Source organism: Micromys minutus (assembly GCF_963924665.1).
Source record: "Micromys minutus genome assembly, chromosome: 4".
NCBI classification, from domain to species: Eukaryota; Metazoa; Chordata; class Mammalia; order Rodentia; family Muridae; genus Micromys; species Micromys minutus.
The window spans coordinates 22,316,145-22,875,608 of record NC_137973.1 but is presented as its reverse complement, the minus strand read 5'-3'; the positions used below and the strand labels follow the sequence as shown (position 1 = coordinate 22,875,608).

The window sequence follows — 559,464 nt, the reverse complement described above, 5'->3', positions numbered from 1 at the left end:
AACTACATGGTGGCTCACAACCATCTGTAATGAGATGTGATGCCCTCTTCTGGTGTGTCTGAAGACAACAGCTACAGTGTACTTATATATAATAAATAAATAAATCTTTTTAAAAAAATGTCTGGATTATATTATATAGGGGCCAGACTTTGGAGGAAGGACAGCTTAGCTCCTAGGCTGGAAAGTTCACGGTTGGAGGCAGGGTATGCCAGGTAGAGACTGAGGGATACTGGGAGAACCTGGAGGAAGAGGAGGTCTGCTTTGATATGTAAAACATACATCTCAGTCCCTTGCCCCTGGGTCCAAAACCAAACACACTGCAAGCACACACCTGCAGGCTTGGTTTAGTCTGCACTCACACTGTTAGGCTGCAGGCCTCTAGCACCTTTTATGCCTGTGAAAATGGCCTTTTCTTTTTAGGTCAATGTGCTCATTTAGTTTTGTGGAGACATTGTCTCAACATAGCTCAGGCTGGCCGTTAGCTTGATTAGAAACAAACACAGCTGGATGTGGCTGACCAGACCTTTGATCCCGGCACTAGGGAGGCAGAGGCAGGCAGATCTCTGAGTTCTAGGCCAATCTGGTCTACAGAGCAAGCTCCAGGACAGCCAGGGATAGCTAGAGAAACCCTGTGTGAAAAACAACAACAAACCAGAAACACAAACAGACAAAACAAACTCTGATCCATCTGTGTCAGGTGACTGTGTGCTCGGAATTTAGGCACATGTTTATCTCCCTGGCTGCATTTTTTAGCCTTCTGATGTTAAGGAATGAATCCAGGGCCTCCAGCAAGCTAAGCTTCACCCCCGAAACAATACATTTTCACTTAAGGAAGTACTAAAGTGATTCTTCCCAGGCCTGTCAAGGTCATTTTCCTGCCTCTAAAACCCCAGACAAGATTTATCTTTTAACGATTGCCATTTTTGTAAGAAGAGAGCTAGCCCTACAGTGTCCTGTCAGCCTTACACAATGATTACAACCAGATAAGGAGATGATTGTCCATAAATCAAGGAAGAGATCTGGAGTCAGCCTGCTTTGGTTCCCTATATTCAAACAGCCTGGTTATTAGCAACCCAGGAGGGATGTGAGGCAGATTAGCTAGGCAAAGCACATTTGTAATGCTCCAGACATCTAGGCATGTACTATGAGAATCTGAAATATGACTCAAATCTTGTTCTGGATGAAATAGCTATTAGAATATCACACACGGGTTCCCCTGTGTTTGCACTGAAACGCAGTCGGGCAGCAGGCGTAACGCCAGCCATGGTTTTGTTATTACTTGGCTCTTTGAAAGAGTCTGGCTATGTAGCCCAGGATGACCCTGAACTCCCTGTAATGTCCTTACCTCTGCCTCCCAAGGGCTGGGAACACAGATATGTGCCACCATGCCTGCCTCCTGTAGCAGCTTAATAAAGGACTCATAGAATGTTCCCAAATGGCCAATTATTAGAAAGGTTCCAGACAAAAAAACCCAGTGGGTAATTTTTTTTCATGGTGATGTTCATAACAATTGAGAGTTTCTAATCCTTGGTGATGGTCGAGCAAGTCTTTCTTGAGGGGAGATTTGAGTGGCACAGTTATTGGTCGAGCCTCTCACTGTTCGAGGCAAATCCCACTTTTCCGTGTGTGTTTAGGGAACAGCATTTAGAGTGCTTGTTCCATTGTCCTTCCTCAGTTCATTTTGTCCTCAGCCTCCACATCTGCTAGCAATGGCGGCTCACCTCACTGGGGTTTGGCTTGTCCATAACTGGGTTTTCATTTCCTGGAGAACTCAGAACACATCCTTTTTGGGCTAGGCAGCTTTGCTCTCTTCTCAGTTACTATTCATCAAAGGAAAGCAAGGAACCCAAGATGCACTGACTGACTGGAGCATCTCAAGTTCTACTCTCAATCTTCCCCATCTCATTGCATCAAAGCAACCTCACTTCACCCATGGGCACCCCACGGCTGCTCACGAGCCAGTCCCTGTCTAGAGGAATGTCACTGCCCAGATGGTAGCTAACCCTGTCGCGCGCCCCACGTCCCGCCGGCAGGAATAGGCATGCAACAACAGGATTCTTCTGCGAACAACCTTTATTGTACAATACTCTGAGCAGGGGATCTCCCTGAGCAGGGGACTTCTCCCTGAGCAGGGGACTTCTTCACGTGGGAGAGAAATGCATTGCTTATATATGCCCAGGAGACTCGTGTTGCTACCTGATTGGTGCGCCCTCCAGTAACTCAATAGCATGCCCCGAGAGCAGGCTGTGACGTATATGGCGCATGCGCTCTAAGTCTCTTGGCTGGGCAACAGCTCTGTTTGCCGAGTTCTCGGCGGGAAGCCGGCGCCATGTTTGGGTGTGGCACAAACGGCTCCCTACATACCCCTTTAATTCAGCAGAACTCGTTTGTATCTTTTGGTTAAACTATACAATTCTGCCGATAGCAATGTCCCCAACCACATATGGACCACGAAACAAAAAGATCCAGGGAATGCTTCCATTTTCTTCATCCCAAGATCCTTGCACATTTCTGATACAGAGCCATGTGAGTGTCTCTGTATAATGTATGTGAGGCATCCAGAAGAGTGAGCCCTATCATCTCTGTGTACTGCTCTGTCTTTTACCTTCAGCTATGTCCTGTGTATGTCTACATATGCATATTTCAAATATACACACAAATATGTATATTTGACACTCAATGTAAGATGCTCAATAGAAAACTTTTAAAGAAAGTTTTAGCTCACCCATCCAAAGCAAATCGACAGAACACATGAGCATAAAACGCAAACCTTGCAGAATAACCCTCATGGTGCAAGTGACCATTGTTAGCCCATCTCTTCAAATAATAATGAAGCCTATCTTGAAAAAAGCAGGTCTTTCATGATCTGCGGCTTCAGGTTCAAAATATGATAAAATACCTCCAAGTATCAAACATGAGGGAGCTTTCCTGAGAGAAGGTCATTTTTCTTCAAAACCTTCATACATTTGAAAATGAAAATGTTGGTTGTTTATTTATAGATCTCAGACCTTCTACCTGTATCAAAGTCCTTGTCTTTTGATTCTTTCCCTGCATTCCAGCCCACAGGGTAACCATTCAAAAATCTCCCCTCCTTCCCTCCCTCCTTCCCTCACGCTTCTTCCCTCTCTCTCCCCTTCTCCCTGCCTCCCTCTCTCCTTCCCTCCCTCCTTCCTTCCCTCCTTCCTTCTTTCCTCCCTCCCTCTCTCCTTCTCTCCTTCCCTTCCTCCCTTTCTCCTTCTCTCCTGCTTCCCTCCCTTCCTTCCAACCTCTTTTTCCTAACTTTTCCTTGTCAGTTTGGGCTTCTCGGGCTGCTGCGCTTCTGGCTTCCCCATCTGTGGGATGGGAGGGCACCAGCTACTTGACAGGCAGTTATTGAGGACACAAGTGAATGCCCTGTAGAAGATCGCTGGGGTTCTAGAGCAAACCACCGAAGCATTCGTGACTTGAACCACAGAAATTCACCGCCTCACTGTTTTGTCTGAGACAACAGCAGAGGGAAGCTTTGCTCCCTCTCACGACTCCTGGGATTCTCAGTTTCTTGACTCTAAGCTTAATTTGGCCTGTTCTCTGTGTGGATTCTCTATGACCAGATTTCTCTTTTCTATAAGACACCAGCCATATTGGATTAGGACTTCATCCTATTCCAGTAAAATGTCATGTAGTGACATATGCAGAGACTCAAAACCAAATAAAGTCGCATTGTCTAGGAGTAAGATGTTAACAGGACCTTTAAGGAGACTCAATTCAACATATTGCGTATGTGAAAGCCCCAGAACAGCTCCTGACCTGGAGCAGACACTCTGTACATTTCCGCCCTCTATTGAGTACTGCTATAGTTTGGATCTGCGATTTCCCTTGAAGTCTCCAGCCTTAAAGCTTGGGCCCTGGGATTTGGTGCTAGTAGGTGGAGCTTACTGGAAATTAGGTCATCTGGGGCGTACCACTAAAGGGCACATTCCTGTCAGGGTGTACTGTCTTGTCAAGGCCAAAGGCAAGAAAGCCAGCTGATAAGCAAGTGGATGGAACTAGAAAATATCATCCTGAGTGAGGTAATCCAGACCCAAAAAGATATGCTTAGCTCATATTCACTTATAAGTGGATATTAGCCATAAAGTACAGAATGCCCACTCTACAATCCACAGACCTAAAGAAGCCAAATGACAAGGAGGGCCTAAGGGGGGATGCTTGACTCTCACTCAGAAGGGGATAAAATAATCTTCAGAATCAAATGGAAGGGAGGAAACCTGGTGGGAAAGAGGATGGGGAGGGGGCATCAGATGTGGGGAGAGACGACCAGGAGAGTGAGAAATCAGCAGCTGGTGGGAGTGGAAGGGTGGAGGGGTGCGGAATGGTGGGAGTGGCAAGGGGTGGGGTAGCCCAGTAGAGGTGGTGATGGTGGTGCCTCTCTAGGATATGCTAGAGACCCGGAATGGGGGAGGCTTCTGGGAGTCTTTGAGGGTGACTCTAGCTGGGACTCCTAGCGGTGGGGATATGGAGTCTAAACTGGTCATCGCTTGTAGCCAGTCAGGACTCCCTGTGGAGGGATGCCAACACACCCACAAAACCTTCCACCCAAAACTTGCCCTGCCTACAAGATGTGTGGGGACAAAAATAGGGCAGAGATTGAGGGAATGACCAACTTAAGACCTATACTGTAGACAAGAACCAATCCTTGACACTATTAATGATACTCTGTTATGTTTGCAGACAGATGCTTAGCATAACTGTTCTCTGAGAGGCTTCACCCAGCAGTGGACTAAAACAGATTCAGAGACCCACAGCCAAACATTAGACAGAGTCTGAAAGTCTTGTGAAAGAGGTGGGGAAGGATTGAGGGACCCAGAAGGGAATAGGAACTCCATAGGAAGACCAACATAATCAACTAACCTGGACCCTTTGGGGCTTCCAGACACTGAACCACCAACCAAAGAGCACACATGAGCATGCCCCCCACATATGTAGCAGATGTGCAGCTTGGTCTTCATGTGAATCCCCCATAAATTGGATAGGGGGATGTCCCTGTCTTTGTTGCCTGCTTGTAGATCCTGCTCCCCTAACATGGCTGCCTTGTTTGGCCTTAGTGAGAGAGGATGTGCTCAGTCCTGCAGTGACTTGATGTGCCAGGGTAGGTTGGTACCCAGAGACAGCATCCCCCTCTTGAAGGAGAAGGGGAGGAGAAAAGGAGGAGGGATTTGTGAGGGGAAATTCAGGAGGAAGGTCTATGATCAGGATGTATAGTGAATAAATTCATTAATTAATGGAGGGGAAAAAAGAACGCCTACTGATCAGGAACTGAAACTTCTGAGACCTTGGGCTAAAACAAAATTCGCATTTATTTTCTCAAGCATCTGTAGCAATGAGTCAGACATAGGCCTATTCTTCACGGAGTCATGATAGAGGATGATCAGCTGCCCCACTTTTCTCAGGACTAGTGATGTGTGGAGATAAGAGGTTTTGGGGTACAGTCTCGAGGTGGCAGTAGAAGCACTGTGGCAGACTGCTAGATCCTCCTATGTGACGTTCATAAATGATCAGGCATGACTGCGCATCTCTAATATCAGAACTCACAAGGCTGAGGCAAAAGGATCACAAATGTACAGTTAGCCTAGGCTATCTAATGAGAACCTGTCTATAAATAAACAAAAATTTCAACATCCTATGACATCACAGATAATCATGTGACTAAGCTCTGGCCAATAGGAAACGGCATATATGATTTTTAGAAAACTCTATCAAATGGAAGAATCTTGTCTTTATCCACTTTCTCTATCGACTAGTACTTATTTGCAATGGCTGGACTAGAGCAACCATCTTGAATCACAAGATGGAAGCCAGAGTTTAAGGATTTAACAGAAGCCTGGGCCCTTGATTATCATATAGAAGACGCATATCAACGAGAGACCTCGTCCATCTATATTTCATTACTTTTTGTAAGAAAGAAACTTCTACTTTTGAAAGCTGTGCTTATTTTTTTAGGATTCCCAGTCATGTACCTTATGCAAATCAAACTACTACACACACATTAGAGTCTATCTTAAAAGACACATGAAAGGTGTTACATGGGAAAGGGGAATGTTCTGAACAAAAACTAATACATATCACTGTTTGCAAGCAAAAGACCAATAGCTTCTGATTTTAATAAAGTAGATAAATTATTATAAAAGATTCCTAATAAGTTAAAGAAAATCTCCATGGGCTAAAGATGAATAAGGAACTATCACCGGAGTGTTAAAAATAGCTAACACACATATGCAGGGCTCCGAATGTTTTACACAGCTTAGCCCGTTCATTCCTCACAATCGGCTTACGAGATACTCTTTGTCCCTCATTTTACAGAAAAGCAAACTGACTCAAAGGCCACAGAAGATAAAATGACAAGATACAATGGAGAGACAGCCAGAATTCTAGACAGGACAAGAGAAAAGAATTAAGGCAAGGAGACACTTGAGAAGATAAACTCAACGGTAAAGCATCTGCTTAGCATGCATGAAGCCCTAGGTCTATCCCCAGCAGAGAGATGAGGATGGGGAATTACCCCAGACAATACAGATCATGAGCTTTCAGAGTAACGAAGTAACAAATATCAATTGATTTCTAAATAGTGATACAGAAATAGAAGTTAAGAGTTAGCACTGAGTACTTAGGAGTTGGCACTACCCTGGGGTTGGGGGTTTAGCTCAGTGGTAGAGCCTTTGACTAGCAAGAGCAAGGCCCTTAGCTCTGGGGGGAAATAAAAGAGTTGTCACTATCCTAAGTATTATAAGTTACATTGATTAAATATCTTTATCTCTCCCACTTGTGTGTGTGTATGTGTGTGTATGTATGTATGTATGTATGTATGTGTGTGTGCATGTGTGTGTGTGTGTGTGCACATGTGCATATAGAGGTGCAGGACCTGGTGATCTGACCCAGGTAAAAGGGCTTGGCGGTAGGCGCCTTTACCTGCTGAGATATCACCAGTCTCAGATGATTTCGTCTTTCCGGCAACTTTAAGGAACTATCCCCACTTAGTAATGAAAAACGAGGCAGGCATGTCCAGTAACCACCCTCAGCTCACAGAGCCTTCTAATGGTAGATGCAGAATGCAAAGCCAGAGTGACTAAAGCACTGTACTTTTTAGTCACCTCTGTAAAATCTTCTCTGGTGAAAAGCTGTGGCTGTATAAGCACAGACCCTATGGCAACTGAAGACACGGGGCTTTTCAGCGTCCAACAGAACTTGCCATGGTGAGGGTGACGTTCTTTGTCTGTGCTGAGCAACAGCAGTCACAAGCCACACACTTGGAACTGAAGAACTACACTTCACGTTCTCTTAATGTATGTATGTATGTGTTTAATGTATGTGAGTACACTGTCACTCTCTTCAGACACACTAGAAGAGAGCATCTGATCCCATTACAGATCGTTGTGAGCCTTCATGCGGTTGCTGGGAATTGAACTTTGGACCTCGGGAAGAGCTTAACCATTGAGCGATCTCTCCAGCCCCCACGCTTTACATTTTATCTACCTTTAATAAACTGAAACCTATATTTTAAGTCCCCACAAGTGGCTAATGGCTGCATTATCGCACAGCACAGGGTCAAGGCTAACGAGGACAAGTGTACTCACCTGTCCTCAGGACCTTAGGCAGATGACTCCCAGCTTCTTAAGCAGGGCACGATCACAATTGTCCCAGACCAGCTTTTAATTACTAATAAAGAATGTTATACACGTCAGGTTTAAACTACTATGAAGAACAATACATGTGCATCGATATAGGGGTATCTAGAGTTAGGAAGCATGGGAAGAGGGTCAGTGAGCCTGGGGGTGAGCCTAGCACGGCAGGTGCCCATCATGCCTCCTGAGGCATGAGTGACAGGTGGCGATTCCGTCACATGCTGCCCACGCATATCAAGGACCGACCAGAGGGACAGGGTTGCCCTCGCTTATTTAGCCTGCATTTTTCTTTCTTCTCCTCCAGTAGAAAACAGCTGAACTAAATGTGTATTTTAAATATAGATGTGTATAGATACAAATTGTAAGCTTTCTGGCATTATGAAATTATACTAGTTTTTGATTTGTTTGATTGTTTCTTGTTTGTTTGCTTGTTCGTTTGTTTTCAAGACAGGGTTTCTCTGTGCAGCTCTGGGTGTCCTGGAACTCACTCTGTAGACCAGGTTGGCCTTGAACTCAGAGATCCACCTGCCTTTGCCTCCTCAGTGCAGGGATTAAAAGTGTGTGCCATGATCACCGGCTTTAAGATTCTAGTTTTTAAGATATATGTTAAATATTTTACATACATCTTTATTTTAAATATATTTTTTAATATTTTTGAAAAATTATGTGTCTATGTGAGGCTGGGTGTATACAGGTGGTAACTCCAGCAGCTCACTGTCGGGCTAGGGACTGAACCAGAGCCGTTTGCGGAGCAGCCTGCACTTGTGACTGCTGAGCCATCTCTGCAGACCTTGTCCTAGTTTCCTATGGTGTGTATCAGATCACTACAAACCTAGCAAATTAAACAACAGACATTAACTCACAGTTCTGTATGTTAACAACCCAGAGTTCCAGCTCACCCCAAACTGCCAATCATCTCAATTTAAAAAAGAAAGAAAATAAAGGCAGTCCTAGTTAGGGTTTCATTGCTATGAAGAGACACCATAACCAAAGCAACTCTTATAATGGAAGACATTTAATTGGGGTTACAGTTTCAGAGGTTTAGTCCATTATCACCACGGCAGCACACAGGCAGACATGGTGCTAGAGGAGCTGTGAGTTCTACATCTTGATCTACAGGCACCAGAAGGAAATTGTGTTTCACATTGGTTGTAACATGAGCATATAAGAGAGCTCAAAGCCTGGCCCCACAACACACTTCTTCCAACAAGGCCACACCTTCTTCAACAAGGCCACACCTCCTAATAGTGCCACTCCCTACGGCCTAGCATTCAAACACAGGAGTCTATGAAGGCTGTTCCTGTTAAAACCACCACAATGCCCTGCTAAATTTACTATTTACAAAGCTAACATCTAGGTGTGGGACAAGCCAGCTTTTCTCCGGAGCCTCTGTGGCCAAGTCTGTTTGCACTGGCAGAAGAATCTGTTTCTTTATAGTAGGAGGACTGAGGCTGACATTTGTCATTGTCCAGCTCCTAAAGGCTCTTGCTTGGGCCTTTCCACACAGTCCCTTCTACTCTTTAAGCTAGTATGACATCTTGAAGCCTTCATGGGTTTTGAGTCTCTGGCTTCTGAGATCAGCCAGAGACAACTCTCTGCTTTTTGAAGCTTCATGCCATGGCTACCACTGTGTTGGGTCTAACGTGACTTTCACACGCCAGCAACCACAGCACTCATTCACAGGCTCAGTCTATACCGAGAAGGGTGAGGGTCACTGGGGATACTCCCAGAATTCTCTTTGCCATGGGTGTCCCTCATCTCCCTTCAAAGTGACTTAAGAGAAGACTGTTCATAAGTTGAAAAAGTTCTTCAATCTACAAACTTTCTCTCACAAAGTGAGTGCTTTCTACACCTGCCGTGTCTTGAAAGTCAGTGAAATAAGATGAAATAAAATTTCTCTTTAAGAGTCAGCCAGGGCTGGGGATATCACTTGGTGGAGCACATGCTTTTATATTATGCACAAGACCCTTGGTTCGATTCCCCAATATCGAATACCCCTCTAGTTCATCTTAATGTTAAAGAACTTGGGTTCCAGGTTACCATGGGACCCCACCAAGCCTTGTAAATCCAGCTACTAGGGAAGTAGAACAGGAAGAGTGCTCGAGGCCAGAGTTCCAGGCCAGGCTGGGAAATCCACGGGCTCCATGTTAGAAATAAACTTGTAAAAATTTGACCAACATATGTTGAGCATTTGCTACAGAACAGACACCATGTCACATGCATCTGAGGCTCCCCTACACCCCCCTCTGACTTTCACCTTTGGTTTCTGCTTCAATCAGACGGCAGCCTACGTGACTTCCATGTACAGGGAGACAGCCATCAAGGGCAGCAGCCACTCAGCTGCTGAAGGACCCGAGACATGCCTTCATGGGGACGCTAGTGACAAAGGGAACCCAAGAGATGCCAGTTCACTGAAAGCATTCTCTGGACCAGTGAAAGAACTTTGTCAACAAATATCTTGTCACAAACCAAAACCCCAGAAAAGACAAATCAATAAGCTTGTAAGAAGTTGAAAAAAATAATAAGGTCAGTAAACAACCAGAGGAGCTGAAACACAGAAAGCCCAGAACTGAGCAGAGCCCTGAACAAGAAACCAAGTACTGCCTGTGTGCTGTGTGTTTACATACATGAGTGTACTGCAGATAAACAGCACACACACACACACACACACACACACACACAACTGAGCAGAGCCCTGAACAAGAAACCAAGTACTGCCTGTGTGCTGTGTATTCACGTACATGAGTGTACTGCAGATAAACAGTACACACACACACACACACACACACACACACACACACACACAACTGAGCAGAGCCCTGAACAAGAAACCAAGTACTGCCTGTGTGCTCTGTGTTCACGTACATGAGTGTACTGCAGATAAACAGTACACACACACACACACACACACACACACACACACACAACTGAGCACAGAGCCCTGAACAAGAAACCAAGTACTGCCTGTGTGCTGTGTATTCATGTACATGAGTGTACTGCAGATAAACAGTACACACACACACACACACACACACATACACACACACACACACAGGTTTTGTGCCTTCTGCCACTACACCCTCTTTTGAATTCAATTAAGTCGCCATATCAAAGAACACACCAAAATACTCTGATCCAATTGGTATGATATATTTTGCCCACCTAGATAGGTCAGATCATCCTGTACAATTCCATTCCTTATAAGATATTCATAACAACCTGTATCCAAACAGAGATACGCAGAGAGGAACATCTACGTCTGCTTCCTCACTCCCTTCTCCCTCCACCTACTTCCTCTTTCTCCTTCCTTCCTTGATTTTCCCCACCTACCTTTCCTTCTCATCCAATGATAGGCTGGACCCACCTAGCTGCCTAATGATATCATCCTACAGAGACGCTCAGTGTTGGGGGCAGAGTTGGGACAGAGACTCCTCAGTAACTAAGGGTTTCTTTCTTGCTCTCAGTGTCCTTGCTGGGGTGGGTGATCCAGGGTTCTTACTCCTTAGAGGCCATGTAGGCCACGAGGTCCACCACCCTGTTTCTGTAGCCGTATTCATTGTCATACCAGGAAATGAGCTTCACAAAGTTGTCATTGAGAGCAATGCCAGCCCCAGCATTTAAGATGGAAGAATGAGAGTTGCTGTTGAAGTCACAGGAGACAACCTGGTCCTCCGTGTAGCCTAGGATGCCCCCTTGGATGCCTGCCTCACTACCTTCTTGATGTCATCATACTTGGCAAGTTTCTCTAGGTGGCAGGTCAGATCCACAACGGATACATTGGGGGTAGAAACATGGAAGGCCATTCCAGTGATCTTCCTGCTCGGTTCTGAGATGGCCTTGTCGACAGCCTTGGCAGCAACAATGGATGCAGGGATGGTGTTCTGGGCAGCTCTACAGTCATTATGCCACAGCTTTCCAGAGGGCCATCCACAGTCTTCTGAGTGGAAGTGTTGGCATGAACTGTGGTCATGAGCCTTATCATGATGCCAAAGTTGTCACGGATGACCTTAGCCAGGGGGGCTAAGCAGTTGGCGGTGCAAGATGCGTCGCTGACAATCTTGAGTGAGTTGTTGTATTTCTCATGGTTCACACTCATCACAGACATAGGGCATCAGCAGAAGGGTCAGAGATAATGATCCTTTTGGCCCCACCATTCAAGTGGCCCCAGCCTTCTCCATGGTGGTGAAGATGCCAGTAGACCCCACGACATGCTCAGCACCAGCATCAGCCCATTTGATGTTAGCGGGATCCCGCTCCTGGAAGATGGTGATGGGCTTCCTATTGATAACAAGCTTCCAATGCTCAGCCTTGACTGTGCCATTGATTTTCCATGGGTAGAGTCATACTGGAACATGTAGACCATGCAGTTGAGGTCAATGAAGGGGTCGTTGATGGCAACAATCTCCACTTTGCCAGATGCAGAGAAGAAGGCAGCCCTGGTAACCAGTCGCCCAATATGGCCAAATCTGTTCACACCAACCAACCTTCACCACCTTATCTACAGGACAAGGCTGGCACTGCAAGAGGAGATGTGGCTGTCTTTGGAATAGGGAGGAGCAGAGAGCTGAAATTTTTAATTTTCATCCTTTGATATAATTTTGTGATATTATCAATTAGATTGTAAAATATATTGTGACTATATTGGTAGTTATATTCCTAGTGTTTGATACCAATTTGAGCACATACAATATCATCAATAAAAACTGGTAAAGTATGTAAATAAATATTGTCTGAAAACATTTAGGTTTTTATTAAGGGAACAAGAAGATGGAGTATTGAAATGACCTCATTGGGTTTGTGACTGTTAATACTTTAAACATATCAGATTAACTGGTATTGGTAATTTCCTCCAATCGTACTTAATTAAAATTCAATGCTAATGTTTTTCCTGTTGTATTAAAATCAATGCTGAATGTATTTTTTAAAAATAACTAGTGAGAGAGTTAGAGGCCACATTGGGCTATCTAGCAAGATCTTGTCTCAAAAACACAAGATTAAAACCTAAGCAGAAATTAATTCCCCAATCTCACTCTAGAATACCACACAACTTCTAGCTCCATTAACTTCAAAGTGTATGATGTTTTCAAGTGTATAATAAAGACCAAAGATGAATTTTCCGTTTATTTCTAATTATCACGATAGCAAAGGCTTAGAATAATGAAAAGAAATCTCCCCACATGGATATGGTCTAACTGCCCGAGAGAAATGTGTTTTAGGAGCTCATCGAGGGCCAGGGAGACAGCTCAGCAGGCAGAGCGCTTGCTGCAGAAGCTGAGGATCCAAGTTCACATCCCCAGTACTGGGAAGACGTGGATCCCTGGATCTTGCTGACCTGTCAGGCTGGCTGTATGTATGAGCTCAGGTTTAGTGAGAGAGACACTATCTTAGAGAACACAATGGGGAATGACTGAATAAGACACCTACTGATGATCTACAACACCCTCATGCATACACATGCACACACATGCACACACATGCACACACACACAGGACCAAAGGTTTTGATTCTCAAATTTTTGAGATAGGGTCTCATGTAGCCCAGGCTGCCCTTGGACTCATTAGGTAGTTGAGATTGACTTGGAATTCCTAATCTTTCTGCCCTTACTTTCCAAGTGCTAGGATTATGGGCATACTCCACCACTCCTGGCTTTTCTTACAGAACCTGGACCTGGTTGACTTCAATTTTATTTCCTAAAGATTCTCTTTAAATTGGTGTTGATCCAAAGAACTTGTTGATTATCTTGAATTCCTGAGCCTCTAATTTTGCATATGGGAATCAAACATTTTATTTTATTTTTGCTTTCATAGCACTTCCATAGCAATTGTCAGAACCCACCACACTGACCTTAGCAAGACCAAAAATGTCTTACACAGAGCTTGCCTTATTCCAGTCACTCTGAAGAGAATGTTCAGCCTCAGCAGTTCCTGGAGCTTAAATACCAGGAGCCAATCAGGGCGAGTGACACATTTTTATGAATGTCAGTACTTGGAGGCCTTTCCCAGTTTGGCTGTCACCAGCATCCATGCCTACCACTTCTCTCCCCACAGTGTGCTCCAGGCATCCTCACGTCTCCCCAGACACCCTTCTCTTTACTGTCTCCAATGGGAACACGGTGCTATTTCTGCCAGGATCACCAGGATGACAGCAATGAACAGAAAAGATGGGCTTTGGGAAAAATCAGATTTCCTCATTCCATGATTTTTTTAAAAAACATACTGATTTATTTTCTATTGATTGATTAGAAAAGTAAGAGCAAACTGCTAGCATCTAAGGTTATTGCTTAACTTAAGGGAAGTGATAATTATAAATATCCAGTGAGCATTATGATATTTCCTACCTATGCTAAGTGCTTCTATAATGACTTGTTTATTTTTCCCTTTTATAATCAATACCTACTCTTCTAATCACCCTTTGTAAGAGGATAGGGTGGGGTGGATTTTCTTGCTTAGAATGATGTCATTCACCTGTAAGCCCAACACTTAAGAGGTGAATATGGAAAGACCAGGAAGAGTTCAAGGCCATCCTTAGCTAAGTTCAGAGCCAGCCTTGGCTACACCAGATAACTTCTAAAAACTATGAGTATATTTTAAAAAATATTTAAAGACAACTGTATGGTTGTTGTTGTTGTTGAACCAGGCCTGAGAAAGAGGCACCAAGTGCATGACTACTTCATGGATTGACCATACAATTGCAGGATATGCTTTGGGTTCTATCCGACGGTTGTCACCTTGCCTCCTAAATCTTAACGGTCCATGTAGTACAAAGGTCCATACTTACTTTGCAGAATTGTTTTGGAGATTAGGTAATAATGTTTCTTCCGAAGACATAGAGTAAGTGCAAATTTGCATTGCTAAGTGAAAGAAGTCAGTGTGGACAGGAAGACACAATGTGATTCAACTGTCTGATGCTACACAAGGCAAACTACAACGATAATCAAAAGATCAGTTTTTACCCGGGATCTATACCTGAAGGAATTTAGATTAGAATACCTCAGCGATCTTTGCACATCCATATTCACTGCCATTCACAACTGGCCATTCACGATGGCCAACTTGGGGAACAAGTTAGATGCCTTTCAACAGACAATGGCTAAAGAAACACACAGCTATATGAGTTTAAAAATAAAAACAATAAATGACTTAAAAGTCTTTAAATTATCATCACCATCATCATTGTATGTGTGCATGTGTTTGAGTACACACATCACTGTGTGCTTGTGACGGTCAAAGGATCCCTTTGTGGAGCTTTTTCCTCTTTTACCTTTATGTGGGTTCTGGGGGTCGAACTCCCTTCACACTAGGTTTATCTGTCGAGCACTTTACCCACTGAGCTATCTTATTGGCCCAACAATGGAATTTTATTCAGCATTTTTATTAAAAAGAAATCATCCTATTTGTGGGAATGTGGGTGGAACTTGGGGTTGATATGGTTGGTGAAATAAGCCAGATTCAGATGGGCAAAATTTCATGTTTTATCTCAGGTGTGGAATGGATACATAGAAGCAGGAGGAGCACTAGTTGGGGAACAGAAAGGGAACAGTGAAGGGGGGGAAGAGCCATGTGGGCAGGCAGAGGGAGGGAGAGCATTAACATACATGGCATCTGTGTCAAAAATCTACCTTATGTCCACTGAAATGAATTCACAATGATCAGTGTTTTGCAGGGATGGAGTGGGGAGGGAGTGCAGGCAGATAAATGAGTAGAGAGCAGAGCATTTAAGGGCAGTGGAAGTGTTCAGTGTGCTACAATGTAACTATAGTGGAAATGTACAGTGTGCTACAATGTAACTATAGTGGAAGTGTTCAGTGTGCTACAATGTAACTATAGTGGAAGTGTTCATTGTGCTACAATGTAACTATAGTGGAAGTATCCAGTGTGCTACAATGTATCAGTGTGCTACAATGTAACTATTGCTGAGACCCATTGGATGTATAACATACAGGGGGACCGCTAAAGTGACATACAGACTTAGAAACACCAGTTTTATAAAAAAAAAAAGGGAGTGAGGCAGTAGACTATACAGAAACCTCTCTACTCAACGTTTCTGTAATAAACCTGCTCTTTTCTAAATGAAAATGATTGTAGGTGTGTTTCTGGATGAGGGTTTATGCACGTGAGCAGTGCCCGATGATGGTGGAGGTACAGGATCCCTCCCCTGCCCCCATGCCACGGTATTCCAGTTGCAAGCTGTTGTGAGCCATCTTACCTGGGTGCTGGGAGCTAGACTGTAAGAGCAGTTCATGTTCCTCTGAACTGCTGAGCTATCGCTCCAGCTCCCAAAACTGCTCTTAAAAATAAAACAATGATATAAACTTCATAGCTTTTCAGTGTATCTTAGGCTTTCTAAGAACTTTATAAATATTTTTTAATCCCTGTTCTGTGGTAGACATCAAGGTTGTATATACATAGAGACCTTGTCTCTACCATGAAAATATTTAAGGCCTATGCAGGAAACAGAGGTGTGGAGGTAATTTTTACTCTGGGGTGGTATCCACAGATATGCTCACGGCAAGCACATTCAACCCAGTCTGGAAATGTGCCATGGGGAAGGGGAGGGACATCGTGAAGGAAGAATTCGTGGAGGAATTTTAAGCAGCTTTTGGCTGCCCCTGCCCTCCTTGTCAGACCTTTATTCTTTGGGTACCTACTTCAGTCAGGTGGTTATTTTCCTGGAAAGGGACAATTGAACAAGTACAGATGGGGTGGGGCGTGAAGTAATTCAGGTGAAGTAAAGAATAGATGATTTCTCAGCTCTCTGTGGCCCAGTAGGGTTGCTCTCCTATAACACAGACTCCTTTACAATTCTGGCTCGGCAGCCAGGATACCATATCCAAGGTCCCAGAATAGGGCCTGAGCTTTTGGAGGTGATTCAAAGTCTAAACTAATGCTACCACACAGGTGTTGTCTCAGCTATGTACAGGGCTGAGGCAACAAGAGCACAGATTGGAGGCTAGCCTGGACAACTTAGAGAGTTTGCCTTAAAAAAAAAAAAAAACCAAAAAAAAAAAAAAAAATGGTAGAGTCCAAAGTGTAAGACCCGAGTTAATCCACAGAAAACCAACCAACTAACCAAACAATAATGACAACAGCAGTAATAACAATAACAACAATAGCAACAGCAACAATAATAAAAACAGAGGAGAAAGAGACCAAACTACCATAGGCTCTTATAAAAACTTAACAGCAAGCTCAAGCCTGCTTGTGTATGAAGAAATCTGGAAGACACTTGTCTTAGGGTTTCCATTGCTGTGACCAGACACCATGATCAAGGCAAGTTTCATAAAGAACAGCATATATTTGGGGTTGGCTTACAGAGGGTCAGTCCATTATCATCATGGCAGGAAACATGGTGGCATCTAGGTAGACATGGTGCTGGAGAAGGAGCTGAGAGTTTTACATCTTGCTCCAACAGCACTCCGCACACAGAAGAAGACTGACTTTCAGGAAGCGAGGAGGACGATTTTAAAACCCACCTGCACAGTGACACACTTCCCCCAAGGCCACACCTCCTGTCTAGCAAGGTATGTCCTTCAGTTATCTTTCACACTAGAGAATTTCTTCAGCCATTTGGTAATCCTTACCTGCTAATATTTAAGGGTTAACTAATGGAGAGTGGAGTTGAAGAAGACAGGTTGGCAATGAGCTTTAATGAGATGTCAGTCTTTCTAGTCTCACCATACTGTCCCTGTATGCCACCGGGGTGTTCCCTCCTCTTTGCCAGGTTGTATCTCTTGTTGTGGTAAATATTAAAAACTGTTAACCTTTTATCTCAAGCTAGTGCTAGCACCTGGAGGGTCACATGGCACTTTGGGGATCTCTAACTTGGCTGCTCCATGGTGCCTCTAAGAATTCACTTTTCTCCACTGCCCGGCAGAAGCATGACTTTGCAATCATTAATTTGTCAAACAGGTTTATATGTTAAATTTCTGATCCACAAACCCTCTACACAATAAGCTTACAACCAACAACAAAGATAGAAACTGTCCATCTATATGAGATTAACAGACCCACAGAAATTCTTTGAAATCTTCATAACAATCTTTTTTTATGAAGAGATGTACCGAGAGAAACATCCACATCTGCTTCCATTTGCTTTTCTCAAATCTCCTCCTCCTCTCCCTCTCTTCTGCTCCTCCAGACTCTTTCCTCACCTACCTCTCCACTATCCAATCATGCATCGCCTTAACATCAACCTACATCTCTTGTAGAAGTCTTGTCCAATCTTCTGTTTGAAGGGTCAGGCTTTACTCCCAGCACTGGGGAAGCAGAGGGGATCTGAGTGCTTAATGTGTCTGCATCATCCTTTAATCCCAGCTCTCTCTTTAGAAGCCCTAGGCCTTCTCCCTCTTCACTTAATACCTGGAAGATGTGCCGCTGTTACTGACTTAGCCCTTGCTTGGTTTCAGACATAACAAGACCTTCACCATCCTCCCAAGCCTCCACGGCAGTTTTGGTTGCTGCTCCGCTCCATCCTGTAGTCTTAGTGGTTTTCTAGAGGGAGCCAAATTAGGTGCATTTGTTCAATCCATCATCTCTACCTGGAACCAACTGTCAAACATTCTCAAAAAACCGAGATTCACTTCTTTAATAAATACTGAGTGTCTATGATGTCTCTGGCACAAATGCTAGCGATGAAGTATGATTTATCTTCCACAACGATGACTGATGCTCAGAGCTTGTATTTGGAAAGGAAAATGTCCTTTCCTTGCAAGTGCTTTGAAATCAGAATTTTATTTTTGTGGGGATACTTATACACTAGGGTTTCTGGAGGCAAGGGCAGCTTCAGAACTGGACTGATTTGAAACCACATGTAAAAGCACTGAATCATTTCTGATGTTGTCCACCTACTCCTCTAGCCTGGCTGTATTTCTGAGTATTTGTAGGTTAGCTGGCTTGATTCTGAATTCTAAGTCAGTATGCTGTCAAGACCTTTAAGGGGGACTGAGGTCCTTCCTTGTCTGCAAGGGGTACATTTTAAGGTCCTATAGTCATTACCTGAAACCATGGATGGTAACAAATCCTGTGTTTTCTCCTACATATACATGATTATGATTAAGTTCAGTTTATATACTAAGCAAACAAGAGGGTAACAATAACAATAAAATAGAATAATGATAATAGACTATAATAAGTATTATGTGAACATGGCCCCTCTTTAAACATGTACTGTATCATCCCTTTGTGATAATGTGATATGACACAGTGACAAATAGAGAAATGAAGGGAGATGGGCGGCAGGCTCTGTGTTGGTTCACTGCTCAGGGGCTCCTTGAACACAGGCACTGTGATACTGCCATAATTGATCTGATAACTGACCTGACTGTTGAGTAGCAGCTGGGGAGTGTATCCAGTACCAATACTCTAGACAAAGAAATGATTCACGTCCCAGATGGGACATAGCAGGATATCTCAAGATCCCATCACAATACTCAGGACAGTGTGAGAAACAAAACCAATGAAATATTTATCTTTTTTTGGAAATTTTATATTTCATAGTTTTGGATCCAAATTTACAATAGTGAATGAGACCAAGGGTGAGAAGTTAGTAGTGTGTGTGTGTAAGCACGGATCACCTGCACTGCCCGATGGGTGAGTGAACAATACTTTCAGCAAACCCCTTCACGCTCCTCCAGTCTCTGGTTTCTATGGTGATTTATTTTAAATCTATACCCTCTCTCATTTCTTTTTTTCTTTCTTTCTGAAACAGGGTCTCAAATTGCCCAAGCTGACCTGAAGCTTACTGTGTAGCCCTGGCTGGACTTGAACTTGTAATTCTCCTCTTCTGCCTGATGAATGTGCAAGAATGATAGATGGGTCTTATCATGTCTAGTGATTCCAGGACTTGACTTTCGAGTTTAGCCACCAGCTTTGATGATAACAGTAGGAGAGTAGTGTGTATGATAACTCTGTGTGTTTTCCGTGCGCTAAGCAATGACCCTGTTACTTAGTAACTCATTTAACTTAATTTTATTCCATAATAAATTCACAAGCACAGAGAGAGCCTCCTGGGACAAATCTCCTGCCTTGTGTATCTCCCCCTTTTCACTCTTCTCACTCAGAGCTTCCACTCTTGTTCTACATCTTTGTATTCCATTTTACAAAATTCTGTGAAGCCGTACATGCTTATACAGATCTCATTTATAGGAAAGTATGCTCCCAGGATATGTTGATAAACTCACTCCACTTTGTAGCTTGATTTCCCAGATGTGAACCACAGAAGCTAGCTGCAGAATCCACTTTCCTCGACAGCCAATCTAGGGCATCTGCACAAAGAAGGCCAAGCGCCCATCCAACTCACCCAGGAACTCCACAGGGAGCTGCCAGTGGTTTCCAGCTGTGGTATCGGTGGTTCCCAAACTCACACATTTTAAAAAGGGTTTATTCTATATATATGAGTGTTTGTTTACATGTGTGTATACATGTGCTTCATATGCATTCCCATGGACTTCAGAAGATGGAGTTGGGCCCCCCAGAATTGAAGTTATAAAAGGTTGAGTGCTGGGAACGCAACCCAGGGTCCTCCGTGAGAACAGCATGGACTCTTAACTGAGCTGTCTTGCCAGCCCTGGTTTCCAGACTTTTAGCTGACTTTGGAAAAACATGTGGCCTTGTTGGACTGATGGTTTCATTTTCAATTTCTGGCCCTCACTGTTGATCAGAGTCTGTGATGAACTGAGAAAGATAAAACCATGTGCTTGCTATACGTTATCCTGAGCTGGTAAACACCTAAAAGTCTATTGGGGTTCTTTGTTTTCTACATAACATGGAGGTGCGGAAACACCTGATTGCAATAGCAATAAATGATAATGCTAAAACAATAGTAGTCAGAAATTGCAGAACATTTTTCCTCCTCCTCCTTTTCTTTCTCTTCTCCCCTCCACCCCACTTCTCCCCTCAGGGTTTCTCTATGTGACAGTCCTGGCTATCCTAGAACTCACAGAGATCTGCCTGCCTCTGCCTTCCAAGTACTGGGATCAAAGGCGTGTGTACCACTACCAGGCCATAGTAATTCTTTTTTTAAAAAATAAGATGTATATGAGTACATTGTCTCTTTCTTTAAACACACCAGCAGAAGGTATCCGATCCCATTACAGATGGTTGTGAGCCATCATGTGGTTGCTGGGATTTGAACTCAGGTCTTCTGGAAGAGCAATCAGTGCTCTTAACCGCTGAGCCATCTCTCCAGCTACCCTATACAGTATTTTTAGTGGTTGGTTTACTCATCTGTCTCCTCTATCATAATATGGCTAAAAGAAAGTCCTGACAGTTTTGTGTTCTCAGTGCCACTGTACAGTATCTGATGCTCTGAAGATTCAAGTCCACATCTAAGCAACAGAAGGAATGAATGAACAAATGAGTCAAATTCATAGAAGAAAATAAAATTTTAATGAAACAAACACCATACCTGGGAAGGGATGGCACAAGTAAGTTGTCCGAAACTTTTTTCTTTTTTTTGGAGCAAGCTGAATGAAAATGGTTCAATAGAGTTAGGCTGATGTTTCTTAACTTATATCCCGTTCCCTCAAGAATAGTCTGCAGTCTCTTTCAGTTGGCGTGATGTGTGTTTTATGGTCTCTGCCAGTAGGGAACACACAGCTAAGGAAGAAATTTATGCTGTAACACAGATGGTGGGCAAGACCAGACAGATCGACTTTAATTGAGGCCTCCTGAGGAGAACAGATGAATTCATAGAGAGAGAGAGTGAGTCACTTCTGGTGAGGCCAACAGCAAACCCTTGAAGGGTGGACCTTCAGCAGAGGCATGGCACTGGTGAAGAAGGGGAAGAAAAACTCTGTAACCTGAGTGCGAGGCAAGGAATGGCTCCCATGGTTAGAGCAAGGCAGGAGGCAGAGGGAGAGGCCCTGCCCGGCTGTGCAGGGTGTTTGTCGGGTGAAGGTGGGTACAGTCCATCCAGGAGCCTGGAACTTGCGGTGACTTGCTGCATACTTGGGTAGGGCTAATTGCCATGAGCTCTGCGCTGTCAGCCCAGCCCTGGGTAAGAAAGGCAAGGTAAACACTTTGACAGGCATGCCCTCACTTTTGACATTTCTTTGGCCTATAATTAAGAGCCAAATGCTGAGACAGTTTCTGAGGTTTTCACAGAGGAACTGGCTCTTCTCGCTCTGCCTTTCAGGGTGCCACAGGCTGCTATTCTGTTGCTTAGTGTGCAGACCTCAGCTGAGACAGATAACCATAGCCTGGGAGCCCCGGAGAGTCTCCCTCCTAGTTATGGCACCCGGATCACAGACTCAGCCTTCAGCCAGTGACTGCCGAGGTCTTCAGCTCGAGTTAGCAATACTGGGCAAATATTAAACTTTACTGGTTGTCGGCACGTGTGTAGTTATATTCAGGGCCGAGGAAAAGCTTCCATCTTGGAACCAGTCCAAAGTGTGTTTCTTAGAATTCCATTGGTTCTAGGTGACGGTCTAAACCACTGTATTCCCAATGTTAGATTTATGAAGCAGATATGGAAGGCACTCACAGAACAGACAGAAAGGCAAGAGCTAAGCATAGTTCCGAGTGTTTGGGGATTAACCTGGGCTCAAAGCTGCCCAGGCTTTCTCTTTACTCTTCCATCCATCCATCCATCCTCCCTGCTGGTGGGGAAGGCCATTTTCTGACAGTTTCAAATTCATGTCCTTTCTGTTCTGTGACTTAAGAGACAAGAGTGGGCCTCTTCTCCTTGGTAGAGACATTTGGAGAAAAGCTCTTCCACAACTTGGTTTGAGTCTAATGGGTGCACCCTGAGCCTGACACTGGAACGGGGTGGCTGGTGGTGACGGGGACACCGTGATGGGACATGTTTACCTACCCTGTTAGTCAGGAGGTCTGGGACTCATGCAGAAGGAGTGGACCAGAGTGGAAGGAGCAGATAAAGATATTAGCTACTGGGAGGGGACAAACGTTCCGTGAGGAGGCACCACTGAATTTGGCTAAGGCTCTGCAGATTTTCCAATTCAAGCTCCCAAGGTTTCCTAACCACTTGCGATTGGGTTCTAGTCTACTGGGTCTGAATTAACTCTGTTCCTCCAGTCCAGTATATCTTAATTATGTCTTAATTACCTCTGGGTCACTGACACATGCTTTGAGTTCTTCAGAGCATTTCATTTAAAAGGTGGTGTTTTTTGTTGATGTTGTTTTGTTTTGTTTTTTTTTTTTGTTAAATCGCCAATCTAGGTTTATCTTGAAAGATATTTGTCTTTTAATCTACTCAGCTCTGAAATGGAATCCGTAGTGTTGGGAAAGCCAAGAGTATGTTTTAAATGCTTTAAAAGACACCCACAGTGTCCTTTATGAGTTCTCCCTTCCTCCTGCAGATCCGGAGGTGGTTTGGTCATGCCTCTGAACTTGGAGCTGGGGTATTGGTGTCAGAATTGCTCAGTCAGAGTGGGAGGGAAACGGAAGAGAGGCCACTACCAAATAAAGCAATACAAGGCTCCTTTCTTGGTGTTTCTGTATGTGTGCGGTCCTAAGATAAAACCCAGGACTCCATACATGTTAGCAAGTGCTCTACCATTGAGCTGCCGTCCTAAGCAGACACTGCTCACTAGTGCTTCATGTGTGGTGAACATGCCACGGTGCATGAGTAGAAGTCAGAGAAGCACTTGCAGGAGGGGGTTCTCCCTCCGCTGTGGGTTCCTGGAACTCAGGTGATCAGACCTGACAGTCAGAACCTACACTGGACCATCTCACTGGTCCCACTGGTCATCCTGAAGCATTTAATGGCACTTGTTTCTTTTGATAGGTTGGGTGATCTCTCTCCCAAATCCTCACATCAAAGGCCTAGCTTTAGTATCACAGAACATGGCTTTATTTGGAGAGTCTTCATGGAATTAATCACATTAAAATAAGGTCACGAGATGGGCCTTGAGCTGATGTGACTGGTATCCTTACCAGATGAAATTTTGAGGCACATCCACACATAGAAGAGTACCACACCATGATAAAATCAGAGGGGTGTGAAACTTCAACAACCCAAGAAACACCAAAGATTCAAAGATTACCAGCAAACACCAGAAACTAAGGGGGAGAAACTAGAAACCTGTCTCTCCTACAGCCTCAGAAAGATCTTACCCTGCCCACACCTTGACCTCAGCTTTGGCCTCCAGAGCTGAGGAATGCATTTCTGTAGTTTAAGTCATACAGCTTGTAGTTCTTTGTCACAGCAGCCTGGCAGTATCACCCGGATCCTTTATAACAATGGCCTAAGCTTTACTCACACCCCCTCAGAGAGCACACTTCCTGTTTTCTACAATCTCTTCTCTCCTTGCCTGGAACAATGAACCTGCCTCTGCTTTGTGTATGTGTGCAGACACGCGCTCACATGTGTGTTTGTGTATGTATGTGCACGTGTGTGTATGGGCATGTATAATATGTGTGGGCACACTCCTGTTGGTGTGCAAGTGCTGTGTGTACATGTAGAAGAGAGGCAGAGGTCAGGTGTCTTTCTCAGTTACTCTCTACACTGTTTATTAATTCAAGGTTTCACACTTGAAACAAGAATTTGCTGGTTTGTCGAGTCTCACTAGTGGCTGGCACTGAGGAGCTGGTGTCTCTGCCTCCTAAGCACTGAGATTACAGACAGGTTCCCATGCCTGTCCTCCATTTATGTGGGTACCGAGGATCTAGACTCAGCTCCTCTGTGGGTACCGAGGATCTAGACTCAGCTCCTCTGTGGGTACTGAGGATCTAGACTCAGCTCCTCTGTGGGTACCGAGGATCTAGACTCAGCTCCTCTGTGGGTACCGAGGATCTAGACTCAACTCCTCTGTGGGTTCTGAAGTTCTAGACTCAGCTACTCTGTGGGTGCTGAGGATCTAGACTCAGCTCTTCATGCACAGCAAGGACTTTGCCCACTGAGAATTTTCCCAGTTGTTGCATTTGATTTCTTCTCCTATCTTTGATTTTCTCAATATAGTAGGAAAAGAAAAACAAACGAACAAACGAACAAACAAACAAACAAAACCCTAACATGTAGGAAAAAGAAAAGCAAAAAATACCAAAAAGCCTGGGCTCCATAGGCAGCTCTGACTCATTATGGTTTTGTGATCTTGTAGAGGAGCCGCCCTCTTCCTAACTTTTCTTTTTTTCTTTTAAAGATTTATTTATTCATTATATATAAGTGCACTGTCACCGTCTTCAGACACTCTAGAAGGAGGCATCAGATCCCATTTCAGATGTTTGTGAGCCACCATGTGGTTGCTGGGAATTGAACTCAGGACCTCTGGAAGAGCAGTCCGTGCTCTTAACCACTGAGCCATCTCTCCAGCCCAGTTCTAACTTTTCCTATCTCTAAAGCAGGAGCAATAGTTTTTATTTTAAAAGGTTGCCATAAGGGCTAAATAACAGAATAATACTTGCTCAAGCGTACTGAAAATGTGCTGTGAAAATGATTTTATCTGGAGAGATTTTAAAGCATAGTCCCTTTAACTCTAGCAAGGTGAGTTGGAGAGATGACGGGCCCCTGGAAGCACTTCTTCCTTCTACCAATGTCTGGTGCCAAAGTTTAGCTCATCAATCTTACTTGAATAAGAAGGACACATTGCCATGGAATTTTAGGATCATTCAAAATCGAAATACCCTATTTGTGCTGTCCTTCGTATTTCTTGCAATAGAATGACCGTCACTTGGGAATGCTGTAGTTCTAGGGGAGTCTTCCGTGGTTGTACTTTTTGGTGGCTTGGTATCATTCCAATAGTTAAGACTTCATTAGAACGATTTGCTCAAAAGTATCCCATGCCATTGATTTTCAACACAGGGTTATTTTAACTTTCACAGGGCATTTGGCAATATCTAGAGGCATTTTTGATCATCATGATAGGACAGGTCCTTGTAACAAAGAATTTCACAGTCCAAAACATTGAGAATGCTGGGGGACATGGAACCCAGACACACCGACACCATTACGTATGATGGACACGCAAAAGCACAGCCATCGGAGGCAGAGTGGAAGTGATCAAGCACTAAACAGTGCTCATGGGAAGGGGAGGTAGGCAGTGAACTCTGGGAAGACTCTGAGTATAAGGCTGGAGATGGTCAGGATATCAAGTTTCTGGACGAGCCAGCCAACTTTCCAATCCATCTGCCAGAGCACAGCCCAGTTCTGCCTCAGCCAAGTGCCCCATCTGTGAGCTACGGCCACTGGGGACAAAAGTGCTGCTCTCTCTTCCTAGAACCGAGCACAACTGCGGGGTAATGCATACTACTAGCATTCTTGTTAGGAGTTGGCACATCCACAATTAGCGCAATTGTCTGAGGAAGTGTGCGAGTGCACTTTGGCTCCACGGTATTAATGTCTGCAGTGTTGCTCTGACCGAAAGGATGGCTGGGGGGAAGGGACACGAGCATCTTAATTATTCAAATACATGCAGAGTTTTACAGCCTTAAAGTCGATTTCGAAGGCTCCTTCCTGCACCCACACAATGCGTTAGATTCTACCGGGTCCTTGGAGTGACTCGTGGTTTGAGAATGTGAATTTTTTAAAAAAAGGTCCATTACTCTTTTGGGACTACCAGGTGATCATTTGGTCACTAATGTCACGGGGGAGAATAGAGAGAAGAAGAATGGTCAGAAAAGACACAACCTTGCACTGGTAAAGGAGGAAAGGACCTCCCCCTGACCCCCCCACACACCGCTTTACCCTTTTCTTCCTTCCTTCCATTGCTGCAGCTGTGAAGGACCCTGTTGTTCTCAGTGCAGCATTTTTGATAGAATGCTGCTAACGATGCCCTTTCACCTTTTAATTCCAGGTGGGGAGCAAAATAGGGTAAACACTCAAGGCTCTATGCATATCCCAAAAGACGCTCAGTGACAAGTCAAGTTCTTATGCCTCCTGACGAAAACAGTGACCTGTAGGTACCGAGAGGAGGCTCAACGGTAGGACACAAGCCCAAAGTATGGTTTTGTTTGGGCTTTCAGGTCAAGGAGTAATTTAAATGGAATGCCACTCAGTTTTATGTATTTAAGTCAACAGTTAATGCTCTGTGGACTCACGGTGACCAGCATTAGACACCATGAGGTCTGTAATGTGCACACAGAGAGGACTCTGTTCAGATGGTTTTGCTTTAATGGATTATTGGCAGTATTCATGGTGAAGGATTTTTTTGGTAAACAGTAAATCAACCCCTTTTAGGCAGTTGGTTGTAAAAGTTTCAGGCTCCAGCAATGTCATAATTTGGTTAGGGAGACAAATTACAGTGATAATAGAGAATTAATGAGTGTCAGGTAGTTTAGTCTTAATTAGCAGTTGGTGTGAGCTTCTAAAAATCCAGATTGGCTTTAATAACTGGTTTACTTTGTGAAGTGTTCAGAGAAAAGATGGGATGAATAATTTGCATGACGTAGGCCTAGTCAAGCTAAGAAATGTCAAGCTGAACTCGCACATGGGCACACACACACACACACACACACACACACACACACACACACACACACACTCCCTCGAAGCAAATGTAGCAAATGATGATCATCCAAATGTTACAAAATGTACCACAATCTATAGCCTGTGCTAGGGACATCAAGGCTGCCCGTGTATGGCTCTTGTTCCTATAGAGCTCGGTATTTATCAGAGCTCAATTTTTACCAGTTTGGCTCCAGGCCACAGATACTAAGGGAACTAGTTATGAGAGTGGACAGTGAGCTGGTGAGGCCTGTGCTCTTGTGGGGCTTGTGACAGCAGGGGACGGCTGAGGCCAAAAGACACTGAAGTGTTTGGAGACTGAGAGGAGAGACAATTCAACAAGGAGGGCAGGACATGGGGACCACCGTGACCCCAAAGGACACAAGGCATTGTAAAGGCAGCCAGTCACAAATGCCAAGGCTGTGAAAATTTAGAAGATACTGAAAATAAGTTTGTGGCAAGACATACACATGAGAAGTAAATATTAGAAAGATGGAGTTATCCAAGATACATGAAAATGGATAAATTCTCCAGGAGCTGCTAGAGACTGAACCCAGAGCTTCCAGGGAGGGATTCCCCAGAGCCAGGAGCTGGGAGAAGGTATGTGCCAAGTAGCTGAAAGGCCAAGAAGAAGTAGGAACACATTGCCACTAATGCGAGTGAGGAAGGAATTTTCAGCAGTGGGTTGTTGGGGTGGCTCACAGAAAGGCTGGAGAGAAGGAAAACCACGATAAAGCTGCTCACTGTACAAAGTTACACTGTCCCAAACAGCCCATGTTGGCTTGTTTGTTTTAAAATTAAATATAGGGCTGGAGAGATGGCTCTGTGGTTAAGAACACTGACTGCTCTTCCAGAGGTCCTGAGTTCAAATCTCAGCAACCACATGGTGGCTCACAACCATCTGTAATGGGATCTGATGCCCTCTTCTGGTGTGTATGAAGACAATTACAGTATACTTATCATACATACATATATATATATATATATATATATATATATATGTATGTATGTATATACCATATTATATATAATCTTTAAAATTAAATGAAAAGTATAAGATATTAATACACTTTGAAATACAGCATGTATGCAAATGGGCATCAAAGGTACAGCAACCTACTGGCCGAGATAACCACCCTGTACAGACAGCACTCTTGTCCTCAAAGGAACTTGGGAGATGTTATTCAAACCCATCTTCGGAACATCCTCGGGAAGTTTATAGCCTCAAGGAAGTCACAGTATAATGTCTTCCCTCTGTTCTTGCCTGATCACTGTTGCCTTTCTGTAACTGTTGAGACTAATGATTGGTAACTTTCCAGGAACTTCGCGACAGAAAATGAGAGATGATAACGAGGAATACCCCTCGGAAAAGCCAATGCTTCGCTAGCATAAAGTGATGTGAGTTTTTTCCTTTTACCTTCAAATCTCTGCGAGAGATCGGATCTCCTTTTTATGTATGTGGACAGCTTCTAAGAACCATGCTGAAAATAGATACATTGAACAGGGCTGAAGTGTTCCAAAGAAGTGGGATTTTGTTTTTCATTATGTTGAACTCTGCCTAGAATGCTGAAGGAAATTTTTTATCACGGAACAAAAACAAACATCAGGATATGTCAATCCCCGCCTGTGCGTAGACGCAGCTGGAAGGCATGAACATTTGTCAGAATTTTTTATGTTGAAAATGACAAAGCGCTTATCAAAATCACTTAGAAAAAAAACAGTAAAAGGGAGGATTGGTGCAGGAATGGAAAAGGCTGAGGTAGATGGTTAGTCTTAAGGTTCAGCTGTGGCTGAATCCAAGGGCAAGCTTAGCTCCATGAAAGTAAAGTCATACCGTGGATGCACTGTGTAGGGCAGGAGTGAGAACAGTTGTACTGAGCCAGGGTAGGGAGATAAGGAGGAAGCCTGTGTACCTCAGGTGACAGACTTAGGTAGGGGACCAGCAGTTTCCCATGGAAAGATCAGTTGCTTTTAGAAGAAAGACTGGTTTGTAGGCATCAAAACCAGCAGATCTCCAAAACTAGTCTGCCTTCAAGTAGCGTTCCCTCTGCCTCAGAAATTCTTACCCTTAGAACTATCTCTTTAAGACTTGATCCTAGGGCCGGGGAGATGGGTCATTGGTCAAGAGCACTGACTGCTCTTCCAGAGGTTCTGAGTTCAAATCCCAGCAACCACATGGTGGCTCACAACCATCTGTAATGGGATCTGATGCCCTCTTTGGGTGTGCCTGAAAACAGCGACAATGTACTCATATACACAAATGAATCTTAAAAAAAAAAAAAGACTTGAGTCTCAGTGTACTCATATACATAAATAAATCTTTAAAATAAAAAGACTTGAGCCTCTAAGTTTCCTTCAGTATGGTAGATACTCTGAGGCAAAGGTTTGCCATGTTGGTGGTGTTTTAGAGTCATGTGCATAGCCAAAGATGCAACATCGGTTGTAGATCGATTTCTTGGCTTTCACGGGGCCATGGGCCCATATCCAGTACTGGAAAAGCAAGCAAACACAAAACCATCCACACCCCAAACTTTGTCCCTGATGTAAGAGTTTGAAAGGAACAATACTCTGTGCACAGTTAATAGCCTACCTCCCAGACCTTCCTTCTTCTCCCTTGCTCTTCTTTATGTCAGTGTCTGGGGTTATATAGTAGTGGCCTCAGGAACACTGACAGAGCGAAATATAATGGGACTTCACGGAGAGAATGTATCATACTATGCATGACCACGTTCCAGGTTTTTGTGCACTAGATTCCCACTGTGTCCGTTTGGGACTTACTGTCCCGAAAGCACGAGAAAGGCCGGGTGACGTGAGGTGACCCTGCAGCCCTGTCGGGAAGATCGGTTTGTGGGGCTTTACTGTTTATAGTTCACAAAGCACGCCGAAAGCAACCAAACCCACTGGAATCCAAAGAACTCCGAGCCTTAGGAGTTCTTGTTAGCATGTGGAAAGTCCCACAGAGAAGAATAAACTCCTCTTGTTTGAGGACTAGCTTCAATACGACCAAAACTAAGGGCGAGCCTAAGGGCGGTGTGGGGAGGAAGAGCAGACGCTGCAGCTGGGTAGGTTTCTGTTTGTGTCAGTTAAATGCTCAAGTCACTAACGTAGTGCTTATTACAAGGAAAACATTCGCACAGTCTATCAGTGTGAGCTTGGGCATTTCCAGTTTGAGAGCTGAAGGAAAACGGACACAGTTTAAAATTGGATTTAAAAATCTGGCCAGGACAGGAATCTAAGCATCTTTGCTGAGGCCTGGGTGCTGCAGTACCAGCCATAGCCACAAGGAGGCAGTGCAGCTCAGCGGACAGTGGGAACCCTGCTGAGAGGCGGGTTCCAGAGAATCCCTTGCTAGAGCAATAAAAACCGATCTTCTGGAAGCAGGTGGAAGATATTATTTATCCCTATTACCTGTCCCGGTTCTACCGTGATTTCTGTAGTTTATTAGACGACAGTTACTACAGACTTATTATACGGTCCCTATTCCAGTGAACGGTGGGGTCTTGCCTTGTGAAATTTTTTGAAGTAACAGAACTATCGAATGGTGAAGGGCTTGTAAAATGATTTGTTCAATGTTCAAACAAAGAAACTATGTGTGTTTCAGACATTACTTAAAGGTAGCGAAAATTATAAATGAGAATAAATTTTGTAACAACAATAACAACAACAACAACAAAGCAAGCCTGTTATGATGATGCATTTGTAACCCTTGCACTAAGGGTTTGCAAGTTAGAGACTAGTTTGAGCCTCACAGTGGGACTTTGTCTAAAAAAAGAAAAAAAAATGTGTGTGGGTGCCTGGGAACTGAGAAGATGGGGTAGCTGGTAAAATGCTTGCCACTAAGCAGGAGGACCTGAGTTTGGACCCCCTGGCATCCAGTTAAAACGCAGCGCACTGTAACCTCAGAGATGTCAAAGCAGACAGGAGGATCCCTGGGATTTGCTGGATAGCTCTAGGTTCAGCAAGACCCTGTCTCAGAAACTAAAGTGTCAGGTAATTAAGGAAAGACACTCCTATGTAAACCTCCGTTTCACCGATGCCCACGAATTTGTGCACACGTGTGACCACAAATACCACCCCTCCCCTAATCAAACAATAGCAATAACAAAAGCAAAATCCAGATACCCAAACGATGTGAGATTCTAGTGTTATTAAGGTGTTTGAGAGGCACATACACAGAATAAAATTGGTATTGGTTGACTTACTGTTGAAGTCTCATTTTCTTATGTTTTATAATTGTATACAACACAGAACACAAACACTGTTGTAGTTAGGAGAGGGTTAATGAGGAAAATACCCAAACAGGACAGATCTTAAGTTAGCTGAGGCTGGAGTCTGCTGATGCTTACAGTACAGCCTTACATTTGCTTTACTGCTAGGCTCTCCCTCAATGTTGGCCAGGGACTGAGAAGCCAGCTCGAAAGGCCTTGGAAAGAACATTTCAACAAAAAAATCACTAATTAGTTGTAATCACATATGATCACCAATTTCCTTATGGTTCTATTTAAAACCCAGATAGAAGTATGTAGGTAAATATCGGCTATTGAATTATCACTTATATTTTCCTTTAGTTTAATCTTTGTGCTTATTTTCTTACCATTCACTTTATGAAGCAACCAAGGGAGACATCTCACAGTGCCCTGCTCTCTAAATTTGCCTGGTTATTTCTGGAGGATTATTTCCCTTGCATACACTTGATGTATTTCCTGGAAACAGGAAATTGAGCCTTAGGCAGGAAGAGATTCAGGTCACATATTTTGGCAGGCTTGTGTACTGGGAAGTGCTGTGTACGTCATAATTTCTGCTATTGGGAGTCACATCAGGTTGTCCCGGCTCACGGTCAGTCTGTGGTCACTTGGCCCCATGCTGTTGAACAGAACATGCTGCCAAGGGACCGCACTGGAAGAGGCTCTTTACCACCTGGTGGACAGCAAACACAAGCTCAAGGACAAACAGACACATTAAAATGTACTTATTCATTTATTTTTGTTTCTCAAGACAGGGTTTTTATGTGTAGGCTTAGATGGTTTCTTATTTTTTAATGATTATAATATGATCACATCATTTTCCTACTTCCCCTTTTGTCCTTCTACCCTCCCCATATGTCCCTCCTTGCTCCTTTTCAAATTTATGGACTCTTTTTACATTAATCGTTCATATACATATGTGTGTGTGTGTGTGTGTGTGTGTGTGTGTGTGTGTGTGTATGTGTGTGTATCTACCTCTAGATTCCTAAATACAACCTGCTCTGGCTGTATAATGTTACTTACATGCATATGTCTCCAGGGCTGACCATTTGGTATTGGACAACCAGCTGTGTGCTCCTCCCTGGGGAAGATCATCTCTCCCGCTCTCAGTACTCCTTAGCTGCCCGAGGTCCTCTGTGTAGGGTTGAGGCCTCATGGGCTTTTCCCCATCCACTTTGGCCTGTCGTCTTTGTTCAGATGACATCCACGCAGTCGTGTTGGTGAGATTTGATGGGTGCAGCTTCTGACGTTAGTGAGAGGCACAGTCTCACAGCGAAGTCCTTGATCCTGTAGTTCTCACAGTCTCTCTGCTCCCTCTTCCGAGACGTATCCCCCATGACTAACATCTCAAATGAGGACTGGTACGAGGGTCTATTTGGTGTATTTGTGAATCAACGTGGATGTATTATTATTAAAGTTCTAGTTTACTCGGGGCTCAGTCCTTGTGTGGTATATCCTATGAGTTCTGACAAAGCATACAATCACATGTATGTACTCTGGTAGTACCTTACTAACAAATGGTCAGATAGGTTCGACTTATCAAACAATCTGTTGAATTGATTTTTGTATATTGATTTTACATCCTAAAACCTTGTTAATCCTATTTGCTAATTGGAGTGGCTTTCTTACAAATTCTACTCCATTTCCCAAGTACAGGAACACTCTCTGCTGATAAGAACAGTTTTCCTCTTTCTTTCTGAAAGCTCTAACAGTATTTTTTAACCTTCCTAATAATGTTCCTAATACAGCTCCTCAAATCGTGGGGACCCCTAATCATAAAACTGTTTTGTTGCTACTTTATAACTATAGGTTTGCTTATTATAGGATTATAATATAAATATTTGATATGCAGGATTTTTGATATATGACCTCCAAAAGGGTTGTGACCCACAAGCTGAAAACCACTAGCACAAAAATCTATATGATTTTAAGACATTTCACATTTTGGTTCTTATTGGTGTTTGAGATAGGGTCTTAATATGTAGCTCAAGTTAGCCTTGAATTTGTGATCCCCTGGTCCCTGTGTCCTGAGTGCTGGCTAGGGCTACAGGTGTGCACACACAGAGTTTAATGTTATATAGTTAACTATGATGTTATATGCAGAAAATCATAGAGGATCTTCACTAGTTTGAGGAAGTTACCTAGCTTTTGAATTTTTGTAGTTGAATTTTGTTAATTTTTTTCTACATCCATTTTGATGACTATATGTGGTCTTTTAATTTGTTAAGATGGTGATTTATATTGATTAATTTGTTCATAAGTCACTAGAGTTGCATTTCTTATGTTTTTTTAAAGTTTTATTTATTTTATGAATATGAGTACACTGTTGCTATCTTCAGACACACCAGAAGAGGGCATCAGATCCCATTACAGATGGCTGTGAGCCACCATGTGGTTGCTAGGAATTGAACTCAGTTCCTCTGGAAGAATAGTCAGTGCTCTTAACTGCTGAGCCATCTCTCCAGCCCACATTTCTGATGTTATCTCCATTGTTCATGATGTATTATACTTTCTGAATCTCAGTCTTTCAATAAACAAAGGGATGCACTCCAAGGCCTCCAAAGTTGCCCCAAACTATGCATACCAGGAAGAACTCACTTGGTCCCTGTGTGATTAATCTTGGTTGTCAATTTGATAGCTAAAGGAGGAAAGGTATTTCCCAGCGTTGATAGCCTCTGCATGCCTTCGCTGCCTGTTGGTGAGTGTATGTTACCTGTTGCTGCTGTGGTTCTTTGCTGACATAGGAACTCAGCTTCTGTCTTCCAATGTGGGCTAAAGACTGGTGTTTCAACATGGACTGAAGACCAGCAGCTATCCAGGATGGTTCAACAGAAACGGAAGACCAGCAGCTCTCCAGGATGGTTAAACAGACACTGAAGACCAGCAGCTCTCCACGAATGCTCTAGGTCTTCTGCACCAGATGCTATTCTGGACTCTGAAGTGTGCAGACAACCACCATTGTTGGACTACCCAGCCAGTTTCATGTAAGCCAATGTAATAAATGTGTGTGTGTGTGTGTGTTCTAGTAGTTTATTTCTCTGGGAGACCCTGGTGAATATAGACTGTGGGGATCTGTGCACCTAGACACCTAATGCCTCATGAGGTATGCTCCGTGATCAGGTGACTGAGCCCAAGGCCTGGTTTAATGTTGGTTCCACAGCGAACAAGTGTCCCTCAGAACAGCTACATTCCCAGCTTCTTTTTAGGACAACCCTGAAGGACAGTGGTGAAGAGAAATCTTCACAGTGAGCAGAAGTTCATGTACTGCATGAAGCTGTGGCTTTTGCTTGAAGGGAAAATGGCCAGGTCTGATTATGTACTAATTCATAAGCTTTAGTCAAATTGGTGGGATGGTTGGCGGCTTGGAAGAAGGATGACTGTAAAGCTGTAGATAAAGTCACCTGGGGAGGAGATACAGGAACAGATTTCTTCACCATGGAGGTGAAAACAGGTAGCTCTGGATTGTAGGAGACATTTCAGGGTGTTTGTTGATAGTGCCACATTTTGTGGTTGAAGTCAATGAAAAAAAAAACTACAACAACCTAATCCAGGAAGGATGATAAAGAGCCTCAACCCTTTAAAAGGAAACAGATGAATAACCCCTCCAGTAAAAAGAACCAGAGCTGCTGAGGTGGTTGCTGAGGGCAGAGGAATTGCAGAATGGGTAGGAGAAGGTCATCATAGAACTAAGGACCATGGCTGCCCTGAGCACCTGCACCCTATTTTGTTAAGACATTGTTTATGTACTTTTTCTAGCAAACCAAAAATGCTTTTCTGTTTGTTTGTATATCCCTGGTCAGCCTGAAGCTCTCTATGAGACCATGTTGGGCCTCAGACTTTCAGTGCTCTTCCTGTCTCTGCCTCCCGTCTTCTGCCCCCTTCCCACCCCCAGTGCTGGGATCATATGTATGTGTCACCACACTGGGTTTCAAAAGTTAATACATATTTGGCAGATGCTATACAGACTTCAATAGATTCAGTAAGACAATTGTTTTGAAATTATCGATAAGTCATCACTACCTTGTTTGACAAGACGCTGCATTGTGGAGCGCTGTGCAGTTGTCAAGTGTTCCTGTTATTATGTGTTCCGTGTTGTACAAATGCTTTACATGGGCTTTAAGGTTTAGTCGAAGAACACTAAATTCTTTCGCACAAGATTTACGGGAGACAGAATAATTAAACTTGGAGAGATGGCAGTGTTAAATAGCTAACTTTGAAACTTTATGATTTATACTTAGGACATATTGTTTTAGTTTAATGACGAGTCACACATCTCATCTCATCTCATATCCAGTTTTCAAAAATTTCTGGATAAGATTGTTTTCAAAAGTTTATTTTGCAGAAAACTTTCTTCTAATGTCTTGCCTTTATCTAGAACTTCAGAACATGTTTAAAGGGGAGAAGAACTGGCACAAATTATGTTAGTCAGGGAACACTTAGGGCTCAGCTTAAAATACCCTTTCAAAGCAGCCAATGGAACCCAAGCCTCATAGTGGCTCAGATGGAATACGCTCTAATGCATGCTGCAGCCTTTTAAGTCCAATTATCTCAGAAATGATAAAGCAATCATGTTTTCAAAACTGACAACAGAAACTACAGTAGGTGCTTTTGGAGCACTGAACCCAATTCTGTTTCCTTCTCATTTTAAATAGCAGGTAAAAACTTGGCGAATGGTTTAGCACGCTATTTATTGAACCCTCTTTCATCAATGGTGAATATATTGTCTTATCGGTTCTTTTTATTTGGTTAAACTTGGGATGTGTACACGCGGGCAGGCACTCTCCCACCACTGAGCCCCTGCGGTAGATCTTCAAATTGTATAAATGGGAACAAGAATAAACATCCGAGTGGGAAGCTAGAGACCACCGAGGAGGAAGAGCATCCCTCTTCAGAGACATGAAAGTCCTTATGCTGCCACAGTGGGGACGTGCAGCAACGAAGCTACCAAAACCCAGCCAAGAGGCAAATGAGTTCCCGACTCTTCAAAGACCATCTCATTAGTACTGGAAAACTTATGTGGGAAAAGTCTATTCTCTTAATGATGAAAGGGGAAATGCAACCCGGCCTCTGATAAGTGCAGATGAAATCTGTGCATTAGAAGGGTAAGCAGGTTGTCACAAACAAAACTCAATCAGACACGGAGGGCCTCAGATCCTGAACCAAACCCTACTCTGTATTTCTAGTCATTGAGTTTTGGTTCGTACGGCTACCACGTCTCATCAGACACAAAGTGAGCAGGAGAAATTGGACACCCGACAGCTTTCTAGTTAAGCAGGTTTTACAGCTATCAGGACATTTCTATTTGAGTTGAATACAACTGCAAGATTGAAATTTCCTGTAAAGAAAAATGATTGCTTACCACTGTAACAATTCAGAGATACCCGGGTTCAATATAAACAAGCAAGGAATATTTCCCCCCGGGGAAATGCATTACACCAGCCAGAGTCCAGGCCAGCCGTCTACTTCTCTGAAATAAATATGTCCTAATACAACCACAGCATGCTGGACACTGCCAGTCATCTTTTTTTGGAAGGAAACTTTCATAATTCCCATTCACAAAACAATCCTAAGAGCTCTGGGATGTACTTCAGCAAAGATGAATCCCGGAAACGTTCTACGTGAAATGAACTAGTCACACGAGGATAAATATTATGTGATTCCATCTACACAGGTGTCTTAGAAGAGTTAAATTCAGAGAGACAGGGTAGAGTAGTGACTGCCAAGATCTGAGGGGAGGAAGGAATGAAGGGTCAGTGATCTGTGGGTTCAGAATTTCAGCTGAGGAAGACAGCAAAGGCCTAGAGATGGAGTTGACGATGATGCTCCTTAACAATGCCAATTTACTTAAGATCACAGAATGGCATCAGACTGGAATCTTCAACGGTGGGCTGGGAAGACGGCTCAGTGGGTAACACACTCACCCTGAAGGTACCTGGGTTCAAATCCACGGAGTACACTTATGAGATAGGCATGGTAGCATGAATGTCTGTTAGCTCAGTGTTCCTGTAGTGAGTTGGAGGTAGAGACAGAAGATCTGCAGGAGATCCTGAGTCAACTAGCCTGTGTATACAGTGGCAAACAATGTGGAAGACTGAGGGATAACACCTGGGGTACTTCTGGCTTCCACATGAACAACGAGATACGTACATGTGTATGTACACACACATCATATACACACAAAATTAAAAGTTAATTGGTAAATTCTTTTATTGGATATTCTCTGAATTTACATTTCAGATGTTATCCTCTTCCCCTCCCATTGCCTCCATGAAGGTGCTCTCTCTCCCAACTACCCTCTGACTCCTCAGCACCTTGGTGTTCTCCTACACGGGGAAAATGAGCCTTCACTGAACCAAAGGCCTCCCCTCCCATTGATGTCAAAAAATGTCATCCTCAGTAAATTTTATTACATATACTTAACTATATTAAAAAGGGGACAAAAATTATAGTGGCTATTATCCCTTTTTCTTATTTTATATATGTGTATATATGTATATGTGTATATGTATATACATATATATGTATATAAATATATATTTGCACCATAGAATGGATAATGGAAAAGAAACTGAGGCACTATTCATTTTGTCCTATATAGTGTGTGAGAGATACAATTTAATTTATAATATGGTCTCTGAGACAATGAAGTTCGATGGGAGAGAGATTACTGGTGACTAGCTTGATGTTTTTTATGGCACATTTTACTAGAGGACAAGCTAGCTAGCTGTCTCTAGGGAGGAAAGATAATTGTGTTTCCAAGATTATAGTGTGTAAGGAGAAAGTTATAACTATTTTCACTTAATCCAAGCAGACAGTGATAACCAGGTTATCTAATGAGAGCCAATAGTTCACAATGTTGGGTATAGGAATAAAGACAATAAGGTTTGGATAGAGGCATACACACGCAACCAAATTAAGACAATATTAGAAATAAATAATCTAAAGGAAAAAATACATTTCAAGACCGAGTGTCGGGGCTGGAGAGATGGCTCAGTGGTTAAGAGCACTGGCTGCTCTTCCAGAGGTCCTGAGTTCAATTCCCAGCAACCACATGATGGCTCACAACCATCTGTAATGGGATCCGATGTCCTCTTCTGGTGTGTCTGAAGACAGCAAGACAGCAATAGTGTAATCACAAACATAAAATCTTAAATAAATAAATAAATAAATAAATAAATAAAAAGACTGAGTGTTAAGTAGGTCACATTAGCCTTGAACTTGCGATGAGCCAGTTGGATCTAGTCCTGCAGCCTCCACATCTCAGTGGCTGGGATTATAGGTTATGTGCCACACACCCAGTTGACAAGTGCTGGGATTGAACCACATCTTTGTACAAGTTATGCAAGCACTTTACCTACTGAACTCCATCCTGTGTTTTCAATAAACACAAATGTTAATGTAAATGGTTGCTTTGCTTACTGGATTCCCCCCCACATCTCTTTTCGGAAAAACATTTTCCAGTTTATGTCCTTTATTTTTGTATGTTAGACTAGGGATTAGTATGGAATGGGCTCCGGCAGCTCAGCTCCTTCCCGTTAGTCCTCACAAAGTGCGCTTCTCTGAGTGGAACATCCTGGTGCTCCAGTTGAACCCAGGTCCCCTTCTCTGCCTTCTTCTGATCGTCCTTCACCCGCTTCAGGAAGCCTCTCTGCTCTCGGAATGCCTGATATACTCCGTCCGCACATTAATTCTCTTGCAAGAGTCTTGCCCTCATCTTTCTTGTTCACAACGATGCTGGGTGACACTGTGGACTCTTCCCGTTTGCCATGGTAACACTTATGGGTCATTCCTTTCTGAACAGTGCCCATTCCTTTGATGTCTACATTATCACCCTTCTTGTGGGCTTGCATGTATGAGACCAAAGAAACAACTCCATGCTTCCAGAGAAGCCGAGAGAACACAGAGCAGGCGCCCCTTCTCTTCCTGTTGTGTTTGTCATTTTCGTGAGTTACTGGAAGATGGCTGCTGTGGCCAAAAGAAAAAAAAATTTTCAGAAAAAAATTCTGAATGTGGAAAAATAATAGTAATAAATATTTGCAATTCTTGTCACTAAGAATAGGCAAAAAAAAAATGTCAAACGAGCAACCGATTTTAACAATACTTAAGAGATAAAACACTTGGCTGCTAAGAGTGGAGAGTCCGGCACTCCTCTTTCAGAGTTGACGTGGTGATTAATTGTCATGGTAGCTTTGATGGCTTGTAGAACCATCGTGGGAACTCACATCTGGGTGTGGGGAGGAGGAGGAGGTTTAACCTAGGATGGAAGACCAACTCTGAGCATAGACAGCACCATCCCACGAGCTAGAGTCTGAGGCAGAACACCACGAGAACCATTTGTCTCTTTGCCTGCAGAAGCAGTGTGGCCAGCCGCCTCTCAAGAACTCCTGCCACCATGCCCGCCCTGCCGCCATGCCCGCCCAGCCACGGGGATCTGTATCCCTTCAAACTGTGAGCCAAATCAAGCCTTTCCTCCAGTTGCCTTTGCCAGATATTTGGTCGCTGGAATTAAAAGAGTAGCAAACACAGGCAGCCTCTTTCATGTTCATGATTTTGCTGTGTCCTTTCAATCACTAGTTCTGATCCCATGTGTATGAATTCATAAATTATTATCTTGTTTTTCATGTTTCTAACATTAATATGAATACGTGTGTGTTAACTGTATGTCTTCTTTTGCGCTTTCAAAAAACTTAAAAAAATATTTTTAAGGTTGGTTCATGTGACAAGTTAATAATCCTAAACCTGTTATTCTCAACAGGAATCAATTTTACATCCCCAAGGGATACTGGAAATGCTTAGAGGTTTGTGTGCTTGTTTTTGTAGATAAGGTCTTGTTTTGTGGCCCTATGAGACCGTAAAAGGCAGCTGGTTTCTGGTTGAGCTAAGTCTAGAAAGCCTGGTGACCCTGAAGGAAAGGTAGGTGCTTCGCCTGATTCCCAGGCACCAGTCCCCTGTCACTAGTAGTAGCCTCCATAAATTTGTGGCCATCAGTCATATAAGGGCAATGCCCCCAAGTCCCTCCCCACCGCAGGTAAAGGATGTGACCTGTGGTCATGTAGGCTCAAGAAAGATCTCCATTTTAATAAGGTACCTAAAGGCCTAGAGGTTTAGCGCATAAGTTTCCCTTCCCAGACACTCCTCCCTGCAAAAGGTATTGAATCTCAGGCTCACCCTGAGAAGTGGGTACGGTTTTACTCATCCACTTCAGAGGACCCCGACCTCGAGGCAGGCCCAGGACTCCAGCTCCAGCTCTCTTCCCCACCCCCAGAGCAGTGTTCCAGGGTTTCCCTACAACCTGACACCTGGATCCGAGGCAGAATTCCCATTAACCCTACATAGCCCAGGGTAGCCTCCACCTTGAACTCTTCCAGCTTTTGCCTCTAGTGCGTGTGTGCCACCATATCTAGCTTGGAGACAATTTTGTCACAGGGAGGTGCTATTCGTGTCTATTGGATAGAAGTCAAGAATGCTGCTAAACATCCAACAAAAAGCCCCACATGGAAGAAATATCAAAGAATTATCTGACCTCACATGTCAATAGTGTCAAGGTTCAGAATTTCTGATCATAGCCAGTAATTCTTCAAGCACGGTCACGGCCATCAGCAGGAGTGTAATCACTTGGGAACATCTTAAAGTGTAAATAGTTTGACAAACCTCAAAACGAATCAGCAGTGGAGGGCTGGTAATCAATCATAGGTCTGGCACTACCTCATTATTCTGATACAGAAAATTCTATTGACCTGATGACATGGTGATAGAGATGCCTGGAGAACATCACTTAAGAGCTGAGGGAGGAGTCCTTGGATTGGCAAGATGGAGTGGTGCTCACTGGGGAGGGAGTGTTAGTTTGATAAGACAAGTGGGCCTTAGAGCAGGAGAGAGAAGGCCAACGTTTTTGTGACTCTCAATTTACTTTATGGAAATGGGTGAACTCAAAGATCAGCATGAGAAAAGGCAATTGGGGGGCTAGAAGAACTCAGAAGCTTCTCAAGGTGAGGGGAAGGAAGAACAGACACTCTAGTAAAGGCAGAAATTCAGAAGGGAGGGGCCAGAATCTGGGAGAAATGGGAGAATGAGCCATGTTTTTTTTTATTTTTTTTAAAATTAATTAATTAATTATTTTTTTCTTCAGGCTTTCTATGTGTAAAAGCTCTGCCTGTCCTGGAACTCCCTTTATAGAACAGGCTGTCCTTGAACTCACGGAGCTCCTCCTGCTTCTGCCTCCCCAGTGCTGGAATTAAAGGTACCAGCCACCATGACCCTTACTGAGAATTAATTCTTGATGAAGGATCTCAACTCAAGCCAGGAAAATGGGGAGCATTACAAAAGAGAAAAGTTGCTTTATATGGTTGGGAATACAAAAGCTAACATTTACTTCTGGTAACGGGTAAACCCAACTTCTGGCAGCTTCATACCCACATCCTCGCAGTCTGGTTGTCCCGGGAGCAGGATTCGTGTCTGCTCCATTGAATCTGCACAGCATTCCTGGGAAGCACTCTGACTTTTGCTGTTTGGCATATGAGACACCCCTCCCCCCCCCCGTACCCTCCCCCCCCCCCTCACTTTCTCCAGAAAGATGGGTTCCTATAATAGGCCAGGTCTTAGTCTTGGACTCTTTCCAGTGACCACGTGAAACAGAGAGCAAGTGGGTCCTCAAAAGACATCAAGGTATAGAGAAAACTCTACAGCTGCCTAGTCCAGTGAACAACAGTCATTTCCAGCCCCTCCCGGTGAGAGCCTCACCACGATGACCTCACCAGCTCAGTCTCTTTCAGTGTTCCCCGACTCTGTCATGCTCGTTCCAGGATCTAGTGTAAACACTCGTGCACGCCATTTGTATCTGTAAGAATATAACTACCCCGACTTTCCTCTCCTACCACATGTGACCTTCCAGGGGCAGCTGAGGTCCGGCGTGAATGTGTATTACGGATACCACGTGACCGTGTCAATGCCTCAGAACCACGGAAATGGCGAAGCCTTCCCTGGGTCACGCCCAGAGGACTAGCACAGCTGTTCCCCAATCACCCATGTTGACCTTTAGCAAAAAACAGTGTATGGAGAAACTGCTGCTTTCTTTTATTGGGTAACTAGGACCTGAGACTGCCCCTTACAGAGACCTCCTACTGAGAACAGCTAGTCAGCCTCCTCCTCTGTTCTTGCTGTCTATAAAAAATGTGCTGAGTTTCTGGTTGGTTTTTGGTTTTTTGTTTTTTGTTTTTGTTTTTTGGCTTTTTGAGACAGGATTTCCTCTGTGTAGCCCAGGCGGTCCTGGAATTCATTCTGTATACCAAGCCGACCTCAAACTCACAGAGATCTGCCTCTGTCTCCTTGAGTGCTGGGTAAAGGTATGTAGCATCACGGAGCCGGGTGAGTTTCTGGGCTGTTGGTGGTACATGTCCTTCAGAGTGCACGGCCCACCTGACCCTAGCTTCTCTGGGTATCTGTTGCTTCTTCATGGCCCTGCGGCAATTGTCCAGTATAGGAAGTTAATCCAGGCTTCTCTCCTTTATGAAGAATTCCTAGTCAGGCAGGGTCACTGGGAAGTCAATGCTTTCTCTTCTTCAGTTCATCTTATTTTATTTACTCATGGAACATTTTGTTATATTGATTCATTTCAAGAGCATGCATATGTGCTGTGCTGTACTTGTGGAGGTTAGAGGACAACTTACAGAAGTCCAGTCTCTCTTTCCAGTAACCATGGAGACTCTAGTAGGCCCAGCATGGCAAATATGGCTTTGACAGGCCTTGCTCCATTCCCTCTGCCCTGCTAAAAATCCATTAGATTACATCCCTGTGGAGAGCCTTTTGGCGCCACTAGACAGTTGGAACCAGGAATTTTTGACATCACCACGACAATTAGAAGTTAGTCAAAGCAGAAATCTGATTCTGGCTCTAAACTCAGGGAACTGGCCTGGATTAAGAACATTTACATTTGAAGCAGAGGTAGAACATTTGTTGCTCAGGCTCAAATGTAGGTCTGGCAGTCTCTTTGTCTCTTGGGATCCCCTCTTGTCTCTGGTCTCCCCACCTAGCCCTCAAAAAGATTATAGGATTTTTGATTATTTAATTGCTTGTTCAGAACTGATGGTATCTTTCTTCATGCAATTAAAGTGATTTAAAAGAGGACTGAATAAAAAAGGCTTCACTGCAGCCTCAGAACTGGCCGAAATCACATTATAATCTTGACTAATTGTCTCTCTTTTCTTTCAATCCTTGCTCCTGTCCTGGGGAACTTGTTGTCTGACTGAGCTGGCCTTGGACACATTCCTAAAGCTAGCCACCAAGGTCTATCTCTGTGTTTGGCCACTTTCTTCCACTGGGGCTCACTACCAAAGTCCAGCTATCAAAATATTGAGATCCTGCAATCAAAAGCCCTCTTGTGGCTATCCCAATTAACACATCCAATCAAAACGAAACACCTCATCCTAACTCAGTTTCCCCTTCTACCTTTATAAACTGCCATTTCCCAATGGGCCATGTCTGTCTCCTCTCTATCCAGAAGCAGTCCTTTCTTAGATAAAAATCCCTTTCCCTCATCCCTTGTTCCTTTCTCCTTTCTTTCATTCTCTATCTTTGTGTCCTGCCTTTGTATCTTATCCTTACCTCTGTCCCTCTGGGGCAGACAAATCTTTGTGCTGAGAGCTTGGTCTTGGGGTGTCTTGTTCACATACCTATCCTCCAACGGTGACCCCAGTAATGGAGCTCAGGCGTCTAGCTGTGGCAGCAAGAACCTGAAGCCATCTTGCAGACCCCCTCTTTTTAAATTGATTAGTATTCTGTGGAGGGTGGGAGTTTGAACGAGAAATGTCCTCCGTAGGCTCCTGTATTTGAACACTCGGTCCCCAGCTGGTACTTCTGTTCCGGAGATATGGAACCTTTAGGTGGTCCAGCTTTGCTAGTTCTCATTCTCGGCTTCTGGCTTCATGGATTGTGATTGGTTGGGTCTGTAATCCTGCCTTTTTTTTTTTTTTTTTTTTTTTTTTTTGCTATTTAGTAATCCCTTTCTGAGCCTACAAGCCAAAATAAGCTCTTCCTTCTGCAAGTTGCCCTAATTCATGGATTTTTAACACAGCAACAGAAAAGCAACTAATAAACTGAGTGTCATTCTAAGGTTATGTTAGTATCTAACACAATAGAAGTATCTAATATATAATAGTAACTATAGAAGGCTATATTAGTAACCAATACATGAGTGTCATTCTAAGGTTATATTAGTATCTAATATAAGTATCTAATATTATATAGGTTTCTAATATATTAGTATCTAATATATAAACATTTAATATATAATAGTAACTACAGAAGGTTATATTAGTAACTAATACATCGAGTCTAAGGTTATATTAGTATCTTGTTCAAACTTCTCCCTAACAGCATTTGGGTCTAACCACATCAACCCAGCACTGGAATGATTTCTGACTGGCGATTTACTACCTCTTTCATTCTTTCTGTAAGGTTGGTGCAGAACATCATTGCATTTCTTTGAACTTTTAAAAATTTGCTGTTTGATACCAGAATACAACTTAAAATGATTAAATTATTAAATAATTAAAGTTAAATTAAGCGATGCTAAATAATTTTTTATTACCTGATTTACTTATTTGTGTATGTGGGCGTGTTTGTGTGAGCATGCTATTATGTATGTGGAAGTTAGAACAACATTCAGAAGTTGAATCTTTCCTTCCACCATGTAGATTCCAAGGATGGACCTCAGGCCATCCGGCTTGGCAGCAAGTGCTCCTGACCACTGATCCATCCTGTTTGCCCTTATATATCAGTTTAATGTGCATTTCTTATTGTATAGTTTTTTTCTAATTACACATTACTTGTTTTTTTTTAACGTTTATTATTGTAGTGTGTGTGAGTTGGGTACAGTCCATGTGTGGAGGTCAGAGGTCAACTTTCTGGAGTTAGTTTTCTTCTTCAACAACGGGTTGTTGGGATCAGACTCAGGTCACGAAGCTTTGGGCCATGCGCCTTTACTTGATGAGTCATCTTATCAGCCTTATTTATTTTATGCTTGTTTTAGACGCTGGAAATAATGTTATATAAATCTTATTCATTTTCCAGTTCAAAACAGTGTAAAGAAGTGAGATTACTCAGCACATTAAAAGTGCATTTGGCCCAAGAACTTCACAAGTGTACAGAACAGGAGATGAGAACCTCACAGAGCGGGCTATCAGAGGCTTGTCAGTGGCCAACTGTGAGCCATCATCAAAGCTGACTCTGTAACAAGTACAGGAGAACTTGTCAAAGAACAGCTTAGACACAGTTATTAGGCCCCTGAAGCAAACTGGAAGGTAAAGACGTCAAGTGTGTGCCTCATGAACTGACTGAAAAAAATGGCTGCTTTTTTTTAAACTGTCTTTTGCATTTATCCTATGGGTTAAGAAACAATTTCTTTATTGGCTTCTGATGCGCCATGAAAAGTGGATTGTAGATCACAACTCACAATGACCAGCTCAGTCGTTGGACTGAGAAGAAAAAGGTTTAGTGGTGTGGTTTCAATGAGAAGTGTCCCTCGCCGGCACCTGTACTTGGACACTTGTTTCCCTGTTGGTGGTGCTCTTGGGGGGAAGTTATAGAACATTCAGAAGGTACAGTTGTAAGGAAGGAAGTAGTCCGTGTATGAAGGCTCAGAGGATTTACGACCTCACCCCACTTCCGGTTTGCTCGCCCTGTTTCCTGTGTATGGTTGGAATGATCCTCCCCTCCCTGCTCCTGCTGCCTACTGCCTTGCCTTCCCTACCATAGCGGACTGTTATCCCTTTGAAATTGTCAGCCACAATAAATGCTTTTGTCTATACGTTTCTTTTTGGTTATGGTATTTTATCGTATCAACGACATCAACAACTGACAAAGGTGGTCTGCGCTGCTGTAACCCACTACTGCTTTCTGAATCCTTGCATTTCTGAATCCTAGCGTTTCTGAATCCTAGCGTTCCTGAATCCTAGCATTTCTGAATCCTAGAGTTTCTGAATCCTTTTGACCGAGAAGTATGCTCGGAAGATTGATGAGACACACTGAAAACTGTAGCATCTGCAGTCTGCACTGGTCAGTAAAGAGGGTCCAATTCTTCTCCATGACAATGTCTGACCCCATAAGAATAAAGGATGCTTCAGAGCTTGGATGGCCATGCTGTGAAGTTTTATTCACTATACTCACCTGACCTTCTAAGTGACTAATATGCCTTCAAGTATCTCAACTTTTTGCAGGGACGATGTTTCCACAACCATCAGGATGCAGAAATGCTCTCTGGGAGTTCTCTCAATCTCGAAGCACAGATTTGTACTCTCCAGGATAAACTTAATTATCTGCCAAAAATGTGTTGATTGTTATTGTTCCTATTTTAATTAATAAGGATGAGTTTGGGGTGAGTTATAATGATTTAAAAATCTGTGGTCTAATAACTCAATTCCTTCTCACTGAACTAATATGTTTATTATCAGTTATCATTCTGTTGTAAGGAAGGGGTTCCATATATATATATATATATATATAGACTTAAAGATTTTTGGAAGGAGTGTCTTGCTGTGTTGTCCAGGGTGGTCTTGAGTTCCAGGGCTTAAGTGAAACCTCTGCCTCATTACACACATGCACCACCATGCCTGGTTTTTCATCTCATTTGGTTTCTGGTGCTAAAAACTCCTTTTTAATGTTCAAGTTTATCTAGTAAGAACCCCTTCAAGATGGCTTTCGTTTCTTCTTGGTAGGCATCTTAGTTTCTTTTCCTGTTGCTATGATAAAAAATACCCTGACAAAAGCAACTTAAGGGAGGAAGGATTTAGTGTAGGTTACAGTGTGTCATGGTGGGGAAGTCAAGGCTCAGCATCTGGCCACCTTATACCCACTGTTAGAGGAACAGGGCAATGAATGCATGCACACTGGTGCTGGGCTTGCTTCTTCATATGTAGTCTGGGATCTTCTGCCCATACAATAGCTTGGAAGGGCAGATCTTCCCACCTCAATTGATGTAATCAAAACAATCTGCACAGGCACGCCTAGGAGCTATCTCCCGGATGACTCTAGAATTTGTCAAGTTGACAGTTAACATGGACCACCACAGCACATTTCTGTTATTCTGAATACTTCCTAACTTTTTGGATCGGAAGTATTTAGATTGAATACTTCAGGTTTATCTTGTCCTTCCCAAGTGCCAGCCCAAAAACATCCATTTCCCCCAGAAAACCCTCAGTATTTTTTAGTGGAGGTCTTTATTTAAAAACCAAACTCTGGAGAACTAAGTTTCTCATCATTACTGTGTAATAGAGAACATTATATTGTGTTTTTAGTTTTTCTCATGGATAGTAGCAAATGCATGTGTGCATATGCATACATATTTATAACTATGATTCAAAGCTGTCTACAAATGTATGAAAAAATGAGTTGATATTTAATCCCTACAACTCTTAGCACCTTGGGCTTCTTTCTAGTGATCCCTCCCTCCACTTTGGGTAAATACTTTCTCCAGTGTTTTTGCCTATCCACTCATTGATTTTTTATTTGTTCAATGTACACACTCCTGGCCCACAGGGTGTCAAAATTATGGGTTTCTTGCTGTGAAGATAGACCATGACCACAGCAACTCTTAGAAAGGAACACGTTTAATTGGGGCTGACTTACAGTTTAAAGGTTTAATCTATATTGTCATGGCAGGAAGCAGGCAGATATGGTGCTAAATCCACAGGCAGCACGAAATGACAGCAACTTGACCTGGGTCAGACTTGAGATTCTGAGACCTCAAAGCCCACCCCTTAGTGACACACTTCTTCCAACAAGGCCACACCTTCTAATAGTTCCACTCCCTATGGACCTCTGAGGGTCATTTGTATTCAAACCACCATAGAGTTTGCCCTGTGCTGTGTCAGCTCCATTTTCATCAACAGCAGTATCTTTTATTTTTGTTGATATGCCTCTGCATGGCTACTCTATCTTTGACTTCATGGTATCCTCATCGTCTTGGATGCGACCAGGCATGGGGCCACTGCTCCCGAAAGAAGGAGCTGTTGGTATGGCTCTATTTCCATTATGTCGAAATCTTGTGTACACTGCGGAAGATTTAACATCCCTGTTCCCCGTCATTAGCTGCCAGGTGTGTTCCCAGTTCCGGTGACAATGGAAATACTCCTACATATTTCTGAATTCTGCCTTTGTACTGAAAATGTCATCCTTGGACCAGGAGCTTCAGTGACATCTGGGAACTTGTTAGAAATTCGAAATGTAGGCTCACTCCAAACTTTAGAGAACCAGAAACTACATTTTAACAAGATCTCAGGTGATTTCTGGATATACTAAAGTTTGAGAAGCAAGGATGGGCCATCTGTAGAAAAACATTTCCCAGGAGAAACTCTCCCATGTCTGGAGGCATGTACAAAAATGTTCACATTCGAGACACTGAACCTTTGCAATGCAGATCTGCTCCTGATTGAAAATCATTCACTTGAAGCGCTGCTGCAGAGTGAAGCTGGCAGCCACTGGTATGCGGTCAGCTGGGAGAGAGCAAGTCACGGAGATCATTTGGACCCCTCAAGGCCTCATTGCCTGTGGCCAGCTGGTGTCAATAAAAATTTAAAAAATATATAAGCTGGTTTCTGTAGTAATCCAGTTGTATGAAATTGAAAGAACCTAAGAAGAGAGAGTTGGACTTGTCTACTTACAAATTAGGCTGCAAAATGTCAGCAGATGTGGCCAAGTAGAGGTTGTGAATGAATTGCCCAAGTGCCAAGAGGCTGACACTTTTAGCCTTTTTGACAAGTACCTAGAGTTAGAGGATGGCCAAAGGCTCCAGCTTTTCACCATTCATGTTAAATAAATAACTTTGCCCATTTACCTAGTATGCTAGTGGTAACAATCTAGGTGAGGAAAAAAATAGGGATTTACTTCTATTAGCAAAGGGAAAACTCTGACATATATACACTCATATGTATGTATATGTACATGCATACACAAACTGTATATATACAAGCGCATACATACATATACATATGCACACTTTTAAATTAAAGCACACATAAATTTGCAAATATAGTCGTTTTCTTTTCTTTTTAGAAAGGTCTCTTGTAATCCATGCTAACCTTAGACTTGCTAAGCAGTTGACAATGACCTAGAATTTCTGGATTGTGCCTCTACTTCCCAGGCTCTGGCAAGACAGCTGAGAGTTCAAGGACAGCCTGGTTTGCATAATAAATTTAAGACCAGCCTGGGCTACAGTGACAGTATCACAAAAAGCACTCTGCTTTCAATTTTATGTCTAGACATCTTGTAGAACTCTACATTCTATGGTGTTATCATTTGAATGTATCCTTCAAACTCACATGTTAGAAGCTTCAACCTTAATGAAACCCTTTTGGGAGAAGACCCTTAAAACGTTATGGTCTGGGTTGTAGCTCAGTGGTAGAGTGATTGTTTGATATATAGGAAACCCTGGCTTTGATTACTAGCATCACAACAAATAAAAGCCTTATGAAGTGTTGTTGCAAAAGTGCGTCCGCTATGATGAAAAGACTTGTTCTAACAGTTGAGTCCTCTCTTGTGTGTTCTCTTACCTCAGTTGCTGTTACACAAGCAACTAAAATGTAGTCTGCCATGAGTGTTAAATGTTCCTAATGGACTTCTTTGTTTGAATATTTGGGCTTCAGCTGATAGCACTACTTTAGAGGGCTGTGAATCCTTTAGGAGGTGGAGCCTTGGGGAGGAAGTGGGTCAGTGGGATAGGCCTTATGATTGTATTTAAATTGGCTCCATTTTCTGTGCTTGGCTTCGTGGCCATAGGCACTAGTCTATTGTCAACTTGAAACAAGCTAGAGTCATCTGAAAAGAGGGAACCTCAAATGAGAAAATGCCTCCATGAGATCCAGCTGTAGAGCATTTTCTTAATTATCAACACAACAGGGAGGGCCCAGCCCAGTTTGGCAGGTGCCCTCTGGTCCTGGGTTCTTTAAGAAAGTAGCTGAAGAAGCCATGGGAACAAGCCAGGAGGCAGCACCCCTATAAGGCCTCTGTATCAGCTCCTGCCATTGAGTGTTCAGTGCTTGGTGAGCTTTCTGTAGGAGCTCGGGAGATAGGAATGTTGTGGGAAATGCACAATATGGATACCTGACTTGTGAGGTTATAGAGAGAAGTTTAAAGACTCTATTAGGACCATCTGTTATTTTGAATTAAGACTGTGATTCTGGTTTGCTGTGACTGAAGCATCAGCCATGATTAACAAGATACCAGAACTACTAGAGCTAAACCTTTGCTTTGCTTGGATACTCAGTGCTGGTCAGTTGGAGGGAAGAAATTAGCAGTGATTAGGAAGGGACCAGCATCACTGAGGTGAAATCTTCTGGGAAGTGTTTCCTCAGAGTCAGCACATAGAACTTGGTAGTGTAAGTCACTCAGGTGGTACTGATTAGGAGGCATGAAAGGGTCATAGAGAACTGCTGGGGCTTAGCATTGTGAGAAGCCAGAGAGAGCCATTTGTGAAGGTGCAGCCTCTGGGGCCGCTGAAGGTCCAGGATTGTAGGAGTCATGCAGAAAAGTGTAGGCATGGCGCCATGAAGGGAGGCAAAAGATCCTCCTTAGATGTTAGATGTTGGATTTCAGCTTCCTAGCCTCCAAGGTCTTGAGTAAAATAAGAATCTGTTCTCTGTAAATTAGTCTCAAGAGTTCTGTTTTAGCAGCACAAAATAGTACTAAGACTGGTAATATTTAAAAAATTTAAATATCGTCCATGCTATTTTTAACAGTGGAAATACCATTATATATATATATGTATATATATATACATATATATACACACATATATATATATACATATATATATATATATATATATATACATATATATATATATATATATATATATTGAAAAAGCATTCCAATTTTTCTACTTTTTTACTTTGTTGTTTTCTGGTATTTTTTTTTTTTTTTTGTCCTAGTGAATGAGACACGGTATTTTATTACAGTTTTGTTTTGCAGTCTTTCCACTAATAATAATTTATATCTTTGGAGAATACTGAATCAAATGCTTTGTCAATATTGCTGTTGTGCAATTTGCAACAAGTTGTAGCATCTTTTACCCTTTTGAAGAAGTAGTACTTAGGTTTCATCTGTATAAGTTCTTTATTGTAATTGTTAGGACCTCTCTAGATATACAATAATACTTTCAAACTTGTGTTATCTTTTACTCTAGTAAATGTATTTTGTGACAGAATTTTAAATTTCGGTGTAGTCCAATTTGTCTCTCTTAGTGTACTGGGTGTGTTTCAAATCCAGTGCCATGAGGCTCATCCCTGTATGTTTCTCTTCCATCCACCTGCCCTTTCTTTCTATGTTTTAATTTTTTTAACCTTTTTGTGAGACAAGACTCTTTCTGTGTAGGTCAGGATGCTCTCAAACTCATGCTACTCTTGTGTCTGCCTCTTGCATGCCATGGCCTGTGTACATGTACCAGCAATCCTGACTCTGCTTTCTATTGTGCGAGCTTTTGTATTTGTCTGTGACCCACTTGGATTTACTTATTGCATGGTCACTGAATGGATGAATAGCATTAGTGTGGTTGCAAGGTAGGGGTGTAGTAGCCAAAAATAATGCCTCACTCACCCTCGGACTCCTCATGTTAACTCTCCTGAGTGTGAGCTTTTCTATAGAAGTCCCACAATAAACGGGAGCAGTAGCTCTTAAACCTTGGATGCTCTGAAATTACCCAGAAAAATCTCAGAAAACATGAATATCTCCTTTCCATTCTCCAATATTTGTATGTAATTTTTCTGGAAGTCAGCGGGGGCAGCAGTTGTTGTTGTTTTTTGTTTGTTTGTTTGTTTTTGTTTTGTTTTAAGTGACCGAGGATTCTAAGATGCAACCAGTGCTGAGAATCATTGTGTGGAGACTAAGCTCACTGTGCAGTGATCACAGAGGCTGCTGCTGTTAGAAAATGTGACTGTGCAGCTAACTCTTCAAATGGGACTCCTAACAGTGGGAGCAGGCGCTATCTCTGACTCTGTTGCCTGCCTTTGGGACCCTGTCCTCCTACTGGGCTGCCTCGTCCATCCATCTATAGAAGAGGTGTCCTAGTCTGGCTGCAATCTCTATGCCAGAGCTGATTGATATCCATGAGAGGCTGCCCCTTTCTAAAGAGGAATGGAGGACAGAGGAGAACTGAGGCAGGTGGGGGACTGGGGGAGAGAAGAAAGGGAAACTGTGGACAGGATATAAAGTAATAAATCAATAATAAAAACTGAACTTGTTTTGTAGATATGGGGGAAGGAAGCACATGTGCCAATATGTCGCTAATATACTGCTTCTTCTATGTCCAAATGACGGAGGAAATCTGACTTTAAGGACTTTCGAGTGTTTGAAGAACTCTCATATTACCACGTCTTTACTATTATTTTTGTAAATGTATCACATCCCCACCTTGATAACTAATATTAAGTATCTTATCCTAATGATACCTTTTGGCTTTATGAGATATATTAAACAGAGAACTATTGGCACATAAAACGTGGTAAGGAACTGTGAACAAGGCTAGAATTTAAAAAAGCAACTCTATGTTTTAGAGTGGAATATCCAGGATATAGATGAAACTTATTTCTCAAGCTGCTTACTTAGCTTTGAAAATATCTTTGTTCAAAAACTATAATTTCACAGTGTCTCGGGAAGACTATTAGAAGCTGACATTCCATGCTGAAGACTGGCTCAGGAGAGGAAGGAGAAGGATGAAAGGCTGCAGTGCTGAAGGCAGGAAGAAGAAATGGTGCTGCACATCTGGGCTGAGCCCTGAGGAGTGAGATGTAAAAACCAAATCGATGGGTGTGTTTCAGGAATTACTGGTAGCAGGATGCCATAGACTATTCTTGTACTGTATAGTTTTCAATTTACAAACATATAGGTGGCAAATACAGTGTTTATTTAGAGCTAAAAATCTAGAAACTGTCTATGATAAAATAATGGCTTTCATCTCTCCCTCCCTGTCACTTTTTCCTTTCCTCCTCTCACTCCTTCCTTCTCTCCCTCTCTCTCTTCCTCCTTCCTTTCCCTCCCCCTTCCTTTCTCCCTCTCTCCTTTCTTTTCCCCCTTCCCTTCCTGTCTTTCTTTTCCTTGGGATGAATTTAGAGACCTATGTATGTTGGCCAAAAGTGTTCTACTACTGAGCTAAGTGCCAAGCCTCGTTTTATGTTGAGACTGGGTGTCCCTAAATTTCCCAGGCTGGTCTTGGACTTAATCTGTAGTCCTGGTGGGTACCAAACTTGTGATTCTCCTGCTTCAGCCTCGTGAGTAGCTGGAATTACAGGCCTGAACCAAGAGGTACCTTTAAAATATTTCCTCCTTAGATTTTATATCAGTGTTTCTCAAACTTTACTAAGCACCAGTATCACCTGGTAGCCTTGTTAAAATTCACACTGTTGGGCTTTATTCCCAGATTTTCTAATTGTCTGTTCTAAGTAGTTCAGAGGCAGTGATGTGAAGCTGATGCTGCTCTGGGTAGAGGAGAGGATGCCTGATTTGTGAGCTGCACACAGCTTGAGCACCCCTAGTATAAATTATACCAAATCTAAAGCTGTTGAGCACTCACATCTTACAGGTGGAAAATTCCACACCCGATCTGTAGTCAAAACACCAGCACTAAAAATATTTTGCCTCCATCTTAACATATATAAGATGTATAAAAACCACAAATGAATTTCCTATTTAGATTTAGATCATAATCCCTATATCTTTTTTTTAACAACCACACACACACACACACACACACACACACACACACACACACATACACACCAAATTTGAATAAAATTCAAAACTACTTTGTGTCCCGAGCATTTTAGAAAAGGGGTACACAAGTTGTACTCTCATCTTTAACATCAGAGCCACTTTGTCTCGGGTACCCTCTGTTCTTTCTTACGCTGGATTTTTCATCACCTCCAATTTGTTATTTGACAGAAGAGTGCTTGTTTTGCACACATTTCCATTAAGCAAGTGCCAACTTCACCGTTGCTTTGTTTTTCAACTGAGTAAAATGTTCCTATTGGGTGGTTCCCAGTGTGGGTATAAAGATTTGTTTTAATTGGTCTCTATAACCCTTTGTTTGGGTACAATTGATTTATATTGTGTTCTCAACAACAACAGTGACTCTCCTAGTTGGTCCATCTTTCCAATTTTTAGATAAGAACATGAATTATCAAAGTGAGAATGGCTGAGAAACTAAAGCCATATGACATGTAAGAAGTATGTATATTATGTATTTAGGATAACCCATTGTTATGTATATTAGGATAACCCATGGATTTAAATTATTCATGCCTTTTTATCTGATGAGTAATCAGGAATTCACTGTGCTTAAAATTTTCTTTTGATTGTTTCTCCTTCAAAAGCTATACACAGCCGCTTACTTTCAATCTCTCACTGTCTTTTTAGGGGAAACCTCTTGGAACTGGATGTTAGTTTTCTAAGTGTTGGAGTTGAAAATGTTGTGGTGTGGCAAGAGACAAAGAAGACTTGATCTGTGAGAAATGTAAAGATTCCTAGTAAGCATTCTTAGGACCGTGACAGTAGATAAAGCAAGGAACAAAAGCAGGAGTTGACTACCTAGAGGTTACCGCCGACCATTGCAGTGGGTGTGTCCTGTAAAGAGAGAAGGCAAACCAAACCAAAGAGCTAAGCATGGTGGCATGGGCCTGCGGTCCCAGCTAGTTCACAGGCCAAGGCAGAAGGATTACTTGAGACCAAGACACCTGCCTGAACAACATAGCAAGGCCTTGTCTGAAAAAGAAAAGCAATTCTCAGATACCATAAAATCCTAAAAGAAAATGTTTAAGGAAAAAAAAAAAATCCATTGGCTCATATCAGGAGGAGCTAAGAGAGAACCAGGGACAGGACAACCAGGAGTGTCACGGGCACAGGAACAAAGCACCCCAGGAAAGTGCAAGCACAGAGCTCTTTTGTGTAGAAGAGGAAAATAATCTGCCTTGGTATTTAGGATAATAGGTTCATTTTGAACACTTAGGAAGATAATTTAATTAGCCCTAATCATAATTCAGTCACTAGGAAATGTGCAAGTCTGTGTGGCTTTCTAAAGAGAAGATTGAGTTGGACTCACTTAAACCTTTTTTATGATAAGAGCAGATAATGATCAGGGCAAAGACATATCTATGCATTCATTTAAGGCATTGGGGCTTTTCTTTTTCTGTGGAGATTATATCCTTCAGTTGACTGAATAAAGGCCTTAAAGACATCATCTGGGATAATGAACCAAAGATTCAGAGTCTACAGTGAGAAAGGGCACAGGGCTTCATAATTATTATGCTACCAAGTTTGATGTCACTGTTGATAGTACTTTTCCATAGGAAATGTTTCCTTTTTTCTTTTTTTCATTTATTTTTGTCAAGACAGGGTTTTACCATGTAGCCCTGGCTATCCTATAACTCTCATTGTAGACTAGGGTAGCCATGAACTCATAGAGATCTGTTTGCCTCTGCCTCTTGAGTGCTGGGATTAAGGGTGTGTACCAAAGAAATGTTTTTTTTTTTAAGATTTGAAAATTATTGATTATTATTATCATGTGCATGTGTAAGCTCAGGTCATCAGGTCACAGACATGGCTGGTACTTTTACTGTTGCACTGTCTTGCCAGTCATTCCTTACTAATCTTGATCTGTTAACAGCTACTTAAGTTAGGCACTGTAATGAATGCCTTTAATCCCAGAGGCAAGGCTAGCATGGTCTACATAGTGAGTTCCAGAACAGCTAGAACTATGAATAAAGACTTTATCTGAAAAGCAAAAGCAAAACCAAACAAACCAAACAAACAAACAAAAAAACACCCAAAAAACCCAAGAACCAAAAAAAAAAAAAAAAAAAACCCAACAACAAAACAACAAAATAGCTACTTAATCCATCAAAGTCATGGTTAAATAACATTCTATTAGACTTTTCTGGATTTAGCACTAGCTAACTTCCCCTTTAAAATTTCCTTATAACTAAAATTTATTTTACTTTTTAGTGATTAAACAAAGGTAGACACTTTGTTTTCCTTATCGAATCATGTTGTTAAAGGTAGACTTCTGTTCATTTTTATGGTTTTCTGAAGGTGCAATTCAATGTTTGAACTTGGGACTGGTTCTTGTCCCATGTATAAAATATCAGAAAACAGAAAGAAAAGAATGGATAAAGAAAAAAGAGAATAATTGCACACACACACACACACACACAGGCATACTCCTTATTGGTAAAGCATGAATGTATTTATATGAATGTACTTATATGGAAGTTTTAGGCATTAAAGTAAGACTTCTGTTTGCAGATAAGATGGTGAACTAAGGATAACTTTCTAAAACAGTCGTGGATGAGAAAAAAAAAAAAAACAAAAAAACAAAAAAAAAAAAAAAAAAAAAACCACTCTGGAATTAGATACATTATAGAAAGGAGGCATGAACAGAGAGCTTGGAGGGAGGAGGGTTTACTTTATCTTAGACAATGGCAAGGACAAATAGGGATCAATATAATTTTTCACCTGAAGAATAAAAATAAAATATATGTTTCAAACACAGAGATGAAAATTTGGTCTCTCAAACATCAGGAAACAAAGGAGATATAGCAAAAACAGAATTTGAAAATAATAAATAAACTTCAACAAGGCAGAAATTATAGTAGTAAATATAAGTAGATTGAATTTATAAATCACAAAATGATAAACTCAGGACGTACATTAAAAAAAATTAGCCACGTATTATTTCCAAGTGAAAGAAAAAAAAAAAAAAAAAGAAATAGAATAATAGAAAGAATAATAGAAAATGCTGATACATGCCTGGAAAGCCATCACGTGCAGACCAAATGCTCAGGTCATTTGCCATCGGGAACAGCAGAGATACAGGGACACAGGCCTAGAAAGACTGTGCTGTGAGTAACCAGGGCACAGAGAGGGTTAGACCTAGCTAACCTGGTTTGTCCAGGGGCACAGGAACACTGCCGTAGGGACTCAGTGTCTGGCCGTAAGGCCCTTGTGTGCAGACCAAACGCTCAAGCCATTTGCCACATAAAACAGCAGAGATCCAGGGACACAGGCCAGGTACACAGGTGAGATGGGAACCAATCACTGACAACAAGACCATGTATAATCACAGACAAGATGGCAAGAGGAAAGTGAAAGAACTTACGTAATGGAAACCAAGACAACCTGGCAACATCAGAACCCAGCTCTGCTATCACAGCAAGCAGTGGAATGCCAAACACTCCAGAAAAAGAAGATTCAGACCTGAAATCATACCTCAAGATGATGATGGAAATCTTTGAGAAGAGCGTGAATAACTCACTTAAACAAGAACTGGAGGAAAGCCATAAACAAATAGAAGCTTTTACACAAAAAAAAAACACTCAAAGAAATCAAAGAACTAGAGGAAAACAGAACCAAAGAGATGAAGGAATTTAAGAAGGAAATGAAAATGGAAATGGAAACAATAAAGAAAACACTGAAAGAGATAACCATGCAGGTGGAAAATTTAAAAAAGAAACCAGGAGTCACAGATGCAAGCATCTCCAACAGACAACAAGAGAGGGAAGAGAGAATCTCAGGGGCCTAAAATAACATTGAAAACAGACAAAACAGTCAGAGAAGATGCAAAAGCCAAAAAGCTCCTAAAGAAAAATGTCCAGGAGATCCAGAAAAAAATGAGAAGACCAAACCTAAGGATAATGGGAATAGAAGATGGCGAAGAATATCAACTAAGAGGCACAGTAAATATCTTCAACAACATCATAAAAGAAAACTTCCCTGCCCTTAAGTATGAGATGACCATGAGCATAAAAGAAGCCTACAGAACCCCAAATAGAGTGGACCAGAAAAGAAATTATTCCCGACACATAATAGTCAAAATGCCAAGTGTCCAAAGCAAAGAAAGAATACTAAAAGCAGTAAGGGAAAAAGGTCATTTAACATATAAAGGCAGACCAATCAGAATTATACCCGACTTCTCACCAGAGACTGTGAAAGCTAGAAGATCCTGAACAGACATCATGCAGACCCTAAGAGAACACAAGTGTCAGCCCAAGCTGCTATACCCAGCAAAACTCTCAATCACCATAGATGGAGAGACCAATATATTCCAGAACAAAGCTAAATTTACACAATATCTGACTACAAATCCAGAACTACACCCAATTATAGGTGGAAAACACAATACAAGGATGTTGGTTTTTACTATGTCCTAGTAAAAACAAGAAAATACCTAAGCAAGAAAACCAAAAGAAGAAAGACACAGAGACACAATTCTACCTCTAAAAGCAAATATAACAGGAAACAGCAACCACTATTCCTTAATATCTGTTAACATAAATGGACTCAATTCCCCAATAAGATGACATAGGCTATCAGACTAGATACATAAACAGAATACAGCATTTTGCTGCACACAGGAAACTCATCTCAGAGACAAAGACAGACACTATCTCAGAGTAAAAGGTTGGGAAAAAAAACCTTCCAGGCAAACAGCTCCAATAAACAAGCTGGAGTAGCCATTCTAATTTTGAATAAAGTAGATTTTCAATCAAAAGTTATCAGAAAAGATAAGGAAGTACACTTTTTACTCATTACAGGAAAAATTTATCAGGAGGAACTCTCAATCCTTAACTTATATGCTCCAAATACAAGAGCACCCATATTCATAAAAGCAACCCTACTAAAGCTCAAAAAATACATTGTACCCCACACAATAATAGTGGGAGATCTCAACACCCCACTCTAATCAACGGACAGATCATGGAAGCAGAAAATGAACAAGGATGCAGTGAAATTAGCAGAGCTCATGAACCAATTAATAGACATCTACAGAACATTTCATCCTAAAAAAAAAAAAAAAGAATTCACCTTCTTCTCAGCACCTGACAGCACATTCTCCAAAATTGACCATATAATTGGTCACAAAACAAGTCTCAGTAGGTATATGAAGATTGAAATCCTCCCAGGCATCCTCTCAGATCACCATGGTCTAAGGCTGGTCTTTAATAACATCAAAGACAACAAAAAGCCCATATACACATGGAAACTAAACAATGCTCTGTTAAATGATAGCAGGGTCAAAGGAGAAATAAAGAAAAAAAATTAAGGATTTTCTAGAATTTAATGAAAATGAAAACACAACATACCCAAGCCTATGGGATGTAATGAAAGCAGCACTGAGAGGAAACTCACAGTTCTGAGTGCTTCCAAAAAGAAAATGGAGAGAGCAAACACTAGCAACTTGACAGAACAGCTCTATAACAAAAGGAAGCAGATACACCCAAGAGGAGTAGATGGCAAGAAATAATCAAACTCAGAGCAGAAATTGACCAAATAGAAACAAAAAGAACTATTCAAAGAATCAATAAAATCAAGAACTGGTACTTTGAGAAAATTAACAAGATTGATAAACTAATTAGAAGGCAAAGAGAGAGTATCCAAATTAACAAAAACAGAAAGTAAAGTGGAAACATAACAACTGAAACTGAGGAAATTCAAGAAATCATCAGATCCTACTACAAAAGCCTATACTCAACAAAGCTGGAAAATTTGGAGGAAATGGATAAATTCCTAGACAGATACCAGATACTAAAGTTAAACCAGGACCAGGTGAACCATTTAAAAATCCCATAACACCTAAAGAAATAGAAGCAGTCTTCAAAAGCCTCCCAACCAAAAAAGCCCAGGTCCAGATGGGTTCAGTGCAGAATTCTATCAGACATTTATTGAAGACCTAATTCCAACACTCTCCAAACTATTCCACAAAATAGAGTCAGATGGAACACTACCTAACTCATTTTTGGAGGCCTCAATAACGCTTGTTCCTAAACCACACAAAGACCCTACAAGGATAGAGAATTTCAGACCAATCTCACTTATGAACATTGATGCAAAAATACTCAACAAAATCTTTGCAAACCGAATCCAAGAACACATCAAAATGATCATTCATCATGATCAAGTAGGCTTCATCCCTGGGATGCAGGAATGGTTTAATATATGGAAATACACCATATAAACAAACACAAAGAAAAAAAATCACATGGTCATCTCACTAGATGCTGAGAAAGAATTTGACAAAATTTAACACCCCTTCATGTTAAAAGTGTTGGAAAGAACAGAAATCCAAGGTCCATACCTAAACATAATAAAAGCAATATACAGCAAGCCAATAGCCAACACCAAACTTAACAGTGAGAAACTTGAAGCAATCCCACTAAAATCAGGGACTCGACAAGGCTGCCCACTCTCCCCCTACCTATTCAACATAGTACTGGAAGTCCTGGCCGGAGCAATTTGACAGCAAAAGGAAATCAAAGGGATACAAATTTGAAAGGAAGAAGTAAAAACATCACTGTTTGCAGATGACATGATAGTGTATGTAAGTGACCCAAAAAATTCAACCAGAGAACTCCTATAGCTGATAAACAAGATCAGCAAAGTGGCTGGATATAAAATTACCTCAAACAAATCAGTAGCCTTCCTCTACTCAAAGGACAGACATGCAGAGTAAGAAATTAGGGAAAAGGTACCCTTCACAATAGTCACAAACAATATGAAATACCTTGGAGTGACTCTAACTAACAAGTGAAGGACCTGTATGAAAGAACTTCAAATCTCTAAAGAAGGAAATTGAAGAAGATCTTAGAAAATAGAATGATCTCCCATGCTCATGGATGGGAAGGATCAACATTGTAAAAATGGTAATCTCACCAAAAGTAATCTACATATTCAATGTAATCCCTATCAAAATTCCAACCCAATTCTTCATAGAGTTGGAAAAATCAATGTGCAATTTCATCTGAAATAACAAAAGACCTAGAATAGTGAAATCCATCCTCAACAACAAGAAAACGTCTTCGGGAATCACCATCCCTGACCTCAAGCTATATCACAAGGCAATTGTGTTAAAAACTGCATGATACTGGTACAGAGATAGACACGTGGATCAATGGAATAGAATAGAACATCCAGAAATGAGCCCTCACATATATGGTCACTTGATTTTTGACAGAGGAGCTGTAAACATTCAATGGAAAAAGGAAAGCCTCTTTAACAAATGGTGTTGGTCCAACTGGTACTCTGCATGCAGAAGAATGAAAATACACCCTTTCTTATATCTTCGTACAAAACTCAAGTGCAAGTGGATCAAAGATCTCAACATTAAACCAGGTACACTAAAACTACTAGAATACAAATTAGGAAAAACCTTAGAACACATAGGCACAGGAGAAAATTTCCTGAACAGAACACCAGTGGCTTGTGCTCTAAGGTCAAAGATTGACAAATGGGACTTAATGAGATTGCAAAGTTTCTGTAAGGCTAAGGACAGTCAAGAAAACAAAATGGCAGGCAACAGATTGGGAAAAGATTTTTACTAACCCACATCTGATAGTGGCCCAATATCCAAGGTATAAAAAGAACTCAAGAAGCTAGACAACAGAGAATCAAACAATCCTATTAAAAAATGGGGTACAGAGCTAAACAAAAAGTTTTCAATTGAGGAATATTGAATGGCTGAGAAGCATCTAAGGAAATGCTTGACATCCTTAGTCATTAGGTAAATGCATCAAAACAATCCTGAGATTTCACCTCACACCAGTCAGAATGCCTAAGATCAAAAATTCAGATGACAGCAGATGCTGGTGAGGATGCGGAGAAAGAGGAACACTTCTCCACTGTTAGTGGGGTTGTAAACTGGTATGACTCCTCTGGAAATCCGTCTGGCCGTTCCTCAGAAAATTGGACATAATACTACCTGAAGATCCAGTTATTCCACTTCTGGACATATCTCCCAGAGATGCTCCAACATACAACAAAGACACATGCACCACAATATTCATAGCAGCCCTATTTATAATAGCCAGAAGCTGTAAAGAACCCAGATGTCCTTCAGTAGATGAATGGATAAAAAATTTGTGGTATATATACACAATGGTGTACTACTAAGCTATCAGAAACAATGACTTTTATGAAATTCCTAATAAAATGGATGCATCTAGAGAATATCATCCTGAGTGGTTTAACCCAATCACAAAAGAACAGACATAATATACAGTCACTGATAATTAGATACTAACCCCATAAAGCTCTAGACACCCCAATAACAACTCACAAACTATATGATGTTCAAGAAAATCAAAGGCCAAAAAAAAAAAAAAATGAAAAATCATTATGTTTAATCTTTACACACCAAGAATACTTTCACTATTTTCAGGTTACATCTTGTTTTACATGTCCTTTATGCTCATTGTAACTAGTGAGATATCAATTCATACTACCAAACCTTTAAAATAATCAAGTACTGACAAAAATGCATTCATATCTTTTTATGCAAAAATGATTTTACAATTTGTACATTTATATCTGTTTTATAAAATAAAGTTGTTTAATTAAAAAAATAAAATGCCATGCTGGACCTCATGGTAAAGGCTTGTAATCCCTATCTTTAGAAGGCTGAGGTGGGGTCACAAATTCAAGATCTCCCTGGACTAAAAAAATAAATTCAAGACCATTCTCTTCAATTCAATGAAATGATGTCTCAAACAAACAAATTGCTTAGGAATATGGTGTGGTGGTAGAATGCTTCCCTAGTGTGAGTGGGGCCTGGACTCAAACCCTAGTAAAACACACACACACACACACACACACACACACACACACACACACACACACTGGGTAGTTAACTGAGAAGAGAAAAGGATGAAGAAATTAATTTTAGGAATCAACTTGTATCCCAATGAGTGAGCTGGAGAAAGGACTGAAGGAGCTAAAAGGGTTTGCGATCCCATGGGAAGAAGAACATTATCAACTAACCAAACCCTCCAGAACTCTCAGGGACTAATACATCAACCAATGAGCACACACAGAGAGACCCATGGCTCCAGTTGCACATGCAGCAGAGGATGGCATTGTCTGGCATCAATGGGAAGAGAGGCCTTTGGTTCAGTGAAGGTACCTTCTCTCGATGTAGGGGAAGCACCAGGGAGCTGAGGTAGGACAGGGTGGTTGGAAGAGGCAGCACCTTCATGGAAGGAAGTGGAGGGGGAATGGGAGTGGGGGGAAGGGAATGACATTTGAAATGTAAATACAGATAATATCCCATAAAAAATTAAAAAAAAGAATCAACTTGGAGTGTAGTTTTATTACTGTTGCTGTGATAAAAGTCCATGGCAGGCCACCCGGACCGGCAGTTCGTAAAGGTTGAAAAACTGGTGAGTAGGAGATCTAGGCAGCCAGGGAGCAGAGAGATCTCTGCGGAGTGCACACGGAAAGTGCACCCCCTGCCCTGCCCTGCCTGATCCAGGGACCAGGAACACAACTTAGGAACTTCTGTTCCCACCCGGGGACTCTGAGGTGTAGAACAGGGTTCGGCCCATCTGCCACCTGGACCAGTGGAGATCCAGGGACACAGACCAGATACAAGGGAAAGGCAAGAACATATCACTGACAACAAAATGGCAAGAGGAAATGGAAAGAGTATATCCCAAGGAAAACAAGACAACCTGGCAACACCAGAACCCAGCTCTCCCATAACAGCAAACATTGGAATGCCAAACACTCCAGAAAAAGAAGACACAGACCTAAAATCATACCTCAAGATGATGATAGAGATCCTTAAACAAGAACGGGAGGAAAAGCAAAAAGAATCAGAAGCTTTTAAAGAGGAAACAAGAAAAACACTCAAAGAACTCAAAGAACTAGAGGAAAACAGAACCAAAGAGATGAAGGAATGGAAGAAGGAATTTAAAACGGAAATTGACACAATAAAGAAAACACTAAAAGAGATAACCCTAGAGGTTGAACATCTAAAAAAGAAATCAGGAGTCACAGATGCAAGCATTTCCAATAGACTACAAGAGATGGAAGAGAGAATCTCGGGGGCTTAAGACAACATTGAAAACATAGACAAAACAGTCAAAGAAGATGCAAAAACCAAAAAGCTACTAACCCAAAATGTCCAGGAAATCCAGGACACAATGAGAAGACCGAACCTAAGGATAATGGGAATAGAAGAGGGAGAAGAGTATCAACTAAGAGGCACAGTAAATATCTTCAAAAAAATCGTAGAAGAAAACTTCCCTACCCTCAAGAATGAGATGACCATGAGCATAAAAGAAGCCTTCAGAACTCCAAATAGGTTGGACCAGAAAAGAAATACCTCCCGACACATAATAGTCAAAACACCAAGTGCCCAAAGCAAAGAAAGAATACTAAAAGTAGTAAGGGAAAAAGGTCAGGTACCATATAAAGGCAGGCCAATCAGAATCACACGTGATTTCTCAACAGAGACTATGAAAGCCAGAAGAGCCTGGACAGACATCATGCACACCCTAAGAGAGCACAAGTGCCAGCCCAAGCTGCTATACCCAGCAACACTATCAATCACCATAGATGAAGAGATGAAGATATTTCAAGACAAATCAAAATTTACACAATATCTGACCACAAACCCAGCACTACAACGAATTATAGGTGGAAAACCCAATACAATGAGGGAAAATACAGCCTAGTAAAAACAAGAAAACTCCTAAACAAGAAAACCAAAAGAAGAAAAAGACACAGACACAACTCAACCCACAAAAGCAATAATAACAGGAAACAGAAACAACTATTCCTTGATATCTATTAACATAAATGGACTCAACTCCCCAATAAAGAGACATAGGCTATCAGACTGGATACATAAACAAAATCCAGCCTTTTGCTGCATACAGGAAACTCATCTCAGAGACAAAGACAGACACTATCTCAGAGTGAAAGGGTGGGAAAAAAACTTCCAAGCAAACAGCCCCAAGAAGCAAGCTGGAGTGGTTATTCTAATATCGAATAAAGTAAATTTCCAACCAAAAGTTATCAAAAAAGATAAGGAAGGACACTTTTTACTCATTACCGGGGAAATCTGTCAGGAGGAACTCTCAATCCTTAACATATATGCTCCAAATAAAAAAGCACCCACATTCATAAAAGAAACCCTACTAAAGCTCAAAAAATACATTTCACCCCACACAATAATAGTGGGAGACTTTAATACCCAACTCTCACCAATGGACAGATCATAGAAACAGAACCTGAACAAGGACACTACAAAACTAGCAGAGACTTTGAACCAACTAGAATTAATAGATATATACAGAACATATTATCCTAAAGTAAAAGAATACACCTTCTTCTCAGCACCCTATGGCACCTTCTCGAAAATTGACCACATAATTGGACAAAGAACGAGCCTCAATCGATATAAGAAGATTGAAATACTCCCATGCATCCTCTCAGATCACCATGGTCTACGGCTGGTCTTTAACAACAACAAAGACAACAAAAAGCCCACATACACATGGAAACTCAACAACGCTCTGTTAAATGATAGCAGGGTCAAAGGTGAAATGAAAAAAAAATTAAGGATTTTCTAGAATTCAACGAAAACGAAAACACAACATACCCAAACCTATGGGATGCAATGAAAGCAGGACTGAGAGGAAAACTCATAGCCCTAAGTGCTTCCAAAAAGAAACTGAAGAGAGCTTACATCAGCAACCTGACAGCACAGCTAAAAGCCCTAGAACAAAAGGAAGCAGATATACCCAAGATGAGTAGACGGCAAGAAATAATCAAAATTAGGGCAGAAATAGACCAAATAGAAACAAAAAGAACCATTGAAAACATCAACAAAACCAAGAGTTGGTTCTTTCAGAAAATCAACAAGATTGATAAACCCCTAGCCAGACTAACTAGAGGGCAAAGAGAGAGTATACAAATTAACAAAATCAGAAAGGAAAGTGGCGACATAACAACTGAAACTTAGGAAATTCAAGAAATCCTCAGATCCTACTACAAAAACTTATACTCCACAAAATTGGAAAATCTGGAGGAAATGGACGAATTCCTAGACAGATACAAGATCCTAAAGTTAAACCAGGACCAAGTAAACCATCTAAATAACCATATAACACCTAAAGAAATAGAAGAAGTCATCAAAAGCCTCCCAACCAAAAAATGCCCAGGTCCAGACGGGTTCAGTGCAGAATTTTATCAGAAATTTATTGGGGATATAACACCAATAATCTCCAAACTATTCCAAAAGATAGAATCAGATGGAATACTACCTAACTCATTTTTTGAGGCTACAATAACCCTTGTACCTAAACCACACAAAGAGTCTACATGGAAAGAGAACTTCAGACCAATCTCACTTATGAACATTGATGCAAAAATACTCAACAAAATCCTTGCAAACCGAATCCAAGAACACATCAAAACAATCATTCATTTTGACCAAGTAGGCTTCATCCCTGGGATTCAGGGATGATTTAATATAAGGAAATCCATCAACGTAATCCACCATATAAACAAACTCAAAGAACAAAATCATATGGTCATCTTACTAGATGCTGAGAAAGCATTTGACAAAATCCAACACCCCTTCATGTTAAAAGTCCTGGAAAGAACAGGAATCCAAGGTCCATACTTAAACATAATAAAAGCAATATACAGCAAACCAACAGCCAACATCAAACTTAATGGTGGGAAACTTGAAGCAATCCCACTAAAATCAGGGACTCAACAAGGCTGCCCACTCTCCTCCTACCTATTCAACATAGTACTGGAAGTCCTGGCTGGAGCAATTAGGCAGCAAAAAAAGATCAAGAGGATTCAAATCGGAAAGTAAGAGATTAAAACATCACTCTTTGCCCATGACATGATAGTGTGTACTTAAGTGACCCCAAAAATTCCACCAGAGAACTCCTATAGCTGATAAACAAGTTTGGCAAAGTAGCTGGATACAAAATTAACTCAAACAAATCAGTAGCCTTCCTATACTCAAAGGACAAACATGTGGAAAAAGAAATTAGGGAAAGGATACCCTTCACAATCGTCACAAAAACTATAAAATACCTTGGTGTGACTCTAACTAAGCAAGTGAAGGACCTGTACGACAAGAACTTCAAACCTCTAAAGAAGAAAATTGAGGAGGATCTCGAAAATGAAAAGATCTCCCATGCTCATGGAATGGAAAGATCAACATTTTAAAAATGGCCATCTTACCAAAAGCAATCTACAGATTCAATGCAATCCCCATCAAAATTCTAACCCAATTCTTCATGGAATTGGAAAGATCAATGTGCAATTTCATATGGAATAACAAAAGACCTAGAATTTCGAAATCCATCCTCAACAACAAGAAAACATCTGCGGGAATCACTATCCCTGACCTCAAGCTATAGTACAAGGCAATTGTGCTGAAAACTGCATGGTACTGGTACAGAAATAGGCATGTGGATTAATGGAATAGAATAGAAGATCCAGAAATGAGCCCTCATGTATATGGTCACCTGATTTTTGACAAAGGAGCCTTAAACATTCAATGGAAAAAGGACAGCCTATTCAACAAATGGTGCTGGTCCAAATGGCACTCAGCATGCAAAAGAATGAAAATAGACCCTTTCTTATCTCTTTGTACAAAGCTCAAGTGTAAGTGGATCAAAGATCTCCACATTAAACCAGATATACTGAAACTATTAGATGAGAAAGTAGGGAAAACCTTAGAACACATAGGCACAGGAGAAAATTTCCTGAACAAAACACCAATGGCTCAAGCTCTAAGGTCAAAGATTGACAAATGGTACTTAATGAGATTGCAAAGTTTCTGTAAGGCTAAGGACAGTCAAGAAAACAAAATGGCAACCAACAGAATGGGAAAAGATCTTTACCAACTCCACATCAGATAGAGGCCTAATATCCAAGGTATACAAAGAACTCAAAAAGCTAGACACCAGAGAATCAAATAACCCTATTAAACAATGGGGTACAGAGCTAAACAAAACATTCTCAGTTGAGGAACATCGAATGGCTGAGAAACATCTGAGGAAGTGCTGGACATCCTTAGCCATCGGGGTAATGCAAATCAAAACAACCCTGAAATTCCACCTCACACCAGTCAGATTGGCCAAGATCCAAAACTCAGATGACAGCATATGCTGGTGAGGTTGCAGAGAAAGAGGCACACTTCTCCACTGTTGGTGGGGTTGCAAACTAATACAACCACTCTGGAAATCAGTCTGGCGATACCTCAGAAAATTGGATATAGTACTACCTGAAGACCCAGCTATTCCACTTCTGGGCATATACCCAGAGACACTTTAATACACAACAAAGATATATGCACCACAATGTTCATAGCAGCTCTACTTATAATAGCCAGAAGCTGGAAAGAACCCAGATGTCCTTCAGAAGATGAATGGATACAAAAATTGTGGTACATTTACACAATGGAATACTACTCAGCCACCAGAAACAATGACTTAACCAAATTCTTAAGAAAATGGCTGCATCTAGAGAATATCATCCTGAGTGAGATAACCCAGTCACAAAAGAACAGACATAATATGCAGTCACTGATATTGGGATGCTAATCCCAGAGGCTCGCACTGCCCCAGAAACAACTCACAGACTGTATGAAGTCCAAGAAATAAAGAAAACAAAACAAAACAAACAAAATAAATAGTCATGCTCAATCCTCACCCACCAAGAACACATTGACAAATTCCGGGTTGTACCCTTTATTACATGTACTGTCTGTTCATTGTAAAAAAAAACAAAAAAAAAAAAAAAAAAAAAAAAACTTTACACACCAAGTAAACTTTGACTATTTCCAGGTTAATAATAATAATAATAATAATTTATTATCTTTGTAAATAGAAAGATTTCAATGCAAATTATCAGACCTTTAAAAAGTTAAGTACTGTGAAAAATATATTCATGTACATTTACGCTAAAATGCTTTTAATAATCTGTATATGTATCTCTGATTTTTTAAAATAAATTTGTAAAAAAAAAAAAAAAAAAAGAAAAGTCCATGGCAGACACAACATGTAGGAGAAAGGGCTTGCTTGGCTCACAGTTCCAGGGGTGACAGTCCACCATGGTGGAAATCAAAGTGTTGGGAACTCGAAGCAGCTAGTCACAACCACAGTTGTGAACAGCAATGGACCAGGACCCAAACCCAAGAACTGTCTACATGAGTGGTTCCTTCTGCTTTAACTGACAAAATCAAGAAATCTCCTGAAGACCTGGCCACAGGTCGATGTGATCTAGATAATTCCAAATTGAAATTCTGTTCCTCAGAGTAATTCCAAATTATATCAAGTTGACAATTAAAATCAACCACCATAGAGTAGACTTTAGGTGAGATTAACACTGAAATTAGCAAGCTCTGAGTGGAGATCACCTTAATGTAGGCAGACATCATTTAATTAAGCCCTCTATAAATGCAAAAGGCCAGCTCCTGCCAGACTATCTCAACATTAACTCCTCTAGATATCTAACCTTCTGATCTGATACCAACTATTTGTGTTTGATACCACTTATAAAATGGTTCTGTATGGGGTAGGTGATTTTATAATAGCAAAGAACAGTAGGTGAGTTGGGGATTGTGACTTTAATCCCATCACTCAGGAGGATGTATGGGATTGCTGTTGGGCCAGCTCGATCTACACAGTGAGTGTCAGCCAGAGTCACGTCTCTATTTATATAGAGACACACACACATATATGTGGTTTGAAGTAGAAATTTCTGGTTTCTTTGGAGACTCAGTTGTGTCAGGTGATGTTTTCCTGGAAACTGTCTTGTAAGAGGATGTTTTGCTGAAGCAGACAAGGAAGAGGGCATGTGGCATTTTGCTGGAGCATACGCTTGAGAGAGAATGTGAAATCTGAAGAGTTATAAGTAGAGCCCTACAGACGGTGAAAGGATGTTCCCGCATTGCTTCTCGTTACAACACTTTGCTGGGTTCTGCTAGCAGTGCAATGCTTTGCTGGTTTTCACTGGTTGTCTTTGTAGAGAGAAATGTGCCAAAGAACATCTCATGGTATTCTGGCTGATTCTTGTCTCTTCTGCTGACCAATTTGGTAGAACCTGTGGTTTCTGCTGGATGGAGCCCATGCTACTGACTTGTGTTTGGTGTTCGTTATTGGACTGGACCGCCGCTTGAAATGAAGATTGAAATCACCCTAAATAACTACTTTTAAAGTAGTCCTTTATTTTTTAATTTTTAAGGTTTATTTATTTATTTTATGAATATGAGTACACTGTAGCTATCTTCAGACACACCAGAAGAGGGCATCAGATCCCATTATAGATGGTTGTGAGACACCATGTGGTTGCTGGGATTTGAACTCAGGACCTCTGGAAGAGCAGTCAGTGCTCTTAACTGATGAACTATCTCTCTAGCCCTCAAGTAGTCATTTAATCCCCTGGTCCACAACCCCCTTGTCTTACAATCCTTTTTTTTTTCTACCTCTCATTGGTGAGCTAGAAGGGAGGTTGAAGCATCCTAGAACTCTAAATAAAATAGGCTTTGAAAAATCTAAGCCTACAGTGGCTTGAATAAGAATGGCCACATAAGCTCATACAGCTGTGGCCTTGTTGGAATAGGTGTGGCCTTGTTGGAGTGGGTGTAACTGCGATCCCATTGCTGGACACAACCTCTTTCAAACTAGGAAGGATAGGCTGAAGACTGTGTGTAGAAAAAAAAATAAGCAATTATCTACTATTGTTGCGTGTAATTAAACAGACAAACCAACCACGCTTGCTCCTTCTCGAGGGCTCTGCCCGAGCTCTTTCAGCCTCTAGCAGCTAGTTCCCGCTTGCTCCTTGCCCAGTACTGCAAACGCGTTCTCACCCAGCTCCCACGGCTTGCTTCGCCGAGCCCCTCTGGTCTTTGTCCTATGGCCGGTGCCCTCAACGGCCATCTTACCCAGCTCCCTTTAGTCTTATGGAGGAAAAACACTAGAAACTTTTATATTTTAAAACTGACCAGATAACTCAAAGGCTGGGCAAAGAATATCCTGCCCCATCCTCCTTGGCCTCTGCAGCCACCTGTCTCAAGAGACCTTTCGATCCACTTCACCGCCTGGTCCAACCCCAATCCTCTCCACCCCCTGGAAAACCCGCCTCCGTATCGTATCTTTGCCCAACGATTAGCTTCTGCCATCTTTATTTAGCCAATCAAACAATTGGGGAATCAATTAGGGAAATTCTCCCTACGTACTATTATTTAAAATTTGGGAGGAAAGGAATCAAAATTTAACTAGCAATTAGAATTTTTAAAGAGTTCATCAGGACACCCAGATAACTTATCAGCATAGATAAATTGTATTGCTCTATATTAGAAAATGGCTGGGCACAGTGGCACATACGTTTTTTAATCCTTGGGAGGCAGAGGCACACGAATCTCTCTGTGAGTTCCAGTCTAGGCCAGCCAAGGCTATATAGCAAGAGCTTGTCTAAAAAAGAAAAGTTGGCAGGGGAGGGGGGCGGTTGGGGGAGGATAGCAAAAAAAAAAAAAAGTAGAAAATGGCATTTTAGCATCAAGAAAAATTACACAACATCCATCAGTGAAGTTAATAAAGAGTAAGTCTGGGAGCTGGTGTACAGCTCAGAGCTGGAGTCCTGGTGGAGACCTGGGCTTTCATTGCTAGCATTACCACGCCTATCAAGATTTATTTCTATTAAGGACACTAGAAAACAGCCAAATAAATAAAGCAAAATATCATGTTAACAGATGGGCAGATTGAAATGTAAACTATTTAATTCCTTTAAAATTAATCGACAGATTAGTGTAATTCTAATAAAAGTTGGAGAGATGTTTGGAGTGAAACCAATAGAGTCAGTTGTATCTGGCAAATATTTCAGGTAAAATTAATACTAGGTATGGTGGCCCACTGTAGGAGAAGGTGGTTCTTGATTGTGTCAATAAAGATGGCGGAAAAGAATCGTTGAGTGAAGGAGAAAAGGTGAAATTTCTGGGTCCCAGGAGGAAGAGGAAGGCTTTTGGCTAGGCTTTGGATGAGGAGGACGTTTGTCAGGTAAGGAATGTGGGCAAGTAGAACTAGTGGCGGCCTGTGCCACCAGCAGGATTTTGACATAGGACAGAATTCTATTATAGCTGATGAGTTTAGGGCAATAGATTCTGCACCCAGCAGTTGTGTTATCTGGCTAGTTTAAAAATAGTAAGTAAGGCTGGCTGGTGTTTTTCATCCACGGAGACTCAGGTGGGCAGGAGAAAAGGCACAACCCAGGGAGGGAGCACAGTTGAGTTGATGGGAAAAGTGTCAGAGCTGTCTGGTGGAGCTGAGTGAGACCAGCAGCTTGGCGAAGCGAACCAAGGGGGTAGAGTAGGATGGCCATTGCTGGCGGCTGATCTCGGAGTTTGGCGAGGGCCGAGGCATCGGGTTTTTAAAAATCACACCCTACAGACCACACCTTTGAAGCCCAGTACTTAGGAGGTAGGCAGAGGCAGAGGCAGAGGCAGAGGCAGAGGCAGAGGCAGAGGCAGAGGCAGAGGCAGAGGCAGAGGCAGAGGCAGAGGCAGAGGCAGAGGCAGAGGCAGAGGCAGAGGCAGAGGCAGAGGCAGAGGCAGAGGCAGAGGCAGAGGCAGAGGCAGAGGCAGAGGCAGAGGCAGAGGCAGAGGCAGAGGCAGAGGCAGAGGCAGAGGCAGAGGCAGAGGCAGAGGCAGAGGCAGAGGCAGAGGCAGAGGCAGAGGCAGAGGCAGAGGCAGAGGCAGAGGCAGAGGCAGAGGCAGAGGCAGAGGCAGAGGCAGAGGCAGAGGCAGAGGCAGAGGCAGAGGCAGAGGCAGAGGCAGAGGCAGAGGCAGAGGCAGAGGCAGAGGCAGAGGCAGAGGCAGAGGCAGAGGCAGAGGCAGAGGCAGAGGCAGAGGCAGAGGCAGAGGCAGAGGCAGAGGCAGAGGCAGAGGCAGAGGCAGAGGCAGAGGCAGAGGCAGAGGCAGAGGCAGAGGCAGAGGCAGAGGCAGAGGCAGAGGCAGAGGCAGAGGCAGAGGCAGAGGCAGAGGCAGAGGCAGAGGCAGAGGCAGAGGCAGAGGCAGAGGCAGAGGCAGAGGCAGAGGCAGAGGCAGAGGCAGAGGCAGAGGCAGAGGCAGAGGCAGAGGCAGAGGCAGAGGCAGAGGCAGAGGCAGAGGCAGAGGCAGAGGCAGAGGCAGAGGCAGAGGCAGAGGCAGAGGCAGAGGCAGAGGCAGAGGCAGAGGCAGAGGCAGAGGCAGAGGCAGAGGCAGAGGCAGAGGCAGAGGCAGAGGCAGAGGCAGGTGAATCTCTTGAGTTCAAGGCCAGCCTGTTCTACATAGTGAGTGACAGGCCAGCCAAAGGCTACATCATAGAGGGACTTAAAAAACAAAAAACAAAAACAACCAAACTGCTCAACCAACCAAAAAACAAAACAACAAAAATCACAAAATCTCCCCAAAATAAAATTATTCTATTATAAAAGCAATACATGCTTATTATAGAAAGTTGGGAGAAGGAAGGAAACTATAATGAAGAAAACCTCTTGCACTCCTGGTATGTTGCAGTAAATATTAGAAAAGGAAAAAGGCTTATCTCTTTATCGGCCCCACAGCCTCACTTCGTGGGTGCAGTTTCTAGTATGGAGCTGCATGCCTTACCCTACTGCCTCCACCCCTGGGTTTCTTTACCCCAAATCCTAACACAAACACAACTCTGCTGCATATGCACCTGTGGCCATACGTCTCTCTCTCTGTTCAAGCTCATTGGCTGGTGTTTTAGTCCCTGGGAGCTCTGGAGGGTTTGGTTAGTTGATCATTTTGTTCTTCCCACGGGGTTGCAGACCCTTTCAGCTCCTTCAGTCCCTTCTCTAGCTCCTTCTTTGGGGTCCCCATGTTCAGTCTGATGGTCAGCTGTAAGTATCTTCCTTTGTATTAGTTGGCTCTGGCAGAGCCTCTGGGGGGTCTCCTGTTTTCTTATGAATTTATACTGTACCAGGTCCTACCTGCCCCTAAGGGAAAGCATCACCAAACAACTTGCATGACTATATTGTAGATCTAAATATACTGGCAATCCTGAGACCATACTATTTGATAGACTAAATCTGACTAGATTAAAATTTACTTAGTTCCTGTTGGAGAGTCATTTATGAAGTTTTCCCAGCAATAATACTTGTCCATAAAATTTCCTACATATTTACAATGATTTTGTTTGATACATTTCTAGAAATTACCTTGAAAATAAAATGTTTAATGACTTGACTCTAGTAGCAAATTTGTATTAAATTGTATTAAAATTGTATATTGTAATTGTCTTGTAAAATTGTACACAATTGTATTAAAATGTAATACAAATTTACATTTAATCTATGGATGGCAATGTTTTCAAGTTCTTTTAGTTTAGAGGCACCCAGGGCAATGCTTCTTCTGTGCTGCACTCTAGGGTTCTTAGATAGAGGGGATGCCATTTTCTACTTCTTCATATGGATGTTAAGGTGGATAATCTAATGAGCTCTTTGAATTAGAATGTACGAGAGTGTGTCTGGATGTGTTAATGGTGGAATATTACTTTCCCTTTTACATTTGACTAAAAATTTCTAATATTTAAAATAGAACAAACTTAGCAACACAGATACAGCTTTCTACAACTGCATTTACAAATGGGAGTAAAAGCAGGAAGAGTGAGGAATATTTGGCTTGTTCATTAAACAAGTCTAATTTCAGTGTCTTAATATTATGTATATAATTCAGCCAAGAAGAGTATAGGAATAACACTTGGAAGGAACAAAATCTACTTTAAAGGGCTTACATGTTACTAATTGTGTTATTTGGCCTTTTATTACTGTAACAAAATACTTAGATCTACTTAAAAAGAGGGAAGGTTTATTTTGGCTCACAGTTCATTATCAATTGCCCAGTTGCTTTGGCCCTGTGACCGTATTGTGGGTGCTCATGACATTCGAGAAAATGCTTACTTCATAATTGTTGTGACTGTAATGTTTTTGTTCCTCAACCCCACCCCCTAAAGAGTTCTTGGCAACAAAAGTTACCTAATAGGTATTTGTTGAATCTGCCCACATTCCAAAGGCAAAGCAGACCAGTGACCTGCTTTTTTAGTGTCTCCCCTCCCCCCAGTTTATACTGAGGAAACATTTCTTAACTACAGGTAGGTCCAGTGGTGGTGGTGGTGGTGGTGACACACCGGTAGGGGGAGACAGCATGAAGTTTGAATTATCCAGTTACCATGGGTGCAAGGAAAAGAAGAAAATTTGATCTCCCCCCGATTTTGGTTATCTCCGGATGTCATTCATGCAGGACAAAGGAAGACACTTCCTCAGAAGCAGGATTTGGTGGGGCGCCAGTAGGATGCTGTGGTGGAAAACCTCCACATCCGTTTTTGCAGACTGTGGTGTAGCCCCATCCGCTGGGAGGAGGACTCACTTCAAGTTTCAGCCACACTAACCACAGGGCAATGCAAATGCCAAGAGAACTGCTAATCAAGATTCAGATTTCTCCGATGGGATTTAATGTACAGGAAGCAGAGCCGGGACAGGCGGTCCAAGCACGTAGGGCGTGGAGACTGAAGGGGAGAGCTGGTGTGCTGCTGCTGTGTAGTTCTTAGTCCTTAGACAAAGGTCGCCCCAGGTCGAGGGCTGGGCCCTGGAAGAGGGTAAGGTACCACGAAGTGCCAAAGGGCCACCACCTCCCTGCTAGTCTTCTGGAGTTCTGAGTTGCGAACTTTCATCCTTGCCAAGGACTGCTCATATTGGAGGTGGGGGTGTCAGTGGGGACAGTTGCCAGCGAACGAGCGACATACACCTATGCAATGACTTCAAGCTCACAAATAAGGTCCGAACGGCTAAAATTGCCCCTAAGAAACTAAACTGCAAAACTGCAACTCTTGCCTCCTTGCTGGGACCAAATGGTCTGTTCATGCCAGCGAGTTTTCCATAACAGGAGACTCAGATCTATCGGGACTGTTCTGTCATGTTAAAGTTCAAATATCTGAGGAAAAAGAGAACAAGCGAAGGGAATCCGCGTGGAATGAAGAGTCAGGCTCCGATCTCAAACCTTCTGGAAGTGGGAAATCTAAGACGTCCGCGGGTCGCGGTGTACATCTTCCTTTCCTCTCAAAACCCTAAAAACCAGCTGTGCATGCCTGCCCGACATGCGTGGCGCCGGAGGAGAGAAGGAGTTCGCCTGAGAGGAGAGCCCCCAAGGGCGAGGCGTCCTCGGGAGCGCTCCTGTTCAAGTTTCGGTGGAAACTTTCTCGCAGAGGCTCCGCCCCCTTCACCTAGGAAACCGGTGTGCGCTGTAGTGCTCGCAATCTGAGTCTCTGGAGCACCTGGCAGAGGCGGGTCTGGGCGGCAGGGCGGGGCTTGCTGGGGGCGGGGTCTGGGGGCCGCGGAGGCCCTGAGGGCGGGGCCTGGGCTGGCTTCCCTGAGTCACCCGGCAGGTTGTGCCCCGCCCCTGCAACCTCCCCGCCCAGACTTTTCGGAGGGTGCGGGCTGTGGGGCGGGGACCAGCCGTGGGGCGGGGACCAGCCCGAGACCTGTGAAGCTCAGCCACCGGCTGACGCGCAGGAGAAAAGTGCCTCGACCTTCTCTCGCTGGGTGATTTGTCGCCGGGTCCTCAGGCTGAATTGAAACCAGGGCTGGAGGTCACCGCGCCCAGACGCGCGAGGGCAGCTGCCCCGGCTCCGGGAGTGGGGTGTTGGGCCCAGAGGAGTCGGCTCAGTCCTCTGTCGTGCCCTGTGCACTGGCAGCTCGGTTGTTCTCCCCAACCCCGGACCGCCGCACAAACTTTCTGACTGTCGAGGGGGACACCGCGTGGCAGGAGGACCCGCGGCCGCACGCAGGTAAGCAATCTGTGCTTGAAGGGTTGCTTTTATTTTATTTTAGGGTGTTGGAGGAGGAAGAGGCTGTCCCGAGAACCTCCTTCCTGCATCCTGCCGGGTGGCAGGAGCAAGTTTTGGAGAGAGGACTGGCAGGACGGCTGGGAGGGTTCCAGCCTAAAGCCCTGTGACTGCCTCGGACGCTGCAGGCTCTTGCAGGCGACGTTACTCATGTCCGACCCTGGGCGAAGAGGGAGGAAGATGTCACCAGGCTCACCACTCCTGCCTCGGTCCCTTGGGTCGCAGTGCCTGGGTCCCCCAGGAATAATTGGCAGAGACGATGAGAACTCGATTTGTCTTCCTCTCCAAACCTTTCCTGGCATACGCTGGAGATGGAGGCGGTGCCTGCACTTTCCTGCTGTGAGAAATTTGTTAGGTGGCTGTTGCTTAATTTCATAAATTCTCTGATGAAACTGAATTGGAGTTATGGTTATCAGTGTGTGTGTGTGTGTGTGTGTGTGTGTGCGTGTGTGTGTGTGTGTGTGTGTGCGCGCGCGTGCGCGCGCGCTCGCGCGTCTTCTAGGGCTTCAACAAAGCTCTCTTGTTTACCCCACTCCTGTGAGGTTAGCTAGCTATTGTTTTATTTCAAGCTCCGGTAGATGAGGTGTTGGTGGTGACAGCTACTGTGTTTGCTTGGAGTTTGGGGGCTCATGGGATTGGGTCCTGAGAATTAGCCCAGGTTGGCTTTAACCTCCTGTACTGGGATCATCTGTCAACCACTCTGCTGGTGCTGTCACCTTAGCCTTCTAGGTGCAGGGGATACCACAGCCCCTTCTCCAAGGGAGAGAGCTCCACACTGAAGACAGGCAGTTCCCAGGAGGAGGAAGGATGGGAAATATGGAAGACCAGTTGTTGCTCCTTTGGGTTGGGCCGAGGAGTCCTCTGTTGGCTGCTCTGGGAGGGCCCTGCTATCAAGTTCATCTCATTAGGAAGTCAGCTGCTTTCAGCTAATAGCCATGGTAGCTCTGATGAAATTATATAGGTCACTGAAAAATAATTCCTGCTTAATCATCTTTATCCCGTTGATTAGCAAGGGGAAGAGCTCCCCCTCCTTAATGTACCTGCCTGACCTCTCTTGTGCGTCCGGCACTGCATAGCATGAAGCTGCCCGACCTACTGGACCCCAGCCAATGTCTTTATTTGGAAGATGGCAGTGGTCTTCTTCGAACAGAAACCGAGTGAGAGGTTCAGTCCAATATGGCAGACAGGTTGGCTTTACTTTTCAGATATTAAAGACTGATTTCGTTGATCACGGCGCTCATAAGAATTTTGTCCATCTTCGCTTTGCTTATGGTTTTAGAAATAAGATTAAATTATATGGAGGAAGGGCATCGAGGAAGTGGATCCAGAATGGTTGACGGTGGTCTAGTAAGTTAGACTCACCTGCCCCGCCAGCTTTTTCCTGCTTCCAACGGCTGGATGGTTCTGTACCTTCCAGGTTTGGTTCAGAGCTCTTTCTGGGAAGTTCTTTCTCTAGCAGGATTCTAAGAGTCAATAGCTATAAACCAAAAACAATGTACAAACCTATGTAGTAAGATGGGGGTGAACAGAGAAACCCGAGAGTAAAATTGTGAGCTTGTGCTACTTTTTTCTTTCTACAAGGTTTTAAAGGCAGTGCCTCATGATTGCTAGGGAACCCCCTCTATTTCCAAGTGACGTCCTCTGTTACTTTAAAAAAGAGAGAATTTGGTGAAAAAATATCCTCTGTTACTTTAAAAAAGAGAGAATTTGGTGAAAAAATATTCCTCCTGTGTGAAAATATTACAAAATGACCATCTCTGATCTCTGCATACAAACTTGGGCTTCATTCTCTGTGAAGTTGTCCACAGGCACTCCAAAAGGCATCCCTCCAGACTCTGGCTTTGAAGCATAGGTTCTAGCTACTTCATCTTTATTCTCACTGAATTCCAAGCTGTAGTTAATAGCTGCAGAAAGGAATGGTGCTCAAAGAGTGAGCAGAACTCCAAGGATTTTATTTACAGATCTCTTGGATAAAACAGTAACAGAGACAAACTTTTCTGCAGTGTCGTGATTGACAGGTGCTTTCAGACGTGCCAGGTTTAAGCTGTGTAATGTGAACACCTTTCAGTAAGTACATTGTACTTAGACTACACAGGAGGAGAACAGATGAGGCTTGGAGTTGTAAAAGAGACTTGTTTATGACATAGCCAGGGTCTGGGAATAGTGCACTTAGACTTGACTGTAAGAGTTTTGACTTATGGGGGAGACTTTAAATTTTGATCTTGTGTGAATGCAGTCCTGAGGGTTTCCTGGCTCCACCTCCAGCATTGGATTGCAGGTTTACTGACATGATCACTGGCCTTTTTCTTGGTGCTTGGAGCAAGCACATTGCTGATCAAACTATCTCCCCTGCCCAATACAAGGCTATCAGAATGAACTTATGTACTTGAGTGTGTGAGAGTGAAAGTGAGAGCCACAGAAGGCATTCGTGCCTCAGTGCATGTGTGGAAGTCAGAGGGCAATGTTTGTGATGTTGGTTTTCTCCTTCCACCTCTACAGGATCCCAGTGTACCCAGTGAAGGAATGCAGTTCATTGGGCTCTTCAAGTTTCTTTAGTCTCTGAGCCATCTGTGGCCAGCTCCAGATCTTATTAAACCAAATAAGAACTCTTTTGGAGATGCCTGGAGTATGTACACGCACGCGCGCGCGCACACACACACACACACACACACACACACACACACAAAATCACTGGGAAAAATCCCACAGCAGAACCCCAAGCCCAACTGAAATGTAGAAGCCAGTATGTCCTTTACAAGCAGTGGAGTAACTACAAGAAGAAATAGCTGAGGGTTGAAGAGTCTTAAAGGCTTTTGTAGGAGAGGAGAATACATTCTCCTCTTTTACATTCTTTCATAGGCAGGTAGAAAATTATCCCATGTCTATACATCAAACGCCCTTTTAGCATGTGTAACTTTCTAACATTAACACCTTTTTTCCGATTGTACTAGGCCGAGGGCAGGGGAGGCCGCTATAGTGCAAATCTCTTAGGTGGGTTCATTTTTTTTTTCCTTTTTTTTTTTTTTTTTTTTTACATTTCAGGTTCCTTGGGTTTTAGTATTTTGCCCAAAGAAGAAGAAGTAATGGATAACAGGCATGGGATGATTGGCTAATTAGCTTTTATAAAGCATAGGTTTTCTTTTCTCAACATTTTCTACAGAGCATTGCTCTAAGACAGGCCAGTAAGGAGTTGAGAGATCAGTAGGTTTGTAGAATGCCAGGGGATGCATTTTGGGTCCTCTCTCTCTCTCTATTGTTCCAGTTCACTGCTTGGCCATGGATCAATAATAGGACCTTTGGGCTTGTAGAAAGTATCAGGAGTTAATTATCCATGTGTCCGTGTGTGTGTGTGTGTGTGTGTGTGTGTGTGTGTGTGTGTGAAATGAGATACTTAGTGAGTTTTAGGATTCACACTCTTGGGAGGTGTGGGAAGAAGAACATCCCGGGGTTTTCTTGTGGAGAGTTTTTATTGCCCATCATGAAGAGGTGACTAAGGGCAGAAGAGATGGCTCAGAGGTTAGGAGCACATACTGATCTTCAGCGGACCTAAGTTCAGTTCCAAGTACCCACATGTTATTCACGCTCATCTGTAACTTCAGTTCCAGGGGCTCCAAAGTCACTTAGGGTACCAGGCATGCATACAATATGGTGTGTGTATATATATATATATGTATGTATATATATACATATATATATATATATATATATATATATATATATATATAGGCAAACCTCTCATACACATAACATAAAAATAAATCTAAAGTGGTTTGATTAGTATTTTAATTTAGTTCAGCTCTAATTCTATTGAAGATGTATGTTTTATTTCTCAAAAAGAAGATCTTTTGGTTTTATTTGGGTTTTTTGCTGCTGTTGTTACTTTCTTGGCAGTGTATTATAATGAGTATGGGAGAATATATTTACATAGATAGATCTCCATATGTGCATACCCTATATCTGTACATGTACATATAGGTACATGTACCTATTATTTGTATAAATAATTCTCTACACATATACATACATACATACATACATTCTACCACCCACATATATACATTCACAATTCAGTGATATATTAAATTTTAAAATATATTGTTTGAAGATTATTTAACAGAAATATTGTTGTGTTTTCTGCTTTTTTTTTTCTATACGGGGACCTCATGTGAGCCCAGGCTGGCTTCAAACATGCTATATAGCTAAGGCTGACCTTGAACCCCCGATTCTTCTGTATTTGCCTCCCAAGTGCTGGGTTTACAGATGGGCACTGCCATACCAGGCTTTGATTTTCTTTTTAAATCTGTGTGTATATATGAGGGTATAGGCACACACATGTGTGCTTGTTTGTGTGTATATATGAGGGTATAGGCATACATATGTGTGCTTGTCTGTGTGTATATATGAAGGTGCAGGTATACATATGTGTGCTTGTCTGTGTGTATATATGAGGGTGCAGGTATACATGTGTGTGCTTGTCTGTGTGTATATATGAGGGTGCAAGTATACATGTGTGTGCTTGTCTGTGTGTATATATGAGGGTGTAGGTATACACATGTGTGCTTGTCTGTGTGTATATATGAGGGTGTAGGTATACACATGTGTGCTTGTCTGTGTGTATATATGAGAGTGTAGGTATACACATGTGTGCTTGTTTGTGTGTATATATGAGGGTGCAGGTATACACATGTGTGCTTGTTTGTGTGTATATATGAGGGTGTAGGTATACACATGTGTGCTTGTTTGTGTGTATATAGGAGGGTGCAGGTATACATGTGTGTGCTTGTCTGTGTGTATATAGGAGGCTGCAGGTATACAGATGTGTGCTTGTCTATGTGTATATATGAGGATGCAGGTATACATGTGTGTGTTTGTCTGTGTGTATATATAAAGTTACAGGTATACATGTGTGTGCTTGTCTGTGTGTATATATAAACTTACAGGCATACACATGTGTGCTTGTCTGTGTGTATTATATGAGGGTATAGGCATACACATGTGTGCTTGTCTGTGTGTATATAGGAGGCTGCAGGTATACACATGTGTGCTTGTCTGTGTGTATATATGAGGCTGCAGGTATACACATGTGTGCTAGTCTGTGTGTATATATGAGGGTGCAGGTATACATGTGTGTGCTTGTCTGTGTGTATATAGAGGGTGCAGGTATACATATGTGTGCTTGTCTGTGTGAGGCCAGAGGACAACCTTGATGTCACCTTTAGCTATGCCAACCTCCTCCTTTGAGACAGCACTGTCATTGGCCTGCAGCTCACAGGCCAGCCTTTGAGCCTCAGGACCCTCCGATAGGAGTCTCTGCCTGCAGGTGCTGGGATTACAAGTGTGTGCTAACATCCCCGGTGTTTCTCTGTGTTTGGGGAACCAATCCACGTCTTCATGCTTTCATGGAAGCTCTTTACCTACTGAGCCATCTTCCTAGCTTCTGGTTTTCTGTATGAAAAAATTTTTTAATAAACTCTCTTAGATGTGGACTTTATGATTTGCATATACTTGTTCTGATTTTTTTGTGGGGAAAAAGAACACCTTTAATGTATTATTTTTGATTATTCTATAGTGCTAGCATTTTCGATATGTTGAATATTTTAAGTCTCTCTATATGTTACATGGTATTTACATTTTTGTCTTATTTTAAAGGCACAATATAGTAGTTTAAATGCTTATGAGAAATCTGACAATAGAATTTTTGTTAATCTTTTTTACCTAAGGAAACAAAAATATTTGATATTTACCTATTTATTGTGATAAAAACCTCAGCCAGCTGTGGTGACCATATCTATAGTCTGGCACAGGAGACTTTAGGGCAAGATAATTGCTGCAAGCTTGCGGCTAGCCTGGGCTACAAAGTGGGCTAGCCTGGGCCATAGTATGAGACCCCACTGCTTACCTCCTTTCCACCTTAAGCCAAAAATCTGAAATCAAAGCCCAAACTCAACTGGTAATGTTTGTTTCCTGTCAGCTTGATGAGTTTTTCTCTGAAGTTGCTCCTTGTACTTCTTGGACATTTGACTGTCGAGGGCCTTTTTGAAAAGTTGCTTTGGGTAGTAAGAATCAGCTTCTAGCAGTTGAGAAGTAGTTGAGTTGGCCCATCTATTTTTCTCCCTTAAAGTAATCCTCCCTCTTGACTAGGATTGGATTGTCACCAAGGAGTGGTTATTTCTTCCCAGTGAGTCATAAACTGATTAGGGTTGGCAGCGTTTGCTGACTCAGCCTGCCCAGCTCCTCCCCCTGTTCTCCAGCCTTTGTCAAACCCGAGTTGGCTGTCACCAAGACTTTCTCCCTAAACTTGCATCTTTATTGCTGACCTTTGGAATCCTCAGCTGTCTTTTCCAGTTCTTCCTTATAGTTCTGCATGCAGGTCTTGATATCAAACTGAACTACCAAGATCTGGAGGTGATAATGGATACATACTGTCATCCTAGCATTGGACCGAGGAGCTACAGTCCAAGGTCAGACTGGCTTCATAGCAAGGCCGTATCTCAAAATATATGCACTACAATGCGGTGCAGTCCAATACAGTGGAATACAGCCCAGCACAGCATGCTAGGATAGAGTGCAACCCAAGGAATGGTCCGGCATCTTAATCTCCGGTCACAGTTCCTCCTATGAGGAGCATGGTAGAAATGTTTGCTGTCTATCATCTGTTTCGGTAACTTAGATACTTAGATGCATTTTTGTCTTGCTTCTGTTTTGCTTTTCTTCTCCTCATCTCCCACTTCCATATCAAGGTTGTTTTAATTTGCTAAAGTGTATTTTTGTTTCTGTCTCCAGCCTTGGCCCTTACTGCGCACTGGGTAATGACTCAGTTCTAGGTGTGAAGGTTTGTTTGACCGTCAACTTCCTTAGGCGACACCAGGCTGTGCGGTACTCATTCTGGGTGTGTCGGTGAGAGTGTTAAATTCTGAGTTGGTAGGTTTAGTAATGCAGATTGCTCTCCTTAATGTGGGTGGGGCTTAGTCACTTACTGAAAACCTCAATAGAACAAAGGGCTGAGTCAGCAAAGGCTTGTTCCCTCTTACTGTGGAGCCTGGGATTACTTGTGTCTTCCTTCTCTGCCTGCTGAGTCAGGGATTAGGTCTTTTGCTTTAAGGTTTAGGCCCAAATGTGAACTTATATCATTGCTTTTCTTTTTTTTTTCTTTTTTAAAATTAATTAATTAATTATATATAAGTACACTGTAGCTGTCTTCAGACACACCAGAAGAGGGCATTGGATCTTATTACAGATGGTTGAGAGCCACCATGTGGTTGCTGGGAATTGAACTCAGGACCACCGGAAGAGAAATTAGTGCTCTTAACCACTGAGCCAAATCTCCAGCCCATCATTGCTTTTCATATATTCTGACTTTCCAACAGCATACCTTGAGACTTTCTTAGGATCTGTAATCACATTTATTAATTCCTTCTTTAAATTTAATTTATATTGGCTATATTTTATTTACAATTCAAATGTTATTCTCTTTCTCAGTTTCCTCTCCATACCCCTTATCCCATCACCCTTTCCCCTGCTTCTATGAGGATATTTACCCACCTACCCACCCCCTCCCACCTACCCACTCTGACATTCCCCTACACTGGAGCATCAAGCCTTGGAAGAACCAAGGGCTTATCCTCCCATTGATGCCCAACAAGGCCATCCTCTGCTACGTGTGCAGCTGGAGCCATGGGTCTGTCCATGTGTACTCTCTGGATAGTGGTTTAGTCCCTGGGAGCTCTGGTTGGTTGGTATTGTTGTTCTTATGGGGTTGCAAGCCCCTTCAACTCCTTCAATTCTTTCTCTAACTCCTCCATTAAGGACCCTGTTCTTAGTTCTATGGTTGGCTGCAAGTATCCGCCTCTGTATGTGTTAAGCTCTGGCAGAGCCTCTCAGGAGGCAGCTATCTCAGGCTCCTGTCAGGAAGCACTTTTTGGCATCAGCAATATTGTCTGGGTTTGGTGGCTGGATCCCCAGATGGGGCAGTCTCTGGATGGCCTTTCCTTCAGTCTTTGCTCCAAACTTTGTCTTCGTATTTCCTCCTGAGAATATTTTTGTTCCCCCTTCTAAGAAGGACAGAAGCATCCACACTTTGGTCTTCCTTTTTCTTGAGCTTCATGTGGTTTGTGAATTGTATCTTGGGTATTCTTTGGGATAACACTTACCAGTGAGTGCATACCATTGGTGGTTTTTTGTTTTTTGGTTTTTTTTTTTTTTTTTTTTGTGATTGGGTTACCTCACTTATATTTTCTAGATTCATCTATTTGCCTAAAAATTTCATGTAATCATTGTTTTTAATAGCTGAGTAGTACTCCATTGTGTATATGTACCACATTTTCTGTATCCATCCTCTGTTGAAGGACATATGGGTTCTTTCCAGCTTCTGGTTATTATAAATAAGGCTGTTATGAACATAGTGGAGCATGTGTCTTGTTGTATATTGCTTTTACTATGTTTGGGCCTTGAACTCCCAAGCTTTTCAAGACTTTTAAAATGAAGGTATGTTGAATTTTGTCAAATGCTTTCTCAGCATCTAATTAGATGATCATGTGGGTTTTTTCTTTGAGTTTGTTTATATAGTGGATCACGCTGGTAGATTTCTGAATATTGAAAGTTTTGCTGGTATAGTAGCCTGGAATGGCATTTGTGTTCTCTTAGTGTCTGTATGACATCTGTCCAGGTTCTTCTAGCTTTCATAGTGTCTGTTGAGAAGTCTGGTGTGATTCTGATAAGTCTACCTTTATGGGTTACTGCTTTTAATATCCTTTCTTTGTTTTGTGCATTTGGTGCTTTGACTATCATGTGATGAGAGAAAATTTCTTTTCTGGTCCAGTCTGTTTGGAGTTCTGTAGGCCTCTTGTATGTGTATGGGCATCTCTTTTGTTAGGTTAGGAAAGTTTTCTTCCATAATTTTGCTGAAGATATTTACTTGCCCTTTAAGTTGAATCTTCACCCTCTGCTATGCCTGTTATTCTCAGGTTTGATCGTCTCATTAAGTCTTGGATTTCCTGGATGTTTTGGGTTAGAAGCTTTTTGCATTTTGCCTTTTCTTTGACTGTTGTGTCAGTTTTCTACAGTATCATCTGCCCCTGAGATTCTCTCTTCCAGCTCTTGTGTTCTGTTGGTGATGCTTGCATCTATGACTCCTGGTCTCTTCCCTAGGTTTTCTATCTTTAGGGTTGTCTCCCTTTGTGATTTTTTTTTATTGTTTCTATTTCCATTTTTAGATCCTGGATGGTTTTGTTCAATTCCTTCACCTGTTTTGTTGATTTTTGTTTTTCCTCTTTAAGAGCTTCTACCTGTTTATCTGTGTTGTCTTGTATTTCTTTAAGGGAGTTATTTATGACTTTATTAAAGTCCTCTAACATCATCGTGAATTGTGATTTTAAATCAGAATCTTGCTTTTCCAGTGTGTTGGAGTATCCAGGACTTACTGTGGAGGGGGAACTGGGTTCTGATGATACCACGTGGACTTGGTTTTTGTTGATTTGGTTCTTGGACTTGTCTCTCACCATCTGCTTATCTCTAACGTTAGCTGGTATTGCTGATTCTGAGAGTGGCTTGGGGCTGGAGAGATGGCTCAGTGGTTAAGAGCACTGACTGCTTTTCCAGAGGTCCTGAATTCAATTCCCAGCAACCACATGGTGGCTCACAACCATCTGTAATGGGATCTGATGCCCTCTTCTGATCTGTTTGAAAATAGCTACAGCTCATATACATAAAATAAATAAATCTTGAAAAAATATATCAAAAGAAGAGAGAGAGAGAGAGTGGCTTAACCCTCGTGTTCTCTCAGGGGTCAGCAATTTTGTGAGACTGGCTCTCTCCAGGCAGAGTCTGGGTACAGAATACTTTGGCACCAGGTCAGCTCCAAGCACAGGTGGAAACCGGAAGGTTCCATGTATTAATTTCTAATAATAAATTTGTTTATAAGGCACCCCTCTGTCTCCCTCCTTTCCTCCTTCCTTTCCTTTCTACTCCTGTCCCTCTTTATCTTCATCCTCTCCATCTTTATCATCTTCATCTCTCCTGTCTTACTCTTTATCTCCAACATTCCCATTTCCTATCTCCCTATCTCCCTCTCCATCATCTCTGTCTCCATCATCTCACATTATCTCCCCACTCTCCATCATCTCCACCTCTACCTCCACCTCCTTCTCCATCATCTTCATTTTCCATCTCTCTCTCCATCTCTGTCATCTCCATCATTTCTGTCATCTTCGTCTTCCATCTCCATTTCTCCATCTCTATCATCTTCATCATAATTCACTCCTGTGACCTGATGCTGTTTGGAGTCCGAGCTTGTCTGCTCCTCATTCCTGAACTCACTAAGTCTATTTCTTCCTCCCTCCACCCTTGTTCCCCATTCACTCTTGCTTGGCTGTCTCCCCGAGGCAATGCCATGCATCTCAGGTCTCCGCTGACATCTTAAGAATCTGGCCATGTACCTTTGAAATGCTTGTCCCTTTTCCCCCCACTAGTGTATAAACTCTTTAAGGACTGAAACCAAGTTATATACTCAGTATTTATTGATGCTGGTCGTAGGTGCCATAGTAGAGAGAGAAGCTCACCAAGGTACTAAACTTTTGTTTCTCAAAGAAGCAGAGGTGTTTAGCCTTCTTAGAAAAGACTGACACCCAGCTAGCTCACTCCAGTTACTTTATTGAAACATTCTACAAGGTTAGTTGAAGCTGGCAAAGGTTCCAGGTACCAAAGTTATCTTGCCCTTGCTGCCTGTAAGAGTAGATGACCCACACAAACTTCAGTCCCTTTTGACCACTGCCAGAACTCCAGGCAATGTCTTAGGACCAAGAATGGTGCAGCTGCAAGTTCTTATGTAGCACCAAGTGCAGATTCTCTAAGCAAACAATATTTCTCAAGGTTCAAACACACTCATAACAATTCCTTACCCTCTACCCAAACAAACTAAAGGCTTTGCTCAAACATGTTCCTTAAAGCTAGACACAGAAGCTTCACTGCACATTTCATTACAACTCACAAATACTCACTGTTCTGGGCCTACCATTTTTCTACTTAGGAAATGGCCAGTTTTCATTTATCTACTATGGTGATTTTTTAAGTACTGAGGGAAGAAAGGGTAAGTGAAGGGCTTGCATGGTCTCTTCTGCCCCTCCAATCTTGAGATCATGGCAGAAATGTCAAATTCATTTCAGAAGGGACCCAACCTCTGCCCTGTGCAGTCTCCTGTGGAGTGCCTACCTGTGCTTTGAACTTGTTTCTAGAAAGGACCTTATATATTATTCTTGACTTAGACACAACTTTTATGAAGGGAAAAAAATTGAGTAGTGTCTAAAGTCTTGTTAAGGGACCTGAGAGATGGTTTAGCTTGTAAGATACTTACTGCGCTCACAGAAGACACAGGTTCAGTTCCTGGCACCCATGGAACTGCAGCTACAGGGGGATCTGACTTCTGGCCCCATGTGTACCCTCTCCCACATATACATAATGGAAAATGCAGTAAACCTTTGAAGTTCTGTTGAATCTGCCTTTAGTGTGAAGCTATTTGGTCCCATAGGCTTCTCTTGTGTCTCTTATCATTCCCTTTGCTTTGCTTCTTCCCGAGTCTTTCCCCATTCCCCTAAATATTAGATAACACTTCAGGCTAGTAATTTTGAAAAAATGTGAAGACGAAATATGGAAATTGAGTGTACGCTCCTAGACGGTTTGTGTATGTTTACTTTTATGACAATTCCATCCCAGAACAGTGTGATGTTTATTGTTTTTCCTACAGTGGGAGGTAGTTTTAGAGATTCACCACTGGGAATTTCATCTCATTCTTATCTTTGGCCAGTATTAAAGTTCAAACTATTGCTCTGCCTCTGTGCCTTTAATCTCTGTGCTCATTTTAAACCTAGCATAGTTGGCTTAGTTATATCTTTTATTTATCGATTCTCTCCAAATAAGAATGTAAATTTCTGTCCTCTATGAAGGGCAGATATCACTTATATTAGCTTTGGCTAAGCTGGCTTTATATCTCAAGTCATAGACCAGTGGCCCAGCACTCAGAAAGTGTTTATTAATTGAATGGGAGTGGAGGAGCTGCTGTCCTGAGGCCCTTAACCTCTGAACATCTTTGTGGCTTATGCTTTTGGTTGGATCCTCCGAAATTACTTTCTTTTCTTCTTCTTGCTGCTCAAAACTCATCACAGTTTGAATGGGAAGTGTCTGAGCAGATGACTATATTCAAGTGTGGCCCTTTCTATTTTGGGAGGCAGTAGAAACTTTAAGATACAAGGAAGCAGGTTATGAGAGATACCCAAAAGTCATACCCAGTCCTGGGTCCCTTCCTGTTTCAGTCTCTTCTTTCTAATTATCACGAGAGGGGAGTTCCTCTGTCATGTAGTTGCTGCTGCCATTCGGTTATGACTAAACTCGTGGACCAAGTCTCCAGGAACCCAAACATATGAAACAATGAGTCAAAACAAACCCTTCCTCCCTTGAGTTGTTTATGCTACGTAATTAGTCACAGTGGGGAGTAAAGCTAACATATCTCTTCTCTCTAGACTTATGGTTTTGTGTATGTGCCTGCGCATGTGTGTGTGTGCACATATATGATCTTATCTGAGGTATTTATTGAGTCTGCAGTAGTGATGATATATTTTATATGGCATGCCTGTCATCAAAGTCTTCAAGTTAGCAGACCCCTTTGCCCTCAGAAGATCCCTCTACCTTTTAATCTGCTCGATGCCTGGGCTCTGCTGTAACCAATTTAACAGGGGTGTTCCTCTTGATGGCATTTTCTTGTCCTCCAGGAGTGTTATTCCCTCTGAGAGTGCAGTGTATGGTACTGGCTTTATGGTAGGAAGGCCTTCAAGTAAAGTGAGGAAAATGAGAAAGAAAGGGAAGAAAAGCCACCAGTGAACATTTAGGGATGCTTTGAACAGCAGCCCCTTAGTTCCACGCTGGAAAGGGTTGTTCCACAGGTCAGTCTATTGCCAGGAGCTCCCGGCTGCCCTACTGAGCAGTGATCAGAGCTACAGGCAGGGATCTGAAGAGGGCACGCTGAAGGATGGGACTGAATGGGGATTAGAACTGGTGACTTTCAGGGTCTTTGCCAATAAATTGTCTTCCTTGCCCTTCTCGGTTTTTCTCTGAAGAGGAAGCTATTTGCTTCCTAAAGGCTTCCTCTCCTTGCCTCCAAGCCATGGGAGCACTCCGTAACGATTAGTGTGTACAGATGACACAGGGGTATTCCTCTGAGCCAGTGGAGAGCTGTAGGCGTGTCGTACATTGACAGGCGCTCACAAATCTCTTTTTTGCCGTTTTGAAATATCACTGCCAGGGGAGTTGTATACAACTTGTTCTGACAGAGTGGTCTTAAATATTCATTCCTTTTCCCCATTACCTTAAGAGAAGTGCCAGCCCTTAGTCTTCAGGTTGCCAGCAGCAATTTTGAAGAGATTGCATTATAACTTTTTCAAGAGACCTATTTTCACATAGCTCATTGATTTATGCATTAAGTTATTAATATATGTTTTTAATGATGGAAGAACATACACTTTGGGGTCAGTGAATATCAACATGCTAGGTGGTTGTCTTTGACAAGCTATGCCTTCTGGTAGGTTAATTAACAGTCGTGTGCGAGGCCATGTGAGTATAGTGGGAAGAAGATGCAGTTTAAATGGGAATGTGGTTCAAATCCTCCATCTTTTTATTAATTAGTGCACAATCTACTACTTAGTAAATGGGGAAGTTACGTTCCATTGGTGACCCTTTGCTTATTCATCTACAAATCGAAGGCTCGTCTATAAAATGCAATGGCATGTATCTGCAATCCTAGCTGTTCTCTGTAGGCTGAGGCTAGACATGAGTAACACGGGCAAGACACTGCATCTGAACCCCAGAACCACAAAAGGGGCATGGGAGAAAGGAGCTAATAGTGCCAACTTAGGACGTTCCTATGAGGTTTAAATAACATAGCAGATGTATGTAAAGTGCTTGATAGCAGGGGGATAATTAGTACATGTGATTGCTACTTACATGCTAAAGATCTCGCAGTTTCCTAAGGGTTCTCACAGTAGTTCTATAGATGAATAAGCTATGTCTGCAGAGCTATGAAAGATGGTGACAGATTCATATCGAATACACAAGAAATTAGACTGGAAACTGGAAAGATGGCTATAGTTTTTAGACTCATGGTAGGGCTGGCTGTATTAGGACTCCTGTCATCTTGTGTTGCTGAGGGGCAGTCATTCATTGTCACACAGGACAAAAGTGTGGCAGAGGTGAGATGGGTCTCAGAGAAACCCAAGCCAGTCAGTCCTGTATTACATATACTCCCTACCTCGAATCTCTACCCCTCTCCACGTCTGTTTTCTTCTCATGGCTCAGAATGTGGCTGTGGTAAGCCAAACATCACCCGGGAAGAGGACTCGAACTTCCGAATCTTCAGTCATCTCAGGAACGGTTCTGGTTTCCCTTGCTTGAGTGTTATCTCCTGTCCTGCGCTCAGGGGCAGAGATTACCCAGTTATTGTCAGACTTGTCTAGACATTCTAATGGGCCAGGGAAGAGGAGCTGGATTTTAAAAGAAGGATTGTTTAATCTCAGGAGAAAAGATGGAAGTTGGACGGCTAGAGCCCAAGGTGTGTTTACTCCTGAGCAGAAAATGGAGCTTGAGCTATTTGCAAGGAGAGAGTGGATGTAGGAAGCTGAGTCCAGAGCACAGGTGCAGAGAAAGGTGGCCTTGTTAGTCAATCAGGACATGGTGGGAGCAAGTGGATGATTTCAAGTAGTTGGTTGAAGAGTTCCCCAGAGACTGTTAATGGGTCATCATAGTCATACTGGATCTGGGCTTTTATTGTTTCATATATGTTTTATGTTGCAGGCCAACTAATTAAAATAGTACCCCAAGGGTTAGGTCGAAAGTATGCTGAGAAGTTGTGCTTACTGACTGTGGATGAAGTAGTCTCAGTAATCAAGAGGCAGATCTACATCTTGGTACTATCTTAGATGTTAAAAACTGTGAAGCTGTAGACAAGGTGCCATCTTCCCTTCCTGGTAAACAAGCAAAGAAACAATACAAAGTAAATATCCCTAGCTGGGAGTGGTGGTTCATTTGGGAAGCTGAGGCAGGAGGTTTAGCATAAACTTTAAACCACCCTGGGCTACCTCCTAAGACCTTGTCCCAATCAAAAGCCAAAGACATGCAAAAAAAAATAACAACAACCAAAAAAGCAAAACAACAACAACAACAATAAACTCAAACCTCCTAAACGAAAGAAAAACCCAACACCCTACTTCAGAGTAACCAAAAGATGAGTCAGATACAATCCTGCTTTGAGAGCAATTCTACCTGATAAATGTGGGATAAAAGATAGGTGTAAATCATTAGCACCTTGTTACCCCTAAGGAAATAGCAGGTCTAGGGATCACCATCTGTGGCTGCTAAGGTCATTAAGCCCCAGGAATCACTCCCCAGCAACTCCCCTTTCTCCTCCCAAGGGAGGGAAGCAACTCTGTATGTGATGTCAGGTGAAAACCTTGGGTCCACTGATCAAAGAGAGAAAGAAGTGAGCATAACGTGCCTCCTGATTTAGTAGGAAGTAGAGGCACCTATGAAGTTTCTTGGTAAAGAACTCAATCTGATTCTGACAAAGATTTTTGTGACCAAAAATCTTTTTTTTTTTTTTTTTTTTAGAACAGGAAAAAAAAAAAAAAAAAAGAGGATCATGATGAACAATTTGGAGATTTAAAATTTAAACTCAAAAGAAAAATGTTTATATGTTTGAGTGCTTCCCCTGAATATGTGTCTGTGTGGCATGAGTGTGGTTGGTCCTGCAGGAACAGAAAGGACGTCAGATCCCCAAGAACTGGTTACAGATGGTTGGGTCTGAACTATCAGGTGGGCTCTGGGAATTGAACCCAAGTCCTCTGGAAAGTGCTCTTAACCACTGAGCCATCTCTCCAGTCCCCAGAGATATAATTCCTTAAATCCAGACTGTGGGAGTCTCTGTTGGACACATTACTCAGTTTGTTTGATCAGTGACCAGAAAAGGGAAGAGGAAGTGTTATTAGATAGGAGATACAGCAACTGTGTTCGGCTGATGGTTTGAAGAGAATAAGTGTGTAAGAAGTCGTAAAAATAAAAGTATGAGGCAATTTGGAAAATTCAAGCTCTGACTAGATAGATAAATTAGTGGGATGTATATATATTATTCAGGGAATGATAACAGCATTATGAAATAAAATTGTAGAAAGTTACCTTTATTTTGGGGTACTGGATATTGAACATTTGCTTTAAAGCCATCTAATAAGGCTAAGAAGGGGGGAGGAAGATCACCATGGGCCGAGTAAGGATGGGTGGTACTGTTGACTCGGGCTCTAGGTGGTGGTCTTCAGTGCTCCATTCTCTGTAGTTTGTGTGTACTTCAGTTTTCCTGTTACAAAAGACAGGCATGAGAGTTCTAATAGCACTGTTAATCCTCCAAGCTCTTGGTAGAGTTTTGGAAATACTCTGTGTGTGTGCATGCGTGCTTACCCTTTTAAAAAGTAAAGGATTAATGAAAATCCCTTCACGTGGAATTCAGAAATTATAAAACGCCCTAGGGCGTAGCTAATCCCTGTTTTTTTTTCTTCTTCTTCTTCTAATTTTGTTACAAAGTGGTATGTGTTCTCCGTGGCATGGTTATATTTGGACTCTTGTTGAAATATCTTTGTTCAGTGTATGAGACTGAATCATTTTTATCTTAGTGAGGGACACGTATTTCAGCTGTTTTAATGCGATCATGAGATGTCGTGACAAACCTTACCTGGGCACAGCAAGCACGTCCCCTGGGGCAGCTCAGCAGTGGTTCAGGTTTTCTGTAAATTACTCTTCCATGTAGGTCCGCAGTGGTAGAAGCCTTGAGATTTTAAGCCCTAATCTCAGTCAAATCAAAACTGTTGAGAATTTTGTAATTTTCCTTCTTTCTGTTGGAAAGATTTCAGGGTAGGGTTTGAATATAATCACACTGCACAGAGCACAGCTTTTCTCCAAGGGTGATTGTGGCAGATCAGTAGTGGGTTTTAGAAAAATGTCACTGCATGCTTAATGCAGGCTTAAGCATACATGTTATAAATCATGATAACGGGCCAGATGGTATGGCCAACCGCTAACTTATTTCACACATGCTTTCGTGCCTTAGTGGGTTGTGTCTTTTTTCTTACTTACTTTCTTTCTTTTTTTTTGGTGGTGGGGGGGGGGAGGGAAACAAATTCATATATATTTAAATTTCTTTAAATAAAGCCTAAATTGAGACTTAGATTTTTAAAAGTGCATTTTGCCTTTACAAGTCATATTATATCTGGAACCTACGTGATGAAGAGAGTGTTTGGGATCGTCGAGACCACCAGTTTCGACGACCTCGTGTGGTCACCAATGACATTGGTCAGATCCTCAAGAGTCTGGGTTACAACCATCTTGTCCTCCAAACTGGTAGAGGCACTGTGGTGCCTGAGTCATTCAGCACTGAGCCATTCACTCTGGAGGTTTACAGGTATAAGGATTCTTGAAAGAAGACCGCCAGCAAGCTGGTCTTGTCATTAGCCACGCAGGGGCAGGAAGCTGTTCGGAGAGTCTGGAAAAAGGCAAGCCACTGTGGTAGTTGTAAACGAAAAGTTAATGAACAATGGTCAGTTTGAACTGGCAAAGCAGTTGCACACAGATGGCCATCTCGTCTACGGTACCGGAAGCTTCCTGAGCTGTTGCAGTCAATAGATTTATCCACGCCGGAATGTTATCCTCTTGAACAGCTAGAAAACTCTCCTGCGTTTTTGGATTAAGTTGTCGGATTACAAAAATAAACACTCAACACTTTAAAATACCCGTAAATCCAGTTCATGGAATATCATTAAATCAAAATAAATCGATGACATGTATTTGTAGAACAATATAAGTCAGTATATTTACTGCAAAAATAAGGGATTTTGTGGCATAAGCATCACAGTCGGGTCTAGACCCTAATTTTAGTAAATGTTTGAGGTTTCCCTAACTTTGACTATGTAGTGAGTCCTGGCTTTGAAAACGTAGCCTTCACAGTTTTGTCCTTAAATTTCAAAAAAGCAGAAGCTGGGCAGTAGTGGCCTGGGCCTTTAATTCTAGTCCTTGGGAGGCAGAAGCAGGTGTTTCTCTGTGAGTTCAAGGCTATCCTAGCCTATTTAACGTGTTCCCGGACAGCCAGGGCTACCTAGAGAAACCCTGTCTTCAAAAACCAAGCCAACACTACAAAACCAAAGGAGAAAAAAAAATTAAAAAGTGTTAATAAGAGTCAAATATTAGATGTTATTTTGAATATAAAACATGCTAACAATGTAACATTTTGGTGAGAAAATTAGCATTTGTAGGATTTTAAGAGACAGCACTTTTGTATTAAGCAGAGAAAAAAGGGGTTTACTTTGTAGAGGCTAATAAAAAGATCAAAGTAGTTGATGGGTAACTACTTTTATCCTGACGAATAAACTAGATATGTTCACCTTTTGGACTTCTGATCCATCAAGTGCTGGGATTACAGATACCCGCCGCCATTCCTGGTAATATTTGTTCCTCTAAAATAGAAAAGGGCTGGGGAAAGGTTCAGTGACTAAATTCCCTGCTGTATAGATGTGAAGACCTGAGTTTGTATCTTCAGGATAAATGTTAGTCAGGCATGGTGGTGTTTTATCTAAAACCCCTGTGCCGATGATGATGTTGGTAGATATGACAGAATCCCTGGAAGACACTGGACTCAGCAGCCCAGTACTCACAACAGTGATTGGTAAAAAGATGCCTGTTACCACCCAGGTATAAAGTAAGGATAGAGCCTGGGCTTTTCCTTTACCTCCTCAGCTCACCATAGACACGTGCCCACATGCAGTGATTACATACAGATATGTAGGTAGAATGTGATCATCTAAACAATGCCTTAAAGAACAGAGAATAAATCCAAACACATAATAGTAAAAAAATAAAAAGTCATATTATTGATCTACTATGGCCTTATGTGCTTTTCTTGGTAATTTTCATATTGAATTTTTCTCTAATCAAAAACTGCATTTTGTGGGTGTTGGAAACTGTGGTTGGAAAACGTCAAAGTTAGAGATTTTGTTCTGTTTTGTTCCCAGAATTAGAACATAGACGGCCTATTTGCCGTTTGTGTGAGAGCAGTAACATCCCTGCTTCTCTTTGTTCACGTCGAGCCTGCTGTACACATTGCTCTGCAGAAGTTTATGCAGTGTAAGGAAAAGACTCCGAGCTGTCCACAGTTTAACTATAATATCTAAAGGACGAGGACAAGGGATAAGGGAAGTTCGTCAGCCAGCATTGTGGGGCTGCCCTTGAGGATGTGTTGAAGTTCTCACAGAAAGGCCAGCACCGTGGACCTGTAGGTACCACTGTGCTTTGTGTACATGCAAAATATCCATAAACCAACCCCAACCAGCTCAGAAGTAGCAGTACTCATGAGAACTCTCATCAAGCCCCACCCCCAGCATCTTCCACTCCCTTTACCCCGCCCCTCTTTTCTGTGGCCAGTGAGGTTCAGTGAGGTTCAGTGCAAACAGTTTATGCTTTCCTTCCTCCAGCTCTGATTATAAAATGACTCCTCGATTTTAGATACATTACTCTTTCCCAATTGCTATCCTGTCTCACTCCTGTTAACTCCCTAACTTCAGAGATCCCTTTGTCTAAAATGTCTTGGTTTAAACTCTTCATGACTGACTGCATTTTGAACTTACTATGTCCTGTCAAGGGATACAGTTGCAATAATTTCAGTTAATGATCTTAATTGACTTTATCTAATTAATTAATTAATTAGTCAATTAATTGATCAGAGACAGGGCTTGCTATGTAGCTGAGGCTAGACTCTAACTCAAAATCTTTCTATATCATCTTTTCAGGATCTGGGAATGCAGGAATGTACGCAGTGTGGCTGATGCTATCAGGACAATTAGCATCTTCATGTCAAACAGTTCTCAATCGTGTTTTTACGTAAGAAAGCCTTTGAACTCTCTTCTAATTAGTTCTTTATAAGACATATAATAAGTTGTAAACTCTAGCTAGTCTGCATGGTCAAGGAGTCTACACATTCCTCTCATCCAGCTGTGTTTTGGTACCAAATATGTGTCTGTCCACATTGGCCCGTCCCTTCCTGGTCTCTGGTGATCATAATTCTACTGCTGTTTTCTGTGAGATCAACCATGTATTTATTTATCTATTTAATTAGGCCCTCCCTATGAATGAGAGCATGTGATATTTATCACCCTTGAATCAGCAGAACTGAGAAACTCATCATTCTTCTGTCAAATAGAACGGGCTGGATTGTCCAGGGAAAGGAAGAAAGAAGTAACTGTTCATGTCAAGGTTTCTTTCCCCAAAGCAGAAACAGGGAACTGGTTAGTTAGCTCCAGTTATTACAGGTTCCCTCTTTGCATAAAGATTACAAAGAAAGGAAATTCATTATCATACCATTTGAAACTGGCCCATTTGGGAGATTGGAGTGTGGATCTCTAATCCTGTTTTGTTGGATGGTCAGACAAACAGCCCTGGCCATGCTTAGTGATTGGGAGCTACAATGTAAGTGACTCCATTTTGGTTTTTAGCTTAGCCTGTTCAGGAGCCTAAGTCAAAATAATGACTTACTGCGATTTTTATTTAACAATTATTGCTGACGATGTGACCCAGAGTTACAGGGCTGGACTTCTGGAAGGCTGTATTTTCTGGAGAGTGTGAACTGGAGATGTCATATCAAAGGAATAGATATAAAAAAGAGTTTTCCCTGTGGGTCAAGGCTTAGACCTAAATCTTCACTGGCATTGTGGGCATTGTAGTTGCTTATTAAACACTTTATTAGGAAACTTGATGGTGACTATCAGATCTCAGCTGTGCCATCATTTCAGAATTATAAAATCATCCAGTTTATGGGCCCAGCAATAAAAGAAAAACCAAGTATGGAGACAGAGCAGTTCCCTTTCACTTGATTTGTTTTGCATTTTTAATAAATGCTTTTGTGCATGGAAGAAATATTTATTCCGTAATATTTCTGAAGGTGTGCATCGTTTTATTGCCGAAGTGCTACACAATTTCTCAGGAACTCATATGTTTGCATAAAGTGAGATGCTAAGTTTTGTTTATTATTTCTATGCCTCTATCTGTCATCTAAAATATGATACAGAAATACCATAAATATGATGGAGAATGCTGATTGAGAATCTGACTTTAAAATTTGTATGATTTTATTGTTTGGTTTCCAATTGACTAAGACACTGTTTGGCAAGATCAAAAGGTTACCTTTAAGTAAGTGTTGAATATAGACTATTTTACACCATTTTTTTTATCAGTCTCATGTGCTTAGAGGCTCTTCAGTTCATTCTTTATTGTCTATCTTTCTTACTCTCCTTGGTTGTTATGGTAACCTCTTCACTGGTCTCTTCCCATTGATCGTCACCTTCAGTGGTAGAACCAAGCTCTCAGTGTGGATCTCACGCCGCCGCCCTCCCTCCCCATCCTGCTTTTCACTGGCCTCTGGTTGGAGATTCTCGTGTGTAATGTTTGCAAGCCTTCGTGCGTCTCTTTCCAGATCCATCTCATACTCCTCTGTTAGTAACGCTCAATGCTTAAAGATTCCCGCTCCTCTCTCAGCCCTTCTAATATGCCATGCTGAGCCTGGGTGCATGCTGTCACCCTCTGTGAAGCAGCATCTTCCTCTGTGTCCGTAGGTGCCCATTCTATGCGAATACTGCTCCATTTCATGTCGGGACCTGAGCATCTGCAGGCATCTTCAAAGGATTCTAGAACTGATGGATGACTCTACCTTTAAAGATCATTTTCCAGAAATGTCCCAAAGCCCACTTCAAGGAAGTGCAGATACAGAATTAGTAGACAACTTCATTATTTTCTTGAAAGCCCACTTCTCTTTTTTATGGCATTTTTGATACTGGCATTGTGTGTATAATTAATCATCTGGATATCAGCCAAATCTGATTCATTCTTTCATGTCATACACTCATGAGACATTAATCTGTGGTAAGTGCTCAAGATTTAGTAATAGGGGAAAAAAAACACAGACCACCATCTGCCCTCGTGAAGTTTATAGTCAGATGTAAAACTAATTTACACAGAAATATAAATTATAACCAGTAAACTTAGTGGTATAAAAAATACATGCTGATGCAGAAGCCCAGAGCAGTAAGAACCAATTATTATAAGGTAACGAAATAAAGTTGAGCTGGAGTTAAATCGAAGCTAACTGGACCCACAGGACTGAGGAGGAGATGCGTGTGAGTATGACCAGCATCTTCTTTATATGAAATGGAGCAGTATTTGCATATAATGTCAGCAATGCTCCTATATATGCCGGATTGTTTATGACATCTAATACAATGTACACGATGTAAGTAGTTGTATAGTTTCAGGGGTAGGAGGACATCTATAAATGTTCTGAATATTTTATTCCTCAAATACCTTCGCTATGTGGTTAGTGGGTTCAAAGCCTACAGACACAGAGGACCGACTGTGGTTTACAAGCTTAAGAAAGCACACAAGCTTTTGAAAAAAAAAAACATATGCTTTTGATAAAAATAATGAGATTCTCCTCATTTCTAAAAGTATGTCTAGCCTACAGATAGCAAATTCCACATTCAAAGGACCAAATTTGCTACAGCTGAAAATTTAAAAGAATGTTTTACACACGGAGGCAGTCCTGTAAGAGTTGCATCTAAAATGTTTTGAGCAAGCATTGGCGGGCATTTTTGTAGTAAGGATATAGTCTGAAGAGACTAATTCTCTTACGGACATGTGGTTTTTAAATGGAATTTAATTTTCTTTCTGTTTTTGCTAAAATCTCTCACAGAATCATTCTTCATGCAGGAGGAAATTTCAGTTTTGCTGCTGGCCACGAGGTGGAGGGATGTGTTGTATTTAAGTTATTCACTTCATCTTAGTACTTTTTGTTCTTCATGGGCAAATAAATCTTGCAGACTTTTTTTTTTAATTAACTAGAAAAGCTTGCAATAGAGGATTGAGTTAATTATAAAGAAGTTTAGAATCTCACAGCTGTTGAATGTTCAGGACCATTTCCTCTTAGTGCGAACAAGAATAGAACATGTGCCAGGTTCTTTGGTTGAAAAGAATGAGGGTTTTTTTTTTTTTTTTGTCAAATTCTAGTATTCAAGATTATTTATTCAGTACTTGTTCTGACTTAGCTATAAGCACTTCACCTCTGTTATACAAGGCACTGCTGTCTGTCTGGAGGGAGAAAGTTACAATGCATCCTCTTTTCTCCAGTAGCTTAAATCAGTGCTGCTTTTGAAGCAGGAGCAAATGTCTTAAATAACACACTTTTTTTTTTCATTTTAGCTCCCCCCTGCCCCGCTCCCCAGGCACCTGTAAAAGCAGCTATGGAGATGATCCTCAAGTAGGCATTTGCCCCGGCTCCATGCAGGCCACTGCCAGGCTGTAGTTTCTGCTACTCAGACCCTTTGAGAAAATGAACTCCCATCAATGAAATTTAGATGCTTTTGAAAGACCCCTGAATTGGGGAAGCCCCTCACTCTAGTACTGGGAGAACTCGAATCCAAGAACTCACAGAGATCCAATCTTGCTATAATCAGGCATGAGGTTTATTCAGGGGGGTTAGGGAGGGAAGGGGAAGGCCAGAGCTCTGGGGACGACACATATCTCACGCAGGAGATAGAGGAGTCGACCCTGAACTCAATTAGGGGGACATATTTATAGGGAGAATTACACAAGCAGTTAGCAACAGGCGCATAGCAATTTCATTGGTTTATTCAAATTGGCATTCTCTATCTGCTTTTGGATATGATTCAACTCTAGGCCACTCTGTTTTGGGGCACACTGATCTTCATACTTGTTTTTCTCAGGACTGTAGAGTCAGAACTTATTGAGACCAGGTGGTTTGCGGGTTTTGTTCTCAGTCTTGAGACATACTTGTCCTCAAGGCAGGGTTAGTGGGGCTAGCTTGAAATTTTAACTCTTTCACTTTCACCGGGACAGGCAAACGAGAAAGCTACCCATTGGGTGGTGGGAAGCCTTGGTTCTCTAGCCAGGAACGAACGTTCTCTCAACCTTTCACGCTGGTGTCCTTGTTTGCACCTGAGCCACAGTGTGCCTTTGCTCTTTGTTTCCCTTCCCACTTGCCCATAAAAGCTTACACATTCCTGCTGCTTTGGGTTTTGACATTATTTCCTTCTGCAAATATATTCTTTGTGCCCTGCAATAACGTCAAGATTTGGGAGCGGATTCCTGTTCTTTTGAATTCGGTCTGTTGAAGAACAGGCCCTTTGCTAAATATCAGCTCGAGCAGGTTGCTATGCTTCAGTCAATAAGGCTAGGGAGAGAAGCCCTTCAAGTGTTGAGAGGACTTGCTTTGTTCTTTGCTTCTGTGTGAATTCCATCAAGTCCTTCTGTGGTTAAGTTGCCACCTTCTAGTTCCTGGCTGACCTTGGTCTGTGTGAGCCCTGGCCAGACCTCCCTGCTTCCAAATGGAATTATCCCTAGATGGATTTGAATGATGTCACATGCATTTTGACTGAGATTCACTTACATTTTCATTTAGTCTTTTATATTGTTTTTTTTTTTCAATCTTCTGTTCTTAAGCCGGGGTCATGTTATTATGTAATGTGTTAGAGAGGCACAGATCCTGTGCATAGCCTTTACCTGATTGTCCCTCTATTTCCTGTGTGGCACATTAAAAGAAGGAGAATTACTCTTTTTGGTGACATAGGGACATCTAGGGAAATGATTTTGTGTTGGCTCCAGGAAGTCTCAAGAATGATGGCAGTGATGTTGAAGTCACTTGTGCCCACTGGATGAGAACTGAGTGCTATGAGGTCATGCAGAGTTAATGGAGAATTAATGCTTTGTAAACATAATTCCCTCCTGCTTCAAATAATGACCTGCTCAAGTTCAGACAATGTATTTTACAATCATCCAGTCATGAATCGCACAACTGAAAACTGGTTAAAAAGGAGGTAATAAAGGATTTGGGTCTGGCCATTTGGCTGTGAAAGCCAACACACTGCTTTGCATGACAGGTTTGCTAATCTTTTAGGGAGGGAGCAGAGGTGAAAAGACTTTAACCAGCAGCAGAGCTAGCCTCTGAACCCTGACCTCTGACCTCTGACCTCACAGCTAGTGACCCAGAATACTCTGCAGGCCCACCTCTTCTATGGCAGGGAGCTGTTATGTTCCCTAAGGAATAAGAATCATGGGCTGGCCTTGCAGCCCAGGAGAGAGCTAGCTTTTGTCTTCAGCCCTACAACACAAACACAGAATGTTTACTGAGAAGAGAAAACAGATGCAGGTTTAGAAGATACATTTGCAAAGTACTTAAGCTTTGGTTGAACCAACATGAATGTAAGACAGTGACTCTGTTTTCATGGGAGTAAGACAGTTGTTTAATCCGAGTCAAAGATGAGTGATAACAGTTCAGGAGCACAGAGTCAAGTTACTATGAATCAAGGGTGCCACTGGGGAAGAGAGTCCCTGAACTTTTGTACTCACAGAACAAAAAATAGCTGCAAGTCAGTACAGTTAGCACTGGGGGCATCCCTAGGTGGGATGCAGCGCAGCATCGTCTGTAGGCTTCCGATGTTCAGAATCTTGCAGGGTTCTTAGTGCAGGGTTGATGGACTTAGATGTATGCCAAGTGATGTATTCTGAGAAGGTTGCTTATCAATCTCTAGAGTGCCAGGCCTTTGAATGGCCCAATCAAGCCAGATACAGTGGCAGAACAGGTCTGTGGTTCTACTATTCAGGAGGTTTGAGGTGGGGGGTGGTCCACAAGTTCTAGGCCTGCCTGTTGTGAGTTCAATACCTATTTAGGCAGTATAGTAAGATCTCATCTCAGAATAAAAAGTAAAACAAGGGCTGAAGATATGGGTGAGTAACAGAGACTTATTCTGGCCCTGAGTTTAGTCTTCAGCACTGGGGGTGGAGGAGGTACCAGGGTTTGTTTGGTTTTTTGTTGTTTTTTTTAAGAGTTCAGGAGAATTTTGGCTCTAGACCTACAACATTCCATCTCTCCATGGCCATGTCATCGAGATCAAGTTCCCTGCAACATCATTAATATTCATTCATCTTCTTCAGAGACCTGCATATCAGCGCTCTGAGCTTATAGACATTTACTGAAGGCATAGTGTGTGCTAAGCACTGTGTGAGATGGAGGATGCCAAGACCATCAATGGTCAGAACGTAGGAAGTATATAAAAAGAACTTGTAAAGAAGGGAGGATTCATTCACTCCAAGGACGTGTATGTTGTGCCTGTGGTGTGCCAGGAATAGACACCATTCATTAACTCACCCTGAACTTCTATTATCTGTCATGTGCCAGATGCTCTAGATGCCAAGGTGGTGACTGAGGACACATTGTGTTTGTGTATTTACTATGAAGGAGAGAAACAGTAAATAAATAAGCAGGAAAAGACCCAAGCAAAGGAGAAGTTGGATTGTACGCAGTGAGTGTGTGGATGTGTTAGATGCGTAGCGAGAACCCTGACTTAGTGCAGGGGGCTGGAGAAAAGAAGGAGTTATTACACAGGGGAGAACTAAGGGGCTCTGCCTAGGTGTGGTGACATTTAAACTCGGCCATTAACCTGCAGAGACGGAGGTGAGGCACACATCCCACACAGCGTAACCATGAGCAGAAGTGGATAGACGCAGCTTATTTTTAGATGAGTGGACTCATGATAGCTCAAGGTGTGAGAAGGAAAAGCCACTGGGAGGCTTGGACTCAAATAGCAGCTTGCTTCAGGAGTGCAGAAGGACCTCAAGTGGGAATTTGGGAGGCTGAGATAGTTACAGCTTTAGAACTTTATTCTGGTAGCATCCTATAAACTGCCATGAAAGACAGAGGTGGTCCAAGGGGCCTGGGGTGGCTTTCGTCATGATCCTGAGGGACTGGAGCCCTGCTCTGGGATATGGGTGATGATGGGTTGCTGAGGAAAGAAATGAAGAGTAGTTCTGACCAGGCATGGAGAGACAGGGAGGAAAGAGAAGACAGTCTCAGACAGCACGGTAGAGTAGATGCCATTATAACAAAACATTTTTAATTAAAATAGCCCAATAGGTAAGTAGTTAAATATTAAGCATATTGAATACTTAACATCCAAATAACCAGTTGTGATGGCTACATTTGTTCTGTAATTTATTTTCTCAAGCCACTCTTTTCCGGTCAGTTTTTCTTTTCTTTCCCTTCATCTTTTTCCTTTCTTTTTCTTCCTTTTCTTCTGTATTTATTTAGAGGTTTCTCTATGTATCCTTAGCTGTCCTGGAACTCACAATGTAGACCAGGGTGGCCTCAAGCTCAGAGATCCTCCTGACTCTGCCTCCTGAGTGCTGGGACTAAAGTGGATAAAACCTGGAATGGAGAGATGGTTTACAGTTAGAAGCAATGGCTGCTCTTCCATAGGACCCAGTTTTGATTCCCAGTACTATCATATAAAACTAAAAACTCCTAAATCAATACATTTTTTTAGACTGGTAACCTATGTTCTGTTTCTATGGAGGGTCACAATGTTCTTGTGATTTAATTTATATGAGGAGGGATGAGAACAGTCCAACAACACAGTAGCATTTTCAGAACCTTGTGGAGTCTGAGCCCAGCTGGAGAGGCGCAGTTGTCTGAAGGGGGTCAGCTGTGCTGCAGTGTCTCCTTTGTGGCCAGCATGGGTGGGGATGTGGGGGTATGGGGGGAGCTGAGCACTCTTCTGACCCTGTGCATGTTAAACGGCCTGATTGTTTTTTAAATGGAATGGCTCCTCTCCACGAAAACTAATCAGTATTTAGTGTAAACAAAAAATCTGTAGGATTTTTCTTACATTAAACACAATCTTCTATTAGGAAGCACAGGATGGGTACATTTCTTTCTGATCTCAGTATCAAAAATAGTTGTTCTTTCTCTTGACCGACTGGTTTATTTTTACCCCGCGGACAGGAATATTAGAGCAGATCACATTTCTGTTGGCCTGTTTACAGAGTCCGTCTCGTTCTCTGTTCATCCCTACGGCAGGTGGGGTTTGTTTTGTTTTGCTGGCTCTCACTTCTAGTGGCTGTGGTTAGTGGTGCACCTAACTTACCTTACTTCTTTAAAGTATGCTTGAAGACAGTGTTTCCACCGGTTCTACTCTTTGAAGTGCTTTGCACACATTTGGCACCTTGCCAACGGATGAATGGGTATTAGTAAGCTGTTTAAAAATAGTTCCTCTCCTTGATGTAGCACAGGAGAATGTTTGCTTAGCATGGAACCTGCCCAGGGTTCGGTCCCCAACATTGCCCCCAAAGGTGTTCCAAGTACAGCTTTTGAAATATGCTGAGGGTCATAGGACTTATATGGGTGAGAATACTTCATGGGGCTGGGGTCATGTGGTCGAGTGCTTGTGTAACGTGCAGGAAGCCCTGGGCTCGACCCCTAGCACTGCAGAGGTCAGGTGCGGTGACTCACACTCTGGATTTCAGCATTTGGGAGATAGAAGCAGGAAGAACCGAAGTTCATCGTCATCCTCAGCTACAGGACTTAGAAACTATGTTGGGCTAGAGACATTGGCTCACCCCCCCCCCAAACAAACAGCTCTAAAACACAACAGACAATCAACAGAACTATTAAAATGGTGACTACAAGAGCCAAGTGCAGGCACTAGCAATAGAGTTGGCCTTGGGGGTGATTTCAGTTTACTAGTCCTGACAGGACAGCGTCCGGCAGGAACTGAATAAGTGCCCTGTAAGGATTCGCTGTTCTATCGTTGCTGTTTCATAGCTCATGCCGCTAGTGGAGTTACAAACTTTCTTACTTTACCTGCAAAAGGACTTGACCTTCTCTTTTTCTACTTTTGAAGAAGCTACTGGAACGCTGGTGTCTTGGGTCTCCTTTCTGCTTTCAGCCCTCTTCTCTCTAAGATGAGTTATTTATGTTTTGTGTGCCTCTGTTTCTTCATGTGTAAGGTGCTGCCTTTAATGCTGACAGCTCTTCAGTGAGTCTTTACATCCCAACAGTTCTTCAGTTCTTTGATCTTACCTTTGCCGAAGCAGGGAGGTTGGGGGTTGCTTCTGTCTGACTCTTTGATCTGGGATGGGCAAATTCTAGCTCTGGAAAGGACATGGACCAATCACATCGCTCCTGGGACCCTTCTCTTAGCCTAATCATAATTTTTTCCTTCCTTTGATACTGTTTCTATCCCCCTTTTTTTTTTTTTTTAAAAAAAAAGCATTTGTACATGCTATACAATGCCTTGTGTCTGTTCTCTCTCCCCCTGCTTGAACATAAGTTTGACAAAGGAATGGGTCACAATTCATAGCTGAGATGGAACCTGATAAACTGCGCTACAAAACCAACCTGATGCAAGAGCCCTTCTAGCATGTCAGAAAGTTTTAAGGGGCTTAGAAAATTCTGAGATCATACCCTTCCTACTTTTGGTGGGGTATTAAAATATCCTTTTTTACATTACATGATTGGTAAAATGTCTAACAATAGTAATGGCTGCAAATGAATTGTCTTTGCTTGGAAAAAATAGGAAATTGACAATGTAGCTGATCAAGTATATGTGTGCATCACACACACACACACACACACACACACACACACACACACACACACACACACACACATCCCCAAGCCTCTATGCCTGCATGGTCAGCTTTTGTTATCAGTTTAGGACGCTTGGGAAGAGGGAACCTCAACTGAAGAATTGCCTCAGTCAGATTAGCCTCTTGGGCATGTCTGTGAGGCATTTCTTAATTGCCCACTGTGGGTGGTGCCATTCCTGAGCAGGTGGCTTGTGCTGTGTAAGAAAGGTAGCTGAGAAATCCAGGGGTAGCAAGCTGTAATCAGGATTCCTCCTTTGTCTTCTGTCTTAATGTTCCTGCCTTGAGTTCCAGTCTTGGCTTCCCTCCACGGTGAACCCGAAGGCCAAGGAAACCTTTCTTCTTCCCAATTGCTCTTGGTCAGTGTTTTATCACAGTGACAGGGAAGCAGACTAGAATTTAAAGTATTTAAAGCAATCCGCTGCTCTTCCTGATCAGAGACCCAGAGTCCTGTTGGCTGCTAATCCTGGGAGTGTGGGCCTCCATGTCTTTACTGTGTACAGCCATTTTTCAGGGTCTTTTAAATGTTGGCTCAGGATTCCTGGGCTATGGTTTGACTGATTATTCAGCCAGAAGATGGATGGATGTAACCTTTCCCATATGCAAAATAGTCACCTTCCCTATATGCAAAATAGTTCTTTCCTTTCCTTGAGCTTCCAAGAACATATTTTTCCGTGTTCTGTGCAGATTAATCTGAGTGGCGGTATCCTGTGCCCTTTATAAGTAAGTCAGCTTTCTGCAGGTCACCAGGAGAGAAATCGTGCACAGCTTTCGAACTGCTCAGCTTATTAAAGCATCCAGCGAGCATACAGAAGACATTAATTTGCTCATTTTCTTTCTAAAGCTCCAACTATTTGTTCTCCTGTTCCCTATTGTAAGGCAAGTTAACAGTCTCCTCTTCCTAATTGTTCCACAATTCAAGTTTTCATCGAACATTTTATCAAACTCACTGTATATTTACTGTTGGATTTGACATGCTAATTATTAGGAGCGCTTGATCACATAATTCTAATGATGTTCAACAGTATCACATTTGTACAAAATGCTGTCAGAGTGACAGGCAGCAGCTGCCAAGATTGTGCTCCCACTACACGGCTGCTGAGTGAAGGTTTTCTAAGAGATGTGTGTTGTAAAGAGCAGAGGTCCAATCAAGGTAAAAACAAACAAACATTCAAATGTAGGATTCAACCTCCAAACTCAGCAGCACCAGTAGTCCCCAATGGGAACACGCATAGGCTACGGTTCCAGCATCTTCCTCCTGCCCCCTCTCTGACTCTTCATTGTCTGCCTCTGTGTTGACTCTTCTCTCAAGTTATCTGTACCAGATGACACCCCATAATCTTCTGGTTCCAGGTACTTATTAGAGCCAATGCTTTTCATAAGTCAAATTCTCAAGACACAGTTTGATGGACTCACCCAGAGGATACATTCCCTGGCGGGCAGCTGCCCTGGGCTCAGGGATCTGTTAGGCTTGGGACAGGGAAAGCTTTAAAAGTTAGAAATTGGGCAGCTTTGAGTTGGATAGTATGGCTCCCTACTGAGCTCTTTGCTATTAATCTCGTCTTTATCTTTTGGTTTCATACATTGAGAAACTTCTTTGCTATTATAGTACTTTAAATTATTTTATGTCGGCTATCATATTTTATTGTTGTCCATAATCATTTTGTTTTGTTGTGTCTTATTCTCATTTAATATAAGTAATCTTGAGTCTGAATTGTATGGTCGTTATTCTTTTTAAAGTACTCTTAAGAGTCCACAATTAACTGCGCAGGGAGGAACTACTTTCTTCCTCCTCCCTGTTACTGGTTTCAATTGGTTGCCTGCTCATGATTAAACATGAGGCCCTGGAGCTGGGTTGTGTGTGGCTTCATCAGTATAATGCTTGCTGGACAAACAAAAGGGCTTAAGTTTGATCCCCAGCAATCATGTGAAAAGCCAGGCATGTGGTACCCACTTGCAGTCCTGGCTTCAGGAGACAGACAGAGATGGCTGGTTTCCTAGTAACTACATCACCAAGGTTGACCTCTGGCTTCACATGCACGAAACCCCCTTTCCTTTTTTTTTTTTTTTTTTTTTTTTTGTTGTTGTTCTTCCTCCTGCTGAAGGTCTTCTTCTACTTGGAATGCTCTCTCTCTCTCTCTCTCTCTCTCTCTCTCTCTCTCTCTCTTTCCTCATCTGTCTGTCTGTCTGTCTATCTGTCTGTCTGTCTGTTTGTCTGTGTCTTTGGCATAGTATAGGAATATGAGATAGCCAACTCTGTTTTACTCTCAGATGCCCCAAGGATGAAGGATGTATTGTGAATTGCAAAATTCACATCGGAACCCACATCTCACTCCTCACTGCAGTCCATTTGGTTTCTTTAGACATGCGTGTTGACATGTTTAGTCTGTCCGGTTGCTTAAGGGTTTTGTTTGGAGAGGGGGAGGATGTTGGGAGTGTTAACACTCATGACTTCAACCCTCTTTTCCATCCTGGATGCTTTCCCCCTCTTTCCCATGGATACTTGTTGGCTAGCCTAGAGCTCCCCGGTTTTGTCCACCATGGCCTTGGGCAGTAGCTCCCTTCCGTCTCACCTGTCAGCACATTCCCATGCTATCTTTTGTTTTCCAGAAATTTGTTAAAAGTTTTGTCTATTGAAAATTCTCTTCTGGGTCAGTGAGAGGGTTTAGTGGATAAAGATTTTACTGCCAAGTCTAACAACCTCAGTTCCATCACCGGTACAGACATGGTGGGAGGTAATGACCAGCTCCTTCAAATGAACTCTGACCTTGACACAGGAGCTATAGCATATGCTCCCCCCCCCCCAAACAAACACACTTAAAAGCTTAAAGTTCTCTTGAAATAACCTCTTTGATTCTATGGAATGTTTCTGTTGTGAGGGTTTTTTTTTTCGTTAGGAACTCAGGAGGGGCAAGTAGACCACCAGGCATGCTTGTTAGGTTGTTCCCTTGAGAAGTAGCACTTGATATTTGCTTTTAACATGTTTTAATTTTATTTAGAGTGTGTTGTGTTTACTCTGTCTTTCTCCCCTTCTCCCCCCAGGACAACTCTTAGAAGTTATTTCTCTCCTTTTCCCCTATAGGTTATAGGGTTAGAGCTCAGGCTGTCAGCCTCACTAGCTAGTACTTTTACCCAGTGAGCTACCTTGGCAGCCCCATTTTGGTTTTTTAAACTGAGAGACAGGTATATAAACACACATACATGAATGTATAGGCTGGGTGTGGTAGTATATGCCTGTTATTCTGGCATCTGGGAGGCAGAGTACCGCTACCACCAAAAGCCACGAATGAAGGTACTTGCATAAATGAGCATCAGTCCTAATGCACATAGGTTAGGAAATGGAGTTTTCTGTTGTCATCCCCAGGTGCTCTCACATTTCCTCTCTTGGGTATCAGACTCTTATCTATGTTGCCTCCTGTGATGAGGATTAGCCTATATATATATTTTTAGGCATTCTCTGGACATTTTCTTTTCTCTCTTTAGAAAATGGATTTGCCTCTGGCGTGTTGCTTTCAAACAATATAATGTTGAATCTTAGCTGCCCTTTCTCTCTCTACAAATGGACACAGAGAGCATGCCCACCTCTCTACTTTGCTGTCCTGTTTAAGGCTGTATTTTGAAGTTCACCCATTTATTCACGAAGCTGCGTGTTCTCTAGTTTTGTCACGGTTGACTGTTACACTGTAGGCAGTTGCCTGTGCCACAAGTTGTAGAAACTGAGAATTTCGTATTTGGATACTGTATCACTTCACCCTCCCTGCCCATTCCTCCCCATCCCTCCATTTCTTCCCCAATTCTTGACTTTTTATTCTTCCGTTAGGATCGTTACAGATATGTATGTAAGTTTATAAATGTAACCCACTGAAATCCTTTACTGTTGGCCATCTGTGCTTGGGATTGGCTAACCTATCTGGGAGTTCATCCCCGGAGAAGACTGATTTCTTCCTCTAACAGATAATATTGCATGTATTTATGGGCTGGGGGATGATTCAGTTAGTAAAATGCTCACCTTGCATGTATGAAGGCCTGAGTTTGACCCCCAAAACCCAATAAAAATGCCAGGTGTTGTGGAAAGTATACCTTTATAAACCCTGCTCTGGGTGGGGTGGGGTGGGGGAGAGACAGGTAAATTCCTGGAGCTTCTTAGTTAGCTAGAGTATATGTTAGACCCATGAGTTTTGCTAAAGAGAAATAGCAAAAAGACACCACTAAAAAATATGTGACCTTATCTGAGTCAAATTAAAAAAAATACATAACAAGTACATTGGAAGAATTTTTATTGTTTTTCTGGAATTACTAAAGCACACATTTTATAAAAGGTTTAAGTGTGACTGTTGACTGGTGATATGAGGTCCATGAGTGGCCCGTGCATATGTGTATCTGTTTTGTATGTAGCCTAGCCTAGCCTGGGACTTGTCATGGAGACCAGGTGGCTTTAAACTCTCAGCACTCTTGCCCCACTCCCTTGAGTACTGGGACATGGGCACGAACCATCATGCCTGGCTCAAAAAGAAGGTGCTTGATTTAAAGTAATGTCTGTACATTGCAAGAAGTCCAGAAGTATAAAATCAAAGGAAACCTCATTTAATACTTGAATTTAATAGTTTATATATACTCTTGCTATATATTTTTTAAAATTTTACTCAGATAAGGTCATATATGCTATTTTCTTTTTAGTGGTGCCTTTTGGCTATTTCTCCTTACCAAAACTCATGGGTCTAACATATACTGTGTGTGTGTGTGTGTGTATGTGTGTGTGTGTGTGTGTGTGTGTTTGTGTGTATGTTTGTATGTTGAAGATTGAACCCCAGGCCTTTCATATGCTGGGCAAGTGCTCCCTTTTCCACTGCTCCCTTAGTTGTCTTTTTATATAAATAAAATTGACACTATACACTTTATATTATACTATATATTAATTATATACTATAGACATTTCCCCAGATTCTCTTTCAGCTTTGTTTTTGCTTAATTTTTAAAATATATGTATATGTTCATGTGTGTGCACATATCGATACATTTGAATTGTAATTTTAAATAGGTTGTATCTAATAAATCTACTGTTCTTTCTGGCTTTTTGGTCAATGCTATGACAGTTTTCTTTTCTTTTCTAGAATGTTCTACTTCCCCCACATCTTTGCATAAAGAACCTATGGAAAATATAGCCAAGCAGCTAGTTTATTCCTGCTGATCTGTTGACCATTCACAACTGGCCATTTCCCCCTCATGTTAGCAGGGGAACGCATGTATTTAGAACTTTAATTCCACTAAAATTCAAGTACATTAGATGACATTTGTTGTAACAGAATCCTTTTCTTTCCATTAGATGCATGTTTAAGTCAAATCTCACAGGGCTTCTTTCATTAGTGAGTTTTGTGGAAATCAATGTGTAAACCTGGTTAACCATGTTCTTAAGGGAGCTGTTATTGAATGTGAAGCTTGAAGATGTTGCTTTCTGTCAACACACATTTGAAAAAAGCTTTGGATTTCCAGTGTGGGTGCTGCCAGACCAGCGTGCGTGTGATCCTAGGAAGTCTGAGCATGTCAAGGAAATATGCATGCCTGGTCTTCAGGCCTCAACAAAGCTTTTCACTTTTTTTAAACACAGTGGTTTTTTTTTTTTTTTTTTTTTTTATTGGCTGTAAAAGTAATACATATACATTCTAGAACATCTTGGATATTTAGAAAGAATAAAAAGCACTGTGTTCTTATCAACTATGGAAATTACCATGGATTTCTTTATAGTCTTTATTTCTGTGCCTTCGGGCAGGCACTGGAACACATACATTCACATCAACATGCATAGCTATTTTATAGTCGGAATGTAATTGAAAAGTTTTACTTGCTATTATGGCAGAAGCATTTTTCCATGTCAGCACATAGTATTCTACACAAGTCTGTTCCGTAGCTTCTCCGCTCTCAAGAATCACTTAACTCTGCTGTGCCTTATTTGTAATCAGAACAGTAATACTAGTGATAACCTACCTTACTAATCTGTAAGCATTAAGTTAATGTTATGCTTAAAATGCATTTGTTCACGTATTTAAAGTATTTGGGACAGACTTGACACATTTTGAGTGCTTAGGATCTCTTCCTTGTTTCTTTTTTCTTTCTTTCTTTCTCTTTCTTTTCTTTTCTTTTCTTTCTTTCTTTCTTTCATTCTTTCATTCTTTCATTCTTTCTGAGGTAAGGCTTTGTATGTAGCCCAGTTGGTCTGAACTAATAATCCTCTTGGGGTTACAAGTGTGTGTCACATGCCCAGCAGGCCAGTGCTATTCTTACTTAATGACATGGTATATAATTGTTCTGTAGTATTTCATCATGTAATTATATGGTAATATATTTAGCACCTATTTATAGGACACCTTTTAAATTTGTACATAATTCTTTCAAGGCCACATTTCTAAGGAAGGCTGTAGAATTGGGCATCCAGGCTTTCAGGCATAATGCAATGGCCCTTTGATTTTGATGTGGGCTCGTGATAAAATTTGGTCTTTTAATTGTTACTTGTCAAGCCAGTTGATCCCCAGAGGGTTTACTTTGCCATTAGGCTTCCTCTTGATTTGGACATTTTACCTTTGAGGCACATTAGGACCCAGTGTAGTTATGGATGGGGAAGACGACCATCTCCTCTCTTCTCTTTGGGCTGAGGAATATGTCCTAGAAGATGCCAGTGGACCTACAGATGTCCTGCAGGACCCTGTAGGGGATATAGCATCTTGCAGACTGAAATGGTCTTTCTGAAGAATAAAGAGGCTGGCTAGCTGTGGTAGACTGGTTGCCTTTCCTCCCCTGTATCATATGACTGTGTATTTACAACTGTGCTTGTTTTAAACATCCATGGACTTGAAAATTACAGTGTAGGGAAGAAAACAGAACAAGGTTTAGGCAAATCAGGCCTCAGGAATCTGAAACGGAGTTTATAGTCAAACACAAAGAATCCTGGGAGGCACACAGGTGTTTCCCTGGGGGCACTTTTGAAACCACAGAGATTGACCTTGACGTTTCATTACAACTGCTTGAAGGATTAGTTACTGAAGTTGGATTAAGAATACATATGAATACAGCCCTCAGTTTTTAGCTTGTTCATGAACATGCAGAAGACCGTGTGTTTTGTTTTCTCAGTTACATGGTTTACTCTCAACAGCAATTTTTCTAGCTAAGACTGGCAAGCCTCACATCATCCTTTTCTGTGATTTGGGACAAAAACTGCTGCTGGGTATCATTGGGAGGTCAAATCTCAGACACCCTGACTCCTCCCATTAGCCACTTCAAACTCCAATTTGTACAGATGACAACTTGACCTCTAAGCTGCTCAGCTCTCTAATTAGAAGTTCACCGTGTTAGGAAAACAGCAGCAGGAGCATCACAGGATCTAGTAAAATTAACTTTACACACACAACTCATATTTTTCTTTATGCAATTTGTATGCCAAATGCTTTGAGGTTTCACAGAAATATAATTAGAGTTATTGAAGCCAAAGATGTTTCCCCTGTTATTAGCCAGTCTTCAGCATCACTGTGATAATAGTACCGTGTCTAAAAAGATTGGAAGCACTGCCAGGGTTTTGTGGGTGCTATAAATTGAGACAGCCACAACTGTCATTTAAAAAGGGCAGGTCATCCCTTGGCAGGGTTAGCTACTCTTGCTGTTCAGTGTTTGTTGGCTTAATTCTCTCTGGAATAGTGAAACTGGGTGCTCCATTTCTGTTGCTGTGATAAAGTACCCTGACAAAAAGCAACCAAAGGGAGAAAGGGTTTATTTTAGTTTATTAACAATTCCTGTTTATGGTCCACCATTGTGGGGAAGTTACCCTGAAGGAGCTTGAGACAGCTGTTTATATTATGTCCATAATCAGAAGCAAAGAGAGGTGAGTGCATACAAGCTCGCTTGGCTTGCTTGCCTGTGATAAGCTAGACTTTTCTACTCTTAAAACAGTTCGCCCCCCCCCCCCACCTCCTGCCTAGGGAATGGTGACACTCTTAGTGGGCTGATTCTTCCCACTTCAGTTAATTAAAACAGTCCTTCAGAGATGTGCCCATAGGCCAACCCAGTTTAGACAATCCTTCACTAAGTCTCCACAGGTCATTCTAGATTGTGTCAAGTTGACAATCATCTAACCATCACACAGACATTGCGTGCCTGTACCAGAAACTACAGAGTGGGCACACATGAACTGCTAGAAAATGCCACTCTTCCAGATCCTTGCCACTTCTTCACAAAGCTAGTCAAAAAGAAAGCATTTTCTCTTCCCAAACTGTAGTGTGTTCTGTGAGTCTTACCAGCAGCCTGACTTTAGTCAGGTAGACACATTTCAGCTTTGTTACTGTATAGAATACAGTGATGCTTCTTAAAGGCAGAGAAGCAGAGGGTTGGGCTGGCTGTACTGTTCATTAATTGACTGGTGAGTTGTTTTGTTTATGTTTGACAAATAGATATTACAATTCTACAGTGTGTCGAAAGCTCAGTTCTGTGGAGACGGGTAAAACAAACACATAGACAATCCCTGTCGCGAACAGTCTGGAAGTCTAGACAGAAATACTAGACATTGAACAGCCCACCTGGCAGCACAAAAGTCCATTCTCTCATCTAAACCTTAGTTCTGGGGAGTGTGAGGACCATGCTAGTCACAAAACCCCTGAGAGGAGGAAGCAAGGCAAGCAGAGGACGATTAGCAGATGGGGAGCTACGTTCAGCACACGCACACTCAATTTCTTTTTTATGTACTCTGGTTCTCTAAGTGTGGTTAAGTACATTATTGTTTTAAATGCACAAATAAACACCTTCCATCTCACGATGAAGTTACCACGTCCATAGAACAGAAGGCACAAAAGAAAGCTGGGTCTCATGTTCCAGGCCTTCAGTCCAACAGCAGGGGAAGCTGAGGCTGGAGAATCCCAAGTTTGAACCGTTTCTCTGACTAAAGAGTAAGTTCAAGGACAGATTGGGCAACACAGTGTCACCTGTCTCAACATTAAAAAGAAAAGAAGAAGAAGAAGAAAAGAGGGCTGGGGATAGAGACATCTAACATGTCTGAAGCCTTGGGTTCAATCCCAGTATTACCCAGATCAATAAATTAATAAGTGAATCACTTATAATCTGGCCACCTGGAAATAACCACCTTTTGGCCCTCATTTTTGTTTTAGTGTTTGAGAGTGAATGGAATCATTTACACATTTGAATGTGATTCTGGAGTTAGAAGCCAGGGGCTTGTGTAGCCTGGGGTAGCACTTTGTTGCTGAGTTTTACCTCCAACTCTAAATAGTTCTATTTTAAAAAATGATTCCAGGGCTGAGGAGATGGTTGTTGCTGCACAAACTTGAGTGTGCATTCCTAGAACCCACATGTAGGTTGGCCCTAGTAGCGTTGGCTTCCATAGTCCCTGCCTACTCCTACCCGAAGACTGGATGTGGAGAAAGGAACATGGGAGGTAGAGACAGAAAAAAAGGACAAACACTTAATGTTGTTTGTCCTCTGATCACCATACGTGTGCACTCCCAAGAGAGGGAGGCAGTGAGAGAGAGAAAGAGAGAGAGAGAGAGAGAGAGAGAGAGAGAGAGAGAGAGAGAGACAGAAAGAGAGAGAGAGAGAGAGAGAGAGAGCGCGCGCGCGCAAGGGTACTTTTAATGAGTAGATTTGGAGGAATGGCAGAACAGATGGAGAATTTTCTCCCTTTGGTTTTTCTCTGTGATTGTTTCGCTGTGTATATGTCATGTTGCTAACATCCCCATGTGCTGGGATTACAGGTGCACATCACAAAGAAAGGTAGTGATGTAGTAGTGATGTAGACGGAGAACTGTCTACAGTAGGGAAGCATATTGATCGGCTTGCAGTAACTTTTTGGTGTTTTCTGCGGTTTTTTTCCAATAAATGATAAATCTTAAGACAGCATTTATATGTATCCCCCCCCCCCCGCACATGCACCTCCCTCCACAATACCTTTTTTTGCTTTCCTGAGAAGGCGTTTCTCTGTGTAGCCCTGGCTGTCCTAGGACTTGTTCTGTAGACCAGCCTTGCCTAGAACTCAGGGATCAGCCTGTCTCTACTTCCTGAGTGCTCAGATTAGGAGCACCACCCAGAGAGAGAGTCCTGGGAACAATCAGCCCTAAATGGGATGTCTCTGTCAAACACCTATATCCATTAGGGAACCCTGCAGAAGAGGGGGAGAAAGTGCCGGGGGGGGGGGGTGGAGGACAGGAAGGAAACATAGTCGTTTGAATCAGTAGGACTCACTGAGGCAGCAGGCACGGCCTGCTAGGGCCTGCGCAGGCCTGTATGGACCTGTGCCAGACAGGGTCCTAGAGCTGAAAGGAGAAGTAGACATATGCCCCAAGCCAGAAGCTATCCCTAATTTATAGCTTGTGAGTGGAAGTCCCACTAGAGAAACAGACTACTCTTAGCAGCAGTGGATGCCAACAGAAAGCGAACTCACCGGCGCCATTGAAGGTTCCTTTCTCAGTGTTTTGCCAGGGTTATGTTCATTTTTATTGTTTTAAGTTCTCTTAGTTTTAATCTTTATTTAATATGTATATATACCTATATGTGTAAATATACATATCTTTTGCTTATATATTATGTATATTGTGGCTTACAGTTCAGTTCTTTTATGGAATTCCCAAGTGTTGGAATGAATGGCTCTCTGTGACTATCTCTGTGTCTTGGGCCTTTTCTTTCGGCTCTTTTCCGTTTGTTTTATTTTGTTCTATTCCAATGTATTAGCTTTTGTTTTATCTTCTTACTATTTTATTAGTATGTTTTAGACAGGAGGAGTTGTGTGTGGATCCAGATGGGAGGGGGAAAAGTAGAGGAGGGGTAAACTGTTATCAAGGTATATTACATGAGAATAAAATGTTTTTAATAAAAGGAAGATGTGCGACCGTGGTAAAAAACGAACATTTGAAATAATAAAAACAAATGAACAACCCAAAACAAACAAACAAAAAGGACTACAACCTAAATGCCCGGTTTATATGTTTCTTAATTATTAGTTTTGTCTTTCCATCATCAATGGATATCCGTATAGGCTAAATGAATAAAGATAGACATATGTTAGGGACTGGGCTGCCTAGCTTCCTGCCATGGGCAAAGCCAGTGAGTTCATCACCTTGACCACCTACAGGTGTCCTAGAACAGGGCACTCCCTCTGCAGTGGCTGAAAAATTGGGAGACAGAGAGGAAAATCGTCAGGTAGCCAGCTCGGTATGAATAGCACCAGCCATCTCAGATACCTGTTTTAGGGGAGGAAACAGCATCAGGACCAGGTCTGGTGTGGAAGTCAGGTTCTAGAAAATTCCTTGCCAGCTGCTTTGGGAAGCAATTCCCTTTTGAGGGAAGGTATAAAGAAAGCAATGGTTCTGTGGTGTGTGGGCCTAAGATGTGTGTGTGTGTGTGTGTGTGTGTCTCTCTCTCTCTCTCTCTCTCTCAGTGTGTGTGTGTGTCTGTGTGTGTGTCTGTGTGTGTGTGTCTGTGTGTGTGTGTTTGTGTGTGTCTGTCTGTGTGTGTCTGTCTGTGTGTGTGTGTGTCTGTCTGTGTGTGTGTGTGGTCTGATCAGCACATAGGAGTGGAGAAATCAGACCAAACCGGAGCTTTGAAGCAGCTTGTAATGTAGCTCTTGGCAGATGTGCACATGGATATTTTGTGCTTGGTTCCTTCCCTGAGTGTGAAGGACTAGCTGGGGATGAAGATCTAACATGTGTGGGGCAGAGATTTAATACAGGCCTTCCCGTTACAGTAAACTTTACAGCTAAGGGAAGCTTTAGTGCAGAGACTGGCTTTTTGTCTGGACTGTCTCCCCGCCTCCTACTCCATGCAGCAGAGTTGTTTTTCTGGGGCGCAGTGGCTCTCCATCTGGAGCTGCCCTTTCCCATGCTATTCAGTAGAAGGAGCCACAGGAAGAGTGTCTCCAACTCAACCTTCGGTTGTTGGACTCAGCAGCACCCCTGAAACATTTCTGCTGTTAATAATGCACCTTTGACAAACACGTGGCTGACATGGCTGAGGTTCTCAAAGCCTCTCTGTCCTGGGGACTTTAACACTAGGAAGTGGAAAGAGAAGCCAGACTGCTGCCAACAGGCTGCCTCTGTGAGAACCTGCCTCACAACCTCTCAGAGCTCAAAATGAGTCAGGGTTGAAAAACATGTGTGCGCGCGCTCTCTCTCTCCCTCCCTCCAACTTGACTAAAAAATGTGAATTTATCCCAAAAGTATATAAGAAGGTAAAACTGATGGAATTTGCTTTCTGCTGTCTAAAGGCTTTGACTTAGGGAAGGAAGAGGGAGGAGGGAGAGGGAGGAGGCAAACTTGTTTGTTAGAAACCTAATGTTGCTAGAAGCTGCTGAAGGTGGGGACAAAAAGAGAAATGCTTGGCTCCAGGGAAGCCCTCCCTCTGGTTGCTCCATTGGTTTGAATGATCATTTTCTTAGAAGCCACAAGACAAACTGGTCCAGTGTGTTTTCAGAGCTGGGAGTAAATGATTCTGAAGCAGCTCTTGGCTCACAGCATTTCCACCTGGAATATCATTTAAGAATTTTGCTAGATCTCGGTGATTTATGTTTAGCAAATAAGATTATCTTCAGCTTCCTGTTGTGAAGGAGCAAATGGTTTGGGGTTTAGTTGCTGCTTTTCAGCCTTTTTTAATTGCTTCTTCAAGGTAACACTGTGTTAATCTCCCTGATTTATCTCCAGTGTCGACTTGCAGCGGCGGTTTCTAAGGCACGAAGTAGAACAGGGCAGAAGGAAGGTGGCTTACAGTATTAATACCTTTGTTGTTGAGCGACCCCAAGCTACAACAGTTGGAGTGAGGAAGAACTTTTTCATACCTTTGGAATCAGGATCTAACATTCTTCTTGCACATTAAGATGGATTATTACTATTTATTTTATGGGTGCTATGAAATAAAAGAAAATTTAAGGTAGCTATTGTAAACCCCCACATTTTTGCATTTTAAGAGTTTATATTTCTCCCAATATAGGAGAATATATATTTTTGAAATTGGACCTGCTGAAAAATTACAGTTTTTGAAAGTTGAAGATATATTATCATGACAGTATGATTACTCACATTATTGAAATGCAGGTGCATTTAAAATATGTAGGTTTGCTACTGTTACGAATCATAGCGTAGATATCTGTGTTTGCAGATGGTCTTAGGCAACCCTTGTGGAAGGGTCATTCGATCTGCAAAGGGGTCAATGACCCACAGAGTGAGAGCCACTGTCCTGGGCTAAAGGTCATCCTAGGTCTAACTTTGTGAGAGATGAACATTGTAGGAAAGAACTGATTATTCTCCAAAGTTGAAAAAAATTTCAGAGCAGGAATACTGTATATGATATATTTGATAATCTATGCAGGTAAAACAGTTACTCAGGTCTAGTTAGTAATCTTTGTGTCACTACCAACCATGGCTCCCTTTTACCAAATGCTGAACTGAAGGCCTCTTCCTAAACTACCACAAAATTTTCATTTCATACCTGGAATACAATATCAGCCAGACAAAAGATAAAATACAGAGGTCACTGTTTCTCCGCTCTCAGCCATTTTGCATCGAGTTCCCAAACTGCTTGTGACATATTGGCAGCCAGCCGTGGGGTTGTCATTTTGTCTCATTAGTTAAGTCTAGTTCTGCTAATCTCAGCTTTCCTCGTCTTTTTAATTGTCTGCTTAAAAACCTCTCATTTCCAAAACCAGGAGAAGAATTTAGATTGGAGGTTAGTATGGGGTGAGGGCAAGCGCAGTAAGAGCTGTGCGCAGAGGAGCTCACTGAAGGAGCAAAAGAAGAGATAGATGATGGTCACAAGGCCCTTGGGAAGGAATGAAAGATTTCCGAAGCATCTGTAGCCAGGAAGAAGGGGCAGCGCTTAGACTGTGTAGTTGTATGAAAATATGTTTACGGTTATGTGGCTGGGATAAGCATTTTCCTTGTGCATTCTTGCATTTAAATGTGCCCACGTCGTCTTCCAGGGAATAGATGTCATGTTTAAAAATGTTGGGACGTGAGTGAGTGACTTATTAATTGAGGCTAATTAAAGCTACCAGTATGCCCTATCTGCATTATCTTCCTTTCAGCTGTTGTGTTGTGTTGATGTTGTTGTGGGTCACAGTAATGCTCCTGGTGCTTTATACATAGCTTGGCCAGTAGTTTACAAATGTGTGCTATAAAGAAAAGTTTTAGCTGTGTAGTAGGTGATGTTATTTGAAAATAAGCACCAATATGTGGCATTTTCTTTGGGACACAGTATCACCATATTACTTGCTGAAAAGACCCTGATTTCTGACTGGTATCTACATGACTGGACTAGATCAAGTCAGAGTAGTTATCACAGGACCATGGCTGTTTTATTTTTTTTTAAAGTTCCTTAACATGCAGATTCAGTGGCTGCCTTCAGTGAGTTTGGAAGCTCCTGTAAATGAAGTCTAGACACAAATGTGATCTGACTGACTATTGCTCATTCTTATGCTGTGTGGAGGTTTTTGCGAGACTCTTGAGCTGGTTCCCGACTTTTGTTTTTGTAGCATCTTATCAAATCTTTGCCCTTTTCGGTTGTTTCCAGCTGCTGCCACAATTCTCAAGGAACTTAAGCTTAGTGGAGGGAGGATTTATTTTTGCTCATAGTTTCAGAGACTTCAGCCAACAGTTTCTTGGCTGCATTTTTTTTTTTTTTCTAATAGTGGTAGTGAGGCAGAACACATGGTTAGGAAGGCACGGTGGAGCAGAGCTGTTTTCCCTCATGACAGCTGGGGAGATAAAGGAGGTGAGAGAGGAAGCCAGGACAAGATATAATCACGGGGAAGTGCCTCACAATAACCCCTTTCCTTTCATTAGGGTCCTGCCTCCCACATTTTTACGGTCTCCCAATCTTCCAGTAAGTTAGGAATCAGATATGTCCTACTGTTAGCCCAGCAGCTGCACGTGGCAGAGGACAGCTGAGGAGCAAAACTGAAAACATTGTGAAGGTTTTGTGTGATTTTTTTTTTTTTTAAACTCAATGGTGTGATTCTCAACCCTGTTGTTGGCAGATGACAGCATCCCGTCTCAGTGTCAAGAGGATGGAGTCAGAGCCCTGGAGATCCAGGATCTCTGCAAAGTTCTCTACTTCTTATTGTTGCTGTGGGGTGGAATAACTTCCAACACACGAGTCTTTGGAGGGACCGTTCAAGCTGCAGTATAATAGAACCAGAAATGGAGGGACCCGGGTACAATTAAGTCCTTCCTTTTAATATTCCTGCGAAAGGAAGGTAGCATTATCAGTGAAAAATGTGACTTATGCTGGTACGTTCGCTGGGGACAAGCCGAGCTTCTGGTTCAGCAGAGGTGAAAAGCGTGTTTCCATCATAGCTCTTCTCTCTCCCACCCCAGCCCCCGGGGTGTTTGGAAGCCTATGGAGCACAATCTGCAAACCACAGCTCTGGAGCCATGAAGGGATTTCTAAGTGGTTGAGTAAATCCTCCGAGCACCGATTTGCTGTTTATTGTTTCCTGGGGGTGAAAATTCAATACAAAAACCACTCCAAGTCCTTCCTCTGTATCTGTCTGTGGTGGGAATTTCCAGCAGCTAATGCCAGTCATCAGGAAGCTTACTGTGTGCCTTGAATACTCAGGCTAACCAATGTGCACAGTGGGAACCACCAGCGAGAGGCTGATTTGGATGATAGAGCAGTACTTTTTGCTTTTGAAATTTGCCTTGGTCTCTGGATGGTGATGTGAAAACGCTTAAGAAGTTGGGATATCCTTTGTGAGTGGGGCTCTAATTTTATAGGTTGGTGTAATGGTTAATGTTAGTTGTCAATTTGACAGGGTCTGGAATCCCCTGGATACTTGTCTGGCCACACCTGAGGGTATTTTGTAACAAGGGAGCAAGGGGTGGTCTTTCAGAATATTCATGAGGAATGAGCTTGATCGGGTTGATGATGTAGGAGGACCCGTCTTGACTGTGGGTGGTGTCATTCCCGCAGTGGGAATTCAGGACTATACAGAGTGGAGAGGTTGAGCTGTCCTAGTATTCAACTCTCTATGCTTTTGACTGTGGATTCAATATCACTATCGCCCCCCCCCCCCCCCATCTCCTGCTGCCTTGAATCCCTGCCATGATGAACTATACCTTGAACCACAAGCTGAAATAAACCTTTTCTTCCATGAGTCGATTTTTGTCAGGAAGTTTTATTGCAGCAACGGAAGCAGACTAAAGAGAAAGAGAAGGAAGAGAAACTATGATACTTTGTGAGCACATGGATGTGTGTGTGTCCACATGTGTGGATGGTGGATCTGGGGACACCATTACCAGCCTCCCATAGAACCTGTCACAGTGTCAATCCCCAGAAGTGCTGAATCAGAAACTCCGAAGGTGGAGCCCAAGCCTAGCAATTTGCATTTAATAACCTAGGTGATTCGGTTGTATGCAAAATCTAGAGAAGAACTAGTTTCAGCCAGCTAGGTGAAGATGCTAAGAGTTGGCCTGGGGCTCTTATCCTGTTCTCCCTCCTCTAACATGCTTTTGGGTTACTGTGAAAATTCAGTGTTTTAAAAAATATACTTTAGGGCTGAAGCAACTTTAGATTAAATGCAAATCCATATCCAGACCTCTATTTTGATTATGCTTGGACTCTGTTATGCAGAGATGCAGAATCAACTGCTGATTGTATGTAAACATATGTTCCTAGATGATACTTTAGTTGGGAAGCCTGCTTTCCAAAGGAAGGGACTTTTCTATTTCATGTATGGTGCCCTAATTTATTTAAAAACTGCCTCGGATCTCAGCACAGAACCTGTGTGACCATGGTCATCTTAGCCAAGACTCTTTGACAAACCCATTCTTTCTTATTTTGTCCTTATGATTAATTAGATAGCCATTCAGTAGACTATATCTGGGGGTTCCTAACTTGTGGCAAGAACCACCCTGATAACAGAAAAACCAAAACAACTTTAGGGCTGGTAGCTCAGTGGTAGATTGTGTCTGTGATGTATTTGATCCTCATAATCATACAAACAAATAAAAAAAAAAAAAACAAACTTGAGCACATGGATATCCCCTCCCCCACCAAATAAGGGCAAATTAATCATTTCTTCAGCCTCATTATTTTAAATTTTCCGATGACTTCTTGGTTCAGAGGTGGCAGCCCTGTTTCAGTCCTGGCCACTCAAGAGTTTACTTTATGCATAAAGTAGGGCGAGGCTTGCTTCTGCACCTTTGGTATTTGAGAAGGATGCAGTTGTTGCTGTCATCTTCAGCGATGCATTGGATGGTACTTACTGCTACATGTAGTCATTCATGCTAAAGCTTTTTCAACTTCTTTTTGAGAATTTCATAGATGAGTATACTGTGTTTACGTCATCTCTTCCTCCTCTCCTGCCAACTTCTGTGTCCTGCCTCACTCCCTCTGGAATTCAAGACTTCTATAAATGTGGTAACACACACACACACACACACACACACACACACACACACACAGTGTTTTTATTTGTACTTGTGTTTAGGGTTGACCACTTGGGATTGGATAACCTATCAGGGACTTGATCCTGGAGAAAATGGATTCACCTTCTCTTAGCAGCTGTTGACTGTTTATCACTATGTAGAAATGGAACCTTGGGAAATTTCCTCTCTCACCCGGCCTGGTCATTCTGGTAGTCTTGCTTAGGCAGCCATATTGATGAGATTTTGTGGGTATAGCCCTGTCTAGAAGTTACCGTCTCATTCCTGTAGCTCCTACAGCCTTTCCATTCCTCTTGCACAGTGTTCCCTGAATCTTTAATGTGGGGCTTGTACTGTAGATGTTGTAGCTAAGGTTACCATGGTTGCTTGTTTTCTGCATTTTGGCAAGCTGTGGATCATATAGTAGTTTCCATCTACTGCACAAAGAAGCTTCTTCGATGATAATGTAACTTTTTGTTTGTTTGTTTGTTTTGAGACAGGATCACTCAGTAGCCCTGGCTGTCTGGAACTTACTATTACTGTATATTTCAGGCTGTCTTGGAACTCACAGAGATCCATTTGCCTTTGCCTCCTGAGTGCTGGGATGAAGGGCCTATGCCACTACATCTTGCATAAAGCTTGGCTCTACATTTTCTTTTATGCGTATAAATGGTTTGCCTGAATGTGTGTATGTGCCTGGTGTCTGCAGGGGCCAGAAGAGGGTATTGAAGCCCCTGGACACTGAGATGGTATGAGCTGCCCTGTGGGTGCTGGGGACAAACCTGGTCCTCTAGAAAGCAGCCAGTGCTCTTAGCCCCGGTCCTTCTATCCTGCCCCTGAAGTTTATTTTTAAAGTTCAGCCTTATGAGGTGTACAGAGTGGATAAGAGTATCTCTATTTATATACTGTGCTCTGAGCCAACGCTAAGAGGGAAACAATGTGACTGGGCTTTCTTACCTCGGCAACAGTTAGATCTGCTCCCTAGGCTCGAGCTCTGGTTTGTCCAAACAGTCTAAGCCATTGTGGGGTGGGGCCGGGGAGCTCAGTGGTAGAGCACGGTCTGTGCCAGGCCCCGAGTTCCGTGGCCAGTAGCGAAGCAGAAGAAAGGAGAAGAGCTAGGCTAGATAATGCCTAGAAACGTCTCAAAGGTTCACTGTCAGACTGATTGCTCACCAGCCTGTGAAGTCATTGTGATCGGTCTCTAAGCAGTGGTGGTGACTCTTCGGGTGTCTGAAGCAAGTAGATCATGTTAAAATATTGATTTCTTTTTGCTATTTCTCATTTTTTTTTTTTTAAAAGAGCAAAACGCTCTATGTTTAATTTCTCAGTCCAGTAAAGGCTGGCCCCAGCCTCTCTTCCTTTGTCCTCTTTACAAAGAAAGCCCTGCTCCTGTTGTTTTAGCATGCTAGGTCAGGAGAGGGCAAACCGCTGGCCACTCTGATCATTGCCTTGTGATGTACGTTACCAGGCCTTAAAATGGCACATGGAAGTTAGCCGCAGAAGCATGGCAATGTGAGTTGAGTTGGGAAGGTTAAGGGGAAAACTGCCGAGAGTTTCCTAGATGAATTCTCATCATAAAAGCGCAGTGTTTCCTCCAAGTGACAAGTTAACCCATGCCTTATGCTTTGCATTTTTAGATAAGGAACCGCAGGGTAATTCCATGTGTGCTCCAGCCAGAGGTTAAAGCCTAGGCTCCTTCACTCAGGCTTTGGCTTGACAGTGTAGGAAGGGAGGGTGGGCACTGCATCTGCCTGTGTTGTGAGCGCAGACGGGGCTTGTGATGGGGCTTGGGCCAGGGCAGTTTCCAGGAGTGTCCTGCTTAGAAATCTTGTAAAGCGTCTCATTCTGGCTCGGGTTACCTGCACTCAGCAGGGGGACGGGAAAGGGCACCAGGATGTCACTTGTTTGTTTTAGTTCTCTGGACAGAAGTGTGTTTGTGTGGGCGGTGCTCTCTTGCTAGCCATCAAGAGGTTTGGTAACTGTGAGTTAGGTGGCTCTGTCTCTATCAGGAATGTGCACATTAGTGCCACGTGGACATCATTTTTTTTTTTTTGTGGATATATATCTATTAATTTCAGGGTTTGCACTGTGGTTTGTTGACTGGTATGGAAGGTGAGGAAGGATCCCTGTCCTCCTTCCCACAGTCCCTCTGGTCCAACCGGGTGGATGATGGGAGAGCTCTTGTGTCTGTCTAGTCACAGGTGTCACTATTATGAGTTTTGACTCAGGAATCGATGGTAACATCTCTACCCTGTGCTTTCTACTACGCTTCTGCTTCCTTCTTTTGACCCGTGGCCACATCTCATTTTCTCTTCAGTTTACACTGTAGCGAAGAGACAGAGGGCAAATACTGGCTGGTGTGGACTTGACCTTTCTGAGTTGGAGCACGATGCCAAAGACTACAGTTTTACCTGAATGAGGCTTTGTTAGTTTAGGCTAGGCCATGGGCGGTTTAGTATCTGGGGATCTAAGTGTAGATACCGAGGGCTCACTGAGAAGGTAAGGCTTTGTGTTCAGGGGCTGCAGAGCTCTACGTTAGAACCCCCCAGTCTGTGGTAGGAAATCGATCTGGTGGGGGGGGGGCATTAGTTTAGGAGGGTACCTGAAGCAAAGCTGCCTCTGGATTTCCCTGAAGTTTTATTTTTCTGACCTGGAATTCACGATGTAGCACCAGGCTGGTCTCAAAAGACATTCAAACCCAGCAGTTCTCCTGCTCTACTTCCCAAGTTCTGGAATTACAGGTGTGAGCTACCCAGACCACCTCTGAAGTTCTTATTAACTTGGGTCCTTCCTGGTGAGCAATATCTTTTTTATTTAAAATTAAAACAATTTTTTTTCTAATAGTAAAACAAAACCAAAACAGCCCTTTAACACTCTGCTTTATGTGGAACAGCTGGTGTGATGGAATCAATTTGCATCCAACTAGAAAAGGTAAATCCAGGTACTCAAGAGTCTGTGACTGGACAGGAAGGGTGGTTGTTCTGTCAACTGAGAAGAGGAAACCACAGTGGAGAAAATGTCCCCATCAGACTGGCTTGTGGGCAAACCTGTGGGGCTTTTTCTTGGTTCATAATGAATTTGGGAAGCCAAGCCCACTATAGACAAGGCCAACCCTTGGCAGGGGATCCTGGGTTGTATAAGAAGGCAACTAAGCAAGTCAGGAGGGGCAAGCCAGGAAGCTCTGTGGTTCCTGCTTCCATTCTGCTCCCCAGATTCCTGCCTTGAGTTCCTGTCTTGATGTAACAGTGAGATGAAACTTACTGTATGTTTGGACTGAATGTTACTTACAGTAACAGTAAGATGAAATAGAGTCTTTTCTACCCCAAGTTGCTTTTGCTCATAACATTTATCACAGCAATGGGAAGCGAACTAAGACAATCTATGATTTTCATTTGTTTGTCTTAAGAGATATGTTTTATTTATTCGCATGCATATGTGTCTGTGCGAGTACATGTTGTATGTGGCCTAGAAGCTTCAGATCTCCTGGGGCTGGAGTTACAATCAGTTGTGAGCTGCCTGACATGGATGTGGGGAACTAGACTCTGGCCTTCTGGAAGCTCAGGGGTGCTTTTAACCACTGAACTCTTTCCAACACTTGTTTTTTTTCCTTCAATTTAAAAAATTTGTTTTAATAACTTCATACATGAATTGTGTATTTACATCTCATTTCCTCTCCTCTCTCTCCCATCTCTCTGGTTCTCTCTTGCCTTACATTCTCTCATGTTCATGACTTCTTTGCTTTTTCATTAAAAAAAATCAAAATAAATTAGTTTTAGTAAGAGCTTGTCTTCATGGTTCTAATGTTTTGTGCGTTAGAGATTGTGTTTGACAGTTGGGATTTTGTCAGCCACTTACAGCTGTGAATGTCACCTGCTCCCATGATTCAAAGGCACAAGTAGATGTGCTTTGTTGGGATTATAAAATAGCGTGTTCATATCTTGATGTGCAAACGGCACTTCTGAATGTCGGAATGAGTTTAGCAAGCCTGCTGTTCCTGTAAGTCTGTGGCAAGCATGGCTATGGCAGACTTCAAGTATCCCCAGAGTGAGTCTTACGTTGTGTGCTTCCTTTTCTGTAGTGTGATTTACCTCCCTCTCCTCCAAAAAGCCCAAGCCAAAGAAAGACTACTCCCACTGTTCTTTGCTTTGAAGTTTCCTCAAACATGGATCCCTTCTATTTCCCTCATTGTTCATCTCTCTTCTCTATTTGCAAATGACAACAACAGTCTCTTTTCCTCTGACTAAGGTAAATGAGGGATGAACTGGAAGATGGCTACAGTCTCTAGAACCCTTAGATAAAGGACAACATGTTGGCATTAATCAGGATGGAGGAACTGTCCTCTGTCTTCCTCCCTTCCATGCCCTTCCTTCCAACTCTCTGTTTCTTCAAGGTCTCATGTAGCTCAGGCTGGCATTGAACTCCCCGTGGAGCTGAGGATGACCATGACCTCCTGCCTCTACCTTCAAAGTGGTGGGATTACAGATGTGCACCCCTGGAGCTTGTATATGTGGTGCTGGGAATCAAATGCAGGGCTTTGTGCAAGCTAGGCAAGTGTTCTACCTCCAGAGATGCACTGCCAGAGCCATAAGCTGAGTTTCAAGTCCGCTTTTCTCAATTGCGTTTTTAGAAATTTTAGACTAGCTTTCTTCCTCCCCCTCCTCTCTCTCTCTCTCTCTCTCTATATATATATATATATACACACACACACACACACACACCCACATACATACATACATACATACACATACATATATATATATCTTAAACAAATAAATGCTGTTTAGATCCCCTACTTCCAAATGTTAAGGCATTTCTGAATTGGTGTAACTGTCATACTCCTAATTTAATGGATGGCACCTTTAAAATGTTGCTTTACAAATTCTTCTTTGGTCCATTAAGTGTAAAAAAATCGACTTCAGTTGGCTTCAATTTAATAAACGTATTCCTTTAAAAATCTGAGTTAAGTGTTAGAATATAATTTTCATAGTGAAATAAAAAAAATTTTAGACCTCAGTTTTTCTGTTGTCGCTCTGTGTGCAGACTTAAAGGACAGACTCACCTGGGAGCCCCTCTCAGTTCTACAGGAGGGTCATTGCTGCCTCAGCAGCTCGGTGGGTGGGAAGTCAAGGGGACAGCCACAGAGTGGTTGAAGAATGGAAGGGTGCTGGGTGTCCTGAAACCTGCCTCCTCCTGGGTGGGAAAGTTTACATCTGTGGCACCCAGAAGGTAAGAGCCTAAGGGACAGGTGTTTCCCTGGCTTTGAGCCAGGTGGGAATCGGAGGTGGGAGAGTCAGGCTCTGCAAAGGAGGTGCTTAGTCACAGGACCAGTCCTCAGTTTTGTGTCTGCCAGTGGAGAAGCTGATGTAATCTCATAGCTCATAATGCAGCTCTGAAACAGGTTTTCTTTTGGTTGATGCATGTTAAGTAATTGAATATATTTCCCATTAATTTTACTGCCCTCCATTTACCTTTGAATAGGAGCCAGTAAGGCGAAAGTATTAAAAGCGTCTTTTTGTGTTTTTTTTCCCCCTCAAGTGAGTGCCAGAAGAAAAACTCCTATAATTTGATAGCGAAACGTTGGAAAATGATATATTTACTGTTTAGAAATACCACAAATGGGCCATGCCTCTTTAAATTCATGGGTTCACACATCCGGCTACGCCTCGCTGGCTTGATCCCTGCTCGTTATACTTTATATCGGTGGAATTAAATGTGACACGTTGCCATGTTCCATCAGCCCTGCAGCTCTAAAATATGAAGTTTGATTACATTCTGAAAACAAATCATAAAGATACTGTTCAGTATCATTCATGGAAATTTGTGCAATTTTGTTTTTAGGCTAAAGTTGCTTTGAGGAAAAAAAATGGAAGAGAACCAAACCAAACCAAAACGCCCACAAAGAGTACCCGGTTATAACTTGGTTGTTGAAAGCAAAGCAAAGCCATCTTTAAAAGAGTTAACAGTTAAAAGTTAGGTCCAAACTGGGCGTGGTGGCACATACCTTAATTCAGCACTTGAGAGACAGAGGCAGGTGGATCTCTGTGAGTTCGTGGTCAGCTTGGTCTAAAAAGCGAGTCCAGTAGACCCAGGGTTTTATCACACAGAGAAACCCTGTCTTGAGAAACAAGCGAGCAAGCGAGCAAACAAGCGTTAGGCCCTCGTTGTCAGCATTGGTCGTAGTGACGCTCAGTAAGCCTCCTGGGAAGCAGGAGTTCTAGTGTGTGTTTCACCAACAGTGAACACGTTTCTCAGTCACTTGGTCCTAAAATAGTCACGTTTATCTCTTAGATGTTTAAGGACATGCACAGATGCTCTCTCTCAGTGTTCTGCTACACTGCTTGCTCTGAGGATCATGGGTGTTGGGAAGAGAGCCAACTTAACTCGAGGCCTGTAATCTGCAAGAGGTCTTTGAGAAACACATACTGATGGTTTTTCCGCACGAGTACACGGCCTGTCTACCCAGCTTTGCTCTGACTTTCAGTCAGTGATGCTTTGGTAGTTCTAAGATCGTATGCCCACTCTCCGTGACCTATAATCATGCACCATTTGTTTTCACAGCTAAGGGAAAGAATGGGAAGTTAGAATGGAGCTTCAGTTGCAGCTCTGCCACTGTGGGATTTTACTTAGCAAGCTTTCTAAGCGTTGGGATCTCATTTGTTTCTTTTCGTTGGCACATGCAATGCATACTAAGAGTGTTTTGTTTTTGTTTTGTTTTTTTCTAAGCATTGAGCTTGTTCTTTATGCTGGGGAGTGAGAGCAAGGGTCAAACAGTTAAGCCGTGTCCTTTCCTGAGACTTGCTTCCTGCCGGTGACGTACACATATTCCACCTGTGAATACATGGGAGACGGTGACTGGGCTGCAGACAGAATCAGCCAGGGTAGAGTGTAACACAACCGGAGGGCATTTATGTGGGGCAGGAAAGGCCTCTGGCATGAGGTCACATATGAACAGAGACACAAAAAAGAATGGTGTGGGGACATCTGGAGACAGTCAGTCAGGGTACAGTGTGTATGGCAGGTGCAGTTCATTCTCTGAGCCAAGAACAATCTCGATGTATGGGGAGGCCAGTTTGCCTGACTGTGGGGCAGAGCATGCGGGACAGGAGGACCCAGTTTTGACGGCTGCTTAGGAAAATGAGTGAGCTAACAGTTAAACTATGTACTTTGCATATTTAGAAAGAATAAAGCACTGTAGCAAGTGAGGTTTAAGAATGTAAGACTATGTAATAGTTTATTAATGACATTGTCTTATTTATTATGAAAAGAAAATCTGATTGTTTTTATGGTAGAGGCATTTGATAAAAATTCAGTATTTATTATTGATTTTGTTAAAAAGGAGACACTTCAAAACTTAATAGGAAAATATCCCAGGAATGTAAATTATGTTCATTTTACTCCCTAAAGCATTTCAGACTTACAAAAAAAGTTTGAGAACATTGCTATTAAATTGAGAACCATGTAAGGATAATACAGTAAGTATCCTCACCATTTACCAGTAGTGTTTAAGAATCACAAGCCAGTGCCTCTGGCCAAGCCAACAAACAACAAACAAACAAAGAACAAAAAAAAAAAAAAAACATTATAAAGGCATAAAAAACAGGAAATAGATAATTGCTCCTTGCAAATAATGGGATATAAGACTTTAACAAAATCAAGTAAAAAACTAATTAGAAAGAATTAGATAATAAAAGTACCCTGCTGGCAAATGATGTGTCAACACGCATAGCTTTCCAATATACTGACAATAGCCAGTTAGAAGATTTAAGAACTAAAGCCATTATCGTTTAAAAAGAATAAACTGCTTAAGAATGAACTTAAGAGGGCCTGTGAGGTGGCTGTCCAGGTGAAGGTGCCTGTTGTGGAAGCTGGCAGCCTGCGTTCAATATCTGGAACCCACATAAGAGGGGAAGGAGAGAACTGACTCAACAGAGTTGTCTTCTGTCCTCTACATATATGCTGTGGCAGGTGCACACACACACACACACACACACACACACACACACACACACATACACACTCCTGGATACATTAATTTTCCTTAAATACCTACGTGTTTCATGTCAGTTTAGTAAAAAAATGTCATTTGTGTTACTTGGAATGTTGTCTGTTTACTCAGGGAAGTTAGTACAGATAGTCAGGCAGAATCTGGAAGATTAACGTCTAGCTTTAAGGTTATAACAATGGAGACTCTGACATTACCACATGCTTTATTTGTCATAGGATAAAGATGTGCTAGTGAATCTCTAGTATTAAGATAATCAGGTGTTTGGTTGTAAAGTGCCTTACCATGTTCGAGAAGAGGGTTGGTAAATTATTTTATAATTTTAGAGTGCATATGGCCTTTCTCATAACACTGACACTGGCAAGTGTTTTGTAACTTTGAATGCAGTTATAAAAACCAACACAACAGGGCTGGAAAGGTGGCTTATTCGTTAAGAGCACTGGCTTCTCTTCAGTGAAGAGGACCCAGGTTTAATTCTCAGCATCTACATGTCAGCTCACAACTGTCTGTAACTTCAGTTCTGTGGGATTTAACACCTCACAGAGGCACACATGCAGGCAAATTACCAATGCACATAAAATAAAAAAAAATCATTAAAAAAGGACTTATTTTAAAAAAGCAAACAAAAACAGTAAAACAAACCCTGAACCAAATCTACATCAGTCAGGAGTGAAAAAGCTGGAGACAATATTCGCTTTTCATTTCAAATCTGAAGGAGCCAGTTTTTACAATGACTGCCAAAGCCATGTAAGAAAAGCCCAAGAGGTAGGCGGAGAAATGTACAGAGGACGCAAAAATAGTCGGCAGGAGGGAAATGACAGCACCTTAAAACATTTGGAGATATTAATAACTTTACTCATTCCAGAAGATGTGTGTGTCATAACTTTATGGAGGGACTGTTCATTGTGGTTAGTTGGGAAGTTATTAAAGTATTGTCATTTCTGTAGAGAGAACACGGAGGACAAAACAGTGTCTCTTTAGTGGGCAGTTTGGCAAAATTTATAACAGGAAAAAAAAAACCATATTCCTTAGATTAAGAAATTTCATTTTAGAAATTTAATTTAGGTACTAATTGTCCTAGATACACTACCTTAATATATTCTGTCAAAATCATTCACATGAATACATTTCAGATGAGCAATCAAATGACTTACATTAGCAGATACTCATTGTAGAAGTGTTGATGCTGGCTGAAGGTCGGAAACAGCCATGGGATGCCCAGCAATTCATCATATTACAGATGAACATTAGAAAGGGCACAGTCACAAAATTCCACTGAATTCTTTTAGCTAGTAACTTGTAAATGTCGTTGCGTGGCAGAAACGCAAGGCACAGAGCATTACCTTTGTGTAAAAGTATGCATACGGGATTTGTTTGGTGGAGACGAATCTTACTATGGGGCTAGACTAACCACAAAGCTGGGTTAAGGTGCATGCCAACATATGTGGGCCTGGCCATGATGTTTGCTTACATATAAGATTAGTGACAGCTTCTGAGGAGAAGAATTTGCTGGCTGAAGACAGTCTTATTCTCTTTAGGGGAAAAAGGTGGTTAGTTCTCATTTTACCCACAAGATTCCTTTGCCTCACAAGCAGAAGAGGAAGACTGTTCGACTGTAAGTTCTGAGTAATGGAACTCACACTCAGGTGATTCATCCAGGAACACACTTCCTGAAGTGTGTTTCCTGGTGACCGACAATACAAGTTCTGCAAATGAAAGCCGCCCGAAAGCATTGGAATACTGGGTTGAACAAATTAAGCTCCCCCCTTACCCCTCACCTTACAGGAAGCACATAAAGAAAAGAGCACTCCCAAAAGTCATTTAATCATACATTTTTAAACATTAACTTAAGAGAAAATTTACATGTATGGGTGTTTCGGCTGCATGTATATCTATGCACTTAGTGCCTACTGGGTGCTCAAGGAGGCCAAAAGAAGGCATCAGGTCTCTGAAAGCAGACTTACAGAGCTGTGAGTGGCTATGTGGGTGCTGGGAGTGGGACCCAGGTCCTCTGGAAGAACATCCAGTGCTCCTAACTGCAGAGACAGCTCTTCAGCCCTACCTAAACAGTAACTATTGAAAAGGAACATGAAGAGCTGTCATGTTAGAAATACTATTTTACTACTTAAATGTTGCTTTGTTTTTATTTTTAATAAATCAGTATGCTTGTACTGGTTACAGTTTTTGTAAAGTTGACACAAGCTGGGGCCATGTAGGAAGTGGAACTCCAACTGAGAAAATGCCCCTATCAGACTGGTAAATAGACAAGTCTGTGAGGCCATTTTCTGGCTTACTGACTGATTCTAGAGGGCCCAGCCCACTGTGGGTGGTGCCTACCCTGGGCAGGTGTTGTAGATCTCATAATAAAGTTATTGAGAGCAAGCCAGTATGTAGGTTTTTTTTTTTTTTTTTCTCTAGTCTCTGTTTCAATTCCTGCCTTTGGATTCTTGTCTTGCCTGAGTTCCTGTTTTGGCTTCCTTCACTGATAGACTATGATGGGGACATGTAAGCCTGTAAGCCAAATAAACTCTTTTCTTTCCAAGTTGCTTTGGTCATGTTTTTTTTTTTTTTTTTTTTTTCCTTCACAATAATAGGAAATGAACCAGGAGAATGCTTTTTATTGTAATAATCACCAATGGAACATAAACTAAATTTGCGTGAATGAATGACACACAGAACTCTACTTACTCTGTAGCAACATCATTTTATGACTTATAAACCAGCACTCTTGGTTTATTATTTTATTTTTTGTATACTATTTTTATTGAAGAAGAAGGAGGAGGGGGAGGGGGAGTAGGAGAAGGAGGAGGAAGAAGAAAGATAAGAAGAAGAAGGAGAAGGAGGAAGAGAAGAAGAAAAAGAAGAAGAAAGAAAGAAAGAAAGAAAGAAGGAAGGAAAGAAAACCCAATAGATACTGGAGCATGGTCAAACTCCCAGTGGCCAACCCTTAAAGGACACTGAGTCTTCTCCACCCCCATCCCCACCAGAAGCCATCAGTTATAAAGAGCTACACTCCAGTATCTCCATCACAACTTTTCAGAGTGCTCTTCAATGGTTTCCTGTCTAGACTGTTTCTTTGTGTGTGTGTGTGTGGGGGTGTTGAGGAAGAGGTGGACACAGAAGCTTTCTTCTGTGTTTCTCATTCTCAGCTGTCATCGATGGCACTGTAAAAGAAGCTTGTTTGTCCTTTGTAGTTAGCAGCAGCACAGATAGGGGCTTACACATGGTTTTGGGTGACAGCATGAGCCATAGACATCAGGATAGCTTCAGGTGGCAACAGAACCATAGACATCCCATGGCTACATCCACATTCGGTAACACGGGCCACAGATACCAACATGGCACAGATTCCAGACATCAACATTGCCATTTGTAGCAGCACAGCCCATAGACACCAACATGCCTCTCCTTCAGCAGCATAGACATTAGCATGGCCTTTTAGTGGTAACCATGACCAAAAACATTGCCTCTAATGGGAGGACAGACCACGGACATCAACACGGCCCCTGGTCACAGCATGGACCAAGGACATGGATTCAGGTGGCCTCAGAGATTACAGACATTTCAATGACCTTCGGTGGCAAACATGGACCCCAGATGTCAACATGGCGGCCCTCAGCAGCAGCATGGAGTACGGACATGGATTGATTTATTTTTAAGATGCTGTGGCTTCGAATTTTTTTCCCCACATGTAATATCCTTCAACTCACTAGTTGGTTGTGTAACTGAAACTTCTTCAGAGTCATAAATTGGCACTAACAAGGTGCTACATCTGGTGGAACTGGAGTAACAGGTGTTTGTGAGCCGCCCATTGTAGCTGCCACAAAAGTAGGTCAAATTACAATAAGGTTTCTAGATTGCAAAAGAGCAGTCTGTATTATTAATGGGATATTCCGGGGACTGACTGAATGGAAGTGAAGACCTCAGTCTCATTCAATTAAGCATTTCTGAAAGCATTGAACAGGGCACCTGGTCATGGGAGGGGTGAGAGGAGATCAATAGGTGGATTGCCGTGGAATCCTGACCATGATGGACGGTGGCATCAGAATGGGAGGTCAAAGGCACGGCTCCTAACCGTTTCCCATCTGCTCACATTTGATTGTTTGATCAGGTCGCTCAGTCACATAGGCTTCGGTCTTGTCATGTGTACATTCAGGGACTGGAGTTTGGAGACCATTATATGGGCTCACATATTTAAGACTTTAAGGTATTACTAGGGTGTTTAATGGAGTCCAGATTATGTGTCTGTGTAAGTTTCCACATATGAGTACCATCTCTCACATACCCTAGGGTAGCCATTTTGGAGAAAGAAAGTATTCAATAATTGGTTCCTTGTCAATTTCAGATAATGGGAATTTGTGTGACAGATTTCTCAGTGTTGGCTGAGTTCATAATTACCCCTTGGGAAAGTACATACAGGATTTTTTTTTTTTTAATTGAACAACTTTACTTTAAAAAACAGAGATAAATGTACAGATTTTAAAAGCATTTTTGCATAAAAGTATATGAATACATTCTTGTCATTACTTGATTTTTTTTAAAGGTTTGATAGTATGAATTAAAATCTTACTAGTTACAATGAGCATAAAATACATGTAAAACAAGATGTAACCTGGAAATAGTCAGTTTTCTTGGTGTGTAAAGATTAAACATAATGTTTTTTCTTTCTTTTTTTTTTTTTTTTTTTTTTGGTCTTTGTTTTTCTTGAACTTCATATAGTCTGTGAGTAGTTTCTGAGGGTGTTCAGAGCTTTCTGGGGTTAGTATTCAATTATCAGTGAATGCATATTATGTCTGTTCTTTTTGTGACTAGGTCGATATTCTCTAGGTGCATCCATTTTCTTAAGAATTTCATAAAGTCATTGTTTCTGATAGCTGAGTAGTACTCCATTGTGTAAATGTAACACGATTTTTGTATTCATTCATCTACTGAAGGACATCTGGGTCCTTTCCAGCTTCTGGCTATTATAAATAGGGCTGCTATGAACATGGTGGTGCATGTGTGTTTGTTGTATGTTGGAGCATCTCTGGGGTATATGCCCAGAAGTGGAATAACTGGGTCTTCAGGTAGTACTATGTCCAGTTTTCTGAGGAATCACCAAACTGATTTCCAAAGTGATTGTATAAGTATATAACCCCACCAACAGTGGAGAAGTGTTCCTCTTTCTCCAAATCCTTGCCAGCATCTGCTGTCATCTGCATTTTTGATCTTAGCCATTCTGACTGGTGTGAGGTGGAATCTCAGGGTTGTTTTGATTTGCATTTCCCTGATGACTAAGAATGTCAAGCACTTCCTTAGATGCTTCTCAGCCATTCAATATTCAATTGAGAACTTTTTGTTTAGCTCTGTACCACATTTTTTAATAGGGTTGTTTGATTCTCTGGTGTCTAACTTCTTGAGTTCTTTGTATAACTTGGATATTAGGCCTCTATCAGATGTGGGATTGGTAAAGATCTTTTCCCAATCTGTTGGCTGCCATTTTGTTTTCTTGACAGCATCCTTAGCCTTACAGAAACTTTGCAATCTCATTAAGTCCCATTTGTCAATCTTTGACCTTAGAGCACAAGCCATTGGTGTTCTGTTCAGGAAATTTTCTCATGTGCCTATGTGTTCTAAGGTTTTCCCTACTTTCTCTTCTAATAGTTTCAGTGTATCTGGTTTAATGTGGAGATCTTTGATCCACTTTCACTTGAGCTTTGTTCAAAGAGATAAGAAAGGGTCTATTTCATTCTGGCATGCTAAGTGCCAGTTGGACCAACACCATTTGTTGAAGAGGCTGTTCTTTTTCCATTGAATGTTTACAGCTCCTTTGTCAAAAATCAAGTGACCATATATGTGAGGGCTCATTTCTGGATTTTCTATTCTATTCCATTGATCCACATGTATATTTCTGTACCAGTACCATGCAGTTTTCAGCACAATTGCCTTGTACTATAGCTTGAGGTCAGGGATAGTGATTCCCGCAGATGTTTTCTTGTTGTTGAGGATGGATTTCGCTATTCTAGGTCTTTTGTTATTCCAGACAAAATTGCACATTGCTCTTTCCAACTCTATGAAGAATTGGGTTGGAATTTTGATAGGGATTGCATTGAATTTGTAGATTGCTTTTGGTAAGATGGCCATTTTTACAATGTTGATCCTTCTAATCCACGAGCCTGGAAGATCTTTCTATTTTCTGAGATCTTCCTCTATTTCCGTCTTCGGAAATTTGAAGTTCTTGTCATACAGGTCCTTCACTTACTTAGAGTCACACGAAGGTATTTCATATTGTTTGTGAAGGGTATCTTTTCCCTAATTACTTTCTCCGCATGTTTGTCCTTTGAGTAGAGGAAGGCTACTGATTTGTTTGAGTTAATTTTATATCCAGCCACTTTTCTGAACTTGTTTATCAGCTTTAGAAGTTCTCTGGTGAAATTTTGGGGGTCACTTACATACACTGTCATGTCATCTGCAAACAGTGATATTTTTAATTTTACTTCTTCCTTTCCAATTTGTATCCATTTGGTTTCCTTTTGCTGTCTAATTGCTCCAGCCAGGACTTCCAGTACTATGTTGAATAGGTAGAGGGAGAGTGGGCAGCCTTGTCTAGTCCCTGATTTTAGTGGGATTGCTTCAAGTTTCTCACCATTAAGTTTGATGTTGGCTATTGGTTTGCTGTATATTGCTTTTATTATGTTTAGGTATGGGCCTTGGATTCCTGTTCTTTCCAAGACTTTTAACATGAAGGGGTGTTGAATTTTGTCAAATGCTTTCTCAGCATCTAGTGAGATGCCCATTTGATTTTTGTTCTTTGAGTTTGTTTATATGGTGTATTTCCATATATTAAACCATCCCTGCATCCCGGGGATGAAGCCTACTTGATCATGATAAATGATCATTTTGATGTGTTCTTGGATTTGGTTTGCAAGGATTTTGTTGAGTATTTTAGCATCAATGTTCATAAGTGAGATTAGTCTGAAGTTCTCTTTCCTTTAGGGTCTTTGTGTGGTTTAGGAACGAGGGTTATTGTAGCCTCAAAAAATGAGTTAGGTAGTGTTCCATTTGACTCTCTTTTGTGGAATAGTTTGGAGAGTATTGGTATTAGGTCTTCAATAAATGTCTGATAGAATTCTGTGCTGAACCCATCTGGACCTGGGCTTTTTTTGGTTGGGAGGCTTTTGATGACTTCTTCTATATCTTTAGGTGTTATGCGATTATTTAGATGGTTTACCTGGTCCTGGTTTAACTTTAGTATCTGGTATCTGTCTAGGAATTCATCCATTTCCTCCAGATTTTCCAGCTTTGTTGAGTATAGGCTTTTGTAGTAGGATCTGATAGTTTCTTGAATTTCCTCAGTTTCTGTTGTTTTGTCTCCAGTTTCCTTTCTGTTTTTCTTAATTTGAATACTCTCTCTTTGCCCTCTAATTAGTCTGGCTAAGGGTTTATCAATCTTGTTAATTTTCTCAAAAAAAACAGCTCTTGGTTTTGTTGATTCTTTGAATGGTTCTTTTTGTTTTTATTTGGTCAATTTCTGCTCTGAGTTTGATTATTTCTTGCTGTATACTCCTCTTGGGTGTATCTGCTTTCTTTTGTTCTAGAGCTTTCAACTGTGCTGTCAAGTTGCTAGTGTATGCTCTCTCCAGTTTCTTTTTGGAAGCACTCAGGGTTATGAGTTTTTTCTCAGTACTGCTTTCATTGCATCCCATAGGTTTGGGTATGTTGTGTTTTCATTTTCATTAAATTCTAGAAAATCCTTAATTTCTTTCTTTATTTCTTCTTTGACCATGCTATCATTTAATAGAGCATTATTTAGTTTCCATGTGTATATGGGATTTTTGTTGTCTTTGTTGTTATTAAAGCCCAGCCTTAGACCATGGTGATCTGATAGGATGCATGGGAGTATTTCAATCTTCTTATATCTATTGAGGCTTGTTTTGTGACTGATTATATGGTCAGTTTTGGAGAAGGTGACATGAGGTGCTGAGAAGAAGGTGTATTCTATTGTTTTAGGATGAGATGTTCTGTAGATGTCTATTAATTCCAATAGGTTCATAACCTCTGCTAGTTTCACTTCATCCTTGTTCAGTTTTTGTTTCCATGATCTGTCCATTGATGAGAGTGGGGTGTTGAGGTCTCCCACTATTATTGTGTGGGGTGCAATGTATTTTTTGAGCTTTAGTAGGGTTTCTTTTATGAATATGGGTGCTCTGGTATTTGGAGCATATATGTTAAGGATTGAGAGTTCCTCCTGACAAATTTTTCCTGCAATGAGTAAAAAGTGTCCTTCCTTATCTTTTTTTGATAACTTTTGGTTGAAATCTACTTTATTCGATATTAGAATGGCCACTTCAGTTTGCTTTTTGGGGCCATTTGGTTGGAAGTTTTTTTCCCAACCTTTTACTCTGAGATAGTGTCTGTCTTTGTCTCTGAGATAAATTTCCTGTATGCAGCAAAATGCTGGATTCTATTTATGTGTCCAGTCTGATAGCCTATATCTTTTTATTAGGGAATTGAGTCCATTTATGTTAATAGATATTAAGAAATAGTGGTTGCTCTTTCCTGCTATTTTTGTTTTTAGAGGTAGAATTGTGCCTGTGTCTCTTTCTTCTTTTGGTTTTTTTTTTTTTTTTTTTTTTTTTTAGGTATTTTCTTGTTTTTACTAGGATTTAGTTTCCCTCCTTATATTGGGGTTTCCACCTCTAATTCATTGTAGTGTTGGGTTTGTGGTCAGATATTGTGTAAATTTAGTTTTGTCCTGGAATATCTTGGTCTTTCCGTTTGTGGTGATTGAGAGTTTTGCTTGGTATAGCAGCTTGGGCTGACATTTGTGTTCTCTTAGGGTTTGCATGATCTCTGTCCAGGATCTTCTAGCTCTCATAGTCTCTGTTGAGAAGTCGGGTGTGCTTCTGATTGGTCAGCCTTTATATGTTACAGGACCTTTTTACCTCACTGCTATTAGTAGTTTTCCTTTGCTTTGGGCACTTGGTGTTTTGACTATGTGTCGGGGGAATTTTTTCCGATTGGTGTAGGGGAGCAGGAACTCTTCCGTAAGGACTCCGTTTCCACCTGGAAAGCCCTTCGGTGCAGACCAAAGCTCAGGCCATTTGCCACAGGGAACAGTGGAGATCCGGGGGTGCTGGCCAGGTACATGGAGAGATGGGAACCAGTCACTGACAACATAACCAGGAATGATCACAGACAACAAGATTGCAAGAGGAAAGGGAAAGAACTTACACAATGGAAACCAAGACAACCTGGCAACATCACAAGAGAACCCAGCTCTCCCATCACAGCAAACAGCAGAATGCCAAACACTCCAGAAAAAGAAGACTCAGACCTGAAATCATACCTCAAGATGATGGAGATCTTTGAGAAGAGCATGAATAACTCATTTAAACAAGAACGGGAGGAAAAGCGTGAAGAAATAAACACTTCCAAAGAGGAAACACGAAAAACACTCAAAGAAATCAAAGAACTAGAGGAAAACAGAACCAAAGAGATGAAGCAATTGAAGAAGGAATTTAAAATGGAAATGGAAACAATAAGGAAAATACTAAAAGAGACAACCCTAAAGGTAGAAAAGCATACAGGATTTTTACAACAGAGGTATAAGTCTGCTGAGGAAAGACCCTAGGCACTTGTTTCTCATGTTTCAGAGGAAATTCATAATGTGGATGTTAGCCAGCATCAGTGCTCGTTTGGTGACTTTCCTTTCATTTAGTGAATCTTCTGTCTACTAGTAGATTTCTAAACTTGTAGTTGAGGCCTCAATTCACTGGATTTATGGCATCTGGAAATGAGCTTTAGATTTTGATCCTGTGTCATAATTAGGGGTGTGGCATAACTCTTACAAGGGGCACCCGAGAGCCTGAATTCGATTTTGTTCTGTGGAGGTGGATGCTTTGTTATATAGGAAGCACTTGCCTAAGGGAGAGATCTGAGTGTGACTGAACTGCTAACTGCCTGCTTCCTCCCTTTTTAGCAGGAGACGTATTTTGTTTTTACATGAGATGACAAACGAGAGAATTATCAAGGTGCAGTGAATTTTAAGAATCCCCTTTCAATTTTTTTTTCAAGCTCTGTTTAACCTTGCTTCTGATATCATCTTGTGCATTACTGTCGAAGGGGCAGCTGCCTTTGAAGTGGGGAAGCCTTGCTGCTGCTGGCAGTCACGACGGTAAAATATAAGAAAGGGCTTTCCGTGGAGTCCTTGCTGATGCACAGCGAGGCCTTATTACCTGCGTGAAAGCACGTGTGTGTGAGTACCTAAAGACCTGGAGTGCGTGGGGGCAGATATGTGATGATGGCCGCCGAGAGGGAAGAATTATCTCATGAATTAGGGATGTCCTTTCATAATTCATGAGCTGCAGGCTGAGGAGGAGATGAAATCACCTGAAAAGCATCTGGAAGCAATCTGTAATTTTAAAGAGGCAGCCAAAGAGCCCGTATCTCTCCAGTACATGGTGATAGAATTGTGTGTGTAGGATTCTGGGGGGAGTTAGTTGTTACTAGCTAAACGTCTCACCAGTAAATGCCCACAGATTTGATTATGAGGTGTTGCTCTCTCCTCCAGGGTGCTTAATAAGGGATTAATTGATTAAAGTGAAGAAGGTGGGTTAGGATTATTTATTGGCAGGTGAGGCATCTTTTTATTCTAGTCTTCATGCAGGCATGTTACTGGTTACTCCAAGGTGTGTCCAGTTTGGACGATTAAATTCATTTTAATCCCCGTTTTTTTTTTTTTTTTTTTTTTTTTTTTTTTTTTTTGTTGTTGTTGTAACCAAAGGTACTATATTTCAAACTTTGAAGCTGTGTCTATCTAGGTTAAACACAAAAGTTCTAGGAAGTGATCTTTTATATTGGTCTATTGCAGAAAAATTGTGATGTCAGTAAGTGGTTTGCCATCTGGGTCTTGGACAGTTTTCAGTCTACAGAGCTGTGGGAAGGATGCATTTGTTCTCTGGCTTGGATTCTTAGCTTAAGCTGCCTAGAGATGGGAATATTATACCCAATACTAAGAAAACGTGACTTCCCTCCGCCGTGTTTATGAGTAGTCATGGTCATAAGTGATTAAAGCCCAATGCCTATCTTGAGCTGCCTTTCCCCTCCCTTCCTCCCTCCTTCCCTCCCTCCCTCCCTCCCTCCCTCCCTCCCTCCTTCCCTCCCTCCCTCTCTCCCTCCTTCCTTTCTTGTGTAGTTCAGGCTGACTTCTGATTCATGAGCCTCCTCGCTAAGCTGGAATTAAAGATGTCGCCAGGCCTGGAATGTCTTCCTTCTCTGAAGTATAAAAGCCATTGGCTCATCTTATTTATAAACTCATCAAACCCACTAATCACTAGCAGAATTATGCAAGATAAATATTGTGGTAACAAGTGTAGTTGACTGCTTCTCTGTCACTGGGCATTTAAATCTTTTCCATCATTAAAATGACAGCACTTTTTATTTTCTTAAAAATATTTTCCTTGCAAATGTCCTCCATCTTTCCATCCATTGTGATGTTGAGTGATGGTTTGTGGTTGCTGCCTTCCGTACCTCCGAGCATTTGGGGTTAGTCATGGTAGATACTCTTACTTCTGTCTGGATACTTCCAGCTTATTTGTTGCACAATAGGGTTGGAGTCATATGTCTGTGTTGTAAGACCCGCCTGTTTGTTAGGCTGGTGATAGACATGTATCTGAAAACAGACTTTGGCTGGGGAGAGCAAAGCTTAAACTTTCAAATTGTCTTCTGTAGATAGGTACTAGGGGATGTCTTGGGAATATTGCACATTTTTTTTCAAAGTTTTTCAGAACAATTACTTTGATCCCCTTTGGACTTTATATTGTCATGCTATGTTAATGATGCTGTTGGTTTATGGTGTGGATTTATTTAGCTTCATGTGTTTTATTCTCTATATAGTTATTCTATAACACTCAGAGAATGGAAGAATGAAAGTTGGAAGGGTGGCTTACTGGCTAAAAAGCACTTGCTATTCTTACAGAGGACTTGAGTTTGGTTCCCAGAACCTTCTTCAGGCATCTTACAAACACCTGCAATTCCAGCTCTAAGAGACCCAGCGCCCACTTCTGGCTTCTCTGGGCACTGCATACACATGACTTTCCTTCACATAGACATCTTAGGAGTGCATAGGTTATGCCTTGTTGAGGAGATAGCAGTTCACAGCCCTTCTCTACATCTATATCTTTTTGCATATTTGTTCAGGATGTTCTATGAGCCTCAGATGAGGGTGGTAGAGATGTCTCATTTAGGGTGAAGCACTCAACAGTCATTATCAGCTGTTTTATCAGTTATGAATCTCTGCATTAATCATTGACCACTATGAAGGGAAGCTTCTCTGACCTATGAATGTTGGAATGGTTAATCTTAGTTAGCAACTTGATCTAGAATCTCCTGAGAGAGATACTGCTGGGCTTGTCTGTAGGGATTATTTTGACTAGGTTAATTGAAGTGGAAGACTCCTCCACTGTGGGTAGCATCATTCCCTGGGCTGGGGATCTAGACTATAAGAAGAAACAGTGAGCTGAGAACATTTCTTTCTGCTTCTTGACTATGCACACAGTGTGACCAGTTAGCCTCTGGATACCAATTGGCCTGTGACTTTTCTTGCCTTAATAAATTGTATCCTGAGACTATAAGCCAAAATAACACCTTTTCTTTCTGCCTTAGGTTGCTTTTGTCAGGGTGTGTTATCGTAGCAACAAGAAAAAGTAAGAAAGACTGGTATAAACATACGTATTTAAAGAGCACTTGGCAATATGTCCATTTAGAAGAACAATAATAGTATGTTCTCCCACTAAGCCTATTACCTCCCCAGCCATGGACTTCTGAGTAGGTTGCAGAACCAGGGGTCATTTTCCTTCTATGGAGTGGGTCTCTAATCTAATTAGAATGCAGTTGGTTATCTACAGCACCATCATGCTGTTATTGTACAAGCCGGCATATCTTATTGGCAGGTCAGCATTGTAGTTCATAGGGTCCAGCACTGGGTAAGATTATTGATGTCTTTTTACCTCAATGACCTGCATAGCATTTTTTGGCACTATGAAAGATAGCCAGCAGGGAGGAAGCTTGCAGCTCGGTTCCAGCTTAATTTCTCCATGCCCTGCAATCTCAAGGTATGGCGCCTTCAGCAATAGAGTATCACCGTCTAGTTCAGGAGGGCTTCCAAGAACAATGACAATGTCTCTGAAACACAAAAATTAAAAACAAATAATTTTATGATAAAGGCAAATGTGACCTGAGGACACCTACCCAGTACACACACAGAAGTGCAGATTTGTATTTGTAATTTACTAGTGATGACAAGGCATTTCCCTCCTTTCTGTAGATTTTGAGTCTTCTGGTGGTTTCAGGACAGAGCCAAATGTTAAAGACGCCTTCTGCGCTCCCCTGAAAGGTGAAACGAACAGACATAACCCAACAGTGAGCTACTGAAGAAAGCAGTCGCAGGTAATGTTTTTCTTACCGTGCTTGTTTAGTTTGAGCCTGTTTGGAGTCACCTGGGAGGGGCAACCTCAGCTGAATAATTGCTTTCATCAAAACAGACTGGCCCATGGGATGTTTCCCTGTTTAGTGATTGATGTGGCAGGACCCAGCTCACTGTGAGTAGTGCTCACTGTTGTAGGTGGTCCTCCATTTTATAAGAATAACAACCACGGAGCAGATCACTAACCATTGGGTTTCTGTGGTCTCTGCTTCAGCTTCTGCCTCTGGGTTACTGCCTTGGCTCCCCTCAGCTGTAGACTGAGCTGTAAGATGAAATAAAACACTTCCCCTCCAAGTGGCTTTGTTCTTGTCATGGTTTTTATCATAGCAACAGAAAGCAAACTAGGATGCTTATGAGATTGCTATTGGTATGTATCCAGTTATATTTAATAAACTAGTTTTTAAATCAGCTCTACTTGAATATATCTTCCTATGCAGGTGAACATTATCCTGTTCAAGCAGAGTTTTTGATAACTTATACTCTATTTTCTACTTAAATATTTATAAGACATTTCTTTGGGAATGCGTTCCGGACCTCCAGTGGCGTTCTTTTAAGCATCCTTTTTTTCAGTGGAGGCATTTGTCAGCACTGTGGCACTGTATTTGAGAGAGAGGGAAATGCCTTTGGAGTAGGATGGTGAGTAGAAACACTATTATGTTGACCAAAGCCAAAGAAATAATATAAGGTGAATAGTTTTCCTTTTTTGTTGTCTCTGCGTGTCTCTGTCTCTAGGGAGAAGGAAGTGTGTGTTTAACAGTGATAATATTGTTTAAAAAAGTGATTAGATGGTGTCATTTACAGAGAAACATTATTTATTTGGCTTATAAATATTGCTGTTCCTTCTTATTAAGATCAATCAATCTGTCATGGTTATAGAAATGTTACTGTATTAATCAGGTTAAATAAGGTGATTTCCAAACTCTTATGCTGTATACCTCTCAGGCTTTTTAATTTGCCTCTTATAAACGACTCCCTGCAGGTGTTTTGGAATGTTTCTCAAAACATTATCAGAGTGCTTGTTAAAATACACATTAAAAGTTTCAAATTACAGGCCTGGTAGTAGAGAGTATGCTTAGCAGGACAGAGGTCCTGGCTTACTCCTTCACACACTTACAATTCAGATTACTGCATTCACAACAGAGGTCCTGGTTCACTCCTTCACACACTTACACTTCTGATTACTGGATTTCTGTCATGACAAGGCCTAGGAATCTGCATCACTGACATCTCGTAAAGGACAAACCCAAACTTCTATGTATGTATGTACTTACGTATGTATGTATGCATATACATGTGAGTGCATATACATGTATATACATCTAGACATATCTGTTTTATAGTTATTTACTTGATTTTTGCTTTGAATGCTGTAATTTTTTATGCTATTTTGACAAAGGTTGTATTTCTGAGTAACTTATAAGGTCAAATTGAAGATATAATTGGGTCAGATTGAATAAAATATTTAAGCTTTATAACTACATTAGAAAGGGAAATGTTTTTTCCTGGATGTAATGAGCATGGCTAATTTTTCTCATCTAGATGCCATGCACTAAGTTGTCTTAGACATCTACTTTTCGGATGTCCTAGTAAATCTAGGGCAGAGAACAACAGGGGCAGCAGAGGCCCCTGGAACCCAGGCTGCATACACTGGCGTCCAGTGCAGTGTTTCTCAATAGACCTTGTGCTGAGGCTGGGCTGGGGTCATACTTTGGAAAGACATGATGTGTTCTTTCTGCTGTCCTAAGATCATGTGAATGCTTCAAAGCCTTCCAATGAAAGGGACCATTAAGAAGAAATGAAGTTGCCACTTTGGTAGGAAACTGTTTGCAGTGCATCCCTGCAGTTCTGTCTTCTGTTACCCTCCGACCATTTAAAGCACTAGTTCCTGGGACCTAAGTGGAGTCAACATCATGACAGTAAAGACTTGGCACCAGGGAATCCTGTCAAAATTCTGGCTCCATCCCCAGAAATATCGTTCGTGCCTCTTGGCTCCAGGAAGCAGTATTTGTGGAAAGAATGATTCTTAATAGTGTTTTTGGTTTTTTGGTTCTGTTTTGTTTTATTGGTTATACTCTAAATATTGTACTTTGAGAATGAAGTGTTTTGCTTTTGGTTTTTCAGTCAAGGTCAAGAGGGCATTGGGTCAAGTCCGAGAGAACAGCATATGTGTAGGAGTGTAACAGGACCTTGGGTAATGAAGGGATCTACCATTCACATGCATGTTTGGGGAGGAAAAGATAACACTGACGGTGCGCAGCAGGAACACAAATGGCAAATGGATCTGGAAATGGGCTTTAAAGTATCCAGACAGCATAGCATGAAGCACACAGGATCGTCCTGAGGCGGTGCTGTCAGCAGAATTCATGTCAGGGATTTTGGGTGTTCACGGAACAGTAAGACAAATAGCAGGCAGACAGGGGCAATTGCAGCCATCCCGAGCTGTTGAGAGGGAATTACATATCTGAATATTCCATCCGTGAGTTAAGAGCTCCTGAAATCAGAGAGTAGCCTTTATAACCTCAGCATGCAGCCTTGGCACTAAGATCCGAGTCACCAGAGTCACCAGAGGCTCTGTGTGAACCAGTGGGAGGCCACTGTAAAAGATGATTTTCAACAACAATCTGTCCTCAAGAGTTGTTTGGGACTAGGGCTTTCCAAGTAAATACCACTAGAGGAACTTCCAAATTGAGTAATGGTTGGGTAGATAAGCAGCTATAAAAAAACAAAACACCCCCCCCCCCAATCCAACCCACCAACTAACCAAACAAACCAAAAACCAAAAAGGAAAAGTCTGAAGTTTAAACATTTGTGTTTGGACATACCACTTTATAATCGAGTAGATTTGAATCTATTGTCTACTTTCTTTTGTGCCCGAAGGGTTTTTGTTTGTTTAGCCACTTTATCTCCTCGTACAGCTCACGAACTTCATAATTTCATTCCACATTGGTTGGTTTGTTTCCAGCATTTAATGTCTCTTCTAATAGACTTGAATAGTTTAGAATGTTTTTGTCTGATTACGTGTGCTGTTTACTTTTTTGGGGTTTTGTTTGTTTGTTTTGAGACAGGAGTTCATTCAGTAGCTCAGGGTAGCCTTGAACTCATGAAAGTGCTTTTGCTCCAGTTTCTTAAGTGCTGTAGGATTAGAGTTGTGAGTCATCACACCTGGCACCTGTTTTATTTTTATTTTATTTTCAGCATAGATTTTAAAATACCTTATCTTATTGGTGTTTGAGTGTTCCTGTTACACTTAGAGAACATCTCTATCAGCTCTAAAATCTTCATGATAGGAGTTTTCTAAGCATTGGCCTCTGGTGAGCCCGGCATCCTTACTGGGAACTTGTCAGAAATGCACACTTGGGGTTAAATCAGAAACCCCTAGGGCAGAGCCCAGTCTGTGTTAATGAGCCACCCTGTTGATTCCAGGGCAGTTTGGATGGAGCCTGACCCTAGACATTCAATAGCTATGTGCTGTTGCTGAAGTTCCTTCCTTTGGTCCCCTGAACAGGTTGATTAGGGGTTGTCAACTTTTCAGAGTATTCCCAGGCTTGCCCAAATCACCCCCTCAAACAAAACCAAAAACACCAAACCCATCCAAGAAAACAAACACAAACACTTGCCCTCTTGTAGCCTCAGGACTCAATACCCTCCCCCACCCCCTACCTCACAGGGCCAGCAGTCTGGCTGGTTTCAGGTGACCCAGCTGTCTGCAGTCCTGTCAGCTCTCCAAATAGTTCTCATAGCTGTGGTCTAGACCCGGCAGGTATCTATCCTCCTCCGGTTCCAGAGCCAGCATGGTTTAAATGGCTTCTTTGGCCTTGGTGACTGAAACTTTGAGGCCAACTCTTTCTTTGCAAACTTCAATTTGGATTCTTTTTCATAAAAGCCAACCGCATTTGATTTCTTTCCTTGACAAGTCTGATATTTTTTTTTTTTTTATATACTCAGATTACTCCCCCACTCCCACCCCAGACTTATCCTCCATGGTAGGGCAGTTTACTGTGAAAAGAGTTTTTTTTAACCCTTGCAAATTTACAGGTTTCCTAAGCATTTGCTCTAGGTATCCATGCACATTGTTTAAAGAGGGGTTCTAGGGAACCCCACTACACACTGCCCAGCTCTGTGTGTGGAATCTCTATGATGCTTCCTTAGCAATGACAGCTCCTTCATCTCAAGACCTTTCTTTTTAGTCTTTAAGACTATTCTTATTGGGATTGATATTTGCCTGTCTTTCTCTTGTCTTTTAGTCTCTACCCTCTGTCCAGCCCTTGACTAGAGGAACTCTTGAAGCTTTTGTCTTTTCTGTAGTTCTTTTCCTGTACTGTAGACAGAATTCAGGGCCTCTCAGCTGAAAGAATGTATTTCACCCTGGAAAGAACCCAGATGTTCTTCAACAGAGGAATGGATACAGAAAATGTGGTACATTTACACAAGGGGATACTACTCAGCTATTAAAAACAATGACTTCATGAAATTCTTAAGGCAATTGGATGGATCTAGAAAATATCATCTTGAGTGAAGTAACTCAATCACAAAAAAATACCCATGGTATGCACTCACTGATAAGTAGATATTAGCCCAAAAGCTCAGAATACTCAAGATATGATTCACAGACCACATAAAGCTCAAGAGGAAAGAAGACCAAAAGTGCAGATGCTTCAGTCCTTCGTAGAAGGGGGAGCAAAATTACACTTAGGAGGAAATATGGAGACAAAGCTTGGAGCAGAGACTGAAGGAAAGGCCATCCAGATACTGCCCCACCTGGGGATCAGCCACCAAACCCAGACAATATTGCTGGTGCCAAAAAGTGCTTCCTGGCAGGAGCCTGAGATAGCTGCCTCCTGAGAGGCTCTGCCAGAGCTTGACACATACAGAGGCGGATGCTTGCAGCCAACCATAGAACTAAGAACAGGGTCCTTAATGGAGGAGTTAGAGAAAGAGTTAAAGGAGTTAAAGGGAGTTGCAACCCCATAAGAACAACAATACCAACCAACCAGAGCTCCCAGGGATTAAACCACTTTCTAAAGAGTACTCATGAACAGACCCATGGCTTCAGCTGCACATGTAGCAGAGGATGGCCTTGTTGAATAAGCATCAATGGAAGAAGCCCTCGGTCCTGCCAAGGCTTGATGCCACAGTATAGGGGAGTGTCAGGGCAGAGAGGTGGGAGGGGGGGTTGGGGGGTAGGTGAACACTTTCCTAGAAGCAGGGGGAGGGGTGATGGAATAGGGGATATGGAGGGGAAACTTGGAAAGGCGATAACATTTTAAATGTAAATAAAACATAACCAATAAAAAAATTAAGTTAAAAAAAGAGAAACAGAAGATGCAATTACAAGGGAGAATAACAGCAACCTGTAGAGCAGGGGTTTTCAACCTTCCTAGTGCTGCGACCTTTAATACAACTCCTCACACAGTGACCCAACCATAAAATTATTTCCATTGACACTTCATGATAACTGTAACTACCCACTTTTATGAATTGTAATGTAAATATCAGTGTTTTCCAATTGTCTTAGATGACCCTGTGAAAGGGTGGTTAGGAGGTGACAAGCCACAGGTTTAGAGCCATGCGTTAGAGTCTTCTGAGTTCATCTCCAATCTTGACTGCTGTTGCAAGCATAGGCAGACCCTCCCCTGAGTGGACAATGAGTCAGACTTGGCGTTTCCTCATCTGCTGACTAAACCTTCACTCCAGACATTGGTGGCCATCAGAGAGTCATCTGTAACCTCAGGTCTCATCTACGCAGTCTTCCCTCTCATGTTTGGGAATGGCCAGTCATTCACTCAGTGTATGGATGATAAGCTGCTTCATTCTTGCCTTTTTGTTGTTCATTCTTTCATTCATTCAGGTGACTTTGAGATGCCTTTAATCATACATACTCCATACCACTGAGACACTGAACAATGAGTGATCTAGTTAAGTAAGAAAATCCCGATAATATTGTTTGGGTATTTCCTCTCCCTTAATAGAGTTATAAAACACATCCACGGTGAGTGTCATACTAAGACTGTCCAAGAAGCCTTTGGAGAGAATAAGAGGGAAGATCACCTACATCACAGGACGTATGAGAATCAATAGTGAGAAAAAAAGAATGGATTCCAGGACCTACACTCCAGCCCCTCCCCCCCCCAAGTCTTTTCTTCCCTTCACATTTTGCCTACAGAAACCTCCAAGTTCTTTTACAGTACCCATTGTTTTGTCTGCTATGTCCTCTGTCAGATGCCACCTTGACACTAGTCTGTATCAAGGTTTGTTCCTCCTGTTTTTACTCCCAGCCACCTACTAGATGTTCTAATGTAGACACGCATCCAGACACGCATCCAGAACTGAAGCCACTGTCCCCCCCCCCCCCAATCTGTGGCCCTTTCAGTTTCCCTGTCTCACCAAGAAGCACCACCATCTATCAGCCTAACGTTTCTAACTTTTTCTTGGCATCTCCCATGTTGCAAACCAGTGTTTAGAAGCTTTCCGGGTAATTCTTCTGCAAGTCCAAAATAGATGCTGTTATCTTTGCCATTACTCTGCAGGGCAGGGAACCAAGGCACTTACAGTCAAGCTGTTTTCATTGAGCCACAGAGCTATCAGTGGAGGCAGGGTTCAAGCCAGACTGTCTTCCTGCAGAGCACAGGTTCTAACTTCTGAGTTCTCTTTCTGTCCTCTCTTAGGTGTTATACTAGCTAGGGTTCTTATGGCTGTGATGCAACACTATGACCAGAAGAAACCTGGGGAAGAAAAGATCTATCTGGCTTATACCTCCACATCATAGTTCATCACCGAAGGGAGTCAGGACAGGAACTCCAATAGGAGCTGATGCAGAGACCATGGAGGTGTGTTGTTTATTGACTTACTCCTCATGGCTTGCTCAGCCTGCTTTCTTATAGAATCCAGGACCACCACCAGGACCCCACCCACACTGGACTGGGCTCTTTCCCAATCAATCACTAATTAAGAAACTGCCCTAAAGGCTTGTCTGCAGCCCAGTCTTATGGAGGCACTTTCTCAGTTGAGGTTCCTCTCAGGTGACTATAGTTTATGTAAACGTGACATAAAGCTAGACCGTACAGGTGACAAGGATAGAAATCCAGGATTACTCTTTACATTCTCATTCCTGTTTGTCTGTTTGAGCCTTTTGACTTCCTCTTTCTTAAACCATGTCTCCATCTCCTCATTGCATTGTAAGGATTCTAGACTGGCTCTCCATCACCGCTGCCTCTACCACTATAAATAATGGCTCTTGCCACTCATATGCCACTCCCTTTTAAAATACCCAGTGTGTTATTCTTCCTAATGTTAAATGTGGTCTGAACACACCTTTTCTTTTAAACCAGCCCAGTTCTTGTACTGTCAGTTATCCATAAGGCAGACTTTCTCTAGAGTCTACTTCATTGTTGAGAAAGCTCTACCAGTTCTGGGGCTCCAGATGGCTAAGAACCACGCCATTGCGCAGAGAGAGCTGCAGGAGAGTCAGTAACACCTTAGTGATACCTAAGGAGAAATGATGGGTTTTTGATTAGTCTTTGCCTATTTTAGTCCTTATTGTGATGAAAACATAATAAAGGAATTCATTACCTAGTCTAGCTGAGGAAACATAGCTTATACTTTTGTGGGTCCCCAGAAGAAGGCTGCTCTATTCTACCCCTCTGTCATGCTGTGTTTCAGCCTCAGTGATAGACCTGGCCTTCCTGAAGTACACTTTCCCTCTCCTCCTTCTGAGCTTTTCCATCACCTGGGAAAGCCTTCTCAGATCCCACTGACTTCTTCACGTTTGGGTGAACCATTTTTCTGGCATGCTGCCAGGGCCCCATTCATTCCATGTCCTTGGACTTGTTAAATGTTGTTTTAGTTATCCAGTTGTCTCTCTGAGACTCGGTGCTGGGCCTTATTTATTTCTGAGCTTTTGTCACCCGGTACAGATGCTCAATAGGTATCGATTGTAGGAGACAGTCAGTGAGTATTTAAATGAGCCAAATGATGACTGCTGCTTACATATGCTTTTATCTTACTAAAGAACCTAGCAGGTGGTGCGTCAGGGTCGGATTCCTTTTCACCTGTAAGTAACCTTCAGCTTCAATGACCTAACAAATTAGAGGACTATTTCTCTTCCAAGTAAAATAGGTGTGAAACCAGACTCTCCTTGGAGCTGAGCGCTTCTTTGACTGTGAGGCTGCACTGCCCCCAGCTCTCCGTGCTGCCCTACTGGGCTCTGACTCTCATCTTCATTCCTTGTTCTGGAGGTGGATGGTAGAACTCTGGCTGGCTGGAGTCTCTCTTTCCAGTAAAGATGGGAAGGCCGAGATGCCAGCGCCTGCTAGCTTTCTGTTCCTACCAGTTTCCACCCTTTCTTAGGAACTTTCTACCCCCACTTATTGTATAGACCTGACGGTACACACCAGGCCTGTCAGGCTTTTACTTCTAGCTGCCAGAGGAACCAGGAGATTGAGATGTTTGCCTGGCTCTTTGTTGCTTGTGATTGGAGTTGAGTGAATCTGGTAGGGGAGGATAGAAGGTAGCCAGCTGTCTTTTACATAGGTTAATATGATTTCCTCTTAAGTGAACACAGTCAGCTTTGGAGAGTCATTTGTAGAGCTAACCTCCTCTCTTTCCCTCCCTCTCCTATATGTCCTATCCCTCCTGCCTTTCCTCCTCCCCTCTCCACTTTCTTCCCTTCCCTTTTTTTCTTCCCTCCTCTTCCTTTTCTCCTCCTCCCTGTAGGTCTACCCACCTTTCCACTTTTCATTCTTCTTCCCTTTGTTTTGCAATGCAAGGGTCTGAACTCAGGACCCTCTTCATGCTAGGTAAGTGTTCTCCCACAGAGCCACACCCCTTTTCTCTTTCAATGCCTGCACTCCATGTGTGAAGATCAGATTTTGTAACTGGGATGCCCATTTTCTTAGACATTGTGATAGATATTCTTGGTTGTCAACTCGACTACATGTGGAATTAACTAGAGCCCAAGTTGCTGGGAAGGCCTCTGAGGGATTTTTTTTTTTCATTAAATCATCTGAAGTGGGAAGACCCATTGCTAGGAGCCTCAGCTACAGTCACCCTCATAGACTCTTGGGAGCCTCCCCATCCCAGATCTCTGGCAAGTGCTAGAGATGCTTCCCCACCTCTGTTTGCCGATTTCCATTCTCTCTTCGGGCCCTATCTCCTTGGCTCTCCCTACACCTGGTTGCTGCCTCCTCCTTCTCTCCTCTCCCATCCAGTCCCTCCCTCCATCCACCCCTGACTATTATTCCCTCTTCCCTCAGACCCTCCTTGTTGTTTAGCGTCTTTGTTCCCCTGCATTTTTAAAGAGACCCTTTCTCCTGCTTATTTAGACATCATCTATGGAACCCAGCAGCTTGAAATTTTAAGAAAAGTTTAGAACTTTCTTTTTTACTGTGTTGTCAATTGAGATCTTTCTTGAAGCTATTGGACATAAATACACCATGAAGTTTAAAATTTCACAATTCAGTAATGGTGTCATGTATACCCTTTACAAGGCTTACCATATCATAATTTCTAGGGTAATCCTATTAATATATAAATGTCGTTGCCTTAGAGGCAAAGCGGATGGGTTGTGATGGATTGAGTATGAGTTTCGTGTGAGACTATAGAGAAGATATGTTGTTCCAGTGACCTACTTCATACAGACTGTTACCAGAAATAGATCCACTTCAGAGATGCATTACAGAATGTGAGATAAGGAAAGAGAGCACGAACATTCTAAATACAACGCCAATACTGCCGGTTAGTAACCAACAAAATTGCACACCAACAATGTTTATGTGGGTATTTGGAGAACTAGGAACAAGAATGGAATGTTTGGGGCATATCCAGGGCAAAGGGAAGATGCCTGGGATCATTTTAGAGCCCTTTCCACAGGCTGTTTGAGAAAGGGACACTATTGTTCTGAATTTTTGTCCCATAGCCAAATCAGGCCAGCCACCAATTTAATTTTCGACGACATAGCCACTGAGAAGAATAAGACATGGGAATTGTATGGTGCAGAAACTGAGATGTTTCTTCTCTGTCTCGCTATGGAGAAAGTCTGTCAACCCTTTCTAAAGCCGTCCCCTTCCATGGGAGATTGTGCTCAGAGGCTGTCTGCCAGTGTGCTCGGAAAATTTTCATTGTCATAATGTGTCTGAGATGAGAGTGTGTCTGTATCCATGTGAAAAGAGAGCATTGTGCAATGGGCAAAATGACCCCCCACAGACAAGAATTATTTATCCTAAAAGGTTGAGAGAGACATTCTCCTTGATTGAACTTTATGCTCCCCTGAGCCCTCTTCTTCCCTTAGTGGCTAATCTCTCTCATCTTGGCTTTGGTCCAGCCAAGTCTAGCAAGAATCTCACTGAATCAGTTTAGTGAAGCTCTTTCTCCCCCTTAGCATTTGATCAAATTTCTCACTCTGGCCTATTTTCATCCAGAATCCTGTTAGGTTGTTTCATCAAGAACTCTACACCCTCACCGCCTTCTCTGAGTCCTTGACAGCTACTAATCCTCATTCTTCCCCTCTCCCTTGTCCCCATTTCTCTCTCCTTCCCCCTTCCTTTCCTCCTCTCCCCCTCAACCCTCTTCTTTCCCTCTCCACTTTCCTGCAATAAATAATCTTGAGACCTATTTTGTTTGTTCCAAGAAATGTTTTCCTTACCATTTAAAAATAATTTTTCTTTTCCCTTTTGCTATTTTCTGAGATTTATTTATTTATTATATGTAAGTACACTGTAGCTGTCTTCAGACACACCAGAAGAGGGCATCAGATCTCATTACAGATGGTTGTGAACCATCATGTGGTTTCTGGGAATTGAACTCAGGACCTCTGGAAGAGCAGTCAGTGCTCTAACCACTGAGCCATCTCTCCAGCCCAAGCATATTTTTTCTTGCTGGACAATGTGATGCATGCTGTACTCTCAGCTTATGCAGATGGAACAAGGTCAGCCTAAACTACATGGCAAGTTGCTGGCCAACCTCGTCTACACAATGGGACTCTATCTCACAAAGTCAAAAAAGAAAAAATGGCTTCTCCCTTCTCAGTATCAGTAGTTCAGAGCTTTAAAAATCCTAAGCTAAAGTAATATTTGGGGGCTGGAGAGACAGCTCAGTAGTCAAGAGCATTTTCTGCCCCGGCAGAGGACCTGGGTCCAGTTTCCATCAGCCACATGGTGACTCCCAACTGTCTGAACTCCAACTCCGGTGAATCTACATCCTCTTTTGGCTTCCGTGGGCATCACAGACATGTACATGCAGTCAAAACACTCACACGTAAGGATAACTAAATATTTAAAAGAAAAGTAGTAATGTTTGCTTGACAGAATCATTCAGGGAGCCTCTCTCCAGCAGCCTTCTTCCCTCTGAGAGCTACTGTTTAGTGGGGGCGGGGCATAGAAAGCACAAAAGAGTTACCAGAGCACTTGCTTTAGGGACTTGGAAGAGGCCATTTGCAAAGACATTTTACTCAGAGCTTGAGGGTATAGTTCAGTGGCCTGCATGCATGCTCCCCTGAGGAGGAAAGGCATTTCTGAGAGTATCAGGGTAAGACAGTTTGGATAGGATGAGTGTGCTGTGTTTGACTCTGGTATTCTAAGTGGGGTCATATTGCCTGTCTGTTGCTGGTTTCATTATCAACTTCCTTTCCTCCCCAATATTTTCCTCCTGCTGACGGCTTCCTTAAAAGCTGGGCCCTAATTCAAAATAAGATGCTGAAAGGTAAAATGCAGATGCCCTGAGATGGAACCAGATAGTTATTACGTGATATATAGAAGTGAGAATGGTAGCATACCTGATTCTTGTTTGAGATGTGGCTCCAGAGAGCCTGAGTGCACACAGAGCCTGAAAACATGGACCTGTGTCTTGGGATAAAAGTCAAGGTGAAAGATCACCTATGGCCCAGGTGAGGTGCTGGACGCTCTGATCTCAGGAGGCTGAGGAAAGAGAATGCCAAATTTGCAGATAATTTGTCTGAAAACCAAACAAATAAAAGGGTCTTTGTTTGTTGGTAGAGGAAGAAAAAGACAAAGGGGACACTTTGAAGTCTCTTCAGAGCCCTGTTTATGTGCTTGGGTCCCAGACTTGCTCTTCCTTTGCCTGTTTCCTTCCTAAGAATGAGAACCCTGGTACCTAATCTGTCTGCGAGACTAGCTACTCATCAATACTTCCTTCGCTGTACAAAACTTGGTGTGCTTCCTACGAGTGCAGCCCTCTCTGCAGCTGCTGATTCTGCACCCATGCTTTCTCTAATGTCCCCTTTCTGACCTGATAGAGTACCAACAGTTACTGATGGCCAGTGTCGTGTCCGGTGCATGCTACATAGACTGTCACCACGAATACCTTCCATTTTCTACAAAAATCACATTTTCTTCATTTTGACTGATTGGAAGTCATTAGAATCAGAGCAGCCCTGGCTGCTGTTTATAGACTTTCAGCTATTTCAGGTGGCAGAAGGACTTTGTGGTCACCATGAGGCCATTATGGGAGGTAGTTTTAATGACTTGTAATTGCCAGTGTAGAAAATGGCCACAGGACACAAGAAATTTAAAAATTTATACAGAGAAAGGAAAGGACCACAAACAAAAAAAATTTTTAATTAGTAACAATGGGAACCTGGTGACCAATTTTATTTTTTTTCTAGGCCTCCAAAAGACTGTTTTGACTTGACAGCAACAACCGCAAAATAACTGGGTAAGAGTCTGCTAATTTATATTTGTCATTAAGTTACTAGACATAGAAAAATATATTTCCCCCCTCTTGATTGAGGTCAATCATTTTACTCAAATAAAAAGCCTTTCACTTTAAACAAAAATTAAAGTATTTAGGTACCCTATACAATACTGTAAAGTTAAGGCCTACTTGGGAGGTGGTCTGCTTGGCTTCCATCCTTGTGTCTGCCTTTGTCATTTGGAACAAGTTATTTAGCCTCTCTGCCTCAGTTCCTCAACTCTAAACCAGGAAACAATGGTATACTATCTCATGGGGCTATTCTGAGGGCTGTGTTTACATGTAGAGCATTTAAGCTATTTAGTTACTACTGGAGTCTTATCTATAATTACTATTTTACTTTTCTTAATTATTTATTGGGGCCTTGGAGTTCAGGACCCAGTCTTGCTTATGATTTCATCAGTGTATTCAAGGCAGTAAGTTTAGACATTCCCAGAAGGAAACATCTAAGCCTAATTCTGTGAGGTATTGAAATTGTAGGTGACACTAGATATTTTTTAGCAGATTGCTCACCATGGATCCAACACTTGTGTGTCTGATAGTGAGTGCCTTTTTAGTTGGCAGGTGGCCATGGTACCGGAAAGTCCTGCTGCCTCTGCCCTGAGTATCTCAGGGATGTGGGCTGACACCACAGTCAAAGTTAAGTTTTCATGATGCAAATATGGATTTGTAAATACGAAGATCATAGGAGCAAAGCTCCCTATGGGGTTGAGCTTTGGTACAGGTAGCAAAATACACAGAATTTAAATTTCCGTGATCCCAGCCTTAATAAAGGCAGTTTAAACATTCAAATTCACGTTATTTTGTAGAACAAACTGCCCAGTCATGGAAGAGGAACTTACCTTGATTTAGGTTGTAGACAGGAATTTAGAAGCTTAAACATTTGCAAGAAGCATATCTTTACTATTTTGACATATAGAACATTTCCAAATAAAATGTGCTTACCTAAGACACCAAAGGCAATTTCTAAAGTTTCATCTACAAATTAGCCTGTATATTTTGCATGTGTTTTATAGTCAAGTGTACCTGTGTTGCTATGCACGTGTGTACATACAAAAAGCATGTGATCATGTTAAAAGCAAATTGTGGAAAGAGACTATGGGTTTATTTCTTTTTTTCTTAAGACTTCTTTATTTTTATTTTATGTGTGTGAATGCTTTCTGCATGCATGTCTGTGCACCACATGCATGCCTGGTGCCCACGGAGGCCAGAAGAGGACACCCTATGTTCTGGAACTGGAGTTACTGGTGTCTGTGTATTGCCAGATGGGTCATCGCTCACAGAGCCATCTTTTCAGCCTCAAATTTCTTTTTATTAAGTAAAGATAAAGCTCCTTTTTTTGAACGTGGGTTTTAAACAGCCACGAAAGATGTGAGCAACCTCACTCCAATTAATATTCTGTTTCGTTTTGTGTGTTTTGGTACAGCCAGCAAACCTCTGGCCTCACACAAGCTGGCAAGCGCTCTGTCACTGGGCTTGTAACACCTCCAGCCTTCTCTAGTCGGTCTTTCAGAAGAGAGAAACAAATACTCCATTGATCCTATGCCATCATTTGCGTTGCTGGTTTTCTACACCAGCAGAAGAATTTGATTAATTGCTATTAACTGTGATAAATCTCATGGGTAATGAAATTTCGGGGGTCTATCTATTTTTTCTCCATTATTCAAACACATTAATAAGACGGCTTGCCAGAACACCATAGAAAGTAGATATGTGTTCCGCTAAAGCGCCGGAGCACAGGGCTGTCCAGTGCTCACTTGGGGTCTGGAGCTGCAGTGTCCTGCCGTTGTTGGCAGGGTTTGAACCCTGAAAACTGCTTCTGGGAGCTTCTCTTAGGCTCGTGTACTTCACTGAGGTACTTGCTTAGTTGTAGGCCTGCAGTCTGCCACCATTAATACCAAGGTGGATAGGAAGCCAATCCAAGATTAAGTCTTCTACTTTGGTTTTGATAAGTCTTGGCTTTCTGGTTACCTAGGTAATCAGTGTTAAATTTCTGCTTCTTAAACTGAGATAGCAAAAGAGTTTGATGTGTAGTTTGTTTTTTTTCTAAAGTGATTTAATGCTGTATGGATAGACACTTGTCAGTTAAAAAGATAAAGAACTGGGCAGTGTCATTAAGTGGAACATGACATAACAGAATCCCAGCTTCAGCTCTTCTAAACCCATGTACACTTCTTTCTCTTGTTTTTGGTGAGTGGTGGTGATGAGGGTGGAGGATGAACACAGGGTTTGTCTGTATAGCCATGGCTGTCCTGGAACTCACTCTGTAGACCAGGCTGGTCTTGAACTCAGAGACTTGCTTTCTGATGCCTCCAGAATCTACACTTGGGAGGATTAAGGGCATGCATCATCATGCCTGGCTTCCAAACACATTTACCATCCCTTTAGATCACATGTTTTTTTTCCTTCCTTTGAGCCCAGGCTAGGCTCAAAATTGGGGTCACAATATCCTCTTGCTTTAGACTTAGACATAGTTGTACTGACGGCTGCATGCTCTCCCAGACAGATCCACATGCTTTTGTCTACATTGTTGGGTTCTGTTTTTTAATATTTTCTTGAGGACTTTCGCATTTGTGTTCATAAAAAGATGCTTGTATGTAGTTTTTCTGTCTTTTCAGTAACCCGTTATCTGTAGGCGGATCTCATAAGTTTGGAAGTATTTTCTTGCTGTTTTCCGAGAGATTTTATATGGAAGAATAGGTGTGATCTTTTTCCTCTTATGTCTGGCTAAAATTCACCAGTGAGCCTCTATGTGGTCCTTTCTGGTTTGGAAGGTTGCTAGACATTGCATTTCTTTACTATGTCTGTATACAAGCCTACTTGGATCATCTTGTTTCTTTATGTAAGTTTTGGTAGAATTTCTTACAAGGGTTTAGTTCATTTCATTCAGGGCATTAAATCTACAGACTTAAAGTTGTACATAACACCCCTTAATTATTTTCTCATGGTTTAAGGGAACAGAAGTGATGCTGCACCCTTAATTTTCATTATTGATAATTTTTGTTCTTTTTTTTTTTTGTTTGTTTGTTTGTCTTAGTTAGTGGGCCTGAGCTAAGGATTATCAATTTTATTGATCATGCCAAAAGACAGGAAACTTAGTTGACTTTCTCTGTAGTTTTCTGGTTTTCAGTTTCATTGATTTCGGTTGGGTTTCTCAGAAATCCCTCCCCCCTGTGTTTGTGTATACAGCAGCTGTCGGTATTTGTTCTGCACTGATGCGCCTGTTCAGTGCTGTTATTTCCTACTATGCATTACTTCTGCACCTCACAGATTGCGTATTTTTCCCCCACTTAGTTAAAAACCTTTAAAAATTTCTCTTGAGACTTCTTCTTTGACCTGTGTGGTTTTAGAAGTGTTTAATCTTGTCATCCATTTTGTGCATTAACACAGTCATACATTTTCCCAAAGTGCAATTAGTGAATTGTTCCTACTGATGAAAACATGTGTACATTGGGCCGTTAATGGAGAGGAAGGCTGGAAAGTGAGTAAGGAAGCAAAAGTTATTGAGTCTTTTTTTTTTTTTTTTGGTCAACTGTGCTTGTTTATACAATGGACTTATGCCACCATTAAAATACCCATAGAGTTGAATCACGATTAAAGTGATAACATTAAATGAGATAATGGGGAGAATGATTACATCAGAGGCTAGTCCTGAGAAGCTGTATCAGCTTCCTGTGGTTTAAGATGAGTTTGCTCAATGGTTAGAAACACTTGCTCTTGCAGAGGGCCTGGGTTCAATTTCCAGCACAACATGGTAGCTCACAACATAGTCTCAGGGGATCCTTTCTTTGACATCTGTGAGCACCAGACATGCATGTGGTGAACCAACATCTTTGCAGGCAAAGCACTTACATACACACATAAAATAATAGAACCGTCAACAATTAAATAAAAATAGACAGTAAAAGAGAGAAAGATCTAGATAGGAGATAATTTCAGATTAAGTTTTATGATCAACACTGTAATCATGGGTGAAAATTGAGCCAATATTTTGTAAGGAAATGTTGTAAAGAAAGTTAATTAGAAAGATCCTTACTTAGATGGCAGATTGTCTAAGCACTGCCAGAGGTGGATTGCGGTTAAACCTGGAGAGAGGTTAAGATCAGTACCATGGCGTTCGTTTTTATGTCTCTGTTACTTCTATTTCACCTTATAACCTGTTCCCCTGAGAAGGCGCTGTGGTAGGGCCAGTGGGTTTCCTGCTACTGGAAGTGTTGTGGACATGAACTTGTATCTCAGCATCATGACACCAAAGCTGGAGCTGCATATAGCTCTGAGAGAAAGGATCCTGAACCCCACTAAACTGGAGGCCGCTTTTAGGTCGATGGAGTATACAAACCTCAGCTCCCAACATTTAAGATTTAGTCCGGCCTGCTGCAACTGGCTGACTCAGTGTGCTGATTCTTTATGGCCCTCTCTTCTTCTCAGTTCAAACACATGAGCAGTCACCCTGAAGTTCACTCATAGTTGACTTCAGATGGAAAACTCAGTGGCATTGACCATGTTCTAATGGTGTGCCAACACTGCCTTTCTAATTTTAAAACTCTCCATATCTCCTCAGGAGTCCTTTGTTCTCATTAAATGACTACAAGTCTGTTTGCCCTGTGAGTATAAGGTATGTTTTGCATGTGTCATATACAATATTCATTAAGTGACCGCGTGTGTGCTTCTTTTACTCAGCACCATGTTTTACAGCGGATGTAGAGGTTCCTTCAGTATTCTATTCCTGTGTATGGCTGAATAATGCTTTACCATATGCATATATCACAATCTTTTCATTTATCTGTTTCACTTGGGTTATTTTCACCTTTTGGTTATTATGAATTGGGATTCTGTGAACATTTATGTGTTTGGATATTGTTAGGATTGTTGATTTATTTGTAGCTAGAGTAATACGGTAATTTCATTAGCTTACCAAGGAACCACCAAATGTTTCATGGTAGGCATACCATATTATATTCTCACTAATCATGCAAGATGGTTTTATTTTACTGTATCCTTACCAACAGTTGTTATATGCTTATATTTGAAATTATAGTTCTTCTATAGTAGACTAGTCGGTGTGGAGTTATTTGCTTATATTTGAAACTATAGTTCCTGTTGCAGTTTCCATTTGCATTTAGTTATTGATCAGTAATATAGATGCTTCTTTTTTTGTTGTTTGTTCATTGGCTAGTTGCCTTTTTACTCTGGAGAAAATTCTATTGAGCTCTTTGCCCACTTTTGAATTGGATCAACTTTTATTGTTGAGTTTTAAGAGCTCTTTATACACTTTGGATATTAAAATAAATCATACAAAGATATAATAAATTATAGCTCATTCATAGGAATTGAGGAAACTGACAGAAACAATAAGTTGGAATTCATAATAGTTAAAAAAACCTTAGTGTATTAGAGGAGATGAGGGAAGGGAGACCATTATTGGAATATATTGTATAAAAGCAAAATGTATATATTTTTTCAATAAAAAAAATCAAGTCAGGAAAAAGAAAAGAAGAGTGGGGAGGTCATAGAGGGGTTGAACCAAGTTATAGAGGGTTGTGAGCTGCCATGTGGGTGTTGCAAATCAAGCCTGGGTCTTCTGAGAGAGTAGCTGATGCTCTTATTCGCTGAGATATCTTTCCATCCCCATAGTCAGTTGTCTTAGCCACTGAACCGTCTCTCCAGGTCTTCTATAAAATACTAAATGATCACTATATACACAACTATTATTTTTAAATGCTTTTGGTATTTTTAGCATTCAGTGGAATTGTGACTAGAAATGTGAAGATCTGTGTCTCTGAAAAAAATTTGGGGGGGTATAGCACTTTTGAGGTAGGGTTCATGAAACGCAGGCTGTCCTCAAACCTGTTTGTAATTGAGGTTGACTTTGAACTTACAGTTTTCTTATTTCTAATTTCCAAGTGCTAGGGTAACAGGCACACATCACCATACCCAGTTTACAAAGTGTTGCCAGTGGAACTCAAAGCTGTCCATCCATTAGGCAAGCACTCTGAATTGAGGTATATCTCTAGCCCCTATATCTGATATTTTGGAGAAGAATGCAGAGATAAAGTCATAGAAGCATAATATATACTAATAAGTGCTTTTTATATACAATGTAAATGTATCTAGACTTTTACCATACAAGATACAAAATTGGGCAATAAAATTCTTAAAACAAAAAACAAAAGATAACAAAAACTTTAGTGTATGCCTTTGTTAGCGTTCCATTGCTGTGAAGAGATACCATGACCATGAAAACTCTTATAAAACAAAGCATTTACCTGGGGCTGGCTTATCTTTGGACGTTTAGTTATCATCTTGGCAGGAAGTGTGCATACAGGTGGACACAGTGTTAGAGAGGGAGCTGAGAACTCTATATCTGGATCTGCAGGCCACAGGGAGAGAAAGAAAGAACCACTAGGTCTGGCTTGGGCTTTTTGAGACTTCACCTCCAGTGACACACTTCCTTTAACAGCCACACCTACTCCATCAAGGCCACATCTCTGTGGCCTTGATGGCGTACAAATACATATATTTGACCAAGCATTCAAATATATGAACCTATGAGGGTCATTCCCAGTCAGACCATCACAGTGTATCAAAAGATACCAAGAAAGTGAGAAGATAGCCAATCAAATGAGGGAAAGACCTATAAATCATGTATCTGCTAAGCTTTAAGTTTCCTTAACTAATTTTTATGTTTGTCTGTCTTGCCTGGGCTGATAATACAACCCTTGGGAGCCATAGATCACCTAACAAAAACCCCAATGCCAGGCATGAGAAGCCCTCTTCTCCATTATTGGTCAGGAGACTCCCTAGACATTATAGGTTATTGCTTTTATCCTTGGTTGCCTCCCAGAACATGAATAAAAGACCCAATCGCTGAAGCCACCATGCCCTTCAGACCCAGGATCCAGAGAATCCGAACTTGATTTGACCTGAAAGTTTCCTCCTGGGTGACCAGAAGATGCCATGCAAGCTTCTAGGAAAGGAAGCAACCAACAGTCTGACCCAGCTATCATGCGTCTGAACTAAAATAATAACCAGCATGGCAGGGTCATTCTAAGGGTGTGGTAGTTATATGCTTCTCTTGGCAATAACCAACCAACAGATGTCTAATCAGGCTTACGGCCCACACAAGAAGAGAGAAATCATACCTGGAAACAGAAACCTAGCCAACTCTAAAGGGCTAGTGATGCCATAGATCTTGGAGGATAGCCTATGACCACTACTTTACTTAGCAGGATTCTTTCCTAACTGTATTCTAAATATTTCCCCTTATACCTGCAGATAAGTGTAGCTCTTATGTCATTAAAAACAAGCCTGTTTGCAAGCGACAGAGAGTGTTCCAGAAAAGAACAGACATCATGTGCTCAGTCTCTTGCCCTGAAGGCTCAGGGAAGAGGGGCTAGAGAATAGTAAGAATCAGAGGGACAGGAAGTCAGCTGTGAGACTGTTTCTCCTAGAAACGCCGGGGAAGCTATATATCTATGAAGTATTAATAACACGAGAGCCTAAATAAGATTCAGCCAAGGACTGTATAGCAACACACATACTAACGTGAACTGAGGGAGATCTTCCTCAAGGCCAACCCTAGAGAAAGAACTATAGGCGGCTTAGAAATGCTGATAGTGGGAGAAATAGTCTTCCTCAGGGGAAAACCCCCAGTTGGTTATCCTGTAATCACTCTCAAGTAAGAGTGAACAGATGTTTATATATTTAACACACACACCATGAATTTGAGTGAAAGCAAGGATAGGTACAAGGCAGGAGTGGGAGGGAGGAAAGGAATTATTATGTCTTTTAATTAAAAACATAAAACCAACAATTTATTATTATCAATTTATTATTAATAACTTATTATTAATATAATTAAATTATTATTAGTAATAAATGGAAAATTTTCATTTATTTCTTGAGAATTTCACATATGATTACTAATTTACATCTTTTTCCCCTCCCTCCAATTTCTGTATCCCCTGACTCTTTCTAAAATTCATGGCTTTTTAATTCTTTAATTATCATTGTTAAACACACTTATATAAATTATAAGCATAGCCTGCATGCTTTGGTTGGTGTTGTTGCCATGTATATTTGTTTAAGACTGACCACCTGAAAGTGGATCACTTGTCAGGGCTCCTTCCTGGAGAAGACTAATTCTTCCTCATTTATCGATCATTTATTTATTGACTGTAGCTCTTCATCTAGGGGTGGGGCCTTGTGGGATTTCCCCCTCCACATTGACCGTCAGTTGGTGCTATCATTTTACAGGCATCTGTATTGTTGAAATCTCACGTGTGCTGCCTTGCCTCCCGTCATCTATAGAAGACACTATTCTTGCAGCAGATGCCATGATCCTCTGGCTCTTACAGTCTCCACATTCTCCCCCACAATGTTCCTCGAATCTTACTTAGGTTTAGGGATGGTATTGTAGATGAAACAATTAGTCTTAGGCAACGTGTGGTCACTGCATCTTGACAAATTGTGTCTGTCTGTAACGGTCTCCATTTGCTGTAAGCAGAAGCCTCTTTGCTGAGGAATGAGAACTACATTTACCCAGCAAAGGCAGCATGGGACTTGAGTAATCAGCTTTCACGATCAATGCAGTTATTTTTTCAAGACTGTTGCCCATAGCTTATTGTGTTGTTAGCAACCTGACTGATTTAGTAAAGTTTTCTAGAGCTTCTCCAGTTGAGCCTTACATTGACCAGCAGTCAGCTTTGTGTGTATCTATGCAAACTTTACTTAAAAATAGTGTAACTTAATAATTTGGCTAAGTATTATATGAACCAATTAAATACAGGAGCAAAAAGATGATATTTCTCAGACAACTAAGTTTAACACTTTAGAAAAATTTTGTTAAGACCTGCCAACAAAAATTGCTTTTTAATTCTGGGTCTATGATACAACCATGAGCCACACAAAACTTGTAGAGACTTTGCAAGGATTCTGCACTCATGTTGTGTTACAGGCATCTTTATAGTCTACATTAAAGTTACCAGTCTATTAAAGATGCTAAACTGTAAACTATAAAAGTATGTTTTATGTTAGGAAGATGATATCAATACCAGAATCTCATACACAAAACAACTCCTATGTAAAACAAGCTACTGAATATATGTCCAAATGTTGAAATGAAAAATCCTTCATATAATTTTTATTACATCAGTACAGCATCTGCTTTTTAAATTCTCAATGAACTGTCTACTGTGATCATTCTGGGCAGAGATTTTTTTTTTTTTTTTTTTTTTTGCCATGTCTGTCATAAACTCAGAGCACTCCAACTTATTAACTTAAAGGATTTTGTGTCTCACGACAGATATTTCTGTGCTAGGTTTTAGGATTGGTTGGCTTCACTGTCATAAGGAAGGACCCTCTCCTCTGTCTTCCATGCATTTCTCTTAGGCTGGCCCCTGGCCGAACTGCAAAAGGGCTACCGTATGTTCAGGAATAGAACAAGTTCTGTCCATGCTTTGGATCTGGAAAGCTTGACCTAGAAACCCTTCTGCAGATACCACATGTTTTCTTGTCTGAAACGAGTCAGCCTTAACTTGTCCCACCAGTGTAGTAGTAAATACCAACAAAAGTAAAAATGGCACCATTCCACACTAGCCCCTGCTACTCTCTGTCTTCAGTGGTCTCTCTGCCTCCATGGCTAGCTCCATCAGCAGCTGTCCATCCAGTTCCCATGCAGGTCTGTACCACGCCAGCCCCACGCAGAGACCTGCATCTACAATGGTCACAATTCCTAGTAACCGGGCAAAATCAAACCTCTAGAGGCTTGTAACTCATTAATCAGATTTATATCAGTAAATTTTTATTCCGCAAAATGTCCACACAATGAATTCAGAGCCAACTGATAATGATACAAAGTGCCCAACCAGATAGGACAAATTGTCCTATAATAATCCATCCCTTATAAGATATTCATAGCTACTTGCGGCTATTTAAAGCCACACAGGGGTGGGCCATCCTTCTCCTCCTTCCTCTCCCTATTTCTGTAGACTCTCAAAACCCCTGGGCCCGCCTTTCTTTTTCACTGCCCAATCATAGGCCTTGCCTTATCTTGTGCCTGCCCTCAACTGCATATAGACATCATCCCACACACCAGGGTCCACTGGTCTTCAATCCTGAAGGTAGAGTTAGACCTGAGTCACTTGAGGCAGGGGATATGTTCCTTAATAAACTGGACAGTTTGTCATCTTGACATGAACTGATTCGTATGGGAAGGGGGAAGCTCAACTGAGAAAACGCCTTTGTCAGATTGGCATGTAGGCAAGTCTGTGCAGTATTATCTTAAACAATGCTTGATGTGGGAGGGTCCACCCCTGAGCAGGTGGTCCTGGGAGGTATGAGAAAGGTAGCTGAACATGAGTCTGGAGGGCAAAGCTGGAGACAGCATCCCTCCTTGGCCTCAGCTTTACTTTTTGCCTTCGGGTTCCTTCCCTGTTTGAGTTTCTGCCTTGGCTTTCCTCAGTGATGGACTGGGATCAGGACATACACACCCTTTCCTCCCCATGTTGCTTTCGGTCATGTGTTTATCACGGTACCAAAGCCTGTTAGCAAGAAGCCAAGGACAAGCTTGCTGGTGGGGAATGACAGCCATTTTTAGGGCGACAGGGGCTCTTTCGTGCAATGCACTGTCCTTTAAGCTTTTGATGAGAGCTGAGCAGTAGTGAAACTAAGGACCTATTTGTGAGTATTCACAGTGCATCTATACTGTATTGTTCAGGATTGTATTCATCTACCGCACAATGGACACACGCTGCAAGGGGCAGGTTGTCTTGCTCTTCTAAAAATTGTATCAAGTCTAGCAGTCACACTTGAATAGATGGCCTTCCCACCTCTTTGTGGAAAGGTCACTGGCAGTTTGGAGTGGCTGATGATGCGGTGGCTCAGAGTTTTGCGTTCATCCTCATTATGTCCCCTTTTTGCTGGGGGCTTCTTTCCCATTTCATGTGGCTTTGGAGGAGAAAATGATCGCGCGCATCTATAACCCATTTCTTTCCTCTTATTCCTAGCCGTGAGAATAGAAATGTGATTTAAGCCCAGCTAGTCGGGGTCCCCATTTTCCAGGCTGCAGCGATGTCTTCGGGGAAGGTGTGGAATGCAGTTAGAATCATGAGAGCCATTCTTGGGATTTTTTTTTTTTTTAATGAGACAGCACTTGAATCATTTATGGTTTTAGGATGGAAATGAGGGACAAATGCTCACTTATTCCTGAGGTCACAGAAGGGACGGCTGCCCATGGTGAAGGAGAAAAGGAAGCCTGTAGGCAGAGACATGATAAGTAGAGGGTCAGGGCAGATGGGTAAGAGCAAATGAACTTGGGGCCTCACAGTCCCAGTACCAGTTTCCTTGTGCAGTGAGCTGCTGTAATGTCTTTCCAGCTAGATGAGCTACAAATGTCTCCTGCTTTGTTTGTGTGGATGTGAGTTGGGTTCCTGTCCCCTAGCTTCCAACATCTTGATTAATTACAGGATGTATCTGAGAAGATATCTAAGAATAGGAGTGTGATAGTCCTTAGAAGGCTTACTTTAATGTGCACAATGAACATCCCTGGCCCGTGCCAAAGCATCCATTCATGTACAGTTTACTCATGGCCATCGGAAAAATAACCTCAATCTGAAAATGGTCAGTGGTCAGTTTAAACACTGAAGGTTCTTTCCAAGCAGTGCTTCTGGGTAAATGAATTGAGAGAATTTTTTTCTGAGAAATGTATACAATGGTACATGTTTTAAAAATATCTGAGGAGACTTACTAGATCGAGTGGAATAGTTTTTAAATGGTTGTACTTGAGTTACCGTGAGTGAGGTTGACTTGGTATCAGCAGTTGCTGAAATTGGCGGTTGATGAAATATAACCCTAAGAAAACTGGAAGGTAGTGGCAAATGGTATTAATTCCAATATCTGGGAGGAAGAGACAGGTGGATATCTGAGTTTGAGGCCAGTGTGGTCACAGAGAAAGTTCCAGGATAACCAGGGCTAGGTGGAGACACTGCCTCACAAAACAGAACAAGATAAAAACAGTGTGTAGTGTACACTTTTAAGTCTGACACTCACAAACCCAGGGGTCCTTTCCATTTTATGCTCAAAGTAAATCTGAGCAGAACTCGAATTACTCATGTGGAGAACAAGAACAGCATTTACTTGGGATCTGAGAATCTAGATGTTTGAGGACCAGGGGTCCTCTGTGTCTGGCATTGCCACAATAAAGTAGTTCAGAACTTTGGACCAGGAACACTTGTGGGGAAACGCCCAACTAAATGGAACCTGGATGGGCTAAGTGGTCAGAAGAATCGAGCATCTTTTCCATTGTCTAAGGTTTTAGGGAAGTTACTTGTTTCTTCAAAGGCAAGCGAGGGACAAGTACGGAATGACAGAACAGGCCTGGTCCAATTTTCGGAAGAAAATGTGAAGTTAATGTAGTAAAACAAATGTTTCAGCGTAGCAACCCTTTAAATTCTTTAACTGTATTGAAAACGTGGGCTGACACCAAGTGCGTAATGACTGCATTAATACAGGGAAATGACCGTGCTCCAGCATGCCCTGGTGTGCACCCAATGGGGCATGTTAGTTGTCCCAGCGTGCTGTGGACCGGCAAGATTGTATGTTGTTCAAGGACATTGATAATAAGCGGAGTGGCCGCAAATAAAACTGTTCTTTCGTACTCTGTGACTAGCACTGAATAATTTGAGGTTTCTAAAAATGGGAAGCCATTTGATAATCTTCCGAGTGCTGGACCATCTGCAAACCAATTTCATTTGCTTAGAGTCAGAGAGGGAAAGAATCGGGAGTCAGACTGGAGAAGGCTCTTTTGACAATTGGGACAGATGATGCTACCCCCAGGAGAATGATAGTCTGCCAAGACTTGGTCAGTGGGTTTTCCTTAAGGATGTTTTGCCATATGCTCTCCTCCAAAAGCTAAAGATCAGGTTTCAAAGTCTAGCAAATACACATTAATAAATCATGTTCTTGAACTAAGGGCAGGTACTACCTGCATCGGGAGGTAGAATTCAAATGGGGCTCTGGGAAGCAGAGGGAGGGATTGACCTGGGCGGTGAGTAGATAGGGAAGGCTGGTGTGTTTTGGGAAGGATAGTTAATACAATATTTACCAGGACTGCAAGGCTTCAGTGAGTTTCCTGTGACCTTTGTCAGGGAAGTATTTTCACCAAATAAAAAGAGTGCTGAATTGCAGAGAGTAAAACAGCAAAATCAGTTGCGAAGAGATTTGAAACTGTGGCTATCATCTTTAAAATTTATTTACAAACCAACTTTGCTTCCTAGGACAGAAGGCACATCCTCTCACCTTTCCAAAGGAGAAATCTGTTGTGACATTTTATTAGCATTTAAGGCAAAGCTGAGACTTCTGCAGTGTTGAGCAAGAGCTGGCTGACTCTGGTCCCTCACCTAGGGTGGCTCGAAGTGCCTGCAGCACTTCCTTTGTGCTGGGGTAGCTACATTGAGTTTCCAAGGCAAGACATGCTATGAGAAAGAGACTAGTAATTTTAGAAGACAACTTTAAAAAGTCATAATACCTCATTTAATAGTTTAAACTCCAGTTAACTTTATTACCTTCTATTCAATATATATTTGTTAGTATTTGATCATTATTAGGCTGGACTTGGATCCTGAATTCAAGCAGTCTCTTAAGTATCTGAGAGTATAGGTATGTGGCACTCTGTCCAGCTTTTAAACAAGCCCAGGGTAGTAAATAAACCAAAGGGCGTCTGTGACTGTTAACTAACCAATTAATTTTGGAGCTACAAGAGAAACCAAGGAATTTGTGACTGCTAGGTAGATGCCGTAGCACTGAGCTTCACACCAGTCCTGGTATTTATTCTGAAGGTTCTAATGGCTCATAGGAAAGCTCCATTGCTCCTCTCTTGTGAGTCTGAGACGCTCTGAGAACCAGTTTTGCCTCTTCACAGAGCTAGAGAGCATCTGGAACTGAAAGACAAGGTACAGCTAGAATTCATCAGAGAGCCCATGTCATATATTATTTAAGCAGAAGATAGCCTTTGCAGAACTTGGACACAGAAGTATTATTGAACTCAGAGTTTTTTCCTGAGGTATTTTGAGTCTAAAAGATTCCAAGGAAGACAGAATCTAGAAATAAAACCTAAAAGGGCGGGTTTAAGGCAAAGGCTGGAGGAGTGGCATAGGACGACCAAGCAGCCAGGGAGCCCTCACCTAGGCAAGGCTGGGGAGAGACCTAGAGATGGAACTAAGGAGAGAAAGTAGGGACTGTATACCAAAGAGCATTTTCTGATTTTACAGGGCCCTGTGCTTCTGATAACTCAGATTTAATTTACTCTGTGAGAGACTCAGCACTTACAAATGAGAAACAGACCTTTGGAAATGTATTGTGCGGGAGAGACAAAACAGGAGCAGTAACTCTGGGGGCCTACCTTCATGCACAGACTAATGCTGAGAAGCATCCAGTGGTCTTACCATTGGCCAGTGTTGTGTCTCATTTGGTGGCTTCGGAGTCCTTAGCCTTTTGGCAGGCTCTGGCAATCTAGAGGTTCCTCATTAGCATAGGAAGTGAAGGAGAGCTGTTGCTGTGGCCCCAGGTTGGAGCCTGGGTGTAGGGGTTGCTGCTTTGTCAGTGCTGCTCTCTAGGTGATCAGCGGCACTCTATCCAGAACCTTTGGCGGAACCGGAAACTCAACAGTATACTTTACAGAGGCTCTCCAAATCACCATTTCATCTCTTTACTCTTGAAAGGTTTAGAACCACAGGCGAAACCCAAATTAGTAATTTGGAATCAGAGCCCGCAGGGTCCTATATCAAAGTAAGAGCTGACTCTCCAGGTTGGCTTGTGCCGGTCTGCTCTTAGAGACCCTATTGTAGACCTCTTATAGACCCTCCCCTGTGAGCTCTCCCTAGAAATTATAAGTGACTTTGGAGAAACAGTCCTGAAACATCTGTCCCAGGCAAATGTGGGCAGTCCTTAGATCGGGTTCTCTGGAGTTTGGAAGTCTTCACTGAGGTATATGCACTTAATATCGCTCAGGAAGAATGGAAGCCGCATCAGCTGAGGGCTAACCTTGTACAAATGAGTGCATAATACATACCACCCGAGGACAGTAGATGAGGTGGGAAGAAAGCCTGCTTGTTAGCTGTTGCTGTCGCTGGAAGCATTGATTAAACCTTCATGGGGCACTGAGCCAGAGATGGTACAAAATACATTAGCAGATGTGGCTTGTGGCCTTGGAGACCCAGGGCAGCACTGAAAGCTCATTCTTGTGTGAAGTGTAAAATTTACCTCTGTTGTCTTTCTCAGCTGACAACCAAGTAAATAGTGGTTGGGGCAAGAGTAATGGTGGCCGACAGAAGGCTGGTACGAAGGTAGACTGCACCTAGGGGCTCTGGCATTGCTCTGTGTTCCCCGAAGCTCTTTCCAATGCTGTACTGTGGCACACAGTACCCCCAGGTGTCGTATCACACCACAGCCTATACGCCTAAGGCTTTTGTGTTTGAAGCTATGAATACATTTTTAAAAGATTTATTTTTGGTACGTTGTTTGTCTCCCAGGAAGGTAAGGTCTGGATTGGAAACATTGCTCTGGTCGGAGAATGATTTACCTTTCTTTACAAGGCAGGGGCCTTTGGGGAGGCCCAGGATTTTCCTGACGGTGGGCCGTATTGTAAGGCTTGACTGGTCCCTGACAGGGTTAGGAGCTGGAAGCTGCGGTTTGTTCTTTCTCCTCAGGCCTCTGCTCTTCTGTGTTCCTCTTTACGGTTGGCTTCTCTTAGTTTTCTCTTTTCATATGTGGCCTGGGGTCCTGCCTGTTGCCAGGGAGAGAAATGTTTCATTTTGAGATGGTTTTATATTTGCAGTAAATTTGTTATTGCAATATGGAGAATGCATGCACAGACACACACACATATAAATATATAAATATATAAATAAATAAATATATATATATATATATATATATATATATATATATATATATATATATATATATATATATATATATATCCTCCTAACCAGCTTCACTTCAGGTTAACCTCTTTTGTCCTGGGCACATGATCTTCCTCTAATTTCCAAGGTGCCACCAATTGGGAAGTGGATTTTAGTGTCCTAAAGTTTTAGCTTTTCATGAGAAATTAAAAAAAAATTTAAATGTTCTTCTGGTCATAGCAGCAGAGAATGTAAAGGTGGTGGCTGTGTCCCTGCTATGGGAGAAGTGAGGGAGAGGAGGATTTTGGCTTGAGAGTCCTTGCTGGGACTTTGAAATACTGTTTTTTGATCCTTCTGTTTCTTTAGCATTTAGTGACCGCCCTGTAAGTACCGGATACCATAAGAACGGCTGGAGCCACCAAGTTGAACTTTAAGATGGGGATTTTGATCCACAGTGTACAGAGGCTGAGCTGTAAGGACACGGTGTGCTGTGCAGAGCGTGGGAGGAAGCCTTGATGCCCTGTCTGCTTGTGCAGGCTTCATTAGGATGCAAGCCCTGGAAGGAACTCTCTTGGCAGATAGAAAGAAGCTGTTCTGTTTAGTCCAAACTTGCAATTAGGGTAGCTTGGGTAAATCCAGAGGACCGTCCTTGCGTTGTCGTCTTACCAGTAGGTGAACGCACATCCCCCTGAGTGGAGTTAAAGCAGTTGCTAAATGCTGAGATATGCTGATTGTGTTTATCTTCCCTGAGCCACCCACTGTTCTCCTTTATCTGCCTTTGTTTTTACAGTGCACACGTTTTATTTAGGGCAATGAAGCATGTGTATATATAATGCAATTTCCAATTCAAACCTGCGTTGAAAGGGTCAGGACATATACCTATCTTGCAAAGCATATATAGTATATACACAGATATGTCACATTTTATAACCTTTTTATTTACACTTCAGCCATAATAAGGCTATGAAATAACTATTTCACAGTTGTCGCTTAGTTTTTATATAATAATTAGAACAGATACCCATACTTTATAGAAAATAATTGTATATAGAACTTTAAAAATAGTATCCCTCTCTATTGTTTAAGTGATGTTACTTGGGTGGGGGTGTGTGTGTCTATTTGAGCTTGTTGCTTAAAGGTGCCATTCCACACCTCCGCTTTGGTGTAAAGTATAGGTTACTGTCACTGGTATCTGTGCCTCTGCATTCTTCCACACTTAGTGCACATAAAAGCTACTTTGTTTCTTAGTGTTCCGTTGGCTCATCAGTTAGCCTTTATGTTTATCAGTAGATGGTGAGTGCTGCCTTCCTCTGTGCTCCTTCTGGGATACATTCTGGAAACAGGGACAGAGCACCATAATTTATAGAAAGCTCCAAGTTCGTACCAGCTGTTTCTGTGGAAGCATTCCTTGTGATTAGTTCTTACTGCCACGTTTGTATCTGTTAAGGAGCACAGACAACATTTAGCCAGCTCACTTACATTTCCTTTTGTAAACTCAGACATACATCTCTCCATGTTAAGCATTTTCGTTGATTGAAAGTGAGTTCCCATGAGCACAACTGAAATAGAGCAATAGAAACAATCAAAATAGCAGATGGACGGGCTTGAAAAATGTGAGGGCTCCGTACCGTTATAACCAGCAGTGGGCGACCTGATGCCACACACCATGGTATCCAGATGTTAGAGATTCAAGACAAGAGACATAGGACGTGATCTGTCAAACACAAATCTATGATCCAAACATTCATGACATTAAATTACATAACAGTCTAACACCAATAGCAGGCTCGACAGTTAAGCTACCACGTGATTGCCAGTGTGGAGAATTTCATTCTGATGAACTGAAAGCTTTGATTTATTTTTCTTCAATAAAGCTAAAATCGCATCTACCTTTAATTTCAGAACAGTGGAGGGCGAACCTCGTCCGGCAGCTCTCATTGCCTGGTCGACTTGTTGAATCCTGTTGCGAGGGCTTCAGACCGTGGTATTGCCACAGCAGTTGTGAAACAAGTAAGAACCTCGGCACCACTGTTCTCTGACATCCGTGTTGTTGGGCACGTGTGTCAGTTCCATTCCATACCGTGGAAAGTGCTGTAGTAAACATCAGCGTGACTCAGGGGCCTCTGGCCAAGTTACCAGGGGTGTATAGCTGGGTCATGTGGTAGATCAATTGAGTTTTAGTGTTTTTGAGACACTCCACACTGACTTCCATAGTGGGTGAACTAAGGCACCATCTCTTCAGCAACATATAAAGGTTCCCTTTAGTCTGCATTCTTGACAACACGTATCATTTGTTTCCTTAATGGCTGTCATTCTGACTGGCGTGAGAGACGGTCTCGATGCAGTTTCATTGGATGTTTCTCTGATGTTTAGTGATGGTGAAGAGTTTTTCATGTTCATTGCCCACTTACAGTTGCTCTTTTGAAAACTGTCTCTAGCCCATTTGTCGGCTGCGCTCTTTGACTTGGTGTTTTGTTGTTTTGTTTTTGAGCAATTTGTACGTTCAAGGTCTCAATCTTCTGTCAGCTGCAAAGGTTTCCTTCTGGTCTGTAAACAGTCTCTGCACCTGATTGGCTGTTTCTATTGGGGCAGAGGTGTTTTAACTTTTGGAGGTGTCTTTTGCCTGCTATGGGCCTCACTTCCTGAGCAGTCTGGCTTTTGACTCCCATTCTGGAACTTGCTTCTCTCTCTCTCTCTCTCTCTCTCTCTCTCTCTCTCTCTCTCTCTCTCTCTCTCTTTCTCTCTCTCTCTCTCTTTCTCTCTCTCTCTCTCATTTAGGGATTTGACCTTTTAATAGAATTACATCCTGGAGTTTAGAGGACTCAAATTTTTGTAAATTTTATATCTTAATGCTAAACTTATACAGGTATTCACATATGTTTCTCAATATAGTACTTTTATTTCAAAATATAAACAAGATATGTTCAAGGTACCAGCTATTTTGGAAACTACCTAGTCTAGTTTTCATTTTTTTATTGAAGACCTTTATTTTAAAAAACAAAGATAAATGTACAAATTTTAAGCATTTTTGCATAAAAGTATATGAATACATTTGCTGTTAAAAGCAATTAAATATCTCTGTTCAGCTATTGATATCTGAAAAGAATAATTTACATACAAAAATCTATAGATAGAAGCAAGTGCAACGGTACTATTTATGGTGTAGCCTACTTTTTATTTCTCCAGCAAATGAGAGCACTTGCTATTTACAAGAAAGTAACATGAATGCTGTGACCGGGAGAGAAAGTTTACTTTGCTTCTGGCTAGTCGGTGTTCTGTTTCCTAATGAAATGAATGATAAATGTAACATAGGCAGAGAAAAACATTTATTAGAGGTTCGTTTTGATTTCTGGTTTCAGGGCTTCTCATTCAAGGTTGGGTGGATTCACTGCTCTGGGCATCTGGGAGAAGTTCTGGGTGGCAGAGATGGGGACCTGGACATCACTGAAGCTGGCTGCTTGCATCAGGAGCCAGGAATCCAAGCTAAGGAGGGAGAGAAAGACCAGCACCCCCCCTCTCCATCAAGGGCATGCTCCCAATGACCTGTGGCTTTTCATAAGACCCTACCTCTTAAAATACTTTACTGTCTCTCCTGGGGACCAAGCCTTTAACACATGGGCCTTAAGAGACATGTTTTTAAGCCCTGGCAGCCTGTATTTCTCATTTTTATATTGTCTCTTTTATGCACCAACCAAGGTTGTTAGAGAGTTACAAAAACCGAAATCTTCAGTGAATGGACTTTTCTAAAACTTATTATTCTCCGTGGCCTCACAGTATGCATTTGCATGCATGTCAGCTGACAGAGAATAAGAGGTGAGTATCTGGCCAACTGTCTGCAGGCTTTCAGTCAATTATAGCAACAGAACATTGGTCATAACTCAGCCTGTGTGTGCTGTGTATGTGGTCAGATGTGAAAGGTTATCTATCTTAAGCTTTTTATATGCTAATCAGAAAGGCATTTGGTTGTGTAAATGATCCCCAAGGTACATACCTTTATTTTATGTGGGTATATACATAAAATTATAGTGCTCTGTGAAGTGTTTGTAAATGTTTGCTGATTTACATGATTATTTATGCCCAGAGAGGACTGATTTGCAGTAGGAAGGCCACCCTAGATCTGTTAAAGTATTATGTTGCGTTTTTTGAGGAAGATGAGTTTTAAGGGAGACATTTATTTTTGGTGCTTTATTTAATATTTTTTCAGATCTTTTTCTGTATGAACAATAAAATAAGTGTATATCATGATGTTTTAATGTGATTGTTTATGTTTACCATGATAAAATTAATATCTGTGATAGACTTCTGGTCTGGAAACTACAGTCTTAATAAATATTTAGTCATCACTACAGTCTAATCAAAGCCTGATACTTACAGCTTATGCTAAGCTAGATATGAGCACACAGTGCAGAGGACTGTGTGTGTCTTGGACAGGATAGAGGATGCGGTATAAGAATTGGTCCTGTAGACCTTACATATGGCTTTTAATTTGTCAGTGAGTTAGAGACCTCTCTTCTGGGCTCTGTCTGTTATTTTTAACCAAGTAAAAACTTTTTTTGGGGGGTATGAAACCTTTATTTGATTATTATCTAGTATAAATAGATTAGAATCTTTTGGAGGCGTACCACCATTGATTCTCTTTTCTATGAGATTGTGTTTAAAAAAAAAACAACAAACAAACAAACACCACCAATAACATAAATGGAAAGGTGTTCATTCTGGTCCCAGTACTGACTCCATCTTTTCAGTGATGACACAGTTTCTGAATCTCTGAGCGTACAAGACATGAGGACTGTCTGGTCCTGTTCTGTTGCATTGGCCTTCACATTTTGAGGTTTGTTCCACTGTGACTGGACACTCTGGACTTAATGTAATCTCTTTCTGGTTCTTAAGCTAGAAACACTTTTCCTTCATCACGGTAGCTATGGGACCCTCAGAGACTGGGGTTCTCTTTAGAAATCTCCCAGGGGAAGTCAGTGGAGGTGTGAGTAAGTTGAAAGAGAAGAGAATCATAGATGGCGCTGATTACTCAACATCCCCTCAACCTTAGACTCCGTTTTCCTGATGAGAAATAATCCAGAAAACAGGCCAGAACCAAAACCAAAGCCAGGGTATAGGAGATTAATTTAAAATGAATTTCAACCTTTGGCCCTCTGTGTCCTATTACCAGTAACTTTTGATAAAGGACGTATATATCGTTAATGTGATTTCCTTCCCCAAGTCCCTGGATCTATCCCTCCCTTCCTTCTTCCCTCCTTCTCTCCCTCCTTAAACAAGAACTGGGAGCCCACAAGCTCATGTAATTATAAAGCAGAAGCTTAAAAGTAAGAGACTTTCCTCCCCATCCCTTTATACGGTGCTCTGGATGTCACACTCCAGGAGACAACCCTTGCTTTGTGATCAGTTTGCTGTTTGGTGCCGGTGAGTCTCGTCTGCCTCTTGCTGCTACTGAACATGTTCATTTACACCGTGTCACTGTAGTATAGGCTTGCTAAATAATTGATTGGCAGGTAGAGAGCAGCAAACACAGCTCCTTTGTTGCCATGGAGATACATTTGGTTAAGGGGCCTGTCCATCATTTGGACCACATGGATCTGACATGTGATTGTAATTGTGGTTGGCATGGTTGGAGGAAAAATCAACTTAGGAAGAGGTGGCATTTGAAGCAAATGGATATATGTTGCAGAAGGTGTTTGGGCAAACTTTCGAGATGACTTATACTGTTCTATTATCTATTAAAAGGCTCACTCCCAGCTAATGCGTCAGCATAGAGAATGGGAGAAGTGATAGATTGGTTTACTTCCTATCGCAGTAGCATTTGATCATTTATTGCCTAGAATGGTTTCTGTGTGAGGTTCACATTCTTGCCTCTGTCATCTTTAGGAGGGCTTCCAGTAAGTGGAATTAATGTTGTCTTTAGTAGAGATTCTGAGGGGAAGGACATTTCTTTTATTCTTTGTTATAAGCAAAATCTCCAAGCTGTTAGAGGAAGCTATTTTGTTTATATACAGTTCTGGCAGATAGTCATTGAGTGTTCAGCTGGGAACCCTGAAAGGCTGGAAGACAAGGGCACAAAGCAGATATGGTCCTGCCCCCATGGTGGTTGGTCTCTAGTTATCCCTGTTCATTTACCTTTAGCTTTTCCCTCTTAGTGTATCTCTTAACTTGAAGAGGACTTCCTAATTATATGTATGATTTTTTAAAAAAATCTTTTGTATGCATGCTCACATGTGTGGGCATACATGCGTGGGTGGGTAGAGATGTGTTCATGCGCTGTTGCATGTGCAGGTCTGAGGTTGATGTCTAGAGTATTCCTTAGTTACTCTCCATTTTGTTTACTGAGGCCAAATCTCTTGCTTCAACAGAGAGCTTGCTAGTATGTCTAGACTAAATAGCCAGCTTGCTCTTGGGATCTCCAATGTCTACCTCGAGCCCTGGAACCAAATGTGGGCCACCATGCACACTTGGCATTTATGTGAGTCTCAGGGTCTTAAACTTTGTCTACAGGCTAGGACAGCGAAGACTGTGTATCTACTGAGCCATCTTCATAGCCCCTAGAATACTTATTTCTTTCTTGTGTCTACCTTCCAGTAATGTTTTGTTCAAAGTGCTAGGAAGTGAATCCAGGGCCCACCGCAAGTATTCTCCCAGCTAGCTGCCTCCTCACCTTCCGGTAGTTTTGATACAACACCCCATGCAGTGTAGGGTGACCTTGAACTTCTTATGTTGTCCAAAGCCAGCCTTGAACTCTTGCCTTATCATTGCTGGTATGCATTACTATACTTAGTTTTCTCTGTAGTTTGTGTGTGTGTGTACACATATGCACATGTTTATATATGCGCATTTAGAGGCCAGAGGAAAGCCTTGGATGTTGTTTCTAAGACACTGTCCAAATATGCATATATATATATATATATATATATGTATATATATATATATATATATATATATATATATATATAGAGAGAGAGAGAGAGAGAGAGAGAGAGAGAGACAGACAGACAGACAGACAGACAGACAGACAGACAGACAGACAGACAGACATTGTCTGTCATTGTCAGGAAACTTACCAAGTAGGACAGGCAGACAGACAGACAGACAGACAGACAGACATTGTCTGTCATTGTCAGGAAACTTACCAAGCAGGCTAGGCTAGGTTGGCTGGCAACTGAGCCCTGAAGATTAAGATTCACCCGTTTTCCACATCTGTATGTCTGGGACATGTACATGGCACTATACTCAGCTTTCTTTTTTTTCTTCTTCAATTTTTTAAATTGGATATTCTCTGCATTTACATTTCAGATGTTATCCCTTTCCCACAATCCTATTCCCCCTCCTCCTCCCATTGCTTCCACGAAGGTGCTCCCTCTCCCAACCACCCTCTCCCACTTCAGCACCTTAGGGTTCCCCTATACTGGGAAAACAAGCCTTCACTGGACCAAAGGCCTTTCCTCCCACTGATGCCAGAAAATGCTGCATATGCACCTGGAGCCATGGGTCTCTCCATGCAAACTTATTGGTTGGTGTTTTAGAACCTAGGAGCTGTGGTGGGTTTGGTTAGTTGATAATTTTGTTCTTCCCATGGGGTTGCAGAACCTTTCAGCTCCTTCATTCCTTTCTCTAGCTCCTTCATTGAGGTCCTCATGTTCAGTCTGATGGTTAGCAGCAAGCATTCTCTTCTGTATCAGTATGGCTCTGGCAGAGCCTCTGAGGAGGCATCCATATCAGGTTCTTGCCAGTAAGCACTACTTGGCATCAACCATAGTGCTTGAATTTGGGGGGTGCATGTGGGGTGTATCCCCAGGTGAGGCAATCTCTGGATGATCTTTTCTCCAATCTCTGCTCCTCTATTTGTCCCTTTATTTCCTCCCATGAATGTTTTGTTCTTTCTTCTAAGAAAGACTGAGGCATCCACTTTCTGGCCTTCCTTCTCTGTGAGCTTCATAAGTTCTGTGGATGGTTTCTTGGGTAGTCTGAGTTTTTTTTGGGGGGCTAGTGTCCACTTATAAGTGAGTACATACCATGAGTGTTCTTTTGTGACTGGGTTACCTCACTCAGAATGATAGCTTCAAGTTCTATCCATTTGCACAGGAAATTCATAAAGGCATGCATTGTTTTTGATAGCTGAGTAGTACTCCATTGTGTATATGTACCACAATTTCTGTATCCATTCCTCTGTTGAAGGACATCTGGGTTCTTTCCATCTTCTGGCTATTATAAATAAGGATGTTATGAACATGGTTGAGCATGTGTCCTTGTTAGATATTAGACCTTCTTTGGGGTATATGCCCAGGAATGGTATAGCTGGGTCCTCAGGTAGCACTGCTTCCAATTTTCTGAGGAACCCCCAGACTGATTTCCAGAGTGGTTGTACCAGATTACAATCCCACCAACAGTGGGGGAGTGGTCCTCTTTCTCCACATCCTCGCCAGCATTTTATATCATCTGAGTTTTTGATCTTAGCCATTCTGACTGGTGTGAGGCAGAATCTCAGGGTTGTTTTTATTTTCATTTCCCTGATGACTAGAGATGTTGCCCACTTCTTTACGTACTTCTCCACTATTCAATAGTTCTCAGTTGAAAATTATTTGGTTAGCTCTGGATCCCATTTTTAATAGGATTATTTGATTCTCTGGAGTCTAACTTCTTGCATTCTTTGTATATAATGGACACTATCCTGCTACCAAATGTAGGATTGATAAAGAAAGATCTTTTCCCAATCTGTTGGTTGCCATTTTGTCCTTTTGACAGTGTTCTTTGCCTTACAGAAGCTTTGCAATTTCATGTGGTTCCATTTTTCAATTCTTGATCTTAGAGCATAAGCCACTGGTGTTCTGTTTAGGAAAATTTCCCCTGTGCCTATGTGTTCTAAGCTCTTCCCCAATTTCTGTTTTATTATTTTCAGAGTACCTGGTTTTGTGTGAAGGTCTGTGATCCACTTGGACTTGAGTTTTGTACAAGGAGATAAGAAAGTATCAATTTGCATTCTTCTGCATGCTGACTGCCAGTTGAACCAGCACCATTTGTTGAAGACACTGTCCTTTTTCTATTGAATGTTTTTAGTATCTTTGTCAAAGACCAAGTAACCATAGGTGTGTGGGTTCATTTCTGGGTCTTTGATTCTATTCCATTGATCTACCTGCCTGTCTCTGTACCAATACCATGAAATTTTATCACAATTCATCTGTAATACAGCTCGAGGCTAGGGATGGTGATTCCCCCAGAAGTGTTTTTTATTGTTGAAAATGATTTTTGCTATCCTGGGTATTTTATTATTCCAAATCAATTTGCAATTTGCCCTTTCTAACTCTATGAAGAATTGATTTGGAATTTTGATGGGGATTGTGTTGAATTTGCAGATTGACTTAGGCAAGATGGCCATTTTTACAATGTTGGTTTTTCTAATCCATGAGCATGAAAGATCTTTCCATCTTCTGAGATCTTCGATTTCCTTCTTCAGATACTTGAGGTTCTTGTCATACAGATCCTTCACTTGCTTGGTTAGGGTTATCCCAAGGTATTTTATATTCTTTGTGACTATCATGAAGGGTGTTGATTCTCTAATTTCTTTCTCAGACTGTTTGTCCAAAAAACTTATTTGTTTGAGTTAATTTTATATTCAGCCACTTTGTTGAAGTTGCTTATCACCTGGATAAGTTCTCTGGTGGAAATTTTGGGGTCACTTAAGTATAGTATCATATCATCTGCAAATAGTGTTATCTTGACTTCTTTGTTTCCAATGTGTATCCCTTTGACGTTTGTTGTTATTGTTGTTGTTGTTGTTGTTGAATTGCTCTGGCTAGAACTTCTAGTACTATATTGAATAGGGAGAGAGTGGACAGCCTTGTTCTAGTCCCTGATTTTAGTGGGATTGCTTCAGGTTTCTCTCCATTTAGTTTGATGTTGGCTACTGGATTATTGTATATTGCTTTTACTATGTTTAAGTATGACCCTTGAATTCCTTACCTTTCCAAGACTTTTAACATGACGGCGTGTAGAACTTTGTCAAATGCTTTTTCAGCATCTAGAGAGATGATCGTGTGGGTTTTTTAAAAATTTTGTTTATATAGTGGATGACATTGATGTATTTTCATATATTGAACCATCCTTGCATCTCTGGGATGAAGCCTACTTGGAATGATCATTTTGATGTGTTCTTGGATTCGGATTACAAGGATTTTTTGAGTATTTTTACACCAATGTTCATGAGAGAAATTGGTCTGAAGTTCTCTTTCTTTGTAGGGTCTTTGTGTGGTTTAGGAAAAGAGTAATTGTGGCTTCAACGAATGAGTTCTCTCTGTTTCTATTTTGTGAAATAGTTTGGAGAGTATTGATATTAGGTCTTCTATGAAGATTTGATAGAATTCTGCACTAAACCCATCAGGTCCTGGGCTTTTTTTGGTTAGGAGGCTTTTTATGACTCCTTCTATTTCTTCAGGCATTATAGGGCTGTTTAGATGATTTATCTGATCCTGACTTAACTTTGGTACCTGGAATCTGTCTAGAAATTTTTCCATTTCATCTACATTTTCCAGTTTTGTTGAGTATAGGCTTTTGTAGTAGGATTTGATGATTTCTTGAATTTCCTCAGTTTCTGTTGTTATGTTTCCCTTCTCATTTCCGATTTTGATAATTTGGATACTCTTTCTGTGCCCTCTAATTATTCTGGCTAAGGGTTTATCGATCTTGTTGATTCTCTCAAAGAACAAGCTCCTGGTGTTGTTAATTCTTTGTATAGTTCCTTTTGTTTCTATTTGGTTGATTTTAGCTCTAAGTTTGATTGTTTTCTGCCATCTACTCCTCTTGGGTGTATCTGCTTCTTTTTGTTCTAGAGATTTCAGGTGTGCTGTCAAGCTGTTAGTGTATACTCTTTCCAGTTTCTTTTTGGCAATGCTCAGAGGTATGAGTTTTCCTCTTAGCACTGCTTTCATTGTATCCCAGCAGTTTGGGTATGTTGTGTGTTCATTTTCTTTATGTTCTAAAAAGTCTTTGATTTTTTTCTTTATTTCTTCCTTGACCAAGCTATCATTGAGTAGATCATTGTTTAGCTTCCATGCATATGTGGGCTTTTTGTTGTTTTTATTTTTTATTGAAGACCAGACTCAGTCCATGGTGATCAGATAGAATGCATGGGATTATTTCAATGTTCCTGTATCTGTTAAGGCCTGTTTTGTGACTGACTATATGGTCAATTTTGGAGAAGTTGTTGAGAAGAAGGTATATTCTTTTAGAATGAACTATTCTATAGATGTCTGTTAAATCCATTTAGTTCATAACTTCTCATAGTTTTACTGTGTCTCTGTTGAGTTTTTTCTTCCATGAGATGTTCATTGATGTTGCCAGGTTGTCTTGGTTTCTGTTGCTTAGATTCTTGTGCTTGCCTCTCTCCATCTTGTTATTGGTGATGCTCGGTGATCTTGTTGTCTCTTACTGGAGCTTGTCTCTCTTGTGGGTCTGTGGGCCCATGGTTTCCAGAGGGAGATTGTTCCTGGGTGTTCAGCTCTCTGGGTAGGCTGCTGTGAGTTCCGATGGTAGTGCCCAGTCCTGATGCAACTGGGCTGTCTCTGACCAAGGTCTGGAAGTGTCTTTTTCCAGGTACCACCACCACCTGTGCCCTGAGAGTTCTGGGGGTCTCTCCCGGGATAGTCAGTGGGGAGAGAATGTGGACTTGCCCCTGCGCTCAGGAGTGAGAGCCTTCTTGTGGCTCTTCCAAGTGTCCAGCAAACTGCGGGCATGCCGCAAATCCTGATGAAACTGGGCTGGGTCTCTATACTCCGCCTTTTCAATGTGGATTCTGGGGGTTCAACATACAACCAGCTGAGTGGTCACCTTAGTAGTTATCCTAGTAGTTATGACAAGTAACATGCAAACAAATACAAACTTCAGTGACTTAAATGGAACTTTTGATCTGCACTTTTCCTATCATTGGGCCAGATAAGCCAAGAGCAATCTTTGTTGTGGATTCTGCTCAAGTAGTTTCCCACACATTTTTCCTGAGTATGTGTTTTCTCAAATGCTGTTAATCTTCTGTGTGTTTTTTATTATTCCTAGTAGAAGTGTTGGGGAAGGAGAAAAAGTTGAAAGTCAGTAGAGAGGACCTAGCACATCTCTTCTTATAGAGGAAGAGCTGGGCTAATAGAGGTTAATTCATGACAGGATGATAGAAAGGTCAGGGCTGCTATCCAGATGTTCCAGTCCACACTCTCTTCTCTTTGCTCCCCTTGGGCCATTTCTTAAAAAGATGCAGCAGCACGTGCCATCCCATCTCCTTGGAGTGGAAGTCTGTGTGACCTTGGATGGTGAACAAGAGTACAGACTCCAGTCTGTCTATGAGTTTTGCCATGTGTGGCTACGGCAGTGGCCGGGTAATTACTAGAAGGTTGGGAGCTACTGTAGGGCTCTGAGATGCTTAACATGAACAAGTTAACATGCCAGGGAAAACCTTGCCTTTCAGGATAGGCACGGGGAGGTCAACTAGAAATGCCTTTGGAAGTGTGAAGTCTTGACGTGTGCTCAAGGCTCTCTGATTTTTGGTCTGAGAAACTAAAATAAATACCAGACATAAATAGGAATCATCCTGAATGGCAGGTCAGCTCCGTCTCTTCGTGTCTGGCTCTGACTTTTGATGACTGTCTTACTTTCACACTCTGAAGGGTGCATTGTGGAACCCCTCCATTCAATAGAAAGGGAAGGATACTGGCAGGGCTCTGGAATTCGGGCCCAGATAGAATTCCAGTGGCGGTTCCCTTATAGGCCACCTTGCTAGGCTGCCTTCTGTGAGCTTCTCGTGGGTTTAGGGAGAGAAGGTTATTTTTTGAGTAAGGTTTCTGAAATCTCCTTGTGACACAGGAATTAAATGTTCTCTGCCCACTTTACCAATTATGTCAGAGAAAAGCAGTCCACACACACCACCGACTGCTGAAATCACTGCTCCCTGTCCCCCTCTGTGCTTCCCACCCACCGCTTCGGAAATGAACTCTTGATGATGTTGCGTTTCTTCCTTTAACACAAGTGCTGTGGACTAAAAGGATCTGCAGAAGCCCTAACCATCAGTGTGGATTTTTATGTAAAAGAACACTTCATTCGTCATAAGCCGTATTTCTTATTGCATTTATATATCATTAGCCGAGGCGTTTGGAAACAACCTTGAGATGTTCCAATTCCAAAGGATTACCAGTTTAAAAAAATTAGGCTTCTGTTCCTTGGCTGGAAAAACAAAAGCAGAGTGCTCTCCTTGCAGCCTGTGATCTACTGCTTACCATCTTGAGCTCCTGGCGTTCAATGCCAGGAAGGCCTTGAATCTTGGACAGCGAGAATGTAAACTGTGCAGCTGTGAACAGCGGCCGGAGCGATGCTATGTCAGGTGTTACTCATGGCCAGTGCCTCTGGGTGTGAAGAACACTTCTGCCCAGCCCAAGCCCAGTGAGAGGCAAAAATCTTGTTCATACAACAGCTGCGTTTGAACCTGGTCCTAACGGGGACAACTGACCTCGGGCCCGCCTAAATAGTGGTCTTGACAAAAAAATAAATGGAGATAAATTACACTATGGTTTGCTAGAGCATCCCTGTCTCCATCTCCAGGTTTGATTTATGCAGGAGTGCTTGCTGCTGCCTTTGAACATACAGCAAACAAACCTTCTCTGTTACGTGCAGACTTGAGGAAGGCACTGAAGCAAGGTGCTATTGGGTACACATCTACGGTGCTTGGAGGAACCCGTCAGCCATTCGGCTGCAATACAGAACTCGAGTATTTAAACCAGACGGCATGAAGTGGAACAAACTGGGCCATAAGCCAGCCAATAATGGCAGACACCCTGAAAGTGCTGTGGGGGAAATTGATGTGGTGCTGGAGACCAGGCTAGGAGGTGGGGTTGTGGCACAGGTCAGGACCCGGAGCTTGCCAGTCTGACTGTCATTTCCTAAATTATTTGGGTGGAGATAGAGGGAAATGTTGCTTTTATGTTTGGTTGTTGTTCGTGGAGTTGTTTCAAGATGTTGGGTAGTGTTTATTCTCTCCTTCCCTAATCAAAATTTATCACAAAGATAAAACCAGCAAACGTGGCTTTGTTTCTGTCTCAGAATATAGTCCTGTCATTTTTTTTTCCACTCAACGGAAGGTGGAAATTATAAAAATACTAGCAGTTCTGGACTTTGGTATTGCGCGTTGTAAAACTTTTTATTACTTTTTTTTCTCCTTTTGGACGTCCTCTCCTGCAGTTCAGTCTGACCTCAAACTGTGTTGCTGAGGATGACCTTGAACTTCAGACCCGCCTGCTCAATTTCTAAGAGCTGGAACTATCGGCTTATGAGTCCAGGTGCTACTGGGGACTGAATTTAAGGTTGTGCCTATGAGGCCAGCATCCTTTCAACCGAGGCACATCTTCGGCCCTTCATGGAGCTTCTTAAACATGTCATTCACTCATAGTGGACTGTTTGCACCTCCCCAGCATACGCCAGGCTTTCTTGTGGCAGACCTCTGTGGGAAGTATTTTTCTTTAGCCCTTTTCAACTGAAGGAATAGTCTAGTCTTCCTGGCCCATTCGGTGAGGATTAACAAAGAACTTAGTGAATGCTTCCCTGCTCCCCGGTGGCCTCTTTCCCAGGTGGGCAGAGGTTTCCCGCCCACTTTATCTCTGGTCACAGAGAACAGAGAACACATTCTGTGACCCAGATAGTAGGAAGCTTATTGTAAGATCCTAGGCAAAGACGGCAGCAGGCTTCAGGAAGGGCAAAGGCTGAGGGGAACTGGACACCCAGCGGCTGGAATCAAAGGCTGTTGGCCCTGACAAGTTCTCCAGGTGCAGTTGTCATTTCCCCTGGTACCCAGCTTCTGTCTGCATTACCACCTGCCTCACACTTACCTGCTTTAGTGCCGGCTTTCGGGTCACTTTACCACTTAAAGTTGAACCAGGGATGTTGATGCTGATGCTAATGGATCATCATCCCTGAGATTCAAGCAGATTGCAGATTAGAGACCACGTTAGTGTTGCTTTGATCACATTCCCAGCCTGGCTTTCTCTGCTTCTGTTCCATTGGGCTAGCAGGCTGAGATCATATACTGCTTTAGTGCAGAAAATCATTGTTTAAGGCTGACCCCGAGCAGTGACTAGAAATATTACTGGTGCCCCTCAAAAGGGACCATGACAGGACATTGTGTGGCTCCAGTGAAGAGTGTATTATCATGCCCACAAGGTGCCAGCAAAGTAGAGGTTGCTATTTCCGTTTTGAAATAGCAGGAATTGGGGCCACAAGAGGTTAAGTACTTTGCCTAGAGCTGCAGGCTTAGTAGGGAGTAGAGCTGGGATTTAAGGCCAGATTTATCTGGATTCACTAAATGATAATGTGTTTTTAAACACCAGCCAAGCGGAGCTGGGTTGAAGCATCATGACAGCGCTGGGATTTTTCAGCTCTCGAGGACCTAGAGCCCTCATTGGTGGCTGGATACTGGGGTGGAGTTTCATCTCCTCATCTCCAGAAAAGCCCTTCTCACAAAGATCCCACAGGTTCTGTATCGGAACAGAAGTGGGGGGGAGGTTCTCCATCTGGGGAGTGTCCACCTGCAGCAGGTGTCCTGGTGGCTTGCAGTCACCTGCCACAGACTCTTTCCAGCACACCATGCCTGGAGGCCAGGACAGCACTTTGTGCTTTGGCACAGAACAGGCATGCAGTACTTGTTTGACTAACTAGATAGACGAGCGTTCCCTGTGGTTCCCCCAAGAGCCGGCGAGTCAGCCTTTCCTCACACCTCAGTCCCGCCTGCTGTTCTTGTTGAGGGATCACAGCCATGTGTGAGAAAGTATGAGATGCCTGTCTGCATCTCACTCTTGGGGGCATTCATCTTGGGTGGTTTCTGCTGTTAATTCTGCACATTACTCTCTGGAGAGGCGCCTGCAATGGACACTCTCTCCTCCTTCTTGCTTCTCTCTCTTTTAACCAAAGCTGTTTGGTGGCACGGCACTGATTAGGTATACAGGTTTGGTAGCTTGATGGACCAGGGGTCAATCCTCCACCCCATCGATTTTGAGCTGGGTAACCTTGTAAGTTACCATCTTAGATCGTAAAGTAGTGTAAAAAAGCACTCAGTGTAATGTGTGACTCAACAAAGGTCAGATATTGCCAATAATTACTACAATCAATATTACTACACTGACACTCAGGGTAATGAATGTGCTTCTTTCCCTGGCCTGTTGCTACTCCTTATTCCTGAAGGGGGCGCTCTTAACCTTGAGCTGCAGTAGTACCGTACTAGACTGCAGCCTTAATCCACGGACTTTTTGTTTATATTCTGTTGTTACCCTAGGATTTGAAGCATTTCAAGTGTTATAAAGCAGAATTTGTATGACGATAATTATCATGCTTCTAATGTAGAGGGGAGCTGAGGTGCTTTAATTAATGATGTGCCAGATACCCTTTCAAATAGGGTGAAGTATAATTTTAAAGGCCTTCATCTACTTGGCCATAATTAGGGACATTTGGAGCGCTCCAGCATAATGTCTGCTGATCTGCACACTTTCATTAAGCAATCAGGACTGAATGACCCAGTGGCCAGACTTACATGGGATCAGGGTCCAGCTTCTGAGGTAGAAGAGCCAGCTCTGATTTCTATTCTCCCAGGCCTGCTTTTTAACAACCTTTACCCATGTTCCTTGTCCACATGAAATAATGTTGTATGGGTCCCCCCCCCCCCCTTTGAGGCCCTGATTGTTTTGTAGAATCCCAACGTTGCATCTGCCTTTTTACATCCTGAACCAGCTTGGCTATCTGTCTGCTAGAAAACAAATCTCTGGGCTGAATGCATAGTGCATGCTTAGGTTCCCTGCCCTAGAGACAGGAATAGGAGAATAGTGAGTGTGAGGCCAGCCTGGGCTATACATTGAGACCACACCTAAAAAAATAAAGTATTGTCCCGCGCAACCGTCTCGCCAGCAAGAACGACGCGGCACACAAAATAGGATTCTTCTGCGGTAAAGCTTTAATGCTCTCGAGAGGCAGAGCATAAGCTTACATCAAGTAGAAGCAAAGACCCCAAACTATCTAGCTCGTCCCCTTATATAGGAATCAGTCCTCGCCTTGGACGTGGAGCCCCCTGATTGGTTGAAACTCATCAGGCTATATGATGCCACGGGAGAGGCAGAGCTCAAGGAGTAGAAAGTTACCCAGAGCGTGCGCACATGACTTGTTTACTGCTAACTCCAGCCGGATGTCAGCGCCATCTTGTAATGGAGAATGTGCAGGCAGCGCCCCACATCTCCCCCTTTCTTTTATTCTTTAAGCAAAGTAGGACACCCATATTAGGAGGGCGGAGATAGAAGTCAAATCCTCATTAAGGTGTATAAAGACCATGTACAGGAGTAACCGCTAGGCTTTTTGTAGCCCGTAGTACTCTTGACCTGTCACTCTGCCGTTTTTTCTGAGGGAGAGACACTGGGGCAGGCAACCCTCTCGCCAGATGACATATCTCCCAGAGATACCCCGTGACAAGGGGTTCTCAGTGCGATGCTTTGCTCGGCATCCCTCATGGGCTGCTCAAACCAGACACTCTAATCCTGTGCAATGAACCGAAATTCTAGGAGTGCAAGAGCTGTCTGGCCGGCGACCTACTGCTTAAGCATAGACAACCAGATATCGGCTGATGCTCCATGTTCTAGAGTGACAAGCCCTTGGGCAATAACCACCTTGTCTCTCTTTTTGTTTGGGCCTTGAGCTTACAAACCAGCCAGAGAAGCAACACAAGCCTGCAGCAAAGGATTGCTCCAAAGAGTCCCACCCCACCCAAGTTGATATCGGTGGTGAAAAACTTAGGGAAGACTGTAGCATCATGTTCCACTGGAATTGGTTTCAGGAATGCCGACAGAATCGCCAATCTCGCCTCTCCTCTGACTCTCTGGCTCCAAAGCATCAGGAGCAGGGCTGTCATCAGGAGTCTCCACCATTTTTCGAGTGAGCCCTTCAGGGACCCAGAAGGGATTATTTTCATCCTGAGGGAAAACACAAACAGCTCCCCTGGATCTGATCAACACAAGATCCGGTCCTTTCCATTTATTAGTTATGACATCTTTCCATTTCACCATCTCTCTTGGTTTGTCCATGGGTAGGCAATGCCTTTCAGCCGCCGTATGGCCGTGGTCATCAAGATTTAAAAAATTTAAGGTGAATAGTGCCATGGATACTGCGGTCCTAGGCACAGGAGGCAAAGCCTGCATAATTCCCCCTTTTTGTTTTATTAGATATGATTTAAGGGTGCGGTGAGCATGTTCCACAATACCTTGTCCTTGTGGATTATACGGCAAACCTGTAAGATGAGTCACAGCCATCTGGCTACAAAATTGTTGAAATTTTTGTGAGGTATAAGCAGGTCCATTATCTGTCTTTAAAAACTTTGGTTTACCCCAGGCACTCCAGGCTTCTAGGCAATGTTGGATGGCGTGCAAGGCCTTCTCTCCAGATAAAGGAGTGGCTGCAATTACACCCGAACAGGTGTCAATGGATACATGTACATATTGCAGCTTACCAAAGGAGGAGACATGGGTAACATCCATTTGCTTAATAGAAGGAAGGGTAAAGGTGAACCTGGGCCTATCTTGAGAATGTAAAGGTATGGAAAAGAAACAATCTTTAATATCTATTATCATTAAAGGTCAATTTTGGGAGCGCCATGAGAACCGGTAGGCCACATTGTATAGGGCCAAGCAAATGCATTTGTTTATTGATGGCTCTCAAGTCATGCAACAATCGCCATTTTCCTGATTTCTTTTTAATCACAAAAATGGGGGTATTCCAAGGTGAAGTAGAGGGTTCTACATGACCCAATTGTAGTTGTTCTCTAATCCATTGGGTAACAGCTTCTAATTTTTCGGAGGTAAGGGGCCATTGAGGAACCCATACCGGATCCTCCGTTTTCCATGGTATGGGCTGTACTGCCTCAATGGCGCTTAGGAAAAGCCCAGACCCTGCCTTTCTTTGGGTCTAAGCCTTTTCGCTCATTATCATCTGAAGTCTCGGGGCTATCAATGTTAAGAGCCTCAAGGTCTTCTACAAGGTACAAGCTGACTCCCCTTTTCTTAATATTAGAGGGCATAAGGGAATGAAAATCTGAATGTTTGTGGGTAACAACTCTCCTGCTGTGCAGCGTACCTGGAGGTCCTTTTTCCTTAGGGGGGGGAATATCTTTTCCTGCGCGCGCCCATCCCCTCGCTCTGTTCGGCTTCTGATAGTCTATCCTGGACTTTACTCAATCATCTTTTAAACAATTTTGTATCATCGTCCAAATGGCCATGGTCCCGGGCCCAAGGTCTCCAGCAGTCTGTGCACGGCCTAAATCTCTACCCAATTTTTTCCATGAGGCTGGTGAGAGAGACCCAGAGACCGCAAACCAAGGGGCAGCACGCTCTACTTCTTTTATGAAACGCTGTAAGATGCGGGAGGGCAATTCTAGATCTCTCTGCTTAAGAATTGACTGCAGGGCTGTAACGATCAAGTGTAAAGAGCCCATAAACAGCAATGTAATGCCCGAGGCTTATTTACGTTGCGGCTCAAAGTGAAACTGAAAGGCTAGTAAGCACAAAACTAACCCTAGCCCCGATGGACACAAGAGGAAATTAAGAGGAAGAGAATAAAAACTGCACTGACAAAGACCAGACAGAGCCTCTACAGACCCTTTCCCGGCCGTGGAAGATTTAAACCAAATTTAAAGAAAGATCTAGGGTCAGACATACCTTGCTGAACTTATCTCTCCGCAGTTCTGGATCCTCCCTGCCCGGAGACAGGGGATCTTCGCTGGTGCTGACGATTGAGTGGTCTGAGTTCCCGGGTTCAGGCACCAGATGTCCCACGCAACCGTCTCGCCAGCAAGAACTACGCAGCACACAAAATAGGATTCTTCTGTGGTAAAGCTTTAATGCTCTCGAGAGGCAGAGCATAAGCTTACATCAAGTAGAAGCGAAGACCCTGAACTATCTAGCCCATCCCCTTATATAGGAATCAGTCCTTGCCTTGGACGTGGAGCCCCCTGATTGGTTGAAACTCATCAGGCCATATGATGCCACGGGTGAGGCAGAGCTCAAGGAGTGGAAAGTTACCCAGAGCGTGCGCACATGACTTGTTTACTGCTAACTCCAGCCGGATGTCAGTGCCATCTTGTAATGGAGAATGTACAGGCAACACCCCACAAAGTATTAAAGTTTTTATATGATATATGAGTTTTCCTTATTGTAACCAGACATAATACAAGGCGGGGAGAGCCTGTGGGATGCAGGCTGCTCTGGTGGGTAGGGCAGGTTAGCAGGGGCACAGGACAGCTGCTCAACCCTGTGTACAGTCAGGAAGCAGAGAGAGATGAATGCTGGTGCTCAGCTCACTTTCTCCTTGTATTTGCCTGGAATCTAAGTCTAAGGGCTGGTGCTGTTTACATTTGGAGCGGATCTTCAATCCTCTGTCAGACCTTGCTAGAAACACACACATATACCACACACACACACACACACACACATACACACACACACACACACATACACACACACATACACACACAAACACACACACACACATACACACACAAACACACACACATACACACACATACACACACATACACACACACACACACACAAACACACACACACATACACACACATACACACACAAACACATACACACACACACACACACACACACACACACAGAGGTGGTATGTCCATGGTGATAATCGTCCTAAGTGGCAGTGATTATTTTATAGATGTCAGAGGTAACTAGTTACAGAAATCAAAAAAGGTGTTGTTACTATGAAAATGAGAAGAAAAGGAATGGTGAGTTTAAAACGTGGGAACTGGAATCACAGTTGGTATTATATCTAACTATCACATTAGGCTGAGCCCAGTGAGAACAGGGATGATGTGTGGCTTCTTCAGCATCGAACTCCTTGATGGGCAGTTGGAGGCCCACTGATCTATGTATAGATTACTTTGGTAACTATAGAGATGGAACTTGGATTTCCCAGGCCTCATGAGAGATGTATTAAGAAGGAAGTAAGGTAACGAAAGCATGGATTTGGAAGAATAAAAGTCAACATAAAAAATGTTGCAGATTAGAAAGAGCACACTTTGCTTTGCTGATCATTCATATGGAAGAAACAAACTGTGTAGACACTTGGCATCACAGAAATCTGTGCCACGTGATTGCTTTCAGAAAGAGGCCGTCAGAGCTGAGAGGGCTCAGTGAGAGCATTGCAAAGCCGGATGGTCCCCTACTACCCCTGGGAGCCTCATAAAGGAGGACAGAGAACACTGACACCACAGAGCTGTCCATGATGTCACATGGCACCATGACACGCCAAAGCTCCACCCCAGTGATAAATATACCAAGGGTTCTTTTTAGTGCTTGTTTTACAGTCCCCCCTCCCCCGCCCCCATTGGATTGATCTTGCTGGTTTTTCTTGGTTTTGTCATTTGACTGCTTAAACCAGGCCAGATTTTCAGGTTCAGAATTTTCATTAATTTTTCCTTTTCTACCTTAGGCTTATGATTCCTACCCAGAATCCCAGTAATTTTAAGGTCCTTTTCCTTGCTGTTAGTTTGGATTATGCACTTTCTGAGTTTGTTTCCATCATCAAATCCTTTATGTGTCATATGAATTGAAAGGCGTATCTCAAGTGTCTTTGGTTCAGCTTTGATCTCCTCCCCTCCCCCATCTCCTGTCTTTTTAGTGGAGGCCCCCTAGGCCAGGTGAGTAGTTCTTTCTAATGAGGAAAGAGGGGTTCCCTCACCCATAGCAACTGGCCCATGACTGCCAGGAAGGGTGAGGAGCATGAATAGGAGCCAGTTGCTAATGCACTGGTCCATTTACTTGAGAGAGAACTGTATGTGTAGGGATCTACAGGTTGCATTGCTTTAGCTCACTGGAACACACATCAGAAATTCCAATTACAAGGATGTCTAGAAAAATCAGTTTTGAAAACCTTTAAAGTATTCCTACAGACCTATTTACCAATCTACCATAATTATTTATGGATCACTTGCCATGTAACCAGGCCTGATCAGCCCCTGCTCAGGCAGAATAGTAAGATTTGGCCTAGGGTTTTCTGTCTGTCATTCTGTTTGTGATGTAGGTTATGAGAGAGTGCCCATTTATGCTGAAATCAAGACAGATCGCCTATGGGGGTTCTGAGTGGAAATCCACTGGGTTTTGCTGTCACTTTAGAAACCTACCACACTTGTACCTTCAGCAGTGGATTATGCACAATCAACAGTGATGAACGGAGGAGCACTTTTAATTAGTCTTCATGCCCTCTGTCTAATGCAATCAGAATCCCTGTACTGGAGTAGAGACTTACAATCAATCGCTCGCTCATCATCTCCTGAGTTAGAGATAAACCCATTTGCTGTTAGCCTGCAACTTAAAATATCTGCTTTCCATAACCAGACAGACATCTACAAACCAAGTATATTTTGAGCCTGTAGACTTAAACCTCAAATTGCAGATTGCTTTGATTAAGTATAATTGTGAGAATTAAGTTGTCCTTGGCTTCCAGTAAGCACGTGAAAAGCCTCCCAACTGACAGGCGAGCATTAGTGAAAGGGCTTGAGGCTGGCACACAGGCTCTGTGGGTCCTAGGCCCAGCTCTGCAAACCCCCTTTTCCTCATTCTGAAAGGGAAAAGAATATTGGAACAGTTGTCATGGGAGTCATCATCTTTCTCACTGCGGATTTGGAGGTATTATAGATGTATTATAGGTGTATGAATGGTAAACTACTGCCTAGGCCTCTTAGCAGCACAAAAGCCACAGCGTCTCATCTGTGCCCATGTCCCCATCTGAGGTGGTCACTGCCAAAAGGCATGACTGCCTTTATCCAGTTCTTGCTGAGGAGTCTGATTGAGACAATATTGGGAACATGAATCCATAAATATTTACAAAAATAAACATTGTTGAATTGAGTTCAAATTCCTACAGGGGATCTGTGTAGATCTGGCAGAATTCTGCAATTTAAATACGACAGCTTATTAAATTTAGGAGGCAAATAGTTGTAGTTTGATCTGTTGCTAGAAACAGTGAACTTCTAGAAATTGCAAGAGCACATTAATCCTCTGATAATCAGTAGCAAGGGTGATCACTGCCAGAATACATCATTAACTACTGGGATGCTGGTGCAGCTTTTGGGAGCCCAGAAGCCTATGTGTGTATACCTCTTGGTCCAAAATTGTACTTCTGGCAATTTCTTCTTTTAAACTGAAAGACAGAGTCATGACTATGATTAGATATTTACTTAGAATAATACTCTTTGTGTGCTGATTTTTATACTGAAAACCTGGAAACAAACTATATACATATCTCCACTCATTATTAGACTGGTTGACTAGGTATATTTAATGTAATTACAATTATGCCATTAAGATGGAGTGTATTAGTAAGGGGTGTAGGAAGCACTCTCCATTGACCAGTCTTTTTTTCCTACTGATTAAAAATGTGCAATACCAGTGACACTTGTATAGAAATGATACACAGATTTAAAAATGAATACTATTATATAAAACACATATAACCTCACTTTCCAGAAGAGACCACTATTGACATTCTGTAATCTTACAGAATTTAGATTGTATGCACCATATACATATACATATACATATACATATACATATACATATACATATACATGTGCATATACATATACATATACATATACATATACATACACATACACATACACATACACATATACATATACATATACATATACATGTGTGTATAAATCAGTGTGTATGCATATATGTATGTATGCTTATAATTAGACACAAGATATATAGGGGTTGGCTTCTCATTTGTTTTATTTATTTATTTTTTTACCAGCCATAGATAGTTGACTAGACTGTACATTCTCATGAGCATAAAGACTTAGCTTTTGGCATGTTAAAGATCCTAGGGCAAAAGCAGGCCTTTAATCCCAGGGCTTGGAAAACAGAGGCAGGCAGATTTCTGCAAATTTGACACCAGGGTGGTCTAGATAGTAAGTTCCAGGCCAACTAGGGCGACACAGTGAAACCCTGTTTTTAAAAATAAAGTAATATCTTAATGTGGAACAGAGTTGACACACAGTAGGGATTGAATAAATATTCACGAAACAGCTGAGTGTATCTGGACCATCATTTCAGGTCAGCTCTAACTTCTTGATTATTGTGATGACCGGCTAGGGCTCCCCAGTGTGAATGAGACTTGTCTTTTTTTCCCCTCTGTAACTGTAATGACCATTGCTAAAATAAGTGCTCTTGTCAAAGAATGCTTGTCATGTGATGATAGATTATTAATTATGATTCCTAGATACAATTAATTTTAGAATTCAAAGTAGCATTGTTGGCAAAGGTTTTTGTTGTTTCCCCCACTTTTGATAGCATTGCTACTGGTAAGGGCACCCTGTGTTCCCAGAGACAAGCATGCAGTGTCTGGCATTACCTAAAACACTTGAGAGCATTGCTATTCTTTTCTTGTTAGGGTTTTTAATTGGGGCAAACATAGGTCCACATGTCTAATGGAAACAGTATGATGACTTTTGAGAATTCTTTAATGGTCTAGGTATTAATCTTGTATAGTTCAGACCTGGATGTTTCCCAAAGCTCCTGTGTTGAAGGTTTGGCTCAGCCCCTGCCTCTACTGGTAGAGCCTCAGAGATGGGGTCTAGTAGAATGGGGATTAGGTCACTGTTGTAGTGGATATTGAGCCCCCTCTCCAGTCTCCTCCTTTGTGTCTGTTTCCTGGCTGCTAAGAGATGAACTTCATCTTTTCACCCTGTGTTTCCAGGTGTGGTGTAATGTTTTGGTGTAGATTGGAGCCTCTGAGGCTGTGCAGCAAGATAAACCTTTCCTGCTTGCTAGTTGATTAGCTCTGGTGTTTTGTCATAGTGAGGGAGAGCTGACTCATAAAACAGATTTTTTTTCTTATTTCATACTTTGTCTCTTTTTTAAAAATCAGATTTCCCCCTTTCCATCTCCTCTCCTCCCCTTTCTCCTCCTCCCTCTCTTCCTTTCTTTCTTTTTGAGTCAGGGTCCTGCTATAAAGTTACCCAAACTTGAATTTGTTAAGTAGTCAATGATGACCACAAATGTGTTTTATTCCTGCTTTAGCCTCCCAAGTGCAATCTTCCTCCTATCACCTATTACAGAGCGAAAGTTTTTAACTTTGATGAGGCTCAGCTCATCAATTTTCCCCTTAGTGGATTATGCTTTTGCTGTCAAGTCTAAAGACCCTGCCTTGCTGGCATAGGCTTTTGACTTCATAAGAGAATCTCTCATTTTGATCCTAATGTTGTAGCTTCAGATGACTGTGTGGGAAATGGGTTGGAATATCCTTAGTTTAAACAACACTTGTTATCCATTCTCTTATCTTGAGTTGATGGAAGGGAGAGTACCTTTTTATTTCACGCTGTCAGAGAGGTTATAAACTATCCCCTCGTGTTTCAGAACAGGGCTGCCCTCCCTCTTCTTCAGTTTCTCTACTTGTAAAGTGTACTTTTTATTCTTACCCAGAGGGTGGCAAAGAATGTGATAGTGGAAGTACTTGGGTGAGGAGCTTTTCCTTCTTCAGGAGCAGCACACCTTGAGCTTCTGTTTAATGGCTCCATAGGCTGATATAGGAGAATGGTTATAGAGATGGTCTAGCTTTTCCCCCTGCTCCACCTTCTTAGCACTATAGGCACAGTGGGGAAAATGTTAGTTTCTGTGTAGGATTGTTCCAAGAGGGCCTGATAGCCTGTCGCCTTGCATGCTTCTTGAACACAGATTCCAGGGCCTTCATTCCTACACTTACAGACTCAGAGCCTGTAGAGATTGGCTCCCAAGGATATGAGTCTCATCAAGACTATGCATATTGTTCTTCAGAATTCTAATTAAAAGATTGTGTGTGTGTGTGTGTGTGTGTGTGTGTGTGTGTGTATAGGCCTGAGGGCCACAGCATATGTGTACATGTGGAGATCAATAGGCAACTCTTCGGTGTTGGCTTATTTTCTTCTACCTTAGGTGGGTTCCGGGGCTCAAACTCAAACTCAGTTGTTAGGTGTGTGCAGCAAGCCCCTTTACCCCCTCCCCCCCAGATATTTTCAGTAGCACTCTTGGTCTTTCTAAGTCATACCTGTTTCTCCATAGCAGATGGACTTAGGTCTTTCTATAGTGATGAGGTAGATACTGTTAGATGAATACCTTCTCATAAGAATACTGGTATTGTAAGAGTATCTAGTTTCTATACAAAATTAAACTATAATGGTACTGTATATATGTGTCCTCTTGGGTCCAGAGACCATAGGGACAGTGGGGTCAGTAACAGAGACATAGTTACTGTACCTAAAGGTCTCCAAATGCAAATGAAATAATTTTAAAAGTACATCTGTAGGCTGGATTCAGTATTCTGCCTATTTGTGCCATCTTTAAGAATGTTCAGAAGAGACTCAGGAGGAAGACTGTATTTGTGAATCTCTCTGTGGCAATTTTCTTGTAAGCAGGCTTTTCCAAGCTAGTAATTTTTCAACCAGCCTGTCTATTAGAGATTATCTCCCAGTGTAAATACTATGAATTAGACTCTCAGAATGATCTCAGGCTATAAGGGGAGCAGTACATTCTTCCTTTCCTGAGAAGAATTCCATAACACTTCTCCCCTGAGCAATATAACAGAAAGACAGACGTTCCCTCCCTCGGAGGCATCCTCTAGAGGAGAAGGATAGCCGGGTTCTCTGTAATAGGATGGCCTTTCCTTAGCCCACTGGGGAGTCCCCTGATCACTGCTGTCTTCCCCTCCCTCTGGAAACACCTTGGCTTAAGGAGGCACACTCCCTGCAGAGCGATCTGTCTACATGGCTATTTGCCATGAATTCTCGATGCTGCAGTTTCCTCCTAGTGCTGATCAGTGTGCAGTGTGGCAGTAATTACATGATTTCACTCCATAAGTCACAAATGGAGTCAATGTGTGCGTGAAAGGGGAGTTACTTCCATGAAGCTGTGTTCTCTGGAAAGAATAGAGACACGTGGCTATATGACACTGCAGCTGTCATACTGGATATAGAAGAGACAACTGGAAATGACTAGGAAAGAGGCTGAGGTGTGGAACGGAGGGCTCAGTGGCAGCATGCAAGGCTTTGGCTTCTATTAGCAGCGCCACAAAAAAGAAAAAACAAGCAGACAAGCAAAACATGGGAAGATTTTACACTGAGATTGATGCTCACTGAGTGTTTCCCAGCCTCAGGCAACCCAAGTAGAGCATTATTGATTAGACCATTTATGAGTATAGCTTATGCAAGAAAAACAAACGAACATCAGTTAATATACCTACAGTTAAATGGTATCACTGGTGTATTCGATAACATCGGAATATATGTGTGTGTGTATACTTATATTTCATGATAGAACATTTAAGCTACGTACATGCATATTTTAAAATTATTTTTGTACTATAAATGATACAATTTGCTAACCTACTGACTACCATCTCATTGTAGTAAGATTTCTGTGAAGGTTGTACCCCATAGAGTTGTATGCTAAAAAAAAAAATTAAGCAGTGGTATCTACAAATATGTTAAGAAAAATTTCACTGAAATTTTGTTTGACTGTTTTATTTTATACTATAGTTACATCTATAGTACAAGATTAATAGGTTTAATATTAAATACTTAAATATGATTAATTATATATTTAATAAAATAGAAACTTTATTTTATTTTATACCATATTACATCTACAGTATAAAAACAAATAGTTGCTGGTTTAAATACTGAAATACAAGTAATTATATATTTAGTAAAATTGAGAATTTAATGTTTTCTTTCCTCATGAAAAACTTCTCATATAAATGATACCTACTGTTTGATAGGGGGTGATATAGAATGACTCATGTTTCTAGTTAAGAGTTTTCAAAATATTCAGTAGCCACAAATTGAGATTAAAAACATGTTATTACTTCAAACATGAGCTGGCAGTTTTATGAGATGTCTTAGTGGTGAGACTAGAGCTTTGTTAAGTAAACAGTAGCCCTGGTACACTCGGGTGGCTGTCTCTGCACAGAGACCGAGGTCTGACTGACCAGGGCTTTCTGCCCCCACCTCCACCTCAGTCCAGGGCTTTATGAGCAAGGCTCCCTGGGTCTGTCTAGCTCAGGTCCCCTCCAGGCAGAGATGCTGCAGTCAAAGCAGCCAAGACAATTTGGATAAAGAACCATATAAGATTTTCTTCATTCCATATTGACTTTGGGCTGACTCCACAAAAGAGACAGAGATGAGCATTAGCCTCATTGAAAGAGAATCTCTGCTTTTGGATATCTATTCTCCCCTAAAGTATCCAGTGAGTTGGCTGCCCTTTGTGCTCAGCAGGCTATTAGGTGGAGCTTAATGTCACTCTTTCTTGTCTCTAGATTCTTTTTCCATTAAGGCTCTCTCTGATACAAACCGGTTTTAAGACTAACATTAAAAGACTAGATAATCCTTTATTACCCGAGAATAGTAAATGCCCAGGAATATTTGTTGACTGAACGAATACTTTGCTCCTCTCCACAGACTTGTGTTTGCTAATAACCCTGGCTGACGAGAGGCGCCGTCAGCTCTGTTAATAAAGCAAAAAGTGTAGAGTAGGGATGCTAATGCTGGCATAATGTACGGAAATTGCCAGCCCGAGCTGGTAATTGGACGTTAGCCACCACGCATACATTTTTACAGCCCTTTATGTCTCCTCGTTTCCACCTCGAGAGCTTGCTCTTTAGAGACTTGTGTCTCTGTCACTACTGTCCAGTAATATTCATTAAGTTCCTCCATGCTGGGGACTGTCAGGTTTCATCCCTTTTAATGAGTGTGGATGTTGAAGTGGAGGGACCGGCTTTTATGTAACATTGCTTTGTCCTGGAAGGAGTGATCTCGGAGTGGCCCACTGTTTTCCTCCGTTTAGAGCACTAATTAGATCAATCACATATTTTGGTTGGCAAGCTAAGGCTGCCTCTTTAAGACAAGAGGTAAGTCAGCTGGTCTTGATGGTGGGAAATACTGAAGGACAGGCTTTTTGTCAGTAGCAGACCTTCCTCAGTCTCTATCCCCACTTTGGAAGTAGCCCCCTTTCACACAGTGGCTGACTATGTGCTTCAGTCTGTGACGCTCTGTCATTTACGGAGTCCACCTCGGCACACACTAGGCTTTTTGGATGGACAATGCGTTGTATGGCGCTTTGTTTGGATTAACTGTTAGGCTTCAGTGAAGTGTTTTTAAATTAAGTAATTGTATCACACATTGGACAACATGTGCAGAAATCAAAATGGAAGGAAATAGTCCTCGGTGGCTTGGGGGAGAGGACACTGCTCCCTCCCTTCTTTGGCTCCCACTATTAGGTAATTTTTCTTAGTTTCCCCTTCACGGTGGTTTTGGTTTCTTAGCTCTGCATTCTCACCTCGCCATGTCTCTCATTAGCACAAATGATTTTTATCATTTGTTCTCATTTTCTCCCTCTGTCCCTCTGGTGTCAGTTAGGCTTCTGTTGTTGAGATAAGCATAATCACCCATGGGAGCCCAGGGAGTAAGGGGTTTATTTGACGTACAGGATAAAGCCCACCATTAGGGAAAGTCACGGTAGGAACCTATAGGCAGGAACTGAGCCTCCGTCATGGAGGGACACTGATTTTTGCCTTGCTCCTCCTGTTATTTAGTTGGTTTTCTTATATATTCCAGAACCACCTATCCAGGGATGGATGGTCCTACCCACAGTGGGCTGGGCCTTCCATATCAATCATCAATCAAGAAAATGTCCTACAGGTTTGCCCATAAGCCAATTTAATGGAGGCATTTATTGAATTGACTTCCCTTTTTCCCAAATGCCTCTTGCTTGTGATAAATTGACAAAAAGCTAACCAGGCAGGACACCTCTTCCCCTTTCTTTTCCAATACTTATCTGTGTTTGGCTAATTTCTTTATATTTCCTATTTGTCCTGTAATTTGTTAGCTCAGAGTTCTATATGAGTTTGCAATTACCTAGTGAACTAGAGGTCAGTTCCCTGGCCTGTGTTACCCTCTCTGTCCATGGTACTTCCTGTACCTTTCAAGAACAGGTCCTATATGCAGATGAGCTTGTTTACTGCATCCTGCAGGATGGCAGAGCCTGGGCACCACAGTAAGACTTTCTTGGGGTCTGATATCAGTTGAGACCCTGGGCTTCCTGTAGCTGTACTTGCCCCTCTGTAGTGTGGGGAAGAGAGTCTTTCTGCTGGAGCTGTGGGAGTCCTGAGCTGTGTACGTATCGGACACAAAGGAAGACTTTAGCAAAAGGATGGAATACTATGCTGGCTGAATGCTCCTCTAATGAGTGTGTTAGTGGGGCTTAGTATATATGCTTAGGGAGGTGCCCATCCTACAAGCCTTGCATGAGTTTATTCAAGACATTCTCTGAGGGAAGAGTTGATAACAGCTCCATCTTAAACTGGAGAGTTTAAGTGACTTGTATTTTCTTGTCTTATTTTCCTGTTGTTTTCATAAAATACCCCCAACAAAGGCAACTTAAGGGGAAAATAGTTTCTTTCAGTTCACAGTCCCAGGTTATGGTTAATCTAGCATTCCAAGGGAGGAGCTTGAGATATTACAGTAGGACTTGAGACGGCCAATTATCCTGCATCCATGGTCAAGAAGCAGAGATAGGAAAGCTTGTGCTCAGTTCTCTCTGTAGCTTTTCAGTGCACTGTTAAGACGTTTCTCCAACATCAGTAATGTAATTAAGATAATCTGCTCCAGGCATGCCAAAGGCCCATGTTCAAGACGAATCTAGATTCTGTCAAGTAGACAAATGATATTAACTGTCATAATGCTCATAGGCAAATGAAATAGCCCAGCTAGAATTTAGACCTAGGAAATCCATTCCTACAATCTGTGATCTTGTGTAGTAGCTATATGTCCAGACTTTATTTGCATGGTAAAGTCCATGACAAATGAACTGAGTGTGTGAGAGACCATGTGTGTGTGCATGTTTGTGTATTTTGTGTTGTGCTTGGTGGTGGGATTCATAGCCCATGTTACACATGTGTAGGCCACAGACCTCAGGTGTCATGTCTCTTACTTTGTTTAGGACACTTTCTCTTAATGTTCACTGGTCTACACATTAGTCTAGTTGGCCTGAAAGTGTCTGGATTTTCATTTTCTTATCTCCTGTGTTCTGAAAAGAGTGTTGGTATTACAGACACATACACTACTATGTCTGACTTTTATTTAGGTTCTGGGGTGTGAATTTATGTCATCAAGCTTGTGTGACAAGTATTTATCCACTGAGCCATCTCTAGAGCCCTATAAAAATCTCTTCAAGAACTCACTTTGGTCACATCAGCCCGCAATGACATTTTTCTATCCGAATTCCTAATGCATTGGATAGATAGAATAAGTCACTGATTGCTAAAGGCTAGCCTCTGTTATACAGAGTTACTTGATCATAATTATTGTGTCTTATTGCAGAGAATTTTGAATATGGAAACAGAGAAGAAAATAAATATGTTTGGAGATAACTTTCATTCACAGTTTACCTGCTCCTTAAGTCTTATTTATAATACTATACATACATGTGCAATGCATAATTATGGTCATTCATGTATTTTATTTTCACATGCCTAGTGGCTTGAGAGTTTGCTTTTATCACTTACTATCATACTGAATTATAACTGAATGTGAACAGTTTAATTGCTTAATTTGTCTGTAAAGAACATTTTGCTTACTTCAGTTTTCCCATGACTATATTTTTGTAGTGAAATACTTCCAAGGTTGTAATCTTAGAGACTTCTGATATCCATGTAAACTTACTTTTCAAATGGTTTAGTCAGTTTACCATCTCTGTAGCGTGAAGATTCCAGAGCATTTCTCAGCTTTCACTGATTGCCATTTGTTTTATAAATCTATGCTGATGGAAGACAGGAGGTAGACTTTGAATTGCAATGAACCAAAAGTACCATGAGTAATAAGATATGGCACTCTTCAAGTATGCTATGGTTGATCTTTAGCAGTGATATGATCATTTATAAAAGAGAGTTTGTGTTATGCTTCATCCATAAGCCTATGGGGGTGGGGAGAAGAGTGTGCTGGTTTAAATGAGAAGGGTCCCAGGTATGTGAACACATGGTTCCTAGTTGGTGGTGCTGTTTGGGGAAGTTATGATACCTTTAAGAGGTGGAGCCTTACAGGAGGAAGTCCATCCCTGAAGAAGGGCTTTGGGAGATCAGTCTTCCCCCACTTCTAATTCATTCTCTCTGCTTCATGTTTGTGGTTGAAGATATGGTCTTGCAGCATTCTGCTCTAGTTTCCTGCTGCTGTGCCTCTCCTACTGCTATGGATTCTTCCTCTGGAACCATAAGCCAAAATAAACTCTCTTTCCACAATCTGCTTCTGATCATGGTGTTTTATCACAGTAACAGAAAAGGAACTAATATAGTAATCCAGGTAGGACAGAAATTAGTACTAGGGCATTACTGCAAGGAACCTAACCATATTGTTTTTTGAAGGCAGGGTGTGGATATACAAATTTATGTATATATATATATATATATATATATATATATATATATATATATGATATATAAATTAATCCATACATATGAGATATAGAAATTAATATATTATATATAAGTATATATAATATATTATAATATTAGATATTCTATACTATTAATTTCATCTATATCTATCTGTCTATATAAAATGTATTAATTTGGTAGAAAAAGGTATAGATTCTAAGGCCTCACACACTTTAGGCAAGCATTCTAACCTGGATTTTACTCCAAGCCCTAGGCTCCCATTTTGAAGATAAGAAAGACATAGGGAGCCTTAGTGACTTACAAACAATATGACAGTAAAGACTCAGTGATTTTAAAAACAGAAAAGCAAACACTGGCTCTACCCCTAAGTTTTCAAGGTTACTTAGTTGTCAACTCTGTCTCATTGTTTCTTGTTTCTTTTAACACAGTCATGGAACTGTCTGGTTTCACTTCCAGGAAACATGGCTAGCCAAATTTGGAGGTACGGCTCATGACCATAGAAAGAAAAATGCTTACTTTGAACTCTTCAGGACTAAGATAAAGGGATTCAGATTAAGCTAATCTAATAACCCAACTCTGTCATGATTTAAATCCTCTTCCCATACATAAGACACCTTGAGTGTCTTTAACGAGTCATAGGGTAAGAGTGTGGGACCTGTAATGTGGCTGCCCCTCTGACAGAGGCATTGGTACCCCTTAGTTTGGTTCACTGCTTTCTCTTCACAGGTTTTTTTTTGTGGCATGAAGCTAAGCATTAGAGATGGACTCAGCTTAATCCCCCCCCCCCAATTTTTGGAACAAGTTCTCTGAGCCACTCCCTTGGTATAGCCCTGCTCTGTAGACTCAGTAGGATAGTAGGATGGGAGCGCTTACTGGAAACGTCTGCACAGCGTGGGTTAATATACTTCTATATTAGTCACATAGGATGAAAGGCAAATGCAGTGACCCAGGTGTCCAGCATTCTGTGCTATTGTGAGGGTTCGAAGCTATTAACAGGACAGCCATTCCAAGGCTGGTAACACTGAATTCATATCTCACCTTTATTACAAATCAATTGACTAAAATTAGGGAGGCAAAATATTTCCTTACTCTGATTAGAGTGGATTATTTCTATTCAGGAACCAAGAGAGACTAGTGGGACTTGCCTTCATAAACTGGGCCATTGATTAGCTCTATTTTGTCTTCTGAAGACTTGTCATCAGAGCAGCAGGCCTTCGGTTGTACTCTGTAGGAGTGGCAAGATAACTCAGGCATAGCCCCCCTGTATTTTCCAGCTACACCTGCAGCCTCTGGAACAGTTTGTTTTTGAAAGAAAAGAAAGCAAGGGCCTGGCTTAATTTATTAATTCTTGTTCTTGATGTTGTTGCTATTTATGAATTTATAAATTAGCCAAACTACTTTTTAGCTTACCACGAAGGATAAATGCCTACTGAGTGGAAAATAAGTATGCAGAGCTTTAGGTAGCACAAAACGTGTTGACATAGTTTGGTAGTCAGTTGGAAGTATAAAGGGCTGATTGTTGGAAAATATCAGTTGAGCATACTGAAGCAGACTGCATTTGTTAGATTTCTTTGTAGAGGTGGAGATTGGCCCATGTTTGAAGGCCTGTACCATTTAAAATAATATTTTAAACCTTCCCCTCCCTAGGTACCTTTAGGAAGCCCCAGATGTATTGTTTCTTAGATGATTGGTGGCAGCCATGCTTGCTACATACCATCTCGGATGCAGACTCTGAGGCTGATGTCTGCAGATAGGATCTGAGCTCCAAATCGATTCCTGGCCTAGGTAGAAGGCATTTATTTCCAACCACAAACCCTCAAGACCTGGTTTGGCCATTCGGAAAGCTGTGGTGATGGGTAATAAATGATTATCATACTGTCTTCATCTTGGTTAAGGCTGCCCCCAGATCTTCAATAGAGCAGTTCCTGGGAATGCACTGCTTCTCCCAGCCGAGAGAATAAATCTCAGTCCCAAGAAGACAGGACTGTTCACACAGGCAGAGCAACGCTGCTGACTCTCAGTGATTATTGCACCCAGCACAAGGGGGGTGTGTGCCAACACATTTCTCATGGCCCTGCATGGGTGTTTCTTCTTCCCTATCAGCTATCTATTAACACATGTACTCAGTGTTGGGACTAAGGAGGGGCTTTTGGCACAGCCATTCAGAGTTTTCTCTCTTGGTCACAGCTATAGAATGATTCTTGATTGCTCCCTTGCTGTCCTCCTGGTACTGACCCTGCATCCTGCCAGCAATGTGACTTCTTCAAGGTTTAGTCCCTCCTTCTATAAAATGAGAAAGGTAGTCCCTACCTCACTGGGTAGCAGTAAGGATGGCCTGACAATGTAGGGTGGTGTCTGGCATAGAGCACTTGCTCTGTGAATGGCAGCCTTTCTCCTTGGCAGCCATTACTACCATTTGCTGGACCAAACATTTCCTCCAGTGTCTTAGTAACTGTTATTGTTCTATTGCTGTGAATCGACACCATGACCAAGGGAAGGAATCAACCATGAGTGAATCAATGATAAGCCCCCACCCTCCAGAAGTCCTGAATCAAGTTATGAAAGAGCTATACCAGGGCCTGCATTGCCATAGGGAGACAGTTGAAATAAGAGTTTGAGACAGGATGTTAGTGACGTTCATAGGCTGGCTTAGCAAGCTGCCGTGTAATAGGCACTTAAATTCAACACAGTGCTGCTCTGCTTGACAAACACGCATATTGGCTGAAATTATAATGGGCAAAATTCTATTTTGACACACACATGCTTGTGTCGGAGGGAGAGGTCAATGGTTGATGTTTTTCTCTGTTGCTCTTCGTCTTACCGCTTGAAACAAAATCTTCCATTGAATCTGGAGTTCATACTTTTAACTAGGCTCTTTGGCCAGTGAGCCCCAGGGCTCCACTTTTACATGCCTCCTCAACACCAAGGTTACAGGCTCAAGCCACTGTGTCCAGCTTTTACCTGGTGATAGGGATCTGGAATCAGGTTCCCGTGTATGTGCAGTGCGCCTCTATCCAGTGGGCCTTCTCTCAAGTCCTCTTGCTAGAACTTTTAATAACGGCTTGTTCTTTGAAATATACTTGGGACAGGAAGGTCTGTAACAATCTCTAGTCCGAACAGGTGGACTTAGATTTTAGCATGTCAGTTAAATGTGTTCAGTTACTTCTGATAAGTCTGCACATGTTATCATTGTGCCAAACAGAGGATAGTCTTATGTACCTCTGCAGAGAGTCAGTGCATGCCATTTCAACAGTCTTGCTTTTTGTTTTTAACCTTCGTTATATTGTTACCCTATTTAATGACATTGGAAAGATTCTTTTTTCAGGGAGTTAGACTAGAATTTTTTTTAATCACATATTTTTTGGGGGGGTGGGATAGCAGGTTCTGCTTTCTGGTTCTCTCCATACTGTGTAAACTAGATTGAAGAGAGTAATCATAGGGAATCTGTCCAGAAGCTTCCTTGTTTGATGCCCCAGAGGCTCTTTGATGTCCTGTGGAGAGCCTCTGATTGGTTATTCTGCAAGGTGTTTGTGTGTGTCTCTGTGATAAATGTTTCACTGACCCCAGTAAATGGAAGAAAATTCCCCCTCGCCTTTCAACATATTGCTTTCCTCCTTCTTTCCAAAATACACTCTCCTTGGGTAAGAACATTTTACAGACATTTGGCACCAAGTCGACAGGACTGCGGCATGTAATGGAACTTGAAGTTCTGAGAAGTGGTTTGATTGGTAAGAACCCATTTTTGTTTCCTTTCCCTGACTTCACCCTTCAAATCTGATAACAAAAATAACCTCCTTTCCTCCTCCCTGTCCATTTCTCTTCCCTGAAACAAGAGGATCGGGTTTCAGTGGATTGTGTTCAGCAGCATCTGTTGTCCTCCTTTCCTGCTCTGAGGGGAAGAAACAGCTCATAGGTGCACAGAGTAAATAAAGTTATGAAGAAAATGGTCTGTGAGTTAAACAAGACCAACCAAGGTTTGGGAACAGATTTAGAAGGACTGACATATTGTTGGAGAGTCTAATCCCTGCTTCAGAAAATGTTAGTCGTGTTGACAGACCACTGATTTGACTAATTACTCCATAGGCTGGGTGGCTGATTCAATTGCTCAAGTCACCTAGTAATTTTGATCAAATCAACGAGTAATTATGTTTTTTTTTGCAGGCAATAAATATAGAATACTGATTATATTAGATGAAGGATGTTACCGTGATAGAATCATGTAAAGATATTTCATTCCAGCGCTCCTCTACTTTTTTCTTATCGATGAAACTCTCACAATCGATGAGAGAAAAAGTTGTGCCATTTTTAAAGATGATCTCTCTCTTCTTTCAATAAACAATATATTTATATGCAATATTCTATGATAGTAACAAAATACTCAGACTTTTAAAGTCTTTAGATATGATTAATATACTTTTGGAAGCCCAAACAGCCAAACATGGCCAGATTTAAAATAAAAATTATTTTTCTAACTCTCACATAAAGATGCTGTAGATTAGCTGGAATTTATGGCTGCTAATTTCCCTGCATATTTATTAGATGTATACTAATACCTGAAACCCAGATACTTATATTGTTTTTGTTTTGTAATTATCCTTTCCCTTTGAAAAATAGTTGAATAGAGCATCCTGTTTATTACTGAATTTCTAGTTGGCAGTGGTTTTAATACTATATTTGTAGGAATAAGTTTATAATATTTTAGAAACAGAGACATGTTTACATAGTGGAAAAATCTGTCTTTTAGTTTTATCTGAGCTGTGTGTTGGATGACTTGTCAGATTTAGAGCCCTTGCCTATGAAAACAGAAAACATAAGTATATAAAATATACGTGGAACTTGGTGCACACTGTGGTATACAGAACTCCTGTCTGTGATGCTTCTCTGGATAGCTGCAGTGAAAATGTGTTGTGAAGCACAGGAAGTTGTGCTTGACAAAGTACAGGACAGTGAATTCTGAGGTTCAGGCCACTTTGAACATATTCTTGAGGGACTGTGAGTCTCCACTAGTTGTGTCCTTGCCTGGGTGCAGTGTCTACTTGCTACCTGTCTATGGGGAAAGTAATTTTTGCATCTGATAACATGTATTCTTTTTGTAACCCTGAATCACACACCAACTGCTTTGTTGGGTTCTTAACCATTTATCCACCTTAACAAGAAATATGTTGGCTTCTTCAAGGTACCTTGCAAAGGAATTGTTGGTCATAATTTTGAATATTTTTTCATGCCTTGCCTCATGTCATGTTATAATGTAGTCCCCAGAGAACTTGCATTCTACCTTGATATACATTCTAGTAGTATAGGATCTGATTATCAATTTTTGATGATTCTCTAGGGCAGATAATAGAGTGAAAATCATCACACATCTATAGACTAATATTATAGAAAATTGATTTTGCAAAAGAAAAAAAGTATGAGGTTTCCCTTTTGCTTCCACGTGCCTTTTACGATGCCTTTGATTTATTTGTGTTATTTATTTATTTGTTTGTTTATTTATTTAATGTTATGCCAGGGGTCAAGCGAGGGCCTTACTGAGCTAGACAAGAGCCTGTGTATGAGCTGCACTCTGGGCCTCCTTTGCATTTGAAAGTTAATTGAGTCGAAAGTGCAGATCACTTTGTAGTGGAAATAGGAGCCGGTGCCTGTTCACGGACGCTGTCTCCACCTGCAGCGCCAGCTCCAGGAGAGATAAGACACCAGTGTGAAATGTGTCTGAAGTATAACTTCATTTAGAACAGTCTTTGATTTCCCTTTTCTTGTTCCTCCCTCCTAATAAAGACATTGCCACACACGTATTAATGTAGTGAAGTTTAATTAAAGAAATATAGACAGCCTGGAACCATCTAGACTCTGCCAGTTGCTGCAAAGGCAAGAATATACAAGCTGAGCCAGATGTAGGATAGCTGCCACTTCCAGTTGCTTTGGGCCTTACTCCTCAGGAGGCCCAAAAGGGCCTTACTCCTCAGGAGCCTTCCTGCAGGTCCTTGGCAGGCAGCAGTGCCAGCCAGCCGGCCAGCCTTCCTGTGACAGAGGAATTTCTAATATAAGTCATTTGAGCTTTTGCTATTATTTCTTGCACAAGTAGGAAACCTAAATCCTGGACACCGAGGCAGACATTGGAGCCTTCGTTAGTGTTCAGAGCAGATTACAGAAAAGCGTTTCTGTTGTCAGCTTCCTGAAAGGTCAGCAACTGATGGCTAATCCTCACCTCTATGTGCAGAGCCAGAAGTGCATGTGCATGCGGGCACATAACCAGTGCACATAGCCTATGTGCCTCACTCGGGCATGGCACCGCGCTATGAAGGGGGCTGGCCAATCTCTTGCCAATTCTGCCTTAGAATTCTCCAAAATGATGACTGTGGCCAAAGGAAGCCAACCTTCAAAGCAGTCCTACCAGCTTTTAATGACCAAATGTTTTGAAAAGACTATGTTTAAGAAACAGGGTCTGGAGAGATGCCCAGTGGCTGCTCGTTCAGAGGATTCGGGCTTGGTTCTCAGCACCCGCAGGGCAGCTCACAACTTTCTGTAACTTTCGTTCTATGGGATTCAATTCTCTCTCTTCTGCCATCTGTGGGTGCTAGGCACATGGCACACAGACACACATGCAGGTAAAAAAAATGCCATACACATAAAAGAAAGGAACTACCTATATTTATAGGTAATGATATTTGGCTGTTATCAAGTCTTTAGTCTTTAGAGAATTAAGCCGGATTTTGTAGAAGTTTTACGAAATCCCGTAAGAACGAAAGTAGAAGAGCTGAGAAGGTAGTGTTAAAGATGCTGCAGTGTGCTCATGAGAAGCAGTGCAGGACTCTGTGTTGGGAGAAATCCTTATGAGCTATGTTTATGCTGACCCACTTTGACTTCTCCCTCTCCCTCTCTCTCCCCCTCTCCCTCTCTCTCCCCCTCTCCCTCTCTCTCCCCCTCTCCCTCTCCCTTCCCCTCCCCTCCCCCTCCTCTCTTTCTCTTTCTTCTTGTTTCACTATGTAGTCCAACCTGCTCTTGAACTCATGGTCCTCTTGCCTTGCCTTCTAAATGATGGTATTACAGACATGTGTCACTGCACCCAGTTTTATTGTCGTTTCTCTTAAAAAGAGGTCCTTAAAAAATTCACTGAGAGGCTTTTGAAGTCATCTTGGGGGGAGTGGGGGGTCTCAGGGCTGTATTTTGAGATCCTCTGATCTCCTTGAGAGAAAGCTGAATAAAACATTAACTCCATGATCACTAGAGCTATGGATGCCACAGACTCAAAACAAGATGTGTGAGTTTGATTCTGCTGGGGTTGTTGTCCGGCAGGATTAAAATAGCTTTTACAGTCGGTGCTCTGTAAGATGAGATGGCTACTCTTCTGAAGCCTTTCCCCTTTTCCAACATGTGGGTTTGGTCCATACTTATTGCACTGGACTTTAAGTGCCTCACCACTACAGATGTGCAGCCGGCCCTCACTCTCTCAGCCGGTCCACGTCCACAGATTCAACCAACTGCAGGTGGAAAATATTAAAGAATAAGAATGCTGCATCTGTGACGAACACATACAGACATTTCTCTTGTCTTTGTTCCCTTGACAATTCAGCATAGCAAGTGTTCGTATGGCTTTTAAGTTATAATGCTCTAGAGGTGATCTTCTGTGTGGTGCATCTATAGGTCTTGGCCTTACCGGAGTCCTGGAACCAATCTCCTAAGCGCGCTGAGGGGCCATACAAGCTGACTTTCCTTTGTAGGTGTTTGCTTTCAATGTCTTTTGTGCCTTTCATAGCAGCAAGCATATTGTATTAAGCTACTTATTCTCCCAGCAAACTGCCGTCATTGTGAAGATGCTTTGATTTTCTCCAAGGGCACAGAAGACGCTGAAGAATGCTATTATTGTTGTACTTCTGTTGGACTTGGGAACTTTTCCCTTTGTTTAAGATGTTCTTTGTTTATTATTTTATTTAGTTACATTCTCAAAGTTGTCCCTCTTCCTGACACCCCCTCCCCACCCTGCCCTTAGCCTCTGAGAGAGTGCTCCCCTACCTGGCCATACCCCTACCTTACCAGCATCCCTCTTTTCTGGGGTATCAAGTTTCCACAGGATTAAGCACATCCTCTTCCACTGAGGCTTCTGCTACACATGTGCCAGGGGCCACAAGCCTTGGGTTTTGGTTTAGTCTGTGGGAGCTCTGAGGGGTCCAGGTTAAATGACACTATTGTTCTTCCTATGGGGTTGCCTTCCTCTTCAACTCCTTCAGTTCTTCCTCTAAGTCCTCTACATTGGTCCCTGACCTCAATCCAATGGTTGGCTGTAAGTATCTGCATCTGTCTCAGTCAGTTGCTGGTAGAGCCTCTCAGAAGAACAGCCATGCCTGTATATATATACAATTATATATACATCCTGTCTGTATATACAATATGGTCTCAAGTAATAGTTTCAGGATTTGATGTGTGTGCATGGGATAGAACCCAAGTTGGGCTGGTCACTGGGTGGATTTTCCTTCAGTATGTGCTCCATATTTGTCCCTGCATTTCCTGTACATAGGAACAATTCTGTGTTAAACATTTTGAAGAGGGGAGGGTGGTCCCCTGCCTCAACTAGAGGCTCTGTCTATCTACTGGAGGTGGTTTCTTCAGGTTCCATCCATTGGGCATTTCAGCTCATTGGGTCCTGACAGCCTCTTACATCCCAGATGTCTGGGACTTTCTAGAGGTTTCCCCCCCTCCCCTAACCCCACCTGCAGCACATTTTGATTCATTCTTCTGGCCCTCTGGGTGTCCTGCCTGTTCCCCCCCCCATACCTGATCCCGCCCGTCCTTTTCCCCTTCCCCCTCTCCTCTTCCACCAAGTTCTCTCCCTCCCTCTGCCTTCCATGATTATTTTGTTCTCCTAATCAGTGGGTTTCAGGTCGTCCTTCTTGTTAAGCTTTCTATGGATTGTGAGTTATATTGTGAATATTCTGAACTTTTGGGCTGATATCCACTTATCAGTTAGTATATACCATGCATGTCCCTTAGGGCCTGGGTTACCAATTAAGATGATATTTTCTAGTTGTATTAATTTGCCTGCAAATTTCATAATATCCTCATTTTTAATCTCTGAATAGTATTCCATTGTGTAAATGAACTATATTTTCTGTATTCATTCTTCAGTTGAGGGACATCTGGGTTGTTTCCAGCATCTGGCTATTATAAATAAGGCTGCTATGAACATAGTGGAGCATGTTTCCTTGTTATATGTTGGGGCTTCTTTTGCATATATACCCAGGAGTGGTATAGCTGGGTCTTCAGGTACTATTTCTAGTTTTCTGACGAACCAAGCATCTCTTTATAACTGTCCTCCGACCACCATACATGTACCACGGGGACATCCCCACTCCTACTCCCCAACATACACACACACACACACACACACACACACAAAATTAATTATCAGACATCTGCTAAGAGGAAGTTCTTTGTCACGTGATTGAATACATGACACAAACAACTTGAGAGGAAGGGTTTCTTTTAGCTCTTTATTTGGGGGAATGCAGCCATTGCTTCAGGGAGAGACTGCAGTGGAGTGGCTTATTGTTGCAGTAAATATTAAAAGATGATAGCTTATCTCTAAGGGCAGTTTGTATCTTTGTCCATTTGATGTAATCGTATTGTGTAGAGGATTTGTAGATTGAGAGTTTGTTATATAAGAGTCATGTTTGTGTTGGGCGTTGGGGTAAAGGAGCCCACCAGGGCAGTAATTCCACCCGGGACTGAGGCAGTAGGGCAGGCGGAATGAACCTCCAGGGAAGGGAGCCCTGTGGACAATCAGCTTGCGGACCCAGTGACAGAGTCCGTGCGTGCGGCTCTGTACTAGAAGTGGCGCCCGAGGAGTGAGATTTCAGGCAGATAAGAGATACGCTATTCCTTTTAGATGTTACTACATCAGCTTATGGCTGTGGGGCAGAAGCAGGAGCTGACTGGTTACACTGAAGGGACAGGGAGGTGGTAGAGAGCGTGGCTGGAACCAGAGCCAAGGGCAGAGGATCCGTACCCATCACCCAGTCACCCTCTTCTCTCCCATCTAAGTCTCGGAATTAAAGGTTCTACAGCGTCCCAGAGCAGTGCCGCCCATTGCAGAGGACCAACAGTTCAAACGCCTGAGTCTGTGGAAACCGTACCATTTTGCCCCTGGCCTCCATAGGCTTATGGCCACCTCATGAGGTAAAGTACATTCTGTCTAACTTTAAAAGTCCCCATAGTGTTATAACTCCAGCACTGTTCAAAGTCTCCTCCATAACTCAAGGTAATCTCTTAACTCCGAGCCTGGTAAAATCGAAGACAAACTTCCACACTTCCAGTTTTCGATGGCACCGCGTCAATATTCTGATTCTGGATGGGGAGAAGTGGGAGTACCGAGGAAAAGGACAAAGTCAAAACCTACCAGGGCAAACATCAAGTCATGCAGCTTTGTGCCTAACACCTATAGCTCTGACAGGCTTGTGTAGCCCTGCTCCTCCAGCTCTGATTCTGTAGCAAATGTACACTCTTTCTTGGGTCAGTCCGACTGGGAATCTACAGCTTGTCCCATGGATGTGCTGCTTCCTTGGCACCTAAAACAAAGGCATTCCCACTGAAACGTGGCCTTCAACTTCATGCCGTTACACGTTGTCCCAGTTAGGAGCTTCCCGAAGGGAATGCTACTCAGCTATACGTTGCCTGCCTTCAACAGCTTGGTGTAAGCCTTCATAACACCATAAAGCTTATATCCTATATGTTTTTGCAAAGGGGCATCATGGGGGTGCTGCTGACATACCCTGCTTGTGATGTAGCCTGACACCCTCTTCCACGACCCCAGTGGCCTTTGAGCACTGAGCCAGAGACTTCTTTGGCAGTCTATGTAAGGCTGTGCTGGTACTCAACTTTCTCAGGTGCTATTTTCTTCTTTCAAGAGGATTTATATTTTTATATACTAGATGGATGGAGTCTTGCCCTTCAGGGACCTTTTCCCACCCTCCCAACAGAGGGTGAGTGGGAAGTTCCTCTTTAATTGCACTCAATCTCTTACCGATGACAACCACTTTGTCTGCATCCTTAAACTTACGCTCGCTCCTTCCCTTGCCAAACTGCACATTTTTCACATCTTTCTTCTCCGTGTTCTGCTCTCTTTCGTGTAAATATGATTAAGAGCAATGGTAACGTGAATGCTGTACCGCATTGAGATTTACTCCACCAGGCAAGAGCTCTTGGGCCCCTCTAAAATGGCACAAGCACAGAAGTCACTCACTGTGTATTTGCATTGACCTTGTGGTCTTATGAGCTCCCAGCAGAATGGCCCAGTAAGCTCCGCCTCCGGCATTCTAGAATGCCTGTCACCTGAAGCCCCAAACTCCTCCCCTTCTCTGCCCCCCCCCCCCCAACACTTAGATTTTCTACAGACCACAATGGCTAGGTTTTTTTTCCACAGCAAAAACCTATTTAGTGATACTAATTTTCTGTATTCGTTACTTTTCTCATTTTGCTGATGGGATACCTGAAAGAAATAACTTAAAAGAAGGATTATTCCGGTTCAAAGTCCTGAAGATTGAGTATAGATAGCATGGCAGTGATGAGCAGCTTGAGATGGGTACCTGGGGTGGGAGGCAGTTTGTTCCGTTGCCGTGGTGAGCAGGATGCAGGGTGTTGGGCCAGAACTGGGGATGGGCTGCAACAGGCAGTTCTGCATCTCAGCAACCCACTTCCTGCAGCTTGCCCCAACTCTAAAGATTCCCAGTCTTTCTAAGTTGCATGCCGTCTGGAGAGCAAGTGTGCAGCAAGTGTGCAGGCTCACAGCCTGTGGGGGATATTTCACACTCAAAGCGTGATATTAGTTCACAAGTGCAGTACATGATTTAAAAAGTGAAAAGGGCACAAAGTGAAATGAGTCCATCTCTCACTGCAGCCCCTCACCACCCAATGTCCTGTGTCTTCATACAGACCATTTCAGTTTTATAGGTATGTGAAAGAATGCTCTGCTTTCCCCCCTTAAGTATGGCATACTATCTTTGGTACTTTATATATATTCTTGCATTCTTTTCATATGTACATATTATAAAATTAATATATACATAATATATAACGTTTAAGAACCACCTTTATTAAAAATTGTGACTTAGTGTTCATTATATGGAAATACCATAATGTATCAACCAGACTGTGTTGAAAAATATACAAGGTCTTCCCGATTGCTTGTTATTTAAATGGTGCCACGTTGCACGTCACTGGTGGGAGAGAGGTAACAGTGATTAAAGTAATGTGTCTGAGGTCTGACGTAACAGTCTCAGACTCCATGTCTGAGGCCTGAATTAGACAAATTCCCTCTCCATCTGTATGGGTGTTTGTTATCTGAAGTCACAAACCACCCAACCATCACTGAAGTCGTAGCTTTTGGATCTAAACTATTAGGCTCTTTTGTATTCTACATAAATTTTTACAATGAATAAACCTTTGAAGTGGCTTTTAAACTTTATTGAAGGAGAGCAGTTGTTACACCTGGTGCCTTAAATAGCTTTAAAAGTCCCCAACCAAATTTCAGGCATACATTTGCATATTAATTTTGATTTTCTTTTCTTTTGCTTTTGATTCTGCTTATCGCTCAGTTGTAGAGAACGTGGATGTGACCTAGTTGGGAGGACACCGGTTTTTGTGAAATTAATGTGTAAAGACATGGTGGGATTGTTCCTTGGTGTATTAACCATGCTTTGCAATCTTGTTAAGTGTTTTGAAGCTTGCATTTATCACAGCTTGAAGCCACTTGGAATGTGTGCACTGGGAGAGTTTTCTTTGTGTATATTCTGTGTCTCAACCAGTGACCTGCAAGGTTGCAGAACAGACGGTTACTTCCTTACTGCAATGATGGCCCCTGAGCAGCGGATGGGGCAGCTGTCAGCCAGACTGTAGCAAATCGAGGCAGGCACGGGGTGGGGGGTCAGAGGCCAGCTCTGTTTCTCTGATCTAGCATTGCCATTCAGTGCTATGAGAGGGGCGGGGCATGGGAATGGGGGCGGGGTGGATGGAGAGGGTCTCAATGTAATAAGATTTTGTTAGATTCTAAGAGGATGTTGGAGGAAGTTGGGTCCAAAATGACCCCCACCCTGCTATTAGCTGTAATTGAGGGCAACAAGTTCACCTCTCTTCAGGTGTTCCCAATATTTGAAGAGTCGTCACCCTCAGATGGAATTTTATGTGGTAAGCACATTTACAGTAATAGACTTTTTATGTATTTAAATAGCAACCAATTTAGAGCATTCTAAATGTGCATTCTAAAACAGTGAGTTTTTCTGCCGACAGTTGTTCAGAATAGAGCAAAGATTACTAATCTCAGAATTACTGTTGAGTGGTTGGTTTTTAGCTACGGATTCCTTAAAGGACATGTTCTTCAGTTGTTTAAGACATTTCAGATACAAATTCATTTGCAACTAGAATTCCTTTAAAGGTTGTCATCAAAAGGCCTGTGTATTTCTTTGGTGGTTATCTGATTGTAACAACTTTGATAAGGCACATAAAATAATTATTTGAGCTAGAAGAGACCCATGAAAGAAAGCTTGAGTCCTGACTACTTACCTAAGTGGTTTTTAAAAGGAAGACTCCCACCTTTGCTCCTTAAGGTCTCACAGCTCCTAGAGACCGAGTTAGAGTGTGAGCCCATCTGCTAGTGTCAACACAACTTCTCAACTTGGGTTCTCAAGTTCTTAATGCTTTTAGTCAGAGCTTAGAAAACAGCTCTGAACTCCAGGAGGGGCTGACTTAGAAATGTAGAGGGAGGGAGACTGCCTTGCCTTTCGAGAGTGCTAGGTACAGCTCTGACCTGCCAAGTCAACCCTGACGATGCAGCTCCCGACCTGTGTTCCTGACCTACTCTTCTCTGCTCTTTTTGGTCCATTGGGACCCTTTGTCACACCTCTTCAAATTCCCCACGTTCACAGGCTCCTTCTAAGTAGGTTTGCAAATGTAGGTAAGTTTCCCCTTAAAAGCTCTGTTCTTCTTAAAGGCAGCCATCCCTTTGCTTAACTCTTTTTTTAAAAAAAAATAATTTGGAGTGAGAATTTTGGTTTTCTTGGAAAACACAAATATTATGGGACTATAGTTTCATTTCGATCCCAGGTGGTGGCTGCTTCAGATTATTCACAGCAGCTGACTATGATTTGCCTTGTGCTCTAGCAGAGGTGTGATTTTGTCAGCTGCAGATAGTTTCTATGACTGTGTGATTTGGACACAAGTCTGGGACTTTTCAGAAGGTATGTAAATTCTAGGGCCCCAAGAAGGAGGTGTGTTTGTGTGTGTGTGTGTGTGTGTGTGTGTGTGTGTGTTTGTGTGTGTGTGTTTGTGTGTGGTGGTTGGTTGAGGTTTGTTAAGTAGTTGTGTGCAAAGAAGAAATTAGGTATCCTCACAGCAAAGAGCAAACCTGCCTCAAGAAACTAGAAGCTCCTAATCAACAGGAAGTAATTTGATAACAAGTTCCCCTCTTCCCCCTCTATCCTTATTTTTATCTCTCATGAGCTTGAATGATTGAGGAAAAACAAAACAAAGTTGCAAAGTCTGACTACAGTAACTCACTGTGAGAAGTTAATTATTTTTAAAAGATAAAAGAAGCAGAGAATAGTATGAGATAATATGTAACTAAATGCCAGAACACTCATAATTTGTACTCACTCTGCTAGTGAGAAAATGATATATCAAAAATAATCACTGGAACTTCCGGAGAATGTGACTTTTTGACACATGCCTGACTTTCCTAAGTGTTGTAGCTTCTAAAGAACAGGGAGTTGGGCTGACTGGGCATGAGGTAGAGGCAGTTTGACACTGGGACGAGGCAGGATCAGGACAAGCAGAACCTCAGCTTGTTTATACACTGGGAAATTTTATCCACGCATGTAAATGTACTTTGTGCTCATTTATCTAGTTTTCTTAAGAGTCTGCTGCTGAGGCTATAGGGAAAAGGAACCTCAGGACTTCCACTTTGATGATTTTGTCTCATATTGTAAAACTTTGTAATGTGGAGCATATGTTTATTCTTTCATAACCAAATACTAAAATATATGGCCATTCAAAACGGGGCCAATAAAACCACATATGATTCTTATGGATGCTATTTCTGTTACCATTAATATTCAATATAAACTTTCTTTCCATATTGACGAGATAAAACATTTCCATATATAATATTTATGATAGAAATGTAACTATTCTAATGTCGTTGGAGATGATATAGTTGGTCCTGGTTTCATTGCGAAAGTTTTGTGATTAAATTCTAGGCTGTTATAAATGTATTTTGACAAACTACCTTTTTTTATCCTTACTTCTGCAAATAAAGAATTAGCAACTACACCCTGAATCCTGTTTGTGACAGCTGTTACAAACAGTATTCTGGGTAGTGTGTGTGTGTGTGTGTGTGTGTGTGTGTGTGTGTGTGTTAGTGATTTGTTTGAAGAAAGAAAACAATCACTTGTTCAGTTCAGAGCATTGCATGGAGCCCTCTCAAACCTGAAATTTTGAGTTTCCAGGCACATGTGTATTTATGGGAAGTGTTTGGCTCTGTATGAAGAATGACAAATGTCACCCTAACTGCCCCAATGCGGCTTGGCTTAGACTGAGAAGAGCAGAGGACATAGAGACAAGACTGCCATACTTATAACTCACACATCCCAGTTAGTGGCCCCTCACCTGTTTCTAGCTTTTGGCTTTCTTTTGTCCCTGTGCTTCATTTGTCTCCGTGATCTGAAATGCGGGAACGTGCTGGGAATAACGTAAAACCAGGGACATGCGGGGAAACGTAGACAATGTATTGAAACTGTAATCTAGGAAGTGTGTGTCTGATATAGCTCTATAAATATGGAACTACCTCTCTCAGCTTTGTATTGCCTCAGAGAACACCAGGGATTTAATTCTCTAGTACCTGGACAAAGAGGGGAGGGGAACCATCTGGTGTTTTGTAGTGTTTGTGGCTGTGTTGAGGATTCTGGCACAGATCTTTCTGTCTCCAATTTAGGTTATCGAACTCGCTTCATTTCCTCTTTTTCTTCCATGTTTCTTTTCCCCCTGTTGTTTTTATATCATGACACAGTTTGAATCTTTGCTCCCCTGTCTCAGAAAGTGTGATTGGAAAAGTACAAACCAGCAGAGCTGTGTTTCTCTAGAAATTACGGATTCCTTGTGGGCCAGAGATGTACTGTGCCCAAAAGATCATAACATCTTAGAAAGTGCTTTGGACTTGGGAACCAGAGACTTAACGTTCCTTTTCTATCGGTGCTGACTTGTAAGCTCAGAGCCTTGGCTAAGGTGTTTTTCCTCTGGATTGTATTTTCTGATTCTCTGAGAATGCTAAGCAAATATAAGTTCTCTCTGAGAATATATAAAGCACCTTAGAAAACACCATTCTCCCCCCCTCCCCCGTTTCATTTTCTTTACTCAAAGGCAATTAGGAGGGCATGTGTTCTTCTTTGCTTTGAAGAAGGGCTTTTAAATCCTGGGGTTGGAAAGCATCCTAAGAAGTCTTGCAGCCTTTCAACCTCTGGGATAAACTAGGGGCTTTGATTGTCTTCATTATCTCTATGGCCTCTGGATAAAGGTGCTGGTGCTGTCTTAAACAATAATGCTTGGGACAGTGAGGATGTTGACTCACATCCAGTTTTATCACTTAGCACACAGCTGCAAACTTAAGCATTGATAAGCAATAGCCAGGTCATTTAGGACAAGTAAGGAGACCAGGAGTTGAGGTCATAGGGAACAGGAGAAGTTATGTTCTGCAAACATGGGGTTGATGCTCCCATTATGTAAAACATAAGCTGGACCCAGTGAAGTACAGCTACTGTGGCAAAGGGCCATGGCCATTGGTGGACAGTGCTCATTGCAAACACTCATTTGTATTATTAGCAAATACAGGGTTGGGAACTCAGATATCTCTACAGTAAACATGACTGTAGACATTCTCACAGGTTGTTTTCCTCACATATGTGATGTGTAGACCTTACATAGGCCTTCCTTTCTACACAGCTCAGTATTCTAATGCCTTTCTATTCTTCTTTAAAAGCATACTCAAAATGATTTATTCTTGCAAGTTTTCCATGCTTATGACTAACCCATTTTAAAAATCCTTCCACTATGATTTGTCATCTCACCTATAGAAGTTCTTGCTTTTGAACGTTTCATGTTTTCCTGTGTTTAATTCTACACTCACAAAGCACTTTATCCATAAATCCAACTTAAATCTGTGCCAGATCTGTTCTCACACTTTTGTGGCTGGTGAAAAAGAATGATTGATCACTGTTCCCTTGTGACATCTTTCTTGTAAGTTGAAAATAGCTAGTTCCTCCAAACCCGCGAGACTCTGTCTGTCTGTCTGTTGTCTATCCATGTTTGCATGTGTGCAAGCTCTCTCTCTCTCTCTCTCTCTCTCTCTCTCTCTCTCTCTCTCTCTCACACACACACACACACACACACACACACAGACAGACATACACACACACACATGTGCATGCTGTGTCATGTGTGAAGAGGTCAGAAGATAATTTACAGCCTTTTCAAATTTTTTTCCTTCAATCGTTTGGAGATCTGAGTACTGAACTCAGGTTGTCTGGCTTGGCAGCAAGTGCCTTTACTGCTGAGGCATCATACAGACCTACGTCTGAGAACTTATCACGGGCTCTTTCCCAGTGCTTCTGTAATTGTAATTACTTTCGTCTGGACTCCAGTCTGTACATGGAAAGAAATAATATTCTGAAGTCTACCTAGTCCTAGTCCTTTTCCGGGCTGATGGAACTAGCTAGATAATGCTAAACCCTTATTGCTTTTGTCAGAGGTCCTTACATCTACAGGAGACAGTCTGTGACCTTAATTTTTTTAAACGATGATAGTATTATAGCTAGATTTTCTTCATATTTTATCTACACAATTCATTTTTTATTTATAAGTTTTCCATCTTTTACTCACAGCTAGTAAGATACTATTTTATTTTTGATGGGTCATTCTTAACTAGTTTGTCAAGGTTACTTGGAATCCTGTTATATTTTAGAAAAACTAGAAAACTTTACCTACTTTATATCCACAAAATGATTGAGAATCGTTCTTCCTTCTTTCCTTCCTTCCTTTTTTTTTCTCCTTTTTGTGATATAGGATCTCATGTAGCTGAATGTTTTCAATTTCACCATAAAGTCATTGAGAAACACAACAGCAAAGGAGTCTATTGGGTCAAGGAGTCTAGATGGTGTGTGTGTGTGTGTGTGTGTGTGTGTTTGTGTGTATTCTGGTTCACATAAGTGTGTGCATATGTGTGCATGTGGAAGTGAGAAGTGGGCATCATGTGTCTTCCTTGATCACTCTTCACTTTATTAACTGAGGTAGGGTCTCTCAGTTGAAACCAGACACTGCTCTTGTGGCTAGTCTAGCTGGCCAGCTTGCAGTGAGGATTCCCATCTTTGCTTTCTGAGTGCTAGGACAAATAGGCACAGCACCAACCAAGCTCTTCTGTAGGCTTGGAATCTGAACCTCAGTCCTCACATGTGCCCAACAAGCTGAGCTGTAGCCTCTGGTGCTCACTCACGGGTCAGGAAGCTTTTGTCTTTTCCCGTGACTGTTGATTTGCAGTTTTCTTATTACTCTGTGTTTCTTAAACTTCTATGAAAGTCAATAGCACAGTTTCTCTTATCTAGTTGTAGACACGAAACTTGGGTGTTTTGGTTCAATAACTTATGGATAGTGAATGCTATTAGTGTAGAGGAGAAACCCCATAATTGTTTAACACATGAATATAGGTTAGTGGCACCTTAGCTTACAATGTTTTAGTAACAAGTTGAGAGACTAGGAGAAGATTTAGGCTGAATATAAATAATATGGTCTAACTATCATAAAGCTACTGTTTGCATTAGATTTTGTCTGTCCTTTTATTTAAATTTAATAGCCAGTGTCCTGTTTAATATATGAACATAAAATGCATTTTTTTTGATTATTGTCATTACAGGTTCTGGAAAATGACCGTGAAGACTGACGAAATTACATTTTTAACATGATACTTGGAGTTAATGACTGCTTACGGCACTTTCTTGAAAGTTAAATATGACTTAGAAGAGTCAAAGGTTTATGATGTCATCGGTTTCAACAGAAAGCAAACTCCAGCAGGCTGTAAGCCTAAAGGGAGTTGACCCAGAAACATGCATGATTGTGTTTAAGAACCACTGGGCACAGGTAACATATGAGCTCCATGTCTTATGCTGGTGTCAGTACCCTCCAGCCTCTGTCACACTGAGCCAAGATTTCCTACTCTGTGACAGCTAGCTGGCTTTCTAGAGACACTGGGTGGGAAGGGCCCTTTCAGCCAAGATAAAGCAGCTTTTCCTCCTGATTTCTAATCGTGAGTATCTGATTTAAACACACAGTTTCCTCAAAGGACCTGTTTATGAAGCATTCACTAAACACTGTGCTGAAGACTTTAAATGTTCTAAATGTTCATTTAGTCTTTCCCAGACACCAATAAGGTAGTTGGTAGAGACTAGAGAATTATGGCTAAATGACCATTCGGAGGTTCTGCAGTCAGTGAGTTACCAAGCCAGACCTTGGTACACAGACCTCAGTCCCTTGAGTCCAAATCCCGAGCGTCTGACGTCAGTACTCAGCCATTGTCAGTCCCGCGAACCCTTTACAATGTAAGAAAAGGCTGTATCTGGATCGTCTTTTCTGAGCACATTCCTTTTTATGGAAGATTCATTTTCACTTCTCTGTAGCTTTTCTCTGATCTGCTGGTGTGGATAATTAAGGGTTGAATGTTTAGAAAATTTACCAGCCTGCCCCTTTCCACAGGAAGCTTGCAGGTAGTAAAAATAAACAAAACTGGTATTTTTCTACTACTTGTCCAATGTTATACTTCCCAGGTGAGCTGGTAAGTGGCTATTTATGTGACAGTTTTTTAACGACTACCAGGTTCCTTCCTGTGTCCGGAAACAACACACGGGTTAAAGCCCAGAGCCTGTAAATCACAGCAATTATAGGGGACACAGTTTAGATCAAAAAAGAGCAGAATCAATTCTGCTTCTGGATTGTTCCCATCTTGAAGCTGCTTTTTACTGCCCAGTGTAGAGCTTCCATGACGCGCTTTTCCATTACTCTGAGTTATTTTCACATTTTAATGGATTTACTAGGGGCACTGAGGACACTGCTCCTGTAGGGAGGGGAAGAAAGTAATTCGGGATTATTCTTGATAATAGATAACTACCTTTGGCTTTGCATGTTTTAAAAGCATTTGAAAGCAGCAGCTCTAATGTAGGCTAGTGAACACTGAGAGATGCGGCCAGCAGGTCCCGTCCATACCTGTTTGAATGTGTTTATTACTTTGTGCTTATACAGTGCACAGTGCATCTGCATAGCATATTACTTTATGCCCATTTATTGATTTACTTAACGGTTTGTGCCTATATCCAGAGTGGGTTGCTACACTGCTGACATTTTCTGCTTACCGTCCATGTGACTGGTGAAGCCTACCTTGTAAATGTAAAACCTTTGGTTTCTTCTGAGGTTACTATGATGTGATCCACTTGGCGTTGGGTGTCGGGCTTAGAGACACAGATACGTCACTGACCTCCCAATGGTGTGTTGGTAGATCATCTGTGCCACTCAGTCCCGTCTCTCTCCAAAGCAGTGCTGCTAGAGTGTCCTGTGTCAGGAGTGTGTTTGCTCTTTTTCACACTGCTGAGAGTAAATACTGGTTCTAGAATCCCACGGATCATTTCCATATACAGTATGAACGGCTTCCACCTTATCAGACACAGTGGGTTGTCTGAAGCAACGTGCAGGTGCTTAGCACCCTCCTGTTGAAATATAGAGCTGAAGACGAGTCTATCTTCTTAGTGGGAGTCTATCTTCTTAGAGGGAGTGATGGTAGTTATTAAACAGTTCCCCTTGTAAAGTGTGAGCCTGTCTCGTGATGGTCCAACCATTTCCTTAGCTTTGGCTGGATTCTTTTTATGAATGAAAAGAAAGGACCTTTTGTTAATTTCTTTAGATTTGGCTTTTCCTTCTATGTAAATCTGGGAAATGCCCTCAGTCTCCGTCTACAGAGGTTCTGGGAGCCTTTCCACCCACTAACTGTATGAATGAAAATACTGGCTGAGAAATCAATCCAGATGGGTGTCTAAGTGGCCGTTTCCCCTTAGAGGCTGAGCTAGCCAACAGCTCAAGTCCATCCCTGGAGCATCTAGGTGGGGCAGCTACAGGAATTAAGTCAAGAGAAGGAGCTGATATGGGTGGGAGTGGTGGAAGATGTCTTACTTTAGGTAGCTTGGTTGTGGAAGAAATTTTGATGTCAGAGGAAGGACAAATTTCAAGAGTAAATATTGGTAATAAATGCTGTTTTGACTTTTTTGTTGGTGAAAAAGAAGGCTGGGAAGGCAAAAATATTTTAAGCAAGGTAGAGGTGTGGGCTGGGAACGACTCTCACCAGCAGTTGAGAATTCATCTCTAGACTTACATACCTTGGTTCTTTACTGTGGCTTCTCCTGCTGAGGTGAATAAAGGCAAACTCAGGCTAAACTCTTGACATGTGCACCTCCGAACCAACTCCCCCAAGACAACCAAGAAAACCTGAAAGGCCTCTAAAAGAATGTGGCACAGTCAGGATTAGACAGCCACCTTTTGTTTACTGAGGTGTGCCATTAGCTGCTAAGTACGATGCTTTTGTTTACCTATAAATTAGGAAAAATGGAGGCAGCAAAAGTCCGGCTATCTGAAATTCATCTGTGTTCAGACGCCAGTATAAATTTGGCATAACTGACATGAGTTTGGCAGGCTATGTTGTACTATTTATGAGTCACTTTGACTGCAGAGTCAACAGGGATGGACGGACTCGGGTGGTGGCTTTCTGTCTTGGCCTATCCTGTCAAGGGCATCGAGTTCTATATCTAGCACGGCTCAAGTCCAAGGCAGTCCATCATTCCAGGGATGAGGTCTTGAGTTGCCTGGTACTGCACTTGAATTTCCAAAATACCACTGGGCATGATGTCATAGTTGAAGAGTGCTCCGCAGACACCCAGGAGACGCCTCCTCCCTGATGGTGAGAATGGAGGCTTAGGGAGTTGTGCCTGGCCTATGCTTCTTCTCCCCTTCTTGAGTGATCATCTTTTACCTTAAGTTACAAGTGGACCTAAAACTCAGAGCCCTCTAGTTAGACTTTCAGGTGGCATGTGACCATCCATAGGCCAGGACATCACAGACCAGTCCTTAGATCCTCACTTTGGTGACTCCAGAATTGATGCGGCTTGGCATTTGAGTCTGCCATCATCCTTGGCAAATGTCCTCCATTTCATGCCTCTGAGCTGAAGTGCTTGTTGCTCTTTCCGCTGCCATGTGTCTCTGTGCCTTAAATGCTGCTTCCTACAGGACACATTTGGAACATCACTTCTTCCAGACACTTCCCTGCGCTCTTTCATGTTTTTACGCTGCACCCCAACATTGCCCAGGCTTTCTGTCTTTCTGTTACTGTCCCAGCAGTCACCTTATACTGCAGTGGTCGGCACAGCATCTGTTTCCCAACACCACTGTGAAACAACTCATTATCAGGGGCTGTTAGTGATTCACTTACGTTTCCGTTACCATGATATGTAACATATGTTACATACAGTGTATGGCATACTGTCAGTGCTCAACAAACTCTTGAACAGCAAAGCAGAGAATGAGAAACACTTTGGAAGAGCCAGGCAGTTTAGGAAGCCAGCTTAAACATGCACTGATTTAAAACCACTGTATAATATAACCTTCCAGGAGTCTCTTTGGACTTACCTTCAGCAATAAGGAAGAGTATGTACTTGCCTTGGATTCTTAGTCGTTTACAAGAACATTGTATAATATGGCAGGTTATTGACTTTTCTGACTGGAAGGAAGCACTGAGCTACCAGCTAATAAAGTGACCAAGTGAACGGGCGGATGAGTTAAACCACCTGCCCTGGTTATTTCTCATGGCGCACTTGTACCTGGTGACCGCATGGACCTTGTAGTATTTATTGCCTCCTTACTTTTTAAAGCAGAGGAACAGAGGAAGTGGTGGTGGCAACTGGAGGAAGGCAGGCAAGGTGGGGTATGTTTGTATTTCTAGTAGTTTGGCAGCAGAAACAGGAAAAACAAGAGTTCACAGTCAGACTAGCTTACTTAGTGAGTTCCAGGCTAGCCTGGTCTATATAGCAAGACCCTTCTGAAAACAAGGAAGCGAGGAAATATCAGGACTGTATTATAGTAATGATGTTCAAGGAAGAAAGTCCACTGGGTCCTTCCTTTTTATCTCGGAGGAGAGAGAAGTGATAAAAAACACGGAGGCATGTAGATTGCTTATATCCAATTCATTCCCATCGTATTGAAAACTAGAGGGCGGGCCTTAGGTCTAGTGTGTAGCATAGAGATCTGAGTCCTGAATCTGTTAAAGAAATATAAAAAAAATATATATATAATGTATGGATTTGGTGTGTGTTTGCATCTTGCTTTCTTGTTCTGTTTAGCTTTGCTTTTGGCATGCCCCTCATCACAGACTAAATGAGAACACTGAAAGACGTGGGGAGATTGGAAGTTTAGAAGGCTTAGAAGATTCTGGTTAATCTTTCAAATATCTTAGAAAATTGATATCCACCAACATTTTAAGCAGGTGTGATTCTTTATGGATTTACAAGTGTCCTTAAACTGGACAGCTGAAAGTAAAGTAGACAAAAGCCATGCTCCCTAAGAGGATCTGGGCTCAGCTGGTGCTTCTGGGAGACCCTGAGGTCTGAGCCTGCTGCAGTGCCTGAGCTCTCCTGTTGTATACTCACCTAGTACTCGGTCCGCTTGGACAGGGGCTGAAGCTAATGTTCTGTTCAGTATTTTCACCTAGAACCTTCTTCCTGTGTTATTTTCATTGTTCTGATTTATCTTTCAAAAAGGGGTCTTATTAGCAAGAGTCCTGGCTAGCTTATTGTGATCTTGACACACGTTAGAGTAACTTAGGAAGAGAGACTTACAATTTAGACAATACCTCCATAAGACTTGTCGGTGAGCCTCCTATAGTGTCCTTTCTTACCTAATTAATGTAGGAAGCCCACTGTGGGTGCTGCCACCCCTGATCCTGGGTGGTATGAGAAGGCAGGATGAGCAAGCCACGAGGAACAAGTCAGTAAGCGGTGTTCCTAAGCGTTGGTTCCTGCCTCCAAATTCCTGCCTTCCATTCTTTCCCTGGTTTTGGATGATGTGCTACAAATTGTAAGATGAATAAAATCTTTTCCTCCCCAAGTTGCTTACAGTCATGGTGTTTTATCACAGCAAGAGAAATCCCAAGTAAGAAGTGTGTATTCATTGTGCATAATAATGGGTTCATTATGGTACTTTCACGCATATAATGCATATTTTTATCATATTTACCTCTCATTACCCTGGTTTTGTTCCTGCTACACACACTCCAGTTGACCCCACAGAAAGAAGCTTCTTTCAATAAGGCTGACTGGCATAAACCAATAACTAGAAGACATTGACAGGCGTTTATGTCACTTAGCAACACAACACACCAGCGGTAGCTTCCCTGGTGGGGCCGTGTCTCCAGCCCTATTTGTGGCTTTTGAACAGTCTCATGTAGCTCACATTGCTTTGAGCTCTTGGTCCTTGTGCCTCTACCTCCCAAGCCTTGGGATTAAAGGTGTGCACTGCCACACCCCCATCTTAAAATCCCTGACTCAGACAAGTCTCTGCGGCTTTGGATAGAGCTGATAACATGCAAGGTGAGTAAGTAAGCTGGTTTTACAAGGATCGTATGGTTTTACTGTTAGAAGAAAGAAAGCCAGGCATGGTGGCACATGTTGCAGTAAATTTTAAAAAGATGGCTAACCTTTTATCCTGAACTTTACCGGCTCCCACTAGGGGCCATCTGGCACTTCGGGCATCTCTAACTTGGTGGCCTTATGCTGCCTTTATGAATCTAGCACAGCTCACTCTACTTTCCTGCTTCTGTCCCATGTAGATATGACCACTCCAGCAGGCTCCTTTCCTCCACCACCTGGTACAAGCATGACTCCATAACCCAGGAACTTATCAAGCAGGTTTATATATTAAATTCTCAGTCCACAAACCCTCTACACAATAAACTTACAGCCAATGGACAAAGATATAAACTTCCCTTCTATATGAGATAAAAAGACCCATAGAAACCCTTAGAAATAATAATAACAACCTCATCAAGCTAGAGATGCACCGAGAGAAATATATACATCTGCCTCCATCTCTGTTCCTCCCAGAATTACTTCCTCCTCTCCTCTTCTATTTTCCTAGTCTTTCCCCCACTATCTTTCCACTGTCCAATCATGTATCACCTTAACATCAACCCACAGCACATGCTTGTAATTCCAAGAAGACTGAGAATTCAAGGTCAGTTTGGGCTATATAGCAACTTCAAGGTCAACCCAGGTGACGTAGATTCTATCTTAAAAGCCAAAACAGACAACAGCAGCTACAAAACAAATAGCTTTAGTGGTAGGTTTGTGCCCAGTGTAAGGCAAGACCCTGGGTTCAGTCTTCAGTTCTGAAAATAAGAGAAAGTAGACAGGCAGACAGGAAGGAAAGAAGGAGAGAGGGAGGGAGGAGGGGAGGATGCAGGGAGGGAGAGAAAGGAAGAGTGGGCGAAAGGAGGGCGAGAGGGAGGGACTGAGGGAGGGAGGAAAGAAGGCAGCAGGTAGTTAGCTTGCAGTCCTGGTAAGACCCCATAGAGACAGATACTCAAGGAACGTCCCAAATGGAAAGACTTGGGCATTAAGTACGGAGCAAAGGACCCAGTGGAAGCTTAGCTTCTGCTGTATTTGTTTGGTACATAAAGTGTAATTTGGCCCATGACAGTTAAATCCTTCCCTTCTGTGCAATGGAAAATGTTGCTTAGTAACTTGAATTTTTCCACAAATGCCACTTTAAATTAGCATGCCAAAAGATGTGGAACTGTGAGTTTCTTTTTCACGTGACTCTCTTGAAATAAGTATGCCCCAGCCAGGGTGGCATAATCACCTGTTACGGAAGACATAGGCCAACAGTAAGATTGGACTGAAGCAGGTCTCCTAGCAGAGAAATACTTGTTTTTAATCACAAAAATAAAAATAAAAATAAATCATTTGGCAGTTTGAGGTAAAATTATGTGATTCATTTGGACCTTTCCTTTGTTTCTTATTTAGGATTCATCACTATTTAATATTCAAACCCATTATCACTCACTGACGGGGCCATATTAGGGAACAAGGGTAGGAATATCTGATGCTCCTTATGAAAGAAATAGGCTATTTAAAAACCATATCCTTAATAGCACTCATATCTAAAGGTCAAATGGCTTTGAAATTAGGTTAAATTTAGCTGTTTTGATCTGATGGTAATTTGAAATCCATTGTTCACACTATTCATTTTTGTGTTTACTTGTAACTTATGTTAATTTATACATGGAATTAAATATGATCCCGTCTCATATTCCCTGTCCCCATCTCATGCACACCCTCCTCTAAAGATGAAAAGACAGTTATGATGAGTACATCTATTGTTTTTTAACTGAGCTGATTTACTTCATGAGTGTGGACTTTCATCATGTGCTGATTACTTTATTAAATATTATTTTCAGTTTAATAAAGTAAACTTGTTTTGTAAAGGAAATGTTTACAAATCATATTTTGTTGGGTTTACTCTCTGGCCTACTGTGACTCTTCCAGAATCCCCACAGTGGATGGTATACATCCTAGAGGAGGCTTACTTGAGTATGACAGAGCAGTTACTCCCAGCAAGGACAGGCACTGTGTGCAGCAGCAGGAGGCGCTGTGTGCAGGAGGAGGAGCTGTGTGCAGCAGCAGGAGACACTGTGTGCAGCAGCAGGAGATGCTGTGTGCAGCAGGAGGCACTGTGTGTAGCAGGAGGCGCTGTGTGCAGCAGGAGGTGCTGTGTGCAGCAGGAGACACTGTGTGCAGCAGCAGGAGACACTGTGTGCAGCAGGAGGCGCTGTGTGCAGCAGGAGGCACTGTGTGCAGCAATAGGAGGCACTGTGTGCAGCAGGAGGTGCTGTGTGCAGCAGCAGGAGGCGCTGTGTGCAGCAGGAGGCGCTGTGTGCAGCAATAGGAGGCACTGTGTGCAGCAGGAGGTGCTGTGTGCAGCAGCAGGAGGCGCTGTGTGCAGCAGGAGGCGCTGTGTGCAGCAGCAGGAGGCACTGTGTGCAGCAGCAGGAGGCGCTGTGTGCAGCAGCAGGAGATGCTGTGTGCAGCAGGAGGCGCTGTGTGCAGCAGGAGGAGGTGCTGTGTGCAGCAGCAGGAGGCGCTGTGTGCAGCAGCAGGAGGCACTGTGTGCAGCAGGAGGCGCTGTGTGCAGCAGGAGGTGCTGTGTGCAGCAGGAGGGGCTGTGTGCAGCAGCAGGAGGGGCTGTGTGCAGGAGGAGGCGCTGTGTGCAGCAGCAGGAGGGGCTGTGTGCTGCAGGAGACACTGTGTGCAGCAGCAGGAGGGGCTGTGTGCAGCAGGAGGCGCTGTTTGCAGCAGCAGGAGACACTGTGTGCAGCAGCAGGAGGGGCTGTGTGCAGCAGGAGGCGCTGTCTGTCTGCAGCCTCAGTGTTGCACTACCCAGCAGTCTAGTTTAGAGTCAGCACAGTGGCAGCAGGCAGAGGAAACAGGAACAAGGAAGGATAAGAGGATTTGATGGCAGTGATGTGAAGCCAGGGAACAAATGGGAAAGACAAGGAAAGCTCAGGTCACATCCAGGAGTCAGTCCACAGCGCCTGGGAGGACCTGGCCCCATCTGGATAGAAGTGCTTTGGCATTTTGATACAGACTGAGTTCTACTCAGGAAGCCTGAAAGCTCCTGCTAGGGTAGGAGCCATTCCCAGGGTGTGGCCTCAGAGTCCCACTTTAAAGCAGGTCACAGGTATGTCTGCTGGCAGGGACAGGAAGGAGTGGGAGCCTGGGAAGGTTCTACTGAGAAGCAAGGCTCAGGATTTGTAACAACAGGAGCACAAAAGCAGTCAGTACTTGCTAACCCTGGGTACTCTGTGACACACAGGCACGCACCCACACCTCCTGGGAGGATCCGGGTGTCTGCTTCCTTCAGGGTCAACAAATCTTTCATCTCTGTAGATTATCCAAATCCTGCTCTCAGGTTTCTCAGCCTATGTACCCAGAAGGCTTAGAAAGCAGCTGTCCCAGGGAAGGCTGACTTACTTACAAGTGGCTCGGTGTTTGAGAAAACATACTCCGCTTCAGAGGACCAGAATTCAGTTCCCAGCACCCACACCAAGCAGCCCACAGGTGCCTGGAACTTTGGCTCAAGAGGACTTGACACCTTCTGACCTCCACAGGCACCTGTGTACACATGCATATGCCCACACACAGGCACACACAGACATAAAAAACAAATTTAAAACGCGGCTGCACAGTTTATATTCAGTTACAAAGTTCTCTGTTCTCTTCCCCCCTCCCCCTCCTCTTCTGTCCTTTCCTCTCACAAACAGGGTCTCTCTATGTAGCCTCGGCTAGTTTCGAACTCCCCGTGTAGATCATGTCAGCTTGGAACTCACATAAATCTGCCTGCCTTGCCTCCAAAGTGCTGAGGATTAAAGACGTGGGCCATCATGCCTAGCTCAGTTCTCTCTGAAAGCTGTTTCCTAATAGGGCTGGGAATTTTAGCTCAGTGGTAGTGTTCTTGAGTTGGAATCAATATTATGTATATGTAAATAATATTTCAATACATATTATATAGAAATGTCATATAAAAATACATATATACATAAAGGTTAGTCTGAAGAAAGTGATTTATGGTTGTATGAATTGTTTTGCTGTATATATATATATATATATATATATATATATATATATATACTAGATACACAATAAATATTTGCTTAAGTAAGTATGACATAAATATATATCCCTATTTATAAGTTTATATCATATAGGCATTCTAGAGAACTGAGTTTTCAATAATTGCTTTATCTCAGTATTCTCCTTCTCTTTTTATACACTAATACAAAATAGCCTTTTTTATTTGATCTTTTAGATTTATGTTATGATCTGACAGCAAATAATAGGACGGAATCAACTGATCTTAAAGTCTCATTAGTCTGTGTCCCCTTCTCTACCTCCGTCCCTTTTAGATTTGTTAGACATATAACCCATGCTGGCCTTGAACTTTTGATCTACTATCCAAGTATTGGAACTACAGGCATATACAGCTCTGCTCAACCTTGTTTGTTTTTCTCAGTATGCTTGTGATTTATGCATGAGTGTTTGCCTGCATATACGAATGTGCGTCACGTGTGAGCCTGGTACCTGCACAGGCCAGAAGAGAGTGCTAGATCTAACTGGAGTCGCAGAGGGCTCTGAGTTGCTATGAGGGTTTAGGGACTGAATCTGGATCCTTTGCAAGAACAGCGAGTCCTCCTAACTGATGAGCTGATTCTCCAGCCCCTACGTTTGCCCTTTAGGAAATCATTTCACTTATATTTATATATAATTTGTGTACGATATATGATTCACTTACATAACAGTAGTTGTATTGTATGGTGATGTATTTTGGTTATAATTCTCTCATTCTTGACCATCTGGGTCAAAGGTATTTTTATTTCTTCTTATTGGAAAAGAACACTAGCACAAACCAACATTTTGGGCATCTTTCCCTCAAATCAGATTAACAAGGCAAAGGGCAAGAACAAATTCACAACGGTAACTTCACATTGCCGGATTGTTCTTTTCTTTCTTTCTTTCTTTCTTTCTTTCTTTCTTTCTTTCTTTCTTTCTTTCTTTTTTTGGCATAGCACTACCCATATATAAAGCAGTCTCAGTTTTAGACAGTTACACGGTGCACAGAGTGAGAAGTGTAATTGCATTTTACCTGGAGGCCTAGCTGTAAATACAGCTCTCACAAGTAGACACAACACATTTGAAATCATAGCACCAACAAAGCACAAGGCTATTGTCCTTCAGAATGCAGAACCTTCAGGTTAAGTACTTTGGGGACTGGGGGATGTGTGGTGTTGAAAAAAAGCCCCTTTAGGACCAGTGTGTCACTGGGTTCCTCCCTGCAGATGTTTTCACAACCCAGAGCCATGGTGAGCTCAGTAGGCCTGCAGGGACTTCTGCAGTACTCAGGAAGGTGTAGGACAGTGAGCGCTCTCAGGTGGTGTGTGGCAAAGAGGATGTCCAGTGGCTGCCACGTGGCCACCAGTCAGTGGGCTGTGTGTCATTTGGGTGACTGCTGAAGAAATGAAAAATGTCAACTCAAGAGTTTTAGGATCACTTTTCCCCCTGGGACACAGTGTTATCAAATTTATGATGGAAATTGATAGAGATCATTGACGGTGTGGGGATGTGCCCATTATGTTGGGATACACTTACCTGGTCCGGAAAGGTTCTTTTTCCCTGCTTCTGACAGGAGAGAAATGGAGACCTTTCCGTGAAAAATAATTTCCCTCATTGCTCATGCATGCTGACATAGCATTGTGTGTTTACCAGCTTCCCCCAACAACTCAAAGAAACCTGTTACCTAAATACAGAACAGGTAGCAACACATCACAGAAGTGGGCCAGGAGGGAACCGCCATAGGCAAACATTCCATTATATGCTATTCAGAAAGGCAAAGAGAAACAAAGTATCCTTGGTGAAATGCCAGGTGGCTTTAAAAGTACCATGTGAGGATTTTAAAGGGAGTAAATCGAATGGGATTATCATGGATATCCCGTATCACTAAGGTAAATGAAAATTAAGATATAAAATAACAAACTTTCAGATACCCATGTATATGTATCAGTGGGTACAGTGAGGTTGGAAGCTTCAGATCCCAGCAGTGGGAAAGAAAAGAACTAGACCAAGGATGTATCGTCACCTTTACAGATGTATTTACCTTTGCCATGTGTTAGGTGGCATCTGATTTTTGTTTCATTAGCTACTTTTATCACTGTGTCCAAAACCTTCATATCACTCTAAGCTTCAGGGGTTTATTTTGTAATTGATTATCTTGGAAAGATATTTATCTATTTATTATTTATTTAGCATGAAGAACGAGATGCTCAGACTCTGCAGATGTTGGTTTGTGTGTCTTTGCCTTCTGCTGGAGTCAGTTCCATGTGTGTCAGGCCTACAGTTTCTCACTTCCCATTTATTGCTTCTGTTCCTGGGTCGTGTGTGGTTGAAGAGGGCATCCCTCCAACTGCAGACGTGAAGCAAAGTATTTGTGAACAGCATGTAAGGAGCTGCGTTGCTCTGCCAAAGTCTTCAGAGCAACTGCATATGGGAGAAAGCCAGGTTTTCTTCTAATTATTTTATGCATTTGAAACTTAAAGGGCCACCATGTTGTATGATAGTTTAAAAGGAAAGTGACTTGTTTTCTTTTTGAATATAAGAGTAATTATTACTTTTGCATTTTTTGCTCTTCTTTTCCTTTATTGATATAGATGGACATAGTTGATACACACACACACACACACACACACACACACACACATTCCAATACACATTCCAATGGCTCCAGTGTTTTGTGCCAGTTTGGTAAAGCCAGTGATGGAGTGTTTTGGAGATTATTATGGTAAACAGCAATCAGTGACAGGTGGCATTTGGTATATTTCAGGTTGTGAAAATCTTAGAGAAGCATGACCCCTTGAAGAACACCCAGGCAAAATATGGATCCATCCCCCCAGATGAGGCCAGCGCTGTGCAGAACTATGTAGAACACATGCTCTTCCTGCTAATTGAAGAACAAGCCAAGGATGCTGCGATGGGGCCAATTCTGGAATTTGTGGTCTGTGAGAACATCATGGAGAAGCTCTTTCTTTGGAGCTTGAGACGAGAATTCACGGATGAAACCAAACTTGAGCAGCTAAAGATGTATGAGATGTTGGTCACCCAGTCCTACCAGCCTCTGCTGCACCACAAGCCTATCCTGAAGCCCCTCATGATGTTGCTGAGCTCCTGTTCGGGGACGGCCACCCCAGCGGTGGAGGGAAAGCTAGTCGTCCTGCTCAACCAGCTCTGCTCCATCCTTGCCAAAGACCCATCCATACTGGAACTCTTCTTCCACACTAGTGAGGACCAAGGGGCCGCCAACTTCCTCATCTTCTCTCTTCTGATACCCTTCATTCATCGAGAGGGCACCGTAGGCCAGCAAGCGCGGGATGCTTTGCTATTTATCATGTCTCTGTCTGCTGAGAACAGCATGGTGGCCAATCACATTGTGGAAAATACCTACTTCTGTCCAGTAAGTTCCTCTCCTTCCTGTGTTCCTCCCTCCCCCATCCTGCCCTCTCCTCTCATGTGCCAAGAGTGAATGCTCTTGTTCCATGTGTTCCAAGTTGTACCTTCTGTGGCAAGGTCTTCAGAAGAACCTGCTTGGAGGCAACAGGCAACCCAAGTTTCAGTGCTAAAAGTTGGCTGAGCAGCGACAGCCCAAAATACCTCTCTAGACTCTCTACTGTTTCTCAATCCATCTTTGTTGTGTTGTGCAGAGTGGTTGGTTATGCTTGCACTTTTAAAATTCAAAGCCTTCCAGATTGACTCTGTGCCACTGAATCAAGGCGTGAAGTAAGACCTCTTGCAGCTAGCTTCCCAAGTTAATTTGTTTCTCAGCAAGATAATGACTACTAGTTGTAGGTCTAAAGCATTGATTTTATTTTTAAAATGAATGCATATTTGCAGTGACAAAAAAGGTCTCTACGTTGTATAGTTTCTTAGTCCCTGGTATGAAAACAAAGTGGTGTATATTAGAGAAGCCAGTGCCCAGTCATGCCAGGAAAAGAGAGCAGTATGGAATTTTCAGGGGCTCATAGTCTCTGAGTGATTTTGGTGTTATAGTGGTTGGCTAATAGCTATCAATACTTTATAAGCTTGGTGAACACTCTTGTATCTATTCTTTTTATTAGTCTTTATACTGTAGCCTTAAATATATGTGAGATGGTTTGGGATTCCTGGTGAGTTTTGTTAGGAAAGGCCAGACAGCTGCTATGAGTGGATAAGATTTTTGTTGTTATGAGGTTATCGAGGAGGGGTTGACTAGCAGTCAGTGTTCACAGAGCGCATTAACAATACAAAATGCAGGCAAGAATAAAAATAGGAATTCATATTAAGTATGGTGGGGATGCAAACTAGTGCAGCCACTTTGAAAGACAATTCGATAGTTTTCTTTTTTAAAAAACGTGGTGTATTTACTTATCCATTTTTATGCGTATGAGTATATTAGCCTGCATGTATGTCTGTGCATGTGTGTGTAGTGCCTGTGCAGGTCAAAAGTCGGCGTTCGAACCTCTGGAATTGAAGTTACAAAGGGTCGTGAATCACTCTATGGGTTCTGGGAATTGAACCCAGGTCCTCTAGAAGAGCATTCAGTGTTCTTAACCACTTGACCATCTTTCTAGTTCAACATGTTTCTTATGAAACATGTTCTTATCATATGGTCTATCATTTGCTTTACTTGGTATTACACGAAGGAATTAAAACTTCTATCCACACAAAAACCTGAACATGGGTGTTTCTAGCTTCTTTATTCATAGTTTTTAATTGTAGAAGCAACCAAGATGTCCTTTAGTGTGTGGATAGAATCTGATCCACCCAGATGTTGAAATTATCACTCAACTAAATGAAATGAGCTTTCAAATTGTGAAAAGACTTCAGGAAACTTGAACACGGGCTACCAAGCTGAAAGAAGGCAGTTTGAAAAGTCTACACACCATCTGGTCCACCAGAGACATGTTATTGGTAAAAAGAGAAGCCTCTCCTAAAGTCAGCAGGCAAAAGTATGGGGCATTTGGTTCTTAGGGTAGTAACATATTCTCTTTGGTGCTATTGGAATACATACATGTCTTGTATGTTTGTCCAAGGCCACAGAATGCACAGCAGAAGTAAATTCTAATTGACACTGTGTACTTTGGGTGGCTATAATGTGCCCAAGTGTTTTAAGATATGGAAAAGATAAGAACTTCAGATAGTATAAATAGATAAATTAACTGAGGAAAACAATATCTAATGGTTACTAACATCGAATATTTGCCTACTTTGTGGCCCTGAAGCTTTACTTAGAAATATTGGCACAAGGACTTTGATTTAATTGAATGGTGATTTAATGAAAATAAAAGTTAAAATATATAAAACAAAACATAATTAGACTATGTGTATTAGCATGCATCTAAACCTACATGTATGAAGATAACAAACCTAAAAACATGTTGCATAATGATATAAGTAACAGTTCTACCCACCATGTCAACATTTACAGAAACTTTACATAAAGCTTAAAATGGTGCCTATCTTTTTTTTGAGGGGTCACAGTCACATAGAGTTAAAGTAAAAAATAAATATAGTTAGAGAGAAAAAAAAGAATAAGAATAATGTGTATTAGCTTCAAGACTACAGCCCTTCTAGAAGATGACAAGAAGGTGGTAATGGGAGTGGAGGACAGTTTTTCTGTTGGCCCTGTGGATTGACTGGTGCTCACACATGTGGATTGACTGGTGCTCACACATGTGGGTTGACTGGTGCTCACACATGTGGGTTGACTGGTGCTCACACATGTGGATTGACTGGTGCGCACACATGTGGATTGACTGGTGCTCACACATGTGGATTGACTGATGCTCACACATGTGGTTTGACTGGTGCTCACACATGTGGGTTGACTGGTGCTCACACATGTGGATTGACTGGTGCTCACACATGTGGGTTGACTGGTGCTCACACATGTGGGTAGACTGGTGCTCACACATGTAGGTTGACTGGTGCTCACACATGTGTGTTGACTGGTGCTCACACATGTGGGTTGACTGGTGCTCACACATGTGGGTTGACTGATCCCAGATCCTCACACAATACTCTACCACTCAGCCATACACCCCAGCTGGTTTTAAAAACATGCAGAGCACTCTGAAGAAAGTAGAGCAAAATGATACAATTTTATAAGTATTTCTGATAGTTTTGAATCTATTATTTTCTGATTATCTGTAATAGTTCATAACTTAAAAATTCAAGTGCATTGGGAGAAGAATGGGGCGTGGCCTTGGTGTTTAAATTTTCATTAACTGTGTTTAAGCTGATTTCAGTAATTGTTGCTTTTATAAGAATGTGTTCTAAAACATTGTACAGTTCATTTAAACTGGAGGGCAAACAACATTGCTAGCTGACCTCATTTGCTAGAATAGAAGACAAGTTCTTGTGTTAGATTACCCCTCAGGATAGAGCCCATAATTTCATTTATACTCCATTTTCCATAATTATATCTGACAACATAATTAAAATAAAAAAGGCCCCTTTATGTTGCAGATAAAAGCATATGCTATTAACTAACCAGTTAAGGGCCACAGTTGACAAAAAGCTTTCTCTAATTAGTATGATTGTCAAAGTGTGTTAGCATCAGGCTGTTAGAAGAGTAATGACTCTCTGTGCAAACTGGACCTCTTTGGAAACCTGTGTCTTCAAAGTTGGTAGAAAGAACTGGCTGGCCCTGCTCTCTCATCTCTTGGTTCTCCAGAAAGGTTCTCCAGAAAGGTTCTCTTCAATCCTCTACCAACAAATGGCTGGGCACTAAGAGATCCTGTTTTGCTTTTTTTTTAAAAAAAACTAAATGTTGGCGGTTACATTTAGACCATTTGTCACATGTTGGCAAAGTCTAGTATCCATAAATCAGGCCATGCAAATCAGAGCAGGTGACCTTTAGGTACAGAGCCACAGGTAGGAAGTTATTCATCCCATATCCAAAACTTACGAGGCTTTTTATTTTGGCAAGTTGTATCAAATGCTTTCTACCAGGTGTTTTGCTGCGAGCTTCCAACCAAAGCCATCTGCTAAAAGTCTTTGTATCTGCTAAAATTAACCAAGTACCATGGGATGTTTAAGGATTGACCTTGACTTGCTCAGTGCTGTGTGCCTGGATTGTCTGTCTTCCATTACCATGTGGAAACTATTACTCTAATCCTGCATGTGTTCTTGTCCTTAACCCTTACAATAGCTCAGCTCATTTAAGTTTAGAGAGTTTAACAGCTACCAGTTAATGGCAGAATTCAGCTCAAAGTCACATTCATCTGATACTAACTCTGCTTATTGTAGATTCACCACACATGACTGTCAAGAAGTTAATTGGTTTTCACTGCCATTATCCATATGGCCCTATATGGTGATCCATACTTTCTTCCTTTGTTCTTGTCTTTTCTTTTTGTGCATGCATGTGTGTATATGTGTTTCCTTGTGTGGAGGTACATGGATACACACATATGAGCACTCATACATATTTGGGTGCCTGAATGTGTGTGTGTGTGCATGTGTGTTAATGTATTTCCATGTGTGAGGGTACTTACATGTGCATACATACATATATGCATACACACATCCAGCTATCCATACATAAATGCATACGCACATCCATATGTTCATATGCACAAACATATATTTGAGTGCCTGTATTTGTGCATGTATGCATGTGTGTGTGTTTGTGTGTGTGTGTGTGTGTGTGTGTGTGTGTGTGTGTGTGTGTGTGCACCTGCACCCGAGGCTGATGTCAGTTTTCTTCCTTGATCACCTATATCCATTGAGACTGAGTCTTTCAGTTGAAGCTAGATAGTGCCATTTTGGCTGCTCTAGATATCTAGCTTGCTCTGGGGATTCCCTTTCTCCACTTTCTGAGCACTGGAATTATAGCCACACCTCCTTGGCTTTTATGTGGTTCTGGAGATTAGGATTCTGGTCCTTTTGCTTATGCAGAAAGAACTTTACCTGCTGAGTCATATCCCCAGCCCATGATAATTTTATTTAAGGATACTTTTGGGAGAAGATAAGTGAAAAGCACCTGGTTAATATTTAATGTATTGAGAATAAACAATGTTTTACAGTTTTTCGGTCTGAATCAATAAAAGGCTAAAAGAGTACACTTGATTTTTAATTACCCGTTGAATGCCGATATATATGCCTTTTATACGTTAGCTTTCAAGTTACACAGTGAAATTTAAAAGTGAATCACTTTTGATGTTAGTTCTTGAGCCTGGAAACAAAACAAAGAACAAAAAAGAAGCAAACGAAACCCAAAGCCTTGGAAGGGAATACAGTTGTCAATAGATGTGAACACACACACACACACACACACACACACACACACACACACACACACCTGTCCCATCTGAGTATGTAATGCTTATTATTTTGCAGAATACTTTTCTCATTATTCTTTTTGCCATTCTGAGGAAGATAATGGCTATCGATTAGTCCTGTCTTATGGTCGCAGGGACATGGTAGGGATACCCACCCTCCCAGCTGTCAGTTCTGCATGGGGTGTGTTGTCAGTCTGGGCAGGTTTTCTCCTGTTCACATCCTAGCCCTGCCCTTTTAGAATACTCACTTAAAAAGTGAATATTAGGTATGTATTGTTTTTAATTACTGTCACTGATGTATGTAATTTGAAAATTAATGTTGCTGTAATTATGTAGATAGACTGAATAGTTATTCCCAGCTTTTTAGTCAGACAAATTAAGCTTGTCTTTATGAATTCATCTTCAGAGTCTCAAAGTGGTTAAGAAACCAGGAGAACACAGAATTAAAGTCTTTGTTCTGTGGTTAATTTAGCATGAGTTAGCAAATGTAATTGATTTTTTAAAATGTAGTATCAAGATTAGACTTCCCTTCTAGGGGACTTTGGGCTTCATATGCCTTTGCTAGAGGTTTCTGATTTATAATAGACAACTCATTTGGGTCACATTCAAAACTAGTATTAAAGTGATTTGTATGAGTATGTTGACAACGAACTAAATACTTTAAATAGAAGATATTTGCCTTGGGGACCACAGATGCCCTGATTTTTAAAGAGATAAAGGATCAATCTTGCTTACAGTTTTGTTTCCTATACTTAGCACCTGACCTGAAATTAAGTCGTTAGTTTTTTTTTTTTTTTTTTCCTAATGAGTGAATTAATGTATGGGTGAATGAAGGTTTCTAGAAAATAGAACAAAGATCTGTCTGTCTGTCTGTCTGTCTGTCTGTCTGTGTCTTTAATGTTGCTATGGTCCATCTGTTTTACTGTCCTTTACTGTACAGTGTGGCCTTCTCCTGTACCACCTCAGTGCCTATCAGTTTTTTGTTAAGACTTATCATGTCTTACCATTGAATTCAGTCTTGGAAGATCACATTCGCAACTCAACTCAACACACCTGACTCCATCACCCACCCATGTGTCCAGTATAGATTGATGTGACCAAATCCAATCAGAAGAGATGGAGAAGACAGATAGTAAACTCCAGTAAGCCAGAGAGGTGACTGTCTCACCAAGGGAGGGAGGACAAGGTGAAAGGAGAGGTAACCAGTCTATGGAAATGTACTTCCCTGGACTTGAAAATTTCTGATTGTTTCTTTTCATCGCCTTCCTTATTCCATCCTCTTTGATTGTGGGCTCCAGTGCTACCTCCACAGGGAGGCTGTAGTCGGCCACCTCTAGCCTACACTTTCCCAGGCATCAGACCCACACAGCTGTACTTGGGGCTCTCCATCCAGGTGTCTCAGAAGCGTTTTGACCATAGAATCCTGAAGGATACGGCTCATGTTTACCTCTCTGTTCATGTGGTCAGCCTTTTTGCTCTGACAGTGTCTGGCTTCTCCCTCCTGGCGGATGCTGTCTCTTCTTTCTCCTTTTAGCGCTTGCCCAGGCTTTCCTCTGCTTGCAGTAGCTTTCCTTCCACCACCATCATTTTCTGGCTAGCTGCTGTTTCCTCTTCAGCAGCCTAGACAGCACTTCTGAAACCAGTTCCCACATTTCATTCCCTACCCTCAAGGTTGAGCTAAGCACCTTGTTTATCAACGGCATCTTACATCTCCTATCATGCATTTAAATGTTTCTGACATTATTGTAATTCCTCGTTTGTCTTTTGATGGACTGGGAGATCAATGAAGTGTGTCTACTTCTTTTCTGGGCCTGACTCAGAATACCGTCCTGAATGTTTTCATCCATTTGAGTAAATTCAGGATCTGTGGCAGAATGGTGTCTCTTGGAGCTGACTTCTTTTTCTTTCAGTTTTTAATTACACGTGCCCTTATTTATTTTGTAATGCCTACAAGTGTCTATGTGTGGGCATGCAAATGCCGTGGTGTGGTGTGGAAATCAGAGAACAATGTGCTGAAGTGAGTTTTTGCTCTTTACCATGTGGGTGCTGGGAATACACTCAGGTGGTCGGGTATCCGGCACCCTTACCTCTGAGCCATCTTGCTGGCCTTATAGCTGGCTTCTTGTGTATAGTCCATGCTATTCTGTACAATTGCTAAGTCAGGATGTCTGAGATGCTACAGAAGTAGCATCCCTTCCTAAGTGGGAAGCCCCCCACCCTGTGAAATTCACTGCTTCCCCAGTATTCTATCCTATAAGCTCTCAGCATGAAGTGTGATCCTTTTTCACACTTATCTTTTAAATATATCTATATAATATGTTATATATTATGCTATATAATGTATTGTATAATACATGTATAATATCTAATGTATTATATTAATTATATAACATGTCACATTATATTATATATAAATATATAATATAAATATATATAGATATAAATGTAAAATATAAACATAAATAACATATATTAACATAAACATAAATTACATATTATATATGATTTATATTATATACATATTCATTTATTTTACTTATTTTACATCTCGACCTTCCAGTCTCCTCCCACTCACCTCCTGAATGTTTGAAGTTCTTCACTTCACTTATCTGGCCCAAATATTGTCAATGTAGTTTTAAGAGCTGGGAACACAGGTGAAAAGTCAATCTGAGGTTCTGGCTTAAAACTAGCTGTCTTGTGAGATCATCCTTATCCATGTTCATGAGAGACTCTACTGGTGTGGAACATCACCTCTGTCGGAACCTGTGTCACATAGCTCGGTGACCTTCATCCTCACCCACTTCTTTCTTCTGTTATATTGTTTGTGATAGTTGAAGGAAATAATATACACGAAAGTGTTTTCTAACATAAACTGCTACTAAATGTCAGTCAGAACCCTTAACCTGCAAGCAACCTTTCTCATAACACTGCTCAGCATCCCTGCTTGTAAGTAGGGACTGCCTCCATCGCAGGCTTCTTCCACGGGCTTGGCTTGTATTGGCACTGACATGTTTCTCTATTGGCACTCACCAAGTTGTCCTGTACTGTGTTTCTATGAGTTTGTCCCTTCCCTGAACTTCTTGGGTATGAGAGTCACATTTCATTCATCTTTGTCATCCTGGTACCTGGCATAAAAGATGAATCACCCTCCCCAGCCTCCCACTCTCTTGACTCATAGCTAAGTAACTCTGGATTTGTCTTGCTGTCTGCTGTAGTAGCCTTCCTAGTCCATGCACATAGTTATCCTCCCCTAACTAGTTGCTACCTTCTCACATTAATCCCTTGCTGCTCAAAGTTTGGTCTTTGGACTAGTAGCACAGGCATCCTTGTAACCATGACGACTTGCTGCTTTTGTTTCTGAATCAGGTGCTCGCTACGGGACTCAGTGGCCTCTACTCGTCACTGCCCACGAAGCTGGAAGAGAAGGGTGAGGAGTGGCACTGTCTTCTGAAGGACGACTGGCTCTTGCTGCCTGCCCTCGTGCAGTTCATGAACTCCCTGGAGTTCTGCAACGCAGTCATCCAGGTACTGCAGCCCAGAAGCCATTGCTGGCCAGAGTCTGGTCAGAGCTCAAGCCTTGTGGGGGACTAGTGTGCATAAGCACCCTGCACTGCTCCGATTTCTTCAAGACTGACCCTTTGCTAGTTTTGAGATGTGCTTACTGAAGGAATAATGGTTTTGCTTGAATCCCATTGAGTATCCTGAATTGAGTGAAAAACGTTTGGTGGGCTTCTGAAAAGTTCCAGTTGAAAGCAAATGACAAGATTTTGTTTCTCCATAAAAAAAGTGTTATTCTGTTTTGATTATCCACTTACCCATCAAAAATAAGTTCAGTGGTTGGCTCATTAAATAGATATTTTTAGGCTGTTTAAGTACTCCAAATTATAACACTTTTACTTCAAGGTCTTCCTGGGAGCTTACAAAGGAAAACACTTTATTTTGTTTAATGGTGCACACTACATAAAGAATATTGTTATCCCAATTGAATTTGGAAGAAGTTAACAATCTTCTTAGCTACACAAATTAAATTTGCTTTGAAATTGTCTCGCTTTAGGGGAAAAACAGCCACTGAACTCTTGTGTAGCTGGCTTTTTGATTAGATTTTTTTTTTACCTTCAAATTTCTTGTTACTGTTTTCAATAAGAATCCAATTTTATATATGTTTAAGGGTGTACTAAGTTTTCATCAAAATTTCTTCTATGTAGCATAAATACTACCTTTATATTGGATTTATTAAGAAATCAGGTTTGTTTTACAGTGATTTTTAGGGTGAAAAATGTTACTTATAATCTGTTTATCTACCAACTAAAGAAACAGCTTCTGGAGGAAAATGAAAGTAGATTACTTTAGCTCCCATCTCTATTTTATTGCTAAGGCAAAGGAAGCTTTATTTGTATTTAAGATAAATGGATTACATTTTAAATTATTTTCCATTTAATAGTATAGTCTATCAACATTTTCTGCAGAAATGCATGGGAATAAAGATGATGGAACTACTGTTCACTCCTCTTCAGATGTAGAGGAAGATTGTCAGTAACTTAATCAGCTAGCCGCACCTCCCTAGAAATTCCCTTTTACTTTAGGTTTGATTGAATTTCTCCCCTCCCTCTCTTCTTTCCTCCTCTTCCCTCCCTCCCTTCCTCTTTCCCTTCCTCCCTCCCTCCCTCCCTCCTTCCCTCCCTCCCTCCCTTTTCTCCTTCCTTCCCTCTTTTCCTCCCTTCTTCCCTTCCTCCCTCCTTCCCTCCCTCCTTCCTTCCCTTCTTCCCTCCCTCTCTTCCTTCCTCCCTCCTTCCCTTCCTTCCTCCCTCCTTCCTTTCCTTCCTCCCTCTTTCCCTTCCTCCTTCTCCCTCTCCCTCCCTCCTTTCTTCCCCCTTCTCTCCTTCCCTCCCTTCCTCTATCCCTCCCTTCTTTTCTCCCTCATTAAAGCTGTTTTGAGGTTAGGGAACCCCTGAAAGTATAAAATATATTAGTAAAGGTTTGTCCATGTTACTTATATTTTGAAAATCAATTTTGGGAAGTAACACCAGCAGTGTTTTCTGCTTTTGAATAACCGTCCACTTTTTATGAGAATATTTTATAGACCCTTTCTTCCCTAAATATCAGAAATATCAGAAAATGCATGGTCACAGTTCTCTGTTAGCAAAATAAGTGAATTTAATTATTATTTTCTATAGTTACACTCTTTTTAAAAAGGTAGTCACAGTTAGATATTGAACCTAGGAGGAGTTAAGGGGCAAAAATTATACTTTATAATTTATTCATTTTTAACTTATAAATATTTATGCATATTCAGTCTATTCATTGTCTGTCTTTTTCAAGTCAACTTTAAAATTAACATCTTTTCTATAGTTGGAAGTATAATTTTAGCTGTTTATACTGTAATAGATATTTTTAAAAAATCACATCATTGTGTGGTCTGAAGTATTATTTAAGAAGTGAAGCTTGGCACAAATTTAGGGTTTCTATTTGAATGTAAGATGAAGACAGAACTGTTTGGTTTTGAGAGTGAACCCTGTCATCTGCTTCCGTCTCAGGTGGCTCACCCCTTGATCCGCACGCAGCTTGTCAGCTACATTTACAATGGATTTTTGGTACCAGTATTGGCTCCTGCCCTTCATAAGGTCAGTGATGGGCTAAGGTCATCTGTCTTCTCATAGTATGAGGGAAACAGAGGAGTTTTGTAATTGAGTCAGCAGTGGGTATAGCCCTATTTTTCTTCTTGTTCCACCCAAAGTTCTTAGTCTCAAACAGGGTCTTAAAAATATCCATGGTGTAAGTTAGATGGGCCCCGTTTAGTGAAATGGAATGCCAAGTTTGACAGTCTACAGAGAGGTGATGCATGGTCTTTGACTCTGGGATTGACTTCAGTTCCTCAGTGGGCTGCTATGAATAGGCCGTCGAGCTGTCCTGTGAGGTGTGTCTTTCACAGAGAGTGTGTGGGCTGCTGTGGGCCTGGAGAGAGTAGATGTGGCGCCGGGGCCTCAGCTTCACCTCCTCCTCAGTAGAACATGATTTTCTATTACAACAATTTTGCGATAGCAAAAAATTAAAGTGAAGCCATGTTAAGGTCCCACCAAAGGTTGGCTGTCTCATTAGCAACACACTGAATGCCTATGGCTCTCACTTTATATTTAATAAATCAACTGATATCTTTTCCATTGAGAGTTATTATGAGAAACCCAGGAACCTAGAAATCTAATTTTAAGGAGTCTTTTTCGCTGGTTGGGAGAGAAGTAAGAATTAATTCATAATGTGTCATGGACAAAAGGTCCTTTTTTCTGTATGTTTAAATTACATTTTGTGTGTTATTATTTTAAAATGTTTTTAAAAAACCTGGATTCCAGCAGTGCTGTAGGCTTGAAGCATGCGCAGCTGCATGTCTGGCTCAGGGCAGCTGTTGCTCTCTTGCTATTTAGTGTCTGCCCTTCTTGCTCAGTGGACACATGGTGTGAAACAAACTGTACTTAGTCTGATATGGCGTTCCCTCAAGTTACTTTAGTGTTTGATAGACACAGAGAGACCAAGTCTGTGGAATTAGAGCTGTACTGGGAAACACAGGGCATACGATTGGAGAAGTCGGCCTTCCACATGTCTACGCTGTCCTTGTGTTGGCCAGTATTCCACTGTTCAGGGGTCGGGTGTATGTCTGGCTTTGAGGTCTCTAAATCTGTATGGAGAAGAACTTTCCATTTCAGTGGAATCTGAAGGAACTACTGAAATTCTTAGCTGTGATTAGAGATCTCACGTGAAGTCTTTCTTCCTTGTTCATTTCCTAATTATTTCTCACTCACCTGCTAACACCAAGCAATTTTATCACTATTACATTTCCAACACTATTTTGTTATTATTTTTAACATACTTTAATGTAATAGATGTTGATGGCAATTCTTTTCTCATGTTCATGGGATTTCAAGTGCAGCTTTGATACGCATACAGATTAATGTAATGTTAAAGAGTCAAGTCAAACATATTTAGCTTCCCAAACACCTATTATTTCTTTATAGTGAGAACTTTCCTGGGAACGTTTCTCAGTGTAGCACATCCCGTTATCTGTAGACACTCTACTGTGCTCTGGACCAACAGAGCATCTTGCTGTGATCTCACTGTGGCACAGTGAGTTCTGTAACTGCATGAGCTCAGCTCACAGAGCCATTGCGAAGACTCTACCTCACTTCCTCACAGCTCTTAGGAATGACCGAGGAACTGAGGCGTGAGCCATGTGTGTTCAACATCCAAATTCACAGCACCTTCTGAGGGTAATGCTCATGTGTGTTTTGTTCTCTGGGATGTGTCCATTGCTGAGTGTGGACATCTCCTCAGACTTAAGAAGTATGAAAAACCAAACCAACCAACCAACCAACCAACCAATCAACCAACCAACTAACCAACCAATCAACCAACCATCCAACTAACCAACCAACCAACCAACCAACCAATCAACCAACCAACTAACCAACCAATCAACCAACCAACCAACTAACCAACCAACCAACCAACCAACCAACCAACCAACTAACCAACTAACCAACCAACCAACCAACCAACCAACCAACCAACCAACCAACCAACCAAAGGAAAACGAACACACAGTGGAATGTTTAGGGACGTGCCAGCAGACAGTTGACACCTTTTCAGACAGTACTTTATGAGAGAGTGATTTTTAAACAACACTGTGAATACGCCACCTGACTCCATTCTTAGTTATGTCCATAACTTAAAATTGGAGATTTTAAAACTGTGAAGTTAATGCATGTTTATTTTTAAAAGTCCATATAATATAGAACACAGGAGATGAACACTGAATGTTACTGTATTCGATTTTAATTTCCAACTCTCTAATTAAGATTCTTTGATTTTTATCTATTAGTGACAGTTCTTCTCCAGATATTTCCACTTAGTGTCCAGAGAGACCAAAGACTGATTGTTCTCTACCTTAATTATTTTTCTTATCGTTTACCATTTTTTATATGTCTGTTCCTGTTTTTAACACTTATAGTTGAAAGGCTTAGGAACAACCTGCCCTTCACCTCTTGGCTGAGAGCAGTGACAGCTGATAGGCACCTGTCTCAGCCAACAGACCAGGGACAGACACTCAGAGCAGGTCAGAGCTGGATGTATCTTGAGAGGCTCCCAGTGGGAGCGGTGGAATCCTACTTCCTACACCTCCCCCTTGGGTACTGAAAGGGTACTTCAAGTCTGGGCTCAGGCATGCTAGAGGAATTGCCACTGTGTTTTGCAAGTTTCATATCTGCTTCCACAACAGCAGGGCCTTAGTCAGTCTTCTAAATAAAACCCCCTTTGTGCACTCTCTCACCAAAATCATGCATAACTTTTTAGTTACTTGACATCGCGTAGGCAGGTTATAAAGGTGAACTTATTCTCTCTGCCTCATAAATAATACAAATAGATTCATACTTAGAATTTCTTCATACATTGATCAATATATTTCAACAGCATTTCTTAACCAGAGATTATGCATTGCAAAACCCAATGAAGGGACTAGGGAGATGGCTCAGTGAATGAAATGCCTTCCATAAATGGGTGCAGATCTGAGTTGGATCCCCAAAGATTCACATCGTAAAACCAGGTTTAGTATCATGTATCTTGACTCCCCATGCGGTGGGGACAAGATAGGGCTGGGGCAGGTAGAGACAGGTGGATCTTGGAAGTTCATTGGCCAGCTGTCCTATCAGAGTCAGTAAACTTCAGATTTAGAAACACTCCGCATCAGGGAGTAAAGGAAGAAAGGGAGGAAAGACATTTGACATTGACCCCTGCCTTATACACATGGACGTACACACCTCCACTCCCCTAATAACAAATCAGATGCACACCACATCCCGCATGCATGCACACTCACAACCTTGTGAGTAGGGAAAATGGGAAGGAGTGTGCAGGCTGCTGGTGGACACCCCCCAGCGGCTCCTTGCTGCTGCAGACGATGGGCACAGGCTTCTGCACTCACAAGCTTACTCTCATGCCGTCATCCAACCTGAGGCACAGCCATTTATTCCTTGAGCTAGTGCAAAACTCGTGAGGTTCTTTTTGAACGCTGCATGACTTTCTTTCACAGCCATGTGCAAGCTGAACACAGAGAGAAAGCTCTAGGGCTGGGAGTAGGCTTTGCTGAGCATGCATGAGACCTTGGGTTTACCCTCTAGCATGAGAAATAAAGGTGACTCAGAAAGCCTTGAACACAACATTTTTTATCAATTCATTTGCCACCCCATCCAACCTTGCTGAGTACATTTGGTGTCTGGTCCTACCTGAACTAGCTCGAGGTTGTTGATTTTCATTAACCTGTGTGTGTTAATATTTGTATGTTCTGTGGAGAGATATTAATATGCCTAGTTTAGGGTGGTAACCCAGACCTTCTGAGGATTTTATATAAAACATGGCAGATAAATATATCATTCTTCTAAAAGTTTAAATTCCCAAATACATATAGCCTCCAGAGTTTAGAATAAGGTTGGAGGCCTACTTTGGATATTTTAGGAAAGTTAAGTTTTACAGATAGGCTGAGCATGCTTTTTTAAAAGTTAAATTTAAAAAAATGTTATTGGCAAATATAGGAAACAAATAAATTCAGCTGTAGATGCATATATAGGCATTCAAGCTGGTTGGTTCTTTTTTACTTCAGATTAAAGGGTACCTTGTCAGCTTCTCTGTCTGTTTAGTTTGTCCAAACAAATATTCCAAAGCTAGACACGCATTGGTTGGTTGCACCAGCCTGGATTCTCAGAAAAGTAGAAGCAAAGGAAAGATTGAACAAACAGGGAGCAATGCAGGAAGGCACTTGGAGATCAGGTTGACAAAAACCATCACCCTGGAACCTACATCACCTGTCACAGTGTCAGAGGAGACATGGAGCTTTTATCTGGAAGTGACACATGTCTTTCTATTCATATTCCATCCTCTGAAGGTAAGCAAGGCCTCAGGTCGCACCTCCCTCAGAGGGAAGTGTCTTTCTGTGGTTTTATCAAAAGAAATGTTTAGGATGTGAATATTTGCCCTACTTACTGTCATTCATATATCAGGGTCCCAGTAGCTACAGGTGGGCCTCGGATTGTGCTGTGAGAGGAGCTGAGGAGATAAGATGGTTTTGAGAGGGTGATATTTCAGTGCTTTGTTGCTCTATCCCAAACTATCCTTAGAGCTGAACGTGTAGCAGCCATTGGTTGTTAGTGGGGCAGTCCTGCTCTAGGGCCTGGGTCTCAGCTGAGATCATTACTGTGACCAGAGCCTGAGCATTTGGGGCTGACTGAAAATTCTCTCCCCTGGACATTCGCCTCCTACTTTCTATAGAGGTATAGCTAGGGCTTCTCTCAGCGTGGCAGCTTGGGCTGTTTGGGTTTCTGTACTAGTCAAGGTCTCAGGACTTTAGAGAGTGGAGGTTTTGAAGCCTTCAAGAGTACACGGTAGAAGTGGCCAGGGTATTAAGGACCTAGAACAGTGTCACTTCTGTTCACTCATTGTTCACACATCACAGAACCTGTCACTTGATTCAAAAGCATAAGGGAAGCCATGGCAAGTTTACTGTGACCATAGCACTGAGCACTGAGGGCTGAATGTGTGTGTGTGTGTGTGTGTGTGTGTGTGTGTGTGTGTGTGTGTGTGTGCGTGCACGTGTGTGTGTAAAGAGTCAGGACCAAAGGGCTGTGTAGAAAATGACAGTTGATAGGAGCTGTAAGCTTCAGCCTGAGCCAATTCCTAGAAATGAAGTTGGGACAAATATGGGAACTTCACCCATTCCCATCCACCCGTCTCCTCCTAGATAGAATCTTATTGGCTAAACCCACATGGTACCCAAACACTCCAGAGGACAGAGGACAAGTGGCCATACAGACCCACAGGGCTGCGGCACGGGATGTGAGGGTAAATACAGATTCCTATGAGTCTCCAGCACTCATAGCTCCCAGTGTCAGCATCTGAAAGCCTTCCTCAGAGGGCAGCTGGCACCTGTACAGTGTGTTCGTGCTCTGTGCTTAAGTAGATTTTTGGGTTGAAATTTGCTAGAAAGGCAATGAAAGCCCACTTTTTTCTAGCTTCTGCTCACAGGTTCTTTTCTAGAACCTACATCATGGTTAGAACTTACTGTAACAGGTAGAAATGCTAACAGCATTCTAGATGTGAATGTATAGTAAAGAAACATGTATAACCCAGGAGACACTCATCAAATACCGCATGTGGTTACACAGTTTGGGCAGAGATACAGCATAGAGCAGGAAAGCACTGAGCAATGAGTCAGAAGACCTAAACTGTAGTCCTGGCTCTTTCTGCTGTGTGACCATGTACCAAACCTGTAACCTCGCTGAGTCTGTATCTCCTGCTGTACAAGGAGAATAGCAACACCTTTCTCTGCCCTTGTACAATTTAAGGATAGAAGATAGCATTTGCCCATTCTGAGATGTGCACAAATAATGTGCCATGGTTCTTCTGGGAGAAACCCTGTCATCTCATATGTGGTAGAAGGGAAATTCTGTCTGTTCAGAAGCAGTTGGGGATCACGTACAGGTGTGATGCACTCTGCCAGAGGAAGTGGAGGTGGCTGCGAAGTCCTCTCATCTCTATGGGGTTTACAATCTGGGACCTGGGCGATGACAGGTTACCCAGAGACATAGAGCAGGAAGGGATAAAATGCAGTGACACAGAGAGAAGCAGAGGCAGTAGAAGAGAGAAAAACTTGTTTAGCAGCAGTTCTTGGGGGCAAGCTTGATCTGTCAGTAGTTCACCCCATAGCAAACACTGAATACAAATCAGCTGCAGTCCAGTCTTCTCGGCAAGCAGACACCGCACATGAACCAGCAGCTGTAGTTCAGTCCTCAGGAGACCGCAAGGCTCACCAACTGGCCCAAACAAGTAAAGTTGCTTGACTGCTGTCACCAGCCTGGAATCTCTGCCCAGGTGTAGTATTGGGGATCCCGTGTTAGCAGGAGAATGGTACATAGGCATTGTGTCTTAGAAGACAGTGCCAACTTTGAAGTTCATCCTGGTCTCCAGCAGAAAAGGGGTTTGGCAGGAAGTGTGGGTGGGAAAGGGTTGTCCAAGTAGCACTCTGGCATACTTGCAGGGTTTCCAGATGTGACTTGGGATACTCTCTGTTTTGGAGGTTGCTATGGGTGGATCCCTCACAGGCTTTTTGGAAATGTGGGAGGAAACTTGCAACTGTCTCTGTTCAAGGGAGCTGTAGACCTTGAGGGGTGTGTGCTATGGTAGGCAGGGATGGCAAGGGAGTCCGTCATGTGTGTCCTTTCTGCATGCAGCTCACAGGCATTAGCCATGGAAACTCTGACTTTAAAGCTTGTACCTTTAGTTTTGCCAAAGAGCAGCCAGCTATATTTTATTTCATAGAAGTGTGCTTGGAAAATAGGAACAAGAAATCTACTAGGAAAAAAAAAAGATTTTCCGCCATTTTCTGTGTATTGAAACTGTGCTTGAACAATATACATGGGTAGAATTAATTTCAGACACTTCCTTAAGGGCATGTGTGTTGGCTTCCTATAAGCTGCCGTGAATCCCATTTGTTTTACAATCTTGCCTTCCAAACACACGCATACATATTCATGATCTGTATCCTACAAGCTCAATAATTCATGACTTATTGACTTAAGTCGCTGGATGGCAGTTTGGGGTGATTGAAAAGAAAAGATGGAAATTTCAAGAGGCTGGGAACAGCCACAGGGGAGTTGCCCACTTCATCAATAATGTGCGTTGTAGATAGGGTGGGACAAGGACTCTGGTACAGCCTAGTTTGGCTCTCTTGGCTCAGCATACTCTCCACCTTTATGCCCAGTGGAAGTTGTGACTGGAGCCTTTTAAAACAATTAAATAACATCTTCAAATTATCATCAGTATAAAATATGAATGGGCTGAGGCTGGGTGCATGAGGAGAAGGGTGTGTCTAAGGTGGAGAGGACAGAGCGGCCTCAGCCTCAGCATCATTCATCTCTGGCCCCTCCTGTGTTTCCTGGTCTGGATGTGGAGCGCGCCTGCTCTCTGTGTCCATCTGCCGTCATCTCCGCCACTTCTCGATGGAAAACGCTTTGATGTTTCCTGTCTGGCTTCCAATGGTGTTGGGGAATTTCACTGACAAAAAAAAAAAAAAAAAAAAATTGCCTTCAGTACAGACTTGAAAGAAAGGAGTCCAAGAATGGAATCGGAAGCAGCTATGCTCACCACTGTACCACCAGAGACTCAAAAACATGGAGTTAGTGTAGCCTGTTGGCTGTGGAAGCCTGGGATTTTCCTCTTATTCTTAGTGGTTCTCTGCTATGCCTTTTGTGCCTTCCATTGAGTCAATTGGCCGCCAAATGAGACTCTGGCTCGGCAGTGAACCACACTGAAAGTTTTAGCTTGATGGTTTTGTTGGTTTTTTACATTATATAGTTTGACTTATGCATTTCAGTGATTTGCTCTGTAAAATCCATTGTCTGTATTACTGATCATGGCTTTTCATTGTTACAGGACCCTGAATATTATCTTGGTTTTTCTAGTTACTTACTTATTTTCCTGTAATAATCTTAAGGTCTGATTTTTTTTTTTTTTTTTTTTTTGTAATCTCCCCCAGCCCCCTTGAGTGAAAGATTCTGTCCCAAGAATAAACCTGCTGCTCACAGTGGCCTCTAGTGTGGTGTGAGGCAAAGGTTAGCTCCAGAACAGGCAGATGTCTCCTGAGTCATCTGGAAGCTGGAGAAACTGTAAGCTGTGGGTGTCTGTGTATGACAGGACAGCTTACAGTAACCATGGCCCAGTTAAGTTGTATTGTGTCCATTTACGGTGCTTGGGCTGTGACTAAGGAACCACAGGTAGGGAGGCTGGCTCAGCTGCTGTCTTGGGGTCCTTATCTGTTACTGTGATAACAGTGTCACATGGACAGTGTGACAGCTTGAGGAAGGAAGGGGCTCATTTGGGCTTACACTTCCAGGGTGTCAAATATCGCCATGTGGAGGTCACAGCAAGAACTTAGGAAACTAAGCACATTGCATCCACAGTCAAAAAAAGCAGAGAGATAACACATGTTCAGCTCACTTGCTCCATTTTATACAGTCCCGAATCCCTTACCCAAGGAATAGTCCCTACACCAAACTAATTAATTAACAAATTCAGGATAATTCCTCACGGGCACACCCAGGCCTATCTTCCTAGTGATTCTAGGTTCTGCCAAGTACCTAGTCTTAAATAGTGAAAGTGGAGGGTCCAGTTGTAGAAATTACTAAGGTTGGTCAGTGATTGCAGGTGAATAAGATTGGAGGACTCTGGGGAACTCATAGTCAGCAAGGTAGCCATGGACAAACCAAATAATGACTCTGTCAAGCTATCTGAATAGACCTAGATGAGCTGACTGTCAAATATAAGAGGCTTTGTCTTGGAAGTACCCGAATTATTAATGGAAAACTATGAATATGTAATATCTAATGCATTCATTTAGGACATTACATTTAGGTAATAAAGCTTCTAGAAGCAAGATAGAGTCACGTGAAAATGTACCTCAAAATGGGTTTCAGTGAGACTTTGGCTTGCAATCTGGTCCCTGGCTGCTTTAATCAGCTCTGTGGTTGTGACAGTGTCCTTACCCATGTGTGTATAGAAAGTGATACATGCCTCCTTGGGACTTTGTGAAGAATAAATAGATATTATATTTGAAGTAATTATCTTTGTCACTGATACTTAGCACTAAGTACATACCACCTGTTATTCTTCATGAAGGTGGCCAACCAACTCTCTAAGATGAGACATTGTCATGTAATATGGAATTACCACCTGGTACCTCTCGCCCGTTTCCAGCCAGTATGACAGTTTGAGTTTAGACAGTAGACGGCACTTTCTTACAGTACTTTTAGTTGGTGGAAAGCTTCAGGCTTCCTCCTCCCCTGGTTCTTATGAGCTATGGTATCGATTCATCTGCTCTAGATTTGCCTTTCTGTTTATTCTGATAATCAATAACAGGGATTCTCAGACAAAACAGTTACATTGTGTCTCTCGAATGAAAACTCTTAATCTCTGGGGGTTCTGATTTGACAGGATAGAAGAAGCCTGAGAGTTTGAACCCCAGACACCACCTAGGCTCTTGAAGGGACACACTTGGAGTAGCATGGCGTCACCTAGATGTGCCTTTGGGCTGCCTGTGGGAGATTGTCTTGATGTTGTTAATTGAAGTGTGTGTGTATGTAGGGGGTGTTGTTGGCAGCACGATTCCCTGGCTGAGATCCTGCTCTGTGGAGGAATGAAGCTGAGCGTCCATCAGCCATAGCTCTCTGCTTCCTGATTGTGGGCATGACATGAATGAGCTGCTTTAAGCTCCTGCTGCCTTGACTTCCTTGGCATGATGAACTGCACTTCAGCTTCAAGCCAGAGTGAATCCTTCTTCCCTTTAGCTGCTTTTGTTAGTGTCTTACCACAGCGATGAGACAGTAACCGAGCCTCGGGCTTTAGTGTCATGTGGAACCTCTGGGGGTTTTAACTCAGTGACAGAGTCCAGTTAATCTCTTATTACTAACAATACTCTGCAAATGTCACTCCCAAGATTATGGAGAACATCAGACAATAAGATGACAGTGATTTGAGGAATGAACTGTGAGAATGGGTAAGGACTCAGGTCAAAGTACTCTGCTTCATGTGAGGACACAATACTGCTACCACCACCACCACCACCACCACAACAACAACAACAACAATAACTACTACTACTACTACTACTACTACTACTACTACTACTACTACTACTACTTGAAGGTATGTAGGAAAAGGAGATGGTTGGCTCCATAAAGGTGTTTCTTCTCCAATGTGTGTATTGTGTTGGACCGGAAGAGGTCCTTTCCATTGTTGAGGATGGTGGCAAGTTGCGTTACTTACTGTGCGGTGTCAACACTGCTCTGCTGTGGGGCACTGCTGAGGTCTGTGGGCAGTGTTATCAGTACCAGGGACACTCCTCTAAGATGTAAATGGCATCAACCAAGGCTGACAGTGGTGGCACTCACAGATATTACATGAATCACAGACTATGATGGGGTTTCAACCTTTCCACCACAGAGCCATTCCCACCAGACTGCTGTGGTGCTGTGGGGAGGGGGAATGCAACCTCATAATGAGAGACTTAGGTTGTCATGATCACTGCTCTTTTCCACGTTTGAGTTTCCAGGCGATTGTGTGCAAAGATGATGCACACAGATGTCCAGACCCATATCCGAGCACAGGCTTCCCTTTAGCAATATGTAGAAAAACTTAACAGTCCATTCTATAGCCTCCATTAGCACTTGTGAGCCAACTGTGAAACATATAGAAATGACTAATGTTTATTGGGGAAGCCTCTGGGAATATGGAAATGATGGTAACAGGAGCCATTGCAGCATTTCTTTTCAGAAAAAAAAAAAAAAAGAAAGAAAGAAAGAAAATCTTGTAATAAATAGCTAAGGTCTTGTTGCTGAATTTCCAGGCTAATTAAGAACCATATTGTTGAGTATCTTTCAGTCACAATAGCTCCATCTAAGGCCCGTGGCACATCCTCAGATGAGATTAGGTCTATTATTCAGGGACTGGAAGAAGCCAAATGCCTTCCACTTAGCTTTCATGTTTACCACTCGATTGGGAAACTAATTCAATTATTGTCATCTGTGACCATAGGATCAACAGTGATGTCAGCTTGGACCAACTTTATAGTGTCTTAGAGGCATCCTTGTCCCTATAATGCTATGGCTAATGAAATGATGAGCTTAACATGAATAAACAAAATTGTCCAAAATAAATAAAATTAAGAAAGAGAGCAAAGAGGCAGGCAAACTTGTTTACACAGGTGATTGGAATTCAATGTGAGATGACAACTCTTTTAATTGTGCACATCAGATTTAAGACAGCTATTTTCTTTAAAAAAAATGTAAGGGAAGATACAAATTTTATAGAGAGTGGTAGGCAAAAGATTATTTACAGTACTGAAGAAGCAGTCATGTTGAAGAGCCGTGTTTGGAACATGCTCTCTACATGTAGAAATGAATTTGTTTAAGGTGAACTTCACGGCACTGGGTTTGAAGTGACTATAAAATACCAAGGAAAAGGTAATTGGCAGCATGCCGTTGCCATGGTTGCTTGGCAAGGTATAAACTATCTAAATAAACCCTGTGACATTTACATTTATGTCAAATGCTTTAATGTAACCGTAGGTTATATTAAATCATGGGTCTCTAATCCCCAAACCCCGATGCTCTGAAACCACAGGCAGCATTTTGGATGACTGACTCAATGTACAGTAGGTTTAATTGTCCAGATTCTTTCTGTGTGTGAGACTCCAGGAGGTTAGAGCTCTGGAGTCTAGTAGTTTCCCATTTCCTGGAGAAACAGGATGGCAGAGCTCCTGTCTACCTCTTCCTTCATCATCTATCTACGTGGCTGCCCAGTGCTTGGTGTCTAGGTATTCTGGGAGTATTTTTTAATAAATGAATTAATAAGATCTCAGTTTTTAAACTTGTTACAGAGTCCTGGGTCCTTTGCCCCAGACCCGTGCTCTCATCTGCATGAGAAATTGTTGAGGTAGGAGGATTGCAAGTTCAAGGCTAGCCTGGGTCACAGAGTGAGTTCGAAGCCAGCTTGGACAACATAGTGAAGCCCTGCCACAAAGCACTAGGTAAACAATGTGCTGGGCCATCACTCAGTGCTACAGCTTGCTGAGCATGTGTGATGCCCGGCTTCCATTCTTGGTACTACGAAACAAAGGAACAACGTGTATGACGTCCCTGTGCTTGAAGTTTTACCAGAGCTGATGAATTAAGCAATAAACTAGAAATAGAAATGTAGCATGCTATGAACGCTTGCAGAATTTAGTAGGGGACATGATTTTATAGATTATCTGTTCCTTATATCTCATTCAAAGTCATTGAAGACCCGAGTCCTTAGTTGACTTGGCCATGTTTACACAGATGTTACTGACCAATCTGAACCAAACCCTACACACTTCCCAGAGCTGTCTCCTTTTATTTTATTTTTTAAGCAAATTTCCATGACTTATTGACATAAGTTTAACTTCTGAGTTCCCAAAGCAGAATTTAGAGAAAATGTTCCTTCCTTTTGTTAAACACAAGGCAGATTTCTTTGGAGAATGGATCCTTTTCTCATCCAGGCTCTGGCACAGTGCAGGGAGTCACTTGGGTGCACCAGTATCAATTGGAAAAGTCTCTTTCTCTAAAAGGAGGGTTTGCGCCACCTAGTGGTTCCAAGAAGAGGCTCTTGGGGTGAAGGTGTTGATGGCCCTCCCTTGGAGAGAAGAAAGGAACAGTTTTAGTGCAGGAGTCTTCACCTTCTCCTTTGTGTCCCGGAAGTAGTTTTCATAGCCCAGGATGCCCGTTGGGTCGCTTTGTATCCCACTGTGCTGAATAAACCCCAGCACTGCCCATGCTGCTGTGGCAGGGAAGAGGTAAGGCTGGAGGAACTGCAACAGCCCCGTTTGCCCTGCCCCTCTCTCCTTGGAGGTTTCCAGTCATTGATTCAACAATTCCATAATGGGCCTTCTCAACATTGCTGGGAATCAATTAAGTCTTGTTCTTCCTAGGAATTCCCCTGTGGCTCCTTTTGACAGTTGTTCTGGTTTATACAGAAGTCTAGTTTGTGGAAGCTTCCAAATTGGTGCCTTTGTTGTCCTTCAGTGGAAACAGTCTTTAAACAAGCTCCAGGGAAGATTCATCTTGAGTAGCAGGTGGCAGAAGGTAGTATCCATAGTCAGGGCAGCTTGAAGATGGAATGGCCAACACAGGGCCAGGCTTCTTGGCACCGACTTTCCCTGTGATTGGAGGGGACTTTCAGCCTCTTGCACTGGATTTTTTTCCTCAAAAAAAAAAAAAAAAAAAAAAAATGCTTTGTCATCTTTGTAATAAGAGTTACCGCTCAGCAAGAGATCAGATTTCTAAAGCTCTTCATTGACCTACCAAGAAAAGTGTCTTCATTGGTGTGGCAGTGTCTGGGAGTGTTAGGAGCATGAAGGTCAGACAGACCATGTGGCATTATAGTAGTACAGGTGACAATCAGAACCAGGAGGATGGTGGCCTAGCAGGGACGCTATCCCGGCAGAAGGCTAGTCTCACAGACAGGCTGAGTTAATTGGGTCAGGATGGGTTCTAAGCAAGATGTCTTTCAGGAGACTCAAAGAGGAATCGAGACTGAGAACCACCACCAAGTTGTTACCCAAGTGTTTAGGGGAAAAGCCTGGGCTCTGGTAGCCCCAAGTCAAGCTCAGTCACCTGTCCCCAGTGTGCTAATTAACGAGTCATGCTTAGTCACCTGTCCCCAGTGTGCTAATTAAGGAGAGTAATTTTGAAAAGCAAAGAAAGAAGGTTTGTTAGATATGGCTACATTTGGGGGGAAAAGGTTAAGTTCAGCATCCCCAAGTTAGGGTATCAACATGAGGTTCAGGTTTAAGTAGAGGGCAGGGGCTTGACAAAATGGAGTAGTATTGGTTGAGGTATGGCCGCCTATCTTTGGTCTCAGCTTCCTGTCTATTCTGTTCTAATATCCTACAATTCTTGGTTACGTTGCTAAGCTGTTAATGCTGAGGTACAGCCTTGCTTTGTAGTTAATTGGCTTCCTCTAGATTGTCCTTGGAAGCTCTGTCCTTCTTGGAGTTTAAGGTAATGCAAGAGGAAAGGTTAAGGACAATTACTTGTCTATGTGATATCTGCTGAGGTACAGACACGAACTGAAGACAGAGATGCCAGGCTCTCTTCCTGTCTGCAGTCACCCCATGGGCCAAAGTGGGGAAGCAGTGTCTGTTAGCTAAGTCAGGTTCTAACCTGATCAGTGTGGTGGCCTTGAAAATGGGTTCTGAATGTTCGGAGTCCAAATGAAGGTTGGTGGGCTCTTAGGCTTTTACATCATGTTGGAGATCCCCCTCAGAGGGCTGAAGGCAGGGCTGGACTGCTGTTAGCATGCTAGTTTCGAGTAGAAGACTTCAAGTTTACATTTCTGAGAGTTGCTTCTGGAGTAGGTTTCATGTCTGACCCATGTCTGAGGGGTAAGTATGAGGGCCAAAGATGTTCGTCTGTGATTGGCAGCAGGGTGTGTTGTGAAATGTCCTCATCTGAGAGTGCTCATTCCATACTGTTGGTCCATTCCAGTGGCTGCAGGGATGTAGGTGCTTTACAAAAACAAGTTGTTCTTTCTATTGGTTTAATATTGAATTTCACCTTTACCTATGGATTCCAAAGGAAGTATACCCAACCAGTACTTGGAAGAAGTTTCTGGATTAGGGGCCAGACATGGCACTTGGAGCTGTTTTCTTTGGCTTAAGGGTGAAAATACCAATTTGAGTTGGCTAATGTGCACCTTTCTCTCAGAGGATCTTGTCCACCTACCTGGTCCAAGAAGCTGATGCAAAGGTTCAGGTCTGAAGAATCACAGAAAATGCCTACCATGTTGCCCTGACATCTTCTCAAAGAACAAGGAACATAGGCTTGAATCTATTCTCTTACATTTCTTGTATATATTTTGAGCAATTTTGAGTCTTAGTTTTCATATTAATTATCTTAAAGGTCCAAGGAGAATTAGCCCCATTAATGTATGTCAAGTACATAACACATTGTTGACAAAGAGCTAGGACTCTGTGAACAGTAGTCCTTTGGGGAGCTATCACAAATCGTATATAATTAATGGAGATTATAACTAACAACACATTCCTTTCTTCTTTGGGAAATGGCAGCTTCCTGGCCTGTGTGTAGTTATTGCCTAGTGGGAATGGCAAAGAGATGTTGATAGAGGTTCACCAGGAAAGGCATTCTCGGGATGTCCCTCCCCACATAGTGAGCATGTGACCGTCTATAGCCCATCACACACCAGCCCCTGACATGCAGTTACTTGAATTAGTCACTCTCAGCACTGTGACAGGACGCTTGAGCAAACAGCCCAAGTGGGGAAGACTTTATGTTGCCTTTACAGTTTTAGTCCATAGTCACACTGCTCCCATTGATTCTTGGCCCATGGTGAGATAGAGCATCTGGGTGGGAAGCATGTGGCTAAGGGAGAGAAACAGATGTGAGAAAGGAGTGTGGATGGCAGGCAAGATCTGAGAATAAGATATACCCTCGGGGTCTGGAGAGATGTCTCAGTGGTTCCGAGTATTTCAACCCAGGTCCAGTTCCCAGCACCCACATGGCAGCTCATAGAAATCTATAACTCCAGTTCCTGAGCATCTGATGCCCTCCTCTGGACTCTCTGGGCACCAGTCATGTACTTGGTAAACATATACTGTCAGGAAAAGCAGTCATAAACATACGTAAATAAATAATTTTCAAAGATACATCCTTCACGCCTCCGGTGACCTACTTCCTCCATCCAGCCCTGTTCCCAGTAGCCCATTCACCTATAAACATCTCAATGGATTAACTTGTTGGTGAGTTTCATTGGTAAAGTTGGGTGTCCACATGATCCAGTTACTTCTTAAAAGTGTCATCAGCTGGGATATCAACACATATAGACTTCAGGGGACATTTTATAGTAAACTACCTTGCTCCCTAGGAGAATTAATTTTACTGTTCGCTCACTTTGTGCACATCCAGCTGCTAATTCAGAGGATATGGAATATAGATTTCTTTTAAACAATGAGAGAAATAAGACGTTCAGTATTTGCTTTGAGAAGTTATACCTGGTGCCATTGGGTGGGAGGCAGGCAGTTAGCATCCCTGGATGTTATGGCCGAGAAGCTAGCATGGGTGGCTGAGGGTGGCCAGGGCCCCAGCACAACACCCTTTAGTTTGGGGTTCTGCATAGACTTTGTGTTGGGATTGCCTGGGTGCTGCTGAGAGTTTGTCTTGCTGCCGTCATTTGCCAGGATTTAGCAGTATGTGGAGGACAGTACCACTTCACCGATGTGCTCAGCCAGACAGTAAAAAGCATCCGCACGAATCCACATAAGCAGAACTTGTGGCCCAAGCGATCTGAAATACAGTCCTAGAAAAGTCCATGTAGTCTGAGCTCTGAGTTTTTCTTACCCGTGTTCTGAGAAAATGGGAAACAGAAAGAAGATCAATCAGGCAGGGGGATTACCAAATAGCATCTCCATTACTTGAAAATCTCATGCTGTGGAATAGGGCTTCTTATAGATGACATTTCTTAATGTCGAACCCCAGAATTAGATTAGCCAAAGAAGCTGTGGTAGGAGGAGCTCAGAAGAATGTGTGCTTCCTGCCAGAACACTGGCTTCCAGAGAGACAAGGACAAGGGTGGACTTAGCCTCTTCTCATTTCCTGGGGAGAGAGGCTGGAAGAGGCAGCCAGAAGCACTCTCTGCAGATCTTGTGTGCTGGACAGACACCGGGACTTGGCTCTTTAGTGCTCAGTCTCCAAAAGTCTTGTCTCTCATACATCTTACAAGTTTATAATAGCAACTGACATTTTTAAAAAATGTCTATTTACTTCCCCATTCCAAAGAATGTACCCTGTTACCCACAGAAAACAATTTGGGCTCCTTTACCTGACTTGGCAGACCGCATCTAACCTGGCCCCTTCTAGCCTGTCAGTCTCTGGAGAGTCTGGTTTTGTTCCTGTACTCCTGCTGGGTTGTCCCTTTTACTTCCTGCCTGTCCACCATATTTATTTAAGTCCCAGAACAAGCTCCACACTGAGACAAGCTTTGCACTTGAGCACACATTGATTTCTCCCATCTCTGAGAAGTCATGTGCGATCAAGAACCTGGGCTCAGCACTGATATGATTGTATGGGCTTTGTCGGCCAGTGTGTAAGGACCTGCAGACACGTTTTTTGTTCTTCTGTGTATCCTTGGCTGCTTGTGTGTATGCAGCTCATGCCGTCAATAAAAATTGGAGTAAATGTTACCAAAAGAACGGTGGGCATCCTTCTCACCACACTGGCTGCCTATTTCTTATGCTAGGAAGTCAGACACTAGTGGAGACACAGAATTCACATCAGTTGTGAGTTTCAAGCCATTGTCAGAGGATGTCAGGATTTTAGAACCAAGGTCACAGTCCTCTAGGTCCACATCAGCTAGATCTATCTGAGAATGCCTGTGAGAGAAACAAGGCTTCTTCCTAGTTGTAGGCCATTCTGTCAGATGTACGGCCTTAGATTAGCCATTTCAGGGTCAGCTGGCTGCTCTGTGTTTGCGTTAAATGGTCCGCTGAGCATTTCAAGGTATGTTTCTGTTATCTTACAGAACCTGACAGCTTATGGTTTTGTCCAGCTCTATGGTAGAAGGCACTACATAGACGCTTCTGCCACACCTCACCGCTGCCCCTCTTGTATTGTGTGCTTGAATCCACTGTGGAGCATCCAAGGGTGTATAAGGTTGTGCTCTACCTGTAGCTACCAAGACAGCAGAAAGTATCTTGGCTTGCCTGTGGCCCCAGATACTAAGCACTGCAGGTCATTCTGTACCACCTGAGGATGCTATCGGCTGCCTTAAATTGTTACCCAAACTCCTGGAGAGAACCTCAGCTAAGAAAGAAGGCTCGTTTGTCTTCTCTGATCAGCAAAGATCAAGGGTGGTTACCACAGTACGTAGTCACCAGGGCAAGCCATTACAAACTAGGTTCTTCAAAAGGACAGCTGCTTGGGGTTGGGAGAGGAGCAGCTAGCTCTTTGGTTCATCTAGGATGAGCCAACATTGGGAGCTGGGATAGGATGAAGGAAGATAGCTGGCCCTGGCCCCTATGTGCTGGGGGAAGGCGTCCTCACTTGTGTGGTGTGGTGTGGTGTTCAGTGTGGTATAGTGTTGTGTAATGAGTGTGGTGTTGTGTTATGTCACGTAATATTGTGTTATGTAGTGTGGTATTGTGTGTCTTAATGTCCTCAACGGTGTTCATTTTTTATAGGGAAATTCCAGTCATAACTAAGCATGCTATTTTAGTTATTCGCGTTACTTTCATTCCATTAAACTGAAGACTTTTAGAATTCTCATTAAGAAATTAAATGTTAGTGTTGATTCCTATTTGCTAGCTGGAAAGTCAGTAGAGGAGGTTATACAGATACATATGTTTTAAAGAGGCATCATGTTAATGAGTTACAAAGTCGGCTTGATAGGTCATGGTTAGCATTTAAAGTAGAAGCAAGTAATAAACATCAGAACGCACACTCTGCTTAGCCCTCGTGAGCGCCATGTGCTGTTCCATGTGCATTTTTATGATGCGTCAGGGTGTAATCAATCTAGGAGGGACTGCTGTCGTGCATCTGAGGATTATTTGGAAGTGGGGGTCACAGCAGCCATTCCGCTTCTGCTTTATTATAAACTGCCAGTGTTGGCTGCCCTTCTCTTATTATCAGACGCTCATTTTATTAATCATCTCAGTACATTTTGAGTACCCAGTATATGCCAGGCAGAGCCTTAAATGCGGGGGAGGAGAACTCTGCTAACGTTTCTAATGCAAATCATCCTAGTTTCAGAGCAGCCCCTGTGTTGGTTTGCACAGATTAAGCTGTAAATCACAGAAGCCTCCCTTTACAGAGCCCCCCCCCACTCCTCACACGGCTTCCATTTATAATTTCCTCATCAGAACATAGGTAGCCACAGCAAGATGCGAAGGAAACATGTTTTTAAACTACAAAGCCAGAGTTTCTTCTGAAGAAGGGAGCACGGACTCAGGGAAAACATTTCCTAGTGCCTCAGAGCTTCTCAGATATTAATGAATTATGTTTCTCTTGATGGGAAGCTGCAAGTCTCTATGATAGTAACTACAGGAAAGACCTAGGCACCGCAGAGCCTCGGGCAGACTTGAGCAGGTTGTCCACTGCCATCTACAGTGCCACAGGGAGGGATGAGCTCACATTTTGCTTGCTGGACTTTATGCCTTGGCAAGGGGCCGCCTCCACAGAAAACAGAGGAAAATCTTTAAGGAATAAAAAACACCCTTTGTTCTGGCCAGACCATCATCTAAACTGGGCTGGGAAGAGCTACCTCTATTCAAGCAGATCCTTTCACTTAATTAATTAATTGATTGCTGAAATGCCCCGTGAGTACTGCCGTTGGCTCAGAGGTAGGCATCTCAGGAAAGTCTACAGGTAGCATTAAGCAATTGCCCCTAGATGTGCCCAAGTCTGTCCCATCAACATCTTGCCTGGTCTTACCGTTTGTAGAATCATAGAAGTTAGGTGACCAAGGGTATCTACTGTCTTCTCACACAGAGAAGCACAGAGTTCCATCTTAGAGTCTGAGGCAGATAGTGCCATTCTAGATGCTGAACTTCCTTCCCATTGTAGGAGAAGAAATTAAACTTCTGTGACTTCTGATTTAAAGTGGGAAATTAGATTTCCCTCTTCAATCCCAACAAGTGCACAGAGGGCCTCACCCTCCCTCACACAGAAGACACAAAACAAAACTCACACGAAACCCCACCTTATCCATGAAAGCCTGGTGGTGTTCACCTCAGAAACAAGTGCAGACACAAGAGGGAGAGAGCGGCTTCCAAGTTTGGTGTGAATTATTTATTCTTCCCCATGCACCATCCTAAGAGAGCATTCAGAATTGATCAGCAGAAAACGCCCTGTGAGTTTATTTTCAGGTGAGTTGGAAGAAAACAGAGGGTGAGGAGCCCAGCAGAGGGGGTTGGCCTGCATGTTACTATCTTGCCAAAGTAGTCTCTTGCCCCATGCTGCTTTCCTGTAAGAAATGCTGCCTCTTGTTTCTGTTTGACTTGCCTTCTGATGAGATGCTCTGCTGTGACTATCCAGCGCCAGATGATGATCAGGTTTGTGGATAACGGAGGAAAATGACCACAATGACTCGAATTATTGAATTTGTTCTGGCAGACACCTGTGTGGTTTCTGTCTCTCCATTGTGTGGAGATTTCTTTGTCGTTCATGGAAAATAAGCCAGGAGTGAAATTTGTCTTTTGTCATCAGAGCTTGGTTTTGTTATAGTTTTTTTTTGTGCCTGGAAAAATTGGTCTAAATATAAAATTGTACCCCAAAATGATGCACTTAGCCCAGCAGGCAGATAGAGTCTGGGGGCGAAGTACAGGCACAAGATATGGCTCTGCTTGCCGTAGTCTGCTGCCTGAGACTTAGCCCAGACATGAGTTGGGAATCAGCTTTAACAGAATAGATAGAGTTGGTGTGTTAATCTGGAAGAAAAGTGGAGGGAAAGCCCAAGGAAACATTTCCTTCCCCCAGTGGGTATCTCTTCTGACTTGCTCTCATTCAAGATGGTCACCTGACATAGGCTTTGTGTTTTCAGTGAAGCAGTATGCACTACAAATAAAAATTTTCTGTTACTCAGATAATCAACAGATGAACCTAACCTAACTAACCACCAGTGGGGCATCCTCAACATAGCCCACGGATGCCAAGTTTTCTTTTTTTTTATTCTTTTATAGCAAATCAACCCGTGTCTTCCTCCGTCTATTTACTGAGTGTGTTCTGAGCACTTGAAAGTCTATGTCCTCTGAGAACTGGCTCAGTAGGTCAGATGTACATGTTTCTGCAGGAAGTTGGCAGTCATAGAAGGAGGAATATATGAAGAAAACTGAAGTTGACACTGATTTTTCCAGAAAAATGGAAGTGGAGGATTGGTGTAAGAGGAAAGTTGCCTTTGGGCCACACTTATCCACCATGTTACTGAGTCTGTCATCCAGCCTCGGACTACCTTTCTTCTCTAACCCTGTTCTTGGAGGAACTGCTTTTCTAGCAGGGACTTTTTTCTTTCTTTCTGGGTTGTTGGAGTCAGTTCTCAAAAGGTCGAGTGGATGCCACAACTAAAATAATGTACTTAGCAGATTCCTTAAATGTACGAGGAACATTCAGCAACCGAGGGACAATGGTGCCCTTCTCACTTCTCATGTTGCCAACAGTAAAACTGAGTCCAAAACCAAGAGCACTTCTCAATTAGTAAACAAGGAAGGGATGGAGGGAGGAAGTTGTTTTTGGAACAGTTCTCTCATCTTCGCTTTTGAGCTACTCCCACCCCAGTCTCCTCACTAATGCTGGCCTCAGAGTTAAGACTGCGAAGTTCACTCCTTCATACTACTTGGATACTCCCTCCTTTCCTCCTTCCTTCTTCTTCTTTCTGTATAGGCTGGCCTAAATTCCTATGCAACCCAGGGTGGCCTCTTTGAACTCAAGTCCTCTGCCTTGGCCTCCCACATGCTAGGATTACAGGCATGTGATATCATTCTTGGCTTGGAGTATCTCAGTAGCCAAACTCTATTAGATGAAGTTTAGTTATACTGAATCATATATTAAATTGTAGTCTGGTAAATCACATTATGAAGCTAGGGGTATAAATGAGATACATATGATGCCGGTCAAGAAGCTTTCAAAGTAGCCCTTTGCTAATTCCTCCAGAGAGTTGGGGGTTGGTTTGTGGCTTGTGATGGGCAAGGGGAAAGAAAATCCATGCTGGTGCTATAAGAATGACTTCAACTTGGCCACCTCTCATGTTAGCAGAGGCCTCTCAGACACGGCCATTGTTTGTTGGCAATAACACCATTATTTCTTCTCTAAATTACTGTTTAACTGGTTCTGCGGGATTAGAATGATCTTTAAATAGATGGCTGTGGCAAACAGAAAAAAAAAGGGGGGGGGATGTTTTAGAGAATCCAATGTCCTCTGTAATACCATCCTCTCTGAGGATTCATTTACTCTTTAGAGTCCCCAATCTCTTCTGTTGCAGCTCCCAATTCTGCAAAATACTGACCAGGGAACAGGCAAGAGGAGGGAGCCCGAAGGGCTCTCTTTCTGTGAGAAAGGCTGTTCTGTAGAGAAGCACATTTCATCCTGTCTGTGACCAGTGCCCCTGCTCACCCCACCCACCCGCATTTAGATTATTTTAAATGGATACCCCAACTCAGAAAACAATAGTCATTTTTCCTGTTAGTCCTACCTGTGCACTTGTTTTTAATTCACAAACACTTTAATTCTCAAGTGCAAATAGCTACCCCCATTTTACAGCGGAGGAAGCAGCTCCGAGAGATGAAATGTCACTGTGTATAGTTCATACAGTAAAAACTGTTCGATGTGAGCCTGAGTCTGCCCACCTAAAAACTCTGTGTACTCTCTGAAGGGCACTGTCTGTTCAGGGCTAGCAATCATTCTCTCTGACGCTCACATGACTCCTGGTTCAGATCTAAGTCCCAGTCTCAGAATACCACAGTGTTCTGGCCTTTGTGTACTGGCCTTTGTATATGACACTTAGAATAGTGTTTGGCTGTCTTTCCATCCCCACCACTAAGTGCTGAGTTTTCAATGTGTTCAGCCTATGTTTGTTGAAGAGGGCTGGCCATTCCTGCAGTGTGGGTAATGTTAGGATCTCCATGACGGTCAGCATTACAGGCCATCTTTATCTACACTGAAAACAGAATGGAATGTAGAGAAAAGGCTGAACAGATCCCAGATAATCCAGGTACATGTGGACAGAGGTGGTCAGAAAGAACAATGTTAATCTGAGTACCCCTGGTTTGGGCCAGCTCAGACCAGAACTGCTTCAGTGAGGAAATGGCTAACCTTTTAAGTATCACACTGCCCCCCCCAGAGTGTGTCTTAGCACCCCAACCCTACTCTCCATTGGGTAGATGGAGAGGTATTTACCACATGGGAGCTGTTTCCCTTTTCTACCAGACAATATAAGTTTATACAGACACACAGACAGATATGTGTATGTGTGTGTGTACACATTCATTTATTATATTTAGTATGTGTGTGTGTGAGTGTGTGTATGTGCGCATGCGTGCACACGTACATGCATGCCACGTCCCAAGTGTGGAGGTCAGAGCACACCTTGCAGGAGTCAGTTCTTTCCTCCTACCACGTGGTACAACTCGGGAGTGGTCCGGCTTGGGAGCAAGCACCTTTACCCTCTGAATGTATGCTGTCCCATCTGACACTTTTTTTCCATTTTTTATTGGCTATTCTCTGTATTTTACATTTCAAATGTTGCCCCCCCACCCCACTCCCCTACCCCTCTCCCTCCCCTTGTTTACATGAAGGTGCTCCCACTCCCAGCCACCCTCTCTACCCCAGCACCTTGGCATTCCCCTACACTGGCAAAATGCACCTTCATTGAACCAAAGGCCTCTCCTCCCATTGATGCCAGACAATGCCATCCTCTGCTGCATGTGCAACTGGAGCCATGGGTCTCTCTATGTGTGCTCATTGGTTGGTGTTTTAGTCCCTGGGAGTTCTGGAGGGTTTGGTTGGTTGATAATGTTGTTCTTCCCATGGGGTTCCCTGCTGACATATTTAATGCATTATAGATGATTTTAAGAAATGTGGCAAAAGGAGGCTGAGCCTGGTTCTTATTTTAAAGTAGTTCCCTTAGAATGTGTTGCAGACACCCTCATTGGAGCCATCTCTTTCCTTTCCTTCTTTCAAAAATATCTGGGGAATGAGTAACTCAGTTTAATAATTTGAATGTCACCTCCATCCTCTGCCTGCCTCTGGCAGTGGTGTCGGCATACTGTGTGGCCATAAGGTGGAGGCGTAGGAACGGGCCTGATTCACTGACGCACACTTCTCTCAGACCTTCACAACTGAACGTTTTCTGTCCTGAACTTTTGGCAGAAGTTTGGGGTGGGCCACTCTCTGGGAACCAGGGTGTCTGTCTTCCCTTTTGTACTTGGATGCGTTACTGGATGGTCTGTGTTCTTAGAAGGAAGAGGTGTGGCTGTGAAGAGCCATCCAGTGGCTGCCCTTGGCTGCCCACAGTGGCCAAGCAGACTGCCATTAGCTTGCTTTTCTGGCAGCAGCTAGCGGGCTCCAGAATGGGCTCGGGAAAGACGTTCTCACTTCTATTTCCTGCGATGTAACACGTCTCCCTTCTCCCTCTGCTGGCCCTCCTGGTTCTCCACACTGGTTAGAACCATGAGGTAGAAAAAATACTCATTGGTGACCCATGGAACCAGCTAGTTAGTTTCCTCCTCTGACAACAGAGGAAAAGCCAAAGCAAGGTGGCTTCTATTTTATAGAGGAAGTATGTCATAGTCACCTGACCCCCACTGCCTGCCACCCTCCCGAGTGACAGAAGGTAGCATCCATCTGTTTGCCCCAATGTGACCGGATCACAAAGAAACACTTAGCAGGTGGGGAATTTATTTTTCAAGACACATATAAACCTGCCGTCGACTCTGGTGCTAATTTAGATGCAAATGGGATCACCCAACTAGAGCTGATTACAGAAGGGTCAGGGTGTCTATACGCTCAATTTCACTCCTACATATCAAGTTAATGTGCTGCTGCAATCGTGGGGACACTGCTGGGCTTTTCTTTTTTGTATAGAGTTTTGACTTTGTAGAAGTAGGGTGTGACATCCATCCACCTCTTTTTTAAAAGAAAACACGCCGTCTATTAGGTCTATTTCTGAAAAGCTTGAAACAACAGCAACATCCTTCTAGAGCTTCTGGACTAAGATAAACAGAAGTAGGAGGACTGTCAATTCAGTTCCCATACTGTTCAGAGAGCCAGGGGCAAGCCTGTGCTCTTTGCTGAGTTGTAGCCCGGAATGGATGGCTGGTAGATGAGGGGCTGGGACAGCAGGTCAGCACTGTGGTGGTGCAGAGTTTGTTGGCTAGCTCTGCTTCTCAGTCAGGTCTTTGAACACTGGCATGTTAGAATTCCAGGGTATGCCAGCAAAGCACCCGCACACAATGTATTGCGATTGTCTGTATTCCTAACCAAATATACATGCCTACGTTCTGCAGGACAGCACTTGCCCGTACTCCATGCAGGCTACACTGACATTTTCTATTTGGAAATGGTTTAAACCATTAGTGAACCAGCAAATTGAATTTGCTCACCCAGTCTTGAGCTATATATATATTTAGAACATACAACTTTAAGGGGCTGGCAAGCACAGTTGGCATGGAGAAAGAACCAAACAAGGGCTAAAGGAAGAAGGAGAACGTGGCTAAAGAAAGACTTGCTTCAAAGGATGGACTATATTTGACAGTCATAAACCAAGTAGCCAAGGCAGGCCTCCGTCCTAGCGCTTGGCCTGGGGTGCAGACAGGGAGAGTGCCTAGGCAGCAGGCGCATTCCTCGGATTCTCAGCTGTCTTTATCTGACCTTTTGGGAGAGGGTGGAATTTGAGTTTTCACTATGCTACTTCAATCATTACGGTCTACCCTTAATATGGAACAGCGTTCTCAGCCTACACTTGTATATAGACATTGTTGGTTTGAAGGACAAGTAGGTTTGTATAGCTGGCTATTCTTGTGTAAGTTGGTAGTTGTCCCCTACCCTTTATAGAACAAGGTAGATACCGATAACCTTCTAAGGCAAAGGGTCCTTACGTCCCAGCTTGGTGCTCTTCATCATTGCCACTTCTGTGTTTGCAGAGGCCGCACTGGGGCCCTAGCAGAAGGCTCCACTGTGCACTCCTCAGGCGGAGTGTCTTTCGTCTGTGGCTATCGTCAGCTTTCAAGTGATCACACTTAGGCTCTGAGTCTTATCCTCATTAAGGACGTTGCCTATCCAGGGGGATTAGAAGGAGTTTCTGAGAGAATGATAATGGGGCAAGAAAAGATTTTCTGGGATAAAAGGCTCTGAAGTACGCAGTGGGGAAGAGGTGGAAGAAGGGAACCCAGGTCTCTCTAGTTGGGGTGTTAGTTTAAGGTAAATGTGACCTCAATCTGTAAGGAGTCTACAACTGATATTTAATGGGATTGGGCTGTTAATATTTATAGCATGTTATGTAAATGCTGCTCCCCCCAAGTGCTTTCTTAAATCCTCTTAGCTTATTAATGACAGCTTTGATTTCCAGAAGGAAATAAAATCTTTTCATTTATTCGGCCTAAGAGTAGTAAACAATAGCTGTTCAACACGCCTTTCATGTTGGCCGCTGAGGACAGACTTGGACAGCCTTGGCTCCTAGTGAGTTGATTGCTGGGCTTTTGAGCTTAGGAGGATCACATGTAACCCAGTTGTAGCAAAAGCAGCTTCTGGGGTTCTCAGGGCACCCCAGGCCAGCAGCACTCGGTGAAGTCCGAAGAAGCTAACAGCCAGCCCATTTGGAATGGTCTCACTCGACACTCTTCTATCTCGATTTCTTTTGGCCTTCATCATTTGGGTTGAAGTTTTCACCAACTGACTCTGATGTTGTAGTTAAGGAAGCTGAGCACTGCTTCCTGTTTAGGTTAATAGCACTGAGTATTTTAGGAGCTCCTCACTAAAAATGTATCTACACCCAAGTGCTATAGCGCACACCTGTGGTCTTAATGCTCTGGAGCCTGAGGCAGGAGGATTACATTCAGAGGCTGAGTCAGGAAGAATATTAGAGTTTACTTGGTTCCTACAGGGAGGCCTGGGCCAAAAGCTAAGGGATGAGAGTGTAGCAGAGTGGACGCTGTTAGCATGGACAAGGCTATGGACAATGAGTAGAATTTCATTCACAGAAGCGCTTGTGCATGCACATGCATGTGAACACACACACACACACACACACACACACACGAAAGAAACAACAAAAAGGAAAGGCAGATGGAAGAGCATTTATTTCCTATGCCTCCAGGACACAGGTAGAGCAAGACTTCTTAGATGATTACTAATTGGAATTCCTTTTGCCTGAGAAGTTTTACCTGACCCTGGATATACAGGTGCATATGTCTTACTTTCCTCATTGTCATAACCAACAGGAAACAGCTAGAGGGGTGACGGGTTTGTTTTGGCTTACAGTTGGGATGGTACACAGTCCATCATGTGAAGTGTGGTAGCAGAAGAGTCAGTCAGAGTATATCACATAGTCACAAAGAGAAGGCGGGAGTCAGGGCTGGGTTCTATAACTCCAAGGCCTGCTGTCAATGAACAACCCCTCCAGTTAGACTCGGCCTCCTAAGCAGCACTGCCAACTAGACAGCAAGTGTCCAAACATATGAGTCTATGGGGGACATTTTACATTTTACTACCATAGGTATATAAAATAGATAAGCAAATCAAATACTTATATTAATAAATCACATTAAAATAAATTAAAATAACAGCAATTATTTATTACACATATAATTTTCTCATTTATTAATATGAAATCAAAGTTGCATGCTGATGAATGTGTCTATTTTCCATAAAATATTAATTCTTGACTGAATATTTGATGCTGTAGGATGTAGAACATTTTCAGTGTTTCTCAGAGTTGATTGATGCTTCGACTTTATAATTGTCAGTTCTGAGAATACCATAAATACATGGTACAAAGTGGTGGCGATGCAGTTTAGGATCATTTTAGAAACTGTTAGAAATCCTGATCTAATCCTAATTAAAAATTTAACAAATCTTCTGTGGAGCCCAAGTGAACAACTCAAGCAGCAGGTTCTACAAGCAAGCGTTCTAACGTAATGCAGTCCAGAGATACAGGAGCGCTGTGCTCACATGCTGGGGAGGAACAACAGGAAATACTGACCTCTTCCCTTAAGACAGACTGCTGTGTTTCTGTAAGGGCTGGGGCAAAATCGCCACGGTTCATAACGTATGCCAGCGTAGAATCTGAGCAGAGTTTCTTGGTCTTGTGTGACAGCATACACAGTCCCAATGTTAGGTGTTTACAACCAACGCTGCAGCGAACTCTCGGAATACAACACGGGTGAGTCGTGCCAAAACCACCTCAGATAGACTATAGACTTTATTTTAAAGTCATGTTTGCTAGCTATGTTCAGAAGTCCATTATTGCTCCATATTTTCTCCAGTCTCCATGTTGATTTATGGGGTCTCAACCACAGTTTACAAAGCTGGGGTGCAGACGGTATAGAAGAATTGTTATGTTCAACTCTGGTAGATATCAGTTGCTGGACCTTTGAGGGGTAGCTGCTGTTTACCCGTGAGGAAGTCCTCTGTATGCCTAGCTTTGTGTGCTGTCGTGGGGTAATTAGGTATGAACCTCAGGACAGTTTTAGCTATGTCTCACGTAAACCCTGCTCGGGAACTGCAGAAAACAGCAGACCATTACAGCTAGCTGCAGAGGCAGGGCGGTTTGTGAGGTGCACTTTCTCACTGTTATTTCTTTCCCTGGTGTTGATGCTTCCCTGATTCCTCTTTCTTTATTATTTTTGGGCTACAGAGAGCCCATTAAAGTGCTGTTCATGAACAGCCCATCTCATGTGCTATTCTGAGTGCTTGCATGATCACTGTTGCAGACAAGAGGAGGGAGGGTGTTTGCACTCCAGAGATGTGCCCTCTGTGGGAGTCCCAGTGAATTCTGGGAGAGTAAATGCAAATGGACTTCATTAGCATAAAGTCCATTACTTATTAGAATAAAGCAAGGAGACAGCCGATTTGGAATATTTTACCCACCTGGACTCATCTTTCCAGAACACAGCTGAGACCGAGAACTTATAAAAAGTAACTCAATTAACATGAGCGCACCACGCCTGCATCCACAGTTCAGCTGCTCATGGCCTGTCCACACAGATCCCAGAGCTCTGGACATCTGCTGTCTAAACTTATCTGTAGGTTTTTATTTTTCATTTTCTATTGGAAATTTTCTTTACTTACATTTTAAATGGTATCTCCTTTCCTGGTTTTCCCTCTGGAATTCCCCTATCCCATCCCCCGCTCCACCTGCTTCTATGACAGTGCTCCCCCACCCATTCACTCCCTCTCATCTCCCCTCCCTGGCATTCCCCTACACTGGGACAATGAGCCTTGACAGGATCAAGGACCTCTCCTCTCATTGATGACTGATAAGACCATCCTCTGCTACATATGTTGCTGGAACCATGGGTCTCTCCATGTGTATTCTTTGGTTGGTGGTTTAGTCTCTGGGAGTTCTGAGGGGTCTGGTTGATTGATATTGTTGTTCTTCCTGTGGGGTTGCAAACCCCTTCAGCTCCTTTAGTCCTGTTTCTAAACTCCTCCATTGGGGGCTCCTTTCTCAGTCTAATGGTTAGTTGAGAGCAACCAACACTGTATTTTTCAGGCTCTGGCAGAGCCTCTCAGGAGACAGCTATATCAGGGACCTGTCAGCATGCACTTCTTGGCATCCACATTATTGTCCGGGTTTGGTGTGACAGTGTATACAATGGATCCCGACAGTCTCTGGATGGCCCTTCCTTCAGTCTCTCCTTCAAATTTTGTCTCTATTTCTTCCTGTGGATATTTTTGTTCCCTCATGTAAGAAGGACTGAAGCATCCCCCTTGGACTTCCAACTCATGTGGTCTGTGAATTTTATCTTGGGCTTTCCCAGGTTTTGGGTCAATATTCACTTATTAGTAAGTGCATACCATGTGTGTTCTTTTGTGATTGGGTTACCTCACTCAGGATAATATTTTTCTAGATCTAGAATTTGCCTACAAATTTCATAAAGTCATTGTTTTTAATAGCTGAGTAGTATTCCATTGTGTATATGTACCACATTTTCTGTATCCATTCTCTGTTGAAGGACATCCTGGTTCTTTCTAGCTTCTGGCTATTATAAATAAGGCTGCTATGAACATAGTGGAGCATGTGTCCTTGTTGTATATTGCTTTTACTATGTTTAGGCTTGGGCCTTGAATTTCTGAGTTTTCCAAGACTTTTAAAATGAAGGGGTGTTGAATTTTGTCAAATGCTTTCTCAGCATCTAATGAGATGAGCATGCGTTCCCCCCCCCCCCTTTGAGTTTGTTTATATAGTGGATTACATTGATGGATTTTCGTATATTGACTCATTCCTGCATTCCTGGGATGAAGCCTACTTGATCATGATGAATGATCATTTTGATGTGTTCTTGGATTCAGTTTTCAAGAATTTTATTGAGTATTTTTTGCATCAATGTTCATAAGGGAAATTGGTCTGAAGTTCTCTTTCTTTGTTGGGTCTTTGTGTGGTTTAGATATAAGTGTAATTGTGGCTTCGTATAATGAATTTGGCAGTGTTCCTTCTGTTTCTATTTTGTGAAATAGTTTGCTATTGGTATTAGGTCTTCTTTGAAGGTGTGATACAATTCTGCACTAAATACATCTGTGACATTTGCTGTTTTTAGATGGGAGACTTTTGATGACTGCTTCTATTTCTTTAGGGGTTATGGAACTGTTAGGATGGTTTATCTGATACTGGTTTAACTTTGGTACCTGGCGTCTGTCCAGAAAATTGTCCATTTCATCTACATTTTCCAGTTTTGTTGAATATAGGTTTTGTAGTAGGATCTGATTTTTTTTTTTTTTTAAATTTCCTCTGTTTATGTCTCCCTTTTCATTTCTGATTTTGTTAATTTGGACACTGTCCTGGTGCCTTCTAGTTTATCTATCTTGTTGAATTTTTTCAGAGAATCATCTCCTGGGTTTGTTGATTCTTTGTATAGTTCCTTTTTGTTTCTACTTGGTTGACTTTGGCCCTGAATTTAATTATTTCCTACCTTCTACTCCACTTGGGTGTATTTGCTTCTTTTTGTTCTAGAGCTTTCAGGTATACTGTCAAGCTGCTAGTGTATGATCTCTCCAGTTTCTTTTTGGAGGTGCTCAGAACTATGAGTTTTCCAAACTTGGGAATTCTTGGTGTCCAGGTTATTTGACTCTGTCTTTTTGTGGGATCCCTATCCCCTCTAGGTCCCTCACTCCTTCCCCTAACTCTTTTACAAGACTTCTTAGCTCCAAGAATTCCCAAGTTTGGCTGTGGGTCTCTGCATCTCTATCAGTCAGCTGCTGGTTGGAGCCTCTCAGAAGACAGTCATGCTAGGCTCCTGTCTGCAAGTAGAGCAGAGCATAATTAATAGTGTCAGGGACTGGTTCTTGCCCATGGGACAAGTCTCAAGTTGGGCCAGTCATTGGTTGGCCATTTCCTCCGTCTCTGTGCCATCTTTGTCCCTGTACTTCTTGTAGGCAGGACAAATTTTGGGGGTTGAAGGTTTTGTGCATGGGTTGGTATCCTTATATCTCTACTAGGAGAACTGCCTGGCTACAGGAAGTGACCACTTCAGGCTCCATATCCCCTACTGCTAGGAGTCTCCGGTAGAGTCACCTTCATAGACTCCCTAAGTCCTCCCTCATTCCAGGCACATCCTAGAGATGCCCACTTCCACCCCTTCCCCAGCCCACCACACCTACCCACCTCGATTGAGGGAAACAGGGATGGGGGATCAGGTGTAAGGAGAGCTGGGGGGAGAGGGTTGGGACAATGAATACATTTAGAGGGAGGGAGAAATAAAACACAAACTGAAAAATAGGAGATAGCCTCATCCGGACAGTTTTGCCTTCTACTTCATTTAGAATGGAGTGCATTGCATGAGGCTAGGAGTTCGCAGAGTATGGAAGCCCAGAGCATGAGCTGAGCGTTAGATGGTTTCAGTGCATTTGAGGGTGGAGGTTTCTGTGCCCAGCAGAGACATTAATAACTTGATAATGACCTCTAGATAGAAGGATCATCTGTGACGTTTGCTTTTAGGAGAACAGGCAGCATGCGGTAGCTCTTAGGATCTGGGTGTTTAAGGTTGAGGGACTGAGGACATGGCTTAGTGAGGTGCTGCCACACAAGCACGAGGGCCCAGTTTCAGCTCCCTACCATGCACGGAAGACGCTAGGCTGCTGTGTGCATCTGTAACTCATGGCTAGGGTAACAGACATGGCGGATCCCTGAAGGGCCATCCACTCATCCCAGTGAACTGAGGTCTCAGTGAGATGCCCTTCCCCCAGAATAAAACTCACAAGGTTTACAGGGTACGCCTCACATTGACCTCTTGTCTCTACAAACACAACCACACGTCATACACAAATGTCTAAGGCTAGATTTTGATGCTTTAAGCCTCCAGTCCTTAGCTCTGGGAAAAACCCAATTCCAGTCTGATTCATTGAGAGACTGACATTTTTTTTTCCGTATAGGAAAAGCACGTAGGTAGAAAAATCTTAATTTGTATGATAAAAAAGTCACCATTGCTCCATTAAGCAATACGTTCTTATAGCACTTTATAAATAACACTTTATGTGTAGTATTCATTTATAAAAATATGGGCTTGTGCTCTCCAGAAACGCATCTGAGTGAACATCTGCAGCACTCCATGTCTGCACCTCTCCTTTGCAATTTATCACATCATCGTTAAATTTGCTATAGCTCAGTCTCCTGAACATAAAGGATATTCTTACGCTTACGGCTCCTCGTACCTCGAGGATCCCACTAAATGTTTATTGAATGACTAATAATGAGACAAATTATACCAAGCTCTCTAATTAATTCTTTATTAACCACATAAATACTTTTCATACTCCCCTGCACTATTTTCGAGTGTGCACTAGAACGTTTACAGGGTTTAAGCTGCGTTTGACTGGGGCTGTTGGAGCATATGTCCGGCCTTCCCTTTGCCTTCTCCTTTCCTTCTGTGCTGCAGGGCAGGTGTTGTGTACCATAGACATATGTTTGGCTCCGGCTAACAGTTCTTTTTATGGCAGTGTCCCTGTGCTGACGGAGGGTGTTGAGGTGAGTCTGTGTCAGTCTGAGACGGTGCTCACCTGTGCTCTCTCTGCCGTTGGCCGCAGGTGACGGTGGAGGAGGTCATGACCACAACCGCCTACCTGGACCTCTTCCTGCGCAGCATCTCTGAGCCAGCGCTCCTGGAGATCTTCCTCCGCTTCATCCTGCTACACCAGCATGAGAATGTCCACATCCTGGACACCCTCACCAGCAGAATCAACACCCCTTTTCGGGTAAGGACAGTGTCTGAGGAAGGGGGTGTTCAGCTCAGACTCCAGAGAAGAACGGTTTGGGGGAATGAAATTATGAACACTCCCCCATTCCCATTCCCATTTCTTCTGCAGCTAGTATTCCCTCTCTTTGTGGACAAAGAGGATTTGATAATATCTTTTTCCTATCAGGTGTCCTTTTGTTAGGGCGGAGGCACTGCCCCACCCCCTTTTTTCTCTTTTTGTCTGTGTCAATGTTTTCCTGTGTGGAACGGGAAAAATGCACTTCTGAAGGAACAGGAGTCTAAGGACATAAAGACTCAGCACAGGGAGAGCCAGGGGACATGAGTGGTCAGGGCATGAGGTAGCGGGTCTCCCTCCGTCTACTCACAGCAGCACCGTGTCTACTGTACGGTGGCAGCCATTGTTTTAAAAGCAGAAGGTAACATCTAACAGTACATCTCTGAGTTTACACTGTGTGTGTGCTACATGTTTAAAAATGATATCACGGAGAGGAAGAAGAAAAAACATGACCGTACAGGAATAATATTTCTGTGTTCTGCTTGAACTAATTTAGTGGAAGTCTGAAGTAGAATCTGATAAATTTACTGCAAGAAAAAAAAGCAGCCACTAAGGGAAAAAAATCTGTATTAAGGATACATATATATATATAATATATATTTTACACACTATATTTTACATACATTATACACGTGTGTATGTAAATATATATTTAAATAATGTACATAATATATTATACATAAATAATATATATGTATTTATAACCAGAAGGCACAAATAGTGGCAGAGGCCTGTTATCTATCTCTTAGGAGACTGAGGCAGAAGTTTACAAACCCGAGGCTAGCTTGGGCTACATGGCAGAGCACTGTCCCAATGAAGAAAAACTGCGTGAAACAATTAAAGACATTAGAGTGTTATACTAGAAGAAAAATCTCATTGAACAGTCCACCCGATAGCAGCAGGGTGCACAGGCTTCACAGAAGACACAAGCCAAACTGACCACGAGGCTCAGAGGATGTAAAAGCTTTGTCGGCATCCAGTGTATGTTGTCCAGTTGCGATGAGTTTAAATTAAAACCAACATTGACAGATGTCTGAGGAACCCACAGATGTGTAGGTATGTGCATATAGCAGCAACACACTCGTGAATACCGAGAAGATGAAGAAGTTACAAGGGGATAGGGGAGGCTCCTTGGAGTTGCTACAACATGGGCGGACCCTGGAGACATTACACTCAGTAGCAAAAGGACATTACAGCTAGTAACCAAACACCCCAGTAACCAAACCACCGACTTCTTGCTTGGATTTGTCTGAGGTAGAGAGAAAAACATACACACTTACAAAACCAGAGTGGGTGGTTTCCAGTGGGGACTTCCTGAAGCTGAGGGGCGTCTATGAAAACTCGGAACTAAGAAGGAGTGTTCCCTTAGGAGAGAGTGGTTATTAATTATCCAAGCACGGTGCTTCTGTTTGTACAGCTAAACAAGCAAGGACCAGATTCAAATTAAAGCTGCCCGCTTTTTAGATGACCTGATCTTATATGCAAAACAAAACAAGACAAAAATCTAAGGAATGAGCCAAAACAAACCATTAGAACTCACGCTGACTCAGCAAGGCCGCAGACATACAGTTTCGTGTGCAAAATCAATTTTATTTCTGTGTGATAGTGTTCTAACGCCTCTTCTTCTGGTACTGTGACAAAACGTTCTGACAAAGACAGTAACTGAAAGGAGGAAAGGTTTACTTTGGCTTACATTTCAGAGTAGAGTGTGTCATGGTAGGACGGCCAGGAAGCAGGAGCCTGAAGCGGCTGTCACAGAAATGTTGATGTCAGGAACAGAGGGAGAACTGCGTGCATGTTGACATTAGGTTTAGGTTCCCTTGCCTGTGGCACACACTTAAGATGGGTTCTCCAATAGCAACCAAGCTTATTAAGATACCCGCTGCCTGACACATACATATACACATAAGCACACATATACACATAGACACATACACACATATATACATACACACACATACATACATATATATACACACAAACATATATACACACATATATACATACATACACATATACATATATATACACATACACACACATATATATACATACATGCACACATATATCCACATACACACATACACACACATACACACACACACACACACACACACACACACACACATGCATGGCCAGAGGTTTATCTCCCAGGTGATTTTAAATTCTGTCAAGTTGGCAATTAACACTAAGTTTTACAGTGAGCCATGTAAAAATCAAATTAAGATCATTTACAGTAGTGTTAAAAGTAATAAAATAATTGGGAACAAATTTCACAAAAGAAATGTAAAACTATAAATGTTTGTGGAAGAAATCAAAGAATTTAAAAAGTGGAAAAGCATTCTATGTTCATAGGCTGGAAGACTTGATATTGCTTCTCTAAAAGATTTACCCAAAGATTTACAGTTTGAATTACTATAAAAGTACTTAGCCTTTGGTAAGATTGATAGGGTGATTCTAAAATTCACACAGAAACTCAAAGTTCCTAGAATAGCCACAACAAACTTGAAAAAGAGATATTTATGAAAAGTCAGCCCCGAGATCACATATATGCAACATTATATGGATTTAGCAGGTTATATTTATGTGTTTAGGAACACATACACACTCATGTATGTGCATGCCCGTGTGTGTGTGTAAAACAACTTAAGAAAAAGAGGCCATGAGAAAAAAAAGAATAAAATTGAGTAACTAATTCATATGATTAAACAAACATTAACTCAAAATGTCTCAAAGACTTAAAGTTTAAAGAAAATGAGAAAATCTGTGTAGTCATGGCAGTGGTTCCTAAGATGATACAAAAACCATGAGCAACAAAGAAAAATTAGACAAAACTGGACATACTCAGATGAAGCTCCTTAGTGCTTTAAGAATACTAAGAAACAGAAATGAAGTGTAGTGGGTGGTGTATGCCCAGGAGCCTAGCATTCTGGAAATCAAGGCAAAAGTATCACCAGTTGGAGGCTACCCTGGGTTACATAGCAAGACCATATTTCAGAAGCAAATCTAAATTAAGATTCAGTGAAATGCCACAGTGGGTAAAGGTTCTCGCTATGCAAAGCTAGTTACCTGAATTCAATTCATGGAAGCCTCATAAAGGTGGAGGGAGAGAAATAAGGTGCTGTTACGTCCACATGTGCACAGTGGAATGTGTGCCCACACACATCATGCACACATGTATAATAATAACAGTTTCAGATAATAAATAAGAAAGATTTGAAGAATTGAAAAGACAATCCACAGAACAGTTGGAAAGTTTTAAATCATATAAAAGAATACAGAACTCCTACAACTCAGTTATTAAAAGAAACACACACCTTGCCAAGCACCTTGACAGTGATTGGCAGGGGTTACTATGGCAACAGGTAAGCAAGATAGCTATTTGAGACTGGAAAAGTGTTGGGTGGCTTTTATTGTGAGAAAGAACACAAAGGGTTCCCAGGGAGAGGTGATACTAGGTTAAGTCTCAGAGGGAGCAGGAAAAGGCATTCCAGGTAAGAGGAGGTCTTAGGGGATATTGCTGTGAGCAGATACCATGACCAAGGCAACTCTTATAAAGACAAGCATTTAATTGGGGCTGGCTTATAGGTTCAGAGGTTTAGTCCACTATCATCATGGTGAGAAGCATGGCAGCTTACAGGCAGACATGGAGCTGGAGAAGGAGCTGAGAGTTCTACATCTTAATCTGCAGGCAATAAAAGGAGACTGTCACCCTGGGCATAGATTAAGTGTAGGAGACCTCAAAGCCCACCCCTGCAGTGACACACTCCCTCTACCATGGCCACATCTACTCCAACAAGGCCATGCTTCCTAATGGTGCCACACCCTAAGGGCCAGGCATTCAAACACTTGAGTCTGTGGGGCCATACCTATTCAAACCATCACATGGAGCACACACAGTGCCTTGGAATGGGAGAGACTGTGCTGTGTCTGACTACCTAAGCCTGTCACCACCCTGAGCAAAGGAAATGTTTGAAGCCAGTTCAAAGACAGCTATTGCTTTCCAATACCTTTGTTGGTATAAGTTCATCCTGCCCGGAATACAAACTAGCATCTACTCTCCTACAATGAACAAGGAGCCTCATTTACTTAAATAGCCTGGTATGTTGATAACAGCCCATGATATTGAAGCTACAGTGATTTTTATAACTGGACGTTTCCCTGTTTGATCATTCCTTTTTAGGGAATAGAGATTGAAAGAATTCTTGGGCTTGTAAAAGAAAACTCATTTAATTTTTTTTTTTTTTTGAGTGAATTCCTTAGGGAGGTAGATTTTTTTACCCAGAGCACTATAGAAAATGGAACCAAAGAGAAATTTTTGCCCCAGTAGCAAGAGAGAAACAGAGCTTGGAGCTGCAAACTCTGGAGAGAGCTGGCCCGATTTATAAGTACTTTCCAGTGAGCCCTGTCCTGTAAATAACCAATGTCATATATGAAGACAACTTAGAACAATAAATTGTGTAATGACAAAGTAGAGGAGATTGCATGTGTGCTGGGGGCTGAAGGGGCACATTCTTGTCATCTGGATCCTTGAAGATTCACAATATGAGCACCAGCAACTCTCAGGCAGGCACTGGGTTTCTAGCCAACTCTTCCCCCAGGGAACTGGTATACTGAATATATTTGTTCCTGGCAGCAGTGTGTGTTTTGTGAAAATTTCCAGGGACAGGGAGACCATTTTGTTCTGTAATTCTGAATTCTTTGTCACCTCTTGGGGGTGGAGTTACCTGCCTGACACTGACACCTCCGTGTGTTGATTGTCCCCAGCTTTGTGTGGTGTCCTTGGCGCTGTTCAGAACCCTCATTGGTCTACACTGTGAGGATGTGATGCTGCAGCTAGTTTTAAGGTGAGTTTCTGTCATTTTGTTCTCATGAAAGAAACATTTCCTCTGTACTACTACTGTCTTGTTTTACTTTGATAATGTAAATGAAAGCAAGGGCCATGCCCCTGAGGAGGAAAATTATTAAGGGAGCCCATTTAATCTTTTTGGTGTTATTTACCGAAGTTAATTTTGTTTTATTACGTAAAGTTTTCAGTGGGGGCATTTGTATTATATTATAAACGTGTCCCTGAAAACAACAAGGAGAATGTTGGGAAAGTTTGCCAAGTATTAAAGCTCTTTGGGGTCATGGCTGAACTTCATTCCCCTGAGGTAACCTTTGGGGGTTTGCCCTCTTAAGGCCCCTGTTATTAAAAACAACCTTTTCAAACATAAAACACTTGAATATAATCTTCAGCCTTTTCTTTAATAAGAGCACTCCACGACTGTCCAGTTGTGCGCTCTAGTTGTGAGGACAGCAGGAAGTGGTTGGGGGACAAGGGGGACAAGGGGAAATGGGGAATCTTCGAAGATATGGCCATTTGAGATCAGGAGTCTCAGACAGTTCTGATGGTCTGACTTGGTAGTTAGGTGGGGGGTTCCGCAGTCCCCAGTTCTGCCTTCTCCCTTGTCCCTCTGTCTACAGAAGCCTGTGCTTCTGTGAAAGAAAATGACCAGACGTCGTTGACTAACATGTGGTTTGGTCCCGAATCCTAGTGCTGAGCCCCAGAAGCACCAGGCTAGTCCCCTGTGATTGCCTTTCCTCCTTTGTGCTGAATCCAAATCCTAAATCTTGGAATGTACTCCTCCAGTGAGACCCACCCTAACAAGAGCTGCAGACTGTGTAAAGGGGGGGCATAAAACCAAGATCCCCGTAGGAAGACTCCTGGGGCGAGATGATCTGGCCCTCTTTTTTGTAACTGCTAGGCATAAAGCACAGGCCAACACTGTGAAGAAGTTAACGTCCCATAGAGATAGATGTGCTGGGTTGTTCCGTCAGCTCATACTTGGGCTGGTGTATAGACACAGAGCTATGTTTTCTCATGGGTAGAGACTAGAGCGGTAGAAAGCCTTGATTGCAGAAATGTGTGGGCCTGGCCTGAGGATCTCTGTTCTAAGAGGTGGGTGGCCAGCAGTTAGAGTGTAGGAGGTCAGCCAGCATACCCTTGACTGTATTCCTTCTCCTTTAGTTGACACAAGGACCAGCTAACCTGAGAACAGAGCTAGAGGTAGACGTGGGCTTTCTCTAGTCCACCACTGGGTTTTGATATGAGTTGGGTAGAAGTCACTGAAGGGGCTGGGAACACAGCTCATCTGATAAAGAGCTCACCATGCAAGCATAAGGACCTGGATTCGATCCCCAGAACCCATTTAAAAATAGCTGGGTATGGTAGTGTCTGCTTGTAATCCCAGTGCGGGAAGAGGCAGGGGCAAGATCTCTGGGGTTCACTGTCCAGCCAGACAGTTAATAGTCTAGTCCCAGACCCGTGAGAGACCATGTCTCAACATAAACAAGGTAGATGGTACCTGGGAAGTGGTATATGAAGTTGACCTTGACCTCCACATGTATATATATATGTACACAGAGGATGGGGAGGAGGTGAGGAAAGAGTGAGGCAGGGAAGGATGGAGAGAAGGGGGTTACTGAGGTGAATCCAGGTTCACTGATGGGACTTTCTGGAAATGCCTGGGTCTTGTCAGAAGTGCAGATTCCCTCAGAACCTGGTGAATCAGCTCTGTGGGTGAGGCCTGTGAGCTGTGTTTTAACAAATGCTCTAGAGCGGTGTTTTTCAACCTGTGGGTCACAACCCCCAAGTTATCAGATATTCACTTTATAACTCACAACAGTAACAGAATTACAGTTACAAAGTAGCAATGAGACGATTTTATGGTTGGGGTTACCACAGTGCGAGGAAGTGTATTAAAGGGTCTCAGTGTTAGGAAGGTTGAGAAGCATTAGCCTAGAAGATCCTGGCGTACCACTGCAGTTGGAGCATCACTGGCTGGGGGGATAGTTGATGTAAATATAGCATCCCACTGAAGGGGAATTAAAAACTTGGTGGCACACTGGCGGGCCTTACAGATTGCTGCTTTACATGAGACTATCGTTTGCAAGATTTTTAAAGTAAAACAGCGTTTTTTGAAATTTTAGGGTTTAAATCAGGTCATCAGTAACTAATCTTAAGGCATTAGCAGAGAACAAATCCGATCATAAGGACACAGCTGGTAGTCTGTTTTAAAAGGATTACTTCAGCTCCCCAGCAAGGATCCACAGTCAGGACAGAATGCATTAGCAGGGCCCGAAATCCAGCAGAACAACTTGGCAAAGCATTTTTTTATTGCTCAGACCCAGGCTCTTACTCAAGGTAGGCAAAGCTTGATTGCATTTAAATGTTAAATTCCTAAATGCCACTCCACAGACAGCAGGGATAAAGGGCTCTCTCTCTCTCTCTCTCTCTCTCTCTCTCTCTCTCTCTCTCTCTCTCTCTCTCTCCCCACCCCCCCCCCCGTGTGTGTGTGTGTGTGTGTGTGTGTGTGTGTGTGTCTGAAATAGCAACCTGACAAGGTCTGAGGTCCGTTGCTTCCTCACTGTGGGTCACCAGAGTCCAGCAAGGCCAAAGTGGCGGCAGGTTTTGTGCCGGACATCCGGTGAGCATTACAAGATAAGCTCTGATTCCTTTTGTCTGCTCATAGTATTCAAATCTGTCCTCAGAAGTGGTGCTGAACACGGCTGCATCTGAGAGCCAGGCCTGGACCTTATGAAGATGAGAAATGAACCTGTGTTTGAATGTGGACATGTCCAAGTTGAGGCTAGTCAGTTCTGTGATGTCCTGGAGGTACCTGAAGGGCCTCACACTATTACAGGTTCTGAGCGGAAGGAGAGGATGCAAGGCCTGCGGTACAGACAGCTCGACCACCTGCCCTAGATGCTCTGGCTGGCTGATTCTCCCATGGAGATGCTGATGCTAATACAGTGACGCAGCTACCCTTTACTGCTAACTTTCTATGTCCAGTTCTACCTCCTGGTGGAATGCTGAGGAAGACACCGAGAAGACCTGTGGGGGGGGGGGGGGGGGCGTCTGGCTCTGTCTCCTCTCTCAGAGCTGTAGATTTTCTTGTTCTACTTCCAGAATACGCTACCTTGTAGGATTGTTGAGAGGAACAGTTGTGGTGATACCCACAAATCATTTAGAAACAAAGTGGGGTATCATACACAATTAGAGGATGGGAGCTTTCTAAAACATAGATTTTTAAACTCCTAAAAAATAATGTTTTTCTGATTTTGAATCTGTTCCTGAAGCAAGGGTGACAAAGAACCTTATTCTAGGCATTTAAACTTTGTTTGAAAGAGCATGAAAATAGATTGTCATCTACCCGTTTTGTTGTTGCCTGCTGCACAGTCATTTGCACGTGGTCAGCTTGGGGCCCGAGAGCCCATGAGCAGCGTAGGTTGTGTGGATCCCTCCTAATGAAGTTGTTACGTGGTAAATAAGTCACCATATCTCTGCCTGTTGTGCTTACGTGCTCCTGAATATTGATACGTCAGAGCAGTGTTCTGTTCATAACTGGTGCGGCTTCTCCTTTGGCCAAGTGTCAGAAGAGTAAATTGAGATGAGAGACTTCAAAGAGAGGAAACCCAGGAGAAATGTCCCCCCTGGGTGTGCGCACCCAGGAGAGGCTAAACACAGACTGGGAATCGTGGGACGCAGACCCTCTGCTCCGTGAATGTCCCAGTTCCATGGAAAATCAATTGCTTATGCCTGGATTGCCATTTCTCAATGGTCCTCTTAGTGTGTCTTTTATCAGGCTTGTGAGCTCTGTTGCCTACTGTGTCCAGATAGGGGCAGTTTTACTTGTAGAGAGGTTATGTGCACACAATTCAGGAGCACCTCTGTCTTGCAAAGGAGCAGAGGTGACCGCCAGCCCAGGGAGAGCTAGATGAACAGAAGCATGGCCGGAACTATGGTGAGCAGTGACGATCTCGGGATGCTCACTCGCCTGCGCGCAGTCTTCTGTCTATGGTGGATGCTTCAGTTCCTCGTCTCTGCCTCTTGATTTGGTTCTTTCCTTGCCAGTAAGCAGTGTGTGCTCTGTGCTGCTACTTGCTACTCACTAGCTAGTTTGGACGGTGGCCTATTTTTAAAAAGTTTATTCTTTGAGAATTTCAGACATGTATCTAATGCATCTTGATCACATCTCCCTCCCACACCTCCTCCTGATCCGAACCCCATGCCTTCCTCTAAAGCTTGTGTCTTTTTTTCTTTTTGTTTATGGCTTATTTTAATAATGATACCCAATGGAAGGTTGTAGAGTGTTGAGAAAGTAATGAAAGCACACACGTGCATGCTCGCGCGCGCGCGCGCACGCACACACACACACACACACACACACACACACACACGTAAATGGACAGCATTACTATCACACAGAAAACTCGGGCAGATGTCTGTAATTATTACTTCCTAATTTAAGTAAAATCTCCAAGCAAAAGTAAGTATCCTATAGTCAAAAGATGGCTTAGAAAAACGCCTGTACTAAATGCCTACATGGTTTTTCTACTAGCTACAACCACAGTATATCATGTTTATTGTTTGAGACACTTTTAGCATATTTTCTGTTCCTGATCTCTCAAAATAATGGCTAGAAACATAGACATAGTGCTAAGGTATGGTGTACCTTCTTACCCTTGATTTAAAAAAAAAAAGCAAGAAAGAAAGAGAAAGAAAAAATAAAGAAACAGAAGCGGGAAATCCTAGGGCGGTTGCTCATTGGAGTGACTGTCCACATTTCCACTCCATAGAACCTTTGCTTAAACCATCAGGGATCTCCCTTCATTTGATTTATTTAGAAGGAGATTCTGAGCTTCTGCTGAGAACATGCATTTTTCAAAGTTGTACATTGTCTTCTCTTTCTTCTAAAATAATTTCAAGCTATCCACTGGTGGTATTTGATAGATAACTTTATTAGCTTTGATTTAGTGTTCCATTTTTTTTTAAAAAATATTTCAAAGAGTATGGACATGTATATCAATTTAAATTGGTTTGAGATGCAGACAGGCACTGAGTTCACGACATCTATAAAGCATTGACTCCGTGAATAGTTAATGGTCCAGATGAGCATACAGTAAGCCCTGTGTAATCTGCATGGCTGTAGGCCTCTCAAGGCTGGGAACAGAGGAGTTCAGGTCAGTGCCACAGGATAGGTTTCCTTGCTGGTGTCTTTGCTACCTCATATCAAACCTTTGTTCCTTGTGAAACAGCAGCCATTCCCTCCCCAAGAGAGGACTCTTACATACATTCATGAACATGTCTTTCTCCCACCGTTATCATTTGGTGTCTGCCGTGCATCTTCCCCACCCTGGCCTGCCTCACTCCCATTAGATCCTGGGACAACTGGATTACCTGCAATTCTCTCTCTGCATTCCAGCTGGACAACGTTCTCCCCACTGTCACCCTGGTTACCAAGGCATCTCTGTTCAGAGAGCCCTTATGAGGAAGGATGTCTTTGTTTTCCACCCATACCATCTATCCTCACTCCTGTAAGGCTCAGACACAGATCTCCAATGAATCTGAACAAACCAGTCTTCTTCCCTGTACTTCCCTCCTCTCTGCTCCTTTGTTCTGTTGCTTTCAAGAAACAGCTTATGAAAGTAGATGGTAGATGCGGCCACACCAGAGGTTACTGATGGGGTGAATCCAGCCCTTAGAAACAGCAGTGCATATGCCTGTGAGGGTGGAGGGCATTAGGTAAGAGACAGGACCCTCTACCTAGCTACACTAGGAATTTAAAGTGCTCATACCTGGAGAATGCTCTTGATATGTTCACTTAGAGTGAATCAAGGGATTACATGTTTTTCTCCCTGACTCTGGCTCCTTGAAGCAGATGGGCCATTAGAACAAACCTAGGTTTCCTTCATTGGAATCAACACACTCCATGGTCACCAACCCCTAGACATGCCCTGTGAGCTATGCGTTCTATCTTTTCCTGGGATTCTCGGTCGCAGATTGTTTGCCTTTGTGCTGCTTCTTTCTCAGGAGCTGTATTAGGCAGTAGAGCACATTCTGGTTTATTCAAAGGCTGTGCTTGTTCAAATGAGAGCTTAGGCTATTGTAAAATTGGCCCCAGCATTGGGTTCTTCAACCTACTTGGTCCATCCTTGCTGAAAAGACTGGTGTGAGGTTTCTTTTTAGGACAGGTGGGCACTAGACACACCCATTCTACCCACAAAGCTCACTAATGCTCACTAATGTGCTCAGCTGTGTCTGAAACACAACCAGGTTTTTTCTTCCCTGGACTTATGTTAACATGAAGATGCTTTCAGTTAACAGCCAACCTGTGCAGCCCAGTTCAAGGCTCCCCACTGAGCTGTCAATCATCATTTTCCCTCATGGTCATGGAGAGCAGAAGAGGGTGGGTGTAGAGGTATTTGCCACCTTCACTTAGAGTCTATCCACTTAGAGTCAGAGTTTTAGGGGTCATAAGACAAAACTGCTGAGGCAGTCCTTGTTCTGGCAGCATACTGAGTAGAAAGATTAGACATATTTGTCATGCAAGAATAATAATGCTTCCAGGTACACACTGAGGAGGGGGTAGAAGGGCTCTTCCTTCCAGTATGGAGCTGGGAAGTCTTCGTAGACAATGTGGTGCTTCCATGATAAGAAATTGTCAGGCAGAGAAGTGGAAAGACTCACTCCAGGGGGAGGTTGTGGTGGACTTAAAGTCATGGGGGGGTAAAGAAAGAAATGAGATGAGGAAGGCTGTAGAGAGGGCTAGAAATGTACTAAGAGAACAGTTTTGTTGGAAGGAAGAAACTTTTAGCATCCGTTTAAGCAAGGCAGTGGATAGCCAGTGGCCAGTATGCTGGGTAGAGAGAGGATGAACCTTCCCCTGCTCATGACTAGTTCCAGTTCTTTTATGGTATCATTCTGGTAGTGGTGGTAGGGCATTGCAGAGACACTAAATGCTGGCTGTTTGTCATTTCAGGTATCTGGTCCCCTGCAATCACATGATGCTGAGTCAAAGGTGGGCTGTGAAGGAGAGAGACTGTTACTCCGTGTCTGCGGCCAAGCTGCTTGCCTTGACTCCTGTCTGTTGTGCCAGTGGCATCACTCTGACACTTGGGAACCAAGAAAGGGATTACATTCTCTGGTCCAAGTGTATGCATGATGGCTCAGGTGGGAATACATTAGGAATGGTCTTTAAACACAATACCACAGCTATCTCTCCTGATAAGATGTGTCTCTTTGGGTAGACAAAATAGCTGGAGTTAAAGAGTAGTTGGAGCCTTTTTCCATTCTTACGAAGTTATAGACTCTATAGTTAGTATTCACCAAAGCACCTGTCTTCGCCTAGTCATTTATCGCAGATTTTTATCTTACATGCCTTTTCTACTGGTATCCTCAGAGTCCAAATAGGAAAATGTGTACTAACAGGTCTTCTAAAACAGAATGGGTTATAGGTATTGTGTTTATAACCAAGGCAGACCTGGTTTTTAGTTTCCAAAATTTGAAATTCAGATTAGACACGATTTTCCAAAACTTGCCAGCTCTTTGTTCTCTGCAGATTCACATCTAAGGACAGAGAGAAGGTAGTGCCGCCATTTTCAGATGAAGAGACAGACTCAGGGAGGAGAAATGACTTGTTCAAGGTTATATAACATGCAGCTCCTCTGGTCGCCATGTCCCATGCTTGTTCTATACCCTGCTTCTAGAGTTGCAGCAGACCCATGTCCCAGGGCAGGTACTCCATAGTGAGCTGGCAGAATTACTGTGCAGCTTTTGCCATCTAGGATTCTGATCTTCCACCTTTTAGGGGAGGGTTCTTAATCATCCCAAACCTTTCCCCTTTTTTTGTGAACAGTACCTACTCAGTATAAAGGGCTGCTCCGAGGATACATGAGTTCAGGCTCACAGAGCTCTTAGGAGGCTTTCCCAGCACATGGCCACTGCTCAGGAACTGTTCCCAGGGATAGCTCGATGTTTTTCACTTGAAGTGTATAGGAAAAGTGACACTAACATAACAGTAGAATGGTAAACTAGGGGGCATGTGTCTATTTTATGGGGCTTCAGCTATACTCTTAAAGGCTCAAGCCTGACCCAGTCTGGTAGAGATTCCATTATGAAGGAGCACAGAGCTCACAAAGACATAGCACTGGAGTGTGGAGAGGGTGCAGAGCAGGCCCTGTCACAGCTGGGTGGGTGTTCTTCCATCTCTGAGCAAGTGGAGAGAACAGTATATCAGATAGGATCTTTAACTTCCACGCCAGAGATGAAGCTCTTATACTAGTTGAGATGTTTAAGAAATGGGAGAAGGCATGCTTTTCTCCAAGTCAGCCTTTTCTAAACATTTCCCTTGTTTGGAAATTACAAACTTTAAAGACAGGTGTTTTCACAGCTATTTCAGTGATGCTGTTGACATTTGTAACATGGAGTCAGTCGCCTTCAAACACAGGGCACTTTCTCTGTTTTGGCTTGAGCGTGACTTGACTTGAAGAGAGCATTTGATATGTGTCAACCTCTTGATGGCTGCCAACAAGGTGGAGTGAGTCAGTTACCTCTCCAAGAATCCCAGGCTTTTCCACCAGAAAACCTGGATATCAAACACATGATCATCAGCCTTCACTTTATCATCAAAACCAAAATTAAAATTAAGATACTTTTAAGCTAGCACACAATGTGGCGGGCACCACATTGGAAAGGTTACCTGTCGTCTCCTCATCCAGGAAGGTGGCCCTCAGTAGCGCTTGCTTCTCCAGTGACTAACATTAGAGAGAAGCCAGGGTTCCCTCCTTTTGGGTGCCTACTCTTGTTAATAAGAGAATCTAGAAATAAACTTGGGAGGAAACACAAAGACATTTTTTTTTTTTAATTTGAGAGAGAAACACCAGGATAGGCAAGCTGTAAGTTTTGCGAGTTGCTGGGAAGAAGGCTATGGGGAAGAGGAAGAGAGAGGCCGTGCCTCATGCCTTTCAACTTAGGGTCCAAGAAAACGGACTCCACAGTAGATGGGCACCAGATACATGGAGGGTCAGCAGCACATGCAGGGGGTTGGCGGTAGCGCCTTTAGAGAAAGAGTAAGGGAGCCCAGAGTTTGAGGGGACCATGCCTAGGATTTGGGCTAGTATCCGAGAGGGAAAAAAAATGACAGAAGAGAAGGAAAAGGTAGTTTTCTGAACAATTCAGAAACGTTGGTAGGCTCCATGGTAAGGGCTACGTCAGATGCTGCATGAGGGAAGGATTTCTGGGAAGATAAACACATTTATCTTTAATTTATCTTTAATTTAAAAAATCCTTTAAGGGGATAATTTTCCTCCCATCTCCTTTGCACATTCTGACAAACCAGCTTTCCTGTGGGGTAGACTCAAGGCCAGGTGACTGACAGGCCCAACTAGACTAACCCCCAGGGAAGGAAACAGTGACATGTAAAGTTCTGGTTTCTGGAGCAGATTACATCATGTCTCCACCTGGGACCAGGGGCATCACACATTGTTTGACATGAGTCCTGAGGAGCAAACAGGCCAGCGTTTACTTTTCTGGTGTTGCCAGGAAATGGGAGGTGGGCTCCAAAGCTGACCATGACAGAAGGGACCATCCTCACGGCCTCTCAGGCTGTCTGGTTACCACACGGTGGTCTGGTTACCACCTTTCGGTTTTCCGTTGGTTGTAACCAGTACCTGGCCAGTTTTTCTTCGTATCTTCTGTGAGGTTGCAGTTCCTGTCACTGTCTTTTCCTCTTCATTCTGTTTTATTATCCAGAAATAATTTAATCAAACATTGTCAGGCCTAAACTGGTACCATGTTCCCTGTGTGCATTCATTCCCAGCTCTCTCGTGCTCTCTGCTCCCGCACAGGTCCCGAGGAGCGGCCGCAGCCAGAAACACCCTGCTTGCCTTCTTCACCTTCCCCTCCTCCCCAACCTGCCCCAGCAGCCTGCATTGTGGAGTACGGGAAAGCCCTGGACATCAGCTACCTGCAGTATCTGTGGGAGGCCCACACCAACATCCTCCACTGCATGAGGGACTGCAGGGTGTGGTCAGCCCTCTATGATGGGGACTCACCTGACCCTGAGACCTTTCTGCAGAGTCTGTCAGAGGAGAGCCGAGAAAACTCAGCCAACCCAGAGGCCAGCCTCTCACAGCAGCGGATTAGGACATCGGGGCAGACAAAGGACAAGAACCAGTCAGAGCTGGAATGGGATGACAGCTACGACACCGGCATCTCCTCTGGGGCTGATGTTGGCTCCCCCGGGCCTTATGATGATGTGGAGGCTCCAGCCCCACCAGCACCTATTGATCCCCCCAAACACATCCAAGAGATGAAGAAGAATGCCATCCTTCTCTTCAAGGGCTCCTACATCGAAGAGTCAGACTTCCAGGATGATGTGATGGTGTACAGGCTATGTGCCGAGAAGGACACAGAGGATGACAAGGAGCCTCAGGGGGACACCACAGACACACCAGCCGAGGCTCAGCCGGAGACCCAGCCTGAGGCCCAGAGTCTCCCCACGAGCAATGGACCTCTCTCTAGTCCCGATCCTGAGGCGGAGCCACAACCCAGCAGTTCAGAACTGTGTCAGAACGTGTTCTCAGAAGCCAAGCCAGAGATGGAGCCTGGCATAGCCTTAGAATCAGACTCAGAGTCGACAGCCCCCACGTCTGAGGCAGAACCCCCGACAGACTTGCCGGTTGCCAACACAGAGGGCGAAGATTTCATCTCACAGTACAACCAAATCATTCAGGAACTGGATTCTGGCACCGAGGGCTTGACGGAGCAGAGCGTCCCCGTCTCCGAGCCCTTGCTTCTTACACACCAGGAAGAAAGCAGGGAAGAGTGCAAAGTTGAGGAGGAGGATGACTTCGACTCCCTCATGGCAGACACGCCTGCTGTGGAGGCCGGGCCTTCCCCATTTGGTGCCGGAGAGGACACTACCTTTACCAGTCGCCATCCCGTGAGGACTCAGAGCACCCCATTCACAGGTGACAACCTTAGGTTGCTTTGTGGTTTCAGCTTTTGAGAGTGCTTGTGCTACGGCAAGAGAAAAGCGTGGGAGCAGACGGTGAGGCGGGTCCATTTACCTAGCAGGAGAGAAGTGTTTGTGTAAGGACCGAAGGGGACAGTCACGCCTTGCCATTCCTCCCACGATGAGTTTATTTAGCAAGTCAGGTCTTATGCTGTGCTCTGTGGTATAACTTCTGATGTTCCTGATAAAGTCGTAGGCCTGATTAGACCACACCAGAAACGAGTCATTATCTAAAGCCATATTTCTTCAAATCTAATTTATTTTTCTCCCTAGCACTTAGCCTGTATGTGTAGTTTAAAAATAAAATTACTCTGTTATTAGAGGGCATGCTCCACAGTGGAGAGGTATTTATTCAGTGTCTGCTCCCAGTGGCCAAGCAGTGACATCAGGCTCAAAACATTTGTAGGATGGCTGTTGAGTGACACTAGTTGGGCTTTGCCCTAAAGGAAAGATTGGACATCTCCAAATAAAACCGGGTCGATGCGTCCTAAGCACCCCTCGGATGCACTGTTCCAGTGCTCACACTGCCAGCAACCGGGAGAGTCCGTGGATGAGGGGAAGCGTTGGGCTGGCGTATAAGATGAGTGGACCAGCCAAGGAAGTATGATGGAAAACATCATTAACCAGTAAGTAAGCAGAAGAGTCTGAATCTACAAGCCCGCAAAACAGGAGCTCAAAGGGAATGCCCACAGATAGGAGCTCCGTGTGCTCCGCGAAGGCTGGAGTGGGAGCCTGGCTGGCGTTTGATAGCAAACAGAAAGGCTGGAAGTAGCTAGTGACACAGAGGGACAGACAATGGCCTTGTGTTACACTCTGGGTATATATACCCTGGCTCTATGCTTCCCAGGTGTGGGGCTTGGATATACACACAGGTATACACACACTCAGCAGCCCTGTGAAGACACACGGGTAGAAGGAAGAGCCCCGCTATTGTTCCTTCTGGTGCCCCCCTCAGACTCAGTTGTTTCTCCTGGACAGTGGGGAGTAGCTTGGGGAGGAAGGACAATGTCCCCACTTTCCGGGACTCCCATGGGCAGATTTAAAAAAAAAAGAGAGATCTGCTGTGATTACAAGGGTCTCCCTACCTGTCTCCCCCAATATTTATTCATTTATTTACTGATGCCTGAAGATGTATTTAAACAGGGAGACAGCTTTTAATTCCACAGTTATCAGGCTTGAGCTTCTAGCTGAGATAACATTTTGGTGTGAACAAGTTTTAATTAAAATTCAACCAGTCAGTCAACCATAAGTTAAAAGGATTAGATCATCTTAGGTTTCCCAGTTGATGGGGGAAGGGACAGAGTTGGGGGAGCTGAGTGAGGGAAGGGGGCCAAAGTAAGCTGCCTAACCCCCTGACGCACTCAACAGGGAGAAATCCGAATGTCCTGCAACCTTCTTGTGGGCCATCAGGACCCAGCCCTGGCTGACATCTTTCTGACATCCCCGGGGAGTATGTAACTCAGAGAATTACAACTGAGGGGAAGCCTAGAAAACCACAATATCAGATGTATTGTCCCCTGAGAGCTGATAAGATGCAAGTTTCCTGATACACATGGGTCTCCATAACAGAAGCCTTGCCTTTTTTCCCTTCCTCGTTATGGAACATGTACGCAGTGTGAGGAAATGTCTCTCCTTGCGTGAGTTCTGAAGTTGCCAATGCTCCAAATATGTGCTGAGGCATTAGCTCACCTTCCTTCTCTCCACAGAGTTATCAGGAATCATCAGCAGAAATGAACTCTGCTAAGACGAATTTGCTTCCTAGAACAAAAAAACCATAGGATTCCATTTTTCTAATTTCATATATTTCTGAACCCAACATGATTTTTATTGAACCTGTAATATTTGGGGAGCTATATGTAGAAGACCTAAAGACACAGAATATACAGTCATTCGCAAAGACGCCAGCAAAGAACTTTGTTTGCAATGCCAAGTGGGCGTCAGCCATGTCCCAGGTTGGAAGGGAGCCTAGCGAAGGGAGGCAGCATCACAACAGAGGCTCTGAGGGTGAGGACAAGAGGGCAGCAGCACTGTGAGGCTTTGCCTGCAGAGACATACCTGTTTGCTGTAGACAGGACAAAGGAAACACTTCTATCCATGTTCAGAGTGTCGAGCAGTGGAGTTTGTTGGGCTCCTCGCATGAGCATGTATGATGTATGAAGGGTTTCTTACATGAGCATGGGTGACTGAGAGCTCATCCTACACGAGCAGTGACTCACATCAGCAGCACCCCTGGAGATCCTTGCACAACTTTCAGGCAGCCACACCGAACGGTCTCCTCCTCCTGAGTACTCACCAACTACTCAGAACTTTGAGGAGAAGCCTCATGAGTCTTGCAGGTTCATGAAGTTTCTGAGCCTTGTAGAGTCCTAGGAGCCTCCCTCCTTTCCTCCTGAAGAAATGGTTACACACCAAGCTGACAGTGTCCCGGCAGAGCACGGGGAAGTGGGGAGTGCAGAGCTCACGGGGCAGAGGTGTGAGAGGAAGCCCAGGAGCTCTTGGTGTCTGTCTGCTTAGAGGGAGTCTTTGGGCCAAGCTGAAGAAGGGGAACCCTGTACCCCTGGCCTAAGCACTAAAGCTTCAGCATGACAGCATCTGAGGAGCCAGCCTTCTTAGTGTTGCAGAGAGAGTGGTGAGCTCTCGAGAGGTGGTGGCAGGGACAAGTGGGAGGTGTTTATTTTCAAGGCCATTATCTTGACCTGGTCATTCTGTTTCTAGAGCCACACCTACAACTGTTTCATACTTCCATGCCACACGTACGTACATCCATCCATCTATACATGGATACACAGACACACGTTTACACACACTTACACACGAGGTTGTTCACTGCAGTGCTGTTTACAATAGAGAGAAACCATCCACCGGTAGGAGACCAGACTGCTTAACACTCCAAACAATCAATATTCTGCAGGACATACTGTTAAGTGGAAAAGGAGTCTCTATAATAGTGAATAGCTAATGTTGCCTTTGATTAAAAAAAATCACAATACCAGAAGACAGACACCCCTCCCCTTGGGAATTAAGATAATATGCTGGATAACAGCCCTAGAAACAGGTGGTTGAAACTGAAATTCTGACTCCATTATTTACAATTGTACATATTTAGCATTCTGTCTTAGCTTTAAGTGAGAAAACTAATTAACATGTGACCTAGGATGATTTTATCAAGTGGGTCAGCCAAAGTACTTGGAATTCTGGATTCTGTATAGGATGTGCTTGAGAAATGTTCTCAACAGAAATCCAGAGATTACTTTATACATACATCTCTGTGATATACCATAATCTGTTTTGAGAGCTTCTTGCAGGAGGTGGCTTGTTTTACAAGCCTTTATACTATTTGAAAGGTGTGCATGTATGTGCGTGAGGGTGCATTTATACATGTGTGTATTATGCAGTTTTAATCTCTGTTAAAGTCTGTTGCTCGAGTCCAGACAGGATGTGAAAGTTCTATGCCTGAGGCAGAGGCACAGAGGTAGAAATGAAGGTGCACGTTTAGATGGTTTCAAGGTTGGATTTGGGAACAGAACTAAGTCACAGAGTCCATGACAACTTTGTTTTCAGAACTGAGAGATGCAGGGAACAGACTAAGTACAGGGAAGGGGCTGAGCATTTGAAGGAAAGGGAGTGAGTGCTAGTGAGGGAAAGTCATGAGGCCAGTCTTTCTGGAGATTGTGAGTTCTGCGCGTCCGCTTCAGCGGACTGTGGGGAGTGTCTGAGATCCTCAGTTGTGTTCTATCTCGTGTCTCACAGGGTCCAGTCCCTCCGTCACTGCCTTCAGTTCTGTGATAATGTAGCACTGCATCATGGGTAGTATGTGGCCCAGGAGCTCATCTCATGGTATCAAGGGAGCAAAAAGGAACAAGGACAATCGGGATCCCAGTGTCCCCCTCAAGGGCATGCCTCTGGTGACCCACTTTCCTTCTACGGGGCTCTACTTCCTAATGGGGACCATGCCTTCAGTAGATGCCTGGGCCGTTCGCATCCCCCTGGTGGTAGACACATGAGGACATCCACAATTTAAACTAGTGGGAGAGGGAAAAATATTCATCTTCTGCTCCCAAGGATGCCTGTGGCTTTCTGAGTGCAGCACAGTCTTCTGATTTTCAGATGCTTGCAGTTCCCCTGGCAACTGCTTTTTGCTAAGCAGCTTTCTTTGATGTGCTAGAAGCCAGCTAAGAATAAAGTCAGGATTCAGGGAGTTGAATGTATTTTTTTTTCATTGTCCATGCCTAAGAATGATAGTTAGCACCATTGGTGAATTACGATGACCGTCTCCTAGCTCAATGTATGTTACTCAAGTGAGACACTGATGGGGAAAACCTTACTCTCCACCGTTCATGGGATTTGTGCTCTCCATCCCTTTTGTAGTAGTGATGAGCTGCATTTGTCTACTCTGGTCACCGAAGGCCGGCAATACTTGTGTTTGTAGGTAGGATAGCTGGATTCGGGACAAAGGGGTTCTACAGTCAGAGAAAGAAAGTCAAGCAGGCACGTTAGGAGCGTGTTTTGTTGAAGGTTGATTATGATTTTATTAAGATATTATTCTTCACATGGAAGGAAATGGATAAAGAACAAGATGTCAGTGATTTCGGGTGAGGTTGTGACATGTGAAACAGACATACGGAGAAAACTGGTCCAAGTCCACGGTAAGGAAAACAACTCAGAAAGCCAGAATTGTGCTGTGATGATTTAAGAACCAAGGTGGCATTCCTAGTGTTCTTAAAGGGACAATCACTAGTTGCTTTCAGACTGCATTAGGGTTAGGGTGTTTCTGGATATGTTTGGCAGACCCTCCCAGACTTGCTTGGCAAAATTCTCCAAGGCTCACCAATCCTCTTTAGGGTTCCCCGCCCACTCCCATAGAAGGTGGATAAAGAGTTCTGTGGCATGTGAAGGGATCACACCTCTGGGGCCTCTTAGAGATCCTGACAGGATCACTGTATTGTCCTGTCACTCACCCATCCTGTGCTTGGCAGAGTTGTCTGTTCTCACTTCTCAGAGACCTTGTTTCCTTATAAGAAATTCAGCTGCTGGCAGAGTTCTGCATGAAGCATCTTGAGATGAAGTGTGTTTGTGTTAGACTCACGATAATGGTGGCGAGGTGTTCATAAGGCGTGTTTATCTATCAAGGGTTATGTGCATGTGTTATAAATATGTGCGACTTAGTGACATCATCAACGGCTCCACTGGGGGAAATACAGAATCCCCATCGATCTTGCTTTATGGAACACTTTTATGGCAAAAATTTAAAACATCTTCAGGTAATTTTATTAATTCCAGATTTATTATTTTTGTTTTCCCTGCCCTCAAGGTTGTTATGTAAACCAACACATAAACCATATTAACTTGCTACCAACCTGAAGCAGAAACAGCTTCCTTTTGCTTATGAATTTTTTTCCATTAACTGCTTTTGTCATCACAGGCTTTGCTGGTTTTTTTTTTTTTTTTTTTTTTTTTGAGACCTCTGTGTCACACTGGACCCCGTTTTCTGTGTGAGACTGACTCCTTTCTCTCTGCATTTACCAAGATGCCAGGAATAGAAAGGGCCTCCACCCACGACCTCTTCACATTTCCTGTCCTTCCACAAGACACTGAGGGACAGAAAGTCCCTGGTCACATGTTGCTATTTGGTAAACATCTCTCAGCATGTTTGATATTCTCTACTAACACAAGGACTTGTTGCTATGACACTTTCGGTGGCCTCTGACATCTGCATGCAGCCCAAAGCATGGAGGGACAGTGAACTGTACACGTGGATCAGTGATAGAGTCAAGGAATAAAGAACCAATGAGAAAAGCAGTATAATCTTTGAAAATTACTTGTCTGAACTCTTCAAAGTGCTTCATAGCTTTCACAGTACTACAGATGGTTGTGGAGTCAGGATGTCAACCCTCCTTTACAAGGAGAGGCAGATGTGTGTCCTCTGTGTTGACGCCCTGGCTGTGGCCCCAGTGACTCTGCAGCTCATAGACTTGTCCCTTGTGTCCAGCCCTGACTGTTGTCCTCCCCGTAGGCCCATTCATCAGCGTGGTCCTGTCAAAGCTGGAGAACATGCTGGAGAACTCTCTGCACGTCAACTTGCTTCTTATCGGCATCATCACCCAGCTGGCCAGCTACCCGCAGCCACTCCTGCGCTCCTTCCTCCTCAACACCAACATGGTCTTCCAGCCCAGCGTCCGCTCTCTCTACCAGGTATCTTAGAGCCACACCCATCCCCTTGGCCCTTCCCTTCCTCTCATGGTGTTAGTTTTCGAAATCTCCGTGTCCCAATTAGCTTTTTTCCCTTCCCCATCCAAGCAGGCTGGTTGGATAGACTATTCTAGACAAACTGCAATGCTTCATTTGGTTTGATGTTTTGAGAGTTCCTTACCATGAACACAGACAGTTTAAAAATGAGCAACTGTCCGATACCATAACAGTCCCTGTAATGAGGGATGGTCCCAAAAGATGGATTGGGGACTGAGAACAGAAACGGTCTGGGAAGTAACAATAGCGTCATCAGTGTGGTTTTTGACAGGTCCTTGCATCTGTGAAAAACAAGATCGAGCAGTTTGCTTCCATGGAGAGAGACTTCCCTGGCCTCCTCATCCAAGCTCAGCAGTACCTACTCTTCCAGGTGGACATGTCCGACATGACCCCTGCGACGTTCACCAAAGGTCAGCCAGCTTTCTCCACTCCCCCTGCCTCCCATTTTGTTTGCAGGTATTCTTGGCATCTGGAACCTATAAGCATCAAAGAATATTTTTGTGTTCATCTTAGAAAATCCTCTTCCTAGTGTTCTTAAGTCTTAAAGTGCTCCCCGGCCTGCACTGGCCTCTGTGGAGGACCCGGCTGGCCATCCATTTTCCTAGCTGAGGTGGTCAAGGAAGGAGCTGGGGTGGGATGTTGTCAAACTCCGAGGGATCTCAGCAGCCACTGTGGACTACAGGGAGGCATCACATGCACTCTTGGAACCATCTTTTGGCCACCCCTGCCCTGCAGATGGCATCTGTTCTTTTTATTACATTTTTAGAGCATTCTGTATCAAAAAATAAATGAGTTTCAGGACTCCAGGAGGTGGATGCTGTTCTGATGATGAGAAGTGAAGTTTGTCCTCAGCAATTCCTGCTCCACTCAGCAAAGGGGAGGTGTTGGGTGGGTCATGGCAGGACAGAGAGAGTGTGGGTGGCAGGATAGCTGAGAATAGTCCAAGGCCTGGGGAGTACTGCTGGTTGGCCTTGCTTCTGGTTAGACAAATCTTCTGGGCACAGTCCCTGGTGAGCACAAACAAGCCAATGTCCAGTACTGTTCTGGTCCACCTCGCCACGCTCTCCAAGGTGTGGGACAAAGCTTGGAAAGAACCCAGAACCGTGTGCGGCTATCGGCTTCCTTCTCTAGTGTCTACTTTATCCTGCTCACTTGCTTCACTGGGCCTATTTTTGGAGGTGTGGCTAGGGATGAAACCCAGGGCCTCCAGCATATTAAGGACCCGCTCTACCTCTGAGCAATTCTCTGCTCCTCTCTTGACATTTAAAAGAAAGATTTGTTCATCTCTCCGGCACTCTCTGGCCACAGCAGGAAGTCTGGTTGTAGTTCTTCTGGGACACTAAAAGGCAGATTTTAAAAGAAAGTTGGGCCAGGTCTTAACTTGTTAGGATCCAAAGAGAGAAGGCAAGGCCATTGAGGGAGGGAAGGACCTGTGCATTGGAGAGGTGGGTCTCCAGAGTCCGGGCTCTGCCCTTTGCCCAGCCCTGTGGCCCAGAGATGAGTAAACGTTTGTCCTGCCCAGTTTCTGGAGTCCTGTGAGTTAGGCGTTGACACTGTTGGCAGCAGCTTTTCAGACCTGAGCATCATTTCAGAAGCTGGTCCTGATGTTGATTTGCACTGTGAACTCCCTGTCTTTTCCTTTGAGTGCTGCGCATGCTTGTTGGGCCCTTTTAATAACTCAGGTGCCCACAGCTAGAGCTGCTCCACCATTCAGCTGCTGAATTCTTCACTTCCTGGTGTCCCTTCAGAAAAGCCAGCCTCCTCGAGGACCAGTAAAAATGACCACCTCTCTCCAACAAGAGAATGGAAGAGTTTCTGTGATGGCGGTGGTGGGGGGATCAGATCTTTGGCTCCTGAGGTTTAGTTACATTTCAGCAGAAAGAAAAAAGGAGGAGGCAGAAAGAAATCCTACTCACATACATTCAAACTCCACACTAATAGTGCTGTGACCCAACTTACATTTAGCATTCTTTACCTGAGCTCTGACTCTTGAAGGTGGCTAGATGTTAACCCATTTTACAGCGAAGGAAACAGACCCGGTGATCCAGGTCAGGGTAACCACTCAAATCTGCTTAAGGGCCATCTCCTGGTGGTAAGTCAGTTCTGTCCACCCCAGGGGCTGCTGGAACTGTTTGAAGGATGTCACTGTAGGTGTGTGGATTCAAGCTGAGCAGACAAACCTTACCAGTGACATTTCTAATTCACAAATCATGCTAGATTTAAAGGGAAATAGATGGGAAGCTGGAAGTTAGGCATGAGAGGCTGCTCTAAGGAGAAGCAGCGTGTGCAGGACTGTGGGTCATTTCCCTGGTGGTGCATTCTGCAAAGTGTTGTAGCCCCCAGGCCAGAGGCTGTGAGACACGTTCTCAGGGCGTGGCCCTTGAATAGACTGAGGTACAGCACAGACAGAGGAGCAATGCTTGGCTGAAACCCTGTGCCAGCCTCCAGTGAGCGGGTCAGAGACCAGGGCCGGGAGGGGCTTGAGGGAAGTTAGTGGCAGCTGACATGAGCCACATGCAGCCTAGTGGCCTGTTACTTGATACCTAGTGACTCATTTGATCATTATAGCAATGTCATGAGGGGACTGACAGTCAGAGGAAGCGGGAGCACAGAGAGGTGAAGCCATTTGCCTGGAGTAGCCCAGCTGGGAGGTGACAGAATCTGTGCTCTTAGCTATGGTCCCAGTGCCTCTGAAGCTTAGCAAGACCTGGGTGAATTGGAAATGTGGGGGCGGAGCTCCAGAGAGCAAGGCAGTCAGCATAGCATAGACTCTGGTTCCAGTGTTCTGGTCCCCAGTGGGACCGGGCTGACTTCCTCAGTAAGCTATGATGGCCCATGGGAGAGCCCAAGTGCCCGAGGACCAGTGTGGCTGTGTCAGCAAGGCTGACCTTGGACCTCAACATTGTCTGCACTGTTAACACCCCTGCCCTGGCACACGAGGGATTTCTGATAAGAGGTAGTAGGAGACAGATTCTCAACCACTTTTCTGGTTCTCTGTGACACGAACTGTGATACGCCTTAATCCAGAAGGATATTTAAAGCAGCAAAGTGGAGGATTTTTTTTAACACTGAAGACTACAGTAGTGAGATGTAGAAAGTACTATAAATGTCAAGAGTTTTTAGTGCTGTCGTTAAGCAACACTCTGAAAAGTGTTGAAAAACGGGGCTGAATTCTAAGAAGCAGCCAAAGTAATGAAGAGCTTGAACACAGTGATTTAGAAGGACTGATGAGATCATTGGGTAGGGGGCAGAGGTGGCGGAAATAATTCCTACAAATATATGAGGGCTGGGGAGCTCAGGAGTCAGAGCAAGGGAGGGTGAAGCATTTTAATTAGGACTGATTTGGTATAAAAATGCAAATCAGCTGGATGTGTTAGGACCTGGGCTTGTGACATCTTAGATTTACGTTTCTGAAACAGACACAGGCCTCTGGAGCCCTAAGTGTTGGCTGTCTACACCCTTTGTTGTTCCAATAGCTGTGTGAAGTTCTCAGCCTGGTCCTCACCATCCCTCACTCTTCTTGTGTTCTGGACACAGACAGAATGGGCTGGGGTTTCTGGGAAGCTGAGGGCAGAGCAACTGCAGGACACAGGAGTTTAAGGAGCTGTGGCTGGGGGCCAGGGCTCCCCTGGCAGGCATAGAGTAGTTGGCTCAGTACTGGGTGTGAGGAGACCAGAGGGGCCACAGGTGTCCTTGGTAGATTTCCCATGAGCCCAGTCTCCACTCACCTGACAGCAGTGGTAGCAGGGGCTATTGGAAGCCAGCCTGCCTGTCTACTGTCCGTCTGCCTGTCTGTCCGTTCATCCATGCATCCATACATCCTGTCAGGGGTTTGCTCTGTTGCCCTGGTAGTTCAAGGCTGATCTTGAACTATTGAGCTCACATCACATGACCCTTCTTCCTTGGCCTCCCAGATAACCAGGACTTCAGGGTGCCAGTACAGTGTCTAGCTGGGATTTCTTGCCAAACCAGTATTATTGCCACATCTCATGCATTAGGCCCCCTGTGCGTGATGTTAGGTAGACAGTCATGTAGAAGCTGCATGCTAGCTGTGACAAGCTGGACAAGCTTGTGGTGGAGAACTGGGGCTGTCTTCAGGATCTAGTCAGGCGAAGAACTGTACCCAAGACCATTCCCTCCAAGAAACCACGTGTCCCTCACACATTGCTTGTCATTTAAGAGCCCGAGGACAGTCTTCTTTCTGTTTCCAGATCTCATTCAGGAGATGTCCAGGCCAGAAAGTGACAAGACCCTTCTGGATGGCCCTCCACGCGTGCTTCAGCCCTTCCTGGGCAACAGAGCCAAGGTGACCAGAGCGCCGCCAAACCTGCCTCTGCCAGTAAAGAACACCATGCTGGCTGCTGCTCTCTTCCCAGAGTTCCTGAAAGAGCTGGCAGCTTTGGCACAAGAACACTCCATTCTGTGTTACAAGATCCTGGGGGACTTCGAAGACTCTTGCTGTTAGCTTTTTATACTACTATTTTCATAGAGATTTGGTTTTATAAGGTTATAGTGTCTTGACTGAATGTTAAATATGAAGCTGCTTATCAAAAATGTCTACTTTGATATTTCCTGACAATACTTGATTTATAGGGAGGGTTTTTGGTGCACCTCCTCTCTCTAGCCAGGTCTCCCCTTTTTATACCGAATGTAAATCCTGTGAGCTGGCTGTCTCCTTGGCAGGTTTTTTCCTGCTGTTTCTCCTCTTTACATGGTTTGGAGTTCTTCTCCCATGCCGTGGAGTGGCTTGGAGGCCAAGGAGCACACACTGAGGGTCTGTGATCTCTGCGTACCTGGTGGGGGTCAGCTCCTCTACAGTGGCACACGTGCCTGGCAGCCTCCGCACTCTGGGACATGTAAGAACATGGAGCTCCTCCTGCCACAAAGGACACATCATCTGCCACTCTGAGTTTTACTTCTAGGACTTGCAATCTCTCCACACGAATTGCCTTATGTTGTGGGAAAATCCCCAAGCCCCAGCTGTCTGCCCAAAAATTCACAATCTGGAGTGTAGGGATTTTTTTCTTGTGGCCCGAGAGCTGCTCTAACCACTGGAGCACAACCAGAACACAAGACAGCCTTAATTCAGTAAGATGTGCACAAAAGGAAACATACCTACGCAAAATTTGGATTGTGGGCATTTGATCAGGTGAAAAAAGTGTGGTATCATATACTTCTGTTAAAAAAACATTATTGTTTAAGTGTTTTATGAAAACAAACATTAACTTGTGATGCATAGAGAATTTTTTTGGTTGGGGGTGCAGAGCTTGGAATGGGTGCAAGAGATAAAATTATGCTAACTGCAACTTAAAAACCTCTGGTTCTTATTTTACTAATGTTGCGCTTGCAGAGAACAAATGCTATTCAGCCCATGTTGGCCTCTGGGACGGAAATGCATGCAGGTCTGGGGAGCTCATGAAGCCGGGTGCCTGCTGGTGACTCTCCATGCTGCCTGCCAAGTATCCAGTGGTGGAGGAGTCCTCAGTTGTGGTGTACTGGTATCTCTGGCTGCTGGCCAGCCTGCTCCCAGCATGGTGATACTTCAGTCCTAGCCCTACAGAATAACTACCAAGCAAACGCCAGGTCCCTGGTGCAGGAGAGCAATGGGGAAAGCATCAGATCTGAGACACTGCAGGCCTTCACAGGATCTTGAAGTAGATTTAAGTTGAGAACGCTGGAGAGCTAACCCATGAGTGAATGCCGAAGTAGGTCTGGCCTAGGCCGTGTACCATAGCCTAAATAAGAAACCCCTTACCTGTTCATGGAACATTGCTGACGTCATGTGTGTTTAGAAAACCAGTCTGCCCAGTCATGCTGAGTCAGGCTTAGTAAATTGGCCTGCTCTTGCCTTCCTGATGGGTGCCCCACACATCTCTCCATTAGAAGACAGTAGCTTCAGCTAGTGAGAGAGGAGCAGCTAAAGGAACTATTTCTCCTTCAAACAGGAAAAATACTGCTCTAGGCAGACAATGGTTCTTTTAGGAGCATAAGTGTCATGAGGTAGGTCACTTTAGTCCTGAAATTTACAGGTTGAAGCCATATATATGTAATCTCTGGAGAATGTTTAGAGAGATTTGACATGTTTAATGCATGCTTCAGGAACTCTGTCCTCTCCCCGGTGACAGGTGTCCTATGAGCAGCCATGCCTGAGGAGCAACAGTAGATCCTGGCACAGATCCTGGGTTGGCGTCACTGTGTCTAGCCTGATGGGCCTCAGCAGGGACAGGGAGTGGAGGGTTCCTGGAACATCACAACATTAACCTGGACCCATAATTCAGGGTCTGCTTTAGAGGTCTGGACGGAGTGAGTTTTATGGTTCAACAATACATGAGCGCACAGGGCCAGTAAAAATTGATTTCGAAAATAGCCAGGTAAATATACAAATTTTAACAAGGAAAATCCAGTGTCGTTTTAGCCTAAGACACTATTTCATGGAACGAAACACAGTCTCCCAGATCGGAAGTACAGTTGCAAGAACAACTAATTAAAGAAGGTTTTATTGCTAAACCCTTTCTTCCTATGTTAGAGGCATTGTGAGATGGTCCCCATTCGGTTCAGCATTGCTGTGGAAAGCACTGTCGATGCAGACAGTAGAGATGGAGTCTGTTGTGTGGCAGGGGTATACATTCAGTGCCTTGAGGTCCTTGCTAGCAATGAGCTGTCCTTAGCAGGTGGATTTTTATTTAGCTTAGATGTAGCTGTTGATGATTTTGCCATTAAGACATCTGAAGTAGGGTGTTGTCAGCAAAGCATCCTCCTGTAAATAGAATCTAGAAACGGTCTGTGAAGGTTTGGGTTGCTCTAGTTTGGGCAGCCAGTGATGCTCAGGGCCAGGAGTTGTTTGCCCCTCTGTAGGAGTCATGTGGGTTTTCTTCCAGCTCCATTTAGAGGTCTAAAGTTGTGATGCGGCTACCCATTCTGGATCAGTGTATCCCAGGTTGCTCTCGGTAGGAAGCATGGTGAGGCATGTCACAGACTTGATGTTAAATATGACTGTGTCCCAGTGCTCATTCAAGGGCAGTCTAGTTCAACTGATAATTAGCAGCTGTGTGTGCAGAACTGGCTGACAAGCTTGCCATCTTTATGACAACTTCTTGCAGGACAGCTGTTACTGCACATGCCACTTAGAGTCATTGGCCCAGGACGGCCTAACGTATAGTTTACTGCAAACCTCAAGTCATCTCTGCAGTTGGCTTTTCCTGAGGCAGTAGCTCCTCTGGCAGCCAAGGCCACAACGGCTTTAAGCCATTAGGGAGATATCTTAGCCCCTTTCCGAGTCAGCAACCAATCTATGCATCATACGACACTAATTCCCCATCACATCTTGGCTTAGAACAACTTGTCAAGAGTGAGTAATCCACCCTTAAGTCTGTCGAAGGAGGAGACATTTTAAAAGAACAGAGCTGGATTATTCTTCTTTTAGGATGACCATCATAAACCCAATGCCTCATAAAAAGCTCTTGGAGGTCTTAGAATGGCTTCTAGGACCATTCTGCCCTGGCAGATCCCTTTTCCACCCAGACATTTATTAATTTTTCAGTCTAGCACCTGTTCCAGAGGACAGATTATTTTGGCAACTCAGTAACTGGATAAACAGGGCTTTCACAAGAGATTTTCTGTGATGCTCTTTAGGGACAAGGACCATGGAGGAGAGAAAGGGACAGTGGGTAGGTATCTGTGGATTCTTGTTCTGGTCACAAGTTGTGTTCTTGGTCCTTGTCTTTGACAGTGTGAGTTAATCCAGGTCACTGTTGCCCACACTAACATGACATAGGATCCATCCCTGTGGACCCGGTGTGCATTTCAGGGCTTTCTTATGGAGGTTAAATGAGCCGTGTCACTTCAGAACCTGAGCAGAAGACAGAAGTACTCAGGCCAGATTATAAATTTCACTGAGCTGAGGCTGCACAAGTCTGTCCTTAGTATGTAAAGTGGCATTTTACTGGGACAAGGGCCACCAAAAGCCAGACCTCTTTTGTCCCTGAAGACATTTTACAGAGGGATTTTGGTGTTGATCATCTTGCTTAAAAGACTTCTGCCTAGCCAGGACCTGGGGAGTCTGAAGAGGACTGAAGGGACATGCCTTCTACCTCACTGTCCACAGGCCAGCTCCGCTGCAAAGCAGTTCCCAGTCTATTTGTCTAGAACCTGTCAAGGCAGCACTGTGGCCACAGCTGCACTCCTGGCAATGGGCAAATTACATGGCCTTTAGGTGGAGTGATTTCCTTCCTTCCTCTGTAGAGTTCCTGAAATGATAACCAAAGTCAATCTAATTCAAAGATACAGTATGAATTGGAGGCCATGCCATAGGCTATAATACCGAAATGGCCACGGCGAAGAGGTGCAGATCTTTCACGGTATATTCCAGATTACCGATGATTACATGGAACTCAGTCCAGTGGAATACTGATAGTTTTTCTGTCTGTGCCTTGAGAGAAATGAACAAAAGCTTCACTCATGCATGAACCTAGCAGGTTCAAAAAGCTGGCCTTTTGGACGGAGATGACCCAGAATTTAAAATCTTGTTAATCAGCAGCCCTTCTTTGCTCCTTGGGCTTGATTAATTTAATACTCCATGTTAGCGTCCACAAGGACCCTCAACCAGCCGTCAGTGTACATGGTTTGGTCCTGAGCAGGTAGAGCTGGCTCTGGGGGACTGAGAAAGCAACCGTTTGTAGCACTTTTTGCTACCAGCCATGGCTTCCAAGTCCCCTATCTGGCTACAGGTGTGTGGATTCCACTGACAGATGGCAGTGGCTTCAGCTATGGTGCCAACTCATACATTCTAATGACTTTCCCTAACCGGTACAAACAACACACTCACATTAATGCAAGAAAGGAAAGTCCTCTTTCACCGCCCGCATGTACCAGCAGAGCCATACTCTGCATCTTTTAAAGTGTTATAGAAAGACATCTCTCAAACATATCTAGTCATGCTCATTCTTTCAGAGCTGGGCTTGACTATTTCCCTAGTAGCTGTGGCTGTGAGCTCTCAAAGCCTACTTTAGGGTTTCGAGATGACCAAGAGAAGGAGGCGGTTGTCAGAGCTAGCTGGGAGGAGCCTTGGAATGACTGTGTGCCAATGGCATCTCCTCTGGGAATACTCAGTCCATATCTGTTTTCCAATTGGTAAAATAGGTTTTGGAAACTGAGTTCGCTGAGCTGCACCGCCCACAGGCGCAAGCCCAGAACGTTAGCTTTGTAAGTGCTTCTTGCAAGGCTTAAGGATCAAGCCAGAACAACCATGATTTTGGTAAAAATGGAGGTTATAAAACTCAACCTTACTGTTCATTGAGATAAAGGTCTTGTCAGATTAGAATCTGAGCACCTCTGGCCACTGGAGTTCAGGCTTGTAGAGCAACAGGTCTCTTCTTTCTCTCTTATAGGGAGGCTGTGAAAAGCACTTGAACAGCCAGTTTCATTAGGGCAACACATGTGGTCTATGGCTTCCCAAGTGAGGTGACGTTCTAATGTTACCTCCTTCTGCTTGTCTGAAACAGGCCACAGGACTGATGTCCATTCCGTCTCAGCTTTTGGCTGGGAGAGAGGTTGCCTTCCTTCACTCCTACTTAGCAAGGCTGGGAGCCATTGTCTGGTAATGGGTGTGTCCACTTTCCTCCCATTCTTCAGCTGCCCTGGAATGACGGCACCCAGCGATGTTCTGACCCGGCTTGAGAATCTAGTCTAAGATAAGGGTCAAGAGTTCCCCTTCACTGTCAGTTTGACAAGCATCTCTAAATTTTTGTCATTAGAAAGGGTGTGGCTGGTGTCAGGCACCAGACATGTAAGAAACCAGGGGGACATGCCATCCCAAGAGTAAGGATGGAGGGAAGCAGCTGGCCTTCGTCACCATTGTCAGCCACACCACACAACAGTTAAAGGTCAATATTCTGATTTATTAGATCATAATCTTATTCTTCCCAGGTAAACAACTTATGCTTCAGATTTTCTCTATTTTTTTTTTTTTTTTTTTTTTTTTTTGCCTAAGCACTATGTGGGAGGGGTGTGAACTAGATAATCTCCTAGGTGGAAGTTAAATTTTATGTGCTATCTCAGTATATATTTTATTCATTAAATTTACCTGGGAACTTGTGTGCCACCTTAATTCACTGGGAGCTGAGCGGTGTAGTGCCTACACTGGCAGGTGGGTGCCGGACCCTCCCTTGCTTGAACAACAGGTTCAGTTTCTTTCTTTGTTTTCATCTTTTATCTTCCCCTGCCCACGTTCAGTCTGAACACTATGCTCATGCTGCCACCACGCTTGGTGGGGAGCACTGTTTGGGGAGCACTGCGTGGGGAGCACTGTTTTGGGAGCACTTGGCTCTAGGAAGCATCCAGGGCATCTGAGGTGGAAACATGAACTTTATTCTGTTTAGAATTACAATTTCTTTAGTCACTGCTGCCAGCATCATGGAGCCATTTCCAGAGAGTGAGGCCGATGCTCAGTCTGCTGGTCTTCCATGATGGCCGCCTGTCAGGCCATGGGGTCTCAGAGCACACAGACACACACACACACAGGTGTTGCTTGGCTAGGGACTAAGAGATACAACCTGAGCTGCACATGAACGGCAGCTCTCACAGGCCCCACTTCTCAGCCACGCTGTCCTCCCTCCGGCAGGGGACCCCACACGTCTCACAATGACAGCTTCTTCTCCAATATCTCCTTTATCAGAGTGGGGTCTGCTCTGCTTAGGCTTGCTTTCCGGACCAACCCGATGAGCTTATTTATAGCTTTGGGGTTCTTTCTCTTCACATCCATGACCTGTAAGGACGAGTTAGGAGGTGAAAGTGAAGAGACTCCTACCAGGAATCCTCAGGTCCCACTGCTGCAAACTCAATCCAGTTCTTTCTTCCCTTCATGAAAGCTGTGAAACGGGGGAAGATCAAAGGGGATTTGGCTTCTCTGTCTCCTGGTTAAAATGAGCAAGGGGACAGTGACGGGTCACACGTGACACTGACGGCCAGCAACACTGGGATTCGGGAACCAGAACACTCTCCTCTGGGGCCACAAGGAAGCAGCCACAGGGGACCATCTCTGTGATTCTAAACATCCCAGCAAATCAGGCAGGGGTACCTCTCCAGTTCTCTAGTGCTGTTTGGCAGACACCCTTGCTCCCTGCCAACTAGAACTGCTCTTTAGAAAACAAACCTTTTAGGATAGCAGCTTACTCAGGGAGGGCTCAGCAGGTAAGGGGGTGGTAAAGGCGGTTGGGCTGAGCACCATCACATAACCGGGTGCTGGCCTCCCTCTGCAAGTGCTGATTGGCAGTTAGTGTCTTGAGTGCCGCAGGACAACTCGGAAACCAAGTGTGTTCTTATCAGTCAGGGCAGATGGGACGAGAAGATGGAGGCTGCTGTGGGCTCACTCTCCTTATCAAGGGCTCTCCACAGAGCCTCAGTGTCTCTGCACACTGATGGGTGGGTGTGCACTGTTCTCAAAGAGATACTAGCAATTTCTTCCCCACTGAAAAAGAGCTCTCAGGACAATATGATTAGACCTGGGGTGAGGTGAGAGGAAGGGAGCCCTGCAACTTGGCATGGTTATTCTACCTTGTGCTATGCTAAGAACATGAAATGACTTGGTTTTCAGCCATGTTTCTGTCAAAGGATTTTCTCTGTAATTTACAGATCATTTTCCTCTCTGCATTTTCCCTCCTCTCAAAGGCCATAAAACTGAAGCATTTCCAGTCCTTCCCTTCCTCACAGCTGAAGGAGAGGTGGCCACAAAGAATGTAAATGAAACTCGGAAGAGAGCCACAGACCCTCAGGTTAAAGCTTGAGCTTAGATACTTGACCACACCCCTTAAACTGACTCCACAGAGCACACACCAGCAAAGGATTTGCCTCACAGGAACATGCAGCTGTGCAATTCATGTCAGTAGTTAATGTCCTGAACATTCAACCACTGATGTGTAAGTAGGAACCAATGGGCTGGGACAGCCTTCCTGAGGAAGGGTCTGAGGCTGCAGCACAAACTGACAGGTGTCAAGCTGCCCTCACTCACCACTTGGGGGTGTCCGTCTATGGTGGCCTGGCAGAGCTCTTCCAGGGCCTCTTCATCCTGCATCAGCTCCAGCTGCTGTTCTGACACGATCTGTGCTGCTGTCTTCCCCTCCCCCTGCCATAGCTTCTCAAACACCTGCAGAAGACAGGGAGAGAGGATAGCAAAGACCCATGCTTCTGCCACCTCCTTGTGCTTCTGCGGTGATGTGGAGGACGGGAGGGAGCTACAGATCCAATTAGCACCTACACGCATGGCCTGGCCAAGGAAGAAGCCACCATCTCTCCCATAATTTCCCAGAGAGCTGGGAACACCTCCCTTCAGCAAATCAAATCTCTTCCAGGGGTTAGCTGGCTCCTCTCGGGTAGAGGATGAGGACTCAGGTCAGCCAGGTGGCCCCACTTGCTGACTCACGCTAGGCAGCCTGTCCTCCTCATTGAGGAATTGTGGTAGATCTAGCTTGAGTCCACTGAACTAATTAATGGAGGTGACATTTTATAAAGGATAGGCCACACACGAAGCAGGAGGGAACCACTGCATGTACAGGCCAGAGCAGCCTGCTAGAAAGCCAGCCTGAAGGAGGCCATCAAGTAACCCCAGAATGAAGACATAAAATAGAAAACCACCAAAACCAAACCACAGCTCACAGGCTCTGGCCTCCCTTCCTCACGTCCTACTGGGAGAGCTGAGCCCAATCTGACTAAAATAATTATCTGTCAACGGTCTACTTATTTTTCTACTTAATAACAACAACAAATCTCCAAAGGAGTCAAATTCAGGGAAAAGGCCAGTTGTGGAAGGCATTTGCTGCTGTGGTTGGTTTCCTCCCTCAGTCTGCAGCTATGACACATGTCTCCATGGAGTCACTATGCAGCCCTCACTTCAGGAACCAGCAAGTGAAGAGGAGGAGATGCTCTGGGTACCAGCAGGATTAAGTCCTCTCCCCCAACGATCCCCATAAGAACAGAAAACAAGTCAGGAATGTGCATCATGACCTAAGAGGCACCATGCCTCTGTTCAGCTGCTCAGACACCTGTACCACCCGGCCCAGGGTGCATCTGAGAGTTCCACTGTGGGTGCTTCATGGGTGCCTCTCTAGCCACCTCCACCTGGTCCTGATGGCCCAGGAGAAGCAGAAGAAATGTAAACCACATGCTTTCAAACAACATTTATAAGATGTCTGGGAAAAATGTGGAACACAGATCTTCAAACCTATTCACGAGAAAATAAACCTGACCAGGAAAGAGGTACAAGAAGGGGTGGAAAACGGTAAGGACTCTGTTCATGAGTGTCCCCATCAAGTGAACCCCATCAGTGTGCTTAGTCTGAGGAGCTTCCTACTCTATCCCTGGTTTACTTTGCTTAGCTAAGACTATGGGGTACAGAGCTTGATCTGCAAGTAGGGGGACCTGAGTTGGTCCCATCACTGGACAGTTGGGGACAAGAGGATTCCCCAGGTTGCTGGCCAGGTAGTCTAGTCAGACTAGAAAGCTGCAGATTCAGGGGGGTTCTTGCCTGAGGACAAGGTAGAGGACAATAGAGGTGTGTGTGTCCAGCCCTTCCTACTACACATGTACTTGCTTTATATTAGCCCAAAGCTCATGTTTCTCAGCTCTTTTTATCAGAACCTGGTGAAGTTAACTCCCATCCTTCAGGGTCATCTGCACAAAGTTCCTAGTTCAGATATCCAAAATGGGAAGAGAAGACAAGCCTCAATCTCAGCTTAGAACAGCCTGCAGGAATTACCTGCTGGACCTTGTCACAGAGAACTTGCAGGGCAGTTACTTCCAGGTAAGGAGGCAAAGCTGTTTAGCAAACATAGACACCCCTCTTGGATCCTCACAACCCATCCTGGGGTCACTGGGTCACTCCTGAGTCAGGGAACCATTTCTGAACAGGCTGACAAAGGGGTCTTTTCTTGCCTGGGGCCTAAGGGTCAAATGCTGGTAGGTGCTGGGGTCATATCACCTGGAGGGAAAGTAGAACAGGGACTTCTAAATGTCAAGGCTGCTGCTCTGGAGAAGGGCTGGCAGTACAGTCACATCAGTGGTGTGGAGCACAGTGACACAGACACAAGCCAGGAGCCACAGACAGGGTAATGGCAGCCTATGTCCCAGGGAACTAAATCTACACCCTCCTTAGCTGCTGCCCAACTGTACATGAAAACACACAGGCCTCTCACCTGATGTTGCTCACCCTGGACTTCAGAGTCAGGATATGGAAGAACAGGATAGCCAGTTCAAGGGAAATGTCAGGGAAGGAGCCATGTCCCTACAGAGAAGGGACACCCCTCTGGGTCAAAGGCAACTATTATAAGAGGTTGTTCCTGTAGGAAGGTACAAACCCAACATATCCCCTGATGGGGCAGGGCAGGAGGAGGTGTGCAGAGAATGGAAGCACATAGAGAGACTTCAGTCATGTGACACAGTATCAGTGCATGGTACATTGCAACATTCACACATTTCAAGAGCATCTGGTGTTTTCTCTAAGACTCACTCCAGAGCACACAGAGGAAGCTGGTTTAAATGGCACTAGGACTGTGTTAAATGTGGCTTTCATTTTTACAGACCCCCGCTGCCTGGTCCCACTGGAAGACTTAAGTGGACAATGCTCAGGAGACATGGGACCATCCACTTCCATCTTCATAAAGAAGCCACAACACACTGGGATTATGTCCCTGAGCTGTACCTTGGCCAGCAGTTGGGATGGAGCCTGGGCCACCTAGGACCAGGTGCAGGTTTGCTGTGAAGCTGATGGCACTGGAGTCTGTGTCCCAGTTGGCCCTGTCCTTATGAGGAGAGGTGACAGGACTGCTACCTGCCACTTCAATACACTCCTAAAAGAGGCCGCAGGGTGCTTTTGTCCACAGTGGCCAGGAGGTTGCCCATCATGGCACACAATCTTCAGGTTTCTATTTCTGAAAAACAGGACTGCTTCATGCCAGACACCACTTACTGCCCTGGCCCCAGGGTGCCGAGGGACTAAGGCCATAAGCCTCAAAGGCCCTGTTGGGACACCTAGGAGGAGGAGGCAGTGACATGGGAAAAGGACAGACTAATTGGCAACAATGTCAGCAGGAGGCGGATAGAGAGAGGGATTGATAACAAAGTATAACCCAGAGGATCAGTACATTCTCTGGACAGGATGAAGCCCCTGCACGTCCTTTATCAGCGGTCAGCCATGCAGTCAGCTTGCTTCCTCACCCCCTGGTCATCTAATCACAGAGCCGTGTCTGCCCACACTGTCAGAGGCAGTGCCAATAATCAACAGGAGTTTTGTTCTGTCACAGTTTCAGGTATTGTTGGAGTCCTCTGTTAATGCATTAAATCAACCCAGCACATCTTTTTATTTAAAAATTATAACAATAAGGTCCAAAAAGACGTTTAACCTAATTAGTAACTGAAGAAGCCGCCTCTATGCAATGAGACACTACCTCACACCCAGGAGCATGACTGTAATCAAAGTCACATGGGATGGTGGTGGTGCCTACAGAGCTAGCACTCAGGAGGCAGAGGCAGGAGGATCTCTGTAAGTCTGAGGACATTATAGTGTACACAATGAAGAATCACAGAGAGCCCACTGCTGGTACTCAACTAACCCAGTGTGATTCCTAAGTGCATTCTAACTGCACATACCTGCAGATAAGGGTAGCTTTCAACCCTCATCAAAGAGGCTTCTCTTTGGAACAGATGGAAACCATTACGGAAAACCACAGCTGATCAGGATTAAAGCACAACTAACTTGGAGATGTTCAGCCCCTAGTGACATGTCTACAACACAACCCCCACACCTAGGCTCAGGGAACACTGCCAGACCAAAAACGGTTGCGAAACTGCATCTCCTAGAAATGACAGGGAAACTTCGCCTATAAAACTCCAACAGTATGGCTGCATAAACAAGACCTTAACAGTTGCAACACCAAGACACGCTACTCTGTAGGTGGAAATCACACAGGTGCCCCCTAGACAGAATCCACAGTCAAAGACTGCTGAGAGGGGGGTTGTCTGCAGGAACGAGCCCCTGACTGGTTATCCAGTACCAAGTAATCCCTGAAAACATAAGCAGTCTGTGTGGTTGGCAGATCTGAGGAGGGAAGCAAAGGCTGGGAGCACACTGAGATCAGCAACGGCAGAAGTTCCACGGGAACCATGTATGGAGGCCACAGTCCTAAATGGAGATGGTCAGAAAGTATCTCCACAGAGCATTATAACCAAGAAAGTACTGACCCCAAAGAAGCCCCGTGAGAATCACGGCAGACTTCTCACTGGAAACCATATAAGCCAGGAGGAAGCAGAATGGAAAATGCCAAGTCCTTAAAAAGAAAAATCCAAATAAGAGTATTATTCTTAGCACAGCTGTCCTTCAAAGTGAAGGACAGACAAAGACCCTGCAGGATAAGTGAAAAACAGCCAGCCCTAGGAGAGATGCTCGAGGAGATTATGTGTCCAGAAGGGAAAGACAGGCACTATCATTCGTTATCATGAGCAGAGTAGCTAGAAAAGACGGGAAATAGATAAGAATCAAACATTATCAATACAACAAACGTAAGGATGAAGAACAGGAAAAATAAAAAGTATTCATCTGCAAGAAAATCAGTGGAATGGAAGGCACAAATCTATACTTTGTAATAGTCCATACATTCAGTAACACTGGACACAGCGAGCTAAAGTCTACAATCAAATTATACAAACTGAGCCAGGTGGTGGTGTGTATCGTTAATTCCAGCGGAGGCAAGGCGGAGGCAAGGGGATCTCTGTGAGTTCCAGGACAGCCAAGGGTACACAGAGAAACTCTGTCTTGAAAAACAAACAAACAAACAAACAAAACAGATTGGCTAAATAAATTTAAAAAAGAAACCCAAGACCCAACAAAACGCCAACAACATGAAACTCACTTCCCAAATGAAGATTGTGCAGACATTGAAAACTAAAGGATGGAAAATGGCATTTCAAGCAAACAAATTAAACAAAAATCTTAAGATGGGACAAGAAAGGTCGTGACATAATCATTAAGGGATCATTTAATTAAAAAATTATAAATCAGTATATTCTCAACATTGTGATACCCAATTACAGAAAAAAATACAAAAATCAAAAAGCCACGTGGGTGGCATAAAGCTGTAAATCCCAGCACCCTAAGGCTGAGACAGCAGGGTAGTAAGTCTGCTGATATCCTGAGATACACAGAGAAACCATCTTAGAAAACAAACAGGGCAAACGACCATGAGAAAGGGAACATTACCACTGATACCACAGACATACAGATGGTTAGAGATTGTTTTGAAGAATGGTCTATTAACATACTGAGAAACACTTGGTAGTAAGTAAAATAAACTATACATGTAGTGACAAGCCACAGTGCTGCCTCTTCTTTTTTGAAATCTCCATCTCTCTGAGCTGATGTCTAGCTGTCACTGGCCTTACCTCCTTCCTTTCCTCACCCCTTGAACATAAGTGGGTAGAGTCCAGGAATGATATCTGTCCAATAGAAATGACAATGATTTTTCAGGGTAGTATTTGAGGACCTATATTTAATAAATTACTGAAGTTTTTTGTCTGTTTGTCGGCTGCAAGCAGGGTCTTCTTAGCCCAGCCTGGCTATGAACTATGTAGTTCAGGCTGACTTGGAACTCTGGCTCTCTCTGAGATCCTTAGTCTGAGTACTGGCATTACAGGCTTGTATCGCCATGAATGACCACTCAAATCCTTTATAATCAATACACACTATATTCATTATTTCTGCTCAGAAAAAGCAATGATTTTCTTATAAACAGAAAGCTAAGCATAGAATACACAAGACACGCTCCGCAGGCCCCATCCTTAAAGGAGATTCCCCCAGCAGCATTCACTAAGCACTTTGCAGAGCAGGTTTTCATTTTCATTTCAAGGCCCCATGGAAGCTAAGATTCACCCTGCTCCGTTAGACGTGCTGGAAGTTGATAAAGTCAAGCGTGTCTCTGTGCAGCTGAAGCCACTGTCAGCTTTTCCAGCCTCTCAGTTTCCCTCCACTGAACTATCTTCCGTGGTGCAGTCAGGTTGTTTTTTTGTCGGGGAGGGTGGGCAGCAGGAAGGACGGGGGAGGCTTCTGCTTCTTTCATTTCAAATGCCATGATTCATCTGCTTTTACATGTATATATAGTTCTTCTGCCCTCAGACCATCTACTCTTTCCACAGCTGCTGAGCACTGTCACAAACATTTGTAATCCTCTGACATCTGCGCAAGCTGAAGCCCTTTCTAAGTGCTGGGTCCCTGTAGTTGACAGCCTCATACGAGGCAGCTCACAGAGCTGCTCCAGTCCTTGTCCAGCTTCACAGTGGAGAGCTTGGAGTATGCTCAGTGGCGTCTCATAATTAACCAAAAGCAGGCGCTTCCCCAAAGCCTACTTTGTAGCCTGCCACTGCTGTCGGAGTGTATAAATATTAAATGCAAAGGCACCATTAAAAGAGCATCAGGTTTTTGGCCGAAGCGCTGACAGCTGTGCAGTCTCTGCAGTTAAGATGAGGCGGCCCTAGGTGTTCTTCATCTGTAGTTTTTCAATTCTAGGACTCTCTCACCCACCGAGCTCTGTTAGTGGGGGTGGTGAGAGAGGTAGGTAGCAACTTTATATGATGCTCCTTTCCCTGCATCCCCACACCTAATTGTGCATGTAAAATATATCATCTCTGAAGCACACAAGGCTGACCCGACCTGTGACTGAGGTTCAGCTGTTCAAGACAGGTCTAGGACAGAAAGCTAGCCTTGGAGCTGGCTGTAAAGACAGGACAGGAGGAGAACTGTGGCCGCCTGGTCATGACATTGGGGGAGGTTACATGGCCAGCAACATTTAGGGCAGACACTCGGGGCAAAGCCAGACAACAGTTCTCTCAATAAGCTAAAACCAAAAGCAAACCCCATTCCGAATCCCTGTGCAGCAATCGTTGGCTTTCTACCTTTGCCAAATGAAATCCTCCAGCATTCAAACCCATGGGCACCTAACCCTTCAGTCATGCAATGCCCATGTGATGCCACTGGGGTTTGACAGGGAATGTTAAGGGGACTGTGGAGCAATAGGAGCCCCTGGGACGTGCACATACCTGCTTAGCTGCTGATGAAGAAATTGCTTTACTGTCCAGCAGGTCGAGGAGCTCGGCCAGTGCAGAGGGTGTGACAGGACTAGTAGCCCCAGGAAAGAAAGAGAAAGTCAGTATCTTACATCATCAAGGTGTCCACTGGCTACCAGAACCCAAACTCTCATTCCTATAAGCTTAAATAGCCAGCCGAACCCAAGGATGAAAATGATAGGCTAATGGGACTTAGTTATTTTTTTATTTGAGGATAATGAGTTTTCATACTGGTGATTTTTTAAAATTCTTTGTTTTGCCACCCAACAATAACAGCTGTTTGGCAGCAGCTACAGCAATAAACAACTGCTCACTGCAATTAGTTCAAGAAGGAGGTGACTGCAAAACTCATGAACCACAAAGAGAAAGGGGAAAATAAAATCCAGTAATTATTTTTTGACTAAAAGATCAGCCTAAAAATTACTTCAAATAAAACAGCCAACAAAACCACTTTCCTGAATGTTTTTCTGCAAACAAATTCTTTTTCACTGTATGACTTTCCATAAGGGAACACCATGTCCACCGGACATTTACCTGTCACTTGCAGGCCTTCTACATGCACTGTCCTTGTACATCTGAGCATGGGCGGGCCTAGAGACGCCCATATCTCCACTCATATTATTATGTGACTATGCACGGTAATGTGACACAGGAAGTGGGGGTACCACTGCAGGTGTGCTGACTCACACTCAAAGGAGGGGCACGTGGCCAGACCACTGAGAAGACGGTCATAGAGCACATCTTCACAAATACGTGGTCTAGCTACTTCTAATCGACACAGTAACTAGGACAATGAGATAGCGACCTGAAGTCATTGGGGGTGAGTTAAAACAGAAACCCTTCATAATAGTGCAGAAGTGTGTCAGTGTATAAGGACTTCAAAACACGTAGGACAACTTGAAACCTCTGGTATAAAGTCTCGGTTCCTGTCAGTCACTATTCAGTTCTTTAGAGACTTTTATGTCATAAGCAGTGAACTATAGCTTATCCCCAGTCCAATCTCTGTGGACTCCAAACCAATAATGTTCAAGCTCAGCACACTCTAATTTAAGTGCCTTATTAGGGTCTGTTTAGTCTAAGGAAGTCTATCACCTGTAAACTACTATTTATTCTAAATATGGATAAAGGGTAATTCCAAGCGGAAATTGGGGCTTGGAGATTTTCTAGGGTTACTAAATTTGTACTCAGAAGGTTTATGAACTATCCTGATTAAAGTCTAAAAGGCAGAGAGGCAGAAGACAGAAAGTAAACAATAGTCTTTTCTACCTTCCCATCTTCACTGGCAACAAGAGTTAGTTTTCACAATGTAGGGTGCTTGGATGTTCTACAATCCATAAGCTACAACCACCACTTATGTGTGGACCGTGTAGGGAACTCATAAGCACCGAATTTGCACGAGGTTTCTCGAGCGTGTAGAGGGGTCAGCACTCTGAGTGCCATGTTCCATTTGAAGTACTGCAACAGATTTCCACAGTTAAGCGCTTATACACAAAAACAGTATTCTTCAATTCTCAAGGCTGAACATTGGAGGTAAGGTACTACAGAGCCTGTATTTAGTGAGTCCCCCTGCCTTCTTGTTCCTGATACCTTCTTGATGTGTCCTCAAATGAGTTAAAGGGTAAGCTAGCTCACAAGGACTCTTGTATAAAAGTATTAATCTTATTTTTTAGGCTCCACATTCATGACTCAATCACCAACACCCAAGACTCTATTGCCAAGGATAACAATATTGATTTGGAGCATGCACAAAAATTTATGCCATGATGCTATGAAGGGGAGAGAAAGAGACAGAGAAAAAAAAAAATAAGATCACCTAAGAATGTACTTTGCCTTATAGAAATTATCACATGACCTTAACTGATTAGTTTGGTTACAGATCCCTTCAAACAGATTTCTCAACTGACCTAATGGCAGACGAGATTTCTCAGTGACATTTTTGTTCTCACAATGCATGATACACAACAGGCCAATACTTCCTGTGTTTCAGGGCTTCTCACAAACTTAGACACCCGGACACTACACACATGGCTGGTACGTCTTTGGTACCCGAGTGTCTGGTAGCCAGAACACGCTATCCCATGGACACTAAAGTCAGTGAACTCATATCCTTTGTATACAGCTGCATAATCTTCATCTAGAACCTATGCACACCCTTCTCTACGTTTGAAATAATTTCTTGATTACCTATCTAATATGGTACGGATGATATGTAAACACTTGTTACAATGTGTTATTTAGGAAATACTGATTTAAAAAGAGTCTGCACATGTTCATTACTGACGTAATTTTTCAAAGATATTTTCAATCTGCAGTTGGTTGAACCCTAGATATGGAAGGCTGACTGCAAATTGCAGCTATGCCAGGGCTAAACTTGTGAGCCTATGACAATGATCAGTCCCTGTCACACTGATCCTGAGAGACACCCCTCATCAGTTAAATAAATAAACCATCAGAATTCGGGCTCAGAGGTGGCAGCAGCACAGCCTACTAATTCGCTGCTGTCAGATAATCTTGGGATTCTGGACAGCTAATGTGTCTCCATGAGAGAAAAACTGACATCTCAAGGTTACACTTCTGTTCTCCTCACATCATTCTGAGGGCAGGGTATCCAGGAAAGAGCGGAAGGGGATCTTCAAGTCTTCTACTCTCAGTCAGTCCCTTACAGCTCTTTTAGGATTACAGCTCCAGCTCCAGCTTGGATCCCAACAGCAGACACTGATACTACCCCCATGAGATGGCAGCCCTTCTCACTCCTCCACCATCCTAGCCACCATATTCTCTCTGCTAAAGCAGACGCAAAAGACCTGGGAAAAGATGCAGAGGCTGGGCCTCCAGGGGCATGGGCTGTTCACTGATCCTTTGTTCTCTTATTTTCTGGACCCCATGTGGTACCTTCCTCCTAAAAACTCTTCTCCAGGGTTTCCTTCCCAGGCATGCCCTTAGCTCTTTCCTAAGAACATCAGCTGAAAGACAAGTGCTTTCCAGAGACTCTCCTTTCCCACTACATCTGATCACTCCTGCATGCCCTGCACCATCACTTTCCCCATCTTCCTGGTATGCTTGGCCTCCTTGTCCTGCCACATTCATTTTGCCCCACTGTACAACGCCCCTAATGGGAAACATCTCAACTGATCCTGCAGCTACTCCCCCTGACCAGCTTAGTACCTTTGGTAAGTAAATAAACGAACAAATAAATCTACATTTAACTGTTACTTATTGGCCATCGGTAAGGACTAGAGATGCTCTTCTCTGAAAAAAACCACACCCTCACTAGCTGCTGAGCACCTTGCTTTCCCTCAGGATACACCCAGACTCCAAATACAGCCCCAAGAATAGCCCTTCCCTTGGGCCTCCCTGTTCTTGGCATCCTGTTCTGCTTCTTTCCTCCTCACCCTGCCAGCTCACTGCTCAATTCCTTGGCTCCCAGACTCTCCTCAGCCTGCAGAGGGCACGTGCAGCAAGCCCAGGGCTGCCACTGCTGTTTCCAGCTCGTCCCTCTACCTGCTTTACTCATGTGCTTCCAGAGGTCAAAAGCTCACCAAAAGAGTGTGTGCTCTATAGCAAGACGACAAACTTCTGGGAAAAGCCATATAGAAAATACATGAAGATCTAAAAAAAAAAAAAAAAAAATGGGGATGGGAGTTCTGCCCAGAGTCACAGCGGGCTGCAGTTAGCTTTGCTGCCCAGGCCCTTCTCGGTCTCAGGACCACTAGACTAGTGGCTAAAGTGGTTCATTCATTATGGTTAGCTCTGTGGTTAGGCTGGCACAACCTGTGGCTACTGTGTGAGTAGGGTTTATTCCCATGGAAGCTCACACTGATGTGCAATCTCCATGAGATATTAGAAGATCAACCATGAGGAACCTTAGGTCATTAGGACTCTTCCCTCATAGATGATTTACTGGGTTACTTTGAGAGTGGGTATCTAAAAAAGCCAGCTTGGTCTCCCTCATGTTCCTTGTGTCTCACCAAGTGATAAAGTCCGATGTGGCATTAGGATTCTGTCAGCAAGTCCATTCATCAACAGATACAGACACTCAACTTTGGATCAGAACTTGAGCAAAAATAATCCTTTTTGCTTGAGATTGTCCCTACTCTGTATGAACAACAGAAACATAGCAAGGCACACATCTGGCTAAAAATCCTTTCAACTGTGTGGTCCCTGGCTTCGACTTTATATGATTTAAAATGACCAAATATACTTTTATTGGAATGGAATAACTTGGAGCATGCTATATGCTAGTGCTTAGGAATCTTCTAAGGAAACACCAGGAGGTCCACAATCACGAAATCCACTAACTCCCTTCAGCTATGGCAGAAGCTGTTAAAAAGGCTGTTCCAAAGGCCTACTAAGGATCCAGTAAACACCTTACACTTGGCCCATTAAGAGCGAGTCAGGAGAAGGACAGGAGAAAATGTGTGGTCAGAGGCAAGTGTCTAGGGGTCTGCTTGCTAACTGGACTCACCAGCCCACAGGTCCTTATACCACCCTGAAGACATTCTTGACATAACCGGACTGTATGGTAATGTATGTGTGACACAGATAAGAAAAAAGGAACGAGGGAGGGAGAGGGGGAGGGAGGGAGGGGGGAGGGAGGGAGGGAGGAAGGGGGAAGGCAAAAGGCTGCTCAGGAAACCTCCAGTTCACACACCAGTACAAAGACACCAAGTGGAGTCAGGGCTCACTAACAGGCATAAAGACACTGAATGGAGTTGGGTCATCTTTGCTGTACCATCTGAGGAAGGTCATCTGATCTCTTAGGGCCTCAGCTGCCGTAGCTGCTCATTGGAAGAGCTGAATTAGAGACACCAAAGTTCCCCCACAAGACAGACAGACCTTCAGGAGCTTCACAAATAAGATTTCTGCTTCTGGGAATGCTAGCCCTCTGTCTTCTGAGGACCTTCTTTGGATCTCCTGGCTAGAGTGAGCTGGACTACCTCCACCCCCACTGTATACACAGATCCACAGCTGGGCCAGTGAGTGAACCTCCTCTCTACCCCACTGTACAGGTACATACACTGGTGACCCGGTGAGCCCTGTGCTTCCGCTCTTCCCAGTGTGCAGAGTTCATCTCCATCCCCAAAGCTGTCTCTCAGGCCTCCCCTCACCAAAAACCCTTTCCAGTCTTCAAGGCTGAGGTACAGGTGTGTTGCCTCCACATTCTCCCCAATACCTGCCATACTTCCTCACCAGCCACAGTACTTCAGTGTAAACTGTGGAATTTCTGAAGGGCAAGGTTACACATGGGGGAAACAGATAAGACAGAAAGGCAAAGTAGCTGACTCTCCACTCAGTGTTTTTGTGCTGGTCTGTGAATTAGAGGTTCCTGAGCAGCCTTGTTGTCTGGCTGTCTCCTGTCCTTCCTTTCTTCCCCGTTTCTTATGTGTCACACATACATTACCATACAGTCCGGTTATGTCAACAAGAATGTCTTCAGGGTGGTATAAGGACTTGTGGGCTGATGAGTCCAGTTAGCAAGCAGACCCCTAGACACTTGCCTCTGACCACACATTTTCTCCTGTCCTTCTCCTGACTCTGGGCTCTTACTAGGCCAGGTGTAAGGTGTGGAGTTTCTGAAGTGCAAGTTTAGACCTGGGGAAAATGTTTGAGAGAAAGAAAAGCAAAGGATGCTGTGGGAGTTCGGGCCACAGTGCCTAATGGGATGTGCTGAGGTAATGTCATACCTACTGGCCTAGCCTCCCCTGCCATGAAGACCTTAACAGGGCCTTCCCATCTTCCTAGCTGCCATAATGAAACCCTCTCACCCAGTCTTCATATTATGGCCGTTGCTCACTTGGGTGTGCTCATTTACCTATTTTTAGGTCTGTGGTGGTTTGAATGGCAATGACCCCAAATTCATATCTTGATGTTTGGTTCCCAGTTAGTATCATTTTTAGGAACTGTTAGCAGGTGGTCTTGTTCAATGAACTACCACTGGGTGTGGGCTTTGAGGTTTCCAAAGTCTTACTCACTGTCTCTGCCTTGCAGATCAGATGTGAGCTCTCAGCTACTGCTCCAGCACCATACCTGCCTGCTGCCTTGTTTCCCAATATGACAACCATGGGCTCATCCTCTGAAACTGCAAGCAAGCCTCAATTAAATACTTTCTTCTATAAGTTGAGTTGGCACACCCCACTTGGTGTCTGTGTTACCAGCAGCTCATCATCCTTCCCAGACAATGTCTTCACTTTCCTTCAGCTCCTACCAGACCTCAAAAGACAGCCATTATGTCACTGTGGTACCCAAGTAAGAAACGGAGAAGCCGCGAGTGTGTGAGAGAATGCCCCTTCTTGGGATACCTCATTTCAGCCAGGCCACTGCCATCTAGATCAAGAGCACTGCTCATCTGCAGTCTCGGGAGATGCTCCCCGTTGCCAAGCTGACCACTCTCTGACTTTACTGAGGACTGAATTGTACCCACACTGACAACACACATGCCGAGGTTGTAACCATCTGATGTGATGGTATGAGGAAGAATCTTCATCAAGTGACTGCGGTTAGATGAAGTCATGAGGGCGGGCTCCAGGACGGGATTAGGAATCTGAGGTACCAGAGAATGTCCTCTCTCTCCCCAACACCCTACCATGTGACAATACAGCAAGCTGATGGCCATCTGAGGTCCAGCAAGTAACAGGACAGCCAGCACCATCACTGCTACTCTCAGCCTGTAGAACTATGGGAGATAAGGAACTCCTCCAGGACACTTTGTTGTCAGTGCCTAAGCTATTAATATAATGATATAAACCATAATCCTCCAGTATGAAATTGGAGTGGACCTCTGATTCTCCAGGTGGCACCTGGTCATCTCTCCAGCCTGTCACCTGCCCACCTCAGCACACCAGAGCCTTTGGGTTTTCAGAGCTCATGTGACTGGCTACTTGTTTGATCATGGAACTTCTAGGTGTTTATAACCCACAACCCCATTTACTCAGCAACCCCAAAGTTCTTCAGGTCTTGGGTCTTGAATCATTTCCTAAGGAATGTCTAGGGTGATTTCCCAGTGTCACACACAGACCTGAGTTGTGTGCTTTACAGTGCCATGTGCAAGCCTCTAGCACAGGATCAGCCTGAGGAAAGTGGCTGTCCTATGGGTCTGTGAAAGCCACAAGTGAGCCAATCCCTTGTCTTGTTCATCCTCAGGCCACTCAGGCATGGCACAGTGTGCAGACGGTATACTGTCAGGGCTCTGAGCACAGTGCACTCCCAGATGGGCTGGGTGCTATTTTTAGAATGTGGAACTCAAAGGGGATGTTTGTCTTCTTGTTAGGGGACCCTGAGGGAGAACAGACAGAGCAAAAAATTCACCCTGTCCTAATTCAATTGCCTCTGGACACAAAGTTCCTGATACAGAAAAAAAGAAATCCCAGACCTCACTCACCTCTCACTGACTGCAAGGTTCTGTTGCTTTAAATAGCGCAGCAAAGTGTTCAGGACCCAGTTAGTCACCTTTTTTGGCTCTGCCCTAGTTTCTTTTATCACATTCTGGAAGAACTCCAGTAAGCCAACTTCATTCTGTTAAAAAAAAAAAAAAGTATATGTGAGTGTGTGCATATGTACGTACATACGTACCCACACATACATCTCCTCCCTGAATTGAAAGACCCGCATTCGGAAGGCAGTTGGAAACCACTGCCTTCTGTCTCCACAAGACAGCTACTCTTCCTTTCTGAAACACTGAGCTGTCGCTAAAGCAGTCTGTTCATTTTCAGCAGACATAAAGATGCTTCTACTGCCACTCAGAATCCGTACAAGCATATTTGAAAGGGAATACACATATACGTCAGGGTGCCTACCTCCATGTGCGGGAGGAAGGATGGTGAAATTTATTATCCACACTTGCCCACCATTCAGGCTCTGCCAGCCAAAGCCCTGGGTGGTGAAGTAGGCTTGCATGGCTTGACTTTGATGTCCTTTCTTCTATCCTGTCCCCTCCCAGATGTCCTGGTGACCACTTGCAAAGGAGATAACAAATGGAGCATAGCCACCAGCATTCTTCATTGTCCTGAGGTAGGCAATGGTGCTAGACTGCTCCAAACCAAGCAAGAAGATGTGTATGTGTGACCCAGTGAGACTAGCCACACAGTGAGTGGAGGAAACCTCTGACTTCTGAGACAAGCTTGGAGTGGTGGCCTCACCTCACCTTTGCCCCACCAGCTATTCACTGGGTTGGTCTAATGAGTAGACGTGTCTCCCAGCTCTGCTGCTTGCCCTGCTCTGGCCCGCTGCATGAGCTAGGGCCATGCTCCTCAGGCTCACTCTGTAAAGTACAGCCATGTAGGTTCTAGCCACAGAAGACTCTTGGTAAGAGCCAGTGGATAGCATCGGGGTCTCCTGCCACCATGTGCCCACTATAAATCACATGTGAGCACTCATCTTCTGTAGTACCATGCTCACCTTTAAGTACTAGCGACTGCCACAATTATGTATGAGAGCAGCCAAAGTTGTCTACTGTAGCTACTCATCAACTCAGAGTGACTGGGCTAGCCCTAGTACTTCTGTAAGAAAAATAAACGTCTGTCCTATTTGTAATAGGGATTTAAGCCTCCAAATACAGATGGTATGTTCAAAAGGTTCTCTCTCTCTCTCTCTCTCTCTCTCTCTCTCTCTCTCTCTCTGTGTGTGTGTGTGTGTGTGTGTGTGTGTGTGTGTGTGTGTGTGTGGAGGGGCATGTGAATGCAGGTGTCCAGGGAGGCCAGAGGCAATGTATCCCCTAGAGCTGGAGTAACACATGGGTGGCTGTTCGAATGAGGGCTGTGGGCTTCTGCAAGAGCAGAGTGCACTTTCACCCACTGAGCAGTCTCTCTCATCTCCAGAAAGCATGCTTTTTAAGCAGCATATTTTCCTTACACACTGAAATTCAAATTGTACAATATTATTCTTGAAATATTCTTATGTTCAGCTAAACTCACAACCTTTTCCCCTTAGAATCCTTCATTAAGCAAACGAACGTTCTAGAAAAACAAGACACTAAGAAGTGAGACATACTAACAAAAGTGCACTTAAACTTTAGCTCCTGTTGAAGTTTTAATATGTACATCCGTGTATAGCTGCTGCAGTAGACATTGCACAACAAAAAGCATCAACACGGCTCTGGTGACAGGCCTGCGGAACATCCCACAATCACTGCTTGCATCTCCTTTTAAGCCACTGCTATTCTGCTCAGCAGCCCAAACCTAACTACAGATAAAGGCAACCCAGGTAACTTGAAGATGTGTTGCTTAACTTCTGGAAAGTCTTCAAACTTCTCCACTGGTTCACAAGTCACTGGGGAGGAAAGAAAGGGCTATGTGGCAGGCAGAACCCTTCCTATTCCTACTCAGACAGGCTGGCCCACTGGAAGGATGATCTGTCAGAAGACCTTGCTGCTTTGCAAGGAAAGTTTTCCAAACCCTACCTAGAAAAACTGCACTAATGCTTGACAGCTTGGCTGAGTGGCTGGGATGTGATGGATATCTTCTCCTTTACCCTTGGGTGGTTTTATTATTGGATGGATAGCCCTGCAAGTCAGATTTCTGTTTGTCTTCTCATGCCAGTGCTGTGATGAAGCCTCTCTGAGCTGGAACTCGACTTCACTGGGGATACAGGGTTTCAGTGCACAATTTAAAGCCGATGTGGAACTAGCGATGGTAACAGAGTGAGCTACAGGGAGTGAGGCCGAGGCTGCTGCAGCTGCCATGCCTGAAGAATGACTGATCAATTAGAGGAGCTCAGGGACTGCCTGCTCTGCTCTGCTCTGCAGAGCCCGGGTCCACTTTCTAAGGAGAACACACACACGCACACACACGCACATACACACATCTGCTGCTTCTTACAGTTTTCTTAGATCCATGAGATTGGCAAACAGTAATAAGCTTGGAACAGATCTCTGAAATCTCCGATGAATGTGGCAGCTCTGCCATCTGGTTTGGTGAGGAAAACAGTGGACTGGTAATTCTCTTACATAAAAATCCTACTGAGAATGGTGCAGCAAGGCCACTGCATTAGGCCTTTAATATCTTCTCCCAAACAACAGGCCCCACTCCATCCAAAATTCAGCCACACAGTCAAGCCTCCCGGCTGCTATGACTCCAAGTGTTGCTTCAGAGATGTCTAAAGCAGCAAGGACCATAGATCCTGCCCTATGCATGCTACCGGGCAATCTTCAGCTGAAAAGCATCTTTGCCTCTTTTAAATCTCATTTCTCAAAGCATTCAATTACACACAGAGCCAACCTTGGTCAGCCGCTTAGGTGCTACATAAACCCTCACTTACTAATGGACTGGCCAGCTAACCAATGCTGCTGAGAGGCAAAACGGAGGAGCAACCTCGCCCGCACTGCTTGTTCTGGGAGAAGCACCAGTTGACCCCTGTACCGAGCCCTGGAAGCAATATGCTCCTACACTGCTTCTTGTAGTCTACCTTAGAGATGATAAAATGCTGGAAGACCATTCAGATGAAACAGGATGAGGGCGTAAAGTCACATATTCTGTGATCATGATTCTGGTCTAGAAATGAGGCTGGTAGATTGAGACTGATACAGACAGCTGCCCAGTGGTACTCAGGAAAAAAGCCCAGGAGACACTAGCAGAGCAACAGCTGCTCAAGTGACAGGGAGTGCCCTTAGCCACCTTTTGGGACCTTGGATTAGCAATTCAAGGCTGGCCAAGGGCTCTCAAGAGCACTTACTAAATATGGTATCTGTGCTGCAGTTCATGGTAGTCAGATTCCAAGACCAGCAGGGATGTCTGAAAGCTCAGAGACTGCTAAACCCTAAAAGTTTCCATACATATGCATACCCATGATGCTTAATTTATAAATTAGGTACAGTAAGAGACTACCAACCACAAAACAGAAAATAAAACATACTAGAGGTTTTTTTAACCAATAAATTGTTTTATTTCTGAATTTCCCAACTCAAACCTTAAGAATACAGATTAGGTGAGATACAACTACTGCACCTGTGTGACACGGACAGCAGCAGCTCCTGCGGGCATCTGCATATGGCTGGTACCCTCAGGCTCATACTTCCTGTTAGTCCTATAAGCCTGTGATCGGGGCTTCTGCAGGTGAGGGCACAGAGGCACTCCTGGGCTAGAGGCTACCCAGCCAGCCAGCAGCAGGGCTCTGCAGCTGAGCTCTCCACCTCTGTGACACTGTCTGTTGCCTTTCTGGGGACTGAAAATGAGGCACAATGTGAGCCTCGTCCACAGAACAGATGTTCCCAGAACTTCTATTATTTTGTGTCTGCCAGCTATTCACAAGTTCCTGACATATTAAAGATGTCACAGATTATCCCAATCAGTTACCTTAGAAACTAGAAGAAGAAAGCAGAAAGTTTACCATATTCCTTTGCCAAGGTAGTCCCAGGCCATGTGGCATGACACACATCTGTCTTCAGGTCAGGAAGGAAGACAGTGGCACATCCATGCTACCCTGGTCTCCAGAGGACAATGGGTGGCTAGAGACCCTATGTGCTTCTCTTCAGCAACACCTTCTCCCTCAACTAGAGAGATGATGTGTTCATGAAGGCTCTGAGGCTGCACTATTTTAAGTTCCTCCTGGTAAGATGAGACAAACCCATTCTCTTTCATTAGTGGGTATATTAGGCATACTCGATTACTGCAGGTAAGTCTGATGTGACACCTACTACTGTACATGAGCAGCCATGGTTGCTTCAACTATCTAAGGATCTAACATGTCACTATGTGGCACTTTGTGAAGTTCAAAGCAGATTTTGGGCCTCTGGTAACAAGGGCGTGAGGAGCACAACTCTGAACATCTTGTGCAGATGTTTAAGGGGCCTATCATCTGTATATTCACAAAGCTGTGGTGTGCCTTTATTGTACCAGTAGCCCTGGTCATTCTTATAAAGTGAGAAAAACAAAACTCCAATGGCTTTGTAACTCACAGACTTGAGAATGTTAGTGTCTGAGGTAGAGATGAAGTGAAACCGGCTACACTAGCAATGCTTTTAGGTCAGAAAGTAGAAACTATACTGCAAAATGAGGGACTAGAATGTTCAGTCCATTCCAGTAGGTGCCTCAGGTCTATGATTCAAGTATGCTTGTCTCTGGGGTGACAATCTTCGGTAAAAGCCCTGTGAGTGGGAAAACTAGTGACCTGGCAGTGTGAGGACTTACCTGGGAAGACAGAAGAAAGCCAGAGAACCCTGAGCCACTGCTCAGCTGAATGCATAAGGGTCCATGGAAGCACCAAATCAGGTCCATGAGCCCTGGGTATGCTCTTCAGACAACTGTAGTTGCCTTCTCTCCTAGTCCTCACAACTCTTACCCAGTGTGAGGGAGTGAGGGTATCTAAAACCTGAGCAAGACTCTCAACACTCACTCACACCGTGTTCCCAGCAAAGCCCGGAAGCACACATCCTAATCTGAACATAGGCTCTTTGTACGGTGCCTTTAGACTGATGTAAAACTTACTTTGGTTCTTGGAGATGTGTTTATTTTAGGAGAGAATTTGCAGAAAATCAGTTGGAAACACACATTTCCCTTAATCAGATACAAATAATCAAGGTAATAAATGCAGGCAGCAGAATGACAGCAAGAACTGCAGCTGCAAGAATGGATCCCACAAAGTGTGCTGCTGAGAAATCAATTCTGGCTACAGACACATTTCAACTAGTCCAACCCAAGAGAACCTAGGTCACTCGGTAGGAGCATGAAGGCCGTATAGAGCAGTATAGATACAGTATCTCCAAGCTTGTTTGAAACCTGACATCAAGTCTTCTGTATGCCCCGATATATTACTCCACAAACAGGAAAGCAAGTGTGAGACTGACATAGGCCTCTCAGGGTCACCGAGCTGGCACTAGGATTCCCCCACTCCTTCAACTTTCTCATCAGCAGGCAAACAAAAAGGATCACATGCCCTGGAGCCCCATCACCCTCTCTCAGAGGTCCCCTTGTTATGTCCTTCTGAGAGGAATGAAGCTGTGTTTCTGCAGTAGAGTGAAAAAATCTATCTCTTTTGTTCTCCTTTACAAGAAGAAAATTTTGGTATTTCCCCCACCCCCGAGAATGGATTAATTGCAAAGCACCCTTAAGCTGGAAATCCCAGATGCAATTTTTAAAATAAAGAGTTGCAAGGAGCTGAAATATGGCCTGCTACAATGTTGACCGCATGGATGTGTTTTCAGCAGTAGATCAAAGATGACGATTCTGCGCCATGGGAGCATGGGCAGGCTAAAACCAGTCACTGTGGTTTCAGATGGACAGCAAACCATGTGCAGGACACTCAGAGATTTGGCATGGGCACTGTTTCATGGGCACAAAGCAAACCAGCCTCTTTCTAACTTACATGAGACCTAAAGTAAAAGCTTCAAAAACAGTTCATTCAACAACCAACTGATACTTCCTGTTTCTTTGTCCTTGGGAGACATCTTAACCTTTTCTATGATGTCAGAATCTAAGGATCATTACCTCCCATGGAGAAAATGAAGCTGTCCACATGAGGTGACAAGTCTGGAGGCTGAACACAGAGCCTGACTCACACAAAGGGTGGCCCAGGTTACTAACTAGAGGATAGGCGAGCATAATATCTTGTTTTTCTACAGGGTCATGGGGTCAGGCTGGATTTTTATAAACTTCTGCTTAGCACGGCCCTCACTAAGCCATATTTGTATGTTGCCTGATACTAACACTCCTTTCCCTGGAAGCACACTCCAGAAGTCCACTCAATTCTCTTTGGAATCCTTTTCAGATCCAAGGAAGATTCTGCTGTATAGGTCCATCTGTGGGGTGTGAGTCATCCTCTCCTCTTCCAGCTGGGAAGGAGGGAGCCCTGACTGCCTGCATCAGATTTGAGAAGTTCAGCTGGGCGAGACTACACAGAGCGTGAAGAGTAGGAGGCCTAGGTGAAGTCTGTACACTGGGACAGGACACAAGCCCCACCTAGGCCTGCTGCACCTGCTGCTCCTCTACAGCAGCCATGAGCGGAGCACCCAGCACGGCCTGCCTAGGTGCCTGCTATAAGCCAGGCTCCAGGACACACGGCCGCAGGCAGCCCCACAAGCCCTACCGACTGCCCCAGGTAGGAGCAAGTCTCAATGACTCAGACCGAAGGACCCATGTACCTCCAGCAAAAATTTAAGAAACAAAATAAATGAAGATGCAGAGGACAGCTCATGTTATCTCCCTAATTTTTCCACTTGGAAAATTGGCATGATTTGCGCTGTTCATTTTTTATTATAACTATAACTGATTTTCCCAGAATGTAGGAAGCAACATTTTATGTTTATTTATGGGAATGTCTGGCATCTCTGATACCAACAAGAGTGACTAGAAGCTTTCAATAAGCCTATACTTTCTGACTGAGCATCATAAACAATCATGGACATGTATAAAGCATTAAGTTTTAGCAAAAGTAAAAGCTCAATTTCCTCCACTAGTGAAACAAAGGCAATCAAGACCAGTCATTACCTAAAGAATATTATTTCCACCTGGCATGGCAGCATATCGTGCGTGTAAGCAGGAAGTGGAGCTCAGAAACATAAAGCGTGGTCCAATATGAGTATGAAAGTTCCTTAAGCAGAAAGGTTATGCTTCCTCACTGTGACAGGAGAGCCACTACATCTGCCTTAGGGACTGTCTGAAGCAAATCTGGTAAATGCCAGCATGCTGTAAGTAAGCTGCATTTAAACAAGTTGCACAGGCACATGGCTACCATTTGTGTTCCCGACTGAAAAAAGACACTCAGGTTAGGAAGTAATGTTCCCGTGAAAATCAGCCTAGAATCATTTTGCTAAAAAAAAGTACATTCATGTGACTCTAATAACTCAAAAGTTTCCCCAGCACCCACTGACTCACAGAAGGTCTTGCTCTACTCTCAGAATCTCTGCTTTTCCACAACCCTAATCCCCAGACCTCAGCCTCTGCATTTCTACAGCAATCTTTACAAAGGAAATCAGGGAGTACGGCAATTTGACTAAGATGGGAACAAGGTTAGCTTAGTAACTTGAAGTCGTCAGCAGGGCAAGATCTGAATATGGGATTCTTATGTGCAATGCAATGGTATCCTATTCATGCAGACAATGAAGACCTATGTGCCTGATAAGACAGTACACGCTAAGGGGTAGTAGCAAGAATTCTGTAAACATCAAAGATAACACTAACAAAACATAATACAGTGTTTACTACACAAGAAAACAGCAAAATAAATTAAAAGTGAGTTAAACTCTGAAATTATTTTTCTATGTGGGGTGTGTGTGTGTGTGTGTGTGTGGTGGGGTAATGGGGTAGTACGCTCACACTCCTTAATTAAATAAGAATTCTGAAGGCCCTGTGCGCCAGAGCAGAGCCCAGAGAGCACACCTCTACCACGCCATTTATTTAATGAATACTCCTGGGCACGCTTTAAATTGAAAGATGGTTCATTAGATTTCTGCATCTGCCCTTCTCAGCAATCTGTTGTGCTTCTGATGAAGGCAGAAAACATGAACAAATCATTTTCGGGAATGTTATGAGTAACTCAGCTTCCAACGATTATGGAGTCATAAAGGGCTCAGGCTGCCTAATTTCGAGAAACAATTTGTCTGAATCATTCTCTGTCTGTTCCAGTCTTGTATTCTCATCCATCCTGGAAATCTCAAGGACAAGACCTTTTTTTTTTTTCATTCACCTAATACATCATCTTCCATATCTTCCATATATAAATATTATGTCTTAAATGTACTAAAGAAAACAAATCTTAAAAATGTAAAGATAAAAACCACCTCCTCCTTGGTATGTTCAACATCTTGTTCAACATCTCCTCTGGACTCCCACACTCGATTCATCTACTGCAATCTCCCTGAGAGCTGATAAGCCAAGTGTCAGGGATAAACAAACACTATGAAGGGGGTAAACAATTTAAACAATTTTGCCTCACCTCCCACACACAATGCCTGCTACCTTGGAGAAATAATTTTCCCTCAACAGGTCCATAAACTATTCACACAGATTCACTCATTCAGTATTGTCCTTGATAGCATTTATTCAAGGCCTGCTGCAACTGGACCCAGAGAGGACTAGGGCACAGACATAACCTTACAGAGTTTATCCAGCAAAGTGAGGCAAACACACTCCAGGGGCCAAGTATGGCAATCTCAAGAGTTGCTGTTCAAGGGAGTGAAATAGCAGTGTGCTTTAAGATTTTAGGAGGTCCTTTCTCCTTTCTTATGGAGCAAGGCTGATCCACAACAAGAGTTATTAATATCATATTTAGTGGATTCTTTCTGGAAATCAGACTAGGCTAGTTCTCAACCTGGGGGTCACGGCCCCTTTGATGGACTGGATATCCAAAAAAAAAAAAAAAAAGGAAAATCTTCAAGCTACCTCAAGGACATCAGATTCTCTAATAGCCCAAAAGAGACATCCTCATGCCTCACAGGATGAAGATGTTTAGGAAGTTTGCAACGTTTTATACAGGATAAATGTTTTCTGGCTTTGCATCTGGGCTCAACACTTATTAAAACATCTAGAAACCCCATACACTGTTTGGGGGAAGGAGGGTGGCTGCTTGTCTGCTTGTCCTGAAGATATATGGAAACACGCTCAACCATAACCTTTGAACTTCCTTCCAAGTCTCCATGGCTTACAGGCAACCAGGAGGTTCTGGTTGCTTTTCTGCCGAGCTGAGAGGCAGGCACGTATGTACGGTCAAGGGCAGCAAGTAAGGTATGGTGCCTTACCCTCCTCAGCGGAGTCTGGAGGACTGGAGAGATGTGCCTGGTAGTGCACGGTTAATTTTGGATCCAACGGACACTCACCAGCAATGCGAAGCTGTGCTCTGGCAGCATCCCGTACTGCTGCACAAGCCTGTCTCGGGTTGCACTGGGGAGCTCTGGGAGCATGTCCCGAAGCTGGTCAATATTGATCACCTGCTGAGAGTCTGCACCTGGTGGCAGACACGTGTCATCGTAGAGCACTAAGGGAGGCAGGTTAGGCTCTGGCATAAACCTAAACAAAGAGAACAGATGGATCTGATTCTGCGTGTCTGGACTGAACAGAACCACACATCTAACAATGACATGAATGCTCTTGTGCGGGGTACAGAGTCATGATGCGTGCAAAGGTTTCTAAATGCCCCCGTGAAAGACCACAGCAAACGCATTCTTCAAGGTTACAGAACAAAGATGGGAGAAAGAGTAACAGGGTACTGAGCCACATTCTGGTCTACACTAGTGAGGAAAGTGTCAGAGGGGCTAGAAGCTGACAGACCAGAGAGTAATTACTTGTGAGGAAGATGACTTTCTGCCACTGTAAGATTTCTATTTCAGCGATACACTGGAGTAAATGAGAAGTCAAAGGGGGAAAAAGGGCAGAGCTCTTGAGAAGCAGGAGGCAGAATGGACTTTGCCTAAATGAAGTATGGAAGCTGGGGGGGGGGGGGCAGTGAGCCTGTTCTGTGGAATGGCCAGTTGCTGCCACTGGACACACGCACAGAACGTATAGCAGTGAGTGGAGGAACCCCAATGTAAACTATGGACTCAGTGACAAGTATGCAGCAAAGTGGGCTCGCTGTGCAGTGAAGGGCATGAAAGGAGTGATGGGAGACTTGGAGGAAGCAGGCAACAACTTCAACACTCCCCAGTCAACACTGCCCTACACAGTCAGCTGTTACTAAGCAGACGGGCTATAGTGCTGCATGAACCGTACTATGAAACACCCTCTGATCTGTACCAGCACTGTTTTCCCTCTACCCACAAGAGCCAAGGATAAAGAGCCTTTGTGTGAAAACAGGGTAGTGTTCAACAAATGCAGACAGGAACTAGATTAGAGGTGCAGGTAATTCCTAAACATGGTACCAAGTCTCAGATAAAGCCAGTCTGTCCTCTGAAAGCAAGGGAGAACTCAAACGGAGGCTGCTTGAGACCCACTTCCATCTAATTGGGGGGCTCTAGCAGAAGCCAATGCCTGGGTTAAAAGGTAAACTCCATGCTCAGTAAGAAATTACAGGGAGTGGCCACATGGGTGAGTAATGACGTCTTGTAGAACAGCCTGAACCCTATAATAAAACGTCTCTGCCTTTTATAGGCACATGACAAAGGTTTGGCAATGAAGATATATCATACTTCACAAAGGAAAGTGAATTTCAACAACTTTATTGTTAAAGCTTCCATCTTTGTAATCTGCTGAACTCTATGAGAAAAAGTAAAAGGTTCAATTTATATTAAGCCTATCTTTATTATGTGTTTTACGTGAACATCTTCTGTTACACAATAGCCCTCGTAGTTTAGGAACCTCTTCCATGAAAACGAGTACTCTCCCGATGAACTAGTGGCCCCTGATTGCTTCTCTTGACAATGAAATAGCAGCACCTGAGGATGGAAGGGACCATCCATTGACAAACTAATCTCTCTTTTACATTCTTCCAAAGGATTTCAAAAAGGATCTACTGCCAAATGTAAGTCTAGGCCCACCCTTGCTTGCCATCTCCTTGGTTAGACAACACCATCTTTGTTACACAAGTCTATGAACACACACCTTCCAGAAACTGAGTCCTATGAAGGGGCTCTACAGCTAACAAGTCAAGAAAATATAACTTCTAGTTTATGTATAACATAAGAAATCCTGATTCCTATCATGTAATAACAACAAGTGGTTTCCAAAATTCTCCAGCATCATTATGCTGACTGTTTGAAATAGACCCTCAGGCTGCAGAGATGGCTCAGTGGTTAAGAGCACTGACTGCTCTTCTAGAAGTCCTGAGTTCAAATCCCAGCAACCACATGGTGGCTCACAACCATCTGTAATGAGATCTAGTGTGTCTGAAGACAGCTACAGTGTACTTAAATAAATAAATAAATAATCTTTTTTTAATAGACTCTCAAATATGTGCTGGTGTTCTGCATCACCTGTAGTCTTGTTTTCCTTCTTTGTCTCTCATTGGTATGGTGCACCTGCAACAATCAGATAAGACAGCATTAATCAAACACTGCACAGAATCCTGGCTAGACACATGCAGAGAGGGGCCTTACTATGGGCTGGAGCTTAAGCATTTCTCTCAAAAGCCACATGTTAAAGGCTTGGGCCTATTAAGAAGTTCTCAGTAGAAATGTTAAAAGTGTTAGAAAGAGATGGGGCCCAGTAGAAAGCCTTGGGTCATTAGAATATGCCCTCAGAGGAGTCTGTGGACCCCCGGTACCTCCCTCTGTCTTTTGTTTCCTAGTATGTTACTTTCTTCACTCTTACCAAACACCTGGTAGAAATAGTTTAAGAGGAAAGCCACATATTTATTTTAGTTTGTGGGAAAGTATAGCAGAGGAAACAAAGCAGAGATATAAAAACAGACAGAGTAAGATATATACCCAAGGACATGTCTGCTCCAGTCAAATGTTCCTTCATGTGTTTGCCCCAGCAAAACATCATCTAACACAACTGAGTCTCCAAAGAACCCTTGAAAGTTTCCACTTTGCATGCCCCTAAGGACTTACTCCTTTTACCAGGCCCTTCCTCTAATAATGCCATTATAGGAATCCATGAAGGGAAAAATCATTCATTAAGTTGGAGGCTCATGGCCTTTGGAAATGCCATCAGACATATCCAGAGTAACCAACTTGACAGTCAAGACTGGGCAGCATATTGACAATGAAGTAGGCCGTGTAGCTCAGCCATGTGTCATGGGCCACTGCAGGCCAAACCAATGACAGACTGAAATCTTTAAAACTGTGAACCAAAATTAACCTTTCCTCTTTATAAGTTGAATAGCTCGAATATTCGCTACAGTTTAACAGCTGACTAGCATGGGGTTGTCTCAATCAAGGACAAGCAAAATCAAGCTTTTCAGATTTCAATTGGAGATATATACATAAATATAAACACACTAACAAAGGAAAGAATGTACAGAAAAAACAAAAACCAACACCCAACATATCTGAGGTGGTTTGAACAAGAATGTCCCCAGGCTCTGGCATCTGAACACCTGGTCCCCAGCTGGCTGCTGTTTGGAGAAATGCGGCACTGGGCGCGGGATTCTGGAGTCCGTAGCTTCGCCAGACTTCCACTTTGCTCTCTTTGCTGTGTGAAGATTTGATCTCCCAGCTTTCTGCTCCACCCGCTTGCTCCTGTGCCTCCCTTGCCATTCTGGATGCTGACTCTGGGATCACAAGCTGAAGTAAACGTTCTTCAGAGGCTGCTTTTGATCATGGAGTTTTGCCAGCACAATAGGAAGGTAACTGGTACAGTATCCAATCTCCAGCTCTTAGCTCTTTTCTACATCAAGCTTGGGCTGTGACAACTCTCAAGTCCCACACATTATTAAGAGAATGAAATTTCTTGCCACAAAGCAGGCAAGCTGAAAGCAAGGAGAGCCTAGGACCTAAGAGCAAGCACTTCTGTGTAAGTCTGCATCAGCTGACTCAGACCATGCAGACCATGTTTCATCCCTCTGGGGTGCAGAAGGATTCACTGGTCATTTCTCTTATGGCTACAGACAAGCTAAGGAAGGACCTTTGTCACATAGCCCATGGCTGAGCCCCAATCACTGAGCTGTGGCCAACAGGCTTATCAATACAAACTCACCCCAGCTTATAATCAAATGAACGAGTTTCATTCAGAATTTCACCTCCATTCTCAAGTTCAGTGATTTGCCTCTGAATTTCATAGTCTATGAAGAACACAGCAAGTTAGTCTATTTCAATACCTTTAATCCATACAGGCAATAAGTAGAAACCATTCTCAATCATTAAGTTAAAAAACAATCAAGGAGCTTGCTTACAATGGTCATTGTAGGCTGTATTTTCTTCTCACTACTGGGAAGGGCCTTAAGAAGCTGGTCTCTTCCCTCCTTTTTCCTTTTTCAGATACCTCAATTCAGAGAGATTAACAGCCTAGTATAGACTGTATACACTGTGGTAGAAGGATTGGGACTAATGTGTATAGGTCTAGTGACCACAGATGTAATTGTGCCCATTCGAATTCCTTATCCTGTGACAACCAGCAGACGGGCCTGCTAATCCTCCAAAATTATACACAAAATACGAGTAAAAATGTATGAACACTTTTGAAAGGAGAATACAGAGTTTTCATTTTATTTTCCAATCAACGCAGCCAAATATAATCAAAGTGCAACTGCTAAACTCCTTGGAGAAAGTAAGCCTTCCCTAACTTCCCACCCCTTGTCCTTGCTCAAATCCCAGCCCTTTAATCTGAGTTGCCAAAAGGCAGCAGACTGGTCCATTTGTATTCCTCCTCTCATCTGAGTATTCTCCGATTAACATGAGAAGATGGCTAAATGGTCCAATAGGATTTGGGAAAACTGTATGGGAAAATTGCAGGCTTGGAGAATTCAACCCATGGTTCCAAGGCTTTGGTTCTGCTAGGCTGTTTGAACACAGGCAGAATTCTGACTGTTGCTTCAGAGGGTACTTACACAACAAAAAAGAGGTTAGGGACAGCTAAAAAAATGCCAGTTGCAGACAAGTTGTAAGTTCTGCCTGCCTGTTGCTGGGTCACCTTTAGATCAATGCAGTACTGAATATTGCATGTCCAGGGTGAAAGCAAACTTTACTCCACTTGTCTGAAGGTCCTTCACAAGCTCAGGATGCAAGCATGAGCCCTTTCCCGCCGCTCTGATAACTTCAGAAGGTTGACTATGTTCCCTTACAGAGACAGTCTCACCCATAGCCCACTGCCCCATGAGTTACCCCTTAAACCACTTTAATTCTCGATAAAAATATGTCCCCTTAAGTGTGTTTATTAAGACTGGCTATCAATTTGGGTTTGGGACACAAGATTTTACACAGATGAGAACAACTTCCCCCATCTCCCCGAACTGTTCCAATCCTTCCCAGAGACTCAGCACCTTCTACACATCTTGGTTGAAGTAAGGTGGCCACGGTCCTTTGAGTAGGCTTGCTCTCCCTGTACCTGACAGGATTCACTTTTAAGTCACCCCCTCCCCTTTACAGATGTCTTGGGCCTTAAAGACTAATAACTTTGAGTCTTCTGAGATGTCCTCCCCTCAGCCTCTCAGTCTCTAACTTTTGTGAGACTGGCCCTAGAGCTGGCCTGCTCTGTGTTAGCTATTATGCTAACATCTGCCATCAGTGAAATCCCCACTGTGTGCTCTCGGAAACCCACCCAACAGACACATGCAATCTATTAGCTGAAAATGGTAAAAAGGAGAAAAACAAATAGACTATACTCAGTCTAATGAGTGAACTTGACTTCATAAGGTAAATGACATATGACAGTACAAGCCACCATAGTTTGTAAATCCTCTCAAAGCAGGTGGATTCTATTTCCTTCCCCATGGGTCTGGCCTAAATTTAAGATGGAAAAAGAAACATGTCAGAAGTGACACTGTATGAGTAGAGTTCCAGAATGTAGGACTAAAGTGAACATTGAGGCTTTTGCCTATACCTTCCTGGGATCATCTACTGGCGAATACAAAATCCTGGACCACACAAAGTAAGGACAAGAGACCATGTGGATGGAGAGGCCTCAAGTCACAGGGACTCATGTGATGGAGGTCACTTCAGATCTTTGCTTCTGCTGACCTGACAGTCTCTAGAGCTGCAGGCCTGAGTGGAGGCAGGTCCAATAAGACCTGGTCCACAGAACTGTGAAAACTAGAGGTTGCTGCAGGAGCCACTAAACACTGTTGCACACTACAAACAGGAGGTGACACGTGCACAGGAGTCCAAACTGACATTTACCTATCGCTTTGGCCAAGAACCGGAGGCTGTTGAGATTCTTTACTTCAGTCCGGACACCTAGTGGTTCCCCAGGGTGATGTACGGACACATTAGCATCCACTCTCAGCTGACCCTCTGGAAGGAAAGAAGACAAAAATTGTAGAAATTCTTTGAAGCAGTATGGTTTGTAGGGTGGGCAGGTGTCAATGTAAGTAGTATTTAACTTGATCTTCTGTCTAGTTAGAACCATCTAGCTTCAGAGAACATAACTGCCCACTCAAGGCAGTCATAGCAGTGTGAAAATATGCACAGAGACGTTTTGGATCTATGTAGTATCCATGTGTTAGATGAGAACACGGTCATTAAAACTAGAGGCTCTGCAGTTCTACTCTACCGTACTTTCAAATTATCTAAAGTGGGTTTGGGGGAAGCCTCAAAACTGATTATGTGTCCCCTCCCCAATTGCTCTCCAGTGAAATAGGAATCTCTGTGTTTTTAGGAAATTTATAAGAAAGACAGTCCTTGAGAATTTACAGCTCAAGGACGAGAGCTGAAACCTGAGCTGTCTCCTTCCCAGCCACTGTAATGAGCTTCCTTCCATAAACAAGCTTCTGAAGCCTTCCTGGCTGCCAGGAGAATTAGCTGAAGCAGAGACTGTGTAGTACTAAGATTACAGATGTGCACCTCATATTTAGCTTCTGTGTTACTCTCCTTCTCTGCCTCCCCTTAGGCTCAACCTCCAAGACTACATGTAAGTGTCCTTCCCTCTACTAGACATTTCCATCAGGGCCTCCCCGTGGAAGTCCTGTAGCCTTTCAGAATACAAGGAATCTAAGCCACATAATAGAGCAGGAGATTGATACCTATTGTCAACTAACCTCTTTGTTAAGACCAGAGTGAAATGGCCCCAATTTTCAATCCCTTCTTGCCCTCCAAGGACATGAACCTTACCAGTACTCTCCCATGCAGCTTACTCTTTCTCAGCATCCTCTCTGGTATGTGTACATGTAATCATGTTTATTTCTCATTAAGAAAACAAACAGAAGCCTCAAAATCTCTTCCCACGAGCCAAATTTTTAGGACATCAGTTATGAGTCATTTCTCTGCTCTCCCTCTAGGCAAATCCTCTCTAACAATCTAATACACATACTGTCTTCACTCCCTTACCCTAGTTCATCCTAACCCACTGCAGCCTGGCTCCTACCTCAGATCTCAGAAGATGCCATTTGTCAGGGGTGCCACAATCTCCTTGGTGCCACACTCTTGCCTTACTGTGACATATAAATTAACCCTTCATCTTCCCCACCTTTTGAGACAGGACCTTATTACATAGCTGAGGATAGACTCAAAGCTATGTAGTACAAGTTGGTCTGGAACTCACAATCCTCCTGTGAGCCAGAATTTCCTGGTTTCCTTCCTTCTTGAAACATCATCGTACATCAGCGTAGGTGGCTTGACACTATCGGTCTTCCTGAACACTCAACTTTCATTTACGTTGCTATGTCCCTTTCCTGTGAACACACAGGACTCTCTTCTTCACTCAGGTGCTCTCCAGAGTGGCATACAGTTCTAATATTATCTGTGTGCTCATGACGCCTGAGTCTCCACGGGCAGACTTCTCTGAACCCCACTCCAGGCCTTACAGGTATTCCAACTTCCAAATCCGACTTGCCATTTTGCAAAGAAACTTCTGACCTGCCTGTATCTTCCCATCTCAGCTAGCCTTATCTTCAAACTTCCTCGAAGCCATCTTTGCTTTTCTCTCTGGTCTCCCACACCAATCTGCTATGAATTGTTGTCCTAATAACTGTCTTGAATCTACCCACCTGTCCATCATCTCTGCCACCATTGCTGTGAAGCAGCATCACCTTGTACCTGATCCTTCATTCTCAAATGGACTGCATTTCCCTTCTTGACCCGAAATCTACTTTCCATAGGAGATACAGTGGCTTCTAAGGTGGAAATGAAACTAGGTCTCTCTCTCCCGTGAATCTTGCCATGATTCCCTCATTGCCTGAAGAGCTACACTTCTGACTTCTGCCAAACTGTACTCCTCTTACCTGTCGCCTTGGTAACCTTGATGGTATTTTGTGAACTCTTTTTCAGGCCAGACTCTCTGACTCAGCCACTTCCTGAAAGCTCATCACCTAGTTCTAGGCTGGCTAAGGCCTTGAATCATTCTTTAGTTCTTAACTAAACATCAACTCTGCTGAGTGGCCTATAAAAGCAATATTGCCACTTTCCAAGTTATTCTGGCATTAAGAGTCATTCATTTATTTAAAACAATGATCATAATTATTGATGTTTTGCTTGTTGATGTATTTCCTGGTGAGAGTAAGGTTTTCACAGCATAGACAAGGCCTTTTGCAGAATCTAGAGCTAGATCTAACCCACTATTACTATTCGATGAATTAAACCCCATTGACTGATGAATCCACACACTGGTCATCTCCTGAGCAATAGGCAAGCAGACTGGTTTCTGCCTCACAGTAGTTTTCTGACCAGAACTAACCTACAACTGGAATCACATGAAAGGCCCAGTAAGCTCAAAGGAAAACCGCCCCAGTGTACCTCGATGCTCGGGACACGATTTAAAAAAAAAAAAAAAAAAAAAAAAACAAACCTCAAGGAACTGTGAATTACTACTCACTTTTAAAGATGGCACTGTCTTTCATGATTTAGAATTCTAATTTGGAAGAGAAATAAAGGCATGAATTTTAGTCTCTCCCAGAGAATACCACACTACATAAATGTCTGAGAAGAATCACTTAGTATCCTGCCGTGTTGAAAGAGAGCTCACCAGACTGGATCCAGATATAGTATCAGACATTAACAAAAGATACTCTACCTCATGAAGACAAAAATGCCTTTTCAACAAATTAAGTCAAATTACCTCAAGTGCATGAAAGCCATACCAGTCAGGTTTCCCTCTGTGCATTCTGTCCCACTGAGGGGGCCTTCGTTCCTGTGTAAGGATTCATCAAGCTCAATTTCTATCTTCCCCAAGTAGGTATTTGTAACAGGTAAATACACACTATACCACTGAGCACAGTGACAGGGTGGTTACATTCTCCTTTAGAAACACATTGCACAACAAGACTAAAAAACTGATAGAAACCGGTGTCTGCAATCGGTAGTGGTCTGAGGCTTGGATTGGGAGGTTGGTGAGTCATTCTGGCTGCTGAATAATCTCCAGAACTTAAAGAAGAGAATGTGGAGCAAGAGTGAGTAGAACCTGCTTGTAGTGCTGGGATAGAACCTAGGCTCACACATGCTAGACAAGGGTTCGACCACTGCGCTACATCCCCAGCCAAAAGGGATCAAATTTTACTGAACATAACTCATAAAACATATTCATCCAAGTAAGTGGAGATGCTATAGAAGCAGCCCTACTTAGAGCTGCTGTTGAAAGTGCACACACGCACCCAGCACAGGCCTTTGTCAGGTGTGCAGCTTTACAGCCACCAGTGCCTCCGTTCTCAGTAGTGCTGGGCTAGCAACATGGGCACTTGGGCGTTCCTGTGGCACTTCAAACTGTCTCCCTACCAGAACCCAGTTCTGACTCCTGGCTTCTTTTTCTCTTCTGTTTCTTTCCCCACACAGCTATTGGAGAATGACCTTCAAAAGCGCTACATGCCACAGAGTTGGATTCTAACTCAGAGTCAGGCTCTGTCCGCACACATGCTTCAGTGCCTACTTCTTATGCAGGTATGCACAGCAGTACGACACCAGCTGGCTACACATGGGAAATGATATTATGTATAGAGAAAGGATGCACATGGGCTCAGGTGCAGTGCAGACACTTCTAATGGGTGTAGACTCTGTCTCTTCACTTGTAAACAGGCATATCACCATCTCCCAGAAGTTGTTTTTTTTTTTTAAGCTATGGGATAAACTTAATAAGCACATACTAAACATTCCAGCTAGTAGATAGAATTAGTGTTGGAATACTTAGCAAGTCTACTTTCTTTCACATTTGAATCAACATACTGTTTTGGAGATCTCTTTGAACAGCAGCAACATACTGAACATGAGAAAGAAATGACTCAGACACTGGGCTATGAGGGTCTCTGCTCATCAGCAAAACTACCAGGACCACTAACTAGAACTCAGAACAGTCCACACCTTCAGCCCATGAGCACCAAGCCTACTGGTCTCTAGGGGGCGTCTTCAAGACAGCCTTCAGTTTGAGCTCAGCCTCCAGCATTGAGACAACAGCCCGGAGTGGTGGGATGAAAACAATGGGCAAAGGTAGTTAGGCTCAAAGATGCTAATGGTAAGAAGGGGTGGGAGGGGGGTTGAGGTCTCCAGGCAGCCCTGGGCCCTCAGTGTGCCAAAGCACTTGAGCTTCTTGGCTGCTGTACTGGAAGCAAAGCTGCCAATTTCTGTCAAAAAGAAACAGAAAGTGCAGAGAGTGTCACAACAGCTGAGATTTAATGACCTGCTGCTGCCACTGGCTCATCAGCTCTTGCCTTTGTGGCTTCTGTCTTCACTAGGACCTGAAGGGGACTGACTCTCCCTCAGCTCCGGTGTTCTTTCTTGCCTTTGTGGCTTCCCTCTTTGCTAGGACCCAGATGGGACTCTTCCTCAGCTAACAAGCAGCCTGTTCATGATGTCATAGGTTTGCGGGAGGTAAGCACATGATACAGAATCAATGCTTAACTATCCAACCTGTTCATTTCATTTATGTTTTGTAGACAAAAGAGTAGCCCAAGTGAGAAATGGAACGTAGAGAATTCCCTTATTCCTATGCGTCTAACCTTTATGCCACTCAGACTCATGGGGCTGTTTCTCCAGCCTTTAGTTTAAAGATGAGGGCAAATAAGCCTAGTCTTCAGACCTCACTTGTGCTAGGACTCTTGAAGTTACTTTATCATTTGTAAGATGTTCTATGTAACAAGCATAACATTAAAACTTTGAAAGACCCTCCGTAACATGCAAACGTGTTATGTGACATGATGAGGGTGGACAGTACTAAGCCCCAGCAGGTGGATGGACATCATCATTAATGACACTTACTAAGTGCCCACTGTGGCCACTGGAATGTGCATGCCGTGGAAACAAGACTGCAAATGCAGACAGAGCTTGTATTCTGTTAGGAAGAGCCCCAAGCATGGTGGGAGTTTTTACAGTCTCTGAAAGGGGAAAGTTGGGGGAAACCATGGGAGACATTCCCTCTCAGGGATTTAAAGGAAGGCAAAGGAACACTGAGCAAGGGCCTTGACAAAGTTCTCATGAAGAAACAGAAGTCAACAGACCTATGATTTACTTTAAAGAAATGGTTGTTATGACAGTTTCATTCATGTATATCATGTAATCACACTCCAGGCCCAGAAGAAGAAGAGTCTCTCTGCTTGAACTTACAGATCAAGGCAGTTTGATATAACTTTGCCTTTTTGTAGTGCTGGGAATAGAACCTAGGCCTCACACATGCCAGATAAGCACTCCACTGACCTGTATCTCTAGGCCTGTGTAATCATAACTGTATTTAGAGCCAATAGACTGGCTTTACCTGCACACACATAATTTTTACTCAAGTTTTAAAATAATATATTGGGTTACTGTTGTTGTTTCTTGAGACAGGGTCTCACTGTTTGGTCTTCACTGGCCTCAGACTGTCTCTGTAGACCAGGCTGGCTTTGCACTCACAGAGAACCACCTGTCTCTGCATTCTGGGTGCTGGGCTTAAAGGTGTTTTAGTTGTACAATGAATGAATACAGTTTGATATCTTACTATCTGCATCCACATACCTACATATGTATACTGTGTAATCATCAGATCAGGGTAGCTCATGGTTCAAGATAAATGAACATTTTGCAAAAGATAAATGGATCTTCACAAAATAGCGACTGGCTATGTGTATAGAACTCACAAAATAAGTATTCATGAACAATGTCCTTTTTTGGATGGTCTGAACTGAACACACCTCATGATGTCCACACTTCCCATGGAACAAACAGGGAGAAGGTAAATCTTGTCTCTTGACTTCTATCTCACACTCTCTGGTTCAATGCGTATGCAATGTTGTTTGTGTCTCCTTTTGGTTTGGGACTCAAAAAAGAGCCCGAGAGGAATTCTAAGAGGGGAAAACAGGGTGTTACAGGCTAAATGCAGAATGTGCCAGAAGCGAGAGGAGATGATATGGAGCAGACACACAGCTTCTACCTGCCATGTTGGCTTGGCTGGTGCCCAGGGCTTGAAGGATGAGCTGCAGTTCCCTGACAGCTAGGGCTGCCTCTTCTCCACAGCACAGGTCAGGTTCCAGGACCACTTCGAGAAGGCCAACTCCTAGCAAAGAGAGGTGAGTCAGCCTGGCCTGGGCTTGTCAGACTCATCAGCTAAGGAGTTGGGAAATCTTGGGAAAACCTGGCATTAATGCAGGACCCTCAAAGCAGACCTACCCCCCCTTCCTCTACTTCTGGAGCTTGTCGATTTTTAACTTTGGTTCATCTCTTTCAGTGTCTGCTTAAAGACATCCAGCTGTGGGCCGTGACAGGGCAGATAGGTCTATCTGATTTTAAGGCTGAGTAATTGGCAAGCCTAGCAGTGAGCACGGTTCAGGCCGTGCACTTCCATCAGCTCTGCTAATACTAACGTGGATATTTTGATCTGTCAGTAAGACTCCTGTGTCTGCTTTCTCAATGGGCTTGAGGAAAGTCTAGAAGGGAAGAGAAGTCCCCAGAGCAGACAGGGCTGGAAGAAGCAGGGTAGACCCAGCATACCGGCTCTGTTCAAATCAATGAGTGTCTGCGCCCTCAGGTCATCATGGAGGCTTTTGCCACTGTCCTGCTCCAATTGGATCTGCTTGATCCTCACTGTCTTGGTGGTCACCTGACTACGTTTCTTCCCTAGACAGATACTGTAGCTCAAGTGTCCATTGGCAGCAATCGGGAGCCTCTGCTGGGTGATCTGGTAGCCAGCCTGCTCAGAAACAAACATGGATTTAGTCACTAGTCCAGAACTGAAAGCTGGGATTCACTTCACCTTATGTTCATATCATAAAGGTTCACTTGAAACAAGGAGACAAAAAAATTTTACTTTATACATTTCTGGCATAATTAACCTGTCTTATTCTGGTTTTTCCCATCACCCCATTACCTACCAAAGTCTCCTGCCCCTAATAATGATGCCATTAGCAACACAAATCCTACCTTGCTTGCTGCAGTACCATTTTGGGGAATAACAGTAATGTCATTGTCAGAGCCCCTAAGAGAAGAATTTATTGTTTTCATTTAGCTCATTAGCTTAAACTCTGCATCTCATCACCAGGCTCCTGCTGAGCCCCTTATTAGGGAATGCTGGCTAAGCAGTTAGCCATCCACTTGTAACATGGCCTACAGCAAATGCCAGTGCATTTTAGCATGTCCCGAGCTCTGCTCTTACAGGTAGGTAATCATGCCATGTCCTTCCCTTGTTCCTCTGTCCTCAGTGCTGTGATATGAGCACAGTTGGCTAATGGACAGCATATAGCATGAAATAACCAACCGCTGCTGTGAGGACGCTTGTCCCTCCTAAATCAGTGCTTCTCAACCTGAGAGTCGCGACCCCTTCAGAGGATGAATGGCCCTTTCACAGGGGTCTAAGACTAATGGAAAACACAGATATTCATATTACAATGTATAACAGTAACAAAGCTACAGTTACAAAGTAGTAAGGAAACCAATTTTATGGTGGGGGGTCACCACAACATGAGGAGCTGTATTAAAGGATCTCAGCATTAGGAAGGTTGAGAACCACTGCTCTAAATAGAAGAAGAAAAATTACTTTCAAACACATGCTGAGAATACAGAGCAACAGAAAGACTGGAGATAAACAGAAAGTTAATGGCTAAAGAATCTGCAGAACTTGTTCAACACTGCTGTCCTCATTCAATCCCGCAAGCCTATGTATTACAGGCAAGAGGGCATCAAAGGTATTGCCTAAAGCCACACAGAGATGCAGGAGATCCCTAAGCTACAATGGCCCAAGTCTGTACCTCTCCCTAGTAGGCCAGTGAAAGGATTTTATAAACTTCTACACCCTCAGACAATCAAGTGGACACGTCAAACCACAGCATGCTAATACCACCCTCAAGGTTTCTGATGCAGGAGGCCTGGAGTAAGGTTCGAAGAGGTATAATCCTAACAAGGCTCTGGGAAATGTTGACACTGGGTGCCCTGGGATCACACTTGGGGAACTGTATAGAAGCCTAACTCCCTATCTATGCTCAGAAGTCTTTACGTATAACCTGAATTCTGGTCCAGGTTGCCGGACAAAACACTAGGGCGCCTTGCTAACTCTGAGTTGCAGATAAACAACAAATGCACTGCAGCATGAACAGACTGCGCAACATCATGGCCATCTGTTCTGGATACACTGAACTGCCCAGTCCAGGAAGAACAGCTCAGCGAAACATTTCCAGTGTGGTGTGAGGCAGGTAGCACAGAGCTCACCCAGCATGTGCGGTGCCCTCGGCTGCATCCTTAGGACTGAAGAGTAAACATGTCTTAGATTTTATACAGCAGAGCTTGTGAGGGGAGCTGTGGGGACACAGACTCCTACTTGCTCTACGTTTTATTTATGTCCACTTATGTCCTCACCAAACCCCGACTCTTCCAATCTGCAGTTCCAGAAGGACGAGTGGCAATGTTTATTGCTATTGGTTTTTAATAAATCATACTCAGCTATCAGCTCACCTGATTAAATGACACGTTATGTTCAGAAACCCATTCACCATTTCAGTTTTGGTTCTTATTCACACTGACACTGGGGCCTTTCTAAGTTTGAGGAAAGCAGGTAGATACTGCATTTGCTGCTCACTACTCTGCCTACTACTGTCCAGTTACTTGATCCTTTTTATTAGGAATGTCTACATAAAAGAGTCACACTCTTCCAGCATTTACCCTGACAGTGGGCACTAGGCAGTGCCAGCCACAGGGCTAGCCTTTATCGTAACAGGCAATTAGCACATTAGCCCCAGACACCATGGCTGGGGGAACCTGACAGCACTGGCCTCTCCTGGGTCCTGCTCAATTATAAGTGCACCAGCAGAAGCACAGGACTAAGCAAGGAGTCAGCAATCAGGACAACCACATCCAATCTAGTACACATCAGGGGGGCCTCTGCCTTCATTAGGGCTAGCCAGCCTTCCTGCTGTGATCAGGAGGGCTGATGGAAAACAGGAGTGGTGCATCCCCTGGCCTTTGCTTCTGTCCCTCAAGAGAGGCCCCCAGTGCTGAGAACTTGTAAGTGCAGATCACATAGCATACTTACAGGAAGGTCTGAGTAGAAGTAGTGCTTCCTGTCAAACAAGGACTTCTTGTTTATGTGACAGTTCAGCGCCAAGCCAGTCATCACTGCAGCTTCCACACACCTCCTGTTGAGAACCTTTACAAACACCACAGAAGCTTCTTTTAGAGCCACAGGCCAAACATTTGTGTTGCTTTTATCTCATATCATCCCTGAGCAGTCAACTGGCTCTTCAACAGGAGTTATCTGTTTCTCTGTAGGGTCAGCTTTGCTTCACAGCTGACAGAGAATCAGAAAACTATCAGGGAACATGCGTGCAGCGGGGGGGGCGGGGGGGGGTCTTTCTGGGCACTTAAAAACCTGCCATCCCAGGGGCCTTCCCGTATACAGCATCAGAGAAGAGTTTGGAAATGCTCAGTAGAGCAGTTACTACCTGCACTAAATCCCCTCTTCCTCTCTGCAAACAGAATCAGGAGCTACTCCTATCTATGTGAAGCAGTGGTTTGGGAGGGAAGGGTCCTGGGGTCCTGCTGTGGTGACGTGTGACATGAAGAGGGACACAGGGGATCTGAGAGGCTGATGATATGGCCTCACTGGCAGAAAAGAAAGAACAAACTTGTAAGAACAAAATAACCACAGCCGTTGTGTCGTGGCTGGGGCACTGTCTCCCCCAGGCATGGTCACCTCCCTCAGAGGTCCTGGTCTCAGTGTCCTCAGCGCCTTGTGCTCTGGGCTCTGAGGGCTCCTGGAGCTCTCAGGTTCACTGGACCCAAGAGACAACTAGCTACTATCCCAGTCCCGAGGGTGGGGATGGAGTTGGAGGTTACAAACTAGGTAATTACTGGTAATACGGTGAGGGGGACAGCTAAGTTCTGGAATCATGCCCACGCTCTACTTCTATTTTGGACAGCTACAGACAAACTGCCTTCCAAAAATCAACGTGATACATACCCGCAGACCAAGTAACACCTGGAACACCTACCTACCCCATTATAGACACTCAATTGCTTATTGATAACCCACTGTAGTCTGAGAAGATCTGTGAGGCTACTGGACCTGGGCAATGAGATAAAGTTGTGTATTCTGACGGCATTCTCTGGCATAGCTAATATTTCTCTATAATATTCTATTTAGCATGACACAGTATTTATATACACCAGGTTAGTTTAGGTGATGTTTTGCAGTGAATTTTCACAGTAACTATTTTATTTCAGCCTTTAAAGAAGGAAATTAGTGCTACTCCAATATTTAGGATACAGAAAAGCTAAGCTCCTGCAAAAAGACTTGACTACAGAGCCTGTAATCGTGAAGCCAGCATGTCCTTTCCTGGGTGGCAGTTGGATCCCTGTGGCTTGGGTAGGGACTGGCTTTCTCAGCCGAGAAGATGAGGACTGACTGGTCAGACAGACTCTGAAGGAAACTGTAACAAAGTACAGACATATCTCTGATGATGGCAAAATACAAGCTCCCAAAGGAAACCCAAACAAATCCTCCTTTCTCGAAATCTAAGAGAGTCACCAATGGAGCAATCTCCCAGCATTTCCCGGTTCTTCATTCTGGGTCTCTTGATATTGTCAGCTCTGTAATAATGGCTTTTAAGGAAAGACGTGCAGGGAGACCAGGATGATCTAATTATCAGTGCTTCACTTGTCAGTGTTTGACATCTCATGGAACTGTTGTTATTGCAATACTAATTGAGCTGGGCCGAGCTCTGCCCCATCTGAGCCCAGTGACAGGGGTCAAGGCACACAGCTATAATAATTCTGGAACCCCAGCCCTGAACTGTGCTCTTTCTGAGGCTTGGCACAGCCTGTCTGCTAGTACAGTCTCCACCTGTCTGGTCAACATCTGATTAGCTGGCTGCCTTCCACTGGTTTTCCAATGTCTGATTCAACGTCTGATTGGTCCTGCATTTGGGCCCAGCATGCTTCCTCCTCTAGGCATGGAGTGAACACAGGCCATTCTGTTTTGAGCATACACAGTAAGTTGCCTGTTCCTGGTACTAGGAGAGTGTCTGGAGTTGTGCATGACCACATATTCTCACTGTGTACTTATCAAGTACACAGGCACTTCATAAGCCATCAATTCCTAAAGAATAAGACTGCAGTAAAACACAAAAACATTAGAGTGATATTGAATATACTTTAATCTTTTTCTGATGATTTAGGAGCCTTGAAGTGCTTCAGGGTCAGAATTATAACCATCAATCGTCATGGCACCACAGCTGCACAGAGGGCTAGTAAACACAGTACCAGCTAAAAGAATGCCAAGAAAAAAGGATTTATGATGATCTTAGTCAAGCTGCTTGTGACAGATGGAAGGCCAGGTCAGCATGTTCTAGGATAGAGCGAAAAATGAAAAAATTCAACTTGAGCTGTCTTCATTCCAAAGTATTTCCTGAATGTCTATAATGTACTAACATCAGGGACACAGAGATAAATAGGACTTTGTTCCTGTCCCTGCCCTTGATCAACCTGTGGGGATGAGACAACCCTGCCTTCTTCAAGCCTATATTCCATCACCAGGGTGATGCTGTTAAAATTTTATCTTGTCCTATTTTGTTACTTAAGGTCTCTCTATAGTCCAAACATCCCCACAACAGAAGTTACCGCTCTGGCATGTTCTAGTTCCTTCCTACATCTTCAACCTTATGTCTTCCTATGCCCTGCCCTCACCTAAGGGCCAGTTCTCCTAGAGAAACCTGTGCATCACCTCTTACATGCCCTGCAAATCATCTGCAATGTGGCCACTCTGTAATGTGGTTACTGTCCTTCCTATGCTCACTCTTGCATCACAGAGGATCAAATCTGCTCCAAGTCGTTCACACACTGGGAACGCTGTGCAGCCCTCTATCTCTGGATTCTGCCAGAAACTGAAGAGTGGTACCCAATTCATGTGAACTTAAATGAGGATAAAGGTAATAGCAAAGTTTCACAGAGGCAGTGATGGCTCTTTCAAAGTGTACCTGCCACCCTCTGGCCTTTAAACTTGTTTTTGGAACCTCTCTGAGTGACAAAGTGATTATATATGACATGATCAAAAGAGCAGCCTGAGAATGCAAACAATCACCTTGTACCAAAGCTTGTTCCAGAGTTGGTTTTCAGTGAAAACAATTAGTTTCAGTGACTATAAAGATGATAGCGTTAGTCCTACCAACTCATGTGGGAGTAAGTCAGAAATCCCCGACACTCATGCACATACCTTTCTAAGCTGAGCCTTGAGAGTCCCTTTGGTGTCAGGTATGAGCCACAGCAAGCATGTACTGTGCACCGGGGTTATGACGGGAGGCACGGATGGTATATGCTCCATGCCCACTTGTCATGTTGTCCTCCTAGTAATCTGAGGGCAGATACTGCCACCTTATATCTCGTTTTGGGTACTGAAGGGAAGCGTTGAGATGAGGTAATTTGGTGCACACAGTAAGAAGCAGGGCCAGCAATAGGACTGCAGAATTCAGACTTGTAACTACTGCCTCAGCTCTGAATTTTCAAAGAGTAGATCGAGTTAGTTTTATCTCTTAAAACTACATTTGCCACAACCTCAGAACAGTACCTCAAACAAACCCATTATAAGCACTTAAGGCGGCTGCTGCCTCTGAGGTATGATTTCTTACCAGCTTCTAGCTCTATAGATCAGTTTCCAAATGCTGGGCTCCACAGGTGCTATGTTCAACTTTCTGAAAGACTCAGTATCAGTCTTCGGCACGGGGGAGGTTTGCTGACAGGCGGGCCTGTGGACTTTATAAATTAGCAGAGAAGGTCCTGCTGCTTGACTTCTGACACAGAACTCATACTATGACTTCTCAGCTAGAAAGTCGATTCTTTCATCAGAGGATAAGGAAGCTGTGATAGCCAGAGTGGGGGTGAAATATGCACTGGATGGGCAGTCAGCAAATTTCATGACTAAAGAAAGAAGAGACTGAGGATCTGAGTCTAGAAAAGGAAACCAGAAGTGGTGAGCAGTAAACAGGGATACTGACCAGTGCTTAGACCCACTGATTCGGTTTGTCTGTAAAACATGGGACCTCCAAGGAGCGGCTGTGATCCCAATATGGCAAAGGGTCTTCTAATGTGGAATTCACTTAACTAAACAAGCAAGTCCTGCTCCCTGAGTTCAACAAACTTCACCTGATGCTGCCAGGCACATGTAAAATAATCACCAAATTCCTTATTATATACTCATCTCCCTTCTGTATCGGATTCCAACCAAACCCCACCCTTCTCTTCCACCAAGGCTTCTTCTGCTCCTTCACCTAGCAAGAGCTGCCCTCAAGGTCTCCTCCTATGTTCCCCTCTAAGAGTAGCCTTTGTGAGAATCCGTGTGTTCAGATAACTCCTCTGCTTAAAGCTCTGCTCTACTGCTCCCATCACAAAGTGCTTAGAGACTTCTCAGAGCCCTGAATGATCCAGCTGAACTACCCTCCGGCCCTCTTGGTCCACTATACCCACCCTCCACTCTTCATTCAGCCATCCTAATGTGTTCCTCGGTACAAAGTGCTGCTTCCAACAAGACCCTTGGGTGTGTGAGGTCTTACCCATCACTACTCCAGTACAAACACTCCCTCGTGCCTCCCACAGTCCTCAGAGAAGCACCATCCCCTTCACGGGCTGAATTCTTACGGGACAATCTTTATCATTCTGCTTGGTTCTTTCCCCCATCACCTAAATATAATACCTAACGGATTAAACATTAGCTAAGATAATAAATAATTTAACATTCCCTTTATCAACATCCCAAGGACGAAAGCTACGAGATAAAAGCAAAGCTATTCTAGAAAAGTATCCATCAAAAAAAGGAAAATACTCTTAGCATGTAAAATAGAACAGATTAAGAGCAAAGATTTCACACAGATAACAGAAGGGTGGAGGTGTCAAAGCCGGCACACTGCAACAAGCAGGGGAGTCCCCACAGCAAGTCACCCCTAACCTAGGGCTGCAGGGACAGAGAGGAAAGGTGGGGCTACTAGAAAATACTGGGAACAGGATGAATCTGCATCCCAGGAGCTGGAGAGCTGAAGCCACAAAAAAAAAAAAAGACTCAACAACACAAAGAAGCACAAGTGCCTCTCTGTATGTGTGTGTGTGTGTGTGTGTGTGTGTGTGTGTGTGTGTGTGTGTGTGTGTGTGTGTGCATGCGCGCATGCGCGCGCGCGTCCCTATTTTCAGCAAAGCATCCCATTGGTCAAACCCAGCTTAGAGCCAACTGGCATTGGCTCTAGATCTCCAGGGAGAGCAGGGAAATGGGAGGCATGGATCTGGGTGCAGACTTCAAATGTAACCGTAAACACATGCACTTCTCCATCCACCCCAAGACTTTTTCTTTTGATAAATAATAATAAAGTGTCATGTTCTTGAGTACATTCAGCCAGCATCAAACTAAAAATTGTGTGGGCTCCTTTTTCTCATACTGGAAGGCAAGAGTAATGAATACTACTAATTTTATGGGGAACATATGTAGCTCCTCCACCTGGCTCGAAATGAATGAACCCAAATTGACAGAAGAAAGGTCTGCAACCTTAATTTTCTAGGATTTGAGCATTTTTATAGGAAATTAAATTAATTATAAATATAGTTCATTAAAACAATCTCTAAGTCTTGGGAAATTATATTAATTATTTAGTTCATTAAATCTATCTCTAGGACCTATCCTGGAAAATAGCTGGGATGTATTTCAAAGGAAAAATGTACATCTTTCAAAAAAAAAGTCTGCAACTCACAGCATTCCTCTGGCAGTCCTCTTCTGCCTTTACCTGGTCAGCCCACGATGCTGTGACACACATGAGCCGATGAGTACCATCAGTACATCCTTTGAAAGCTGAGGCAGCACAGCATGACTGTGTCTCCACTGAAAATCCAGCTACTGAGTTATTAAAATAAAGACTCTAAGGTGATGTCTCCCTAAAAGCCCAAATGCCAATTATTCTGTGAAGTTTACGCTATAGATGACAAATCTAATAATTAGAATATAGCATGGTAAATGTTTTATTTATGGGGAGAAAGTAATTAAAATTTATTAAGTAAAAACAAAGCAGTAAAATGGGCAGTTACTGCTAACCATAAATTTGTCTCAAAGTGCAAACTCCCTGATTCATATAGATAGCACTTGTCCTCCCACTGAGCTCTTTTACAAAGCTCTAAACCAATACAAGAGCTCCCTGCTACCATGAGTAAACTCACTAGCCAGTCACCTAGTGAAGAGAGTTAATACAATTAACACAATACAAGAGCTCCCTGCTACCATGAGTAAACTCACTAGCCAGTCACTCAGTGAAGAGAGTTAATACAATTAACACAATACAAGGGTTCCCTGCTACCATGAGTAAACTCACTAGCCAGTCACTCAGAGGTTAAGAGAGTTAGTGGGGAATCTGGCCACTGCAAGTAGTCATTGGATATATGCGTGAATACTCACATAGCTTATATATGTTCTTCATGCTTAGCACAGAGAGGAGAAAATTCCCTCTACTTAAGTCCCTCTTTAAGGAAGGTGGGAAATCACTATCCATCACACATCTTTCCTGTGGAAAGCAGAGGGTGTGAGCAGGAGTTCCCCACCCTGTATTTCTAGCCTTCTTGTACTAGCTCCACCCCTCACAGGTAATCCAGATGAGGGCCACAGCAATGCTTTGATCTAAAGTATCAGGAGCCTCATTTTTTTTTTCCTCCTATCTCTGCCAATTAGCAAGCTCAGGCAGCCCACAGCCAGCTCACGTCAGTGCCAGCAAACATGGCTGTGGGCACTGGAGCAGAGTCTCCTACTCTTTCTGGGTTACAGGATATAAAGTCTGAGATTAACCCCTGGGGATTTCAGCAATGAAAAGCAATCTTGGGTCCAAGTGGAAAAACTGCCCCCACTTAGGTTTAAGAGAAATAAAAATATGAGAGGGTACTGGGAGGAGAGGCGGGGCTGATAGTGAGTTGTAAAGAGAATAAACAAATAGATTTAGTAATAAAAAATAAAAATAAGAGTTCTCTCATAGCATTGCCTGGTTATTTAACTTTCATGCTGGCACTGGAAGTTGTTGGTTTAGTCTCATTCTTGGCCAGTTATCCTAGTTAGATGAGAAACTCAGAGATTTGCAGCAACCAGGAAAACACAAAACTGGGTATACAGGGTAACTGGTTTCTTCCTGTTTTCTCGGGTCTTCAGCAGTTACTAATCTGGTATTACCCACTGACAATGAACCCGATCTCAAAGCAGACTTTTACAAAGCCTTGAAACAGGGTAAACTGAGTCAGACTGCCTTGAATCTGAATCTTACTATCACTGTGCTATTATCGCTCCATGACCTCTCCAGGTCTATTTCCTCATCTGATAAGGGGAGAATCTTTATTTTTCAAGATTGTACCATTCGGCAAAGTGAAAGACATTGGTAGATAACTGGAAACCCTGGTTTCAGAAAGGGAGTGTTAATTAAGGCAATGTGTGCATCAGGAGGTCCTTTGCTTTCAAGCTTTTCAAATATACACAGGGAATCTAATGGGAAATGATTCAGACAGCTCCAGAGATCGTTGTAGCTGGTGTCACAATTACATATTATGTCAACATGCTCCTACCCCTTGACCATGACCAGCACCTTCTGTGCTGCTCTCTATGCTGCCTCCAGCAGAGCAGACACCATAGTCCTTAAATGCACCGGGAAGTGCCTGGCGCTTCATTTTCTGTTGTTATGGTGAAGCAACATTTTCTTGTACAACACTGTATGCTCACTTGTGGCTGGGAAAAGCTCCCATTCTCAAGGAAATAGATTTCTAAAAAGCTGAACATGTGTTCCCACCTTCTCCCATGCTGCCTAACTGGCCGCACATCTGTGGTTTCCTATCTTCTAAGTAGCTGCTCTTAAAATTCAATGAGCTCATGAAGAAAAGGCACAGACATTAGGAATCAAGGGGGAAAGACAAAACCAGCCAACCAAACAAATTAAAACTAAAAATAAATTGTTCTTTTTGACAAATGTTGAGATGGGGTCAAGATCTTTAATGCAGAAATATTTCTCCCTATTTAATTTTTGAATACTTGTCTTACTCATTATCCTAATTTAAAACTTTCAAATAGTATTTACATGGGAAAGGGCTTCGATGTACAAACCTCCTCACTTCATATGTGGCCCCACACAGAATGTTAACTTTTCTGACTTTTCCTCAAGTTTACAAATGAGACTACACACCGAGAGAGATTGCACAGAATGACAATGTCACATTTCAAGCACAGCCACGGGGTGATAAGAAACTCTGATCTGAGGAGTGACATGCCCTAAAGATTCAAGTCAAGATTTGCTTTCTTTCAAACACAGAAGATTAGATCGCTATAAAGCTGAAAGATCTGATTTTGGTTGAGAAAGAAACAATGGTTTGAACCAGCTAGACTGTAAGTAAAAGGAAGAAGCTGGATACTCACTAGTGTGATCATGAGCAAGGAGCTGAGAGAACTGTGGTAGCCTGTGGCTACCAGAAGCAAATACACACACACACACACACACACACACACACACACACACCTTTCTATCTAAAACTACACCTGAGCTGTTAGCAGCCCAGAGGTGTCCTGAGAAGAGGCACAGGAAGAGCCTAACATTTTTCCAGATGCTTCCTCAGGAGACGCAAAAACTCATGAACACTTAAAGGGGAAGCAAAGTGTGTGTGTGTGTGTGTGTGTGTGTGTGTGTGTGTGTGTGTGTGCACGAGAGGGGGGGAGCGCTCCTGCGAACATACCAAGCTCCCAGTGGGTAAAATGTGTGTGTGCACATACCAAGCTCCCAGGGGGGCAATAATCTGCACAAATTATAAATGCTTCAACAGTACATGAGAAGATAAAATAGCTGGCTTGGACATTTTAATATCAATTTCTGAAGAAACAAATAAAAGAAGGCAAAGGAGTGGAGGGGATGAGAAAAAGAGCCAGAACTGCAGACAGGACAACCAAATACAATGTAATCTTTGACTAGATGAACAGATAAGGACACTGTGTCAAGGTTAGTTTTTCTGAGTGTGATAGTAATAGGAATCCATATATGACAACTTTTTTGTTGTTCTCAGGTGATAGATGCTGAAATATTTAAAAATCAAGTCCTGTTATCTGTAACTTATTTTCAAATGGCTCATCTAAGGGGGCAGCCTAGGGGCAAGGAGAATTTCCACTGTACTGTTTTCTCGGTTTTTCTTTCAATGTGAGTGATTTCTAAATAAAAATGTAGGGGTGAGGCATGATGAGGTGTGATAAGACTCCCACACAAACAGGGAAGGATACAGAGATGGGGGAGGTAGGCTGTTTGTAAATCACAAGGGCATCTGAAGCGTCTATGTACTGTTCCTAAAAATAAGTTTTAGGAATGAAAGAAGCCTATATACTAACTGTATTGACCTAAATCTTTCTATGTCATAGATTCAGCTAAGTTATAGGACACAATGAGAGTCCTATATAGGCGATGAAGTATGGTGTGGCTCTCCGTAAAATGGAACAAAAGATGTCTGTGAACAAAGAATTCTCTAACATCTATATAATATAAAAATGCTACATGTAAGTAGCTATGTGTATTTTTAAGAATATAAAAATGTTCTTTTAAAACATTTTATCTAATACTCACTCTTGCATATACAGTTGAATTAACCCCACCACCACAGCTCCCCCACCTGCCCCCTACGTCACCAGTTAGATTGTTTCTAGTTGAGAACACACTTACAGAAGGAAAGCTGGGTCATCCACTAAGAGTGTGTGACCTGAATTCTGTTCCTAACAGCAATGTAAAGAGGCCCACCCACCAGCACTTGTAGCCACAGCTCCAGGGAGATCTGATGCTCTGCCCTCTGGGGACACCTGTATTCTTGTGAACATATTCATACAAATACAAAAGCACACAGACATAATTAAAACAAATCATCTTTTTAAAAAAGAAAGAAAATACATTTAGCTTCCCTTGAAGTTATAAGCGGTCTTACTGTCTACTGATACTTGCATTCTGTTGCCTTGCTGTGTGAATATGTGTGTACACTTCCCAATTTGTGCTTCTTTGAAAGAAAGGGGTCAGGGGAAATCTTACTTTTAACTATCACTCAGGTTACTGTGCCATCCAAGTTACTTCAAGAGAGCGGAAGGTATTTAGTGCCACCATCATATTGGCCATGATAAAATGAAAGTATTTATATTTTAATGATGAAAAGTCAAGAACTGAATACTATAATAATATCAAATAAAATCTATGTGCCACTTGAGAGTCCAGGAGGTGTTTTCACAGACATGAATTTCTCTGCACAGATGTAAAAGGGAAGGGAGTAAGAACTAAGATAAACAAGCCAGCTAGCTGACTGTGATAAACAAACAAAGGTGGTGAATAGCTACAGGCATCCTAAAGGTTTACAAAGCTGTAAAGAAAAAACTCACCGGTTATGTTTTGATGGAAGTGAACAACTAGCAAACGCTGCAGAAGGCAGCACAGCCTGGTGCTTTACAGTAAGACTGGCAGCAAGGTACTTCTCAGCTGCAGTTTTAGATAGCCTGCTGGCCTCCCTCGGTCACTGGGTCAGTCAAGCCCTCGGGTTGCTGCCCCTGACCTTGCTCACTGTGGTGGCATGTGAGTTTGACAATAACAGACTCTCACTTGTCTCACAAGGAGGCTGCAGACATGGATGGAAAGGACCCTTCCCTGGTTATGCTTTTTTGCCTCTACACCTGTGAAAAGTGGTTCAAATATCAAAATTTAGAATGGAACATTTTAAGGCTCCTGGAAGCACTGGTGTATTTTCATTTCTACCTATTGTTCCTGCCAGCTTGAGTCTTTTCTCCAAGGATGTGGCTGGACGTGGAAGGCTGAGAGGTAACAGGCTCACTGGCAAGAACTCTGCCACGAGAAACAGAATGCTCTTTGAGGAGCACAGCCCGAGTACCTAAGTCTGCCGGAATCATCCAGCCCACGCTTGCCATCTCTAGAGGCCAAGGTAAGGTGACTTCCTAGCTTTGCTAAGATTCTAAGAAAGGATAAAGGAAAGCATTCCCCAAGATGTCAGAGTATAGCGGGCAGTTAGATCTTCCCCTGCCCCTCCGTGCTAACGTGGTCACCACAGAAAGGCCTGTGCAGAGGCCTCGGAAAGACCACAACTACATACTGTGACACGAACAAAGAATTCCACAGAACCCACCCAATGTCTTACATCGCCTTCCAGATATGACAGGAGCTAAAATGTTCCCCAGGAGTTCAGGTAGCCCCCATTCCATTGTTCCCTGTCCCTAAAAACTGGGCTTTTCTATACTAGACCCTTCTGTTCCCAAAAGACACTGTTATAACAAGTAGTGAGAAAAACTGAACATGCCCCATGTTGACTGGCTGCGGAGAAGCAGCATTTCCATCACAGGTTCCATGTCTAAATGTTCAGGATCAGGCTGGTTCTTTCCTCTCCACTTATCTGACTGCAGTTCTCACCGGTCAGAGTATTTCTGTTAATCCTTTAAAACTATACTGGATCTTCTAGAATAACTCCCCTACCTCGAGTCCCCCACTCCACCTCTGTAGCACAGGTCACAGAAGCCCAAATGACAACCACCAAGGGCAGGCATACACTGGAACAGAAGGTGCTTTCCCAGGTCTGCTGCAGGTTTTTAGTTCCCGACCTGCCCATGGGAAAATGAATGGTGCCCAGCAGCGTGACTTCAGGCTGCATCCTATTACAGGCTTCTGTGTAAATCACCAGAACAAAGCCTGTGCGAGCTACCAAAATGTCAGACAGAAACCGTGTCGCTAAACATTATTAGCTATTTTTAACTATTACAAATTTATATCGCCAGAAGACCCTAAGCTTTGCACTCCCAGTATCTCTGGTAATATACCCATATTTTATTTTCAATACACCCTTACCTCTATTTCTAGCATTGGTCATTTTGTGCCATGTAGACAAAGCTCACCTAAGACAGTTCAGAACCGCTATCTTGTTGGAGCACATATTCTAAGAGAAAAAGAAACCAATAACTCTAACCCTAATATAGAGTACGGAAATGGGACAAAAGCCCTTCTTAGACACAATACCTATAGTTTCTTGTTAAAAACTAAACCTGAAGAGCCCAGGTCACTGCCCAGAAATAGAGTATGGCCATAAAGGAGCAGACTCCAGAAACCCTAAGGTGCCTGTGGGCTGTTCTATAGACACAGGAGTCATCTGGACAACGCTGACAAAGTCCCTCCAGGTTCTCAGGGTGGGGACAGAGGAGAAAATGAACTCCCAATCTTTACTGCTGCTCACACCAGTTCAGAGGAAGGAGGTGACATCATTTCCGTACAGCACGTAAGGGACTGACTCACTAAGGGTGAGATAAAGAAGGCCACTGCTATACTTTATTTCTAAAGTGTCCCCAAAGGTCTGTGTGCAGTTTGCACCACAGTCAAGCCTTGGCTTGAGTTCTGTGTTAGCAGGAGCCACCCCTAAGGATTAATGGGCTGCTCTCAAACAAGCCCAGGGTAATTTTCTAACTCTGATCCAGGAATCCGCACACTGAAAGATAAATGAAGTGTACCTTATGGTGGGAGCACTGTAACACAGCCAATAAAGCAGGTCTCTAAAGGGCTCATCTCAAGCAGACCGCTAATGAATCCCTATCATCAGCCCTTCATCAACCAAACGTACAAGACAAAGAAGACAATCACTTTAGCCAGAATCAGAGGGGTGGAAGGGAGGGAGGGAGGGAGGGAGAGAGAGGGAGAGAGAGGGAGAGAGAGAGAGAGAGAGAGAGAGAGAGAGAGAGAGAGAGAGAGAGAGAGAGACAGAGAGAGAGAGAGAGAGAGAGAGATAGTGCCAGAGTAAGGTCGTCCAGGTGCTCTTAGGTACTATATAATTACTAACACAGCCTACGAAATAGGTAAATTTAAAGTTCTTGAACAAATCAAGATTCTAACATATTAAGAAAGACATTATTTTCAGAAAAACAAGATATTTGAAAGATAACAAAATTTCTATGAATTTACAGTAAAAATTTTACAAGAAAAAATAGACATAATAAAGAGATAATCAATAAGCTAGAAGAGAGTATATAGAGAAAATTACCCTAAAGAAATGTAAAATAAGTTTTTGTTATTGTCACGATTTGAATGGTGAATACTGGCAAGCCGAAGTCGCGGTTGTGTGCAGTGCACAGGCCATGGAATTGTTAGTTAGGTTAGATCTCCTTTCTTCTAAGCACACTTTCCCTCTTTCTCTGCATTTAAATCTCATAACCAGAGGCCACCATGCACAGCACATACAGCCACTAACAACGCCAAGGCTTTAAATGCATATAAACAAATCAGAAGACATCTATAAACGAAAGTCAAAGTTCTTTCAGCCCCAGTTATAGAAGAACACAGATTAGAAGCCGGGGTGGTCGGTCCTGGCTGTCAACATGACTGGAACTAGAACCACCCAGTAACTGCTGTGGGGTCCCACATGAGGAGGTCTGGGGCACAGTGTGCTGCTCCCGTTTGCCTCGTGCCTGCTCCTTGCTGCTCAGTCCATCTATCTGTCGCTGCTAATCCTGCCATTCTTTACTGGTGTCATGACACAGCTTCTTCCCTCTTCTGACGTGGACTGAAGACCAGGGGCTCTGCGGGAGCCATCCAAGCCTGCAGTGCCAGGCTGCAAGAGCTGGGGCATCCAGCCTTTGGACTGAGCAGCCACCAGCTTCTCACTCTCTCCACCATAAAGGCAGTCACAACTGGACTGCCTAGCTCCAACTGTGCAAGCCAATCTAATACATCTCCTTTACTAGCTATAGTCACTCTATTAGAGTGCTGCTCCTCTAGTGAGCCCTGACTAATACAGAACCCAGTTATTAAACTGAGAGTCAGCCTGGTTCTGAGTGGGTGGCTGTAAGCATGGATGGGCCGTCACAACAGGACTTTCTTCATCTGTACATACAGGACTAGACCAAATGACTTATGCATGTCTTCCTACTCCGGCCTCACGGGATCTGCACATTCAAGGATGGTTCCTGCACGATCTGCATAATTTACTTGTAGGACAAGGCTCTACGCAGAGCTTTGCTTGCATTTTACTCTCGATCACAATGATCTGGATTTCTGGGCTAGTGAAGATCAAAAATAAAAATCCAGAAGTGGGAAATGAACAAGAAATGGCTTCCAGAATCAAATACACTGACAGAAGCTTTAAAGAGGGAGGAGGAGGGAGGGAGGTAATGGTTGCAAACACTGTACTGTGCAGTCTAAAAAGAATAGGCTATTGCTAACATTTACTGTATGATCAGATAGCTTTGTACATTTCAATAGCTCTTCAATGCACCATTATATTACAACTCCTGCAGTAACTGATGTTGCTGATAACCTAAAGCAATCAAATAAAGATTACCCTATGTTCAAGATACTCTATTTAAAAGTAGAGAAAACACACGATATGTTTTAGAAAGATACCCATAAATAGGTTTGAAAATATCAAGTTTTAGATGTTTGTAAAATTCTTTCATACCTTCTCTTCCTACACACACACACACACACACACACACACACACACACACACACACACACACACACACACACACATTTTCTAAACAAGGTTTAATCAAGTTGCTCCAAAAGACCCATGAACTGCTTTTTCGGAATCTTAAATAGAAGTTCCTCTAAACAACACACAAAGGGTTGATCGACTGTATGAAAGCAACACACTGATGAGAGTAAAATCATTGGCATGACTGCAGTTAGAGCACATGCAGCAAATGGTGCATGAAGACTGGGTGGTAGCAGGTGAGAGTGCTTCTGAATGGGAAGGCTTCCAAGAACCTACTGAGACATGGGGCAAAGTCAGAAGAAGGAAGGATGCAAATGTTCCTCCATGAACAAAGGGGAGGTCACCAAGTCCAATGGGGGCAAAAGTTCATCAACACCAAGAGACAGCCAGGTATGCCACTAGGACTATTTAGATCACTGGGATAGTCTAAGGGATGAAGAGAGCCCTCCACTCTTGGAAGCCTGAGTTCACACACCTGTGTTAGCGTTAAGGGATACAGATGAAACTCTCCATCCCTAGAACACAAAAGTAAGAGTACACTGTAACAGGGAATCAGAGTGATGGGCAGGAATCAAGTCTGAGGACACCATGTAATTATGACTACCACAGACTTCATTAAAGGAAATCACAGAAATGGGAAAAAAATGCTAACAGGACACTGCCACATTTTGTCCTCTAACTTAGCCAGATAAATATCCCTAAGTGTGAACAGACAACGTACTAAACAGATGGGAATGCAGTGTGCCCAAGACTCATTTCCACAACGTTTTCCTGACTTGTTATTTTGTGCCTCAGTTTTAAGTTAAAAACAACTTTGTGATTACATTCAGAATTAAGGGTCAGAAAGGCCCATCAGCTGGTCCTCTCTAGATCTAGTGAAGTCTTTCTAAACTGATTAGACCCTTCAAAACAAGCTATTAGTAATACCTGCTATGTTTAGAGAGCAGAAATACTGCTGACTTACCTAACTTTAAATAGTTGTCATTAGGATTTCAAAAATAAATTAAACCCAAAGTACTTTACAAAAGCATTGCGTCATCATTTTCAGAGAGACAAGACCTCTTTTTAGTGCAGTCTGCAGGCTTGGATTCAAGAATGAACATCCAGCACAACATGTGCTGTGTGCTATGTGCATTGTTATTGGGTCCCTAGGGGTGGGCATCACAACATATTTATTATCCTTTTACGTGAGCCTTGTATATATATACTCTTGTGCATAAAAATTCTGTAAAATGTCGCAAACAACGTTCCTGATTCATTCTGTAGGTGCCAGGACCAATTCTGAGCAACTCTGTCTGGAAAACCCCAAAAGCTTTTTTAGACAGACTAATAGTGAGGAAAAAGGAGAGTGCTTTTGCACACACAAATGAAAAAGAAATGGCTTCTATGTCTTTGCCCAGTTTTGGAAAAGAGAGGCCTTGTGTTTACAGGGGGTTTGGTGTTACACACAGAGAAGAGTTTCCAAACAAGCAACACAAAAGCAGATCACTGGTCTCCAATCAATCTCAGCAATGGCACAGCCTGATTCTCAGAGGAACTCACCTGCCGAACCACAGTGCCATCCTTGCCACCAGGGGCAAGTGTCCTCTGTACTTTTTCCTACTTTGGGAATGAACCAGGAGAGCCCACGCTGTGTGTGTGTGTGTGTGTGTGTGTGTGTGTGTGTGTGTGTGTACAGGCACACAAGCATATATTCCAAACAAATCGGATGCCTCAATAAATTCTCACCACTCCTAGAAACACTATTTGGCCAATTATGGGATGAATAGACTTGTAAATCCTATGACATTTTAGCAAATAGATATATTTTGTTTTTAATTTTCTTCCTCTTCACATCCAGAGTATTTGAACAGAGAAACTAGAATGATACTGATAAAGAGGAAATAACCAACTCACAGCAAATAACCTAGGATCCTGTTTATAGTACTGTAGGCCAATAATTAGTTAATAATTTAAGGGCAATCTGTACCACAGAAGGAAGTTTACTAGGTCAAAATAATAAATGAGGCTGCACCCTTGCTAATAAAAACAGAGAATGCTGTCCTTGGTTTGGCTGTAATCCTGCCAATAAGCAGCAAAATGTGCTGTCTGACCTTTCCAGTCTGAAGATTCATGATGGAGTTTCATAAAATCCTAAAACTAAGATAAAATAAGAAGATAAATTATCTGTGCTCCTAAAACATATTCAGAAGGGTCACTAATTCAGAACAAGAAATGGCAGCCAGGTCAGAAGGGCAGCCTTGACAGAAGCAGACATGGTGCAGTCAGTGGACATGGGGTTGAAGAGGCGAAGACGGCATTATATTTATACATACGTGCATTTGTACATATTGACATTTATGAATGCACATACATGCATGAGCACACACCAAACAAACAACAGTCAAGCTCAGCTGCAATAAGAGAATCTCCTGGGGACAAAGCTGTGGTGTGAGTTTAAGGCCATGTAGTATCCACAGGCAGACACAGGCATCAGGGCAGCTCTGAGACAAGGGCACAGACTCTGAAGCCACACAACTGGAGTTTTTAATCCTGGCTTCTCCACTTACCTTCTGATTGCGGTAACCATAGTAACTACCTCACTGGGTTGGTAGGAGGTTAAAATAAGCTAATCTGCCACAGAACAAGCACTCTGTTAGTAGATCATTATTGTAAACACAGCTGAAACCTCCACCTGTGGGCAACTGAAAACACCCTGAAGCAGAAATCAAGCCTCTGAGCCCATGAAGGTAAAGATCTTGTGTGGCTTCTGAAGAAAGCTTTGAGCCAAAACTCCTGGTCCAGTCAGAAGACTTCACCAGCTGGAAGCAGACACGGAGGAGGCACCCACCTCAGGTCATGGGGAGAAACAACTCTGAAAAGGCAGATCCCTGACCTTGCATCTGGCTACAGTGCATGACAGAACTCTGGTAGTACCTAAGCTGTAGGAGGTTGAGAAATTAATGCAGAAAACTGTTCATTCGATAAAGACCAAGGGGCCCTGGCAGAAGCTGTCACAAATTCACCTCTACAGTTCAGGGTACAGTCAAGTTGGAAACCACATTGAACACAGAGAACAGATGATACCCACACCTGGAACCGTCCTGGCTAACACTTCCAGAGAGAACAAATTACCTACAGACACAGACTCCGCATCAGCAGTACCAGATGCCTGAGAAATGTGCAATCGCATCTTCAAAGTGCTGAGGGGAAATAAATGTCAACATGGAATCCTACGCTATCCTTCAAGACTGAGGAGAAGCACAAACAGCTGCATCACCCACAGACCCCGAGAGCAGGAGACACTAGAACATGTTTGCTCCAAGAGGACAAACCAATGAGGGCTTCTTCCGTGTCCCCTGCCTGAACTTACAAAACACATTGTGCCTACAAGAGGACAGTCACATCTTCCCCCTGGGTTACGTGGAGGGAGTGGTCTTTCCTCCTGTGCTCTGAAGACATCTGTTTTTGAAAGGTGCTTCCTCCCACTTGTCTTTATTTAACATCAATCTTTAATACTTTAACTGATAATAAAAAGCGGTGGTACCCAACTGAAACCCTGACACACCCAGTTCTGTTCCTAGATGCAACCACCTTCAGATCTTTGGGCAGATCATCTGGTATTTATCTTCCTATTTTTAAACAATACTCTGTGCCAGAAGACCTTTGGAAAAATCCATCACAGGCTGGTGAAGGCTAAGGCTGCTTTGCCATTTGCCGTGTGATAAGCCTTCCGTAAAAATGGGCAGAAGGACGGGTTTGGTGAGCTGTTACAATGAAAGACACAGTGTTTAGAACTTGGAGCCACACAGTGTGGCCCACTTCGTTTCCAGAATTAACTTACGACTTTCACAGTGACAGAATAATAACAGGACTTTCCCCGTGTTTTCCTGTAACTATATCATAAGCACTGATCCATGCTGTACAGCTTTCTGTCTGTTAAAAACTAGAGCATGCCCACCCTGATAGTGAGCTGGGTAACACGGAAGTCCATGAGGTCAGGCTGCTAGGATGGCAGTTCACTATGCCCAGGGACAGGCGCTCCAGCACATCAAGAGCTTGAATATGGGTGAGTGCTGTGAGGATGGAGGGAAGAAAGGGTCTCCGTCATTTGGACTTTTGGGAGAGGATGGAAAGCGTTGGAGGACTTTTATCTTGTGTATAAAACAAAAAGAAAGCTTGGTGAATAAATCCCGTGACTAAAAGTCCATCTCGAGCAATCTAAATTGTGTATTTAGTACCCAATTAAAAATGTAAGCAACAAAACAAAAGTGGGAACAAAACAGTAACAACCATTCCCACCCTTCCTCTAAAAGAAAGGAAACAAATCCAAGCTACTAACTAGAGGTCTACAACGAGGGGAACGGGAGCGTGGGAACCAAAGCTGTTTCGTGAGAATCAATTAATATCTCTGTCTCTGTCACTTTAGGAGTTTAGATCGTGACTCCCAATTACGGTAAATACAAGTTTAGTTCTGCTCTTGTAGTCCCTGAGTTGTGTCATAGAGTTTGTTCAATTAGAGGCCGGGGCTTCTTAAATATGCTCTCTCCTAGGGGATTTGGTGACTTCACTTCTGCTCTAGAGCATCCTGTCATCTTGTAGTTGCTTTGCGTTGGCTTCTTTGTACCTGTGTGTACCCTCCTCATAGAGCGCAGCTTACAGACACCTGCAGTTCGCACCCCATCTTCCCCAGTCCTCCCTCCTCTCTGGGGCCTGCAGGAGCTGCTGCAGAGCTGGCTACCTGGAACTCCTCTTTACTCCAGGAACCTGGATAAGGGAAGGCAAATCTTAAGAAGCTGCCTGTTTAAAACTGCCATTATTCTCCCAGCACACCTAATTCTCTCCTCCAGATGGAAGTCCCACTACTGAGAAGTCTGCTTTCTTCCTGACCCCCGTCCTTTGCGTATGACCTGCCCTTTCATTTTCCTCTCTCTAAGGGGCTTCCGGATCTTCTCTTCAGTCCCAGTGGTCATGAACCTCATGGCATGCCTGCCTTGAGGCCGATTCTATCCTTTGTGATGGGTGGTTGGCAGGCCCTTCCCTTTTGGAGATGCATGTGCTTCAGTCCTAGGAAATGCATCTGTATTGTCTGTGTGATAGCTTCCTCACACCTTCCTACCCATCGGACACGGAACTACAGGCTGAGTCCCTAATTTTCTTCTAAAGCATCTTTTACTGTCTACTGCCTCCTGGCTCATTTAACTTTTGTTTGTATTAAGGACTCTGTCCACCATGTCCTGTCTGGTGACCTGTGTGGAACTACATTTTAAAGTGAGTTATTCAAGTGCTCATTAAACACTGTCTGTGACGTGCCAGGGTCTGCTGCCTGCCTGCCTCCCACTTGAGCAGTCAGGAGGCTAGGCACTGGTTTACTGAGAGCCCCACTCCTGTGCAGCAGCCTCAAGTACTCCTGGGCCCACAGTCTCTATAACCACCTGATAGATTCTTGTTTGGGGAAGGACAGAAAAGGAAAGACAGGCAGACATAAGGTGTGAGCACTAGAGGTTAGAAGGCAGCCATCAGTGCCTACTCAGTGCTAGTGGCCTATGGAACATGTTCTGACCCCCGGTGCTAGTTATATCCTGGTTTTCTTCTATCCTCTTCTTAGTCAGGGTTAGTATTGCTGTGATAAAACACAGTGACCAAAAGTCATGAGGAGAAACAAATATTTGACTTATATATCCTGAATCCATTGAGGGAAGCCAAGTCAGAAATTCAAACCGGATGGGGACCTGGAGGTAGCAGCTGATGCTTTGGAGGAACGAGGATTGCTTTTCATGGCTTTCTCAGCGAACCAGGACTGACAACCCAATACCATCCAAAACTGGCTGGGGCCTCCCCTATCAATAACAGAGTTATGTTCTCCAGGCTTGCTACAGTCCTATCTGAAGGAGGGATTTTCTCCACTGAGGTTCCCACTTCTCAGAGGATTCTAGCTTGTGTCAAACTGACATAGAACTTAGCCAGCACTCCTGAGTACAGTCCATTTACTTTTTGCTTAGTAAGTGTTACAAACGCCTTGTATTGTGACTGCTCGTTCTATGTCTTCCAAAGCATGCTCTATTTCTACTATGTACATATACACTAGCAGGTACTGTCACAGTGAGCTTAGTCGCTCCATGAGGGCACGATGACCTGGCTCAGAGCTGTCTCCACAGTTAGAACTTGGTAGACAGAACCAGCGTCAGCTGAGTGAAGGACTGAAGGCACACACAAAGGGAGATGATAATTCAAGTAGAAGCCTGCTTTCTACCGAATCAGGAGGTAATGCCACACACTTTGAATGCACTCAGTCAAGTGTTTGCTGACTGATCTTGAAATATTTTAAAGCACTATTTTTCTCTTATGGCTACTTGGACCTTCCATAATCAGCATCTCTTTTAACAGGTCAGCAGGCAAAACAAATCACACATAGACCAATTGCATGCTACAGAAACACTTCAGTCTTTGAACAGCATGTCACTACATTTTGAACAAAGCAAATCTCTTCTAAATTAAGGATACATTAAAATAAAACTTAGCAACTTTCTATTCTGCAAATAGAATAAGCATTCTTACTGAGAAATACCTGTCCAATGGACTATTATGGCTGAATGATATGACCGCAGTGTTTCTATGGTTACGAGATTAAATGAGGGTACCAATTGTTGTGGGCAGCAGGTACTTTTGCTGTCACGGGCAAAGCAAAAACTGTGCTTAATAACTCAAAGGAATCCTTATAAAGATGAATGTCGCCACTCACTATGTGTTAATTCTAATAGGTTAGATTTATGAAGCACTGATTACTTGCAGTGACTAAGCATTCTAAAAGAGTTTATTCATTTAATTCTCATAAAAATCCAATGAGCCTAATACATTACCCTCACTTTGCAAGTTAGAAACTTAGGCAAAAGAAGATTAAGTGATCTATCTACACAGACATTCTATTCGTCTCAATGAAAATTTTATCTTTAGCACTTCCCTATGCCACTAAAACATTTTCATAAACATTATCAGTGGCTTCATAATACTCCACTGTATACATTTATCACAATTTACTCAACCGTTCCCCCCACCACTGGGGAAACTCTGGTTGTTTCCAATCTGACATTATTACAAAGAGTCCTGGGGTAAACATCACTGTATTGAAGTCTTTAACCATTTTTTCATCGTTTGCCTATGACAGGCTCCTAAAGAAACAGTGGGTCAATAAATACTTGTTGGATGACTAAAATATACAAAACAATACAAAACTTACAAAAGTCTCTTCATACTCTCATAAGATATCTTCCTATCTATCCCAACAACAAGTGAGTATTCTGTATTTTTTGGTGGTCTAATTTTTATATTTAACTTGTAAATATATTTTTATTTATTTTAATATATATTAAATTGTAAGTATAATACATACAGATATATAGGTAGAGATAGAGATATATACAAAAAATTGTTTTATGCACAGGAGCTGTATAATTTTTCTCTAAATAGCTAACCAATTTTTCCAAAATCATCAATTAAGTAAATCATTCTTTTTCAATGATTTTTGGTGTGTGTATGTATGTGTGTGTGTGTGTATGTGTGTGTATGTGTGTGTGTAGTATGTGTGTAGTATGTGTGTGACATGTATATACCCTCATGTATACATTCCTCACTTTTCTGAGCAAATACTTTCTCCTGGTGATTATTTTTTGTGGGGGAGGGGGAACAGGATCAATAAAATAAGTGCTATATTTTAATATGTTAATCAATTGTTTATGTAGAAATGGATAAAACGTTAAAAATACAGACTGATATCTAGACAAGAGAGAGGAGCTCTTTTTAAAGGTAAAAGATTGCCAGGAAAACATGTATAACAGAAGTGAGGTCTGAGGAGCAGAGCACATGAAACCAAGACTTCAGAGCTGGTAAAGGAAAGCAGACATGAGGAGCATCAGTGGGTCGGAGGTAGAAGATGACACAGCTGATTACACAACACACTACTGTACTCCAGTCTTCAAACACCGTCTCTCAAGTTCTTTATTAGTTACAGTTACCAGATGCAGAGTAAAAACATCACAATACTGTGTCCATGGGTCTTAGAGATGTATTCTAGAACATTTTAAGTTGAATTTCAGGCAAAAAAGAGAGGGATGAAATGCTTTAAGTGATATCTTGGCATGAGAATGTCCATATTCCTCAGCTCACAGACTAAAATAGGTTCTATAACAAGAAGAACACTTCTGAAGGGCAGGCTGAGCAGCGGGGCTGAGAGAGCAGCCACAGCAACTACTGTAGCCGTGAATACTGCTGGCTTTGATGAGGAAAAGCAAACCCTTGCTTAGGAAAACTACAATGGTGGCCTTTCCTGCAATCTCAATCCAATATTCACACATCCTCCATGTACTCACTGTTTAACTGGCCTGCTGATCACAGAGCAAGAACTTTCTAGAGTACATAACATCCTTCCAAATATGCTAGCCTGCTAGTAGTTTTGAACTGTCTGTACTATATGACTTTAATTAGGGACAACTGAGGAATCTATTATCTGCTTATAACTGCTTATATCTGCTTATCCAAAACTATGTTTCTAAATGTACCCTAAGACTCTGCTAGGTATCACATTCCCAACTGAGGAGAAAATAAAAACCATCAAAAGGCTCAAGTGCTTACACTGAGACTCTTGATGGTCAACTACAACATATAGACAAAAGGTTCCCAGCAAAGAAGGAAAGGGGCAGAACTGCTATCTAAACTTCTATTTCACTCATCTAAGTAGATACTGTATCTGCTATATGTGAGTCTTCACCCAGAAAAAAACCCGTTTTTAAAGAGAATATATCCCTTCTCCAGCAAACAGGAACTACTCCTCCATAGGCAGACACTTTTTGGTAGAAAGATAAACTGAGAGGATGGAAAACTTCCTTTAGAGAGACCCAACAGCAAACAGGCAGTGGCCAGGGATGTGGTTTGGACAGATGCGATCCCTCACAATGAAAAGCCCAACTAAGAAGAGTTCTAAGCCTGAGACACTGCCTCAATCCAATCAAAGCTCTGAGTAAAGCAGACACTGCCAACTGCCTGGGCAGTTCAATCAGCCTTCACTTGTATTTAAACGTCTCCGAGTACAGAACACACTCATGACAGTCCCTGCCTGTGACACACTCATCATCACCCTGTCTACACATGCTCCTAAAGATGGAAACTCCATTCCCACTTAACAGGATAGGGTTCCTGAACAGAATGTGAGCCACATACTAGCTCAAATATTTACACAGCTCCTTCCATCTTATTCTTCAAAATGCAACTCATTACATAAAAATGCCATAGTAAAAGTCTTGCTGACGGTGACACTGGCTCAGTCGCTCTTTTGGATAACGAGAAAATGAGTGGCTAAATCAATAACCAACTCTCTTTTATACTGTAGTGGTCTCTTTTCTCCATTACTGACTGATTCTTAGCTTTTAATAACCGAAACCATATTGCTCTTACATTGTAAAATCACATACTATATGTTCTTTTTTGTGTTCTCCTCAATCCTCCATGTATCAGTCTAATTCCTACTTGATTTCTCAGTGTGGACAACACTTTTTACCAGACATTCCTCCTTAACTAGATACACTACTATAATTTCTTACAACAGTACTTACATGTCCCTCCTTTAAATTCCAAAGCCACCCTTTGCACATTGCCATTGTAAGAATGATCATATTGTACTCTACTTGTTTGAAAGACATTTGCCCTGTCCATCTTTGAACTCCTCTTAAACAAAGATCTCTGCTCATCTGCATCAGGCAGTTCCTATCAGTATCTGGTGTTCGATAGGCATTTAAAGGTGTTTGTGAGAGGAGTAGATGCTATGGATACACTCAGAAAACAGAATTATAAAGACATGAGTTCATAAACAATTAATGCATCATGCTTAATTCCCTAATCAGTAAAATTCCCCTAAGCAAATAGTTCCTTATCTATATTCAGCATGATGTAAACGTTTTCTAATAAAAATATGATATAAAACACCTTACCGGTAAAGTTCCAGGAAGAGATGCATCGAAGTAAGAAACCAAAGAATTTGGGGGTGCTGCAAAGCATACTTGAGCTCCAGAGAAGAGTTTAGAGTTAGAGGAAATCTGTGCATGAATTTCCAATCCTACCACAGCAGCCCATTTGTGTTCACTAAAAGGAAAGAAAATGGTTAAAATGTTAACACTTATCACTATATATAAATTCTTATAAGCCTATATTTCAAATAATAATCTTACTTGTGTTTTAAATTAAAATTTTCATATAGTTATATTTTAAAATGTATCCTCTTATTGGTGAATAAATTAAGTGTGCCTTATTAGTTAATAAACACTAAGTAAATGACTCAGCAAATAATAAAAGCTTATCTTCTCATCCTTATTTAGGTCTAATACAAATCCCAGGAATCTGGTTCTAGAGAAATGATGGCTAGTAAATAAATTATCGTCCATATTTTGAGTTCACTGTTAACAGTGTGTAGCTACAGAAGCAGGGTCACACAGATATCATAGACTACCATGACATGGTATTCCTGAAAACTTGTGCAAAAGAACAGTGAGCCATTAGAGAAAACTTTTTTCTATCCTCCAAGTCACATCCAGTTCTTGAGATCTAAACTTAAATTCTTTCATTTGTTCATACTTGACTGCTAGCAAATCTTAGTAAATACTGGAAAATGCTGTACTAATGTCTTTTATCTGACCATTCCTACTCTGGTGAGCCAGTTCTCTTTGGGGAATTAAAATTCTCTGTTCCTATTCTTCACATCTCCAGAGCAATTTTCTATATTATACAGATTTTTATTCATGGGTCATGGGCATCCAGTTTTTTTGTTTTGTTTTGTTTTGTTTTGTTTTTTTAGCATTCCAATAGGTGAAGTTCTACATCAAATTAGAAAGGGGAAAAGATTAATTTCTTCTTTTTAAATGTTGGGAATAAAGTTTGCAAGTGAGAGGAAATAAATTAAGAAATTCAGAAATTCTGCATGCTCTAATTACTAATTAATTTCTGCAGTTTCATTTCGTGGAAAGAAAATGGTCTAGTTTATGAAAAGAACAGAAACGAGATGCTTTGGGACATTTTTCCTCACTTCTTCACTGAAATGCTAAGAAGAATGCCAACATCAACAACAACAAACATTTTTAAAAATTGCCTTATGTTCCTGTATTTTAAAAGACGCTTTAAATCGTGTACGCTGAAGCAACTATCAGAAGTACAGGAAAAGCAATTCTTGACAGAGTCGGGGAAAGATTTCATCAGTCGAGTACATCCTCCTAGATTTAGACAAATATGCCTATCATAAAACCACAGCTAGCTAGTGCTTTCTAATAAGACCTCCAATAACATTAAGCTCTGCTATCTGGAGCTTTGTACAAAGGCTATTTTCTGTCTTTAAATTATTGCTAGCCCGTAGTAACACCAAATGCTCGCTACATACGAGCCAGAGTCTAGTGTCACAGACAACCACACTACTTAGCAGAACAAAGTATTCCAGTCTTCTGTCTCAGAAGACAGCTGGAGGAAACACTATTTTACACTCATACGTTGCCCAAATATGCCTACTTTAGGACAGAAGTTTAAGTGTGAGGGCAAAGGTGTCAGACCTGGTTTTGTGTTTTCATTTAGGTTTAATTGCCCTATTACACAGGTGACCACCCTCCAGTTCACTAAAACCCTCAGGCTGTGCTGCGGAAGCCATTATCTTCGTTCCGCACTTCCACGAGACAGGCAAAGGTACGAAGAAAATATACCCTTTCCTCGGCTTCTGAGCCGTGTGGAGGGAAGGCTGAGCCACTGAACTCTGTCTCCTAGCCCAGTTGTATGTGGGCCCAGTCTGAGAGCCACTTCGGTGGCAGGACCAGTCGTCTATCCACGTTAAAGCCCAGCGTCTTCTGGGGAAACACAAACGCAGCACGGGCGCCGCCATTGCAATGCCGAAGTCCCGGTCAGGTGACCCACCCTCCCTCTGCCGCGAGGCTCCCGGGGAAGTGTAGTTCTGGCAATGCGCCACAACGCACGTACGGCTTGGACCTGGACCGGAAAACTACTATTCCCGGCAACCCAACTCAAAGGCTGCCGGAAATCTGTTAGGGAAAGGCGGAAGCGGAGATATGGGAGGGGTTGTGGGTCATGTGTGACTCCTCCTAGCGGGGAATTGAAGAGATTCCTGACTGTAGTAGAGCTTGTGTGTGTGTGTGTGTGTGTGTGTGTGTGTGTGTGTGTGTGTGTGTGTGTGTGTGTGTGTGTGTGTGTGTGTGTGTGTGTGTGTGTGTGTGTGTGTGTGTGTGTCTGTGTGTGTGTGTGTCTGTGTGTGTGTGTCTGTGTGTGTGTGTGTCTGTGTGTATGTGTGCTTGACAGACAGTTCTTTGAGGAAGAGCCAAAGCTAGAAAGACTCACCAAGGATTTTTATACTCAACTTAAACCCGTGAGTTGAAACAAATGACCCATCACCACAAAGGCTTCCTGGACCCTCCAACGCATTTCTTTGTCTTACTCGCGCACTTCGTACACAAATTTGTGCATTATTTCAAACAATACATATTTGCATGCTTGCTATATAGACCTAGTTCAATAACCAGGCAACATTGACATACTAGAAAGCAAGACTTTATGGCTGTTATATTTTATAGTATTGATATTTTAGGGAGAGGAACATAGAAACGTTTTAAAAAATAAATTGTTTTCATGTCTGAAAAAAAATTAAACTTTTATGTGCTTTTTACTTACTATTTTTCTTAGCCAGTGTCTGAAACAAATTCTTATGTTAGAAAGCTTTGATAGAAAAAAGACATAACCTCAGTGGATTTCTTTTGTTGTCTGACTTCAGAATTCATCCTGGGCTGAGCATATACCTCTGCATTTGCCTACCATGTAGAAGATGCTGGGTTCCAGCCTCAGGAAGGCAAAACCAAAAAGAGCCTTTCCTATCCCTTGTTGAAATTCCAGCTGATTTTTTTTTTAATTGAAAACCTGCTCTACAATAGTCCTCACTCTAATCATCCAATTTTAACTGTTCTCATAGTACCTAACAACTATCATTGGCTTCAGTGGATCCTTGTATTCACCACAGTATTTCCAGAGTCCAGAGTAGGCACCTCGAGAATATTTGAAGTAGTGCAGTGTGGTAAATGTATTTGACAAACGGGGGCTGTTGAGAGGGTATGTTCTTTAGAAAAGAGAGAACAAATTGGGGTAGTGGTGGAGGATAAAGTAAAACATCTATTTCTGAAAGATGTGTGAGATGAGATTGAGGGGCCTGAAAGAGAGTTGGGGGTAACTCTAGGGGTTCTGATTTATATCTGTAGTGTAAGGTAAGGAAACCAGAAAAGGAACCTATTCTCTGTGGAAACTTAGGTGTTTGTTTGCCTTGGAGATTTCCAAGAGGAGCAATCCAGTAGAAGTCCCTGATGCCCGGTTATAGAGAAAGAAAAGAAATGTACTCACCATATTTCACAAGGACATGTTTCAGTTACTGATCAATAACGTACAGATTAGACAGCCACAGTTTATGATATATTTCTATTAATATTTACAAGAAGTTATGGTATTATGTAATACGGTCCCTCCATTTGGAAAAATAAACTGTCAACTGGCCAGGGGAGATAATTCAGTGGTTAAGAGCACTTTCTGCTCTTCCAGAGGAACTGAGTTTGTTTCCCAGCCCTCATGTCCAGTGAGTCACAACTGTCTGTAACTCCCAACTCTGGAAGCCCTGACACCATCTTTGGCTTTCTGCAGACACCACACACAGCATTCCCCTGACCATGTCTCTCTCATACATACATATAAAAATAATTTTAAAGATGATTGTTGTTTACTATATATATATATATATAACTATATATATATATATTACTATATATATATATATATATATATATATATATATATATATATAAACTTTTTATCTGCTTCCCATGAGTAATCTGAATTACTTTCATATAACTAAAGAAGAAGAGGAAAGTGAGTAGAACACAAAGGTATAAGTAAATGTTTTAAAATGTATCTCTTAACTTTCATTCTTTGGGTCCTTGATATATGGGCGTCCCTCTTCTGAGTCCCCATGTTTTCTATATTAGCTGTATTTGGGGTTGCTTTTTCCTCTCCCTTAGCTCCTGGAGTGGGTTTCTGGTCAGTAAAATTGCTTGGGAATGCAATGTGGTTTTACCTTTAATAGGTCTACAGAGGAGAAAGACCGCCTTGTACCTCACCCCGGAACATGATTAGGAGACACTGCACTACCTCACAGGGAGTATTAGAAGAGTTTTGATATCACTGTCAGGAATGCAAGGATACCCAAAGAAGAGCCTACTTTTTGTACAAAGTGCATTGCAATAGAAACCCAGCCGGATTTCTACAGCATATTATGCAATCTTTGTCTTCAAAGGCCTCCACCCCGCCACTAGAGGGAGAGAAAATCCTATGTATGTAAATGGATTTGCTTCCTTGAACAAATGGGAACCTTCCAGCTTGGTACATTTTAAGTCTAAACATGACCTCTCAAAGACCTATAAAAGCTAACGGGGGGAGTAGGGACTTATCACCCCCTTTTCTGCCTTTGATCTCTATCAAAATTATCTCTCATCTCCAGAAATGCCTGCTGTTCTCTTGGTGGGGTCTAGAAGAAGGCACTGTTTTCCAGAAATCCCTTGTTCTTCAGGGAGGGCCGTTCTTCTACCGAATCTTCTTTCATGAGGCTATTTCTTGCCTTTTTTCTGAATGACAAATATGTACCCATCAGAACTCTTACTGACAGACAGCTCTCTGGCTGAGAGCACTATTTTGGATCCACAACAAGGTGGCTGTCATCTGGAAGACACAGAGATTTTCATTTTCAAGAAACTCAGGAGGTAGCAGGACAGAGTTTCTAACCATATTTTTGTCAAGGAGTGTGTCTCAGCTCTTTCCTCCTCAACATTATTTAATCAATTAAAAAAAAAATGTTTGAGCCAGAGCTGATTTTCAGTTATAAATGAGGCTAGTTAGGAAGTATGTCTTAAATAGCATGCTTGGTTTGGGTTGTTTTTTTCCAAGTCTCGAATGGCCACAGTTGGAGTTGCCTGGTTCACCTCTGTATTTGAAGCAACATCTCTTGGTATTCATATAAACACATTGATTTCTGAACACATGTTCCCCCTCCCCCAATCTGGACTGTGTTTAAGTGTGACCCTTTCCATTACCTGTCATTTTACTAGGGTGCCATGGTAGAAGTGTTGTGGAAAAGCATTTCAGTGAGGAGCGTTGCCACTTCTTCTGCACCATGCCTTAAAGCACAAGGGGGATAATGCAAATGTAAAATAAGAAAGATAGCTTCTGCTACTGTGGCACTGCATCTCAAAATCTATTTGAATATATGTGCAAATCTTTTTACTTAATTAACTCTATTTGTCCTGTGGAAACAAAGGCAATTCTTGAAAATACATAGCAGGTGAATATATAACATATCCATTGTACTCTAACAAAGCTGGATGGGACTTGTCACAATGTTTCTTAATAATAGAGTAATGAGTTTGATCTCTCTGTTAGCGACTATTTTCTATATGTCTTTTTGGCTACAGAAAGAAGCCCAGTGTTGATATTTCAGCCATGTGGATAGGAAAGGTTGGTAGTAAAGTTAATTCAAATTCCCTATAAAAAGAAAACAAAATTCATTTAAGATGATGGGCATGTGACAAAGTTTGACAAGACCATCTGTATGTAGTAAAAACATTGGAACAAAGGTAGTTCATGTCTTTGAAAAAGCATCTTTTAAACACAAAGTTTCTTTTTAGAAAACCCTACATTGTATGATCCAGAGAAGTGCCACTGGGGGAAAAAACAAAGACTGGGAATACATGCCTGCTGAGCAGTTGGGAGAACAGGATTCATTTCTTTTTATTTTTCCATTAAGGTCTTGCTTCTGATATAATACCGATGTGGAAGGAACAATCTCGCTTTCTCTAGAAGATTGCTGTGGGGCAAAGAAATCTATAACCCTCTCTTCATTCCCAATGCAAGGAAATAGAACACCCTGCTCAGGGCCTTCTCGGAGATGAAATGCTAAGGGCCTTTGGAGAGGATGAGGCCAGCACATCTGCATTGGGCCTGGTCTACGAACAATATTTTTGTGGTCTTCTATCTGATTTCAAGGAGTAGTGTGCTGATCTAAAAATATGACTAAACTCTGGGAAGAAACAGGAATAGTATATCAGCAAAAGTTCTGCCTGCATGTATCCCCTTGACTCATCCCTCGCTTGAAGGAAGACAATCCTGAGTTGCAAGTACCAAGAGCTAGAAAACATTAAGTTCCATGTTTCTGCAAGCTGTGGTTTGCATGTGATCAAAGCCCTGCAAGGAACTAAAAAAGCTCTCTATTTTTGTGCTTTGGAGTTGAATATTCTAGCCATCAAAGCTAGAGAGTTTGTGAGCATGCACATATTCAACACACACACACACACACACTCACACACTCACACACATACACATGCTTCTAAGCTCTACTTTCATTCAAAATATAATACAAAAATAATAACCAGTAGCTATTTGGTTTTAGTTTCAAAACAGATATTTTTGTATGTCAGATGGTTCTCTTATTTTTGGAGCCAAAGGATGATGATGAATAAATGTATACCATTAAAGACCCACTTAACTGGGAAGGCTGGGGAGATGGCTCAGTTGGTAAAGTGCTGTCTGCCCAAGCATGAGGATCTGAGCTTGGGACCCTAGTACCCATGTAAAAGCTAAGTGCTGTGCTGTGCTGGGCTGGGCTGGACTGTGCTGGGCTTTGCTGTGCTAGGCTGGGCTGGGCTAGGCTGGGCTGGGCTGGGCTGGGCTGGGCTGGGCTGGGCTGGGCTGGGCTGGGCTGGGCTGGGCTGGGCTGGGCTGGGCTGGGCTGGGCTGAGCTGGGCTGGGCTGGGCTGGGCTGGGCTGGGCTGGGCTGGGCTGGGCTGGGCTGGGCTGACTGGGCTGACTGGGCTGGGCTGGGCTGGGCTGCACTGAGCATATGTAACTCAGAACTGAAGAGACAAACACAGACGGGGGCATCTCTCTATACAGTTACAGTGAGAGACTACACCTCAGAAGGTAAGGTGGAGAGTGACTGAAAGAGGCTGATCATTGACCTCTGTCAATAACATATATAATATGTATACACATGTGCAGGCACAGCACACGCAGCCTCACCGGGACACATGAACCTTGATGAGACCTTTCTCTTCCTCAATCACTGAGAAGGAACTATCCCACATTCCACTGGCTGGTGGTACAGAAGGCCACAGAACAGTTCATTTCACACATCTTACCAGATAATTGGTGTCATTGCCTATGCATATCTGAACTGGCACCTCTATCTAGGCTGTCCTTGAACCAAGAATGAATGAACTAGCAAAAACACTAGGTGACTGAGCCTTCAGGTTCACCACAGTTTAAAATAGAGCCATTGAGAGGCAGCATCTGGCTTCATGAAGAAGTGCTGTATTGGATTAAAACCAAGCGGCAATTAGATGGTAGAACGGCAGGGATAAAAGAAGAGAGGGGGAAGGGAAAAGTTCCCAGTGATTGATGAATTAAGAAAGAAGAACAGAGACATCATGTGTGTCTCCTTGAAGCCTGAATCCAGAGTCTGATTCAACATTAAGACTGAGTGATGGCCCAACAGTGATTTCAAATGGATGTTGTTCAAACATTTAGATCAGTTTTGCTACTAAAAGGTATTTTCGCTCCTCTCCACATATAGTAAAAATGAAAAGAAATTGGGTTAAGGATGGGACCAAATACTGTGGATTTCAAATGACAGACATAAAAATATATAAATTGTCACTCTGGTAAACAGTAGTCTTGTTTTAGTCTAATATTTATTTGTATTATATTCTGTAAAGTTGTTTTCTTTATTATGGTTACTGTAGTGAATGGTATGGCCCCTCTGAAGAGATCCCTATTCTACATGGCTGGTACAAGTTTATACAGATTTATTAAATAACTTTATTTATTAAATAACTGACCACAGTGGAACTCATACAATCTCAAGCAACGTTATCATAATTTATGTACCCCTGCTTGACACTTCACAATCTGTCAGAGTTGAGCGACCATCACAGATGTGAAAATGAAGAGTGTGGAGATTAGAAAAGAAAATATTTTTCCTTGCTCAGTTTTCTAGGGAAAGCATTATTGTAGACAACCTCCCTATGACACTTGTAGCACCTGAAACAGTGGTTCTCTGTGACGCTTGCGGTTCCTAGAACTGCTTCTGGTTTTATTCTCATCTCAAGGAAAAATGTAAGCAAATTTAAGTCCGCATGCGTTTTCTTTCTTTAAATCTTCTGAAAACCTGTTCCAAGCTCACCCAACACAGATGCATGAGTGGTTCACTTATCACACATTTCAGAGTGATAATACCCCGTATCAAATGCATTGTGCTGTGTGTGTTAGCAGAAATTCTTCTTGAAGTCTAAAGAGAAGTTGGAGTGTGTACTTTGGTTGGATTTGTATAGCACTATAGAAGTCCAATGTTGTGTTTCCGTTTTCTTCTTTGAAAAAAATATTGTTACTCGTTTTCAATTGTCAAGACACAGCAAGCTTGGAAGTGGTAATTTTCACTCTGTCTGAAATGTAATTTGGCAAGGCGGGCCAAATTACAGAAAATCAATTAGTTTCTGTTACAAGAGTTGAGTATCCGAGGGCTCTTCTGCCTCTGGTTACTGCAGTGGATGCCTTTTCCGCTGCAGAGGATTTCTTTGAAGAAAACTACTCAGAACTCATTTTTTCTTTCTGGGGCAAAAACCTGATTGTATCTGGACATTTAATCCTTGTTAATTAAGATGGAGGCAGAAATACATTTCTTCCTTGAATTACTTTCTCTCTTCCCGAGGTTTTAGGCCACATGCTGTGAGAAGAGCAGTTAACATTTATTTCTTGAAGCCTGGGATTTCAAAATATTAAAATCCTAAGTTGTAGAATCTGTGCCTTGTGTACACAGCAGTGACTGCAGGGTGCCGAGTGGGCTCTCGAATCAGCAGCGCGGCCCCAGCGGCACTCCCCCTTCATACAAAGATCTGTCAATAATGTGACCAAATATATCTAGGCCCAGTGTTTAGTTTTTCTAATGTCGCTTTTTATACATTTATATTTGAACATGCCTTTCTGGAAAGATGAACATTGCTCCCCTTCCCAAATTCCTTTTGCCCTTTTCTTTTATTTGAAGATTTTTGTCAAAAATATTTTATTTTATTACTAAATAATTTCTTGTATTACATCCAGGGAAGCACAAGGAATTTAAAAATAGAATGCTCTCTCTATCTCTCTCTCTCTCTCTCTCTCTCTCTCTCTCTCTCTCTCTCTCTCTCTCTCTAAGTGATACTAATCAGGGCAGCCATAATCGGAAAAAAATCCTTAATTGACCTTGACTTGTACTTAAAATAAAATGTGGAAATAAAAGAATTCTTTTAAAGAGTCGTGAACCAACACCAAACTTGTAGGAAGCAAGTTATAACTCCTGTGTTATGTGGGGCCCATAATTAGCTTTTTAAAAATCAAAACACTTTTAAAAATAGTCTCATATGTTGAATTCCAAGCATGGTACTGCTTTTTGTAGAGGAATTTCTGTAAAATGCAAGTTTATTTATAGATTACAAGTGACTCAAAGATGTTCCAATAAAAAAGAAAATGACACTCTGGAGTCTTTGTTCAGGCTGTTTGGGGCTGTCTTGGAATGTTCAATTTACTCCAAGGGATTGGTTTTAATCTTCTGCAGGAAAAGGAATTTCATAAATTGAAATTGTTGGCCAGATGGAATTTCCTGATTAATTTTTTAGTGTTTGGTATTAAACATAATAATGAAAAAGGGAGTTTTAAGAGTAAACCCGATTAACATTTCATAAAATTTATAGCTCTAAATATGGCTTACCCTTCATTTTACAGTTGCTACTGGCTGCCTCCATGGAGAACCTCATTGTATTTTGAAAAATCAAACATGGTCAACTTACCTCCTTTCGCCCTCCCAGCTCTTCCTTTTCTTTTTGCTGAACTTCTTTTCAAGATTTATACAAATTCATGGAATGCCTATAAGGACATCAGTGACGGTTTAGGGCTTGACTGGTCTCCTTCTTTATGGATCTTGTGAGAAAGAATGTTTTCAATAGTTGAGGGTAGCTCTAATGAAGTCTCTTTGTTGTGGAAATTCTTAATCCCCCCTATACACTAGCATATATAGTTATAAAACTGTTCTTTGTGGATTTTTTTTCTTTTCCTCTTTACCATGTTTCTATGGCAGTTGGAATTTTCCATTCTTTCTGAAGCTCAGTACATTCTTTTGAATTTGTAGGGATTGGAAAATGGATGTTTTGAATAGAAAATCTAGCCTAGACCGTGAGATTGTTCAAGAACAGCAACTGCATAGCTTCTGAGTCTGTGACCTTCTGTTCTGTACAAGTCATTACAGGTCGTCATCTCTACCCACTGTTCTTAGGAACTGTTTTCCTGTCCCCAGTCCCTTCCTCTGTTAGGGGTTGCTGAGCTGAACTGCTGCTTAATTCAAGGCTAGCTACATAATTTGTGTGGCTCGATGCAAAATTAAAATTCAGAATGTTATGCAAACAACAGCAGCACAGCACTGAGCCAAACAGAGCCCAAACATAGGTTCTCATGTGCAAATGCTCAAGTTACAAGCCTAACATTAAACCCACTCCTCCCCGGCTATGGTTTATTGAGTATGTGGAAAGGGAAGCTCAGACCCAAATAAAATCAGTCAGAGCCTCCCCTCTTCTTTATTTGTACCAAAACCAAGGAGGAAAAAGAAAACTTGCCTAACTATGTAAAATGGGGGACTTGGTGTGGGGAAAGCCACTGATGTGTAGGACACACATCCTTCTGAAGACATAAGAAAGAAACTAAATTGGCCAGGCAGTTTATGGGCAGGGACCTCAAAGATGAACAATCCAGTGTCTAGCATCTTGTTTTTTGACAGCCAGTTCTGGTTGGCAGATCCTGGAACTGTCTTTGGTTCAGAGGGCAGAAATACCAAAGTGCTCAGGGACTCTGGTTCCTGCTCTGGTTGCCTTTTATCTTCTCCCTTTGCACAGCAACTTTACTAAGCACAGTGCCTGGAAATATTGGCTCTAGAAGGTGTGCCTTAGACTCCAGCGTAGACCAGGAATGGAGAGATATATTAATACCTGGTGGGTGGAGCAACTTCCCTGACCAGCTCACCCTGCCCCCATGCCTCAGCTCAGTAAAGGAACACCCCTTTCTTGGGGCCAACTCCTGCTATACAAACAGTCTGCTTGGCTTTGTTTTTCCTACACATTCACCCATACTAAAACTGTTTTCTGAGTCACCCTTCCTCTGTTTTTGTGGGACAAATGACCCAGGAAGCCCTGACCTGTTGAGGCTTTGTTGGCCATTGATTATAGGCATTCTAGCTCCCCAAGCTATTGATTTCCTGAGGTGAGAAAACCTCTCTTGCAGTTGAGGACTCTCTCACTGCCCTCCACAAGAGTCACTTCCTTACTGTCTAAGACATGTGTAGGAAGTTTTCAGGAATTTCATGGTCCCAAAATATCATCTAAGATCTTGATAGGCTCCTAGTCTTTCTGCTGACCCATCCCTTGGTGTCCACTAGCTTTAAGGCTCTGGAGAGTGGTACAGATAACGCTGGGAACACTCTCTAGTTCTGAGGCAATAGCCAGATTCCTCAAGATTGATTATCTGTAACTGTCTGTACTGGCTGGTTTTGTGTCAACATGACACAAGCTGGAGTTATCACAGAGAAAGCAGCCTCAGCTGAGGAAATGCCTCCATGAAATCCAGCTGTAAGGCATTTTCTCAATTAGTGATCAAGAGGGGAGGGCCCAGCCCATTGTGGGTGGTGCCATCCCTGGGCTGGTAGAGTAGACCTGTATTCTTTAAGAAAGGAGGCTGAGCAAGCCAGGGGAAGCAAGCCAGTAAGCAACATCCCTCCATGGCCTCTGCATCAGCTCCTGCTTCCTGACCTGCTTGAGTTCCAGCCTTGACTTCCTTCAGTGATGAGCAGCAATGTGGAAGTGTAAGCTGAATAAACCCTTTTCTCCCCAACTTGCTTCTTGGTCATAATGTTTTGTGCAAGAATAGAAACCCTGTCCATGTTACAGTCTAGTTAGATTGCAGAACCATGCTTACTGTTACTTTTCCTCAAATTAACACAACAGTCATTTGCTTGGGGGCTTAGCAGTGTAATAATCAGTGATATAAGAAAAGAAAGCCTGTCCATCCAAGTCTGACCACCAGCTGAAGAAAGAAAAATATTCCAGCCACAAAATGCTTTTGAGTTCCTTCCTAGGGGAAAGCACACTGAGGCCAAAGCCAAGGCTTCACTCCCCTGGGAGTCCCTGTCTCTTTCTCCTTTACCAAACAGTATGAATCTCAAGAATGTTTTAAAAGAAGAGTCAGGAAAAACCAATAAGTAAATAAGGATTGGCTCCTGGGAGACCACTTGACAGGCATTCTTCTGGGAGCTCATTGTAAAAGGCAATTTTAGGGGCATAGCACAGCTTCCAGAGACTATGATCCTGGTATTTTTAATGACCATATTAGATCCCCCCTCCACCTCTCTCTCTCTCTCTCTCTCTCTCTCTCTCTCTCTCTCTCTCTCTCTCTCTCTCTATCTCTATCTATCTATCTATCTATCTCTGTGTGTGTGTGTCTGTCTGTCTGTCTGTCTGTCTGTCTGTGTTTGGGTGAGTATAGACATTCAAATTAGGCCAATAGATGGCAATAGGTTTCGTGCAGCTGCAGTTACAGAGTTGAGATCTGCCTGACGTGGGTTCTCTGTGAAAGCATCTCTTAGCTGCTGTACCATGTACTCAGCCTTAACTGATCTGCTGCTTTGAGATGGGGGCTTTCTCTACAGCCGGGCTGACTTGCCTCCACCTCCTGAGTTCTGGGATTACAGGTATGTACCACACCACACCTGACTTATGTGCTTATCATTAAAGTCATTCTGGGATCATGGAGACAGACAGGCATGGTTCTGTAGCTGTAGCTAAGAGCTCACATCTTTTTTGAAGATGGAGGCAGAAGAAACTGGGATTTTGGAACCTCAAAGCCCATCTCTGGTCACACATCTCCTCCAACAAGGTCACACCTCCTAATCCTTCCTAAAATGGGAGCAAGACATTCAAATATATGAGACTTTGGGACCATTCTTATTCAAACCACTACAGGTAGGTAGAAATCTATTCTAGAGAAAAAAATGAATAATTTCTCCAATATACTTGAAATTTAAGATCATAGATACAGAGCAGTTTGCTGCAGTATATCTAAGCAACTTTATCATTCTTAGGAAGATGTTTTGTAAAATAGTCACTTTTCTGTCAATGTAGAGTTGAGGATGCTGGGCTCCAGCATGTGAAGACTGCTAGTTTCACAGCATGTACCTAGAACCCTCCAGACCTCTCTTTCTCTAGTCCCGGCTGAGTTAATATCCAGATGCAGCCCTTGTGCACTGCCTCAGAGGTGAGAGATTGATATGTACCAAATTGATGGCTTTCTCTCACATTAATATCTTCCATCTCTTCAACTGGAGACACTTATACCTTTTATCGCCTAAGTGAAAATAGGAGGGAACAGGTGAGAAGCATTGGTCTGGAAGTACGAGCAAACCTGAAAAGGCAGCCCCTTAGGAATGGCTCCTCTACACGGGTCCGGAAACTTATGACCATCTGCCTTTCTGGAACTTCCCCAAACAGTCAGAGGATCAAAATTATTTCTTTGTGGCCATTATGCAGCATAACATCTTACAAAGCCAAAGGAATAAATTCCAGACGTGCAGAACACACATCCCTTCAGGCCTCTCTCCGGCCGTCTGTCAACACTGCAGGATTGATGTGCAAATCCAGAAGGGAAGTCAGAGCCTTAAGACTTTCAGCTTCTCTGTTTCTTGGTGGCCAGCCTCCTATTACAGTGGAATGAGAGAGCCACAGACAGGCTTTTGTCCTCTACAGGGTCTCCCCTATGCAGGCACTTTGGTACTAGAAAAAGAAAGAAAGGCGAGGTTGTAGAGGAAGGGATGTAGGTGGACAACAGGGGAGAAAGAAGCCATAGACGCAGGAACACTCTAAAAAAGGTTCTAGCACAGAATCTGACATGGCTGCCACCGGCCCTTAATGCAGGTCAAACACTCCATTGTGTCTCCCCTTCTTAACCCCCCTCTTTCTCTTCCCCCCTTATGGTTTGTCCTCTACAGCTGAATGCTTCAGAGCTCTTTCTCTTTTAGAAACACCTTGACTCCTGTCAAATCCCAGTGTAAGCTTTTCAGAAAGGCTCTGAAGCTGTCACCTCTGTAACAGAGATCAACAATGTGTCATGTTCTGTGGCTTTTTCAGCTGTCTGCTGGAGCCCTGCACCTGGATATCCTGCAGGCACTTTGAAATTAATATGTCCACAACGTCAGCATCTTCCTTCTTGGATGCAACATGCCTCCCCTGGACTCTGGTCCTATGTTTCTCTGCTGATGATAAGCCATTTCAGGTCATTGCAGTTGTACAGGTGGAAATTCTGATTCCCGCTTCTTCTATATCCAGGTAACTAAGTGGAGGTTATACTTGTAGCGGGAGCGTGGGATCAGATTCTAAGGGAAACTCTGGGTAGACTGGGTTGAGGTGTTAACGGGGAGTTGACTGGATAGTTGAGAGCCAGTGGAATAAACCAGTCTAGAAGCCCAGATACTGTAGCTCTAGCACTTGGGAGGCAGAGGCAAGGGAACCAAGAGTTCAAGGTCATTCTTAGCTACGCAGTTAAGGGCTAGCCAGGAGTACTCAAGATCCTATCTCGCCTAACAAACACCCCACAAAATATACATGGTATATTAACTGCTTATTGATTGGCTATCCTAACACCCAGATTACTACTTCATATATATTGTTTTAGTTATTCTGTTCTTTGAACTTCCATGTACATTTCGGAATCAGCTCTGTAAAGGTAAGTTTCAGGAATTTTGATTGAGACTAGGCTGAATCTATAGATTGATTCAGGGAGAAAAGCTTTCTTAGAGTGTCGAGTCTTAAGTTACTGAGTTCTTCAGTTTTTTCTAAAACAGTTTGCCATTTTCAGAGCACACGTCCTGTATAGTTTCTTGCATTTATCTGCTGGCACCTCATGTTTCTGGTGGTATTTAAATGATGGTACTTAAATTTTTGACATTGCCTTTTACTAGTATATGGAAATACAATCAACATTTTTCCCATTTTCAAGGTTGATAAGAACTGGTTATTACTTTTATTGGCTTTCTGGCAAATTACATTAGATTCTCTACTTTTACAATTCTCTACATGACATAACCTTGTCTGAAAACAGGGTTAGTTTCATTTATTCCTCTTGACTCTAGGTACATGTTCTTCTTATGTTGTACTAAGTAGAGTCTCTAGCTTAAGGTAAAATACAACTGGTGGTAATATACATTCTTAATTTCTTTGTTTCTTGTTTGGGCCTCTAATGGCTGAGGTCAATCAGGAGTTTGATGCTCTGATCCCCCCAGCTTCCATTCTTGGAGTGGTGGGGCTACTACTCCACACCACATGCCTGTGCAATGTGGCACCCTATTAGGAGTGCTTGGAGCTCAAACCCAGGGTCTTTGGTATGCTAGGCTGCAATGTCTCTGCTAAGCTAAAGGACTCAGTTTTAATATTTTTCTTAATCTTAAGAGGGAAAGCTATTTCAGTACATTTTGGTCAATTCAATTATCAGATCCACGTGTGTGTGTGTGTGTGTGTGTGTGTGTGTGTGTGTGTGTGTGTATGCATATTTCCATCCCATCCCATTTTCTCTCAGCTTAAAGGACTTCATTTAATGTTTCTCAGTGAGCTCTGCTGTTGCTGAACCATTTGCAAACAGAATTAGCATGTCAAAAAAGTCTTTAGTTTGCTTTCATTATTAAATGTGGGGGGGGGGGAGTAGGGAACTCTAGGCTAACAGTTGTATTGCTGTCTTGAATTAAAGACAGTACTCTAATGTCTTCTGACTTCCATTGTTTCCAACACAAAACTTGTTGTATTTCTTATTGTTCTACTCATAGGATGCCTTTTATCTTCTGGTTGTTTTAAAGATTTTTTTTCTTCGCATCTGATTTTAAGAAAATCTTACTTATTGCTCTTTGTTCTTGGAATTGATTTGGCCTTTTGTATCTATGGTTTTAACAAGTATGAGAGGATTTTGGCTACTTTTTCCAAACAACTTTTAATGAACTCTCCTTCTGTTGTAGGAAATATTAAAAAATTAAAATCGGTTTATCTCTTTACTGGCCCTGAGGTCTCACTTCTCAGGCCCGACCCTGATATGGAGCCTCAAGCACCTCTGGAGCCCAGTCTGAGCTGCCACCACAGCCCAACTCATCCGTGCAACTCCCTTCCCTTGGCAGTTTACTACCGCCTGTTCTCCACCTCTGTCCCAGGTATTTCTGTACCCCAAAATCCCTCACAAACAAAACTCTACACTCTGATAGCTTTTCATACAGGTTTATATGTTCAACTCTCAATCCACAAACCCTCTACACAACAAGATTACATCAAATAGACAAAGATACAAACTGCCCTTTATATAAGATGCTAGACCTATAAAATCCTTAATGTTCCTAGCTATTTAACACCAATTAATATCACCTGGGTCTAGGTGGTCCTTGGGAAACTCCATGTTGCCACGACCTTCACCCTCTGTTCTCTGACCTCCTCAGAGCTCTCCACCCTCTCTACTTCCCTCACCTTGCCCAATCACTGGCTTTCCTTTATTTTACTTATTAAAGTGGGAAGGTTCAGTTGGAGTCATGTGACTAGGCAGCCCTTCTTGGGGAATTGGAATTAACATTAAAATACAACAGCTTCAGGACAATCTACATCCTTCCTTCTCCCTCTTTTGGGATTCTAATCATATATATATATATATATATATATATATATAACCAATCTTTTAAAACAGCTTAATTGTACATTAAATTATTTTTGAATCAGGGTCTCACTGTGTAGCCTAGGCTGACCCTGAACATGTGATCCTTTTGCCTCAGCTTACCTAGTACTGGGATTGTAGGAATTGTATCACAATCACTGACTGTTTTTTGTTTGTTTTTTCAGTTTAACTTTTTCAATGTGATTTTTATTTGGATATTTTCTTCTAAACTTTTCTTCTACAATGTCTCATCTGCCGTGAGTTTCATTCAGGGTCATGTCAGACATCTTTATCAATAAAGTCTATGAAGAAAAGAACATCACTCCTCAGGTGGATAATCAGAGTCCTAAAGAAGTTTTCCAAATTGGTACTTAGTGCTATTTGATGTAGTAAGAGTTTTTTGGTTTCTTCAAAAACCCAGTTTTCTTATGTGAATAAGTTTTGTTTTAGTCTCAGGTGTGTGATAAGAGACTGCTTCAGTTTGTCCACAACTGATAACTGTGATTGTCTCATGCTCTAGGGGAAGGGTATGATTTTTGCCAGCTACAGATAGTTTGTTTAGAATTCTGGGGCCTCTTTAGAGGATCCAAATGGGAAAGCCCCGAGAGGGCCTGTGGTGGCTGCTCTTCCCCTACTGCTGCATTTGCTGCTGCTGGATTGGCTGTTTGCTGTTTCGATGGATTACTGGATATCCTAACAATGAAGATTGAATTTGCCCCAGGAGCCTGAGGCCCCTAATCAGCAGGAAGTAGTCTAAAGAGGTCTACACCCCTTTTCCTCCTCTAACCTTCTTTCTCTTTTACCTAGTGTTCAGAGGTTGGAATGGATTGGGGTGGAGAAAGGTGTAGCTATAAGAACCCAATAAAGTAGAGCAAAAAGTTCTTAAACTTTAGTTTTTACCCATATCATATTTAGTTTAATAAGCCAGGTAGATCCTTGAGATATATACAATAACATTAATTTTAGTGTAGCAGAAACACCAAAAGCGCATCTTAAATATGTAAGGCCTACTCTCTCATTAGGAGTGTTGAGCCAGTGTTTCTGTGTAAGTTGCTGGTGTTATTTAAAACGCAGGCTTCTAGCTTTCTCCTTTTCTATTCCCGTTCCTAATGAACCAGGCTTGCACTCCAGGTAGAGGAAAGGACCCTGGTAAAGACGAGAGGCCTGTCCATCCAATAACTGTGCCTGTATCTCTCTGTCTACATGCAGCTGAGAACTACTGAAAACTGAGCCTTTTAGCACAGCACATTGCTGTCCTGAAGAAAACTGTGATTTTATTACCAAGGACAAAGGGAAGACATCGTTTCTAAACTCTGTATCTCCTGTACCATTTTTCTTTTTCTCACTGGCCTCAAAAAACAGTGGTTCTCAGCCTTCCTAATGCTGTGGTCCTTTAATACAGTTCCTCGTGTTGTGATGATTTCAACCATAAATTTATTCACTGCTACTTCATAACTGCAATTTTTCTGTTAGGAATCATAAATTTGATATGCATGATATCTGATATGTGACCCTGTGAAAGGGTTGAGAAGTGTCACTCCAGAGGCACAAAGGTTCACCTCTTGACTGCTTCCCTACTCACACAACAGCAACATTTCTTTGTAAATAATGTCAACTTATTTTGCTATGGGAAATGAAGATTTTTTACTACTTGTATTTGCCTATATGCTCTCTCCTCCCCACTTTTCTTCCAACATAATTATGCTATAATTTTACTCAATCAATATTTAATGCTTATATTATTATGAGCATGTTACTATTATTCAAAGTCGATCTGTGTGGTGTATTGTAATTATGTACCACTTACATTAAAAAAAAAAAACATTTAAATCTTCTACCTACTCTTTGTCTTTGGCCTGGAGCTTCTAATCTCCCTGCCTCCAACTCTCAAAAGCTAGGATAACAGGCATGCACCACCATATTCAGCTTGTATTCATTGAATTATTATTTTTTGAATAATGTTATTGGATTGTTTTTGTGTTTGCTTAGATATCTTTTTTCTAAGCTTTTAAATATTGTTTATTATTATTTTGTATGTGCATGATTGGGGGTGGGGGTATGCCATAGCACATTTAGGGGTCAGAGGTCAGGTTGGTGGAGTCAACCTGGTGTTTCACCTGACCATGAATTCAACTCAGGTGGTCGAACTCCTACAGAACTTGACTCTGAATATTGTTGTTGCATTTTCTTTTAACAACATTTCAGGTAGTGTGATGGTAAACATGCAAGTTCAGCCCTCTGTGTTTAACTCTAATCTTCTATTCCCTTTTTAAGTGTCTTCATTACAGACTCCCCACCCATGGCATTTTCTTCAGCATGTTTACAGAAAGGAGAAACAAAGGCAAGGAGATGAGAGCAGAGCAGGGCCAGGTGCAGGGCCAGGTGCAGGGCCAGGTGCAGGGCCAGGTGCAGGGCCAGGTGCAGGGTCAGATACAGGGCCAGGTACAGGGCCAGTTGTAGGCCTGGTGGGCACATTAATCCTCTGCTTATTGTAAGGTTCATGTATTTCAGAAGACAGGGACAATAATGCCTACTTTCTGTGGTTGAAGGTTATTGCAGTGAACAAATGAGGGTATCCAAATGAACACTTCTAGAAAGGTGCATGACGGCACATGAGTGTGAAAATTAAAATTCTCAGAAAGCAATGGACTAGAGAGATGGCTCAGCGGGTAAGAGCACTGACTGCTCTTCTAGAGGTTCTGAGTTCAATTCCCAGCAACTACATGGTGGATCACAATCATCTTTAACGTAATCTGGTGCTCCCTTTTGGCCTGCAGGCAGAACACTGTATACTTAATCAATAAACAAATCTTAAACAAAAATTCTCAGAAAGGGACAGAGACCCTCCTGATGAATGCTTAATTTGAACTTCTTGTTTCTGCTTTTGATCAAAAGAAACAAAACAAAGCAAGAATCAGGTAAGATTAAGGAGAACAGTGGAAAGGAAGGTCATGAGGCAGCTCCAGACAGTGGGGTGGAGCAGAAGCCTTTCAGGCAGTATGGTGGCCGACAGGAAGGACTTGCACCCTGATACTGAGACTTACTTGGCTATCTATCCTTGTTTGCAATGAGGAAAGTAACACTTATTTTTCAGTGTTTCTATAAGAAATAGACTTATACGTGCTGAAGAAATGACTCAGTAGGTAAAAATGCTTGTCACACACATGTAAGACCCCGAGATCAATTTGATAGCCCTCTGGAAAAAGCCAGATGTGATGGTAAAGGGTGATCTCAGCCCTGTGGAGGGAGACACAGGTGAATCCCTGGGATTACTGACAGCAAATCCGTGAGCTCTGGATACAGTGAGACCCTGTCTCCAAAAAAAAAAAAAAAAAAAAAAAAGTTTTGTCACACAGCCAGCATTCAACGAATGGTAGTGATGCTGAGAGGTTAGGGCTTGTGTCTCAAGAGCTGCCTGTCTGGGTTCTAGCCCATCCTATCATTTAGAAGTCATGTGACTCAAAGGCAAATTACTCAAACTCTCTGGGCTCATCTCCTCTTCTGTAACATGATATAGTAACAGTAGCCACCTTAGAGGGCAGTTATGAATACTAACTACGCCACTCAATAGAAAAATGTGTGGGATGGAGCCTGTTGCATAAGCACTGCCCAATAAATATCAGTTTATTCTTATTAGCTACAAAACAACAAGGCAGCTATTTAAACCATGCACCAAGTTATCATGTGGGGTACAGATAAAGCTGCAGTTTAATCTTTGTCCTCTGTGTCTGCTCAGGCGTCTATAACAAAGTATCTTAGACTAGGTAGGCGATAAACAAGATCATTTTATTACTCACAGTTCTGGGATCTGAGAAGTCCAAGACTCTGGTACCAGTAGAGAGAGTGAGTGCGGAGGGCCAGTTTCTCACCGATGGGGTCTTCTATGACTTCTCAAAATGTAGAAAGGCAGATGAGCTTCCACAGCCTCTTTCATACAGGGAATGTCCACCTTTAAGTGACGGGGATTCTCCTGACTTCTCTTAATCTCTCTTAACTGCTCTTAATCTCTTAGTAGAGATTAGACTTCATGTAAATTAGGGTAACTGAAACCACAGCAAGCATCCAATAGATTAGTGCATAATAACACCACAGATTATCTTTTCTGGTAACAGGTGTCTCCTTATCCAAAATACCTTTAGTCCCAAGATCATGGGTGTTATGAAATATGAAATATAATGCAGCAAGGTGGGTACCTTTGGTGGGTCCATGCTGAGATGTGCCCCTGAGTAATTATGCGGGCAACAGCCCTGGTGTAAAAGAGGTTTACTGGGGGAAGGGGTTGATGCGGGCAAGTGAGCATATAGACAGACAAAGAGCCAGGAACAGAGTCATGAGAACAGAGAAAGGGGGACAGAGAGAGGAGGGCACAGCCTAAGAACAAGATAGGGAACACCAGAGAGAGCTAGAGTGGCAGATGGGTCCTTTGTATCCACAGCACACACCTGTCACACCTGGCAGTGGCCTCAGGTTATGCTGCCTAAGCTAGGTCCCTGAGAGCAGGGCAATGGAACCAGTATGCTAACAATAGGTCTGTAACCCAAGAGTAAAGGGGCATTTGAAGACATTCTGCACTGTGGTAGCTTGTTTTATGTCAACCCATCACAAGCAAAAGTCATCAGAGAGGGAGGAACCTTAATTAAGAAAATGACTCTATAGGATTGGGGTGTAGGCAAGTTTTAGGGCATTGTCTTAGTGATTGATGGTGGAGGGCCCAGTCTAGCCCATTGTGGGTGATACCATCCCTGGGCTGGTGTTCCTGGGTTCTATATGAAAGCAGGCTGAGCAAGCCATGATGAACAAGCCAGTAAACTTCCTGACTCCCAGGCAAAGACACACAGAGAGAGAGAGAGACAGAGAGGGAGTGAGGGATGGAGAGAGAGAGAGAGAGGGAGGGAGGGAAGGAGGGAGGGAAAGAGAGAGAGAGAGAGAGAGACAGAGAGAGAGACAGAGAGAGACAGAGAGAGACAGAGAGGGAGGGAGTGAGTGAGTGAGGGAGAGAGAGAGAGAGAAAACCAACTGTGGACCAAATATATAAACATATAAGTCTATGGGGGGCATTCCCACTCAAACCACCACAGACTCAGAAACCATCACCTTACCATCAGCTGTAAAAATGAACATGTACAACAGGTACTGAACTTTGAAGTCACCCCGACTTCCAATAGCTGCAAGCCAGATGCCTGCTCCTACCCAATACTTAGCTTCTCTACAGATACCTGCTAAGCTTCTCAGCAGCCTGGACTCGACCCCATCTCATCACGAGCACTCAGCTGCCTGGACCTCAGGACTGACAGCTTCCTATCCTAGTGTGGATCCCCCATGATTGAGAGGGCAGCAGTACCCACACGATCTGTGACTAATTGTTGAAAGAGTAACCTACTAATCGGTGTGGGAGGGGGCAGAACAGTGAATGAGCTTGTCTTCACATTGTATCACACAGCATGTAATAAAAATGTACTATCTAGTTCAGTATGGTTACTTCCCTCCCACCCACCCTCCCCTGTGATGGCTTAGTGTTTATTTCTCTTCTGAGAACTTCTCAACGTTGTATACTAATTTTTATCATTCGTTCTATGTGGAGTGGACAAATGAACACACATACCTATGCAATATATATTTGCTGAGTTGTAAGCAATGCTGTGGAGATGTAGGGGAGATTGAGGCGGATGTTTAAGAATGAGACAACAGATAGCTTCAGACAAGAAGCTGGAGGAGACCCCAGAGAGTGAATGTGATAAAATCTACTGCAAGGAAAAAGCAGCGCGCCTCGTGTACCCGTGTTTCATCTCTGTGTAGAAGGTCTTTACAGAGGAAAGGATGTGGATCCAGACTGCTAACCTGAAATGGTTAGTCCTCCAACACTTGAGGAGCAGCCGCATGGTTGGCCTGAAATTTGCTGGGGGGGGGGGGTGTGACATGACATAAACTCCCCAGGCTTTTTAACTGATAGGTCTACAGAAGGTTCGCAGCAAACATGTGCCCTGTGACTGGAGGTTTAAAGACATGAATCTCAGATTGTTGGAAGTTTAAACAAAAATCTTCATATGCCTATCACCTTTCTTTTCTTTCTCTTTTTGCACTAAGTAGGAAAGCGTCCCTTCCGTAAGTGACCCGGAGTAAGCCCATGTCATCCTGTGAAGCAAAACCTGAAAGCTGCTGTCTCCTGAGTTCCAACAGTGGAAGCCTGCTGTACAATATGTGTATATGCGGGACAATTTTTTTAAACAATATAATAAATGTATTTTGACAGTTTTATATGCCTAAATATAATAAAAGAAAACAAACTTAATTGGCCTAAACTCAATGTGCCCTTTGATACATGTAGATAACTCCTGTGGAGATAATTATACAAAACACGGAGGTTGTGTTTGGATTTCAGCATAATGTGTGTTGTCCAAAGGCAGAAATGGATCTTTAGTACACATGCATGTGTTCTGCATCTGTATATTAGGTTTCTGTGTATGCCTGAGATTTCTGTATCTCTACCAATAGCCTGGAATGGAGGGGAGTGTTGAGAACTAAGCTTACTGTCAGAAGCTGTGTGGGTAGCGGAGAGGGTTAAGAGTAATTGTGTTCTCTTGGTAAAAGGTCTTCATGAGTATGTTGGGAAAAAGTTACATTTTAGGAATTTGTCTGGTGGTGGTAATTTCCAGTCCACTGTGATCATACCGTGTGGGACAGAAAAGGGGAAAACAGCCAATGCCTTGCTTCTCTGCTTGGCTTTGTTTCTAAGTCTTGTTCTATAAACATCTGAACTGAAGTGGGAGCAGAAGTGAAGGTGTGATAACTTTCTCACCAGTATGACCAAGTGCCTGGCACAGAGGAGGAAGGCTTTACCTTGGTGTGAACTGTCACAGCCCTCCCTGGTGGGAGGAGCACATTGAAGCAGAAGTGCTCAGAGTGTAGGGAGGGGGGATTGTTATATTTACTTCATGATAGATAAGAAGAAAGAGTGTATGGGATCAGGAACTTTCAAAATAATGCCCCTGCCCAGTAAGCTGTTTCTTCCAGGTAGAGCCTACCTCCTTAAGTTTACACCATCTCTCCAAAATCATGGCATCAACTATAAGCCAAGCATTCGGCACATGAGCTTGTGGGTGACACAATCAAACCATAGCATAACCATCTTGTTCATCTTTAAAGCTAAGCTTCAGCATCTTTGGGTGGGAAGCACTGGCCCCGGGTACTGGGGGAAGGTGTCCCTTCCAACTGGTATTAAGTCTAATTTTGTAAAGTGAAATGATCAAAGCAAAATACATATTTATTCCAGGCACCCATGGAAATGGTGAGGGTAAATTATTCCAAAGCAATTACTCTTCAGAAAAGAGTTATTACTCAACTTCTACTCTTGCTCCTAATGTTTCTCTTATATTTATATTCATAATGCTATCAGAACACATTAATCCAAGCAAGACACCAGCCAAGAATCTTAGCTATCATTTATTCTCAGTAAGCCTTTCTACATGCATTTACAACACCGATTAAAGCACATTCATGCACATAGACACACAGATGGACAAACAGACCCACAATCACATGCTCCTCCCTTGCCCACAGTAGAGACATTTGTGACAGGCTAATTCCTAGTAGATACTCAGTCGATCGGTTTCACAGCTTAGCTATTCATTGTCAGACAGGGAGTCTGTGTTCTCCCCCCCCCCCCACCGCCCCCATGCACTTCCAGTTTGCAGAATAGTGCCAGACTGGCATCTTGTCTTGTGACTTGATAACAGATTCCATCAATAGTGCATCCAGTGGCACTGACATCCAGTCCTGCTCAGCTGGGGGCAACTGGCAATTAGTTCCAGCCTGGAGAACTGCAAGGCTGTGGAGCCAGTGCCAGGTCATACAGAGAGGCTGACTGTGATCCACGCCCTCTGTGTGCACAAGGAATTGCAAAAAGGGAGCTTTGAAATGAAAAAAAAATAATTAAAAATAAAGATGAGGGGAGATATTGGGTCCAGACCTTCTTGATATTTGCCATTCCGCTTGGTGAGACAAAACCGCCATTGTTTCTCTAGGTTGGGCTGAAGCCTCGTTCAGTGGCCTATTTATTCCCCAGCATATTGCCGGGGCCCGGTGATTGTCATCATCATTATTAATGATGGTAATCATTGACAACATGGTAAACAACTTGAAAAGATCTAGCTTCCTGAAAGGGAAAAAATGTAAGTCACTGTAAGAATGACTCTTTCACATGGGAATAAATAGCACATTTGTGTCTTGGTACTTTAAATTATGCCCCTGCTTGCTGAGGCTGGAGGGCATAGGGCTCAGTTTTAAACTCCAATAAATGAACAAATGGATTAGCACTAGGCAAAGGGTCCATGTTGATCAAAACCAGCCATTTGGACTTTGGGTCCATAATTACACATATCCTTCCTGCTTTCTGCTTGTGGTCATTCATTCCTGACTCTGCAGAGCCGGCCCTCCCCAGAAGAGGAGCGAATCGCTTACCAGTGCTGGGATGTTTAGATCATGGCAGCTAAAATAGCTCTTTCTGCACAAAATCCCCTCCATGAAAGCTGAAAATGTAAATATAAGGAAAGCAAGGGCAGAGAGGATCTGGAAACCCTTGGCCCTGCCAGCCTGCCTCTCTATCGCATGTCCCAACAATATGAAAGCCAAGCCTAGATCGTCGCTCTCTGAAAACCAGTTAATTACTTTTCCCACACACTTGCCAAAGATACCACTCCACAGTCTTATTGTGTCTCTCTGAGACCTGTATCAGGCAACATTCCTCCACGTAGTAAATGTGCTTACCTTGGTAAGTAATTTCAATTAAACTAGGACTAAGGCTAAAAAATATCGTTCAACGATGAAAAACAGTCGTTCAAGTTCTTTTTCCACCTTCTCTCTTCCTGTGGCTTACAGTGCTGTCTCATACTGGAAGAAAAACTCAGACATGATCTATGGAGCTTGAAGCATATTGCTTTTTGAAGTGGCTTGACACGAATGTATTTGTGCAACTGAACTCATTTGTTTTAAGAGATGGCAGGCTTAGATTTTTACCTAGGAAAATCCTTTAAATTCTAAATATTCATCCTCCAGGGTCTGCATTTGTTTTTGGAACTTGGTAGAAAAAAAGATATGAATCCACGTCAACTAAGAAAGCCCTTCTTGAAAATATCAGTTCAGTAGACAAGCGTCATGGAGGTGAAAGCAATGATAAAGATGGCATTGTCTCCTCAGAAAGCAGATTGAGCGTCTCCGCGCCCCTGTTTGTGTGGACACCAGCTGCTGCACCACATCACCACTTTGTGAATTTGCATTGCTCCCCCACCGCTCATTCCCCAAGGCTGCTGCTTCTTCTTTGTTTAAATGCCCTAAAAGCAACTCACACACACTTGGAGGACACTGGGCTCTGTTTTCAAGCCTTGACATTAATCCTTCATCTTAGACAGCCATGCAACTGGAAAACTTCCTGTCCTGAACTTTCAGATTGAGTTTCATCTTTGTCTACCACATGTCTACCTCCTTCTAGGCTTTCTAAGCATTGGTTTAGACTATGGTGAGCATGGGATATTTTTTCCCAGGGCTCAGCTTTGTTTTGGCAAAGCTTGCCACTTCTGAGCAGCTATTGCCTCCAGACACTTCTGTGTCACTCCACAGAGAAAAGAGCATGCCACTGTCTAGGAAAGGAGCCTTCCCTGTGCTGGGTGAATGCCCTGTTGAAGCCCCTCTTACAGAATGTTTGTAGTTTCTGAGAGTTACCACTTTAAAAAAAGTGATCGTCTTAGTTACTTTTCTATTGCCACAATAAAACACCATGACCAAGGCAGCTTATAAAGAAAGAGTTATGGGGGCTTGCTTATAGCACTAAAGGGTTAGAGACTATATCCATCATGATGAGGAGCTCGGCAACATATAGACAAGCTTGGCATTCCAACAGTAGCTGAGTCAGTCTAACCCCAGTAACACACCCCTCCAACAAGGCCATGCCTCCAAATCCTTCCCAAACAGTTCCATGAACTGCAAAACAAGCATTACAATATGTGAACCTATGGGCTTGGGGGGGTGCATTTTTATTCAAGTCATCTCAGTGACATAAAAGGGAACCAAAAATGACAGATTGGTTTCTATGAAGATTCTGAGGGAAATTCCAAGGCAGGTCTCTGGCTTCTGGCTGTGGTCAAGAATCTTTGATATCTATTTTCTTAAGGGAATATGGGTAAGTTACCTGTCCATTACTGTGACTAAACATCTGATATAGTCAATGTACAGAGAGAAAAGTTTATACTGACACATAGTATTGGGGGTTCAATACATGGTCAGCTATGACATGGACGGAAAATGGGGTGGAGTAAGCTTACATCAGCAGAGAAGCAAAAGGCAAGGTAGGATGTGTGTGTGTGTGTGTGTGTGTGTGTGTGTGTGTGTGTGTGTGTGCGTGCGCACACGCACGTGTGTTGGCGGTTATTCTTGGGATAAGTCTAAACACAAGAGCTAAACTCTCATACTATATAACTCCAACCTGTGTCACTTTTTACATAGGGAGTATTGTCTTGTATATGTCTCATAACTCTCTATGCATCAGGACAGCAGTCACAGTGGGTTAGGCTCCTCTCAGAACAGCATGATATCATTTAACTCGATCCCATTCCCAAAGATCCTATTTCCAACTAAGGCACATCCTCAGCTATGGGACATCAGTGCTTCAATGGATTTTTGGTGGTAAGGTAGGGAAACAACTCAATTCCCAACACTATATTTATTCGCACTGTCTCCTTTTCCACCTCACTGGGCATTGAGGATAGTTCTGTGTCTGCTCTCTATGTCCCAGCACCAGAGACATTCCAGTGTACCCAATTCAGTTATCCTGTGTCTTTGTCAAATGGAGTGGGTAGAAACAATACAACCCCACTTTGTAAAACTTGTTTCAATATTCCAGTAAACCTGGTAGCTATGCATGCCCCAGGAAAGGATTCACAGGCTTTAAAAAATGCTGTCAAACTTCTTTGCAGTCAGCTCAGATTCTTAATAGTACTGGAGAGGGGCTCGGGGAAACTCTTTTTTGGACATCCCTGTGTGGCATTGCAGGGTCAACTTGAAGGGGCTGAGTCCTCAGGTGGGTGGTGTCTTCTGGAGTCCTGAGCAGATGGGGCCACATTAGCTCTTGGTTTTATCATCACTGTCCTCATTAATTAACTGCAGCAGCTGGGGCTGGTCCTCTGTGCCCTCTCTCTTCTCCTCCTCGCCTCCTTGATCTTCCCAGGCTTCCACTTTAATGGTTCCCCTGCACCACATACTTCAGGAGTCTCAAGCCTCCCTGGCTTTTCTGTCTAAGGGGGGAAGGAGTAGCTTCTCACAGCAGAAGAACACCATTATTGGCCCTTAATAAAGTGGATATTAGAGTAATTTGGAAAATCCTCTCAGCGAAAATGCCTGGCTTGTAAAACTATTGTTTTACTGCATAATCCTATTTGGCATGTCAGACCCTAGTGCCAGCCTCCTGCTTTTTCTGCAACTTCGACTTTTAATCTGCTCCCACACAGATGGACACCTTGGGCCTACTCATACAAAGCAAACAGGAGAAGCTGATTAAGTATTGGGGGGGGGGCACTTCCAATTTGCTTGTAATTACAAGTTACTCAGTGACAGATGCCAAAGAGGGACTGGGGTGGGTGAGGAAAGAGCAGGAGTGATGGGGGCGATTTCAGGAGCACTTCCTAGCACACCAAATGCCCCAGGAGGTGGGAGAAGACTTAGGCAAGTGCTCAGAAGGAGTATCCGCATCAAGTCATGAACACATTCTGGTACCACCTTGAGCGGTTATTAATTTAACTTTACTCTGCCAACCTTCCCACTTCTTCAGATGGACAATCACTTTGTAAGAGATTTACTTTGGGGTACACTTATAAGCACTCTCAGAATTTTTTTTTAAGTTAATAATTTTAAAAAATCCATTTATTTTTATGTACGCATAAGTACACTGTCACACCAGAAGAGGGCATCAGATTCCATTACATATGGCTGTGAGCCACCATGTGGTTGCTGGGAGTCAAACTCAGAACCTCTGGAAGAACAGTCAGGGCTCTTAACCTCTGAGTCATCTCTCCAGCCCCAATTCTCAGGAAACTTTATCTAGTGGTTTTGTTTTCTGTGTTTAAAAGACCCATGATTTCTGCTGTAGAATACAGGGGACAGAGGAGGAAAAACCAGACTCTTTAGTGAAGCTGTAGTTGATGCTCAGGATGTGATCCCCACGGTTCGTTATTATTTGTGGTGTGTGTGTGTGTGTGTGTGTGTGTATGTGTCTGTGCTGTATGTGGGAGTGTGTGAATTGTGTGTGTGTGTATATATGAGAATGTGTATTATGTGAGTGTGTATGTATGTGTGTGAGAGTCTATGTGAATATGTGTGCATGTGAATGTATGTGTGTATGAGAGTATGCATGAGTGTGTGTATGTATGCTCCATACATGTATTGGTAACCATGAAGATCAGAAGAGTGTCAGGTCCCCTGGAACTGGAGTTACAGGTAGTTGTCAGCTATCTAATGTTGGTGCTAGGAATTGAACTCATGTCCTCTGAAAAAGCAGCAACCACTCTTAACCACTGTGACACCCCCTCTGTCCTGTCATCCCCCAAAGTACAGCACTTTGGTATGCAGAGTATTCTTTGCATTAACAGATTAGAAGAAGCTAGGAGGGTTTTAGACACAAACATAGTTCTTGGGTCTCTGCCTTCTTGTTCCTAGTTCTTTATCCCCACTAACTTTGTCATAGAAACCAGAGTTCCTTTCCCCAAAGCAAGTCATAAAACCTGGACAGGTTACTCTCTGACCCCCATCAGTCCCAAGGCCCTGACTTGTCCCACCTCATTCACAGGGTATGAATACAAGAAAAGGGTGTGAATAGTGAGCCCTTGAAGAGAGTCTCCTTATCCCCAGTTTGCTACCAATAGGGCATATTTATATCCAATCATATCTCTCCATGAAACCACCCAAGTGCTTCATCAGACTTAACATAAGAATGCAACTTCCCCTGGGCCTTTCCGTCTTAATTTTTGGAGACTCTCAGGTCACGTAAAACTTCAAGAACATTTGTTCAGCTCTTCTGTTCTTAATCTGTCTTGTTAGACAGGTGCCAGCTTTGACCTTTGCAAAAGGCAGGAAGGAATCATTACTTTTCTCTCCAGTGCTCTGACAGTGGTTCTTGTCCTTGGTTGCACATTAGGCCCACCTGGGGAGATCTGCAAAGGCGCACACAGGGAAGAGAGTGAGAGTTTATTAGTATTTAAACCCTGGCTTCTGGGTTAGTATTGAGGGGTGGATTCTGGGAGGATTTCCTTTGCATCTCTGTAATCACGTTGGGTCGTGCTCCCTGGGTTTTTAGTTTTAGTGCCAACCGGTTTGGTATATACTCTTCGGACTTCATTCTCTATGCCTCCCCTCTCAGATTGGTTGGAGCCTGTACTGTAGTATTAGATAGATGGGCATATGCAAGACCTGTGGTCCATCCTGCCCAGTGTCACCTGCCCTGAGCAAGCTTGAGTATTTCACCCAGGTCATGCCATGGATGATGACATATGACTTGGTACAGTAGTGGTACCCAAGCTAGAGCATTTCCTTTACATCCTGAATGCAAATGTCTACTGCCTAGGTGATATTTGCTCACCAAATGTTTGCTTTCATTTTACCCAGAAACGAGGGAATTAACAATAAAAGCATTGATCTTATTTCTTGAAATCCTATAATTCACTTGTTCAGACTTCTCAGTATTTGTGGAACAGGTCCACTTGGGTGCATTTGGTTGGTGTGGCCTATGAGAGTCCAGCATCCTGGCAACTTAGATTTATGATTTTTTATGTGTGAATTCACCAGGAGCTAAGGAGAAGGGATAGGCTAGCAGAGGGATCCAGAGACTAGAGAGTGGGTAGATATTCAGAAGCGTTGGCTTGTTCCTCCTCCATTTTTACTGGTTCAAGAAACACTGATTGTACACCATTGAGTTGGATGGGCTGGGTGTGTAACTGACTCACTGTAGGGATGCCTCAAATATCCACAGAATGAGTAAAAAATGATATGTGAAATAAGCTTATTATTAATTGCTTTGACTGATGTGCTATCTTATTCTTTGCAGATCGCTCTGCAGCAATGGTGGATCAGGGACTCCTGTTCTTGTGTCACCAGGTAACCTGTTCCTCCAGGCTGTATACTGGAATGACATCATTTCTGTCTCACCCCTGGGTCTAAATACTAGATCATCCTGTGACTTCTCAGTCACAATACTCAAAAGTATAACCACTTCACAGTTTTCTACTTCCTAAGAAAAATTGGGGTTCACTTCAAAGTTGTTTATAAGTGATTTATAATCTACTTTTATATTTCTGTCTTGCTTTTCTGCCCGTGTTTCTATTGCTCTTGCTTACTTTCTGTTTTTTCTCCATTTCCTCTAGCTATTTTCTTTAGGGTTAAGAATGAGACCCAGTAAACAGTAAACACATTCTTTTAGAAAATAACTTACAGAAGAAAGACTATAATACATACATGCAAACATACATACACACATATGTGTATGTATATATATGACACATTTTTCTTTGTGTGTGTGTAGTGCATGTTTGATTGCATGTGTTTGCATACATGTTTATGTGCTGAGGTCAACATCAGTGGTGTCTTTCTCTACCTTTCTGCTCCTTGTCTTTGAGGCAGGGCCTCTCACAGACCCAGAGTTCACCTATTGTCTAGGTGAATTGTCCAGTGAGCCTTAGGGGACTCACATTTGCTGCCCCCTGGAGTTAAAGATGTAAACTGCAGAGACCTATTTATGAAGGGGATAGGGATCAATATTTAGGTCCTCATGCTTGGCTGGCAGGCCCTTCACCTTTGATGCCAACTCCCCTTTTAATTAGCTATCAGATATGGTGTGAATTTCATGAGCTGATAAAAGGAAACTAATAAAGGAACTCTGTTACTTTTAGGGTATGGCTTAGTCCTGTGAGCCCAGTCTTAACCACTGGACAGGAGACACTGAATAAATGCTTACTTTAATAACCAGAAAAAAAGCTATGGGTCTTAACAACTCAAGAAAATTAGGGCAGATAGAGTGTTTGCCAAGCATATGCAAGGCCTAGGTTTAACCCCAGAATGAAGAAAAGAAAAAAGAAGAAAGAAAGAAAGAAAGAAAGGAAAAAGAAAACAAAAGAAATAATTGAAATGAAAATTAAGTTTTAGGGTCTCTGTGGGATGTTTCTTATTTCTGCCTTTTTTTTCTATCAGCACTAGCAATTGTAAATTGACTGCATTCAATTTTAAATTTACTAATTAACAGGCAATTTATTTTTCATAGAAAAAAATCATTGTTTGACTAGTTATCAAATTTATTTCTTCAATTAATTTTAAGCTTCTGACTTATTTTTATCTTACAAGCTTGGTCTAGACATCATAATTATTCAACTAAATTACCCATATAAAACTACTGTAAAGTAAAATAGTAAAGCTTAGTCAAACAACAGCAACAGTAAAATCTGAATTCTTTTCTAGAGAAGGGGGCTTTCTGAAATGAGAGTGATGCCCTACTGTTCTAGTCAAGGTTGATTTGGCTTACACATCCTGATCATAAGCCATTGTTAGAGGCAGTCATAACAGGAACCCAAATAGGCAGGAACCTGAAGGCAAGAACTCATACAAAGTCGTGGAGGGGTGCTGCTTACTGGCTTGATTCCTCTGGTTTGCTCAGTCTGCTTTTATAGCACCCAGGGCCACCATCCAGGATGGTATTACCCACAATGGGTGGGGCCCTCCCTCATCAATCACTAATTAAGAAAATGCCCAACAGTCCTGCCTACAGCTTGACCTTATAGAAGCATTTTCCTAATTAAGGTTCCCTCCTCTCAGGTGAGTTTAGCTGTGTCGAGTTGAGAAGGAGTCAATTGCTCTGGCTAGTTTTTATCTGAACAGTACATTTAAACACATCATTTTTCAAGTACAATCTTTCCTTTCTCATTTATGCCCAAGACAACATCACAATATAAAACATAAATAACTTTAAAAGTCTCACAGTCTTTATAAATGCAGACACATTAAAAGGTCTCTTTAAAAATTCAAAATCTCTTTAAAAAATTTCAAAGTCTCTCTGTTGTGAGCTACTGTAAAAATCAAAATCAAATTGAATACTTTCTTATTTGGCGAAGAAGGAGGACACAGTCAGATCAAGACAAAACCAAACTCCTACAATATAAATAATTCACCGTCCAATTTCTGGGATCCACTCGCTTCTCTGGCTCTGCCCTCTGGAGGACACACTAGGCTGGCTCCACTCCACCACTGCTGGTGTTCTTGGTGGTCATCCCATAGTACTGACATCTCCAAAATTCTGGGATCTTCTGCTATAGCTGGGCTGCACTTTCACCAGTGGCCTCTCCTGGCCTCTCCCAGTGCCGAGCCTCAGCTGCTATCCATGATCTTTTCATGCCTTCAAAACCAGAACCACCTGGGTAGCTCTTATACCATCAACTTTGGCAACCAGCACAAGGTACAGCCTTGGCTACCTAGAGCATGACTTGCAAGTGCTGACTAAAAAGAAACACTTTCCGGAAGACTTGACCTCAATGTTGACAGCCTTTCCAATCGCTGCTGCGTTCTCAGCTCTAGCTAACCATCATCAGTTGTCTTAGGAAAGCAAAAGCTTCACTTCCGTGGTTCTGGTATTTGTTAATTTTAGCCAGTTCTTCAGCCTCAGTAGACTAGGACCACAGATTCTTAATTCACAATAGCAAATGACCCTGATAGAGTCATTAAGGGACCCTCAACTTCCCTCTGAAGCTTTCCAGGTCAGGCCTCCAACATCTGCATTATTCTCAACATTCTTACCTTCCAAGCTTCCACAGAATAAGCTGTGGAGTTTGAACACTGGCTTTTCTCACCCAAAGTTCCAAAGTCCTTCCATAGTCCTCCAAAAAACCAGCATGGGCAGGTCTGTCTCAGCAATACTTTTGATGCTACTTTCTGTCTTAGACAGGATTACTATTGGTAGGATGAAGTACCACTTGGGGAGGTATGGGTTTCTTGGGCTTACACTTTCACAGGGCTGTTCATCATTGAAGGAAGTCAGGACAGGAACTCAAGCAGGGTGGGAACATGGAGGCAGGAGCTGACTATGCAGAGGCCATGGAGAGATGGTATTTACTAGCTTGCTTCCATAGCTTGGCCAACCTACTTTCTTTTAGAACCTAGGAACCAGCCCAGGGTTGGCTCCATCCACAATGGGCTGGGTTCTCCCACACCAATCAATAATTAACAAAACGCTAAACATGCTTACCTATGGTCTGACCTTCTGGAGGCATTTTCTTTATTGATGTTTCCTCCTCTCAGATGACATTAGCTTGTCTTAAGTTGACATAAAACTAGCCAACACACCCGTCTGTAGTTTAACCTCTTTCTACTCAAGATGTGTTGGGCAGTGTTCTTCTGTGAGTTGTCTTTTAAAGGCTGATGGCCATGTTCTGAGCTGTGATTTCCCCATACTTGCCCATAGTTTTCTCGCTCTGCTACCAACAGAAGGGTGTTAGCCACTGGAGATGTCCTACTTTGTCTTTGTTTTCCCAACCATGCTGTCCTTTCTCACATCTAAGAACGGCCTGGGTTTCTATTTGATGATAAGTCTGTGTTTTAGGTTTTTCTTTCTTTCCTAGGTATTTGTTGATGTATTTGTTGGTCAAAATTTATTACCCAGTGAAAATGTCAGCACCTGCAGGCTTCTTCACTGAGAACAGGTGGCTGATTTCCATGCTCACAATGTCAGTTTGTGGTGGTGGTGGGGAGGGGGGAGCCCTGACCTTCACCTGTCCCGAGAAAACAAAATCCTGTCTCATAGTCTCTATGTTTTCAGCTGGCCTTTGAATCCAAAACGTACATATTAGAAAGCTATGCCTTCCAGTTTGCTTGTTTGTTTTTTCTCTCCTGATTCACATTGATAATTCTTTACATATAGACCACTATTTTTAGCACCCAAGTATAATCAGTTAGCTAAGAGATGCTAAGTTACAGATTTTCAACCATAGAAGTAAGTTGTATAGAGATTCCATGTCCTAATGTGGGAAGTTGACTCTTACAGCTCCAGGTCTGGCATGGAGGGTGGACACTGTTTATACACAGTTGAAAGGATTGGGGGGTGGGGACAGGGAGCTAGTCAGGTGTAGGGTAGGAGAAGCTCAGAGGTTTGCAGTTGTCTTTACACAAGAGAACTCGCTCAAGTCTTAAAGCACTCTCGGACTCTGCTGAAAGCCAGTGAGGAATAACAGAGCCTCGGGCAAGCCAGATTTCTCTGCTTTGAGTGTTGCCCTCCTCTTCAGAGAAGAACTGAGTGCCTTCTTGACTGTTTTCCAAGGCAGAAGCCACCACGTCTCTGCTCTCATGCCTCAGAATGTTTGAAACAAACCACGCTTGAGAATGAGTATCTGTGTGGACTGTGAAACCCAGAAAATAAGGATCCATCTGTCACTGAGAACATTGGCCACCGGCACCTTCACCCGACATAGCAGCCCCTGGCTAGTCCTGTCCGCTCTGCTGCCCACGTGGAATGCTGGCCGTGGGTTCCAACTGGCCTGATTTATTGAAGAGTGACACAGAGTTAAGAGACAAGCAGTGGCACTCCACACTAAGCTCTGGTTCTGAACGTGAAATGTCCTTCAAGGAGGCCAGTCGGATCATTCTTTTCCGACCACTATAGTTCCCTGGCAGTCCTGGAGAGTTCGCGACAATTAAAAGACAGAGTCACACTGGTGACTACCAAAAAACTAGGGTTGACCCAGGAGCTGTTAGCCAGGTCTAGATCCCTAGGGGTGGCTTCTGAGGACTTGTTTTTAAACTAACCAGCGTCTCTCCTTACCTCCCTCAGTGTCTCAAGGGATTTCCAACACCCAGGCAAAGCCTAGTGTGTCCAAGCAAAGATGTATCAATGTATTTTTCTGGAAGCTGTCTTTTCTGCGAGGCCTAATGATGGGTCCACACACTAGGCAAATATTCTACTGCAGAGCCTCACTCCTATCCCCAGAAACTTGCCTTTTTATAGGAAACAGTCCCTTTAGATTATGTTACAAGAAACACAGGCTGCAGAAAGTAGAATCAGCCTCAGGGGAGAAGGGACAATAAATAGGACAGTTGAGCAGGATGGTGGGAAGGAAGGGTTTCTCACCAGGCAGGATGGACCTGCATACCAGGTTTCACTGGGGGTTTGAGAAGACTTAAGTTGGGCAAATAAGGATCCAGAAGTTTCTGGACTCACAGCCAGAGAGTTTGCATGTTCCCCAAGATTCTGGACTGGTGACAGTGTGGCTTTACAGAGAGAGCTGATTCACAGAGTTCCTTTTAATGAACTTTCTGGAGTGATTTATGATAGTTTGGAGATGCATCTAGAATGGCATTCTTTGCAGAGGAAAGACGGTGTCTAGAAGCAGTGTGTCCACATCTGTTGACAATTAAAGGTTGCCGGAAAAGGCTTGTCATAAATTATTAATGAGGAACTCACAAAACTGTGCTTCCAGACCCCCCCCCCCATGTTCCTTTTAGGGCTGGAACCACATGGCTGAGGAGGAAGCTTCTTGCAGGGTGCTGCTGCCATTCATGTGTGAGGTCCTGACTCCAAACCCCAGCAAAGCAGCAATAACCCCAAACGAATGCATACCTGTGTGTAGACAAGAGGAGAAGCCCTCTAAGAATCACAGTGCTAACCTAAAATCGGGAGCACCTCACTCCTTGCAGCCACATGCACTCAGAGTTTTTTTTTTTTTTTTTTTACAGAGGGCACACAATAGAATTATGAGAAATAAAACACTCAGACTTGCCTTTTACCGACATCTGGTTTTGAGGCCATCGAGCAAAACAAGATAAACCCTTGCCAGAAACCCAGGAAATTAAATGGAAATCAGAAGCCTGGATCAGGTGGGACTCTCCAGCAGGCCATCTTTCCAAGTGCCCCAGAGCAAAGAACGGCCATGACAGCTAGTCGTGGCTCAGATAACAAACCAAAGAGAGAGAGAGAGAAAGGCTTTTATTTGAATTGTCAGCCTTAGCCTTGAGATACAGTGCAAATGGTTTTAACAGCCAAATCACATCTTTGTGAACAATGTCACGAAGACAGAAAAGGAGCATTATATATATATATATATATATATATATATATATATATATATATATATATATATATATATATATATAATATCACAGATGTCCTGAATAAAGTACACTTGGTTCCAATTTCATCTTGATAGCACATCTTGAATCAGGGTGACAGCCTTCCCAGAAGAAGATCCTAGGATAAGCTTAGGTTGTTTTTTTTCCCCTCTCTCTGAGTAGAGAAGCTCTGAGTGTTTTCACTAGCACACACTCAGTGCCGACCCATTATGGGTTTCGCCATTCTAAGAGTCTTCTTGGTTTGATGAATTTCTGGGGTATCAGAATGTCCTGGTCTCTAGAGAATGCAGATGGGTCTTCAATAATTCCACCTAACCTAACACACCATGATAACACCTCCCATCTGCCACAACATAGGCTTAGAAGACACAGCTTACAAATTGGGTACACACCAAAACTCAAGTTTCCTAGCACATACCTTCTCCAGTGTAAAAGCTTTCCTGCATTCCCAAGGTACCAGGAAGCAAAACAGAGATGACCTTGTATGGGTCTCTGGTATAGGGAGAACTCCAGTCACTGAAAACTCTGTCTATCTATAACCCTGCATCCCAGGCCCACGCGGGCTTGGGTGTTTCCTGTTTGGCTTGAGGCTTTACCTTACCTAAGGCTGATAGGAAAATAGAAGAAAGTCAGGAGTTAGGAACAATGTCCATAAACACCAGTTACCAGTCAAGCACAGGACAAAACCCTAAATTCAAGCATAGTTTCTATGGAGTGACTAATCTCAGGAGTGTGAGTCAGTAGCTTGTGGACCTGGAGGAGACCATGCTTAGTCAGAGGACTAGAAGGAGGAAGGGGAGGAGGAGGAGGAGGAAGAGGCAAAAGCTAGAGAGGAGGAACAGTAGGAGACAGGAGAGGGTAGCTTTATATGCTTCCTCAAGTAGTCCAGAACTGTTAAGCACAGAAACAGTATTCTGTGTTTCTGTTGCTTAGTGTTTCTCACTGCCCTAGCATCCCCCTATGCTGGGGCATTGAGCCTTCACAGGACCAAGGGCCTCCCCTCCTAGTGATGTCAGATAAGGCCATCCTCTGCTACATATGCAGCTGGAGCCATGGGTTCCTCCATGTGTACTCTTTGGTTGGTGGTTTTGTCTGTGGAAGCTTTGAGGGGTCTGGTTGGTTGATATTGTTGTTCTTCCTATGGGGTTGCAAACCCCTTCAGCTCCTTATCCCTTCTCCTAAATCCTCTATTGGGGTCCACACACTCAGTCCAATGTTTGGCTGCAAGCATCCATATCTGTATTGGTCATGTTCTGACAGAGCTTCTCAGGGCACAACTCTACCAGGCTCCCTCCAGCAAGCACTTTTTGGTATAAGCAATAATGTCTGGGTCTGGGGTCAGCAGATGGGATGGATCCCCAGGTGGAGCAGTCTCTGGGTGGCCTTTCCTTCAGTCTCTGCTCAACTCTTTGTCCCTTTAGATAGGAACAATTCTGGGTTAATATTTTGAGATGGGTGGGTAGCCCATCTGTCATATAGGGGCCGTGCCTAACCACTGAATATGGCCTCTTTAGGTTCCATCTGCCCTCTGTTGGGCATTTCAGCTAATGTCCTCTTTGTTAGGTCTTGGGAACCTCTTGCTTTCCTGGCACCTGGAACTTTCTAATGGCTACCCTTAGTTCCCTATCCCCCACTGTTACATACCTCCATTCACTTTCCTAACTTCTCTTTACCCCCATCTCCTCCCACACCCGACTCTGCCCCATTTTGTCCTCCCCCTCCTCTCTCCCTCCCTCTCCCTCCTGTGATTGTTTTGTTCCCTCTTCTAAGAAGGACTGAAGCATCGACACTTTGATCTTCCTTCTTGTGCTTCATATGGTCTGTAAGTCATACCATGGGTATTCTGAGCTTTTTTTCTAATATCCACTTATCAGTGAGTGCATACCATGTGTGGTCTTTTGTGACTGGGTTACCTCACTCAGGGTGATATTTTCTAGTTCTATCCATTAGCCTAAAAATTTCATGAAGTCATTGTTTTTAATGGCTGAGTAGTATTCTATTGTGTAAATGTACCACATTTTCTGTATCCACTCCTCTGTTGAAGGACATCTGTGTTCTTTCCAGCTTCTGGCTATTATAAATGAGGCTGTTATGAACATAGTGGAGCATGTGTCCTTGTTATATGGTGGAGCATCTTTTGGGTATATGCACAGGAGTGGTATAGCTGAGTCCTCAGATAGTACTGTTTCCAATTTTCTGAGGAACTGCCAGACTGATTTCCAGAGTGGTTGCACCAGCTTACAACTCCACCAACAGTGGAGGAGTGTTCCTCTTTCTCCACATCCTCGCCAGCATCTGATGTCACTTGAGTTTTTCATCTTAGCCATTCTGACTGGTGTGAGGTGGAATCTTAGGATCATTTTTGATTTGCATTTCCCTGATGACTAGGGATGTTGAGCATTTCTTTAGGAGCTCCTCAGTCATTTGAGACTCCCCAGTTGAGAATTCTTTGTTTTGGCGGTGCTTTGGAAATCTTTCATTTCCTGTCACCACTCTGACCCATGGCTCTCAGCAGGACAAGACAGTCACTGTAGGTCATAGTTCCTATCCATGGGCACTATAGCTTGACTTCACTGCTCTCCTCCTGTTTGCTTTGTGTTCCATCGCCCTGGGATCTTTGAACTCACGGTTTCCATCTTCAGAATGCTATTCTAGGAATCAGCACCCATCAAGCCCCTGTGTGAGTCTCTTTCCCGCTGAGAGCCAGCCTAATTCTCTCTAAAACTGTCTCTCATGCCATCATCCTTGACCCTTCCCTCTTTGATATTTCTTCACTGCACATAGCAGTTGCTATCTAAAGAACATATAATGAGAGTGTATAATGTCTTTTGGGGGGTATTGCCCATTCCCCCCTGTCCATACGTAGAATAGAAACCTCATGGGGGCAATGGTGTTCAGTCTAATTTTGTTTACGAAAATGCAATTACGCCTTAGAGAATAATGTCTCACATAATAGAATGTGCTAGAAAAAACTACTTGTGAGTTGAATTGCTAAGTTTTATAGCAGTCTTGTAGACAGTTTTTGTAGATACAATATTATATATTTGAAAGGTCTCGTTTGACTGGAACAAGAAAAGTCTCCATCAAATTGTATACACAGCCCCTGGAGGCAATAAGGCAGCCTACGCACGGGGTAGGCTGTAAGCGGTAGGCGAGCGGCCTACGGATAGACAGCCACAGGAAAGACTCTCTCTGACAGCCTTAACGTTTCTTCTCACCTGAAGCTGAGGAAAGCTAAGTATTTGGCCTGTTACCTAGGGTATGCAGGTACAAGGGAAAGGGTCGTTTCCCCATCAATATTTCTAGCAGATCATTTTTGAATACTCTTTTCTTAAATTCAGTTTTTGGAGATGGAGGGCCTCAGTTTGTTGCTTAGGCGGGACTTGAGCGCCTGCACTGTGGTGGCTTCAGTAAGAATCTCCCTCTCAGAGGCGACATTTCAATGCTCGGTCACTAGGGAGTGGAGTTGTTTAAACATTTTAGAAAGATTAGGAGATCTGGCCTTGTTGGAGCAGATGTGACTTTGTTGGAGGAAATGTGTCACTGAGGGTGGGCTTTGAAGTTACAAAAGCCTATGCCAGGCCCGGTCTCTCCCTCAGCCTTTAGATCAGGATGTAGTTCTCAGCTACTGCTCCACTGCATGTGAGCTGCATGCTTCCTGCCATGCTGACAATGGACCAACCCTCTGAAACTGTAAGCAAGGCCCCAGTTAAATGCTTTCCTTTGTAAGAGTTGCCCAGCTGGGGAGTATTCAAGGCAAGTACAGTACTGTGTGACAATGGCCCAAGTTACTCAGGAGACTAAAGTAAGATTACTTAAGTTCACAATTCCAGGACCAACCTGGGGACCATAATGAGATCCCATCTTTGAAAATGGGTCTGGCTGATTGTCATTGCCCTACATCTAGCTGCGTGACTTCTTTGTTTTTTTCTCGTGTTTTGTTTCTTAGAAATACGGACATACATAATGGAAGCCCATGGGTTGCTATTGGTTGTGTAGCTGTAGTAGGACAGTTCAGAGGCCTTCCAAATGTTCTCCAGGGCTTTCTCAGATTGCATTTCCTATACCAGTCCCATTGGCTGAAAGAGCCATTAGTCTCTTGACTTTTCATGCGAATTGAAATTGCTATATTGAAAATCATATTCCAAAGTAATGCTCCTTTTTTTTTTTTAACAAAGCCATCTTATTGTGTTTACCTTGATGTTAACAGTGCTTTCTTACTCATCTGATATGTATTATTGTCTGGCAGGATATTGTGCCATATGTAATGATTATAATTTAGAAATGAAAACCACTAGTTGTCTTTTTCCCCCTTTGGTTGTTGCTGGCTCTGTGGTTCTCTCTCTCTCTCTCTCTCTCTCTCTCTCTCTCTCTCTCTCTCTCTCTCTCTCTCTCTCTCTCTCTCCCTCCCCCTCCCTCCCTCCCTCCCTCCTTCTCTCTCTCTCTCTCTGTCTCTCTCTCTCTCTCTCTCTCTGCCTGTAAACATATATAAAATGAGTAAGAGTAAATGAATTACACAGGTGTAATTCCATTGAAGGTTCTGGAAACAACTTTTAGCCTCTAGATTCAAGCTCTCATGGTCTATATCAGATCCGAAGTTTGAGATGGACAAGGTTTGCTTGTCGCTAATTTTATGGGGAAAATAAAAGCTAAAGTAAAGCATTGGTCACATCCTTGACCCCTTTGAAGAAACCTGTATCCATGGCAGCCAGAAACAGGGAGGAGGAGGGACCCCCAGGTCTACACACAGCATCATAGCAAAAAGAAGTGCTTATCTCTCGAGTGTCCTTCCCTGCTGCGTGGATGCACTGATAAGGTTAGGGTTTCCTTCTACCGAATCAGCTCTCTTTAATCAGGCTCATCTCCTCTTCCCGGTACTAAAATTATAGCAGTAAACCAATTGCACAAGAATCCTCCTGCCCCATCACTGGGAGCCCACTTACACTATGACTAACAAGTTAGAAAAAAAAATGTTGCATATTAGCAGCCTACCTCACTCAAAACTGGTTAAGGCAAGAGTTAGGAGCCTAATCTTTCAAGGCTGAAGCTGGGCTTCTCTGCTGAGTAGGCTGAGTGTCAAAGACCTCACAGATAAAATGATACTTGAGCAGAGGTCAGAAGAAGGGATATCCCCAATGCAGAATTCTAGACAGAGACTCCCAAGTCTGGAGGTACGGCCTGTGCAAAGACCCTGAGACTGAGGCTTGGCAGAGGGAATCCCAAAGTCTAGTGAGTGAAAAGGAAGTGATGTAGACCAAGGTGCATTAGACGTCTGTACATTATAGAGCTTTCTAGGTCAAAGGCTTTGAGATCCTCCGGGACAGACAGAGAAATGGTCCGTTTCAAACATAATACATAACACAGCTCCATAAGAATTAGAGAGTTGGGCTTTCAACAGGAGACAGGCTGCTGTGGTGACACCTGACAAGAGATCACGGTGGCTTGGGGTAAGGTGGCCGGTGGTGCAGAGATGGGGTCTACTTAGGTTGTAGGTTGCTGAGAGATTGGATGTGGGATCCCCTCACAGCCCTGATCTCTAAAATTGGTGCTTAAGGTGCACAAGGAGCTCTAAGATGTCTCTTCCTGATAATAGACACTCAGCATTACATCACTGGCCGGTTCTGGAATTTGTTTCTTGCTTCGCTGCATTTTGTACTGAGCCCATCTCTAGCATTTGCAAGGCCAGAGGAATATCATTTCTGTGCCTTTCTGTTTTTGGACTGCACATCCCTGCTGCCACCACGCAGCATCCCTACAGAGGATACCGCAATCCTCTCGGGTCCAGGAACAGCACACACATCCATCCTTCTGCACACCACTGCCTCCGTGCATCAATTATGCCTCCGCTGGAATCGCCGATGTTTCTTTCCTCCAGACTCTGCTCCAAGCTGTAACTGATTCATGTTCAGCCTGATGCAATAATCTCTACACGGACTCTTCTGTTTTCATGCTTCCAGAAAACTAGCAGCTTGCAGCCAAAATTACCCTTGTCCAGTCTTATTTCCATCCACTCGCTGTGCCTCCTGTCTCTGCTTCCTTTAAACTCTCTCTCTCTCTCTCTCTCTCCCCACTAAATTTAAATAATTTAGCATATCCATTGTACACACTCTCACCCTGTCCTTTTCATCCTTAGGACATATCTATGTAATTTTGGATTCCCTCCGGAAAGCCACCCAGAGACCCAAGCACATCAGGGAAACACCAGGTATGAATCAGAAACACTGCCATCTGGTTTTCTGCATCGCTGCCGAGAACACGAGGCTGGAACACACAGTAAACAGGACCACAAGGCGTAATTCTCGACTCTGCAAACCTTTATTTTTCTTCCAAGTGTAACAAGCAGCTGACCTGATAGTGGGTAGCCATTTCTGCAGCTTGATTAATACTTATGGGTCTGTGACTTCAGATACACAGAGGGAATTCTATCTTCTGGCTCTTTTTGTGGGGTAGATGAGGCCTTGTGACTAACTCTGGCTAATAACGTGAGAGGGTTGCATCCATCACGCTGACTCCCCTCATCCCTTAGCCACTGGTGGTGTTCTGAATTTATTGAATGGCCCTGACATATAGCCCTTTTGGCAACCTGACAGAGATACAGCGTGGATTATAAACTCACTTTTTGACTACTGAGATTTTAGATTATTACCACATTATGGTTTATGTCTGTCTTTTTCCCATGGTGCTGGGAACCAAACACAGAGATTCATATATGCTGCTAGTATGTACTTGGTCACTGAGCCCTGTCCCAGCCTAGCCCGTGCTAGCTTCATTTATTCAAGTCACCTGTTTATGTAGCAGCTGCTTAAGAAAGGGCCTTAGAGAAGGTGAGATCTTGAATGAATAATAAGACCTAGCCTAAGTTAGATATCAGACCAACCTAGTCTAGCCCTGGGGTCCCTAAGAACTATGGCAGTAAAAGGAGGGTCAGCATTGACTTCAGACAAGAGAAGCAAACCCTGATGGCAAATTCATATAAGACATCTATAAGGTCTTTCTAGGGTTGGGACTGTGCTTTCTTTACCTCAACCAAGCAGCTGCATAACTAGGGTCCTATCTGCTCTGGAAGGAATTTCCATCACAGATGATGACTAGAAGTGAAGGCAGGAAGGACCACTTGCTTCTGCTTCATGACTTCCAAGGGAGGCAAGTACACATGACCCATTTGCCCAAGCCTGTGGTGGGGACAGAAACATGTGACTATAGATAATGCCCGAGTATAGCTCAAGCAAGGTCAGGAGAAGCAAACATTCTTGATGCTGTCTAAGTAGCATTGAGTGACAAAGAAATGATTTCTGCTTCCTGTAGAGACCATTAGCTAAATTGCAATATCTCACTCATGGACTGCCTTTGCCAGGGTTATTGTTTCTTGCTTCCAACTTTGGAAAGGCAAGGGAGAAGTAGGCGCCTTCTACCTCCCTCTCCTTTTCTATGAAACCCGCTGTTTAGAAGGATGCTTTGTTTTTAATTGGCAGGGGGAGGCTAGTGCGAGCCACTAGCTTTCTGCTTGTGTTATGATTTTGTGACAGTGTGAAGTCAATCTTTGAGCAGTTACAGCTCTCCAGAGCTGTCAGTAACTCAGAGACTTCAACTCTGATTAAAACTCATGACTGGAAAAAATTACCATAATTCTGTGACAGGCTTGGAGAGAAAGCCATGATGATGCTGATAACAGTATTCCAGTGAAGAGGGAGCCACAGCGACTAGAACTTTCCTCAGGGTCACCACTGAGGACCATCGTCTTGTCAATGAAAGTGAGCCAGTGAGTGCCTGCCTCAGATACTCACCTTGGGGAGGAAAAGGGGTCGAGCATATTCACCTGCAGTGATTTTTCTATTGGATGTTGTGTTGTTAAAACAGAAGCTATCTGACCTGTGTGGTTAAGGGACCAGCAGAGAAAGGAATTCAAAGTTTCAGTCCAATAAGCCAATTAATTGTCTGGACCCCACTGACCACTTCTATTAAAGCCTCTCACCTCAGGGTTCTCAGAGACACACTATGCTGTCCCTTCTGTCATCAAGCTGTCCTTCTGTCTCCAGGCCATGACAGGCTGCTTCCTGTTCCTCTACCCCGACTGGGTCCATGCATGCCTTTACACACATCCGTTCTTTCTAGGTGTCCCTAGGACCTTGGTAGAGTCTTATGAGCTCAGCTACTTACTCTGCTAATGGCTTAAGTAAGGCTGGGGTTGTTCCGGCTGCATCTTAACCATGAACTTTTCAGCTTGAAAGGTATTAGAATGTAGGGGATACAAGAGTAGGCTGATGTTGGGGAGGTGAGTCTTTCTGTGGGATTCTAATTATACCAAGTGAGTATTGTACTCCTCAGCCAAAATAGTTCAGTCTCCTGCTGGGGTTTTAGGGCTCGGTATCTCTCTACGTCTCGGACAGATGGAATGTTACTTGTCCAGTTTGATGGCATTTTCTCTGAAGTGTGTGTGTGTGTGTGTGTGTGTGTGTGTGTGTGTATGAGAGAGAGCGAGAGAGAACAAGAGAGGGAGGGAGAGAGGAGGGAGGGAGGGAGGGAAATAGCTAAAGGATACAAGTAATCAGCTGTCAATAATTCTGAATGTCTGAAACACCAACGTCATACCACTACTAGGTGTGCAAGCTCTATAGCAAGCAGATTTTCTCTGTTGAAATAATTATTTCAGTCTAAAGTCTCCATTTACCAGTCTTCATATATGGACTAAAGTCCACACTCTGTTTTAATCACACATACATATGAATACTTACACATATATATATATACACAGAACATTCCATGGTGCTGATATTTTATATCAAACTCAGAAGATTCTAGGATAGTTGGAAATAATTATTTGAATGGAAATTTAACAAGTAATTATAAAATATTAAGATTGCAAACACCTTTGACTTAGCAATTCTACATCTAGGAATTTGTCTTAGAGATAATCAGAGATGTTCAAAAAGAATTATATAAGAACGGAGGAGGGAATTCATTAGAGTACTTTTAATAACAAAATATTAAAAATAATTCACACTTAATAATTGAGGGTTGATAAGAGGTGCATTCATATAACATTATTGAGTTAAATACCTATAACTTTTTAACATTTGTTTACTTTATGTGTATAAGTGTTTTTGTCTTATGAATATTCATAAGTGCACCATGAGTATGTAGTTCCTGCAGCAGTTAGGAGATGACATCAGATCTCCAGGGACTGGAGTTGTAAGGTTGTGAGCCATGTGGGTACTGGGAACTCCATCGGATTATCAACAAGAGCTCTTAATTGCTGAGCCACCTCTAGAACACCGACATATATATATATGTGTGTGTGTGTGTGTGTGTGTGTGTGTGTGTATTTATATACATACATATATATATATATATATATATATATATATATATATATATATATATAAACTGGTTACATTATAATGCTTATGGGCAATTTTTAAATTTAATTTTTGTATTTCAGACTGCTAAGGAGAATGATACTTTCATAGTAAAAGTAACAGGGTGATTGAAAACATGAAATTTAGTTTATAGAAATGGCTTAGGGATAAGGACACTTGCCACCAAGTCTGACAACCTGGATTCAGTGCCGGGATCCGTGTGCAGAGGAGAGAACAGAGTCCCCGAATGTGCCCTCTGACCTTCTCATGTGCTCTGTGGTGTACACGCTTCCAACACATACACTAACAAATAAATGCAGTCAGATTATTTATTTTTAGTTCATAAATCTCATTTTCCAAATTTTAACTCGGAAAACATACTGAGCTTTTATGTAGTGTGTACACAAATAGGAAAGATTGGCAAACAATGGAACTTCCAAAAATTGTTGGGACCATTTAGGAAAAACATCCTATTTAGAGAATTGGAGAAAGAAAAAAAAAGTTGGAATCTCCCCACTCCTTGCAGCGTATTATTTAGTCTAACCTTTGATTTTCACATCTGTATGAAGGAGACAACAAAATATTTCCTAGAGCTATAGTGAAGACTTGTTGGAGGAACCATCAATAGCATTGCTCATTTCCAGCGGAACAATGTGTAACTACTTAGAACTCAGGGCACACAATGACAGGCTGATGTTGGAGAAGCGGGTCTGTCTGGGGAACTCGTGACAGTGTGTGCTTCTCGGCCACTCCTACCTTGTCTGTCTTGGTCCCCTGCTAGAGTTACACTGGCTGTGGGATTTGCCCCCTCATTCATACCGACTGGTCGCTGTCTTAAAACGCACTGTAATTATCATTCAGGTATTGAACCATTGTAAAGGGTTGGCTATATTCCCAGACTCTAAAAGAAAGGGGAAATCGGGCTACCTGGAGCAAGGGCTACGGAGGGAAGGGACAAGCTGGTTGTGACACAGAGGAAGCAGGTACAAATATGAGCGACATCTTTTATTCTGCTGTCTTGAATGGCTGGAGCTGTCTCCAAGGCATAGCATAGCCCTTGGTTGTTTGACGTTTGGCCCTAGAGCAAGTAACATACAGCAGGTAGATGGGGGCACAGAGTGTGGGGTGCTACAAGAAAGGTAGTTGGAGATGTTGCTTGTGAATCTGGTGATTTACTAATGAAAGACACACTGCAGTGTAGAAGGGGCTCACAACACCTCCAGGTGCCTGCTCACCAAAACAACAAAATAAACAGATTCATGCAGGATCAGGTTGGGCCAAATTACCACTGCAATATCGCATCACATCCCTGTGGAAAAGGGTGAGGATCTTGGTGCAGTTTGGAACCTTTGCCAACCTTTGTTGACCATAATTAGAAGAACATGGTTTTCTACTTACACATTTTGCAGTGAGTTCTGAATGTCCAATCTGCCACCCCTGTCACATTCTCCCTTAGTTGAGGGATATAGGTACACTCCTGCCATTGCTTAGTAATTCATGTTAAATCCTTTCCTACCGTGAATGTGTGAAGATGTTCCCCAGTTGCTGTCACATGCTTTTCATCTGCCTGCTCTTCTTAGCCTCTTAGATAACTTTTCCCCTACCTAGGGTCCTTCCACCAGTTGTGTATCCCAAGCTCCTGCTTCCAGCCCCTTCACATTCTTCCTAGATCATTCTAACCATGAGTGATGACATCATCTACATCCCATTATCCCTGAATCTTCTATAAAGAGCAAGAGCACGTTACTGAAGGGCAGAAACCTGTTTTTATCAGTTCCCTGGATACATCTGAGCAAATGCCCCATGGTACCTCAAATTTAAATGCACTGAACTCATTACATCCTCCACAAAATCTGTTTCTCCTCCTGTGTTCCCAATCTTAAACGCCACCATCTTCTCAGTCACCTAAGTTAAGGACTTTGAAGTCATATACAACACCTCCTCCTCAATTCCAAGTCTAGTTGTCTAGTTATCTAATCTGGGTAAATGCAGCTCTAACACACACACACACACACACACACACACCAGTCTGTTTCCTCTAGCTCAGGTCCACAGCTCCTCTTGCTTAGCTTTTGGTGAGCACTCCCGACTTACAGACAGCTGCTTTCTTACCTACCCCCATGAGGGAGACAGGAAGCTCTGCTGTCCTTCCCCCTCCTTCTAAGGACAGTCACACCACCATGAAGTCTCCAGACTCTTGACTCCATCTAAACCCAATTATCTTCCAAATAGCCTCTTTTCAAATGTTGTCACACTGTAGGGCCTTGGGCTTTAATGAGTGGCTTTGGGGCAGACACAAACATCTAGTCCCCAGAAGGCTTTTACATGCATGGCCTCATTGGTCCTCTCTCGGTGTCTCTTCTCCCCTCTCCTCCATATTTTTCAGATTCGTCTTTCTGAAACACAGAACTACTGCTTCAAGAAAAACCATGCAATAACATCTCTGCATTGCCTAACCATGGCAATTAAATGTTGAACTCATCCAAAATCACCCCCATAGAAATACCTAGAAAAATGTTTGATCAACCACATGATCATCCCATGGGGGAATCAAAATGAACCAGAATAGCTGGGGAACTATTAAAATGGACTAAATCTACTGGGTCTGATTATAGGAGTTTTCATGGTATGAGGTAAAGCTTGGCTATCAATATATTTTAACTTTTTCTTACAGCTAAGAGAATGAGCCAAGTAAATTTAATACCTGTGGGCACTATTGGAACCAACTCCCAGTTTAAGTCCTCGCTCCCAAAACCAGAGAATTCAGTCCTATTTGGAAGCAGGATTGCTGAGGTGCCATTAGTTGAGATAAGATCATAGTGGTATGGGGTAGGCAACAATCCACTGTGATCAGTGAGTGTCCTGGTAAGGAAAGAAGCTGGGTGTAGTGGGGCACACCTTTAACCCCAACACTCCAGGGACAGAGGCAGGTGGAACTCTAATAGCCCTAGACCAACCAGGGTCACAGAGAAACAAAGTGATAACTGTGTGACAAAGAAGGCAGAGACTGACGTTTGCAGCTACAATCTAAGCAGTGTCCAGGATCGAGAGAGCACACCACCGGAACAGTGGTTCTCAGCCTGCCTAATGCCCCAGCCAGAACATTATTTCTTTGCTACTTTGTAACTATAATTCTGCTACTGCCATGACTTGTAATGTAAATATCTGGTGTGCAGGGTGTATTAAAAGCAACCACCAAAGGGGTCATGACCTTCAGGACTGAGAACCACTGCACGAGAAGCTGTGTAGAGGCATGGAAGGACTCCTGACATGTTCAGAGGAAGCATGGCCCTTGAACACTACATTTCTGGTGAGCCGAGCAATATTTGTTATCTTATTATGATGTCCCTGGGAAATCAACAAAATAACCGGATTAAAGAAAGGCTCCAAAAGGTGGTTTGCTGACTTTTATGGAGAGGGACCGAGGAATAAACAGAGTGTGCCCACTCATTCTCTATGGGTTGGTACCTGAGGAATGTGTTCAGGTTTTCTTCCCTCTCTCCTTCTCCAGTCCTTTAGTTTGGGACTCTTTCATATCTAATACACATAACAGGGTCTGTCTTGCTGAAGAGCTTTGCAGAAAAGATCCCCTGAACTGACAGCCAGCGTCATTTCCCAAGCTGATTATAGATCGATTAGAAATAAAAAAGCAGGTATCCAGCATATCAATTTATCCTTTCCCAAAGAGCATCGCCTCAGGGATCATCCTCAGAGCACACTTCAGGGTCCCTAAAACTGAAGGTATTGCAGTAGGCCCTGTCAAGGTCACCAAGAGGCGCTGCCTGCTCAGCCATCTGCCCCTCGCTCCTTGACGTCTTTTTAAATTAAACCCCACACCCTGTGGTAAAATTGCTCTCGCTCTATAAATAGCAGGCTTGGCTTGGATTGCCCTGCAAATGCCGCAGAGGAAGGGTGTCAGAGCAAAGAAAAAGGAAGGCCACAAGCCCAAGGGCACATTTCTCGGTCAGATGATTGCAGTCTCTGAGGAAACCCGAGAATTCTCTGTGTAAAGCCTCCTGTCCTCTTTCTCTGGTGACATTCTTGTCTAAGACATCTTCGGTACTGGAGTGACCAACCCACGTTTTCCTTCCTCCATATTTTCCAGACTGCATTTTCTTTGGATTAGGAAATTGCTGCTGGGTTACTGTACCTATACCAACCTCTCCCTATAGATGTGGGATGCACTTCTAATTACAGTCCCATCTTACTGAGTTAAAATGGAAGCCGTCCACAGGCACCCATGGCTCCTGATGCCTCCTGTTATAGTAGGGGAGTACAGTGTCATAACTCACTGGCCTGAGTTTTTATAAGCTGTTGCAGCCTCACACCTGCTCTCTGGGAAGGACTCTGATAGCATCCTAAAGTCCCCTGAACGATTATCTCTAAACTCTCAACCCACCTGACTGGAAGCACTTTCCTTCATTGGCTGTTGGCTGCCACACTTGGGTCACCTCCTCGCGGCTGTCACCACTCCATAGTCAGTAAATCCCTGCCAGAACTTCCTGGGCTATTTTTCAAGTGTTTGACCCTTGCCTAGTCCGCACTGCCCCACAGCTCACGTTCTTCCCACCCCTCTGTCCACCCTGAGACCTTCCTACCCCAGGTCTTATCATTGGCTATGTGACAGTCTTACAATCCAGACCCTGCTTCTGTGCCCACAGTGTAACCAGTGGGAGTGGGGTGAGGTTTGTCTAGGGACAGGGGTTTCTGGCTCCATATTCTGATCTCTAATTCTTTTATCATGGACAAAACCCCCTGCCTTCAGTTCCTTATGATGGTAACTTCTCCCAGGTAACTTCTCAAAATGGTAGATACAGAATGCATGTCCCTGAGGAGGTCTCCATTTCTTCTCTTCTCACCAGAAGCTACCAGTCTGGGATGACTCTGAGCCTATGTCTTCCCGCTGTACTGCCCGCCCTGTGCACTCCAGCTTCTCTTCCCTGGGATTGGAAAGGCTGGACAGAGGCACTGGCTCCGTGGCTCAGTGAGCCATGGCTGCCAAGCCTGATGACCCAAGTTCGATCCCTGCGGCCCATTCAGCGAAGGAAGGAACCAACTTCCCAAGTTGTTCATGATCTCAACATGTGTGGTGTCTGTGCGCCCCAAGCCCTGCCCATCAGCCAACAAACGGGCGTAAACAGAATAGCAAGTGAGTATGGTAGAAAGGTCAGCGTATGGGGATGCCCCAGGTGTTCTGGGTCGCTCTTCAGGCATCTAACAGGGGCTGTCTGCAGAACTCGTGTGCAGGATTGCTTTTCAAAGTGTTGGGCTGAGTAGAACAGGAACTTGTGAAAAATTCAGACTCCCAGGCCCCTGTATCTACTTGAATCAGAACCTGTGTCAATATCGTCTCTGGGTTCTTAGGCACGTATTTCAGGGCGCAGAGTGGATGCCCATAGGACTGACTGTCTTTGCAGCTTAATGGAGCAGGTGTGCGTGCCACCATCTGGGGCAGTAGACGCCTTCAGAGTCCCTGGTGTGGCTATAGAGACACCTTTAAGAATGGGAACCCGCTGAGAGCATTTAGAGGTTATCAACGTGTCAGCAAAGCAACCTCTTTATAGGGATCATTTAATTAATGTTAATTGCTCTTGGCCTTTTGTGTGACTCTGGCAGGATTTACGGAAAATCACCATTATCTACAGCCCCATAAAAGACTCGTTGCTTTTAGAGGCCTTGTAACTCATGCCTGGAGAAAGCTCCCGATACTTGATGTACTACTACCCAGATGTATAAAAACTGCTGGTGTTTGCATACTTCTCAACGATGTCCAGGCCGTTCATGGGGCAGGGGGGTCGGAGAAGCTGGGGGTTAGAGAGGCAGGTGTGGCCATCAGAAGAGTCCCTCCTCTTCATATGCGACACATTGAGTTGGGGAGAGTTTACTTTAGAAAGAGAAATGGTTTACCTGGTTTTACTGCCCAGTTCAGTGCGCCCATGGCTCGCCTAAGTGGTGGTGTGGCTGCCTTCAGCCCAATGGATGGCAGGCAATGTGCGCACACTGTCGTCATATCGCATCTGTTTCTTAGTGTCTTAGGGTCAGAGAGAAGGAGAGGTGGGCTAGACACAGAAGTGGCGACAGATGAGGAAGCTGTTCCTTCCGCAGGCTGACACACCTGTGCAGCGGCTGCTGTGGCAGGGGCATCGGGGTAGCCTGTCTCCCCTAGGTCTGCAGTCACCGTACTCTGAGAAAATGAACATTGCTTGCCTTTTAAACGCTGGTCTTGGTCTTGTACTCCCCTTTCTCTTACTGTCTCTATTGGTTTCATCTATAACAAAACAGAGTTGTGTTTTGAATTTATTCACCCTCGGTTTCAATTACCTTCCAGGGTAACTTATCTCCCATATTTATTACCCTCCGGAGAGGACTTGAGCCTCTGAAACTTGCATTCCTCATGTTTTGCAGAAGCATTCTCACAGTTATTTTTCACAGTAGAAAGGCTATCTTACTTTTGTGGCAGAAGTGGGGAGGGGGACACTGGGAAGCAATAAGATGAAAGAAACCATGGGAACTGCAAGCTCCTCCCCCCTCCCCAAGGCTGATATGTAATAGAGCATGCGCAGAAAAAGTGCCTGCTGTTCAAATGGACCTATCTGCTTAGAGCAGATCTCCAATGCACTTCCTTGCTGGGAAGTGCTCTTTTTCTTAATGAACCGCCTCTATATCTGCCATTATCCACAAGGTCCTGGCCAAGTTGTTTGTTCTGAGACGCCAGAACCTGGAACTCCCAGCCCCTGCCTTCTAGACTATAATGGCCACCTATAGACAACACTTTTAGCTTTGGAAACAATTTCTTTCATGGTTCTAGAGACTTCTTGACCCCAATGTTTTCCATCCCCTCTCCAAGCTCAGAGCCTCATTGGCTTGCTCAAGACAGACTCCTGGATGTCTCACCCGAGTAAGCCTTAGTTTGGATAAGGGTGGTCAGTTCCTCATTTACCCAGGTCTGATATCCTTAAAATTTTTATTACACTTATTTATTTAGAGTATGTGTGTGAGAGAGAGAGAGAGAGAGAGAGAGAGAGAGAGAGACAGAGACAGAGACAGAGACAGAGACAGAGAGACACAGAGAGAGACACAGAGGGAGAGACAGAGAGTCAGAGACAGAGAAGAGCCAGACACTGCCAGTGCATGGCCAAGATCAATGGGACAACTTACAGGCATTAGTATCTGTTCTATAATTATAGGTCCCGGGAATCAAACTCAGGTAGGTATTCAGGCTTACCTGCTGAGCCATCTCACCTAGCCTGGTCTAGTATTTTTACACCCATTTCACAGATGAAGAAACTAAGGTTAGGGAGCAGGCCTGGATCTGGACAGGACATCCTTGACTGAGCAGAGCAGTTGTTGCCACTCAGTGTAACTAACCCCAACATGGTGGACCTGGGCTCCAGCTCTGAGGTACCAAGGTGGTGGGTGATAGGACTGTGTTCCCTCCCTGGCCCACCCCGCCAAGTCCTCTGCTGTGTTGCGCTACTTTGTCCCAGCTAGAGAGGTGCAGGTCAGGGCTTCACTGTGCATGGCATTCCCTGAGTTTGGTTTGCTGTCCTGACGTGGGGTGGAGTCTCTGAGAGTGTGGAGCGTCTACCAATTTTCCGGCTAGCACCCTGCAGGGGCTCTGCTTCCTCACATCACATCGATGCACGGCGATTTGGGTGGATGACCCACTGACCCACTTCTGGGCCCTCAGAGGCATGTGCCATCTGCGGACTCTCGCCCCAGTGATCCCTGTTCTTGGACGCCCGGTCTCACCGTCACTTGTCATTTGCTCTGCATCCCAGCTTTGTGTCGCCTGATGATCTGGAGATCCGGGTTTCTGTCCTCTCACTCCTTTCCCTCTGCAGATGGAACAGCAGAGATCCCGTGTCTCCCAGAAAGGAAAGGCATAAATACCTCGCTCACTCATCCTCTTACGTGATGTCGGGCACATACCTCACCCACCGCTCTGAATGCCGGGGCACAAAGCTGGTCATGGCAGATGGCTTTGTCTTCCAGGAGCCAGTGTGCTAACCACCCATCCCCCAGTGAAGCAAAGCAAAGTGGGCAGAAAGGGATTGTGCTGAATATTACATTTTTTTTTTCTCTATCCCATTAGAACTGAGCTCCATGGCAGGGCTAGAACCAGTCTCCTTTGCTGAGAAATCCCTAGCTCCTCCACTGACTGGACCAGTGGGTGCTTAGGAAGGATTGAATGTTTCAGTTTGTGTTATTGAGCTTGGTTCTCTACCCTAAGTCACATGATTGTTGAATGAGCAGGAAGGGCCTACCTTCCTCCTCTGGATATGTCTCACTTTGGGCTGTACCTTGCGGCACGCAGGAGAGAAGGCAATGAGTGGAGTTCTCAGTCTCCTGCTAAGGGCTGTTACACATTTCTACTCTTTGGACCCCGATTACTGTCAAAAGAAGATCACAGCTTGGCTAGCCCACTGATCCAAGGAGGATACAGGAAGTAGATCCAGACCCAGACCTGCAGTATAGAGCAGTCGTTCCCAGGATAGCCCCTTCTATCTTAACTGACTCAGTCAAGCCATGGAGGGCAAGCAATCAGCTAAGATCAGCATTCCAGCTGTGCCTGCTCACCCACGAGTGTGGAAAACGTGGTCGTGTTATTTTAAGACGCAGGAAATGGGAATGGTTTGTTCTGCAGCATTTTGCACAGACAGCTAATAGTTCCTCTGTGTGCTACCTGATTTTCTCCAGGAACTGAACTTCTAATATATTATTGACTCTCATGGGGTCTTACAAAATGAGGCATAGGTAAACTTTGCAGAGGATTAAATAGTAAATGTTCTAGGTTGTCAGGCCAATATATTGTTGCCTTTCACTATGTTCTTTTCCCTCCTCTTCTTTCCCCTTTCCTTCCCCTTTTCCTCCCTCCTCTTTCCTTCCTTCCCTTCTCTTTCCTTTCTCCTTCCCTTTCCTTCCCTCCCCTTTCCTCCTCTTTTCCCTCCCCTTTTCCCTCCTCCCTCCTCTCCTCCCCTTTCCTCCCCTTTCCTCCTCCTCCCTTCTCTCCTCTCTCTCCACCCATCTCAATCTGGGCTTGGCTTGGATTCAGCTCTTGAGCTATAGTTGTTCTAAACTACCACAACCACTCATTGGTAAAGATCCCCATGCAAACTTCAGATTCAAAGCAGAGTTCTTTCCCCTCACTGAGGGCCAAGACTCTTTTAGACACATCCAAACACATTGTCTCATTTTGCTGTTTAAGCATCAGAACAATACTTAGAAACAGAAAAAAAAATAAATCAGTAGAAACGAGCTAATTCCCCCCCCCCCCAGGGTTCTCACAGCACCTGGTGTCAAAGGGTCAGCGGTATATCTTCCTGGATCATTGCTTTTAATGAAAATTTTTTATGTTTTTTTTTAAAAACTTGCCTCCATATCAATAAATGATAAGCTCATTTCAAATGTTTAAGATAGAATAGTGAACAGCACAGGTAGGGGTGACATAAAGTTTTAAGATAGTACAAGCTTTAAAAGATGATATCTTTGGACCCATCCTCAACCTCTGTTGCTACTTCTCCCACCTTTTTTAGGAGGTTGTTAGAGAGGTTAGAGAAATATCCTTCCCTCTCCTCTGCTCAAATTTGTATTTTAAATGTTCCCACCAAGGTGCATATAATGAACATTTGGTCCCCAGTGTGGGGGTATTGGCAAGTCATGTGACCTTTAGTAGGAAGTTAAGTCAATGGGGGTGTGTCCCAGAAGGAAATATTGACTTCTGTTTCAGTGAGAATTTTATTGCTCTGAAGAGACACCATGACCATGGCAACTCTTATAAAAGGCAACATTTTAATTGAGGCTAGTTTACAGTGTCAGAGGTTTAGTCCATTATCATCATGGTGGGAAACATGGCATTGTGCAGGTAGACATGGTACTTGGGAAAGAGCTGAGAGTTCTACATCTTGATCTGCAGGCAGCAGGAGATTGTGTACCACATTGGGTGTAGTTTGAGCATACAAGACCTCAAAACCCGCCCCCACAGTGACACACTTCCTCCAATAAGATCACATCTTTACCAACAAGGCCACACCTCCTAATAGTACCAATCCCTTTGGGCCTACAGGGAGCTCCTTTTAGACCACCACAGGGCCTCAGCCCCTTCATTTTCTCTTTTGATTCTTGGTAGCCACAAGGTGATGAGACAGCTTCGACCTCACAGAGAAGGCTCTAAAGCAAAGGATATGGGTAATTATCAACTGCAATCTCTGAAACTTAAGCTAAAATGAACTTTCTTCTTTCTTTTCCCTTTACATTGTTACAGCAATGCAAAGTTATCTAACCCTCCTTTTCTTCTGTCATTTACGTTAATTAATCTATCCTTTATCTCTAGGGAAAGCATAACTATATTGCACATAGAGCAGTCTTGTTTCAGCCATCCCTTCATTAGAGCAGGCAGCACTACAATCTCCAGAGTCTCCTTGTTTCGGAAATTGCCTAACTTGAGGCCAGTTTCTTTCCTTCTAGACCACACTCCTGTTTCTTGGGCTTTGAACTTCCACAATTCTCTGTCCCAAACTTTGTATGGTGTACATACCTTGTTCTCATGAGGTGGCTGAGGGGTTGATCTTTGCACGGAGTGGAGAAGAGGCTCATGACACTCAGGCATGGAGACTACCTTCAGGGTGGGTGTATAGATAAGACCTTTTCTACTCTTGGTCAGGAAGACTCAGGCTCTACATGTGCCTGCTTCCCTGGGACAATGCCTTGCCCACCAATCTGGTGTTTCTCAGATTTTAATATTCTAATTAGTGACAATATTTAGGAGGTGCTACTGGACCTTCATTTTCACATTGGTTTTTTTTTTTTTTTTTTTTTTTCTAAACATCTTTAGGTCCTGAGTAGATTGAGGATAGGCATTTGAATGAACAATCTCTTCTGCACTTAAAAAGATTTCTTGTCTTGGAAGTGCTGTGTGTTGATCACATTTATGTCCACACGTGTCTTCTTACCCAGGCTGTCGTTGTGGTTTTAATACAAACTCCTTTCATCCGCTGTCTTATTGTCACATTGTCACATCTGGCAATGCAAACCTGGAGATCAGACACTGGGCCTCATGGGTGTGAATCTAAAACTGTCCCAATGAGCTCTTTCAAGGCCCTGAAGCATTGTTTAAGTGTTTTGTCTATTCTTTTGGGTTTTTTTCTTTTGTTTGTTTTTTTTTAATGTAGAGAAGACTAAGTTCTGACTTTAGCTTCTTCTAGTCATTCCTTTCAGCACTAAAAAAAAGATTATTTTACAAGTAGATCAATTTAAGTGATGCAAAGGTCAAAAGATGGAATATGGTAATACTTAGGACACCTGTCTATTCTTGCCCTCCATTGTCCTTGAAATTTCTCTCTGTGTCTGACACATCCTTCATGAGATCTTTGCACATAGCAGATCTTTCTCATTGATCTACAAACAAGGGTCCATTGCACACGTCCCTTGACATCACTCACCCCCAGCACACACACAGCCCTATCTTCCCCTTCTCCTCTTGTTCCTGCCCCCTTTATTATTTTTGTGGTTGTCATGTTTTTCAGAGCACGGTCAGGTTCTACAGCTTCCATTGCCCCCAAACTCACTATGTTGAGCAGGCTAGCCCTGAACTTTGGATCTCTATTCCTTATCCGCTGGGTGCCACATTCTTTTCATGAGTGAATTGATCAAACTGATTAGATTGAGCCCCATCTCTAATTTACCTCAGGTGGAGGTCAGCAGCCCATGGCCACTGATGAAATTTCTCCTGCCACCTACTCTGAAGTAGCTTATGAGTTATGGTGTTTATACTCTGATCTTAAAAAAAAAAATCAAAAGAATAGTTCATGTCACGTAAATTGTCCTTTTGCATTCAATCACTTGGTCCCTCCATCTATTCCTCCTTCCATCCTTCCTTCCTCTCTTCTTCCTCTCCTTCTGTTTGTCCTTCCTCCTTTCTCCATTGCTTGTTCTCTTTCCCACCCGCCTTTTTCTTGAAGGATGGGGAAGGAATGAACCCTGAGCCCTTTGCTCCAGAGCTGTACCAGAAGCCTGTCTGGCATGTGCAGGATGTCCAGCATTTCTATGTGACTCATTATAGAAGAAAAAAAAGCGTTCTGATCTTTGACCTAATCACAAATACACTTTACACTTTGATCATTTAAAAATTGGCAACAGGAATATGTCTGGTCAGCATGTCTTTTTCTTGGAAAAATTAAGGAACTCCCCAAAGTATTTGCCTCATTGGGAGAATTTTTGACTGGGCTAATTCTAAATCAAAAAGAAAATGAATTCTTTCATCTTATTTGAAATCCAAAAGCCAAGATGCTCTAATTATCAGAAGTTATTTAAAAGTTCAATCAAAAACATACTCGCTAATGGATTGGTGTGAATAACTTCCTAACCTTTCTTGTGAGAATGTTCTTAATTTAGAATTTAGCTTTACATTAGCAACTAAAATATGAAAGGGAGTTTTTACTAAAAGGAACTGACTTTTGGTCCCTTTCATTCTCAAAGACGAGTCAGACAAATGGTCTTTTTTCTGATCTGGAGCTGAGCAGAAATTTCAGAGACTCTGGATCTTATTCATGTGTTATTTAGAAATGGATCACAGCCAATATTTTTTTAAATATTTGAAAAAACGAAACTATTACACACATAAGGAGGATTTCCCCTCTTTTTGGCAACGGAAATAATGATACTATAACATTGTCCCTCTGTCTCTTAAGGCTCAGTCCCAGGAAACACGTGAATGCTCAAGTCCATTAAATAAAACAGCATAGCATTAACATATATATAGTCTATACATATCCTCCCATAATCTTAAAATAATCTCTCCTTTACTTATAGTGCTTATAATGCTCTGTAATGTAAACATTATGTAAATCGTGGTCCTATAAATAGTAGTATTGTTTTTGGAAATAAAGATAAGATAAAACTTTGTACATGTTTAGTACAGGCAAAAAATTTTCCCCCTCAAATATTTGCCTCTGCTCGAACCCACAGATACAGGCCCTGAAACTGTGGAGGTCTGACTGTGTGTACTTACGGCTGGTTGCATCCAAGGGTCTCAAAGTGTTCAACATAAATAAATAATACCAAGATCTTCTCGACAGCCAGAAAAGCAAGAAGCGCCGGGCCAAGGGGATTTCATGATTTCAGATCACGCATCGAGCCTAAAGGCAGTGGGAAGCGGTGAAGAGAAAGACAAAAGCAGCCAGACACACGGCTAGACTACAAACAACTCCACCCAGCCTCACAGGCCTGGGCCTAGCTCTAGAGAGCCGGGAGGAGAGTGGCAGGCGGGAAGCAGGGAAGCAGAAAAGATGGGGCTTTACACAGGAGACATACACTATGGGCGTGGTCTGGAAAGCAGTCTAGCTATGTCACCTCTGAATTGTTTTGTCAAGCCGGAAATAATCTTTCTTTGATGCGATGGGAAATTCCGGGAGCTTTATGATGAGGCCAGCGTTCTCCCTTTAAAGGAAGGGAATTGAGAACCGGAAATGGGACTTAACCCAAGTCAGTGTTCAGCGCCGAAGCCACGACTGGACATTTCAAAGTAGCAAGACAGTATTTCAGGTTCTTCCTCAGTGGTGAACTGAGAGACTCCTTTGTGCAAGGTGACCGGCAGATAGAAGGAAAAATGATACCTTTGTCTACAGGAAACCTACAATTTGGTGGTGACGTAGAATTCAAGTCAGCTAGCAAGCCCCTCAGATAGCATTATTGTCCACAAAGCGGTTGAAGGGACCCTAGGATGGACTCGCATCCTAATGACTCCTTTAATCAGGAGTCAGATGCAAACTTAACAGTGGGGCATGTGGCTGTGGTTCTAAGGCTAAGGTACTGAACTTCTCAAATAGGAGATGCCATTGGAAAATCCTCTGAGAGTCTGCCAACATTATGACCTCGCAGGTATATCAGGAGGATCAACTGGTGCAGTGAAGTGGGATATTAATATCACAGATTTATATCTCAATTTAATCTTTGAATTAAATTAAATTATAATTGTACTGGGGGTTTAACTGGTATATTTGCACATTATAAGCAGGCATTCCATCAATAAGCTACGTCTCTAACCCTCTTCTTAGTGTTTATTTTGAGGCAGGGTCTCTCTATGTTGCCCAGACTGGCCTTGAACTTGCCAGCTCACTGTTTCAGGCCTCTGTGCAGCCAGGATTACAGGCCTGCTCCACCGGGCCCAATCAAAAACCTCTATTAAACCCTCTGTCCAGATGGAATTCGCTCTGGTGAATTGTGGAATTATTTTTTTTTCTCCTAAATAACAAATGGTCTCTGCACCATTTGCTCAACAATAGATTGTTCTTTTTTTCCCTGTTGTTTTGTGAAAATATTCACGATCACAATTTCCTGAATGTCTGTCACGTGTCAGATACTTTGATATATTATGTGATGGGTTTGCACATTTCTTAGATGACCCAGAATCAGAAATCCCTTCCTTTACTTGGTCAATTCTCCATCTAATAAATCTTGCTGGTTGAGGAGATTTCCCCTGTAACTACCAACAGCTTGTTTTCAGTCTCTTCTGTACTTAGAAGCGACCGGTCAGTGAATTCCCCATGAACTTTGCCTACTGGATTTTTTTTAACATATCAGAAAGACCATGCCAAGTGATGGTGGCAAGACCAGAAACAAACATGGCACTTCATTTGTGGCATCCGGTGTTTAGGATGGAGGAGAATCCTCATCTACAAATGTTTTATAGCAGCAGGAACTTCTATGGTTCTTTCCTCTCCTTCCCATCTCTGACAGTTTCTGCACCATTCCCAGAAACTCCGGAAATAACCAAGTGCCTGGAAGAATCCCTCTTCTGCTCCAGGGTGATAAAATATGCCTCTGAGGCTTGCGACTCAAAAACCTTGGTTGCCACCCATGCGATGTCATGAATTTGCAAATTCTCTCCCCTTAAAGATAACATGTCTTCATCCCTATTAGACTTTAGTTAGGCCATATTCAGTGAGAATATGACGTTGCTCAGAAGCACATAGCCAGGAAGTGGTGAACACAGAATTCAGATCCAGATTTGAAGGTTCTTATTCTCACTCTATTAAGACTGCCCACATTATTATAAAATATTTCATACATATGAGTCACACACACACATGCATGCACACACGAATGCACACACCTATGCACACGAGCACTCCACTCACCTCAGCAGAAACCATCCATGTATGTTTGCCATGCTTTTATTATGCCCCATGGGTTAGGCCTGGAATGGGCATCTGGCTGCCTTTATTTACTGCCACTTTATAATAAGACTTAACCAGTAGAACAAACTCTCCATTCTTTTACATTGCTGGGCTATTTATTTTTCTAGAGAAGCAACAGGCCTATTTTGGAACATTTCCTACCAATCTTGGAAGAACACATTAGCTGCTGTAATTCGAGGGTGCCCACCTTAATGCTATCTGTTCCTGACAGTGTTGTGAGGCGCTCGGCTCCCACCTGTGAGCATGCACACACTTCCAAGCAAATGTCTACTTAAAGAAATTGTGTGCATATGTTGTCTCTGGTTAGAGAAAGGCTCGTATCAGTGGATATCAGAATCCCTGGAAAGCAAAAAACAAGAGCAACAAACTGAAGGAAGACGCCAAGATGCATGTCATCACCTACTTAGTTTATTGGGAGTTTTACTCTACACTGCCTTGGTCTTGAAACAAACAAACAAACAAGCAAACACCAGCATGAGTCTCTTTGAGGATTCTAGGTTTCCATCCAGATGTACTAGATGCTGGGAAGGTGGTGGGGCTGGGGCTGGGGCATTCTTCCCAGGCAACACTCAGAATATAAATCCCCAGGGAACATCCGATTTGTGTCTGCACTTACTTTTCCCAGCGTGGATTCTAAGTAATAGGAGCACTAGCTAATATCCAGGGTCCTGGAAGAATATCTTCCATTTTAGAGTTGTTGAGCCTCTGTTAAGGACCAATGAGACTCACATGGCCTGCCTAGCCCAATAAACAAGGAGAATAATCTCCACCTCTGTAAGTGGATGTGGATTCGATACATGTATATTCATCACAAGTTAATGAAAAGCTCGGGGTTTTGATCCAGGAGGATGCCAAGGTCTTTCTTCTCTCTTGCAGGAAAACATCCGAGTACAAACATCTTAGTAAGAATTCCCATAGGAAACGCTGTGCCTCTGCTCAGATTAAAAAAGCATCAACTTATTTATTTCCTCTAATAGAGAGGGACTTCTCTGGACACAGTTTTTTCTCCTGGAAGGCCAGTGGCTCGGTTCTGGGAATTGAGAGATGCGGGCAGCCTAGAGTGATTCTCTTAGTAGATTCTGAGGATGTGCATGCACCAGTAACCACGTAAGCTGTGCTGTGGAATCCAGCTGCCTTTGTTGCAAGTGCGGACTCTGCAGAACCAGGGAAATTCTAAGACTCTGTACTTTTATTACAGGTCCAGGGTTCTTTGTACCACAATGCATGCAGGTTTTTCCAGCCTGTCTCGGATGGTGGATAACATCGGATGTGGAATGTAGCTTGCAGCAAGCCGGAGTGTCAACTTCACCTCCCCACATTAAATTAAGGTTAGCCTTGGTACCTCCTATCTTCGAGAGCTGTGCTGCATAATAAGGCAGAACTGAACGCTGCTCCCAGGAAATTTATATTTGCAGGAACAGTTCTGATAAAAAAAAAATGGAATTGATGAACAGAGAGTTAATCATGTTGTAACTGCGTATAATCTCATAAACCGCTCTCCACTGGAGCCCATAATTAACTGTTGGTGAGCTACTTGGGAGCACTTCCTGGCTTTCCACCAGCAAGAACCCGGCAAGGAGGTGCACCGGCTTCTGAGGGGACAGTTAGAAGATTAGGTTTGTCTTCCAGAAGCCCACAGTTTGAGTTTGTTCTACAGTAGAGCTTATTTTTCTACTTAGAGTGGCAATGACTTGAAGTGAGTTCTCCGAGGCCAGTCTGGACATCATCCACAAAGAACAAAGCTTGTGAGCTAGGAAGGGAGAGACCACAGTTTGAAGGCCATGAGTCTTGTAAAGGCTGACGTGCCGGATGGAACCCCAGCGTTAGGGGAGTGGAGAGGTAAAGGTGGAGTCTGTGAGCACCTTGGCCAGCTAATAAAGACATCAGATTTGGTGAGAGATCTTGTCTCAAAAATTAAGGCTAAGAGTGACAGGAAGCCACCTGATGTCCTCCTTGGACCTCCACATGCCTACATAAGTACACACATCCACACGTACACATGAACATAGGACACACCACAAAGAGAAAAGACAAAGGCTCATAAGGTGACCCAGAAGGACAAGTGACAGTTATTCTAGTGCGAACAGCCTTTAGCTGTGTGTACTCTGCAAACCTCCAGAAGTCAGAGCGGTAGTCCCGCCTCACTATGGCGATGGATGAGGACTCGCTTTGTCTGCAGAGAAACTTGGTGTTCCTACTGATGCAGACACATCAAAAGCACACACTTGGTCTCCTTTTCAGCTTTTTTGAAGTTTTGAATAGTGGATGTCTTGCAGCCAAGACCCATGTCATTCCACTTTCTGATTGTATGTCCTCATATTAGTGTGTATACAAAATGCCTTAAGAACTAGCTCGTGATGCTGTCTTCTACTGTGTACAGAATGAATGAAGTGGAATGAATGGATGGAATGAATGAATGGAATGAATGACATGGAATGAATGAAGGTGAATGAATGACAGGGAATGAATGACATGGAATGAATGAAGGTGAATGAATGACAGGGAATGAATGACATGGAATGAATGAAGGTGAATGAATGACAGGGAATGAATGACATGGAATGAATGAAGGTGAATGAATGACAGGGAATGGATGGAGTGGAATGAATGAAGGTAAATGAATGACAGGGAATGAATGAAGTGGAATGAATGGATGGAATGAATGAATGGAATGAATGACATGGAATGAATGAAGGTGAATGAATGACAGGGAATGGATGGAGTGGAATGAATGAAGGTAAATGAATGACAGGGAATGAATGAAGTGGAATGAATGAATGTGAATGAATGACAGGGAATGAATGAAGTGGAATGAATGACTCATGACTCTGTTGAAAGAGCAGCTACAGAGAAAAGTGGTCTTAGTTCTTAAAGATGTCACCCTGCCAGGTAAACTGAAAAAATAATTCTTCCACTTAACGTTTCTAGAATCCAATGCAAATGGGTCACCCCGATTTCCTGCCCACTTGAGCCAACCATTAATGGTTGCTAAAAGAGTAATGGAACAGCCTATAATCTTAATTGAATAAAACATACTTCTCTCTTTTTTTAATTGAAATCCACAATTGAAACTGAAATCCAAAATTAAAACAGGTTGATGTTCAAAGCTGCCTAAAATATTGTTCACTGGGTAGGTTAGAATCCAAGTAACTGTATGTTATTTATTTCATAAGTGAAAAAAATGGGTGGCCTCACAATTTTGGTGGAAACCAAGTAGCTTGTAAAATGGTTGTGGTCCTGATGGGTTGAGAGGGAGGAGAATGTCCATCATACATATGCTATTGCGAGTATTATCCTCAATAAATGCAAACTGGTCAGCACATGCATGATGACCCATGGACTCACAGATGAAGATACCACAGCACACACATGTCTTGACTGCACAGCAGAGGGCAAGAGGGATGAACAATGCTCCTTTTCAGCCACTTCATTATTCCTAATGGGGTTGAACTCAAACACCCACAAAGGGCGCTGGACAGCCAGTACCCACACCTTCTGTGTGTTCACAGAAGGCACCAGCGTACATTCATGAAACTTCATGCTGAGTAATCACCATAGCTGCTGCTGCTTCCTCCTCCTGCTCCTCTTCCTCCTCCTCCTCTGTCTTCTTCTTCTTCCTCCTCCTCTTCCTCTCCTTCTCCTCCCCCTCCTCTTCCTCCTCCTCTTCCTTACCTCTTCTTCCTCCCCTCCTCCTCCCCTTCTCCTCCTTTTCTCCCTCTCCTCCTTCTCATCCTCCTCCTTCTCTTCCTCTTCCTCCTTTTCCTCCTCCTTTTCTCCCTCTCCTCCTTCTCATCCTCCTCCTTCTCTTCCTCCTTTTCCTCCCCCTTTTCTCCCTCTCCTCCTCTTCTTCTTTGTAGCTTGGCTATCCTGGAACTTGCTATATGAATGATGCTGGCTGCCAACCCATAGATCTGCCTGTGTCTGCCTCTCAAGTGCTGGGGTTTAAGTCATATGCCACCCTGTTCAGCTTTATCAAACATGTTCTTAAGTTTGTTGATTGCAACTATACAAATTTAAGAGGTCAGTTCTCCACTTGTTCCATCTGTAGCTGTGGCTCCGTGTCCTTGTGTGACTGCAGGCTACCATCTTGGACCCCACAGGCTGCCAGAGATTTCCAACACGGCAGGAAGTTGTATTGGACAGCGCTGCCCTTCATGGTGAAGAAAAGAAATACTTAGTGTAAGTTGTGAGGTAGGTATTCTATTTGGCATGTATCTTCGTTTCTCAATCCACTACGAAGAAACTTAGAAAGCTTAAGTCATTTGTCCAAGTCGTCTGATAGAGGTCGAAGCTAGGACTTGAGGTAGTTTCTCCTGACTCAGAGACCACTGCCATTTTTCAATGTGTTGCCTAGTGCTGATTCATTCACTCACCCATCTTAACAATGGGGTGACAGCCTATTTAAATAATTACACCAGAAGAGCAGATAGAAAGTTACTGAACAAACTCTTTTCTCTATTTACTGATCTGGGGTTAGCAGCTAGAGTTATACGGGTCAGAGAGATGAGCTGGTCCTTGATTTCATAGTATTTAATAGCCTAGTGGGGAGTCCAACATTGAATACATGATTGTAAAATTAGTTATTGGCTACAGTTGTGATAAACATCTAAGATGAAAGCCCATCTGTTTTGGAAGAGACACCCAAATCACATTTCATAACAATAATACCGATAATTAACAATGAAGCCTTTAGCTTCCCTGCCCTGTGAAATTCAGATTAGTAAGGAAACTCTAGCATACCCTTGGCTTCCTGATTAATGACAGCACTGTAATCTTCATGCTTGGTAAACAGGGAGATCTGTTTCATTCAAGGTCATCCTGGGTTGACACGACCAACTTCAATTTCATCTGGCTCTCCTCGGTAGAAGTGTTTTTGAGATAGAGAGCTACGATCAGCTAATTTGTCAGCATTACAAAGCAGTACCTTACCCTCATAGTTCTTCTCTCTCGCTGCAATGTCCCAGCAGCAGCCACTGACATATGAACTTCAACGATGAAGATGCCACCGCATGGCTATTCCTTGGCTGCTCTGCTGAGGGTAAAGATAGCAAGATAATACTTCTTCCTGGCCATTTCTTTGTTATTTCTAACAGGGTCAAACTCAAATACCCATAAAAGGGGATAGAGAGCCAATATGCCACACCATCAAATTTAAAAGGCTAGGAAAAAAAAAAAAGTCAAGACCATAAACTGTTACCACACTCAGTTCTTTTAATGCTAGTCTATTAGTTTCAATAAAAGAACAACAGAGTGTCCATCACACCGCAACAAGACACGCCTACCATCCCAATACGATTAGTTTTTGTAATGTGTTCATGTCCTGGTTACAGTTATAGAAAAATTGATTTCACAGAATCAGAGAAATTAGAATTGGAAATATTCTATTAGATCACAAGACACATCCCCAGAGGCTAGTGCAGAGTTGGTCCCTACTTCCCAGTGTATTTTCTGGTGTGGTTTTCTATCAGGTTTTGATGGGCTTATGTATTTATTATAGGCTGGGACTATGTTCCACTAAAAATGATAACAATCCATTTGAGAAATAAAATTCTAGAAAAATAAGCATTCGCTGAGTGCTAATTTTACTTTGGTGGGTACATTTTTAATATAGCAGTGTTTATAGTCTCTCATCTTACAAGAGGCAGGGTAGCAGAAGTTGATCATGTGTTGGCATTATAATCAAGTAGTAAATTTACATATCTGCAGATGAGAAAGTTTCCTCAGACCAAATTTCCCATCAGATTTACACAAAATGTAATATGAAATTTTGATTCCCCAAGAATGGCTTAAATTTTGTGTGGGAAATTGAACCCTTCATCCCCCGAAAGTGCCTATAATCACACACCTGAAGGGAGTGGTGCTTTGCACTTTTCGGGCAGTGTGTACTGAGCTAGCACTCTGGGAGACACAGCTGTAAGAGAGTAGCAAACACAGCCCTGAACTTGGGAGCTGGGGTGGGCTGTGGCCAGGGGTCAACCTCATGTCTCTGCTCTGCTTCCCTTTCTCACTCTGGTGTGTCTGAGAGAGAAGGGGGGGGGGCTGGGCTAGCCTGGGACATGTGAGCCCTGAGCTCAGTGTCTTGCTCCTCCCCCCTGCAAATAAGGGAAAGCAGTTGCTTTTCCAGGTGAAACCTACTCACAACGGACTACGTCTGGCCAATCCGGCTCCCAGGATTTCCCAAGTCCGGCCCGGTCAGACTTCCCTCTACTTCAGGCTTTTCATATCCTTCTCACCTTGTTCCATCCATCAGCAACGTTGAAGAAAGGACCACAATTTTCTTTAGTTCTCCCTGTTAGAAAACAAATGGGGGGGGAGGGTATGCTCCATGGAGGCAGGACATGGAGGGGAGGGGATGCCTCTGGGAAACCCCATGTTGGGAATCTCTTCCCCTTGAGGGACCAGCCACATGATGGTATAGTACAGAATAGAGTTTATTCAGGGCATGGGGAGTGGAATTAAGAGGATAGTAGAGGCAGAGAGAGAGAGAGAGAAGAGAGGAACAGAAAAATAGAGGCCGGCCATGAGCACGTAGAGGGAGGGGAGGGAATGGGAAGAGGAGGGGCAAGGGGGGGAGCAAGGGCAAGAGAGCAAGAGGGACAGAGGCCAAGAGCAAGAGAACAAGAGAGAAAAGAGTAGGCAGTCCCTTTTTATAGTGCCAGGTAACTGGGGTGGAGCATACCTGGCTGTTGCCAGGTAACTGTAGGGTGGGGTATACAGAATCCCAAGACTCTCCAGAGTTCTTTACCTCTTTTTTCTTGATGGAGATACAGCAAATATTTGGATGTAGTCTAAGCTGGTCGGTGGGAGGAGGGAATCAGGCTATGTGTGGGAAAGGGCAGGGAGGATACTGCTTGTCTCCATCCTCACGCCCCTGTCCAAAAGCTCGGATGCAGCTCTTGTTCTTCTGGATGGCAGCTGATGAGGATCATGTCTGGAGAGCATCCCAGAGAAGGCCTTCTACATCTTTTCTATACCTGCATGCTAAATGAGCAGGAACACCCAGGTGCTCAGTCAGATGTATGAATTTGCTGCACATTATGCAGATGAGTCATTTTACATGTCCAGAAAGAAGTGTTATCTATAGCGTTGTTTTCCTGAACTCACCATAATTCAAGAGGACGCAAACTGAAAGCTGGTCTGACACTGTCTAGACCCAGCTGTTCAGCATGGTGTATCATTCTAGACAGGTGTCAATCACAGGTCAGAGCAGAAGCTGGGAAAACTGCTCCAGGTTAACAAAGTCAGGGACTTCTGCTATGTTAAAACTTTAAATTAAAAAAAAGCTATTATTTATTTTTTATGTGCATCGGTGTTTTGCCTGCATATCTGTGTGAGGGTGTCAGTCAGATCTTGGAGTTACAGAAAGTTGTGAGCTGCCATGTAGGAGTCGGGATTTGAACCTGGGTCTCCTGGAAGAACAGCCTGTGCTCTTAACTGCTGAGACATCTCTCCAGCCCCTGTTATGTTAATTCTTGAATGGAAGCAGGAAAGGTGGCTAACTACAGGACCTAAGGTGACCAAAGACAAATGGTAACACAGTTCTGTAAAGGTGTGGGCGGGTAGCTGAGGTCTTAGGGACAGTGATCAAAGATCTACCTTTGCTATCCACTGTAGCCCCGAGGGCCAACAGATTAGTGTGACTGTACAGTGTGGATACAGATCAGTGAGGATTTACAGTACTAGCCAATCCCGAGCCCTATTCCAAACCCAATGGATCCAAATGCATACACATTTTTAATTATAGGTGATTTGTTTGCACATAAAAGATTAAGCAGCTCTTAAACATCCGAGCAATTCCCTGCTGGTAACAGCCCAGATTTTTAAAGACAGGACCAGCTTTGCTAGCCCACTGGGAATTGGATCACATCCTTATTCAGCGAATCCTCATTTCAGCAGAAGCCTAAGAATGGGCATGCTCCCCCCCAAACCAGTTGTACAATACCCCACTTTTTTTTTTTTAATTACTCTCACTTTTCCTCTGGAAACTGTCCTTCCTAACTGCATTTGATCCTGGCAAAGCTGCCATTCATTAAAATGAACACCTGATTGGCACTGGATAGGAATAATCCCACCCCGACCCCTGATTGATTGTTTTTTCAGAGACCATTAAGAGCAAGCAGGGCATAAATGTGTGACTGGTAGGCATGTCCTCCTAGCACACGTGTGTGTGTGTGGGGGGGGATCTGTGTGATAGCAAAGCCAAGCTTGCCTTCCAAGCACACGTGCAAGGACCAGGGAGAGAGCAAAGCCAGAGAACTGAAAGACAGAGACAGAGAAATCACATAAACACCTCAGCACAATTGTTGCAGAAGTTAGACCACCCTTGGGCTTCAGCTTGAGTGAGCCTGTAAACCCTCGGCTTAGTTTAAAGCCGTCATAGGTGGGTTCTCTCCTCTTGGTAGCTCAAAAAATGGTCCAGACAATACGGTCTTGAAATTAGACTATCAGCTCTTCTAAACTGGAAGTGTTTATAACCGCACACATGAGAATAAATAAGAGGGATATTCATTGTGAGGTTCATAACCTAGAATCTGACTGCTATGTGAATGAATTTGTATGATGCGTGTATGTATGCATTTAATCTGAGCCTAATTTAATGTAGGTGGTTTAAAATGTCTAGCTGCTCCCGAGCATTACATACTGGTTATCTGCATTGTAATACAGCAGCAGGCTATATTTATTTTCTGGATTTAGAGGGAATGTGTCCTGAAATTAATATTTAAATTTATGCCAACTGGTATGCAAATGATCTCGGCAAGGGTGCTTTAAAACCAAGAGGACGACTGGGGTTGTAGGCTGACACTTCAGTGGCGCTGCTGCTTTGATGAGACAAGACAAAGAGGCCTAAAATGCAGATGGGATGGTTCCTTTGAAAGAGCCAGTGCAGGTGGGGGATTTAAGGCTCTGTGAAGTGTTTTAAAACTAAAAACTGGATCTCAACTTAAAATAGTGATCTAACCCTTCATAAATTTACTCAGTGCAAACACTGCAACTTTTCTGAAACAATGTTGCCAGTAAACACAGTCTACAACACCACCTCTCCCCCCACCAAACAAATGTAAGCCTCTAATTGTTTGCTCCGCTTTTCTTTTCAGTGAACAGTTGTTATTCACTATATTTCATTATTATATACCTATTTTAATATGTGTGGTGTGTGTACAAAGTTTATGCTAATTGGCTAAGTTATGCATGACAGAAACTTGACAGGTCATAATTTAAATGAGGTGGATTTTTTTACACTCAATCTTAGCCAAAAGGCCAGGAAGCAATGAGGTGGATCTTTTGAAAGTAAAATAAAATGTCTGAGATTGACTGTCTGGTAGGGTGTTCCAGTGGTTAGTGAGGACTGAAGCATCTTCTAGGTTTTTGAAGCACAAAGCCTAGGATGCGACCTTTCATCCTCTAGGTGGCTGCTGAGTCTCTCCGGCCATGCCAACCAACTTCTCACACAGCAGATGGAAGAAAGAAATACTTGCCTCCTCTCTTTAAATGGAAACCATGTGTCCAGACAAAAGTAATTATTTTGTTGATTTGAGAAATAGAAAACAGGTGTACTTAGGTTTGAATTTTAAATGTCTCCCATGTGTTGAAAGTGGAGTCCCAGCTTGGTGCTTATTGGAGCCGCTGGAAGCTTCTGGGGATGGAATGTGCAAGGTGGGGTGTGCTAAAAGAGATAAAGCCCTGGCCTCTTCTTTCCCCTTCCACTTTCTGACCACGGGGTGAGCATCTTTCTTCTGCTTCTTTCCATTGTCATCTGGCACTGGCTTAGAAGAAATGGGACCAAGCAGTCATAGATTAGAACCTTTGACACCATGAGCCAAGATGAAAGTCCCTGGAAGTCGATTCTCTCAGCCGTTTGCTGTGACAGAGAGCTGACCGATGTAAGGTATTTAAACGGCATTGGCCAAACTGTGCTCTAGATAATGAATATATACTTGTCAGTATTTTTATTGTCAGTGCTAGCCACCAGCTTCTTGTGGTCAAGAGTTTGCTTTGATGAAAATAAATGATTATTGTGTCTCCAATGCTGTTTTGTATTTATCTCGATTGGTTTCTCTTATTGCTTCCTATTACGCAAGGTTGGTTAGAGCTGGCCAAGGGTGGCTCTTAGCTCCGGAGTCATCTCTGGTCCCTGTGCTTGATTTTCTTCTATTAGCTTATCAACAGTGATTGATTGGAGTCTGGGTTGAGAAGAACACAGGAACTATACAGATTTGATGAGAGAGTTTCGAGCAATTACTAATGTCTTCAGTGGTCGGTGCATATGGGCTGGGCTTTCTTTACCTTGCGTGTCAAATAATAGGTTTAGGAACATATGGCTCTCGTGAAACCAGCTTCAATCTCCACCAAAAAGTTTTATTTCAATCTGGGGAAAGATGGAACTCTTGGCAAATTGGAACTCTCTCAGGCAGTTATGGTTTTTTATTTTATTTTGTTTTGTTTTTTTTTGTTTGTTTGTTTGTTTTTGCAGGTTTCCAGAGTATTGCTAAAGGAATTACATTCAAATTCCAAGTTACACTTGGCTGCCAAATTCTCAGTTGAAAGTTGCACGGAAAGAGGATTTTTGTTATTCTTTAGAGGACGAAAAGGAAAAAGCAGGTCATGAGTTTGATGCTGTCAGAGTGGAGATGCTATTCTCTGACATGCCCATCTCTTCATTCTCCTAGAAAGCAGAGGGCGCATGAGCCGTGACAAGGACTTTCCAAGTTCAAAACAGGTGCTAGGAAGACAATTTCAGGCTTTCTCTTCAGTGAATTCCAATGATCCAGGCACGGGGACAAGAAGGCCAGAGTTAAATTAAACCATAGTAAAAAATAACCAGAGCCATGGAGAGCAAAGTATGAGGTACCGAGCTGCATCTTAAAAAAAAAAAAAAAAGCCTTTAAAAATGCTGTGATTGCCGCAGCCTTCTTTTTCTGTCCTGCCCTGCACTACACAGTTCATTAGATTGGCGAGGAGACACTGACTCGAAGAGGTTGTGATTCCTTACAGGTGGAATTATGAAATCCCCTGTGCATAGGACTTCTGGGATGGGGCGGGGAAAGGCTTCCAGAAGGCTTTTTACATGCCTCATCTCCTGACTTTCCCACTGTGGACTAAGGACTGCTGTTTTATTGAAGTAATCTTCTTGACTATTGACTTTTTTTTTTAAACCTTGTTTATCTTGAGCTGTGGAGAATGGCCTATTTGTAAATAAAACCTATTAATTCTATCTCTCAGCTTAGGCTCTTTCAAGGGCGAGTCTGAGAGGCCGTGGAGCAGGTTATTTATTTGGGAAGTGATCTCAGAGAGCAGGAGGGGAAACCAGATGGAGACAGAGAGGGAGGACGATCTAATACGTGAGAATGTTATCGAGATCCTATGGGTTAGCGGGCTGGATTCTATCCAGACTTCCAGAAATGCGCACAGCTGCATCCTCGAATCATCTATAGGCAGAATGGAAGCTTGTAGCATAGATTCCTGACCTCCACCTCTATAGGCTGCATAATTCGATAATCCCCAGGATTATCTAATAGCACACTCACTCACCTGACTTCCGGGTTGGGCCTTGATCTCGGTCCTTCATGCTGTGTCTACCACTGCCTCACAGAAAGGCCCAACGGGAACTCTGACGAGACCTAACTTTGTCTTGAGATGCTCTAACTGGGTCAGAGCCAGATGAAGCCTAGGTGAGGTGTTGGCTGTTCGATTCAGTCAGAGGTGAGCTGACAGGGACAGGGAGGGACACGGGATGGGATTGCAGAGTTGTCTGCCACAGTCCCTGAGGGTGTGACTTGGAATTTGATGCTACTCAGCAGTTTGATGTAGACCCCATGAGCACGATCATCGCATCTGATGGTGCTTCTCAATGGAGGATGCAGCTTTGTGTCACTGCACAGAGTGTCGCAGAAGTGGAGACTGCACACTAGGAGCTCATTTACAGAGAGATACAATTTAAGCTCTTGAGTTCTTAGGACCCATGATGTGTATACTCCAGGTGTCTCTTCTATTTGCTACTGTCTCCACCTCAGGGCAGGGTAGGGATGGAGACAAACGTGTCACTTGCTAGATACAACTCTTCTACCGTTCCTCATGGAATCTGAGGAGGGGACCCTGGGCCAAGTTGAGCTTAGCGGATCCAGGTCATTTTGGTCTCTGCACACAGTGTGATCTCCATTGTTAACTGGAGTGAGGCCTGTAAGACTGAGCCACTGGGAGAGAATGCAGAAGAGAAGAGTGTCTCAAGTGTGCGTTACTGCTGTGGCTGCATTGCCAGTGTGGTGGGCAAATGCTCCACATGGGCGTCCGTGCGGTGTCTGCAAAGACGTTGTAATCTGATGTGTGTCTTGCACCACAGGGCAAGGTTAAAAAATCTCATTAGGGCTCAGTTCCCATAGCCATAAGATATGGGCAAGTAAGAGTTAGCATTATGTAAATATTGGGCATATTCAAACTGCATTCAAGTTTGTGTGTGTGTGTGTGTGTGTGTGTGTGTGTGTGTGTGTGCATATACATATCCTCAGAGGCCAGAAGAGGGTGTCTGAGTCAGCAAATCTGGAATTACATACAGATGGATGTTGGAACTGAACTCTAGTCTTCTGCAAGGGCCTTAACCAGTGAGCTAGCTGTCGGTCCTGGACGACATTGTTGCAACCCAACAGGGAGATCAGTGAATTTTCTTATCTCTATTTTGCATCCCATTTTTACTAAGTTTCTCAGTGACATGTATAGACTTGTTGAGCCAAATGCTCTGACTCATTCAGAGAAAGACAACATAAAGCTGAACGTATAGGTAGGCATGGTTCTAGACTTGAGGCTCCAGACAAATAGAGCCACCTCTCAGAAACTAGAACAGCCTCTTCCAAACCAGAAGTACCCAGCAGCAAGAGGCCCACAGCCCACAAACCTCTACGGCCATGTTTTATCTTCTAAACACAACGGAACAAAAGACAGGGCACAAATGAGGGTACCTCTCGAAAGACCTTTCCTTTTGCCTAGCTATCTGGATTCTTCCCAAGAAAAAAAATTGGTTACATATGCAGCCCAAGAGCATAGGTCTTCAAATCTGGGGCTCTTTGAGTATAGTTCAGTAGTTAAGCAATTGCTTAGCATCCAAAAGATCCTGGGTTTTATTTCAAGCAAAAACAAAAACAGAAAACAAAACCCCTAAACAACAACAACCCCTCAAAAAAACCCAAAACAAAAATTAGATAAACAAGCAGAGAGAGAGAGAGACAGAGAGACACAGAGACACAGAGAGACAGAGACACAGAGAGAGACACAGAGAAGGAGACACACAGAGAGAGACAGAGACACACAGAGAGACAGAAAAATTAAATACTAATCACAGCACCACCTGGGACACTTGAAGACTTTTCAAGAGGTATGAAGTGTATTTGAGGGAATTTATTTCCAGATATTCAGTTTTCATGTGTACATTTTAGAAACTGAGTAGAGGTAATTTGAAAACAAGACTGCTTCTCTCTTCCATGTTCCTTTTATCCTCCCGTGTCTCCTACTTGCCACCTGACTGAGGAATGTATGTGTCTTTCATCCGTCCCCACCACATCCTGCCTTGCACTGACTAGTAAGTACAAAACTGGAACCAGGAGACATGGGGAGACATGAGTTGAAAAGAAAGAACCTTGTGTTTTTCTTATTCCTTATTCCTACGGAGAGCACCTGTCAGTTTCTACAGGATAATGAAGGTAAGTCTAGTTGGCTGACTGTTTTGAGATTGGTGACAGGTATTGTCCACTAATGAATGAACTACATGTGATTCCCCAAAGTTTCATTACAATACTCAGAGCATCTGATAATACCAAATAAGAAGTAATATGTTGGAAACAGTTTAATTTTTCTAATCTTTTATGTATATAATAAACATGTTCCTTAGAAGGAAGTATACCAATGAGAGTCCTCTGTTGTGTGTATGTGTAAGTGTGTGATGTATGAATATGCATGTGTATATATATATATATATATATTGTAGATGTATGTGTTGTATAATGTGTATATGTATATGTGTGTGTGTTCTGTATATGCATGTGTGCATGGGTGTGCACACACATATGTTGTGGATGTATGTGTTGTATAATGTGTATATGTATATGTGTGTGTGTTCTGTATATGCATGTGTGCATGGGTGTACACCCATGTGTATGTGTGCTGGGGAACAGATTCAAGGCTTTGTTCATACTTGATGAGTGTTGTCCCGCTGAGCTGCATCTCCAAGGCCTGTCATTTGATAAGTCTTAATAGAGGCACATTAGTGTACCTCTTAACATATTAGAAGAGGTGATCTAACAGTAGAGTAACACATCTGTTTGCAAGTTGGGTGAGTTTCAATTCTTAGCTTCAAAAATATGAAGGGAGGTATGACAGAGTTATCAGGCCTCAGGCAATAAGAATAAGTTGTGATGACAGACCACTTGCTAGTCTGGGGATACAAATCGGAAAGAGTCTGAGGAATGGGGCAATGTCTCTAACACAGCCACATGCCTTCCAAATGTATCTACCTATGTATCTATGTGAGCAGGTCACCGTGGCAATCACATCTTAAAGCACACGAAGTAGAAACAGTTGCTTCTGAAGCCAGCTCATCCAAGCAAATACTAACGTCAGTCCAGAAGAGAATCACCATCCCTCTCAACCAGAAATGCGTCTCTAATAAAATTTGACTTTTATGCTTAGCAATCATCAAAACCTATAATGAATCAATGCTTTATTGCCAAGAACTCTAACTCAGTTTAAAACTCTGTCAGTAGAATGAGAAAGAATTTAAAAATTCTTCTAGGATTTCTGGAACCCATTAGGCTCTAGTCCTTTGGGATGCTGTGTCTTTTGCTATGAGGAGATGGAGAGGCAGAGCAGGAGAACTGCCTCTTGAAGTTGCTGTTGGGAGAATGGCTCCACGAGAGTCTAACACAAAGCCTAGTCTCTCTTTGAGTGTGACTTCCAATTCTGGATTGATTCTGGAAGTGGCCTTATGTCTTACCCAGAAATAGGTTCTCACTGCTATTTTAGAAGCACTTTAGTTCAGATCCGTCCCTCCTTAAATATGCTTTCCACTCTGAGAACATCTCTGACATGTGGGATGTTCATGTGAGTTCCTATCGCTGCTGCTTTAATCACGATTCTGTCAAAGCAAGTGTGTTCATTCCTTCATCCAATATGTATGCGCCAGGCACTGTTCAAGGAGCTAAATTTACCTCTTTGAAGGAAACATGCATGGCCAAAGCTTCGTGGGGAATTTACCTCAACAGAGACAGAAAGTAAGCACAAAGGAGCACTGCTGTATAGATACATGACTAAAAAGTCTGTAAATGCTGCATATGCATAGAACATGATTATTAATGATAAGGACAGAGGTACTTAATTTTAAGTGGCTAGATCGGATAGTGTCAACTGAGCTCAGAAGTATAAGATGGAGCCAGTAAGCCACAATGCTGAAATCATGTCCCAGTGAATGGAAACAGCAGGAAAGACCCAGGACTATCATCTGGTTTACTGGCGACTCCAGGGATGGGGGTGGGGGGTGGGTGTTGGATACCCTTACTGGAGTGTTGAGCAAGGGTTGGGCTAAGCAACGCAGAAGGAGGTTAGACTAAAAAAGCAAAAACCCAAGCAGGAATCGTGTTAGTGAGTTAACATTTCGGCATGGAAATCCAAAAGATTTCTGGCAAGCTTGATTTATTTTGGGGAGAATTCTGTATCTCTTTGAAGATTGAGTTGGGGGTGGAACAAGGAAGAGAGACGGAGGCCATTTTGGAACTGTATCAGCCAAGGTGAGCTGAACACCCCCCCAACCCCCAACTCTCTCCTACTCCCCTGCCCCCGCCCCAGTCTCTTTATCAGCACAGTTTCTGTTCTCTTGTGTTTCGATCCACTGCAGGTCAGCTGGGCATCTACCCCACCTCCACTCAAGGGAAGAGACAGGCTGGTGGATCAGCTGCCCTTATGAATAGACATGTCAGGATGCCAGGCAAGGGGACATAACCAACCAACCACACACTGACTCAGAAAACCTTCACCTGGAAGCATCGTATCAACTCTAGCCATTATTATGGATTATACCACGTGGCTAATTTTATGTTAGCAGCAGTGGAAAGTGTCCCCTACAGGCAGGGGTCCTAGGGAGGAAAAAAAAATACAGAATTTAAGGTACTATACAGGGTACTACAAGAGGGAATTCTGTGGTGCATATGTGATCTCAGTAAGGAGTGGGATGTAGAAACCCGAGGATCATATTGGAGCTGCTTTGGGGAAGGACTAACATGAGCTGTTTTGTTAAGATGTCCTTAACAGACTGGGACTTGCATGAAACAAAGTGCTGTGTTCCTGGTCACATCTCAAGGCCCACACAGTTTTCCCAGATGAATGGGTGGGATCCGGGAAACCTAGTCCATGTCCTGTGCATGTAACATGGCTTGTATTTTACCCCAAAAGCCTGAACCTGTTATACGGAGAGAGAAAAGGTTTTTTTTTTCAAACCCAGAATGGATTCTCACTCAGGTTCTTCTCAGGGCTGGGAGGAAAACTGATTTAAGTGATTCTCCTTTCTGCCATGATGCTGCTCCCAAAGCCGGCCTGTCCTATACTATCCCACCCCCCCTTTGCTCTTAGGTCTTAAATTTCTTCCATTTCTTATCCATTTCAGATCTCTTTACACCCCAGGATAGTATAGGAGAGGGGATGTCTGTAACATCGCCTTTGGAGAAAGTAGATTCTAGATATAAACAATAAATCCTGTTCAGCACATAACTCTCTCTAACAAAGGGAGTGTCTGGCAGAGGGGGAAGCCTGCGGGAGAACAAACCATCAGAAACACTCCAAGGGAAGCCGGCTTTCTGGCCTCTGCTGCCAGCCAGGAGGGCACTGGCTGCCCCTTCTTCTTAGCAGCTCTCTAGCTTCAGTCCCTGGGAACCCAGGGTAAGGGAAGTGCCCAGCTGTGTCTATAACAAGCAAGGTGGATGAGACTTAGTGCTCAGTGCACACAGAGTGGGTGACTCCGCTTCTCCAGAATAAGGGAGATACCAGTGTATGTGAAACATAGTAGGCTCTGATAGGGTTCCGGGGCCTCCCAGCTTCCCTCCAGGGTCAATGTCATTGTCTTTAGACCAAGTGAGTCATCCGGAGAGGGCTCTGTGGTAGGGTTGATATTGGTGGAGCGAGCAGGAGGAGGGGCCAGGCTCTCTGCTCAGGGGATTTCCCCTTGGAGCTTTGTCACTGTTTGAACGTCTGCTTTAGTTCCACACCTGGGCATGGGGACCCGTGTGGGAGAAACACTGTACACAGACCATCACAGTCAAGTCTTCCATCACTGTCAAGTCTTCTTGCTTTTCTTTGCTCCCTGCTCGCAAGCACCCCTCAGGCTGATCCCTCTCAACTCTGTAGCCAGCACAGGAAGGAGCAAGACCATGGAAAAAGCTGGTGTGGAAAGTGGAAGGTGAGTGTGGGAGCCTACCTGTCTCGGCAGCATGGTCAAGGGGGGTGTCCGGGTATGTAGGCAAAGGCAGTCCATATCCCCCTCGTCCTCAAAGTTCTCCTGTGATCCCATAATTTGGGTCTGGGACTGAACCCTGGCTTTCTCCTCAGAGCAAAAGAGAGAGCAGATGCAGGGTTAACGCTGGGTTCCCCAAACACTTTGCTGAGGACCTCCTTGTTTCCCCATGCACAGAGAACAAGGGCCTGGCTTGGGTCTGATTTAAGCCACGAAGGCGCCGTGTGAAAATGATTTCCCTGTGGCTGATGTTTGGAGACTGAAGTGTGATGTAAAGGGATGAGCAGGACCAGTTACCCAGGAGCCCTGGTGTCTTTTAATGTAAATCTGGGACTGAGGGGATGGCTCAGGAGATAAAGCCTTTACCACGTGTCTTAGTAACTTTTCTATTGCTGTGAAGAGACATCATGATCAAGGCAAGTTATAAAAGAAAGCATTTCATTTAGGGCTCATGGTTCCAAAGGGTCACGGCAGGGAGCGTGACAGCAGACAGGCAGGCATGGCACTGGAGCAGCAGCTGAGAGCTCACATCTGATCCAGGAGCATGAGGCAGAAATAGAGCTAACTGGGAATAATGGGGACTTTGCAACCTCAGTGACATGCTTCCTTCAACAAGGCCACCAACTCTAACCCCTCCGTAACAGTTCCACCATCTGGGAACCAACCATTGACATATATTAGCTTACAGGGACCATTCTCCTTCACACCGTCATAGCATGCCCACATGAAAACAAAGGCCCAGACCCCTCATATGCCTGTAAAAGCTGCACTTCCACCACACTCTCCGTGCTCCGGGGACAGGGGTAGAGATCCTTGGGTGAAACTGACTGTTCAGTTGTGCTGGAATTAGTGAACTTTGGGTTTATCAAGAGACCTTCCCGCAGTAAGTGAAGTAGAGTGCTAAGGCAAACAACCAATAGCTTGGGCTGCCACTGAGCATACATGCACACACACACACCCACTCACATACACACACACAGACATGTACACACAAGCATACACTTACACACATGCACATACACACATGTACATATAACCACACACACAGACAACATATAATACAACCACACACACCACATACACACATGTGTGATCACACAACATACACACACACTTATAGTCACACACTCATACATACTCACATGCACACATATACACAAATACACACATGCATATGCATGCACTCATCCACATATGCACACACATGCACACACACAAGCACATGCTTATTCACACACATGCACATACACACATGTACACACAACCACACACACTCATACAACATATAATACAACCACACACTCATGCACAATCACACAACCTACACACATACATTTACACACTCACACATATTCACATGCACACATATCCGCACATGCACACACCCCTAGCTGTACATACATTCCCACACATGCTTAAATGTATATATACATTTACATGTACCACACACTCATCCAGAAATGTAAGCCTGTTACCAATGAAAACACAAAATAAATCCTCCATCTTTATCCTCTTCAGATCCAGCAATGCTTGACTAGGTCCCTCTTGGTTTTGCTGTAGACAGCACCTCTGGCTGAGTCCACCTAATATTAAAGACCGTTCTCTGGAGAATGCTCTCTCCTGATGTCTACAGGGAAAAGCTACTTTTCTCTACACAGTACCACAATCCTCTTTTCAGAGAAAAATAGTCATTTGCTTTCTTCCCATGTCTCCAGGGAAAGCCATCTTTTCTGACTGCAGAGTTAGCTCTTCCTAAGAAAAAGAAAGAAAATGGCCTGGCTATTAAGACTTTCTAATTAGTGACTTTTCTTTATAGATTCACAAGCCTCAGAGCACTTGACAACCATATAACTGTGATCCACATGCCAGATCAACAGACCTCCTGAGGCTTCGAACTGGCTTGGAATTTAATCTCCAACTGTCTGACATACTTAGGAATGGCTCTCCAGACAAACCTCGTAAGATGGCCTCTGTGGATGGGAGACATTTTTGTCACTGACATGAGATCCCTGACAGGAGAGGAGGAAAAAGAAGAAAATGTTAGTGTGTCTCATACTTTCAGTCCATCACAGTGGAGAGGGGGAGGCGTGAAGTGGGCTAATATGGCTGGGAACCCAGAAAGCAATACAGCAAGATGTAACTCCCAAGGGCACCCTTTCTGCGGCTTACTTTTTTCAACCGGGCCCAACCTCTTTTTTTCCTCACCTTCCAATAACGATGTCACACTATAAAACCAATTGGTGGATTAGTCCTCTGGTTGACTCAGATGTTTATTTTGGTTCATGGTTCAGGAGTACAGTCCATAATAGTGGGTAAGACACCGTGGCTGAGGTAGGACAGTCTGTGGTGTGTCGGTGTATGTATGGAAGATGGGATTAATATGAGTTTCCTGGGTTTCCCACAATAGCATCTAAACCTCCCATCAGGAGGACCCCAGGATCTGAGGGACTTGTAGGTAGGGGACCAGCAAAAACAAAGAGGAGCACTAAAGATTCTTAACAAACACACTGACAAGCTTTGGGTAGCCACTGAGAAAATCTTCCAACTCCACTCAGGAACTGACCTAATGGGGCCACCCTAACATGACCCCAGGGAATTGGTCAATTACATTTGTGTGCCTGTGCCCATGTGTCTGCATGTGTGTATGTGTTTCGGTGCGTGTGCAGTTCAGAAGACAATTTACAGGAGTCTGTTCTCCTTTTCCACCATGTAAGGGTCAAGCTCAGACTCTCAGGCTTGCCCACTTACTGAATCATCTCACTGTCCCTAGGAATTGAATCTAGCAGAACCTGCTGAGTCTTGGAGCTAGGCCAGCCACCTGGGATGGCCGAACAGGAAAAGATGCGTTGGGGGAAGGTGGTAGCCAGGGCCTGAGGCTTTGGACCCTGGAAGGTAACCCTCTGCATAGCAGACACTCATTCTCAAATGTGTACCAGGTCCCTCTCTGCCAGAAATCATATGGTTCAGAAAGTTCAGAGGGCCTGGTGCCCCCAACAAGTCAGCCTGCCTCAGCCACCATCTGTTCATCAGAACTAACAGATCTCACAAGCAGCCTGTGGCTGAAACCAGTGCCTGATCCTCCTGTTTTGACTGCGGAGAGGGGCAGAGGGCACAAGCACTGGCCCTGGATCATGTTCTGGGGTTGTTGATGCTGCCTGACCCTTTTAGGAATGGCACAGGCAGTACCGGGGCCAGAGGCGAGTCCTCCCCACCTCTGGTTTTACCCGAGCTTTGTCTCAAACCTGGAGGTTGATGTTCCAATCCCATAGTGATGCCCAGAGTTTAGGTAGAGATGATTATGAGGTAATATGTTTTGCTTCCATGTAGTAAATTAAAAACAAGACTTCTGCTTTTAAGAAGCAAACATAAAACCTGACTCCAAGGGGGCTGGAGAGATGGCTCAGTGCTTAAGAACTCTGACTGTTCTTCCAGAGGTCCTGAGTTCAATTCCCAGCAACCACATGGTGGCTCACAACCATCTATAATTGGATCTAATGCCTTTTTCTGCTGTGTCAAGGACAGGGTGGTCATATGCATAAAATAAATAAATCTTAAAAAACAAAACAAAAAAACCTGACTCCAAAATAACCCCTTCCCTCCTGCCATTAACACTGCATCTTATTTGTGATGGGGGTGGGTTCAATAGACATGCCAATCAACTACTTCCTCCATGACTGGCAGACCTAGGGGAGGAGCAGATCCCACTTCTGTATTAGCTGTGCGGTAGCGGAACAAGCCAGCGAACACAAACTGAGCAGCTTTGTTCCCCCCGCCCCCCGCCCCTGTGCCTTTCCCTGCAAATAAGTTCATCACTGGGTCAGCTCGGAACTGGGCGACTTCTCAGCTCCCAGGCCGGAAAGAGCAGGAGAGACTTGTTCACTCACTGACCTCAGATGAAAATCTGATAAACGGTTGATTCCTTTGGTTATTTATGAGTTGTTATATGCATATAAATGAACATACTTTACTAGCTGTAGGAATTACACTTTACCGGTATGAAACATACATTTCATTCCACAGGCTGCTGCCCTGGCTAAAGATGAAGGCTTTTTTTTTTTTTTTTTTTTTGAATGCTATTAGAATTTGTGTTTGTGAGTACATGTTTGACCCCCCAAGGGTTCTCCTAAGAATCCCAGGGGTCTATCTTTACACACTCAACCAGCTTCAGTTAAGGGTGAAGACACAGAAGTCTACGGCAGCAAAGCCCTGCCCCCTCGGCCAGCAAACACCTCACCCCCAGCCCTTGCTAGTCCTGAAATGGCAGAGATAAGATTAAGATCCAGGAATGGTGTTTGTTGAGCTAGTGTGTCCCTTACTTCTGGTTCCTTAGGAATGGAGTTTCTAAGAACTGCCCAAGCAGTTCTATCAATCTGTTTAAGGCGTGCTGTAATGGACAGTCCACAGTGATCTATGCTGCTGAGAAATTCCATATAAGCCAGCCTGTACTGTTCTATAGCTCCTCACGTCCATATGTTTCCTTTAGGTGCCTCAGAGTCAGACAGCATTGTTTTTACAGAGGGGAGCTAGCCTTTAAAAGATGATGTAGCTCCTGGACCAGGAGCTTATGCATTTGAAATCAGGACAAAGGACCCCAGACAAAATGGCTTGTGGGGCTAGATGCTGATGTGTGTATGAGGGAACCATGGCAGTGGGGATGGGGTCAGGGTTTCTCTGAGCACTGATGGTACATTTAACAAATGTATACGAAATGTATGTCTCCTAGGCCCACAAAAGCCCACAAGCCTCTACTCCAGACCTTTGGGAGTAAATGTGTTTTGGAAAAAGGGCATTTCAGGCTTTAAAGAGGCAATGAGATGCGTATATTAATAATATACATATTAATAACATTCCCAGCAGAGTCTGGGGTAGTACCTGATAATCAAACACACTAATATCTTTGCAGTTAAATAAAGAAGTGTTTTCTACTAATAGGATAAAGCCTACAAATAGCCTCAGGTTATATTAGGTCGGAATTTGCTGTCAAAAATCCCTGCATTTTGTTTGTTTGGTTGTTTGCTTGGTTGGTTTTGTGCCAACTTTCCATGTGTGAATACGTTGACCAATAAAGATAATTTATTAAACAAGTTCTAACATTAACATGTCTTTTTGAGATTACATCTTTCTCAGTCAGTGGCCATCTATAAAGAGAAACTACAAACATCGTTCCTGATCAGCCACATTTAAAGGTGCCTCGTTGATTCCTTAGTTGGCACCCAAATTCCAGCCGAGCTGTGTTAGTCAGCTTTTTATCACTGTAACAAAATAGCTGAGATTACTAACAGATCCGTACTGTAATGGTCCTGAGGTTCTAACTCCTCCCTTGAGTATGCAGCCATTCCCAAGGGACTGGCAGGGCCCTTTAGGTCTTAAGGAAGAAGCCTGACTAGGAGACATCTTTTCTTTGGGCGGAAGTCTCCAAGACTGTAAGAACCTTTTCAGCTGTACAAGCTTCAGTGCTCAGTGCTGGGCGAAAATCTCGCATTCTTATTTACCAGTCATGAGACCTCAGAGAAGCTTCCTCCCTTCTTTGCCCTAAAGCACCCACCACATTGTGAATCACGCAATAAGAGCTGCGATTTCCGAGGGCAAGCATCACAAGGGCAAAATCAACTAATGCCAGGGAAAGTCTTAGAGGGGCTCCGGGCACATAGGGAGCTCCCAGTTAATGCTGCCTGCTTTGATCATTACTTGTCTGCATTATTAGACAGACTAATACCTCCACCCATCCATGTCTGGCTCCTCGGTACCTTCCCCACCATGTGTCACCTTACAGGGCAAAGGGACATGGGGGATATTATGATTAAGTGGAGAACTGGTAGGTGAGGGGGTGTCCCAGATTATGCAAATTGTTGCAACCTAATCACAGGCATCACAAGGGAGAGGTCTCTCTTGTGGTCTGAAAGGCACTGGGAGCATGGAACAGAGTCAGGGAGGAGCTGCAGGGCAGAGGAGAGCTTACCGATGGTCTTACCGATGTGTGTGAAAACCCCGAGGAGCAACTTCCACCAGAAAACAGAGAAGCTGACATGGGGAACACTGAGGCAAAAAGGCTTCATGATTACACACCAGGGTGCTATTAACATTAACTAATTGAGGATTGAATTAGATATTACCAGTGATATTGAAAAGAGAAGAGTAACTGTGGATGGGAAACCTGACCACTCATACATTGCCAGTAGACATGGCCGTATGTGTATGTATGAATACCATGTGGCACAGTGTCTGGTATTACGGGCAGGCAGTGCTTCCAGATCTGAGTGCATTGTTGCAGAGATGAGCAACAATGTTGGACGGACCAAGGAAGTGGGCCACACCTTAGGTCAGGTGGAGTGGACTCCGGGGCACGGGGGGAAGTTAGCTGCATCTTACTGGGTTCTGCCCCTGTATAAATAGTGTGATTACAGGGTGGAGTGACTGGAAGGTGACAGGAATTCAGGAGGTTTTTATATATGATATATGAGATTTTAAAATTAAATATGAATTTTTGATTTATGAGATTTTATATATGAGATGTCTTTAGATTGCTGGGGATATGCCCTTGCAGGGGACTGTGGGTATCCAGCTCCTTTCTATTTTTTGCTTCCTGGCCATGAGAACAGTTTGTTCTACCACATGCTGCCTTAACATTGCCATCTGTGTCCCTCACTAGAAGTTCAAAGTAATGGGCTTACCTTATCTTGGTCTGGAACCTCTAAGTAACCTTTTCTCTGCATAACTTAATTACCTCAGGTGCTTTGTTACAGTGGCTGGAAGCTGACCTACATAGACTCTAAGTAAGGACCCTTCTAAGGCCCAGCTGGGCCAGCCTCGTTCTTTCCCCCCACATATTTAGGCTACAGCAAAAAGGACTGAAAGTAGCTAGCCTTCAAGCTGCAGCTCAAAGCAGGAAAGATAAAAATTACACAAGGCAGGAGGATATCAAGGGAAATTCATCTGAACCCATATCCTATGCAAGCAATAGATAGTAAAAAACTATTGGGCATAAAATGAAGAAGGGGGAAAAAAGCTACAATCTTTGTGCACACATTCTAAGGAGAAAAACACATGTTGAGGACATGAAGAATGCTGGCTGTAAAGACAAAGCTAAGCAGGTTTCTGGCAAGTGTATTGTGCTATGCACAGTGTTTGCTTTGCAGTGCACAGTAATTTAATGAGAACACGAATAAAGCAAAAGATCAGAACAAGATGACAAACCACAAAATGAGCTGGAACGAGATAGTAAAGAGCTTAAGGCACAGAATAAAATTCTGAATAACAGAAACAGATTTTTTTTTTTTTAATAGAAGGGACCAGAGAAATGGCTTAATGATTAGGAGTAAAAATCACTCTTGCAAAAGACCTGAGTTCAGGTCTCAGCACCCATATCAGGCAGCTCATAGCTGCCTGTCATTCCAGCTCCAGGGCATCTGATGCCCTCTTCTGGCCTCTTCAGGTACTGCACCCTCATGCACAAACATACATACACCCACGACTTAAAAATATGTGAGAAACAGAGATGATAACCACAAGTAGAAAGCCGTGTTACTGCAGAGAAATTACAGGTGAAGAGAGAAATCACGGAGAAGACAGAGTAAATAATAATCTGATAGTAGTTCAGTGGCCCAGGACAATTCAGTGGAAGGATATTTGGTGTTCGAGAGGAAGCAGAAAACTATTAGAAAACATAATGCCAGCAAGTTTCCCGACGTGATGGAAGAGCTGATCTATCAGGTTAGGAGGCCACACTGTAGATGTCTTTTTTGTCCACTCCCAAATGCCTGAGAACAGCAGGATAGTATCTGGGGCAGGAAAAGAAGAGTGGTCTAGAATATATTCCTCTAGTCAAACTTTCACCCCAGAGTTAAGGTAACCAGGAGACCATTTGCAAGACGAAAGCAAGGTAAATTAGCACCTTTACCCTTCTGGCAGGAAGTCTTTAAGGCAGCACTCTGAAGCAGACTACTTGGGTCTTGGTTCCGTGTCCATTCCTTCCTCGTGCTATAATTCAGGCGGGGTGTTTGGCTTTTCTTTTTACCTCGGTTTCCTCATCTGTTACCTAGAGACTTTGGGCTGTCTTTAGAGATTCAGTTACTGTGTCTTCTGTCTGCCTGCCTGTCTGCCTGCCTGTCTATTACCTACCTACCTCCGGCTCTATTGTGATCTCTGTAGTTATAGTTACGGTACTTAGAACAGTACCAGGCAACATAGTAAATGCCTTAGAGACGTGTTTGCTCCCATCCAATGTTGTATACCACTGTGTGGAATCTATCCCACCAATCCCTAACTGAAAAATGATGAAAACGATCTCAGGGAAGTATTGAGTATAAAAAGCTAAGATGATCAAAAGCAACAACAGAGAAAAGTGAACATAAGGCAAACATGCACATACACACCATACCATACACAAACATGCATGTACACCATGCACACACACAATACACACACACCATACCATACACAAACATGTACACCATGCACATATACCACACCACACACACAGCATATACATACATATATTTATATACCATACACACACACACACACATACACAGAGACACCATATACACACACACATATACACACACCACACACACCACACCATACATACACATGCACACCATGCACATATACCACACACACATACACACCACACCACACACACACCATATACACACACATACCATGCACACACCGTATATTCACCACACATACATATATACCACACCACACACACAGCATATACACACATATGTTTATATACCACACACACACACACACACATGTCTAGACCAAGCAAACAAAACAAAATATTCAGCCAATCAGGAAGTTCTGTGAGGAAGGCACAGGAAGTGTAAGTGCTCTGGACACTTCATCTTTTTATAAAAATCTCTCAGCTCACATTGTCTTAAATAAAAACAATTAGACAAACAGTGTCTTAATGCTATCCGTATCTCTGGAAAGTCAAAATCTGAGTTTTAGAATTTTTTTATTTTAGTCTCTCTTGTTTTCTATTAGATTTATACATGGCTAGATTTCTAATGTTTATTTTGTAAGGAATATAACAGGATTTTATTGTGATAAAAATGTTTGTGTTTCTTCCAGCCCTGGTAGAACAATATACCGGCAGGAGTTATTGGTGCTGGGGAGTCCTGCATTGATCTTTTTTTATCTGTATCTCGAGTCTTTAATAATATGCATGCAGAAAACCAAGAAGGCCATTATTTTAAAATGAACCAATTAACCAACCATCTGAATTTATAAACCACTTCACAACCCTGTAAGGAATGACTCACACCTGCTCAGATGCATTTTGATCTTGAAAAGAAGAGATTGTGTGTGTAATCAAAATCAACCTCTTCATATTTTCGCCAACTATTTTCCACTCTATTACTTAAGCATTAGGGAACCGTTCTGTCTTGTCAACACCCAGCTGGGAATAATGGCTCACGTGTGATGGAAATCTATGGCTGAGGTGTGTGGCATGACTCACGGAAACACAAGTTCCCACATTAGGGGGAAATGGTCTCCACCAAGTAGCCTGTAATTTTCCACGATGGTGGACAAGGGGGCAGGGCTTTCAAAGTAACAAGTAACAATTTCTTCTCTTGCCATTCAAGTCACCGTGGTGATGACGCTCTCCCTTGACCCTACGGAGCTGCTATGGAACCCGATGGAGTTTAGGTTCAGCTAATTGATCTGAGCAACCTTCTCTTTGATCTGCTATATCTGGAATGGAGTTCTGGGTTCCGTTGGTTGATCTGAGCATCCTTCCCAAGAGTGCCTCTTGGTCATCTCTTTGTACACTTCCCTGTGATGTTGGTGCCTTCACTAGCCTGTGAGTGTCCTGAGGACGAAGACAGGCTTTGCTCATCCATCTTGCCTGGGCACTGCACAGAGCCTGCCTGGGGCAGCAGCTCACTGGACTCTTGCTGCATGGCTGACTGACCTGTATCTGTGTGAGAACAACAGCTAGGAATAACATGTCTGTCATCCTGGATCACACAGACTGAAAGATGTGAATGTAATGACCATGTGACCCAAGTCATCTCTAGAAGTAGACATGGCTTCTCTCTTACCTAGGAGGTCCTTTTTTCCCCCTTCCCTTTTTAAAGGCAACAAAGAATCCAAAAGAGTTTATCTAGGAACAGTGTTTCTGTTGTCATCCCTGAGAGGACTTCAGGAACCAGTGGGTAAAGGTTAGCCTGGGTTACTTCTTATCCTAGGAGCCCCAGGAGGGTTCTCATTTCTCACACAGTAGTGTGTACTTATCCAGCCACTATGGATTGCTTAAAATTTAATCATTTACAGAGTTCCTTTGGAAGATAGCCACAGACTTTTCAGGAAAAAAAAATATTTATACCGCTTTACTCATGTTAGATGTAGAGTTGGCTCTTTTAAAGAACAGGGACTTTGATTCATGCCAATCTGACCCCTAGGACTGTCCTATGTTAACAGATCAGATCAGTCCAACAGAGGCAAATAGATCTAGAAAAGTCTCTTGTCCCACAAAGATAGGAAGCAAAGATCAAAGAATGGGAATTAAGGCTGAGGAGGTGCCTGAATGGGGTTCACATCAGTCTAGCATTGCCTTCATGGGCTTTGTATTTATTTATCTACACAAAATTCATCTGTCTGTCCATCTATACATACATACATACATACATACATACATACATACATACATACATCCTTCCATCCATCCACCCACCCATTCATTCATTGTGCTAGTGGTAGCCTTATGAGTGCTAGATAAGTGATCAACCACTATGGATTGCAACAAGCACACCATGTTGTTATTGTTGTTGCTGCTGCTGAGAATTATAAGAAAAGGAAGGAAGGAAGAAAGGAAGGAGGGAAGGACGGAGGGAAGAAAAGAAGGAAGGAGGAAAAAAAGAAAGAAGGGAAAGAAGGAGGGAAGGAAGGGAAGGAAAGAAGGAAGGAAGGAAGGAAGGCAGGAAGAAAGAAAGGAAGGAAAGAAGGAAGGAAGGAAGAAAGGAAAGAAGGAAAGAAGGAAGGAAGGCAGGAAGAAAGGAAGGAAGGAAAATAGGAAGGGAAGAAGGAAAGAAGGAAGGAAGGAAAGAAAAAAAGAAAGGAAAAACTGCATATGTTATTAAGATTGTATTTCTTGACTAGTATGCAAATTGGAGCAGAATGTCATGGGTCCCTTTTGCCTTTGAGTGATCACATGACACACTCTGACCTGCTAGTGGGAAGTATCTTTTAGAGAAGAATTCTTAGCTCAGCCTTCAGTGATGTTTGCTTAGTTCATAAGAGTTTGCTGATGGAGTGTAGGCTTGGACACTTACTTGGACAGCTAGACAGTTCAGGCAGATATTGAGCAGGCTCCTGGTTAGTTGCTTTCTAGACAGGAAAACATCTTTTAGTGTGTGTGTGTGTGTGTGTGTGTGTTAGTGTGTGTTGTTTGTGTGTTGGGGTGTGTTTAAGCATGTGTAGGTATATGAGCTTGTATCACTGTATTTGAGTGTATATGATTATGTATGTGAGTGTATGTATGTGTGAGTATGAGTGCATAAGTTTGTGTCTGAGTGTGTGTAGTGTGTGTTTGTGAGTGTCTGTGGTGTGTGAGTGTGCAAGCATGTGAAAATATGTGCATGAATGGTGTGTGCATGGGTACGTATGTGTGCATATATGTTGTTGTGTTTGTGTGTGTGGTATGAGTGTGTTTGAGTCAGAAAAAGAAAGTCAAATCTGAGTGTCTTCTCAGGGAGCACTGGACAGCCACCTAAGTTCTCTCCCTGACCCAAGACGCATTGCTTAGGTGGCCATCCAATGCTCCCTGAGAAGACACCCCAATTCCAGGGTAACAAATGCATGCCAGCATGCCCAATTGGCCCTGGGGTTTGAACTAAGGTCCTCATGCTTGTGCAGCAAGCTCTTTGTGGACTGAGCTATTTATCCAACTCTCTATCATTATTATTATTATTATTATTTTTGGCAAAGCAATAGCATCCCTAGGAAGATATGATCTCTCTTTCTCTGACTTGGAGTGTGATCTTCCCATCACTATTTTCCACAGTATGATGAAGTTTTGTTTAATTGATCTTATTCATACAACCTATGGGTTTATTGATATCAGTAAAATTTCTGGTCTAAACTTTGCTTTCACACTGGCACGATTAGTCTTGATTGCCAACCTGTTGAGATTTAGAATCAGCATGGAAACAAATCTTTGAACCTGTCTGTGAGGGAGTGTCTAGATTAGGTTAACTGAGGTTAAAAAAAAAAAGATACACACCCTGCCTTCTAACTAAGGGCAATAGCATTTCATAGTTCAGCATCCTGGACTTAATAAATAATAATAGATAAGAGAGTGAGCAAACCAGGAGCGTTCATCGCACCCTTCTTCATGATTGTGGATGCAACATAATTAGCCACTTCATGCACTTGCCACTGTAGCTTCCTGCCATGGTAGACTGGGTCTCCCAGAACTGTAAGCCCAAGCAACCCCTTCCTTCTGAAGTTGTTTTTTGTCATGTTTTTGTCTCAGCAACAAGACAAATATTTAATACAATATAAAGTCATCATTTTTAATCTTTTCTTGAAAGTCAGATGCTGTGTCTAGATGTTATGTCTGGCTCTTTTGGTTGCCCCCGAGGTTGCAAGTGCTCTTTCTTGATATGGCCACATGTCCAATCGTGGTGACCAGCATCTTGGGCAAGCAAGAGCACAGCTTACATGAAATGATGTTTTACCTTCCAACGCCCCTTTAAAGATGCTATGTAGTTCATTCTCTGGACAAAAAAAAAAAAAAAAAAAAAAAAAAAAAAAAGGCATGTTTTCAAATCACTCAGGTAAGGTCCTTTGGCCAATAACTTAAAAATTCAGCCCTAGGTAATAATAGGACTTTGAATGTGAGTCTCTCTATTGAGTTATCTTTTTCCTCCCTTGATTGTGACCTGTTGTAGGTGGAGATAGACTGCAAGTGAATGTCTGCATTGTTTGCCTTGTGATTTTCCTTCCCCTCCATCTTGTTAACTAGGATTAACAAGTGCACAGGAAGAAAGCACAAAAAACAATGGTGGAATGTTTTTCCTTGTCTAGTGCTGTCATGGCTTAGTGTTGGAAGACAATGCTCATTCTTGACTGTATTGGGTGGGACGCTGGGATATCCTAGGGACTTGCCTTCCTCCTGTAGCTTAATGGCAGAGCTAATACTTTCTTCTTCAGCTTGTCACAGAGTCCTTCTCTTGGTCCTATTCTCTAGAAGCCTCTCCCATTTCTGCCATTCTTCATCTCTGCAGGCACGTCTGTGCACTCCACACTTGGCTCATGGAAAGTAATGGCACATCTAACCAACAGAACCATAGCTCTACCTCTGCTGTGTAGCTTGGATCTCATCAACCCCCACTCTACTTTCTGCTCTTGGATTTTCTCAATTTGGAGGTGAGATACAGGTAAGTTTCCCTTCAGCTATAAGGGGAAAAGAGATTGTATTCTCAGAGTGGTCCTATCAAAAGTTCACCATTGACTTTAAGATATCAGGCCAGTGTCCTGTCATCATTCCAAGGGCAGGATTAATTATAGTGCACCTTTAATATTCTATGAAAGTGATCCCCCAATCTTCATTCTCTCTTTTGTTTCTTATACAGGTTCCAGCAAGTGGTCAGCTTAGGATTGTCTTTAGTGTTTGGCTCTTCAACTCTTTTAAGGAAGTATTTTTTGACATAGTAATAGATGCATAGATATTAAAGAAGAATTGTACTAAGACATCTCATGAAATCTTACACAACTTTAGAGGAACATTAAGACTGGAAACTTGACATTGGCTACCCAGAGTGCTTTGCCAATGGTATGCACATCCAATTGCACAAGTGTTTGCAACCTGAGGTAATTTGATCATCGGTTTTGGTTCATGTAACCATCACCACTGACACAAAGCTCCGTGGGCTGCCTCTCTGCAGCACACTGCACCCTTCCCATTTCTGACCTGGAAATCTCTAGCTGCTCCACATCCCCTTTATTTTCTTAGTTTGTGGGGTCACATGGTGTATATCTTTTTGTGTATCTTTGCCATTTGCAAATTCCATAGACAACCACTGTCTACTCTTTGTCTCTCTTGGTTGTGCTGACTTAATTTCTGTGATTCTGTGCTTTTACTTCAAGGTTCCAGAAGCTTGGGAAGCTCAGCTAGTCTGAACATGAGGAACAACCAGCTGGTGGTCTCCTTGTACTCTCTGTAGGCCAGAGCAAGGCTAATGTGGGCTCCTGCCTGTCCCCTGTTGCAACAACTGGTCTCATCATAGTTGATGGCTCTACAATTCTGCCCATGAGTTCATCCGAAATTCTTTGGTGGATCACATCCTGTCCAGATGATTTATTGATATCTATTTTGTCAGACAAGAGCATGCAGTGCATTTACCACAATTTTATTGAATGCTCCAACCTGTCCATTTCAAGGGCACACATCTTCCTTGGTAAAGGGCAAAATATTCAAACAATCTCTCTCCTATTTCTTTTTTCACTCCTCTGTGTAGTCAACAGATGACTTCTGTTTCTTGCTTTTGTTTTTGACATTTTGAGGAGTTTCTTATGAGGTGCTCTTTAATGGATCATAGAATTTCCTGAATGGAAGGAACAATAAAAGAAAACCTGGTCTAGACAAAAGTTGAAAGATGAAAATGTGGGGACAACATTCTTTAGCCTGATCAGACCCATGGCTCTTATTTCCTTTCTGGTTATATGTTCTCCTTCTCCTCCTTCTCTTCCTTCTCCTTCTGTCTCTGTCTCTCTGTCTTTCTGTCCCTCTGTCTCTCTTTGTCTCTGTCTCTGTCTCTGTCTCTGTCTCTCTCTCTCTGTCTCTCTCTCTCTCTCTCTCTCTCTCTCTCTGTGTGTGTGTGTGTGTGTGTGTGTGTGTGCAAATGTTGCCCAGATGACCTCTGGTTAATTTTATCTTCACACTCAGGTCTGAAAGGAGGCTCTGGTACATGTGTAGGAGGTGTTGCTACTCAGCTTTTCGTCTCTGACAAATACCTTGAGTAAGTTAGCTTAAAAACAAGAGTTTCAGTCTATGGTTGCTTGGCCCAGATGTTTTGGTCTTATGATGGAATTACATATGATGACTTGAATGTGTAGTGAAGGTCTGTTTAACCTCATGGTGCCAGGAAACGAAAAAAAAAAAAAAAAAAAAAAAGAAGAAGAAAGAAAAAAGAAAGAGGAAGGAGAGGGAGTAGGAAATGGGAAATGACGTAACTTCCTTCCAGAAGGCCCCACCTCCTAAGAGTTCTTTGCCTCCCCAAAGTACCACAGGCTGCCTTTTATACCTTTTAATGTACTGGGATTTGGGGAACATCTATGTTCCGAATCACAGATGCTCAGATCAGGCATCTTTGGTCCACAGCTTTTGCTCAGTGCCCTTTAACAGAGAACACGTTCAGTTCTCCACAGAGAACAAGCCCTGGCTACAGTGTGCTCCTTTTATAAAGTGGCCATTCCAAAATGCAGCCTTCTCAAAGCGTCTCATTTTGCCATCTCTGTTGGGAGATCTGATGAACACGGAGCTGAACTGGAATGGGATAGGGTGGGATGGGAAGCCCTTTCCTTGCTTTTTAGAAGCTGTGAAGCCAGCTGCTTCTGACTCACTGTCCCGCTGCCTTATTGCAGCTAAAACAAGACACACACTGTCCAGGGCCTCCCAGCCTTCTTCTGAAAACAGCACACACTGTAGTGTCCTCGGAGATCCTTATGTTCACATCTGGATCACATGATCACATCCACTCTCTCAGTGTCCATAGAGCACTTCAACAGCTGCTCACCCCCGGAGCAAGACCTCCTGCTTCCCTTTCTGTTTTCTGTCTAGCCTTACATGAGCCGGGAGTCCTGTGGAATTTACACTGAATGTGCTCTCCCTTCTGCTTAGGGCCCCGGTGCCTGGAATATGGTTTCACACAGTGTCCTTTAGTGTTGACTGCTGGCTGTATTCTGGCAGGGTCTCTCTGCTTCGACTCTGCATCCTAAGCTGAATCTATTGTTCGCAAAATGGCCAGGTACAATCTAAGAGTTAATAACCAGGTGTATCTAGTCCTGACCCTTCTTGGCCCACATTCCTTGTCCTATTTACAGTGGCTCCCACAACACAGCCTGTGGCAGAATGAAGTCCTGTCCTCATTTTCGCAATGTGCGTCTCCTACCACAGCCTCACGGTAGTACTGTTGTCCTTGCTGCCTCTTGACCTTGACTTAGTCACTGATGTGCTTTGGTCACAGGAAGGGAGTGGGTTTGACTTCTCCAGAAGATTGGCAGGTGCTTATACCGTTGGGTCTGATCCCCTTGGCTTCTGCAATTGCAAACTGCTAGCCCCTGTGCTCTGCAGTATGGGCCCCAGACTGAAACCATTAGGGGCAGCTGCCCTCATTCATGCACTGTTAGGCAGTGGAAATAACAGGCTTCTTGGTGGGCACTTCTGAATATCTGTGGTTGCCATGCAGCAACTGATGGCTGGTACAGAGTCCAAAGTGCTCAGGAGGGCCCACCCCCTGGTATTCTCTCTAATGGCTTTGTTTGGATCCCCTTGCCCTTACTGATTACATGATAGCAGCTGTTCCTGCCTTAGGGCTTTCTGTTGGCTCTGTCCTCTACTGTATTTTCTTCTAGTGGGTCACTGTCAGTGGTAAATGCAGTGAGACAGACTAAAGAGACAGTGGGCCCTGGCAAGGCCAGAAGGAAACTGTTACATGGGGTGATCTGAGTGGTGATAATGTGCAGACAGTTGGAGGAGGAGAGATGTCAACTCGCACAGATCAGTCTGGGTGCAGAGAAAGGGAAGCTACAGGCCAGCTGTAGCTGATGCCCTCTCTGTGTTTCTTCCTGAGTCGGTGGCTTTAGACAGCCCATCTCCTCATCTGAAAACTCCCTCCTTCCCTCTTTATCCCGCCTGCTCCCTCATCTTCTTAACTGGGGTCAATCCTTCTAAGTCTCTCAGTTTGTGGGAGGAGAGCAGTATCTGCAGTTGTACTTATGTTCTGGTGACATCCTAGCTTTCCAGGTATCCCTTGGAAACAGTCTTGACTTGGTAGCCCCCTAACAATATGAAAAGTTAGCCTTAGGAAAAAAATGTTTAATATGTATTTTTCCTCAGCTATTCATATAAATATCCTTAATACTTACTACTACTGCTACCACTACAGTAATATTAGCCTGAAAAACCCCCTGGGTGGGACCAGTTAGAAGGGAGCTGGCAGTGTGTGTGCACCCTGTCAGCGACTGGGTGAGAGCTAGTATTTAGTTGTCCTTCCTACGATGCAGCTCAGTAGAGTGAGGTGAACTAGAATCTTTCTATATACATGGTCTGAGGACGAGTCTCACGACAGCTACCCAGCACCCAGTTGGACTGTGGGTTCTCAGGCCTCACCACAGATCTCCCAGCCTTATCCCCTGGGGATTGGTGTGCATAATCAGCTCCAGGAGAGCCAATCAAGTCCTTGTGGGTGTCATCACTCCATGTCCTCTTTTATTAGGACGTCACAGGTAAATCCTGTGGCTGGTGTCAAGAGCATATGATTTGCAGTCTTGCTCTGCTGGCATGGAGAAGGCACTGCACTTTCTCTTTTGCAATCGCCTGCTAGATCTTTGCCTTATTTCTGGCATTGCCTAACACAGTGGCTCATACACAGCACAAGAGAAAGTCACTACATTAATGAGTGAATCTATTTTCTGTTTTCTTCGAAGTTAGAGCCTCTGAGCGAGCTGAGATGTATTGGCGAGCTTTGTGCTGTTGTGGGAGATGGGATCTGGGGTCTTGTACGTGCTGGGCATTACTGATGTCATTACTGAGCTATACCCCAAGAGCTAGGAAATGTGTGCCAGTGGCATTAGGGTAGCAGACATTTTGGAGGAAATGACGTTTGTTTCCGGGAGGTCCAGGGCTGTGGAATCCTGGGTATAATGGGTGCTTAGAAAAGGGGAGATGGCTGCAGGTGTCAAGGACTGTGGACTTGTCCCTAGTTTCCAATGACTGGCTTTCATAGAAAGTTTCACCAGAAACTTTGCACACTTCCCACTGACCCTTCTCCTGTGGACTGACCCCTGTAACATTTGTTTTGCTGCTTTATCAGCTGAATGATGGGACCTCAAAGCCATGTACGACGAGGGGACAAATGGACCTGGCTGGTTCTCGCAGGTGGGGCTGTGGCAATGGCTTCCTTTCTTCTTCAGCCTCTAGACAGTTAAGCTTGCCAATTCTTTCACCACTTTCTAGGAGGGAAGACATTCCAGATCCAACCTCTCTTCTATCACAGCCTCCCGTAGAGCCAGGCCTCTTTACTGCCTGTGCCTGTGGGGGAAGAAAGCTACCGAGAGAGGTTCAGCTCTTAGTTCGATGAGGTAAGAGGGCCAGGGCAGAGCATTTCCCCTTCTCTGTCTTAAGATATTAGCACCTCTTTGGGACTCTAGAAGATGGAGGAGTAAAACCCTTCTGCCCTGTTCCTCAGCGGCTTGCAGGTAAGGCCTTGGTGAGGGCAGAGGAGCCAGTCTCCTCCTGCCCTATAAGGCTCTGGAAGATCAATGCAGTTGCTTACCTGTCCCCTAGGCCAGATGGAGACACAGCCATAGGAGTCCCAATTACTGACTACTCACTTGTAGCCAGTCACTTACTCACCCATATACACATACATGCACATATACACATACACATACATACACACACACATACATGAACATGCACACATACATTCACACACATACATACACACATATGCACACATATGCACAAACACATATGCACACACATATATATACACACATGCACACACATACACACATGCATAAACACACATATACACAAACACATGCACACACATGCATACACACATATACACACACATGAATATACACACATACATACACACATACGTACACATATACACAAATACATATGCACACATATACACACATGCACACACATATACACACATACATACACAAATATACACAAACACATACCACATATACACACAGATGCACACATATACACACACTTATATCTACAGGTGGATGTACATGAACACATGTATATGTATATGAGTATAGGTAAAAATACAGTTCCTCCCGTCGTGGAAGCTAAAATGTTTTCATAGCACATGCATGTAAGACATTATAATACAGCTTTTCAATATTTTTTTCTGTCAGAAAGCAGGGAATTGACTGAAGTTCAGGGCTGCTGTAGTTCAGAAGTCAGCTCTCTGTCTAGATGTGGTGGTTAGGCAGCAGATGGAGGTAGTGCTGCACTTTGCAGGGCCTGCTATCAGTGATTTGAACGAAATCTGGAGACCCCTCTACGATGCATCCCCATCCTTAGAGCAGAAGGCGGTGGTGTCGAATCTGTCCTGCGCTCCATCCCGAGCCACTGATGGGGTCTGTGTGAAATCAGGTCTGACCTGCCTTGGTTATTCTGAGATGCGTGTTGGCTGCTCTGCCCACTTCATCCCTGGTCTCCATCCTTAGAGGCAGCAGCCGATTCGGAGCATGCAGTCGCGTGCTTCCATTTCAGGTTCCTTTCGCCAGCGCGTATTACCTTATGTTTATTTGAGTTAAGTTTCGTCTGCCTGCAGGCTGCACAATCCCCCAAAGTGTTCCGATGCACCTGGAATTTCTTGTGAATTTCCTCTTTTTTTTTTTTTTTTTTTTTTTTTTTTTTTTTTTTTTTTTTTTTTTTTGCCACAACAGTTTGGAACTAGTTGAAACCCGGGGGGAGAGATTAGACAACAATCATTGTCTGCTGCTCATGTAACATCTGGCCAGGTAACTGAGCCAACAGGCCTTGATTGGGGTGGGCAGGATAGCATTTCTACCCGCTGGTCTGTCTTTCGAACTCTCAGCTCTCTGGAAAGGCACCAAAGAGCCCATCCTTGGGGTACAGTCTACACAGGGACATAGAACAGTCTGATTTACAGGTTTTAGAAGAGGGTACTCTGGGATCCAAGGGGAAGTGTGTTATTTAAGGCCCACTCTGTCTGGTTCCTTGGATATTGCAGAAAGGGGAGGAGGAGAGCTGGGGGAGGGTAAGGAAGCTTGCAGTGCAGCTTGCTGTGCTAGGTCCTGTAAAAGCAGGTGGCCATTAGACTCAGGAAGAGCAGGGACAGAAGCATGACTCTTGGGACTCCTCTGGAGAGGCTGACAAGTCACCATGGCCACACCCTGAAAGCTGGGAATGAGGACTGGGTAAGGCTGGAAGCCACTGTCCTCGAGACCAGGCAGGACAATCAAGGACCAGTTCCACGTGCCACGGTGGAGGAGATGAAGTGGGCTGCTGCTTGGGGGAAGCAGCTTCTGTGAGCATGGCTGGTGTGTGGGCAGCAGCTCAGGCTGAACGGATCCCAGAGTGTTCCAGCGAGCTAATCTTGTCAGCCTCAAGCTGTTCCACAGACAGTGGGTGTGAATCCAAAACTATCTTAGATGTTCAGCTCTCTAATTTTCTCTTAAGAAAATAAATTCTTTTTAAAAAGGGATATCGAAGGTACACCAGACCCAAATCATTCTGGGATCCTGGGGCCAGTTACCTGGGAAGGTTGGACTTCTAGTCGTGAAATGTGTGTGTGCAGATGTTAGAGACGATGGGATGTGGTGTGTGTATGGGGGTGGAAGTCTCTTCTCTGTCAGCTATATCCCTGGATAAGTGTCTTTCTCTTTCTGCCTCAAGGATGCTGTATATTTCTGTCCCATGTTTAGAAACAGAGGTCAGTGGCATACAGCCTCCAGTCCTGGATTAGCCTTCTCTCCTGTTGTCTCTGCTTCCATGGCTAAACTGTGCACAGATAGAAGCTAAACCCCGAGGAAGGAAAAACCCTAGGAGAACAGTATGATCCTGACCCCATCTCCTGACTTCTAATTAATCTCTGTGTAGAGAAAATATCTTATGTCTGTTTGGATGTGGCACCTGTCAGTAATAAATCTGATAACCTACAGTTTAGGCAGGAAATAAGAGGTGGGACATCTGGGGGGGGGGTAGAAAGGATTCTGGGATAGTGCCGGGGGGGGGGGAAGTCACTGGGGAAGATGTGACAAGAGGGACACCTGGTACCCGAGCACAGGTAACCAGCTGTGTGGCAAAATGTAGATTAGCATAAATAGGTTATTTTAAGTTATGACCGAGTTAGAGAAGAGCCTAGCTATATGGCCAACTTGTTGTAAATATGTTTTGAGTCTGAGTCTTATTTCTAAGATTATGGGAGAAAGAACAGTCTAACTTCTTTTTTTAAAAAAAAAAATGTATTTATTATATATCAGTACACTGTAGCTGTCTTCAGACACACCAGAAGAGGGCATCAGATCTCATTACAGATGGTTGTGAACTACCATGTGGTTGCTGGGATTTGAACTCAGGACCTCTGGAAGAGCAGTCAGTCCTCTTAACCAATGAGCCATCTCTCCAGCCCACAGCCTAACTTCTATATCCCCACTCTGCCAACAATCTCCTGGTTCTCTGTCTTATTTTCCATGGCCGCAGGGAAGACCTGACGTTGAAGACGAGAAATGAAAACCATCATCCTGAGGGATTACATGGAATTATAGTCTGGTTGACCTCATGTCTGGGTCCAGAACGGAATGTCAAACCACATTTGAAAGGGGGAATCAGGTCACACTGATTCACGGCAGCACCTAAACAATGAGTGGCCATTTCCCTTCACTAGTGTGCCGTAACAAAGCATCGCGGATCACACGCCTTAAACATTAGGTATTCACTCATTGAAGTGAATGAAGGCTAGTGGCAGTACAAATATTGGACCATAAGGAGGAATGTGTTTGAGGCCTCTCTTTTTGGCTTGTAGATAGCTGCCTTATTCTGGAGTCTTCACATGGGCTGTACATGTCTGAGTCCACATTTCTTCTTGATATAAGGACATCACTCATATGAGATTAGGGACTGCCCTAATGGCCCTATGCTACCGTGTATGTGTATATGCGTGTGCATGTGTAATACAGAGCAAATCAACTAAATCAACTTCTGGTTGATTCTTCCATTGTTTGTCAAGATCCACAGAAAATTTGGAGTGCACTTGGGTGCAGCAACAACAAACCTTTTCCTCCATCCTCTCTGGACCCTTCACAATTGTTCCATGTGTCTTCACTGCTGTTGTGTGCATGCATGTTTTTGTGTGTGAGTGTAGGTACATATATACCGCAGCACATGTATGGAGGTCAGAGGACAACTTCCTCTCTCCACCTTCATTGTCTGCCTTGTCTAAGGGTTTCTTATTGTTTGCCAGGGTTACTGGCCTGAGAACTTCTGGGATTCTCCTGTCTCTGTTGCCTATCTTTCCAGAGAAATGATGGGATTACAGATGTGTACTGATGTGTTAAACTTTGTGTGGGTTCTGGGGAGTCAAACTTAGACCCAACATTTGAGGGGCAATTGATTTAAATATGGACCCATTTTCCCAGCTTTGCTATCATTCTTTTCAGACAGGGTCTTATACTGCAGCCAAGGTTAGTCTAGAACTCATTATGCATGAAAACCAAGCTAATCTGAAACTCAGTCTTCTTGCCTCCCAAGCACACTGGGATTACAAACGTGAGTCACTACTTCCACCTTGCATTCATCACCACCTCACTACTAGGTTTCTGACTGCCCAGGACAGAGTTGTGCCAAAACCACACCCATTTTTTTCCAGCCAGTGGCTTCCCAGAGACATGCCACTGTCTGGGCTGTTGGGAAAGAAATGGAAATAATTTTCCCTTAGCTATAGCAGTTTAGCCCTACTGGAGCCTAGAGAGATGTATGTCCTGTCATCTTGGAAGAACCTTAGGGGGCAAGAACAAGTGAATTCTGGCACAGGTACTATACATCCCAAAGGAGCAGAAGTAGTTGCCTAGACACTTGGCCTGGGGACACCATCACAGGAGGGAACTGGGGACAAAGATGTAAAATTAACAGGCTACACTGGGGGAGGTTAGTTTGAATGAGAATGAATCCAAAGGTTCATGTATTTGAGGGCTTGACCTGAAGTTGGTGGAATGGTTTGGGAAGGATTAGGAGGTGTGGCCTTGTTGAAGGAGGTTTGTCACTAGAGGTGGGCGTTGAGGTTTCAAAGGCCCATGCCAGTCCCTGTTACTTCTCTCTTTCTCTGCCTCCTACTTGTGGATCAGATACAAGCTTCTGCCCCAGTGCCATGCCTGCTGCCTTGTTCCCTGCCACAATGGCCACCTACTCTAACCTTCTTCAACCAGGAGCCCCAATTTAAGTACTTTCTTTTATAAGTCGTCTTAGCCATGGTGTTTTGTCACCGCAATAGAGAAGTAACTATGACACACTGTCAGCCAGAATCTTGACCTGCACTCAAGGAAGGGAAGAAATAGACACATGCAAGCTAAAGTTGGCATCTGTGTGTGCTTGATTGAACAAGACAGCATTTTTGTGAGCGAAAATACAGTCTATGATCACCTTCCTCCTGGCTCCTTAGGAAAACTTTCAGGCAAGCTCATTAGTTGGGTAACTGTGCATGCGTGTGTGTTTATCCCAGGTGCCACAGCAAAATGTGCAAAATGTTTTCTTTTTTTGATGCTTGAGGTAAATTTCATTAGGAGACTCATTTGGAAAACTGGCATTTCTGTCAGTTACAGTGTATGAAAGCTGTGCTCAGCTGGAGTTTTCCCTTCAGGGTCAGAGAGCAGTGGTCACTTTCAGGACATTCGAGGTTTGTAGATTAAAAACAAGTGCTCAGCCGGCTAGAGCCATGGGTCTACCTTTGAGCCCATAGGGACACTAACCTGGGACATGGTCATACCACAATTTCATACTGCTACCTTTAACTATCCAACCATTAGGGAATTCATATAACATTTACCTTGAAGTGGAAATGTTTTTCCTGTATTTGTTAGAACAAAACCAAAACACAAAGCAAACGAACAAATGAACAAACAAATAAACCACATTTTCCTTGTGAACCAAAGTGAAAACAGTAAAGATATCAGAAAACAGAACAAATAACAAAAAAAAAATCACTTTAATTTCTTATTTCTGCAATGTCACCCCTCCCCCTTCATGATTACATTTTTTATTTTTATTTTTATATCTGTGTATGTGTGATGTACATGTGTATGTGAACATGTGCTGTATTAGCGAGCTTCTTCTATGGTGCATATTAAGTTATCCAGTGACTTACTTTTTTTCATGAAGGATTTTTTTTATGTCAGTACATGTAGATCCTCCACCTTGTCCTGTTAATCAATGCACAGTATTTATTGCTCCCCTAATCTTGACATTTATTTACATTACAGGGCATCAAACTGTCACACCAATAGTTCCTTTTTCTTTACCCTCATATTGATCCCAACCACTCAACATATTTAAAGGGGACCAAAAGATGTCACGATCATGGCAATGTGCAGTGCAAAGAACTGTTCCCGAAGCCTGGAAGTTCCTTCTTGTCTCTCTGCTCTTGTCTTTTCATTCTTTGCTGCTATAGCTTGAATCAGGAATGTCCCCCAAAGACCCATGAGCCAAAGGCTTGGATTTCAGATGCTGTTGGGAGGGGTGAAGCCTTTATGAGATAGGACCTAGTAACACAACATTACATTACTGGGAACGTACCATTGAAGGGATTCCATCATGGTGCGCTGGACCATCACAAACCCTAAAGTAATGGTGCCAAGTGATAAAGGCCCAAACTCTCCAAACCGAGTCAAATCAACTTATCTCACTTTCATTACCTCGGGTATTTTTTATCCCAGAAAACCTGACACACTTACCAATAAATAATACCCTCTTCCAAAACGCAGAGAAGTCAGAGTGCAGGGGAATGGGGGTTAAATCTTAATAATAGTCCCCATGCCACAGAGATACAAAGACTTTGCAGTGTAAAGGAAATTCCATGTAAGTTATTGCTTCCCTTCCTCCCCCTCCTCATCCTCGTCCTCTTCTCCTTCCTCCTCCTCCTCTGCCTGCTGCGTCTCCTTCTCCTCTTTTTTCCAGTTTTGAGGATGAAACCCAGAGCCTCAGCTCTTCTAGGCATTCTGCCACCGAGGCTGTATTCAGCACTACTTTCTTGTGTGTCACCTTGTAAATCAGTGTCCACCGGGGACAGTATGCCACTGTACACCTCAACTTCACGTAGGCATATGTGCAGATTTCTTTTTTCAGATGGTTGTAGTGACTTGGGAGAATGGTGTGTTTGGGATGAGGAGGCAGTAAAAGGCACTGGAAAGGAGAAAGGGTGGTGTGCAACTGGGATGCTGACAGCTCACATCATGTAGCTCACGATGCTGCCTAGGGCTGACCTTGCCATCAGCCAGCATGTTTGCCTGCTGACTGGGCTTGAAAGTTAAAATTGGTTTCTTGTGGATGCTGGCCAATGACTTCTTTGCCATGGGAGTGATTGCTTTTTTGCTGTGTTTGCAAGATGAGAATTCATTCTTTTTTAATATCAGTAATACACAGTAAAGAGCTTAATCCAATTTACAAAGAAATAAGATCACACAAGCCTTGGAAATACAATGTGCCTTTATGGCTCCAAGACGACATCACGGAGGAGAGAGTGTTATAGTTGCATAGAAATCACACACACACACACACACACACACACACACACACACACACACACCATCATCCTTCCTCCTCAGGACCAGGCACAGAAATGTCAGGACTGAGGAAGTCTTGGAGTACTTTTTTAGGAAGTATACTTTGAACTTCTCATTTATCTATGCAAAAAAAAAAAAAAAAAAAAAAAAAAAAAAAAAAAAAAAAAGGGAACTACTTATTCTGCAAGGTACCAAATTGATGTGCTACTATTATGTATGAAAATGAATCTTCCAACCCCATTCAGGAGAGAACTTATTTCAAATTTCTTGTTCATGTGGAAAGAATGCTTACAAACCAGCTCTGCTTTTATGGTCCTCTATGAACACAGATGCTCATTTTCTGGGTATGTGATCTGGGTTTAAGGGAGCTATCTGCTCTGGCTTGTGTGAAAAATGTCGCCCAGGGTCTCTCTGGGCTTAGTTTGAGCACAGGAACTGGTGTGGAGGAAATCCCAGGAGGAAAGAGACCTACCTGCTTATGGAGCTACTTCCTACAGAGAGAAGTTTTGTCGTCCACAGCTCCTTTGCACAGAGTCACACAGCTTCAGATTTGCTCTGACACTTGATTCCTGGCGTAATGAGCTAATGGTTCAAAATCTCCAGAAAGCTATACTGACCATCAGTGGGAATGAAATTCTAGCAAGCCTTGCGATTTGGTCTGCACTCATTTTGGAATACTAGTTATGTGTCAATCTCAGTGCTCCACTTGGTTCTGTCCTTGGGAGCTTAGACCTTCAGCACAGTCTGTTGAGGTTGCAAAGAAGGGATGGAGAGGAATCAGCTTGAACCAGAGGGCAGAAGGTGAGTTAAATGGGGATATAGCTTTTAAATAGTGTGGAGGCCATTGGAGAGAACGAGAAAGTTAAAAACAGTTAGCTAAAGACAGTTAAAGAACATTAAAGACAGTTCATGAAAACCATGGCTTACAAGACATGAGACCAGCAGAGTGGTCATAATATAGGTCATGGAAAAGCATGACTTTACATGACTGGACTGCCTTTAAAGGTTATTTTGTAAAAGTAACTTTTATTCTGCTGTTTAAATTGTCTTGCCACCTCAGTCTGCTATGCTAGACCTAGTTCTCTAAACTTCTAGCCTCCATATAATCTAATTTAGGCCTAGAATATTTTCAGACTTTGGGAGTTGAACTGCTAAATAAGATTTTTCTTTCTAGTTCTTTCTGAACTCTGGCTGGCTGGTTCAGCTCAGCTGTTCTGGCCTAAGCTCTTCTCCAAGCTGACTGACTCAATTTGGTTTCTTTCTTGACCTCTGATCTTTGCACTGCTTTGCCTCAAACTAACTCTGGTGATCTGTTCTAATCTTCTGACCCTTTCTCATTCTCTGACTCATTCTGTCTTTGTCTGTGTCTAGCTTGTTCCCTCTTTGTCTAAGAACAACTGTTCCAGTAAAACTACGTCCTCTCTCTTTTTCTTTGTGCTGGCCTCTCTTAAGTAGCCTTTTTTCTCTCTCTTCTCATGAGGGTTAGGCAAACATATTCTATTCTTTCAGATCTTTCTCTAAATAGTCACGTTTTCTGCTGTTCAATCAGACCTCACTTTCAAACATGGCTGCTTCCTTCTATAAACAAACTTTACTTTCATTACTTTGGATTAAAGGTATGTATGTGGTAAGGTTATGTCTGTATTCTAGCTAGAGGGATTAAAGGTGTGTGCTAAGGCCTGAGCCACACGACAACTAGAAATAGGTTTTTTTGTTTGTTTTGTCTTGTTTTGTTATTTGTTTGTTTGTTTTTAGTAAACACAATTTTGATGTTCACAGTGTGATCTAATATTCTGCAACACTGTTTAGCTTTCATAATTTTTATTTTGGATCTTCCCCAACACAAATGTAGAGGGCTGGCTTGCTATTGGGAGCTAATAGAACATCTACTGAATCATACTGAACCAGAAAGGAGAGAGTGTCTGGAGGATAGGGCAATTCTTAAAGCCAGAAGGCTAATCAGGATGGAGGAGCAAAGAGCCAAGGGAAACCCAAGGTAGCCCAGAACATAAGTGGAATCTCTCTAGAGGAGAACAATGTGTATACAGGAGCTGGAGAGCCTAGAAAGATAATTAACAGTTGGATTGCAAGTGGCTTCATCTAAGTATACAGAAGTTCCAAGAAAAGATCTCCCAGGCACCCTTCTCTTAGAGGAGGAAAGGATTCTTTTACTATTTGGAGAGGTGGATTGTCCTGAATACAGCAGAATCCTAATGCAGACAGGGAATCCACCTTCCAATAAAGACCGAGTCAAGGTGGGTCCTTGAGGAGATAAGTAAAGGGACGAGTCTTCAATGACCAAAATAATCTCAATCTACATCAGTCTGTGTACATGACCCATGTGGACTGTGTCCCTCACAAGGATCCTGGAGCTCAACAAACTTGAGTCCAAGGTTCTTATTGGCCATTTCAAGCTAGTCTGGTACTTCCTTAACCTCTCATACTGTGCCTATGTCTATATGTATATGGCACAGTCTATATGACTGTGTGTAAAGGGGAGATATCATCTACTTCATTTGATTTTATAAAGAATAAGTTAAATGAGGACTGTGTATAAAGTGATCAAAGCAAAGTAGGTTCATTTATTCAAGTGAACTTTATCAACACCTACTGTGTTCTTGCACCATGCTAATTCCTATGGATAAAATGGAGAATAGAATCAACAAGGTTCTTTCTGCACAGGCTAATTTTATAGGAGATTTTTGTTTTGTCGTTTTTATTTTTCTCAGTAACCAAATGCCTGGCAAGAAGCAACTTCAAAGAGAAAAGGTTATTTTGGGGTCATGGCCCATCAAGGTTTGATGTCATGAGTGGCTTGAAGCAGTAGGAGCGTAAGGTAGATGGTTATATTACATCATCAATAAGGAAGCAAAGGGGTCAACCAGAAGCAGACCTGGGCTACAAGCACTAAGACCTGATCTTAATGATCTACTTTGCCCTGTTAGATTCTACCTCCCAAAGGTTCTGCAACCTTCTGAAACAGCATGGCCAGCTGGGACCAAGTGTTCAGCTATACAGACCACATTGAAACCATGCTCTAAAATGTCTGTACAAAGTGCTCAGGATGCATCAGTATTGTGGGCTGGCTCTCATATGCCTCCTCTAAGGTCTCATGTTGAAGGCAGGGTCCCAGTCAGTGGTGCTAACTCGGAGGTGGCAGAACCTTTAGAAGGTTAAAGGAAATCCATTTCCAGAGCTGTACCCTGGAAGCAGATATTGGGACCGCCTGTTCTTATCTCTCTTGTTGCTTCCTGGCCACAGTGAGGTAAATAAACAGCTTGATTCTAGCACTTGCGCACCACCTTGATGTTCCTTCTGTCTCCACACAGTTCCAAAACAATGGTAACAAGTAACCATGGAAACCTCTGAAACCATTAGCTGTCTAAACCTTTCTTCCTTCATTTCTTTTTCTTTCTTTCTTTCTTTCTTTCTTTCTTTCTTTCTTTTTTTTTTTTTTTTTTTTTTTTTTTTTTTTTTTTTTTTACCTCAGGCATTTGCCACAGTGACTGAATGAGGACGAACAGTCGGCATGCTTGGCATTCCTCTTTTTACAAGAGTCAGTGCCTGCTCAGGGGTGAACACCCCCATGTACGACATTATTGCCCAGGGTCTCCTGGAAGAGTTCAGTGATATATTGTTTTGGGGTACTGACTCTACTAGAAGCCCCAAGTATGAGGGGGGGTGCTTTTCTTGGATCCAGACTCAGGGCTCTACCATTTGCATCCTGGTTTGGGGGTCTCCAGGGAATTCCTCATTTAGAGGACGCTTCCAAGGTAATTTGAAAACTGCCTTGGCAATTCCCACCCAAGCATTCCAGAGGAGACACGTGCTCTGGATAAATAGATTCCAATAGGATAGTGACCAAACCGGGCCAATGTCAAGGACTGAGAGGAACAACAAGAAAATCTGTGAACCATTCTTTTGGGTGTAATTATTCCCTTGAGGAAAATTTCATGGTTATTTAATTAGTGTTTCACTTTGATCCAAAGTGTTGCTTTGACTCTTTGAGTATGAAATATACAGCAGTTGTGAGAGCCAAACAACTTGCTAACTGCAAATAGTTTACCAAGTGCCCCCAAATAAGACAAAATATAATAAACAATGAACTTTAGACAGCAAGTGTAAATGTTTGCAGGGAATCTAATTACCCTTCTTGTTGCGAACATTAACCCACATGCCATGGTAAGCCTGTGCTATCCTAATGGTGTGCACCATTCGCCACTTCTCATTGCAGTAAAAAGAATTACAGGGTGTGTGTCCATTAGTGCATGCTGGGAACGGCACTGCGCTGACATCTTCCCACAGGAACGTCAGATGCCTCCAGTCTTTATCCTGTTTACAATGAAGAGAACCAAGTGACACGTTTTGCTTTTGTAACAGAAATGGGGCACTCAGGCAGCTTCTTGACATATACATGTAACCCAGAAGCTTCCTTCCAGAGAGAGGAATATAGGAAGAGAATCAGAGAAGTCTAAGTTGTACCAATATCCTCTTCTGGAATTGGACATTAGGGATGACGACATGTAGGTGGGACTCCCTGAGCCCCAGGAGAGAGAAGACTTGAGAGTTCTGTTCTCATTATACGTACTTGTGTACTTGTTCATTTTAATTTTTCTATTAGTGTTTATAAACATCTACTATGTTCTGGGCATTTGGGATCAATCAGTGATTCCCCTAAAGACTACTACTCTTAGGAAGCTTTCATTCGAGTGGAGGGAGAGAGATTCCACGTGATAAACAATAAACAGATTATAAGGTTCACAGTGAAATTAAAAGCTGGGCAGGGCACGAGGGATGGGCTATGGTTTTACGGGGTAGGCAGAAGGGCAGAGAAGCTCAGGGAGTTAGTGGACGTGAGAGCTAAGGAGTGGAGGAAGTATGTACATCTGAGAATGCTGCCCAGGGGCCGTTGGGAGGTCAGGGAAGAGAGAAGCAGCAGAGACAAACAGCAGGATTAACCTATGGCCTCAGGGACCATACCAACGATTTTGTTCCTACTGTTAGTGAATGGGGGTAGGGCTGTAATTGACTACATCTCCTGGAATACACGTGTTGGGAAGTAAGTTCAAGGCATTGCAGTGCTGGGAGCTTAGATTACCTACAAGATGTTTGGGTCACGGGGCAGAGTCCTCATAGGTGGGGGACTGATAGTCACAGTGAGAGAGGCCTGCTGGAAAGCAATGCTGCATTCGTCTTCTGTCTCCTCCATGCCTGCTTTTCCTCCCACTTCCCTGTGACCTGAAGCGACTCAAATTCCCTGTCAGTTATGGCTGTCATATCTTGAGCTTCCCATATTTTGGGAACACGAGTCAAGAGAAACTCTTTCCTTAATAAGCCAAGCTGCCCAGGGCCAGGTGTTCTGTTACTGGCCACAGCAAATGAACTCGAACAGGGTCCACCGCGGTGTTTGCTATCGAGTGAGGCAAAACCGACGTGGGCTTCAAACCCACCTGCAGATTGAGTGGCCAAAGGGTTTTGTCTGAAGGATTTCAGGCCAGGGAAGTTGACACCTAAGAGAAAGACGGTCATGGTGCAAAGAGGAACCTTCTAGATGTGTATTAGGGTTGACTTTGTAGGGTTTCTGGGTAGAGTGCAAATGACAGTATGAGCATACAGAACTGCAGCCTTGGAAAGAAATCCACACACACTGTGCATTTAGCACCAGGCCATCCATGAGAATGATAAAGGCATCGAGGTTCTTTGGCTCACTTGGGGTGTTATGGAAAGAGGTTAGGATGTATCCCCATACGCTCTTGGGGTTCTTTGCAGCATGGGTTGGTAATGGATTTCTTATCTAGAGCTTAGCTGAAGACGCTAGCCTTCCTGTTAAAGGTAAGAAAATGATCCCTCCGCAGGTGGTGGGGGTTGAAAGGAAGGTGGGGATGTTGCTTCTGGAACATTCTTGCTGAGTGAACATCAACCTCAGATGTTTTCTTGAGACACGAGATGGAATGAAGCGGACTGAGGCCTCTGGCCAAGCAACTTTCTGTGGCTGTCTGTTGGTGGAGCAGGACCAGATTGACCTGATGATCTATAAAGTACAAGTGGAGATCAGAAGACTGGTTTAGAAGGGGCATGTTCACCTGGGAGTGGGAGGGTCCTCCTTGGGGTTCATGTGGCACTACCTCTGGCCTAATGACTTCAAGGGCAGGGGATGTGTGTGTTGAGCAACTCTAGCCCGTTGAGTCCTGTTGGCAGAGCTCTGCCCCATTACTTGTCTGGTTCAGAACCAATGGAAGTAGACCCCTTCAAAACCTCCCGAGTCTCCACTTCCTTGAGCTTTAGCTGTGGTTGACTTACTGCTTCTCCTCATCTCCTGTACTTCTTCCTATCAAACTCTTTTTCTTTCCTTCTTCTTTTTACTTCAACCTGCACTCAAGGCCTCTTGACTGCACCCTAAGTTTGCCTTCTGTATCCACTTGATACAGTCTCTGCTTCAGTTCTACCTGAGGGAAAAGTGGATCATCAAGAATTACAGCAGTATCATCCCTCTGCCCCTTTCTGAAAGCCATGCTACATGTAATTAATATACACGGTTCTGGGTTTGCAAAGCATCCTGGGTAGTGGCCATGCCCACAGGGTCCCAAACAGAACCTTCTTATATCCTCTCCTCCGGAAACTCTGGATTCACATTCCATTTATCCCGTGTCAATCAAATCTCAGTGTCTACTTCTACTGGCTAGCTTTATGTCAACCTGACATAAGCTGGTGTCATTTTGGAAGAAGGAACCTCAACTGAGAAAATGCCTCTATCAGATTGGCCTGTGGTTCATTTTCTTGATTGATGAAGTTCACTATGAGCAGAGCCAAGCCTGAGCTGGTGGTTCTGGGCGCTGTAAGAAAGCACAGAACTAGTCACGAGCCAGTAAGCAGCCCCATTCAATGGCTTCTGTTTTGATCTTGCCTCAAGGTCTCAGCCTTGAGTTTTTGTCCTGACAGCTTTAGGTGACCCTTCTCTCCCCAAGCTGCCTTTGATCACAATGTTTTACTACAACAGTAGAAAGCCTAAGCCACTGCCCGAAAAGCCTCACATCCATCGGAAGCCATCTTAGTGTCTACACAATAGAGCTGACTCCATTGATATTTACTTTAGGAAAGTCATCGGGATCTCGCTAAATGTTTAGAAATTTAAATCCCTGATGTGGGGCTGTTGCTCAGCTGGTAGAGTACTCACCTACTGTGCACAAAGTCCTGGGTTTGATGTCCTAGTGCTGCCTAAACCGAGTGTGGTGGTGTGTGCCTGTGATCACAGCCCTTGAGAGGCAGAGGCAAGACATTCAAAAGTTCAAAGCAGTAATCAGCTACACAGTGAGATCAAGTCCAGCCTGGGCTATGTGAGGCCCTGTCTAGGGGGGGAAATGTCTAGGTGTAATCACTGACTTTATTTTATAACATCTGTAGGGTTCTAAAGATATGGGTATTAGCCAAGAAAACACCAGCACTGATGTATAGGTTTTGGTCCATTTTTTGGTTTATTTATTTTGGAATCTTTCAGATGACAGTGGTTGGTTTACCTTTAGTAATGAGGGATGACTTTGGGGATTTGTGACAAAATGAGGAAGACAGTTACCTCCAATGAGCTCTCAGGGGAGTATCAAGAGCCTACAGCTTAAGTAACTCTGTCCTGGAACTTTACCTCACCCTGATTCATGATAGCTCCCTAAGTCTGCCCCAGCCTTTACAATTTGATAAACTTGGCTTTACTTGGGTCCTTAGCAGGCCAGCCCTGAGGACAGGGACCTGGTTCCATCACTTGTACTATGGTGGGCTCATATTATGCTTTCAAAAGGTTCTAACCAGAGATAGAAACATTGGCCTGTCTGGTACAAGTGACCAAAGCAAGCAGACTGCAGCAGAGACTTTGGGGATTGCTTTGGTCCACCACAGAAGGCCATTAGCTCAATTCTGCCTCCAGCTTTGTATACCAAAATGCCTTCATTTCTTCGTCTGCCAGTGAAAGACTGTGTGGCTTTCCCTCACTTTGCCTTAAGGAGTTCTGAAATAATTACGTTCGAAGATAGAAAAATAACAGGTGTTCCTTAATGGCAGCTCGGCCAAGGCATTAGGAATCCAACAGACAGTCCTGATCAATCCCATGCAAGAAACACTATTAACACTCAGCCACAAGGCTACTGTCTAGAAAACAAGCTGCTATTTCCATTGGGTTATATTCAAACCTGCCATGTTCTTCCTACTGGGAGGAACCTGGGTGCTTGGGAATTACTTTGTCAAGCTGACTTTTTGGGGGCTGAGAGAGAAAACAGCTTTGAGCTTTCTCCACTGTGAATACCATAAAATCTACCTTGAAAAGCCATGCAGAGTTACAACAGAGCTACAGTGCCCAGGAATTGGCTCCAGCTTGCTTGAAAGAAAATGAAAAAAAAAAGAAGAGGGAATCTTATCCTGGGATAAAGAAGAGAGGAATGATTGTTCAGAAAATAAAGTTCCTGCAGGTATCACCCCAGGAAATGCAGCAGCTAGGCAGGTAGGTACCCAGAGAGAGAGGGGGTGATAAGCAGTCCCTACTAAGATCTCCCCCTACTATGGCCAGACAAGAAGGTAGTGGTGGAAAAGGTGCTTGGAGAACATAGACCAAACCTGGCTGCTGGAAATGGACCAAAGTTAGGGGCTGTGATGAGTCTGGTTGCTCCAAAGGGGCAAGAATCAGGTACCCTGAGTGTGGTGTGTAGAGAAAGAATTGGACTAGCATCGTGGATGTCATCAGACTTCGAATGTACAGTTCTAGCAAAGATTGGATGAGATGAAACCAAGGGCCTCTAAGGTGCTCCACCCTGAGACAGGTCTTTGCCTGTAGACAAGGCTGGCCTGGAACTGGAGATCTTCCTGCCTCTGCCTCCTGAGTGCTGGGATTCTAAGCTGGGCTACCATGCCTAGATCTGATTATGTTCGGTGGCTTGCTAGGTCTTCTCCCTTAGAAAAGAGCTAACAATAGATTATCCCTAGGAAGAGGAGGACGGTGGCTCAGGCAAAATTCATATCAGGATAACTAGATGCCTAAAGCGCTTGAAGACCTTGGCCAAGCTCCCTGGCATGGGACACCCTGCCACAAATGTCACAAATGCCAATGTGATTATTGCCACCAGTTCAATGGGACTCACATGAAGCAGGGATTTATAGAGGGTTGCTGTCTTGGAAGAGGCTTTCTCTTCTGACCTTTGTTACTCACTTTCTAAGCATCTGTGGCCCTAACAGTATGGACACCTTCAAGAGCCAGATACAATGTAAGAACAGGCATCTAGTTCAGGCTGCAAAGTGCCAACCCAAGAGGGTGCTAGGTACTATCTGTCAGTTTCCTGAACTTCTCAGAAACACACTATTCAGAAGCCTGGGTTCTTAATAGGCAAGGGCCTGTGTTACTGAAAGTTCCTTTTTTCTGAAAAGGGCACAGGGAAAAAAAAAAGACCAGTAAAGCTGAGCCAAGCTCTTAAAGAAGGTTGATAAAACTGACAAAAACATATAATAAAGAAGTAGTTTATAGTGGCTCTCAAAAGACCAGGGCTTCTCTTTCTCCCCTTTAAAGGCAGAATTAATTAATCCGTGCAGGCTTGATCTCTGAACTCAACGTTTGTTCTGACTCTAGGGGTGCATTTAAGTCTTCTGGACCCCAGATAAGCTTTCATTAAAATAACACTATTTAAAACTGTGAATTTAGAATCCTCCTCAGACAGAATAGGGCACCATGAATGGGGAAGAAAAGCTGTCTAACAGGCTGTCCAAATCAGGGGATCTTGATGACAGAGATGCCATTCCCCCCCCCCTGTGATGAGGATGTGGAAGCCAACAGGGTGTTCCAAGGACCCAGAAGCCGTGGGGTCCAGGCAGAGGGGTTTCTCCTCGCTGGCCCCGTGCCCTTCACATCTTGGTATGGACCACTCCAGAAGCGCTCTGGTTTTATGTCTTCTAGAACTGACTGTCCGAGGACTGAGGAGTCCACAGCACAGTTTCATTTTCTTCCCTTGGGGCTGAATTCGCTGGGATCTCCAGGCGAGGCTCCTGTCCAATTTGACAGATTTCCTGGACGGGAGTCACAGGTTTCTGAGCCTTTGACTTGAATCTGAGATGCTTGCTGCCATGCCCATCTCCCACTGGGACGCCTATAAGAGTCAGTGTGCCGTTTTGACCAGCATTGACACTTGCTGGCCTCATTGGAGGTGACTTCTGGCCTCTCTAAATTCCCCCCTACTTTGTTTGCCCAGGCCTGCCTGGCTTCCTCTTTCTCATCCTGCTGGTAAGATTCCAGCCGGCCTCTTGCACAGACTGCTCAGCCTGGGACCCAAAACAGTGAGGGAAGCCCTGGGTACGTCCGGGTGGAAGGAAACTCCTGAGATGAAAGCCTTGCGGAGACGGTGTGACCTGTACATGCAGATGGAGGGAGTTTAGGATCGAACTCATCAGTAATTCATTTATGTTATTAAAAATTGACCGAGGGTTGATTGTACTCCAAGCACTGTTATATGTGCTAGGCTCCCAGCATTAAACACAATACGGATTAATTTTATGGAAGTTATGATGGAACACGGAAAACAGATTGGCAGGTGAGGGGTGTGGAGGTGAGGGGTGTGGAGGTGAGGGTGTGGAGGTGAGGGGTGTGGAGGTGAGGGGTGTGGAGGTGAGGGGTGTGGAGGTGAGGGGTGTGGAGGTGAGGGTGTGGAGGTGAGGGTGTGGAGGTGAGGGTGTGGAGGTGAGGGGTGTGGAGGTGAGGGTGTGGAGGTGAGGGGTGATGAGGTGAGGGTGTGGAGGTGAGGGGTGTGGAGGTGAGGGGTGATGAGGTGAGGGTGTGGAGGTGAGGGGTGTGGAGGTGAGGGGTGTGGAGGTGAGGGTGTGGAGGTGAGGGGTGTGGAGGTGAGGGTGTGGAGGTGAGGGTTGGTGAGGTGAGGGTGTGGAGGTGAGGGTGTGGAGGTGAGGGGTGTGGAGGTGAGGGGTGTGGAGGTGAGGGTGTGGAGGTGAGGGTGTGGAGGTGAGGGTGTGGAGGTGAGGGTTGGTGAGGTGAGGGTGTGGAGGTGAGGGTGTGGAGGTGAGGGGTGTGGAGGTGAGGGGTGTGGAGGTGAGGGGTGTGGAGGTGAGGGGTGATGAGGTGAGGGTGTGGAGGTGAGGGGTGTGGAGGTGAGGGGTGTGGAGGTGAGGGTGTGGAGGTGAGGGTGTGGAGGTGAGGGGTGTGGAGGTGAGGGGTGTGGAGGTGAGGGTGTGGAGGTGAGGGTGTGGAGGTGAGGGGTGATGAGGTGAGGGTGTGAAGGTGAGGGTGTGGAGGTGAGGGGTGTGGAGGTGAGGGTGTGGAGGTGAGGGTGTGGAGGTGAGGGTGTGGAGGTGAGGGGTGTGGAGGTGAGGGGTGTTGAGGTGAGGGTGGTGAGGTGAGGGTGTGGAGGTGAGGGTGTGGAGGTGAGGGTTGGTGAGGTGAGGGTGTGGAGGTGAGGGTGTGGAGGTGAGAGGTGTGGAGGTGAGGGTTGGTGAGGTGAGGGTGTGGAGGTGAGGGGTGTGGAGGTGAGGGTGTGGAGGTGAGGGTGTGGAGGTGAGGGTTGGTGAGGTGAGGGTGTGGAGGTGAGGGTGTGGAGGTGAGGAGTATGGAGGTGAGGGTGTGGAGGTGAGGGGTGTGGAGATGAGGGTGTGGAGGTGAGGGTGTGGAGGTGAAGGTGTGGAGGTGAGGAGTATGGAGGTGAGGGTGTGGAGGTGAGGGTGTGGAGGTGAGGGGTATGGAGGTGAGGGTGTGGAGGTGAGGGGTGTGGAGGTGAGGGGTGTGGAGGTGAGGGTGTGGAGGTGAGGGGTGTGGAGGTGAGGGTGTGGAGGTGAGGGTGTGAAGGTGAGGGGTGTGGAGGTGAGGGGTGTGGAGGTGAGGGGTGTGGAGGTGAGGGTGTGGAGGTGAGGAGTATGGAGGTGAGGGGTGTGGAGGTGAGGGTATGGAGGTGAGGGTGTGGAGGTGAGGGTGTGGAGGTGAGGGGTGTGGAGGTGAGGGTGTGGAGGTGAGGAGTATGGAGGTGAGGGGTGTGGAGGTGAGGGTATGGAGGTGAGGGTGTGGAGGTGAGGGTGTGGAGGTGAGGGTTGGTGAGGTGAGGGTGTGGAGGTGAGGGTGTGGAGGTGAGGGGTGTGGAGGTGAGGGTGTGGAGGTGAGGGGTGTGGAGGTGAGGGTGTGGAGGTGAGGGTGTGGAGGTGAGGGGTGTGGAGGTGAGGGTGTGGAGGTGAGGGTGTGGAGGTGAGGGTGTGGAGGTGAGGAGTATGGAGGTGAGGGGTGTGAAGGTGAGGAGTAGGGTTACTCAGACTCCTCCATCTGTGGGAGGAAATGAAGTAGGAATGTCTGTAAGTTCAAGGTGCCAAAACAAAATGCCATAAATTGAGTGGTATATAAATGGCAGACACATATTTCTTCAAGCTTTGAAGTCTGATGTCCAAGATCAAGGTGCTGACATGGTCTGGCCCTGTTGAGGACCTTCCCTGGCCTGTGGCGAGTCATCTGCCTGTGTCATCTTCTCCTCTTACAAGGATGTTAACCCCATCGGAGAGCCAGCTCAGGACATCACTGTAGTCACTTTTCAGAGCCTCATTCCCTCGCCGCATTGCACTGGGGGCTGAGCGTCAGTTTGCTAATGTTGGATTGCAAACATCCACTCTGCAGCAGGGAGCCACTGAAGGGGTTTAAACACTGAAAACATTAACCCAAAGCGTGTTACCTTTTTCTAAGTCTACAATCCCCCTCCTCCATTTCTGTTTCCACATCCCGCCCTGGATTCTTTCATTGGAAACTTTTGTGGGCATCATCATGGGCTTTACTTGAGAAAACTCTGAGGGAAAGGAACTGGAGAGACGGCTCAACACGTTTGTATGCAAGAAGGAGGGCCTGAGCCATCCCAGAACCCACTTAAAAACTAGGTGTGGTGACATGCACCCGTAATCCTTGCAAGCAAGACGATGAAATGGGTAGATCCTCGGGTTCACCAGCTAGCCTGATCTAATTGGCGAGCCCCAGGCCAATGAGGGATCCTGTCTCAAAACCACAAGGTGAGCATCTGTGTAACAACATGTAAGAGTGTCCTCTGGTTTCAACAAAAGAGTTCATACACAGACTCTCATACACATGAGCATGTAATACACAATGTGCACACACACATACATACACACACAGACACACTGAATACACACATAAACACATGCACACACATGAATACATATGTATACACATACAGGAATATATGCATGAACACATATCCATAAATATGCAAATATGTATGTATATATCCATCCATACATACACACACAGGCACACTGAACAGACATACACAAACTTGTACAATTTTGCATATGCAAATGCACCCACACATGCATGCATGTGCACACACACATACATACATACACACACATACATATACACATACACACACACACAGGAAAGGGAGAGAGAGGAGGGAGGGGGGCAGAGGGAAGGAGAGAGAAAGAGAGAGGGAGAGAGAGGGGGGAGAGAAAAAGAGAGGAGAGAAAGGGAGAGGAAGAGAGAGAGAGAGGGAGAGAGAGAGAGAGAGAGAGAGGGAGAGGGAGAGGGAGAGGGAGGGAGGGAGGGAGGGAGAGAGTGAGAGAGAGAGAGAGAGAGAGAGAGAGAGAGAGAGAGAGAGAGAGAGAGAGAGACTTGGATTCCCATCCCTGTGCTGTGCTTGGTTTATGCAAATCTTTGTATTTCACCAGCAGAAGAGACAGAGATTTTTCTGCTTCTGAAGTCTGTTGACAGCAGCTTTGAAGCTTTCCTGTGCTTGTACTTAGCCTAGCTGGTCTTAAGAAGCAGTGGGAAGCTGCCTGGCTACTGCTCTGACTACAGATTAGGCCAAAAGACTGCACCTTCAGACATACTAATCGCAAACTAGGCCTGGCTGGATTGGGGAGCTTGGCATCCAAGATCAAGGATAAGCCGTGCGTCCATCCTGACCTTCGCTGTAGTAATCACTGCAGGGATGATGCTCTATGCGTTCAGAAGCAACAACAAAAACTACCTTGAATCTAAACCACACAGCCACTCTTTCCAGTCTTGTCTTTTGAGTTTAGTAAAGCGACCATCCTCAGCTGGGGTTGTGCCTCAGTTCTTGTCTAGCATGAACGAAGCCCTGGCTTTCATCCCCAGCACTGCAGCACCCAGATGTGGTAGCACGCATCTCTAATACCAGTGTTTAGTTTGTCAAGTCAGGAGGATTGGAAGTTCAAGATCATCTTCCTTGACATGGAGAGTTTGAGACCAGCCTGAGATAGTTCAGAACTACAGCAAAACAAAAAACCCAAACCCAGCAACCACAAAGTGTCGGCCTTCGGTGTCCAGCAAGCTCTTTGAGAACCCTCACCAGGGCTGAATTAGCCTCCCTTTTTAAAATAATCAGGGCTACTTTCCAGAAGAGGAAACTACGCTGATGGTTTGGATAAATGCTGAAGAGGCAGACTGCAGAGCAACTCAGACATCGCAGGGCAGACACTGCCTCCCTTTCCCTCAGACTGTCTGCATTCCAACCCGGATCATGCTTGCTAAGATGGAGAATGACCTGCAATGTGATTCTCTGGAAAGTGTGGCTATCTGTAGGATCCATGTGGCAAAGATGGTTGTCTATTTACCACCAACACTCACTGAGAGAACCCCAATTGTGCCTCAGGAAGCCATCAGCCTGACTAGAACCACATTGCCTGGCAGGTCCTAGTTGACAGCAGAAAGGGAGCCGAGGCCCGCAGGGAGCCTCCAGAATGGGTTTTACTTCCTGTTTCAGGCAAAAATCTTTTTCTTTTCTGCCCTTTACCACTTCTTCTGTTTTCTGCTTTGTATGAAATAGCTGGAGCTGAAGCAGTTGTTTTGTGAACATGAGTGTATGCTTTTATAACATAACAGAGCCATCCCGGCCCTGTTCCTCTAGGTCTCAAGTCTGGGGCCAGCATCTTTTCATTTAACAAATACCTATTGTGTCTCTGTGTTCTGTGTACTGGTTGTGTATACACAAACATAATACTAACCAAATTTTTGACACGCTGGAACATAATTCTACAGATGTAATAGTCAATACACAAGCTTTGATCCTGGACTTTTTAGGGCCGCAGTGGATGAGAGAGGAGGGCAGAATATTCATTCAGACCAATGCCTGGCCTGAGCTGGACTTGGCTGGGCTCTGAGGAGGGGAAGAGTGAGGAGTCAATCAGATCTGGCCATCTCTGAATGGATCTGGCCTTGGTGATAGCATGGCTGCCAGAGGATGCAGAGGACCACAAAGAATCCTTTCTGGACACACCAGAGGAGCTGCACACATGAACTCTGGGAAGCAGTGACAACTTGTATCAAACCAAACTCCATCATGGAGCTGGGCACCCACTTCTGCCCTTAGAGATGGAACAATTGGGAGTTGGTAGCTTCTGTGATGTGAAGGGTCTGTTTTCCCTAAGAATGTAGTGTCTGGTAGCTCAACAGTAGGCTATGCATTGAAGACTCAAATAGAAGGGTTTTAAGCAAAAAAGAAAAAAGAAAGACACCATGTTGGATGGATATGGGAAGGAGGTGGGGTGGATTGGAACAACCAAGAACAAGAACAATGGCAATTTGTTGGGTGCCTTTCTGTCCAACAACTGGAGACACACGCAGAGAGAGAGAGAGAGAGAGAGAGAGAGAGAGAGAGAGAGAGACAGACAGACAGACAGACAGACAGACAGACAGAGACAGAGAGACAGAGACAGACAGACAGACATGGAGACATGGAGACAGAGAGACAGAGACAGAGAGATAAATCAGCTCTTGGCACTGGGATTTTTGTTTGTGTTTGTTAGACTCTGGTGTCTAGTAAAAACTTTGTTGCCCTGTTGAAATGTAACTCCCTTTTAACTCTCTCTCTCTCTCTCTCTCTCTCTCTCTCTCTCTCTCTCTCTCTTTCTCTGTATGTCTGTCTTTCTCTCCCTCTCTCTCTTTCTGTCTCTCTGTCTCTCTCCTGTGATATGTATATATGTGTGTGTGTGAGTCTGTGAGTGTGTGTGTATATGTGTGAGTCTGTGTGAGTATGTGTGTGTAGGCTTCCACATATCTTTTAAAAAAGGTATTAAGGTATCTTTCTTAGAAGGCAAAATTGGCAGTTGGAATCAGGGTGAGGATACGGGTCACCACAGCATCTCCTAATGCTGAGGACTGGGACTTAAGATCTCTGGGCAGATAAGACAGGAGTTTTTAAGACTTTGGCATTCCCAGCTATGTTTTGCTGCCTGACATTCAAGCTGCCCATAAAGAGAACCCCAGCTCCAGGTAGGCACCTTGGGAAGGGTGTTGCTTGCAGGCTCCCTGGAGGGGCCCTAATTTTCCCTGAATTGTCTCATTTGCAAACGACTCAACCTCAGAAGGACCAGCCACTGACTCTGGAGGAGACATGAGACAAGGAAGAGATGGGACAAGGCTTAGCAACCCTGATGGCCAGGAGGAAGAGGAGCTGGCCAGTCTCCATGTTCTAGCATCTCAGGATGTCAATGTGGTGCACACTGACAGACTCTGCACAGGTGTGGCAACAGATAGAAGGATGTCACACTAGCAAGAGCCATGGACTGAAGAGGTTTCAAGCTGGGGAGGGGAGGGTCTCTGCAAATGCCACAGCCAGCAGAGTAACAATCTGGATGAAACAAGGTGGAAATCTGGTTCTTCATGACCTAGTTAGCCAAGACTAGTTAAAGATCCTAGCCTCTGACACTCATTTTATTGTTCAGACATCATTAAGTACAGTACAATTTTGGGGGGGAAATTTCCTAGTAGCAATTATCTCAATCCCATGTGTACATTAAAACTTAGTTCATGACTATACTGAAACAGTTTTGTAAAGTACATGTGACTTTTCCCATAAAGATGGGTTCTATAGAGCTAAATGGCCTAGGGGAGGATCAGATAGAGGTCACCAAGCTACAAGGTACAAGTGACATCTCCCCTAACGACGGTTCAATTGCCTGAGAAATAATACTCAAGATAAGGTTCTAGGGAAGAAGATTTGAGATATTCACAATAGTCTGGGATATTCGGGTGTGACCTGGCCCTAAGGAGAGCACAGGTCACCAGGCTATTAAGTATATCCACTCCCAGCCTTATGAGTGGAAAAAGGATTTATCCCTTCTGGCAAAGAGACCAGCCTACATGTTCAACATTTCTGGTTTCTCTAGACCTGTGCCCTTCACTCCAACCTAGCGGGTTACTAGAAAATGTGGCAGTCTCTCGCAAAGAACCCAATGTTAAGACAACCTGTTATCTATTTATACCCAAGGTTTGCTTTTCCCTGTCTGTAGGAAGCAATAGATTTATTAGGAGTAAAGTGTTCTTTAGTCTTTCTTGTGTACTGTACTTTGTATGAAATAGCTGGAGCTCTAGCAGCTGTTTTGTGAAAAAGAGGATGAATATACTCCTATAGTAAAGATGACTGATAACAAGGTAGAAATACCTGGAGTCACTGGCAACAGTATGGAACCACTGCAATAGTCTCTGATTTCACACTACCCCTACCTCTTGACAGATGACTTTAATTTTCTGATCATTTGATTCTTAATGAAACATACCAGTAGTATTCAAAACCTGCTTTCACCTACCCATACTGAGCCTTCTTCTTTGGCGTCATTATGAGAGCTGAAATCCTTCTCCCCCCTACCTTGCTCCTATCACAACACCAAAGGGTAAGGGGAAATGAGAAAGTTGGCCCCGCCCACTACCTGATGAACTCTATACCACTAGGGACCACAGCACAGCCTATGAGCCATCAAATCCAGCTTGAGCCCATCTTAGAACCAGAAACCACCATGTTTGTCATCTGAAGTAACTGTCAGGTTTCAGCAGTAGATTGGCATAGTGTTAGGAGAGACCTGTCTGGGAGAGAAAGGGGCTTTGACTTTGTAGAACTGGAGACCGTTTAGACAAACTGAGGTGCCTCGGCACTGTACTGCAGAAAGTGAAGTCACCTCAGTGAGCTGCCACCTGCTAACTGCAGGGTTTCGAAGTACTTGCCACATCTCCGAGATCTGACAAGTGCCAAGGACAGAGTGGAGGGAGTGCATAGCAAGTCGCTGTTTGGAGAATAAACTTGGGCAAACAAGACTCTGCCTTGTATCAGTGTGAGGAACTCCTGGAAGCCCGCCAGGATTATCCAGAGGGAGCAGGAACCCATGTTCTGAGAATAGCCCTCTGTAGATTTGCCTCCTAAACATGCGAACATATCACCTACTCAATATGCTAAACTCAAATGTTAATGTCACAGAGCATTGAGTTTTCTTATAGAAAAGACATTTAGGTCACTGGATGCCTAAAATAGCAGACTCCAAGTCTTCTCTTCATGAACTACCAGTAATGACATCAATGGCTCCAGCACATCTCCACAGTAAAGGTGTGCCTGGCCTGTGTGAGGCACCAGGATCCACTCTAGCACTTGGAACTAAGTAGCAAGAGACGGAACAACGACATCTATGAATTTTCTACATCCAATAGACAAGCACTTCTCAGTTCATGAGGCAGTCTTGTTTCACAAGACCTGGAGACTTCCCTGAGCTGGGGCTTAGGAGTCACATCAGGAACCAAATAAGGAACCCTCAGCTTTGGCTAGGGGAAGGAATACCAGTTTGTGAGGCCACACGGAAGAAATCATAATTCACATAATTTGTTACTGTCTACAATTTATGACTATAGAATATATTGCTATGTAACTTCACTAGCATTGTAGATCAATATATTCATATATACAAACATATTGGCATACATGTATTACTGTAAACACTGAAGTATTATCAGTATATTGATCCAGTAAATTAATAACTATGATGCAATAGTCTATTAATATACATTTATATTGATATAATATAAATGCATACTATATTAATCAATAATGGGATAGATTATATATTGCATTCAAATTGTATAATGCATTATATATACTAAAATGTATAATAATACTTTCCTCAAAGAACTCTAACACTGCGAGAAAGCCAACAGTTCTGTTTCTTTAAAACCAGTCTTAACAAACCATGGCTTGTGGGTCAAATCCAGACAGTTGCCTTTTGTGTGTGTGTGTGTGTGTGTGTGGTCAGTAAGCTAGTAATGGTTTTTATATTTGTCACAGTTACATTTTAAACAGTTATATAAATACCCACAAAATATCTTGCCTACTAGCCTCGAAGTCTAAAATATTTAATATTTGTGTCTTTTAGAAAACTCTTACCCACTCCAGATTTAAGACGTTTGGAGACATGCTTCTTCTCATTTTGCTCTAAAGTGTGTAGATAAACTGGAAGCAAACCTGTCTCCTGATGGCAGTTTCCACTTTGTGGTATAACATCTGGACACACACACACACACACACACACACACACCCTTTAATGCCGAATTTTTCTACTGTGCTATCCTCAAGACCCTGAAGCAACAAGACTAACTTGGGTCTGGGTCCAGCCTCCTGACTTGGAGCAGCCTCGTCTGCATTGCACACTAGATCTTCAGCTCAGAAATGTGGCTCTCGACTACAGAAAAGGTGACAGATGTCAGCTATTGCAGTGAGGTTCTGTGGCTTGAAAGAGACCCCGGTATTGTATGCTCATCTGAGTAATTGGAAGCTGGACTTGTCACATCTTTTTCAGCAATGACACTGGAACAGCATGGACCTATCCATCCTCATGTACTCCTTATGAAAATGGCTTCCAGTGGTCAGCTTCCCGTCATAACTAATTAGTCCTCCAACGTATGAACAGTCAGAAGCAAAGCAACTCTGAGGGCTTCAGTGCCTTTCGCAGTGAAGTTGAGAGGTATCTGATCTTCTCTGCCTTTTAATTAGAGCCCTTTCATCTGTGCCAGAGTCTTCTTGTGGTGAGAGGCACAGCTGGCTGGTTCTGCCCTCCTTTCTCAGTCCTGGAGAAAGCTCAGCAACTGCAGAGGAGCGGGCGAAAGCTTGCAAGTTCTGGAACTCAGTGTGGTTGGCCGGTGGCACCTCAAACACAGATATTGTTGAAGGATTCATGGTACACTGGGCACCACTATTGATTAGATACAGTAAGTGGGCGGAAGAAATGAAGACAAACGTTCCATTCCATGGCTGAAGATCTGTGGGTCCTCACTGTAGTCTGGGCTCAGCTTTCTCTTTGGGCTTCCTCAGTGATAGGCCTGAATGTTGAGTCTGTGGTGATGTCACTCCTGCCCAGGCCGCTCACATGTCTCAGGGTTTGGTAGGAAGAAAACACTAGGCACCTCTCTGCTATTCAGGGTTTCTGTTCTCAGAAGGCCAGCCCAGGCTATGCTCACAGCAGAGACAGGGGACTCAAAGAGAGAATATTGATGTATGCATATTTATGTGTACATGTTTATGGTCATGTGTGCATCTTCTGTGGAGGCTAACCTCAAGTGTTGTTCCTTAAGAGCTGCCTTTTTTTTTTTTTTTTTTTTTTTTTTTTTTTTTTTTTTTTGAGACAAGGTCTCTCCCTAGCCTGGGCTCACCAGTTTGGCCCAGCACCAGGAATCTTCTGGTCTGTCTCCCTATCACTAGGATTGCAAACACCACCATGGCTGACATTTTGTTTGTTTATTGATTTATTTATTTAGCATGGGTTCTGGGTCTCAAACTCAGATTTTCATGCCTAAGCACTTTACTGATTGAACTAGTCATAACCCCATGCAAGGACTTTTAAAACCAAGGCTTACCGTAGTGGTAAATATTAATCAATGGTGAATGGTTCCAGGTACCACTCCACAATACCTCCTGTTACTCTCTGTCCCCTGCGGTCTCTCCACCTCCATGGCTAGCCCTATGCAGCAGCCGTTCCCCCACCCCCACCCCTACGCAGCTCTCTGCTTCGGACTCTGTTCCCATTCCCAGCATTCATCTCCTGTGGTTATTGTCACAATTCCCAGTAACCCAACAAAATCAAAACTCTGGGGACTTGTAGCTTATCAATCAGATTTATATCAGTAAATTCTCACCCCACAAAAAAGTCCACATAATAAACTCAGAGCTAATTGATATTGATATAAACTGCCCACCTAGAGAAGACAAACTGTCCTGTAATAATCCATCCCTTACGAGATATTCATAGTTACCTGAGGCTAATTAAAGCCACACAGGTGTGGGTCATTCTTCTCCATTTTCTCTTCTTCTCTTCTTTCTTCTCCTATCCCCCTCCCCCCACCTCTCAAGAACTTTTTGCCCGCCTTTCTGTTTCACTGCCTAATCACAGGCCTTGCCTTATCTTGTGCCTGCCCTCACCTGCGGATAGTCATCAACCCACAGCTTACAATTGGGGTATTAAGTCTAGTGGCCCATCTCCAGATCTGGAAGCTGGGAACATGGCTCCACCTCTTGGTAGCAGGAGCAGGGCCTGGCTGCAGGATGAAGAACATGCCTTACATCCCACAATCTGCCAGTAAGTCGTACAGGAGCACACACACTGTGGACACCTGTGCCAGAGCCGCTGGGGCAGAAAGAGTCACGACTATGGTCTGGAAGCTATGAGGCTGATTAGAAGGACCCAGTGACCTCCATCAGAGTAGAGAGACCGTGTCACTGTTGGTCTTCTTTTCAGCCAGCAGAGAGTCAGGATTGGGTGTGGGAGGGAAAGTACAGAGGCTGGGTGGGAGTCTGTGTGATTTAGACAAGAAAGAGAATGTCCTCCATCCATAGGAGATGGGGGCGGGGGGCTGGTTTTTTGGACATCCTAACGGTGTGACTTCAAACAAATCACTCTGTCTGAGGCCTGGTTCCTTTCTTCGTGGTGCTGGGGATTGACCACAGGGCCTCGTGCATGCTATACAGGTGTTTAAGCTTGAGCTGCCTCCCCAGCCCAAGGCTTAGTCTATCTGTAAAATAAGGGCAACAACATACCCAAGATGGTATAGGGATTATTGAAGGCAATGGAACAGCTTTGTCTGTTCTCGGACAGCCCACAGTCCAACCTTTGCAGTCTTGGCCATACTGCTAAACAATTCTGGTATGTATGTATGTATGTATGTATGTATGTATGTATGTATGTATGTATGTATGTATGTATATGCATGCATATATGCATTTACAGTAGTATTCAGGAATAAAGATCAAACACAGAATCTCATGCGTGCTAAGCAGGAAGTCCCCTGCTGAGCTGTACACTAAGCCCTCTTTTTACCTTCTATTTTGAGAGATGTCTCCATCAAGTTGCCAGCGTTGGCTTTGAACTCAATCTGCTTCCCTTGCAATCCTTAAGCCTGCAATCCTCCAGCCTTAGCATCCTCAGTAGCTGGGAGGTCAGGCCTGTGTTACTGGGCTTGCTTCCCTCGCATGTAAACCAGGCCTGCCTTTTAGAGTACTCTCCCCCTCCTTTCCCTGTCTTCCCGGTCAGCCATTAGCCTCCCGGGCAGCCATCAAGCTGTATGAAATGCACCACCATATTCTCATTCCATTTCCCACTGACTGCAGAACTGGGGTTCTCACCCACTGCTTTTGAGTAGCACTGTAGCTTCTTGTCTTTTGCTGCCTGCAAGCTCTCAATGCCTCTACACTGGCGGGCATTGTTGAAAAGTTAAATCTTCCAACCGACCCCCTGATAATAAGCATCAGTAGAAGCCAGTTGTGGCTTTAACCCTAGAACTTGGGCTGCTAAGGGAGGATGTGCATTAATTCCGAGTCTAACCTCAGCTACACAATGAGATCTTGCCTCAAACCAAAACAAACAAAAAATTATTCGAGAAAAGCATCAACCCCTCCACGGTTCCAGGTGACTTGACAGGTGACATTCTAACTCTGAGCCTAGCACTAACAAAGGTTTCTAGTTACTAGACTTGCTTTCCAAGACTCCAAGCAAAGCCATTTTGTCTTAATTTCTTTCTTTCTTTCTTTCTTTCTTTCTTTCTTTCTTTCTTTCTTTCTTTTCTTTTTTTTTTTTTTTGTGTGTGTATCAATCTTTTGTTCCCAGATGGAATAGGTGTCCAGTACAGAGGCTGGGTACTAGTTTGAAATGATCCTGAATTTGTTTCTTTACTTACTGTTGTGACAAAGTAAAGGAAAGAAAGAGGAAGGGAGGGCGGCAGGGAGAGATGGAGGGAGAGAGGGTGGGGAGGAGTGAGGGAGGAAGGGAAGGAAAGAGAAAAGGAAGGAGGGAAAGAAGGAGGGGAGGGTTTATTTTGGTTCTCAGTTTGTCAGTACAATGTACCAGGTGGGAAGGGAATGGAGACAGGGGCATGAGACAGGGGCATGAGGCAGGGGCATGAAGCAGCTGCGAATGCTAACCACAGTCAGGAACAAGACTCATTGAACACTGATACTCAGCTGACCCCCCCCCCCCAGTCTTTATCCTGTTTCTTTTTCTCAGTCTGGAAGCCCCAGACCAGGTAATGTTGCCATGCTCATTCAGGGTGGGCATCTCCTCAGTTCCTCCCTGGAAACACCCTCATAGAAGTGTGTCTCCTTGGTGATTCCAAAGTAGCCAAGGTCGCTATGATGATTAACTATCACAGACCCACAGAGTCATCAGCACAAACAAACAAACCATGAAAACTTGCTGGCCTCTGATCTTATGGGCAGATACATGTGATAGAAAACTTTGTTTTCCTGTAGATCTGTTTATTAGCATTACCAACAAAGGCGTGTTGAGTGAATGTTCCAATTACTGACCTTTAAGCATCCAGTCTTTTTTTTTTTTTTTTTTTTTCTCTGCAGAGAGGCTGCTTCCTCTTTGACTGACCTGGATGAATCTAGTCTGCATGAAAACTCCTCACGAGCATGTCTGACAGCACTTGGTCTTTTCGGTTCTAAGAGCACCCACCCACCCGCCCTATGCTCCTCTTCTGTTTCGGGTATGTCTTCGCATCTGAGTGGGTTATGCATCTAACTGACACGCATGCCATGGTTGTTGACCAGCCACTGTCTGCCCTCAGCACTCCATCTTGGAGCATTTTCTCTGTGTGTTCTCTCACACCCAGATGGGACTCTGGATGCAAGTGTGTTCCTGGCTCTTCCCCGTGGCATTTGTCACTGCGTGTTCTGATCATTGTTTTCCTTCTGGCATTTTTCTCGATGAGCAGTGAGCATCCACTGGTCCGGGGTGTTGTCTTTTTCATTAAAGTATCCCAGCATCTGGAACGGCACTGGATATGTGCAGTGAACTTTGGAAGGAAAAACAAAGAAACCATTGATTTGCTGTACATGATGCTATTACCCTTTCATCCCAACAGGCAGAATCCAGAGGCAGGAGGATTTCAACTTCAAGGCCAGGACTGCATACTACACACGACATATTACACATGACACACAACATACTACATACTGCGAAGTGATACCTTGCCTTTAAAACAGAGAGTTGTTGACTAATTTATTCACCTGATTTAAATATTGGTACTTCTCCTGGTGACATATTTTGTTCCCTATTGTATTAAGTATGGTCATTTACCTTTGTTCTACCTATCACTACTCTGTATCTCTGGTCATCAGTGAATACTAGTCTAGTTTTATACGACTGTGGTTACCAGAGAAAACTTGCACTAGCCTTGAAAAGGCCAAGTGGGGAGATCTGCAGGTACCCGAAGAAAGCAACAGCTGAGTTTCTTCACGAATGCTTCTCTCTTGTACCAAAAGCTACTAAACCAAGCAGCCCCACCCCCTTTTTCTCTGTCTGTGAATTAAGCATTTCGAGGACAGCCTGAGTTCTGAATAAAGACTCAGGGTGAAATGAGAGCACATTCATAACCATCTGCACAAATCAAGCCCAGGCCTGCTTGCCATTCCACGCGTCCCAGCATCAATAATACTAAATGTTTGGACACGGAGCCCATCTACCAAATGTCGGGATGATATAACGCGCACGCAGATTATCAAGAGTGGGGAACAGCATCCTGAAAATTGTCTAACTCATTGCAAATGGGAAGGAAGACCCCTGTTTATCAGACAACTTCTTCCCTCTGTCACGTCTTCTCCTAAAGATATTTGCCATTTGAGCCTGCTCGAGTTCGCTCAGAGAGGTCACATTGCAGACATCACATTCTGCTTAGCGGTCCACGATCAGGTTCTTCAATGCAGATAAATTAGAGACAGGCTGTAAATTGGTCGTAGCAGCAGCAGCAGCCCAGATCCTGCAGTAACTCAGATGCGTTCTAACCAAGCTTGCTGTTTCCCTTGCTGATGTGGCTTCCACAGGAGCCCCCTCCATGGAGTTAAATAAAGTGGAAATGAGGTGCGGAAGCTCACCTAATCAGACACAGAACAGACATTTGGCATTTTAAAAATGCCTTTTAAATGTCTAGATAGATGGTATATTACCCCGTAGCCTTTTCAAAATCTCTGCGACATGCCAGGAATGCTACTGTCTAAGAAGTCAGCCCCGAGAGCCCTCAGATTTGCCCCGGTAAGAAAGGCAGCAGTCCTACCACCTCAGGAAGAAAAACAATGTCACTAGCTTCAGGAAGCAGCTTTGCATATGACTCCAGGACAAGGAAGAGCTTGCAGCACGCTTTGTTCAAGATTTTCACCCAGCCATCTAAGTTAAACAATGCAGCTTGCTCAGTCGTGAAATATGCAAAGGAAGTCTCATTTCTCCGACAGCTGAAGGGGCAAAGGGCCTTTAGAATGACACCAGAAATGCACACCGCCGGAGGGAATGGTCAGGTTCATATAAGCCCAGTACACACTTTCATCTTGAGCCCACTGGCCAGAAGACAGAACCTGAGTCTAGGCTCACTGCCATGTGAATCAAACCAAGACATCCCTGGATGTATTCATTTGTGTGTATTTGTTACTTTTTCCATTGGATAAAACGCACGACAGAGGCAGCTTGGAAGAAAGTTTTATTTTAGCCCATGTTTCCAATATATCATGGCAAGGATGCTTAGACAGAGTCCGTGAACGTGAGGAAGGGGTTGGAGGGTTGAATACCTGGTGCCCCTCACATCATGAAGCAAAAATAGCAAGAGCTAGCAAGTGGCTGTAACCTTCAAAGGCATTCCTCTAATAACCTATTTCTATCTGCAAGCCACACATTCCAAAGTCTCCATAACAGTTGGGGAGCAGGCAGTGGAACATCGGGCAAAAGATGGGGGGGGACGTTTCAGACTTAAACCACAGCAGTCAGCAGCAATAAGATACCCAAAACACGGGGCCTGTATAAAGAAAAGAGGTTAACTGAGCTCCAAAGCATAGAGGCTGAGAATCCCAGTGTCAGAGTGTGTAGGCTCTGTGAGGTCTCCCACCCCCATCCCGCCTCCCACTTTATCTGGATCCCCTGACGACGGGGGACAGAAGTAGAAGCGTAGCTGAGACAAAGGGACCGCACTTTGAACCCAGAATGCCAGGTTGCAACTCAAGGGTCAGACTCAAGCCTTTTCTTAACAATCACCTTGAACTAGCCAAGGTCTATTTCAAGGGCATCCCAGCTTCTTGATCTCTCTTAGTCCTTGCCTCTTCGGATTCTATTACTTCCCAACACCATCTCCTTAGGGACAAAGCTCCAAACATCGACTTCTGTGTGCATATGGGACAAATAACATCCAAAGCAGAGCATAAAGAGACCAAGCTAACTCAGAGAGTAAGTAGCCTGACTTTAGCTGTGGCCACAGAGCCTAACTCCACAGGAAGTTGACCATAGGAGCATCCTGCTTGGTCTCATGATCTGGAAGCTGTGGGTTTGCTTTCTTCCTCAAAGTTCACACCTGAACTTTGCCATCACACTCCCGTGGCAAAGGGGGCAATCTAGACCCCCATAGGCAATAGCAACGGTCAGAACAAAAGAGAATGCACCCCAATAGTTGAGAGTGAGCTGGTCTCTGGAGTGGGAGACGCCCAGACTTCAGCAGCAGCCCTTGGGCTGCTTTCACTAGCTGGGAGAAGAAAGCAAGCCAAGATACAGTGGGGCCATCTTGATCAGCATCCTTGGCCTTGAGCAGAGACAGGAAAGCCAGATGTGGAGAAATGCCTGGGAAGCTCACCAAGAAGCTATGCTCTCTGAGCTGCTAGCCTTGCTTTCCTTGAGAAAGCTCCGGGCTTTCTCCTACCCTCCGTACTGTGGGTCTTCCCTTATCTCTCTGGTGATTTCTAATACCTCCCTCTGTCTTCTCAGGTTGTCCTGGGAATGCTGGCCTGAAGCTTCACCCATTTGGACACTCCTCTCTAAAGCTCTGCTGTCCCTTGGTGTCCAGTCATAGGCACCTGTCCACCCGCAATGAAGCCCAGCTTTTCCCAAGTTGGTTTTGTTCCAAAGCCAGACTGGGCCATGGGGCATCTATAAGGAGAAGAGACCAAGAGACCAAGGGCATTCTCCTTGATTTTGGCTTCTTGGTGTCAGTAGTCAGCTGTCTGGCCAAGAAGAAAAGGAATGATGGCTATTTATACTTATATAGAGTGTTGTAGTTCTAAAAAGGTTTTTTTTTTTTTTTTTAAATCTATTCATTCAAACTGAATCACTTGTGGTAGTCAGTAAAGGTCACGTGGGTGGGAGGAATCACGAAGCTCCGTTGTTATAATGGCAGACATCACGCTAAGAGCTTATTTTGATCCAGCTAATGCCGATGCCCACTGTTAATGTTATGAGTAAGAGGCTAGTGCATTGTTTTGTCCATGCGGCTGAACTTCAGTGCTGATAACCTGACACATCACCTCCTTGCTCCTGTGTGCTCTTCTCTTCCGATTACACCTCAGCCATTCCTATTCCAAAATGGTTTTACTTGATTCTGTCCTCAAATGAAACCTGCCTTTGTGTTTCATTTTCACTGTCTGCTTTATCTCCCCACTCCCTTGGCTCCCTTCCCCTTTTCTTTGTCAGTTTTGCTCTTTGTTTCGTGCCCATCAGCATTCGTTTACATCCTCCCCTGTACCTCTGGGGCTGGGAGTCTGGAAACTAGAGTTCCAGACCCTTTTCTCCTTAGTGGGGTTTCGAAGGCAGAGGAAGGAAGGAGAGCCCTCTCTCAGAGATATACAGGTTGTAGTTCATGTGAGTTTTGGAGCACACTTTCACTTTTCTGTCCGTCATAAGGTCGGGGTAAAGAGGCTGCTGTGAAGGCAACAATGTCTTCTCTGCAGTTTCCTCACCTCAGGGTATTAGCAGCAACTTCATGATTTCTGGATCTTGGCTGTAGAACCAGAAAGCTAGAAGTCACGCCCCGAGTACAGTCCTTTAGTGTATCTAGTGTTTGGACTTACAGCCCCATTCCTGCTCTGCTTAAAGTGAAAAGTCTTTCTCCTGGGGATACATAGGGCAGTGGCTCTTTACTAGGAGTGTCACCAGCATCAGAGAACCTACTGCCAATGCAAATCCTCAGGCCTCACCCCAAATCCACTGACTTAAAAACCCTGGGGAACAGCCAGGCAGTCTGTAGAAGACCTCCATGTAACGCTGAGGACCTGTCACAAACAACCAACGGCATACACACATCTTCATCATCACTTAAAAAAAATAATTATAAAATACCAAATTTAATGTAGACACCTTGGAGAGGTACCAAGATTTTACAACTCCACTAAACCCCAGGGCTCAGAGTTAACTATCGTTAACCCTTTGATGTCTTTCTTTTGGCTTCACTATGCATATAAGTCATACATGCAACTATACATACAGCTCTCATAATTGTATCTTCCTTAAAAAACAGTAAAGGTATTTCTCTGTATCATTAAATAACTTATTTAGTGGTTACCAAACATTCCATGTCTAGAAGTCTTATAATCAATGAGCCGTTCTTCTACGGAAGAATGTTTAGGTTATTTCTGAAGTTTAGTATTATATGTTAACCTTGAGTGGATGTCTGTGGAGGTTTGAATGAGACATTGCCCATATTCTTGAGCATCTGAGTTTGTGGTCCCAAGTTAATCACACTGTTTGTGGAGGTTTAGGAGGTGTGGTCTTGGTGGATGAAGTATGTTACTGTCATCAGGCTTTGAGGTTTCAAAAGGCACTCGTGATTTCCGGTACACTCTTGTTTCCTATTTGCAGTTCAAGATGTGAACTCTCAGCTGCTGTTATAGGCACTGCATGTGTGGAACTATAAGTCCATGTGTGGAACCATAAGCTCATGTGTGGAACCATAAGCCTATGTGTGGAACCATAAGCCCATGTGTGGAACCATAAGTCCATGTGTGGAACCATAAGCCCATGTGTGGAACCATAAGTCCATGTGTGGAACCATAAGTCCATGTGTAGAACCATTAGCCCACATGGGTGGAACCATATGCCCCAGTAAACCCTTCTTTCTTTCTATAAGTTGCCTTGCTCATGGCATTTTATCAGAGCAACAGACATAGCCAATACAATGTCCTTGTATACAATCTCACTAACTCCTGATTGTCTTGTTAGAGGAAGAAATCAAGATACAGATGAGAAAAAAGACCTAGGTAGGGTAGTACTCTGTCCTCCCTGAACAAAACCTAGAGTCTCCAAGAGACTCCATGTGGGAGTCATAGACATCATAGAGATGATCAGCTAGATGGGTGTTAAGCGAAGACAGGAGACCTTAAGAAAGCTGCTGTTTTCATCTCCATGACGCCAAACATGCTGCTGTTCAGGGGACTGAAATACATGGTGTCAAAAAAACAACCCTTCACAGTTTGTTGTTTCTGCCTTTTCCTGAAAGGTCTCTGCTCCCTCTGTCTTCATGTCTGTGCTCATGGTCTTGTAGGCATTTCCATCTGGGCCAGAGTGGCCAAGTCTTGTAGAACTGGACTGGCTCTTGAGAGAAGAGAGTGGCTTATTATAAAGCAAGTTCTGCTTGTATGGTTTGCTCTTTAGCTTCTGCTTTCTTGCCCGTGTCCACGCAGGCCCACAACCCTGCTATGTAGTAATGCAGTCAGGAGGCCTTTGCTACATTCAAGTCACTTGTTGTTTGGACAATAGCAAACCCAGTAGCAACTGTGATGGTGAGACTTTGGCTCTGGTCTGATCTAGGATTGTGTTTGGTTCTAGCCAGGCCCATCTGATGAATGGGACATAACCTTTGGCAGTGGCACAAAGCCTAGGAAATGAAACCTTCTTCATGAGTATTAAATGATTATTCCAAAATATCCAAAATACAGAATCAGTCTGTAGTGGCAGATTAGCTGTGGTTTCTGGAGGCAGAAAGGATTAAAAAGACTATTTGACTGCATAATGTTTCCCCATCTCCAAACTGTATGAATTTGAGCAGGACAATTTCTTTCCTAAGCATCAGCTTCTCCATTTATTTTTATTTTAAAAATCAACAATATAAATCTCTGGTTTGAAGTAAGTTTGGCCTAATACTGCTTATGTTATAATGTTAATTTTGGTCCCCCAAACTGCTTTCATAAGTGTCTGTACTTAAGACACTGAGAGACCCTGCCCCCAGTTGGTTCTGATTGGTAAATAAAGATGCCGACAGCTAATGGTTTGGTAGGGCAGACAGAAGGCAGGACTTTTAGGATTCCTGGGCTTGGAGCATATAAGAGAGAGAGAGAGAGAGAGAAAGAGAGAGAGAGAGTTGTCATGACTCAAAGCTCAAAGGCAGAGGGATCAGGTTTAGAGCAACAGAAGAAAAATCACCCAAAATGTAGGTAGGAGGGGAAAGTGGTTTATCAGGGGAGCTGCCCAGAAGGTGACGAGGTAGCAAAGATAAAACATAAAATTAAAAGGTGTTAAGCCAGGAGTACTAGAGGGAAATATATGCTAGCTGCAGGGAGGATTAGAAGTGCCCAGCCATTGAGCTAGTTAAGGCATGTCAAAATTAATGTGTGTGTGTGTGTGTGTGTGTGTGTGTGTGTGTGTGTTGTGTGTGTGTGTGTGTGTGTGTGTGTGTGTGTGTGTGTGGTGTGTGTGTGTGTTTCATTCATGAATCCAGAGGGCTCTGGAGAGTGGCTGGAAGCACCACCTGTCAGGAGCCAAAGGGGTTTAACTAATTCACTGCTATCTTGGTTTTCCTACTTTGCAGTGGTTTTCTGTAGATCTAATAAGACAGTGCGTGAGCAAGCACTTCCCTGTTCAAGAGCAAGTATTTATCCTTAGTTTGCCGCAACATGGATAAGTTTCTCCCTTTGCCCCCATCCTCATTTTCAAAGGGCGGTGGCTGTGGCACCAACAAGAGCAGTTAAATTTCTAGCCAGCATGCTTCTCTTAGTGAAATGATTTAGAGCCAAGTGTAACTAGTACATAAATTTATTATGACTTTGGAATGTGTTTGTGAGAAATGCTGCAGCCTCAGGAAAAAAAACCAGAACCACTTTCTTCCTAACTCCTGACAGCTCAGGTGCCCTTAAAATAAATGAGACAGGGTTACTTCCATACACCTGTGCAATGTTTTTATAAATCAGACAAATCTTGAGTCCTGGTTAACATCAGACTTGAGCATAACATTCTTGATCTCTGGTGAATGAAACCTCGATAATACCTCCTGGTGTTTCCATGTGGCTGTCACGTGGCTGTCCTAGAGCAAGGGTGTAGAACATTATTTACACCGCAAAACAAACAGGAAGTTGACCCTGGGACCAAGTTAATAAAAAAGTTTTTAATAGAGTACTTGAAGGAGCACAGGCAAGTGCCTGCAGTCATAAATAGAGGCACAAATCATCTCTGAGTCTTGCTAGAGAATACAGGGTGTGCTGTGGCTGGGAGATTATTTCCTGCCTAATTAATCTGCAGGTTGCTGCCCTGGAATACTCGTTTGGTGGTATATATCCCATCTATGGGACCAGTTGTTAGAATTGATGGGTACGGACTCTTTTTTTTTTTTTTTTTTTTTTTTTTTTTCTGATTTGTTTTTGGAGAGAGAAGGTGAGAAACAGGGTATGGGAAGCTCTATTACAGTTATATTCCAGATTGAAATAAATAAATATTCCTGTAGGTTTTCAGTGTTTGGAATAGACAGAAGGTCTATTTTAGGGAGCCCAAATGCCACGTTTATGACGAAAATGTAGTGTGTGTGCACTCCTGTGTACATGTACATAGCTACCTTTTCATTTTTTGTAGCAACATCTACCCAGGCAGAGTTGATGGGGTGATGACTCCCCAACTGTGTAGTATGAAAGAAGTCAGTAGGTCACTAACTGACAGTGGTCTTTGTGAGTATTAAAAGAAAAGTGCCCCTTGCTTTAGACAGCTTTTATCCCTGCTTGCTGGAAAGTCGTCCCACCCCACTGAACATGCTTCAGTGAGACATTTTGCTGCTACCCGTCAGAAAATTGTCACTGTGAAAACTTTAGTCTAGAGCAACTTTGCGCAGCTTCAGAGGGAACACCAGTCTCTAGCTGCGTCTTTAACAGAGTCTCTGAAGAATGACGCTGTTTATTTGGGGATAAGCTAGGAGGATCATCATGTGGAATACACCTGCCACTGTAGCTGTGTTCAGAAGTCAAAGCAAAAGATAGCTGATCTGTATTCACATTTTTATACCAAGTAAGTGGACAACTGTGTGTTTCCTTACCGCCAGTGGTGGCACATCTGGCCAAACTGGAAAACCTGGCGAGAGCTCGTATGTCCAGGCCCTCAGGTAAAGCTGAGGAGACATTGATCCAAACAATCATCTGAGCATGTGCACGGTGACAAGTAGATATCACATGGAAGCGAAACAATGAGGAGTTTGGGGGTTTTTGAAACAAGATGGGAAACACATCTTTAACATTTACACACCTTTTAACAAGTTCCTTTTAACACTAAATACCCACCTAAGGTCTAAAAGGATAGGAATTTCAGAGACTACTACTGTCAGCAGGACAAATGTGTGTGATAACAGAGATTTAACATTTGATTCTTAGACCCACTTGCCCACCAGATGGCACGGAGACATCTGGGTAGATCCATCTAATCTATTGACTTCTAGTCTAGTTCGGTCCCACCTCCTTCAAAGCTCTCCTGTCTATGGTCAGTCTCTAGAGATACAGTTCTGTCCTCTGGACAGATGTCCCAATAGCTCTTTAGATGTCACCTCATCCTACCCTCTACCTCTAGGTATCTTTTTTAAGGCATTCTTCCTACTCACCTTTGGGCCTCACTGTAGGGTTATCAAGTGTCCCCCAACACTCTGTGTCTTAAGGGCTCAGTTTGTAGCCAGTGGCATTATTAGGAGAAAGTTGGCATCAAGAGATTATTCCTAGAGGGGTGAGCCCTCAAAAGATCATGGAACCCCAGTTTTTTCCTCTTTTGTTCTTATCTTTGCCATGAAGTGGAGGGTTCCAATTCAGCAAACAATACAGGCATAGCACACAAGGCTCCATTCCCACAGACAGCCTAAAAGCAACAGGCCTGCCCAATGGTAGAATGAGACCTTCAGAATTATAAACCAAGATAACCTTTTGTCTTTATAAAGAGATTATCCTTAGGTATTTGCTAGAGTAATGGGAGGCAGGCTAACATCGTATTCTTTCTAGACCCCAGAAATTTATCCCTCTGTACTACTTGAGGTGGGAACAGTCACATCCAAAAGCAGCCAACTTCTGTGTCTCTAGCTTGTGCCACACCTAACAGGACAGGACATACCTTCCAGTCTTTCCCAGTAAGCATATGACAAGGTAGGACACGTTCTCCCAGTGACTGAAAAACCATGTGAAAATGTTTATAGAGATTTGGATTGCTCTTGGTTTGGCTAGAAAAGTACATTTTGTAGTTGTTGTTTGTTTTTATTTTTGTTGTTGTTGTTTGATTTTTTTTTCCAGCAAGATAAATGCAGTGGTTAATGCAATAGACGTGTATCTTGTTAAAGTGTCAAGAATAAGAACCCATGAGTGCTCAGCTGTGGATAGGAGTAATCTATATTGACCTCCCTTATCCAAGGTCCGGGACTGTCATGGAAGAGTTGGAGCTGGTGGGTGACAAGGAGAGCTATGAGATGCAGGCTTCTGACATGACAGGGTGTGCTGGTCGAACATGATTGGGTTGGGAAGAGAAAACAAGACAGCTGAGCTGCTTTTGTGTAGTGTTGCTGCTGTTCTGCAAATGAAAAACATATTATCAGAGGGGAGCCATTTATATCAAGCCAACAACAACTACATTAGAAAATAAGTTAGTAGAACCTGAAGATTACAGAGGAGGGGACCTTGTACACTTGTGCCCAACAAGAATGACCACAAAGGACCTTGCAGAAGGACTCAGGAAATGGCTTATTGGATAGGGTTCTTGCTATGTAAATGTGAGAACCTCAGAACCCACATAAATGTTGGGAAACTGCAGCAACCACCTATAATTCTCAACACTGGGGAGATGGAGAAAGGAGATCCCCTAGTACACTGTTGAGCAAATCAGTGAGCTTGGCTTTCACTTTTCAAAACCTATGTTTATATAGGTTCTTTAATGCTTTAATCTGCCTTCTAACCCACCACCTACCAGAGGTAGTGGAAAAGAAAGGCCTATTAGGATGCAGAGGAATTGGGCCTCCCCCCCCTTTTTTTTTGGGAAAATTGTTCTTTGGAGCAAATCCAATCTGCATTGTAAAGAAATCAGCAGTTCAGTTCACAGGATTCAGCAGCCGAGGCAGCTCAATCCATTCACAAACATGTCACGAATATACGAGCAGCCCAGCTCCTCGGAGTCTGGATAGCAAACACAAATCATCAGCTATGTCACAACCTAGCAGAGACAGTCAGGCCTCCACTGAATCGGCAAAGGTCAGTAGGAGGAGCCAGGACCACCAGGGATGGCAGGAGAAGAGCTCTGCTGTGCCTCTCTCGGCAAAGCAAAGATCAGTGAAGACACGAGACCAAGAAGAACTGCAAAGCCTGTCATCACTGTCTCTTGGGTCCTATTTATACTCTGGAGATCGTGTGTCTGCCCTTGGGTCTTATCTCACCAAATAAGTCTGTCTTACTGAGTCTTGTATCAGCTGACATCAGTCTGCCAATCGGCCACAGTCCTCAGAAGCAGCAAGAAGCCACCAGAGCACCACCAGAAGTTTTTCTGGAGCTCTATGGAGTCACAACACATGGAGCTCATACATGCAATGTAAGGTGAACCAATACACGTGTGTCACAAAACAGCCCTTCACCCATATCTGCTTCTGGAAAACACTCCTGCATGGGTGTGCCCCAGCGAAACATCGTCTGATACAACTTCAGAGCTCTGCCTCAAGAGATTGCCTGAGAATGGTTAAGGAAAACACTTGGCTTTTATACACATACCACATGCATATAAACACACATGCACACACTACACCTACTCATAAGAGAGGATTTTCCAGAATCACAACTTGAACCAAATTTACTGCAACACACACACACACACACACACACACACACACACACACACACACACACACACTTTCAAGGACCTGTTTAATTGTAGAGCTGCTTCCTGTGCACCAGCCTCCTTGCATTCCTCCTGATTCCCAAGGCTCATCTCTTCTACATTGCAACGTCCTCTGTTTATTCCCAAATATATACCATCTATCCTTAGGGGATCTCTCTGCTCGTTATTTAAGGGCTGGCAACATGCACACGCAAGCTCTGACACACAAACTGTGTAGTGTCAGTAGTTCTGCATATGAGTTAAATACTTTCAAAATTGAATTTAAAAATGATGTTGTTGTAGCAACATAAAATAGAATGATAACATATAGGCTAATTTCAAAGTTTAATTTGTTTTTTATTTAGAACACTAAATAGCTGTTTTAGTGACTTTTCTCTTTGCCGTGACAAAATATCCAACAAGTTAATGAAGGGTTCATTCTAGCCTCAGTTTGTGGGTACAGTCCATCACGGTAGGCAGGACATGTGGCAGGAACAGGGTTCCCATTATATCCACAGTCAGGAAGCAAAGAGATATGGCCGCTGCCCAGCAGGCTTTCTCCTGTCCACAGCTTGGTGCAATCCACATTCAGACTGGGTCTTCCCACTCCATTAGCCTAACCTGAAGCTCCCTCAGACCATCCCAGAAGGTCCCCCTTGACTGACTCAAGACCCCCCTCCAGTTAAGAATCAAGGTTAACCATCATGATTTCTTTGTTGTTACAATCCTCTGTGACAAGAGACCAAAGAACTTAGAAGCTTTACATTTTCACTCTCTTCCTTTACCCTGTGCTTTGAAGAGGAGCCTAGACATTTATATTTGCAAGGGGAGCCTGCAAACAATGGGGCTGGCCATCCTCATGTTGCAAGGCTGGGCGCAGAGGGTTTTTATTCTGGTGTTTGATTGGCCCTCCTCACTGCATTGCTTTGAGAGGGGGGGGGAGGGAGAGGGGGAGAGAGAGAGAGAGAGAGAGAAAGAGGGGGGGGGGAGAACCTCTCCAAGGGGGAATGGGCTATCTCCAAAGTCTCCTCCACACTTCTGCACCTATAGCGTAGAGGAGAGCAGTATCTTCTGAGCTTGGGGAATCCTTTGCTTGTCTGTAAGGCTGCTGGAGCTTCTGGGAGGATTCTGGCAAGAAGCAGCAGGAACCGAGGACTGTGCATCTACAGCAGAACTCACAGCAGCACCTGTGCACAGAGCATGGCTCCCCTGTAGGCAGGAAAGAGGAAGGATCATGACATGTAGCAGACTCTAGGAGAGGAGAGAAACAGCCCTTGGGTTAGCATTGCTAAGCCGGGATCTTCTCAGCCTCAGCCCGGTTCCCCTGGCCTCTACTAGATCCGACACAAGTGGGCTTCAGGATTCTGAGAATTATTCATTACCAGTGCACTTTTTAATTTTAGGCAATTGGCATATGTTTTATTCATTAAAAAGATAAAATATCCTTGTGCATGGAGGTCCCAGAGGACACAGTGCCGAGGGTGGCTAATGGATTTTTTTATGAGGCGGTTTTATGCAGTGAGCCAACAAAGGTGTTTACGCTTAGGAGGGGCTTTTTGATGAGGGAGTTTCAGATTTGGGGTACTTTAGAATCCCTACCTCAGCCTCTATGCTCAGGCTGAGGTATTACTCTGAGTGCCCGCGATGCCCAGGTGGCCAGCAGCCTCTTCTTGAATCAGGTTTGTTGGGCAGGGGGAGAAAGAGAAAGCCTGTTATTCCGGGGGCGGGGGTGGGGCGGAAGCTTCTGGGACTGGAGGACCTGCCCTGGGGAAGCCTGGGTAATCGGGTAATCAGCAATGGGTGGGCCAGCGTGAGGTCTGCAGGGATGGAGGCAAGCCTGAGGAATTAGCCATCTTTGGCTGTTTCTTCCCTTCTCCCCCCCCCTCCCCCCCGTTTTGATCTACTGTATTTGCTTCCATTTCTCCTGCTCCTGTGGCTTGGCAAGTGGTGGGCACAGAAGCAGGGCTGACTGGAGGAACCCAGACTGGAAACAGCAGGTGACCGGATGCCCTGCTGTGAGGTCAGAGGTCAAAACTCTTCCAGGGCAGTTTTTCTGATATGAACAGTCCCATCTCTGCAAGAGATGCGAAGACAATCATTTCCTTTTTTTTTTTTTTCCTTGCAAAGCTGACTGGTCTGGGGAGAAAAGGCATGAGCCAAGTCAGGTAAGGAAAGGACACAATATTTAACCAAGTAAATCTATGAGGATAGTAGGAAAAAAACTCAGGGCGGTAACAATGATTGTTATTGATTTAGAATCTAATACAGTCAGGGGCCTCAAAAGTGTGTTCAGCTTAATCTTCTCAGTACCTACTTCAGAGCCCTAGTGAATGACAAGAAGTCAAGTGCCTAAGCCATGGATGCAAAAAAGAAACCAGGATGAGCCTACTAAGTGCAGGGGTGGGGGTGGGGGAAGTGAACATCCTTGATTTTTCTTTCCAACACAGCTCCAGCAGGCCATGAGTAACTGGGCGAGCACCCAGCTTAAAATCACCTACTACTGCTCACATTGTAGGGACCATGAGGGATAATCTGAAGTGGGGAGGGTCCAGGAGATGACAGATGCCTCAGAAGGGTCATACGAAAGGTTTTAAGGGCTGACTGACTCTCTATGCAAAAGGTCAAGGGGCTGATGAGAGGACGGTGCAGATGGTACAAACACCCGCACTTCAAGATTGACAGCATAGATGCAGACGCTCCTCTAACAGGTAGTATGGACCAGCAAAGAAAGGAACCATGGTAGATGGCTGCCTCGTGGGGAGACAGATTAAGATAATTGATAGATACATAAATAGATAGATAGATAGATAGATAGATAGATAGATAGATAGGTAGGTAGGTAGGTAGGTAGGTAGGTAGATAGATAGATAGATAGGTAGGTAGGTAGGTAGGTAGGTAGGTAGGTAGGTAGATAGGTAGGTAGGTAGGTAGGTAGGTAGGTAGGTAGGTAGGTAGGTAGATAGATAGATAGATAGATAGATAGATAGATAGATAGATAGATAAAAGTAGAGACTACGTATAGCAAACACTTGGGAAGATATGGAGTGATTTACAAACACATAGAAAAGACCAGGAAAAAAAATGAGGAGTCATTTGACTCTCACATTTGCAAATTAAATATAATAGACAAATTAACAATCTCTCCAAGTGCGGCACACATCAGACAATTAGCTCCTGCTGTGGGCTGTGACGGCCGGCACTAAGCACAGGCTTCTCTCTGTGGATGTGAGGCACGTGACCGAACGCCTGCCTCTCATCCTCTCCTTTGCCATCTCTGTGTTTTAAGAACAGGTCTTGCTGAGAGTAATTGGAAAATATGGGCTCGTTTCTAACTACAGTCTATCACTGTCCTCCCAACCGTGAAGTCCACGCAGATGCGGCTTTCTCCAGCTCCTGTGAGAGCTCAGATTCAAGGGATTCCTGATTGTTGCCACCACCCCCTACCTGCTCTGCTGCTAACAAGGGACACCCCACTCAACCAAAGCATTTCTTAAAGAACGCCAACCCTTACAAAAGGTCCACATTATGTTAACTTAAAAAAAAGCTCCATCGGCATCCAAAATTTGATTTCTCTCAGTGTCCCGTCTACCCACTGATGGCCACTTTTAGCTGTGTTACTTTCTAATGCTGTGCTGTGCTTTGGAGCTGGGGCGGGGAGGGGGCGCTTCAGTATCAATGGCTATAAATGAGGGGAGAATGAGCTGTAAAGTCCAATCAGAGGCCAACATTTGTTCGAGTAGCATCTTCTAGGGGGTTCCCATGACATTCTTTATGGTAGCATGTGTTGAGTAATGTCAACTGCATTTTAACATTCTGTGCCAAGCATTTTTAAAGTGATTTCTAGTTCTTCTAGCAATTTCTGGCGTGGCCTCTCACAGTAGTGCTAGAAACACATTGCTAGGGCTTTCTCCACAGCTGTCCGCACCTGCAAGGGACCCTCAGCTGTCGAGTGCTGTCTTACTAAAGCTTGTTCTCTCGGCACCAAGTGTTAGAGCAAGGTGGGCAAATGATGGGAACAGTCCCTCAGGTGATAGAGGGCATAAAACCCCCGGGATTTTATCAATCAGGAAAGTAGAGTATGTCTTTTCCTTCCTCTAGCTTCTCTTCCTTACTGCTTCCACAGGGGCTCACCCCAGTAATTACCTTCTATCCTGTAATGTTTTGAATGAGAATGACCCTCGCAGGCTAATAGATCTGAATGCTTGGTTGTTGCAGTAAGTATTAAAAAAGAATCTGGCTTATCTCTTTTTCAGCCCCCAAGGTCTCACTCCTCGGATGTCACTCTAGTATGAAGCCAAACGCCCGAACTCTGTCACTTGGTCTGACAGCTTTTCATGCAGGTTTATATATTACAATCTCAACCCACAAACCATCTATACTATAAGATTACATCAAATGGACAAAGATACAAACTGCCCTTCTATGTGAGAGAAAAGAGCTATGGAATACCTTAAAATATTCATATCGACCTATTGCCGATTAAGTCCCCCTGGATTCAGGTCTGCTTTCTCTGGTTTCATCTTGATTTCCTCCCAATCTCTGTTCCTCTTCTGTTTTCCTGCCTTTTCACCCCTGCCTACCTCTCCACTGTCCAATCATGTATTGACTTAACATAAATCTACACCTGGTCTCGGGTTATTAGAGTTTTCAGGGAAGGATTAGGAGGTGTGGCCTCGGAGGAGGTTTACCACTGGGCCCATTTAGGGTTTCAAAAGCCCAAGGCATTCCCAGTTAGCTCTCTCTGTTGTGTTTCAGGATGTAAGGTCTCAGCAACTGTCCCACTGCCATGCCTGTCTGCCCGGTGCCATGTTCTCCACCATAATGCCCAGAGACTCTAGCCCTCTGGATCCATAAACCCTGAGTTAAACACTTTATTTTACAAGTTGTCTTAGCCATGGTGTCTTATCATAGCAATAGAGAGGTAAGACATGCCTCAGACTCCATCTCAGCGTTTGCTTCTCTGTCCTAGTCTTTATGAGGGAGGCAGCGCCCCTCCCCCCGCTATGCTACCCAGCGCATGAGAAAATGCGTGTGGGAGCATTTTCCACAGTACCTGGTCTATGGAGTGTGCTCAGTTATATTGTATTCTAGTCCAGAGCCACTGAGCCTCGAGTGTGAGAGCCAAGGCTCTAATCCACCTGCCCCACTCTAGGCCTTGGGCACAGAGTCAGCTTGGTACTGTCCAGAACAAGTTCCAACATACAAACCTGCAAATGTCTTTCTTAGGGAGACGTCACATAACGCTTCTTCCAGCAGATTTAAAGCTTTGGAAAGGAACCCAAGAGAGACAGTGGCTACACAGCGGTACCTTCACACCCCAGCCTGCCTTGAACACTAAAGACAGACCCGGCTCCTGATTCCTCGCCTTGCTAACTCTCAAGAGAGTAAGATTCTGTGCATTTGGCTGGAGGCGTTATTATAAGTGTATCAGATAACTTCCGGATTTGATTACTGAAATCAGAGTAGGGAGAAATTAAGGTGTAATACTGCTGAAGAAAGGAGAAAATTCGTTTATTTTTCAGATCAGACTTAGAGGTAGAACTAACAAGGCATCAAGAAAGGAATCTGGGTTGCCAAGACCTCTCTGGTTAGAAGAACACTTTAGAGAGGTGGTCGGATAAGGTATTGCCTCTGTGTGGTGACTCTGGACCCAAGAGCTTTTATTGTTTGCTTTAAAAGAAGTGTTTTCTCTTCTAATTATAAAACAGTATACACTTGTAGAAATTTATTTTCAAGAAAGAGAATGGCAGAGCTGAAAGTTAAAAGCCGTATATAACAATGGTCCCTAAGTCGGCCATTTTGAGACTGGAAATGTCCCTTAGTGGCTCTTACATACACACATGCTGTTTCATTTTTCTAAAAGGGCTTTGGTTTGAGAAGATGTCTGTGCTACTAGGTAAATGACAGCAAATAGTACTTTTTGCTTTATAAACGTTAAGAATATCCTAACAATGCCGCACACTTAACCCTTTAGACGTGGGAAATGGACGTGATGACACACTTCTCTGCACAGTGCACTTAGCATGGCTGCTGAAGGCACTAGCAAGCTTGATACTTCCTACAAAATTTTTATCGAATTTTCTACATCAAAAACTTGTAAATAATGGTGATGTTTCTTCCTTATTATCCCATTAGCCTTGGCTTCCCTTCTATGGCCTTGCTCTGTGGGATAAGGCTTCCCATAGAACAAACATTAACAGATCTGACAACAAAGAACAAGGTCTGGTTTGGATGCTTCTAACATTCCTAAAATATAGAATTAAAGACTCATTAGTAATAAAGGCTGGTTAACAACTCAGAAAAGAAAGAGACACGGAAAACAAATGACAATTGCTATGATATTAATATTATATGTGTATTAAATGGGCATCTTTCTAAATCAACGTGTTTCTGGAAATAAAACAGCACATGGTTTTTCACTTAAAAAAGCTGTTGGGAAACATTCTAAAATGTCAAGGGTGGTTGATTCAAGATAATGGCATTTCTATCAGACAAGCAGTTTTTAAAATGTTTTATCTACCCATTTATTCTTCTCATACATTACATCCTGACTGCAGTTTCCCTTCCTTCCTTTCCTCCAGTCCCTCCTCCCTCTTCTCTCCATCACTTTAAGACAAAAACATTCTGTAGATAAAATAAACATTAAAAATGAAGAAAATTTCATGAAGAAGATGGACATATTTAAAGACTACCTGATTGATGTCTGTCCTTTGTTTCTAAACTCAGTGCCTCTTTATATTCATAATTATCATTCCCCTTGTATCCTCTTTATGTTCATAATTATCATTCCCCATGTATTTGCTCAGCAATACTTTATGTTCTACTTTTATATCCTAGCTTCAATTTATGTTTACGAAACTCTTTAGCAGCTCTTTCCGCAAGAGACAGTGAGGGAAAATCTCAACAGTGTTTACTCTATGTTACTTTTCTCTTGAGTGGTAGTACTTGAGCAGTAGATACTTGATTCTGGAAAATTATATTTTCTGACTACATCAATCTATTTGTTTTGTTTTAGGTATCTGTCCTTTTATCTTCTAACTTCTAAAATCAGTGTTTGTTTTTTTATCTCTACTGCTCTGTATTTCTCTAAATAACTTCCTCATTTTTGTTTTCTACCTTAGTAATTCTCTCTTTAGCTGATTCTAATCTCATATTTTATTGAGTATTTACTTTTAATATTATGTTCTAATATCTAAGCCTTTTAGTATACATCTATTTCATTTTATATACTTCTTTAAAACTATTTGTTTCCAATTCTTTTTTTTTCAAGTTGGGTGCTAATTATTCTACAGATTGTGTCTACTTCAGATTATATTTGTCTTTTTTTATGGCAAATCCACCCCCCCCACACACACACAAAGGTTTCTAGAAATCTACCAATCTGGGACTTACTTTTTCATTTGTTTCTTAATCTGAACCCTGATTGGAACAACACACATCTGGACTCTAAGAAATGATACATCTTCTTGTCCGATTATGGGAAGAGACAAGTTTCATTAGTGCTGTTTGGATCAAGTCCTAATAGGTAGGAAGGAGGTCTGGTTTTACACAAGAACTACAGTTCTTGCTCTACCTCATCTGGTCTCAGTGCACCAGCATCCATCCAGTGTGCATATTCATGAACTAGGTCTTAGCTGAGGTTCTCTTGAGCTTCCATGACAGGTAGGCAAGGTATAATTTCTTCTTTTCAATCCTTTTTTCCCTATCAACCAGGTGTTTCCTTTCTCTCTTATCCTATTTGTCTCCTTTCTTTCTATTTTTGTTTCTTTGCTGTGAATTCAAATGTATTTCAAAAACTGGAATTCAACGTTTCTATTTTTGTGGTGAAAAAGACTGTTAGACTAGTTCATTTTCTTATCAGAAAAAGACATATTAAATTTTGCCTGCTGTTTTTTAAAAGCTAATATTATAAACAAAAAAGCTGCATTCCACTAAAAACTTTTTGTAAACATAATTTTAACCAAAATATGTTTAACTTTATAAATACATATAATTGAACATTTATATTTCTTTATTTCAAAAAATAACAATTAACAGTAACATTAACATAGTAAATATGAATGTTTGCCACAAACTGGGCCATTTTTTGTATTTATTACTTACTGCCATGTTTCTTTCAAATAAAAATGTATATACAATATAAAAACTGAATTGAGTTAGAAGGAACAGACTTATTGTTAGGAAATGAATACAATTTTCATTTAAATTTTCACTTGGAGGCTGGTCATTAGCTGAGAATTTACCCAAGTCCCACCATATTATTGACTGAAGCTGAAGATGCACACAATCAGCGTGTATGTGAGATTCGAGAACAAGGATCAGTCCAAGCATGAGATTTGAGTTGGATATTGAAGAAAACCCTAAGAACACACACATGCAACAATGTATCCTAGAGACAGAATGATGACTCAGAACAAAGCACCAGTGAACCTTCCCAAAGAACACATTGTTGCCTTCATAGGCTCCAACTCAAAGAGTATCCTTGATGGAATCTAGACCATCTAGTCAGTGCTCCGTATGAACAGGACATCTGAGTGTGTTTGTGTATATGTGCCCATGCTGAAATTCTTTTTTTCCTATGTGTGTATGGGTGAGTGGGAGTGAAGTGGGGGGGGGGGATTCGGTTATCATGGTGTGCATGTATGTGTGTGTGAATGCACATGACCTTGAGTGTGTGCATGTAGAAGGTAGAGGTTGATATCAGGAGTCATTCTTGATTGTTCTTCCACCTTCCTCCTTAAGGCAGAGTCTTTCAATTAAATCGATACTTTCCCAATATGGGTAGTCATGACCATCTTCCTCTGGACATGTCTGGTCTTTGTTTTACCCATCCAGCACTTAGGTAGATTCCAGAGATCAGACTCCAGCCCTCACTCTTGAACAAGTGCTTTAACGAGTGCTACGCCATCTTCCTAACCCCGAATGCTGAGATTCTTATAAGATGGTCTTGTTTATTTATTCCACCATTCATGTTCAGTTCCTCTAGTCAGATACTTGCGTAAGCACAGGGAAAACGAATTCCATCTTTTCTTCAAATTGGGCCATAAACTATGGTTCTTTGGGACCCAAGGGGACAGAAAAACATGGTGAAATAAATTTTCCATAAATAAAACTTTATAAATTTCCTAGGAGATGTAGGTTTGTTTTGGGGTTTTCTCCTAACACGGTTATGGTTGAGGAAGAGAAGCATAGCAAACTCTGACATGCAGTTCAGTAACAAATTCTAAGAGACAAACAATTGCTTTGAACTGGGATGTAGCTCAGTGGTCAAGTACTTACCTAACATGTGTGAGGGCCTGGGTTCCATCCCTGGTAACACACATACACACACACATACACATACACACATACTCACACACACATACATACATACACACACACACACACACACACACACACACACACACACACACACGTTTCACACATATAATCTGGCTTTGTCTTTGGTTGACATTTAGAATATCTCCCATAGAGTATTGTCTGCCAATTCTGTGCATTGCATCGTGGTGGCAGAGAGACTTGAACCTGTAGATGTGGCAGTGTTTTTATGATCATGATGATTTTGTATGGCTTTATCTTCATCCTAAGTCCCCATGGGGCTTTTGGTTTTACTCCTTTGGCTTTGTTCCTGATCTACAATGGGAAGGAGACCTTAACTGACCACTGGGTAAATGTGCTTCTGATTCCTTTTCTCTATGTCTCAAGAATAAGGCACAAAGTCAGGGTCTCCCTGGAAGCCATTTCTCCCCTAGCTAGCTCAGCAGGAAGCTGATGTTCATACATCAGAACAGAGTTAACAGAGAGAAGCAGGTTGTGGATGGCATTCTTTTCTATTGACTGCACTGTATGGGAGACTTTTATCCATGGATTTAAGCTACTCTCGGGTGTTCTAAAGTCTGGTTTAAGCCAGATTGAGCTATCATTTTGTTTATCTGAATCAGAAAGTATTCTAACTGACAGATAGGTAGATAGATAGATAGATAGATAGATAGATAGAGAGAGAGAGAGAGATAGATAGATAGATAGATAGATAATAGATATATAACCTTCAACAAGGACTCTATAACCAAATAGATGTGGAAATTGATTCACTATAGACACAAGTTACAGTCCTACCAACGCCAGGTATCTAACGTTTTCTAAGCCCTGGGTACTGTTCTTAGTATATGGGTAAATGGGCTTGGTTATCCCTGCTTTCTTTCTAGATCTCCAGAAGAAGCACAAAGCCAAGTAGCTCACCTGTCTCTCCCATAGCTAGCTGAGCAGACCAGAACAATATGTGCATCAGAAGAATCGAGTGAGACTGACATCATCTCCGATCTCTGTCACCCCCACTTACAGATGTAGAAATGGCATCACAAAGGATAAGTCAATTGGATACGATTATTTAGTTGTTGTATCAGTTACTTTTTATCATTGTGATAAAACAACAGGATCAGGACAATTTAGAGAAGAAAGACTTAATCTGGGCTTATGGTTCTAGAACCCACAGTAGAGACAGATGACAAAAGGAACTAGATGCTGGGTATGGGGGACTCACAACTTGAATCACAGAAAGAAAGCAGAAAGAGAGGTGTGGGGAGAGAGACTGAGAGAGAGAGAGAGGGAGAGAGAGAGAGAGAGAGAGAGAGAGAGAGAGAGAGAGAGAGAGAGCATGCATCAAAATGGCGTGCATCTTTAAACCATCAAAACCCACTGCCAGTTACTTCCTCCAACAAGGCCAGACTCCCTAAGCCTCCACAAACAGCACCACCAATTAAGGACCAAGCATTCAAATGCAAGAGACTCTGGGGAGTATTTTCATTCAAACCACCACCATTGAAGAACCCAAGCAGCCTGATTCCAGAAGCTGGATGGCTAATTACTGAGCCATACTGCCTCTGGAGAAAGTGAATACACCATTTACAGAGATGATGTTTCTTCCAACCTGAAGTTCTGAGTGTAGATTGATTGAACAATGAGAATGGTTTTAATCCTCACCAAGAATCTAGAGGACAGCTATTCTGTGTCACCAAGAAGATGGCAAATGGAGAGCATTCACCGGCAGAGCAGGAGGAAGAATGATATGACATCAGGATATTTGGATAACCTTAGTGAAATCCTGGCCTGCTGCCAGGATCCCAACATCATGGTACCACTGGAAGGAGCCTTGCTTTCTTATCAATGAAAAAGAATCAGAATGGTTATTTTGCAGCTTTTCCATGTACTCAGTAGATAGTGTGCATGGAGTAGGTCTTCCAACTATGATAGATGACTCACATCTCATGCCTCTTGCATGAGAGTTGAGAGATTTGGTTTTAGCCTATGTGTCAAGGGGTTATGGGAATGAAGTATGGCATTTTAAGACAGTAGAATAAATATTGGGCACTTCCTTTATGTGAAGTAGCTGGAATAGGCCAATCTCCAAGAGACAGAAAGTGGTATAGAAGTTACCTGAAGCTATCCAGGGGAAAGAAGTACGAGGAGTTGTTATTTAATGAGTGTGAGCACTTTGCTTGCTGATGATGGATCTGGAAATAGTGGGGTTGCACATACTGTGTGATGTACTTAATGTCACTGAATTGTACACTTATTCTTGTTGTGCTAAGCATGTAGTGACAATTTTAAAATTTTGGTTTCTTTAAAATCTCAGGAATATTCGAAGAATATGTTTCATTTTAATCCCAGATGTAGGGATGTGGGGCTGTTTCTGACTGTCCGCCCCAGCTGACTGACTTGCCCTGCGCTCTAACAGAGGTGTGGTTTTGGCCAGCTGTAGATAATTTCTGTGATTGTGTGTTGTTTGGAATGCTGGGAACTTTTCAGAGGGTCTATAAATGCTAGAACCCTGAGAGGTGAGGTAGATGGTTGTTGTAATTTAGAGGGTTAGTTGTGGTTTGTTAGTGACTGTACTTAAAGAAGAAATGAGAAGAAAAAAAATAGATTCAGACCTCTCTCTCTCTCTCTAGAGATATGGGGTCAACCCTGGGTATAAAGAATGGAAAAAAGAACCCACAGAGTAGCAAAGACCAGCTACATAAACTGCTCGATTTTATGTTGATATATATTAATACCACAATTAAAAATAAGAAAAACAAAAGCACACATCAGTTCAGTGATAATAAGAAATGGCAGCCACTGGGTATGGAAACCATGAGCATGGAACTTTAAACCCATAAAATAATGAGATTATATTCCAGAGTACCTCTCCTGTGTGATACCTATTTGATCATAGCCATCAGTTGTATAATAAAGATGCTGGAGGAATCACAATTGAGAGGTGCCTCGAACGGTCATTTGTTTGTTCAGTACCCTGGCATCTGAAGACCATGTGCTCCCCACTCCCACTGTGAGCTTGTTGCCTGGTGGGAGTTGTGACCTCACACCTAAACCAGAGCAGAACGGCTCATGATGCTGAGCTCCTTGCCAAGCGCTCTGTCAAGGTCCTGCTCACTTCCCATCATCCTCATTACCCGTGCTATTAAGTAAACCTCAGCCTTAAACCCAAGAAGTATATAATAAAAAAGAAAAGTATATGACCTCCTGTGACTAAAAGGAAAAGAAAAAAAAAAAAAAAAAACCCTAGCTGTAAACTTTTAAAGCAAAGAGCATCTTTATAATAACAATAAAACCGTCCCAATCAAGCCTTTAAGAGGCAGGCTGCATCCCCTATATTTGCCTGGGGCCCATAACTATCCTCAGCTAATCTTTCTCTGACAGATGAGGAGCTGCTATATCCATTCTTATAGCTCAATTTTAAAACTTTATTCTGAAAAGTAGGGAAAAGGAGCCCCAGATGGGAAGAAAGAACGAGTGTTTGAGGCTAGGTAAGGGGAAGAGGGACATTAGGGTAATTGGAAGCTCTGCATACTTATTTGCAGAACAGAAGTTTTTAGAACAAACAAATCTAAGATGGAAGACTAGGCAAATCTGGAAGACTGTAGGTTCACACGTGAATAATTCCTTTAGCACATTCTGCACCCACTCCGGGCCAGCTTTATAAGAGGCACACTAGTGTAGGACAGGTGGGTATCTGTCACATGCTAGAAAAAGTACAGGAGAGAGACTCACTGAAAATGTCTGCGAGCATTCTGGGACCCTGCAAGGAATCCACAAATCTTTAATAAGAAATATGTTGATCATCTGGAGATAGCCTCTGGTTAGCTCTGAACTAAAGCACTTGGGGTGCTGTGTCTTCATGAAATTAACATGAATTGTATTTGATCTGGACCATATAAGAAAGGCATAAAGGCTGTTGGCTCACATGGATTCTTTTCATGGGGAGGCACAGTTCATACTCCTCCCTGTGCAGAACTAGTTAAATTCTCATGCCGCACTCGGGAGTTTAGGGTAGGCATGTATTTTTTTGGATTCACACAATTTGCTTTCTGAAAGGTATATAAACTCAGAAACTGTGGAGATAACCATCCTTTGTCACTTCTGTAGGGAACAAAATTGTCTGCTTAGGGATAAAGAGCCAAGAAGATTTGATTGGTTTCTGTCATCTCTCTAGTCCTTACTTCTCATTCTTTTTAAAGCTCTGGCTATACTTGGCTTCTGTGAGCTACATCGTCATCCTTCCTCCTTAAAAGCTGTTTTTATGTTTTAAACCAGATAAGATTGGTTTCTGTTACATGCAGCTTTTCAGCTCAAATGTGAGCCATGGGAGCTGAATATAGAGAACAGCATTAGACTGATAGTTGTGTTGATGGTTACTTCAGGGATTGGTACATGAGAGGCTCCAAGGCCAAAGATGCCCAAAGTCTCCTTCCACAGTTTCCACTTAGGTATCTGAAGAAATCACTGAAGGATCCTAGCCATGACTTTGACTTCTCTTCCCTTTAACCGCCACCCAGATATCTAATAATCCTCAGATCTTTTTATTTCTGCTCCCAAGAGTGAATCTTAGGCTCACTAATTGTGTGCCAAGCAAATACCTGTGACCAAAGTACAAGAGAGAACAGCCTAAGGGAGGGGAGATGGATTTTGCTCCTGGTTTCAGAGGGCTTGGATCATGATTGTTTGGTTTTATGTATGCGAACAGAGTATCACAGCTATGGGAGCCTGGAATAGAAGTTGTTCATACAGACAGGACTCAGAGAAAAAGGGTGTGTGTGTGTGTGTGTGTGTGTGTGTGTGTGTGTGTGTATGTATATATATATATATATATATATATATATAGAGAGAGAGAGAGAGAGAGAGAGAGAGAGAGAGAGAGAATCCAGGAAGCCAGGGTGTGATATCACCAAGGAGGTGCCCTGGTGGCCTACTTCCTCCAAGTAGGCTGTACCTCCCAAAGTTTCCACAACTCCAAAGTAAGACCACCAGCTGAAGTCCAAGCATTAGAAAGATGATCACGTGTCAGTAGAGGTTGGGGGAAGAGGTAGGTGGGTCATCATTTCATATTCAGATCATAACACTGCCTGAAGCCATCAGTGTCTTTGAATGACTGCAATAGACTCTTGGGTGGTCTCTGGTCTTCCTGTACCTACAATCTATTGTTCTTCCTTCTGGATCCAAATGGCAGGTGGGTTAATCTCACTGACATGTAAACTGTTTCTGATTGAAACTTTCTGTATTAGGATGCAACCTAAGCTAACAAAACAAAAGAAACTCAAAAATGGGAATGAGTGGTGTAGAGCAAATTCTACCTTGTTGCTTCCCATACCCAAGGGTTGCTTTACACCGTTGCTTTACACAGAGCTGGCTGCCTACATAGAGCAGGTGTGACGGGGAAACAGAAACAGAACACATGGCAGATCTTTTTCAGAGCTTCACTGGTCACTTCTGCTCACAGATTATGGATTCATAAGAGCTTAATCACACGACCACACATATGTGCCAAGGAACTTCTAACTGTGTGGTCATCAGTTGGCTGAAACTCAGAAGGTTATGTTTTTAAAACTAGGGGGAAGATGGGTACAGAGGATGGCCCGCAGCCTCTCCTGCCCCTTCCAGTGACTGCTGATGAAAACAAAATGACAAGCCTTTCCCGTGGCCTCCCATGGGATCTGGCCAGTCTCTCCTTCACTGTTCTGTGTAATGTTTTAGCCTCCTTGTCAGCCCACCACCCACCAGAGTGACTGGTAAAGGAAGATGGAGCAGAAGGTAGACCTGCTGACAGAAGTTCTTTGGAGCAACTCCTGTCTGTGTTGTCTGGAAATCAGCAGTTCACTCCACAGGTCAGCAGCAGCAGCTCCATCTACTCACAGACAGTCTACAGATATGTTAGCAGTCCAGGTCAATAGAATCAGGATAGTAAGCGGGAATCAGCAGTGGCGGCACCACCTAGCAAAGACAGCCAGGCCTCAGCCTCAGCTCAAGCCAGCTCCCCTGTGCCTCTTAGCAAAGTGAAGATCATCAAAGATGGGAGACCCACAAGTGTTGTACAGCTAGCTCTACAAGGAAGCCAAGCTCAGCCCTGTCACTGTCCGTTGAATCCTACTTATACCCTTTAAACATCACGTGTCCTCCACGTGTCTTGTCTCAGTATGTGTGTCTGTCTCAGATGACATCACTCTGCCAATCAGCCTGAGTCTGAGGAAGCAGCAAGAAACTGCAGCACAGCATCGGAAGGTTTTTTGGTGCATTGCTCTCTAGAGAGTCCTGACAAATGGAGCTCAGCTATGCATGTAAGGCGGACCGATACACCTTTATTACGAGCCTTTTTTATATGTTTGTTTTAGCAGAACATCCTTTCTCCGGTGTCTGTTTTAGCCAAACGCTCCTTTAAGAGTCTGCATTAGCTTTTCTCGTGTCTACTTTAACGAAGCGTTCCTTCATGCATTTGCCCCAATAAAACAGCATCTAACATAACTAACTTTCCAAAGCACCCTTAACATTTCCTCTTTGGTTCCATCTGCTCTTTAGCCTTTATCTCTCTGTTCTGTTCCATCACCATTCCCTGCTGAGTTGACTTCATGTGTCTCTACTTTGAATCTTGTCTCTTACATTAGTTCATAAGTGTTTGCTTGTTTGTTTATGTGACACTGGCCTTGGCTTTGAGCTTCCTAGGATCAGAAGCTTTCTGTATGTGCCTTGGTACCACCCCAGTGTGGAGGGCATAACATGGCACCACTGACTCAGAGACTGGCCAAGTGTCAATTTGAAACCAGGTACCTATCTTCCTAAATGGAAATTCTTCTCTCAAATGGTAGAAATATTTGCTGTCCCCACTCTCTTGCCTCTGGTCTCACCCTGGGGCCAGACTGATGTCACTTATTCTAAAGTCTTACACACAAGTCCCATCTATTCCCCATTGCAGAGATGGATGTAAGGTAAAATAAAGATGGGACTTATTTCACACACACAGGATGGTTCTCAGACTAGCTTCAGTGAGCAGATCTTCCTAACAACACCCTCTCTGCCCCCACTCTCATGCTTCCTGAAGGGATGAAGGGAACAATATTTATAACAAGCAAGTTGGAGCATTAGAATTCCCAGGTACACCGAAATGAGACCCTAGTCCAATAATAATAATAATCCTCAATGTTATTTATATGTCACTTTTCTGCCAAAGTCATCTAGGTACCTCCCAAAAGAACCTTGCAGGAAAATCTCCACCGTCAGCGAGTGCCAAACATCTTAATAAGGTGGAGGGCGGGTGGCAATTAAAAAGGCTCATTCAATAGCCTTTTTCAAGTTGGAGTAAGCCTGTTCCCAGGATGTATGCTGTGACAGTCAGCCCAGGATGATCCTGTCATCTTTAGGGCCATTTATCTGAGAAAGACAGCCTCCTGTGCCAACTCTAAGACATCTCTCTGCCCCAAAAGGAATTCCATCATGAAGAGCCGATGCTGCTTAAGATGTTGGCAGCCCCTCCGGAGGTTGGGTAGCAAAAGCCCTGAACATGGTGGCAGGAGCCATCCAAAGATGCTTCTTTGCAAATAGTGCTTAATTCAGTATTAGGCAAAGACAATTTCTCTAGATCAGGAATAAGTGTGGCTGTCAGTGTAACTGTCATTGCTGAGTTAAATAAAAATTGGAACATCAGAAATCACATTTAAAAAACCCAGTGATCATTTTTACCCATTACTTTACAAATACATATCTACTTACTGATTCTTATGGGAATACAAATGCCACAAAGAAAAAGGAAATGTGAGGGAAAAAATAAAAAGAAAGAGAGAAAGAAAGAAAGAAAGAAAGAGTCCTTTCAAGTCAAGCTGGATAGGGATCCTGCCAGACACCCAGGAGAGATATTTGGATTTCTAGCTCTGTCTTTGATTTTTCAATCTGCAAGGTGGGTCCAAGGATTCACCTGCAAGATGTGGTAGGTACTTTTCAGTTTGGTCCCTCATGGGAAGCCAGACCACTGGGCTGGAAGAAGAGGCTTAACTGTATCTGCCTGTTCTGCGCTCCAGACCACTGGCATTTGCAGCTTCTGCATGTTAAGTTGTTGACCCGGTGACCTGCAGGGGTCCTGGGGAGTCTGCCTCTGCTCAGAGAAAACACCTACAGTTGGCCACAGCAGCTAATGATTTCTTTCCTGGAGGCAAACATTGACTTCATCTTTGCACTCCAAGGAGACTTGGGAAAGCTTGGCTGCTCAGGAGCTTGTTGAGGTTTTGACCTTGAAACTGAGGATTGAGATAAGAGGAAGTCGGTGAAGCTGAGAAGCAGGTATCCTGCAGGGGCTTCCACAGGTGGTGGGGTCACCCCAAGAGCAATTCAACACCCAAGCCAGATGCTAACCCTGCTGTGCAGGGGCAGGGGGTTGCCCAGAGGTGTAGAGGGATTTATAGTAGTGGGGGATCTGTGACCTTAGAGAGGCTCTTGTGGCCAGTCTACCTCCTTGGGAGATGGGGGAAGAAGCAGAGGACCTGGGAAGTTCCAGAGGTCTTTGTGCTCACTGTGAAGGTTTTCTGGTAGAAAGATCAAGGGGCTTTAATGCTGTGACAGATTCTGGGCGAGCAGGGCCAGGAGTGTTGAGGAACAGGAGCAAACGCAGCTGCTCAAGAAGCATGGTAGGAAAGTCCCTGAAACCTGCTAAGGAGTGTGAGGGGAGAACCAGGCACCAGACCGGCTTTTTCTCAGCCTCTGCTGACAGCACCTGTCCCCACACTGATGCCTACTGGGAGGGGACATCGCATTGTGACAGGATTGCCACTACTCAGGAAGCTGAGAACAGAAGAAATTAAAAAGGGGCACAAAATTCCACCTGTCCTGACATGCCACCGGAACAAAGCCAACAGGCTCCTTTGTTTCTAGAATTTGGTGTGCCTGCATGCTGGCGTATGTATGTGCATGCATGGGTACAGTGTATGTGTGTGCGCGGGCACACATGTGCATGTGTGTGTGCACATGTGTGCATGTGTGTGAGCATGCATGTGTGTGCATGTGTATGTGTGTGCACATGTGTGCTTGTGTGTGTGAGCATGCATGTGTGTACATGTGTATCTGTGTGTACACATGTGTGCATGTGTGTGTGCATGTGTGTGTGACCATGCATGTGTGTGTGAGCATGCATGTGTGTGTGTGTGTGTGTGTGTGTGTGAGCATGCATGTGTGTGTGTGAGCATGCATGTGTGTATGTGTGTGTGTGTGTGATGAATATCTTCGCTGAGCATGAATTTCCCAGGTGTTAATTTTGTACATGGTGGAGGCAATGAACAAGACAGTTCTCACATGGAGACTCTTCAGTTCCCAGTGGGTAGAACCTGAACCAGTGAGTGCCATTTGCAAAGTGCCCTCGGGGGTTTGAGGCGTTAGAGTGGATGAAGGAAGGTTGCCAAAGTTGAGTTATAACAACTGCTTTTAGAGAAGGGGTGCACTGCCTTAAGTCTTCTTTTTAGGATTGACCAGTGGAGCTTTGGGAGCTCCAGAAATGGCTCAGTCAGTGAAGGACTCGCCACAAAAACAAGAGGACCTGAGTTCAAATCCCCAGCACACAGAACAAGAAATCGAGGGGAGTGGTGTGCACCTGTGATCTCAGTAAGAGGGTCCCCAGGGTTTTCTGACCAGCTAGTCCAGCTAAGTGAGTGAGCTCTACATACAGTGAGAGACCCTGTCTCAAGAAATAAGGTGGAGAATGATTAAGAAAGACTTTGATGGTGACCTCTGATCTTTACATGCAATCCCAGATCTGCATTCCAAAAATTATTTTGTAGCAGTTTTGGTTAGTCTATGAAGCAGTGGGGCTTCAGAAGATAAACATCACTATGCTTTCTTTTTCACTCCACATGGCCACAAGCCTTGCCAGTCTTCCTCCTCCCTCCAGAAAGTTCCCCTGCCCTTACGTCACATGTTTCCCAACACCTTCTCCTGTTGCCCTCTCCCCTCCCCTTTTAGATTTCTTTCTCCCCTTTTACAGTCCCCTTTCTGCTTTCAGGTCATATATACATGTGTATTGTCATATATACACATACATGTATATATAGATTTAAATATAGTTTCCAGATATGGGAGAAAGCATGAAATATTTGCCTTTTCTGAGTCTGGTTTACTCCAGATTGATCCATTTCCTGAGAATGTCAGGATGTGATTCTCCTTTGTGGAAAAACAAAGAAACCCCTTGCACAGTGAGCCATGTGTTCTTTATTCATCTGTTGATACTCCTCTAAGCTGGTCCCCTGTCTTGCCTGTCATGAATAGAGTAGCAGTGAACTGCTTGACTGTTTTGGAGCAGTGGTTCTCACTGGGTTTTGTCACAATCCAGAGACTCACTGAGTCCTCCTCCTGTCATCCTGCATTCAAGGGATCCAGTTTCAGACACTCTCCAGACCCTGTTCTCAACTTCCCATTGTATCAGTTGGATCTTAGTCTTTCCTGTTCACTGATAATGGATGCAGCTAATTTGTCTGACACATGATCGTTTTTCAGATGGCGCTTCAACCTTGATTACTAATAAAAGTTTACTTATAATAACTTCAGTTTATCTAATTATTGTTCACCATAAGTAGGGTAATATGTCATATATAAAATGTTAATTGCATACTAATTGTCATACTAATCACATGAAGAAGAGCCTTATTTCTCCATGTTATCCTTCAAAGATGGCACGGTGACTGATTTTCTAGAGTCAAGACATATGATGTCTACAAGTTCTGCTGTAGCATTTAAAACTCTCAATCCTAACAGACTGTTCTTCTGAAGTTCACCATGTTTCTCATTATAAACCCTCCTTGTTCCACAGACTGCACTTAACATAAAATAGTGTTCTCCAGATTCAAAGTCCCTCACAACTTGCTATTATTCTCTATTGATCTTGCTTCCAGTAGACAAGTAATTTTAGCTATTTTATAGGCAGTCTGTATTTCAAATAAATATTTCTTGACTGCTGTAAAAGCCTCCTGATGTGGATGACTTCCAAATTGATCACAGAGATGCTCATGTTTGCCTTGGCAGGGGATAGGAAGACAGGATAACTCCTCTTAATCCCACAAAGGTGATACACAGGGTTGCTTCTCCCACCCCGAATTTACTTATGTTGGACTTGAATCCGAGGAACTTTTGATATGGTTTTAGCATTTTCTTCCCATGAAGGTTGATTTTTCTCAGTTTGAAAAAGAATGACTAGAATACTGTAGACTTGGCTAAATTTTTTTGTTTGCCTTTTTTTTTTTTTTCAGTAGTAGCAAAGATGTTACCTACAATCAAAGTACACTTTTATCCCAAATGTAAAACAGTACAAATGAAACATTAAAGCTTTGGGATGGCAGATGACAATGTCACAGTGTATTCCTTTCAGATGTATGAAGCTACTTCATTCAGAGTGGTACCCAGTAAGACTTTGGCGTAGGTGGGTTTGTGCCGTGCAGAGCCCCTACACCTGCCTCACCTCTAGGGAATGACAAACCTGTTTCTGAGTGTAAACTTCCCCACCAGGCTTCCTGGTCAGCACTGTCTTAGGTTTTGCTTCTTCTTCCCAGTCAGCAGCTGTAGATACCATGGGTTCTCATAGCTTTTTCCAGACAGACGCCTTCTCACATCTACTCATTCCTCAATAGACAAATGTTTATTGAGTACTTCCTATATTTTAGATGCTTCTGATACAATAGTCAGCTCAATAGAAGAGGACTCATGAAAATTATATTGGAGTGAGGAGGCAGACAGACTACAAAATAAAATGAATCGATAAATATATATGGTGTCCCACATTCTGATAAGAATTGAAAGGAAAAATAAAAAGAGACCGGCTAAGGAGTGTGTGTGTGTGTGTGTGTGTGTGTGTTTCCAGAACACAGTGTCTAAAGCTAGAGCTATAGTGCTGGGATGTACCTCATTTAGTAGAGCGCTTGCCTAGCAGAGAGGAAGCTCCAATTTTCAGTTCCACTGGGCTGTAACTCTCCTACTTGGGAGGTAGAAGGCAGAAGGGTCAGAAGTTCAATGTCAACCTTGCCTGCATAATGAGTTTGAGGACAGGTTGGGGTACTTGAGACTGTCTCTAAAAAGTAATTAAAAAAACCAAACAACCTAGACTATAAGTGCTTTTCTTTTATCTTTCAGGGAAACAAGAACAAAAGACAGCCAGAGGGAGGCAGAAAGCCTGGAGAGTGAGTACCTTGTTTGTTCTCTGATAGTTGTTGCTTGGGGCTAAGTGCAAGTCATCTCCATATTCCATAGAAATGGCTCCTGATTGACCTTAGGACTCTACAAAAGAGAAGAATCTGCAGCCTTCTACATCCCTCGGGGTATTAACTCCAAAACTGTTGGGTTGTCCATATGTGGGCACCAAGCATATCCTGTGGCACCTGCTACTTGGCACAGGTAGGGAAGCCTGAGGTGAGAGGGGGAAGGCATATGGTATGCTGTGTAGGAACCTATTGCCAGGTTGTGCCTACATAACCCTGGTGGGATCACCCATAGAGTCAGCGTTCTGTGGCAATTGGAGCAGAATAAGAGGGAAGGACTCTGCAGATGAGTTGTCTGGTACTGAAGCAGAGACTAGGCGAGGTAACTCATCAAAATGATATTTAAACTTAGGTCAGAGGCAGTGTAATTGTCTGAAGGATGAACATTTAGGGCAGAGAGAAAAGCAGAACCAAGTTTAGTTGGAGAGCATACACACAGCATGCTCAAGAGATGGAAATGAAGGATGCCAGGGAAACAGGAATTATCTAAAAGGGAAGAAAGATTGGGAGGAGAGGATGTTAAGCAAGCTGCTCATATGAAGTTACAGGTTGCAGGAGGAAGTTAGATTATATTTCAGGTACTGTGGTGGTTTGCATATGCTTTGCCTATGGAATTAGGGGATATAGCCTTGGAAGAAGAAATATGTCACAGTGGGTGTGGGCAATGAGACCCTCCTCCTAACCACATAAGAGCCAGTCTTCTCCTAACTGCTTTCAAAACAGGGGGTAGAACTCTTTCTCTTACAGTGCCATGCCTGCCTAGATGCAGCTGTGTTTCCCACCATAATGATAATGGACTGAACCTCTGATCCTGTAAGCTAGCCCCAGTTAAATGTTGTACTTTATAAGAATTGCTGTGGTCATGGTATTTCTTCACAGCAATGAAACCCTAAGACAGGTACCATGAACAGGCATTGGACAGGAAAATTACTGGCAGATGTTTGGTACAACCCAAATGATATTCAAAAGGCTCACTTTTGGGTTTCTATGTGGAGAAGAAGTTAAGGAGTCCATAGTAGAGCAGGAAGACCATAACTGGGGACTTGCCTCAAAGTGCAGCAATGAAGCATGAGAAATGACGGATTAACAGATGCTATTTGATGGCAGAACACTAGAAGAAGTACCTTGATAACTGAATAGACAGGGCTTGGGGAGACACAAGTTCAAAGAGGCTTCCATGGTCATTCTGAGAAACTGGAAGAATGAACCTCAAACAAAGAGGATCATGGAAGAAAGTTTCCAGGCAAATCAGTTGGTGCTCATCCTTGGATACCACTATTTGAGGTACTAAGTGGGTTGGATAGTGGAGATATCTGGACTACAGATAGAGCTTGGGAGTCACCAGAAGGGTGATCACAATTGAAACTACAAATCTAGCTAGGGTCATAAAAAGGGTGGGACAGGGGTATAGAAAGGTAGAAGGTTTGAGTTTAGATGTACTAGGAACAAAAGAGAGAAAGGAAAATTGTACTGAAGAATAAGTTACCAGAGAGACTGGGGAGAATGACAAGTGGACAGGATTCTAGGCATAAGTCAAAAATTTGCTAATCATGAAGTAAGCATGCTATAGTTTTGTAACTCAAATGTCTCTCAAAGGCATGTATTAAAATTTGGCCCACATTAGGATCCATTGAGAGATAGTAGAAATTTGCAGGGCAGAGCCTAATAAGATCTTCTAGATGATTGGGACAAGACCACACAGGGGGTTGTAGGAATTTGGCTTTTTATTTTTCTTGGTATGCATATGTGGGCATACAAACATGTATGAGTCTTGGTCCTCAGACAAGGGTCTTTTACATTTAATTTTGGGTCTTGTCTGGGGTAAGTTCTCATTATTTAACCCAGGCAGGCCTTGAGTTGAACATCCTCCGGCCTCAGCCTCCTGAGGGCTGAGATTACAAGTATGAAAACCATAACTATCTGAACTTTTATTTTCATGACTTTTCTATGACAGGGCACCTATAAAAGCTGGGCCTAAGATGAGGTTCCAACTTCAGTTTTCTTAACTGCAAAACAGTAGCAATAATATTTCCTTTGGCTATAGGCGTTAGAAGATTCCACAAAGAACTTCAAAAGTGATACATTATACAGAAAGAACATTCCATGTCATGTTAACCTTGTCTGTGATGCTCTTCTCTACTTCTTCCTTGTTTCTTTGCATTTTCACTTCTCAGGCTGCCATTGTCTCCTTCTATTTGCCCCCCCCCCTTTCTTTTTGTGAGCAGTTGCTTCAGGCTAGTATTTTGCTTGGGAAAGCATTGCTTTTACTGTGCATGAAGAGATTTTAACTGTGGGCTTTGTTCTTCCTGACTTTTGAGTTTTATCCAGGACCCAAAGGCTGAGAACAGTGGATGCCAGATCTACCATCAAAAATTAACCAAGAAATATAAAGCAGAGTTGATGGCCCTTAGTTCTGAGCCCACACTGGGATATCTAAAGAACCCTGAAAACACTCAGAGAGGCAGAGTTTCCTTGGAGAAGACTCTTAGACAGTGGGGGATTTCTTATAAAGCTAAGTAAATATAACTCTGAATGGACGTCTTAGGGATTGGCCATGAGTCTCTGGGATAGTTTGAAGATTCAAGAAGCTGTATTCTCACATCTACCCAAAAATCTAATGACTAGATCTTAGCTGGACAGCAGGGCAAGGTTGATGTAGGAAAAGGCTGAGCAAAGAGCTAAGAGTGCAAGGTTTATACCTTATGAGGTCAACGTATAAGGTATAAACCTCTGGACAAGGTGATCACTGTGGATGGTTAGGCAGTCCCAGCTGTGGGTCATGGGTCACTGTGTGCATTAATGTCATAAAAGCATCACGAGGAGGAATTTCTCAAGCCAGAGACAGGACTCTCTCAGACAGGGACTGCAAAGTTAGATGTCCTAGGTTCAAACCCATACTTTGTCATATTCTAACTGGTCATGAGGCATTTTCTCTGTGCTCATCCTCCACCCCTGTGCTCTGTAAGTCCAGGCATAGGACATATCAATATGAGGCAAAGACCAGTCATGCAGTTCTTTGAATGTGTTATTCTTCTCCTTTCTGCTATGGGCCCAAGCCTGAAGTGAGCTAGAAGGAATGTTGGGAGGAAACAGGCTCTCTGCAGGAAAAGATGCTCAGACTCTATCTCCCTCTACACCTGCCTCCAGCAAAGGCTCCGTTGCAAGGCAAGCTCAAGTGGGAGAACTAGATGTGAGAATTAAATGTAAAAAAAAGATGGATAAGATTGCAATGGTCCAGCTTGTTGCTGTCAGCATTTGGTTTGCTAGTATCGCGCACCTAACGTCTCGCCAGCATGAACGATGTGTGGCAACAGGATTCTTCTGCGAACAACCTTTATTGTACAGTACTCTTGAGCAGGGGACCCCGAGAAAGAAAAGTGCACTGCTTATATATGCCCAGGAGACTCGTGTCGCTACCTGATTGGTGCGCCCTCCAGTATCTCATTAGCATGCCCTGAGAGCAGGCTGTGACGTGTGGTACATGCGCACTACATCCCTCAGGCTGGACAACAGCTGTTTGCTGAATCATCCGCAGGAAGCCGGCGCCATCTTTGGGTGCAGCACAAACGGCTACCAACATGCTGGAACACTGAAAGTACTAAAAAAAAAAAAAAAAAAAAAAAAAAAAAAAAAAAACAGTCTGAGATGTCACTGGGGTAGAAAGGACCAAGTCCACTGCCACTTAGAAGGAGCCACCAATCATGTCCAATAAATGTAGTTAACAAATCAAGCTTGAGAAGTGCCTTGAAGCTAGCTTTTCTAGTAGTTGATTCCAGTTCTACCCAGAAGTCTTTGAGACAGAAGAATTCCTTTTGACCTTTTTACTGCCACGACTGGGGAAACAATAATATCATGTCTGGGTGTATTTCTCTTCTGTGACATGAAATGTTGGACTTTGTCACTTCTCTTTGAGAAGCCTGAGTATATTCTGAGATGGTGTGCGGTAGGACATTAGAACCTTCATCCAAATCGTCCTCGTGGAAACATTAAAAGCCTTTCTACCAGTTTTGGTTTTATAGCATTTGGTTTTCCTTTGCCACAACAGCAGCAACAACAACAAAAACCCCTAAGATGCTCAACTTGAAAGAGGAAAGGCTGACAGCTGGGGTGGCAGGTTTGACCATCGCTTGTGCACTTGTGATTACTGAGCATTTGACAGAGAAAGCAACTCACCTTGTGAAGGCTCAAAAGCAGAAAGAAAGGAGAGAACCACAGTCTAAATATCACACCAAAGGCATCCCCCGTAAAGGCATCAAAGGCCAGGCCCCATCTCTTAAAGGTTCCAGCATTTCCTGTTGCCTCAGGCTGGGGATCTTTACAACATGGGCCACAGGGGAATATTTGTCATGTAAACTGTAGCAGACTTTTTTTTTTTTTTTTTATAAAGAAGGAAAAAAATCACTGGGTTATTCTGCTAATTATCAAAGCATTTCGATGTTTTCCTAAGAGTCCTTATAATTCCTTATTATTAGGTGATTTTCTAATTTTATTTATTATGATGTTGTGATCCCTGTTTTTTTGTTTTTGCTTTTGTTTTGTTTTGTTTTGTTTTTCTAGGAAAGCCTTCACAGTCTTCTAAGCTAAAACCTGAAGTTACCCCTGAACCGCATGCCTCCCTTTGCTGGTTGTTCCTGTGCCTCCGTTCAGAAAATAGCCAGCTGTGGATAAAATATGGAGCCAATGCTTTAGGACAGACGAGGGGACAGTCTTCCTGCAGGACAGATGGCACGTCCAGTATGACTCACACTGGCTCTCTAAGCCCATGCGGCCTTGGATGTGTGCCTAAGGTCAAGGGTCCGATGTACTTGCAAGCAGGCAGAGGGCCAGCATGGCAGATGGAGGTGGATGGGGATAGCCGGCTAGCCACATGAGGACTAAAGCGTCCACACCTAGGGATGGCGGTGTTTCACTCCCTCTCAAAGATGCCCCAGTACTTAGACACAAAGATGATGACTTGTCACAGGAAGGAGGCACTTTCAGGACACTCTCTGCCTGTCCCCAGTCAGATGCCCTCAGGTGTGAAATCAAGCAAGAGAAATTAGACTCTCAGACTTTATCTGAATGGACCAGAAAGGCTCTATTGGGGCCGAGAGCGGAGGCTTTCCGTCTTTAATAACCTTCTTATTCTAGCCAAATCCTAAGGGTGGAGGGGGCATCTTAATGACATGCCCTCTTCTACTGTGTAGTCCTCAGTGGTCTGATGGTAGGTGAAAACCCAGAGTCTCTGTGAGCAGGTATGGAACTGGCACGACAGCTCTCATCATAGAAGAAATGCATTTCAGGGTTTCCCTACATATTCTGTGACAGCATTTTTCTCCTGTCTCTACCTTAGCAGACTGTTTATGACATAAATGCCCCATATATTGTATAGCTAGAACCCGTATCTATAAGTGTCAATTGTCTGGCCAGATGTCAGTGGCCCCACTGTATGTGAGCCAACTTTCTGTTGCTATAACAAAGACTCAAAGTAAATGAGCTTAAAAAGGAGAAAGGTTTACCCTGGCTCACGGTTTTGGAGACTTCAGTCCAGGATTACTTGTCCTCAATTTGGGGCACGTGATGAGCTAGCACATAGTGATTAGAGCATGTGGTGAAGGAGGCCACCTGCAGCATGACGACTGGGAAGTAGAGCATTCGGGACAGTGGCAGTGTCCAGGGCCTTTCAAAGGCCACACCTCCAAGTGGCCATATTTCCTTCATCTAGACAATATTGTCTCAAGATTCCATCAATTCCTAATAATGTAGCAGGCTGGAGGCCAAGCCTTTAAGGATGTACTTTATTTAGACATTAGCACCTCACAAATGGGTGGAGCTGAGACACTATAGAGTCTCTCCGAGGGTCTAAACTTATGTTTCTTTAACCAGCAACAGATTTGTCTGGTCAGGACAGTTGTAAATGCTGAGCTTCCCATTTTTACATTGCAGGTCAAAGGGACAATTCTAGGGAGACCAAGAGGTCATCTTGAAGGTTCGAAGATAGAGAAGAAAGGGGAAGGGACTGAGCAGACATGTGAGCTGGGTAGAGTCTGGATGGGCAAATAAAATGGACCGTGAGACATACCTACTCTCTCTTATTCCAATGACAGCAAAGAAGGACAGGAAGGGAGATGGGAAAAACTGACAGTTGTGTTTTTTGGGGTACTCTTCTACTTTGACCAACATATCTGAATTTGCAAGACATGGCTTCTTCCCCCAGAGAAGGCATCTTTCTGGGGTATACACTGTCTGTTAGGATGATCAAAGACCCTGTGAATGACAGTTTGTGAGTAGTTGGCTCCCAGCCTCTTCTGGCTACAGTTGGCATTTATAAAGTAGATGGAAAACCTCCTAGATCTCCTTCAGAACTGTGCTCTGAGCCTCATCTCTCAGATCCTCTCCAGAAATTACTGAACAAACCTTATCCTTTGCTGGATGGTATGGTCAGAATGTTACAATTGTCAACTCAGTTCTCATAGCCACCCCTCTGATGTCGGTACCATTATCACCTGCATTCCACAAGGTCAGCTTTGTTCCCGAGCCCACTGTTCATGGTACACTCAGAGACAGAAGCCCAGCCCTGCAGTCTGGTCAAATCTTTGTTTTAGATTCTGCATCTAATCCTACCCAGTAATTTAGCATCCTTGGGGCTTCCCCATGACAAGGCTTAGATGAGGAGCTGAGTACTTGTAAGGATCCTGTGATTGTTGTCCCTCCCAGGAGGTGCCGTGGTACATGGTACCTACTTTGTACTTAGTGGATGTGTTTGTTTTTCAGCTACAGCTCCTAGCCTCCACCAGCTGGGCCAGTATGTTCTCCATGGTATAAGTTGTAGAATAAACAGCTTTGTTCTTTTCCTTTTGCATTCCAGTTGCTGCTCAGACCATTTGCTGCACTCCTGGGTCTCTCTGTACCCTGGCCTCCTCCTGACTGTTTATTATTGCAAGGTGTGGCTCTAGGCAGACAGTGGGCTGCCAGCTAGGTGTGAGCAATCTCTCTTGGGTCTGTTTGTTCCACCGCATGTAGCCACCCACTGCAAAAAGTGGTGCCCTTGAAAGTACCTCCTCCCTGAAGACTTCTCTCCTCTGCCCCGGGAAGTTGCCTAGCAACCTTCCTCTTCCTTCTCTCTTGATGCTCTTGTGCAGTTCCATCAGTCAGACACCCACCCCCAGCTTCTTTTCAGTACCATTAAGCCGCACATCTCTGCTTTGGTAGTCTACTATCCAACTCCCACAGACTCCATTATGGAACATGCCTATGCTGAAGCATCCTTTCGTTCTCTCTGACAGCTTTGTGGAACTCTTCACACCATCCTTTGAATGTTAGCCTCGAGAGCGAACTACCCAAGGAGGAGGCAAAAGCGAAAGGCTTATCAAGACAGAGGACAAAGAAGCAAAAGTCTCCAAAAGCAAATGACTGGACTTTCCGATGGTATTGACCCAGACTTCAGATAACTCCTTTATCCCCACCCTTAAGAAGTTGGACCATATTGGGTGCTAGCAGGCAGGGTAGGAGGTGGCTTGAGGAGCAGCACGAGGCACTATTACTCGTTCAGGTACCGCGGCAGAACTGTCCACGGCTGCCTACTTCAGAGTTTGGAAGAAAGGAAGCCCCTCCCTTGTCCTAAAGGCCATTCAACAAGTGTCATGGTAATTTGGGGTGCATCTGCCATCAGTTTGGGAGCAATTGCCTGGCAGACACAGGTGGTGCCTTGCCAAGCCCATCTCCTTACAGGGAAAGGTGGTCCCTCAGAGAAACGGAGAGTCACCCCCTTCTTAACACCTGTCAGGACATTCTCCTGGTTCAGCCCTGATTTTTTCAACAGCAAAATTCCCTTCTCTGCCCTTAGTTTAGATCTAATTGCATCTGCTGAACCAGGGACTTCACAGACATCTCTGCACATGACCCCTTTGTGTCTGAAATTTTTTTTATATGATCCAAGGTACACAGATATATAGAATAGGCACATACGTTAGATGTTTGCCTATAATAAATCAGAAGGACATTGATTTTGAAAACAATTCTTTGGGGAGCCTGGAGAGAGAGATCAGTTGGTAAGGTGGTAGTCTTGAAATCAGGGGACCTGCATTTGAGCCCCAGAACCCATGTACAGAAATGGGACATGGTAGCACAGAGATGGATGCTTGGGGCTCCCTAGTCAGCCAACCTAGTCTATTTGTTGAGTTCTAACAGGTAACGAAACAATGTGGAAGGCACCTGAGTAACCACAGTCCTCTGGCCTCTGGATACATACTCATGAGTGCCCACAAACTCCTTTTAATGCATGTGCACTAGTGTGTGCATGTGTGCGCACACATACATTTAATGTTTTTGGTAATTAAGCCATTATGTTGCTGTAAAAGCAGAAACTTTGAATGTGTGGGTGTGTGTGTCACCCCATCTCACCACTGATGGTGTCAGAACGCCTCTCACGGTAAGAGTCTAGGATAGGGTTCCAGCCCATGTTTTTCATTGTGAGAAATGGTGGGGTTGGGGGTGGGGTGGAACAGAGGATGTGTTCTCAAACTTCTGTGTATACAGACACTGCTGGGAACCTCAAAGAGTTGAGAATTCATGGGTGGGGGACAGAGTGGGAAATCGGGCTTAGTTCTGAGTGCCAGGAGTACAGAGAGGCCTTTTGTGGGAGACTTAGAGAGTTCTGTATGATGATGGGCTCCCCCACCACAGTGGTTCTCGATGAAGGAGACAGACCTTGCTTGTCCAAACTGCTTTATTCATGGTGGATGAAGATGCATACGCTTACTCAGGGTGAACCAAAGATTACATACCTTTTGCAGGAAGGGGTGCCCAGGAAGGGAAGCTCATTGACTAAATACTCGGGGCACATCTACATACCTCATTAGCATGGAGAGATCTAGGCTTTATACAAGGTGACCAGTTGTCATGGTCCTCTTAGTGGGGTGTCACGTGCTCCAGGACAGGAATCTGGTTGGGAGCTACTGCAAACTCCTGCTGTTCTCAATTATGAGTTCTATCAGGGTTCTGGGCTTGCTACTACCTTATAAGTCCTTCTGTCTGGTGGCACAGGTCCACAGGCACATAGAGTAAAACACTGCAATTCATGAATATCATATCCATAGTCATGAATCTGAGCCAACTAGTTTCAGGTGACATTTTTGTATCTTTGTGACAGGTTCAGGATAAAATATTTGCACAGCGTGTTGAGAACCAGGGTTGCAAGGAAGAGCAGGAGAAAGCGTCCTTCTACAGACACATCCCAGATTCCATCCAGGTTTGGATTTTAAGTTAATTTTTGGTCCCTATGTGTTCAGAAGCCCTTTAGTATATCAAATTTCTTACAATACTGACTTTGAGCTGCATAACCCCATGTAGGGTTATGGTCTACAGTTTAAGTATCTGAGGGCCAGGAAGATGGCTCAGTGGATAAGGACACTTGCCACCAACTGGTAACTTGGATACAATCCCTGGGACCCACACACTGAAAAGAGAACCAATTCCTGCAGGTTGTTCTCTGATCACACATATATATTGTGCTACGTGCACTTATAAAACTAACTCATTGGTTAATGCAATAAGAAGTTCATGAATCTAGGTACTAGACTACTTTTTGAAGAAAATAAAAATGGGAGTCACCATGACCCCCGCCCCCACAGGAGGATGAGCTGTCCAGGACAAACCTATATTTTACTGAGACATATTCCATGACCTTTCTACCGTGCACAGCCCAAAATTCCCAAGGTGACAAGTTGAAAGCAGGGTGACAGAATTCAAAGGAACAAGATGATTGTAATTTTCATCCATACTGTCTGACAATTACCATGATCTTCAGCTTCAGGTGCGCCTCTGAGACGTTTAGCCCTGTGTGGCCTCAAGACAGACATTCAACTCTGGTCTGAGTCTTTGGAGAGATGAAAGGTCACCGAGTGCACAGCTGTGAACTCCTCTGCACCAAGGAAGAAGGGTCTTAACCCCTGTGGGGACCACCTATGTGTGGCTGTTTGGGATACGACCACACAATCTGCACAGTCAGGCTGGAAAAGCTCTGGATCTTTCTTTCAACTGTTATTGTCATCCAGCCATTGTCACCTACCACTTCATCCTCTTGTCCTGGCCTTAAAGTATTTCTATTGCTCAATTGTAGGATGTATGCTTTGTATACACAGGGTACCCGGTCCCATCCTCAGCGCTTGTGAAAAACCCCCAAATCCAAACAAACAAAAATGTTCTATCTAAACAAGTATCCTCTTGTAACTATACTCATACCATTATGGAGTTAAAAAATCCACCCGAAACCATTCCCAGTGAATGTCGCCTGGTTTCACCGAGGTTTTCTAGGAGGGAAGACATAAAGGGTATGGAAGCAGGAATATAAATCAGATCCACATCCAGGCTCATCTCTCCCTGGCTGTACCAGTCTCCCTGGTCCTTTTCTGTAGGCCTGGGTCTAGATCTAGGTCTAATAACAGGAGTGCAGGAAGAGCAGAAGGAGTGGCTAGACCACGGTCCGAAGGGACACATGCAACTTAATAAGAGTATTCAGCTAAATGCAACTCCTGCCACTGGGCTGCTTACTCCTCCTTATCTCTTGGGCTCAGGAGACCAGGCTCTGTTAAAACTGCTGCCGCAGTCCACACTGGGAGGACTGAAGGGCACAGGTGAGGCCGGCAGCATGATTGTGCACACAAATTTATGCCACTTGCAGAATTAACTCTGCGTTGAGGGTTTGCAGGTCCTGCAGCAACTCCTTCAAGCTCTAAATGCTAAGTGGTAGAGAAACTGGTACATGGTCCAAGACTGGGGAGTACTCTGTCAAGTCACTCTGGAAAAAGTTAGGTCTAGTATTCATATTGGATGACAATGACGATGACGGCGATGATGATGACATGATGACATTAGATGCCAGACCACCTAGACAAATGCTCTGCATCTTTTTTTTTTTTTTTTTTTTTTTTGTCTTTTTCCCCCATTCCATTTGAATCTTACAACAACCCCATGGAGTCATTCCTACTGCTTTCCCCAATGCAGATGAGGAAACAGAGGTTCTTGGAGATGAAGTAACGCTCGATGGCTGGGTGATTTTCCAGGTTTCGGAGGCTGAAAGCCTTCTTCCAAACGGCTCAGCATTCACTTGAATGATTCCTTTGGCTTGATAGTTATTCCATCTGAAGGGAGAAAAAAAAAAAAAGCATACGCCGGGGATGAAAATCAGAAGCCCAGCTTGTTGCTGGCATAAGTGTGTGTGGGGGGGTCGGGGGGGGAGTCCTTCGAGCTCTCTGGGTGCAGTGCTAGCTGCCCTGTGTGCTCCTCCTTGGTTCCCACACTCTGTCTCAGACGCTATCTTGGAGAGCGTGCCTGTGAGTCATATCAACGGTGCTCTAGCAGGCCGGTTTTCTTCCATTTTCCTTTGCGGTTTTCAGGATAACAAGAACCGATGGCGTGATCTCCGGATCAGGAGAGAACGTTATGGGATGGCCTGGCGATGTCCACTGCTCCGCTGCGCTCAGTTCTGCCAACAGGTCTGGTAGGTTTCCCTCATACGTGCCTGAGGTTTGTCATCTAGGCTTGTCACATGGTGAAGAGAAGTGGGGTGAGATACTTGTGTGATTGGCTGCTTCTGGGTTATCAGTGCCCACAAAGGAATGACAGGCAGGAAACCGGTAGCCACCACTCTAAGTGCTGAATCACCTAGAAGCAACCTTTGATTAGAACAGGGACGTAGAGCCACCCAGCTATAAAATAGCAAGCTGTCTGGGCTCAGGACTCAACAGTACTGACCAATCATATTAACATCTAAATTAGACCCCACAAGACAACTTGTTATTCTTCTCCTGTGGTTGTCTCACAGGACTGTAGAGATTGAACATCGAGCCACCTAATCTACCCACCAGGTAGATTAAAGACGTAGAACTTGTGGATGTTTATTTATGGACTAGCATTTTTTTTTTTTTTTTGGAAGATAGCATCAAAATGTTTTGATGAAGGAATACCTTGTTCTAACTCACAGAAAGGTGCCATATGGCCTAACAGTTACTCTGTTCCTCTTCTTGTTGGAGAAGGCAGATGGCTCAGTGGTCGAGAAACCATGGTGTGGGGACATCAGTAGATGGAATGTCTGTGGAGAGAGGGAAAGAGGACCTGGATCTGAAGCTTGCTCTATCACTTAGGTTTCTGCATAAGTCTCTTAGTTTATGAGCATTTTTTCCTGTCTGTTACAAGAATGAGCACAGCAATACCAGCACCCTAGTGTGCTGTTCCGCTTGTGGGTAGATGTGGGTGCCTGTGGGTACACGTGCTTGCATGTGTGTGTGTGTGTGTGTGTGTGTGTGTGTGTGTCTTTTGCTAGAGCAACTATGTTTCATGATTTATATTATTAATCTTCTGTCACATTGTTATAAATTAAAAATTCTAAGTTGAAACTGTGGCTGTTGGCTGGCAATACGCCAGGACCAATTTGTTCATGACTCTTGGCCAGCCCCTAAGTAAGAAAATGACTTTACCAGTGATTAAACTGGCCAAGAAGTTCAATGTCATATCCATGACCAAACCCAGTGTTTGGTATGGTGAGACTCTCCAAGGTCACAAGATGAATATGGCTAAATATAGTGGTGTTCTTAGCCACTTCTCCACTTCTTCAGGTTCTGACCATTTTCATACTCTGTGGTCGCTGCAATAAATCTCCAACACCAATAAACCTATGCAAAAACACACAGCTGCACACCAAGACTGGGCAGATTTACCACTACACTACTCTATTCTCCAGCTATGAGATCCCTTGCTGCTTGTAGCTTCTCTGGGCCATGGTTCTGCTCCATCTTCCTTCCACTTCCTCATCCTCCATCTTTCTTCTCCCTCTTCTCCTTCTTTCCCCACTCTCTAAAACCTCCAGCCCTACCTTTCCCTTCCATTGCCCAATCACAGACTCTAGCCTTTATTCAACCAGTTAAAATGGGGAGAAGGTTCACGTGAAATCACCTGAGTACATGATCTCCTCCTCATTGAGACAGCCCCTCTTGAGGAAGCAGAATTAACATCAGAATACAAATAGTACCAGGGCAACACACAACACATGGTAAGTACTTGACTTAGGAAGCACAAGTGAAATTAGATGTACCAAATAGACCAAAATAACCACTTCCTAGACATCACATTGTACATGACCATGTCTTTCCCAGGTTCTGGGAAAGGACTGGTGTTGAAGGAAGAGATCCCCCACTCCACCCTCCAACCCCCCAGTTCCCCCTCTCTGTGATTTCTTCATTACTCACAATGTCCTTTTCTTGTCCACAGCTAGACATATCAAGAGGGAAAAGCACGGAGCGGCAAATGTAAAGAAATGTCTCCATCAGAGAGGGCTGAGCCATGTGGCCAAACCACAGTATGAGAGAGGTGTAAAATCAGTGCAGGTGGCTAGTGGTGACTATCACAGGACAATCCCAGGTGACAGGGGCCATGTCATAAGAAGACCAAGAATTGTTAGCCATGGAGACAAACTGAACAGACAGTGGGAACCAGGACGTGGGGGCTGGAGACACAGTGTGTTCTGCTCAGGGTTGATGGTGAGGTTGTAAGAAGAAGGCAGTGGGAAGGGCAATGGTTCTACAAAGGGATCTGGCTCTTAAATGCCCATGAAAGTCCATGTGTTGAAGGCTTAGTTGCCAGCCTGTGACATTGTTAGGTGGGAACCGACCCCTTAAGAGGTGTGACCTAGTGGAAGGGAAGTGGGGTAAGGTGGGGGTGGAAATGAGCTCTTGACGGGGATATTGAGATCATTTTCCCAATGGGACATGGATCCCTTCCCATCTTTTCTCTTCTGTTTTTGAGCTCCCATGATTGACCTTGATTCCATGAGTCACCTTCACTAACCACACGCTTCCTGCATGGCGCTTTGTCTCTCTACGGACCCAAGGAGATGAGGGGTGGGTGACAGTGGGTAGAAACACCTGAGACTCTGAGCCAAAATCAACCTTTTTCTTTATACTGGCACTGCACCAGAGAGCGGACTGGTGGATCCTAAGATAGTTGCTGCTGTCATATCCAGTACAGAAAAAGACGACATCATCGCCAGCTGGAGAGAGGTTCCCCTGCTGCTTCCCAAGTAGGCTGCCATGTGGTCAAGTGCCTAGGACCCGGAGAAGACATCTGGGAGCTGAGGCTGACCCAGGTTGTCAACAGCAAGAAGCCTGGCAGTTCGAGCTCTAAGGAACAACTACAAGGAACTGAATTTTGCAACTCTGTGAGTTTGGGAAAGAACTCTGAGCCTGACACGAGATTGCAGCTTCTGCCAGGACTTTAATTTTAGCGCAGAGGGCTCAGCCAGCTTGTACTGGGACTCCTGACCTCTGCCCATGGGACATAATAAATATGCATTGCTTAAGTCGCTGTGTCTGTGGCCATTTGTTACACAGCAAAGGAAAACTAATGGAGGGTAATTGGATGAGTCATTAAGCTCTTCTGACATCCCAGTTTTCTTGTTTTCTCTCTTTTTTTAAAGTTAATTTCTAAGATGAGTATTCCAGCTGGATTTATTGAGATAACCTATCTGAAGGAGTTTTATAAATTGTCAACTCATTAACACTGGTGAAGAAGGTTTATTAACAACATACAGTCGTACAATAAATTAACAATGAGGAGAAAAACAAGGAGCTAAAGCTTTTGTCTTTTGTAAAAGCATATCTAATTAGGGCTTATTTTTAGAAATCACAATGGTCTTCTCTATTTAATGCTCTACTTTTTTTCCCTCCTGCTTAGTAATCAGAGTTAGCAAAGCCTGCTGACAGGAGTGATTCTGGGAAAATCTGTGAGATGTATTGCCTTGTGTAGATAAGTCCTATGTAAGAACTAGCCGTGGGAAGACTGTACATATTCTGTCTCCAGTTATCTCAGGTTCCAAATCCTCTAGCTAGAGTTGCCATTACACTGGGGATACAAAGCTGACCTAATGATGTACAGACCCCAAAAATGCCAATAGGAACTGCCATTGTCATTGAAAGACAATAGTCAAATGTCCTTCTAAGTTTTAAATCTTTCAAGGGCTCGTCTATTTGACTAGATATAAATATTTATATAAAGTGATATGGAGAATTTTGAAAGAAAGACAGACAGGTACTATTTTTGCAAGTTAGTCAACAGGACTTCAAGAATCAGATAAATAAAAATCCCATCATTATTGAGTAGTTTGGAGTCTTATTACAAAATTCAATATGGCCCCATAACCTTGGAAGGCACAGCTGACTAATGATGAGAAAGTATAAAGAAGCTAAATCTACAGATCCTGAGATTATATTAAGTAAAGGCACTGTTAATGGAGGATTTCATTTGCCTATGGATTTTTTTTGCATTCAAATCACTTTAACATGTGCTATGTGTTTATTGGCATGACTAAGCCTGACCGTGCTGTGCTGTGCAGAGGATTGAGCCAGAGACCATGCTAAAAATATGAAGTGGAAGGCAACTGAGGAAGAGCTCTGATGCTGTCATCTGTCCCCGCTACACACAAAATCACTGTCACCACATTATCAAAGTTTGATTCTCACAACCAAATTATCAAGTTATTCGGGAGAACATTTAGTCTTTTATGTGGAAGAATTTTAAGGTCCTAGGAAAATCATGAGTTTCAGAGGGTTTTCACCACACTAATGTTTGCCAGGATGGTGCAAAGGTAGGGTTGGTTGCCTTACATGCCAAGGTATGGGTAGCCAGTTCTCCTCAGGTCATCCCATTCCTCACCGCCAGGTGGGCACCATAAACCAAACACAGAAACACTCCAAACCCAAATCATTTCTACATATGAATGTTCTTGATGAAGCAAAACCAAGTAGTAGTAGCTTTCTTAACAGTTTTAATACTGTGTGACAAAATACAATGCATGGTAAAACTCTGATATCATAGACCAAATGATGGTGGTTGCCTTGGGAAATAACACGTGTGCAAATGTTTGAGTGGCAATCTGAACTGGTTACTCTCCGCCTCAGTATCATCTTTATTTGAGACAATTGCTGGGTCCTGATGACCACCCTGAGATTTAAGTATTTAGAAGACATTTTCCCAGCGACAGGCGAAGCAATCCCTTTGAGAGCAGCAACTAGCGAGGTTTGCTGCTAAAGACACCACTTGTGAAATCAAGCAACTATTGAAACTTTTGAAAATTTGCTAGCTGTTTCTCAAGATGTAAGCCCTATCTGCTAAACTTGTGATGACATTAATTGGCATATTTTATTATCTCACCAAGAGTGCGGATATAGGATTGGTCTGCCTAATTTAATGAGCCAATATTTTCCAAGTGAGCAGTCTGGTATATATTATAGATTCACATGCAGGGGAAGGCTATTCAAGGCCAACCAAAATAATTGACAGTATCAACGGAGAGTTCCTAGGTGTGATTTCATACTTGTGATGCACTGTAGCTCTACCAGTTCCTCCTCTCCCTACTGCCACCAGGTGCTGGAAGACACAACATAAGGGAGGAAGGACTGCTTTGGGTTCATGGTTTCAGAGAGCGCAGCCCATCACGCCAGGGCAGCCTTTGTTGAATGGATCTACAGTGGCAGGAACGTGAAGCAGCTCCTGTTACTTCCTCACAGGTCAGGAAGCAGAGACTGGCTCTCTAAAACTGTCCACATCGGAACCTCTGGATACGTCACAGATATGGTTGAGATGACAACCCTGGGTTCATCTGATGGGATCTCGTTCCTCACAAAGGGACACAGAGAGACAGAGTGAGTTGATGTAAGGCTAGAACCTGAAGCTACATTGACTTGAGGAAGGGATTGCAAACCAAGCAATGCAGGTGGCCTCTGAATGCTGAATAAAATAAGCCACCAGACTCCTGTTAGAGCTAGCCACACTGGTACCTTCTCTTGAGTCCAGTGGGACCCATTTTGTATTTCTGGCCACAGAGACAGTCAGTGCTGTCTTGCACAGTGACACACTACTGTGGTTGTGGCTATTGACTTCAGCCAAAATTGAACACGAATACAGGCTCATCAGTCCATCCCCAAGATTGTGAGAGGATTCCAGAATCAAAGAGTTTGTGCATCACCCCCGGCAGCAACCTAAGAGCATCTGTGATGAAGTTTGACTTGGGCAGAGTTCAGGAGCCCATTATGTCAGAGTGATCCAGGGTCTTGGCAGGTAGGAAGAGCTTTACAGGAAGGTATACAGTAAGAGAAGTTAGCATGGAAGCAGCCAACATCCCATTTACAGCGCTGGTATGACTTATGGGGCCCTGGCTTCATGCTGGAAACATATAGATAACTCAAGTCTTACTACCTTTATTTCCTAAGATGCAGAGACTGAAGACCAGGGTAGCCAAGTCTTTAAGATACACAGCCAGCAGCTGTCAGAACTGGACATCAAATCTCTATCGGTCTTGTCAACAGATCCGCTCTTTCTGCCTTGGCCTCTGTGGATTTGGATGTGTCTACCCAATATCAGCAGAAACTAGGCCATCAGGAGGAACTTTAAGACAGGCCTGGGAGGGCATGCGGAACTAGGAAGGGCAGGTGGCACCCACAAATATCATCACTTCCTTCTGTCACCAGCTGTCACGTCTGCTGCGCGGCAAAAGTCTTCGGCGATTCATCCAGAAAGCCACTTGTTTTCATCTGGATGAGTTTATACCCCTGGGATTGCAAATGAAAGGAATAAATACGTTTAATGCCGGGGAACAATGGCTGAGTCGCTTAAGCCTCGGTGGCAAGCATTATCTAATACCATTTTCCAGAAATTGTTGTCATTATCGCTTGTCTTCTGGAGGCGCCGAGGCACTAGAAGCCGAGTGTTACCATGGTGCCTATGATCTTCAGCAATTTTTCTCTTTGTTCAGTTTTACTTGGTAAATATTTTTTTTCTTACTTTGTCTTTGAGCTGAAATAAGATGGCAAAGGGCAGACTGGTCCTTAGGTGACCTTTTAGCAGTTCTTCCACTGCTGGGTGGCTAATAAGTTAATTAAGCTTCCTGTTAATTAGCTTTAATAATTAGCTTCGGTATGGTCCGACCAAATGGCTATTACCTCGGCCACGCATGGCTAGCCAGCCTGTCAATCAGAATGCCAGCCCACATTGCCAATGGGTAACCTGACCCTACTGGGCAAGAAAGATAAGGCTTTGTGGATTAGCTGCCCTTCGCCTGGACAGAGAAAAGGCCGGAAATGGGAGGTCAGCCTCAACGTCCGCATTTCCGGCCTTCGTAGGGTATCTCAGTTTTAATGAGATGTTGGCAGAGTAATTCATCTTGTCTTAATTTAAACCTGATTCCAAAAGACAGATTTGGTTTTAAGAGGGGAAAAAAAAAAGCTGACAGATTTCAGAATTTTTTTTTTCCAGTTTTAAAGAAACATTTCTTCATTTAGAAAAGACTGATTCACTCAGAAGTTAGCCATGGTAAATCAGTATCTACGCTCCCGGTGACTTTTAATGTAAAAGCCATATCCACCTGCCTGCCTCATCAACCGCGCCCAGGCACGGGCAGAACGAGCCAGTGTCTGATGAGCGTGGGTTTGAGCGGAACGCCCGTGCTCTCTGGCCACAACGTCACACTAATAACTTGAGGGCTGCTCGGTGTCACGGCTGCTCACAAAGTGGATGATACTTGTCAGCTCATTTGGCTTTTAATAGTCTGAATGTCCCCATGGCTCTGAGACTTTTTTTCCGAAGCCAGATTGGCTTGCTTGTTAAATATGCGATGTATTTCAGAGACTT

General features: G+C 43.3%; 2 protein-coding genes and 1 pseudogene across 11 annotated transcripts; 2 read left to right on the top strand and 1 right to left on the bottom strand.

The window, feature by feature from the left end:
• The first annotated feature begins 76,594 nt into the window (after nucleotides 1-76,594).
• Nucleotides 76,595-309,512, top strand: FHIP1A (FHF complex subunit HOOK interacting protein 1A). Of its 9 annotated transcripts, XM_080915252.1 has the most exons (16): nucleotides 76,595-76,921; nucleotides 96,838-96,928; nucleotides 145,242-145,363; nucleotides 158,017-158,066; nucleotides 175,904-176,011; nucleotides 225,448-225,671; nucleotides 238,050-238,676; nucleotides 246,910-247,068; nucleotides 249,078-249,164; nucleotides 281,889-282,056; nucleotides 286,881-286,960; nucleotides 293,918-294,108; nucleotides 296,784-297,908; nucleotides 303,966-304,144; nucleotides 304,470-304,608; nucleotides 308,410-309,512. In XM_080915252.1, exons 6-16 carry the CDS (start codon nucleotides 225,567-225,569, stop codon nucleotides 308,661-308,663), a joined length of 3,114 nt encoding a protein of 1,037 aa, XP_080771378.1. In that variant the 5' UTR covers nucleotides 76,595-76,921; nucleotides 96,838-96,928; nucleotides 145,242-145,363; nucleotides 158,017-158,066; nucleotides 175,904-176,011; nucleotides 225,448-225,566; the 3' UTR covers nucleotides 308,664-309,512. The 9 variants fall into 9 exon arrangements, with proteins under 9 accessions (XP_080771378.1, XP_080771379.1, XP_080771381.1 ...); XM_080915253.1 differs by lacking the exon at nucleotides 96,838-96,928; XM_080915255.1 differs by lacking the exon at nucleotides 145,242-145,363.
• Nucleotides 94,283-94,767, top strand: LOC308420464 (UDP-N-acetylglucosamine transferase subunit ALG13-like; annotated as a pseudogene). The gene has a single exon. The product of its transcript is annotated as a UDP-N-acetylglucosamine transferase subunit ALG13-like (transcript).
• Nucleotides 309,513-314,542: 5,030 nt separating the features above from the next.
• On the bottom strand, nucleotides 314,543-381,501 carry GATB (glutamyl-tRNA amidotransferase subunit B; the record flags this gene model as incomplete). The annotated part of the gene is made up of 13 exons (XM_080916314.1): nucleotides 314,543-314,960; nucleotides 316,203-316,337; nucleotides 323,273-323,351; nucleotides 330,678-330,811; nucleotides 340,041-340,230; nucleotides 342,129-342,173; nucleotides 343,795-343,879; nucleotides 345,933-346,046; nucleotides 352,078-352,200; nucleotides 352,635-352,833; nucleotides 355,165-355,278; nucleotides 379,577-379,727; nucleotides 381,326-381,501. 13 exons carry the CDS (start codon nucleotides 381,499-381,501, stop codon nucleotides 314,832-314,834), a joined length of 1,674 nt encoding a protein of 557 aa, XP_080772440.1. The 3' UTR covers nucleotides 314,543-314,831.
• Nucleotides 381,502-559,464: the final 177,963 nt, after the last annotated feature.

Coding starts and splice junctions, on each gene's coding strand:
- FHIP1A (XM_080915260.1), top strand. CDS start 225,567: ATGATGTCATCGGTTTCAACAGAAAGCAAACTCCAGCAGGCTGTAAGC. Junction 249,165..281,888: donor TGGCTCCTGCCCTTCATAAG/GTCAGTGATGGG, acceptor CGTTGGCCGCAG/GTGACGGTGGAGGAGGTCAT. Junction 286,961..293,917: donor ATGCTGCAGCTAGTTTTAAG/GTGAGTTTCTGT, acceptor TTGTCATTTCAG/GTATCTGGTCCCCTGCAATC.